Genomic DNA, 576,716 nt, shown 5'->3' on the forward strand with positions numbered 1-576,716 from the left:
CCCAAGAGTACTGAGGGAGCTGACAGAGGAGCTTGCCAAGCCACTCTCCATCATTTATCAGCAGTCCTGGTTGACAGGGGAGGTTCCAGAGGACTGGACGCTTGCCAGTGTGATGCCCATCTACAAGAAGGGCTGGAAGGAGGATCCGGGGAACTACAGGCCTATCAGCCTGACTTCGGTACTGGGGAAGACTATGGAGAGGTTCATCTTGAGGGTGCTCCCAGGGCATGTGCAGGACAGCCTGCAGGGGTTCATGAAAGGCAAGTCCTGCTTGACCAACATGATCTCCTTCTATGACAAGGTGACCCATCTAGTAGATGAGGGAAAGGCTGTGGATATTGTCTATCTGGACTTTACTAAAACCTTTCACACTGTCTCTCACAGCATTCCCCTGGAGAAACTGGCAGCTCGTGGCTTAGACAGGTGTACTCTTTGCTGGGTAAAGAACTGGCTGGATGGCCAAGCCCAGGGAGTTGTGGTGAATGGAGTTAAATCCAGTTGGCAGCCAGTCACAAGCGGTGTTCCCCAGGGCTCGGTTTTGGGGCTGGTCTTGATTAATATCTTTATCATGATCTGGATGAGGGGATCAAGTGCTCCCTCAGTAAGTTTGCAGATGACACCAAGTTGGGAGGGAGTGTTGATCTGCTGGAGGGTAGGAGGGCTCTGCAGAGGGGTCTGGACAGGCTGGATTAATGGGCTGAGGTCAATTGTATGAGGTTTAACAAGGTCAAGTGCCGGGTCCTGCACTTGGGTCACAACAACCCCATGCAATGCTACAGGCTTGGGGAGGAGTGGCTGGAGAGCTGCCCGGAGGGAAAGGACCTGGGGGTACTGGTTGACAGCCGGCTGAACATGAGCCAGCAGTGTGCCCAGGTGGCCAACAGCATCCTGGCATGTATCAGAAACAGTGTGGCCAGCAGGAGTAGGGAACTGCTCATACCCCTGTACTCGGCACTGGTGGGGCTGCACCTCAAATACTGTGTTCAGTTTTGGGCTTCTCTCTACAAGAAGGAGCTGGAGCGTGTCCAAAGAAGGACAACGAAGCTGGTGAAGGGTCTGGAACACAAGTCTTACAAGGGGCGGCTGAGGGAACTGGTATTGTTTAGTCTGGAGAAGAGGAGGCTGAGGGGAGACCTTATCGCTCTCTACAACTACCTGAAAGGGGGTTGTGGTGAGGTGGGTGTTGGTCTTTTCTCCCAAGTAACTAGTGATAGAACAAGAGGAAATGGCCTCAAGTTGCGCCAGGGAAGGTTTCAATTGGATATTAGGAAAAATTTCTTCACCGAGAGCACAGTCAAGCATTGGAACAGGCTGCCCAGGGAGGTGATGGAGTCACCATCACTGGAAGTGTTCAAAAAACGTGTGGATGTGGCACTTCAGGACATGGTTTAGTGGGCATGGTGGTATTGGGTTGGTGGTTGGACTTGATGATCTTAAAGGTCTTTTCCAACCTGAATGATTCTGTGATTCTTCCTAGGCTTGGCCAGACCTGAGAGGACCTGGAGAGCAGAGGCTTGTCACCCAGGGCAGCATGCCATACACAAGGGGAGCTGCTGACAAATCATAATGCCAAATATTTTGACACTATATTGGACATGACGCTGTTTTCTTAGCACTCTCTCTAGAGCTTAAGTCCTGGTTAAAACAGAAATGGAAAATCTACTTTGAGCCAGTACTTAGAAAAAAAAAATTACCTACTTGCTGTAGGGTCACAGTATGTGAGTGTTTCCTAAATTTCCTACAATGAGTGCAATATTCATGTGAATATTTCTGTATTTGGTTCATCACACGTATCCCTTCAAAGGGTTCAGAATAAGGTAGTTCCTGGTGCTCACCCCTATGCTACTCCTACTAGGCCAGAAGATCAAAAGTTTTGTTATTTGTTTCATTCAGAAGCATCAGTACAGAAAATGTCAACAATGAAAATCAAAACTACCATTCTAGAATAAAAGCTACTTCATAAGTGCATCATGGCTGAGGCTCTGGGTTTCTTAGTAGCAAGTTTGACCTAATGTCTCACTTTGGGTTTTTCAATGCTGAAAGTTCAAAGGCACCTTCAGTAAATTTTGAACTGATTGATTAAAATTTGAACTGATTGAATAAAATAAAAATGAATAATACAATCACTACAGCATCGTCTGTGTTATTTGATTTTATATTTATTTCAATTTTTATACTGCTACTACATTTTCAATGTTTCTGGAATACTGTGAAATTTTACATCACATTATGGAATTTATCAGAGAGGGAGAGAGAGGTAATTCTGAGAATGAGATTGAGGAGAACTGTGACTTTTATGGGTATAGAAAGCCATTTAGATCTCTGAAATTATGCATATTATATGAGCTCTTAAACCATCGGTACTGGAATTATTTGCACAGAAAATAACATTATTAAATTTCAGAACCAACCTCTCCCCTGCTGATGAATGAAGCAATTTATCCCTTCCCCAGTGCTGTTGGTTTAAGTCGCGTTTCTTGAAACAATTACACCCTTGCTTAACTCAGTCCTTGATTTAAGTGGGTAACTCACCTGTTTAATTAAACATGTTTGGAAGCATTAGGGGGTTTGCACAGACGACAGTGCTGGTTTGAACGTTGTACACTTTCATTAGGAACTCTTAGGACTAGGATCCACATGGAAATTAAAGCTGAGCCTCAGGAGAAAAGCGCTGCAGCAAGAGGTGGCATTGGTGGCCAAGTCCTCACTGCTGAGTGACAGAAACACAGAAGGGTTGAGGTTACTGTTTATAAATTTTTAGACCTCAGCATATAAAAGCAAAATTCAGAACACACAGACAGCATGCCTACCAGTAGGATAACAATTATCTGACTTCTTAGGCAATTTTAGTCAAAAATATTACTGTGTCAGGAGAGCAGTAATACCTACCATGCATGAGCCAGAGTCTTTAAATGAGTTTGATTCCATTAACTCTATTAATATTTGCTTTACATAATAAAAAACAAAGGGAAATACTTTCATCTTGTTGATGAGGCAATTGTGTAACGATTTCTGTCCAATGCTCATTGAATGACAGAAGACAGCAATAAGACAGGTAAAAAGAAATTTGCTATTTGAAATCATCTCAACTTTAGTTTTCAGCAACAGATACTCTGTCACCCCTGTTTGATGCTGAAGAGGAATTATTTTCCTATCTGTCTGGAGGTTTGCAAGATGAGCATGGCTATTTTGCTGTCTGGCACATCAAATCTCCAGGCTACCAGATAGTACTTATAAATATACAGTGCACCAGGGATTGCTGGGGCAAATATTATATGTCTCTCACGCTTTGCGCTCTTTCACTCACCTTCAGGGGTCAAGATTGCTGCAGAGGGAGCTTATCCATGCCTTCTTTTTGGCCTTTTCTGTTGCAACATTGACTGGGCTACAAAGGGGCAACTTGTCTGTAGCCACAATTCTACTGGGAAATAAAGGGGTCAGACCTGGTGTATTCTGCAGAGCTCAAAGTGCCTTTCTCCATTAAGTGGAAACCCAAAAAACCCAGCTGCAAGACCTTGTTTCTGTCAGACATTCACAAGTGGAAACAACTGCTTGTAAGAAAAGAATCAACAATAGCAGAATAAAAAGAAGTTCTTTCTGCTCCTGCCTTAAATTTTCTCGTGTCTTTTATATTGACTGGTTTTGTGTCTGTATTTATACATGTTAAATATAATAGATACCACAATACTTCAAACAGGAGTTATCCCCTACAAAGACATCTGTAATGTATCTATGCCGCAAATCTCTTGCTACAGTCTCACCTGCATTTCCATGTCTGATGCATATGAAATTATATGACTCCACACATTAATTATTTGTTGGCAGAACTTCCCATACCCTTACAGGATCTATCCTGTATACCATATATAATAACTTGTCATAAATGTTGGGAAAAAAAATGGAACAGTACTCAAGTATCTAAAGAGCTTTTTAGCTCTGATCCTCTTCTACTAAACAAGAAAGCATCTCATAACAAAAAAATCTTACTCCTGACAGATAGCAGTCACAAATAGCTGGCCATCAAGGAATGGGTTTTTTTTTATGCAGAGATCAGCCCATACCCTTAAGATTGAGGGCTTTTACAGAATTTCCAAAGTCTTGGGTGTAATTCCTAAACCACAAAATGACTTTGAAATTTTGCATTTATCTTTTGTTCTGCCTTTATCCATTGCCAGCCTACTCTGCTTGAATTCATAAAGATGTTAAATTCTGTGAGGTAAGATTCCACTTGTTAGAGAGAGAAGCCTGGAAAAGGAACAAGGCTGAGTGCTATTACATTTCTTGTTTTGATCAGCCTGTATGATTTATGGCAGACAACTGATCTCACAGAAATATATTAAATAATTCTTAAGAACAAGAGGGAAATAAATTCAAATGAGAGAGACAATAAGTACAGTCAACAGAGATAGTGTCTGGATTGTTAGTGTGGGAATTTCAATTTTGCATTTCTCAACTTTTTTCCATTTGGTCTTTTTAGCCTCGTTATGTGTTGCTTAGGAGTTGCATACATAACAACAGCTAAGTTAACTCTTTTACTTCCATGATATTTTAATGATGTTGAAAGTTTGGATTAGTATTATGCATTTAAGGCACACTGGAAGCTAAGGTTGATTCACAGCCCCAACAAAGGAGAAGGTTCATTTTCTCAGTGGCACTAATGGTTTAATCATTCTTACTATTCCCTGAGAACTTTTATATTCTTTGAACTTTCTTTGAAGCCAGGATTTTGTACTTTTCTCTGATCTTGTTTATTTATATCCCCCTCATACTTCTAAGCAGATTGTCTACTGTACTTGAACCCAAGGGAGCATATACTGCATAGCATTACAGTCTCAATATTGGAAATACAGTGATGTGAGTGATATAAGATAGGTTTATAATAGGCATAAAAAATTGAACTTCAATTATACTTGTGAGAATTCCCATATGGAGGAGTAGATTAATTCAAAAGTGTCAGGTCTTATGAATGAAATCTGACAATGATATACAACCTCAGGAACAGGGATTGTACCCTAATATTTTATTTCACCTACCCACCTACAACAAACACAATTGATTTGGGATATCCACAATACAGCTACTTTCTCAGGAGACTTTCTCTATCCTTTCTGGAAGGCTAGGAAAGGAAAAACTTGCAGGAAAACACTAGGAGTGGAGTCACCTCACTTCAATCTAGCCAACTAAAAGTTAGACTTCTAATCTATGCAAATTGTCTGGCCTCAATTGTCTAGCGTGTGTTAGACCCTTCTAAATGGTAATTCATCTCATTCTAAGTAGTCATCTAAGACAGGCAGGAATAAATATCCTCTGAAAGCACATATTGCCCACATATATATGACTATACACAGAACCTCAAAGATTGGCTTAGGCTAGACACCTGCCAGCCAGGTGACTAACTTAGGTGAGATGTATCCACTGTGGGAGATGAGTGGTACTTTTCACACTTTGTCCTATAGAGCAGCAATGACAGTAGCTGATCAGGTGGGTTCACTTAAATTTGTTGCTGGCTCTACTTGGCCAGCTCAAGCTTAGAGAGCCTCATGTCTCTCAAGCTAGGAGTTCACAAGTGCACATGAATTTTGGGAATTCAAGTCCTTTCAAGTTAGTTTCACAGTGGAGACAAGTGAGCACACCAGCAATTCTTAGCAGAATAGTTTCCTTCTGTTTTTTTTACTGATCATTTCTTATATGAGACATTGATTTGTGTTTGTAGTACAGCACAGAAAGAGATCATAAAAACAAAATGTGTGTGTCAATTTTTATTGATGTCTGCCTTTTTGTCGAAAGACTACCTATGTAACTAACTTTTCCCAAAAGTCTGATCAAAAATATCAAATTGTCCTGGGGAAGCTGTATACAATAAATGGCACTAAAACATTAGTAAGTACTACAGAGAAGATGTATATGACCTTGTAGACTCTTTAACATACTCTCCCTTCCTTTTCCTATGTGAGGTTGGCCTAGGTTTCCAATTCTTCCATTTCCAGAGCTGAGCTTTGATTTGTTCATTCCTAGTCCATTTACTGAACATGCATATACCTTTGTAAGTTGGACTACAAGTTATTCTATTTGTGATGATGGGAGTTAGGACAATAAAACTGAAGTTACTTTTGTATAACTGCCTCATCTGGCTCTTCTCCCCTAAAGATAAATCTCACTATCTTTACAGCAACACAAAAGGATATTCTGTGCCTACTAATGTAGAGCAGGCAAGTAGCAAGCCACAAACCACAGAGCAGGTTGTTGTAGAAGGATGCACAGCTCAATTAAAAAAATTATTACAATTTACATATCCACAAAATTCCATTGTTTGAAATTGTTTTAATAATAGGTATTGTAGATCACCAAAATCTGGAAGGTTTTCATCTCTGACAGTGATTGAAAGGACAGAACAATATGGTCAATGTCAGTTTCCATTGCTGTGAGTGTTTCTGGTCAAAACACTCCATCTACACTATAATATGTTACGAAGTTTTGATCAAGGATGACACTGCATCCTAGAGAAACCATTTACAATAATGGTACAAAAGCATTATTGATTGCTACAGATTTGGAGTTTCTGAATTTGCTGTTAAATTAGCATATTCTGCCCTCTCCACTTTCCCACCAGCTGACAAATTTTTTAAGTCTTTGTGATTTATGTCTGCTTTGGTTGAATCCGCCTGACTTGAGTTATGAGTCATATATGAATGATGAGCCAGCCAGACTCCCCTTTGTGCAGCTGTTTAGGCAACCTAAGATGACAGGAAAGGAGAATGGCAAAAACCCACAAAGCACTTGTTGGGCAGTTCTTGCACAAAAAGCACACATTTCAATGCTTCTGTATTTCACAGTGTAGAGTTGGTCTGGAATTGGAAGTAGCATGTTGGTATGTCCAAATTTACATCCTTCTTGGTAAATTGAACAGTGCCAAGGAATTATTCCATGCTCTGGAACTCAATAGTCCATACTCAGAGAAAGATCTGGAGCATGATTTTGGCCAAAGCACTCTTCTAAGCAATTACTGGTCATAGAGCAGGAAACAACACAAACCAAAGAACACCCCTAGTGGGGAGATTGCAGCCATCCTGTCTGGGAGGCTAAGAGCATTTAATAGCAGAGACACAGGCTATTCTGGGCTAGCTGGTCTGAGGACAAGAGAATGATCAAGATGCCTTTAAAAGTTATAGCATGAGGTCCCTCTTCATACAGCACTGGCGTGGGAGCAGAAAGCTTCTCCTTCCTAAAAGAGAGCACCTTTTGGTTAGTTGACATTTTCCTACTTATTCACAACAAAGCTCATATTTCACAGTGGGAAATGGCAGGACTAGCCTTAAATGTACACTTGTAAAATGTAATTCCTGCACCTGACAGAGCCGGTCTACTTCCCAAAAAACTCAATTACAATGAAAACTAACTCAATGTCATAGAATAATCTTTTGAGTGAACCAATAACATCTATGGGCACAGAGACAAACCTTGAGTACCCAGCTAATGCATAACCTTTCAGACATCAAGGGATTTTTAAAAGAAGTGAGAGAGATGTTCTCTGACAGTGTGATAAAAGTTTACTGGATTCATCATCCTGAACACCTTTGGAACACATATTGATGACACCAGTGATTCAACAGCACTGAATCTCCAACACAATCACCATTTGATATTTTTAAGATAATTCTGACAATTATTGCATACAGTCATTCCTCAGGATGAATCTGCAGCCTAGAAGTGGACAAATATACAAATGCTATATCTTTGTTCTGGTCAAATGGTTCCATGTTCCACAGTACAAAATTCCACACATTACGAGATCAATGCAACCATCAACATGATTTACTTCCAAAAAATTCTTGGATGATACCAAGCTCTAAAACATCCTTATATATATTTAAAAAAATTAATCCAGTGTCTCAAATGTAGAAGTATTGGAGAAACACTGGAATCTGCTCACGACTACTACTCTAGGCAGAGTTCTTTGTTTCACCTTATTTTACCTGTGGACAGCATTGTCCTCAAGTAACCTGCAACAGAAAGTTACTATAGGTAGCAATTATTCTGCCTCTGGCTTTCTTATCTGAAGATTTCTTTAGGCCAATCTACTACCATTCTTTACAAGATAGTATTTATGCAATTGCTCTGGAGAGCTCTTGAGTCAACATATGATAAAATATAAAGAACAGAATAAAAAAAATTCTTAACTTTACACAAAGAGGAAAGCAAAGGACTTAAAGCAACAAAAATACCCAGTCTCCTATTTGATGTCTTCTGATACTGACTTTGCTTGTATGAGAGTACCCTGACAATAAGCAGCTGAAGTTACAGCCAGATGTTCAATGCTCCCAAAATGTTATGACTGCCAATCCAGTCCTGATGAGAAAATGAATGATAATGAACCCACACAACGTGACATAACAAGAAAATTCCAACCACATCTATTATCTTAAGGAGACAACTAACTGGCAGAGAAAGCATAGATGCCACCACTTTTAACAGCAATAAATCTTGTTTGTAGAGATGAGAGAGCAGGACATGTACGAGTCTCCTGACCTTGCTGAAAGTAACTCATTCCTTCCTTCTGACTGCAGTACTGAATTTTAAATAGACCACCCTAATTTTCCCTGTATTGAAAGGGCTGACTTTTTACTTAAAACAGCTACTCAGGGAAAACTGACAAGTCCCAATAAAGTCAATGAGTCTAAGTTGCAAAGTAGAGGGCCACCAGTTGTGACTATATTTATTGTACTCAGTGTAAAATAAATAAAAGAATGAATGAGTTCCGTTCAACTCTAACCTATGACAGCATTCCAGAACAAAATTCCTAAACTATCTTTTTTTCGATAAAAGTCAATATGATACCTCTTTTGAACTAAGCATGCCAAAATTCACATGAAGAATTCACTTTTGCAAATGTCTAAGGACACCATCAAAAACCAATCTACAGTCTCATAAATACAATCTCCAGCTGTATGTCAAGTTAATATACAATTAGCTATGTACCCATATGAGTTTGCTTGTTGGGCACCTGTGCATTTCACTAAAAGCATTTATGGATGTGTATGCACATGTATGTGTGTGTAGTACAGGCAGAGAAAGGAGACTTGCATTTCAAACACTGAACAGACAGAACAGGATTAAATTTACAAGAAAACCAAATAGCCTTTGAAAATGCAGCCCACATAATTCAATCAATTACCTAAATATAGGTTTGGTCCCTTTTCTGCATCTATACTTTGTTCAATATAACAAATCGCTCTGGGGGGATTCGTAGCCGCCATGGAATAAGAGACAGGACAGGACGTCCATATCTCAGCAGGGATGTAACCCTGAAGAGGGCTCAGTTGTCACAACCAATTGCTATTGGTTTTAAACTAACGCTGCTGAAAGCTTTCAGAATAAAGAGCACTTAGGTCCCTTTCAAAGCCAACTTAAATATTGTTTCAGAAGAAAAAAATGAACTTTGTTGCAGCAAACTGCATGGAAATATTTTTATTCCTATCAACACACTATTTACTGCTCAAGAGATATGGATGTTCAACAGGAATGTAGAAAATAATGGCAGCAACCCCCCTGTATGAGGCAATCTCCACCGCATACACTGGAGCAGATTCCAGCCTTGTTGTGCAGTTTTAAAGGTGTGGCTAATTCCCAGGGTTGCTCTCAGGGAAAGCATTTTCAGACCTCATGCAGCTGGGAAGGAACATGCTGCTTAAGTCTGGTGCAGAAAGATGTTGGGATGAGTTAGATTTTTCAAGGAAGAACAGGACAGTGAAGTACCAGAAGTACCTTGCTGGTACTTGCATACCAGTGAAGTACTTTGCTGCTTCCACTGCGTATCAAAAAAATCCAGCTATTCCCATGACAAAATTATAGAGGATTCTCAAATTCTGCTTTGCTGGGAGATGACTTGCTATTTATGTTAGAGGAACTTCAGTGTGCTCAGCATGTTAGCAGATTATGAAAAAATTGCTCAAACCACACTTGACAAAACAGTGTCAGGGCACTAAAATTAAGAGGAGAATAACTCTTGCTCCTTATTATTGAGAATTAAAACACTCTAAAGATCTTCTCTAGTTAGCATGACTTTGACTATTCGTATAACAAACACGAAAATGGAGTATACAAACAATAGTCTTTTGGCATGTGTGCTGTGTCTGCTAACCTTTATTGCCAGGAACAGACTAAACATAATCAGAAGTTAATTTACCATGCAAATCTTAATGATATTTGAAATCATAGATAAATGCACTGAAAAGACAACAATGAAACTGTCACAGTAAGAAAATATGCATAATAATAGCATTAATAAGTCACATTATTTTAAATGCTGCCTATTAACATTCTGCAGTCTTTTGCTGCCTTTTAGAAATATGCTATTGCATTTAATTTTTAATCTTGGCTTTGTACATTTAATGATTTCAGACACTTGGTATCTCATCTTTTAGGGAAATACTTTTGAAGAAAGATTGTGTCCCTTGATGTCCTTTAGCTAAATATCATTGTGTGTGTCTACATCCTCTGCTGCAATGAGTACTAGAGCTTTCGGGGAACATTTTTTTCTTTTTTTGCCAAAATTGGCTTGAAAATTGTGATGTTTGAATTTAATTGGAACAATTTAAATCATGCATGGGGGAAGGAGTACTGAAAGGTTATGAAGGCAAGAGAAGCAGTTAAGTATCACTTTGTTTGTGAAACTCTGCCTCAGAACAAAAGCATAATTCCTGCCTTAGTTCCTAAATGGCTGGAATAACTGTCACACTGGAATTTATGATTTTCTTTCCCCAGTCCAATTATATTGCTGAAATAAATTCAGTGATTGGCACCAGGAAATTCACCATCACTTTTATTTTCATTCCTTAGGCAGCCCAATACAAAAGAAGCCTCTTCCAACTCAGTGGTCTCCAAGCCATATCTAAAACCCTCCTTTAAAGGACTTTAATTAATAAGAAATAGTGGCTGGGTAACAGCATTATATTAAATCGCTTTTCCATTATGCAGGTGCTTTCACAAGAGAGCATAACTATGAATGTATTAACAGGGTAGAAAGCTGTTCTGTTTTGAAACCCACAGTTTCAGGAGTAAAGATTTAACCAATTGGCTTAATACAAACTTGCTTATACAGTTGTCACACACTGCTGTGCACTAGCTCTTCACTGCTAAAGGGTTAAGAGACTCCACTGCGTTGAGTGGATTGAGGATGCATCAAAACATCTTACTCTATTTCTTGCTTACTGCAGGTAGCATATATACACCAGGGAAGGTCTACAGAGAATAATATTAGCAGCCCATTGCACACTGATACACTTGACCAGTTTTAGCTCAATTTAAACTGAGAATAAAGGGAAGTGTGGAAAATGTTAGACACCAAATTCTTTCTGTTTTGGTTCCTTGTCTGATCTCCTGCTTGTTATTTGACTTCAAGGGCATGGCTAGGATACCTCCTAGAGACAACGTAGTGGACTTGTGGTTGTGCCTGTGTGCACCAGCTGAGTTATGTTGGTTTGAAACTCCATGCAAAGCCCAGAATCTTTCAACACATATACTAGAAAAACTGAATTAAGAAGTACAGACCAAAGAGTTTGGAGAGTTGGGAACAGCTCCACCTCACCAAGCATGAAATGATGGGTATTGGGAGTCACCTTGGTAGGCAAATAAAGTTAGGTCACAGGTCCATAAAGGAATAAGAGACAGTTGGTATAAAGGAGGTGTCCCATACAAAAGGTTTAAGCTAAAGGCCTGAGGAATGCTAAAAACAAGTTTAAGCTACAAGTCCAGAACACTAGGACATGAAGACAGACATTTGGGTAAGCAAGAGGAGACATTTGGGATCATGTTATAATGAAATAAAACACCAGCACCACCTAATTTTTGCCTTTGACAGTTTGGCAGTAGAAGTTTTAACTTATCTACAGTTGGAGCTCTTAAAAAGACATACATGTTAATATACATTTTTATAACAGAAATCCAAGTAAAAGTTTAAACTTTTATCTCACAGTCCAACTTTTCAATGTTTTAAGCACTTGTGTAAGAAGTACCACAGAAGTTGTTGCAGGATTCAATTATTAAGGCAACAGAGGGGGAAAATATAGCCAAGGAATACCATTCTAGATAACAGATGCCATCAGTCTAACTTTACATCACTAACAAGATTGTAAGGTTGGCTGATGAAGGCAGTAGCATCAATGCAATATACTAATATTTCTGCAAAGCTTGATTTGGTACATCAAGACGGTGTAGTTATGAGCTGGAATACTATGAAGTTAGCATGGCAACATTAAATAGATTAAACACTGGAAAACCAGTCCTGTAAATGTAATTAAATGAGAGATCACCAAGCATTCTTTCATGAGGCCCCAAAGAGGTTCATTCCTTACCCTGGACCCTTTTAATATCTTTGTCAACAGCCCAGAGAAAAACAAAGAAAAATTGATACTGCAGGTGACATGTAAAAGGTAAAAGAATGCTATCTGTCAGAGAAAAAGCCACTGATAGTGAACTGTCTTGACCAACAGGTAGTGTAAGCACAAGCAAATAACCAACGTAGAGTCAAATATCTAGGAAAGAGCAAAGACTAGGATTTCTGAGACTCCCGTGGAAAGTAGCAACACTGAACATAACAGAGGGGGGAAATCATAACAGACAATCAACAAGACGTAACTTTCAAATGCAACTGGGTGGACAAGAGTTAGCTTGACATAAACTAGTGAACCCTTAGTGCATGTAGAAGAGAAGAGTCAAACAGCAGTAATCTCTATGATCACTGTCAGAATAGGTTGTACTCTTCTGTATTTCCACTTCAGAAATTACGTTAAGAAACTGGGAACGGTGTGGTGAATGATAAGAGCAAGGAAATGACTACCAGAGCTTTTCTTAATGACTGTATCAAGGACAAGGGTAAAACATGGTACCATCAGACCAGAGAGTTTCCTGCACAAAGAATTCAAGGGGCTGCTAACTGTAATAAATCAAAGTACAACAAGATCCAATGACCAGTACAGCAAGCTTCAAAGCTTCATGAACCCAAAATCAAAGCAACATCTTTTCAAAAAAAAAAAAAAAAAAAAGTGGAGGCAATTTGCTATCACCTCTTTTAATCACATCTTAGAAAAGGTGGTGGTATATCATTGTGATGTTTAAATTAAGAGCAGATGCTTTTCCCCTCTTAAAAAAGGTTCCAAGCAAGAATTACTTCAATAAAGTTTTCTAGGTTATATGGAAGGTCAGGATAAAGGGCCAAAATGATTCATCCTGGTCCTATAGTCACAGTATGACTTTTTCAACATTCAATGTTGAAATTAACATAGCAATAATCAAGTTGGAAAAGCCAGTGCCCAAGTGTACTCATTCATAGAACTTGCAACATATTCTTAAGTCCCTCTGATATAACTGTAGGTTTTGGACATTTTTGCTACCAAAAATCAGGCCTGAAATTTATGTATTAGGACATTTCATGCTACTGTTTATTTGCACTTTGATTTTCAAATGATCAATGAACAGAACATATCTGCCTGTTTGGATAGAGAAAGTGCATGTGGATGTGTTTATGCCAACCTTAACTTGATTTTATACCCTAAAACAACTAATATTTTCATTAACAGCACAACTGATCGAGAGGTTTCTTGCAGATTTCTCACCTTGGTCATTTTCTCCAGCTCCCTCTCTGAATTACTCCAGTTTTCTTCAGAGTGCTGGAGGGGCACATCACACAAGAGAAGAAAAAGCTTCCACATGTGCTGATGTGCCCACTGGTGCTCACAGGCTGGTTGGCTAGCCTACAAAAGCCAAACAACTCCACAGCAGCCAAGTTTACCACAGTCCCAGTGTGAGCAATAATTGCATTTCTCTCTTCCACCCAGATTCTGCTCCTGACAAAGTTTTTAAGAACATAGGTCTAACTGACACTTCTCCATCCACTTTCAAGTTTAGTTGCACTTGGCCAAACAGTTTAAAAGTTGTCGAAGAGGACCTGACAGACAGAGAAAAAGTGAGTGTTATCATATAAGCTTAATTTCCTTAGGAAACCAGGCTAAAAATGTAAAGGGGGATTCAAAGCTTGATAGTACCCTTTCAATAAAAATAATGGAACAAGAAGATATGCTTGCTTTCCTGCCAAAGGAAATTGCTAAAACAGGCATTTTGTTTAATTTAAAGAACAGAATGTGTAATGTTGCTGTTTGCCCAGATGTCAGAAAAGGTCATTGACCCGCTGGTCCAATAACAATAAGTAATAGAAAATAAATTACTGACTATTTACTAGGGTGAACCCATAGTATCAATCCTTTAGTCTGTTTTAATTGTAGTTATAAATTAATTAGCAGCAAGGAGTCTGCAGCTTGGCTTTTAGGTTTAATTAATTTGTTCATCTCCTTTTTATCTAGACTTCTCTCTGTCTATTACAAAAGCCTAATGGCCTTATCATTTTTATTCTCATTGTACAACAGTTTTACCCAAGTTAGTGAAACTTGTGGGGAACACAATAGGTAGAATTCCATTAGTTTTCTCTGTTCCTGCAGCGCCTCATGTTAACATCACCAAAATAGATGTTGAATTTAAGCACCATCAAGGACTTCAATGTATTAAGCCACATGGAGAAAATAAACGTATGGAAGATCCAAGGATATATTCATCAAAGAAAGTTCCAAAGCACTGGAAAGACCGCAGGAAGCATAATAATACAGCAAATATGACATCTAAGAATTCCAACCAGGTGGTCCTTTATACAGTCCTTGAAGGCCAACTTTTAAACTTGCCTCCTTCATTCTGCACTATTCACAGAGTCAGCTAAGAGCTGGCATTGTCAGGAACATTGACCTTAAATATACAACTTCTATATAGAAGTTTTTTGTGCTCAAACACAGGTGTGAACAGGCTTGTTGACATCACAGCCCTAGCAAAGGAGGACCATTAGAAACTGAGGGAGTTCTGTTTCCCCTTTGCAGCTGTTTTTCCTTAATTAAAGGTTAGCTTAGTCTCAGTAGCAGAATCTGGGTCTTGACTGTGACACTCTCACTCTGTCCTCCAAGATACCTGTTGTACCAAAGCTACATAATTTAAACCAATGGAAGAGAACAGTTGTTACCCTCTGGTGTCCAAGTGACAAGCTACACCTCTCTACCACTGCAGCAGCAGAGACCAGCAGGATCAGGGCTCCTCCAAGAGCAGGAATGCGCTGGGAGCCAAGGGAAACCCCAACACAGTCAGGACCTCACCAACAGGATGTCCTCGCACAGGATCTGAACAGTGTCAGGATGTTCACAGGTGCCACTGACACTTCCAGACAAGGCATGGTGAAGAATGACATCCAAAGTCTAGTTAGGTGCAGGAGGGGACAAGGCTGCAACATAGATCCAAGGTCCATCCTGGAGGCATGGCCAGAAGCAGGATAGGAGACAAAGCTTAGAGACAGCATGGCTTTGCAAATCACCCAGTAAAAAACAATCCATAAGCCAGGGCAGCAGAAGACAGGAGTGAGCACAAATACATGACGGATGGAGCTCAGGCCAGGTCTAGGTGCTTGCTGGGTCTGAGCCACCACCTGAGGGGTGGGCAGGGGTTGCATGGGTGGGGGTCCCACTGAGACTACTCAGGTTAATCACAGCCTATAGGTGCCTTATGGGACTTGACATGCAGTTCGCATAAAAAATAACAGAGGAGGGAATTCCTGCCAAAACTGTTGATTTTGTACTAAAAGATAGAGGAATAGAAACATTGAGTTTTTACTCAGTATTTTAAACCTAGGGCTTGGATTTGTAATGAAAAGCACATTCCTTTCCTGAAAGAATAAATTCCTGCTATGAAAATGCTCTTTTAATCAGAAATATGGTTTTCCACAGGAAGCATTTTTTAATGGAAAACACTCTAATGGAAAATTTTCTTTAATGGAAAAAATAAGCTCTTTTCAGTGTTGGAAGAAGTGAAATCCAATTTTTTTCTAGGCTTAATCTTCATATTTTGCCATTGTGTTTGAATCTTTAGGACCCACAGGGCTCATCAGTGTTAGCGTCTTGCAGTGAGGAAGATAAAGTGCACACGAAGGATGCACTATGGAAATGACATCTCATTCCCTGGTGTATGATTTCCTCCCTGCTACCATCAAGAAACAAGATACACTTGCCTCAGTCTCTGCTGATAAGATGGTACTTTAACAAGGATTAATGCAAGTGAAATGATAGAGGGGAAGGACTTCCTGTGATTAGATTTATTTAGGTGCTTGCGGCATTCAAAGCTGCTGTTGAGTCAATGAAAAGTTGGATTTCCTAAATCAACAGCAAGAGAGATGTAACACCACTCTCCTGATAAACACAATTAGACTTGTCTGTAATGCAGTTAGGGCCCCAAGACTTTCAATTGATTTGCTCGACATTTGTACTTTATTTGGGTCAGCTCTTAGGGGGTCTACAGCAGCTGTGGTTCCCGGTGACTTCAATGGGCACTGTGCATGCTCAGTAACCTTCAGAACGTGTCCTTTCATTTATATTTTCAAGTTTACTTTAAAGCAATTATGAATGAGACACATTAATCTGCCAACCTTTAATTTCCCCATTAGCATCATACACGTTAAACAACATCTTGCTTTAGCATCAGTGAGTTACAGAGATTTTCCTGCTGTCAGACTCACTACATGCGATGCTGCTCGTTGAAGGCATCTGCCTTCAATGTTGAGTCTGTGCAGACATGAAGAAGACAAATATCTCTCAGAGGCAAATGTACATTACACAGGTAGATGCAGGGAGAGCACCACTAGTTGTACCACCACAGTAGCCCACTGGCCACATCCTACTTTTGTGAAAACCTTTTCCAAAGCCTGCAGCCAGCAGTCAGATGGTTTGAACATCATTGAATTGTCACAACAGATTACCTACCTGAAACACATTATTCATCTCCCCAGGGAGAGACAGGGATTCTTTGTGATAGCAGTCAGCGCTCTGGAAAGCCTAAGACCTAAGTTCTGCCTTGAGTTATGCATTTTCATAAGGATGTGGTCAAAAGAAGAAAAAATGACTAAATGAGAAAAAGATGGGGTTTTGTCAAGTAGAAATTTCCACAAGAAGATGCTGTTTTGAGAATTTAAAAAAAACCCATAAATCATAAAGTGATCCTTCTGAATATATTTATCAAAGCAGAAGCAGTTTTCAGCCAAACACTTTTGGTTAGCGGTTTTTAAATCAAAACGTTAACGTTTTTTGGTAAAAAACATTTACTTGTTATTAAAGGACATTCATCATGAGTAAAAGAAGAATGAGAAACAGTGTTAACTACATATGTAGAGTAGAAAAAGAGAATTTATTCCTGGTGATCCTCTCCCTTCTAGCTTCCCTGCCGACTTCTCCCTGCTCCCCAGTCAAGAGTATAAGGGCAGCACAGGCACATTTCCCACCACAGAAACTGTAAAGGAAACAAGCTGATATTAACTAACATCTCCAAATTGTAAGATTCTGCAAGAAACATTTTGACGTTCTTGCCAACTTATTGTCATTTTAGATCTGTAATTTCTAAAAATTCTTTTCTATTATTTATTGGTCTCACTTCTTAGGAAACTCGAGCAAGACGTTTACCATCTCAGATGTGCAATATTGTGTTGTAATTCCTACAGATGTTAAGCAATGACCAGGAGGGATCCCTGGGTTTTCCAGCATTCTTGTCATACTCATGAAAACCTCCTTTCATTCACATATTTAAGACTCAGATCGAGTCAAAATCTGTTTGCCGGCAGTATCCAGTATCTTCTATTTGGATTCTTTGTGTGAGCAAGAGGAGCTAGTAGGTTTGGTCCAGATGTTTCTGTCTGTGTTGTGGAGGAATCAAAGATTTCTGACACTACTAAACACATACAGAAAAGTTTGGAAGAGACTGTTTGGGTTTTTTGTTTTAATAACATTTAACACTATACAGTTTTCCAAAGCCTTTCACTGTCATACAGATTGCCCTACCTTGTTATCTGGGAGATGAGTTGACAGGGCTGGGGTTAGAGCACTTTGATGGAAAATTATGACTGTTGTGTGTCTACAGCCATGGATGTAGGCAAGAACTGAGTTTGCAATTCAAATACTACATTCACTTTAAAATGGTTTATAAAAGAGAGAATGAAAGGCAGCTATCACTACCTATTAATGTTTTTAATGAGCTTATGAATTTTAAAAGGCATTTCATGGAAGAAAAAAAGCCCACAACAACAATCGTTTATGTGAGATTAAGGATGAGAAATAAAACAGAAAATAAAAGTTTAAAAGCACAGCCCTTTTTCTTCTGCTTTTATGTACTTACTTCTAAAACGGTAGTCTATCAGTATAAACTATTAGTGAATTGATACAGCACATAATGCAAATTGGATGTGAATACTATGCATAAAACAGCAAATGGAACTCTCTGCAATCTACACATTTACACAATGAGTCACACTTCCTACTTATCTTCCATTTCACATTTAGAGTGCAAAATAAAAAACTAAAAAAAGAAACAAGATTTTCCCCTTTATGAAGGAAACATTTTAAATTATTCTAAAAATACATAGCTGCCACTTAATGGGTTTTATATAAGCAATTGCCACAATCCATCAGATATGTAATGGAAGCGGCATTAGAAGCTAATGTAAGAAAATCAAGACAACACGCAGCGTTTTACTATCTTGTGCTGTCTGCAGTTTCAGGGTTTTCCAGACCGAGGAGTGCCACAGGTGGGATGCCACTGCACCAGATAAGGTTGGTGCTCAGCAGCGCTCCCTGAGCACCTCTGCCCTTCCCTTGGCCATCATTATCCGGCTGGCCAAGCCACTGGCCCTGGTGCTTGAGCTTCACATTTCCTCAGGCAGAAGAGGGATCCCTCATGACACAGGTGTTGGTTTGCTAAAAACTAGCTGGTTAATTGTAGCCAAGGACATAGGCAGTTTTAAGTCAAGTAAAATTGCATTTTTGGTGGAAAAATTATGCACACAAAGAAAATTTGTCACGTCCTGTTTTAAGAAGCTAATTTACAGAGACGCTGAACACCATCTCCTGCATTTTAGATGCTTTGATCCTTTCATACTCAAAGGCCAAGCATCTGAAGTTGAATAATAAAAATTAAGATGCACAAAAGTAGAGATTAATTTCAAAAAAGCAGCCATGTCTAAGCTCACAGAGCGTAAGAACCAAAATTTGCATAAGATTTTCCCAGTAAAAGCTAATGATGCTATAAATTGGCAATGAGGACAATACTTAAACATGTGTTATCACTTTTCTAAGTGATTAGTGAAGAAACTACAGTAACCAGCAATTTTTTGAAGTTGTCTTTTATTGTATTGCTTGTAATTACATGGTTATTATAGGTCTGGACAGCACAGAGTTTTCTTGATCAAATTAAATCATGTAAATCAGACAGAAAGACTATGGCATTTTTTACGCTAACATTGCAGCTAATGATAAAGAAACAGCTTTATGCCTTCCAAGAGATGCCTTAGGTCAGAGCATAGATATTCAAGCCACTCAGAAATATATGCTAGCAAACTTTCATCTTTTCATATTCTTAAGCTGGGAAAGTCACCGTGATGATTGAGAGTGCAACAACAGGCATGGATAGTACAATCCAAATGAAAGTGGAAGACCTGAATATAAAGCAATGTTGGAACGTTACTGTACTGAGCAACTTAATTTTAAATAATTTAGTCAAAACCACAAGAGGAACGAGGAGCTCATCAAGAAGGAGTTCTGTTCACCATGCTAATAAAAGTGACGAATTAAATGGGTTTATAAAATTAATGATTGAATCATCCAACAGAACAAGTAGGTCCATCTGGGTATATCAGTTGCTTGTGATGTTTTTAAACTAAAGATTAATCTCATTTTTTAAAGTCTAAAAGGCCCTTTATTATGCATAAATAATATGCATAATATACTAGGTGAGCAGGCATTCACGAAACTGGATTTAGTTTATGTTCAATTGACAATGAGCCTGGAAAATGGTGCGTTGCTCACAGTGAAAACCCGTAAGGAATGATTCAGTTCAATAGGTTGCCCCCAGGAACAGCATAAATTCCTGCTGTTTGATAAAGTTCTACATGGAAAGCATAACAGGAGCCCAGCATTATTTGGATGCAAATTTCCAAGTGAAAAAGTGATGCAGAGTAGAAAAATCTTTTACATGAGATATCCTGAAGTCCTTATACAGTTGTGTACCTAAGAAGATGGGAAATGGCCATTACTAGTCTCACATATACCAGCAGGCTTTTGAGAGGGATCGGAGGCTTTTAACTGACATTGTTCATGCTTAATGACCCTCCCTTCCCTTGAAACTGGCTGCAGAGGCAGACGTGTCCAACGTTTTCTCTTGCAGCTGTTGAATACCAAATCTGGTTTCAGTCACGAGAACACTAAGGTATGTTTCTTAGTATTCATTCGTCATTTTTGCTATTATTCTTTCTGTGACATCTTGCTAAGTGGTGTAACTCTCCACAAGACAGGCATTTTTTGGCTTGAGCTTGGGACCACAGAGGAAAAGGTCCTGTCATTTATAAGAAATGCCATCACCAAATCAGCAACTTATTGGTAATGGATATGTCCAGCCCATTGAAATGGCCCCTACATTCCCAGAACCTGGCATTCCTTCCAATCCCCCCTCCTCACAGCACTGCCTTGGGGAAATTATTTTTCATTTCTCTACTAGATACATATCTACGGACATCAGTGTTTGTGATGATGGAGTTTTTGTGAACACGATCTGAGTCCTTCTGAGTCAGCACATTTTTTAGTTTTCCACCAGTGTACACTGCTGCAAAGATGAAGCCCCAAAAGACCTTTGAAATTTTCTATTACTGAGGCACAATATGATTTCTGTTTTGCCAGGAATAAGACACGGGTTTTATCTCCATCCCTTGTCCACATTTATTTAATACTTCATTACCATCTGTATATGCAGCAAGAGGGTTTTTTTAATCAAGAATCCAGGCCCCACTGTGATAAGGGCTGATAGATGTGGTCAGGAGAAACAGAATTTCCACAAGAAGTAGGCTTTAATAGGAGCATCTTTTAAAAAAAAATCAGGGTATTTAAAGAGGTGCCTAAATATGCATTTAAAAGCCAAACTTCAAGCTTGATAGATAATTTGCTAATAGCTTTTAGCAAAACTTCAGTGTGCCAAATAAAGGCAAGAACACACACTGCACTGCTCCCCCTCTCTTCAAATTAAACTGCCTTGCCTGCAAAATTTGGTTTCACTGCCCTGGCCCAGTTTTGCCTACATTGCTAAAATGCCCTAAGCACAGCCTCCCAAAGGCTCAGTGCCGCTCCTGCTGCCTCCTTCAGGTTGTCCTTGGAAGGAGTGCAGAAGCAAACTTACACAAACAGCCAGAGCCACCTAAATACACACAAATACAACTTGCAACTTTACTAGAGGCAGTAGCAGGGGAGATCTGTTACCTCTTTCAGCCTGGAGGGCAAAACCTTTTCCACGCTTAGGTCTGCTGTATGGTCACAGTCTGTAGGATGCTGGCTTGCCCCTGCTGCGGTGTCTAATATCCTGCAAGGATATCTGGAAGGAGCAGACATCAGGAAAAAGACATCTTCTCCTGACAGGTTGGACATAGAGCAGAACTGAAATACAAACTCTAGTTAAAGGGTTTTCTGCTCACATTTTTCTGCTCGCTTTCCTAGTTTTGGTCTTTGGGGTTTTTTTAATGGATTCATCCCCTGATGTTGCCTTTCCAGCTCTCTCTTAGCAGAAGTACAGAGATTGCAACATCCTTATCTCTGCGAGGCGAGGGAGAAGGTGCTCAGGAGTGTCTGTTTATTGAAAGAATTAAATCAAAGTCTCTGAAAGAAGAAGCAAAAGTAAATGAAATATCAAAGTGATGGAAAAGAAATTGAGGGGAAGTCTCTGAACATCTTCAAGAAACAGCAAAGAAATGGTTGTTCTGCCCAAAGGCTTTTCAGTCTGCTTCATATGTTGCTCAAGGCATTAAAGAGAACTGAAGACTTGTGCTACCCTCATACCTGTTGTGTGGGAGTGAATGTATTTGTCTTTTTCTGCCCTCTTCATGTTCTTGCATGTGTCTTCCTTATAGTACATATACAGAAAAGTAACTTTTAAAGAATACTTAGGTGCAAAATGAAGCACTGCAAAGTTAAGGCATGCCAGGATTATTGATGCGTGAGCAGTCTTAATTCAGGCCATTTTGTGTATACATTGGGATGTGTTTTTTAATTACAAGCTCATGTACTATTTCTTCCACAGGGCATCTGCCTTGTTCAGTGAAGACTTCTTTTTATTCGCAACATTCAGCGTGTAGCCTGCACGCCTTATTTAAACTGCACATCCGAACCCTGTACTGAACACAAAATCATGTCATTAGTTTATGGTGCTCCACAAAATTTGAATACAGGTATCTTCATGGCACCTCTCTGAGGAAAACTGATAGCACCTCCTTGCAGGAGGAGAATGAAAGCATCGAGATTAAGGCCACTGCTTTCCGAGCCTCCCCAGTGCCACGCAGGTTCTTGGCCTCCGTAGTTTTATTTTTCCACAGACTCTTCCTCTCCTTTCCTGCATAATTTCAGTAAGGAGGTAAGCAGCACAGGAAGACGGAGATGCCTGCTGGGAAAAAAAGGAGAGGCACAGCTACTTGACACAAGCTAGTACCTGCCCTGCTTGGGTGTCCCCTCCACCAAGCTTTCCAGGTCTCCCACGCTAGCTGTGGCATTGCACCCCTGCCACTGCCTCCCAGCTCCCTCTTCCCACACTGGTCTCAGTAGTTTCCAATTTATAATGCAGTGAAGCATTAGAGTGTCTCATCAGAATTTTTCTTTTAACATTACAGAATGACACATCTTCCCCCTAACTCTGTCTCGGAATAAGACAAACTGTTTTGGCTGAAATTTGTCAGACAGGGGGAAAAAACCCACTTCTTGAGGGACACAGAAGAGACTTCAGCTGGAACTGTTAGTCTGGCAAAGTTACTACTGATAGACAAGGTGGTCTATAACTACCTCACATAAAATGATGTTGAGGGGCCACTGCTGCGGCTGTAAAATCAAATATTCAGAAGTTAGGAAATGCCAGAGTGCAGGAGCTATGTACCACCTTAAGCCAGCCCCACGGCAAACCTGCTTGGAAAAGCCTTTTTAGCTGCCATAATGCTCTCTTTTACCCAGATGTTGCAGCTAGAGATGCATGTACAACCAAGCCACTTTGTCGGCTGCAGTACGGCAGGCTGCCTGGGGGTTTTCACATTAAAACGAAGTACTGGGATTTTTATTATCATTTACCATTTGCCCTCCTTTTAGCTGCCCCCTTTCCTTCTTCGGTGATTCCTACGGGAAGCTGCACTTGCACAGTCTCCTGTGCTTCGCTGGTGGGGGAAGCCAGTGGGGAAAGCCACCGCCGGGCTGCCGGCAGTCACGCTCCCTCCACGGCTCGGCGGCCGACGAGGCAGCGGGGAGGTGAAAATGAAATCCAAATGGTTTGTCCCTTTCACATGCTGTAAAAGCATCTTGAAGGGCTTTTCCAGCTCTGCCACCTTCAAAACGAAATGTTTCATTTTTTTCAAGCATTGTAAATATTATCTTTAAAAATAAACACTAAAGAAACTGCAGTAGATTGCCTGCTGTTATTGATTCTGGAAGGACTGCTGACTGAAGCGCTACACACCGACAGAGCAATAGCAATTTAATGTTCATTAGTGTTTAGAGCGGTTTCTCAGTGAGAAGATTAAGAGGTCAGGAAATCCACTGAATTTCTCTTCTTTGTTTGAGATTCGTGGTAAGAAAATGCGTGCAGCATTTTCTTGTTCAGATTCTCGAGGAGACTTGCCCATGATGGGAGATAAGACGTCCCCTTCAGGACTCACACATTCTTTTAAAGGACAATTTAAAAATAAAATATTGGGCTGCGAGGGTGAATCTTGATAATGCAGCCTTACAGTATCTCCCAGAGGAAACAAAAGGAAAGGTGCAGTGTTGCTACAGCTCAGAAATTGCTTTATTATCTGACTCACACTTGGAGCCGAGCAGTCTCCACTCCTGGCATCTATCACAAAGCATCAGAAGAACAGCACCAAGTTACAATTTTTAAATTACAATGAAAAGAGGCTATTATTTTCACTTTGTAGGACTGTGCTAGAAGCCAGCGCTCTGCTATCTAGAATAGCTATTTTCCCCTCAATCTCAGAATGAGTCTGTTTAGGGTTCATTAGAGCATAATTTTTTTTTGTCCAAATATTTTTGCCTTCCTAGAGTCACAAAGAACAGGACTGAAAGAAATTCAGCAATTTTTTTTTGTTGCTTTCCCCACTGATGTATTTGCTAATACAGTAATTAAAAGCAAATTACACTCCTCTATAGCTACAGAAGTAATTACAGGCCGTGTCTAGTAATGGTTGCCAAAATAACTAACAACTCTCAAACTATCTCACAGAGCACTTTCTCTCCTGTGGGTCTTGAACAGGCTCAGCAGCTTCTTTCTTCTCCCAGCCAATCTCTCTCGGCAGTAAATGTAAAAGTCCAAAGACCATCCTCAAAACAGAGCTGGTATCTAAGGTTTCGTTATCCTCTGGCTCCTTACAGATCAAATCTTAGTTGATGGCAGAAGGTGAGATGTCCCAGAGCTCAAGGACAGGCCATAACGACAAAGCAGCAGAGTAAAGACTTGCAATTCATGGCAAATAATCTTCTCTTTGTATTTATCCAGCTCCATGTCTTCACACTCCTGATCTTCTCTAAGTATTACCTCACTTTAAAACCTCCATCCTCCCACGCCGCCCCTTCCTTCCCTTGCCTGGTTTTTCAGCGCTAACCAGGCAGGCCAACCAGTGCACGGATCTCCATTCTTGAAGAGTTCAGGTGTCTCAAATGATAGCCACATTTCATAGGAGACACCAAACTGGTAACAGGGCTAAGCCATGATGTTACTGCAATCCTGCTCTGTAACAGTACTGAGAGAAAATGAGAAAGCACCTTCCTAAGCTTCCTCACTCTTTCCAAGGAAGCCACCATTCCTGTTGGGTCCCTTCTAGACTTCTGCTCCTGCAAAGTGCTGCAAGTAGCTACCAGGGAGGATTGCTGCACCTGCGGAGTAGCAACAGCCATTTGTGGTTATCAGATGCGAACGTGTCCCAGCACATCCACAAATTAAAGAGACTAGCTCCCCTCCTGCAATGGAAACGCCCTCTCTGGAACAATGGAGATCCTACTCTCTGTTTCTCATGCTCCTGACATAAAAAACTGCTTTTATGTTTTCCTTAGTGACTTTTAGCCTAGGCACTAAAGATTATGGTCATTTGTTCCCTTACAGCAGATGCAAGACACTACCCAACACATACAATAAGAATGCACCAAAGAGAGAAGCTGTAAAGTACTTCTGGTGCTTTATTAAGACTGAAAAAAAACCAAGGAAGTAAAAAGCAGACTGAAAGCAAGTACTGTAAATCTATTTCATTGGATTTCTGGCTTTTTAAACCAGATTTACTAGATACAGTATCTTAACTTTCTTTTCAGTCAACTTTTCAGGAGAAGAAAAAGTTGCATTTGGAAAGCTCACAGTCTCTTTTTATTTCCAGCTTGTACTGTCTTTCATCTCACACTTGATTAAGCCACTTAATTCAAAGAAGATTAGCTGTTAGGTCATATTGGGTGTCAGGGAAATGTGTCTGAATAACAGCCCCAGAAAGGGACCTAACCCTGTGTTCATCCAACCTGTTAAGGACCCATCTCTCCAGATGAAACAATTACTAGCTCAGTGGAATGCATTAAGGTTTTGGTTGCTCTTATAGGATGTGCTATAAGGCTCTTCATTTGGATGGTAATGGGTGGCAAGAAAGGGCCTGAGTGCTGTGCAGCTCTTGCTAAAGAAAGGACCTCAGCGCTCTTTCCAAATCCCTGCCACACACAGGCATTGAAAGACTGAAGTATTTCTCAGTTCTCAGATGAAAATGTTTCTGCTTTTGATGCAACCACCATCTATTGGAAAGTAGACCAAGAATGCTGAAGAAAATTATTAGAATTTAGAACAAGTAAAGCATTTTTGCATGACTCTCCCTCTATTTTTTAAGAAAAAAAAAAAAAGTGTTGAAAACCATCTGCCCATGTTGCTGGTTGGATTTCCTCTGCAATAATGAGCTGTGCAGACTCATTCTGGTTTGTTTTTTCTCCAACAATGCACTACATCCTAAAGCAGGAAAAATAAAGTTATTTCACTGGAATAAGCCTGGGGTGACACAAAACTGAATCAAATCATTGCTTGGGCTTTTTATTCTTTTATGGATTAGTTATATTGGTATAGCTGCTGTTAGAATATTTGAGACAGTCCTTGTCTCGCTGAAGTTCAGGGAACTGTGCCATTGATTGCCAGAAAGGGAAAAAATGTTCTTGCTCTATCCATATCACCATTTTTCTGATTAATGTCAACACATATGGTTAAGTACATCTAATATTTCTGCCAAGGGAACCAGAGGTATGTATCTCCATGAGGCCGTATGTGTAGTAATTTTCAGACCTGGCTTAGGCTTTACGGTTGGTAACAAGCTTCCTGTGTCCATAAGGATTTCATTTCTTTTACATTTTACACTCGAGTATGCATTATTTGTTGCAGTGGCTTGTTTCATGATCCATCTTCCCTCTTTAGTACAATTTAGTACAGTTCCCCAATTTATTTGGCTCCAGAGTCAAATTTATGTCATTTGTTTTGCCAGACAGTGAAAGCACAGTCTCATACGGGCATTTAAATCAATCAGATTATAAGATCTCGGTCCTGGGGAGTCACTCTATTAAAAAGAATTTATTACCACAATACAAAAATATATGTCTGTAGAAATAAATCTGTAGCTGCAGTACATATATCAGCAAAGGCAGACAGACCAGGTAGCAATGGTACAGCGTGAACAAATGTTTTGAATTAATGCTTATGCTATCTGGATTAGATTTTACAGCACTTCTGAAAAAAGAGTCCAACAAATTCTTCTTAATACTCACCATTATATTTTTGCTTGTTTCCCTCTACCTTACTATGACTGCAGTCCTCAGGGATATGGTGCATCTGTAAGAACCCATCATTATGTCCTACCCAGTTTGTTTTTCGACCCTAACACTTTAAAAGCCATTAGAGATGGACTTCTGTGACTCAGAAGTCTGAAAGTCTCACGATTCCTATGTACGACCTTGGTGTTTGTTGAAACTCGCCAAATGCACTCTTCTAAAAATCTGCCCTGTCATTGCCAGCCCATCCTTAAATGCCAACACCAGCGGTGGAAGGACTGATGTTCTCCTGGCCCAGGCACCAGGCCCCAGCATCACCCTTGCTTGGGCCTGCGGGGCAGTAGGGAAGAGGCCCCCAGGGCAGGCAGGGGCAGGTACACTGTGACTGAAATCACAGCACAGAGCTTGGAAAACAGTTGCCCAATGGGCCTCTGACACTGGCACTTGGGCTGCTCAAATCCACATAATTCAGCACATGATTTTCCCTTTAAGCATGCACACAGGCTGAGCTCTAGACCACATTTGGAGAACCCCAGCAACACCCAGAAACTTAGCATGACCATGTGTTCTGGATGAGCCGAGCAAGAATGAGTGCTTGGCCCAGCGGCAGACATCCTGAGCCTATGCACAGCACGGTGGTTCTGAATCTAAGCAACTGCAGAGCTAACATATAGAAATAACCAGCAGAAATAGAGCTCAGCCTGTTCTCAAGCCATTATTAACTTTGCAAGGTAGACAAGGGCAATGACTGTAGAACTGGACGCTACTCCCTTGCATAAAGCTACACACATGAATAGCTATTGGCAGTACTATTACTTTTAACTTTGCCTCTCTCATAGCAATAAAAGACTCCACAGCAAAGATAAACTTGAACTGGAAGAGGTGCAGCAAAAAGTTAGTAGGACCTTTAGAAGAAGACACTAGAAGAACTTGGCATATATACCAGCAGAAGGAAGACTGGGCAGGGATACAAGAGATGAATAAACATCAGTAATTATGCATCTAATGAACCTACAAGGCTATATTGTCCCAAGAACAAAAGGGTATAGAACAAGCCTGATTAACTCAGGCTGCAAATTAGGAGAAGGTTTCAAACTCTCTCAGCGGTGTAGTTCTGGAAGAGCTTTTTAAAAGGAAAAGTGCAAACAACTCAACGCTGGGACTGAGAAATGCTTCACTGCCTGTGGCTCGTGGTGTGTGTGGAAGTACTCACTACAGACTGCTCCGTGCGGGGGTCTAACAGCGCACGACAGGGGACAGCTACCTGCCTTCCTGTGCCAAACCCTGCTGACCAAAGCATTGATGGTCAAGGACTGAAGCGATCTCCGTTGTTGACAAAGTCAGGAGCGGGAGCACTAAGGACTCAAAGTGAAAGCTTTACTAAGAGTGTCTCTATCAGGGTTCAATTTATAGTTTACAATCCTTCTCTATTTTGGACTTACTTAAGCTGGATAATTAGCATTCAGCCTGACAATGTGTGTGCCAGCCAAGTGATTTATCTTCAAAACATAATTACTTTTTTTATACTGTTGAGGAAATAAAACAAGGAATAAATTTGGTACAGAATTTCATTAAAAGAGCATCTGTAAAGGTGCATTCTTATTGATATTGGACTCGCTTCAGTCTTGGTATAAACCAGGTGTACCACCAGGACTGGATTTGGCCAACTATGTTAACTATTTAGTGGTAATTGGCTTAACCTAATATCATGGAACATGGCTACAACACCACAACTGAATTATGTTTTAAACCTATGGGTTCAGATCAAGCCTGACCAGACCATCGAGACAGGGAAACAGTTGCTTAGTCATGATGCATCATCTGATTGATAGCAGTGGTACATTGCAGAAGAAAATTGTTCACCTCCTAAGCAACCTCTCAGATCTCCTAACAAATACTATAGTAGATGCAGAGCAACACAAACATTTTTAATTTTACTACAGAATGACAAGGAGCTTTTCTGCTTTAAGCTACCCATCTTTCAGCTGCATACATATGTATACGAAACAATGGAGTCCTTCCAGGTTTTACATCAGTGTAACTGACATCAGAACACGGACACTGAAGTAAGCACATTCAGCATGTCACAAATAACAAACACGTGAGGGCGAAGATGTACCTGAGGCATTCCGCAGACGACTTTCTGAATGAAATGTATCTAGAAGAGAAAAGGCTTGGATGGAAAAGGAGTGGAAAACAGTAATTCAGGAAAAAGGTATAAAAGCTGCAGTTTTGGGAGGAAAGGATTGAAAAGGAAGAAAAAAAGACCTGTACAAATGACAGATAAGTACAGGGTGCAAGGCAAAGGATGAGAGAAGGCATCATGAAAGGTAAATAAGGCCCAGAAATCACAGAGGGGGACTAGGACTTAGAAGAAAAAGCAGCCAGCTTAGGAAAAGTTTTGCTGGCATGAGCTCAGCAGAACAGGGCTTAGGCAGAAATTGCAGGAGAAGAGGAAAGGCTGAGCGGTCTATGGGCAGAGGGAGATGGCACCCTGCCCCAGCTGCATGGCATTCAGATTTTTCTGTGGGTGAAGAACCACACGTCAGGAGATTCCCCTTCTCTGACCCACCCCATGAATTCGAAGTGCCGTATCATGCCTCGCAAGCAAGCGAGGTTTCCAGGTCACATATCTCACCCCACCCTCATGCCAGTGATTAAAGGAAAGGGGCAGAAACACTACCGTTCCCCGACTTAAGGCACGGGATCCGATGCTGCAGGAGCCGACTTGGTGTCTGACCCCCCACATAATCACCCTCGTCTGTAGGAACTGGCAAGTGACGTGGAAGGTCCCAGCCTGTGAGACCTACCCACCCAAACACGTTTGGGTTTGCCAAGCCTGGAGGTATCGCGTGGGCCTCTTTCACACTTGCATGGCAGGCAGTAAATCATAGTCTCTCGTGGTCAGAGCAATAGCCAGGTCAAGGAGGAGATTAAATAGCACAGACTGTTCCTCCGTGATTTATAGGTGAAGTGCTCCGCGCCGGCGCGGCGAGGAGGCAGCCTTCCATCGCGCATTGTGATGCACCGGCGCGAGCCGGGGTGGAGATTGGCAAGGGGAAGGCAGAAAGCTATTATTTTTGAGATTGTACTGTTCTGGGACCACAGCTACTCTGCAAATTGGATTCATATTGATAATATGTAGTAAGCAAACTATTTTTCAGAAGGAGAAATCTTCCAGTCTGTTCCTAGCTATGTAGAGAACAGTACCATATTTCAGAACAAACAGTATTAATTTTCCTTCTCCACCCATAGAGTAAATTAGGATTTAATTCCATGACCAGAAAAAATACCATTAAACTCTGGTTTATTCCTTGACACTGTACCTAATAAAAATATACTGGCCGATTTTTGTGTTTTCATTCTGTCTGTACCACAGGTACATTTGGGAGCCACAGTTAAAACATCTGACACTGGTCAAATAAAGCTATGCTGTTTTACAGTTATTACATGCCATGGGGAAAAAAAAAATCCAAAACTACATACCTAAAGCTTTACTTATCGCCTACCTTACCCCCAAGGATTGTGTTTTCAAGGACTGACTTAGGAAACCATTTTCCAAGGTCCCTGGAGACTTTCTGCTGGCCAGAGTAGGAAATTAGTACAAAGGAAATGTGTAAAGAGAAGAAATGAAGGTTTTCCTTCCATAATAAGGATTGGTATGAACGCAAACACCGCCAGCAACTACGGTTCCTGGGACTGGAGGTTGCAGGTTAATGAAGGGCTTGAAACACAGCTCAAAACTACTGATTATTTAAAAAAAAAAAGGGGGGGGGGGAAGTAATGACTCTGTATTATTTTATCACAGGTAAATGTTGCTGTAATTACTCTATCTGCTTGGCATTGGCCCCTGTGCTACCACAACCCGTGGCCACAAACCAATTAAATTCTGCAGGGGAAGATCTGTGACTTCAGCACAGCAAAACGCAAGCTGGGCTAAATGATGTCCACGAAATCAGTGGGGAGAATTCACTTTGCCCAGAAAGAGATGAGATTACAAAATGCTGGAAATTTAAATACAGATTAGATTTGTAGATATATACATGCAGGTTTTGTAAAGAATTCGAACATTATCAGAGTCAAGCTTACGGGATTTTAACTGAAGCTGTGACATTACACTGCATATCCAAGACGGGATGCTCCAGTTGAAAGTGTGGCAGTGAAGAGCTGTACTGATAACACAGCTCAAAAAAAAGGTAAATCTGTTCCCTCCAGGCATAGTATTGGCATGTCTGTGGAAAATGAAACCCATATGAGAAAACAGTGTTCACCTGTTAATTCATTCTCCTGCAAGTGGAAACTCCTACCACTTTTAGGTTTGGAAGCACATGACAAAAAAAACCCAATCTTCCAAAAGGTAAAAAACTTTTTTCTGAAGAATAATTATATCAAGTTACACTGAGATATTTAGAAATATTACTGCTCTCCTTAGGGGACAAAAGCTGGAGAAAATGTTTTTTGGAACTGTAAACTTCAGTTTTAGGAGATTTTAAAAGATTAGAAGCACAGCTTGATGTGATCAAGGACAGTTGTTCCTTTGAGAATCAGCATCCTTGCTAGATCAGAAAGCAGAAATTGAAGAACTGGACAAAAAAACTTGGGTCCAATTGAACAAAGCTTTTCATTACAATCATATGTAATTATTTTATCTTCATTGTAAAAGGCTAAAATGTTTTGTCTTGTTTTTTTCACTCTGCATTACATTTAAACATAAGTAAAAAGTAATTTCAAGTTGAAAAAACTGAAAAAGTAACTTGCATTTAAAATATGAGATTATATACTTTGATAATTTGCAAAAATAGACGTATGTCAAAAAACAATCCTTTATCAAAACAAGCTTCATTTTTTATAAAATTAAATAAAAAGTAAAAATAAACTAAATTGTTTAATTTTTGTTAAAAAATATTGTTGGTGAGAATCCGTGTCAGTTTATTTTAAATGAAGACTCCTTTTTTAAAAAAAAAATCCTTTTTTAAAAGTAAACTTCTTACATAAATCTGTTTTTAAGAGCATTCATATTTCACATTTGCTATACACTTCATAGTTATAACTAGCATTAGGCGTTTATCAAAAACTGAACACTTAAAAAATTATAATTGCCATTATAATGGTAAATGTTTAGGGCTAATTTTTTAAACTAAAATTTAATTTGGAATACAACTTTTAAACCAAACTCTTTAGAAATAAATTCTAAAATTTTAGTTATATAAGAATGAAATCAGTCTTGAAATTATGAAATCTGTACATGAGTTTTAGTTCAACTGTAACTGAAATTCTTCCTCTTAAACTCGCCTATGTAGAATTTCCATTTAAACAGTTTGGATTGTATTTCTTTAATATTCCAAATGTATGAAAAGAGTGCTGAACCAAGGATGTAAGTTGGTGTGCCTTAACTAGAGATTTAAAGTTAATAAGTGCACATGTTATATTTTCAGTCTTTACCTATGTACATCCTATTTTAAGTTTTATGCCAGGTAAATGATTCAGCAAAACACAAACAATTCCCGTTTCATTGCTGTATCATGTAAGATCATAATTAAAATGTTCATTCTAAAGGAAAAAGTATTTTTTAGTGATACGTTTGTGTCTTAACTGGAATTTCAGGACGATAGTTAGCCTATAATCATGGAAGTGACACAGCACAGCAAAGCTGTGGAATTTCTTGTATAGCTGCATGTTTGGGTGCCTGAATCTTCACATCACAAAAATAATGTGGCCCTTTTTACAAAGCTATGGGAGTGCATTATAAATGCTGTGGAAACTCACGGAGCTGTACCACACCGGGTAGGTCAGGTCTCCTGCACCGATGATAAATACATACCACTGTGTTTCCCCAGCAGTACATTAACACTTTTACGACACTTTTCCCCTAAGGTTCAGGGAGTTTTCTGCCTTTGGAGCATCCTCTTCTCCTCTCAGATGTGAGGATCAGCAGTTACAGAGTGCTTACAGCAGCAGTTGGTTTTTAGCAATATCAGTACAGCAGGCCAAGCTCCTCCCTGGCGTAACTCCATTGCCTAGCATTATTTTGCCTTCTATTTTAAACAGAATTGGCCCTGTCACCGTGCTTTCCAGGCAATGCTGCTGCAAGTTCATGTGGAGACCAGAAAAGGATAAGATGGAAAGCAAAAATAAGCAATAAATATACATATAATTGATACGATCACCTCTAAATAAATCCAAGACAGTGAAAAAGAAAGATGACAATGCCGAGGAAAAGACAAACAATGTCAGCGCAAGTCAAGAGGCATTCTGATGCTTCGCTTTTGTTTCCTTTGTACAGGGAAAGAATGCTAAATACTTTCGGGTACTCAAAGGACTTATTCTTTAAAAGGAAATTTCTTCTCAGGTCCCTATAAAAACTACTAGATCTACTTGAAAGCGATCCAAGATAAAAGGGACAAGGAATGGAAGGAGCCCTGGCATTTCTCCTCCCACTCAATAAACAGCACGGTTGAGTAAGGGATATATTTCTAGGGTCTGCCTGTATTGCCACAGTGCAATGGGGAACTGCTGACGTGCGGTAAATCGCACCAGCTTAACCACCAGCGAGGCTGAAAGGCAATGCTTGCCAGGATTAACGTGCCAGCAGCTTACAGGCAACACACGGTACCTGGGGACATGGTTAAAGACGCAACCTGCCCTGAAACTCACAGAAAAGACAGGAATAAGAGCATTCCTGGCAATGCCTCGTCACGCCTTGAGCGGCTTGTGGTGCCACGGGTGGGCACTGCGCGCCTTCCACCCCCCCGGCCAGGCAGGCTTGCACCCCGGCGTATGACTGAGCGCCTTCCCGCTCTCGCCGTAATCGCCGTAAGTAAGAGAATGTGCAGCATTTTCTTCAGAACAGTGGGGGATAAACCACAGATTGCGTGCTCGTTGCCAGAGATTTTTTTCAGAGGAAGGATGTATTCACCTGAGGTTTTCTACTTTTAGATCTTCTAATGCTTTCCATTGCTTAAATTTCCTACTGCTTAAGAGAATTCTTATTTTACCAGGTAAAGAGGTATGTCTACATCCTCTTACTCACTCGGAGTTTGTTGGTTGGCTGCATTCTCTCCTTTCACCTCTAGCAGTCATCACTTGGCCAATAAAATCTCTCAGTTCTAAGTTTTCCTCAAAAATCAATCCCGCCAAGCCTCACATCATTTTGCTATTCTTTGATGAACTATCAGCTTCATTCTAGTCATAAGATTCTCCAAACCAAAACTCTGTATTTGACACATGGCCAGCAGCAAACCAGTGCTCTAGGAGGGTTTTTTCCTTCAATACTAAACAAATCTCTACTGAGGCTAGAGAGGGGTGTGTGTTTTCTAAACAGAGAAAGTTTGAGAATCAGACATATATTTAGAAATCCCAATCAATGTAAAATGTTGCATCATGTCAAAAAAAATTTAGTTTGCAAAATACATAACCTACCTATACGATCAGTGATAATCTGTGGGATCAGTGTTTAAGCAGTTATCATTTCTTCTGGTATTTTTGAAACCTGCCAGGAGGTATGGTAAACACGTGTTGTAACAGGAGAATTTTCTCATTTTGTGATTATCTTTCCTATTAGTCTGCCAGCTACCAAACAAGTAGATCTGACAGAAAATGATGAAGATGGCATACAAAATCAATCAAGGTCAATCCAAGAGCTGTGTGCTGATCACGGCACAGTAGCGGCTGACTTTCTTAAGTACCTCCAAACAGGGGAGTGGGATGCAGAAAACACAATAGCCTGGAAGGAATGGCATTGCATAGCCTGGTCCATGACAGATCAGCAGGAAGTAATACAGGAATGCATGAGTCAGGAAAAAAAAATCACCAAACAACTGCATTTTTGCCACATGGAAACAGAAGAAATGATTCCCAAGGTTTGAGGAATACTCTAGGGAGCACACTCTTGGTCTTCAAAAGCATTAACAACCTTTCAAAGCTGCTTTTCTAGCCACAAGGATAGATTTCAAATCTCAGATTGCCCAGACTGTCCATTTCCAAAATGCAATCCCAAATACAGAATGTATGGAAAAAGTGGTAGAATCAGTCTCCAGTAAGAAAGAAAGGGGAAAAAAATGTTAGCCCAATGTTTTGAATCATCTAAGTAATCTAAAAGAAAATCTCTCATAAGTAGGTATTGCAAAAATATATTCTAGATCTGATTTTCACGTACTGGTGTGAACTCACTCACAGCAAAAGCGGCTTTGGAAGAGCAACTCTCCAAGCAGCTCTAAGCCCAGCATCTCTCCTTCTCCTTTTTTCTCTCTTGAACACGGCTGCTTCATGGGCAGCCAACTCCCTGGCTGAGGGGAGCATCTCCAGGAGTTCCCAGCAGTACATTAACATGCTGGGAGTGCATGCCCAAACGCCCAAACGCCTCCAGCACTTTGTGAGCTCCATTGGGTATGCGTTAGCTGTGATGGAAGCCATTATTTAAGAGTCATTCTATAGCTGTGCCAGAATTTTAGACTGGCCATTGAGAGTCCTCAGTAGTCACATACATATGTGCTTGGAGTCATGCCTCTGTCCCACTACTGCTTATGAAAATGATTGAAAAACGTCTCACAAGTTAACATCATAATGATATACAATAAAGCTGCCTGAAAACTGGCTATGGTGCTCTCCAAGAATATGCCCTGCAAAAAGTTGTAATGACAAATTTTAAACGGGAGATACAATAGCCACACAAAACTCAGATAAAAAAATCACTTCGGTCACTGAAATATTTGTTTTGATGATTTTTTTTTCCTGAACATTGTCAATTCAAAATGAAATATTATTTATCACTAAACCCCTGAAATGTGTCATGCTACTTATGTCAACCTTGTCAATAGAAGTGTCTGCTGCCTTTCAACAAGTCACTGAAGCCATAATTTTTGAATAATTTTGCTTTTATAAAACCCAACATAAAATGTCCCAGCTGAAATTTTCCAACCAATTGCTTTCTAGGAGAAGCTGAGACAACATAGTAAAGAAAATTTCAACAAGAAATCAGAGCACTCATGGAGTGGAGTTAGTACAGGGACTGCAGGCATGAGAAAATCACTGAATACATGAGCTGGTATCTGCCACAGAGTACTAAATGCCCCTGCCTGGGAAAAGATCTGTTTAGGCACCCTGCTGTATTCATGCTTCTCTGCAGTATAATTAAGCACAAAAGCCATGACAGCCTTAATCAGATAACTGCAGCAAATCTAGGTATGGTCCTGCTTAAGGGAAATCCTGTTAGGAATGCTTCTTTAACAGAGAGAGAGACTAAAGACACCTGGGCATAATTACCCATACTGAAATGAACAGAGGTCACAGCTCAATACAATTGCCAAGAAAAATACCTATTTTGATCTGCCTGTATAACGCAGTCTCCCGTTGAACCGACGTACGCAGCTGTCCTGGTTTCAGCCAGGGTAGAGTTAATTTCTTTCACAGAAGCTAGCGTGAGGCTGTGTTTTGGATTTGGGATGAGAAAATGTTGATAAGGTGCTGATGTTTTGAGTTGTTGCTAAGTAGTCAAGGACAGTCCAGCTTCTCATGCTGGGCTGCAGCAAGCAGGCTGGGGGTGCACGGGAAGCTGGGAGGGGACACAGCTGGGAGAGCTGACCCAGGCTGGCCAAAGAGATATTCCATACCATATAACGTCATGCTCAGTATATAAAGCTGGGACAAAGAAGAAGGAAGGGGTGGAGGGACGTTCGGAGTTATGGCGTCTGTCTTCCCAAGAAACCATTACGCGTGACGGAGCCCTGCTTCCCTGGAGATGGCTGAACACCTGCCTGCCCATGGGGAGTGGTGAACAAATTCCTTGTTTTGCTTTGCTTGCGTGCGCGGCTTTTGCTTTACTTATTAAACTGTCTTTATCTCAAACCATGAGTTTCCTCACTTTTACTCTTCCAATTCTCTCCCCCGTCCCACCATGGGGGAGTGAGCGAGCGGCTGCGTGGTGCTTAGTTGCTGGCTGGGGCTAAACCACGACAGCAGCGCAGCCGCTGCTAGAACTGTTTTCTCCACCCAAAAGTTTCACTTCATTGTGTGTGAGGTGGGGAGAAAATGACACCAAACCCAGAGTGCCAACCAAAGTAAGATCTGCAGCTTGGCAAGTACATGACAGGAAAGGTAATCTTGTCTTAACGTCACTCACCTCAACAAACTGCAGTATCCTCATTTCTCCTGCCAGTGGCCATCTGTGTCCTCCGACATCCCTTTGTGCATTTATGTTCTTATTAGGATTCAGATGAATGAATTCAATGATCACGATGTATTTAGTCATCACCTCTATCTGTAAGCAGTTCTGATGGTAACCTCCTTTTTTTAAAATAAAATAAAAGGTTGTCAGTGCTCTCCGTTCCTTCCTACCAGCCACCTGTAGATTCATAAAAATTCACTTGTTTGCCTCTCTAACTCAGTCCAAGTATTTTTTCTAAGTTTCAGATGAAACAGTGAAACAACAATACTAGGAAGGGAAGATAGACTCCCAATATTGATCCATTTTTCTGATGTTTAAGAACTGTGTGGGGACCCAGAAGAAATTTGACGAAGTCTCACTCTTAACCAACAGTCTGCAGGCAGAAAACAGTACATTTCCAAGCACTCCTTTGGGTGAAGAGTGTCTCACATTTAGAATGGGTGCCTCAAACACTGGTAGTTATGCTTGCATTTCCAGTTGTGAATAAAAATAAAGTGTTCCTAGGGGAAGAGAAGTACCAGAGGCTGAAGCCAAATTTATCAGCACAGAAGTGCCTGGTAAGAATGGGTACAGAGCTTTGCAGCAAAGATGGAAGGCAAGGACAGACAGGCGCAGTTTTCAAAGGACAGAACTTCAGTGTTAGATGCATTTGGTAGGCCAACAGAGGAAGCAAAGGGGTGGGAAGCAGTCCTCAATGTCACACAGGGCCACTTCTCCCTCTCTACCCTTCCAACCACTCTGCCCAAGCAGCTGTGAGGAGACCGGCAGGCTGCAGAGCCAGATGAAGGAGGAAGGCACAACATCCCACCTGCTTTGGTCAAAAGACAGGAGGCTGCAAATCCATCAGGCTTAAGGATCTTACTGTAGGATAAGACGTTGCTGGCATTCAGGAGCTTGATCTTTCTAGTGATGCCTAAATATCATCTTTGCCATCCAATGATGAAGAGAAGGTAAAGAAGTCCCGGTACCAAGCTTTCTCGCCTCAGCAGAGGAGACATGATTTGGGCTCTATAGCCAGTAGCAATCTTTAAATATTTGTCAGCTACCCCTGTTGTCTCCTGGATTTTCAGTTGCAGCTGTTGTAACCAACAGTGCCATCTGCCTTAGAGAGCCTGGCCAAGAGCCTGCTTGTTTTGTTGACTTTTTGCTTGTTATTTTTTCCTCCCATTCCTCTGGCACAGGCTTGCAGCTCTTCTTCCTCTTCACAATGAGAGCAGCTTCAGCAGCATCCGCTCCTCAGCCAGGGACAGATTTGGTACAGCCACCTGTCCTCCACAGCCGCTCATTCTAGCTCTGAAATGAAGTTGTTATTTCATTCACCCTGCTTGACATTCAGTGGTTGGCCCCATAGTTCCCCTCCAGCACATAACAACATCAGTTTGGGGGGATTTTGAATTTGCTTTCTTTCCATCTAAGCAGCTCATGCTGGTGAAGTCATTAGCCCAAACTAAAGAACTGTTGCCCCAAAACCACTGTAGCTTTTTGTAATCCCCTCCCTAGGGGGCACGGACCAGTCTCCAGACAGGATAAAGAGAAAGGAGTCTGGTCTCACATGGGTGCAACAAAGGTTTGAAAAAGAAGGGATTATCCCATGATTTCAACATGGAGGAAAGCACACAAGGCCCTGATTGGGATAGCTGGGATTGTCGTGTAATGCCATCACTAAATCCAGCCTTCAGAAATAAGGCTAGCTGTAGGCTACAGAGGTTAGTGGTCACTGTGGCATACACGTAATCACACTGATCCAGCAACTTGCGCAAGGGTGAGTTTAATGCTTCTGAAAACCAGGTGTGAACAGAACAAAATCTTTTCTGCATCAGAGAGGCAGTTGCGTCCTGGGCACTGAGTGCAATGTGACCAGAGCTTTTGCCCTGACCTCTTTCCATCTGCTGTGGGGGACAAAACCAATCTGAGCTCCACACCACTGGAATGTTATTCCTCTTTACCTCCAAGAGCTAAATCTAGTGGCAGTGATTTTAAGAACGTCACAAAGAAGCTGTTTATTATTTTACTGGGACATTCAGGTTGAGTTTCAAAACACCAAGAACAGATTTTTAGACATATCACTGAAAAAAAAATGGGACCAAATAAACACTCAGGGGAAAGGGAAAAAAACATTAAACCATAATCAAACCTCATGAAACGGTCTCAAACTCATGACTCCAAAAATCAAGCACTCAGATGCAGTAGTCTGTCATAAAAACCCCATCAGAGTTAGGAGCCCGGGGCTCCAGTTTTAGTTTCAGAGTAATTAAGTAACCTCTGGCTAACCTGAAATGAACATTGCTGAGCCCATTCCCAAATTATCAGATGTGTGTTATGATAAAAACTACAATGAAAAATTCAGAAGTAATCCTGATAGAGCAGTAACTGGAGTTGACAGCAGGCAATACACAACACTACTTTCATTTATCAGTAATCAAGCTAATGGAAAAAAGCCTCAAGATCACACGTGGACATGACTTACAGAAAAGCTAAATGACTGATTCATTCTGGTTAATTTTGATTATGACAGGATGTGTGCACAGCTGACATGTGCCAAAAGTACTTCAACCTCCAAGACAGGCGATGTAGTTCATAACTTCCAAAGCAAGAGTCATCTACTCATAGCCATGTGCTGGGTGAGGAAAGCAAAGAAGCTCGTCACTGCCAGTAATACTCTTAAAATCCTACAGAGCAAACACACAGAGCCTTGTGGGACCTAGTGCCCCTGCTTTAAGAAGAGGGCAGGCTGCTAACTTTCCAGTCAGCAGGGAGGCAGGCAGGAGACACAGCATCTACCCTGGAAACCTTTGCCCTGTCACAGTTGTGGGAAGGAATCCCCGTTGCTTTGGATGGGGATTACAAGTTTTTTTCATTGTGCATAAGATGGCATCTCCTGGAAGAGGGCTGTAGACAAAGAAGTACGTTGATGGAGTATTGTAACCCTCAAGCCTAGTGTAACCCAGCTAAAGCTGGCAGAAATGGATCAGGGAGTAATATAACCTGCTTATATAAAAAATACAAGATAAATTGAAAAATATAGACTTTTCAGAGGGGTCTTCCTTTCCAAGACACCATTTATAAAATAGCTTATAGATTAGCTTTTTTTCACCCCTCCTTAGAGGAAGGCAAACAACTTATATTTTCTTTTCTGAGGCACTAGCTGAACTAGGGAGATACAAACCTCTGGGTTTTTATGCATTTTATAGGTGTTTTTCCAGTTACTAAAAGGACTTTTCACTGAGTGACATTCAGATAATTGGCTTTTGTATTTATCTTCATGCACCTACATTGCATCTTCACTGGTGATCAGTCAGTCTGTGAGCACAGCTTTCATCATCACAGCCTGCATTCCATCCCTCCACCAGAAAGACAGTTTTATGGAGCTTGAAACAGATGAGCAAATAGTCCACTCCCACCTTGAACTGCATGAAACTACATGAAGCAGTTTCTCTGTCCAGTTTCCTTCCAGTTAGAAGGAAATAAAACAATGAATTCGACCACAATTTTTTCCCCTATTATTTCCCAAATGGTCTCTTCTCAGAGAAAATCTGCAAGGTGGGGACAAGCACGAGCTCTTGCATGCAGCTGCTGCTGTGGGACCCTGGTGAGAGCAGGTACCCAGGCAATAATGCAGGTATGGTCCTGCTCCTGCAGGTGCGGCATGCTTATATCTGCCATGTCTCATGGTGTTGATGCATATAAAATGGAACTGAGCTGAGATGTACACCTCTTCCCTGCTTTCCCCCATACCTCTGTCCTGTTGCACTTTTTCATGAGTGTTTAGACACACAATAGGAAACGAGGCAACAATGCTGAGGAGTTTTCCTCCACAACCACAAATGAGGGTCTCGGCTCAGAGCCTCGCACACAGATGTTGAATTTTATTCCCATCCCTCGACATGGAGTTATAGACTGGTTTGGGTTGGAAGGGGTCTTTAATGATCATCTAGTCCCACCCTTTTGCCATGGGAAGGGACATCTTTCCCTAGATCGGATTGCTCAAAGCCCTGTCCAACCTGACCTTGAACACTTCGAATGGTGATAGAACAACCACAACTTCTAGACATCTCATGTTAGTGGCAACTGCAAGCAAATGCTTGCCTCTGTTGCCTGTGTGCAGTTGCCTGTGTGTAATGACAGCTTTAGAAATAGGGCTGCGTAGAAGAAGGAATATGGTTTCACACAATATTTTGGTGTTTGGTTTCATTCGAAATCGCACTTGCAGTTGCACATCAAGGAAACATTTCCAAATTACAAGGACACCCCAGCCCCAAAGCAGGCCAGCTGGTTGGGTGCACCAGGATCCTAAATCGTGGGGTTTTCACACCTCTCTATCTCTGAGGCCACTGCCATGGACCCTATTCCAGAGCCCTAGATCCGGGAAGTCTGAGGTGGCCAGAAACAATACCAGACACAGTCAAGCTGGTATAATCTTAGGCAGGTTTTGCCACCATCCAGCTTTGTTTCCCTTGGAATTTTATCCAAATCAAATTATGTCTTTGAAAGACTTGTTTCAATAGGGCAACAGATCCCAGCCAATATCTCCCAGGAAATTTTGTTCTCAGCTCCAGCCATGCTTGTTGACAGCCTCCCCTATGTCATATCATCAAGTCACCAGCTGTCACATCTACTGCTGTCCTGTTAACACCATAAAACTTCATATGTAGGGCTGAAGGAGCATTACTTTTCTGGATGGATTGTTTCCACCTACCATACGACAGAGAGATGTCAGCATAGAGTCAACTGAGAAAGCCCCTGGGGAACGCTGTCGATTCAGAGACCACAGCCGTGAGAAAGTTTGTTTGTATGGGGAGAATCTGATTTATCTCTCTAATACTGTAAGACATCCGCACCTTTTACCATGATTGCTTTTACTGACTGAATTATTTTTAAATGAAAATAAGCAATTAAATGAAAGCAGCCTGCTACCAGGAACCAAGTAATAATTCATAAGCATTCACCAAAACTTGAACTGATTTTGACACTTCTCTCAGATATTCACAGGGGAGAGGAATTCATATAGAATGTGCTCTGAAATGCATTTATAAGGCTAAGTTGAGATACAGAGAATCTAAAACACAGAAACATTTTATGAAAACCCCAAGTGGGAATAAAACTATTTCCACTACCCTCCGTAGTGCAGCATTTTACCAACAGTAAAATACAAAATAGAGTTTTGCTTAACCCAAGGCAGCTTAACATACATTTCCTCAAAACTAAACAGTGCCAAGTTATGAGAGCTTCACTGATGCTCCATTTATATATATTTAGCCATGGACTCGAAAGGGAACTTTGTCATAATAAGCAGAGATTTAAAAACTGGTATAGCTTCATTATAGGGGCAATAATGAATAAGACAATTACCTGAATTGCAAACAATTGATTTTTATATTGGACATTTTCTGATTAATTTTTGCTGTTAGTCAGTGATATTGTAAGTCAGTTACTCTCCAAATGACTTGAATATTAGTTAAGAACTATGAGTGACTGCCTAGAGGTAGCACAGCAGCTAAGTCATCCTGTCAATTAGGCAGGCTTTTCTCTGTCATTCCTGATAATGTTTTAGAATAGTCTGTAAGTAGGACAGAGCAGTTATCCAATAAATTCAGTTTTAAACATAAATTATCCATTTCTAATACTTAAACAAAAGCTTTTTATAATCACTCATAGAGTAGGTTTTATAGCACAGCAATCATCTCACTTCCCTGGCTCATGACTGCAAGCAAAAGCTACCATTTGGATGCAAAATGTTTTATGTATTTTATAAGTACACAGCTGTGTCTCATATGATATATATGTATAATGCATCTCCGAAACACCTTTATTCATAATCATAAATTTCTTTAAGAAAAATCATAATCCACTGAAATAAATATTAATATATAAAATTAATCAATCTCCTATCATTATTAACATAAGGAAGCATAATCTAGATCACAAATAACTGAGTTTTACAATAAAATCTAAATATAATCAACATATTTAAAATTCATATTACAAGCTGATATAAAAAACCTTGTTAATCCCAGATTCAGCTCAATGCCAGTTTCAGATCCCAAACAAACAAACCAACAGGGAGTATCATGGCTTCAAAAGAGGAAGTCTAAGACCCACATGACATTACTGGACTTTATCTCCACATCCAGCTGCAAGTGATTGCACATGAAAAGCAGGTAAAGAAAGGAATACAGATTTTGGAGTGGTGTTTTCCAAAGGGACTCTTAGGAGTCCTGGCATACACTGGGTGGTGTGGTAAGCTGCAATGGCCATGGCTCCCAGCACCCCAAACATTTGCCCTCCCTCTCCCCACAGAGGACAACAGCCCTCCAAGGACATCTGGGCAGCACATTGGCCTGCTCCAAAACAGGTTCATGTCCCACCACAGTAAGTGTGGTCATCCTTCATTTGGACATTCTTCATCTCCGCATCCCCTTTCCTGTGTTAATTTGTTATCATTTGCTTGATCTTTGATTTGCTATCATGGACTGATCACATGCAGGCAATGGTAACATTGCCTTTCAAAGGCCAACAGCAACCTGTGTTGGCCTTCCAGAAGGTCTCTATCTCTGCCGCATCACAGAAGCAGAACTGAGAAAACATACTTTGAATAGCCTGATTTATCTCTATATGAATATTTGTCCTTCTTCCCACGCCAGTTTGAGGTTACGCAGCCCCTCTTGTGGTACTTCCACCTCTGGCAGGCCTCCTCAGAGCAACTATTTGTCAGACAGGTGATGTTCGTTTACCTGTTTTGCTGCCAGCTACGGACAGCTGTATGCATTTCTCTTTCTTACTGTTGCTTTTGTCCTACCCAGTTTGGTGTGTAGTTTCTGATCTTAATCCTGTAAGTGTAGGCCGTTGCTCTAGCTCAGTAAAGTGCTGCTTTCCACGTCCAGTGAGAGTGTAGAAAAAAGCCCTTTGAGGAGCAGTGGTTGAATGTAAGTCTTTTCTGTCTCTACTTTGATATGACCTCCCTATTCTCAGACATTTCTACTCTCTATACTACTTAGCTAATCCAAACTTTAAACGTACAAGACAGCCCGTGAAATTAAATGCAATTTTCATGCATCAACAGAAGCAGTGTCTTCTTATTTTTTCTCTCTAACATTTTGAGCTGAAATCAGCAATATGTAACCATATTTTTTAGAATGTAGGAGCCTGATCAAATGGGTATTAAAAAATAATCATGAAACCTCTGCTGAGGTATGGAGAAAGACGAGAACAGAAAACTTCAAAGACTAATAAAAAACAGCTATCAGTGTAGCAGCAGACATATTTTCCTTTCCTGAGGTCACATCCCATATTAGAGTTAATGGAGAAATCAACATCAACTTCAGTGGAATCTTGATTTCTCCCCTCTTGACTTGTCATACTGTGGATGTGCCATGATATCAAGACATGGTTAGTCTCTTAACACCAGCTCTTCTGTTGGCAGCCCTCAGCATTACAGGTTACTGTAGCTACAGGAGATAGTGATTTTCAGCTTTTAGACTTTTAGAAATGCAAATGAGGTACAGTCCCACATGAAAAATTCACATATATGGATTGCATTTATTTAATCACTCCTTAGATATACTTTAGAAGGAGCTGGAAACCACTGGAAAGCTTTTACATTCCAACATGGGTTCTCTCTGAAAACCTCCACCACCTGACCATGGCACTTTTCCATTTCACCACTCAACATCAAGATGGTGTCAGAGATTAAGTATCTCAGGATGTATAACAGAAATACTATATTTATTCATGTTCAATCTCGTTTTGTATCAGCATCTTTACTATGTAAACTCTAAAGGAAAATAAATTTAATAAGAGCCACTGGTGATATAAAACTGCAGGAGAAATAATTATAATTAGTAGCAGACTCAGTTTCTGAATGAAAATATACAATGTATAACCCAAGTTTATGGATCTACTTTATCCAAATGATTAGTAGCTCACTTTTTGTTGATGGAGTTTAGGGCATGAAAAATCATGCTGGTGTATTAACCATTTGATCAGCAACCTGTATGATTTAAAAAAAGAAAGCACTATTCAATTCTCTGACTCAGACAAAGACTATAAATTTCAGAGGGCTGGCCTCTAAAAATAAATACTTTTAAGAATTTTGACATGACAAATGGACAGAGGGAAATCTTCACGTTCATGCAGCTTATTTAAACCTTGTTCTCTGGAGTCTTGCAGAGTATATTTAGCTTTTCATTTTCCTTTCAGAAATTTCATTTCAGAAGCACCTTAGGAAAAGCTATTTTAAGCCTACACATATCATTGTAGGGATGCCAGTGCTAACCCACTGACAAAGCTGCTTAAGGATGCCCTGAAATCAAGCTCAGCAGATGAGAAAGGCAGGACAGAGTTTCTATTAGATGTTCATCCTTCAGGAGATGTTTAAGCCTGTGCTGTTCAGTGAGTGCTTTCAAACAGTTCATACCACCACACCTACCTCAAAAATCTTTTATTGTATAAAATATTCCATGTGTATTCAGACATCTTCTAGTGTTTATCAGTATACTTTCCACATGGGAAGCTGTCAATGAAATTCAATAGATGAGACGGATTTTTAAAAGCGATTAGAGTCTGCAAGTATTTGCTCAAAGATCTCCATTCTTTGAGAAGGTTCAGAAATGTGTTTGCCCTTTGAATGTCCTGTTATCAGACAATAACATCCTCCATAATTTTATGCTCCAAAAACTTCTGGCAGCAATATAGAACAAAAGACCTTGTAATTGGTTTTTAAGAATGATAGAATTACAGCATTGTTTTACATATGAAAAATGAAGGTTATTCTTCAAGGCCATGTATTTCACCCTACACTGTATTAGCACACTGTAATCAACATTGGCACCCCAAAAATGATGGATCAAAATGTTCTTTTGTTGTGTACGGCAGCTCACTCGAATTGATCAAACATTATAAGCTACACATGATTTTCATGCTTCTTAAGAAGCTCAGTTATTTAAACATCCCCAAATCTAATAGCCTACTAGATGCCTGCAGCTCCTCATTCATATTTATATTGATTCATATTTAGAGGTGGGATGAAATACAAATTGTTCAAGCCCAGCAAACACATTCCAGAATAACCCCCCTGTATTCAAACAATGTTTGTCTGAAGGTAACACAAAACTTTCCCCTCCCTTTATTAGGTCTGTGCTATTTCATCATTTACACTTACAGCTTGAGTATCTAAAGGTTTTAATTCAACACTGCTACTGCTTAGTATCAGTAAAGCCAGGAGGCAAAGAAGTTGGTTCAGACTCCCTGTACACTGGCAGATACATAAATTAGGCTACATTTCAGCAGTTCCAGACTTCGGAATGATCACCTACCATGTGAATGCTGAAACAAACTTGATAAATCATCTGGCAAATATCTATGCTTAATGAGTAAGTAGCTTAAGAAAAATTTCTAAACCTATAGCTCAGCAGCCAACAGGATTAGCCTGAATAGCACCTCCTTCAACAAAATTAAATAAATCTTTATCACATCAGTTTAAATATTCTGTTATGCCACCAATCAGAATTAGCAACAGAATCTTAAAAAAAAAAGAGGCAATTACAAATTAAGTGGTGCATATTCTCAGTGAACTTTTTTTTCCTTATTTACCAATATTCTAGTGTTCCCACCATGTATCCACTAATCATTCTCTCTACAGTGGATTTATTTGGGTAAATAATATTTGAGTAATGCTCTGAGTTCTCTTTTAGACAAAGTGTGGTCCAAGTGAAAGTACTCCAGATTGGATCTCAGCAGACCATAGGTTTTACCACTGACTCTGCCACTGACCCTGCCACTGACCATGATTATGTTCATTTATCTCTTTGTGTCCCCATTTTCCTCATTTCCGCGCATCTGCTCAGAAGGTCAGATCATCTGGACAGAAGCTATCTCGTGTGCCCTCCTCTCACCCTGCACAACAGACGTCTAACATCTAGGCTCTGCAGTAATACCAATCGATGTAGTAAAAACATGTTCTTTTCCCTGAATTACTAGCACCTGAGTGAACGGTTGTGTTTCAAGAGAGCAGCCAATTGAAGATTAAGCTTTTAAGAATAAAATAGGACTTTTTAGGTCATTGCTATGTCAAGTATGAGCCATTGTACTCTATCAAAGTGTAAGTGCAGTATATGGCATTCTGTTCTTATTTAATCTCTTTTTCACTCTCTCACTTTTAACATGCCCTTACCAACTACACCAAGTTTTGTATTCCATGGTGTAACAGTTTACACAGTTTCTTGCAAGCTAAGAGTTCTTGCCTCACACCTGCCCTGATAAAGCATTTGTACCTGGTTTCTCTAGGATGGATTATAGCACCCTTATTTTGAAATCAATCACCCAGGCTGGTTCTTGCAAAAGAGAAGCCCTAGTAGACAGAAAAATTAATTGCATGAAAATCTAGTAGTTTTGAACTGCAGTTGCCCAACTCAAATGCAAAACTGCTGTATATTTACACTGAAGCCTGTGGCCTCTAGGAAGATTGTGCTCAGCACTAGTCATTCTCATGCTGGTCCTTAGCAAGGATCCTCCTTAGGGCCAGCTAACCTGTGTTATCCTTTTTCCTTGTCTCCCTGAAACATGCAGATTGCAGGTGAAGGGAAATACCCCAACTGCAGACAAGGCAGGTTTGGATAATAACACTGCTTTGGCTTTCATCTATCAGTGTATGGCCTGTTCTGAAATACCAGATACCCAGAGCGCTCTTTGGTTTTGAAAGAGCCCAGGTGCTCAATAGTTCTCGAGATCATTGCCAAAAAACAGATTTACCTAGCTGAAGCCTTGGAAAAGGTGAGACATCCAAGAATACTTTTGAAAAGCAGATACTTTGTCTGTTCTAATACCGCCTATGTAAAATCTATGTGCAATCACACGGTGCAAACAAAAGGATCCCATGTAAAATTTCACTAGGCCAGGCTTTGCCAAAGGGGAAGCTCACCATTGTGATTGCTCAAGGTGCCATGCACGTTGTGCAGCATTCCCAAAAGCTGTTTATAAAGATAACAACAAAAATTACTCTTGTGAAATTCCTTTCCCTGCTGCAACTTAGACTATATTTTGCATTCCTATTGTTTAAGAAGCAGATGATAGCTGAACTTGTCCATTCTGTGCATTCACATCTACCTGCCCACCTCCCTTCTCTCAGAGTGTAAGTGAAAGTGCATTTGCTCCTGGCTTTGAAAAATCCTACCGTGCTGTCTGCCATAACAGCACCTGCAAGAAGGCCCAATGAGAATCACAACTTTGAGCAGTTCTTGGTATTTGGTTGAATTTGAATCTGGGATTGAACTCAACTGTACTAGTCCATCAACAGTTTTGATATTTTTCATCTATTCCACCCCACCAATACAAGCATAAGAAAAACTCAGTATTTAAACCTCTTCATTCCCACAGTGCCAGGAGATAGCACAAGATAATACAAATGCACTGAAGTCAAGAGGATTGTGCCTATGGCAGAAGGTCAGGGTTGGGTTTTTTTTGGTTTTGGCTTTTTTAAAGCTACATTTCCCATCTCCCCATGATGTGGATCTGTATCTAGCAGACATGCTTACCTCTTTTTGCAGATCTGCTTCCTCTTTTCTTTTCACACTGGTCAACTGGTGGTTCCTTCTGTGCAATTGAATTTGGCAGGTGCAAGAACATTTGTTTATGCTGTGCACAAGCTGGGAAATGCTATTTTGACAGCTGATAGGTCTGCAGCATCCTTGGAGACTTTTAAAAGCACATTGAAAACTTCATTACTTACAAAGCTTTAGCACTGAGAAGCACAAATCACCCATGGCTGATTTGTCAAAGGAATATTTGACCGTACTGTTAGATATCCCACTTGTATAGGCTCTGCACAAACCCAGAAAGGGTTTCTGTCTCATTTTGCTATTTTGGGAACTTTAAAATTCATGTTCTTTATTCTTCTCTGTGCTTGATTTTCTTTTTCATTGGGTAGTTTGAGGGACAGCCTGGGGGTTGTTTTTTGTTTTGTTTGGCCTTTTCCCTGCTTTGGTCACTGCAGCAGTTACAAGATGAAATCTGGGTTTTCCTCAGCTCCACACAGCATCAAAAGGCAGTCACAGAGCAGCTGTGATCCCCTGAACATGTCCATGATGTTCTGTCAAATTCCAGCCTTTCTTTTATTCTGCCCTGCAAAACCACAATTTTTCCAAGGCTTTAGCAGCATGATTTGTATTACTTCTAATGTCTATTTCCCTTTGATCATTACCATTTCAGGCCATGCTGCTTCTTGCTCTTCTTCCTCCTCCTCAGTCAAATAACATTTTATGTTCAGAAACGTGCAGTTGCTAATGTTTTTACTTTCCCTATATCTCCATTCCCCCTATCTCCCTTGGCTTAGGGGAAACATTAGGGAAAAATTTTTAGTAAGCACCCACAGCCCATATACAAATCAGCAGGAGCAGCAGGTGTTCGGCATCTCTGAACATCAGGCCCTATCTGCACATTTATGCCATGCTCATTGCCCAAGGAGCTGAACACCTGCACCAGGCTGGTGTCGTCAATTCTTGCGATTTTATTTCCAGTCTCAGGCTATGTGGTGGTTTTAATCAGTGCTTCTGGCATCATCCCATTACTTGGAAGTCTCAGCATTCATCACAGAACTCTGGTCCTCATGATCCCAGAGAGAAGCACAAAAACATGATCCAGGTGCCAAGGCAGGTCAAAAATGTGTTCCAAAATTCTTTGTTTTCTCAAGTATTAATTTAAGACAATTCTTTAACTAAGGAGGACACAACCCATGATGCTTAAGACTTGCAGTAATGCAAAACTTCAAAGCAATTACATTTTGTTCCCTATGCCAGTAGAAAGTATACAAGGTCTCTACTATAGAAACTGGGAAAATATTCTTACTCAGTGGTGATTTGTTTTATTAACGTTCACTTAAAATAAGTCCATAATACTTATGTAATCAAATGTCCCATAAATACTCTAACAAGCTAAGATACTGACAGGAATGTTCACTGGCTTCTTCCGAAAGGTCTATAATTTATCATTCACATAAAACCTCCCCAAAAGCCTGATTCTCATCCAACCAGGAAACTAAAGCATGCTATGTGATGTACAGACCCAGACAGAACAGCTGAGCTCTTGAGTACGGTATATTACTAAGAAGCTGGGCATATATAAATATATACACAAACAGACAGTATAAAGCTAATATTATTCATATAAATTACTTGGAAATTAATTTCAGGCAAAGAAGGTTCAGGTTTGTAATCTGTTCACAGACAACTTGTGAACAGAAAGAGGTTGGGTTCACCAGGTATTTATTTGCTCAGCTCAGTTTTGTCTTTAAGAAATTATTGAATCGTCTTATCTATATGGTTCTTAGTGGATATAAACAGATTTCACAAGGTTAATCTAACTGCATAATAAATCATGGGAGAATGAAGGACCTTCAGCAGTTTCCTTAACAACGTGATAATGGCAGAAACAGAGCAATGAAGTTTCTGGCGCTTGCTCTTTTGAGAGGTTCCCATCTCTGTTGAAATGAAGAACCCAATGGGAAACAGTTAGGCAAAGGTTTCCTGTGGACAAACACCGGTGATGCCAGTGGAGAGGAGCCTCACCCTGCCTCGGGTGGGTGTGCATCAGCCTCAAGCACCTCACGTTTGCCGAGCTGCCTTCCCCTGATCCTTCCATTAGGCTTCTCCTGGAGCCACCGCTGCCAAAAGCAGCTACTGGGATTTGCCAGAGCAGTCGAAGCTCATCCGGCTTTGCTCGCCTCTTGTTACCGTGAGTGGGATTGCACTCAGGGAGGAAAAATGAAAGGACACAGTGCTTTATTGCCTCCATCTCCTTCACTGGGAAGGCGTGCTCTCTTCTTCTATGGTGCTGCAGGATTGTGCTGAGACCTGGCCCATGTCTAATGTTTGGTTACATCTGTTGTGTTGGTGCCAGGAACAGTCTAAGCCCAATATTTCAGATGCAAAGGTTTAGATGATGGACAAGAAGTCACATTACATGGAAACATTTTTTTCATGCCTTTTTGTTATTGCTGCTGATCAAAATGTAAAGATTGAGATGCTTTACAGGGGTGGGTTTTTTACCCTGTTTTTGATACACAAGTCTAGCTTTCTCTAATTCTCTATTTGACCTGTTTATAATTGATTATATGTAAGGCTATATATATGTATATATTCTGTCTCAGTTGTGTGTTCCAAATCACATCTGGTATAAATAGTAGTTCTTGTCCAAAAAAGAAAAGGAAAAAGTTAATTTTCTAAAATGCTTTTATTTGCAGAGCTGATGTTGCATATACTTCCAGATAAAGTTCAAGCTATCATTTTGTAAATCAAGGAACTTGCAAGTCTTTAAAAGCTATTGTAAATTATGTGCTTGAAGAAAAACTTGGATCCAGTATCTTTCCTCGCTGTGTCTCATGTAAGGAACAGTCCTGCAGAAATAAATATGGGAGACAAAAATAATCATTCACTAACCATCCCCCCGTGAGGGAAGAGAAGTTGTATATTAGCAAAAGATAACACCTTCTTTTCCCCTCTTCTTCTTCCTATTTTACTAAGTCAAATACATGCTATTTCCCACTTATGAATACTGAGACTGACTCTCCCGCTTCTCTTGGGGCAGGGACTCTGCTTCATGGCTCATTGTGCATCTGCATTATCTCCATCCCACCCATACTTAGAGGACTCCAGAGTTGGGCAGAAGTGCAAACTCCTCACCCTGCCTCAGTAATCTTATATATTTCTGACTACTGTGAGTAAAGAATAAATAAAAATAAAGACAAAGCAAAAGACATTCTTATGCAAGAAGCAATTATTTTTTCCAGGGGATTTTAGTTAAGAACAGACTTTATTGTCAGGACTTCTCCATTTCAATTTCAGTTGCTGCTTCTTTTTGTATGGATTTTTTGTGAACATTGTGACTGGTAGCAATTAGTGATACTTGCCTGGCAGCAATGTAGGTTAAAACAGGTATTTTCTGAAATGGAGTGGGTGGGGAGAAATGGTAAATGTTATCCGTGAAAAACACAGCCTAGGTTTTAACTGAGCATAGAAAGCCTTCCAAAAGACTGTATAAATGAACTGACTTTGGTAATAGCGGTGAATGTTTGGGGTTTTTTTTTCTAATTTCTGCCCCACGACATGAAACACATGAGCAGCCAAAAACTTGGACTTCAAAACAGGGAAAGGATCCTGGGTATGGCTGTAGGAGCACTTTTAGGTACAGCAAACCTGACAAATACAACAGGGAGAAAATCCCCTGGACTCCCAGTGACAAGTGAGCTGGATTTTTTTGAGACCTGTATTTAGATGTCTACATGTGACCAAATACCAGTTCAGACCTCTTAATCCATTTACCGGATCAGAATCCTGATCCACCTCCCTCAGCTCCCATCTCCTGAGAGGGACTAATGTGAAGTAGCCAGCCCTGTGGAACAGGAGAATAAATTCACTTACTATGCTCTAGAGAGCCACAAACGGCAGCAACTACCACGCAGGAGATTTAGATAAAGTATCCCTTAAAGGTATTTTTGCGAACAGATATGTTAATACTCAAGCACATTTTAGACTACAATCTCTTAAATTACATAGAAAAGTTAGTTCATGCAGAAGAAAGAGGCTTCTGAAGAAAATGGAGAATGTGATGATAGCTGCAGAAAGAAGTCTGCAGTACAGCCGACTGCCGCCGTGCGACGCAGTAATCTGTTACCTGATAAGAAAGGCAAAGGTAGCCATCAGCTGCCTTTTGTTACAGCGTGCCAGTGACTGTAGAGGGGAGAACTCAAAAAACAAAATTGCACCATATTGCCATTGAGTACCTATTATCTGATGTTAAAAGGGATTTGAGTGGTACTGTGTACGTTGAAAGAGGCATAAAAACATTAGATTGACTTGTGTTCAGTGATTTTTCTGCTGGATACACTTCCCAAGATTTAGCTGTAATCCACTCGTTGATTCCACTCTATCAGGAGTCCTGTGCAGTGTTAGGAGACACACATGACTTTTCTGTCTGGCCAAGATTGGTAAGGAGAGCTTTGCAGATGGATCATGCCTTCTTTTATCACAACCAACCAAATATGGTCTTTTTGACAAAATCACTCTTGAAACCGTCTCTTGTCTCATTTCCTTGAGGTGACTGTTCAGTGTTCATGATGGAAATTTTTATTCCAACATGGGAAACCAGACAGTTTCTTCAGGCTTGACAGGTGATGAACCTTCCCTCAATGTCCTGCTGGAGGACAGAGGTGAACTCAGGAGAGCCGTAGAACAGGAGAGCACAACATGGGCACAGCAGAAGGCAGCAGTGATGCTTGGAGCTTGCAGAGGGTGTGCCAGGACAGGCGCTAGGCTAGCCTGAATGCTTGGCTGCCTTTCAGTCATTAGTGGACATGCCTGAGCACACAGGGAAAGACCCACAGGATCCTTCAGAGCACAGAGGTATAGATGTCCAGAGGAACTGAACTTTTTATACTTTCTGGTGGTTTGCAACTATTTTGCATGCTGAAGTAGTTCCACTGAAAGCATTTGTTGCTATCCTTTATCCCTGATTAGGGGTGTTTGAGAAATGCTCAGATCAAAGTCCACCCAATGATGTCTCTTAAGTCCCCGTAGCCTTAGAGCTTTTGCACAGTGCTCCTGCCCTGGAGACCACTAAACTTTCTGGGGTCAAAGCTTTCTTTCCCACACCTCAGCTTGTCTCTCCTCATACCTCACAGCTCCCTCTCCCACAGATTTCAGCTATAAACATCTGCAGCTGAGCTATACTGCTCCATGGGTTGCCATTTGTCAGCTGAGCTGTACTAACCATCCAACTGCTCACTCCTAGCTTTGTGCAGAGCCACAAAACCTCGAGACTTAAACCATCCTCAGGGCCAGAAGAGGTATCATTTAACATTCTGGTAGGTAAGGCTCAGCTGATAAGCAGTCAAAACAGCTTGCAACTGTCTGTCCATACCCGTCAGTGGGGTTACATCAGTACTGTCATCTATTTTGAATGTCATCTTTCATATTATTTTCAAACCAGCAAATAAAAATGAGTAATTTATAGCAGTGTCAAGGAGGCAGGCTCAAATGTTTTACAAGTAAGGTCCGGAAGCCCAGCAGAAATCCTCTGACAGATCTGTGTTGGCAAGCTCAGTCCAGAAATTACTGCTCTGCATTTGACCTCACCTCTGGAGCAAGGGAGGCAGCTGTTAGGCAGGTGAGAGTGGGAGGGAGGGTAGTTCAGTCCAATGAAGTAAGGAATAATTTTTATTTTCACTGGTGCATTGGCTGGGAAAAAAGCCTGGGAACCTTTTTTGAAGCCAGCTGTGCTTCCCCTGCAAGTTATCACCATTCTGCTGTGCAAGAGTTACTGTGAGCCAGCTGTAAAGCATCCTCCACATCAGCCACCTAATCCCTGAGGGCACGGAAAAACTGACTCAGCATACACATATCTTCCGTTGTCAGCCAGGAGAGGGAGTTCAGAGAAAGAAAAGAAAAAAAACAACACAGCTTTTAAAAACTGCCTCTTCAGCAAGTGATCACGGCAGCTCTCTCTCGAAAGGATTCCCGGACAGGAGCACACAGCAGAAGCAGCAGTCAGGGCAACAAAGCAGCAAAGCCGGTCTCCAGCGCTGGAGCTGCAGCAGCTGTCTGTGGATGGCAGCTCTGGGGCACCTGCCTGGTAAAGGCACGTTCTCTGCTGCTGCTCTTCAAGGTTTGACAAGAATGTCAGGAAAAAGAAGAAAGGGAAAAAAAAGAGGCAATCTGCCCCTAGAAAAGTTGTGTGGTACAAACTGGATTCACGACATTGGCAGGCACTCTTTCGTCTTAGAAAGATAGACAACAGACCCATAGAAAGCAAATATACATGTATTTCTGCTCCCATTTATAAATAACACACACCATACATAGATGCATAGCCTGTAAATACTAGATAACAACATATTGTAAAGTGAGCCAAATTCTTTATTTCTGTTACTGATTTGTATTCACTAGACTCTATAAAATGGGGCTTCAACCTTGCAGTGGAGTTGCTGCCCTCAGAAAATTGGTTTAAGCCTTCCTGAAACAGATTTGTTTTTCTGCTATACTTTCCATCACTCCCTTAAAATCAGGTTTTGAACCCTCAAGGGCCAGTGGACCACAGGTTAAAAAACACTACCTCAGAACCCCCGATCAAAAACTGAGGCCTGCTGTGCCGAGCGTTTCCAAACACCAGAGGTAATCTCCCACCTCAAAGGCTTTACAATAAATAGACGAGATGGCGAGAAGAGACACAGGGAGTGGGAAGCACTGAGAAGCGACTCCACTTGCCTGAGGCCATACGTGTCACTAGCAGAGCCTGGCCCCAGTTTGCTTTGATGGCGAGCAACTCTCCTTGGGGTAAAAAAAACCATTTTTCCATCGGGGTGCGTGGCAGCGGCTGAACTGAAGGCAAGCGGGTGGGATTCAGCGGCAGAGGCAGCGCTGCGGGGTTCGGTGGACCCGCACCCCGCTCTGCCCGGCCCCGCCAGGTTTCAGACACTCACCTCAGGCACTGGCCACACCTGGCACATCCATTTCGAAGCACGTCCGTGTCTTCTGGGGGCTTCCGGCAATCGTTGTCACCTCAGCAACCCACCAGGAACCCGTCAGGAAGGACAGCCGGGAGGCCCAGCTGCAGAAAATGAGGTTTCTGCTGCGGTCAGGTCTCTGCTGTTAGGTACCGCTAACAGAGAAAGGCACCCAAATACCTCCGACCAACTGGACGCAGTGCCTTTTCTCCAGCCCAACGGCTCTGAGACACAAACACAATTTATTAGTAACTGAAGTAGATTATGCCATGTCCTGCAGAGCTGGCTTTGGGTCCCTTAATGCCACTTTTCTGGTTTTAAAATGCTTTCTTTATCTTGCCTCAGTATTATGAATATATGCAAGCTATGTAAATATTTGTATGAGGCCAAATTATGCACAAACTACGTACAGGTGTCACTTGTGTAAATTCATTTTGGGCCAACCCAACGTGAAACACGCACACACAACCATCAGCCATGGCGGAGCTGTGCGGGGGCCTGCAGAGCGGGATCCAGCGCAGCTGCGGGAAGAGCCAGCTCAAGCAGCCGGAAAAGCACCTGGCAGCAGGCTGGGCTCAGGGACGGAGCGACCTTCCTGTGGACTTGATGGTTGCCATCACTCGAAAGATAAACCGAACACGAGAAATAAAAATGAGAATGGTTCCTGGAATGGCAGGCAGAAGAACCCAATGAAGGCCAGAAAAGCCTTTCCCGTTTCCAGCGAGAGGGAGGGCTGGAAAAGCCTGGGTGCCATCCCGAGAGTATGGCAGGCGGACACCACGGAGCCACAGCGGGTCCAAAGGGAGAGCGGAGTGCCTTTCCCCCTCTCCCCTCTGTTTCCCTGCCTCTGTTTCCCCTCTGATCCCACAGAACGAATTTAATTGTGGCCTTTGTCCAGCCTCCTCTGGTTTGTCACACCATCAGGGCCTTCTCCGACTATGAGTCTGAGTACAGCTCAACCGCTTGTGCGCTTCATAACACACTCAGTCATTCAGCAGTTACCCGACACAGCTCAGTTCCAGCGGAAATAAAACCAAGATGCATTGGTGTTACGTGATACATTTATTTCAGTGGGTCAGGTTGATGTGAAGGACAACATTTTTTTGTTTTATTTGATGTGGTTTTGTCTGTATATATGTCTAATGAGAGCTTGAAAAAAATAGATTATGCAAAAGCATAAAGCAAGGTACAGGGAAAAAAAAATCAAGTATTTTAGTCATATAAAACATACAGATTCTTTCCTGCATGTTTAAACCTGCAGCATTCAAACAATGGAGCAACTTTATTAAAACCTACATTCCAGAAGGAATTCTCCACCTCTTTTTTTGGTATTAAAATGCAGATTGCTTTAAGGGCCCATATATTTATACTTATTTACTGATGATCATGAAGAGTTTTAGCAGTTACTTGTTAAGTTAAGCAGCCAAGTTTTATCAGTTACTGGTTTAGCCTGCTCCAGATTTCCAAAGATACTTTTTTCCATTTATTTTTCTGGTGCCTTTCTTTGAATAAAATGTTAGAAACCATTCTTAATTTTATAAAACTAGATTCATCATTAAATAGATGGTATTAGTGAGGCCTGCATTTTCTGTGTGAACACTGAAGAGTAAATGTGACTGGAAATTAACTATGGAATTACACACAAAATAGGACAAAAGTACAACCCGAATGCACATCAGTTAATGAAGAAGAAATTTTCCATACAACTTCCAAGAACAGAAACGTAATATTTTTACTGTAGGAACCCTATCAGAGAACTCACAACACAGTGGGAGTAGCTGAAAGAATCTTACAGGTTGATTTCATGATTATTGTTACAGTTCTTAGTAATTTTTTACATTCTACTAATAACCTCATAACTCAAATATAATAAACATTGCTACAAACTATAAAATGTAATATTAACTGATAAAGAACAGGAAACCCTGTGGCAGAAATGCATCAAATGGCTTACAAAAAATGTTAAAGTAAATTAGAACATAGGTCACAGGTTGTTATATTAATAAGCTGTGGATATTTTGGCATGAGAAAGCCATAAGAGGGGCTTTGCAGATTAGTTTTTACCGCAAACCTATTCTTTTATTTTAGGACACTCCATGAAAAAAATGGTTTATTTTGTGGACTGTAAGGCTGAAGGGTCTCTGATTCTGTACTTCCTGCATTCACAGAGCAACTGCAACCGAGCTGAATAACTGCACAGAGCAAACCCAGCAGCACACCCACGGGAGACACCAAACCACAGGGAAGCAGAGCATCCTCATGGAATCATCTCAAGAACAAGTATGTTGCAGACCTATTAAAGCACGGTTATAAAGAAGTTTTCTACTACAAAGGAATAGTTAAAACTGAAGATGTTGACCATCATACCCACGAGACTGTTTCTTGAATTACTTATGACAGTCAATGTACCTGAACAAAATTAAGAGCAGGTTAATATATCCATGCGCTACCTAACTTATTAAATAAAAAGTACCCTAATAATTAAGCCAAATAAAGTCAACTGCTCATGGGAATATATCATTGGCTTCTTTTGATCTTGTCATCCATTTTACTAACTCTCACGTATTAAGATAAATAGATTGTAAGTCTATATATAGATCAGTTAAGGCTTATTTTCACATATGATTCTTTTTTTTTTTTCCCTTAGCTGAATTAGTAATCTGCTACCCTGGTAACACATTAAAAAATGGTGAAGTTTCTGTCTTTGCATTCTTAAAATAAAAAAGGTGTATTCTCACCTAAGTGGATGATAAAAACATTATTTATGTAAATGTTCCATCAGTGTTCAGATACAATAATACAAAAGTTTGCACCCTATACTTTATATAGTTTTAATTCCAAATATTGAATATTAAATACTTACAGCAAATGGTTATTAGCATTTGATCAAATACTGAACGCCAGCAAAAAGCATTCAAACGTCAATAACCTTTTTTTCTAAATCTGCATTTAAAGTAAGAATAAAAAATTTTGCGTAGTCCTCTTGCCCTCACATCCATGCAGCCATATTAAAGATCATCCTCCTGCCTGGAATTTGGAGAACGATTTCATATGGCTATGATCACTGTGTATTACACAGTCAGAAGATACCTCTTTGATCTCTACCCATACTTCTTTGTGGATACCTGTTGTCTCTTATCCTGTAGTTGGATTTTGTATACTTTGAGCCAGACTTTAACTCATGGCTAATCCTCTCCCCCCAGAGTAGATTAATTCTGTATTTATGAGTGCATGATTATATTTAGAAATGTTTTTTGATCTGCCTTTTGATCTGCCTAGAGACCTTTCAACTCTGTTCATTCCAGGCACATGTGAGAGATTAGTAGTGCTGGATATTTTTCAAAATTTCACAAAAAAGAGATTCTGGGTTGTTCCAGAATCTTGCATCTCTTCATCCACCTTCCCCATCTGGGATTGATGGTTTTCAACGGTTGCATTGTGAGGTTCTTAGGGGGGTGAAAAACCATCTTTTGCTCTTTTGTGTAGAACACAATGAGATTCCATTCTATGACTGTCTCTTCTGGATTATGTCTGTTCAAAATAATACAGTTTAGGCAGAAACTTAAAATATTACTATTGTGTTTTGACAGATAAGCCAAATGTGAATCTGACTTGGAGAATTGTTTGCACATAAACAGGCAGCTTTAAAACAACTGAAAATTTAAAAATAACTTTTGCTTCTTATAAAGCTAGAAAATATCCAGTCACCTCTGTGTATCATAATACCACATAGCCAGTACAGTTGCTTTAAACTACAAAGATGTTGCCCTGTAGGAAAACAGCAGCTGGCTTGCTCAAAGGCAGACAGTGGATCCTACAGCTGCTGGCAATTACCTCAGTCCCTTGCAGCCCATCCCTCACTTTAAAAATAGAGAAATTTTGTAGTAGGTAGCAGGAAGGATCTCTTGATGAAAGGGAGAGGAGATAGCACTTTACATCTCAGTAACTTCTAATATTTTCCTAATAAAATGAAAAATGTTGATATAAATGTTATTACAGGGTAACTTCGATATGAGGAGTTTGTGAGCCAGATAAGCTTCAAAGACCAGTTTATTTCATTGGCAGTGGCTGAGAGAGGCTAAAGTCTACCTGAGAATGAACATCACCCAGCTGACTAACAGGTCTACTGGCAGGGATGTGTCATGATTCAGCAAACAGTACATTGGGTTTTAAAGCTGCCCGTGCAAGGTGAGAAGTAACCAGCCACACGAGGCAAAGCACAAATCCACTAAGGACACATCCTCCAAGTTCAAATGCATTCAAAGACTTCCATGGGCTGTGGAAGCTTATGGCTGAGAGTGGCTCTGTGCCGCTATGAGGCAGATATAAAAACCTTAAAGCCAGCACTAACTGCCATGTAGCCTGGCTAATTCAAACGAAAGGCAGTCATGTGCCCACAATTGAGTCAAACGTATCTTGCTGCATCCCAGGTGCCAGAGCTGGTATTAATGATCATGGAGCCTTGGTTTCAGGAGGACTGTACTTTGTAGGGCACGGTACGAAGCGAACTTGTCACAAGCAAAGCACCGGGGTCCCAAAACTCACCTTTTCTGTGAAAAGATGGTGAACTACAGACAGATCCCATGATCACCGGCATGATGCTTCTTGCTAGCAGGAGAATTTTTCCCATAGCTTTAAGAAACTGATTTAGCAAGTAGCTAATAAAGGCAGCTGGTTTGTTAGTATTTCTAGAATCAATTCATTCCTGTGGTAATTTTAAGAAAATCTGTATAGTAAGTTATTAAAAGAGTATATACCAGAGGCTTTGCAAAATTACAATATTGTTTAAGAATTGTTTTATAACACAATATTTATTTCTGCCATCAGTATTGCACTGAAATGAAGAATGAGAATTCCTGTTTGGTTTGGCTATTATACAGAAAAGTAATTTATGCTCTTTTATAGACAGCAACGTTCCTGACTTCAGCCAACAGACAAAGCAACTGAAGTATATTACTGAAGTTTTACTACAACAGTTGATTTGGCCATTATTGCAATTATTCCCTTCAAAAAAAGTCTTCTGGTAATTCAGAAGGAAAAATAAGTAAATAAAACAATGCTCTTCCTTTAAGCTAAAATGAAATTACAACATATGAAAGCAAAGCTTTGTGGAATACAAGTGACATGTGAGCCAGATTATCATCTCTTTCCATTAGGGAAAAGAGTAGCATCTTTCTGGTGGTACAGAAACTATATTCTAAAATGATTTGTGAATGTGCCTTATTCTCTTCTACTATTTACTTCAGAAGGTGGGAATATTGTTACTAGGTTTATGTGATCTTTCTCAGCAGACTTGCAATTTTTAATATAATATCAAAATATAGCATATTATATATCATATCTAACAATGCTCAAAGACAGAGAAGACAAAAAGAAATAAGCAACCATGAATAAAAGTTACATCTCTCATTTTACATCTGGAGAACAAAAGAAGGACTGAGTACCTGAGGAGTGTATTTCATATCCAATTTATACAGTATTTCAAGGATGGTTTCTTGATCTCACCTTATATGATGCTTTTTTTCAGCATACATTCCTGCAAACCCATTTCACTTTAAATCATTTCTAAGAAATCCCTGAGGGACTCCATGAAAGAAGATCCGAGCTCTTTGAAGTCCTGGCTGATACAAGTCCAACCGCTTCAGAACTGGGAAGGCTTCTGCTGTTTTGTATACAAAGTTAGGTTGGCTTAGTCTCCAGAAATTGTTATTTCAAGATACCTTGATGAGTCATGATAGAATTGAAGTGTAAATTTCTGTGAAACAGGAGGGAAAATTATTACGTATCACAGTTCAGAATCAAACAGATACCGCTGTATTTGCTGTAAACTCTGCACTATTCCAGAATGCACGTGAAATTCAACACATTTTTCACTACCAATGACAGTCTCCCTCCCCAATTTCCAATATCCTCTAACAATACATCAGTATCACCATGGCTGAGATTATAGGCAAGCTACAAGGTGGAAAAAAAATAAATCCTCTAGAAACCGTCTCTTGAATTTGTAATTCACTCCTTCCTTTCCTTCTAAACTTAAAGTACAGATGTACTGACTTCTCCAGAGCCCGTCTCCTTCAGCAGCAAAGAAAGCCTTTGGGGAAGCTCAGCACTTCTGGGGAAACCAAGGAACTGGCAGTTCTGCCATGTGTCCTCATGGACTAATTGTCTGGATCTGAGTCCTGCTGCTGGGTGTTCTGCTGTGAGTACACACTTTCTTTGCAGACGATGGAAAAGGACACTAAAACTGCAGGTGAAAATAAATTACCTAAGGGTCCGAGTTTGTTCAGATCTGTCTAATGCATTTTTCACTTTAGCCGTTTTATATGTAAATAAAACCGGGGTGCTCTTTAAACACAAATTACTTTGGATTCCATCAAGCCAATGTGTCAAACCAACATGAAAGTCGGAAATAGAAACTGAAGATCCCTGCTAAGTAGGATCCAAGGGGGGATCCAGCAACAAAGAGACACAGACTTACTTTTTATTCCAGCGCTGCAAAGGGCGCGTCTCAATCCACTGGCAGCCAGACCCAGCAGCACTTGGGGCCAGTTACAAAGAGAGTACAGTATTATCTAAAAGCTCACTTTTGTATTCTTCCCTTACCAGAAGAATAAATATATATTAGAGCAGGCTGCCCTGTTCAGGCACTACCTCACAGCACCAGAACAGCAGCTGGAAATTGATGTGGAGGAAGACTGTGGGAGCACGGGGAGCAGATGAAACCGGTGGTACCATTTGCTTTTATGAAGACTGGGCACTGAAATTTTATCTGCTTGTAAACACGAAAGAAAGCAATAATGGAAATAAGATACCTGAGGTAAATGACTTCTGGAGACACATTTTAAAAAGGCTGGGCTGTGTGATGGGGAGCTCTACGTGCTAGGAGCCACACGACAGTGCGCTGCAAGGGATCAGATTGTCAAAGCCACGACAATCAGAAACAGAAAAAAAGAATAAAAATAATACAGGAGTTAGGAAAGGGAGTAGTCTTCAGCTGGAAGAGGCTGGCCAAGATGCAGCAGCAGCAGCAAACAGCTCGCTCCCCCAGCCAGAAATGGCAGGTAATGCAGCTGAGAGGGTATTACCGAGGCATACAGTGAAAGACTGGCATTGAAGGGAGAGGCTCTGTGGAGATGCTGCTTTCCAACCCACAAAAGGTGTGCAGCTACTTTGGCTCCTCTTTAGCATCTACATCCTCCCATCGCTGCATACAGGGTACCTCTGAGTGAATAATGATTGCTTACTTCTGAAGTCATTTCTGAGTCTCTTTAATCAGCTGCTGCCAGAGGCTCCCAGACCAAAAAGTCTGCAGGTGGCAAGCACAGCTGGGCCTGCCATGTTCTTGTGGTCGGGTTTGCATCTCTCTCTGGATGGAGCCACTTGATCTCCCCACTGTTGGATAATCTGAGCAGCAGCTCCCTAACCACAGTCGATATTGGTCAAAGGCATCCATTTTGTGTTTGAACCACAGCTCACCCTGAAATGGTGATAAATGAAGATGTTCCCTGTGCCAAGAGCAAGAGCTCTAACACAGCAGCATTTATATTTCCCCTCTGCCACCGGAGAGTCTGCCTTGAGCAGAAGTCACCCTTCCAGCACTGCTGCCTCTGGCTGGACAACCAGAGCAGTGCGCAGTCCACACCAGAGATAGTATCCCAAGGCCTTCCATGGATGTCTAGATAACAGGGACCTTGAGAGAGTTTCATATTATATCAAATTAAGTTAATATTACCTGCAGAATGCCCTTACACCCTAGCTAATGGGTGTCCTCCTTGCAAGACTTAATTCAGTTTTCACTGTACCTTTAGAGTTCAGCCTGAAAGCCTCTTTTATTAAATTCTTGCTCTGCTAGTTCAATAGCAAGACAGTGAAACCGTGGTAGTGTAAAATTTTAAGTCAAATTGCATAGAGAGGGCAAGAACTGTTCTTCTGTAAATCCACATAATAAATTCTAGTGGAAACCCAGCATATTAGTCCTTGTTAGGATAATGGCTGCTGAAGAAATGCTGTGCTGGTCATTTTAAATAGAAGACTAGAGATCCCAAGTAATTCCTCACCAGCCCTACTTCTCTATCATGTCAAGCTGCATTTATGTCCCACTGTTCCAACTCTTCCATTTTTAAAATGTCATTCTTCATTGAAGTAGCCTATTCTATCAAATACCAAAACCTTTTATTACTTTATTACACACAATGCTTCTCTAAAGCAGCAGGCATTTTAGAGAAACAAGAGATAAAAACCCAATTAACTATCCCTGCAATGCCAGCCACACTTAGCTGATTTCCAGTGAAACTCTGCTAGCTCACCACCTCTCAGACACAAACCTACAGCTATAAGAAACAGGTCATCTTTCCAATTCAGTAACTGCGCTAAGTTCTCACAGGATGCTGAATATTCAGGGATGCCCGAGGTAGCCAGCCAGCTGAGAGTTGACCTTTCATCCTCAGGTGAAACCCTTGATCTGTGGCGGGTGTCTCGCTAAGGAAACAAAGGCTAAGCACATAAAGAAAAATATATGAGCCTCGGTTTATATACTGCTTTTTTTTACAGCACAGTTCAACACTGTCACGATCCACAATAACGTCTCTACTGTTTAGCTCAGTAGAATATTTATTTTATTCTCCACTGCATGAAAGACTGTTTGAAGCCTGAATAGCTAATAAAACTTTTGGCCTTTATTAAGGAGCACTAAGTTCTTCCCTCAGGTATGTAAGCACAGGCAAACATTCACATGTTTCAGGATGGAAATAAAGCTGTCAGGGTGCTTACAGCCATCAGCACCTTCTCTCCACCCAGGTTATAGCAATCTGTATGTAGGACAGATAGCAAAACTAAACAGGGCTTACATCTACTTGCACCCTTATTTTTTCTACATCAACAAAATTAAGCAATGGATATTAGTTTGCCAAAATCAAAGGTTGACACGAACGGAGAGTTTAGATTTTGATCTGTACTCTTAAAGGTAATCTAAGGAAAGGCAGCACTCTGCTGCTTGTCCTGCTCCTATTTACTATCAAAAGGTTATTTATTTGGCATCACTAGCAAAAACATACATGTTTTTTTACCACTGGTCTACTGGTTTCTCCTTATAGCTTTGGCATCGCATAGGAAAAAAACCAGTACATTTTAAGCCACAGAGATTTTACCTCTGTCAAAAAGTTTCGACTCTGGTATCGAAGATCATTTTTTTCATAGGAACCAGCACATATTTTCACCCAAAGGTGGCTGGTGTTCTTCATGGGAAAGACACAGTATATGATACATAAACAGGTATAGACTTAGGAGAAAGAAGGCCAGGAAGGATACAACTTGCATCCTTGGACACACTGCTGTTTCCCTCAGAGGGGGGGCAATAGCCTTGTGTGAAGTGCGATAAATAACATGAAGCGTTAACTGGGACGGTAGCTGTAGTCATTTTGTTTCTCTCTCCCGGGCATACCGAGCACACCGTGCCTCGCTCAGATGGCTAACTCGGGCACACTGAGCCTAAATATTGCGACCCCGTCACCTGCCAGCCCTGCAAACAGGGAGACAAAACACTTCTTCGAGGCTGAGCACTATATATTCCAGTCCCCGCGTGCCGTTTCTATTCCACACTCAGCTTTCACAGGCCCCTGCCAGCAAAAGAAATGGTTCTCTGGTGAGCCCACATCCCTCTTTTGTACGTTTTTTTTTTCTCTGGGTGCCGCAGGCTGCCTCCTCCCTCCTGTAGCACAGCACGAAGACAGACACATCAAGCAGCAGAAGTCAGCAGCAAATACACGTCCCTAATAAAACTTACACTGCAACATCACACGGCCCCTGCAAATTCCCTTTTGTGAGGATGGACAGCAGGAGCAGGGCAAATCCTTTACCCAAGCCAAGCCTTCTTCCCGGCCACGCGAGCAGGATTTCCCCCGGACTTTCTGTATGGAGCAGTTTCTACAACAAACACGTGGACGTACACCTTTGTTTCCCTGTGATGGAGGAAGGCAGAATTAGCCATAGGCTTAAAGCTTTACATATGTGTTCTGTCTCTACAGTTGAGCAAGTAAAATAGCAAGTGCAGAGAGCCTGACCCTGCAAGGGCATGAAGGAAAGCTCAGTTGAAGACCTTTCTCTTTCCAAGTTTACAGTCTTCTGTGTTTGGCCAGTGCCACAGGTCAGTGAAACATGCTTCCTGGAGAGGAGAAATGAAAAGAAACTCAGTGAAGACAGATTTTCCTGAGCTTTACTGGGAAGTCAGAGAGTCAAAGCAGCAGGTAGATATCCCAGACCTGGGAGAGTCCACTGGGATTGCCTGGTCTAAACTACATAAATCAAGATCCTCAGTTAATGGCTGAGTGAATCAAAGTATCTTTTCAAGGAAAAAGCTTCTGATCTCTGTGCAAGGATGGAGAATCCACCATTTCACAAACTGCTCCAATGACTGGCTGCTGCTGCTTTTAGACTGTTTTGCGGTTTTTGATCTGTGTCTAGCATCACCTCCCAGCTGACGGATTTTTTTTATACACCAGTCTGCTAGACTGGGGAGTATTGCCAAGCTTCCATTTCCCATATAGCTGCTTACAGACAGATTAAGCCTCCTTGTAGCTCTCCCTTTTTTTACTGAACTCAGGTGCCCTCCCCAGGCTGGCTCCTATTCCCTCTCCTACCTCAAAGCAATGGGAGACCCTGGCAGGACGCCCCAGCTGAGCTGCTCCAGCAGACACCTTTGGAGCACAGCAGCAGCTGCCCCAAGGAGCCAGACCTGAGTTACATCCAGAAAGTGGTACTGGGCCCCTTTCAGGGGCTGCTATTATGTGCTTCAAAGAGCATGGGGTAATCTGCCCATTCTAACATCAGGTCATTTCCCAACCTCTAGTAGATTTTGGCTTAACCCCTGAAGTTAATTATCCTTCTGTATTGCTTGACAGCCCTTCCAAAGTTATAGTTGTTATTGCTGAAATCTCTAGATAGTCTCAGTCTTTATACAGATGTCTGATGTCTTAACTTTGCTTATTCTTGGCAGTAACAGCACCCTGTGACAGACTAATGTGGCTGTTGTAAAACAATTATTTTGTAGCACAGCAATGACATCACCATATATCTGTACCTCCTAATGGACCATTGTTTTTGTAGAGGGACTAGGCTGCACTAACAAAACAATAGTTGTGTTATTCATAAGTGACACGTTAAAGTCTCCTGAAGAAGACCAGAAAAGGGCAGCAGAGACCCCTGAAAGCACAAGATGACAGATGCCAAATCTACAGAAGACCCCAAGGGTGTGAACACAAGTCACAAATAGTCAGCTACTGGTCACCAGGCAAATGTACTTTCAAGAGCAGGGTAGAACCAGTTTTAGGACAGAACTTGGTAATGTACGGGCTTGTATAACAACCTATTGCAGTTGCCCGAGACTGGTAGCCTAGGCAGAGCTGTCTTCAGATTATCTATGACTGCAATGAAAGCAACTGGCTGTGCAGGATGAATCCTTCAGAATAGAGCTATCTGTTATGCTGCATTGATATGGATGGATTACTTCTTAATTATTAAAGGGAAAACTGTCCCTATCGTTTTTTTTTGGTACAGTATTTTACTGCTTGTGTTTGGTCTGGTACTCACCTCCTCCCCTTGAGGTTTCATTGTAATCTGAATGGAATAAAATACACCTCCCTCCCCCCCAAAAAAATATTTTTTAACCTCTTCTCTCTAAATTTCAGTGGTTGTCCCTTTGGCCCCTGATAGTGGAGAGAGAGAACTGATGTGCCCAGTCTTCCTCTTTACTGTGTGTAACCATGGCCACCCTTTCTTTTCTTTAGAAAGGAAGCAACTTTAAGCTCACAGCCACACACAGAGATGCCCTGACTATAAAGGACCATTGAGCTGAACTCAAATCAAAAGAACCTTTAAAATTCACCTTGTTTCTTCTAAGCTCTGGGTCATTTCCTGCACACGCTCCACTTCCTAAACATTGTGTGGCATTAGAGTAGCCAGTGCCATCCAGAACAACCTAGGTCTGATCTGGATCTGATCCCTCCACTGATTCCTTTAAGAGTGTGGGAATGCATCTTTACTGCTGACTGTCTTATACAATGGGCTTCCTAGTGTTTTATTCATTGTACTGGCACCCCAAGCTCTCCATAGAGCTATCTAGGTCCTTTCTGAGTTGATTTGCAGCCCATTAAACTGCCTGATAAGGTAGAGTTTCATCACCCAGTGTTTATTTCTTCACCTCACAGGAGGAGCAGCAAAGGCTGAGGTGGGAGGGAAGGCAAGAGCTGAACTCTGCCATCTTTCCAGTGAGAGGCAGGAAAGCCAAAGCTCAGGAAACAGAGCAATTTTGACCCAGTATTTCTTGTAGTTGCAGTGAGCAGGGTGGCTCAAGGCACCTACTCACCGTGGGAGAAAAATAGCAACACAGGAGGCAAATGTTATTGATAAACTGATATCAAAAGGCCAGCTTCCAGAAAGTTCACTTGTATTCTCTCTAAGATTTCTTATGGATAAATGGCTTTTGAAAAGTCTTCAGGTGGCTGCTCATAAACAGAGCTCATGCTGAAAAGAAATATGGGCTCTTGCCAATTCTGTACTAATTAGGCCTGTTTATGTTCTGCCCGAATGGATGGCAGCGTGTCTTCTCAGGAATCTAGCAAACTTGAGAAGGCACTTGCAGGTATCTGAATTTTGTTTCGGCCCAGCTGTGCTACTCTTGCTGCTTGGGGTAAAAGCCTAATAATGTTGCTATAAGCTTCACCTGAAGGACGATCACTCCTGCGCCCTGTTGAAATTTGGCAGAAGCAGAGTGCATTTTTCAAGGTGGGAATGCACCAGTGTGGTTTCAGTAAGGATGTTCCTTGACAACCCAAACCAGGCCTTGGAGATTCAAAAGCATTTGACAAAATGTTTCTGCCCCTTTGGGGGATGTTCTGCCAGAGCCATCAAAACACAGGGAGGCACCCTGTGGAAATTGATGGGAAAGCACTTGACAGCCTTCTTTCCTGTGATTCCTAGCCCAAACATGCTCCCTCAGGAGGCTGGGACTCTATAAACAGACATCTTGACTTGCAGCTTCGAAGCACATCTCTTTATACGTCTTACTTCTTTTTAAGAACACTACAGAATGGAAAGAAAGGAGGTCTAATTTTGTGTTACTGCCATATAAATACAAATCTTTGGGCTTGTTTTTTACAGTTGCACAAGCTTATCCACTACTTGGATAGCTCTGCAAAGGTCAGCATAAAGGTGGAGATTTTGAAAGGAGGCTTCCAGATTTTTTTGCCCAGGTGTCCAAAATCTAAGGCACATTTTTCTGTTTGAACCTTTCAGCCAGATCACATGGATAACCATTCAATTTACCCTTAACCACTAATAGGAGACCTGTTCAGCTTTGCTCTCTTTTTTAAAAGAGGATCCAAACAAAACAGCTGAGCATACACAGATAAAAAAAAAAAGTCTCTGGGTTTAAAGAAAAAAAAAGAAAAAAACAAACACAGAAAAAAGAAGGAGGGGGAGAGATGAAAAGACTACTAACCCAAATCACCATTTCATACCAAAATGGCAATGTCAGAGTGAGCAGATAGCTAACCAGTCTGCCCATACACACACTCTCCATCATTCCTTTCCTTCCCTCTTCCCCACAGAGCTGCAATGCTGCGCAGTTTATGGCATCTCAGGCATATGGCAAGGCTTTCAACCATGAGGACTTAATATGGAACATAAGCACGGCAAACTCTGTTACATGGTCTGGCAAAATCCTGGGTTTATGTTACAGCCTGGCCCATACTTCAACATGAGTATCCGCTTTGGCTTAGCAGGTTTTGGTGCTGGCCGTACATCTTTTTCAATAAGGCAGTCTGCAATGACATCATTAATAGAGGATAAAAAGCAGCATCTTTTAACTTCCAAAGTCAAAAAAACTTCCAGTCCCTGTGCTGCAAAATCATACTGTCCAGCTGGTGGCTCACAGGACAATTCCCTTCAACCTCCCCCAGAAAAAACTCCCCAATGCCATAAGCCTAAGGTATGTGGCCTAAAGCTCTAAATTAAGTTGCTCCTGTAAGCAATTTTGAACAAGGAAAGCAAAAGGAGGATAGGGGTAGGAGACATTATTGTCCTCGAAGCTCACCACCTGCATAGTCTTCTGCAGTTAGCCCAGAGGGTGTTAGCTTGGCACCACACAGCTGCTGAGAGCAGAGCTGTATGTGGCCTCAGGAGTGACCAAAACTGCCGGCGGCACTCAGCAGACTGGGTCCAGCCCCAGTCACTGGGCAGGCTGCTGCTTATCACAGGCAGCAGTGCGTAGCTGATGACCCAGCAGTAGCCCCTGCTGAGGTCATGGAGCGTGCTTTCAGCAAATCCTCCTCCTCTCTGCAACCTTTATGTCCCACCGTCCCAGGAGAAAACCTTGTGCACTGGCTTTCCAGTCTTGCAAAGTTTTCCCCAAGCCTTCTCTGCAAAACTGACTGAGTCTAAGGGAAAATGAGGATGTCTTAGTGTGGGCGGGTGGATCTGTCCTTGCACGCAGTCATACCACCCTTATCACTATGGTATCGAAGCTGCAGTCCTAAATTTTTGTACATAAGCCCAGAGCTTCAGATGCACATACTTAAAAATAAAACCGAATAAACAAGCCTATTGGAAGGGAACAAAATAAATTCAAAGTCTTCTGGCTTTCAGATTAGCCTGTGATTTCACAGTTTAAGTAGCCCATCTTAAGCTGGTACGGATTCTAATCCAAAAAAGCATTCCCAGAGGAATCCGCAGAGTTTAACATACAGGTTCAAATTAATGGCTAGTGCAAAATATTTGACTCATGATAGCAAAGACAGAAATGAATTTGGGGATAACACATGATAAATAAGCTTTCAAAAACATTTACAAAGCAGAGGTGAGCCTGCTCTAAGTGCCAAGAGGCATGGCCAGTACTGTGTGGTCTCACCAGATTTTATTTGTGCAATAGTCCATGAAGTCAATAAAATTACTTTAAACCAGTAATGGTACTTATTGCAATTCGTGGTTTTGTGAAAAAGTACCCCAGGATGAAGATGATTGTTAGCATTCATCTTGTGCCCACCCAACAATACTTCCAGCCTCCGCTATTGCAAAACCAGAAGCCAGGGAGCTGAAACAGAATAAAGATGAGACACGAAATGTGCATTAAGGGCCCTTCAAACTCATTTTGTTTCTAGGACTAGCAAATGCATGATTGCTGCTTGGTTTCTCTGCCCAGGAGGCAGACAGTTTCACTTTATGTATGACTATTTTGTGTATGGAAAACTCAGACTGGTATCTTATACCCCTGGATTTAAATTCAATAAAAATATTCCTAATATATACACTAGCTGGTTACAAGCAGAGCCAAATTCTTTCCATGGGTTCTCAGAAAATGTCTGGTGCACATAATGAAGAGTCTAATACACATTACATGATTTATTAGAATGGCATCAAATCATGTTTTGTTCCTCCCTTATAAATATTATAATACAGGGTTTTAAAAAGCTGCCTTATGACACATTTTTGCAAAGGAAAAGTAATCCTTGCCTTGTGAATTAAAAAAAACAAACAAAAAAAATTTTACAGACAAAAGCCAGACACTGCAGCATGAAGCCATGTCCTGGATAAATGGAGTCTCCATCAACTAGTAAAAGAAATTCCTATTGCATTAAAAAAAAATAAGCAAAACTAAGCAATGTTAGCTACAGATGAATGCTGCACCCATTTTGCCAAGCAGATGAAGGTCACACGTCCAGCCCAGCAGCAGCACTTAACTTTAATGGGTACTATTTGTCTCACGCAAGGGTGGTGTCATTCCACTGAGGAATGAAACCCAGGCTGGGACAGTCAGCCCTTGCAGCGGACTCTGCCTAAACCATTTCCATTTAAACGCACATTGTACATAAGCACAAGTCTGCTCAGCTGACTCCCCTTAACTGCAGTATCTGTGATGGGCAGAGCTGGCATCCAGGATTGCCCCTAGAAGGCAGCTCAGGCCGTGGGATCATCTCTGCAAGGCAGCTGAAATCATTCTCCAACCCAATAGGAATAAAGTTTCCTTTCAGGTTTGTCCTGTTAGAGTGGTTTCTAAGCTACCCACGCCCCATGCAAGCATCTTTGATTACACTAAAATAACATGTAGTATCAAATGCTGACACCTCTCTCCAGCAGCCTGAAATACACATATCGTACTCTGAACTTTTAACACTTCTCTGCCTTTCCATTTTTGAACATCAGGGAGCCTCAAGGGATCAGTTAGCTGTCTCTAAAGCAAAGCTTGCTTATAAGTGTTTGTAGCTGTGTGTTCATGCCTCCCATCACAACTCTTAAAAAAGACTCGCTATTCAGACATGCAAAAGAAAAAAAAAAATCAGTATTACCTTTCATCACGATCGAAGGGATTGCGTGTGGGAGCCTATTATCCTGGGAGCTAAACACATAGAAAGGTTTTAGCTGTAAGTATACTAAGCAGCCATAGCAAGCCAAGTCAAAGGCTCTGTCCGGCTTCCAGCAGAGCATTAGGATGAAGCCCTTTCATCAACAGGGCCTTTTCATCTGAAAGAACTTTTTCTCTCTCTCAAAGTTTTTTTTACTATTTCATTTTCCCCTAAATACATTATTTTTGACATATTATAGGATGAAATCCTCATCCATGGAAGAAAAATCCAAACACCTGTGTCCTAACTTCTTTTTCTTCCTTTCCTGTGATTTCACCTCCTGAGCACACCCACCAGTATCATGACTTAGGAAAAGCCAAACCTATTTTGGGCAAACATTTACTTAAATTTTGTTCACAGTTTTTCACTGAAAATCAGTTTTCCAACTAATTCTATCCTTCGTTTACACCCTTGCACGCAGCTACAAGGAAAACCGCAACTGAAACAACAGTAGCGACATTTCCATCATAGAGGGGAAAGAAAGAGAACTCCCGTCTGCTCCTGGTATATGCAAGCGAGCGTTAACTTCGGGATCCAGCACCACTCTGCACAGGCACAGGAGACAGCTGAACACGTCTTGTGACTGGGCTATGCTCTTAAATGTTAAAAGATCAGTTCTGAAGGAAAAATGTTGAAGTCCTGGTAGCGTTGTGTCCCGGCAACAGAATGTTGCGCAGCCAATGCAACGCAGCGAATGGGTTTCATTTGCACAGGAGGTCTTAGGTCCAACAGTTTCATTACCGCAAGATATAAAACGTTTTTAAAATAGCTTAGGTTCAGCTGTACTCACTAATAAATTGGAGTTATCATATATTCATACTGCTTTCAGAGTCGCAGGATCCAGGCTATTCTTAATTACCTACAGTTCACTGCTTTCCTAATTTATGTTTAACATAGACAGTCTTTCTGAAATTTTTTGTGTGTGTATAGCTTGCACATTTCATTTTGACTGTAGTGAAACTACTATGCAATATCTGAGTACTCAGAAATCCAAACACTTCTAAAGCTCCTTGAGTTTGCTGTATTATTGTAGTTCCTGGGTGTCAGAGAGCATTTATGTTATTTTAACTTGTAGCTCAGCTGTTTCTTCGGGGGAAAAAAGTCACAGAATCACAGAATCATTAAGGTTGGAAAAGACCTTTAAGATCATCAAGTCCAACCATCAACCCAACACCACCATGCCCATTAAACCATGTCCCGAAGTGCCATGACCATACGTTTTTTTCAATACTTCCAGTGATGGTGACTCCACCACCTCCCTGGGCAGCCTGTATTTTGGAAGCCAGACAAAAAGAAGTCAAGCTAGAATCCTCTAAACCAGAAAGCCAAGAAACCACAGAAATAAGGAGTTTGATGCACCAGTGCACACTGTTCATCTTTGAAAAGTTTAGGACTATGAAGAAAGCAAAGTTCAGAATACAAAAAGGATACTGTATAGAAAATCCAGCAAAATATATGACAGCAATGTGAAAGAATAAAGCGTAATTTAAGGTGAGGAAAGGGGAAATGACTCATCTGTGTACTATGAAAGTTGAAAACACACAACCTTCTCAGGTCAGCAGCAAAGAAAGATGCCGTGACCCCAAGCACCCAGCCCAGAAGCTGCCTGCCCTTAGCAATTGCTCTCTGCAGGCAGTGTGCAGGAAAGGGAATCCCACCCCACAGGAGGGACTAACCTGCACGGAGGCCAGAGGAGTTTATGCCACAGGACCACACATGCCTCTCCAGAAAAAGACCTCAGATATGCATTGTTGCCTCTAGTCACTTCATAGAATAAAACACTCTCCGCTGAAAAAACTTTTTTCAAGATCAATATGACATATGTATACATATGTAACGCACAGACCCCAGCATGTATGCAGATATGTGTATATGAGCTCAAAAAGAATTCAAAATCTCATGTTTCTGTTTAGCTTTTTCTTTTGGGTGGGCTGTTTTGGGGATTTTCTTTTTTTTTTTTTGGTACAATTTTAGGTATCAGAGCAACAAAACTACTTTTCTCCCAGGTTCTTCAACTCAAAACAGCAAAAAAGAAAAGGTGAGTGTGCAGATTTCTTTGGAGTTGTTCCACAGCTGTAAAATGTTCTCAATCCCCTAAAAAAGCTAGTAATATTTCATCTTTGCTGAAAACGAATTAACTATTGAATTTGGATAATCAACTGAATGAACCAACGGCTATGGAAGGTCCCTTATAAAAGCAAGTCTGAAAAAAAAAAAATCTCTTACTTGAAGATTTTTAAGCCATTTTTGCTTAGCCACGTAATGTGCTCCAGACCTGAAAAAATATTACATCTAATTATGCTAGCTGTGCCACAGAAGCAATGGGGAACTTGAGAATATGACTGATAAGCAGCTAGGTAGTAGGCTAATAGACATCCATAGTTCGTCAAAGGTCTAACAAGGGCTACACAACGTAACTTTGCTACCGTAAGAGGAAAATAATCAGAGAAAGCATTTCAAGTTGCATTGCATCTAAAGAATGTCTAATGCTGCCAGCTGCAGGAGTCTGAGTTCATGCTCAGTGGATAAGTTAATTAACCAATTTAAAACATCATGATGGACGCATTAGAGAAGATAATCGCTGAGACAAGGCTGTGGAGACAGTTTCTAAGGGCCTGATCCAACGTTTATAGGGAAGAGCCACAGTGCTGGATTCGGTATGTCTGGGCTCCTGCCTGGTGAGGTCCAGGGTGGGCTGCTTTGTCCCAGGCACGCTGCCGTGCATCTCTGACCCAGCAGGTCACCCAGGTTGGAAATGCTCTGCTGAGCCCCCAAGCCTGAGCAAGGCACAGTGGGTTGATCCCAGAACCCGGGGGACTGGAAATAGGCGGGAGCTGCCAGTGTCATTGCACGGAGACTCCTCAGAGCAAGGTGAGGTCCATGGGAGGCTGCAGATCCGGGGCAGCCAGCAGCATCTCACGAAACAGGGTGCCCAGGCAGTGCACAGGCACTGCCAGGTGTAGTAAACAGCCCGTGTACATAACAACCATGCAGAAAATCCTCCAACGCTACCTCCAGGATGTCTTGTGAACTTTTTATCTGTTGGAGAAAGATGTCATCAGCAGCCAAAATACTGGACAAGAAAAAGTTATGAAAACTAGATACGAGGTGGCAGAACAGCAGCAAAAAATTCTCTTCCGGGAGTCCATGGTTTCTCAGCCCTAACAACTATCATCTGATCTGATTCAAACTAGATGAAAATTGAGATGCTGACTTGGCTGTAAGGAAAGAAATTAAAAGAGAGGTGACTGACTTGCAGTCATTTGGAAGCAACAGCTTGATTGCTGACTGAAATAAGACAAAACAGGTAATGCTGCAAGTATTACTTTCAATACAGGAAATAATAAAGAAGCAGACAATACAACATTAACACAGCTAATTTTTTGAGAAAGGAGAGTAAGAAGCTGCCAAAGGACAGTGGCAAAGGGTCGAACATTTTGAGGAGTTAGAAACTAGCACATTTATAAACATGCTCTATTGCAAAAAACAGATACTGGAGATGTCATGGGTTTTTTGAACCACAGTCAATCTGAAGCAGCATGTGTAAAGAAACTGCAGACATAAATATTCACACATCCACAGTGCCTGAATTTCTTTCTTATCAGGCAGTAACCCTGCCTTGAACTGCACACATTTAGCAGAGGCATATAATAACTGAACAGCACTGCAGATCAATCAAGGATACAAACAAATCTTTCTTCCATGGTTCTGCAGTTTTAGAAAGAATTCGGTGTCTCCTGGGGCTGCTTGATGAAAAGGCTTCCCAAACTGTTAAATCTCTGAGACAGAATAAGCTGCAGGCTTAAATATGTTCCAGAAAAACAATTAACAGTTTTTTTAAAGATTATTTTGTTTTCTCCTTCTCAGCTTTGCACCAGACTTTCTGCAGATTTCAAGATTTCGAGATTTCTGGTCAAAAGGACAAAATCCCTTGCCAGTTGGAAGATTAAATATATCTTTAAATATTCAATAACATTAAGCCTACTTTGGAAAAGCAGATATTCTTTCCAAAAAGCACACAACAATCTCTAACTTCATTCAAACAAGAACTCCGGATGGATTACAAAGAGAAAGTGAGTATTTTCTAGAAGCAGCCGGGCATCATCTCCTCTGGAAAAGACTATGTTTTGATTAAAGTCAGCAGGATGTGCAAGTTGCTTCTCACTTTTGAGTAAGAGTCTTAACATCCTGCCAATGGAGTGGAGTGACAGGCCAAAGGAGTCATGACAACAAATCACTAACAGTGATGGAGGGACGATTAAAACAATATCCAGAATACTGAAATGCAAAAGAGGTATTTAATACTGGAAAATTATTTATTCAATGCTGTAGCTGAAACCGAAAAAGGTACTTACATAGAAACAAAGAATAAACACTGCAAGATCACAGTCACAGTCCACATCTTCTCTATTAACCTATAGCGCTAAGCAGCTTGAACCACTTCACGGTCTTGGTTTTTCTGATATTGATATTCCCCTGAAACAGACAAAACATAGAGGAAAGGGCCCAGGAGCTTTTCCATGCCATTTTTAACCATCTAAAATTCTTATTAAAAACCAAGAGATGTGTAAAGAAAGCTGGGGTCATTGTGTCATATCTACCACCTCATGAGGAAAAGCCTCTCCAAAATGCAAGCACGAATGAAGCAAGCCCCTTCCAAACCATTAGTCTGTCCATAGCTGCAATTTGGATTTGTGCAAAGCAAGCCTGTCTGAGGCCAGGGAGACCACAAGAGCTAAGAAAGTTAATGATGAGGTATAAACCCTCCATGGAGCCTGGTCTTTAAGCCACATCCAAAATCAGTTCTACTACTGGCAGAGCCAAGATCTCTTCCCCCCACTGCTCAGCCCTTCCCCTTGCTGAGTGCAAAGGCTCTTGCTCCAAACATAGCAAAAGTCTGTCCCCTCCCCAACAAGTTTTTCTCCTTATCAAAAGTTGGAACTATATTAAATAAATAGTATTCTTCACAATTTTTTTAATTCATCTACTGCAAGTTGCAATAAAAAGGAGCTCCTCTTTGTCAGCCTACTCAGTGGCACCTTTCTACCCTTCCTTACTGTTTTTGGAACAGAAGGCAGTTATTAAACCTCATCTGTCCCACCAAAAGCAAAATAACAACAAAAAAATATTTTTTTAAAGTGAATATTAATATACACAAATGTGAATGGAACGCAACTGCTACTCTGATGCTTATATTTAATAGTACATAGAAAGGATGTATGGTAATCAGTTAAGAAGATCAAAACTAGCTTAAAATAGAGGCAGGAGGAATGCTTTCAGCTGCTGCCAAATGTGGCCTGTATGAATCTGTTGTACGGCCACACCACCAGTGTAGTGCTTGTATTCCCTCCCATACGCTCTAGTTCAGCTGAGACCGTATGCCTCAATCTTTACATGTATGGCTAAAATATCAAACTTAAAATCAATATAAACCTAGCAATAGCATTATCCTGTGGCTTAGCCTATGAATCAAGGACTAACAAAGTAGAGCTAGTCTTAGAGGATTTAAGATACACATTACTTACTGAAAGAAATCCAATTTTATTTCTTCACATGAACGTTATTAGAAACATTGAAACCAATTTACAACAAAAAAAAAAATCAAGAAAAATAGGAAAAAGGCTACCATAGTTATGACTAACTAACAAAATTATGACTAACTTTAACTTGAATTAAGCATAAACCAATGCTGCTGCCAAATTTAAAATCAGGTCAAGGGTCTAATCTCAGCAAAGAATTAAGAGTCAATTACAGAAAGAGCTGAATCAACAAAATTACTTCAAGAAATAGTATGTTTGTAAATTCTGGAAAGTAACAATCAATTTTACTGAATCCTCAGCTTAAGCCAGAGTGATTTAAAGTGCATTCACTCAGCAGTGAAGCAGAGTTATCTACTATTTGAACTGCAATCTCAGACCACTTAAGCTTCCTCTGGGAAGGCTGATCTTTGGTAAGCGCGAGTTTACACCGGATGGTTCTAAGGCTTCTAGAAGTTCCAATATAGAGCCTAAATGTTAAGGTTTCTGAGGCTATGCTTTCAGAACTATTTTCATTTGGGAAACTTTTCTTTTTTATTCTTTTACCAATATGTGTTTTTACAGGAGCTCACAAAGACCCATATGCATGCAAATGGAGTGACAGCCTAAAATTAAAGCTGGCATATCTCTCACGCTAATAAAATACAAGTGATAAACATGAAATTAAACTGAAGAGTTATGCTTGGGATTATAAGGTGTTCATAAATGCACAGGCTCTTGGAGTCTTGTGGCTTCTCACACAGTAAGTGCCGGGGCAGCGTCAGGGAGCAAAGCACTCGTGATGGTGGCACAAAGCTGGGAGACCACTATATCAGTCACAAGCTGCGGTTGCCTGTTAGTATTTTGGCTTCTCCTGTCCAGGATGGCTGGGATGAGACCCACAAATTTCCCTTACTTCTAGCCTTTGCTTTTGTAACCTTTGAATTTTGTTTCAGCCTTGCAAAGCTTCCCATTAAGGTCTTCAGACAAACAGGTCAGCTTACAGGCATGCACCGTGGTCAAGTCCTGTTCAGATTACGCTGCCAGCTCAATTACGGAAAAACAATTTATCTGAGTGTTTTTAAAATGTATGTAATATTACCAATCACAAAGACTGCAAGCTTACGACTTTTAAAATTTTCTAAATTACTTTTGGATATAATTCAGGATTGGCATAATTACATGAATAAATTACTTCAAGTTACTTTCTCCTACTAATAAATGGAAAATGTAATAATTTTTTTTAAGGGCACCCTTAGCAACATGTAATCAATCAACAAATCTCTAGCCCATGAAAAGCACTAACAATAAACATGAAAACTTGTGACAGTTTAGCAGGAACATTCCCATTGTAGAATACAAGTTTTCATTTTGAACAGGACTGTAGGTCAAAAAAATCTTATCACCTGAAGTTTCGTCTTGGCAGATCAGTCCAAAATATTGTAAACTAAACTATTCAGTAAGAATATGGATTCTTCCCATTGCCCTAAGCATCAGAGCACAACTGTATTTGCTGTTGAATGACACAGGAAAGCACTGCCCTTGCTTCAGACAATTGTCTGTTCCAAAACAAAAACAAGCCAGTGATTTTAGGCAAACTGCAGATATGAAGAGACATGAGGATAACAGCAATAATGTACCATTATGAAAGTGAGTTACATGCTCAGGTTTATTGTTCCTCATCTCAAAGTAATTTAAAAGTAAATCAATAATGATAAGTGATCCCAAACTGCCAATTAACAATGCATTGAATATGTCTTTTAGCCACCGTAATAAAGATGTTTCAGAGAATGGAGTTTGCAAGTGGATGAGATAGTAGCTTGAAGGCCATTTAGAGATGAAAATCCACTTGGGAAGGGATTTCTGAAATGCAATAAAACTACCACAGAAAACTGCAGGTAAGGGAAATGTGTGCCACCTCAAAGGATGAGAAGTCCTTGTGGAAGAAACTGTCACACAAAGCGCTTCCTTTCTAACGAAAGCGCTCTCTCTTCTAATAACTCAAGAAGATCATCTTTGTAAATGCAGACCAGAAAGCAACGCATGCAGATTTCTGATCTCCCAGTCAGGGTCAGGCTGTTTCAGGGACTGATCCTGCCGCTCCTCCCAGGCCCCCAGTGCCGTCAGGGAAGCGGGACGAGGGGAGCGAGGCGCAGAAGGACAACCTCTGGTGCTGGAGCTGGTGAGCGGTGAGAAGCTCTGAGACGCAGCAGTGTGGGGCAAACTGGGAGGCACGGACCCAGCTCTCCTCAGACACAGCAAAGGAAAAGATCTGGGCTGTGACTTGGCACCATCACCCAGAGCTAACAGTTTTAAAGCAGTTTTAAAAGGTCAACACATTGGGGCTTACCCAGGCCTTTAAATTTGACCACGATGAGCCGTTTAAATATGGCCAGTTTCCTTCAGGGCTTTGGATTCCCTTCAGAGCTCAGCTGGCTGTTTCCTGACATTTCGTATTCAAGCTATTTATTTCAAGAGACAAATAAGGGTTTCCCTCTTTTTTTAATTAAAAACCCATAATTGACTCTAGTCTTCTGTCGTGGTTTAGCCCCAGCCGGCAACTAAGCACCACGCAGCCGCTCACTCACTCCACCTCCCGCAGTGAGACAGGGGAGAGAATTAGAAAAAAAAACTCGTGGGTTGAGATAAACACAATTTAATAAGACAGAAAGAAAGAAGGGAACAACAATGATAATACCAACAAAGGAATGTACAAGAACAAGTGATGCCCAATACAGCAATTGCTCACCACCCAGTGATCGACAGCCCGTCCCCGAGCAGCGATTTCCGCCCCCCGGCCAACTCCAGTTTATGTACTGGGCATGACGTCGGATGGTAGGGAATATCTCTTTGGCCAGCCTGGGTCAGCTGTCCCGGCCGTGTCCCCTCCCAGCTCCCCGTGCACCCCCAGCCTGCTCGCTGGCTGGCCAGCAGGAGAAGCTGGACTGTCCTTGACTGCTCAGCAACAACCCAAAACATCAGCACATTATCAACAGTTTCTCATCCCAAATCCAAAACACAGTCTCATGCTAGCTTCTGTGAAGAAGACCAGCTCTATCCTGGCTGAAACCAGGATATCTTCTTTTAAGTAATGGTTCAGGAATTAGAAGATTTCTGATCTAGGCTCAGCTCCAGCCCAGACCCATCCCTCTCCTTGGTCTATACAGGATTCATCCCACTCTCCCAGACCCTCCACAAGTACTCCAGGCACCAAAGCACAGGCCTTGAGAAGAAGCCCCCTCCCTCCTCCCTGTTCCCACTGGTCCACTCTGCAGGGGGGAAAAAAAAAATTAAAAAACCCACTAACTGTGCCAGAGACAGGGGAAGAAGAAAATGATCCATGCGGTTGCTTTTACCACCACTGCCGTTCGGGGCAAGCAGCAGGTGCTGTGTCTGTGGGAATGATGCATCAGGCATCCTGAGAACAGGCGTCCAAGGCTCCCAAGAGGAGAAACCCTCCATTTCTGATCCTAGTCTGGCTATGGCTTCAGCTGTTCCAAGGTGCCAAGACCAAAATGATGCTGGGCAGGGGCAGGAACAGAAAAAAAGAAGTCCATAAAATTTTTCGCTGTGCAAATATGTTAGGGGGATGCTGCAGGGTAGGTGTGCAGGGTGGATCTTAGTCCAGATTGAGCAGATTGCAAAATCCTTCTGATGCTGGTGCAGGAAGAAAAAAGAACCAGCTTTATACTCAAATGCAGCAAGACATCATTGTTTCATCATAAGAGGAGTAAATCTGAATCTGAGTTAGAGAGAAAATAATATTACATATTTATATTTACCACAATTGAATAAAGCCTCTAATATTACCCATTCTAAGTCTGCAGCGAATGCTGCTGAGGGCCTTTAAGAAAACCATATTATGCCATGGAGAGCAGTACAATGATCATATACTCAAGTTATTAGAATGTGACAACTGGCTATACACAATACCATAAATTAACTTTCCTATGTATATCCAATAGGCTTATTCTTAAGAACCTGACATTTCCATTCCTGATGACGTAAACTAGTATGTCATTCTCTCCTGCATGAGGTCAGCTCAGAGTGTTTTTTCCCGCATCATTCTAACACTATAGCATTTTAGATTTAGGGAAAGGAGGGGACAGAGAGTGAAAGAAAGGGGCAGTGACTCCACTCAAAATGAATCTCGGCTCACATATTCCCCCAGCACTACTAAACTGAATTAAATTGGTTTACCCAAAACAAGCAGACATTGGTGACATTTTAGGCCAGGGAATTAGATTTCAAAGTAGCCATGAGAGCGTTTATTAAATTCATGAAATGTTAATCTCCTAATAGTAATATATAACCTAATTTCCTTTGTATGAATTAGCCATGAATCACAATGGTAATAGAACCACTAAATCAGACAGAGGCTATGTTCTGTACCGCTGGGTAATTTCTTTATTATTTTTCTTGCTCTAAAGAAGTAGCTTAAAGATGCAAATGACAACAGTCAAGTGCTTGAAAATATTCCCTGTACACTCTTGGTGAAGGAGTTCAAACAAGCCTTGCTTTAGGCTCCACAGCCATGAGAAAAGACAAAACTCAGACATGGAGATACTCCCTGTGAAAGAAGCTTGCAAATTACACCAACCTGAAATGAAAGTAAGTGCTTCAAGACTGTTTATGAATGTTTACTCAAGACGATAACAAAGTCCCTTATTAAGCAAACTCATGCTCAAATTTTATCCCTGTAATGCATTCATAGACAAGGTAATGAGATGTTATAGAAAGTAAATACATAATGCAGAAGTCTCAAAAAAATTCAATGTTTCTAAATGTACCTTAAACAAGACTTCATATGGTAAGAGGATAATGTCTTGAGTGTACTGCTGAAATTAATGGGCACTGGGTATCTAAAACTCTGTGGATCCCTTTGCAAATATACCTATTACATTTTTTTACAGTAGCCTACAAGAACAAGAATTAGTCACCAAGTCTTCAGACTAACTGGACCCAGGGCAGAAACTCTATTGCTTAACATAACAGGCTGTAAAAGCCAGCAATAATGGACATACCAAACTGTCTTGCCAGTACTGGAAAAATCCCGGTCCCTAATTAACAAGAAACACAGGCTGAGGCGTTGAACCTGAAGTGTGCCCTAGGAACATCCCTTGGGCTGAGGGGACCACGCTGCTCCTGTGGCAGGTATAGGCTGAACAACGGTGGCCCCACAAGCTTGTTGCCAAAAGCAGCTTTGTGAGTCTGGCCAGAATAAGGAGTATGAGAGAGTGGAAGGGGTACTGTTGCCATTTTTGTGAGCCAGCTCTAAACTCTCCTTGCAGGCTACTGAAGAGCCAAGGAACCTACCCAGAGAGGATTCAGTGCCCAGCTTTGCATTTATAAGACAGGTGCTTTTTACTTTAATACACCTGGTGCCCAAACTTCCTTCGGGAGTTTGGAAAGTTGGCATATTTTCAGCTCAGATATCACATCTACCCCACATCAGTTTTTTCTGGATATATCCAGTAGAGCATTCAGAAATATTATTAGCCTTAAGCACAGGTGTAAAGTGCAATTGCTAAATCATGAGTCCTGACTTTACATAAATTTCCACATGAGCCTTCTGCAAATGTTAGTAAGCACAGGCTATTTTTGAAAGGTAGATTGTTAAGGAAGTTACAGTTAAGGAAAATTAAGAAGAAAGCATTTATGTTTATCTAACATACCCCTTTTTGCACAGAAATGCAAAATGATGATATTTTAACAAACACCATTTAAATACATTCTCAATACTTTGAGCTATTGACAAAAATATTGATTGCTGCATCCATCTTTTTTTTAGATAATATAGTTCTTAAGGCAGTGTTTCAAAAACTTGCTTGCTCTGAGTTATCAGATTCAATTAGCCCCTTCAGAAAAGTAATCGATACCCCACCTGATTTAAGAAAGTTGCTATGCAATGCTTTTATATAATGACGGCAATCCATTTAGCTTTGGAAATCCAGCACTGGTGGTGCCCTGCACCAGCTCTTGAATTACATGTCCCTGAGTAAAGGCAAAGGAGGAGGAAGGGAGGGAGGAAGAAGGGAAGGGAGCAGTACAAACTGTACCTGGCAGAGCTGCTTCTGAGTAGCCCTCTAAATCCATTGAACGTTTCTGATGGATGCAGTGGTTCTTGCCCCACTCACTGGGGTACGTCGGTAGGCAGCCGGCACTCAGTTTCTCTGCCAGTACTCAAAGTGACCACAGGCAGATCCAGTTAGGAAGCCCTCTTGGCACACAATCTGAGCACAAATGAACAAATCAGGCTGAATAATCACTAAAATTGGGCATTGAAAAGCAGAAGCACACAAAATTATTAGGCACTGAAGTTTTTGGCCCTCGTCCTGAATCAGGCGATTGTTGTGGTTTAAGCCCAGGCAGCACCTAAGCACCATACAGCCGCTCGCTCACTCCCCCTTGCCCCCGGTGGGATAGGGGAGAGAAATTAGGGGGGAAAAAAGGTAAAACTCATGGGTTGAGATAAAGACAGGTTAATAGGACAGAAAAGGAAGGGAAGCGGAGGAAGCTGAGGAATAGGAAGAGGAGGGAGAGGGAGAAGAAGAATATACAAAACAAGTCATGCACAATACAATTGCTCAACACCCGCTGACTGATGGCCAGCCAGTACCCGAGCCGCAGTGCCCCCAGCCAACTCCCCGCAGTTTATATACTGAGCATGATGTCATATGGTATGAAATATCCCTTTGGCCAGTTTGGGTCAGCTGTCTCAGTTGTGTCCCCTCCCAGCTTCTCATTGACACGGCATGAGAAGCTGAAAAGCCCTTGACTAGTGTAAGCACTACACAGCAACAACTAAAATATCAGTGTGTTATCAACATTATTCTCACACTAAATCCCAAACACAGCACTATATGAGTTACGAGGAAGAAAATTAACTCTATGCCAGTCAAAACCAGGAAAACGTGGATCATATTACTAGCTAAAATGTTGTCCCATACTAAAGAGCCCTTGTTTGACTCATTAATTTTGGAAATATAACCATGATTTGAGATCTAAAAAGAATATTGATAAACAAAACTCCCAATAAAATAGTGGTGCAGTTGCTGATTACGTGTACAAGTGATGAGTGGGAGAGCAGCAATAGCCACAATTGAGTAGTTTGTTACTCAAAGAGGGCACACTATTGTAAGTAGTACTTCTCTGACTTAGTAGACAGAATGCCATAGATCTGCAACATTGCATAAATGCTAATCCCCTAAATGGACACGCAGCAATGCTAAAGCAATCTGTGTACTTAAATACAATATATTGTCTGAATCAATCTGTATGAAGAAAAGGTGACTGCATTTGAGTAGGCTAAAGCTGGCAGGGTTTTTTTACAGAAGTTATATAGCAAATGACGTCTTGAAATCATTAAAATGCAAAATAACATTAGTATCCAATACTCCATGGCTTTGAAGGAATTTTGAAAGACAGAAGTCAAAGAGATGCCCTTTACTCAACTGTAATTATGGTGGTCACTTGCATAAAGACAGAAATCCAGCCAAAAGTTCTGAATAGCATTACAAGGAAAGCTGAAAAGCAAAAATAAGTCACAAGAGCACACTGGATTATGCTCTGAAGTATAAAACATTTAAGCAATCTAGGGTACTGTGTTGATTGGTGACCACTGTTTCAAAATCATTATTTAAAAAAAAAGGAGAGACTGATTAACACTGACAAAAGCAACTGATAAAGGAGCAAGGTGGAGAGAGGGAAGGACATGTTACAGAAAAGAACTGTGAGAAAAATCAGAGAAGCAGCTTAGTTTGCCTACAGTGGCGTTGGGGCAGAGCATGCCTATAGGGAGCTTCAGGAAGGAAGGATACCACCCCATGGGAGAGCTTTGGGAATAAGAGGGCTCTTCAAGGCAACCTGCTACTACTACTGCCTGACAATAGTTGGGCTACATGAATTAAGTGCTGGTTTTTACACAAAGTCTTAAACAGACAGAAAATCCATATACAAAATTATTTGCTTGCATTTTGTAGGCAGAGCAGAGCAATGCAGAAATACATTCATCGGTATTCCACCCACCAGTACATACATCTCAACAACAATAACCTCCCTTCTTCAGGACATACATCTCCTCCACTCTGAGAATGGCCAACTTTTTTCTATGGCGCGTAAGTATCAACAGACATATCATGCTACATCTGTGCACATATCAGACCAGCAGTTAAATACTACATATTTGTTAAAAAGGCAAGTAACTCCGTGATAGGCATAGATGAATAATAATGCCTGTTCTGAGTCTTGGGGATGCTGGATTGGGAAGGCAAATGCCAACAGTTGAATGGAGTATAAAGGAGAAACTGACTACATCACTTATTTTTATTTCCTAATGCTTTTCTTCATGGGATATGTAGTATAGCAGCCTTGAGTCAAAGTTAAAGCTTTATCTGTCTGAGATTTGACATAATGATCATTTGTGTTAGTTTCTTTCTGCAGAACAACGTAACTATTTTAAAACCAGAAGCAAATTTAAGTGTAAGTAAAAAAAAACCAAACAACTACTTATTCATATCTAAATATTCTTGACAACATATCAAGATATTCCAAAGACTTCTTTCCTTATTGTTAGCTTCAAATAGCAGCCCTCCAATTCATCTTCTATAGGAAACTATTGGTTGTTGTCTATTAAAATGACCTACTGCCCTTTCTTCTATAATTATTTTCTCAAGGTTATTTCCAAAACAACCCCAAATAGCCCTGATGTTTTCAAAATTCCTTGAGGTTATATATTTCTGACAACAGTTTTTTATCCTTCAATAATGCCTCTAGCATAACCATTTATCTTCTAATATGATGACCCACCACCATTTCTTCAATAACTAGTCTCTTTAGAAATTTCTATCTTTGCACCTGGTGATCACCAATGTGTATAAGTCTGCACTTACTTATTTCTGATAACAGAGTCAGCTTTTCACAAGTAAAATCTCTAAGAAAAAGCATTAGTCTCTCTTCTGACTAGGAGATCTACAAGAATCTTCACCAAACATACCTCTCAAAAGTTTCAGTACCTGTCCTTGTCAGTTGTATAGTTCCCATCATTCACAACTACAACTTGCCTTAAAAAATAAAGCTTCCTAGAAGTCCAGCCTGAATACATATCAAATTGTCACTGTTTTGCCAAACTTTTCTAATGGTGACCATGATTGGGTCACCCACTCCGTTTCTTTTTCCCATGTCTTTGGAAGAAACTTCTTAGATAAGGTTTATACAAGCCCAGATAAACTCATCTCTTGTTTTTGAGGTTAATATTTAACTGAGATCTTCATATACATCCTATTCTTTATGCAGATCTCCTTGCTAGTGTGGAGGATGTTTAAATTCCTCACGTGCTTTAAATGACCATAGTATTCTTTGCATGGAATTGGCAATTACAGCCATTGTGTCATGATGTTAATGTGCTGGTCCCAAAAACTTCCATGCTGTCAAACCTTCCAGGACACTAATTGTATGGTTCTATAAATAAACCAATATGAAGGAAAAAGAAAATATATAAAAAATATATTAAGAAATCCTTTCTGACTGGTCTTCTCCAGAGGCGTAAATTCCCATTGAACTTGATCCTAGTATGTCCCTCAGTGACTATATGCCAAATACATATTTCTGTATTGTACAGGTGAGCACCTCCAACTAAAAAAATATTGGGGCCACAATGGAACCATTTTTACTTTATCAGAGCAGCCTGTCCTGCCAGATTCTTCTACATAGTTGGATTCATAAGAGTTCAGTTCAACAATAGGTCTTCTGCTGGACTTTTCTCTGTATTAAATAATATTTTAGGCACAGGAAATGTGCAATCATGATGCTCAGGCTTTAGACGTTGTTCATATTGTAAGCACTATCTTAGACAAAAAAAACATTGGTAGAATTCTGTTTGTCCAAAATCTGGCAGCTGGAATAACATTTTTATAATCCCAACACTAAGCAGTTACACATAAAACACTGAAGTAAATTAGAGTGTTTTGCTTCATCCATCCTATAGGTTTAAACAGTTTCATGACAAAGAGGAACAGAATTTACAAGGGTTAGGGAAAAGGCACCACTTTCTCCCATCACTTTCTCCACAGCTCCCCATTTAAACATGTCCTTGAAGAGTTTGGAATAAGCCAAAATCCAATTGTCCTCAAGAACAGAATGTGATATATTCCTCTTCTGTCATCTGCATCACCAAATTTACCACATATCCATTTAGGCTCTTTTTATAAGAGAATTAAATTGCTAATGAAGAAAGAGGGAAAGTGTTTTTCAAAGAAAAGAGGAGAAATTTTCCCTCTGTTTTTAAAGCAGAAGACAGCAGTGTCCTTCAAGATAGCTGATCCTTAAGCAAGGTACTGCCTAATTCTCCGCCCTTGGTGTCTTAACTACTCCAAAGCAACTAACACTGGCCACTTGAGATTCTACCAGTTCCTTACATTATTCCTTTCTATTTTATTTAACAGACACAGTCCAACATAATGCCTATGTTACTTACTAAAAGAAAAAAATCTGTATTGTAATTTGGCAGAAGATATTTTCAAATACTATGCATTCAAATGAATATAAAATCAAACTAAACCAGCAGAATTAATACATATTTAATGCATGATTATCAGTTCAGATAAAATGGGTATGTAGTAGATCATGGAAAAGAAAAATAATTACATATGAAAAAGAGCTCTGTCTGTTTACCTAAGAAGATAGCAATACTTATTGTTTCATTATTTCCTGTGATAATTAGCTAAGTCTTCCAGGCATGCAAACAAGCGACAACACAAATCAGCTGTGATTACACCAGCTAGAAGCATGACTACCTGGAATGAACGTGGGTAGTGAAAATGACCAGGTCTTCCTCCAAAAATGGTATGCACTTACAAGCAGACTCTGTCAAGATGCATTGAGAGAGTGTAAAATGCAGGTCTTGGCCTCTCGTCTTTAAATATACAGCACTTTTTGAAAGATTACTGGCTTGCCCTTCACTTTCTGGTCCATTGTAACCATGTTCTGTCTGACTAAATTTACTAGCCCATTTTACAGACAGTAAACCTCGCTACAACTTCCAGAGACAGGGACATGTTACACTGCATCCTGGCAGAAACAGGAGCTTTATGTTGCTCTGATCTCAGAGCATCTTCTGTCCACAAAGGAGAAGTTACGTGGATTACTGGAGGAGAAGAGGAATGCAGAAGAAAGCACGCACTTTCACCAATCCATATCAAAAGTTTAAGGTTAGAGAAAAGGTAGGTGCAAAACTGATTCCTTCTGATGTCCTCAGTGATGGAATCCGCAGCCAGATTTATACAGACTTACAGTACAAAGCTTTGTGGCCCTTGCTAAGGATTCCTGTCATTATAAAAAAGATACAGGGAAAAAGATCAATCTTTGAATTTCAAGACTGCTGGGCCGTCAGCAATATAGGCTTTCCAGCGATGCCAGAAAGTTAAATGTTTTCATACATGCAGGCACATACAACAACGCTTTTAAAGAACTATGATGCTCACAGCAGATTAATTTCCAGTGTGCATTTCTGATCAAAATATCTGACCTATCAGACTTAAAATGAGTTCTTATGTATCATTAATAACACTTGATCCATTTCCTGACAGTCAAAGGTTGTACAGGTTAATAAATACATCTTTTTGATTTTTAGAAATAATAGTTGTAATCTTATCCAGTACGATTAAAGATATTAATGATATTTGAATTGAAATGCAGACATCTTTTTATCATGCAGTTCTTCAGACCTCTTTGCAATTCATAGGACCTTGAAGAGTGATAGTTCATAATGCTAAAGAACACTTAATTTTGAGGGAAATTCTAAGCATCAGAAGGTGTGGAAACATCACACAAGATATTTTGATCAAGACCACTGAAATCTGTAAGCCATAGTTACAGATATTCGCAGGACAATTTAAAAATCACACATGGAAAACTGAAAGCAGAAATGAATGAATGCAGGAAAAGTTCTCCGGGTTATTTCAGCAGCCTCTCGTTCACTCAAACATAGTCTGAGACATTCCAAACTCATCTCTTGGAAGAAATATTTTCTTCATTTCTGAATTGCAAAATATACGCGTGAAATCAAGCTAGCAGCTGTATGCATCAAATACAAACCAGATAACATTTATGTGGGAGACCTTCCTCTTGCGGCAAGAATTTTCTCTTTTGCTTAGAATGACAAGTAGAATAGCATATTGAATGTCATTTTCAACTATATGCTCTGTCATGAGTCCCAAATGTAAAATCCTGACCCCGGGTGAAAGTTCTTGCAGCAGCTTTTCACTCTAACCCAGTGAAATGATAATTTCATTGTGGGAACCAACATGCAGTCAGTTTTAAAACTCCTATTTAATATGGTCATGAGTTCAGCTTTTTTTTATTTTATATTGGGTAAGAATTCTGAAGAAATCGTACCATGAGCACCATTTTAGTTTGCAATGTGTGCACTGGAAAACTCACTTTTTACATTATGAATAATTCTTAGTGAAGAAACAGTGCTACTGCAGGCACTGTCTGACATAACATTTGCCCATTGCTATTATAAGACCCTCTTTCCAGTTGGTTATGGCTTCCACCACTCAGAATAAAGTTCTCCACTCTATCTTCCTCAACATGAGTGTTTTCAATGAATTTTTGGCCAGACTTAAAAATTCTTGGAGGAAGATGCTACTGTTTTTCAGCTTAAAAAAATTAGTACTCTCTTCCATGGTTTGAAGTAGGGGCTCAAAGTGGGCCAGGTCTCAATGAAAAGCTCACTGATGTTGGAAAAGACTTCCCATGGTGAAAAGGAATACAGTTTAATCCACTTATTACCTGTATCCATTAACGTAAGTGATCATTTAAGTGGTTTTAACTTTCCTAAGTTAGCCAGAATGATTCCTAAAGCTGACAGCATCTTCATGCTGAAGGAACTGCTTTCTAAGTACCATGCTCCCCTTCCAGCATCTGCTTCAGGGATGTATCTGTGAGAGCTCTGGAAAAAGCCAGACCATTAAACCTCTGCAAAGTGGGTAATTTTTGAGAATACAGAATTTGCAAAGTCTTACAGATAGGGAAGAAGGTCCAATTCTGGTTACAATTTTATTCTTTCTGAGCAAGAACAATTTACATGTGGAAATCATTCCCATCCGACTTAATTTGACCCTCACAGGCTGAGCAAAGTTGCAGTGCAGTAAATCCCCCTAAATTAGCAAGGCAATTGCAAGGTGGCAGCTGAGTCATTCCCTTCACTTCTGTGCTTCAGGACTTCTCCATGAGAGCTAGAAAAGTTCAGCATCAGATGTGCTCCTAACTTTGTTATCAGTACTTAACTCTCCTCGCTACTAGAATAATACTTCTTACCCTGAACCTTGCTGACTAACGGCAGAAAATCTGCATGAAACTGGGAAATAAGAGGTATTATTACTCAGCTTTTCAGGGGCACCTGCAACCTGGTATGTGTTAGGATATTTCTCCCACCAAGCTGCAAGGATCTCTCTCAGGGCTACCATCAGTAAGTGGCAGTTTTGAAGAAATCTTCCCAGCCAAGCAAAGACCCTCTGAAAGGGAGTGGGAAACTAAGGTATGACTCTACATTATCACCAGATTGTCATGGCTGGCTTTTTCTTAGTTTGATTTAAACAAAACAAAAACAAAACAAAAAACCCCACAAACCCCACAGAATGTTCTATTAGGTACATTACTGAAGTTGCAAAGTCAGATGCTCAAAATCTAAGGAAATGCCTAAGTAAAGGTTGCCTATAAAACGGTGGTAATGGTATCTCCTTTTCTCCCAAGGTGACTATAAGCATAACTCATGTTTGTGAAGCACCCAAATAATATACTGACAATTACTGTAGAAAAGGTCAGAGGAAATGAATAATTCTGTCTTCAGAGCTGGGTTTGAATAGGATGTTACCCGACATGGCAATAAAGATCAGCACTGCATACTAAACACTGAGGCAGCAAAACAACATTGAATAGCTGCCCATTAAAGGCAGGATATATCTCTCACCTAAATTTAGCTGCATAAAAGGCCCACTCTACAGTAGTCATGTAGACTCTATTCTCACTGAAGTGATGCAGATATCTCCAGGGGCAATTCATCCCGTCCCAAGATAGCCTTCTGAGATGAGCAGGAAGAATAACTGTCCATAGCTCCTTCTCTTTCGAATTTTGAGGATAATTAGACATCTGGCTTAAGCTACGTGCCTAATTGGTAGGCAGCTAAATTGAGTTGAAATGAATCTGTCCTAAACGAGGACTGTCTGTCCTGTGTCCTGAAGGACAGAAAACAATAAACCAGTATATGTCCTTGTAATTCAAGATTATTTTATGATGTATGTGCAAAGGGCGTTTCTAATGCATAGTTTAATTCTGGAGGTTTTCCAAAATTTCAGGACTGATTTTGCAGACCCTACTGTGGGTCTTCTAATATAGTGTGCAAATGCGCACATTAAAACTATATAAAACCTCTAATCACAGCAAGATCCTGTGAATTACCTTCTAAAAGTCCATAAGTATTTCAGCTGAGCAGTCTGAATTAGTGATGAAAGATGTGAAAAACAAAACATTACCAAAAATCATGCTCATCATCTCCAGTTTATTTGCAAAGAATTTCTCTAATAACAAGAAAATTAGAAGGAAGGCTACAAAAAATACTTACAAATATCGCTTCCATACTTTTTTCTGTGTTTCACCAACTCTGATTCCCTCACACTTTATATATGACAGAAGATAATCTTACTTCATGCATGTTGCATTTTCCTTCCACCTTCTTCCATGCTACACTAAGAAATTTTCATATTCTAGTGGCCAAATCCTGCCATAGTAAATATTGCACATTCACAGAAGCAAAGCCCAGTATCTGATAGACCCTCACCATAGGCTCTGCTATAAGGAAACAGATGTAATTCTTACTTTTGCCCAAAGGAACATTGATTCGATTAATGCAAACTAGAACAGCCTCTGTAAGATGGAATGAGAGTATTTCCCCACAATACGTTAGAAACGAGTTATAAAACAGGAGAAGGAAGATTCAAGTTCATGAAAGGCTCTGCTCTGAATAGCCATCTCTAACCACTGGGAGAAAGAAGAAAGCAGAATTACTCCCTTATCTTTAGCCTGAGTGCCCATGTTTTCCTTTAAAAATGAAATGTTAGTGTTCTACAATAAAACATGTTTCTTCTCAGGCAAATAAGATAAGGGTGGCTATTCATCCACCCTCGGATATTTCAGTTTGCCAAAGAAAACTAAAACAAGTCATTCTACATCGTATCTAAACAAAAGTAGATTTTGAGTTAGCAGTTTGACCGGGAAAATTATATTCCAGGTAGGCTTATGCTATACAAAGTCTACTCTTAACTACAAAGAAAGAATTGAGGCAAATTTCTGGAAAAGGAGACATCTCTGTCACCCTTCTGAGAAAGCGTGACCTTGAGACAGGAGGAGTTACAAATGCCACAGACAAAAAGAAATAAGGTTAATTATCTCAAAGCATACAAAAATAATGGAGAGTAAAATTTCAGTTATCCAGTCTCAATTAATTCTTTGCACTGAGCACACCACTTCAGGGCTTCTGTGATATTGAAAAGCAATGGATTGTGACATTTAGTCACCTGTTACCCTGAGAAGAAGCAGATACTTAAAAGCCTGGGATTATGGCACTCTAAGATGTTTCAGTTCCTACATAATCTACAGATTTGTTTGTTTGGAGCTCCTCTAACTGGAAATTGCCAAAGTTGTGAAAACAGTTGTGTGTTCAACTCAAGTGAAATGAGCATTAAAATGCAGCCAGACCCCCACTGTCTGAAAACCAGATCCTTAACCTCCAACTCCAGTGGTTCACAAGACATTGCTACGTTCCTATTGGAAATAAAACTGAACAGCACAGCACAAAGTTGGTAAAGCTGATGTGATGTACAAGTCTGATACTTCACAGCTTTCAAAAATAGAAACAAATTGACAGAGGTAGTGCATTTTCCAATCACTGCTCATGAGCCAAAAATTTTCGATCGCTGGTTATTTAAGATTCACATAGACATGCACTATATTTCTAGGATATACTCCAGAGATTAACTAACCTTTTCGTGAAAACAAAACTAATGCACATGCACAGCAAAATTTACCCATCAGATACCAACCAATGGATTTAATTCCATGTTAATAAGACCACTGCCAAATATACTTCAGACCTATCTGCTGAACTTACACTCATTAGAAATAACGCTGTTCAAGGCTAGTAGTTTGACTTTACATTCTGCATAAAAACAGGAGCATGAGGAGCAGCCAGTTCCCCTTGCAACACCTTTCAAGGTTTAGAGACATATTTCTGTTCTGCCTGACTCAAAACCAAAACTCTGAACTCATTTTTAAAAGGATTTGCATGAGTATGTTTTCAGACTGAACCTCAAAATTCATACCAAACTTGTCTGGATTAGGGTGAGGGACTTTTGTGAGCACACTGAAGGTGAGGCTCATAGCCTGAGGTGTGGGGGATCCAGTTGGGTTTCTGCACTGCCTGATTCAAAGCAGAATTTTGGAGAAGCGAGGGATTAATACCAGCTTAGAGCTGGGATATGAACTGCATCTCCAAATCTAAGTGCAGTGCCACAAGCATCATACCTTCTACAAGAATGGAAAATAAATTACATTTATTCTTCCACCGTTCACCTCCGCCCAAAAATACATTGCCAAAGTCATTACAATTCCATGAAAATTTGCAGGTTCTATAAAAAAAAGTATATTTTTCACCCAGATCCTTAAAAACTTCAAACAGCTCTAGGAAAAGCCTGTAAAATACACTAGCCCAAAACAAAAGTTAATCTAGCTGACCAAGAAAAGTGTGAGTGTGCCAGTGGAGAGGGCTGAACTGAAATATTCAGTATTTTCTTTAGAGATAAGCAGGAAGGCTGCTCATTTCACCCTAATGTAACAGAAGCCAGAAGAATGAGGAAAAACAACTAGCAAAGTGACTGTAAGGCTCATAGCTCAAAATTTTGAAAATGCCAGCAAGGTTAGACACGTAACAGAACCTGCAAGCAACCAGCCAGCACAGAACCATGAGAAAACTTTGATTAAGTATGGGTTTTTTATGTTTACTTGTGAAGCAGAAGGAATATGTCATAAAAGCACAGAGAGTTGGCGAGTAAGTTTTGAGCAAAGTGTGCTAAGAGGCTGCTAGGCAAGAGAAGGCAGAGTGGGATGGCAGTCATGCAACAAGGTCAAAGCATCCATTGAACAAGAGAACTCTGAAGTCAGTTGCGGATATAATCTGTTTATAAAGAATGGCAAACAGAAAGGACAAGCGGACAGATTTCCTGCAATTTTTTGACCAATGCTTAGCCCCAAAAGTACCAAAGTAGTAATCCCATGTTACATTCGTTCGGCTTACATAAAACCTAACCAAAAGTAAACAAATATTGATTCATTAGGATGGGGTACCTTGTAGGGTCAGACGTTATGCCTTAGTTTTATTTCCAAAACAAAATTCTTTTGCTTGAGAACGTTATAAAATACTGACTTGATCCAAAATTGGAATTTCTCTTCTATTAGGAAATTCGGATACATGAGCATTTGTTTCCATCTCAAGGCAGATTAAGATGTTGAAGTACTTCCGATCTTTACTGAATGTGAAGTTGTCCCCTCCCTTCCTCCAAATCTCGAGGTATCAAAACATGTTGTTAGAGCTCAAGCCTAAAACGCTTCTATTGCACATGAAGCCTCCGGGGAGACGGAGCTGGCACGCCTCACAGCCTGGACCTTCCAACCCGACGGTGTTTCCTGTGACTGCTGCCCTCACCACACTCCCTTCATGCGTGTAGCACCTGAACGCAGGACAAAGCGCTGCCTTGTTTTGTGCAGAGGGGCCAGACTACGGCGAAGAGGAGGGTCATGCCTTTACATAGTGTACTACAGCACTTCGGGCAGGCAGATGGACAAATGGATTCAAAGAATTTCCCCAGTGAAAAATCGATGTGTCAGCCTACCAACGTTTTCCTATTGAATATTTTAGTTTTGTAGAAACCAAATGCCAGGCACTCAAATTTACAGTCTTTCACCAATATTAGTATATACTTACTGGTTTTAATTAACCCAATCATTCCAGTTAGTGCATAATACAGCAAGTGCAATATTACAAATAACAGTATGGTAATGCTGGTGCATTTGAATGCAGTGAGGATTTTACCAGGATCGTATCCACTGTTTAAAAAGTCAAATAAAACCCATTAAAAAACTAAGAAGGGAAAAGGGACTATTGGAGAGAGGGGTAACAACTCATCTGATTCTGTGTCATTTTTATAATCCTAGCTTTTGAGCTTCTGTGGCCTTATATTGATTTTCTCTGTTCTTTCTCTCCTTTTTCTTTTTCAGTTATGGAAAGTGAACACATTTAATATAAAACAGATTTTGCTTTATTTTTTCAGGTAAGCCTGTTAAAAGTAGAAAATACTTCATCTACTGCACACAGAAAAAGCATAACATTAAGCATTTGACATTAAATCTTAGTAGATAAATATCGTCTCTATTTAATTATCTGTTCAAAATTGATAGAAGGGTAGCATCAGCTTTTGAAAATCTCAGCAGCAAAACTCCCACTGATATCAGTGGGTCTAGGATCTCACTCAAAATTTTTACAATTTTTTTTTTTTCTCTTTGAACAAGCAATATCTCTTTGTGCAATAATTGGCAGCTATTAGTGTCAGTTTGGCAGATACAAAGCTGCATGGGTCTGTGGGAAATTTATGCCTCCCAACATGCCACGCTAAATTTAAACCTGTTGCATAATATGCAGATTCATTGTCATGCATGTAATGAGGCTAAGAATATCTAAAGTTCAAGGGAAGTCTAAAACGGAGGGTTTAAACGCATTTTGGGCTTTACCACATGGAATATAAAGCATTGAGGACTCCCTTTAGTAAAACTATCTGTTCTTGCAATCACTTCAGTGAACATACATTTCACTCACATACCACAGCGGTACAAAGCACCACTGACATTAAAAATAGGAAAACAGGAAAAGAAAGACTTGCTTTTTGATTCTACTAAGCCATCATTTCAGTCCTCGTTCTGGGGGAACACTGTTCTAAAGTGGTTCTGAGGAACTCTGAGGCCTGCTTCTTCCTCCAAAACTAAAAAATTGAAAACCTGTCTCCACATTGACCTTCCATATTCCATCTTTTTTTTCAGAAAGATCTCTTCTCCTGCTTGATCTTGAAGCCTGTGAAAAACCGTTCTTCTAATTCAGCATTTTTACTTCTGGTCTTAACCTGAATGCAAGAAAAGCACAGGTAGACACTGTGTATATTACCTACATCTTTTCAGAAACTTAAAACATGAGCTTAATCCTAAATGAATGTTCTAGTCAATTTTTATTACCAATCATTATGAAGAACACAAATAAAATAAGAAGGTTTGGCGAAGTTCCATCTCTTTGGTCTTCATTTCTAGTGCATATTCTAAAGTGAAAACTTCTGGAAACCTTGATAAATAAGAAAGAAGAATGGCCAAAGAACCATTGCCAGTGCTTGGGGTTTCTGTTGGTTTGAAGTGTTTTTTGTCAGTTTGAGGGGGTTTTTTTTGCCATCTAACCACTATCAACAAACCTTTCTGGAGTAATTCCTGGGGATGAGATAGTTCCTAGCCTATAGCCTGATTCTCAGGTCATTGTTCATGTTCTTTTTCCACCTTGAACTTGAGTCATCAAAATGCATTTAATGTTTGCATCCAAGACATCCTTCTAATGCACACAAAAATATTCCAGGCCCCACATCCAGATATTATGCTTCACACAAACCATTTTCCATAGAATGCATACTTTAAAATTTAGACCCCCGATTTTCAGACAAACACATATTTCCTTTTGCTCTGTCAAGGAGCATATCCTCAAGTCCTCTGCACAGGATATTTATTGTCACTTTCTATCAGGTATCCCAGCCCTATGGAAGCAACTTACTGGAAAGCATCCCTAGTCTGTGCTAATGCAAGAGCCCCCAGTGACTACACTTTGACTACATCAAAGCATTTATTAGTATCACCAGTGTGACATAGTCTAAGAAGATAGGAGATATGAGAAAATTCTTCCCATGGTCTGAACCATTCACCATTTTTCAGTGAAATGTGATGCTGATGCAATGCTATTAAGCCCTCTGAACTTTAGATCATATCAGTTTGGGATTAGTGGCCTATTACTTGGCTTTTTGGTACTACCTGAGTCTGCCTGGATTAAACATAACACAGAATCACCAAGTAAAATGCTCAAGTTTAATTTTTTTAAGGAAAAACAGAACTTGAAAACTCTCAAACAAAATAGATCAAAATAAGTTCAGTATTTCAACAGCAGAAAAAGAGACTAAATACAAGGATTTTGAAAAGCATGAAAAAGCACTTGGAAAATTCTAGTGGTTGTTCTTTGTTGTTGTTATTGTTAATTACTTCAAACAAGAGATAAGGTTGACAGGAAAACCTCGAAGAATTAAGTCCATGGTAACATAGGTGGTGATTGGATCAAGATAAAAATAGCCAGAGAGGAGGAAGAATAAGAGACAATTTGAAATATTATGAATAGTTCCAAGCAAGAACTAAGCACTGGGGGGGATTCACCTGAAATGATGGCATTTGTTCAGCATTTTATAAATGTGTCTAGGCTTTGTCTTGCATACCATTATACCCTTGCCATGACTACTGTACCCATACTACTGAACAAGACGCTCTGACCGACAGCAATTTCTGCAAGCATACAGCATACGGTCTAGCCATGGGCTGAGTCAGGACCCAAGGAATCAACATCTGCTGGCTGTTTGGGACACAGCTTTGCAGGGGAAGCAGGCAAACCAAGGTGTACCAGCCGCTTGCTTAACTAATCAGGTGCCAAATGCAGCTTTGGCCAACATCAGAAACAGTTACGCTAGGAAACCTGGTGAAATGGTGCCATTGTCTCATGTAGGTAAGACCTGAAAAGGACCACACAGCTGAAGTTCAGGTGTAAAAAAAATCTACTAAGGCACACACTGAGGTGGCTTAAGTCTAACATGACACCTCCAGAGAGGCTGCAGAGGTGATTTATATAGTGCCTACATTTTTCATAAGAGGAAGGATTCCATAAACTTCCTGGACAGAAGCAAAACCCGCTCTTTGCCTTTTGCAATGTATTTCAGTTCTTGTTCTCAAGGCCTGGCACAATTCAGCATTCAAGTTACTCTCTGCTAATATTGTTCTTCACTAACTCCCTTTGCTTTGCCCAAGATACTTGATTTGCCTTTTGCTGTTCTTCCCTCTGTCTGACTCACCTTTTAAATGGGTCAGTCAAGAAAAATTCTCTTTCAACAAGTCCCTTGTTAAAACACATCTTCCAGAAGACAGTGAGAACTCTCTGAATCTCATGCAACAAGTGCTTATAAAACCAAACACACAGCAAAACAGTGGAAAGGTGACAAACATGAGACAAGGAATTTTTATTTTGTCATCTGCTGTTCCTGCCCCTGACTCCTATCTACAATGTGCTGCCTGTAGAATGAAATAACTAGTACCTCATGCCTACTGTTGAGCTATAATAATATTAGATGGCAATAAGGTAACAACAATGATAAAGTACAAGGGTTATGACCAGAGACCAGGATAGTAAACACTGCTGATGTAATGCAGTAATCACAGGCATTGAGGTTGGACTATTCTAAGTAACTACAGTTTGCTAGTATCTGGTAGATATTTTATATGCCCCTAATTCACTGAATGCTTTTTATTAGCACTATCGTTAGATAGTTCTAATAGTTTAGGATCTCTTCCATATGAAATATTTGTGACTATAATTGCTGTAGGAAGAAATGCTCAGGGAAATAAGGAAAAATGCTCAGATAAGAGCAGAGCAGAAAGCATTAGTGCTACAGAGTAAGAGTTGTTGCACCAAAGAGGGTGCACTGCCTTCATGACAACATACCATGCTCTGAAACAGTGATTTCAGGCTGTAAACAGATCAGGGCAGGGATATTGCTGGGCATTAACAACTATTTTGTATATGCTCCACTTAAAATTATAAGTTCCAATGCACAAGATGACAAATAGAATTATTGCCCCATTGCAACTGCTGTTGTTCTTTCCCTCTGTAACACATCCCGTTAGAGGTCTTGGAAGTGCTCAACCAAACACATCCAAAGTTCTACCCTAGGAGAACATGCTACATGGAAATCAATTTATTGGTACCAAATTCAGAAAAATTGAGTGGAGCAAGAGAGTCAGAGATTCCATTTCAAATTCTTTAACCATTCAATATGTAATATCAGAAAGAAAACATTTTGGGAGTAGACGCAAAGGGTCGCACTCTTGACCAATATATGCCTCAACTTTGTATTAATTATTTAGAGATGGATCCATCAAGGCATTATTTTTTTTCTAAGTGTTGGTATTCTAAAGGAATGTGGTTGATCCGAGAGGAATGATAAATACAGAAAAATAGCAGTACAGGTTTATATTAACTGTTGAATTTAGTAGAATTATTTTTTTACTTGGGCTTGGTAGAGCAGTTTTAAAGTCACAGATAAATTTGGACAAATATATTTCTAAACAGGGTAGACCTCTCTGGCTGTCTCATTGTTTAGCTGATCCCATGTTTGTTCTAACTAGGAGTATTAAGCGAAGAGATTAATTTTAAGCGTTAAAAAAACCCCACTCCTCTGAAAGAGGAGAGAATTAGTGTCAATTTGCAGTAGTCTTCTATATTACTTGGAGAGCTGAATGGTATAGACTGGTAGAATTCCTTCAAGACCAGCTTTTAAATGTTTATTCTATTTGCATCCTTCTGTGATTGTCCATGGAGCTTTCAAACTTTGTTCAGTACCCACTGTTGTGTTTTCTCTCAGTTACAGACTGGCTATCACAAAGCACAAAATTATTTTATTTTAAGAAAATGTATTGAAGGCAAAAATCCATCATAAACAAAAAGCTGTTTAAAGGAATTAAAATGTTTTCAGATAATACTATTAGGATCCCCATTTAATCAGTACTTTGTTCTGGTCTATGTATCTCACCCTCCTAAACTTTCTTTATTTGCCTGGCCTCTTGAATCAGAGCAGACAAGTTAATGCGGTTTCCTTCAGCAAGTATTTCTGACTTGTGTATCTGGCAAACCATTTATTTATCTGGTTACTAATAAGAAAAGAGAAGAGAATCTATCACTAAAATAATCTTGGAACCCTCTATCTGTTATACATAGTGAGTTTCTGTTTAAACTAATACTGAGAATGAACAATTCATTTTTCTGTCTACTTGCTAACACAAACTCTGTGCATTTCATAATGATGGAAAAACCTACAGATGAGTAACTGTAATCCCAGAGACTCAGTACAACATATATTTCCAAATTGCCTATAGTTTAGAGACTATGCACCAGCAAAAACCAAAGGATCAAATATCCTAAAGTGGTCTTGGTGAGGAGCATCCAGTATTTTAAATTTCATTCTAACCCTTCAGAGTAGAATACAGAAAATTTGAAGGTCCTGTTGACATTTTCTTCCTAGACTTGGAGAGTTAATTACTTTGAAAAGAGTCAATAGCACAGTTAGGGTCATTGCTATCTCATCTTCTGACTAGCTCCTTGATCAGTATCAGTTGCTTAGATCTTGGAAAAAGCAATACGTGTTCAGCACTCAGCACAACAGTTCTGACCTCATTCTGGGTCCTTTGGCACTACCCCAAAACAGATAACACTCTTAATGAAATGCAGAAAGTGATACAACTGCTAACCCTTTTCCTTAGACATGGTCTACCCATCAAAGACCTGTAGAGAATAACTGAATACAAGTAAGAGTTAAGACCAGTGCTTCCCATATTAACCAGGATTTTTTAAAGTTGAAAACAACATGAAACTATTGCATTACTGTAATCGACATTATCTACCTGTACAGTGAAGCCAGCCTCTTCCTGGCAAGAATTTGCTTGTCTCTCTGATTACAGCTGCCTTTCCCCCCGCCCAGCAACAGGACCCATCAGCCATCTGGTTGGTGATCATCAGCTAAAGGCCAGGAAACAAGCTAGGGTCTACCACCGATGCAGGATATACAGACATCATCTCAGGGACAGCTGAGAACTGGACTAGAGACACACACATCACATAGCTCAAGCCAAGTCCAGACTCTGGGTCTGAGCTTAAATGGGCTTCTGGACAGAGGGTATATGGGTGGGGGTCCCAGCTGGGGATACTCAGGGCAATCACAGCCTACAGGTGCTCACAGCGCCCTGAGACATACATAAACATATGCATACATGTTCAAAGGGTTGGTTAGAGCTCAAAGTCAATAAAAAGCCATCCTTGTGTCCTGGATGTATTTCTTCTTGTATTAGCATAGAAGGGAGTGGTTTGGGTTATGTACTCCAGAAATCTGGGAGAAAAAAAACTGCTTTGCTCCCTCAGCTGACTGATTTTTTTTTTCTCTGAGAGATGCAAGTCACTGTAGAAACACTTACACCTGCAGCAACAGGCAGGTTTCTGAGAGCACTGGAGCTCTCGAGCAGACTGACGGCCTTATCCCCACTGAAGACAATGGTAGTTTTGCAATTTCGCAAAGGCAGAGCTTGACCAAGGAAGTCAGGAAAGGACCTGAAAGCTTTCCCAGGCTGATCTCCCCAGTGCTCCCAGCATGGAGGTGTTCAGCAGCACTGGCTGTTCAGACAGCACCGTCTTAGACAACTGTGGGTCAACCTGGGGATATTCACTCACTTTGAGTTTGCTCCTATGTGACGCACGCTTTGTGAATGGGGACTGCCATCGTCTGTGGCCTCTCTGGGAGAAGGACCTCCCTCGAGGTGCTGCAGCACTTCTGGAGGTGGTGTCTCTGGGTCAGGCAATCCAGGCTCTGCTTTGAGAGGGGCTGGTTCGAGACCTGGGTCAAGACCAAGGCGGCCATGGCAGGGCCCAAGCCTGGCTGCAATGTGGTGGAGCCAAGTACTGTGAGTCTCAGCCAAAAGCAGCTCCTACGAGCAGGGGTCAGTCCTGGAGCCTCTCCCCTCACCAGGACGGGGCAACCCCCACTACACCAGCTCTGAGCCAGCCCTGAGCCCCACAGCCAGGAGGGGGCTGCTCTCGGGGCCTGGCACTTGCATTAAAGAAACCATGAAATAAAGCATCTCCCTCTGCTGTCAGAGCAGTTCTGGGATTCAGTTTCAAATGCCAAAAATATCTTTAGGATCAAACTCCTGAATTTTTTGAGGTATATTTTCCTGGTCCATTAAAAACAAGCATGAAGCAGGAGCAATGAGTGCTTTTTCTTTTTTTTTAAATCTTTCCTTCTCTTTCCTATTTCCTCTAAACAAATATTATGCAGTAAATGTTATCATTTGCCTATGAATTCAATTTAGGAATTTCTTTTGAAACAGTTCCCAGGAGGTTCTTCCTTTCTTTCAGCCTTTTAGGCCACTCCATGCAGAACTGAGGTGCAAGGAGATGGAGCCAGAGGAAGAAAGGAACAAGAGCAGAAACGACAGCTGAGTCACGTTCGGTATCTGGTTAAGGGGGAGGGATTCTTAAGCTGCCTCGATTCATTTGCGATTTACTGTAGGAAATAAGTCCCCTTATGAAGAAGGTCCAAAACAAGAAAGCTGAGTCACAACAAATATTGAGCTATCCCCAACATATTTCTATTTTCAAACTTTATGGTCTCTTCAGGGCTAGAGCCAACACAGAGCTCTCCTGCCCTCTCTGTCTCAGCAAAGACATCCAGGCACTAAAGCATCTTAAAACAATTTCTTTTTCTTTAATCTCGTGGTTCCTTTCTTTCAGCAATTGTGTATGGCTATGCTGCTTAGGAAACATAGAATAATTTCGCCTCTTCACTGCTCTGCCCGTGCTTCCCCTGCCTGATGCTGTAACACCATAGCTTCACAGAGCTGCTGGCCCCTCCAAAGTCTGCACTTCTGCAAGTCAGTCCAAACTTGATTTTTATTCACACAGAGGAACTCAGATGAGCTTTATGAAGGAAAAAAACAAAGGCTGGATGAAGTGTGTTTAAAGTCTTTCTTCCTTTCCCTGCTCTATTCCTCTGTAAGCACTGGCTGGGTGGTGGCTTGGAAAGCGATGACCAAGGGTGACCCTTGAGCTGCCGGTGGGAGCCCGAGCTCCTCCGATAACTGAGAATTTGCTGCCACCGTGTGTTCACCCCGAGTTCGCCACGAGTTTCTCTGCTCGGGGGGAAAAGGGTCCCTCTTCTGAGCGAGGGGGAGAAGTCTTCACGCAAAGCCACTCACAGGGACGTGCCGCCGGCCAAACCCTAATCTTAAACCTAAGGCTAACTGGTCGAGCCCAACTGAGTTTGATGCACATTTGGAGAGCAGGAGTGGCTGCTCTCAGTAGGTAGAGGATCACCAGTTTTGCCCAGTTTCCAAAGATGCTCTTCTGTGGTTTCTGATGGCTCTGCGCTGGTCCTCCAGTGTCACCCATTACAGATGGACAAGCAGTAGCGCTCAGGGAGAAACAGCTGCTTCACAAAGAAGCAGCTTCGAGCAGGTCTCTTCAATTTCCTCCCTTAGGACTGACAGTTCATGATGGTGTTAAATGTTTAAAACCATTCATAACTGAAATCACTGGAAATGTTTTAAAACAGAGTCAGTAGGAGCATTTCTCCAGGCAGCACACGGCACAGGGAACAGGCTTTAGGTGGTCTGAAACTCTTCTGACACGGCCCTTCAGTCACTAGGCGTCATAGACACAAACACCCTGGTAAACCCAGCTCTTCAAGAGCATATACTAGTGGTGGAAATGCCTCTGGAGTTTGTTATACTGAGCGTGGCCAGAAAACCAAGCACACACTTCTTAAGTCGGGGATTTTTAAGGTTTCCTCTAGAGACCTACTGGCGTTAAGTGGGAGAGATATTAAACTTCTTTCCAGAAGTCCTAAAGCATACCTCTTCCTAAAGCTATCCTATAGCATCTCCCATGAGGTGCAGGCTGATTTGGCCCAGTGCAGGACTGAAATCCAGTAACATTCCAGTACAGATTAGTGTGCTGGCAAATGAACCTGGCTGTCAACCAGAAAACCCCGGGCTCATAAATACAACGTGAGCCACAATGCTTTCTTTTTAGCTCTTTCAGAAGCGGACGGTGCTATTCCACAGCGCCAGCAGACCAGGAACAAATCATTCAGTACAGAAATGAGAATGTCCCAGTGATATGGTGACCAGGTATGAGTTCTTCCTGGGGGTCCTGTAAAATCTGTGGATCCAAACAGTACATAGAGCTAGGTTCTTCAATATGCACGATTATTTCAGGCAAGGTGACCCATGGGAGTGAGATCTTTTTTGTCAGTCCATTTCCCAACAGACAGACACTCACATTGAAAACACAACCACCGCAACCAGCACCCTCATTGCCAGTCAGAGGAGGAACAGACTAATTGATTGAATAAAGGCCAAATTATTCGCTCCTGTTATAAGCATGACATTGGAGAGAATCCCAAATGCATCCAGCGGTAACTTCACCTCGTTTGTTCGGTATTACGGTTGGCTCTGGGGGAGCATGTTCTGTTTAGTTTCAAGGGCTTCAGCAATTGTCATGCTGAACACTCTCTTTCACACACATTCGAGCTGCCTAACACAGAACAAAGATGTCCTCTACTCTCATTCCGCCTTATATTGCTGAATGACAAAGAGAATGTCTGTAAAGCAGATGTGAATAGAAAAACTATCGCTCCTTGACTCCATTGCAGTGGTAGACTCCCAGTACAATTTGCTAACAGTCTCAGGAATCTGCTTCTTTTGTTGCTTCTGGCTTTTAAATCTCTTTAACTTCTTCTAAATTTATCTGAGTCCTTCAAGTAAAGGTCATTTCCTCTCTGTTATTGAAAGAAATTCAATGAGAGCTATTTCTGTAAATACAATTTATATATATATTTTATATATATAAAATATATTTTTTTATATATATATATAAATTTCCACCCCCACGTACTCTAATAAGAAGGTCATGTGTTATGAGTATTTTGCCTACACTAATATGGAAAAAGCACTGACAAAAACTGACCTGCAACCATGGCAAAGGTTCTCATTCACCTTCTTTTCCAAACAGGGGGACAGAGGTGATTCCCTCATGTTCTGATACAAAGAGTGACAATCGGTAGCATCTGCCACCTAGCAGTTAAATTAAAGTTATGCTTAAAACAAAACAGTTGACTGGTTTGTAGATCAGACTCAGTTTTATCCAAATTGAGAAACTTACTGCATATCCTTATAAACCAGTTTCAATTTACACATAATGAAATGTTCAGAAAAACCAATGGGCAGACAGTGAGATCTAATGGACTGCACATGAGTTAGAAGTCAGTACTTCCAGAATTATATTTCCAGCTCTGAAAGATCTCTTGATCTCTTACTGATTCCCAAACCTAATCTGTACACAATGGAGGAATAATGTTAAGCTAGGATTGTGAGAAGAAAGCAATATCATTTTAATTCTCCATTATGTACTAGAATACACTAAAAAAGCATGGAAATGCTCCTATAGCTGGCAAACTTGCTGCTCCCACACATCACCTTGTTCAGATAAAGATGTGCTTCATAATCTTTCAATCTACTTCGTATTTAGGTAATAACCCCAGAACAAATTTTCTGATTACATTTGTTCATCTTGTTTCTGGAGGTCCTTCCTTACTACAGGTCTTCTGGGCTCCGTCATCTATCCCTATACCTGATCTGTGTGTCTCTTCCTAGCCTTCTCCCCACCTTTCTGTCTGTGACAGGCTTTACTGTGTCCCTTTGTTCCTCTTCCCTCTCACATGAGGCAATGCTCCCATCTGCCCAAACTCGCTCTCACTTTCTCTTCCATGCCAGATGATTTGTGGGACCCATTTCTTTTGGTTCCTTCTCCCACACCCCAACACAAGCTTGTGCCTGCGACTGTCATGCACTCAGCTGAGCGAATGAGCAGGGACATGATGGTTACCCAGTGTCCTCCCCACTTCCCAGTCCTAGCATAGCTATGGCTTTTTCCTTCCATCCAAGACAGGAGTCATTCTGTCTGTTGACGTTTCAACAGACACAGCTGAGACAAGACCTATCATTGGGATGAGTTAATCCACGTGCCTAGGTATTTTTTAATGTTGTAAGCAAGGGATGGCTAAAGGGCAGCGCTGGGACACGCCTGGCTCCAGAGGCTGTTTCGGTGTAGTGCTGCCCGCGGTATTTCTCTTTATACACTCTGGGCTGGGTGCAGATCAAGGTTTATTATATCAGGACCAGCAAAGTGCAAGCTCAGCTGTACTGGCCTGGCCTCCTGCACACATGCAAGGGCCTTAGGGTGGTCACCACACTTGGAGAAGTTGGCTGGCCCCTGACAGAAACAACTATGGAGGTGGTTTAACCTGCTGGTTCTGCTACCCAAGTGACATCCAATTTTTCAAAGAGCTGAGAGAATTCCGACCATTGTTTTAAGAAATTCTCTGACCATTCCTAGGCAACACAAGACAGCATTCAAAAAATTTCACATTAAATAGACAGATGATACCAAGTTGCATGTAAGCCTCCCTAGGTCATAGACACCATTCCTGGAAAAAAGTCCTCAGGAAAAACAGAAATTGTAACAGTCCTTTTAAAAAATTGTAAATAGCAGATAAATAATTATTTTCTGAAACTCTTTCAGAACTTACTGTCTACAAATATTCCATATCAAGCCCAATGCCAGCAACCCATCTGCTTGCTTGCTTTCTTTCTTTCTTCCAGCTAACTCAAAACATTATGAGAATTAACTCCTAAGTTAACTCCTAGGATAACTTTTATGTCTTGTTTCAGCCCAGAGCACGCTCGGTGGCATTCTGAACTCCAGGAAACAGTCTATTAGGCATGAAACAACAACTGATCACTGCTTATAGCAATAACACGTAACACCAAAATCATGACTATGATAAAAAAGGGAAACTACAAACCGATATTAACCAAAATATGGATGTCCAGCTATTTAACATCTGATCTGCTTTATTGCACTCTAGGAGAACTACAAGACCCACATTAAAAAATATTCTTCTCTTTTTCAATTATAGTTCCTATTTTGCATTTCTTGTGCTCTTTACGAACATAGGTCTTTTTTCACTCATTCTTATTACCATTTTATTTCACCTCACTCCTATTAACATATTTTGCCAGAGACTTTGGGCTGCAACAGCCTTATATATACTACCAGTTTGGTATTCCTGTATATTAGCTGTCATACTAAAATGATTGTGCCTCCTACACAGAGGTACTGACTATAAGCAATTGATACTGGCATATTTCTTTACAGTTCAGTAAGTCAGGGTAGAAAATTGGTTTTCTACCAAGTTAAAATTAATCATCACTGTTACAAAAGTTGGAGTGGAGTCGTCTGCCCAAGCAGAAACTATTACACAGTTTTGCTTAGCTTATAAAACTGCCTTCATCCTAGTTTTTTTCTGTCACTGATGGTAGCTTTAGAAATCAAATGGAGCCTGTCTTCTTCTCAAAAAAAAAAAAAAGAGAATTAAAGGTATATTCCTAAAATGTGATATATACAGAATTATTTCTAATCTCAGATAAGCCAATCTATGCTGATTAAATTGAAGAGCCTATATGATGTTGATAGAAATATCCAGAAGGAAAGAATATTTATTTTCACTGTGGTCTTAGCTTTGGAAAATGCTAATTCCAGCTTCAATTTCCTATTTTGCAAAAGCTATCTAGTGAGTTTGGGCCAACATTACAACAGAATCTAATTCTTCAGTGTAGTTACTCTCCCCACTTCGTAAGAGGTAGAGAGATTTGATTGTGTCCAGAAGATGAGCAAAAGCCCTAGAAGACTTGCCCAAACTCACAAGGGCACTTAAGGATCAAATGCCTTTTTGTTTCAGGCAAAATGTGATTTATATAAAGAAAACAAAGGACGATAAGAACATTTATAAGCGCATATTTAAGAACTTGAGCCTGAACCTCGGTAACTTGATTGAAGTCACACAGAACGCCTCGGACAGAAAAGGATGTGTTCTAGGTCTTTCAAGTACCATGCAAGCAAGTTAGTCCATTTTTAGCGCTACTGAAGAAGTTGAAGAGGTATATTTTCACAAGCCATTGAACAAAGACACTCCAGGAGAGTCAGTGTGATTAGGACTTTTACATGCCCTTAAAAGCACTAATTATTTCCATTCTGCAGTATACGCCACTATTCCAGCTGCATTTGAAACACGTGGTGTTTGGCTTCTCTTTGAAATCTGCACTTTTATAAAGCAAGGTTATACACATTCCAAAGTGGTGTGTTTATTGCTTTAAAATTATGCACACCTTCATGATTCAAACTGAGAAAGTACAGCCAAAGGGGTTTTTTCCTTTTTCAGAGAGTAGAATCTAGTGGTAATGTATTATTTACACAAATTAGGAAAAGAGATAAGAGAGTGAAGTTGGAAAAAAAAAGGCGGGGGGAAGAAAAACTTAGCAATTCAGTATACATACATTTAATTCTCTGATACAGCAACATCTATTTTTCACTTCAGAATAAGACAAGCATATACTGCTGAAGGACCAAATCCTACAGTGTGAAAGAACAAGGTCGTTGGAAATCTTTCCTCAGAAATTGTCCAAGGTAGAAATATTCCATATAGTGCTCAAAAACTAGTAAAATGCCTCCTCTGCCAATTATATTCAGATTTGGCCCTGGCTTGTTTCTAATAGAAGATCAATACATAGCTTCAGATATAAATATATTTCTTTTTTTTTCTGATGTCAACAATCAATATAAAGCTTTATTATGTAAAAAAGTCTGCGTTAAACAATAAATAGCAAAATTAACCTTTTTGCAAACTTATACCAGTTTTTTTTCACACTACCTGAAAAGTTGTTCACCTCTGAAATACTGCCGTTTTGCTTTCCAAAAATCCATTTCTAGAACACTTACAGCCATGCTTTAAAATCAGTAGAGCTTCTTACATCTCTTGTCACAAAGTATTTTCTCTTTATTTCACCAAACATATTCCACCATCCAACTGTCCTTCTGCTTTTGACTTCATTAAAAAGGAAAAAAATTTGAAGATGCAAAAGGAAAGAATTAGATCACAAAGAATTAGGAGCGAACCTGCTGGACCCTTTTGTACCAACTGTTTTCCCATGCCACATCTGGTCCCAAAACTCAAAAGGCTGGTGCCACAAAGAAGCCATCCCAAAAACTTAGAGAGACAAAGGACTTGGCACAGGCCCCCAGCACGGCTGTCCCATCCACAGCCCCAGCTGTCAGGCACGGTGGGAAGGGTGATGGGACAAGGCTGATCACCAGCCAGCCCTGGTTTTGTAATACACACTTCTCTTCATTGAAACACAATCCAAAGTACACTTAGAGCTCCCATGCTGGAGGAAGGCAAACTATCATCAGCTGATAAGCAGGAAAACATGTTGACTTGCAACTAAAGAGGGTCTTTGCATTAGTTAGCTTTTTGTTCAAAAGGATGCTATATATGCCTTGAAATAATTACAGTTCAGTATAGACTTATTCTTAATTTTTATTATCATGTTAGAGAACTATGAATCATGTTTTTACTGAAAAGAAAACCTTTTGCTCGGGACTTCTTTCAAGCTTTAACTGGATGTTGATTTGAAATCATTTAGGAACTGGCAAGACATTATTTTTAAATTCTTTCATTAGTAAAAATTGTGCTGTACGCCTAAGAAAAAAACTGAGTGAGTTTAGTTAGACTGTACTTCAGGTCCACAATAATGCATACTGAACTATACTAAACTGAGTAAACTGAAATGAGGAGTACTTTCTCTCTACACTTGCAGAACAAGCTGTAGAAGTCCAAAATGAAACAAGGTTTATCATTTTAACACGCTGTTTCTAGAGACAGCCAGTAACTAACCCTGAGCAGTGGCTTGACTTTTGGAAGATTTCAGCAAACATATGCTGCTTGCATTTTTTTGTAACACAACTTTTTATTAGGTTTCTTTGAATAAATGAGTTCATGTAAGTTGTCATAATTCCAATCTTTGTTTCAAATACATTTATTTCTAAATATATTAGTTTAAGTAAAAATCTTTGATTCAACTCAAAACAGTATTTAAAATAATCTATTTTTACCCGGCTTCCACCTCACCAATGAGTAAATAACTGTGACTGAGAGATGTCTCAAATGACATTCATGCTCTCAGTCTCAATGCACATTTCAAGAAGGAAACCTGACACGATGATCATAGCAGCCAGGAATCACATTTGTTGAGGGGAAATGTATATTCAGACAGGTGTTTCTTTTAACATCATTTTAAAGCCCCACGGTTTCAATACTTTTGATGCAGTTTCCCATAACATCCTTATTGACAAACTGATGAAATACGGACTAGGTCAGCAGGCAGTGAAGTGGACTGAAAACCGGCTGAACTGCCGGACTTAAAGGATTGTGATCAGAGGCATGAAGGCTGGAGACCAGACACTAGTGGAGTACCCGAGAGACCTATTCTGGGACCATCTTCATCTTCATTAACATCTTCATTAATGACCTAAATGATGGGATAAAGTCCTGAGCAAGTTGGCTGATGATACAAAACTGGGAGGAGCAGTTGATACACCAGGTGGGTGTGCTGCCATCCAGAGGGACCCGGTCAGGCTGGAGAAATGGGCTGATGGGTATCTCATGGAGTTCAACAAAGGGAAATGCCAAGTCCTGCACCTGGGGAGGGATAACCCTATGCACCATTCCCCCTCAGGTTAATCTGCTGGAAAGCAGTTCGGCAGAAAAAGACCTGGTGGTCCTGATGGACCGGCTGCCCTTGCAGCAAAGAAGGCCAAAAGCATCATGGGATGCATTAAGAAGAGCATCAGTAGCAAGTTGTGGGAGATGATCCTTCCCCTCTACTCAGCACACATCTGCAGTGCTGGGTTCAGTCCTTGGCTCCCTAGTACACGAGCAACATGGACATACTGGAGCAAGTCCAGTGAAGGGCCACAAAGATGATGAACTGGAGCATCTGACATATGAGGAGAGGATGAGAGAGCTAGGACTGTTCAGCCTGGAGAAGAGAAGGCTCCAGGGGGTCTTATCAATGTGTATAAATACATGATGGGGGGAAAGAAGAAGCGGGAGCTAGACTCTTCTCAGTAGCAACCAGTGAAAAGATGAGAGGCATAAATTTAAATACGGAAAATTCCATTTAAATATAAGAAACTTCTTGCTGCGATGGTGACCATGCACTGGCACAGGTTGACCAGAGAGGTTGTGGTGCCTCCATCCATGGAGACACTCAAAACCCATCTGGACATGACCCTGAGCAACCTGCTATAGCTGGCCCTGCTTTGAGCAAGGCGGGGCTGGACCAGGCGATCTCCAGAAGTGCCTTCCAGCCTTGATGACGCTGTGATCCTGCCTGGAGCATTTGGCTCTCACAGGTGTGTTGCACTACTTCAGAATTAGGCTTCAAAACAAACACTCTACTAGCACTTGCAGGCTTTGCTTATCAGACTGTAAGTAACTCCAAGTGTATGAGTCTGAATATTAAGCTTTTTTAAATCCAAACTCTAGACAATTACATCTCTCAATCATTAAGATGAAGGGAGCATTTTAAGGGAAAGCATTCTGTTGGTCAATTTGCCCACTTAATAGTTCAGCAACAGAGACAGATCTATTTTCCTTTTATGTTTGCAGCTACCATAATAAAGCAATAATTAGCAGTAGGTAGTCCCTGATCAGCTCAGTGGGGTATGTGATAAAAAGAGATGATTCCAAACAAGTACATAAAAATGAAACCTATACAAACAAAATTCAAATAGACAGGGGTTAAACTTTGGCTCTACTCATTGTTTTTAAAAATCTTATTTCCCTACAGGCCACACTATTTATTACTGCATCTAGGCCTGTTAAAATTATCCATAATCAAAACACCTAAAATAACTATTGTTGCAAAGGTTTCATGGTTTAAAGGTTACCTGCAGCAGATGATTAAATTGCAATGAGCTGAAGTGAAAAGAAAGATCTTTTAATCATTTCAGTTTCTATTTTATTTTTCTGTGTGACAGTATAATCTGTCTTTTCATGGTTGGTACACAAGAGTCTGCATCCAACACTCCCAAGGCCACGATCCCTGCTATCAGAAGGAAAGGGAAGCATATTTCTCTGTCACACTATTAATTACAGGTCTGCAGCTATGTAACAAGACTGAGTGAGTTTAGGTAGACTGTACTTCAGGTCCACAATAATGCAGCACTATCTAGTCGTCCCATATTCCACCCTGGATTACAACTACCTGAAAAAATATTATCTGCAGAAGAGACTTGCTGGATTATTTCCTCCAAATTCACAACCCTGCTGCTAGCTCTCTACTGGAGGCTGAATTCTTTAAATCAATTCCTTTTTGCATATAATTTGCAAAGAGTAATATTGAATTTTACATTCTGCCTTTTATATTGCATGCGATTCAGACCCTCATTCACTGTACTGCTACTATTAATTATCACAAGCTCAGAGGTTTGCAGGTATTTTCGCCGACAGCAAATCCCCATACTCTCTCAACTTTGTATGCTTTTACATTTTCCCTTTGGTAATATATTATTTTACTTTCAGGATTATTATTCATTAATCTCTTTTGGACTGCATTGTTCTGTATGACCTCAGCTACTGAAAGAGTCTTAGTCATTCTCCAACTGCATTTTTCTCATCATTTTCTTTAATTTTCTATTCAGTAAAGACAGCAAATGCAAAAATTATGCTGTTCCATATCAGCATTCAGACCATTTGTATAAATAATGAGGTTTTAGGGTACTGTTAAGCCTTGTGATAGCCCATTAGTAAGCTCTTTCCAGAATTAAATTTACTTATAGTATAGCTACTTTATTTTAAATCCAGTGAGCTACTTTGCCTCCACTTACACAGGTCAAAGGCTAAGACTGACATTTTCAAAAAGAAAACTGATGAAAAGTCTTTTAATAAACTAACCCACCAACAGGGATGTCTGACTTCACTCACATCTGCACTACTGATCGAGGCACTACTTGGCCAAGAAGCTGACTGGTGCCAGAAGGAACAGCCAAAGTCATTTACTTGTTCTTTGCAAGAGACAACCTAAACCACCATCAGCCTGTCAGATTTAGGCATAATTTCATTTTCCTGTTCTCCTTCCCCTTTCTCATCCTCAACACAAGACCCAGATTTATTTCTTGCATATGCTTTTTTTCTTTTTGCTAAAAGGTTTCTTGTTTTTTCAAGTTGGGCTAGTTCTATTCTTCCATTTTAGCAGAACAACCAAGTGTTTAAAGAGTCTTTTTTCTTTCCGTGTAATTATTTTTTAAAATGCTGAGTACCCTATTTGAATATCTACCTTGCTATTCTTGTCCAAGATTTCAGAATAAAACAGTTGATCACCTACTAATTCCATCCCTGTGCCACATAGAAGATGTACAGGCCATGCTGTATGCATCCTTCACTGTTACTGCTCCACACCATGGCTAATGAGGTAACACAATATATGGAAATGAACAAAGAAAAGAAAATGAACCACTGTCAGAAATCTTATGAACTCCTGTATTATTGCCTCCTGAATGTCACCTGTGTGGAACAATGTGCGTAAGTCTATGATATTCAAAACAACTCACAATGAGGAAAAAGGCAGAATTATAAATGGAACGGGTAATAAAGGGGAGCTCAGTCATAAACGTTGTATCATCACACAGTAAGTCATCAAGTCATGACTGTGGAGTCCTAACTTGTTAGCCAGCCTCCCTTTTGCATAAATGTTTCTGAGCAATTTCTGTGCAACATGCATATGAAAAATCTATTCTAATGAAGTAAAAACATAAAATTATCAATGACTCTTCTTCTAGTCAAGAACAAAAACTTCTTTACCACACAGAGAATAGGTCTTTTATTTATTTTTATTAACATCAGTAAAGAAGTTCCCTCTTTCTAAAAGAATTATTGATGTAAACGTTAGGGTGAATAAAGTTCTTACGTACCACGAGCAATTCTCAAAGCTGAGAAAAGATCACAGTACACAGCAAGGGTAGCGGTACAGAAAATCATTGGCAGTGCCACTTTTCACAACATGCACCACACAAGTTAAACACTTGCAAAGCACAAAGTTGCATTAGTACCACCAAAGCCAAATGAATTTGTGAGTGCTACACGTCGTTTTTCAGTTTTCCACTCCTGAGCTGTTAATGGAACATAATTGAGATCAAACTCTGCCTCTGTTTTCTGTAAGTTTAGAGTAGGTGGCAAAATTCCATGGTAACAGGACAGTGCAGTAAATGCTGCTTCAATAGCTCCTGCAGCCCCCAAGAGATGTCCCGTTGCTCCTTTTGTTGAGGAAACTGCAATATTACGTGAGTGATCTTTAAAAAGTCTCTTGATTGCCTGATTCTCAGCAGCATCTCCTAGAGGTGTAGAAGTTGCATGTGCATTGACATATGTTACATCTTCAGGTTTGATCCCTGAATCTTTTATTGCTGCAGACATACACCTAAGGAAAAAAAGAAGACAGAATGCTGATTTTCCCACTATATTTTTGTCACTGACACACATGTACAAATCAAAAGCAACTGTACAGGGTGTTTTAAAATGTTTATCAAATGTGAAAATCTGCATGGCATACTTCACCAGAGATGTAAATGACAGGAGATGGATTCATCTAACTAAACACCCTAGCATCTACCTTTCACCACACTAGAAAGTCACACTCTTCTATCTCGACATGGTATGTTCCATTCTGACTTCTGATGACCTGTGGACTGTGACTGCCTCTATAAAACATGCTTTTTTTATGAAAAACACAGAAGGATTGACACAGCTCCATAGTGTGATTTTCACACATCTTAACAAAGTATCTCTGAGCAAAGGACCACTGACTCTTTTGAAATTTATGGAAAATAAGTAAATAAAAGGAAGCTCAGGAAAAAGATAGCACAGGCTGCTGGACAAACTGAAATGCCTCCAGTACAACCTTCTACCCTCAGAAGCATCCAGCTTAGTTTAGGTTGGAGGCCACTGATGCCACATTCAGGCAAAAAAGGTTACTGATCAACCATGAGGGAAACAGATACACTAATTTAGTTAAATATGTCAGCTGCAAGGAACATAAGGAGATAACGGATTAATTGTGTAGAACATACTTTATATCCACACTTCTGAGTCTGGCTTTGCCTCTCCTTTCCTGCAGGCTTATTCCAAAATATGTATTAGTATCCAACTGAAGTAGTTATTAGAAGATGACAAAAAATATATTCCCCTGAAATTTTTTGACATGGCAAATAAAATTCCTACAGAAAAGTAAGGGAAGCATATACATTTCAGATTTAATCCATATTCCACTGTAGTAACAAAATATTGGTTTGAAGACGATATTAAAATGTTTTATCTCACCTCAAGGGTGGAAAGGCTCAACATTTTGGAGATAGCAAGATTAACTTTCAACTACTTCCCACTGTGAATTTAATTATATGCTATTGCAATCATAAAATATACAAAAATTCTGTTACAATATATTGCCATATCATCTCAAGGGTAAAGAAGTCTGAAAATCTGAGATAAGACACTCCTGACTACTCAACTCACACCTAAGTCTGCAGAACAATTAAATATGTATCAAATAGCATAGAGGGAAACCTGGTATATTACACTTCTTGAAAAATCTGTTAACCCAATAAAGATGCAAACACAGCTTTACAATACGGTGCAGAAGTTTGATCTATTTGTGCAGTGATATATTGAATTTTGTTATTAAATATTCACATACATTCAGAATAATGCAAACTAAATTACTAAGGATTCCAGTGTCAGCAGTAGGATTCAGCCTATACAAAGCTCACAAACAGTACATATACTTACACATGTAATTTAACTGAAAATTTAATTAGGTCAATCGTAAAGATTAGATTAATATCATCTACTTGTGAACTGTTTTTGATGAGATTAACAATGATGAAGCTTTACCATCTCACTAAACAGTACTAAAGTGTATTTCTGCTGTAGCCCTCCACCAACACTCTTAGCTGCATCAGAATGAAGCATTTAAACATGACTGTAGTACCAGCATATGATCTAAATACTTGCCCTGTGAAGAGCCAAAGTCTTTTCTAAATAAGAATAGCCACAATTAATGCTAATTACATGTACGGTAATTAATCTAACAAACTGGATACTCCAAGTGCTCTACAGCTTTCACCACTTGTGATCTCTTTAGTAACACTATTCCCCTTTCAGACGACAACAAATGACATGACCTGCTTTTGCAGTGGGATCTCTTTTCCCTAGGGAAAAAGGTTGAAAGAACCTGAAAAGGTTCTAGCATACCACAAAGATCTTAAAAAAGAGGTTTCCATTGAGACTTATTTGTGTGAAAAGCTGTGGGCACCAAACACAAAATATTTTCACAAACAGAAAGTCTTCCTAAGTCTACGCAAAAAAGGATAATTGGAGCAAGAACTGGCCTTCACCTTGTTACTAAAAAAAGAAAATTGGGGCAAACTCTTACCAGAAGCTCTTTCACTTTTCAAATTAAGTTTTTAGGCTTTTGGAGTATTAATTCAAGATTGAACAGCATTCCTCTAGGAAAAGCATACAATAACAGAAACAAATGTACCCACTATAATTAACATATGAAGTAGTCATCATAATCAACATATAGTTCTTACCTGAATGCACCATCTCCCTCCGGATTAGGTGCTGTTATGTGGCATGCATCACCAGACAGTCCATAACCTAAAACTTCTGCATAAATCCTAGCACCTCTTTGTACAGCGTGTTCATACTCTTCCAAGACCAGCACAGCAGCACCCTCTCCCATTACAAACCCTTCTCTCTGTGAATCAAATGGTCGACACGCCATTTTAGGGCTTGAGTTAAAACTTGTACTGAGGGCCCGAGCTCTTGCAAATCCAGCCAAGGACAAAGGACTAATGCAAGCCTCAGTCCCTCCAGCCAACATGACATCAGCATCACCGGAGGCAATAAATCTAAAGGAGTCTCCAACAGCATGTGCGCCTGTGGTACAAGCAGTTGATACAGCATGATTTGGCCCTTTCAGTTGGTACTTAATGCTGATCTGGCCTGCTGCCATATTAACTAAAATCTTTGGGACAAAGAACGGGTTGACCTTGTTATAGCCCTTTGTTTTAAATAAAGTGGCTGTATCAGAAATCTCTTCCAGTGGAACCATTCCCATACCAACTGCCACACCAGCACTTAAGTGGTCCTGTTCAGATTGGGGAGACCAGCCGGAGTCCTTCATTGCTAGTTCTGCTGCACCGATGGCCATCACAGTGGCAGAACTCATGGATTTGATCTCTGACTTAGACACAAAGCTTTCTTCACTGAACTGACCCTCCTCATTTCCCCTTGGCACACAAGCAGCCACTTTACATGGGACACCTGCGTATTCTTCCCCGTCTAGCGATGCAATCCCACTGTCTCCTTGGAGAAGGCGCTTCCACACAAACTGGGTCCCCACACCAAGAGGGGACACTAAGCCAATACCTGTAACAACTACTTTCCTTCGACATGCAGGCAGTGACTTGCTGAAAGCTCTTCTGTGGTTTCGTAAACGTACATTTAAATTCAAACTCCGGAGATGAAGATTTGCAATCTTTAACAGACCCCACGAGCACTGTGAGAACATGGTGGAAATTGATCACTTCAAGCACATTCCTGTAGCTGGGGAAAAAAAGACACAAAACCAACAATAAAACAGCCAATGTGAAAAAGATTCCAAGTATGCTAAATTAATAACCTGCTTTTTACATGAAAGCCTATTTTCAATCCTGCAGAAAGGGATGTAGTTTCCATGTCTGTAATCAGGAATAGCATGTGTTATAGCAGACAGGGCATAGAAACACACTCCCTTTGTGAATGCCTCCAGTGGGGTCCTCCAGCTTAAGCTGCTAATGAATATGGCTTTGCATCATTGTGGACTGCGAGGCACTCTCTGGTTTTGCTGCAAAACTCCCCCTGGGGCTTTAACTGGAGGTATCAACAATAAGTGTTAACAGTTTCATTCTTCTGAGGGAGACCTGAAAGTGTTATGACCTACCATTATCATGTTAATGATGTCGTCATCTCAACCTTTATGTCAGGCAGAATGGTCTAGAAAACTCCATAACAGCAGGAGTCAAGAAACTCTTGCCACCAAGGCAATTACGTATCTTGGAGAAGACTCCGCATCTTTCTACCTCCACCTACCCTTTATCAGCCTTGAGGGGACAGTACCTCAAGCGCATTTCAGCAAGATGTAGCACAACACAACCTCCCTTGGAGGTAACAATGTCAGACCAGGGGTGTCAAGTGACAGCAAAAGGCCACTGCTGAGCACTTCAGGCGAGGCGAGGGGACCATGCCAAGTGATAATGCTGCAGGACTGCACTGCAGCCCGCGTCTCTCGCCTTGCCTCGGCCACCGCCAAGTCGGGAGCTGGTCTGATCGCATGCACCCGGCACGCCAGAGTGGGGCGGAGGCTGCAGCATGGCTTCTGTCGACGCCTATGGCACAGGCTTCAGCAGGTGCCCTGCTTTTCGCTTCACAAAAAGGGAAACATGCCATCGCCAGGTCTTTGGTAACACAGAGCGGCACCGGGACGATGCATGGCCGCCTGGCTAATGTGCTCCCACCAAAATACATAGGCCTGCTCTTTCCTGGGGCAGCACAAGTACACAGCAGCGTTATTAAAAAAGCTAAAAATAGTGCTTACTAATGTAGATGGGTTTTTTAAAGGAGCCTGCTTTAAATCCTGACCCAAACTTGTCATTTTAATTGTTCTGAGCCAGTTAGCTTGCATTTTATAAAAAAAGTGGAGAGTTAATTGCGGAGGTCTTTAAAGCCATGCGTGCCTAATGCTGCATACAGCTTTTAATAACACGCCGTTAACCAGTGTAAAATAATTAGGAGGCCTAGTCTGACCCAAGCCATGCTGCGCTCCCTACTGCGCACGCCGAAAAACAAACAGGGGGCCAGTTCTCCGCGGGAACACGGGCCATCGGACGTCACCGGGTGTTTAAAGGGCATTAGCTATTTTTAACGTTTCAAGCGGTAACACGCAGCGAAGGGTCCTGTCGCCACGGGACTCCCCCACGCCACCCCGAGTTTCGGTCGGGCCGCTGGGGCCGCTCCGCCCAGCGCCGCCATTGCTGTCCCGCCCCGCCCCGCTAGGGGCAGCCTCTCCCGCGGCCCCTCCGGCGCCGGCGAGGGGGAGCCCTCCCCTCCCGGCAGGGGCCGGCGAGCCCCTGCCTCCCCCATCCTAGCCCTCAGGGGTACCTCCGCCGGCCTTGCTCCGCCCCCCCCCCCCCGCTCCGCGATGGTTGCCTCTGCCTCCCTCTCCTGTTCGGACGCAGCGGGGCCTCACCAGTCGGGATAGACCGGTGTTGGGGGGGGGAACGGACGGACAGACGCACGGACGGACGCGACGGCTTTGTAGACGATCCCCGATGTCACGATTGGTGAGGAGTCGCGCGAGCGAATCGGTAATTCGGAGATGGACTGCGCGGCCCGGCGGCACTTCCGGCCGAGAGGTGGTGGCGGCCTGGCCCGGCCCCGAGATTGCCGGTGCAGGCGCAGGTAGCACTGAGGACCGGAAAAGAAGGAAATCACTTCCTCCCCCAAGTCACTCATTTAAAACACGCAAAGGAAGAGTAAAAAAAAACCCAAACAAAACCCCAGTCTCAGTGGAATAATACGCAAGAGGGTAACGCGACGGTCATGAGGGAAACCTCGTCGTTTCCTGTCGGTTTCCTTAATCCTGCTTGTGTGTTGCAACACGTTTCAGCAGTGAGCAGGTAGGAAGTGTCAAAACTTCTGCGGTAAACAGTACGTAAGCACATAATTCAAGGCCATCACACACATGCAGGAGGAACTCTTCAGGTCCTTACAGTCTCTTCCGGGCCCATTTTATACTCCACCATAACTAATTTCTTCGTTAAGTTTTCCTGCCTGCACGTTGTTCCCTTGCTTTAGGTCCAATCCCCGTCGGATCCATGTTCTGCTATATGCACCCCTCAGGTCACCATCCTTCACCAGCTCCCAGCTTCGCTGTCACATTCCTGGATAAAGTGTGCTCCTCCACATAGAAGCTGAAGTGCAAGTAAAGACAGTAAGAGGTAAAGAAAGGCTGTCCAGGGAAGTGGTTGAGTCACCATCCGTGGAGGTATTTAAAAGATGTGTAAATGTGGCACGTAGGGACATGGTTTAGTGGTGGACTTGGCAGTGTTAGCTTTACAGCTGGACTAGATGATCTTAAAGGTCTTTTCCAACCTAACTGATTGTATGATTCTGTGATTCTAAGCTGATCACTGACCTTACAGGAGTGTCTTGAAAATACCTGTACAAATGCACCACAGTGCCAATACACTAACATTTGTTGCTGCTGCTTCCAGGTGCAGGAACCATAGTGCATGATCTGAACTGAGACCAAGCTGCTACCTATGCCTGACACAGAAGAACAATGAAGTTTTTACTTGAGAAGTGGCACAATACTTCAAATACATGAAGTCCAGGAGCCATCACGGCAGAGCATAAAATGTGTGCCAAAGTCTCATCCACAAGACTTGAAGCACCTACTGCAGGAAAAAGAAAAAAAAAATCCTAAAAAGGAGAGACATGCAATATTTAATAAAGAAAAAGCAAACACATGTAGATTTTTTTTTAGATGAAGGTACTGTGTTTCATTTCCCTTTAGAAATATTGTTCCTTGGATAGTTAAGGTATTAGTAATTTGTTGGAAGTTGGCACTTGGTTTTCTAATTTTTGCACACCACTTCACTATGAGCACTTCCAAAGCATTATTGGAATGCTATACTTATATGCTATACTTATATGCATTATATGTACATGTATAGCAATATAGTTAATCTTTACATTTGAGAGACCACCCAACATTAACAGTCACATGCCTATGTGAAAAGTACAGAAAGAAAGATAAAAGCTGGAGAAGCAGCCAAGGAACATGGCATCATCTTAAATTAAAATTTTGTTACTTTGGTACCAATTCCATGATTTTGAGGGCTGAATTAGTGACTGTTAAACTATGCTAGTAGAAATAGTAATTGTAATCCCAGCAAAAGTTAACCACCTTAAGTCTCAGCTTTTCTAGGGATAGGTACGATCTTCTTAAAAAAATATAGAAGCTGAGCAGAATGACCTGCCAGAAGCAGGCAGTAGAGCTACAGCATAATGTCAATTAATAATCACAAGCCAGCTTGAATTTTAAAGAACTCTTTTACTTGGAACATTTTTAACCTTGCATTCTTAAGAAAGCAAAGCCCCACAGACCTTTTTGTCCAAGATTTTTCATGACAGTTCTTTCATTAATAGCACAAACCAGGTGTCTAGAAAAAGCAGAGACAGAAACTAGGGTGTTTTTTCATTTGGGCAGGTTTCGAGTAGGGCTGGACAAGGCGTCAAGGCAGGGGCGAGTAGCTACAGTAGCGTTCCCATCCTGGTCACCTAGGTGAGGCTGAAAGCGTGGCACCAGCAGAGCGTGCAAGCAAACATGGCTGGTGTAAAAGGGGATTTCTGCACTTAAAATTACATAAACACCCCGTGAGCAGGAGGCCCAGCCGCACAAGCGGGTCAGGATAACGTGGCTGCAACGTCGTCAAAGTCGTCACGATAAAGGAGTTTGGCAGCCCCCGCGCCGTAACCGACGTCGGGCGGCGCAGCGTAGCCGGGCCAGGCCGCGTTCCCCGCTCTCGGCCGCTAAGGCCCCTCCGGCCGCGGGAGCGGGCTCTGAAGGCAGCGACCTCACCGCTCCGGCTGCGCATGCGTGCTGCGGCGCGCTCCTGGCGCGGCACCGGGGGCTGGAGGCGCCGCCTGGCTGGGCGGGGGCCGCGTTCCCGGGCGGTGCGATGGCGGCCGCCGTGGGCCTCTCTTCCTCGACGGGCTCTCCCGCCGTGAGCGAGCTTTGCCAGAACGGGCGGGAGATCTTCCTGGAGGCCTCGCGGTTGCTCCTCACCTACGCGGACAACATTCTCCGGTGAGCGGGGCACGGCGGGAGGTGTCCTGGCAGTCGCGTCCCCTGGGATCGCCGCCCCGTCGCGGCCGGCCCAGGCTTGGTTCGCGGGGCCAGGGGCTGGGCGGCGGGTGTTGCCGCGGGGTGACGGGCCGCCCCGGCCGCCGCTCGCCCCTGCGCGGCGGCTGTGAGGAGCCTGCCGCTTCAGCCGCCGTGGCGTCCGCGCTGCGCCCGCCCCTCTCGCGGGGAGCGGCTGGCGGGGCGTTTCGCCGGCGCGTCCCGAAAGCAGCCTCGAGGGCAACGCCGATGGGTGCCCCTCACCCGCCCCTGGCGCTGGGGTCGGGGTCCGAGGGCCTCGGCTGCCCCCCCGTACGGCCAGCGCCCGGTTCGCGGCCGTGACTCGCCGATCTCGGCTGTGCGTGGGTGCCGAAGCGACCTGCGGGCACCGCAGCGGCGTGGCAAGTGAAGCGCTTCGCCTTGCGCGTCTTTAAGAAAACGGAGTCCGTGTCTGCACTTAGCAATTCCTGTCGGGTTGCCAATGCAGCTTGAGAAGCAGTTTGTCATAAAATACTCAATTTCTGGGCGTGCAGGCAGACCATCTCAAAGATGAGCCATGTGATTCAATTTTGTTAAGTAATATTGAAGTTCAAAAACATCTTGCTGCTTTTTGTCATCATTTAAAAACATTACTTTTCATGTAAGTGTGTGTAGTGCCTTGGATTTTTATTTCTTTCCTTATTGCTGGTTGGTTTGTTTTGAGGGCTTGATTTTGTGTTGAACACAAAAAGCCTGCTTTCACCCTGATTCTGCAAGCATGTAAGCACCTAAAAGTTAGCGGATGCATAACGAGTAATGCTAAAATAGTTACTTGATTTTTGCGTTGCCTTTGGCTTCTGACTCAGTAAGACTGGTATCAAGAGGTAATTATAGTTGAATTTTTGCGATGTAGAGTATATATACATACCAACATGTATGATTGACCTTGATGCCTCTCCCTGTCTATATCTGGTTTGTCAACCACTTGCAAAAACTGTGCTGTGTGACATAGAGCAGTGGGTCCTGGCTGACTCCTTTTAAAGAAAGAGCAAGAAAAGAAGGCTTAGAAGAGTTGAAAGAGGACAGGGGAACTCAGAGGTAGCCCTTCAAGTGGCAAAGAGACCACAGTTTAACCCATGTACCAGGAAATTTAGCATGGTTTCTGTAGTGGTCCTAAAAACATCCAGCATCGAGCTGAGTTCAGTTAGAATGCTATGGGAGGGCATGACATTGTCTATAAATATCACTGCAGACTAAGCCCTGCTGGCTAGGACTACAAAACACATATTTATGAACTTAAGTTGCAAACGAAAATTTAGAACCAGTTTTGTAACTCTCAAAGTTAAATGCAGAAGGACATGAATTAAGTCAAAGTTTTAGATAGGTTTCACATTCTGCCTACACAGTGTGAATGAAACTCAACTTTTTAAAAATTTCTTATGAATGACTAATGCTTCTTAGTATAGTTACCCAGCTTTTAAGTGTTTACGTAATTTGCAAACATGATTAAAACTTTCCATTTCTTCAGGTATCCTTATGAAGAAAAATATAGATTAATTCGGATTGGAAATCCAGCATTTTCCACGAGGCTGTTACCTGTCAGAGGAGCCGTTGAATGTTTATTTGAGATGGGGTTTCAAGAGGTGAGTACAATTTCTGATGTCTTCATCAGTTTACACACTAAAATTTAAAATTGGATTTTTTTTTTCTCCTTTCCCAGCTGCAAGGCACTAGTTTTTAAGCCGGTTGCTATTTTCTTAATTTTCTTTCAATCCTTCACTTTCAATATGTGTGCAAATATCTGCAATTAACCAACAGAAAATGTAGATGAGGCTACTTCAGAAATCTAGTGGAGCTAGAGCTAAGCTGATCTGTGATGATAAGATTTGTTTTCTGCTGTTCAGGCGTACTACCAGCGTGCTTAATGGCCAGGTATGTATCCCTGCTAGCACAAAGGAAATGGCGGGAAACGGAGTGGAAACCCTTTCTCTTGGTGGCAGCTCACTGTTAGGTGGACATCAGAATGCATCATCACACAGTAGTTTCCATATAATAAATCTGTGCATTGAAACCATCATTTGAAGCGGGGGGGAAGGTCCTGCTCTTCTGCTGCTTGTTCCTACTATCAGTAGGGCTTGTGTGGTCCTATAGTGAGTTAGATAAGGGAAGCTGATCTGATTAAAAATTAACCTCCCAAACAAAAAAAAAATATTTTGCAGCCAATTAACAGTGCAGCTGCAGAAGTACTAGTGTTATCGTGATAGCAGTGGAGAGCAACAGACTATTGTAGTGGGAAGGTGGGACTTTTAGCCATTTAAAACAGTTAACAAAGCTGTATCCTAAAATAGTCTTGAGTGAATCTTGATTCTGTTGTAGTCAAAAAGATGTGTTTTGAAGATTGCTTTGTGTCCTGAAATGGTCCCTATCTTGGTAGAACTTAAACTGCCAAAGCTTGTTAAGCTAGAAGCAGGCGTTGCAACTACAGGAGAGCTGGAGTGAAAACCCAACTCTTGTTTAACGGTACAAAGCTCTTGCTCTAGCTTTGCTTTAATTTGTCTATTTGATGCCACTCTTCCATATGGGTACATACATTACCATTATTTAGGTCCAGCTGTCATGAGATCTCTCTGCTTTCTCTTTGGGTAAAGTTAATTAGTGTAGTTGTCCTAATTTAATAAAAAGAAAGTATGCTGAAAGAAATGGTGACTGCAGAGGGAGAAACGTTCTGCGGGTTTATTCTCATGCTGGCACTCAGGAGATGACTTTTAATGATGTGTTTTAGCCAGGAGGTGGTCAGTGTAGCCAGTGAAGCACTCAAGCAGTAATAACACAGTAATTTTAAACATGTTATAAAGTGCTGCTCCCACTTCTGTCGGATCTTTAAGAGCCTGCCTGTTGGCTCAGTCTTATGGTTATTGTGTCAATTGAGGCTGGAGCTCACAAACTTCTCTTCAACTGCGATAACTAAAATTGTTCCTTCTTTTGTCTCTGCTTGGTAAGCCAACTTTTTAAATTAAAAAGTGAGGGCTCTTCTGCTGGATTGATAAATTCCATTTAGTTTTGTAATGATTATAAGTGTTAAAGTGAAGCACTGCATCTGCAATGATAGATGACCTAAGGTGACTGTAGATAAACAAATTACTCAGGTTAATAAATAGGAGTGCTGCAATGGCAGAAACTGAAACTCTTAAAAGTATGAATGCTACAGGGTATTCATGTTTTTCGTAACCTATTTCTTCATGTTAAGTACAGTGATACTCACTTCTGTCATAGTTATTAATCTTTTGTTATGCTACCATGTTAGAATCAAAAATAGGAGCCCAGAAATCAAGCTGGGTACAGGTATCAATAAGAATAATATTTCCTATATAAAAACTAAAAGCTATCAGTATAGTAGAGAATTCCCAGCAGATGCCACTCTAGGGGCTTCTTCCCTCAATGTTGGCTAGCCTCCTGTGTTGCCCTAGTGTTTTACTGCTGTACTGGGAGAACTGAGTATTTGTTGTTCATTTCTGTTGTTGCTGCTTTCTCTGCCAAACCATAATTGCATTGTCCATGTGTGGCTCTGCAAAATAAGTTACTAACAAAAGCATGTTATTTTGAGCCCTTTTTCTCTAGACTGGCTGTAGGTTCTTGATCCCTTAACTTTTGCTATAAGGGACCTAATCTTAAGGCTGAATCCTGCCAAGCCTTAGCATGCTAACTTCCAGTATATGATATAGCTGTTAGCAATAGATACAAACTGCTGACTCACTTAGACCTGCATTAACTGTTGAATGAATTTGTCTAAATTTCAGGGAGAAACTCACCTGGTTTTCCCTAAGGAAGCTTCAATTGAACAGCTACGTAAAATCAGAGACTTAATTGCTGGAGAGAGGAGTAGCAGACTGAATGAGTCAAATCAAATCCACAGATCAGGATCCTCTGAAGCTGTGGCCAGCACTCAGACAGTTGCACACCAGCCTTCAAGACCTGCTGATTCTGTTCTTGCCCCGGCCCGTCAGGAACCAGAAACATCACTTGTGCAATCTCTTGAAACGGTAATTATAACCTGAAAACTTTGTAGGCACACTAATCTTGAATATAAAGATTGAAGAGTTAACTGTTGTGACACGTTGCTCAGAGAGGCTGTGTAGTCTCCAAATGTGGGCGTTTTCAAGACCTGACTGAATAAAGCCCAGAGCAACTTGGTCTGACCTCATAGCTAACCCTGCTTTGAGCAGGAGGCTGAACTAGAGGAATTTTTTCTTTTTCCAATGGTTTCTGAAATTTTTGAGTGTTTTCTTTGGTCTCCATGCGACTTCAATATGAAACATGCCATAAATAGAATATTAGCAAGAGATTTTGCTCAAAATATCCATAAATATTTTTTTGATCAGGGTGTTGTGGAAAAAAAAGCTGATTTCTATTGGAAAGGAACAACAAGGTAGGGGACCAAAGGGCAGAGGGGGAAGCTAAGACTAAGGCTGTATACTGTGTTTGGTATTTGAGAGCCAGGAAAAGAAAAGGAGCACAACCATCATGTTTATAATTGTTGGCATCTCAGTTCATGCATTATGACCTGTATGTGTAGCCTGTGAGGCCTTTTTTTCACGTGCGACTGTTGTAAAGAGACAGGAATTTAGCCACGCAAGGACAAATCTATAGTTATTTAGGCCGTTTCCCTTGTCCAAGAGGTTGAGATGAAGTTCTCTGTAAAGACAGAGAGGCAGAGTCTTTTCATCTGATGTGACCTGGCCTGATGGGGGAAGACTCTTAATACCTCAGAGAACTTTGAAAAATGAAGTTATGCCTTTTTGGTAGAAGGTTTGAAGGATGCTTTGGTTTAACTTTCTAAAGAGTTTTTACCCCTAGAACCAGTGTCACTTTGGTCTTAAAGTTGGTATAAGATGAACCCTTCCAAAAACTCGCTTCTCATACCTCCTTACACAGAGTTTGTGTCTTTTAAATGATATTATCAGCACATTGTTGGATGCTGAACTATGACATACTGTCTCTTCCCAGTACCTACCCAAGATCAGTGGGAGAGAAATGGCAAAGCATAGATTGAAGTGATAGTTTTTGGGGAGAGAGAGCACTAAGTGACCCATCATTACCTATAATGTCCTTTGTTGTAGGCACTTGAATATTGAACCATTTAATGTAATTATGTTAGCATGCTAGTAGTTGCCTTTAAAATACACGGACTGGGTTTATTTGAATTTGTTTGGGGTTTTGGTTTTTTGGATTTTTTTTTTTTGGTCTGCTTCTTGGTTTTTACTGTTTCAGCCACTTCTGCAGTGGTGGTTGGAAGTGATTAAACCTTCAGAATGACTTGCTGCAGTACTGGATAGTACTGGAAGCTTTAAAGCTTTAAAAGTTGTGTTGATCTTGCAATGAGAAAAATGTTGCAGATTTCAAGTTGACACAATGTATTCTGAGCTTAATCCTTCTCATTTGTAGTTATTCTGCCCTGACTCTACCTCCTCATCAGAGTTGTGGATCTATTTCTCTGCAGCTATTGTTCTTCTGTGTTTCTTGAGATTCAACATGGGTGTTGGGACCAAACTTGTTACAATTTAGAGACATGGCTAATGCAGTCTTGGCACTCTTAGAATGCTGTATTTCAGCTGACCTCTTCAGGGAATTATACTGATAGCTCTCTGAGCCATTGAATTTAGTCTGTCATCTGGTTTGATTGGAAGGAAGTCCATAAAATACCGTCTGGCTATGACTTGGCCATTTTGCATGCACAGCAGTAGGTGTTTTGTTTTTTAGTGAGTATACGGCAGACTTATAGTTGTATTACTATTGTATGCACTGCTGTCAGATGTCAGAGACATTTAGAGTTGTTTATATAATGCAAGCATTTTTATTTCTTGCCTATGCATTACAGCTGTGACTCATGGGAGTCCTGGTAAGCTCAGGGAAAAGTAAGACACCACAGGAATATTCCTAAATGACACGGTTCTAAGGACCTAACTCATCGTTGTTTTGCCTCATCTGTGTCTCTTCTGCATTTCTTATTGTAAGGCGTTCTTGAGACTTGGAGAAGTTCTGTTCTGTTTCAGCAGTTATGAAAAGTAAGGACTCATCCTGTAGTACTGTCCAGCATCAAAATAATCACTCCTAATTTAAATACTCCTTTGAAAGAATTTACCTTCTGAACAGTTCTCAAACCTGTGCATTATGTTGCATTTGCTGCTAGCATCTCAAGAAAATGTGGGGGTTTTGATGAAACAAAGATGGTAGTTAACAAGGCTAAAGACTGAAACATGAAGTAGAGAAAAGGTAATTTAGCAGTGCCACAGGCTTCCCCCAAAAATATCCCAGATTTTTAACTTTTAAATCACAGTTAGTTTTCTGTGTTGCCTCGTTTAAATGGGAGTAAATAGTTTGCTCGGCTACTAACTCCACTATTATTAACTTTAGCTATTTATTTTAGTAGATATGAATGTACCTTATTGGCTGCAACATGTAGTTGCCACTGAGTGACACTTAGGATAACTGACTGAAGAAGCCTAGTTCTTATATTTGATTTCTAGTGAAATACACTGTTCGGTATTTGGTCACGGGGCTATCTATTCAAATCTGTATGAGAGTTGATCTGTGAGAGAAGGAAGTAGAAATGGACAAGCAGCATTCATGAATAAGAAATAGTAGAGCAGCATTCATCAGTAATGGAGTTCTGTGAACTGGTGCAGCAGTGTCTAGGAAATTGAATTAATTACAGGTTGTTTTGTGGATTTCGGGTAAAAGGTGTCCAAAAGAAATGGAGGGGGGAATAAGTAAAAAACTTTGCCATCAGAGATGTCTTTAAAAACACTTTTCTCCCTGAATCAATACACTTTTCACTCAGGACACCATTCAGAATGCTCAGAGATGACAAGGCAGGCTTTGCAGTTTGGGTGATGAGGTCTACAATTTTTATTGATATCTTTACAAATCAACATTTCACTTAAGAAATATATAATGTAACTATGAATATAAAATTGTGGCTGACAGAATGAAATGGGAGAGCTTGGTGGTTTTGGTTTAATGTGGAAGTTCATAAATCATCTTGTAACTGAAAATCCTTTTGCAGGCTGCAAATATCTTGAAAACACTTCAAACAAAATTTGAGCATCTTGTATTGATTTATGAGAATCCTTCTATTCAGCAGAAAGCACTAGCTTTAATTCCACTCCAGCAATTGAAAGGGAAGGCTCAGAAGAAGCTAGCACAAGCTACCAGAGTGGACAAAGGTAATGCTACCAAGTTACAATGTATATGAAACTAGAAGTATTCTTTCATCTGGATGATGCATATATGTACCATGCTTCAGGTGTGTGGATTTGGTCATATGTCTGCGGGTTCCAAATGCTGTCTCTAAATTAGAATTACCTCCTGCCTAATTTTCAAATTTTCTACTCTTATCTCTCCTCACTTCCGTTACTTTTTTTTTATTTCATTGTTGTCATGCATCCTTTACTGCTTTCACATAGAAATTTTGAACTCTTAATTTCTGAATTAGTAGTAAACAATGCTAGGGAAACAAATGGGGTGAGCATGTATTCTTATATTCCTTGCATCTAGAATGAAATAGCTACAACAAGAAGAGGGGAGCTTCTTGTTTGAGTAGTCATTGTTTAGAAATTGTCAGAGTGCAGTTTTCCCAAACATATTACAATTCCAAATTTAGAGTAAAATTTCAAAATGCTGCTTCTCTTTTTAAAGTGATATTATTGATGAGATTTTGCATGACAGCTTTCCAAGACACAAGCTTCTACAAAGAATCACAGAATCACTAAGGTTGGAAGGGACCTTCAAGATCATCAAGTCCAACCATTAACCCAATGCCACCATGCCTCCTAAACCATGTCACGAAGCGCCATGTCCACGTGTTTTTTGAATAATTCCAGAGATGGTGACTCCACCACCTCCCTGGGCAGCCTGTTGCAATGCTTGACCACTCTTTTGGTGAAGAAATTTTTCCTAATATCCAATTTAAACCTCCCCTGGCGCAACTTGAGGCCATTTCCTCTTGTCCTATCACTAGTTACTTGGGAGAAGAGACCAACACCCATGTCGCCACAACCCCCTTTCAGGTAGCTGTAGAGAGAATAAGGTCTCTTCTCCAGACTGAACAACCCCAGTTCCCTCAGCTGCTCCTCATAAGACTTGTTCTCCAGACCCCTCACCAGCTTTGTTGCCCTTCTTTGGACACGCTCAAGCACCTCAACATCTGTCTTGTAGTGAGGGGCCCAAAACTGAACACAGGATTCAAGGTGTGGCCTCACCAGTGCCGAGTACAGGGGCACGATCACTTCTCTACTCCTGCTGGCCACACTATTTCTGATACAGGCCAGGACGCTGTTGGCCTTCTTGGCCACCTGGGCACATTGCTGGCTCATGTTCAGCCAGCTGTCAGCCAGCACCCCCAAGTCCCTTTCCACCAGGCAGCTCTCCAGCCACTCCTCCCCAAGCCTGTAGTGTTGCATGGGGTTGTGACCGAAGTGCAGGACCCGGCACTTGGCCTTATTAAACCTCATACAGTTGACCTCTGCCCATTGATCCAGCCTGTCCAGATCCCTCTGCAGAGCCCTCCTACCCTCCAACAGATCAATACTTCCACCCAACTTGGTGTCATCTGCAAACTTGCTGAGGGAGCACTCAATCCCCTCATCCAGGTCATCTATAAAGATATTGAACAAGACCAGCCCCAGAACCGAGCCCTGGGGAACACCGCTTGTGACCGGCCGCCAGCTGGGTTTAACGCCATTCACCACAACTCTCTGGGCTCAGCCATCCAGCCAGTTCTTTACCCAGCGAAGAGTAAACCTGTCTAAGCCACGAGCCACCAGCTTCTCCAGGAGAATGCTGTGGCAGACGCTGTCAAAGGCTTTACTATAGTCCAGGTAGACAACATCCACAGCCTTTCCCTCATCCACTAGGTGGGTCACCTGGTCATAGAAGGAAATCAGGTTGGTCAAGCAGGACCTGCCTTTCATGAACCCATGCTGGCTGGGCCTGATCCCTTGGCTGTCCTTCACATGCCCTGTGAGCACTCTCAAGATGAACCGCTCCATGATCTTCCTGGGTACGGAGGTCAGGCTGACAGGCCTGTAGTTCCTGGGAAATCACCATTCTTGCTAATGCTTAAAAGAATAGGGTTGTTCATGTGCCATCCTCTTGGAGCTAGAAGTGAAATATACGCATAAATATTTGTGGCATCAGTGGCTAAAATTTATATTTTCTTCATAAATGCAGAGTTTTTTTGAATGTACAAAGTCTTTGTCAGTTAAAAATCACATATTTCTATTTTCAAGTGACAGTTTTGGATTTGTTTCAGCAATATAGTGAAATTTTACTTGTATGAGATAAATATATTTTTTAAAATGCTTCCAAGACCCTATTTAAACTAAAAAATAATTTTCATTGTGAATCTTTGATAGAAGACTGTCTTTGAAGCAGTTCTGCTAACTTGATGGGAATGCTGTTGATTTGCAAAGCAAAAATAAGCCCTTCTCATTATTTTTATAAATGACTTTTTGATGTCTCATACAGCCATACACTAATATGTAATTGTGCCTTTGGCATTAGGGAACTTTTCGACAATAAATTTTCTTAGTAATGTCTCTCTTTTTTATAAAGCTATACTGGGAAGTAGGAAACCACATAAACAAGTACAAAGCGTTCTCATTCAGCAGTGTAGGACAATGCAATGGGGAAAAGAGACTTAGCAGTAATAAATAAATATTTTAAATAAATAAATTTAAATTCCTTTAAAAGGAAAAATAAGACAACCATACCTGTTAGACTCTAATTCAGCTGTGCGCATTATTTAAAAAGGGGAAGGAAGGAGGAGGGTGGTGTTTCCAGGTGTGTCTTCCCAAGCCATCAAGCTGATCTAGTCAAAATGGCTTCCAGACCTTAATTTGATACAAATAACAGGGAAGGGATAGAACTCTGCTGCTTTGGATTGTGGCAGTTTGAAAGCATGTTTCTGTGAAGCCCTTTAAAAATTCCTTTGGGAATGGATTGTATATGACATGTATGGGTAATTGGCCCTTTCAGCTTCTTTGGTTTATCTGTACTGCTGTATTGAGACTGCCACTTGTGGGAATAACTGCTTAGTGCTAGGGGACACTTGTTCTTAGGACTTCCCTTACAATGCAAAATAGGCTCATAAAGACTGCGCTAGGAAGATTATGGTCATCTGATCAGAAGTACAGATTTTCTTTTTTACTCTTCCCCTTAACCACTTTCCATTAGAAAGATGGTTTTTGCAGTCAAAAATAGCTGCATGGCACAGCCAACTGTTTTCTGTTCAAATAAATCACATTCATCATTCTTTCCATGCAGTGTTTTCATGAAGGGTTTATTTTACAAACTAAGAGAAAAATATTCATATGATATCAGTCATATTTTCATAGATGGGTTCTGGTTTGTATATTGATATCCAGAAAAGGAGAATATGGCTTGCTCAAAATCTTCTCATTCAGCTTTTAGCAGAAAGTTTGAATATACAAGCATATCTATTTTGTAAGCAGTAACACCTTGCCTTAGTGTTTCAGTACAAATGTTTTTCATATATACTAAATAAAAATGGAAATTTTACTACAATTAAAAGGCAGGTTTTCTTGCTTTGATTAACAGATGATCTCTTCTCAATGCACTTCATGGTCTTGGCGTTTAATAGAGTTAGGGCCTCTCCAGAGTCTTTTGTACCGAAGACTACTTCAGCTTCAGAGGAAGATGTGAATTGAGCTTAAATAAGTAAAACACACATCTTACCTAGTCTTTATTTGCCATCCTGAAAAAGGAGCTAGTGCACAAATTTGGTGCAACTTCCTTTAAACAGCATTTTCGTAAATTATTTTTGTATCTTCATATTCATTAGTCAGACCAGTCTACATTGTGACTACAAGCAAACTGTAGTACATAAAATAACCAGATATTAATATCTATGATTGCAGTGTGGCCTAGATGGTGGAGTTAATAGGAGAACTTATTTGAATGTTTATGAATTTGAGAAGGAAGAGTATCTCTCTGGGCATTGGAGCAGAATATACATTTAAAGACTCTAAGGACTTAGAAGGGATGGATCACTATTGGAAGACTGGATTTTTATATTTGTTAGTTCAGTAAAGTGGGGTTATTTCCAGGTGGAGGAATAGTGACAGTGTGCGAGTAGATTCTAACACCTGTTGTGAACACAGGGAAATGGGCCGGAAGAGTCTGGTGGCCTAGTGTAGTAGAACTGGCTGGTGTGGAAAAATAAAGACATCCTGTATCTAGCTTGGGCAAGCTGACAAAAGTGTTCATTTGCTAGAATTATAAACAAACTCAACTTTGTTCACATGGTATATGTACATGTTCTACAGTAATTAAGCTGTGTTTGTAGAAATTCTTTTCATATTACACCTGGTTGTCTAGACTGCTGCCAGTGTCTGGTTCTTTGGGATTATGAAACCAAAGCAAGTGTTATTCTTAGTTTAATAGCTAAGAATAGGAAAAGAATATTTAGGAGCAGACAAAGAATTAACACTTTCTCTTCTGAAGACCTGGAAGAATATAAGGGACATGAGGAACTTCACCAGGCTTCACTATATATCTAACTTGTTTTTCTGAGAGATTCCTTATTCTCACTCTTAACTGTGGTGTTCAGGAGTGCAGGTTTTTTTCTTTAGATATACAGTTTGTCATTATTCAGACTTGAGAATTTAGATTTTCTTTTTCTGTCTGTGCTTCTGTCTTTCTTTTTTATAATGAGACTTCTAACATATAATAAAGGCCCAGAGATAGTAATTTATGTAGATACTGGAAAGTTCAACTACATTATTTTTCTGTTTGACCTAACTGTGTGTTCTGTAAATTTTACAGGTGCACATGTGAATGAAGAGGACTTCTTGTTGTTGGAGCTCTTGGACTGGTTTAAGAATGACTTTTTTCATTGGGTAAATAATCTTCCTTGCAGCAAGTGTGGTGGGCAGACAGAGCCTAAAAGTGACTACCTGTTGCCTACTGATGATGATCTAAGGTGGAACGTCAGTCGAGTGGAAAATCATTACTGCAACCAGTGTCAGTTCTGTAATAGATTCCCAAGGTGAGCATAAAAGGATTTGTTTTGTCTTTTTTCTTGTCTTTCAAGAAACAGCTTTGCATTTGTGCTTTTTGTGAACAAGTGATAAGTGGTTAGTTGGAAGATTGGGGAAGCCGTTTTAAGCAACATGATAGGATGGTTGATGAACCAGCAATTGCTTTATAAGATTAGAGATTTTTAAAAACAATGTATTGCTTTGTTTTATGTGGTCTTGTTCTGAATACTCGTCTGATTTTTCTTTTTTTTTTTTTACTGTTAATTTGATAAAGTACAACTTCTAAATAAAATGCATTAGTAGTGGCATAGTATGTAGCTAGGCTGTGGGAGGTCACAAAGTGTAATGCACATCTTTTACTAACTATCAAAAGGACCAGCCTATAAAACTCATATTTTAAGATGAAATCTAAGTCAATTTTGAAAACTGAAAAAAACAGATTCGTTTCAGTGCTTCTATAAACATGTGACAGAGTCATGTGAGTCAAAATGAACGTAAGAGTTCTGCTCACACTTTTTTTGTTCGGTTATCTTCTGTGGACTGAATGGCACTGAAATATGTTCAAATAATCACAAGGACAGTCATGACATAAAGATTTTGAAAGGTGAAATGTATTTTCAGTTCTTCTGGTTTTGTTTTGTTTTTCTCCTATAGGTATAATAATCCTGAAAAACTTCTGGAAACCAGATGTGGACGCTGTGGCGAGTGGGCTAACTGTTTCACACTGTGTTGCAGAGCTGTAGGATTTGAAGCTAGATATGTGTGGGACTGTACAGGTATCAGTATTCTAGAATATTGTTAATATAAACCTGTGCAAAATGAGGTCATATATTTTATGGTTCTGAGATTATATTAGCCATCAGGCCGCATATAAAGTTATGCAGTTCAGCTAACAAAGACAATGAAAATTCAATTTTCTGTCTTGCCTGATGAGATGAAATAGAGTTCGGCAAGTAAGGTTACATGACTGACTTCAGAATGATACAGTCTTTAGTTGAATCTAAGGGAACACCCTAAGAGAGAAAGAGAAAGCTCTGGTAACCTTTTTGAATGTAGATGAAGAAAAACCACGTTCTTTCACGTGTTCCTTCATTTAATAAATCAGGAAAAGTTACAATATTAGGAGAGGATCTATCCTTATAATTAATTGTTTATTCTTGGCCTTTGTTATATAGATCATGTGTGGACTGAAGTATATTCTTCATCTCAGAAAAGATGGCTTCACTGTGATCCCTGTGAAAATGTCTGTGATAAACCTCTCCTCTATGAAACTGGGTGGGGCAAGAAGCTCTCCTACATAATTGCATTCTCCAAAGATGAGGTAAGAATAACGATGTTGAATAAAAACCAGACTCGCCCTGAGGTGTGTGATGTATTCCATCTTAGTGTGATTTCCAGAATTATTATAGAAAAACATACTTTGGTTAGCTAGCCTCTTTAAATGAAGCAAGATGCATGGAAATTTTTGGTTGCTTTATTTTCTTCTTCAACTTGTGCTTGAGGTTGTTGATGTCACCTGGAGATACAGCTGTAAGCATGAAGAAGTACTCTCTAGAAGGACAGCACTCAGTGAAGCTACACTACGTGAAACAATTAATGCGCTAAATAGAACGGTATGTAGCTTTTCTTAAATGGATTTCTTTAAGTGAAACATAAGTGTCTTTCCAGAATGTGAAGTCCTTGAACAAAGGAATTAATTTCGTAACCTGACAGGAATGTCCATGCACCATGGAATGTAAAATGCTGCTAACTGTAATGTCACTTTACACTGAATACTTAAGAATCAGTCACAGTGCTGAATGTAGGTGAAAAAAGATAAAGAATGATATGTAAAAGGATTATCATATTATCTCTTACATAGTCAAATGTCTGTGTATATACAGTGTGTGTGTATATAAAAAAATATATACCGTGTGTATTGGATTATTTTTTTCTTGATGGCTTTGGAGTAGACCTGCACATCAGCGGATGTTGGGGGTACACTACAGCTGCTTTTTAACTATGTGGGCTACTTGAGGGCAGCTGAGCATTTTCCACATTCCAATAATGCTAAACTTGAAAACAATAGTATTTATAGTTACAAGAAATGTAAGCCTAATTTGTTTTCCATGACTTTTTACAAGCTCTAGGAAGCAGGAGGAATGATTCACAGGCTGTTTCCAAAACTTTCAAGAAGTAAAGCTTCTCGAACTCTCCATCAGTAGAGCTTTGGCTCAGAGCCACATATACTTTGTGGCTAATGTCCCCAAAACACATGGAGCCCTTTGCATTTCCATGTCCTGGTCACAGAACCCCAGTGCATTCAGCACCTCTCTGCTAAGCTTTTTCTACTCCCTGCTTGGGACAGGATGAACTTTTCTTGACTCGATATACTAGAATACCACAAAGCCTTGAACCACCTGTAAGGTTCCATTTTTGTCCCCTCTTCCTTCCAGGGCTAATTCCTGTGCATAGAAACTTTAATTCCTGTGACAGTATACAGCTGATGGCTTAATAAACAGTTTATGCCTTTTTAGAGGTCTGCTGTGGTTATAGCCACACACAAAGAGTGTGAAGAATTGAGCTGGACTCATGATTTCAAGCCCTGGCCTCAAATCTTTTATCAGTAATGAAAAATAAAAGTCACATAGCATTGTGGAGCACTGAGAAGGCTGACCACAGAGTAGCAAAATAAAAGGAAGTAAAGCATCAGAAATTCAAGTTGAAGAATACATGTGCTTTGTGCAGGTTTGTTGGAATTTAATGGTGTCCTCTCTGAGCATTGATCCCTTGCTGGCTGCAAAACTGATCTTGAGGTGCCCTTCTTCTGATCTACTGGCAATAGAAACCAGTCACCAGAGTCTTCTCCACCAGTTGTCCATAGGGAGAGATAACCTTGGAAATGAGGTGCTAGTAAATTGAAAAAATATTCTGACACGATTGATGGAATCAGGAAAGTATAAGCAACTGACTCACGGGCTGGCTTGCCTGACCTCCTTCTCACCTCAATGATGTCAACATAGGATCATGCTCTGTTTCGCTTACAGCATGAGAACTTACTAGAGAACTCCAGTAAAGAACTGCGTTGCCATCTCCAACAGATGGTGCTGCACATTGGCCTATTGGCCTGTCTCTTATTTTTTCCACATACTTTTCAGGACTGTGCAGCTCATGAGCTGACATGAGCACTTTTCTAACAGAAGGAATGGACAATTAAAAAACAAGTGTAAGGCAGAAGGCAATAAATGCACTTCCAAGACACTCTTCTGTTTCTTCTATCTTCCTTTCTCTACATGAGGAAAATCTTCTCTTTGCTGCATACTTTCCCTACTGCTTTCCAGTATTATTGAAGCTGTCTTGTGATTCTATTAGAACACTTTTGTCAGTCTTTTTGATGGTACCTTGTTTGAGGAACAACTTAACTCTTGTTTTCTACAAGCTGAATGATACTCATGCTCCCCTCCTCCTACACATACTTCATTTGCTCAGTAGCTGTTTAGAATGTTTGATTAATTTATTAAATTGATAACAAATTTAATCCCTGTAAGTAACTGCTCTTACTCCTTTTTTTTCTTTTGTCTGTTGTGGTTGGAATTGGATTTCAGGAACTTAGAGGCAGTTTGCCATCAGATTGCTAAAAGAACAATTTTTCTTTCTTACATTTGTCCTAGTCAAAAGGCCTTTCCTAAAGTGCATACTAAGGCAAAAATGCAGTGGGAGTCAGGGGGCCATTAAAAAGTTGCTGTCTTAGGATCTCCATGTCATAAAATGTCAATAAAAGGAAATGGCCTCAAGTTGCACCAGGGGAGGTTTAGATTAGATATTAGCAAAAATTTCTTCACCAAGAGAGTGGTCAAGCATTGGAACAGGCTGCCCAGGGAGGTGGTGGAGTCACCATCACTGGAAGTGTTCAAAAATTGTGTGGATGTGGCATTTCAGGACATGGTTTAGTGGGCATGGTGGTGTTGGGTTAACGGTTGGAGTTGATGATCTTGATTCTGTGATACTCAACAGCTCAACAGCTTCTGCGATCAATAGAGGGGTAAGGCAGCTCACCCCTAGAACTATAAAGACATTTTATAGCAGGTTTCCATTCCACTGCTCAGTCACAAGTCTCCATTTCACCGTATACCGTTTCCTTTGCTGCAACCTTTTCAGCAGATAACTGATGTAGTCAAAGGCCTCTGCTAACTTTCCCTTTTCCCATCGTGTCCTAGAGACTTGTTCCCCACTAGGAGGGATTATAATCCTGGTGTCTTTTGATGCAGAGCTCCAACGCTGCATCTTTCAAGCTCAGTTCTTCCAAGTTACAATTAAAGAGAAGCACAGTATGCAGTATACATTATCACTTATACTGCAATGTTAGTGAAAATGGAATCTAAGATACCATTATTGTGCTTTCCTGCATATGAGCAATGACTCTAGTCATTATTTCTCTGCATATCTGTCTGTTTAGTGGCCAAATGGAGATAACACAACAGTTCAAAGGTTGTCGAGTGACTGTTGCTGTTAAATGGAAGAGGCAAGGATAATTTAATCTGTTTAGGACACTATTTTACTTCTCAGAAATACTGTGTGTGTTTTATTTGGGTCAGGCATTCCCAAATGGGTGTGTAGCCTGTGGATTGCCAACCATCTGATGTCATTCTGTAGTACCGTATCACACTGACTACAAAGCTTTTCTTTACCCTGCTTTGTATAGGCACTGCTCTATTCCAGTCCATTATATGTTGCTTCTATAGAAAGTGAGGAGAGGACCCTGAACTTTCACTGCTTTCATTGGCAGTTGGAGGGTGGGCAGGGAAACAAATTATTTTTTTATTTGCTCCAGGCCCCATTTTTTGGTAGTGATTGTGAATGATTATAGCTACAGCCAGGTCAGGTCTTAAAATGAAAACTAGTAATTTAGGTTGAGTTGTGACCATGTCATGATGATTGATGTGAGATGAACCAGTATTCCTTGTTTAAAGGTCTGAAATTCAATTTCTACCCTCAAATTATCTGTTGCTTACCCAGCAGTAGATCCACTTAAATCACAGGTTATCCATCTCCCAAAGCACAGTTCTTCGGGAAGATTCAACAGCATAACTCACATATGATGCAGAACTGATATTAAAACTTCAGTTCATAACGCCTCTTCCTTCCTATTCGCTCTGTTGGCCAAAGAAAGGTGAGCATGTATGTAGAGGGTAATACCTTAAGAAAAAACAAAAGCAGGAAGTTTGAGCCATGACAGTTGATAATGGAGTTCTTGGAATCTGCTTCAGTACATGGGTGGTATTGATGACAATGTCATTCATAGGAAATGTTGTTACATGTTTTCCAGCACAGGCAGTGTTGATCTCTGCAGACTCTGAGCATTACGCATGTCTTACAGGCTGCTAGTATTTATATGCAAGAGTCTACTGGAGGTGTGGGGAGATGACAAGAATTAGTGTACTTGTACTCTTTACAGTTGAGGAACTTACTCATTTCTTGTATTGTGCATAAAAGGCCTGTCTTCTGAAACAGAAGCACTGTTGTGTTGAAGCACTGTTCTTAAGCAGGTTTTGGTTTTTTTTCCAGATACTGTTATGACAGCTGCAGAGCAAGGGCAACCAATTCTCAGTGTGGCATCACTGATTTCAGTGGTGATAACACCTGACACTGGGTTTCCCTACATCAAAGGGTCTCAAAGAAAATTGTAGATTGGTATTGATAACTTAGGGTAAGCCATACCAAACTTCCTCTGAGTTGGAGTGAGTTCTGTAGTACTGCATATGGATATCCAAAGTATAAGCAACTGTTAGACTCAGGAAGGCCTGGTGTTTCACAAGGAACTGCTGCAGTCACTGCTTGTCATCCATCAACACAAGCAGAGGTGTATTTCCCCCTTGCTGTGCTAGAACTGGTATTTATTCAGCTGGAATTTGTTCAGCTGGAGCTGTTTCTCATAATTTCTCTGTATCTGCTTTCCTTTATCCAGTTTCACATTGTTGTCTGGAACAAAAACCCTTCAAATGCCTCTCTTCTGATCCCTAATAGCAAAATTTTGTGGGGTCAGGACTCTTTTTGGGATAATTGGAATACTTATTGGCCTGAAGTTTCAGGTCCTAGTGGGCTGAGTGTGCATGCCTCGGGCAATCACCAAAATATTAAAAAAGATTATGTGTAATCATTTGCATACTCAATGTTGAACTTATTTTTCCAACCCTGTGCGGGTGTATCCACAGTTAAGGAAAAAGACTTCACGTATCAGCTCTATATATTTGATGGGAAAATCATGGAGACAAAACGCCAGCTTCTCAATGAATTTTTTGTAAATTGTGTATCAAAAAAATGCCCATAGTTTTATTTATGTGGACAAAGAAAGCTGTAAGCTCTTCAGAAGGGATAGGCAAGGAAGGAGAGGCAGTGGGGTAGCCCTGTATGTTAGGGAGTGTTTTGATTGTCTAGAGCTTAATGCTGGTGACGATAGGGTTGAGTGCTTATGGATAAGAATCACAGGGAAGGCCAACAAGGCAGATATCACAGTGGGAGTCTGTTGTAGACCACCCAACCAGGGAAAAGAGACAGATGAAATATTCTATAAGCAGCTGGGAGAAGTCTCACAATTGCTAGCGCTTGTTCTCATGGGGGACTTCAACTTAGAAGACATCAACAGATGTCTGCTGGAAATACAATACAGCAGAGAGGAAACAGTCTAGGACGTTCCTGGGGTGTGTGGAAGAGAACTTCCTGACACAGCTGGTGAGTGAGCCAACTAGGGAAGGCTCCCCGCTGGACCTGTTTTTTGTGAACAGAGAAGGACTTGTGGGTGATATGACATCTGGAGGCTGTCTTGGGCATAGTGATCACAAAATGACAAGAGTTTTCAATTCTTGGAGAAGTAAGGAAGCGTGTGAGCAAAACCCTTACCTTGGACTTCTGGAGGGCAGACTTCGGCGTGTTTAGGAGCCTGGTTGACAGAGTCCCTTGGGAGGCAGTCCTGAAGGGCAAAGAAGGAGTGCAGGAAGGCTGGATATTCTCAAGACGGAGAACTTAAAGGAGCAGGCTGTCCCCATGTGCCGAAAGATGAGCTGGTGGGGAAGAAGACTGGCCTGGCTGAACAGAGAGCTTTTATTGGAACTCAGGAAGAAAAAGAGTTTATGACCTTTGGAAGAAGGTGCAGGTTAACACAGAAGGATGACAAGGATGTCATGAGGTTATGCAGGGAGAAAGTGAGAAGGTCTAATGCCCAACTAGAACTTAATCTGGCTACTGCTGTAAAAGACGATAAAACATGTTTCTATAGATACATTAGCAACAAAAGGAGGCGTAAGGAGAATCTCCATCCTTTACTGGATGCGGGGAGGAAACATAGTGACAAAGGATGAGGAAAAGTCTGAGGTACTTAATGCTGCCTTTGCCCCAGTCTTTAATAGTAAGACCAGTTGTTTTCAGGGTTCCCAGCCCCTTGAGCTGGAATACAGGGGTGGGGAGCAGAATGAAGTCCCCATTATCCAAGGGGAAATGGTTGGCAATCTGCTAAACCACTTAGACACAAACAAGTCTATGGGCCTGGATGGAATCCACCCAAGGATACTGAGGAAGCTGGCAGAAGTGCTCACCAAGGCATTTTCCATCATTTATCAACAGTCCTGGCTAACTGGGGAAGTCCTAGTTGACTGGAGGTTAGCAAATGTGATGCATATCTGCAAGAAGGGCCAGAAGGAGGATCCAGGGAATTACAGGCCTGTCAGACGACCTCAGTGCTGGGGAAGGTTATAGAACAGATCATCTTGAGTGCCATCACGCAGCATGTATATGACAACCAGGTGATCAGGCCCAGTCAGCATGGATTTTATGAAAGGCAGGTCCTGCTTGACCAACCTGATCCTCTATGACAAGGTGACCCGCTTAGTGGATGAGGGAAAGGCTGTGGATGTTGTCTACCTGGACTTTAGTAAAGCCTTTGATACCATTTCCCACAGCATTCTCCTGGAGAAACTGGCTGCTCATGGCTTGAGTGGGTGTGCTCTTCTGGGTAAAAAACTGGCTGGATGGCTAGGCCCAGAGAGTTGTGGTAAATGGAGTTAAATCCAGTTGGTGGCTGGTCACAAGTGGTGTTCCCCAGAGCTCAGTACTGGGGCCAATTCTGTTTAATATCTTATCAATGATCTGGATGAGATGATTGAGTACACCCTCAGTAAGTTTGTAGATACCAAGTTGGGCATGAGTGTTGATCTGCTTGAAGGTGGAAAGGCTCTAGAGAGGGAACTGGACAGGCTAGATCGATGGGCTAAGGCCAGCTGTATGAGGTTTGACAAGGCCAAGTGCTGCGTCCTGCACTTGCATCACAACAACCCCATGCAATGCTACATGCTTGGGTAAAAGTGGCTGGAAAGCTGCCTGGTTGAAAAGGATAAGGGTGTTGGTCAACAGCCATCTGAATATAATCCAGCAGTGTGGCCAAGAAGGCCAACAGCATCCTGGCTCGTATCAGAAATAGTGCGGCCAGCAGGACTAGGGAGATGATTGTCTCCCTGTACTCAGCACTGGTGAGGCCGCACCTCAAATCCTGTGTTCTAGTTTTGGGCTCCTCACTACAGGAGAGACATTGAGATGCTGGAGTGTGTTCAAAGAAGGACAATGAAGCTGGTGAAGCATCTAGAGCAGGGTCGTAAGACTTGTGTCTTATGATGAGCAGCTGAGGGAACTGGGGTGGTTTAGCCTGGAGAAAAGGAGGCTGAGGGGAGACCTCATTGCTCTCTACAACTACCTGAAAGGAGGTTGCACTGAGATGGGTGTTGGTCTCTCCTCCCAAGTAACAAGTGATAGGACAAGAGGAAACAACCTCAAGTTGCGCCAGGGGAGGTTTAGATTGGATATTAGGAAAAATTTTTTCACCAAAGGGGTTGTCAAGCATTGGAACGGGCTGCCCAGGGAAGTGGTGGAGTCACCGTTCCTGGAGGTATTTAAAAGATGTGTAGATGTGGTGCTTAGGGACATTGTTTAGTGGTGGACTTGGCAGCGTTATGTTAACGGTTGGACTTGATGATCTTAAAGGTCTTTTCCAACCTAAACAATTGTATGTTTCTATGATTCTATGTGGCATATAATTCTTTTTCTTTTCCACTAGTTTACCTGGAAGCATAGGTGATAGTTTTTCTCAATTTTGTTTATGACAGAATCAGTCACTGTGAAATAACTCTTTCAGAGACCAAATGAATCTTCTGTTTGGGCTTAATCACAAAAACAAAACTGTTGTCAACCAAATCACTCCACCTTAGAGAAGTTTGACCCAATAGTTACGCTTGCTTTTTCTTTTCCCCAAATAATATCAAGAACAGCTATAGTACAGAATACATATGAATAGCTATAAAATATGTTATGCAAGTGTTTTATCATCCAAGCAAATGTATTAAAACATAGTGCAAACATCACTTTAAAAGAAATCTAAATAGTTAATACATGCAAGTGCACAGAAAAAGCACCACTGTTGAATAACCATGCAGTTATGACTGATTTATATTTGCATGTGTGGTATAAGATTAGCATTTCTAACAGTCAGCCTAGACTATAAATATTAGTCTGTTTTTTCAATTCTTTTTGCTATTGGTGTCACTCTAGAGCAGAACTACTAATACCTTTTTTCTGATTTTTTAACTTTTTTTCTTAAATGTATTTTCAGAGACAACAATATTTGTCAGAAAATAGAAAAAGAGAGCTCTTGGAAAGAACAATTGTGGAGCTTGTTGAATTTATTTCTCCTAAAACGCCTAAACCTGGAGAATATGGTGGAAGGACATCAGGTTCAATGGCTTGGCGAGTAGCCAGAGGTGAAGTTGGTCGAGAGGTATTTAACTCTTGCACTGGTGACCATCTTAGAGGTAGCTAATTAGAGGTTCTATGATTATGGTCTGCAGAGGAACAGCAGTTCATGGTAGGTAGTTCATGAACAGATTTAGTTCAAACAGTGAGACTTACAGAAACGTTAGGTGCAAGTTTGATGTGAATTCAGTAGAGGTCCACAAGTAATTTTTGAGGATTAATGTTGTTCTATTGATTCTAAAAATGTTTGGGAATCCTTGATCGAAAGTGTGTTTTGCTCTTACAAGTTAATAAAAAAAATACTTTATTTCCTTTTAATTAGTTACATTGTGATAGAACTAGAAAGTTTAAGGCAGTTGAAAACAGTTGGGGAAATCTTAAAGAATGTTTGTCTGTAGTATGAGTTACTATTGGTTAAAGCCTAAAATTAGGTTTTGACCAACTATTTTCGTTAAATCAACAGTGTGGGAGCAATTAGGATTGTGTAAGTGGAACAATCTCTTTAATAATAAGCTCAGTTGATATGAAAATCAATGTTTTTGACTATTTCTGAAAGCAAGATTTTATTTTTAATTATTTTATGCCAAAATACACTTTCCCAGAACCATAGCCATATTTAGCTTGAGCCAGCATGCAAATCTGGCTCTTACTTAAATTTTATTCTCTTACTTAAATTTTCTAGATTTATGTTATTTTTTTAATAATTTACTTCAAAAAGTAATTATGTGAAAATTTTAAAAATAAAATTAGTGCTCCCCTCTGGAAAAGGTGCAGGTCTACTGTAGGAAACAGGTTTAAAACTTTTGTTTTGCAGAAATGCTTTTTTCCATGACCTTTCTTAAAATTATTTTTTTTTAGTTGGCAGCAAGACTGAATTGAGAACCCATGGCATGCTGTTTAAAAGTATCATAATCTTACTGAAATGTATTGGGGAATGAAGGTGCTTGTATCTTTTGCCTTTTTCAGAAAAGAGAAGAAGTAATTTTTATTCCCTCTGAAAAAGAGAAGACATCGAAACTCTTCCACCTCATCTACAATATAGTAGAAGATAGTTATACACGGATTTCCAATAATAATGAAAAAATAACTGGCTGGGAAACAGGTGTTTGGAAGGCAGAGTCTATTTGGAGAAAGGTTGAAACAGATTGGAAAATGGTAAGGATAACAATTATTAAAAGCATAAAATCTACTGTAAAAGTATAACTCCAATAAAATAGAAAACCCTTGCCAATGTTTGGCATCAAAACCTCTCTTGGTGCCCACAGAATTTAGCTGATGTTAGTAAATGTTACTGTTAAACTTTAGGTAAGATTGCCAGATGATTGAAGAAATTGTAAATAAATTTATCTTGTCTTTCAGAAAGGATGACCAAATTCTCTGCAAATAGGTAAAATCCTTGCTAGAGCACCAAATTAAAAAAAAAAAAAAAAAGGCTTCCTTATGCTTTTGGACAAATGCACAATACTGTTTTATTGAAAAGCAGTACTTCTCTTCAAAGCAGATTTTTTATTTGTTTGTTTTGGAGAATAGCTTTATAATGTATCATATCTCTGATGCATAACCAAAGGAAGAAATCGTCATCCTAAGTGTTATAGTTGCATCTGCAAGAAGGCAAAACCTGTCAGTTATTCAGTTTACTCTATACCCTGCCCAGACTCCTTCCCATCTGTCAGGACACTGAGCAGCAGCAGAATCATATGCTCTATATCTAAGAGAACTGATGCCTGTAAAATGGGAGGGGGTCATTTACTAGCAAACAGCTTTTTCCGCAACAGCTACCAACTGTGGAACTGAGCATTCCTGTCAGGGACTATAGCATGTTACTGCTTTGTTCTCCTGTCATTTTACTAGTCTGAATGGTTCTCTGGCCAAACATTCGTCTAGCTTAGGAAATTGTTTGTTTCCCATTAATGGGAAATGGAGCTAAGTATATAACTGTCTTCTGAGGTTTTCTGTGCTGTGTCTATACGTAACTGACTTGCAAAATGCAATGGGGGAATAGCTTGGAGAGGTTATTCTACATAAAAGAGAATTAATAAGGGAAGAAACTGGAGAATAATATAAAAGATATTGCAAGAAACGTACTGTCTTTGCACTGAAACAAATTACAAGTTTGCTGTTCTGCTCAGCTCTACTAATCAGGTAAAACTGGGAGGGACCGATCTGTAAGGCCAAGCAAAAAGAGTTTACCCTTGTGTTCAACAGCACCTCAGTTTTTTCTAGATAAAGAATGAGAGGATGACATTGAGAAATTAGATGCTACAGATCCAGATATATCTCAGACTTGTTGTTAAAGCATGTTGGTTCTACAGGAATAGCATACTGCAGAAAGTCTGTGTATGAATCTAAAATTACTTTTTGTTGTGGGTTGTTTGTATTATGGGAGACAGCAGAGGGAAAGGTTGTTTGGGGTTTGCCTATTCATTTTCTAATGCCTCAGGTAGATCTGCAGGGTATGGATTTGGAGTTTAATTCAGCAGCTGTCCAGGAAACTTACCAGCCAAAGGAGCCTTCATAGAAGTATTTTGTTTATCATTTACTATGTGAAGAATGGAAAGGAATTTAAATATAAAAGCCACAGTAAAGGTAACTATAGGTATTAGCCCAGGAGTAACAGAAAAAAAAAAAATCAGTTACATATTTTGTCTTTGCAATGTTGTTGATCAAAATGATTCAGACAGATGATCATCTTGGCTGATCTGATAGTAGCCATCTCCATCGTATTTGTGTATCTTCTTGCTATTCAGTGTCACTTGACTTTATCGTACACAATTCAAACAGGTACAAAACACAAATTTAATCAGATTATTCAGAGATAACTTGGCATCCAGGGCTCAAACAAGCAGACCACAGCAGGTGACAGTAAGAATGTAAGAACTTGCAGATCTAAAATCCATTAGTTTCTAAAAGCTTGTTTTCCAGAAGAATTGTTCCAGTAAAAGAGAATTTGAATGAGGCTTTTTCTTTTTTTTTTTCCTTTCTCCTGAATTCAGACTTTTTTCAAATAATCCTGGAAAAAGAGTAGCCAGGTGTGAAAGTTAAAGGACAGTCAAAAAGACACAGAAGGAAACGTTAACTTCTGTTTTTCTGATTAAATGTTTGTATATTATAATGGAAGATGAGACAGGCTAATGTTTTAGTTTTTATCCTTAAAAGCCTATGTTTAGTGCACCTCAACCAAGTAGTAATTAATGGAGTGTTTTGGCTTCCTTACTGAAGTACAGCAATTCAGTAGGATCTGATCAAGGGAAATCTCTTGCTAGAACTAGCTGAGGTACTTTAAAAAATCATGTGGAGATCAGTACTTTCATGAACATCAAGATTATATTCACAGTCGTAAAGGATAATAAAAAATGTTTTTACAAATATATTAACAACAAGAAGAGAGGCAAGGAGAATCTCCATCCCCTACTGGATATGGCGGGGAACATTGTCTCCAAGGACGAGGACAAGGCTGAGGTACTTAATGCCTTCTTCGCCTCAGTCTTTAATAGCCACTCCAGGTATCCACAGGATATTCAGCCCCCTGAGCTGGAAGACAGGGATGGAGAGCACAATGTACTCCTCATAATCCAGGAGGAAGCAGTCAAGGACATGCTAAGCCACCTGGACATCCACAAGTCTATGGGGCCTGATGGGATCCACCCGAGAGTACTGAGAGAGCTGGCGGAGGAGCTTGCCAAGCCACTCTCCATCGTTTATCAGCAGTCCTGGTTAACAGGGGAGGTCCCAGAAGACTGGAGGCTTGCCAATGTGACGCCCGTCTACAAGAAAGGCCGGAAGGAGGATCCTGGGAACTACAGGCCTGTCAGCCTGACCTCTGTGCCGGGGAAGATTATGGAGCGGTTGGTTTTGAGAGTGCTCACAGGGCATCTGCAGAACAGCCAAAGGATCAGGCCCAGCCAGCATGGGTTCATGAAAGGCAGGTCCTGCTTGACCAACCTGATCTCCTTCTATGACCAGGTGACCCGCCTAGTGGATGAGGGAAAGGCTGTGGACGTTGTCTACCTGGACTTTAGTAAAGCCTTTGACAGCGTCTCCCACAGCATTCTCCTGGAGAAACTGGCGGCTCGAGGCTTAGACGGGTTTACTCTTCGCTGGGTGAGGAACTGGCTGGATGGCCGAGGCCAGAGAGTTGTGGTGAATGGCGTTAAATCCGGCTGGCGGCCGGTCACGAGTGGTGTTCCCCAGGGCTCGGTTCTGGGACCAGTCTTGTTCAATATCTTTATAGATGATCTGGATGAGGGAATCGAGTGCTCCCTCAGTAAGTTTGCAGATGACACCAAGCTGAGTGGGAGTGTTGATCTGCTGGAGGGTAGGAGGGCTCTGCAGAGGGATCTGGACAGGCTGGATCGATGGGCAGAGGCCAACTGTATGAGGTTTAATAAGGCCAAGTGCAGGGTCCTGCACTTTGGCCACAACAACCCCATGCAATGCTACAGGCTTGGGGAGGAGTGGCTGGAGAGCAGCCCGGCGGAAAGGGACCTGGGGGTGCTGGTTGACAGCCGGCTGAATATGAGCCGGCAGTGTGCCCAGGTGGCCAAGAAGGCCAACAGCGTCCTGGCCTGTATCAGGAATAGTGTGGCCAGCAGGAGCAGGGAAGTGATTGTGCCCCTGTACTCGTCACTGGTGAGGCCGCACCTTGAATACTGTGTTCAGTTTTGGGCCCCTCACTACAAGAAGGATGTTGAGGTGCTGGAGCGTGTCCAGAGAAGGGCAACGAAGCTGGTGAGGGGTCTGGAGCACATGTCATATGAGGAGCGGCTGAGGGAACTGGGGTTATTCAGTCTGGAGAAGAGGAGGCTGAGGGGAGACCTTATCGCTCTCTACAACTACCTGAAAGGGGGTTGTGGCGATGAGGGTGTTGGTCTCTTCTCCCAAGTAACTAGTGATAGGACAAGAGGAAATGGCCTCAAGTTGCGCCAGGGGAGGTTTAGATTGGATATTAGGAAAAATTTCTTCACTGAGAGGGTGGTCAGGCATTGGAACAGGCTGCCCAGGGAGGTGGTGGAGTCGCCATCCCTGGAAGTGTTCAAAAAACGTGTGGATGTGGCGCTTCAGGACATGGTTTAGGGGACATGGTGGTTCTGGATTAATGGTTGGACTTGATGATCTTAAAGGTCCTTTCCAACCTAGTGATTCTGTGATTCTGTGAAAGCAGGTTAAATTGTTACATTTTCATAGGTGATCTTCAGTGTAACACCTCACACCTTTGAAGTTTTTCTGCTTTCTTAAACATGAGAATTAACATTTTTATGCCTGGTGCATAATGACACTAAAATTCTGTTTTATAGTCTGTCAATGACATTTTTGTATTAGGGTGGGATCTTTAGTAAAACATACTACTGTGTTTTATTAACATTTTATTCAGTGTTGTTCTTTCCAGATTAAAAATTAAAGAGCTGTCTAAGTCCATTCAGTATGACATTAATCAGAAGCCTGGACATGACAGAATTCTGATAAGTTTTCTTAACTAGGGATTCTGAAAGGATCATGACAGTTTTGACTCTTTGATCTGTAATGTCTGTTGTCTTGGTTTGCTGATAATAGCTGCTAGACTCTAAAGGACCATCAGACGCTTATTAAAGAATTTTTATGAGGGTTCATAGTAACTTTAATGAACGTTAACATACAGGCTTGACTATTCACCCAGGTGAATTTTAGAACAGCATTGGGACTACATTAAATTATGCCAATCTCTAACAGTTCAAATAATGTTAATACAGAATTTATATACAGCTAGCATGTATGATTTGCTTTAACCAAGACATGTCAAGTCCTAGGAAAAGTGGTGTGCAGCCAGCAGCCACATCTGAAGAATCCAAAATACTGATTACACAGTTTTCTTCATCAGCAATACTGAACAACCAAAATGAACAACCAAAGTGTGTGGGCCAGTGCGTTTATATAAAAAACAGAAGTCTGCTCTTTTTTTTAAATAATAACCTTAGGTATTTTTGTGGCTTAAACTTTATCAAGCACATTAAAATAGATTAGTGTTCCCTAGTGAAGGACTATGAACATGTACAATTTCCTAACTGTGGAATAGATTTAAGGATTCGGAATGATATATACAAAATTGTACTGTGTACAGTTTTAAAGGTTCAGAGACTTGATCAAGAATGAAAGTGTGCTATCTTAAGATTTTATGTCCTTGTTACAATGATTAATTAGATGTGTGTTGATCATCTCAGTTTTTGATGTGCTGACTATGTCTTCTTTCCGTTTAGGTTTATTTAGCTCGAAAAGAGGGGTCATCCTCTGCTTACATCAGCTGGAAGTTTGAGTGCAAGTCAGTCAGTCTAAAAATAGATAACATTTCAGTTAGGACAAGCAGTCAGACATTTCAGAGTGGAAGAATAAAGTGGAGACTTTGCTCTCCAACAGCAGAAATTGCTCTGATAGGAGGTAAGTGTGTAATATAAATAATGAATTATTTCATGCAGCAAAGGTGTAATTGGGAATAAATAGTTTATATGGGGAGAGCATTGTGCAAATATTAAAAACGAAATGCAAATGCCTTTTTTACTCTTCCAACTCAGTCTTTCTTAGCAAGGTCAAGAAAATACTGTGCTTTTAATCAAAATTGGTACAAAAAGCTGGTGCAAAACCCAGTTTAATTAACATACACAGCCCTACCTGCAACAGAGCAGGGTCAGGAAGAACAGAGAGTGGATACAAGATAGTTGTGTGTTTTACTAGGAAGGACAGATGCTTCTGTGTGTGGTGACGTCAGCCTTGACGAGGTCCTCAGAGCACGAGCACTAAACGAATAATAAGTAAAAATTTGCAGCTTTTTTTTTTCCTGCCTCTCATTGACAGATGGATTTGAGTAGTTGCAACTGAGATCTTTAAATATTCATTAGAACTTACCTTTTTTAACACGCATTCTAGCATTATATACTGTCTGGAGCAGTGACTTACTTAATTGTTTATCTTTTCCTCCAATAGATAAAAATCTTTGCTCCTATTCAGATTTTTCTGGTGCAACAGAAGTTATGTTGGAAGCAACTCTAAATGGAGGGGATGGTGAAGCTGCATGGCAACACACACAGCTGTTTAGAGAGAGCTTAACAGGATGTGGAGAAAATTGCTTGGAGATAATTATAAAACTCAGCGACCCCTGAGAACCTGAACTGAAGAGATGTTCTTTGGATTCCTTGAAAACGTTATACCATGGATACAAGATGAAGATTTGTTTGGCAGTTCCTGTTCATCCTTCTTGCAGCTTATTTCCTGTTTCACTTCTTCCATTTAGCCAACTTGAAACTGCACGTGTATTGAATAGGTAAACATCACAATGAAAACCACTTTAAAAACAAACACCAAAATTAAGGGATTGAATCATTAAATACCTTTTTCTTAAACTATATGATGAAAAAGAAACAGTTTTTAGGAAGCAAAACATGATCATGAGAGCACAGAGCAATTGTAATGGATTTTAATTTGGAATTTTGGGGTTGGCTTGCTGGGGTTTTTTTTATAATCCACTCCTTGGAAAAACAGTTTGAATTCCATTTTCCAATTACAACAGATGCTTGTGATGATTTTATAATATTTTAAAGAATAATAGAAGACTTAGACATTTCAAAAGAAAAATATGACTGGGTAATAACTAGAAGAGCTGAAATTAATATAAATTTTGAGGCAATCTTGAAATGATCTTGTTAGATATCTGAGTATTAAGCTTGCATTTAATAACTAGAAATGTTTGGAAATATGATGGTGTGCTAGGAAAATAAACTAATTTTGAAATAAGTGTTCATTATGTACCTAAAATTGTCATGGGTATTATATGAAATTGGGATTTAAAACTGAGCAACATCAGAATTTTTTTTTCTATGAAAAAATAGATTATTCATTATAAATACTTTATAATGATATAAATTCAGATTTGCCCACTTTTTAAAAGAATTACTAAGCATGTAGGTTGAAATCACTTTACAAGCTATTGTCTTGAGTTGCTTTGAATACTATTCCCAAATTTGCTGTAAAAGTATACACAAATTTTCTGTTCATTAATGCAGTGTTTAAATTTCTTTTTATTGAATATAATAAAAACTGCCACCCAGGAGATTTCAGATGTAGCAGTGCTGTGAATAAAGTATGGAGTGAATGTTCAGATTAGGTAGTCTTTATCAGAGAAATCGAGGAAGGCTATGGCTGGATTGTGCAAGAAATTTTCTATTATAGGACTATAATGCAAAGTTCAAATGATAGTTTTATTTTAACATAAGTGAAAATTAGGAATGATGTTCTCAAGATCAGTGTTTTTAAAGTTTTTATTCCTTGTTCTGGCCCTTCCAACCACTGTATTGATTTGAAATGATTGTCAAAAATAATTTTCGTTGAAATAAATGTTTGCTGACCTTTCAACAAACCCAAGCAAATATAAGACTGTTCAGATTTTATTAGGAAAATGCATATGCACAGTGAACGTAGACATCAAAATTATGCCACAGACATCTTAGAAAGTAGTAGATTATGTCAGTTTGGGAGTGACAGAATGATGTATGATGGATTATATACTTTGCTTCAGAATATAAATTGACAGTTTATGAGGGAGATTAGAAAGAAATAGTCTCACTTATTTAATACAGGACAACACAGCAGCAGGGAACTGTATGGAAGGGTGTTAATCGACGCTTGACTAATGCAAATTCATAAATTGAATTTGCCAGTCTCCATTCAAAACTCCTTCTGTATTTAGTTTCAGCTAAATGCTAGTTCTGAAATTTGAGTGGGAACCCAACAGAAAAGTATTTTAGTCTAATCTGTATACTATGTTGGAAGAAAAAAGGCATAAAAAGAAGACTTACTGACACCAATCAACAAAAATATTTCCTCTTCATAATTTTGATAGCTGTAGAAGAATCTGCTTTAAGACAGAAATTATTCCTTGCATCTTATTACATAAAATAGAGGACTATGAGGATTTGCAGAACAGCTTAACTGCATTTGATAATTTGAAAGCAGAAGGCAGAATAAATTTAAAAGTAATAAGATAAAAGTAACTTTCCCACAATTTTGGCCAGAATCTCTGGGGGAAGAGTAGTAGCTGCAGATAACTTAAAGTCATCCACTCAAACTGGAGTAGTTGAAGTCCATTATTAAAATATTTGAATGAAATAAAAAGATGGAAAATGCCTCGTCAATCTAATTAATCAAGAAGTACTTATGTATTTGTAAGATCACATGCAAGGAATAAAAGTTTTATTTTAGGAAAGAATTAATGAGTGAAAAAACTCAGACTGAATAGAACTAATCTGAAAAAGTTAAATGGAACTCCTTCAGGTGTCTTTTGGAGTATCCTATAAACAGTGAACACTTTGAATCTCTTCATGCATAAGCTGTTTTAAAGGCACTAATTTCCTCTGTTGTTCTCTATTTCCGTGCAACTCTTAATAAATTTTTAATTATTTTTTGAAACCAGAGGTAATTCCTCATCAGTAGTAGCTTAATAATAGTTTACGGTATCCTGAAATTGCAGTATTATATGGTGGAAAGATCTGTGCTGCAATGTGCTCTAAAAGTATGGGTATTTTAAGTTATGCTGGCAATGATGATGCTGGTTGAGTTGTAGCAAATTTTGATCAGGGCATATGTAGCTAACAGTCAGTGCTTACTCAGCTACTTAGAAGTTTGAGGAGGGAGAGGTTAAACTGGGAAAGAAAAAATACTGTTGACTAGAAATGTATTGCTTAATGTCAACGTAGGTAACACGAGCAATGTTTTCTAGAATCTGATTTAGTCTGGTGCATTTTCAAGAATTACTAGCTCTCCAGTGTGCCATGGGTGCCTTCCCAAGCTGCACTGAGATGTAACAGTGAAATCTTTTCAAATCAAATTTTACATAAATATTATACTATCCAGTTAATGCTTGCAAACTAATTTTGGAGTGCATGGTTTCCAACAGAACTGTGTGAGAGCCTGTGCACAGAAGTCCTCCTTTCAGACAAGCATTTGTTGTACGCACTGTTGTCTCTTTGCAGTCGATCATACAGCTGTTCATTTCTTCATATCCTGTTTTGACTCTGAATGCTGCGTGCAGAATGGCAACCACTAGTGGCAACCCACAAAATTGTAGTAATTTCCTACACCCCAGGAAGTGGCTGGGAAAATGTATCTTTAAAACATATGAAGGAAGCCCCCTTGTAGGCAATGTAGAGAGAAAGCACAGGTACGCAGGAATCAAGCAAACTTCATTATAAATTATATACTTGCACTGAGAAATGCATCTCGTATGATCCTGTGTGATAATCTGTCGCCTCTACTCATCAGTTATCCACAGAAGATTGTTCACGTATAGTGGCTTAGACATGAGATATAATTCCTATTATGTGCAACATCAGGAAATGTAGAACACTAAAAATAAAGTGTGTTTGTCTCCATAGCACAGTGGAATGAAAACAGATGGTAGGCAGCACATATGGCTGCCAGAAGCTGGGAACACCCGTTTGCAGAGTTCTTGCAGCTCAAAACAAAACAAGCCAAAACAAAGCAGCTCCAAGGTGGCAGAGATTGTTCCAGGCAGATATCAGGATGTCTATCCTCCACGCCCACACTCCCCATCTCTTTACCTTTGGTTGCTTAAGCTAGAAATGGAAGTATACTACCAGTTAAGAATTTGCTGTACCTTCTTAGTATTTGTCAAAACTTAGCATTTGTTAAGTACAGACATTATTTAAAATAAATCTCTCATTTCCACCATAGGTTCAAACCTCTGGTTTTGGACAAAATTTAAGATTTTGTCAGTGTTCTGTAAGCAATTCAACAACTTAAAAAATGTGTCAGTGTTGAAAGAACTTCTGTGTCATTGCTTCATATCATATGGAGGGTCAAGAAGCAAATTACAGACAGGTGGCTTCCTTAAACACAGTTGGTAGAATAGACCTGGGCCCTATCTATACTTTGAATATTTTTTAGAAGTTATTCAACATTAATGGCAGTAGTTCAGCTTACTTTGTGCTAGCTTTTAAGGTTCTTTTGTGGGGTACTATCATTGCCAGCAATGCTTTATGCCTTGCAGCTTTCACTCAAGGGGGCAAGTGAAAAGGGGCAGCGGGGTGCCCAGGCAGTGCCGCCGCAGCCTGCGCAGGGAGCATCGGTCGGTGTCAGGCTGTAGTTTTTTTATTTTTTTGTGCGAGGGAAGGTTTAGACTGGATATTAGAAAATATTTCTGTACGGAGAGAGTGGTCAAACATTGGAACAGGCTGCCCAGAGAGGTGGTGGAGTCACCATCACTGGAAGTGTTCAAAAACATGTAGACGTGGCACTTCGGGACATGGTTTAGTGGGCATGGTGGTGTTGGGTTGATGGTTGGACTTGATGATCTTAAAGGTCTTTTTCAACCTTAATGATTCTGTGATTATGGCTTCCCTAAACAATTAGCAGTGATCTTATGTTTACTGATCGTTGGTCACACAGTGTTGTCAATATGGATGGAATGAAAGAGTAATATCGCTAACGTGTGGGATAAGATTATGTGCTTTATGCTAATCTTGAGTATTTAACCCAAGCAGAAAGACAGTAAAAAGTAAAAAAAAAAAATTATAGGTTGATACAGTTTCTTCTTCCCTGAAGTTATTCATTTCAGGAGTAGAATTTTGAGACCTCCCATCCTTCATGCAGCACTTAAGAATGGCCAAGTAACAAGCCAAACAGCCTCAAATATCTGTATTTTAGGTGTACAGATATTATGAAATGTGTAAGGGTCTAAATGTAACTGTCTACCTGTCTGAATAAGAGAACAGGGTTTTTTGTCCTTTGTTTAGTTTTTATGTTTATTCTTAGGCTTTTTTTTAATGGTAAGCTTTGTAATTAGGCTATTAGCTTTGTTTATGAGTAGCCTGCTTTGGTTTCTGCAGCTGTATCTTTTTCTATAGGCTCCATCTAATTTGAAATACATTTTAATTTGCCTTTAACTTATATAGAGAATTGCAACTGGATGGTAAATATACTATGACAAAAAATTGAGTTAGTTTCTTTACTTTTATTTTGTAATAGGAGACAAAAGGGATAGATTAAAAATATTCAAACTCAGAAAAAAAAAGCAATAATAATTAAAACTGATGACACCCAGAAACCAACAAAAATACCAGGACTTAAGAAAATTTAATGGAGAAAGAAAATGTAATGGACTACATAAGGTAGTGCTGGCAAAAGTAACTTCCATGACTGACCCTGGTTTTGAGACATTTTTCTAGGTGCTCATTTATATTTAGGTCACTTGAAAAGAAGAAAAACGCTCAGAGTAGCGAACAGCTTTTTTGAAAAGCAGTCTAAGATATAAGGAATAACCATTTTTAAACATCTTTTATTTTTACTAGTCTAAGCTATAGAAATAATTTTAAACTTAACAAGAAGCTCCTACTGCTTGATACAGATTAATTTCTTTCTTTGTTCCAGTGAATAATCTGGGTCTTTGATTTTAGAAAAGGTGAGTTTTGTGACATATTGTAACCAAGAGTTTTAAGAGCATACTATCTGTAATGATTATGAGATTTCAGTGTGTCATTGAGCACCTACAGAGACTTAAAGGACCGAGTCTTAAGTACTGGCTAGCTATGACCTTCTGTTAGAGATCTTATAAATGGGGGGAAAAGATTATTTCACTATGCATTTTGATTGTCAAGTTTCAGTGTATATTCTGTTAATTTGATCCTTTTATTACATAATGTTATGTGTTATTTCATATCCTTGGACCTTCAGTAATATAATGTATGTCTCCCATATCCTTGAAGTCCCAGGGGAACATACTTTCCCCCCAGAAAATCATCAGCTAGCAGTTTACCTCTGTCACAATCAGGAGGAAATGCTGGACTGACTTTAGATAAGCACTTTGGATAACAATATACAGACTCCCTTGTGAAACGGTCATAAGGAAACCAGCTGACGTAAGAAAATGAAGACATCCAAGAGCAACATTTAAGCAAACTCTTAGTAAAATAGAGGGTACAGTTGATCACAGCCTCTTAGAGCAGATGGAAACAGCAGCAAAGTACAGAATGGAGAGAGAGAGACTCGCTTCTTCCCCCTGCATTACCATTGTGATGAGAAAGACAGAAGGTAATGTAACATATGCATGTCCATGCTTGCATTATATCAAAAGTCAAAATAATGTAGTTAAACTGCAGCGTTTGCTTTTAGCCAAAGCTTGAGGGAAATATATGGTATATTAAAAAGAAAGTTCACCACTGGCAAAAAGATGTAAAACTTTATTGGCCAAAAGGGAAGTGCCTGTTTGTGGGCTGCATTGACAATTCTGGGGCTGTTCTGGTTTGGTTTAGTAAGAAGCATGCTCCAAACTGGTTTTGATTTGCGTGTTTTCTTTTGTTAGGTTGTTTGGGTAGGAGTTTCTGCCTAAGTATACTTACTGATTTCCATGATGTTAGCAATGATGGTTTCAAAGAAAATAGGCCAACCCCCCCCCCCCCCCAAAAAAAACCCAACAGATTGGAATTTTAAAAAAACACAACTCCACAGTGGAGGTAGCAGCACAAACAGGAAGTATTAGAGGCTGCGGTTTAATTTTGGCACTTGAGGATAGAAAAAAGTAAGGTCAGGTTAATGCTGATAATTTAATGACAAATTTGCATCGTTTGGGGGTTTGTTTAGCAAACTAAGCTAATTGTTTCATTTTTTTATAAATCAAATCTTTTTTGAAAGTAAGTATTACCATCATCGAACCTTACAAAGGCAAACAGGGCCTTAAGCAAGTTCTTGCTTAAGAGTCAGAACTATGTATGAACTGCCTATATAAGAAGTCATCTCAGACCCTGACAATGTTGTTAGTGGTATCAGTTATTTCTCTACTTCAAAGTCAGTATTTGATTTTTTTTTTTAATATAAATACATTTGATTTTTTTTTAACAAGGGTGAAAACGCAGGGTTCACGTTCAGTACAACAGACATTTCAATTTTTCTTGACTATGCACTGTGACTAGCTATATTCTGCAATTTTATTTTATAGCTTTGTTTCAGGTTTTTAAGGCTTGCCAGTAATTCGTATTTGTACACTAGTGTATTTCTGAAAAAGAATTAATGAATGACAGAAAGATAGGAAGAACTGGGCATTCATCCAGTCCCAACAAATAAATAACCTTCTGGAGACACAAGAAGATTTACATGCGTTTCTGGCCCACAGAAACTAAATCCATGGTAGGAAACGGACATTAAAGAGAAACAAGCACTTGCCAGAGTATGTTTACCTTTTTTCAACTTTGTGTTGCATTTATTTCACAGACAGGACTGATTACCAGTCATGTGAGGAAACTCAGCCTTTTGCAAATATTCAGTGGAAAAAACAAAGTCCGTTTCTGAACAGAGCATGGAGGCAACATGTATGCTAGTGAAAGTGTGGTTGAAAGATTGTGTACTGTGAAAAAAGAGAAAAGGAAATAATATAATTCATTTTTAAAGAACAGGAGATTTACTGGCGTGTGATAACAAATTCAGTGGAAATCAACTAGAACCTATATACTCCAAGAATTGAACACTAAATCCACAACTGGGGAATATTTTATTGAAAAAGTTGTGTGCAAGAGGCACTCCAGTCATGTAGTGTTACTTGTGAGTCAAGCAGGAGTCGCCACTAGCAGCACCGATCAGTGGATTTTGTATTTAATACGTATTAGAATGAGAAAACCAGGACAGTTACATAGGATTAGTTCTATTAGTAATAAGATGGATGTATTCTACAGTGCAGCATAATCAGATGCTTTGGCCATCTTTTGGAAGATTCCCTTGATTAACATGTGATATCAATTACCTTCTGGGGTAACCCTCTCTATTGTCTTCACTGTTGAAAGTCTTTCCAAATTTCCCTTCTCCTAAACTAGTTGTTTTCATCCTCTGAAGCAGCCTCTGCAGGAGAGATCAAGGCAACTTTCCAGTGAGTCACAGGTAAGATATGGAGGCTTCCACACCATCCCTGGATTCTCTCTTTCTTGCTTCCCCTGTGTATGGCAGGCTGACAGCCCAGCCCCACACAGCCTCCATGCATTCTCCAGCTCAGGATAGCTGCTTCTCTGGTGCACAGTGGAAAGGAAGCCGTGAGGATGATGGTACCATAGTCTGCTGGGTGAGTTCCTTGAATGTGGTCCTCTAAATCTGCCACAGCCTTCATTGTTGGGAGATTCTGTCCACCTCCTTTGCATCATTTTAGTTCCTACCTACTTTTTGTCACCCTCACACCCATGGTATATTCACAGGACAACTGAATCCTCAGCCTGTATCATTGCAGTATCGCGTCCTTCAGTAATCATCCCTCACTGGTATCCTCCTGTGCTCCTAGCATCGTTCCTCTTCCCAGCAGGTCTACTGGCCATCAAGGGCAGCCCGCTGCAGGCCTGGTAACATAGGCCTTTCCTCACATCTTTTTGAGATTCATTATCATCCAGGAGCCTGAGAGGTGAAGGAGGTGGTGTAAGGGGCCCACAAAGCAGGGGAAAGAGAAGCAGCAGTTGTTCTATAGGAAGGACATTAAGACCAACATTAGAACCTAATGTTCTTCTATGTTTATGCATATAGTTCAAAAGGGTAATGATGCTCCTGACCAAATTAAATCAGCAGGTTTTACTTCTTGGGAAAATTGTTCTTCACACCTTGTAGAAACATTATGGAAGAACAGCTGTAGGAATTGCACTGGAAACCCAAAGAACTGCGTGAAGCATTATATGTTATGTTTGCTTGCTATGCTACAGATACCTGTTGTAAGGATATGAATGCTGTTAAACTTTCAATTTAACTCCAGAGGATGACCCAAACAAATACTGAATTGAGAATAATATTTTTATTTCATGTCATTTTGAAGGATCAACTATGGCTTTTTATAATCTGCAAAGACCTGTAGGCGTAAAAATGCAAAGCACAGCATCCAACCTATTAACATGCTAATTCATTTAGAGGGAATTTTAAAAGTAGTTTCAGCTATTATAGTATTTGCATCTTCATGCTACCCTGTTACAGAACCTGTTAAGCAAGCCGAGTCCCTGGCGTAGTTAACAACCCTGGAGGGAGCACCAACCTTATGGATCATGGGATATCCCATCATGAACAGCATGGGAGGAGCATAGATAAGGGTGGGATGACAGGTGCTGAAATCCTTGTTCTGCTCAGGAAATGCAGTATTTCATATCTGGTCATAAATCAGCAGAGAAGATTAAAACATTAAACGGAAGCTGGAGGGAGGTGTGGGAGCACTATCTTCTGTGTGTGCACTCCATGGGAGTATGTCTATTGTACTGCGTTGCTTGGGAGTGCCGTGTGCTGCGCCGCCCTACGGAGACGTTTGGCTTTGTGGCTAAAAGCAGTCACGCTGGTTTGGTGAAGCAACTTAGAGCTGGAGCATGTGCCTTGGGTTGTGTTTGATTGCTGTAGCTTGTGCTGCGTTGCCATGGGTTGGTTAACGTGCCTGCCCATATGGCCTGTAACTGTGCTCTGTCTTTATGGTGATCTGAGAGTTGGCACGGTTTCTGCTTTGCTGTACTTTAACAAAAACTATCAGAGCTCTCTTCAAGTCTGCACAGCAACTCAAAATTAATAGCTTTCATTCAGGAACAGGCTGCCCAGAGAGGTGGTGGAGTCACCATCACAGGAAGTATTCAAAAAAAGCGTGGACATGGCACTTCGGGACATGGTTTAATGGGCATGGTGGTGTTGGGTTGATGGTTGGACTTGATGATCTTAAAGGTCTTTTTCAACCTTAATGATTCTGTGATTCTGTGATTTGTGAGTATGGATGTTCTGATTAGAAAGCTGAGGAAAACTTCACGTTTTATTTTGAGAATTAAATGTCACAAAGAACAGTACGTATGTAATTGATCTCTTTAACTATTTTGTGACTTCAAGTAATTTAATTGTGCTTTCAGTCTTTATGCTAGTGTGCTCTTTCATCATCATTGGTCATGTCCCAGATAACTGAGTCCAGAATATTTTGAGAGAAATGATAGAAAATAATGAGCAACGGGAAAAAACACGTTAGCAAACCTAAGGAATTCACGTGCATGCCTTTAGAACTAACAGGTGCCTTTGCAATAAACTGAGGGTAAGATGTAAAGTAAAAAAGGAGCTTCTGTGCTTCCCTATCACGAGTCATGAGATAAATGAACTCAGTAGAAAAATATCATGTTTCAGTAGAGTGTCCAATATGCCTCAAAAGGTACAGGAACATAGAAGAACCTGTAAGAATATCTCTGTCTTTGGGTATAGAGCTAACTTTAGAACTCATTACAAGGTAAGTGGGATTTTGTGTCAAATAAATTTTCCAAAAATACTAGAAAAATATTGGCACATAAATTGCATTTTCTAACTTTCAAAGAGAAGTAAGGGGAAGGAAAATGTTGAATGGGACAGAAACTGATACTGTGTTGCAAATTTCTAGATAACATATATTGCCTTTTCAAGAAAATCTGACAAATCCATTGCATTTACTACCCGGAAATAAAAGAATGTGGGCAGCAGTAACAGCCGAGGTAAAAGAAACCACATTACTTCCAGATAAATTTAAAGAGCTATCCCACTCTTCAAAGGCTTTCTGGTATAAAAGCTTCCAGCAGAAAAGCATGTGTGGAATAACAAAGCTCAATAAAAATGAACTAACTAAAAAAGAAGGTGAGTTGTTATTACAACAATTCTATAGCAGAATGGTAACAACTTTGGCATGAGTTTACTATGAGACACAGTACAAGAAAATGTATTCTCTCTAGCTGTTGTATAACACAGTGTATCACTAAGTTGTTCTTTGCTAAATTATTTTTGAAAGAATGTGGGGTATGATTATTGTATAAGTTAATTGATTTGTTGCAAAAATAGATATGCTGGCTTTTTTCATACTGAGGTCTGTCAGTAAGGTAAAACATATGGTACCTTTTTTGAAAGTTCTTTGCTTCATAGTTTGCAAGAAATGCAGGAGTATTCTAAAAGAACTGCATTGAAGAAGAACATTTTTCTTTACTGTACTACAAGTTAAATGCACAGTAGATTTCAAAAAGAAATGTATAAAATAATGAGGACTACTGCTTCCATATTCTTTAGGTTAAAAAAACCCACAGGTATGCATATATCAAACCATGTTACTTTTAACACAACATGTAGATGAAAAACTTTCTTCTAGAGTATTAAGATTAATTCACTAACTATTAAAGCACATATATTCAAAGTGATTCAAAAGATTGTTTTCCTTCCTCACAGGTGACAGCCAGGAATCCTAAATCTAAGAAAGAAATGCTGTGATAAGGATTCAGCTTTCTGAGGTGCTCAGGAAAGGAGATGTGCTCTTGGAATCCATGCTGCACTGAAGATGAGCTAGGCTGAGATTCACAAATTCTAATACACATGTACCATAATAAAGTGCTGCCTGAGTAATTCCTGAGTAGTCAACACATTGTCCTGACCAATACTGAAAGCTGTTGCTACTGCAACTTCTGCTACCTCTACTGACAGTGGCTGCAGTCATAGTGAGCAAGATGCATATAAGAACCACTGGTCTGGACGGTTTTACTTCAACTAAAGACTGAGGTAATGTGTTCTTATTTCTCTTTAAGAAAAACAGGAGGGCAATAAGGAGCATGAAGAATCTACACAGGTAAGTGAGAGCAATATGAAGTTGGTAGGGGAAAGAGAAGATAAGCATTATTAGTTGGGTAAAAATAGAACAGGAGACCATAACCTAAACATAAAAACATATTTGATTTGTTGCATTTGGTACTTTATTTACCCGTTCTCCTAATAAATACAGCAATAATAAAATGCTAAGCAGAAACACACCTATTGAAAAAATTAACAGAGGACAGCTGCATGATATCTTGGAGAGAAACATTCAAGACCCAGAAATACCAATATGTTAAAGGATCTAAAGGGATAACAAAAGACCTTTAACGCATTTCTGATCATCTTTGCTTAATATTAATATCTAATGAAAACAGAGAAGTGCATGAAGCAGCTATCAGTGACCATTTTTAAACACTGCTTGTCTAATCATCCACACTGTTGAATCACACAACTCCTATTGAAATAATAGGAACTGCTGCTGCTGAGCTCTGTTACAAATTAGGCCACCTGAGAAATTGATCTGAAACAAGTAACTGTTAGGGAGTTGTAAGTTTAGATAAAGCTTATGTTTAAGACTAAGTAGGTGGCTGAGTCTTGCGTACATTTTACTTGTTCAGCTGTACAATCCTTTTTCCTTTTTTAATTTTTTTTTTGGTTGAAGTATACATCTGATTTCTGTAATTACTTTCTCAAAGACTTCTGAAAAATTTATTCTTAAAAGCCTAAGAATTGTCTGCTGACATAGGTAATCTGAAACAATGCATTTGAGCAAATGGAATTTTTAGTAAACAGGTTACTGGAAACATAACTTAAGTCAGCTAGAAAAAAATATTTACAAATATGATATTATTGTATAAGCTGCTTCTTCTAAACTGCTTTTTAATTGTCAGAAGCACACAGTAAGCACATTCCCTGTGCTGTGGGCTGTAAAAGAGTAATTCAAATTTTAGGGCATCTAGTACCAAATCAAAAACATCATGGTCTAGTGATTCAAAGCACTGAGCCAGTATAAACTCAAGCTGCCAGTACAAATTTGCTCAAAGAGGTTGTTCAGTAATTTGTCAGATAGGTAACTTCAAACTGTCTGGCTTTCTGTGGTTCTGCTCTTCCACGTCTGACTGGACCCTTCATAGTTAGCCCAGACTTTTCTTTTTGGTTTTGGTAGTTCGTTCTTTCTGTCTTCCCCACTTTCTGTGCTCAGATGTGTTGTTCATTGATGTCCTCACGTGTGCCTACCTCCAGCCCTCTTTCAGCTGGATGTTCACAGGACGTTCACTCAATTCTTGTTGATCTTTGCCTCAGATCTTCAGTTATCCAAATATTCCAAAACTTGTGGCCTCCTCTTTTTCCCTTTGACCCCAGCATAAGCTATGTGGGTCCACTGGCCACATTTTAATGACATGCTTTACATCAGTGGCTCCAAGTGGAGGCTGTACGGTCTGCCTCTCTTGGGTCTTCCCTAAGACTTTCCTCTTCTTGGATTACCACAACTCAATTTTGAGTAAGGAAATGCAAATGCACATCCTGACCTAGTCGTCATCGATTCCAGTCAAAACTGGTGGTAAAAGGAAGCTATGCAGGAAAGCTTGCCCTTTCTATTTCCCCCAGCGATTACTAATCATATGTCAAAACAGAGATAATGTATGAGAGGTGATTGAGTTTTAGCTCAAAGAGAGCAAAGCACCATCTCTTTAGACATTTCCCAGAATACTGGTCTTCTCTGTTGGCTACACCATTCATTACTTTTCTCCACAGATTCAACATGTCCACACATGCCTTGTATAGTAACAACTCCTTCGCCTTCCTGTCATCCCAGGAATGAGTAGACGTGACTTTCTGCTATTAGGAAGCAGTCTTGATGCTCACTCTGGATCCATCATGGATTTCTGTCTGGAAGGCTGGAGGAATACACTGGTAATGGGGACCTTCAATGAGCAAGAAGAGTCTTGCTGGGTAAAAATTAATCACCACTCACATTTTCTTGCCCAAGGAATCTTGAGTGAACTGCTAGGAAAAAAAACTACATGGCTTAGCCAGAAAGATATTCCCCTTTGGAAAGAGAGAGCTCCTTTTCAGAGGAGCTGGGATAGAGGGACAGGAAGAAAGGGGATATGTGGTTAACACACAGAAAAGCTACCCAAGTGAGGAAAGCACAGCATGCTTCACTGTGGTTATCACCCTGAGCTCAAGGGAGGCAGGGACTTTCTGAATGGCATGGCATGTCCAACACCTTGTTGGCTGTTTGCATTTTCCATCGTGATTAACAATGCTGTAACGCAGTTGGTGATTCCCAGCCTCCAAATGATTGCAGCAATCTGCCTCTCAGCTCAGTGTAACTCTGCTGGTGGCCATTTATATGCCATGTATGTTCAGCACAGATCTCCAAAAGCATTGCCTTCTCTATTCTACATTTCTTTCTGTTGTCTTTGCCCCCTGAGCATTTGCAGGTCTTCCCACTGCCACCAACTGTTTTGAAAAACTCGGATGTTAATAGCATGCATGCTTGTTATATTCATCTTGAGAATTCCCCCCAGCAGGGCCAGCTCAACCTCCTTTGCTTTCACCCGTGTGCACCTTCTCTTGCTGTACATGCTTGCTGCACAAGAAAGCTTTCTTGTAGACAAGGAATTTCAATACAAATGTATTTCATTTCTATGACCAGCTCCTGCCTCAGCAATAACTCTGCTTATGCTGCTCAGCGAAAGTGTGTCACAGTTTAAGACTAAATTGACGGTGAGGAGACTAAATGGGCTTGGATACTAAAGCACTTCTAGTCACAGACAAATATTTATGTTAACAAGTGACACGACTTCCCTGTTCTGCAGGAGAGACGGTGCAGCCCAGGAGAGAGGCCAAGCGAATCAGCCTGACAATCTCTAACACAAGGAGATGGAGCGGTCCAGAAGAAAGTCAGGTGGGTCAGTACAACGGTTCCAGACGTGCAGTGGGCAGTGCAGGCATGGGGCCCTGGGGTCCCCACTGCCAACCTTGGGGCTTCTGATGGACCTCTTCCCCAGCAACACCCCCTCAGCAGTGCTCACAGCCTGCCCGGATGGAACATTATCCACACCTCAGCAATGGCACAGCAGTTAATAGGTTAGTTACAGGGGAGTAATTGGAGGGTAAACAGAGTTTAACCAGTCCAAACCCTATGCCAAACTGTCACAAAGTGGCACATTGTTCTTGGAGGATAAAGGTGGAAATGGCAACTTGACAATAACAGAATCCCTTCCTTTGGGTTGGAAGGGACCTTTAAAGGTCATCTAGTCCAACCCCCCTGCAATGAGCAGGGACATCTTCAACTAGAGCAGGTTGCTCAGAGCCCCGTCCAACCTGACCTTCAATGTTACCAGGGATGGGGCATCTACCACCTCTCTGGGCAACCTGTTTCACCACCCTCATTGTGAAAAACTTCTTCCTTGGATGTAGTGTAAATCTACCCTCTTTTAGTTTAAAACCATTACTGCTTGTCCTATCGCAACAGGCCTTGCTAAAATGTCTGTCCCCATCTTTCTTATAAGCTCCCTTTAAGTACTGGAAGGCTGCAATAAGGTCTCCCTGGAGCCTTCTGTTCTGCAGGATGACCCCAACTGTCTCAGCCTGTCCTCACAGGAGAGGTGCTCCATCCCTCTGGTCATTTTTGTGGCCCTCCTCTGGACCCACTCCACCAGGTTCATGTCTTTCCTGTGTCAAGGGCTTCAGAGCTGGATGCAAGATTCCAGGTGGGGTCTCACCAGAGTGAAGCAGAGGGGCAGAATCACCTCCCTCGACCAGCTGGCCATGCTTCTTTTGATGCAGCCCAGGATACGGTTGGCCTTCTGGGCTACAAGCACACATTGCTGGGTCACATCCACCTTTTCATCCACCGGTACCCCCAAGTCCTTCCTGGCAGGGCTGCTCTCAATCCCTTCATCCCCCAGCCTGTATTGATACCAGGGGCTGCCCCGAGCCAGGTGCAGGACCCTGCACTTGGCCTTGTTGAACCTCATGAGGTTCAACATTCTTTGAGCTTGTCCAGGTCCCTCTGGATGGCATCCCATTCCTCAGGCATGTCAGCCACACCACTCAGCTTGGTGTCATCTGCAAACAGGTGTCTTTCAGGAGACTGGTTGTGGAACAGCATGATCCCAGGAACAGCTACCGACAAACATGCCAAGGATACATCAGGCAGATGTGTAAGTCCAGGACACGGTTCAGATGAGAGTGTCAGGCAGTGCACTGAAGAGTGTACACCCACAGAAAACCACTAGCATGTGCTCTTGCTAGTTCAGCGAAGTTGTTTGAAATACAGTTGTGTAAACATGCATGATCTGGCTAAATTTATATCGTTAGATGATCCAGCAATGGGTAGACTTTTCTTAATTGCCTTGGAACCATGGCCAAAAATTCATTCAGAATCAAGGCAGCACAGATATGTTGATAACTGTCATATTGTGCTACCATATCCTACCCAGTATTTTGACCAATTATTTCACAATTATGTTAACGAATTACAGTGAAATTTTGAAGTGCAGTAGAATATGGAAATTACTTTCTTGCAAATGTAAATATTTGATATTAAAATACACAATGTTTGTTTATACCTTATTACAACTATATACAATGTGGAATGTATAGTGTAATGGGTATCAGCTTAGTTCCATAAATATTTTAGATCAAAATTGCAAATTACACTTTTTCCTGTGTAGTTTGCAGAAAACTGAGAGCTGTGATCGCTCATTTAGGTAAGTGGTTGTATCTGAGTATGTTCTCAGCGTTGATAAATGTACATAGTTTCACAAATAGGCAAGTTTTATGCCTTTATTCCAGAAAAGCCACAGAGAAAGAGAAGGTTTTATTAAACAAGCAAACTAAAATAGAACCAGCAAATAACTTACAATAGATAGGAAGTTTGTACATAATAAGTATAGAAATATTTAAAGATCATACATACAGCTGTTTTACTGATAAAATAATTAAACACAAAATTATGTTACAATAAATATTTTGCTTACGAAAAACAATTAAATACTGAAAGCAGTAGTGAAACTGGTTTAAGTAGAAAATTGTTTTGAAAATTTGAGGGTACTTCTATTTATGTTATGGTCTCCAACTATGAGAACAAGCAAGTCTCCAATGAACTGAAATAGGAATTTTGTGTGTATCATCTCAAGGGGATTATTAATTTAAAATGTCACACAATAAGTGTAAAGTATTTGACATAAACTGATAGTACATGATTGGGGCAGGTGGCATCCAGCAAAGAAATCCCACTCCTATCAAAATGTTTAGGTGCTTAAATTTGATTCATGCTTAAATCTAGTTCTGTGTTTGTTTTAGTAGGAATCACTTGAAATGTGAAGAACAGTTAGTTTCACTTCTTCGCCTCTTAACTCCACAGAGGCAGCTGCTTGTAGTCTCATAAGAACTTTGTCACACAATCCTGCGTGGCTAGGAATACAACCACTCAACATACACATGTAAGTGTTAAGGATAAAACCAATATAAACAGTAAGCCAGTAACATGCCGTGCAGGTAGTGTAGCATATAATGAGAATTAAATGAAAAGCAACTTGGACAAAGCAATTTCAAAGACGACTACAGAAAATGCTTGGAGGAACACCAGCCTTTCCTCCTATATTTACTCTAGCACAACACATAGACGGAACATGTCTGACCACGCACATGCAAAGATCAGCAACTGCCGAGAAGAAAGAAACTCTCTCTGTCTTTCTTTAATGTACATAGAATTGGCTGTCATCAAGCTAGATCACTATCTACTACTTGGCTCAGGATAAATGAGTGCAAAAGGCCTACTTCCCACACTACGAACAGCCTATTTACTAAACAGCTGGAGCTAATGAGAACATAATACACTAATGTTTGTGACTTGTCCTCCTTCTGCTGTACACATTAATGGTTCTCTACCAATGCAGAAAGCTTTGAACAGATGCACTCATGCTATTTTCTCTGGTCCTCCTGATATTCATTGTAGGAGCCCTGGTTTGCTATACATGATTCACTTTACAGGTGCTACATATAAATTTGAGAGTTGAAAAAACCCCCAGCATTCTAATCAGCAAGCCTAAAACTCTGAAGTGCTAGGTGGAGGCCTGCAGGTGTTACCACCTTCTTGTTCTGCAAGCAATACTCTTTCTTATCTTGCCCAAAGTAGCAGGAAACACAGCCTACAGCTTAGAGGTACATACAGCTGCAATGAAATTGGGCTGGAACAGATAACTTACTGTCCCTTCTAGGCAGATGCCATTATTTTCTGTAATCCCCGTGTAGCACTTAGTTTCTAAGGAACCTATTAAACTAATATCTAGCAGAGTAAAATTATGCTAAATAAGCAATATTTACTAGAAATTCTTCTGATTTGTCTCTTGAGGTATAATTGAACATTACAACTAACCCTTCAAAGGAGGCTGCTCTGTTTCCAATCCCTTTACCTCTTAGGAAAAGCATTTTGCAAAAGGAAAAACCTTTAAATTATTACTATTCAGTTGAAATTATTCTCTTCAGATACAAATTTGTCTGCTAACTCAGATGCAGTGCTCCTACTAATCCCTCCTTTTGTGACTTTACACTGAGAATAATTCAAGGAGTGGAACAGGCTAGACTAGGTAGGTCTTTTGCATTTCACACAGCAAAATGAAAATTAATTGAGAAGCTGAATGTGGTGAAACATTTTTTTTAAGCTTGTCAAAAATCTATGACCATAATATTTATGGTCATATGTATTTTACTTTTGGTGGGAGGTATCTTAAACTGTAAATATTTTTCACGCTCATACCTAAAATAACGTGAATTTTAGGCTTCATACAAACACCATTTAGGCCAAGGAAGTAGATGCTAAGTTGCAGCACAGGATTTTTTTTTTTTCAAAACAGCAAATATTTTAGAACAGGGTTGTATGATGTATACAGAACAGGGTGCTTTATTATGTGACCCTATAATAAGGCAACGTATCACTGACCGAAAGAAGATTTTAACAGGGTGATGTTCACAAGCATTCATAGTAGCAGCAGGATAAAGTTACATGAGATCTCTGAGGTAAAGAGCCCCTCAGGCTGATTACCACGGTCCAGAAGAGGGCAGTGGTTTATAAACACTCTCCTGCCTGGAGCATCAGGACTTTAATCCTGTTCACACTGCTGCAGGCAGGGTGCTGCGGCGGGCATCAGGTATGGAGCCGGTGGAAAGGGGGTAGCCAACCACCGTACCCCCAAATGCCTGGCCTACCTACCGCGTCACCTCTTCACCCGCGTATCGCAGCCTCCACCTCACAGGCTCGGAAAAGGGGACCGCCGTGCCTCGCCAAGCCTGAGCGCTCCCCGCCAAAACGTTTACCTGTGGGGGCACGTTCCTCGCGGCAAAGCGAAGCCTCCTCTTCCCCGCGGACGCGGAGCGGGACGGTGGGCCCAGGGAGGGCGCAGTCCCCGTCCCAGGGCGCTGACCCAGCGGGTCGCTCGTTCCCCCCCGCCCCAGCCGCCCCGCGCCAAACGCTACACCGCCCCCGCGCGGCGGCACGGCTCCTTCCCTGTTGCCAGCCGCAGTGACGTCTCACGCGGCCGCGGCCTCTCCTTCCCCTCCTCCGATTGGCCGGCTCCCCTCGCAGCCCGCCCGCCTGCGGCGCGTGATTGGCGCGGCGGGTCGGCTCGGGGACGGGGCGCGGGGGGAGGGGAGGACAGCCCGGGCCGGTTGTGAGCGGAGGCGGCCGCCAGGCGGATGCGGAGGGGGGCGCCGCGCTTATTGTCTGAGTGCGGGGTCCCGGCCACAGCGGTTCGGGGGAGCGGCACCGGGACGGGGTGGAAAGAGGAGGGGAAGGAGGGCTGGGTCAGCTCTGCGTGTCGGCGGGCGGTGTGTGCGTGCGTGCGTGCGTGCGGCGAGCGGGGGGGGGTGTGGAGGCGGGGGCTGCGCGTGTACTCGCGTGCGGGTGCGCGCGCGCGGGGAGGGGAAGGCGCGGGCGGGGGAGGGAACGAGGGGGAGATTTTATTATTAATCTATTTTCCCGGCCTTTGTGGCTGCGGGGGGGAGGACGCCGGAGGTGAAGAGGAGAAGAAGAAAAGGGAGGCAGCTCTACGGCAGCTGTTGTTGCCGCCGCCGTGAGGTGAAGGGACCGGCAGTCCCTTTAAACTAGCGAGAGCCGCAGGCCCGGCTGGGCCCGCCCGCCCGCTGCCTCCCGGCCTCGAGTTTGAGCGCGGGCGGCGGAAAAGCGCTTTTGTGCTGGCGGCGCGGCCCCTCGGCTGCCCTTCCTTCCTCGGCCTTTCGCCGCCGGCCGCTTTCCTTCCCTCGCGGGGCTGCGGGCGGCCGCCGGAACCCTCGCCCACCCCGGCGGATTATTTTCCTTCGCCTCGGCCACGCTCCCCAGCATGAACTAGAAGCCGGGCCGAAGGGGGTGGGGACCTCTCGGTGTCGGGGCGCCTGTGCGTGTGTCTGAGGGCGGGCGAGGGACTGCGGGGCTCCCGGGCCCGCGCGGTGCCTGAGGGGCCGGGGCGAAGCGCGAAGGGCGGGCGCGCTGTGCTGCGAGGCTCGGTGTCGGCGCCGGCCCTCTCGGCGGCCTCCTTGCGCCCTCGCTTCGGCTGAGGAGAAACGGGCAGAAAATGGCAAAGTCTGGAGGAGGCGGCGGCGGCGGTGGCGGCGGCAGCGGGGGACTGACTTGGGTGGTAAGTTGTGGCGTTGTCTTTTGTTGATTGTGGGTTTTGCTGTTTTGTTAATTTATTATGATTTCTTTTTGCCTCTCGTGTGTGTGTGAAAGAACAAGGGGTTGCCTTTTAAACGAGGAAGAGACTGACGGTTGGCGTGGAAGGGGAAGCGCTGTAGAGCCGCTCGGTGGAAGGGGTCCGGGGCGCAGGGGGTGGAGGTAGAGGGAGAAGACAGCCTGGGCTGGCGGCTGAGGTGGGCGTCATGGAGAGGAGCTTGCAGCCTAGGGGGCTCGCCAGCGCGCTCGGGGCTGTAGGGAAAAGGTTAGTCCGTGAGCAAACAGGTATGAAGGAGCCTTCTGCCTTCGGGGGAGTGGGTGGCTCAGTAGGGCTGTTTTGAAGTTACTGTCGTCCAAAGTGAGATGTGGGCTGTCTGTCGTCCCGTAGAAGTTGCAGTTACCGCCTCTTGATGCTAGAGTGAAGTCTTTGTGGGCTGCCAAAGGGGCTATGTGTTGATCCCAGCTTCTTTCCCAACCGTCTGAAAAGAAGTTCTGAAGTTCCTAAGTTTTAGAGACGGGTAACGAGGAGGGTTTCAGAGGCGTTCAAGGGGCTGGAGCTCTGTGCTTGCTTTTGTGTCTTGGAATTAAAACTTCATTATCTTCCAAAAGTTGTAACTGTAACAGGGCCAGGAAGGGTGGGTTTGGTGTGGTTTTTTTTTTTAACTCCTTTTCGTGGATTGGTCAGAAGTAACAAGATTTGAGAGGGTGCAAGTGATAACTGACTCTGGAACTGGTGGGTCGTTTTGAGCTGCTTGAAAGTCCTCAAAGGACTCTCAAAGAGTATTAGCCCTGACTCACAGTGTTGAGGGATACTCTTGTCTGTAGTAAGAGGGGATACTCTTTGGTTTTGGCAAGACCTGAGGAAGGAGGAGCAAAGATGACCTGAAGGGGTCTGGTTCAGCCGATCAATAACTTCCCTGTCTTTCTCTTGCTCAGTGTAGGGTTCAAAAGAGGGTAACTCCTTTAATGTTTAAGCAGAAGACAGTATATCTTGAAAGATAGATGGTGAGGTAGCTGCATCTTTAATCAGATGCATATGCTTTATGGAGTTAGGAACTTTTAAGAAGTCTTATTAAAGAGAATAATAGCAAACTTGTTCTTCTGTTGTGTCTTTCTATATCTTTGAGCTGTTGGAAAAGACTGTGAATAGCATTTTTGGGGTGAACAAATTCTGTGCGTTTTAATAACTGCATTTTATGTCGGTAATTCTCTCTTTCATTTTCAGAAGCTGGTAGCATGGAAAGGTATATAACAATGAGCAAGTTTGTGGTGTCTCACTTGAAATAAGACAGTTTAGATATGGGAACAGTCTAAGTAGAGAAGCTAAAATTCGTTTCCTTTGCTTCCTGCAATAGTACGTGATATTTATCAACTGTGGTCTTTAGATAGCTCTTCAGAATTAAGGTTTTTACCAGCTAGGTTGGACCAAGTAATTGAAAGTTTTACAGCTCATATAGAAAACTGCAGAATGAAGTGTGAAAATCACTGAGTAGGCATTTTTAATCAAACATGTTCTTAAATGTAATGGGGAGGAAAGTATGATGAGTTAACAGTTTCCTACAACTGGAAGTAATCGAACTTTTCCTCCTCTAAAAGCACTAAAAATTAAAGCGTTTTTGTCAACTCAGAGTAGTTGTAGGGAAATAATTAGATGTTAGTTAAAAGTCTTCACTTTTTTCCAGAAAATAGTAGGACATTGTTTCTTTCTCTCACATGCATTTTAAATGCTGAAGACAGGACTTCAAGCTAGTTCTTAAAGCCAAACCTGTTCAATGTCAACTGTAGAACATTGGCATACAAAAGAGCAATATTGTTGTGGCACTGAAATGGATGGGGCAGTGGCTAGCAATTGGTTTAATGTGCCAGGCCAAAAAAAAAAAGTTGAGTCAGGTGATGGTTCATAAGTAGATATCATATGCTGGCCTTGAGGATGAGAGATACTGAACTAGGGACAGTAATAGTTTCAGCCATCTGGTTTTAATCTGCTTGCCATATATCTGCTGGATATGCAACTACTTGCTATTTGGTTGTAAGTTGTTTTGAAACTACCTTGATTTTTTTTTTTTTAGACTTTTTATTAGTGTGTTGAAACCACTAGGATGCTTACTTTCTGAGTAATGTCTGTTGTATTGTTAGTAGATTCTTAGTAAGACCATGAGTTAAATAATTGAAGGGTAACAGAAGTGAGTCTAGTTCTAAAGATGAAGAAACATTTAAAGCTTAGTGGAATATTAATTTAAGTTTCAAACTAGCAAATCCTATATACAAAACCTGGTGTTCACATTTTAGTAAAGAGTTGTATGTGTAACTTTAGCTTTGATTGTGATTTAAACAACAGTTCCTCAGTTGAACTAGCTAGTAAAGGATTACATGCAGTTATGGAAAAGGAAGTGTCCTTCATGTAGCAGAAAATTTACCTTAGAGTGAATTTCATAATGAGTGCATACAAGCATCAGGTGATACCTACTCTTTTAAAAGGTGAATTAAATGTTCATGGAAACAAACAGCAAGCCATCTATGTTTTCAGCTGCCTGTAACAGAACTTAAATCTAACTAGCAATGGTTAGCTGGTAATTAGGCAGAGTTACCAGTGATGGGGACACGTGAGAGGGTATAAATTGAAAATGTTTATTGGGAAAATAATTTAGCATTATATAACTGAAAATAAACCAAGATATCATATCTCTGATTTATCAAATGTGCTAGTTATTTTTTGAGGGGCATTTTCTTTTTTGTCTGGTTGCTGATTTTTTTTTTTTTGAATCAGCTTGCAGCCCTGCACTCTAATAGTTGGTAGAAGGTCAGGTTTTGACCAACAGATTGATATTAGTTATGTTTGGTGGATGATTTCCAAGGGTCACGTGCAGAAATGTTATATTGTGTTGAGTTAGTTACAAAAGCATGGATTTGTAACTACGTGAGTCTTCACTGGTGAAACATGATGGCATTTTCTTACACTAGAAAAACTTGCTTTGAACAAAAGAAGTAATTCTTCACCCTTTCTATGTGTTTAGGGGCTACATAAACTGAACTGTCGTAATAGGACAGTAATAGTGCATTTTTAAAAATACATACGCTTTTTATAGTGAAAATGAAGTCATTGGAAGGAACACAGTGAAGTATGTTGGTTCTGATATAATGGTAAATGCCCACAAAGCTGTGTAAGAGTGTTTCAAACAAGAGATACTCTGTTACTTCTGTCAATGTTTTCAAGGCTTTCTCCTCAACCCTAAGAGCTACTGGAACCTGATAAATGACAGTTGAGACTCCTGATAATAATTTAAGACTTTGAATACCACTTCCATTTTCCTGTGCTTTGTGAAAGGGATAGGTTTCAGTTCTAGGACATGCTAGCTTAAAGTGAATCTATGCTGGGTGTTAATGTGACTTTTCTTTACAAAAACTACAATTAATATTAGATCTGTGTTCTCCTTGAATGGAACATAATGGAAATAATGTATATATTTGGTTTATACTGGTTCATACTTGGTTTGAATAAATACTGTGGATGTATATTGGTAAGTGAAAAGACAGCAATCTTTCGAATAATCTAAATTTAGCTATCAGCATTTCTCAGCAGTTTCAAAGTTTACCTCAAAAATAACTTTTAACTTAATGTTGTCATCTTTTTGAAACAAAAAGAATACATATGTAATAGAGATGATAGGACAGTAGACTCAAAAGAAAATAAAATGAAACAAAAAAACCCACCCACAAATAAAGCCCCTCCCCCAATCCTTTGTTAAAGGGACCTTGTCTTTCTTGTATAATTTCATTTGAATGAATGAAATTATTCAAATAATTTCATTATTTGATGATACTCTTAGCTGTAATAAAGCGATAGCTTTCAGTTTGACTTGGCTTTTAATAATTTGTTTCAGGAGGATTAAAACAAATCTTTTGAATAATTCCAGTGATATGCCATAATTCACTTGTTACAGATTCTGCACTAAGTGGTTTCTAACTTTATGGGTAAGTTTTTTGCATCTGAAATCTGAACTGGGCCTCTCTTGCACCAAGGATCTGCCCACCATTGCTGTATACTGAGCTTCAACTATTACTCTGATTGGGGAGCGGGAGCTTTTGGGCAGGAGCAAGACAAGGAGTTCCCTTCTTCTGCCAGTACAGTGCTTGGAGGAGGATTGTTGGGATATGACAGGGTACCCAAGAATTGTAGTATGTTACTGCTCTATCGTGAGTCTGTTTCTATAAGCTGGCAGGATTCTGCCTGCCTGAAGTACAAACAGTTAAGCAAATATGTCTAGTACTATGATGAAATCCTAATCAAATCTTCACTTTTTAGAAATAACTATGCTGTCCTAGAGGTGAACCAAGTGTAAAGAGTTCTTTATTCTTTGTATTACTGTTTATAATCACTGTAATTGTATCAAAAGCAGGAGTAGATGGTTGAAGTTCATACCCCTGAATCCTCTAGACTTCTTCAGCTGCCTCTCTAGACCCAGTTTAAAGCTCAGAGTTAGCTTTATGTTCTTTCCATTTCTTTATCTGGGTCAAGCCTTCTGTTTCTTCACAGGCTAGGCCTAGAACACAGTTGTCATATCTGTAACAATTGTTATATATACTGTTAGTTACTGTCTTATCTTTTCTCTGCTATATTGTGGTATCTGCAAAGGGGAAAAAAGTCTTATGTTGTTGCCAAGTCTTGTTTTAGTGTTCCTATCTTGCTTTTTATAAATATTTTAAATATTTTTTTTTCTTTTGCTATCCTGTTGACCAGAGAACTGTGTTTTTTGCTGGCCCCCCACTCCCCATTTTCTTTTTACTGTTTTACAATGGAAGGGAGGTCGGACCTGAAATAGGTGTCCCAGTATGTTGCTATTTACGTTTATTAACCATAATGCATTTTGTAGCCTTTGGAGCTATGTAGTATATCAGCAGTCAAGGGCGAGCAGGATTCTCTCTTGCTCTTTTTGAATTTCTGATTCTGGTGGCCTTAAGGAAGCAGTGTTGCAAAGAGATGTGATGACTCTCATGAATATTCTAGCACTAGAGGGAAAAGTTTGTGGCTCAGTTTGGTGAGTCAGACACAACAGTTCTGAAGAGGGATTTGTTAGATGTTATGGCTTGCCTGCCAAAAGAAAGTGGTTACCTCTTATCATCTATCCTCCACACCACCATCCAGTGAAATACTTTTGTCATCTTCTTAATGGTCCAGTCCTTTTCTTGTTAGAGAACCGAATAATACAGGGTCAGAGAAATGACAGAGGTGATACCAGGTGGAGGCTTGGTGATGGAACAAGATTGGGGCTACCTCTTTGACTGCAACAAGAAGGCCGGAAGGAGGATCCTGGGAACTACAGGCCTGTCAGCCTGACCTCCGTACCCAGGAAGATCATGGAGCAGTTGGTCTTGAGAGTGCTCACAGGGCATGTGCCGGACAACCAAGGGATGAGGCCCAGCCAGCATGGGTTCATGAAAGGCAGGTCCTGCTTGACCAACCTGATCTCCTTCTATGACCAGGTTACCCACCTAGTGGATGAGGGAAAGACTGTGGACGTTGTCTACCTGGACTTTAGTAAAGCCTTTGACAGCGTCTCCCACAGCATTCTCCTGGAGAAACTGGCGGCTCGTGGCTTAGACAGATTTACTCTTTGCTGGGTAAAGAACTGGCTGGATGGCTGAGTCCAGAGATTTGTGGTGAATGGCGTTAAATCCAACTGGCGGCTGGTCACAAGTGGTGTTCCCCAGGGCTCGGTTCTGGGGCCAGTCTTGTTCAATATCTTTATAGATGACCTGGATGAGGGGATCGAGTGCTCCCTCAGTAAGTTTGCAGATGACACCAAGCTGGATGGGAGTGTTGATCTGCTGGAGGATAGGAGGGCTCTGCAGAGGGATCTGGACAGGCTGGATCGATGGGCTGAGTTCAGCTGTGTGAGGTTTAATAAGGCCAAGTGGCGGGTCTTGCACTTCGGTCACATCAACCCCATGCAACGCTACAGGCTTGGGGAGGAGTGACTGGAGAGCTGTCCAGCAGAAAATGACCTGGGGGTGCTGGTTGACAGCTGGCTGAACATGAGCCGGCAGTGTGCCCAGGTGGCCAAGAAGGCCAACAGTGTCCTGGCCTGTATCAGAAATAGTGTGGCCAGCAGGAGTAGGGAAGTGATTGTGCCCCTGTACTCGTCACTGGTGAGGCCGCACCTTGAATACTGTGTTCAGTTTTGGGCCCCTCACTACAAGACGGATGTTGAGGTGCTTGAGTGTGTCCAAAGAAGGGCAACAAAGCTGGTGAGGGGTCTGGAGCACAAGTCTTATGAGGAGCGGCTGAGGGAACTGGGGTTGTTCAGTCTGGAGAAGAGACCTTATTGCTCTCTACAGCTACCTGAAAGGGGGTTGTGGCGACATGGGTGTTGGTCTCTTCTCCCAAGTAACTAGTGATAGGACAAGAGGAAATGGCCTCAAGTTGCGCCAGGGGAGGTTTAAATTGGATATTAGGAAAAATTTCTTCACCGAAAGAGTGATCAAGCATTGGAACAGGCTGCCCAGGGAGGTGGTGGAGTCACCATCTCTGGAAGTATTCAAAAAACACGTGGTCATGGCGCTTCGGGATGGTTTAGGAGGCATGGTGGCATTGGGTTAATGGTTGGACTTGATGATCTTGAAGGTCCCTTCCAACCTTAGTGATCCTGTGAACTGAGCCAATCTTGCAGCTTAACATGCATTTTCACCTTTTGTGCTCTGAGCTGGGAGGAAAACTTGTTCTAGCGTAAATGAAAGAATGTTGAATACGTAGAAGTGGGGAATTAAATTGTAATGAACTCTAGGAAGGAATGTGTATGTCTTGGGGGCGGGAATTGATTTTAAAAAATACATGGGAATTACTTTAGGGGTTTGGTGGGGAAGCTGTATATTCAAGTGCATGTCCTCTGTTAACATTCTGTCTAGATTTGTGTGTGTATACGTTTAATTTCTAAGCTACCTGTGCTGTATTAAAGAGTAGGTAAGGAGTTACTTTATTTGGACAGATAAAGTAACCTTTCCAAATAAAAGAGCATATAAGTAGTCTAAGGTAGGCGGTTTAAGTTTGAAAAACATTACCATTTAAATCTAGTATTTTAGTTTCATAGACTTTATTTTCCAGAAGTAGATTTTTCCCTTGTATGTAAACTGTCTTGTGTGTCTACATGCAAAAGCAGTCTTCAAATGCATGTTTATATTTGAATTAATAAAAAACAGCACATGTGATTTGTAGCTGATGGATAGGAGTGATTCCGTTTCTTGGAGTGGGTTTTATATATTATACATTATATAGAGGCAACTTGGAAATGAAAACTGGTACAGAAAACTTAATTTTAATTTAAAATAGTAAATTTCTTGCAAGTCACCCACAAAGAAAATATTATTCCGCACTATATAAATGGTTTGAAAGTTTTCAAAAGCAGATTGAGCAAAAATTTGTAGTTCTAAATGTGGATAACTGTGTGAAGAAGCCTGTTTTGAAAATTGTATGCTTGGAGACCTAGTGGTGTCCTCTCAAGTACGTGTAGTGAAACCCAGGTATTTTGGAAGAGTGTATTTTACTGCTAATATCCCAAATTTAAAGTGAATATTAAGGCAAATAAAATGTTTTTTACAGAACTTTGAAAATAAATACTAAATTTTAAAGTACAATTTAAGTTAAGCAACTGATGAAGGTGTCAAGATTAAACATACCAAATGTGTGTTGTTTTTATAAACATAGGAGAAAAGCGTTCCTCAGAAGCGAAGTGATAGACCAGCTCTTAGTAATAGTAATTTTTGTTCAAAAGATGTTTCCTTGCCATTTTCTTCAGGTAGTTCAGTAATGAGTACTCAAAAGGTTGATATGAAAAGCAGGGAAATGTTCCTCTTCTCCCTGATAAATGAGAATCGGATCTGCTAGTTTTAAAACTTCAGTGTGATTGCAAATGCTTTTACTCTTATGAATGGAGTCCTTTTAAGTTATGTTTTGACGTGCGTGACGTTAAACTTTTCTATGATATCAGCTCATCTAGTTTCATTTAATAATAAGGCTATTTTAAAATGCTGTCTGTATCTTAATGTAACTCCAATTTACATATAATTACAGTTTGCCACTGAAAGTAAATTAAAGTACTACTTAATTTTTATTGTGTTAAAATGATAAATCTGTGTATTTGTTACACTATAAACATCTAAGCAATTTTAGTTATTTTTTCAGCAAGTAAGAAAAAAGGACATTAGCAAACTTAGTGTAAGGGCTGCTTCAGTTAGAACATGTTTTGAAGGTTCAGATCTAAACATCAAATCTATATTTTCCTTTGGACATAGCTTTTTAAATTATCTTTAAAAAAGGCGTAAAAGAGGATTAAGTTGCTTAATCTACTATGTCTGTTTTTCCTGATTTGTGAGGTAGAATTGCAATTGAGGTATTGAGCAGCCCTCCTTTCATGGAAACTGTGTGTCTTGAAGAGGTACTGATTTAGTCTTCTTTTAGTGAATGAATGGGCCTGGTTAGACTGAGATTTCCTGTTCCTTCTTTAAGACACTGAACAGTTGCAAGAAGAACAGGTGTATGAAAAACTGGACAAATGTCTGCCTTAGTGAGGTGTCAAAAACTCACATACCAGCTTTTTCAATCTATGAAGGAATCTTCAAGGAGAGAGCAAGGAACAACATTTTCTTCTCATGACAAAATCACAGGAGTTATAAGATAACATTGAAAAATTATTTTCTTATAAATCAAAAGAAGCAGAGATAAAGTAGGAAATAAAAATAAAAATCTCTTGCAACCAGATAACTTGTAATGTTTCTGTAAGAGCAATTAGAATTCTGGGGTCATCACTTAAGCAGAGCATCTTTACCTGAGACATTGGTAATGTGAGCTTCACTGGCGATATTGAAGAGCAACTATCTAATCTCTGGTAGCTTTGGGGTATTTTGACTTTTTATGGAAGATAGCGTAGTAGTGTATGAACATTTCAGTCTTGTGTTTATTCCCTTACTAGTTTTGTACCATGATATAAAGATAGAAGAATGGCAAGGTGTCTGGAGAAAAATAACACCATCTTAGGCCAGCTGATACGGAGTGAGTTCTAGTGCATGCAGTCATTCAGGGTATTTCCTCCATGCATTAACACAGAGCTCTATGTTGGCTGAGGTAGCGTTTTTTTTGTTGTACGCCATTTAGTGATCCTGACTTAAAGTCTTTTCCACCACTGTTGTATTACAGTATTGGCATGAAAACTTTGAAGTATTATGTCACAATCTTGGAGTAAAATGGAGGCAAGTTGCTTGGAGGAGAGCAGTTGCAAGAAGTGAGGCAGTTATTCTGTTTGTTATTAAGCAGACCTGGGAGAGGATTTTTCTTACACTGACAAATAAGAGACTGTATAATCATGTGAGGAATCAGCTGAGGGGGGAAGTTCCTTACCTGGGTTTGCTGGTGGAGAGGGTGGGAGGTGGTCCAGATACTTGAGAAAAAGCAAACCTGAAGTTGCATCATGTTAACCTGCCCTTCCTGATACTAGTTAAATCTTTCAGAATATGCCAGGTAGATTTTATTCTTTGCCAGTTGAGTGATCAACACCCATGTCAGGTAACAGAAAGATGATGAAAATGCTGAATGATTTAAAAATTAATGTCAAAACATATTTGAAATTATTTTATGAGTCTTTTATGGCACCTGTTGTGGTGAGGTGAATCCTTCTGCCTGCCAAGATGCAAATCTTAAATTGAAAATTAAAGGGTAGAGTTTTGATGATCTTCAAGATTGTCAGCATTTTTAGTGAGCAATCCTGAAAGTTTTTTCATAATAACTTCTGTAGGAATGTTGTTGTGGGAGGATGAATGGCTGAGGAAGGGGGAGTTTTGGAACAGTGCTCAGGCTTTTTTGACTTGTTGCTGCTTCTGTTTTCCTCCTTCTGAATTGGTGTAAATGTCTGGAACACCACATCTGTGTTCCTTTCTCATGGGTTTACTACAGGATTGAAACTAGGATCTGTAGTATATTTGAGACTTGTAAAACATTTCAAGATTTGTAAAATCTCCAAAGGAGCAGTAGATGTTGCATAGTAGGAGTTGAGCAGTTAAACTCAAGCTACTTTTTTTTAAAGAGCACTGGATTAATATGTATTTTAATATGGCAGAAAAGCATAGATTTTGAAAATATAGAATACCAGAAAATGTGGCTGTGTTAGCACAGGCACTTCGAATAATAAAAAAAAACAGATGCATATGTTATTCTGGAGGAAACTGTGGTATTTCAGAGTGAGCAATGTGATCATTATTCTTAAACTTTTAGAGTTTGTTTTATGTTTAGGACAGTTTTTAAAAAGAAAAAAGTCATTATTTCCATTGACACAGTACCTTGTGTTAAGTAAATATGTTGCTGTTTCTTTTCTGTTGCAGATTCTAGAGAGCAGACTTTAAATGGTTACTACTAATCATACAGTGTCCTTTTTTAGGGCACTATATGTGTTAGAAGTACAAAAACTTAAAGGATCACAGTCAGGGTGTTTTAGTAGTTCAATGCAAGGTAGACATGCAAACAAGATAAAAGTATACCAGTCCTAATATACTGATAGCTGTTATATTCATGAGGGTTCAAAAATTTGATTCTGTTTTACAGTGGAGAATTGCTTCCTATTGAAGAGTGCAGTTGGATAAGTAGCCTCTATGTGATGTTTGGGCTCTTCTCCATCACTAATGTAATGTGACTAGTAATCCTGAAGCTGGCTAGAGAAGACTGGGCTTTGGGTGTTGTGTAGAATAAAATTTTCATGTGTGGGTTCAGTCACTTCTTCCAGTGTATCGCAACTTGACTGCCGTTCTGTGTTACTATGCCAGTTAACATGAGCTGAAAAACTGGCCTGTTTGTTTTGCGCTCTATGTATTCTCTTGCAGCATGGATGTCTTGAATGTTGTCTTTCTCATGCCTGAAGCCTTTTCTACAGTTATTTTCTACAACTTGTTTATTAATCCGAAGATAGTAAAAATACCGTGTGGCACAATATGGGTTCACGTGGCGTAGAACCCATAGGATCTGGGAGAAAAGATCACAGTGCTGTTCTAGGAATGTGATATTTGACATACAGCCTGAATGGGTTTCAGAGAATTTGTTTGTCAGAAGGATCTATCAGGTTGTGTTGTTCCCTTTCAAAGTGATCTTTGCAATTGGAAATGTAAAATCTAGACTACTTTCACAGCACTCAAACTGGTGATGCAGTAAAGCATTAAAAAGGGCAAGGATATGGGAAATGCTGAGTTATAAAGAGGTGTCACAAGATGCGAATAACCTAAATTTCTCATGTTGGTACCTCTAACTTTTTGATTTGTTGGCTAGTGAAGAGCTTATGTATGAGCTGGCTGATGAAACAGTGGGCCGAACAGATTTGGTCATTCAGTGATCAAACTACTTCATTCAGTGGTTCCAAAGAACACTGTTCTCAGAATCTGTAGAAAAACTGTCTTAAGTTGTCTTAAATTTTAACATGAATAAATTCCTTTTCTGTGAGAGTAATTTTTTTTTTTCATCCTTGCCTCTGAATTTTATCAGGAAAAACATTCTTAAAAGATTAATTTGTTACTAAAACATTCATAGGTGTACTTTTTGATAGTGGGTAAACAGTATCAAAATTTAGTATTGGAATGGAACTTGTCAGTGCATAGGCAACTAGAATATTTCAGACCCTTAAACAATTTAACAGTAAAATTCAGTTAAATTGTCATCATGCATGGGCAGATGACACTTGCTTTTAAAGAAAATAGTAAAGATCAGGATCTGAATGTACTGGCGATTGTATCCAAACCTGTGCCAAATAAAGCAGAACTGTTGCTGTAGTAACTTAATACAAGTGTAAGTGAATTCATATTTCCTAACTTTCTAGCCAGAAGTAATTATAGTGAGAATACATATTTTCACAAAAGTGGTGGTATTCTCAAAAGTCTTGTTGAGACAGCAAATCCCTAAATTTTCATTTAAATCTAGTATGCTACTATATTGTGCATTAATAATCCTAAAGTAAGAATGAGGATACTGTTATTTTGTTTACCTATTTGATAGGAAGATGAAGCTATTCTAAGAATGTAATTTCACGGTGCAACTAAGCAATCTAATGATAACTGCTGAAAAGTATGGGGTTTTTTTAACCTTATCCTCTTAGCTGAATATTTCTGCTCTTTTTGTTGCACCAGTGCTTGTTGATTCTCTAGCAAGCTTGTTCAGGAAATGAGCCAGTGGACAACTGATCACTTCTAGTTGATGAAAAATGGAGGGAAGTCTCTGGTCCTTGAACTGGCTTATTGTGAGGTTGGTTTGATTCTATTATACAGAGTGGAGAAGCAGGGGAGGAGGGAAGAAAAGAAGGAAGCTTTTCCCTTTTGGCAGCAATTAACTGTTGTGTTTTTCTGTAATGGGGAAATCTGTCCATCTTCAAGCTATTCTGTAATTGAATCATCATAACAAAAATCTATGTAATGTGATGCTTTCAGAGTCCAGAGCAAATTGTTCAAACCAGGATATAAAAAGTTTAGGAATTTAAAAAAAAAACGTGTTAGTCTCACTGAATTGAGGCTAGTTCTGGATGAGTTTACTGGGAACTCCTTCCTATGATCAGGTTTGGGGAGGATATGGTAGAGAGATTTGGTTCAAGCCACTCATAGTATGCAGTGGTCTATGGAAATCTGCTGTGGTAACAGGGAACAGTTACTTTTGTGTATTTTCATCTTGGCAGGAGAGCAAAACCATTTGTTAAACGCAGCAGGAGAGTGGTTTATTTTGAAACTCCCTCCAGTTTTGTTTTCATGGTGGGAGGTATTCTCAGCCAAAGTTTTCTTTGGGAAAATTGCAAAATGTTTAGATAACAATGTATTCATAATCTATTTTTCTAAGGCAAGAAGAGGCCATTATGATCCAATATATAACATCACACTACAGTCAAGTGCATGTTATCCATACATGGATACCTAGGAATCTACCTAGAACTACCTAGGAATTACAACATTGCACATATAAACTTTTTTTGAGGTATAGCAGATCTTCTTCGGAAAAAGCAGTTTTGTTTTGAACTGTAAGTGGTAGAAAATCTACTACATCCCTGGATTTCATTACTTAATTAACCTCCCTAGGTTTTATACTCCCTAGCTTAATTACGCTCAAAATTTACTGTCTTGTCCCGCTAAATGTGCTTATCCTACACTTTATTTAAGGGAAAGTAGGGCACATGGCATGTGCTTTTCTAAATTCTTATGTCCCAGGGCTGCATTTGCCTTTCAGGAGAACAATCGTTGCATGTAGTAGTTTTAGGAGGTTAAGGCAGAAAAGACAAAGCCAAAGTGAAGGTAAATTCTTGTTCACACACTACTGTCTCTTCTCTGGCAGACAAGCATAAATGAACAATCTAGAAAATGAGACCTTTTTTGCCACCTGATAAGGGGAAGAAAGAATGGGCAGACTAAAGAAAAATAGAATTGGATTTTGTTGTTTTTGTTTTGTTGGTTTTTTGTTGTTGTTGTTTGGAGATACTTTACGGTGTGGAGTAGAGACATTAATATTTTTCAGGATTTTCAACTTCTTGCAACAGTGTTAAATTCAGCTACTTAAATAAAAGTAAAGCTTCTGCTTAAAGTAAGGAGTCAAACTAAAGTTATATATTCCAGTTACGTCAGCATTGAAACTAATGATGAAACTTATGTTCTTTGTTGTAGCTTTACTTTTTATTGACTATTTAGATAGGAATAGCTTTCCTCTGTGGCTGCCAAGCTGTCCAAATGAAACATATATTAAGATTTAGCATGCTGAAGTACAACTGTTTGCAGCATAAGTAACCAAACTCAGCATGGTGACTCAACATGATTTTGAAATGCAAAGGAAGATGACATGACAGTTTTCATCAAAGAAAGGCAATAAAAATCTCTTGACATATGTATGTCACACATGCTCTCTTATATGAAGAAATTTCAACAGAGGAGACTGGAAGAAGAAGAAGAAAAAAAGGCAAAATGTGAAGAAAGAAGATGCACAAACCAAATATGTGAGTTCTTAGGTCGAAGGTAGACAGTAAAAGTCTTTTTACCAAACTGTCATGTATTAAAGGCTACTTGGGTTCTGACTCTTGAGATTGCAAAATGGGAAGAATGACTAGAGCTTTCACACAGTACTAGATAAATTTATAGCAAAGGCAACTCCCAAAGAGAAACTCTGTGACCACTGCAGTCATACTGGAGAAAGGAGTTACTGTAATGAAACAGGGTTGTAAGAGGATGCACAGTAGTCTTGTAAAGTCTAGTAAACTGAGCAGCAGCTGCTATCAACTGAGAATCTGTTTGTTTTTCCATACAGTTACCACTATGCTGGGTTTGCTAAAAGTGTCTAAGATGGTCATTACATCTGAGGCCACAGTATGAAGTGTAACTTCATGTCTATAAAGAAGGATGTGCAGTGCAATAGATTATAGCATTCCAAACTACTTAAGGATGGTCATCTTGCTGACTTGCATGTATGTGGCTGTGTATATTCATCATCATTCTGGAGGGTTGGAAAGTCTGAAAGACTATCAGGAATCTGTAAAGTCTCGAATGTCACAATAACGTTGCGAAAAGTCAAACACAGTGTCTAATAAAAATATTAAAAACTGGCAACATTAAGATTGCAAAGCAGACCCTGAAAATTGGGTAACCTGTTAACAAACAAACAAACAAAACCCAGACTTGTTGTGAAGCAGAAGACTTAAGCCCTTTGACTCCTGGTTAATTCTCTTTAGGGATTTTTCATATGAAACAACAGCTGGTGCTGTTTTGAGAAGTGTTATTGGAGCTCTAACAATATGAAGATCTTTCATACAGGACAGAATACAAAAGGCATTCTTGAGACCATTCCAAAATATACAGAAGAGATTGTCAGTTTAACAACACTGCAGTTTAGTGTTTGCTCAGTTTAAAAAAAAAATTTAAAAGGGCTTTCTTGCTGTATTTACTTGCATTTTAAGTAGTAGAAACTCATCAGATGAAAGCACTTTTAGTTTGTTTTTTTTTAAGTTGTCAAGGAAAACCTAATGGAACGACTGTGGAGGATGTTTGTGTTCATAGATCTATGTCATGGTTTTGGTGATGAAGATTTTCTCTTCTTTGGGATGAGTTCTAAACATCACTTGAACTCTAAAAATGTCCATTCAAGATGGAGGTGCAGGGATTTAGAGTCTTCTGTTTCAGAGTACAGCACAGCCCAAAAGCCTTGGTCTGGGAAACTGCAGTTCTGTGGACTTCTGATGCTTGCATGCCTGCATAATAACATTAGTTTATGTAGTTGAATACTTTCTGGCTGTTTTTATGCTTGTGTTTCAATAGTGTCTAAGTTAAATAAGTTCTGAATGTTTATAACATGCATATTTTTTCATACAGAAGATATATACTTGGAGGATTGTACAAATAAAATCTGTCTTGTTCTATGACAACGAAACTTAAAACGTTTAAGTACAACATACTGAAAAGGTGTTTGTGATGTCTTAATAAAAACTACAGAATTAAATTTCTTTTAAACTATTTTTTCCTTTTGTTTGTAGTAATCTCTGACCAGGAAGAAAAAAATGTTGTGCTGATCCTTTGTGTGTTTTTTTCCCCACTCCCTCTTAAATAATACATAATCATGTTCTAATTAGTGTGTTATAAAAGATAATAGACATAGCTGTCAGGGAGTAGAGTGACAGAAGATCATTAATACTGCTGGGTTAAAGGAAACTCACTGTTCCCCAAGAAGTGACACTTCTGCAGAACTAGTTCTTTTTAGGCAGCAAAGTTTGTCTAGGTGTAATCTCTATTCTCTGTCAACACGAAACAATCTGGTAGTAGCATCTCAACAGAAGTAGTTTTGACACTCTATACATTTCTTACTGATAAGTTGGAAAGTGTAAGCTCCAAGCTGTCAGTATGCTTCTCATGACTGGAGTGCTGCAATGGATGGCTATAAGCTCTTCCGAAGGGATAGGCAGGGAAGGAGAGGTGATGGAGTGACTCTGTATGTTAGGGAGTGTTTTGATTGCATAGAAATCAAAGATTGTGAAGACCAAGTAGAGTGCTTGTGGGTAAGGATGAGGAGGAAGGCCAATGAGACAGATATCCTGCTGGGAGTCTGTTACAGACCACCCAACCAGAATGAAGAGACAGATGAGACATTCTATAAGCGACTGGCAGAAGTCTCGCATTCACTGGCCCTTGTTCTTGTGGGGGACTTCAACCTACCGGACATCTGCTGGAAGTATAACACGGCAGAGAGGAAACAATCTGGGAGGTTCCTGGAGTGTGTGGAGGGTAACTTCCTGATGCAGCTCATGAGTGAGCCCACCAGGGGAGGTGTCTTACTGGACCTGCTGTTTACAAACAGAGAAGGACTGGTGAGAGGTGTGGTGGTCGGAGGCCGTCTTGGGCTTAGCGACCACGACATGATAGAATTCTCGGTTGTGAGTGAAGTAAGGAGAGGGGTCAGCAAAACTGCTATCATGGACTTCTGGAGGGCAGACTTTGGCCTGTTCAGGTCACTGGTTGAGAGAGTCCCTTGGGAGACAGTCCCGAAGGACAAAGGGGTCCAGGAAAGCTGGACAGTCTTCAAGAAGGAAATCTTAAAGGCACAGGAGCAAACGGTCCCCATGTGCCGTAAGAAGAGCTGGCGAGGAAGATGACAGGCCTGGCTGAACAGGGAGATTTTGCTGGGACTCAGGGAAAAGAGGAGAGTTTATCACCTCTGGAAGAAGGGGCAGGCAACTCACGAAGAGTACAAGGATCTCGTTAGGTCAAGCAGGGACAACATTAGAAAGGCAAAAGCCCAGCTAGAGCTCAGTCTGGCTACAGTTGTAAAGGATAATAAAAAATGTTTTTACAAATATATTAACAACAAAAAGGGAGGCAAGGAGAATCTCTATCCCCTACTGGATATGGTGGGGAACATTGTCTCCAAGGACGAGGACAAGGCTGAGGTACTTAATGCCTTCTTTGCCTCAGTCTTTAATTGCCAGTCCAGGTATCCACAGGGTATTCAGCCCCCTGAGCTGGAAGATGGGGATGGAGAGCACAATGTACTCCATAATCCAGGAGGAAGCAGTCAAGGACGTGCTAAACCACCTGGACACCCACAAGTCTATGGAGCCTGATGGGATCCACCCGAGAGTACTGAGAGAGCTGGCGGAGGAGCTTGCGAAGCCACTCTCCATCACTTATCAGCAGTCGTGGTTAACAGGCGAGGTCCCAGAAGACTGGAGGCTTGCCAATGTGACGCCCGTCTACAAGGAAGGCCGGAAGGAGGATCCTGGGAACTACAGACCTGTCAGCCTGACCTCTGTGCCGGGGAAGATTATGGAGCGGTTGGTCTTGAGAGTGCTCACAGGGCATGTGCCGGACAACCAAAGGCTCAGGCCCAGCCAGCATGGGTTCATGAAAGGCAGGTCCTGCTTGACCAACCTGATCTCCTTCTATGACCAGGTGACCCGCCTAGTGGATGAAGGAAAGACTGTGGACATTGTCTACCTGGACTTTAGTAAAGCCTTTGACAGCGTCTCCCACAGCATTCTCCTGGAGAAGCTGGCGGCTCGTGGCTTAGACAGGTTTACTTGTTGCTGGGTGAGGAACTGGCTGGATGGCCGAGCCCAGAGAGCTGTGGTGAACGGTGTTAAATCCAGCTGGCGGCCGGTCACAAGTGGTGTTCCCCAGGGCTCGGTTCTGGGGCTGGTCTTGTTCAATATCTTTATAGATGATCTGGATGAGGGAAGCGAGTGCTCCCTCAGTAAGTTTGCAGATGACACCAAGTTGGGTGGGAGTGTTGATCTGCTGGAGGGTAGGAGGGCTCTGCAGAGGGATCTGGACAGGCTGGATCGATGGGCCAACTGTATGAGGTTTAATAAGGCCAAGTGCCAGGTCCTGCACTTGGGTCACAACAACCCCATGCAACGCTACAGGCTTGGGGAGGAGTGACTGGAGAGCTGCCCGGCGGAAAGGGACCTGGGGGTGCTGGTTAACAGCCGGCTGAACATGAGCCGGCAGTGTGCCCAGGTGGCCAAGAAGGCCAACAGTGTCCTGGCCTGTATCAGAAATAGTGTGGCCAGCAGGAGTAGGGAAGTGATTGTGCCCCTGTACTCGGCACCTTGAGTGAGGCCGCACCTTGAATCCTGTGTTCAGTTTTGAGCCCCTCACTACAAGAAGGATGTTGAGGTGCTGGAGTATGTCCAGAGAAGGGCAACGAAGCTGATGAGGGGTCTGGAGCACAAGTCTTATGAGGAGCGGCTGAGGGAACTGGGGTTGTTCAGCCTGGAGAAGAGGAGGCTGAGGGGAGACCTTATCGCTCTCTACAACTACCTGAAAGGGGGTTGTGGCGAGGAGGGTGTTGGTCTCTTCTCCCAAGTAACTAGTGATAGGACAAGAGGAAATGGCCTCAAGTTGCGCCAGGGGAGGTTTAGATTGGATATTAGGAAAAATTTCTTCACTGAGAGGGTGGTCAGGCATTGGAACAGGCTGCCCAGGGAGGTGGTGGAGTCGCCATCTCTGGAAGTGTTCAAAAAACGTGTGGATGTGGCACTTCAGGACATGGTTTAGGGGACATGGTGGTGCTGGATTAATGGCTGGACTTGATGATCTTGAAGGTCCTTTCCAACCTAGTGATTCAGTGATTCTTCAGAGTACAGCCAAGAGTCTGGACTCTACTTTCATATTGCTCCTTGTGCTCAGTGATTTCCTCACAGATTGATTCTTCAGGATCAGAAGGTTCTGTTCAGGCTGACCTGAATATCAAAACTATGACATTTCATTGATATTACTAATTGATAAGTAATTAACCAACACAAAACATGTGTTTAGACCAAGCATATTTTCTGTGAAGGCATCCTTCATAAGAAGATAGTGAATCTTAATTTTCCTAGATAGTCTGTTCCTCTAATACTCCTCCATACTGCTAATAGTTGTACCTATGGCTTTTTTTTCAGTTTCAGTTTACCTGGCCTTATTATTCTTAAACTTGTGTGCATTGATTTAAAAAGTTGGAATTCTTATCCATCGCTAATAAGTTAGTTCAAGCACAAGCTTTGATTTGCAGCACAATCTTCTCTGAAGAATAGTCTATAAACTCTACCCTGCAGCTTCTCTTCAGGAGAGCTGGGGATTTCTATGGTGTGAGTTGTTTGCTTCCTGAAAAGCATTATTCTTCTTCATTCACAATTAACGGTTACTTCATGCTGATTTTGCAAAGTTTTGTCACGAAAAAAAATGACAAAACAAACTGAAACAGTCTTTATCATTTTGGGTTGATGAGAAGGTAATTACTTTTGTTATAATTATTTTGTGTAAGTATTTCTAAAAGTGAGCTTCATTTCTGTACCTTTGTCCTTAAGATGTTGCCCATCTCACCTTCAACATCTTCCTTTATGTTCTGCAGGCTACTGAAATGTAACCAGCAGTTTGTGGAGGGTTTTCACTGAAGGTATAGGCTTTCTTATGGGATGTCCGCATCATTCAGTGGAGTATGATGCAGAGACATTCAGCATAGCAATACCACACAGCTGCAGAGTGTGCAGCACAGTGGAGAGATTGTAGCTTGGTCCGGAAAGCAGCAAAAATTTGTCAGTTGAGGTGAAGGGAAGGCAGAAACTCTTTCTGTGATATTGCTTCTAGTCTTAGAGCTGTCTTGCTTCTGATAGCCTGGATCTCTCTGCTGGGTCACGACGTGCACAAGTTTAATGTTTTTCATCTTGAGCCTGTATGTCTAAGGTGATCCACACCAGGGATCTAAGGCAGAACCACTGTCTGTAAAAAGAAGGTGAAAACCTCTTCCCTAATAACACCATCAGCAATTGTTAATCATCTCGTCTGTTAACCCATCTTGACTTTCTTGAGGATGTGTTGGCTTCCCTGGTGTGAAGAGTTACCTTAAACAGAAGATACTTAGATCTCTATGAATCACTGTTAACTACTGACTTGAAAGGTTTACCGGTCATTTCTCTCTGCTGCTGAAATGAGTTTTCTCACACTGGGTTTTTTTTTGTTTTTTTTTTTAAGACTTTCACTAGAAAACAGAAATGCATTTCCTAGTGTTGTATTAAAGGCAATGTCTTGTAGGAATCCTTTCCCAATAATTCTATTCTGTAGTAATTTTTCACAATCTAGAGTTACTCGGTCACAATAAAACGGACTTTTTGTAATCTACTGACTTCTGGAAACATGTGGTGGGACAAGTAGACCTATTGGAGATAGGAAAGTCATAGCCTAAACTTACTAGGCTAAGATTTGAGTTCTTATTCTGTGTTAATGTGTTAATGAGTTGTGATGCATAGTTGGACCCTAGTCCTCAGATGCTGTATGAGTAGAAGCATTTTTAGAAAGCTGTCTCAGAACAATAATAAGAATACAATACTCATGTACATGACAACTGAAAAATTGGCATGTGATAACTGCCTGTCATGTACTTTGCACACTGTAAAAATCTCTTGAAGCCTAAGAATTGGGAGCAAATAGAAGAGAAGATGATTGAACAAGGTTCTGGTGGTCTTTACATCTGTAATTAATTTCCTTTCTATATGACTTGCATTTTCTCTCTTCCCGTCTTTCAACACTTCTACTTCATCCAAGAAATATAGAAATATTATTTTCTTTTCCTGCTAATCGCTGGTCCCTATAGAACAAGTGAACATAGTAAAACAGTGCTAACAAAGCTATGGAACCAGTAAGTGAACTAAGGGTGACTCCTATGAGGTATGATGTCAAAGATGATCATAAAATAAAGCCAGTAAGGTCAGAAAGATGTGGAAAAAAAATATTTATATACACATGCAGTAAAGCTCAGTGGAAGCCTGGACATCATTCACATAACTACTTCAATGAAATAACATTTATGTTGCAACTATTGGCCATACTTCTTTAAGTAACAATTCTCCTTCCTTCTCTTCCATACATCAGTTTAATGTATCTATTTGCAAAATCCTGTTTGTCTTCTGCTTGCTTAGTGGATCCATGGCTAATCTTTTTAGGGTGGGGGTGGTGGGGTTGTCAAAGTTTAAGAACAAGTGACAGTGTGGAGGCTACATTAACTTGGATACCAAAACATGGTAATCATGCGCGCGTGAGATTTTGCAGCCTCTCTGTTTGGCGGGAGATGTGATGTGCTCCGGAAGAAAAGTCATGAGAGTTAGTGTTGCGGTTCCAACTCTGCTATAGGCAATCCTGGTGCAAGTATTGGGGGGTCCCCTGGGTTCTTTCCTCCTCTTATTTCAGATGCTGTCAGTTGCAGGACTGGGTAGTAGAGAATATTTGATTCTCATTTGGCCTCTTCAGTTTTACTCAGGGTCAAACAATTGGCTATTGTCATCACTGACGCACATAGTCTACTTGTCTCAAAGGTTCTTGAAGTATGTGTTTCATACTGTATGCATTTCTGTAAGTAAACTAGAAAAATGTGATCTCTAAATCTGGGAGAGAAATGTAATTTCCCTTGTTCTGAACAGAATGAAATGCTTTATTCCTGTGCCTGCTAGGACAAAAAAAAAAAAAAAGTATCAAAACTGAAATAGTAGAAACTGGAGAAGACAGATTGGATTAATATGGGGAGAATTGTCTTTGTTAATTGTATGATATAGGTTAGTGTTTGGCCTCTTTGAATCTGCTGAAGTTGTTTGGGTGAGTTCAGTATTCTTTTGTTCCTTGTTCCTATGTGCTTGAGGGCTTTCCTATCCTTTGCTTTCAGTGCTGTCTGAGGCTGCAACAAAGGCTAGGTTGAGAGACAACTGGTGATACTTTCTTGTGTCTGAGAAATTTATACGGTGATTGGTTAATCCAGAGTTGGAGTTTATTTGCTTTATACAGAGATTTACTGGGAACAGCTAAATGGGAGTAAAATATTTACCTGAGTGGCAAGTGGGTTTTGTCCTTGTTATTTGTCTGTTGATGGTTTTTACTGGTCATGTAACACCTGCTTCAAAGTTAGTAAACCCCCCGTAAGAGGAGGAGGCTATTTCAGGTATTAGGCAGGTGGTGACAAATTTTTTTTCTGTTATGTCTGCTAGCCAGACAAATCATGTGAGTTCAAGTTATGTTTATTGGTATTTTTAAGATAATTCAAATTTACAGGTAAGAATGTATGCTGTAAAATGTCATACCTATTTTCTTTGTAGATACATGCTTACTGTCTCAGAATGGGGCTTTTCTACATTTGGTTTCTCTGAGAGATTTTAAGTTTTCCTTTTGTGTAGTTTTAGTTCAATGGGAAGGAGGTATTTGTCAGTAAAAATTTGATGAAAGATGCACCAAATCCTTGTATCCTCTCTGCCAAAAGTGGATTAATTTTCTCTAATACTGCTCTTCCAATCGAGACATTTTTCGTCATCTCCAGCTACATTAGGCTTGAACTCTGTTTAAATTCTGACATTAGCCTATGTGATTATATTTTTTTTTTTCTTACAGTCCTTGGCTTATTTCATCATAAAGTATTCTAAACTGGGATTGTATCAGGTTTAATTACTTCAGTTAAATAGATAATTATAGTAATTGAGAAGCCATAGGAGGGGCATTACAGTGTTTCTTAAGTTCCACTGAATGAATTGTCCAAACTAAAATGTAAAAGAGTAGTTTTACTGTAATTATTCAGAACAGTATTCAGTGGTTTGGATTCAAATGTGTAAGCACAAAATAGGTGTTAGAAATACTTAATTTGAGGAAGTGGGTGTCTTTTGTAATACACTGTTGTTTCCTTATTTTGGTTTATCATGCTTAGTAAATCACTAAGGTTTGAATATGTGACAATTTGTTAAGAAACTGTTACATAATCTGTTGAATTTTTTCTATTGAGAGGATAGCTTGATCTGAATACCTCTGAAAACTTAACATTTAAATTACATGACAAGTTTTGATTGTAATTTAAATCTCTGTCAAGTTTTGTTTGTATCTTGAGAGTGACAGAGTGAATGAATGAGGTTGGTTGTTGGTCTTTTTCTTTTTTTAGACATTATTTGATAATCAGATCAATGCTTCAAAAAAGGAAGACTCAGAAAGCATTAATAAAAATGACACTTCAAAGAAGATGTCTGTTGAGAGAGTTTACCAGAAAAAGACTCAGCTTGAGCACATCCTCCTCCGTCCAGATACCTACATTGGGTCAGTTGAACCATTAACTCAGGTAAGTGTCACTAAGTTTACAGTCGTAATAATTTTGTTGTTTTAATGAGGAAGTGACTGTTCTGCTTAATAAATAGTCAAATCTCTACTTTTCTGAGTATCTTGAATTATCATGCTAAAAACTGTGGTCATGTTTATACGTGCATGTGTAGGAAGGGGTCAAGAGAAGGCTTTTTAAAGTGGTGCTTGGTTCACTTGAAAAAACATGCTCAGAAAATGTTGAAGTTCAGTCAAAACACAAACACACACCCATGTGTGTAAACACATAATTATGTGTGTATATGTGTGTGTTTACAAACATGCCTATATGCACACAAATATATACACACATACATATTTTTAAGTAGGTCTAGGTCCAAAAATGCTTTGGTCTGTTTATGTAGAGAACAGAGAATTTAAGCCTCCTATTTGCACTTTTTTCAGCTGTTTTTATGAAGTTGCAAATTGCTTTGAGCTTTACTGTCTATACTGTTGGTGTTCCCCACCAAGCAGAAAATAATGGATTTTCATTACAGAAGTGTTTGTGGGTACAGTTGTAATTTTTGCCAAACTTGTGCTTCTGCATTTGTCTCATGAGAGCAGCAATCAGATTGAAGGTGTAAAGTTCCTGAAGTAAGTAGATCTTATAGAATCATAGATGGTTTATCAAGACAAGTAATTTTTTTTTTTTTTACACGTAGTTAATGTGGGTTTATGATGAAGACGTAGGAATGAATTGCAGAGAAGTTACCTTTGTTCCAGGCTTGTACAAGATCTTTGATGAAATCCTTGGTAAGTATTTTTAACAATCATATTGCTTAGCATGTACATGTTTTTCTGAGAGCTCTCAAAGCTCATTAATTTGTATCTAAGTTTAAGTCACAGACTTAGAGTGCTACCAAACTGTAGTGCATGAAAATTTTAGTGCATTACAGCATTACAGAACAGTTTAAAGAGGGAAGAGTGTTTTCCGTTGAACTTGTAAGACAGTGTAAATATTTGTTACTGACTGTCCAAACTAGATCATTCTTTATGATCAATATCGTTGCAAGATTTTTAATCTGCAAAGTTGATCAGGGTCACAGTTTTAAGTAACATTTGAAAGAAGATTATTCTTCTAAAAGAAGTCAACTGAAAGTTGTCCAAGTGTTAACTTAGATCATCATCTCGTGAATCATTAAAACTACCTCCTTCTGTACAGAATGATAGTGGTGGTGATGGTGATTCTTACATGGATTTCTAGACTTCAGTTTTAAAATGAAAAATATCATACTGCCATTTAAAAGCACGGTGACTGAGGCACAAACAAATGATTTTTAGAAAATTATGTCATAAGTCCCTGAGTCACTATGACTTCACTAGTTTATGGTATTTTCTTGGTGACAGGCACACATTGAAGACTAGCCAGCAGCAGAACTGTGCAACATCTGAAGTGTGCTGTCTGCTGAACTGATATTTTGGGTTAATTGACATGAATTCTTGGGCTAATCAGTTTTTATGAAGTTATGTTGTAAAGACTGGTGGGACTACATTATAAGCTAAATTTTGCTCTATTGAGGTCAATGGAAATTTTGTTACAACCTTCATTGGGTTCAGCACTTATCCACACCTCTAACACTATGCTTTACAGCATTGCTGTCTTGAAGGCAATAAAGACTATATCTTGGCCAGGTGGAAAAGAAGGGTTTTTTATTTTTGTTTTTTACTCATTACTTAATTTGAGAAATATAGGAATGAAAATATTTCGTCACTTCATTTCTGAGTGCTGCTTCATAGATGAAATTTACGGGCTTGTCACAGGAGGGAGTCACTTCATCTTGTCCCATTCAAAAGGAAGATCATTATCATATCATTATCATAGTACTCTGGCTTATTGCTTCTTTATGTAGCACTGATAAGTGCTCCACAGAGTGTGGTTTGAGAGCTAGGGGTCAGTGTAATAACACTACGAAAATTGGACATTGTAGCTGTGCATACTTTTTAATGAAACGGCACTTAATGATTTTAGCAAAAGCACCTTGAAATATCTGATCTTATATCGAGATCCTTATAATCTATTAAGATAGATTAATGAATTATCTTCATGTCCTTTGGTGTTTTGGGGTTTTATTTTGATCTATTTCATGGGTGATGAGTGCTGAAAATTATTGTAAAGTGTTTTCATGGTTAATGGTCATAGTCACATTTATGATTTCTGTTGTTTGCAGTTAATATACATTGGAGTGCAGTTTAATTAACTTCTGATCAAATGTTAACTTCCAGTTATGCTTCTTTTGATCCTAAACCATGTAAACTGTTTAGGAACTGACTTATAACTGTTAGTTAGAAGAATCACAGGCTCTTTAGTGATAAATTTTCATGCAATCAAAACACTCCTTAATGGATGTGACTTTTTCAGGATTGGGTTTCAGAGGCAAAAGTATGTGTAAACTGATCTGGTGGTGCATATAATTTCCTAGGGTTTTTAACATACATGGTGTAATAAATATCAAAACAAGTGCAGCAACAGAAGGATAAAGCGCTCAGTATGTTAAGAACAGTTATGAGAACAGGCTCTCAAAATACACTCCTATATTTATTTCTAAGGTAATCTAACTGCTAGAAATAGAGTCAGTACTATAAGAAGGCTGAAAAATGCCTTCTTGCAGATACTTGATCATATTTATAGGCCTCAGTAATAAGATGCAGGATATTCAAAAAGATACCAGATTAAGAAATACCTGGACTATTGTAACTTGTGGTGGAATATGTATATAATCAGTTTTACAGATCAAATAATTAATTATTGCTCCTAGAATGTGTTAATTTGTGCTGCTTTGTTTTATAGTAAATGCTGCTGACAATAAGCAGAGAGACAAGAATATGACTTGTATTAAAATATCCATTGATCCGTAAGTAGAAGCATGCTTTCATTTACTTTCCCTGCCAGTTCTATTGTGGTTCAGATTTTTACAAATGACTTTACTAGATGAAATTGGACTTCTTAGAAACAAAATAGTATTTTTGGAATTATTTCCATTAGCTTCATGTTTTAAGATGAAAAGGTGAATTAAGAGTAGCTAGCAGTAAGTACTACCATTCTGAATTTATAATATTTTGTTTTCCTAAACCATTCATTAATGTTTGATTGAGTGAAACTAAAACCAGAAGATTATAAAAAAAATCACGATTAGATGAAAGCTTGGAAGTATATATCTATAACCAGCCAGGTTACTCAAAAATCATAAATTCCAACCCTGAGATTTTGTGACATAATTTTGAACCCCTTGAACTTCTATGTTACCTCCTTTAGCATGAGGATAAGGTTATGTTTGAATTAGTCAGCTATATCACACTGAAACTGCAGGTTGCAAATATGTCATTACCACTGTTTTTTGAAATTGAATACTTAAAGAGGTATTTCCTAATGAGAAGTACCGTAGTTAAATAAATGTGGATTGGGTTCCTGTAGTAGTACCTTTTCAGTAATCTTTAACTGAATAATAAATGTTTGAGAGACCTAATTTTCACACCTAATCTTTAGGATAAATATGCTGAAAAGTAATTTTTCTGCTGATTTTGAGTGCATTATCAGTTTCTGTGGACCAAATTGTTTTTATCATGGAGCAGGAAGGAAATGGTAGCATAAATCTGCCTAACCTGTCATGATTTTGAACTCACTAATACTCCAAAATGAAAATTCTATATGAGCTACAAGTATTAATGATGCCAGATGTTGATGGATTTTGGCATCGATGCATAAAGTTACAGTGTTTATCATAACTGGAAAATAACAGTTTTAAACAGGTGATAACTTGGGTGTGTCTGGGTGGGCTTCAGTGAAACCTAAAAAAAGCTACATCTCTAGCTTAAGTGTAATTCTGTCACTAAATTTCAGGATTTTGTTGCAGATCATGTAGATAGTGGAAGCTCTTCAAACAGATTTTTGGGGGTTATTTTTATGGTACAAAATACCATCATGTATGGACAATTCAGCTCCTTCTTCCAAGACATCTAGTAAGCACAAAGAAGTGCTTTTTTGTAATTAAAATTAATAGAGCTGTGAATAACCATTGTAAGAATATTGTCTTTTATTGTATTTTATGTAGTTATATAAATGGGTAAAATGTGTGCACGCGTCTGTCTTCACGATTATATTAATTGGCTTAATGTCTTCACTATTTCATAGGGAATCAAACATTATCAGCATATGGAATAATGGAAAGGGAATACCAGTTGTGGAACACAAAGTAGAAAAAGTATACGTACCTGCTTTAATCTTTGGGCAGCTGCTAACATCCAGCAACTATGATGATGATGAGAAAAAAGTTACAGGCAAGACTGTTTAACATGCTTTGTGTTATTCAATTAAGCCGTTGTTTCCTTTTCAGTATGCTTTCTCTTCTTTCTTTTTCTATTATGTTTTATAACAGATGATCACTGAGTCACCATTACTACAGCTCTCTGTGGAAGTAAAATGACTTTAAAAAAAAAAATCTCACTTTTAATATCAACGTTTACAGAGAACTTTACATTTATGTCTTTAATGTCAGTACTCATTATTCAGTAAAAAACTATTTTCATGTTTTAATTATAACATATGCAAGCTTTTAAACATTTATGCTCTTGAAATGAAGGGAAAAATAAAGTTAATAAATTAGGATATGAATTATTATCCTAAATGTGAAGTAACCCTAATTTAGATAATGAATGGAAGTTAGTTTGGTTCTGTCCTACCCTGTATGTTTCGCCCGTATTATGGTGTGGTTGCAGAGTGATTTGGATCTGATTGTGACCTAGTTTTCAGCTGCATCAGGGTGTTGAGGTCACTTGCCTTTCAGCAAGCAACTGGTAGATCAACATAAGAGAAGCAATGGGAGAATCCTGGCTTTGACGGGGGGAGCAAACTGCTCATTTTTGAGGCAGAAGCAGTTGCACCAGATTGGAGGTAGTGTGAAACTCCATCTCTGGGGCATGTGGCCCAACTTTTGTCTTATATAGGAACATTTTACTTCATTGGCATACTTTTTGTATATCAAATATTGTTCTGCTGTAAAAAACTTACGATATGTTGTTTTTTCAGGTGGGCGCAATGGCTATGGTGCAAAACTTTGCAACATTTTTAGTACAAAGTTTACAGTTGAAACTGCTTGCAAGGAATACAAACACAGCTTTAAGCAGGTATAGAAATTATCTTAAAATTTTTTTCCTTTTCTTTGCTGTAATCATAATTTAAAATTTAACACATTTTCTGTATTTCGTGAAATGAATCATGTAACATTCAAATGGAGGTGTAGAGTTTGCAAGGTAGGTAGTTCAGTCAGTAAAACTGGTACTTCTGTGTATTAATATTTGGGTTTTTTTTGTTAAGTAATATTTTTCTTGGGAGTGTTAGATGACTAAAAATGAAAAACAAATTTCTTCTGTAAAACTAAAAGTATATTCATGTACATGTAAAAAGGAATATATTTAATGGAAACATTTTGTAATTGGTTTTACATAATTTGTCAAAAAAATCTTCCTACTTAACTGTTTCCATGTTTGCACAGCTATCTAGATAATTTTGTATGGTCTTTCTCATGTCATGAATTTCATTAACCTAGCTGGACTTGAGTGCAAACCCCCCTCCTCCCCATTTGAACATGTTGCTCATTGTTATCATTGTTAGCACACAGACCAAGGATTGATCTACTGCGTATAGGTTTGAGATGGCCAGCTTTCTAAAAGTTTGAAGAACTTTGTTAGAGTATTAGATACCAAAGTTCCTTGATTTTGAAGTTTTTTTCCCAGTTGGTGGCTTCCTCCTCTCTTCTCCTCCTCTCTTCTCCTCCTCTCTTCTCCTCCTCTCTTCTCCTCCTCTCTTCTCCTCCTCTCTTCTCCTCCTCTCTTCTCCTCCTCTCTTCTCCTCCTCTCTTCTCCTCCTCTCTTCTCCTCCTCTCTTCTCCTCCTCTCTTCTCCTCCTCTCTTCTCCTCCTCTCTTCTCCTCCTCTCTTCTCCTCCTCTCTTCTCCTCCTCTCTTCTCCTCCTCTCTTCTCCTCCTCTCTTCTCCTCCTCTCTTCTCCTCCTCTCTTCTCCTCCTCTCTTCTCCTCCTCTCTTCTCCTCCTCTCTTCTCCTCCTCTCTTCTCCTCCTCTCTTCTCCTCCTCTCTTCTCCTCCTCTCTTCTCCTCATTATGCTGTTGTGTCACTACATAAACAATACTTTTTGAAAATTACATGCTTTATGATTTAAAGTGCTATATTTTCCAGTATTTTCAAAAATTGTGAAAATTTAATACAACTGAATTTTGTTATGTGCTGTGAGTAGGTGTTCTGCTTGGTCTTATAAATGTGCCCGTGTTCTTAAACAGGGAACAGTACCAAGACTCCCGAGTCAAGTTTGAGCAAGTTGGTATGTCAGGAAGCGTGCTTTGCTACACTGCACAGCCACGAAGATACTATCTCAGAGTCTCTGCACAGGGACTAATAAACCTCTCTATAGAAGCGTGTAGTAAATTAAAAGTGTTAAAACTGATGGACAACAAGGACTCTTTAGCTAGCTCACTTGTGTCTAATGTAGTCAGTTCTGTGGTGGGCTATTTGCATTAGAATCATATCCATCAATGGAATGATAGCTGCATATTTACAGAAACCACAAATCTGCTGTCACTGATGCGTTTGCAAATCTTGGTAAAGCAATTCATTTTATGTGTAGCGTTTTGCTAGAGGAAACTTCTAAAAGAAGTCTGTGAACTTTTTGTTGTGTAGCTGTTGCAATCCTAGCATAGCTGGGAAATGGAACAAAGGAGGAGGATAGCATGTATTGTAAAGTAACATCTATTATGTTTTGTTTCCAAAGACTTGGATGAACAATATGATGAAGACATCTGAACCCAAGATTAAGCATTTCGATGGCGATGACTACACATGCATTACATTCCAGCCAGACCTGTCTAAATTTAAAATGGAAAAACTTGATAAGGATATTGTGTCCCTCATGACCAGAAGAGCATATGATTTAGCTGGGTCATGCAAAGGAGTCAAAGTCATGTTGAATGGGAAGAAATTACCTGTAAGAGCCTCATCTAAAATATTTTAAGTGTACTGAGTATTTGATGTGAAAAATAGTAATTGTAACCTGTATTACTCATAGGTAAATGGATTTCGCAGTTATGTAGATCTTTACGTAAAAGACAAACTGGATGAAACTGGAGTTGCGCTCAAAGTTATTCATGAAGTTGTGAATGAACGATGGGATGTATGCCTCACTTTAAGTGAAAAAGGGTTTCAGCAAATCAGCTTCGTAAATAGTATAGCTACCACAAAGGTGAGTAGTTATATTAAATGATTTAAAATGTGTGCTAAGGTTATGCCCAGTCAGATAAAAAAATAAATCTGGGTTACTAAAAATAAAATAGGCGAGATAATAGTTTGCATGAGAGGATCTGGCAGAGCAATTGAATGGAATCAAAATACCTTCATAGCAGTATTTCTGAATATGCACTAGTTTTTAAAACACTAGTAATCATTATCAGTAGTACTGATGCCTTATAAAATGAATGGATCTCTTTTATTACTTCCTTTTTAACACATTGTAATAAAATAATTCTAAGATTAAGGTAAAAAAATAAACAAACCCCTTTAAAGCTAGTAATAGCAAGTTATGGAGGGCAAAAATGGCTTTTGGTGGTGTTGAAAAATGGCTTTCCATTTATTGCTTTATGGTGTATAAAACTGGCCTGAAATGTGGAGATTAATTTTCTTTTATTTATATTTCTGTATAAGGGCATCTAGGTGTTCTCTGTACTTATTAGCAACTATAGTAGTGGTGAAATGATATCATAGCAAATCTTCAGTTATGATGAAGTAGCAATATGCTCAGCATACTAAAGTACAATCTTTGTGCTTCTCAAATTGCTGGGCTGGTCAGGCACCAAGGCAATCAGCTGAAATCAACTAGTGTAACTGTCATTTATGCCAGTTTGGCGTGGCCCAGGTTTAGTGATCTGGAATCCACCATGGTGAAAGAAAGTCTTTATCACTTCTGCTCTTCACAAATTGGAGTGGATGAGTGATCCAACAACAGTCAAGCAATTCTAGTCATTGGTGTTCCTGTTTTTAGGGAATCTTAACCATGAGCTTCCCCAAAAGATGAGAAGGATATGAATTTGTGGTCACTTAAAAAACCCTCCTTGCTCAGATCTCTTCTAAAAGAGTCAAACAGAAGAAAATTCTCATGGTAGCAGAAGTGGTTACACTAAGTGGGGTCCCTAGTCTAGGCAGGTGCCCAGAAATATCAGTGTTCATCTCAGTGGTGGATGATGTGTAGCCGGTGTTTTGGTGGTATATAATTTTTACTACGTAACTTCTTCCAGTGTAATTTTCAGTGTAGCTGAACGAGTGTTCAGTGGTAAGAGGGATAGTTTATTTCATTGTAGAATATTTACTTTCTAAGTGTGCATTTTAATTAAATGCTTACATGATACTTGTCAAAACTAGGGATAACAAACATATCTGGTAGTTGAAAGATTAAAACTTAGTTTTTATTCAGGCCTTTTTATGCAACATAAAGGAAAATATCATGACCTTAAAGATGTGCACAATATGTTTATGAAGAAGCTGGCAATGTAGAGAAACTTTAATAAAGTTTGATATCAGGTTAAGAAAATGTATTTGAAAACAATGAATACTTATTGACTCTGAAGTTAAATATATTGCATACGCTTACTCAAAAGTTTTTTAATTTGACGCTTTTGGATCAATTTTCACCCATCATGCAGTTACACATACATTGTTATCATATATTCTTTAAGAACATTCATAGAAAAAGTACTGTGTATTCTTCAAAGGTAAGTGTTGTAATTTCTAGTTTTTCCCACTCTCCCGATCCATGCCTTATGTGTGTGACTGGATGTGGAATGTTCGGGGCCGGTGAACCACCTCACCAGCAATTGATGTGCAACTGCCCACTGATGAGACATAATGGCTAGTAACTAACTGCGTCAACTGCCTGTCCCCTTATCTGCTAACAGGTGAGGAGCTCATTTCAGCTGTTTTTTGGTTATTTATCACTGTTTGCTGAAAGCTTTTCATTTCTGTTTCTGGATAAATTTCACCCAGTCGTAACTTCCCTTCCACCTTTTTTAAACTTGCTTTAAATTCCAAACAAGTTTTTTTTAGGTTGATGGGATTTTTTTTTTTTTTTGTGGCATCTGTAGAAGGTCAGGCAGTATGTTGAGGCATAACTCCCTTGTTTTGTTCTTGTAAATCCGTTACCTTGGTCAGGTCCCCGTTTATTCACAATTTTGCCACAGTAGACCACCACAGAATTTGACTTCAGGCTCTGAGGCAGCATTTGAAAGAATGTTTTTAGCTGTTAACGTTTGTGCAGATAACCTTTTGGTGAGACTTGTATATAAACTGATTAAACATGGTCTTCTCAGGTTCTCAATTTCAAATAGTAGCTGTAGTAGAAATTGTAGTAGAAACTTCAGTTATTAACATAGTGTTATTACTTTAACATATATCAATAATGATATTTTTAATATGACGGCACTGCTAACTGTAATGCTACCAATCATTTTAGCAGAAATGCTCAGCTAATACAGATGCAGTGTCAGATAGTAGACTTGGGTGGAGGGAGCATCCCAACCTGTTAAAATTTGCTGGAGTTCAACAAGAGATTCAGGACCATTCCAGAGCTTGGCATTTTCAGATTCATGCTAATAAAATAAGTATAATAGAAAACAAATGCAAAAGAAAATAGGATTTTATTTGTATAGCCTAATTCAATGAAACCTTCAAATTTATAATTAGCTCCTGAATTTGTTTGCCATGAGCCATTTATCTGTCCATAGAATTTAAATATGGCTTACCTTGGAATTAATTGAGGCTGTTGTCTATTGATAACGGTATGAATAGAATGTATACAGGAGGCAGTCTAAGCTCCATTTTTAAGATTTTAGTTGTTACCATTTCATTGGATGTCTGCATCCTGAAGTTTGCAAGACTGGGATTCAATCAGAAGGGTTACCTTCTGGGAAAAGAAGGCTATGCAGTTTTTGTGCTCTTTCTCATAATATAGTAGGCATAATAATCATTGACAAGCCTCTAGATTTAGAGGGTATTTTTCTTTTTCTGGCTTCTATTAAAATGTACTGACAGTTGGGGCAGTTATAGGCTGTTATGCTTCTATAGTGGGTAAATGTGCCACCTACTGGTGAGATGGTTGAAAGGTTCTTGGAGCTCTGAACATCCCTCACTCAATGCTACACACTAAGAATGGACACAGGAATGGGGAATGGTTATAACTAATATCGTCTAAGAACAAGAATTACTGGTGAGTAGCTAATTTTTGGTATGTCAGATGTTAGTTTTAGCAAAGTATTTGAAGTGCTAAAATTGTTTTAAAAAATGCTGAAGTTGTAAATACAAAAATATACTGAGATAATGTATTTGAAAATTGACATTCAAATATGGAATGTTTTTGAAGCATGTTATTTGAAATTTTCCTGTAGTAACTTTTTTTTACAGTTTGGAAATGGGTTTATTTTTTTTTAACAAGGCCGGATGTCGATGTATCGACTCTCCCTATGCTGAAACTCTGTCATCCATATGTGAATAAAAATTGTTGTGCTTTAATTTTGGTGTTTATTCAGTTTGGGGATGGATTTTTTGTTTGTTTGAAGAAGAAATGTCGTGAAAAAATACTTGTATGTAGGGTGCTTCTACAATACACTAGTGGTTTGTGTTGATGTTTAGTAGGTAGCTCTAGATAGAGACTGACAGAACCCACAGAAGGTTTCTTTGAAGTGCAAGTACTGGTTAGGATATGACTAATAATACTTACCATCTTAAGCCATATTTTTACCTTCTCTTTTTTTATTTTTATCTGTACTTTCTGTGTGAAGTTGAGAACACAGCTATTATCTCACATCAATTCAACCATTTTCATCTTCTTCAGTCTTTTGTAGGATGCATGCTCTGCCTGAAAATGTAAAATCCTAACTGTTGGGTTTTGCTTGCTGGTTGTTTGTTCTTTCTTTTCCTCTGTCTTTTTGGCTGCTGTTATTTCTTGGTTTTGTTGTTTTCCATTTCTTGTTTCTTATTTACCCTACACTTTCTCATACCCATCAAAAGCTTTTTCTCTCCTCAGTTCTGTTTTTAAAGCAGCTTTGAGGAAGGAGGGCTTTTTTGTTTATTACCTCATGATGAATGTCTCCATAGATGTGTTTTCTTTATTTTGTCTGTCCTAATGCAAGTTAGGAACCATTATTTAGTCTGTATTTTTGTAAGGCACTAATTGATATTAAGTGAAGGTGATCTTTCTGTAAATTTAACATCTTATTATTAATTGTACCTTTTTGTCTACAAATTTAAAGGTAGGCATATGAATAAACGAAAATGTAAACAGCTTTCAGATATCCAGGGCTTCAGGACTGTTCATATTTTTGACATCTTTCCAAAGAAAGCCTGCTATTTTACGTATGAGGGAAGTTGTGTCACCTTGGACTTGTAAATATTTAAACTTATTTATCACCATTGGTTTGGGCAGTTTCAGTAGTCATTGTTCCATAGAATTAAAGACGGGACACATACCTTCAAATACTAGTTGTCTTCCTAAGCTGGAATGCTTTATCTATGATATAAGTTTGTGCTGTTTTAATCTTTACTAGTGCTTCTGATTCAGATTACTTATGCATTGTACGTCATATCCCATGACTTTGGGTTTCTTTTACGCATGTAAATCAGTAGTCATTGTTAGGATGTAATAGATCTATAATAGACCTTTTTTTCCCCCCAGAAAGCTTATATGAATGCCTTTATTTCCAAGGGATTTAATCTCAAAATGACTTGTCTTCTAGCATTATGTTTGGGGGGTTTTTTGTAGGTGGTTTAAAGTTTAAGTCCAAAGAGAATTGGAGATAGAGAGGTGATAGAAGCTTTGGTGCACCTTCTGAAAGTGTTCAAATACTTAGTGCTTCCCTATTTAGGCTGAATTTCATCAATAGTAAAACCACTATTTGAACATTGAAAATAATGTGTCTTTTTATCACCCTGCCGTATTGCAAAGCATGAGTTATGTATAGCTTCAAAAAAGTAATTTTTCTGACTTATTACTTCCAAAGTTTAAGTACATAAGTATTTCTTCCTCAGGATCTGTTGTGCTAGGGATTGTAGTTGGGAGGTGAATACATCGCCTCCACCAAAAGTTTTCTTGCAGCAATGGCTTCACTTGAAATATCTAGTTGGAAAGGCCTTAAGCAAGGGTAACCAGTACTCAGAGTCCCTTTTTTTTTTCTAGAATAAAGGGAAGAATTGTGATAGGCACTGTGAATGTTTCACTTTCAGCTGTTCCAGTGCAATGGAGGAAGAAAATCCTGTACATATTTTTAATTTTTTTTTTCCACTGTGATGATGCAAGAGACTGCTTATAAGCTATTTTTTTTTCTTCTGCATTTGGGCAGTAACTGTAAGGGAGTCCAGCTGACTGCTCGTTTGCTACACAACAGGTGGCAACATGATTATGTAGCTAAAAGTTATTGCCCTGTGGTCTCCTAAAGGGTTGGTTTGGCAGCTTATGGTTAACTGCATGCTCTGTATGTATCTCTTGTTGCTATATCGGGTATGAATTTGGAGCGGGTTTAGCCTCTGGTGAGTTTTAAGGAGAACTGCTCATCTCCTTAAGGTTATCTTGCTCTGTTCTTCTAGAGTTTTCTGGATCTTGTGGTTGGTCTTTTGCAGTTTGCTCTCTGCCATAGCATAAGCCCCAGGCTAGCAATGAATGCTAATAGTGTTTATTCAAATAGTTCTGTAAATACAGCTAAGAAAATATGAGATGACTTTTGGGAAGGAATAGGCGTGGATGCTATATAACTGAGGGTGAGCTCTTAAACATTTTTTTTATGAACCAAATGGGGAAAGTTTAACTTGATGAATGAATGTATGATGTTTTTAGTCCAAGGTTATTTATATGCCTGTTAAAAAGATACTTCTTGATATGTGGTGTTGCAGGTACCATCCCAGTGCTACAGAGTAATTTTCAGATCTGCCATACTGTTAAGGTTTTGTATCCTGTTACATGCTGTAAGCAGCTACATTTGAAGTCCACCACTGTACAGTGAATGAAAGGTCTCCTGCTTCTTCCCTTCCACGTAACATCCATCGCCCTCACTTGTATGAAGACCGAATGACACGAAAGAGAAACTTTAAAACAAATTTTCCTTTGTTATGCTGCAACGTAATATGCATGGATTTCCAAATTGAAGTATGACTGCAGGAACTTTGTTAATATGGCTAAAAGCTATTAGGAAATTCAATGGGTTTGTTCTTTTTTTTCCCCTCTTCTGTTATTAAGGGTGGTAGACATGTTGATTACGTGGTGGATCAGGTTGTGGGCAAGCTGATAGAAGTGGTGAAAAAGAAGAATAAAGCTGGAGTTTCAGTGAAACCATTTCAGGTAAGTAACTTTATGTAAAAATATTGAGGGAGATGAATGTGGTAATTTTGTTGAGTAAATTAGTTTCTATGTTTTCAACAGGTGAAGAATCATATATGGGTTTTTGTTAATTGTTTGATTGAAAACCCATCATTTGATTCCCAGACAAAAGAAAACATGACATTGCAGCCTAAAAGTTTTGGGTCCAAGTGCCAGCTATCTGAGAAATTTTTTAAAGCAGTAAGTAAAGTATATTTCTTTTTTTTCTGTGAAGCAGGAATTGACATGCTGGATCAAGTGTATCTATGTTATGTAGGAGAAGATTAATTAGTGTGTTATGGTACTCTGGTGACATTAGCATACTGTGAAAATGGGACGGAAGAACTCCTGTTCATTCTCTGGCCTTAATAATGGAAGCAATAGCTGTGTTTTGGCTGTTGCCCTGGATTTAAGAGTGCTTCACCTGATCAGCTCATTTCTTGGAGATTCTAGTATTTATATTGGTGAAATTAATTTGACTTTTAAAGCCTAAATATAGGCCTTGACTAATTTATTGTGTTAAAATATTTTTCTGAAGTTGAGAATATTGTCTACCTTATTCTTTGATATCAGTCTTATTCTTTTTCACCAAAGTGAAAGGAGAGGGAAGGAACATGTCACATTTACTTACTCTTCCAGTAATCAAGGAAATGCAAAATTGTGGCTGTAGTATTCAGTGACCATTATTCTCAGGCCACAAGTGTAAAAATTCTGGCTGTAGACAGGCTAAGAATTGCTACTTTAGATGAATGTATTAGCAGAAATACATGGTAGCGGTTTTTCCTCTACTACATTTTTATACAAGGAAGGAAGAGTAGAATTCTTTTAGCCAGAACTCATTATACTAAGTTCTATTTAGTGCCAGTAGCATAAATGGAACTCCAGTAGTGAGGAGAATGGTGCCACTGCCAATACTCTCAGCATCGAAACTTAACTTATTGCATAGTGTTTTATTCTTCTAATTCTCTGCTACTGGTGACGTTCTTGTAGAACTTATAAAAAAAAAAAAACCCACAACACAATCTTATATTCATTTTTCAGATTTTATTATATATCCTGTATTTCTATCAGTAGGTTTGATTTGCAGTGTTTATAATACTCCCATAATTGAACACTGATCTCCAGAGGTGCTAAGAGTGCAGCAGAATCTCTAACCAATGAGTGCTGTATTATGGGAGATAATGCGAAGCCAAAGCTCACAGTATTTTGCTCCACCTGTATTTTCTTTTGATGTGAAATCAAACCTAAAGCAGTTTTAGTTTAGAAAATATGCTATATGCTATTTTTGCTGCAGATGTGTTTTGTAAAATGTTATCAGTTTCTCAAGTGGTTGATACAGATCCTTATTCTTAAATGCTTTTGGTTGCCTTTCAGCCATTTTCAGTCATTTCCAAAGGAACTTTAAATGGTCATAAATATCCCATAAGGTTTCTTTTTGCTGTCAAAGTCCAAGAAGCAGATGCTTAGTACCTAAAATGTCTCAGCACATCAACCACAGAACATGACAACTTCTTATTAGGTCTCAGTCCTCTTTTCTTCCTTCCACAATTATACGAGGGGTGGAAAAGAAGCTGTATGAGTGTTGTGTTTTGGTTTGGGGTGCATAAAATGCTAGGCAGTAAGGTATGTGTTAATTCCTTGACCTTTTATACGTTCCAGTTTTTAAAATGTAGAGGACTTTGAGAAATAGTTTTAGATCAGTGACTTAAAATTGAGATATAAGAATCTGCTGTGTGAAGCTTTACTTTTCTCATCCACAATTCTGATCTGTTGCTTATAGGCCTCTAACTGTGGTATCATAGAGAGTATTTTGAATTGGGTCAAATTCAAGGCACAAACTCAGCTGAACAAAAAATGTTCATCAGTGAAACACAGTAAAATCAAGGGCATTCCGAAACTGGATGATGCTAATGATGCTGGTAAGAGCACTTATTTTTAATGTTTTTAATGTTTCACAGATTTTTCACAGACATCGTAATTTTAAACCTGATTCTCATCCTTATGTGTATTTTTAAATAAATATCTTTCCAGGTTTCTAAACTTTGTAGAGCTAGAATTAAAGCATGGTGGTGAGTTTGATATTGGGAACACGATCCTCTCTAGGATAGAGAACTAATAACACTGAACAAAAGTGGCAGTCTAGTTCCACATTGAAAGAGCATGTATTTTCTAATTGTGGTTTCCAGCTAAATAGTGTTACCAATATTCTTTTTTGGAGGTGACTAGTCTTCTTGAAATTTCTAATATAAAAAGATCAGGATCTTTATAGGGTCACAAGCTATAGGAAATCGATTACGTAATGTGCAGACCTGAGGGAATGGTTCAAGAGACCTTTTTCATGAGACTTAAAATGCCATTAGGTTCCTGTCTGGGAAGATAGGGCAAACTGGCAATCTCTGCTAGCTTGCTTCCTAGCACAGGTAGGAATTGGGATCAGCTGGCCAATAGCAATGGGATGGGAGTTGTCCTTGATTTATTTGAGGGGCACATATGACTAAAGAGCTTGAAATGTTGCCTATCTTTGTTGATGTTAGTTGATTTTTAATACATCTTTATGTTAAGCAAAGGTTGAGAAATTGCAATGAAGTAGGTGGGTGGGTTAAGTAGATAAAAACATGTGAGACTGGTAAAGAGGCTTTTTTTTTTTTTTGAGCTCCAATGTTCAAGTCAAAGATGACTTGATGAGATGATGAGTTCTGTTTAACTTTCCTACCTTTCATTTTGATTCCTAGGGCTCAGGTTATTAATTTTTTAAATTGAGTTTTCTTCAGTATTTTATTACTTTTCCAGTTATTCAGATGTCATATTTTGCCTCAAAAGTTGATAATCATGCCTCCTTTAATGAGTGTTTTTCTTGTGGAATTTGCATTCCTTAGTCAGATGCATGTTCCTGGTATTTTTCTTGCCTAGAAGATAGTGTGCTTGGAGAAATGCTGTGCTTTTATGGATATTAAGCCTAGTGCTCATAAATAACATCATTAATGATTTTGGGTACACTTTCTTCATAGTTCTTTTTAGCTGTGCTTTGGAGACCAGGCTTCAAAATCAATTCTTACTCAGTTTTTTTTTACTGGGTGTAAGGGGAAGGAAGAACTTCTAACAGGGGAGCTAATAAACTATTACATTGATTTTCACCCTGAGACTTCCTCAACTAAGAAGGCATGTAGGAATTAATTTGGGCTCCACATTGATGCTTAAAGTTTTGCATGAAGTGGAACCCTGTTACCCAGGTATTTCTCTGCTGCTTAGTTACTGTTACATGGGGAGCAGGAACTCTGCATCTGCCAAGGAGGCTTACCCAGATATTGGCTTACTGAAGATCCTGGAACATATCAGATTTCTCACTTCGAAAGCATTGAATATTCAGGGTGGACACACAGGAAGGCAGAGAGGCGTTCAGTTTCTGAATACGGTGTGTGTTGTCATACTCACACTTGGCCTGACTTTCTGAAGTGTTATATATACTGGCAAAGATGTTTTAAATTGGAGGATCACAAGTAATACATTTAGTAAAAAGTTCTTTAGTCCTTTCTTTTTAAAGACTGCAGGTACCATCTGGATCATCCATTTGCCCGTGAAAATCAATAGGAATTTTCTGTTCTTTTTGCACAAGAACTAAGCTAATACTGTAATCAGGATCTCTGACCTCAATAAAAAGCTGCTTTCATTGAGGAAGGGAAGACAGGAGATGATACAGAAGAGTGACTCCTAGTGTGTCTGAGTGTGTGTTAGTTACTCTGCTCTCGAGAACTTGTCTCAATGAACTTTAGTTGGTGACTGCATCTGGCTGAAAGCTTCACGTTTCTTAATGTAAGGGGAAAAGGAAGTCCTGGTGTCATGGAAATCTTTAATGAGTACACAGACAAAATACTGTAAAACTATCAATCTTTCTTTCTGTCTTTGGGATTTTACTAGAAGGATTGGGGATTCTCAAGGTCAAGTGAAGTAAGGATTGTATGTGCTCTTTCTGTGTGTGAGGTGATGATCACTTCTTCTAGGGTCAAAAAATTCAACTCTGCTATAGGAATATTTGCTATGAATGTGCGCATGACTAAGCATGTCGTGAAGAGTTACACAGTTATAAATAGTCTTTTCAAAAGAATTTCAGATCTCCTCATAAGCTGAAGAAAAGATTTAAGTGATGCATGAAGGTACAGTTTCAGGGAGATTGTTTCAGGACATTCATGCATGTCACACAGAGGTTATCTGTAATCTGGCAGCACAATACAGTAGTCTTATTTGATGTAGTTGTGTTTCAGGACAAATAAATATTTTTAAGGATCCCAGGAATTACACTTTCATAAGCACCCCAAGTCAGATGAGGGAACAGGTTTGGCTTTGGTTTCTAATAGCAGGTGCTGGTAGTTGTTGGACTGAAGTAGTCCAGTGCAGCTGTGCGAGAATAGTGTCTGGCCACAGACCCCTCTGGCTTTCATTCTTCCTATGCTCTTTAAATTTTATTTTTACTTCAAGAGTGAATTTGTAGCTGAGGTCCAGCATCCACAGCTTTCTTGGGGCCCAGGTACCTCTGAATTTTTGAATTAATACTAGGAATAGGAGAGAGATGTATCTGTACAGTGATGTACTTGCTGCAGATTTCCTATCCTGCTGAAAAGAATGAGTCCTGTCCTATACCTGGTCATTCTTTCTTGAAATCTTGGTGAGGTATATACATAGTTCTGTGGCATGTTAGAGGAGAAGAGGTAGAAATGAAAGGAAAAATAAAGAAAAAACCTGACACATTGCGTTTCCATGGAATTAATTTCTAATGATTGCATCCATTCCAGAAGAAAGTGCACCTGGATGATATTCAGATGTGGTTTCTGCAGTTCATTTAGGAAAAAAAAAAAGGCTCTCATATATTCTAAAACAGAAGACTTTTTCTTGGTATTTGGATCCTACCTTGCTGATAGCATGGTAGCTATTGACACCTTTTGATACAGTGTGAATAGCTGCCTAATTTAGATTATATTAAGTAATATGTCTGATTCAGAAGACCAAAGATGTTGAATGTAAGTTCTGTGTAATAGTAAGTGCAGGGTTGTTTTTACCTACCAGATAAAAGCAAATCAAAGCACCTATTTTAAATGCCAATATGTTGAAAACTAGCTTATGAACAGTAGGTGAGACTCAACCAGCCTGAAGTGTTTTGCAGTCTTTCCTACCACTTGGCCTTGATAAAATAGAAAAACTGCTTAGTGAGCATTTGCACCCTTGGAAAAGGATGGGTTCCTTTTTTGAACCTGCTTGTTATTCAGAACTTCTATTTAGCTATTGCAGTTGCAATAAACAGAACACACGTCATAGCAGTTTTGAGCACACTGGACACACAGACACCAAAATGCAGTGTGTCTTGTAGACCAAAATTACGCTATTAGTAGAGATTTGTTTCTTCTGTTCGAGAAATTTCTGAGAACGTATAGTAAGTGGAAATATTCTGATCTTTTGAGCTTTTTTGTCAAATTTTTCTTATAGTTGCCTGGCTTCAGCTGATGGACAGCCAAAAAAAAAGAAACCCACAAAAATGTAATTCAATAAATTACTTCTGAAAATATACTGTGAGGAAAGGGGAAATGCAGAATGGGAAATAACTCCTGTATATAACTCAGACATGCATAATATATGTGTGTAAGAAATTTGCAGATAGAAAAATGGAATGGTAAAGGCACAGACGCAATCTGTCTTTTTTTTTTTGTGCAGACATATGTGGACCATTACATAAGATGTGCCACCATTGCATCCCATTTTGTCTATTTTGCTTCTTGGCCATAGCAATCCATAGTGTATTGCTAAGGGCAAGGATACTCATTCTTCTTGTTTTAGTGGTATGGAGGGCCATCCCTAAAAATAGAAATTCAGCCTATTTAAATTACCTGACGTAGAGTAGAAAGAATATTCATAACTGATTCAGTTGTGTTTCTATTATTTGAGTTTAAAAGTTACGCATTCTATTTTCTTTGTGTTGCTCCTACTTCTTCCTGGACTGCAGGTGGCAAACATTCCTTGGACTGCACATTAATATTAACAGAAGGAGACTCTGCCAAATCTTTAGCTGTCTCTGGCTTAGGTGTTATTGGCAGAGACAGATACGGAGTATTCCCACTCAGGGGTAAAATTCTCAATGTTCGAGAAGCTTCTCACAAACAGGTAAGTAGCCTTGTCATCTCTTTTTAGCTGACAAATGGATGTCTCCTATTTATTTTTGATTTCTAGGGTTACATCTTCGTATTTTAATTTTTATTTTTTCATGAAAATTTTGTGGCTGTGATTTCATAAAGTATCAGCTACTTTAAAGCCTGGGGTAAGCCTGGAAATAAGAAGTGTAGTAGTGCCATATTGGGATGATAAAATTCATTTCTTCACAAGTGCAAGGAAATTCTGCTATGACTCCATGAATACTTAAAAAAGCTAAAATTTTAAATTCTTTCTATTGGCGTATGATTTCATTGACTCACAACGTGAGACAGTAGCAGCAGCATTACCCCATCACATTACTTCTGCTGGCCGCCATAATTTGTCTGTAGTAAGAATTGTCTTGCAGATGCCCATAGAAATCATGGGAAGAGAAGGCAGCTTTGTGAAGCTGACTTTTTGTTACATGCACTTCTCTCTCCGCCTTGCTGACCCAAAGTGCTCTGGCTGTAGAGGAGAGAGTGGTGCAGTCTTGAGAATTTGCATTTGCATAAGAATATTTACAAGTGTGAAGGCTGCAAGGAGGCTGGGGGTAAAAAGGTTATGAAGTTGAGGTAGGAGTGCATTGAAAAAGTCCCTAGAAAGCCCACCTAAAAAACATTGTGATATTTCTGAATTCCTGCTGTTTACACTGACTTTTTAATACAGATTATGGAAAATGCAGAAATCAACAACATCATCAAAATAGTTGGACTACAATACAAGAAAAGCTATGAAGATCCAGAATCTTTGAAAAGCTTGAGATATGGAAAAATTATGATCATGACAGATCAGGTTAGTCTGAAATTCACAGGTTTTAATATACAGAGCTTCTTAAAATGTGTTTTGCTGCCGTTTGGTAGGTTACATTTTTGTGCATTATAACCTGTGTCTGCATTATGACAAGCTGTATTCAGAAGGTATCCCTAATGTATGAGGGTTCTTTATGGGAATAATTTATCTATATGTTGTTTTGGTTACTCCAAATGAACAGCTGAACTTCGCTGCACAGTAGCAGAGATGCCAAACTAATAATAAAAACATGTATAAACAAGAATGCTTTTGATAACTCAAAAATACGTGGAAAGTAAGCACAAAAAGGAACAGTAGATGAGGTATTAATGCTAGAAAGTCAGGGAGAGTCAAGAATGCAGGCAATTATTTTTAGATAATTTCATGAAGTATGTGTCTATTGTTCAGATTTTAGAAGTCTAGAAATCCTATGCTTTGGGTATTTGTGAAGCTTTGTTATTTTTTTCCCAGAGAGGTTGAACTATCAAGCATCTTAACACCAATGAGAACTATGGCCCAGGCTTGGCTTTCTTCCGCAAAGATTCAACTCCATGGTGTCTGGCAGAGCTGTCTAGCTCTCAGAGAAAACATGCCACAGGCGAAGAAACCTTTGAACTGCAACTGTGCACTTGGCTTGGAAGAGTCAAGGATTAGCTCAGGGATAGTGCCATTCATAGGTGGCATTACTGAGGTCCAGTTTGGAATTCAAATTAAAATTAACTGTTCCTTTCTATGCCTTGTGTCAACAGACATTGTTTTGATGTATCCAGGCCAGCGAGTGGGTTTTTTGATGGTTTTGGGGGATGTGACATTTTATAAGATTGCCTCATGTTTTCATATTCTGATTCAGGATCAGGATGGATCTCACATAAAAGGCTTGTTGATCAATTTTATTCATCATAATTGGCCGTCACTGTTGAAACATGGCTTTCTGGAGGAATTCATCACTCCTATTGTAAAGGTATGGGTTCTATTAATGAGATTTTATGTATGACTGACAGTGCAACAGAAAAGTTGATCAGGGTTTTTTTTGTTTTTTGAAGGCAAGCAAAAATAAACAAGAACTTTCATTCTATAGTATTCCTGAATTTGACGAGTGGAAGAAGCATATGGAGAATCATAAAGCATGGAAGATAAAATACTACAAAGGTTTGTTTAAAAAAAAATAAGTGAACCTCATGGATCTAAAAATACATAGTAAATGGGAACTATGAAGTTTTATTTGTAGCTGTTTTCATGATAGTGTCTTCTGTAATGATTTTATAATATTCCCAGTAAAATAAAAGCGGTAAAATAATAAAATTTAAATTTTGAGTATGGAGTAACTATTCTTTTTATTGTACAGGTTTGGGTACCAGCACTGCTAAAGAAGCAAAAGAATATTTTGCTGATATGGAAAGACATCGGATCTTATTTCGATATGCTGGTCCTGAAGATGATGCTGCCATTACACTGGTAAGAACTTACAAAAGTGCTTCTATAAGATACTTTTAGTTTCCATTGTTTGCTGAAAATGGTATGTGAGGAAATCCTCACAGGGTTGGGTTTGTTTGTTGGTGGTTTTTCTTTGAGTAACAGAAAAAAAAAACATTTGGGAGAGAAAAAAGCTTTTGGAAAAGATATTAAATTTTGGAGTAAGAGCTTTATCCATGCTACAAAATGAGCTCTGCCTTCTGCTTAGTAGCTTTGATCAATTTTTTTTGGTATGGTTATCAAGAAACATTACATTCAGACTTGTTTTTAAAGACAAAACATGCAAAAGAGTATTCTGAGTAAGGCAGTAGAGCCCAAACAAATGATGTTTTACATCTACTTAGGGATCTGTGTTTTGTTTCTGAGCAAATAAGGTGAGATAAATATCATTTATTCATTGAAGATATATCAGTGGGGCATACCTGTATTCATGCATATGTTCTAAATGATTGAATGTGAAATCTTTTAGATCGTTGTGTACAGGAAAGTACTTGTCTTTCAAAGACAGCCTGTGGAACGACAAAGGTTGTAGTGTCTGGAATGAAGCTGTTTTCTCAAGAGATGTTTCACCTTTTATCTACTTTAATTTGCTATTTTAATTGTAGGTGATATTAGAGAGGAAAAGGGGTAGGAGAGAAAAAATAAAAATGGGAAAATGCCCATCTTAGACAAAACAACTTTTTCCTTACATAATAACTTTTTCCTTGTACTGTGGACCTAGTAAAATGGTGTGTTTTTTCTAACAGAAAGGTATAGTAGGTATCTGTTCTGTTCTGTTGAAGAAAACCAGCCTGATGTGTCAGAAGTTATTTGTACCACTCGTTTTACTTCTGCCCCAGAGGCAGTTAAATAGAATCCATGTATGTGGTTCCCCATTCTAGAGAAGTGTGTTCATATAGATAGAAAAGGAGTCTGTATGTTTGCATATACATGAAACCAATTGGTGGAGAGAACCTGACTTCCCTTATTAAAATTCTGAGCTCTATTTCTGCAAATAGAAGTCCATATACAGGCTGATATCTGAGGCCATATAACCTGTTACAGCTGATCCTCACTGTTGTCTAAAATAATATTCCGTCAATTTGGGAAGAAGCTAGTCATCTCTGTTACACCAAGAACAACTACTGACTAGTACTCAAGCTGTTAACAGAAGCTTCACTTATACTCCTACCCACATTTTCTCTGCTGATAGCTATAATTCCAGCCCCAAGTTTACCTCTGGCCATAGGTGGTGTAAGATTATAGGCCCTACCAGGCCTCATGGTAGCTGTAATCTAGGAAAACAAAAATTACTCCACATAGCAAATTCCTCAGCATTCTGAAGACCTCTTTTGCTAGCAAATGAAGTCTTGGAATAGCAGTTTTAAATGGAGAAATAAAAAAACCACCTTTTTATTCTATTCAAGAATAAATATTTGAGAATAGTTTTTATTCAAACTTTTTATTATATTAATTCTATTTTTATTCTATTAAAATAATTTTATGCTAATCCAGCTCTTGGTCATTTGTCAATTCAGTGGTCTAGAAAAAGTATAGGTACACTGAAAGGAGGCAGAAAAAAATTGTAAGAATTTAGTCATGTTTTTACAAAAGCCTAAGCTTAAGCCTTCAGATATCTGACATTGAATTCTTGAGCTTTGTTCACAAAGGAAGTCAATCTGATGCAAAACAGGATGATACCACTTAGTCCCTTTCTCAGAGAGTAAGTTACTAAGGTTTACTATTTATTATGTAATACCATGATCTCCAAGGAAATGACACTACTCATTGAGCTCTTTTGGAGTACTCCAGTTAGGGTCCTTTAGAAAAGATAGCACTGATGACTGTTGTCTTATGCAGGAGAGTGGTTGAATGCAGGACATGGTGGAGTGTCTATATGTTATTCCTTGAGGAAAAAAAAGCAATATTTCAACAACTCATAGAATTTTCCCAAATTAGTTGAAATTTTGCTTAAACCATATATTCAGTTTTTATGTATTCTTCTCTTGGTCTTCTGGAGGAGAAACTCACTGGAGGGGAACTTTGTCCTGTTACAGAAACAAAGTCTTTCAGAACATTCCTGTGTCTTTTTGTAGTGGTAAGTGGTTGCTTTAAAGTGATGCCTTGTCATTGTGAAGACCAAGGCCCTCAGTCAGCTGGCCTAAACTCTGGCTTAGGCTTTTCATGCAGTGTCAGTTTTGTTAAGTTCTCAATTTTCTTACGAGGACTAGGGCCAACCATCCAGGAACAGCTACAAATTATTGGCATTCTGTGGCTGACAGAGCAAACAGGGCATGGAAAGGACAAGAAGAATGGGGTATTTTTTCTAAGACTTTCAGTTAATTTTCTTGATAACATCTGCTTGTAGTCAGTCTAAATGATGACCCCAACCTTAAAATTATTTAAGGAAAATTCCCAACACCTTTCAAGTCGTGTATCAAAGGACAGCTCTGATGTAAAGAGAGCAATAAGAATGATAAGATTTGTCTAAATGTGTACAGATTTCAGGAAAGTAATATAAATTATGATCAGTGAGAGATCTGTCATTTCAAAAAACCTTGTGCAACGATGTCTGAAAGGTCATGTGCTTGTACTGCTGCTTAAATGTAAATATTAGTGTTATGGATTATCTTGTCCAAATAAGTATTATTGAGGACTTGATCAGATAGTGCAGTACACTTAAAATTCTGACTAAAGTAACACACATTTACACAAACATATATATGCTGATAATTTAGTGTACTTGGAATCTTTCCAGGCCTTCAGTAAGAAGAAGATTGATGACCGAAAAGAATGGTTAACAAACTTCATGGAGGACAGGCGACAGCGTCGGCTACATGGCCTTCCTGAGGTAAGTCCTAAATAATAGCAATAAATCTGGTGGAGAAGGTTTAAATGTAATGTAGTTTTTGTATTGAATGAATAATGTATATGGTTTTTTTTCCAGCAATTTCTATATGGTACAGCAACAAAACATTTGACTTACAATGACTTCATTAACAAGGAGTTGATCCTTTTCTCAAATTCAGACAATGAGAGATCTATCCCTTCCCTTGTTGATGGTAAGCTGATAATTCATTGTGATTTGTTGGAACACTCCTCTTTATTGTCGGTTTTTAAACCTGTGGCTTGTATTGGAAATTAATGCATTCAAATAGGGAATACAAGAACTTTTATATTTTTGTTTGTTATCATTTATATGCTAAGAAATTGCCATGTTTTTTCTGTGAGAAATTTTAAGCTGTTGCTGTGCAGCCTTTTTCCTTAACCAGACCCATTCCCTAGACCATACAAGTGCTTTCTTTCTAGTCAAACCGTCAGAGAAATCAAGTCTTTTAAGTATTTACAATAATTAAAATTCCAGTTGACAGCTGAGTGCGGGGCCCATACCAAAGTATTCATGCAACAAGAACTTTATGTATTTCAGATGAGAAAGTGGGATAGTTCACAGGTAAATGGGGGTAGTAGCTTCCTGGTGGAATGAATCTCCAGCTCTGCTGCAGAATGAGGCTGGGTTAGATATGCAGACACATCTCTTGGGAATCAAAGAATGTCAGTCTCTGTTTCAGCATCTCCAGACTTACTTCCTCCCATGGTTGGGTACTTGGATTAACTGGTAGCCTCTATGCAAGCATTTCATAGTTTACTGCTCTGGAGGTTCACTGTAGAGCTGCATGTTCATTTGAATCAAAGTTCTCCAAGATTATGTCTGCAGAAGTGTTAAAAAAATGAGAAAGGAACTTACTTATTTGTTCATATATTTGTGTGTGTGCATATACAATATTATATATATAATACTATATATAGTTTTTCTCCATGTTGCACATATGTATAACACTATACATATGTAGTATACAGTATTCATATATAGTATGTACAATACTATACATACAATATTTTGCATATTATATATAATTGCTATCAGTGTTTCTGCCAACTTTGGCTGTAATTCTGCATTCTGAGCATGGATATGTGAACTGTTCAGCAGGTGTAGTGCTCTAGCAATGGTTTTTGTTCTTCAGTATCATCAGGTGATATGTAAAACAGGCTAACCTCGTGGCAAATCTCAGAAAAATTAGAAAGGAAGAACATTTTGACTATACTAGTTACCACTCTTACTCCTTGGTGATTCTCCTGTGTAAAGGAAATCCTCTAAGTCTGTTACATTCAATAGATTTTTGGTAGAAAAACATAACGCAGGCTCATTGTAAAGAAAATTGGATGTTACGTATTTAAATGAAATGGAAATTGGAGTCAGTGTCTTTTTTTTATTCAATATTTTCTCTTAATGTTTGACCCAGGTTAGTAATGATAACAGCAATATTTCAGTGCATTTCAGAAATGTATGTGAATTAAAACATTCAATAGATCAATAAGCATGCTCTGGAACTGGTTATGAGTTCTAGATAACATGCAGAAAAAATGATGCAATCCCTTCCACATGGATGTTGTACTTAAAGTGTGCCTAAACAATACAAATGAATTAGAAGATCAAAGAGACTGGCTCCTTTGTTAAAATTTTAAAAGATCTAGAAGGGAGACAAATAATATATCTTTTTGTTGAATTTTAATGAGTATTTGAGAATTTCACACAAAAAGTAAAATTTAAGAGTGCTTTAAAATACATGTAAGCTACAGTTACAGTTGTCACTGCTGAATTTGTGTTGATATTCTTAGAAAAACGATTTTGCTGTGTAGACTGGAAAGGAACAACTTGACTTGTGGAAGGTGTACATTTATGATAAAGTTGCTGTTCATTAGAATTATGTATGCTGCATAGTAATGGCTGGCTGAAAGGGTTATGTTTCCACTTTTCTGGTAACTTTTTCCGTTTGATAAAATATTTTTTATTATTTTAAAAGAATTGAGATATTAATTTGTTATTTTGCTAATATGACAGTGTGAATTTGTTTCTACTTAGTGTTTAGGCTTCTCTTGAGAGATTTGCAATGATAATAAGGCAAAACAAGTTTATTCCTTCAAAAACATATGCTTGTGTATGTGTTGAAAATGGGATATTCTTCTTAATAGGTTTAAAACCAGGGCAACGCAAAGTTTTATTCACTTGCTTTAAGAGAAATGATAAGCGTGAAGTAAAGGTTGCTCAGCTGGCTGGTTCTGTTGCTGAAATGTCAGCTTATCACCATGGGGAGGTGAGTATGAAGGATGGTAAAGTTGTGAGAATTTTTAGCCTATATAAGATGCTAGGAAAATGTTTGCTGTATTGAAATTGCAAAATTACTGGTTATAAGTCTACTAATCACAGATTTACTTTTAAATAAAATGAATCAAACAGTATGTAGCTTAATAAAACAGCATATTTCCGTTCTTCTCAAGCCCTTGTGCGCAGTGGTATTCCAAATAGTTTGTGGGTTATGGTGAAATAGTAGATAACTAATTCCCTAGCTAGCTTCTAGATTTGCAAATCATAGGAATATGGGAGCAATGTACTAAGACAGTATTTGTCTTAAGAAATATAGTATTTTAAGGTGAGAAGAAGAGATACTGTTCTTCAAAAGCCTGATACAATGTTGGAAAAAAGATTATTTCTAGCTCCTGTTTTGTTTATCTGAAATATTAGCAAGAGTTGTCATATTAACAGTCTCTCTCCATTCTTCCTTCTCTCTCTTTAAAAGCAATGAGTAGTAGTTTGTGCTGCAGTTAAGTGCAGTCAGTTTGTGCCCCTTTCATTCCTCCAGAGGAGTGCTTTAGAAAAAATGGAGAAACCCAGGGTTTTTCACAAGCATAGAATGTAAGGACACTTAAATCAGGGAGGCGATGTAGCTGTGGAAGAGGAAGCATTATGTTTTGCCAGCAGCTCTTGTAACAGGTTTACCACAGTCCTTTCTTGGGGAGGACTCTTTTTTGAATTTAAATTCAGGCTAGTCACACAGTTTTGGGGCATTAAAAATAAATTTTATTGGCTGATTAAGGAAAGACTGTCTCTTCCTATACTTATTACTATGAATATGTATTTTCTTGCAGCAAGCGTTAATGATGACTATTGTTAACTTGGCTCAGAACTTTGTTGGAAGTAACAATGTTAATCTGCTACAACCTATTGGTCAGTTTGGTACCAGGCTTCATGGTGGAAAGGATGCTGCCAGCCCTCGCTATATTTTCACCATGTTAAGGTAAACACAAACGTAAAGCTAAACACATGCATTTAAAAAGCCTTGTTATGAAACTGATCCTTTCACAACACTACAGGTTTTTTTGTGGGAGAGGAATGGGAGAGTATTGGAATAGTTTGATAGAAGCTCAAATTCTGCTTTATGTCTATAAGTGTGTTTTTGCATGATTTTCAATGCATAGAACTGCTGTAAGAATTGTAGCTTTTAACGAATTAAACTTTGAATCGTAAGGCTGAAGGCTGAAAATGCAGATCACTCAGATTAGTTACTGATCTTAAATTGTGACTTCTTGCAGAAGTAGCTTTCAGTTTCCCTGTTCAATGTGAAATCTATTCAGTTTCATCATAGAAATTGTATTGCTACCTGTTGATAAGTCCTGCAACTCAGCATAGACTTGAAAGTTGGGATGGATTCTTTTCCTTTCAAATGAGTTTTCTTCAAGCTAAATTAGACATACATAATTAATAATGAAGACCTAATTTAATGATGCTGATTTTTCACAGCTAATACCTTGAAATTCAATTTGGCATGCAGAGTATTAAAATGTGTTCCTTAATGTAAATTACAGTATTTTATAAGTTATATTGCTGCTTTTATTTCCTAATTTCAGTGTGATATTTTGCCTAACATTCCGTGTAGTTTCTTCTTTTCCTCTAACTGTAAGCTTTATATGGAAGTATCAGATTTTATTCCCATTCTCATATATGTTCTTTCTGTAGCAACCTAGTTTGGTACATTTTCCTTTTTGCCTGAGGTGCTGGAAATTGTATTTGTCCAGGAAAATGTTCTAGATGAGCAAAAGGAGTCTCCAGTAAAACCTCTGTAGTATTTTCAGAAACTGCTAGGCCTACAATTAAGGAACAAAGTTTTGCAGCTGTTTGTGCTATGTTGCTTTATTACTGGGTGACGTGCTGTCCTATTGAATTGTGTGTTCTAAATGCTTCAAAGAATGATGTTTTTGTAGATTTTAAATGTCATCCATTACTAATATATCCTGTAGGACACACTCTTCCATTGGGAAGAACTTCCTTTTTGCAGGAGGTATGTACATTGTATTTTCAGCTTCAGAATGGCAAAGAGAAAGGAAGAAATGAAAAAAATCTACAAATAGGTCATATCTGGACCCATAGACTGTTAAAGCATTATGTACTTTACTTACTGGACTCCAATTAACAGTCTTATTCTTTTTCTTTTTTTAAAGCCCTTTAGCAAGGCTGCTTTTTCCATCGGTGGATGACAACTTGCTTAAATTCCTTTATGATGACAACCAACGTGTAGAGCCTGAATGGTATATTCCCATCATTCCTATGGTTTTAGTAAACGGAGCTGAAGGAATTGGTACCGGATGGGCTTGCAAACTTCCAAACTACGATACCAGAGAGATTGTAAACAATGTCAGACGAATGCTGGATGGCTTAGATCCCCACCCAATGGTAAAAATAATAGCATATGCTGGTATTTATATGTTTGCGAAACAAACTGTATTTTGTACTAACAAAATTAATTCATATCACTCTAGAAATGCTTGATTGTTGGAACATTGGAGTTGGCTTGTCCTAGTAATTTTCTGTAGGAGCTTGACTTGACTGTTGGGATAAGGCTGGGGAAGTTCTCCTTGAAGCAAAAAACATTGCGATTTGTATTTTTCCAATTATTTTAGAGGACTTTTTCTTCAGTCTGCTGACTATAAGCCTTCGCAGTTGCAAGTCTTACAGGGTAGTTATGACATGGCAGTAGAGTAAAAAGCTGTACCACTCTTTCCTTTTTGAAGATATTACTACTTATCTTCAGCCAAACTTAACATTTCCTCTGTCTTGTCTGAATTGTACTCTTTTATGTTTCTGTAAGCATAGGAGAAGATACTGTCACTGTCAAGCAGCTTCTGAACGGCATCTAGCTTCTGTTTCTTTATTTAAAATTTTATAAGAAGTCTCAGAAGTGGTGTATACTTAAAAAAAAGTGGACAGAAATATTTATCTGTAACCAACAGATGTAGTACAGCTAATGTAACCTTTATTTTACAACTGATGGATATTGCTACTTTGCTGTGTTTATCAAGTCATAGAAGCAGAAACATCTTTTCTTCTCTACTTAGACCACAGTTCACTGAGTGTGCAGTATCAATTTTCATGACATGGTGAATTTCCTTTTGCAAATTCTTGGGAACAATTAATAGACTTTTTTTTTTTTTTAAATTAATGCAATCCATTGCCCTTCCTTTAGGACTCCTAGGCCTTCTGTGTAGTCTTACAGTCAATTGAAGCTTCACTGTGGTTGAAAGAGGCAGTTCTGCCTCCATCTAGCTCCTTTCTGTATGCTGGTATGTGTTTGTGGCTGCATGGTAAGCTGGATAAGGGAATCAATTCAGTTAAAAAAAATTCCCCACCCTGTTAGTTACTTTTTAAACTGGATGGGTTCCACTGTCTTTGACAAACAGCACAAGAATGAAAAAATGGTTAGGGGAGGCAGCACCACTTCTGTAGTTATTGTGAGACAACCCCAAACAACCCCCACAAACAAAACAAACAAAAAACCCATCAACTCATTGGGTTCAGCTGCATCTTCTTAATCATTCATCTACTCTGTAGATGTTAAGACTTGCTCCTGTCACTTGCATGGGTGTATTCTGTGTTTTCTGGAGTATTTTTCCTATGACTTAAGATTTCCAGACCTGAGAGGCTGGTTGATGGATTAGTGCAATATAAAGTGATAGCTGTAAGGTGTATGGGAAACAAATATTTTTACAACGTTTTATTATAAAGATTATAACCACTTTGCTGGTTTTTGCAATTTCAGCTCCCAAACTACAAGAACTTCAAAGGAACCATTCAGGAACTTGGTCAAAACCAGTATGTAGTCAGTGGTGAAATATTTGTGGTGGACAGGAACACAGTAGAAATCACAGAGCTTCCTGTAAGGACATGGACCCAAGTAAGTAACAGTGAAATACATTTACGTAAAAAACCAAAAAACAATGAAAAGTTCCTTACTAAATTATTTAATCCTACATCTGGATGAACTTTTAACACGATTTCTGATTATTATACATACCTGGAAGGGAACATGGTTTCATTGTTTTGTATGCCTTTGTAGAAGATGGTTTGCTACATCTACTGTCGTCTTCTGCTGAATTAATATATAATCCTGTTTTACTTTTGAGTAGAATTTTCGGTTCTTGTTAGATGCCTCTTATGTTTGTGCTAGTCTTGGCCTGTGTTTTGTAGATTATACTGGTTCTGTAAATTATAACTGATATCAGATGTAATGCACAAAGCTTTGAAATCTTATGTTGTTCAGTTGGTTTAAGGAATTTAAGAAGTGCTGCTTTTTTTTTTTGCTACCCTATTTTTAATAGGTGTACAAAGAACAGGTTCTAGAACCTATGTTGAATGGGACTGAAAAAACTCCAGCATTGATTTCTGACTATAAGGAATACCACACTGATACGACTGTGAAATTTGTTGTGAAGATGACAGAAGAAAAACTTGCACAGGCAGAAGCTGCTGGATTGCACAAAGTCTTTAAGCTTCAAACAAGTCTTACTTGTAATTCTATGGTAACTTTTTAATGTTTGGCTATCAGAATCCTTACTGTTGCTTGTTGTAAACTCAGATATTTCTGTAATGTACTTTGGTACTTGGTAAATGAACAGTGTATTGTGTATTTGAAATTGTTTGAATAGTACAATATGTACAAATAGTGATGACAAATACTAAGTCCATATGATCAGCAAATTCATTTTAGTTCTGATGAATCTTTCAAACCAAATTACAAAGGCTCGGGGTGGTTATTTTCCCGTAACTGAAAAGTTCCTGTGCAGCTAACCAAAAATGGTTAATGTAAAGTAGGTCATACAAATAGCTTTCTGCCATATTATACTTAGATTTGAATTTTAAACTTGAGACAAGTTACATTTTCAAAATCGCACTTTATGCAGGACTATTACTCTTCTAATAGGAGTGAAATGATACAATGTTTCCACAAACACAAATCCCATTCTAGGTTGTAAGATATAGAGAACACCATCCTTAAGCTGCTGAAGACATAATAGTGATGTAAATTACTCGTTGTAGTAAACAGATGATTTATTCTGGTTGTAACAAGACGGGAGTAAGAATGGGAGTAAATATACATGTGTCTCTGTTATGAGAGAGTTTTGAATTGTAAGATAATTTCTGCCAGAATATTTCCAAATAACCTTTACAGAGACTGAAAAAACAGTTCTATTTTTTTTCATATTTTATTTTATTTTTTATTCATAACTTTCAGATATTATCACAAAGCAAAAATATCATTACTATTGTATAAATCAAAAGCTATGTGAAAATATGTTAAAAATAAATTAAAGATTTGGAAGAATTGGAAGAGGAAAAAGGCTTTGCTCAACCCATTTCGTAGATTGTGCTTGAAAAGCATATCTACCAAATCAAGGTGATAGTATTTCTCACAGGTTTAAACAGCCATATGAACTATTGTGAGAATCTGTCTTCAAGTTATTCTTTAACAGATTACAAAATGTTTTGCAGCTTAATCTTGCATTTTCTGCCTACTGGAATAAATAGTAAGGGCTGCTTTCTGTGTATCTGTAGGAGTTAATCTACCCTAGTGTAAGCGTCTTAAAAAATTATGTGAGCTAGTCATTGTTCACACAACTCCCAGATAGATGTTTTAGATAGATGAATTGTCCTCTAGAGATGCTTATTTCTTTCATTTGACTATAGAGGGCACCTGGGGTGACTAGTTCGCCTATAAATGTCTAAACTGGAGATGTCAGAAGCCGGGCAGGATTGATTCTACCTACGATGTGAAAATAATTTCTTACTTTCTTTGTGCTTGAACTTGAAGGATGGCAGTTTTCACAGCTGAAAAGTGGCAGATTTCACAGATGAATTGAAGGATTATTAAAGATGCTTTTCAACTGTTAATAGTTGTGAATCATTAGGTGCTACTGAATTTGTGCTTTAATATTTAGACAAAATTAGTCATTCAACTGAATTCAGGCATATTTCTCTAGTTTGAACGTGTTGCCATAAATCTCATCTTAAATCTACTTGTGAATAAAAAGAAGATCTATCCAGCTATGTGCTGTGTAGTTCCATAGTCAGGTTTGAGTTCACAGTCTTCAAAATACTGCTTTTTGTATGGTGCATATATATGTACAATAGAAATAAACTCGTACACAAAGATTAACAAAGTTTGAGTTATGCAATCTCTCTCAAGCAGTATATTATGTATTTTATAGGTGCTATTTGATCATATGGGATGTTTGAAGAAGTATGAAACTGTGCAAGACATCTTGAAGGAATTCTTTGATTTACGATTACATTATTATAGTTTACGCAAGGAATGGCTTGTGGGAATGTTGGGTGCAGAATCTACGAAGCTTAACAATCAAGCTCGTTTTGTTCTAGAGAAGATACAAGGAAAAATTACCATAGGTGAGTAAATATAAGTTAGAATTGGTAACAGTGGGAAAAATTTGGAAATTATTTAAATATAGTAGAATGTACTTGCTTGTAAGATGTTTATTTTTCATGACACTGATTCCTCCCGACCCCACCCTGTTGTGTGTATGTCTTGTAGAGAACAGATCAAAAAGAGATTTGATTCAGATGTTGGTCCAGAGAGGTTATGAATCTGATCCAGTAAAAGCCTGGAAAGAAGCACAGGAAAAGGTAATAATCTGAAATCTCTTGACATATTTGATGCTGTTAATGGTATAAGTTATATTAATTTATTCAGATGTTTCTAGTAGTCTAACTTAATCTTTTTAAAGTGTTATGTGTGTTATAAATTACTCATTATTCCTTACTGGCTTCCATTTTAAAAAATGCATTAAACTTATACAAAAATACTGTCACATAATATTGGTGTTGTATATGGATAATTCTTAGAAATACAAGTGTGAAAATGAGAATGCAGAGGATTGAATTTCTTAACATACCCAAATCAAAACTGGTAACTTGATTTCTGACCGGCTGATATATAAAATACTGCATCAGTTACCCCACACATGTAACTGATTTTTCCTGTATTATTTATTTGTCATATGATTGCAAAATGTAATTATTTAGATATAACTTACTCATCAGTTTTTTGTAATGAAACCTGAAAACAATAAAGGTATGACTTTTGAACTTACTTTACTAAATTTTACCTTGACCTATATTTATTTCTGCTTTTTTAAAACCCAAGAGTTTTTTTTTTATTGTTCCAAAAGAGATATGTGACAAGTTTAATTTCATGCTTTACTATGGGAAGATGAAAGTACTTCAAAAAGCAACTTCAAATTTCTGTCAGCCACCCCTTTTCTGTGCCATTGACACTGCTCTCTCTATTTATTTTCATTTCTCATTTGCTTTGCTTTGCCTTTTTTTTTTTTTTAACTACTGTATTTTAACTCCATGCAGTGTGTTGTGTTTTATAACAAAACTATTATTATGAGAAATTTTGATCCATTTCCAAACTACAGTTTGTACATTCAGGGATTTCATAGCAGTTTTTATCCAAAGGACTGTACTCATTTCTAAAGAAACAGATACACATGAATATCCCAAGGGCAAAGGTCTCAACCCTGTGAGATAGCTAGCCCATAGCATACAAGGCATATGGCAAGCATCAGGTTTAGATTTGTTTTCTTAAATCAAATTATTAAATAATCCAGCTGTAGAAGGTCACAGGAACATGTCCTTTTGGAAAGGTCCAGAAAAACGTTAAGGTTTTCGAATCTGTGAGGGCATACATTATTACTCTATGATGGTGCTTTGGAGCAGTGTTATAGTTCATGCATAGAGCTAAGATTATTAATACTTGTAATTGTGAATATTTCACTTTAGGCAGCAGAAGAGGAGGACCCACAGAATCCGAATGATGATGCTTCCTCTGCTTCTGGCTCAACTTCTGGCCCTGACTTTAACTATATCTTAAATATGTCTCTCTGGTCACTCACAAAAGAGAAAGTAGAAGAGTTAATTAAGCAGAGAGATTCAAAGGTTGGTACACCATGGAAGGCTTGTTCTGAAATGATATAGTAATTACTGATGTGTCTAATTGTGAATGTTAATTTTCGATAGTATTTACTTCAGTTGTAACTCAGTAACTTTCATTCTACATACTACTTTCATGTTTTAGGAGAGAGAACTAAATGACCTTAAAAGGAAATCTTCTTCAGATCTCTGGAAAGAAGATTTAGCGGCCTTTGTTGAAGAGCTTGAAGTATGTTTTATGTTACCTATCTTTCTAGAAATATTGAATTGAAATTAGTCAAATTAATACTTTTAATCAATTAATGCTTTTAAAATTTAAGCAAAAATAATAAATATTACCAAATTTTGGATTAAAAGCAGATAGACATCCAAATATGGTGATAAGTGGGAAATCAATATTGGGTATATGTGTTCCTAGTTGTCTTCCTCAGGGATTGTCTCTTGTATCCATACAATTTAATGTTTTTCCAAGTCCATGATGACAAAAGAAAAATTACCAGGAGACAATTTGTTTTCAGATGACAAAAAAAAAATGGGAGTAGTAACTGGTAATAGTAATAATTATAGTAATTCTACATGTTCTAATTGGTTGTAAGGCAATAAGTATTGTCAAATGCAAAGCTGTACATCTAGGAATGAAGTGTGTAGAGACCATAGTACTATATGAGGGGCTCTTACTTTGCCTCATCAGTAACTCTGGAAAAAGGTAAAGACCTATTGGTGGATAACTTGCTGAGCCTCATCTGTCAATGTTGCCTGAAAAGGATGATGTAATCTTTTGAAGGGACATAGGATAATACAAATAAGATGGGTTTTTTCCATTTCTCTGTGTGTTTGTGGTGCAGCTGCAAATTGGAAGCATTCTGTTCAGATGTCTGTATTTGAGCTATATGTTCATACTGTGAAAAAAGCTGATTAAATGACTGGAAAATGTGCCTTAAACATGACTCTAGAAACTAGCTGCTTAAATTAAATGCTGAAATACTGAAAAGTTACCCCAGTACCCAGACACATACATGAGAAATAGAAACTTGATAAAAGAAAGATTTTCAGTCTAGCAGTGTCCAAAATTTTGTATTTATTTGATCTTGAATAAAAGCATAGTTTTTAACTGCACAGGATAATGAAGAATTTAACAAGATTAAGTGGTTGGTTTTCCATTACTGGAAAGTGTGTACAATTCAAGTGAGAATAAAGGGAAGTCTTAAACTCCATGTAGAAAGGAGATGAATCTTAAATAATCACCATGTTCCAGTTTGTCCACGTTAAAAAAGAATGTGTTCCCCCACCCTGCCTTGTTTGTTAGAAAGTAGAAGCACAGGAAAGAGAAGATGTTTTGGCTGGCATGGTTGGCAAACCAATAAAAGGCAAGGTTGGTAAACCCAAGATGAAGAAACTTCAGTTGGAAGAGACCATGCCATCGCCATTTGGCAGAAGAATAGTTCCACAGATTACATCTGCCATGAAAGCTGATGCCAGTAGGAAATTGCTGAAAAAGAAAAAGGTAAATCAAAACTATTGCTATAGTTAGATTATTTATTATTTAAGTGCTATATTTTTCTACTCTGGTAGCATAAATCCAAATTGCTAGACCTCATTAATGCTGTGTATATACTATTGTGCTGACCTAATGCATGAAGAAATTTAATATTGGATTTCTTTTACATTTGCAAGCCTCTTGTGACTACTTATTGTTCAGGTGTTTTTAGTGAGATTTCTTCCTTCCAAGACTGTTGAACAAATGTCAATATGCTAGTCTACTTTCATTTATTATCTTCTACAAAACTATTCCAGTTCTATCTTGAAATATAAAGGTAGAATTTATTTTATTTTGCCCAACTTTTCTATATTTTTAGGGTGAAGCTGATTCTCTAGCAATAAAAATGGAATTTGATGAAGAATTTGGTGGTGTGCCAGCTGAGGGTGGTGGGGATGACTCACTGAATACATCAGCCACAGCAACTAAAACCCCTAAACCTAAGAAAGAGAAGAAGGAGCCTGGTAAGATCCGTACACAGTCATAGTTAACCTTAGTTGTGTATACTAATTGGACATTAAATATATTTTTAACACTTAGTGAGAAGGGAAATATTTCACAATAATCACTATTTCATCTGATCTTCTTACATAAAGAGATGTGTGGAAACACTTGAAAGTACTCTGCTGAAACTTCTGTTATGTAAGCTGCTTTTCTGGGGGTTGTGGATCTTATATCTTCTACATTCGATTTGTTGGGGGGTCTAAATCTTTGAATTTGTGAGTAGAAAAATAAATTATTTTTACATAACTAGACAAATTTTGTGCAAACTGAAGTTTCTAGTTTGCATGCTCTCTGACATTGAAGGACATGGCACTCGCCTTCAGTCTGAGTCATAGTATAGATTGTAAAACTTATTAAATAAATGCATTTTCCTATTGACATATTCTGTCATTCTGACTTTTTAAAAGTTATGCATATTATGGCTTGACAGACTAACCAATGTATATGTTAACTTTCCTTTTTCCTCAGTTAGGAGGAATTTATTATTACTGTTTGAGAAATACATAGTAATGGGGGGGAGCAACAGAAAAGAAAGCTAAAGACAAAAGAGAATGTTTAAGTATGAGGTTTTTAAAAAAGAGGAATAAAAAGTGGTTATGCAAATACTTTTTCAGAGATAAGATCTTTTTTAATTATTCAGGGGATTATCCAACCTGAATAGGTTAACTGAGTACAGTTATGACTGAGCTGTCTACAGGCAGCTCAAATCTACCCTAGCCGGTGTTGAGCCAGAGCCAATTAGCCCAGCTTGACCTGAGCTTGCCCTGCAATTAGCTGACTGCATTGTTACCCCCCAATGGGGTATAGTGTGCTTCCCATGTTAATTGGATTTTTCCAATAACTGTTCCCGATCATGTTCCCTGAATAATGGGAAACTGCTTGTTCTTTTCCTGGAAAACCTCAGCAACTTTTAGAAAACTGGAGGTTTGACTGCAGAGGAGCTAAAACTTCAAATTAGAGACTTTCATGTTTTTCATGTTTTATTTGGCAGCAGGAGGTCAGGTTCTGTATGAAATCATTTCATCACATTAAATGTTTCTTCAGGAAGGAGAAGAAAATTTATAACATTTAAAGGAGAACTTTTTAAGATAAATATATACATTTATGCATTATAACCAATTAGAAATGATGAGAGTTTTTTTTACTCTGTAGTAAATGCTTTAACTTGTGGCAGGTACTAGGGTAAGAAGAACACCATCAGCTACAAAGTCCAGTGCAAAAAAAGTGAAGAAACGAAACCCATGGTCAGATGATGAATCTAAGTCTGAAAGTGATTTAGAAGAGAATGAGCCTGTGATTATTCCAAGAGACTCTCTGCTTAGGAGAGCTGCAGGTACCTAAGCTTTTGTGAATTGCGCATTGTGAATGAAAGTGTCAACTATAAACCTACATTTTCCTTTGACCGTAGCCTTCCCTTAGGACTTTATCTCCTACAGATAGCTTGCATTACATTTTTCTTCACTCACTATGCGGTTAGTGAAAAAGCTCTTAATGTTAAGACTGAGAGCTTAAGAGTTGATATGAAAGATTTTGTAACTTGGTCCAGAAATCTTTTCCCTTATTCTAAACACTAGACTAGAAATTACTCACAAAAGTAGTGAATTATGCAGGAAATAGGTGAGATAATACCATTGCAAACAAAAAAAAATTACTCTAATGTGATAATACTGTCAGATAAGGCCTAAATGGCTAGTGAAAATTTACCAAATAAATTCTGAGCGGTCCATGAAAAGCAAAAATATCAGAGACTGAAAGTTTGGCAAATAAGTAAATATTTGATGGTTTAAGAAAAACACACAGATTTTTCTGGAAAATTTTTGATCAGTTTTTCAAGCACTTGATTAGGAGGAATGTTCAAATGATAGATTTGAGAAAATTTCAGTTGTAAGTGAAGGATTCTCATTCCTTAAAAGTATATATGCAGTGATGTCATCTTAATGCCATTTGCTGAAGATATCTGAGCAAGCCACAAGTGGTGTTAAATGTCTGGTAACATTTTAAATGTCCCTTTATTCTTCCAGGCTCAAACACGTTTCTTTTCCCCCAGTCTTTTGTCTTGTATGCTCTGAGGCAGGGATTGGTTAGTGATTTCCACTTTTAATTTATACATGTATTAACATCAAGAACTATCTTGAAACATTTGTATATGTGGGTTTTTTTTTTTAGCTGAGAGGCCCAAGTATACTTTTGACTTCTCAGAAGAAGAAGATGATGCTGATGATGATGATGATGCCAACAATAATAATGATTTGGATGAGCTCAAAGTAAAAGCCTCTCCAGTTACAAATGACAGAGAGGATGAATTTGTTCCCTCAGATAGTTTAGAAAAAGATGAGTATGACTTCTCCCCAGCAAAATCAAAGCCATCTCCAGAGTAAGTACTGTAACTCCACAGTATTTCTTTACTAATAATTTTTTTGAATGCAGAAGTCTCTGAACAAAACTGAGAAACATCAACCTGTTGTTACTCTACATGTACCGTATAACATAAAATCTATACATTTCTGGGGAGGAATTAAAGTGTATGTTATCACAGCCTTGCAATTAACCTATGCAGAGGTAAACATGACTTACCAAATTGTGGCACACTGTCAGTAATATCACCTGTTAAACTGCATTTTGTAAGATTCTCTGTTTTTCATCTTGTGCCAGTCTGGTATACAGAACTATTGATAAAAATGTAATTCTGTTAATTTTAAATGCCTGAAGTTCATGACTGAATGGTGATTTCAGGGATTCAACTGCTGCAAGCATATACAAAAATGCTAGAAATGCTTTGTGGTGCTAAAACAGGTATTTAATCTCATATAGATATTATAATGTCTACATACTTCAGTATGTAGTTAATGCAACTCATATAATGTCTTCTTCCTGTCTGGAAGCAGAAAAACATTTCAAGACAAGAAAAATCAAGATTTTGGGAACATTTTCTCTTTTCCATCTTACTCTCAGAAGACAGATGATGGTGAGCTTGTTATTACTGATCTGTTTAATCTTATAGCAACTGTTACAGAATACATTAGGGAGTTTGTGTGGTATACACAAACTTCACACAGTGGTTATAGAAGAAGGATGTCCAGATTTATAAAGGGGGAAGGAGGTTCTGATCCTTAGAGGAACAAAGTTTGTATCATAGATAAGTATCAGAAGCACTTTTTTGAGATTAATTTTGACTGCAGTTAATATTGATGACTAAAAATATGCAGTGAATGAATCTTATTCTAAACATACTCTGTGATTGTAGAAACAACAAAATTGGACAGTGACGAAGAGGATTCTGCTCCTGTTTTCTCATCGTCTTTTGCCCCAAAACAAACAGAGAAAATTCCAAGTAAAACAGTAGCTGCTAAAAAGGGTACGTATAGGATTGTCCTGTAAGCCAAGCCATTTATATAAAACTCATCTTCTCCACTTTTGCGTTGTCTCTTCACATCTTCGAAGGGGGAACTGGATTAATTTATTTTGAACTTTGTGAAATTCAGCATAGGGTATGAACTGAATTTTTTTCCACCGGCTGCCATAGTGTCAAAACCTAATACTTTCCATGCATGCAGTTGGTGTTCAGCCTTTGATTAGTTTAACTAACAGGAGGTTTTTACTCTCGGATAATAAGTGAAACAAGATGACCTTGGGTTTGAAGACAGTCTTCTATAATGGATCTAACTAACTTACTTTAAAAGGAAGTGCAAAGGAGGAATCCACAAGAAATATTTATGCCCAAAGTAGGTGTTGTGGTTTAACCCCAGCTGTCAACTAAGCACCACGCAGCGACTTGCTCACTCTGCCCCCCAGTGGGATTGGGAAGAGAATCGGAACAGTAAAAGTGACAAAACTCATGGGTTGAGATGAAGACAATTTAATAGGTAAAGCAAAAGCTGTGCATGTAAGCAAAGCAAACCAAGGAATTAATCCACTGCTTCCCATCATCAGGCAGATGTTCAGCCATTTCCAGGAAACCAGGGCTCCATGACATGTAACGGTTACTTGGGAAGACAGAATGTCCTAACTCCAAATGTCCCCTCTTCCTTCTTCTCCCAGCTTTATATTGCTGAGCATGATGTCATATGGTATGGAATATCCCTTTGGTCAGTTAGGGTCAGCTGTCCTAGCTATGTCCCATCCCAATTTCTTGTGCACCCCCTGCCGACTCGCTGATGTGGTGGTGTGAGAAGCAGAAAAGGCCTTGACCCTGTAAGCACCGCTCAGCAATAACAATTGTGTTATCAACACCGTTTTCAGCACAAATCCAAAATGTAGCCCCATAGTAGCTACTATGAAGAAAATTAACTCTATCCCAGCCAAAACCAGCACAGTAGGCTATCACAGTAAGTTCCACTTGGCACAGTTGTTTTTCTTCTTGAAATGGAGGCTCTCTTTAAACTTCAGAGGTATTAATTTTTTCAATTATTAGTCAGGCTTTTAGAACTGGCATCTTGCAGGATCTTACATTGCGGAATTAAGGACAATTCCAGGAAGAGCATGTTTATTATTTGGATTTGTTCCTGTGGTTGTGCTTGGGTATTTGTAGGAATGAGGTTTTTTTGCTCTGTCTACCTTGGGGAATATTGGTTTATCAGTTGTTAGTGTTACTTTTAAGAGAAAGACTTGCACTTGTTTCTAAATGTGTGTTAAAGATTATGCTAGACACTTGCCATAATTAATGGTGAAAAGAATGTTTTTTCTTACCTGATAGTAGTTTAAATAGGTCATAAAATACAGTTCTTAGCACATGATAGAAAGGGAATTTTGTTGCTTTCAGATCTTTGCCTTTCTTCCTGTATGTCTTTCAGATATTTTCCTTTTCTGTTCTCGAAAAGCATTTTTTTTCCTGTGATACTGTGGCCTTTGTTTTTTAAAACTTCTTTTGACCAACTTGCAGCTGAAATTAATTATTCCAAAAAAGGTGTCTGAAGGAAATCTGCAAGAAAGCATCCAGTTAAAATAGATAGCTTACTCTCTTAAAAATGAGGGGAAAAAAAATCTTGTGTTATTTATTAGGTACCAGTGAATTGCAGCACCTTTTCATCCTCTCCTCCTTGCTTCCCTATTTCTAATCTCTTTCTTGCTGCGTTGTCTAATCTAATTTGTAAACTGTTTGAATCATCGAATATCTGAATGCTTCTCAAACACTTTCAGCTAGTAAAGTTCTATAATACAATAAATGAAGATAATATGCAGAAATAGCTGATCTCTAATAGAATAGCCTTTTATGTTAAACTTGTGTACTGCAGTAGATACAAGAGAGAACTATGTATGCAGTAGCTAGGCATGGATGCAATTCAACATTCAGTCTCTTTCTCCTCTGTTTTTTGAAGGCCTGGATGTGATGAGTGGTCATTTAACCCAACTTGAAACCTTAAAATACAGCTGTGATCTGAGTTTCTAATTAACCTTTATACTCACAAAATAGGTATAAACAGGCTCTCTTTCAAGCAAAACTTAAATTTTTGCCTTCAGAGTAGCTGTAGGGACACAGTCTTCCTCTCAGTGTGTGACAATATGACAGGTTACTTTCATCAGTTTTCATCTCCTTTTCCCAGATTAGACATGACCAGAGTTTCATGGTTGCAGTTTGACAGTGCAGTGATAACCTAGCATGTTTAGTTCGTTCGTCATCTGGTATCCTTTTAGTAGTCTGCTTGATTCTAAGTTCATCTTCACGCCCTGTATCACCAGCCCCTTCATAACCCATTTTTTGGTATTGTAGTATTCCATCGAGTCACCCTTACACTGGGAATGCCTGTTGTGTGGCTGAAACAATTGTTCTAGAGTTGTTTGATTTTCTGTCACTCCAGAGCTTGGATTTGTAAGGATAAAAAACTGAAGAACTATTTGTTGTGCCTTGCTATCTGTACAGCCACATTCCCTTCTCAATGAGAAGAAATAAAGAAACGGGTATGAGTTCAGCTTCTTTTCAGACCGATCAATTTGAGATGAAGGCTCTTGACCACTGGTGTTCACTACAGAGGATCAAGAGACTGCTGAGCTTGCTTTCCATGCACTGAGAGGTCTGTGGTTCTAGTGCTTTGTAGTTAAGCCTAAGAGAAATCTGAAAAGCAGTCTTACTCTTTGATTGTAAGCAGCTGCTCACCTTGAAGAGCCCAGCTGTTGAGATTCTAGCAGTAAGGTGTACCCTTCGCATCAGCTGCAGGGCTGATACCATTCCTGGACTTTCTGCCAAAAACTTGGGCTTTTTGAGAGCCTGTGTACATTGACTCCACTGCAGACTTCCATTTCAATGTCATGATACCTAGTGGAGAGCTTGGCTGAGCTGATTGCAGTCTAGTTGCTCTGAGAAGACAACTTGCCACTTGTGCAGGCATTAGGTATATAATCTAAAGTTAGCGGTTCAGAATCCCACTAGAATTAGTACAGAAGGAGATGCATGTTCTAGAAGTCATGGACACTATTACTTTAGCCACCAGGTAACAATTAGGAAGTTTGCTGTCCTTTGGACTTGGTATTCTGCAGGCAGGCTTCACAGGACTTGACCAGTGATGACAGGCTCTGTTTCAAAGAAAGAACAAGTCTAGTGTTTGTGTCAGTGTGTCATACCTCCCTTTCACTCACCAGTTATTTCCCTCTCCCTAGTTCCATGTTTGTCAGTGAGCAGTCTGCCCCTTTTCTAATGTCAGTTAATAAACTCGAGGACTCGGGGCCAGCTGAAGATAGTTACATCTCATGGTATATGTGCTGCGCAGTACTTGCCAATTGACAGCTTGCTTGGCTTCTGTCTGGTATGCAGATTTCACATTAATAGCACGAGGAACTGTGCAAGGCACAATTACCTGGCCAAAACATACACAATCCTGTAAGAGGATGTCTAAACCTCAGCTCCTGATGTTGAATGTCACGTAGATCTAAACTGATCCCTTCTACTAAGATTCTCTTGGTCACAATTTCTGCTTGTCATCTTCCAAGTTGATGAAACTTCTGAATCCTTCCCTTCCCTGCCCTCTAGTCTATGTTTCTTATGCTGGTAAAGCCTTTTCCTGTATGAAGATCTTGTTGCCTTATGGGACCTAAAATCATGCACCTTCAGGTAACACTGCTTCCTCTTTTACTGATTAACTAGCTACTTACTTTTGGTGATGCCTCTAGAAAGTATTCCTTCTGCTTCAGTTGCTGTGTACGGTCTTTGTGGCTTACTTAGTTTTACTTTACGCTACTACAGCTGGTGTTTCCCAGTTGAGATACCTAGAGAGACCTGCTTCAAGTTGCTTTCAAATGTGGTTCCTGACTTCCTTCCTTCCTTCCCTCCCCAAGTCTTACCTGAAATGCTGCCTTAGCCATTTTTTCACTATCTGTAATGCCAAAGGTGAGTTTATTTTTTGTATTGTTAGGACCTGATACTTGGACTACCCAGTAGGTATTATCACAAAAAGCTGGAAAGACGTAACTGTCTTTGTCAGTGACTCTCCAGTGCATAGCAGTTTAAGACATCATAGCCAAAAAGCTTGTGGAGACACTCTTGTTGTCTGAACTCATTCACCTAGTGATACCAAAAATGAAAGCTCAAGTTCTCACAAATGTCCACATCCCTGGTATCTGGTGTGTTTTCACACGTGTCTCATCATCTTTGAGGTATTCATAGCTGATAGCTGATATTCATACTGCAGGTCAGTAGTGTATCCGAGGTTTCTGCAAAAGACTGACTCGTCTGTAAGCACATAGAACACATTAACCCATCGTCTTAAGGGTCTTTTCCAACCTAAATAATTCTGTGATTCTGTCCCCTGTCACCCACTGTGTGAACATACCAATGACTGTCTTCTAAAGATGGCAAGACTTAGTTGCATGGCAGTAATTAAAATTCTGTAAGAAATCCACAGATAGGTGCCCTTCATGTCCTTTCTGCTTTTTCTGAAGTTCCTTTTCACCGAGATTGACAGAAAACAATGTCACAGAGTCAGATGCACTGTCTCTCAAACTCCTGCAGCAATCACGGGGAAAATTGTGTCCTGCAGTTGTACCACTGTGAAGGCAAAAATGTCACAAGCAGCCAGCTGTATCTGTAAACACTGTAATGTATCCAAATGTGTTTAAAGTATCCAACCTGGAGAACTTCTGTTGCTGCTTTAGTTACTGGTAACCTCAAAAAGATGAAGAAGTGTTTAATCAAAACCACTGGAGTTTACTGAATGCAGTGATACATCTCAGAAGTATCACAAAAGAAACCTCCTGTTTATTCCATGCAGTTTTAGCATAAAAGTTAAGTATGTTTTTCCCAAGTGCAGAAACCGCTCCTCTTGTTTTAATATCTGCCATTTATGCTGTAATTGGCATATTTAATAAAATTTAATACTTCTAACCAATACGTGAATTTAACATATTTAGTATCTCTAACTTCTAACAGCAAAACTAGATGTGCCCCCTAAACCTAAAAGAGCTCCCAAGGCCAAGAAGGTGGAAACTGTAAACTCTGACTCGGATTCAGAATTTGGCGTTCCAAAGAAGACTGCAGCACCCAAAGGTAAGAGTTTTGGTGCCCTGCTGCTCAACACTCATGTCTGTGCTCTCTGTAACACAGATTCGCAATAATTTTTGTAAGGAAGGAGAACTAGTGTCTCTAAAATTAGAACCACATTGATTTATTAGTAAATTAATCACTAGTAGATTACTCAGCCATGAGCCTTTTCTGTGACAAGTATAGCGTACTGACTTGACTTGAAAAACAATGTGTGAACTTTTTATCTATCTGACGTTCACTGTTGGGAATGTATTTAATAGCTTCTCCTCCCCTCTGCCTTTTTTTTTGTTTGTTCATCAGTTCTACTGGATACTGCTTATTTTCTTTGATCTCAGCTTTTTACAAGACAGTAAAATTCTGATTAGTAATTCTAGTAAGTAGCGACTTCTGGCTTTTTAAACCAATTCTTTGTTATCCCAATTCTCAGTTGTCAAGAGTCCTCACAACACAGCACACTGAGCAGTGTAATCAGAGGAGTCTGTAAAGGATGTGCCAGTGTTGATAGTTACGGTTATCAGTAAATTTACTAAATAGTAAAGGTGAATTAATGCTGTGTCATCAGTACAGAAGGTGACCGAGGACTTGTAGTACTTCAGAAGTCTGGAAGTCATTGATCTAATGACATTTGCCCCTGTCTTGAACCGACAGACAGCTTGAATTGCTAGGGTGAATGGTAACTTTGGAAGAGAAAACTGAGAAAATAAAATGTATTTTATTTTACTGCTGTTGTGAAGAAGCTGGAGTTGTAAACTAAATCTGAACTTTAACATGTAGAGATACTAAAGTAATTTCACCAGATTTTTCTTCAGCTTGCTGAAGTTTGGAGTTGTATTTTTAAAAAAAGAAAAAGAAAACAAGGTTAAATCATATTCTCTCACCTAGGAAAAGGTAGAGGGGCAAAGAAAAGGAAAGCATCCAGTTCAGAAAATGAAGGTGAATACAACCCTGGGAAGAAAATGCCTAAATCGACACCAAGCAAGGTCAGTTCTATTTATGCTCTTTTCTCCTTGTAAAAAGAACCCAGTGGATTACTTTACATAAAAGGGACATGTTCTTATTACAGGTTGCCAATGTGATAATGGGGGTCTAGGTGTGTTGAGAAATCAGATGTTAGAGGTGGTTTCCTTTGATTCTGAATATTAAAAAGGGAAAACATACACAGCATGACAATTAATTTGTCTTTTCTTTTCTAAAGAAATCCAAGAAGGCTGCTTTTGACCAGGATTCTGATGTGGAAATCTTTCAGTCAGGCTTTGCCTCTGAAACTGCCCCAAAGCCACGGACAGGCCGGGCTAGAAAAGAAGTTAAGTATTTTGCAGAGTCTGATGAAGATGATGATTTTGATATGTTTAATTAAGTGCCCAAAGAGCACACAAATGTTTTCCAACATCTATCTTGTGTTGTCCTTTTGTCCCTTCTGTCGCAAACTTTTGTACATTTGACTTATTTTATGTGATAATGTAATTGATGGTTTTTATTATTGTGTGTAGGCATTTTAACATTTTGTTCTTACACCTACAGTTTTATGCTCTTTTTTACTCATTGAAGTGTCATGTATTTGACTGGCTTGTAGAGATGTTCTAGACAGCTGTGCTAAAGCACATTTTAATTGTCATGGTTGCAAACAGCAAACCTGCTTTTTGAAATGAAGTTTAAACATTAAAAAATGGAAAACTACTGCGTGTGTGTAAAATTTGGACTAGAGGGACTGCTTCTACACAGGAGTTTTTTTTTTAAAATAAATATATTTTATTCTTTGCCAGGAGACTCCATGGAAAAAAGGTAAACAGTATATGAACATAGAAAGCATTGTTAAACAATCTCAATGTACAAACAGAGCCAGTGAAAGTACATCACAGACTTGCTAGAATATATAAAAAAAAAAAAATCCACTAGTGCTTTAAATGAAACCTAAGAAACTGACACTTTAAATCTGTTAACCATTCTACCACAGTTTTCACTCTGCTTCATGGTGATTTAACAAGGCCAAGAAGGCAGATTCTCTCCTCGTGTTCTGGAAGTCCTAGCTGTACTTCCCTAGCACCTGGAAGGCTGCATAACCCAGATAATTCCTGGCAGTTGATTCTTAAGGAAATAGCCTAGACTTGCCGATTCAAAAGCTGTAATGAGTCTGCTGCTTCTCATCCCATGAAGTTTCCCTAATGGCTTGTGAACAAGTAAACAAAAACATGGTAACACTGAAAAGTGTTTCTGCCTTGGAGGCTATCATTGTTACTGTAGAAATGTAGTAGTTAATTGGGTAGCTAGGTCACCAGCCAGGTAAGAAACCACTTCTTTAAATTTTAAAGTGACATTAACAGTGGACAAATGACATTTGAATAACTGATCTGGCAGTTAATGCTGATACTGATGTCTTTTCTGCTAGTGCAGTGAATTTTTGTATACTTTTTACAAGGAAGGAGATGCAAATTGAGGGCATCAGAGACAAGTTGTCATCTTAAACTAAATCAGATGGTCCTTTGAACTTCCTTTTCTGGATGTGTACAGTAGTCCATGTCATATGGTTGGTGTTTTGATCGTTTTAGGTATAAGAGACAAAAGGAAAGCACCGAACATCCAGTATAGAAAGTACAGCCATACATTTGTATGTACAAAGTCATCAGAAATGCAACCAGAATTTTAAAGTTTGAGATCTGTCTTGTCACCATGCAGTCTTTAACGTTCAGAGGAGAAAACAGAAGCTTAACTATTTTTTTTGCATGAAATGGCTGATTTAGAGTTTCAAAAGTTTGCATTTTCTAGTTTTAAGAGTTTAAACAGCAAGGAGTATATATCGATACATATGAAAATTTCTTGGTCCTTGTTGAGTTTTTATCTATATATATACACATATATAGATATATATTAAGTCCAGAAACTAAGCAGCAGTAAAAATGTTTTTCTTGCTTTTCATCCCTGTACAGAAGGTATTAGGAATGTCTGAAGTAGCTGGAAAATGTCTTATTGCACCATAGGGGATTGACTGACACTGCCGTTATCCACTGAGCTCGGTGAGATACTAGGACTGTGTTCTGCAGTATTTCCATTTGAGGTTGGTGTCAGTGGTTCATGTCCTTCAGAGTTCTCCAACATTTCCTGAATAAGAGGGGGCATGGATCCAGGAATTTCCATTTTCAATGTAATGACACGTTCTGCACCTTTAAAAAGGAAACAAAAAGCCCTTTCCATTAGTAGGATTTGTACAATTTCCTTTTTGTTAGCATCATCAGTAGTAATTTCAGGGTATGTTACTTTAACGGATTTGATGTCGTCTTCTACACTTCTTGCATATAAAGCCATGTAAGTGAAGTACTTCCTTCATTACAAGAAAAAGGAGTTAGATGAGTACTCCTTAACAAATTAGTTTAAAATTATGACATAGCATCTGATAATACAATACAGGTAAATTGGATTAACTGCTTCTTTTCGTAGAAGGAACCAAAATGCATTAAATTACACTGAAAAATTAAATTAAACTGTGGTCACATAGATGCCTCTATAAATTGGAATATACTTTACCGGTTTTAATCTGTATGGGATCTGCAAAGACTACAGAATGACAAAAATTCTGGCTGATTTGTGTTACATAGGTCAGGCGAATCCCGTAAGAGAACTGTAGTGACGTAAGTCAGAACATTTCTTTCCCATACAGAAAACTGTGACACCAGAATTTAACAAACAATTGCTTTGTAAAAGAACAGGTTCAGGCAAAAAGGTACTTTTTTTGTGAAGCTGTCTTCTGTAGTTTTCAGGCATCTTCCCTTGTACTAATTAACCACACAAGCACACAGGAACACTAACACAGTTTACATTAACAGAACCTTAACAAAAGCTAACTGTTCAGTGTTTGGCCTTATCCAGTGTAACGACAGGCATTTTTACAGAGGTGGCTTTGAAGGCTCCTGTGTGTAGGATTAAACAAAATTGCTACGTAAATCCTGACTACTCAGACTGGGAGCCAACAACTAATACTAGTTTGAGGGGCAGGGGGGAACTCAAACCACAAAGCCACACAATAGTGCCTGATACTCCTATGATGTCTTAAGGCTTCTCAAAGATGACAGGCATACAGGGAAGGCTGTATGAACAGGCAGACACCTCACAGTTCACGACATCAGCTCCGTGCTCCCAGGAAGCACTGTGCTTGGTTAGTGTGCAGGGTTACAGCACAAGCTGAAGCCTGCGTTAAAAAAATGGCCAAGACCCTGTCTGACACGGGGCAGTTAACGCTGAGGGAACTGCTTAGGCCTTAGTAAGTTACTACAAACAGAGGAATCCTTAAATGCTGGGCAGACAAAATGTCTCTCTGAAAAAAAAGGCTGTTACTGGGAAAGGCCTGATCTGGAAAGCAGGAGGGTTCAGCTGCTGTGCTGGCTCTGTGCTGCTGCCGACAGCGATAGGCGAGCGATGTTCGGAAAGCCCTGAACAGTCAGCAGTAACACGGGTACAACTGCAGTGAGTGACACAGCTGAAGGACTGAAAGTAAGTTAAGTTAATAAACATTTGGCTGCTGAGTGGCGAGGACCATAGAGAGACAGGAGTATTTTGGAATTCACCTCAAAGGGAGGATATACAGTAAAGATTCTATTCCACTCTGAGGCATGAATGTGCTTTACATATTTTGCTGCTGATGGGAAAAAGATTTTTCTTATCAGGACAACATCAAACAATTTATAGCCATAAACCTCAGCATTCAAGTATCTGGTCTAACTCATTGCACAGGATTCCTGATGATCTTAAAATCTGGGTCTAATGGAATAGGAATCTGTGCTTTTTAAAAGTGAAGGAAGGCAAGAAGAGCCAACAAAATTAAAGAGAAAATAGTCCGGTTATTAAAGAAACATTCCCGCGGAGAGAACCTTTGGGTATGTTCTGCTTGTCCGTGCTGATGCACTGTCTGTGCTGGAGAGGGAGCACGCTGCCACTCACAGTGGTAACCCCAGAGTGGAAGGGAGCACTGATGTTTGTGCCTTAACTGAGGAGCTTCAAAAATCATCTACAAAGGCCATGACCAACTTTGCAAGTGAACACTCATTAATAAGTCTCTTAACTGTTAGGAACAAAGGGGCAAGCACTGTAATTGGAAAGAAGTTAATGCAGAATTGTGCTGAGAGTTTCTCTGAAAACCATCTGTAGCCAGAGCAGCACTGATAAACTGAATTTGGCCACATTAAGTGTCTGCTTTCTGCTGTTACGGAGGTCAGTTGCGGTACCAAGTGTTGGTGTGGTTATTCCAGTGTAGAACCACAGTCATTTTTCAAGGTCTTGCAAACTTCCAATTTAATACTGGGATAAAAGAACTCTGAAGACAGTCTCTTGCTTCAGTCCCACAAACGCTTAATTCTTCTGTTGCAATACGTCTAATGCCACAGAAGAATGTAGTTGTATAAGGAACTCTAGTGCAAGGAGACATTCTCAGTCTTTTCAGTTCATGCTTACGTTGGTAATTGCTTTCAGGGATCACGTACCATCAGAAGTCATTATCTTCTAATGTACATCTTTTCCCATGAAACTCAAGACACGCTCACCCCCTGCAGGACATCACCAGTCCTTTGGTATGATTTAGTTCTACTAAAAAACATTAATGATATAATTAAAGTTAAATACTTCTGTCAGAATGGAAAGAATAATCCTTTCTCGTGCACTGAACATCAAGAGACAGAGCTGTGTTCTTGAGGAGCTGAAGGGCTCAGGCAAAGAAGCAGGGAAGTGGAACTAGATTTCCCACAAGCAAGAACAATGGAACGAAAAGGCTCTCCTGAATATTTTTATAGTACTGCTGTAAGTTTATTTTGTAGACTCAGTTGGATGGAGCTTGCTTTACTCGAGGGTAAACTGCAAGCTTTAGCTAACCTGGTTAAGTGGTTCCTTTTTAGGGCACTTTTGGTCCAGCTCTGGTGTCTCCCTTCTAAGTTACTCTTTTGGTACTAATCAATCCAATTAAATTGCCCACTACTTTTTATAAACATAGCTATAGCGTAATTTTTTAACTTAGAGATATATTGTTTAAAGTGTGACAGTTCAGGTTTTAATGTAAAATAAATGTATTTGAGTGATTTAACTGCTAATTTTTTTCCCTGAAGTCTTCTCAAAAACCACGTCAAATGAAATCAGTAATTTTTTCAAAAGCATAAATCCAATCTGTTGCTACATAGGTACCTGTACAAACAAGCTCATGGGACAAAGCGCTAAGCGGGGAACCTCTCTGATGAAATGAAAGCATTCCACTACACCTGTGCTTTAGAGAACTTCGGTGATGGCTCTTAGGCTGTGTGTATTTATTTCACACGATCAATCGGTCACATACAAGACTACACAAAACATTAGAACAAAATTGATTCATGGGTAAAAGCATGGTTAGTTTGCATTAGAGGTGCTCAATCTCCAAAATCCTAGATCAGTTAAGTTCAAAATCTTCAGTATGTCAGACCACAGTTTGGGGAAATTTAGGATGCACAATGTTTTCTGCTGTCTGTAAACAGACTTTTTTGAAAGCCGGTTAGCAATACAAAGCATATGTTGACCTGCACTCCCCTGTAAACACTAACAAAGGCTTAATTCAGGGTTTTATCTTAAAATGACTAACGAAGAGTTCATGCTAATGATCTGCTAACCCACTTATACCTAAGGCGGCATTTTCACTGTAAGCTGCACGAAGAACGTAGCACCATGTACGCTTAAAGCAGAACCAATTTAAACATAGGAGCTGCATAAAGAAGAAGGGAAGAGAAAGGTCACAAAGATCTTTCCTAGATATATTAAAAAATAACCCAGGTCTCTAAGCCAACTTCCTCTGAAACATAACACTGACACAATTGCCGAATTACGGGGAGACACTGTACCTTTTGCACTGATACTACGAAGATCTGTGATTTTCATTAAGATCTTTGGGAACATATGAGGCTTGTTGGGTCGTCTCTTTCGGATATAAATTTTCAGTGCTTCAAGCAACGGTTCCTGAAGCTTATCCACTTTCATTGGTTCTTCAAGGTCCTGGCGATCTGTAGAAAAGTACCATATGACCTGCATGATTTTAATTTTTTTTTTTTTTTACAAACTCCAAATTGCAGAAGCTCCTCCATGTTCTTGATTAGAACTCCGTGAATTTAATCTTTTTTTTCCCCTCCGCTTATGACCCACTCTAGCGAATATTCTGTGCAAAGAGGACAAACCATGGCTTTATGAAACTTAGATTAATTTTTCCTTGGTGACTGGAAAGGTTTGTCATTTGAGTGACCCAGAATTACCAGTTTGCTCTTGTACCTCCCTCTCCAAGGGGAAAACACCTTGCTGCAAACACGTATTTCAGAATTAATTTTGTATGTGTCATTGATAAACTGCCTAGGTACACAAAGGTACACAAAGAGATTACAGCTAATTTATTTTTTGTATCAATCCTAAATTAAAGTGAGTTACCAGCAGGTATCAGCAGATGGCAGTGCTAGCTTGAGTGACAGCAATCGCCACCCAGAAACCAGGATGCACCAGTCACATTATTAATGACATCTCAGAACCCATCAATGCTTTTGATGGGTTATGGTTAGAGACACTGAAATCGGAATGATTTTGTACTAAAGGGGCACTGTCAACGAAGGCTGACTCTTGTTTTTTAAACATTCTCTAGTACCACCCAGTTTGTATTTCAACAAAATGGCCCAGCTAAACAAGGTGTGTTTCTATTGCTAGTCCAGATTTTGCAAAGGAGGAGAGAGACTAGGTGATTAAAGTAACAGAAATTTACAGAGGATTTTGGAAATTATCTGAGACTTCACTTTTTGTATTTTAAAACCATGATTTTACCTGATTTTACTTGACCATGTCCCGTTCAAGTTGTAATCAGCCCCCTCCAAATCATGTCATCAGTGCCACTATGCTCATTTCAAAGTATAATCTGTTTTTTTCTAAAGAAAGTTATCACCAGTGACTTCTGTGTGAACATAACTATATGCATATGCATACAACTATATTCATGAGTAAAAGTTGCATAATGGGCATCTTGCTCTAACAAAGGTCATTCATACAGGTACCCATATACTGCTTATAAAAAAATGCAGCAGGATATATCCTGTACTCCTTTATCAGGCAAATAATAGGATCGGTTGCTTGACAGAATGATTCAATTCATTTTAAAATGTATCAATAATAAAACCAATAATCAATCATCACCAGTAGAAAACAGGCCTTTTAGTGCTAAGTGGTTTATATAACGTATATAATAATATTACATATTACAGGAAAGCAAAACAAGTAAAACATAAATGAAGATCTTATCATGTCTGTCCTTTTCAATCGCGTCCGAGTTCATGCTGTACGGTACCTCCACAGATTAAGCAGATGGCACTAAGGAGACCTGTTTCTGTATCATCCATTTCCAAAGGCAGGAGCTGGTTGGCAAACGTGAACACGAGATCGGTCAGTGGGCCAAAGCCGGCGTTGTGCATCTGAGTTCGGTTTAGGGTAAGGCCATCTGAAAAGGTCATGGTGTCTTGTTCTGGTGTGTATCTTGTGCAAATTCTAAGGATCTGTGGAAGGACAAAAAAAAAAAAAAAAACAAACCTGGTGAATTCAGTCTGTGAGAGGATGGTTGCATTTTCTTGAGGTGGCAAATCACCCACGGAACTGCAGTACAGAGTCACATCAAAACAATCCAAAAATCAAACTCCAGTTTGTTCAGTTCTATCAGCACAAAAAATCTCTGGTCCAACATAAATACACTCAATTGAGACTATGTTTTTTTTTTTAATAGAAATTTAAGAACAAAAATTTCCCCCCTAGTTAAGACATAATCAAAAATTCATATTCTCACCACTTAGGTCACCAATATTACCATAACATTCACATAAACCGCTCTTTTATTAGTATGCTATATGCACCTAGTTATAAAACGCTACTGCACAGCTGATCTGAGCCAGTGAGATCATAAAAACATCTCACCTCTTCAAACATATACATATTTCATTGATTTTGGGGATCGATTTTGCATGGCAGTGCTTCTCTGGGTTGCATCTTTGGTAAGGACGAAGTGTCTCTGCGGTATCTTTGTGTGAGTGGGTGCAGACGGCCGTGAGTTGGTGAGGGAGGCAGAACGTAACTTGCGCTTTGGGGTGCCCTCCCTTCTGACAGCAAACCCTCCATGCCCCGGGAAGCTGCTGCTGCAGTCCCCATGGAGCACTGCTTGTCTTGCCAGCCCGGGAGCTCGCGCCTCAGCGGACGGTCAAACTTCGAAGCTCCGCGCCGCAGCGCGCTGGGGCCGGCCGGCAGCCTGAGGAGTTGGCCGCGCTTTGCTTTTATGGTTGCCGTTACTTCCGTGTGCTCTAACGCTGAACCTCAGCAGCTCGCTGGCCCCCAGCCTGCCGTGAGGCTCTGGCGCTTCCCCCATCCCGAGCCCTGGGCAGCGGCAGTGAGGACACACACCCTGCTGCAAAGCCTATCTTCCTGCTGCCGACGGCGTCACTCGCCTCGGCGCAAGCCCAGACGGTGTTGGTTTTGGCTGGTGTGCCGACAGCCACCCAGCACTGACCCCCGATGGAAGAGCGTTTGAGAGGAGGATGGGGATTCACACCTCTAACTGGACACGGAGCAATGCAAAACATGAATAAAACGCCGAGGATGCTCTGGATTTTGTTAGTAAATGCCTCTGGGGTAACCGCAGCATCAAGAGTGCTGTCACGGCGGAGGTGGCAGCATGGCCAGAGAGAGGGCGTGCGCGAACGCTGTCGCCTCTCAGAGCAAACCCAGGATGTGTCCCATGATAGACTCTGTACGGCACAGGCTCCTTTGTACAGCTGCTATTAATGAACCCTGCCTGAAGGATCAAATAAAAGAGATGTCCATCATGTTGATGTATTTCTGTTATTTTGTTTTTTATATGTATATATATATACGTCAATGCTTAATGTTTAAAATAATCAGAGGTGGGAGAAGTCGTATCCCTAAACTAAACTAACACCTTGCAGAAGTCTAACTGATTAGCTCAGCTAAGACTACAGCCATATTTTTTCAGGGCTTGACTATATTTATTTCCCTTACAACCATCCTACTTGGTTTTAAAGATTCAACAAAAAAGATTTACAGGAATATAAGTAAGCACACAGAGAATTTTAATTATTCCTACAGCTGCCAAAGCTCTGAGTCAGAGGCCCCAGCACTTGGCAGCTGACCAGTCTGGGCTTGGTTCTCCCACTTTCATCTTTCCCTGGCAACACTGCTCCAAATAAGCAGGGAGGAGAATGAGGAGGACATGGCATGTGAGAGACCTACAGGGAAGCTTTTATTTCTCTTCTTAAGTTCCTTACCAAGGAACTTAACAGGGTGCATTTCTGCAGAAGGCTCTTCAACTGTTTTCTATCTCAGCAATCATCTCACATTGTGGGTATACGCCGAAGCACTCAGACTCTGGGCGGTCGGACAGGCACGTTTCGTATCGTTCCCCTACCCCGCAATTAGAATCAGCTCTTGAAATTACTTGAATCAATGACCAAGAGGGGCACAAATATGGCACTCAAATTCTTCACTGACCACAAATTCCCCACTAATACAAATGATCTTAAAAGGCTGCTGGTAGCTCCAAAGGTTGTGTGTAATAGCCAAAGTGTATTTTAGGATTATTAGCAGAAATTTGCGTTGCAAAGCATGGCACCCTGTCAATAAAAGACAGCATGTTTACCATATTCTGCACTGCCAGTAGCCACTGGCAGTTCTCTCCCCTCAAGTTAGCTGTCGGTTATCCTTTTAAATCATTAAAAGGATTGTATAGAAAGGAGAAGAAACATGCAGAGTTTGTTGTTTTCAAGAAAAGCGAGGTTTGAAAACCTTACATATTTACGGAGAAACCCAAGAGCTACTTGGTTTACTTCTCTAACGGCATGCAAGAGAAACTGGAGCGCAACTCTTCCCATCTGAAGCCTGCACATAAAGCAGCTGCCTTCCAGTAAGGGTGCGTGGCCTGTGATGATCAGGTATCCAACTTCTGGAGGAACAAGGCTCTGTACTACTTAAGTGGTGCCGATTCTCCCTCAGCTCAGCTGGGGAGAAAGGCAGCCCCTTTTGTTCCCGTGCTATTTTAATTACTAAGCTTTAGCAACTACAGTTCCTCTCTCCACACTCTCAGGACTCCCAGCCCAAAAAATTAGCGGAGCAGGACTTGGAGCTAAATTGGGCAACGCTGTGGTGTTTCCCGAAGGCTGCCCGCAGCCCCCCCGGCGGCTGCCCAAGCAGGAGCGCAGATACGGTTCCTCCGTACCCTCCCTCCAAGGGCATGTCTGGATACCGGCTGCCAGCACCGCACTGCCCAGAGGGACCGGGGTGCCCTGGAGCGGTCACCCCAAACAACCTGGAGGCCGAACGCGGGCCTCCTGCCATACAACAGGCTGCTGGCTCCCTCACTGTGAAGCTCTCCACGCTCACCCCCCCGTGCCGTAAGCCCCACTCCATTTGGGGGTACGTGCTGGGGGTGCTCAGCAAAGACCTACCAGATCACTGCACCCCGGGGCTAACGCAGAGGAAGATGTCCAGGCTGGATCCTCATCGGGACAGAATTTGGGGGTAGGTTACTCAGCCTAGAGCCCCTGTGGGCACGCATAGAAAGAGACTTCCAGGGGCCTTGCAAAATTTAGAATTAAAACATAAAGGTCCCGTGGAATTTGGCTACCCCCAGGCTCAGGCAGCACACAGGACAGCTTTTTGCAAAAGGCAGACTTCGGGCTTTCGTACTAAACGCTGCGCCGGCCGTCGACGGGAAGAGCCTGCAGTGGCTCTGACGGGCACTGGCACAGCTGAAGCTCAGCTATGTGTTTTCTGCCATGCACTTAGCTTGACTGCAGCGATCGCGTCTCAGGTTTCTCCTGCATTCCTTCGACATTATCCCACAACACGCTGTTATTAAACTCTGAGACAGATCATTTGAAATTGTTTGGGTTTTTTTTTTTTTTTTTTTTTTTGGTTGGGTTTTGTTTTTTTTTTAAATTTGTGTCCTTCATCAAGATCTGCGAAATGCCATGGATATTGCTGATTTGCTGCAAAACCTTTCTTGGGCAAACTTCCAGTGTCAAAGTGAAGCTGATCTCAAGCTCATATTCACTGAAGAACATATGGGAAATGTCAGCACTTCAAAATAAGAAATCATGGTATCTTTCTCCATTTTAAACTGAACTGCTGTCTAGAAGACATCCTCCTAATGTCCTCAATGTTGTTTAGATTTTGTAAGCAAGCCAAGTATTTTACTTGTCACTCTGCTTTTAAATGCCACTTGCAGCCATAAATAAAGTTCTTGCCCATGATTAAAGGACCCTTTGTTTTAAGGAATATTTATATCTTAAAGCATCTGGGGTCCCTATGAGCCAGTTACAAAGTGCAAAGCAAAAAATCCTATGGGTTACACAAAACCAAAACCATCCAGAAAGCTGCATTTACAAAATTGTTGCTACCATAGAATAGTTACTCGTTTTAAACAGATTAGTTAAGGCAAGATGGGCTTTTTTTTAAGAAATCCTGTGTCAGACACTAGCTGGCTGGGATGGTTTCCCAAGAGGAGAAACCCAAGCAGGTGACTCTGAAACCTCCACGGTGCTGCCGTCCCCCATCAGCACGGGTTGTTCCGCACACACAAACGCCTTCCTAGCATTAATGCGCAGGGTTTTACAACAGAAAGCAAAAATGACATTATTAAGGATTAGCGTTCAAGGACTTCTCAGGTTTTTAGCCGTGGGATTTAAGACAGGCTGGACTCTGGACTCCTTCCATTCATCCTGCCGGCGCTCGGCGAGGCTGGGGATGCTCGACCGCTGCCGGGCCAGCGTACCAGCAGACAGAAGCACTCGCTTTTATGAGGGTTACTGACTGAATATTTATCCCCGAAACTTTTGGCACCAGAGCAGATATAAATTCCACCATCCTCAATCGGCGCCTTCAGCTGCCTTGCGAGGCTTGATGTGATTTCCCTTCCAGAGATTTTGTTTGTTTGTATATAAAACAATTCTTTGGCCCATACTCACCGGAGTCTACTGAGCTCCTGGCACCATTTCCTTTGTCAGCCCGTTTAAGCGGGGTTTATTAAGCATGCATGGCCACAGGAACCAACTGAGCAGAGCCCTTGGTCTATAGACGCTTAAGACGCCCCATAGCCCAGAGACAGCGCTGCTGGGTAGGCAGTGACCTGGGGTCCTGCTGGCGGGGGGAGCCCGGCCACACCGCCTGGCTGGGCAGGGAGCCCCACGGGAGCCCCATGCTGTTCCTCCTGCGCGCTGCGGCTCTGCAGACGCGCCCGGAGGATTGCACGGCCGCGGGATGTCGAGCGCACACCAGCGGGGCTCACGCCCACCTCTGGCCGTGCTCACCCAGCAGACCACCACGGCAGGCGCCGGCAGCTGGTGCTCATGCGGCAGGAGGGGGAACGGTGCTCGCTCCCTGTCTCAATGCACAAGAAAATGAAGTGTTCGGAACACTCACGATTAGGAGAACTAGCTCGCTCGAAGTACGAGCTATTAACACCCTGCTCCAAGTACCGAAGTTTAGCTTAACTAAAGATACAGAGCTGCACGGCAATTCCGATTATGTGCAGGTGAGGTGGGTTTAATGGATATGGGCATTTCACATTACCACGCATTACTGTGCCTGTGGTAATTATTCCTTTTCCTTCTTAAGCAGCACATAAAATAGTCACATAAAGCTCATGTAAATGTCGCACGGTGAGTTAGGACTCTTCGTGGCAACCACATCCTATCTGCTTTTTGGGAAAGCCGCAGCTCCTCCCTGCTATGGGTAGCTATGGCACTCACTACAACCCCCTCGCTTGGATGTGTCACCTTCTCCGACTTCATGAAAAATAAAAAAGAGAACGACCAGGTGATCGAGACTGACAGGTCTCAGTAAAGTTTGTAACTAGAGCTTGAAGGTTGCCACACGACCACAAAGTAAAAGTGGAGAATTGTATTAAGGAATCAACCCTTTCTATCCATTAATTAGTTGAAATAAAGTCACCATTTACCGCCTGCTTCATTATTCCTTTTTCTAATCTGGCAATTAGGCTTTTATTTAGTCACTTTGATAAAGGCTCTTCAGATAAAACTTCTAGCAGAAAGGCTACCCCTAAATACTTGATATTGTCCAGCCAGCCTCAGCGACACAGGCAGTGAGAGAAGCTGTGCTACAGGGACCGTGGTGCTCCCGGGGTAAGCTCCCACTACCCACCCCAACACAGAGTGCCAGGAGCTCACAGGATCCTGAGCAATTACAGAATTAGGGCCTGTTTTTTTCCAGCAGCTTTGGAGCCAGGGCATGGCAGCTCCAAATAGCGGGCGGCAGCTTAAGGGCTTAAGTTTTAGGCATAAAGAGTTTGGACACGCAGGTTCTTGCTATATCCTGACTCCTCCCCACCAGTTTTGGGTAGTTTCTCTATTAACCATTTGTTACTGGTTACAACAGCAAAGCACAAAGCAGTTCCCGTCCCGCACCTCTGGCAGAATACACTTGAGGTAATGCCACATTGATTACTGCATGCCTCTTGGTGTAAGGGGAACGTAATTGTGTCTTATCAGGACAGAGCTGGTGATATGTAATTGGTAACGAATGGCCCTGCCCCATGGAGGGACCACACACAGTAACGATGAGATGGTCAAGTCTAAATGAGTGCCTGGACATTACTTGTCCCCTGACAAAGGGGACAACGAGAGAGGACTCTCAAGCATGGCATGGCAAGCTCAACCTTCCCTTTTTCATAGGCCAAAGAATAATATCGCTCCCCGTCTCCCACCTTCATCAATGTCCTCTAGATGTGATTCTTCAAAACAGCTTTTGACAAAACAAGAGGAAAAGGTCACAGCAGTTAACGTCCTCCTCGATATGATCCTGTTTGAAGCAAGATTACTTACTTCAACTTCAAATTCCCTAGTTTAAACTCCTGTGTCATGCCAAAAAATACATCTACAGGAGGCATCCTTCAATGGGCTTCTTGGCCATGCTTGGCTCAATGAAGACCTAAAGGTATGTGCTCAGGAGAAAACATTTAAAATACGTTTAAAACACATTGAAAATACTGTTTTACTGGAAGTTACTGCTACAACAAATCTCAAGAAGCATGTCTGCCACTAAAAGCCTGAAGACCTCTAAGGTCTTGACAAAGAAATGCTGAGATCCCACAGGGCTCCTCTGAAGGTCAGCATGACAGAAACAACTGGAGACGGAGGGAAGACAGCTTGCCTTGATGTCGTGGCAAGGTCTGGAGAAAAACTCCAAGCCCACTTGCACAGTTCCCTGCTTCAGGTTGTACGCTTGCCTATTTAAAATTAAATGACATTTAGCCAAAATCTGTAGAGAGTCCATTACCAAGTCCACTTCCCCAGGTGCCTGTGGCACTGATGAAAGCCGGGGGTTCTGCATGCCGGAGGCTTGTGCCTGCTGGGCTCCAGGCACACCAGGTTCTCCTCTACAACCTGCAAAAACCTCACTCTGAAGATTTGTGATTTGTTCCTCAAATCACCTCATTAGCACAGGAACAGCACGTTTCTAAAAGGTTATGCAGTGCACTGTCTTTCTAGGTATCCTTTATACAGGGCATTATGTTTTGGAGGGAGAACGAAGGAGGAAGGAAAGAGAATCAGATCTCTCTTTAGTGTTAACAATAAGGACGCTTTTCCAAAGTTGCACATATTTCAAGTTACTGCCACAATACCAAAATGTGCCCTTCTTGCAACTCTTCTGAAATCCACAAACTCTAAGGACTTATTTTGAAAGTATGTTCATCCCGTGTAACACACGTCTGTAGACGTACTAGAGTTCACTTGTGACCTTACCAGACTACCCGGTAAGTTCAATTTTACAACCATAAGGCTGGAACAGTATTTGACCCCCTCTCCCTGTCCATTACAGTAAGAAGAGCAATAGAAAATACATTAGTGGTATAACAATGATGTTAAAAATACATACCAGTATATCCAGGCAGGCTGCCTTAAGTAGAGTTATCTGGTCTGCAATGGTCAAACTTGTAAAGCCTGGCAATCGCTTTGCAAATTCCACTATTTTAATAATGCACTTTGTTGCAAGTTCACTGAATTTGTCCCAAAGTCCGAGGTCCAGTCGAACCCGATGATCTGCGCTGGAGTTCTGGAAAGACATACAGAAGGCACCATAAATCAACAACGTCCCTTTCAGTAAATGGTTTTCAAGGGAAAGAAACGACCACCGAGTATCCTTCCAGAAGTACTTTCTATTAACATTCCAGGCATTTTCTGCAGCTTGCTGTTGGGATGATGCTGGTTTTAAACTTGGATTAATCGTCTGAAAATTCCTTGGATATTTCTCTGTTACTTACGATTGCAGAGGCCATCTGTACAAGGAATACAAATGAACTTAAACATTTCCAAATGCCACTATCATTATTCTTCCTTGCCATTATATAATAAGTGCATTGAGAGAGACAATTTACAGTTGTAACCCAGAAAATATAAATGAACAGTGGAACAAAAATATCAGGTCCTCATCTGGAAAAAGCAGCACAATATTTGGAACATAGTTTCACATACTTAAGGTCTTAGCAAATTAGTTCTACTTAATTTATCTGCTCTGTGGCTCTGCAAGAGTTTTACAGCTTTCTCAAGCTACAGTCTCCCATGAATTAAAGAGCATTTCTTTACACGACGTTAGGAAAAACACCATGTGCGCTGATGAATGCTATATGCTCATTTGATGGTACATCCAACATATTCCCTACTGTTTGAAGTGTTACAAGGACATTCCAGCTGCATCTTTCAGAGACTGTTTCCATATATTCATGTATCTTAATCCAAAAGTCCATCACTTGTTAGGATGCGTAGCACATCTGTGCTAAGTTTCTGATTAAATTCATGTTTTCATACATGCAGAATAACCACTTAACCCTTGAACAAGTTAAATATGTCAGCCAAGAACCGTCCACCTCAAAAGTTCCTGTAATTTGTATGAGGCTAGTCCAACAAACGATGGGGGCATGAGGAGACCCGGTGAGTTGTTTCCAATCCGCCCATGATTCCCATGGGGTGACAAGAAATGGGTAACGGCAGAGCTCTGGAATACTCGAAGCTCCTCTCCTCCTTCCCCAGCACGCAGCATATTCCCATTTTGCCAGCATTTTATCCAGTGCTGTTCAGGATGCAGTCAGTGTGATGGTCCCCCCCCCCAAATATTTCATGGTTTGGTGTGTTGCAGCTGCCTTCAGCGTCTTGGCGATCCCCTCTTCATTGCAAGAGGAATTTTACCTGTAAAAACATGCTGGTTTTCAATTTGCAACCACAGAAAAACAAAGGTGGAGTTTTCCTCTTCCACATCCAATCTGAGCCTGTTGACTAACCAAGACAGAGGCATCTCCAAAAACAGGCCTCACCCACTCCAGATAAGTACCTAAGGCAGGTCAGGAAAAATCCCCCCAGTTGGCAGCTTTTTCCCCAGCTGCAAGGGAAGCCCATGTGATTAGCTGCCTTAGTCTTAGCTGGTTAAAAAGTTAAAATGTCTAATTAACTTTAAAATTAAAGTTAAATGAGAAGAGTCTCAACCTAAAAGTCTAACAGACACGGCAAATAAATAGCCATCGAAAAGCATTCAATTTACACGGATCGCACTTTCTTGGAGGAAACATCTCTAGTGACCCTGCCACCATAGGTGCTGACGGTGAGATGTCCACCTCCTTGGAAACCCTTGAAGTCATCAGCTTACCAGCTTTCTTCAGTTCACGGGAAGGACACAGGGCCTGAAGAGGTCGACGAGGGGATGTGGGGTGAGCTCAGCTTGGCTGTGACGCTCTGTCCCCCCTCCCGGGGCTGCCTTCGCAGGCGCCACGACCACCGTCAGTCACAAAGGGGAAAGTCCTTGACGGGTCCCAAGGGCAACGCCAGCCCGACATTCACCCTCACATGCAGCAGGGTGGAGATTTGAGCCAGTAATACTTAGATTAGGCCCTTATTGCAAAAAATAAATGCTAATCATGCTGAACAGTTAGTGTAGTTGAAGGTGCATAGGTGCTCTTCCTCGCTCCCCCTCTTTTTAAGGGATAAGAAATTAACTTCTTCATTTCTGTTTGAATTTTTATTCTGGGAACTTCCTCTATTTTGTTTTGTTTTTTTAAATGACAGCAGAAAAAGACAGGAGAAAACATCTTTATAATCGTAAACCTAAAGAATTGCCTTCAAAATGGTCCAAAACTAATGGGTTAACAGTCACTGTAATGCCCTTTGAAACATTTCTTTTGGCTACTGGAGTATGCATCCTTCAGATTTATTTTATTTCATCCTCAAGGACCTTGGTGAAATACAGTACATTGGAGGAAAAATAAGATCAAGATGTGCAGTCATTCAGGCTGTAATTAAATTTAATAGGCAGTTTATCCAGTTCATAGAAAGATGGCATAGCGGAGCGCTACACAAAGCAGAGCCTAAAGCAGGAAATCATTTTACAATAGGGTATCCATCTGGAAAAAAAGACGTTGCATGAAACCACCAAGTGTGAACGAAATCTTCATCAGTATCATATGAGGTTACTTTATCATGCTGCAGTACCAGCAACGGGAAGTTTGACATGTCTTCTATTAAGAGTAACGCACAGCCGTCTTAACAAATGTAAATCTAACTCACTATTATGCAAACTGAAGAGAAAGGGCAGTTAATAAAGTACAAAATAAGTGGGTGTTTTATTACGTCGGGTGCCAGATTCTTCAGTGTTGGAGCTAATGTGGTTTACACATTATCTTTGAGATGCTACAAATGGGAAGACTTTCAACATTTTATTTGGTAATGAATGTAGTTGCCAGGGTCATGGAAAATAGCTGGATTTTTAGCAGCATTTCTGAATATGTAAAACCAAAACTGACTCAGTATCAATGTATAGGTTGAACAATAAAACACAGGGTTAATAAAACGCATGTTAGAAACAGAAACACTGATTAAATTTGCCTGGGGATCTCCTCTAACCATGCTGTGAAAAAGATGCAGATGCTATGACTTTTCGTGAATATTTTACTGAAGCTGTTTTTTGGGTGTCTTTTCCAGGAGCAGTCTTGCATGTTTTTCAGGCCTTTGCACCAGTGCACATATGGTGGAACAATACTGTAATACACCCTAGTGGCATCTTTATCAGTGGAAAAGCCCAACCTTGCTATGAAATCCAATTAAACAGCCATTTTTGCCACATAAATGGATCCCATTTTTTCCATCATTTTTGTTTTTTCATTGCAGGCTGCTCTATCTCCACATTAACGATGCGGGATGAGGTACTCGCAGAAACATACACAGTAGCAGAATCCCTACCGTCTTTAAAATCCACTTTACAAAGGAAACAAGGCTCACAGGGGCACTCTGCCCTAATCAGGAACACTTGCTATGCCTCTCTAGTAAAAGCAGCAATCCACTCCAGCTCCAGCGAGTTCACCGAGGACCACAGCACATGTCTCTGCTCAGTCCCAGCATCAGGATGGAGAGAGAGAGAGATATATCTATGTATATATGTACTCCTCTGCAATGGCACAGAACAATAGCCGCCTAACTTCTAAGCCCAGCACTTAGAAAGGACAAAATGCTGCCGAGATGCAAAACCTCTCTGCTTCCAGCCAGCCAAAGGCAACCCGGGAGAACCCGCAGCAAAGGTCCGCAGAGTCAAAATTATTTTCTGTTTTATCCTCCCTTTATTACGAGGCTGAATGTAACGCAGCTGTAGTCTTACAAATAATACCAGTCTCAAGGGACAAGCAGTATAGTTACACTCAATTATACTATAAAGTATGACATCTCCAGAGAAATTACTACGGCGCTCTCTCTTACCTGGGTGACAGTAATAAAACAGATCTATTTATGATGGACTTTTGAAATCCATTACGTTTAAACAGCTTGCTGCTTCTCATCATTGGCAGAACTATACTTGCCACTGCCCACCAAATGCAACTGTTAAGTCAAATGACCCAGGGAATTTAATACAAGTGCTATTCTCCCATTATTTTAAGTAGACTTGTATTAACTATGCAAAGTATGGTAATTATTACAGATATGGACACTTTTTCTTTTCAAAGAGCAGATGGATATAAAAGAACATAATTGAAAATGCTTCTCCAAAACCATTTTTGAACAGGTAAAAATACAAAATGGGGGGAAAAAAAAAATCAGAATGTAACCTTTCCCTCTGGGAAATGCAGGCTGCAGTGCTCAAGAGTGAGAGAAGCCAGATACGCAAGCTAAAAGTCTGAACATGTTTTTTTATGACTGTACCTCTGCAAGGTCTTTTTTACTCCACACTCTTATACTCAAAATTCTTTGCTCTTTTTAGCAACAAACAAAATCATGTTTTAAACCAGTCTGAACAATCACGTAAGCGAAGGCACACAGAGGCCATGCTTGCAGAACAGTTTCTTCAGTCCACCATCTCTAGCAGCGCACAAGTGCAAAGCTCGTGAAAATCAAGTGAATCCACATCAATTCAAAACACTCACTTCTCGCTTAAAGAATTAAATAAAAAACTCTGAGGTTACAAAAGCGATCCATACAGTCCGCAATGTGAGCGCGTTGTGCTTCCTGACTGCAGAACCAGGCATAAAAGCAGGATTGGTGGCAATCTTCTACCCATACTAGCTTGTAACTATCAAGAAAAGCAGAGTGGTGTACGCTTCTAGCTCCCATTGGACTCAGCGTTTAGAAAAAGGGCTATGAACTCCTTTTTTTTGACTTCTGGTCTCTATTTCAAGTATCTCGAAAGGAAAGATTACTGCCTGAGCCCTGCCGTTTGATCAGCAGCTGGTGGTGTCGTCCAAATGCCAAAGCTGTGCTCCTCTGCCCAGCACACACTCCTTCTGCCTCATGGATCCTCCGCCGCTGCAGAAAGGCTTCTCCCCTGCTCCTGTGCTGACGGGCAGCTGGACATGATGACCTATACTCCAGCCCCAGCAGGACTGAGGAATATTCTCAATCCCTGAGGTTTTCACCAGGCGCAAGCAATGTGGGGAGTGCTGTACTCTGTCCCTTCCAAAGCCAGGCAGAGACAGCATTCACAAAAATGAGCTCTTATACTGAATTCCTACCTAAAAAGCTGGAGTGGTCACCAGACTTTAGTTAGATGAGAGATTTAAATACTCTGCATTTCACACAGAGGCTATGGGAATGCAGCAAGAAGACAGTATTTAGCACCCCTATTAGTATTGACACAGCAGTTGAAGGAAGCTGTACCGCTCTCAAAGATTCAAGGTAAGCCAAAAATAACTCTTTCAGTATCATTTTGTTATTGCAACTTGTATAGCACCAAACCATGACAAAGCAGCAGGGGCTTCAGCCATGTGCAGCTAACGGCTGTGGACTTCCAACAGGCCAATGGTAAAACAAAGAATCTCTTTCCCCAAGCTCTCCGACCTGGCCTGAGATACGAATGACCAATATCCAGCCTCAGAGAAAGTGTGGTCAGGTCACGGTTACTTGGGACCCATAGACAGACCAGATTCATCCAGTCATTGCTTAAATCCAGGTGCTCTCAGTAAGGGCTCTGAAATTCCAACGGGGACATAAACTCACCATGGGGTCAGCAGGAAGCCAAGGACGAAGGCATCCGTGGTGGGTGTGGTACACAACAAGACCCTCTTTGGTTTCATCCACTTGCCTCATTTCAAGAGCTGAAATATTAATGATACTTAGACATCCCATACATAAAGCAAGCATATAGGTGCCCAGGTTTATCTTTCAACCTGCCAGGACGGTTGGCAATTACCAGTACAAGGTATCATCACACCAGTATGTACTGACACGTTCACGTGGGGAGGCACACCGACAGACTGTTCTTCTGGGATGGCCAGGCCATTTGCACGGCAGCCTGTGAGTGATGAACTCTGGCATGCGTACCCGCCTGGCTACGCGTCCCCGCTGCGGACATCCGATCACCTCTTCTACAAGGCATAAACTCACTGTTTTTGAACCAGGAAGGTATTTTCACGCTTGTTCAGAAGCACTCTTGCGTTTGCAGAAGTGTGAGAGCCTGTTTAGAAGATTTTATTCACTGTAAGACAAGGACGCAACCACACACATGCCGCAGGGAGGGGTGGAGGGCATTAACCCAGGAATTTCCTTGAAAAGACACACTATGGATCCCATCGTCTCCAGCTTTGCCTTTGGTTATGTCACCAGCTGGCCGCTTTCGAGCTTCCAGCCTCACATGCTGTGCTGGTCCCTGGGGGTCTGCCTGAGCTTGCCTGCTACAGTAATTTTTACCAGCACGCCTACGCTGACTGTTTTGACTACATCTCACTCGAGCAGGGATAGCACCAGAGAAGCGTGCAGAGGACAGGCGCCTTCACCAGTGCTAACCATTTTATGTGGATCTCAAAATTACATGTGAAAATGCTTGTGAAAATACTTTCAGCAACATGAGAAACATGCTTTTTTCTAACATCACACCATTTATGCTTGCTTTTCTTGCGCTTAAATACAAAGTCTTGCACCTAGCCATGAGAGTTTTGAGCCTTGCACTTTGTAAATAGATGAGTACGCCATAAAACAGTGAATATTGAGGCCACACAGGGATTTACCTAGATTATTCTCTGAGAAATTTAATGTTTGTTTCGGTAGCAGAGCATTTACTCAAAACGTGACAGCAATCCAGTGAGAGAGGTATTTCACCTGGCCTCTGGGGCTTGGTATCAAGTCTCCAGCTGGGGCTGGAGGACAAGGACCGTGGAGGCAGGTGTCTCCTTGCCCCAGCCATGCTGCTCCTGAACTCCCGGCCTCGGCAGCAAGAGTGCACGCTCGACTACTTCAGGACATTCTGCACATCCCTCTGAAAGAGCCAGTGTTGCCCCAACCAACAGCAAGACCAGACCCAGCAACGTCATTCCTCAACCGACAGGACTCAAAACATTACCTAACGTTTATTTTTAAGCATCTCTTTTATTACTGCGTTTGCAAACTTGACATTCAGTTTTCTCTCTGAAATCAATAAATATCACAGACATTCCCTGTATTTAGCCACATATATATGTATAGAAAAAATTTACTTCCCTCAAGTTATCCTCTGGAGAAATTGCTACAGTACTGAACTTCTTGACCGGGGGCTGATTTTTCATTTCTAAAAGCAGCAAAAGTGTTTGCTGCTTTGTGATATTTTGGTATACTGGAAGAGGAATAAACTCTAAATGAGCTTTTTGGAAACTGGTTTATTTAGACATTTCATATTTTCCTTGGCCTTGGCAGCTTTGGGACTGTCACCACTAATCCAGCAGCATTTAAGAGCTCTCTACACCTGCAAAGTTGTAATCTGCTGACGCACAAGCAGAGATCACGTCTTTGGAAGCCAACAAATTTCTAATGAATGATGGCATGTAATTGACTCATGGACTCCAAGCTTGTCTCTGGGCTGGATTAATCCTTCAGTCAGTCTCTCGCAATACCGTCAAGTAATGCTTACAGTCAAGTGCAATTTCTCTTCTTCAGCATGTATTTGCATGCTACCTGCGTTTTTTCATGGCTAGGGAGGTGCAAGGAATGCCATCTACTTGTGCATCTACTTAAAACATCTGAAGCCTCCAATGCAAAATTCACATCATCCAGGCATATCCAGAACATATATGTCACAAACCATACTTACTGTAGTGTATTTTCCAAGCTGGCAGAGTGAGGGGAAGGTTTCCTGGTGAGCTTTTCGGATCTTCTCAGTGAGATCGTCCAACTCTGCTGTCATTTCATAGTTTTCTGTGGTCTCCTGTTTTGTAGGTTCCTTCTTCTTTTTGTTCCTATCGTTTCTGACAGCTATAGAAAAAGCAAACACAGATCACATGGTTATTCAGATCACTCCATGTTGCTCTTGCCACTCTGCTTCAAAACACTGCAAAATGCTTTTATTTTAAACATAAATTAAGTGGAGATGAAAATGTAATCTGCACAGAGAATACTAATGCAAGCTTAATTACTCAACTGTAACAATTAAATTTACTGGGTTAACGATGAAACCAAACTTCCATACGTGCTTGTTGGGGATGTGCCATCACACACCCATAGGATTTACCTTCCAAGAAGGTCTACTGCAACTTCATATGCATTGTAAGCGTCTCAGTAACTTTGTGAGGTGAGGTTTTTTCATTGTACCATTACAGCTGTGCATGGTGAATGGTGAAGTCCTCTGCAGTGATGCAGTCGGTATTTTATTGGATGTGAACAACACTAAAGAAAGATAGCAACTGTCTCTCTCCTTAAATTTCACAGTACAGAAGATAATAAAACCCATCATAATACAAACTCCACCAAGCAAAAGTTATTTAAAGGGAAAGTTAAACTTGAAAATAGTAAATGAAAGAAGATGAAACACATTGAACTCAAGATCAGAAGATCAAAGGAGAAGCACAAACACTTGAAAGAGTAAAAATGGCAGTGAAGCTATCTAAAGTTGCTTGCCATCTGCTCCTGCGCTCAGATCAGCCTTCTACCTTCCCCCGGCCGTGGGGGATTACTGGAAATATGCATTGTGCGGCACTCGTGCTGTAATTGATTTCCCACATATTTGTGTTTTGTAATAAAATATGACAGCTGCTCCATCACCATACTACTCTTTGTTCTTTTAATGAAAATAGCTTAATTTTACAAAACATGCCCAGGAGATAAGTCTACGTCCGCAGTATTGCCAGTACTTGTGAATTTTATCAAGAGGCTTGTTGTTAGCTCAAGCTAACGTCTTAAGTGTAACCAGATGCATAAGGCTTTACAACAAAGCCAAGCAAAATCAATCCCTCTCCCCAAAGACTCCATGTCAATATTAAACACCCCAAAGACTAAATGCTGCTGGACAAATGAAAACCAATCCTAACATTCACTCATGTTCAAAACCTCATGATATTTAAACCAGCGGCCTGAACTCTGAGGGTGCGGCTGGTGGGTTTGGCACACGAGAGGATGGCCAAAGGTCTGCCGATTCTCATTTGTATTGTCCCGCCCCAGAAGGTGTATCTATCTGTGCCGTAGGGAGCGAAGCACAGCGAAATGGGCAGATGCCCAGAACCAACTCCATGCCAATTCTTTGCCCCTGTGGGTTCCTCAGGCCCATCTCCATGTCTTCTGTGGTTGCTTTCTACGTGCCTGTGAATGCCAAATGATTACAAAGAGCAGACAAATGGTGACTGTTTCAGGAAGAAGAAGAGGTTTCGATCCAGTCTCACCTACAGCATCTGTTCAAGAACAAATGATGCATGGTTGGATTCATTTTCCTTTGGGCATCCTTTCTGAGAGAAAATTTAAGAGTGACATGGGAAAATGGTGAGGTGGGAAAGCAGCAGAGTCAGGGGCATCTACAGAAATAACGTAGTATGTATAACAAAAAACAAGGGGTAGATGCAGTAAATGTTGCTCCTTCACAAGGCCATTAGGCATATACTCCATGTGATGAACAGCTCTGGTTTTCTCACTAAGGGTTAGACTTTGCAACTGAGAGAACTCTGACCCCAATGCAGCAGATATTTTAAGGATGAACTTGACTTTAACTGTGTGAACAGATCTGCACTGAAGACAATTATGTGCTTTGCTGGATCAGGGCTGGGACACGGAACACTCCATTGAATTAAAGTCTAACCTCAAACACCATCAGTTCTGGTGTCTGGAGTAACACAACTCAAAGGAGGCCAAGAAAGGCGGACTGAAAAGGCACCTTCTTGTGAAGGTTCAGCGCTACCAGTGTAGTCAAGTTGGGGGGGAGGGTGGATCCCCCACGTTCTTTTACAAATATTCCCCTAAAGTCAATGCCCCGATTTGTTCACTGGATGCCAGGGGAGAGCGCAAGTATTGTCTCTTGCATTGAAAAAACCATCCAGGACCGACACGTATGTCTCGAGTGCTCCAAACTGCCACCGCACTTCAGAAGTAAATCCTAATCACTGCTGTACATGGGAGATAAAAAGAGCTCCTTCAAAAATTACGTAAACTCCTACACAACTGCAAAGAGCAATACACCTTTGTAATAAAGCCCCATTTACTTACAGTTCTGAGCTGATTGACATATTTGCCAAACAGGCAGCCTCAGCAACTACTTATCTCAATAGTTTTGCTCCTCGTGGAAGACAAACACGTTATTTAGGCCAGGCTTCAGAGCAGCTGCCAAGAGCTCCCAGAGACCAGGAGATAACTGCAGCAGGAACCACGCCACGCTCCCGTGCTATCCCGGCACAGCTCCCTCTGCAGCTGTACCTGAAGTCCCTTCCCCTGCAAAGGCCACCAGAGACACAGCTGCTGGTCAGCCCACATCACCAAACTGGCCCAGCTCCGTCCACTTTCTTTTCAGGCGCAAATCACTAAAGGGTAGGAAGGGGAGAATTAACACGTCCTGAAAACCGGGAACAATTTTTGTTCACCATTACCTGTTTTCTATGATCCTGATAGCCATTATAACAATGATAAAACCTGAATAACATTTATCTTCTTGCTTTTTATATACTTTCTATATATCCTACGTTTGTCTTTACTAAGGGTGCATCAGACACGGCAGTGTTTCTATACTCCCTGCTAGATAACACATAAAATGCTGACATATAATACCCAGGATCCAAAAATATAAAGAATTTCCATAACATTGAACTATTATGCAGATTCAACTGCAACTATAATTCAACAAAAAAAAAAGAGAGAGAGAAAAAGATTAAGACAACACTATGTTTAAAAGAGTTAAATAAAAACACATAAACACACACATTTACCCAGTAAATTTAAAAGCCATCACTGCTCTGGGAACAGAAACTGTCACACCGCATGTGGGAAGGTTTTTGGATTACAGCTTATGCTTATATTACATAAATCACACCTTTTTGTATCTTGATCTTTACATGCATATGATCACATCAATCCCTGATGCAATTCCACTGCCTTTTAATGATGATACGCCAGTGATGAATCTGTGTCACAGTTAATGCTGCCATAGAAAACTCAGGTTATGAATTTCATTACTTGTGCACTAAATTCTGACTCGATGGCTGCATTATTTAAGAGCTCCCAACAGGGGACAGTATGGAAGCTCTCTTGCCCTGTGAGAAATACTGGAAGTTAAAAAAACTAAGAAAACAAATAAGGTGGTGGTGTGGGGAAAGAGAATGAAAAAAGGTGTATCTTGGTACGTGAGGAAGCCACGTTTCGGTGCTGCTTGGACGGCTGAGCGACGCACGCCCACGCCTGAGCACGTCTGCGCCGATCCATCTTCCCGTGACAGCTTCCCTGTCCCCTCAACACACAGGCCAGGACTTGCACTTCCACACCCAGGGACCTCCAGGCAGCCGGGCCAGGGTTCGGAAGCTGGCGAAGGCACTTTCTGTTGCCTTAGCTTTCAGGACCAGCCCCTACCCTCAAACGTTCACCCCCCTAACCTGACAGTAGAGGGGCTGAACATCATTCCCTTGTCCCATACAATCTGTTCTCCTCACCCCCGGTTTGCCACTGCTTTCCTTAGCCTCAGACACACTTTCTCTCTTCTGCTTGAAGCGATGGGCAGGACACGAAAGCTGCAGGAGGGAAGGAGGCATTCTTCAAGAAAAGCAGGGCCTGCTGTAGGTAAAACTAAGTCTAGGAAAGACACAAACAGCTTCTCTCGGAGGACCCCAGCGCTCTCATTTAGCAACCACGCAGCAATGCTCCTGCTTGAGCAGGATCATTTCAAGCATGTCGTAATGCTGGGAATCGTCCAGTCTTAAATACAAGCCCCTCAGGTCCACCAAACTTAGTCACTGCTTGGCCTAAGAAGAGTCTGGGATCCAGCCCAAGAGATTTAGGCAGTTTCTAGATAATCAGGTAAAATTATGGAATAGTGAGTGTTCATTTGTCAAAGGTGGCACAAACCTGTCCAGGGGAGAAGAACCTGCAGCTCGCAACACAGTATTTCCAATTACTTGCATAACCTTTGCTTCCCCAGATGCCCAGAAGATAGTTAGACAGCACCTTTCATATATTATAATGATTAATCAGCTATAAATTCATGACTCGAAATGCTATCATTGCAGGTTTGCCTCTCGGAGATCCCCGTGACCTTTGAAGAGCTTTGTGTACTAGTCAACCGGTTTTGTTCCTGTAGCGACAACCACCAGTGTTTCCAGTTAGTTCGCATTCCTGTAAAACCACACTTCTCTCGTCCCTAAATATTTTGGAAGTTACTCGTTAAGCTAACAAATCTCACAAGCTCCATAAAGCACATGGAGCAAGTCAGTAATTGCACAGCACTGGGCGCAAGGTAGGCTTTCAGAAAGACTCCTGTTGTTTGCGAACGCTGATGAGAAGCAAAATCAGAGGTGAGCCGAACCCGGAACCCTGCAAACCTGCCAACTCTCCCCTCTGGGCAGAGGCTCGCTCTCCTCCCGCATCGCGAGAAGCCATCCATCCCTCGCCCAGTGCCCGGCAGCATGGGCTGCCCGACATCGCAGCCAAATGGTGCCACACGTAGGTGGTGGGGTCGATGCTCGGCGCTGTGCCCAGGGCTTCCAGGAGCACCAAGCTGTTTGCTAGGGTGGAAACCCGCAAGTCTTGCACTGCTCCTTACACTCCGACTTCTCCAATTCCAGTGGCAGCTGCTAAAAATTTCTAGTTCTGGCAGAATTTAGCAGCTGTGGACAATTTCAATCAAATATGCAAAATGCTAACCTGTTGTCACTGCCAAGTTTGATCCATCAGGATAAATGCCCCACACATACCACACATCCCCCTTCAATAAACTGCTCACGGTAACGAATGGAAGTCAGTAAAGACATCTTTCACAACAGTCACCTCGAAAAACCTCAAACCAAGTGAGACTTAGCACCACTGCTGCTGCTGAACCAGGCTCTCCGACAAAGAGAGAGGTCCCCATGGACAAAGCCAGCACCCAGCTGCACATCACACGCGGCTCCCATGCCGGGGAGCTGGTGGAAGAAGGCACAGAGATCAGGGACCCTCAAGGAGGTTGATTTTCCCGGCTCCAACGTAAGAGAAGGAGGAAAATAACCATCTCGAGAGCAACGCAATCACACTTGACAAACTGACGAGCCATCAATTCAGAATAGTAAGGCTCCCGTGCATGTTTTAACAGCAATGCAATCACAAGCCAAACACAGCATTAAAATATGCAGAACACCAGGTACTTATAAATAGATTGGTTTTCCTAGGTCGTGATTTCCAGATGAAATAATGTTTTCTTTTAGGCAAAACCGTTCAGTCTTTAAAAAGAACAAGAAACTATCTTACAACAAATTCCTATGCCAAAACTGAGCTTTGACATATGGAGGACGATTGGAGGCAAAGCACGTTGCAAACACAAAGCTCTTGCTTGCAATCGACAAAGCCAATAACAAGTAGACAGTCATGTAAGGGGCTTCAAGTACAAAACCAAAACACATTGAAACCTGCATATTTTGTAGCTGATTCAGAGAAATCAGCCATGTCAGCTGTCGGGTACAATTGCCCCAAGAAAACACCTCGAATTAAGTGAGATAGTATCTCTCTACAGACACATATCAAAATTAACAGGGAGCACAGAGAAACAATCATGGAAGAAATTTCATAAGCACCTGGCACGCTCTCATTTTTCCCCAGGCACAGAGTAAGCACAAATATTACAGAAGTCAAGCCCGCCCCTGGTTTCCTATTGAGAAATAATGCTCAGTTATGGCAAACACATCCCAGCCAATGCTCCAGGAACCCCTGTTCAACAATGGGGAAAAACACCACAAATCCAGAGGACATAGTCCTGTAGGCTGCTTTCATGTACGCTGGCTCTTCCAGCCACTGGTGGTATTTTTTTTAAAAAATTTTTTTTGGATGAAGGTGAATCTGAACTCCGACTTGCAGCGTTGTATTATTCATTACATAATTGCTATGTTGTATTAGAAATATGATCTATTATAACCTTGAATACGGTAACTTAAATGACATTGAAAATTAGATTATTCTGATTATTAGAGAAGTGAGAAAGGTACTAAACATTTGTAAGGCTGATAATCAATCAGTGTATCCATCTGAGTGCAATAAAAATCAATCAGGAGCTAGTGCGTTTAAATCTAATTTTTTAAGCATGACATTTTCTTCTGAGTTTCTTTTTTAAATGTCACCCTCTTCTACAACAGTGATTGATTCTATCCCCAGGGACAGTTAACTCCAACTGTTTTATTCATTGCACTAAGCTCTTGTATCTACAGTCTTTTCTAAATATCAAATTAATGACAACAATAATATTTTCATCAAAATGTGAAATTCAGAAACACATGTTCATGGAATCAAAACAGCAAGAAGCACAATAGTACACTTGAATTGGTTCAAATACCAGGGACCTTTTAATTAGCAAACAGTGTATTTTAACATAGAAAATGGTGGAATTTTGTGCCCCTCCAGTTCTCCACCAACCCCCCCCAAAGAGAAGGCCAAGGATTTGCTGGTTTAAAACATAATTCATTTAGAAATGTTTCAGTAGTGAACAATGAATCACTAGCTATAGGGAGTCTGTGAGTAATTACCTATGCCTCCAAAATAACCTTATTAGGCTGTTGTAAGTATAGGGGAGACCTTTGATACCTATAGCCTAAGGGCCTCTATTTTTCCATTCATGCACAGGGTATTTATATGGTTATATCCTATTATAACTGACGAAAGCAACACATCTCCCATTTATGTATGAGGATAACTGCGGGGTTAATATATCAAGAACTGAGTTATAAGAACAGGTTTCATTATATGAATGAATGATACAAATGGATGCTCTACAGCTTTATTTAACCGGCCTGAAACTTGATCTGTGGTTTCAAGGATTCCATCAGCCTGAAAATTTTATTTTTGACATGAAACTTGGCACGGGCTATTGTCACATCCCTGAAATATTAGTAGATGGAATGAGGGAAAAAGGGGTTTCTAGTCCCTTGAAGAAACACAATACTAACTGAACTCAGACATGGGACCAAAACTGGAAAACCAATGCAGAACAACAGGCTGAGAAAAATAACCCTTGAAGACAGCTGAAAGGTATGGCTTTGGTATTAGTAGTTTTTCTTTTTAATTTATTTTAAATGATTATTTTTATTATTTTACTACCATTAAAGATTTTTTAATTATTTTTGATTTTATGACATTCAGAAGCAAAACCAACAACTGTCATACTTTGGATATCTAGAACTGCCAATCCAAGACCTGAAACCACTGCCGAAGAAATAAAAAAACAAACCTGGTTCTAAAACTTGGCTTTGGCTTGAATGGTGCAGAAGGCTCCATAAAGCTAGAAAAAAAACCCCAAAAGCCCATAAAGTGCTCCCAGACCTATGAATATACTGCTGATGCCTACCTTTGTATTGTCTATAGTATTTCAGGACTGGTTCAAGTTCTGCAGAACATGCCAAACACAGTAACAACCACCCGAAGAATAAAATCAGGACTCCAGAAATACAAATGAAAGCAACCCCCCTTAAAACAGGTCCTAAGAACAAATGAGAAATTCAGAAGTTGCAAAAACAGAAAGACAGCAAACAAGCGGAACAAAACTAGAAGAAAATGTGTTTTGCAGCGTACGGACATGGGCAAGGCGGGAGAGACAGCAAGAGGAGCCGCTGAGTCAGAGCCAGATGTCCAGGGCACAGAGCCTGCACCAGGCGCTGAACCGAAAGCCCCTCCTTGGTCTCCCTCACCATCTCCCTACACATTGCAATCAACACAGGCAGAGACACGCGATTATATATTTAATGATAAACAGTTTAAATAGCATTTGCCCTGCGATTTCCATTTTCAAAGTGCTTTAATGTCATCAACTAATTGCCAGCGTGAAATAGGATAATCCCCATCCTCTTAGAAGCTGATGCTTAAAGAGCTACTGAAGGTTGTTAGCATTAACAATTGCAGGGAGAATAAATCACTAGTATTTTCCATGAAGGCCCACCAACGTATCTGCAACAGAAATAGCCTAGCCATACCCATTGACTAAGACAAAATTTACTCACCGATACGTTTCGGTCTGTATTTCACATAGGCATCACTTCAAGTTAATATAGTCAGAAATTCCCATCTGTGAGATGAAGCATCTCCACAGGCAGGTCCCACAATGTCCCTATGCATCTTGTGCTGCTGTTGAATTAATCTATACATCTGTCATTCCCTCCTCGTTCATGCCCTGCCCCATCATCTTCTCAGGATGTTGCATGAAATCAGTCACTTCCTTACTCTAAATGTAAAAACTGCGTTTTTTATTAAGATCTACCATGCCACCTGCAGCAGGTTTTGCAGAGTAATAGCATCACCAGGTGGATGTTGCCAGTTGTCCCTTTCGTTCCAGTGAGGGAATGGGAAGGAGCTTTGGGAATCAATCGCTCCACCCTGGGAGGTTTCCCAAACTCACAGGGCTTCTGTGGGTAACCCACTGCCCAGCGTCCACCTATGGCAGAATCCCCATCAAACTAAAACCCTCAGAGAAACAACGTATGTGCTTACTGTCTACCGTTTCAACCGTCAAAATCCCAGTGTGTTTACTAGTAACTACTGTGGCAGTCTAGCTAAAGTTCTGCATACAGCTGGTTACACTGGGGAGCAGAAGGACGGCTTTTCTGGAATTGCAGTGTCTTAACACATTAGCCAAAAATATACAAGACCACAAACACAACATGATTTTTCTTTCTCTTCCTTACAGCTGAAGTGACTAAGAGCATATACGGCAGCTGAAAAACACTTCTAATCAGTCAGCCTGAAATTAAATTTCTATTAAACTATAGTACATCTGTTTTTCCACAGGCAGGCTGAAGAAAAATCCCTAAATTTCAAATTCTGAACTTCAGCCAGAAGTCACTAAGAGGCCATTAAATCTGTCTCATCTGATTTCAGCTGTTCAAGTGCCCTTTCCAGCTACCTTCTCAAAGCAACTGCCCTTTTGAGCTATGATCTTGAAGCCTGGTACACGAACTCTTTATGGATAACCGATTACAGGTAAAATATCCTGAACCTGACCTTTCTCTCCAGGGTCACCTAAAGGTAAATCAGTCTACTCATCTACAGATATTATATTAACTTCTCTCAGGAGACAGTCATGGTAGTACGATACCTCGCAACTGGGAGAAGATGGGGTTATCCAAAGTCATCAATTCAATTTGTTGGGCATTATCATAGACCGCCGATGGCCAGGGAAGTGCACGGCTGTAAACTAAGACCAGACATTGCACTCTTATTCTTGCCCGCGGCCTGGCCTGATGGCAGCACTTCATACACTTCAACCTCCTGCAGCTATTTTATTGCTCATCCTAACACGCACAGAGGAGAAGAACATGACTTGCTTTTTACTTAACTGGAAAACTACCTACCATGACAAATTGCAAACTCTTTCCTGACAATGCCATTAAGAGATTCCTCCAACAGAACAACTTTCCATAACAAGCACATTCATTCAGTATAATGAACGAGTCTCAGCTATGGGACAAATCTAGGCTTTCTGCTTTATGCGGGATAAAACAGACTTTATGGGACAGCAAATGGAAAGGCTGCAATTCTGTCAGGGGAGGAAAAACAAGGAGGCAAGCTGGAAGCCCCCTTCCCTTTGCTCGCACATGGCCACTCAGCTCCCAGAGCAAAGGCTCCCCAGAAGGAAAAGCAGAAGTTCAGGAGCAACACCAAGATGGCGCACCACCTACATTTCTCCCTTTTATTACAGCTGGTTTCATGCAGTGAATGCAGTTTGGCTTTCCCCAAACAGGGTTCAATCCTACGTTATTTACCAGAATTAAAAATAACAGCCCCAACTTACAACCACTGCTGTTTTTGTCTGGCAGTGGTGCTACTCCACTGATCCCAGCAGAGTCCTATTAGTGTAAAACTACAGTACCGTAGCAGGAGATCAGGTCTGATATCTACATCTGCAGATGGATAACACCGCATTCATACCTAAGTTTAATTTCTTTGTTTTGCCCCCAGGGCTAAATTTCACATTTGTACCTCCTGGTGCCTTGTGCAATTGTGTAAAGGTGCATCTAGCAAGAGAGCTGCCAACTGACAACACATCTGAGGAGGCTTGTGTGCGCGGCGTACTTCATCAAGCACAAAGCACACATTGCCTCCCGCAACCGTAAATTGAGCTCATGAAGGCGGAGGAACAGTTGTTCCCGGTGCCTTTTAAGAAAGGGAGCCCTAGCCTTGAATCGCAGCGTTAGCTTGCGTTACAGCCTCAGCAGCTTGCAGCCCTGGCCTCCCACTAGGCCAGGCATAATAAAGGCAAAGAAATAGCTCAGCTACTATTTACCTATTCCTCTGAAGCTAACGTGGAAAACACGCCATTATGAACTTACACAAATTCCTTCCTAAGGACAAAGGCTCGTTGATACTCCTACTACTACAAAAAAAAAAAAAAGGCTTTTTCCAGCTCTCGACATGCCAGGGCTGGCCCCTGAAGCGGAGGGCAGGGGGGACACGGAGCGTGCGGCTCCGCAGCCGCCCTTTACTCCCCTGCCTGGGCTTCGCGCTCGGCTGGCTGGAGCTGCTGCCGAAGGACCTGCTCCACCAGGAAAGGCAGCCTGGGAGCAAGGGAAGAACTGTAGTACTTAACTAGGTGGACCTAAAAGCACAGGAAGATCAGCCAAAAACCATAGTGTTTAAGGCTCACATTGATGTGCGGTCCAACACAGCTGGTGGGCATGCGTCTGCACCTGCCAGTGGGCTTGGTCTGCACCTGGGTCCGACTTTTTAATTAGTAGTGCCTGTCATTAAAATTGTTTTGCCACAATACTAAGAATATGGTTTTATCAAACGGTAAAATAACATGCTGAAACAATACTATTGCATCTGACTGCGCTTTAGCATGTTGTTTGCTTCCTCTCCCTTCCCAAAAGCTGAGCAATCGGAATAAACAGTCTGCAAATTTCTTGTTGGGGTGGGGTACTTTTTTTTTTTTTTTTTTAAATTACATTGTCCTTTTTTCACAAACTGCAATCTAAGGAAAAAGAATGGAATGAGGTCAGGGGATTTCTTTTTCTTTCTATCTGCAGGATTTCGGGAAGGCCAGGCCAAGCCAAGCCAGCCAGCAGGCTCCAGGAGCGCTGGGCTTGCAATGTCACCGGATTCCCATAAAAGCCCCGCTGAAGCTGGCAGCTGACACAGGTAAACAAGTTTATTCACTTCCAGCTTTAGCATCTCACTGCCCACCCCAAAACGCTCCACCGGCGAGCTGAGGCGCTTGAAATGCCTCTGCCTTTCCGCCCGTGCACGGCGTGACTCGGCCGGGCCCCAGCGGGGCTTAACCTGCAGCAGTCAAAGCCCCAGCTCGCGCCCGGGACCTCTGCGCCTGCGATAGCAGCAGGCTTTAACGTGACTCTTCAAAGCAAGAAGTGCTTGGGAGACAAAGGCTGTTGCTTGTGTGTTTAATAAACACTGCACCATCCATAATTCACACGCAGAAATACTGCTTTTCATCTATTAATGCAGGCTCTCCGGACATCTGTACTCCTGCTTTATGTAGCAGCAGAAGCATCGTGGCGTTATGGGGTTGAATTCCCTTAACACACCTGCAAGCAACCTCAGCTGTTTCAGCACTCACGTTATGACATGAATCACTCCACAAGCCTGCACCTAATTATCAGACTGTCTATTTTGATATATTTTATCTTTTATGTCCAATGCCAAAGAAATTCTTTAAAATACATTCCAGCTACTCTTTCATTTAAAAAAAATTTCTTTTTTTCTGGGACTTAAGTTCCAAAATAGCAGGAGTAAGTGGACCAGATTATTTAAAAATAAGGTGTGCTAGTAACTACAGGACCGGCTTGAAGAGCTGAATTCTGCCAGACAGGGTCAAGCAGCATCAAATCTCAATTTCTTCATAAGATCTTTTAAATATCCCCAGTAAAGGCAGCACATAACCTTTTTACATTAAGTGCTTTCACAGCACACCAGACCAGCCTGATGTAGTGATCATACAAGGAGCAAAGCAGACAGACAGTTGTTTCCAGGAAACAGCAAGATACTAGAAAAAGCAGCCTTTTTATTGTTGATTTGAAATCAAAATGATTACTGAGGCCTCTGCAACTTCCAGTGCAAGACTTACTGCACACAAGGGAGTTCATTTTGAGAAAGCAAACAGGCACCAGGTCACCACAGAGTTAACTCAATAAAATAATAATTTCTACTTGGATAAACTGACCTAGTTTTCCCAGACTTCTCTATGAAAACAAAGGATGCAACTTGGACATGAGATGACGTCTGAAAGGGAAGCCAAGGACTGGGCAAGGAGTCTGAATTCAACACACAGCTGGCCCTTAACTAAATGTGCGAGGTGGTCCCCAGTTGACATGACAAACGACTACCCAGAATAGGATTAACTGGCATTACTAGTGGTTTCTACCCCATCTTATCCCACTGATGCTGACAATGTATCTTTCACGTCCTTCAAAAGTGTGGGATTGGGGCCTGAATTCATCATACATGGGTTCAATACCTCCTTCCAGCTAGGATGGTCTTCTCCACGACTGTGGCAAGAGCCTGATGCAAGATGCACTTACTGAAGGCTTTTTATGAGGTCCTCAGAATACTGTTCCTGGGCTACAACCCCCATGGGAAGCACTGACTGAAAACTCTGATTTCCACCAGCAGAGCTTTATTCAGTTCCCGAAAGAGCCGATGAACATCCACGTCCCCAGTCAGCCGCAGGACTGCGCCACAGCCCCAGGCCACGTGGCAGACGTGGCGCTGGCAAGTCTGCCAGGGCCTGGGACGCACGGCGTGGAGGGCAGGAACCGACAAGGATCCTTCCCGGCCCCGCTCGTAACTCACCCCGAGATTTTGCAAATCTGAACACAACACAATGCTGACAACTCTGCATTTTGGGATTCAACCCAGTGTTATTTTTCAGCGAAGCTCTGTTGTGCTGGAACACCTCCAACCCGCTCAAGTTAAACAATTTGCCCAGAGAAAATGTTCAATGAAGGGGAAACATAAAAGTATGCACAGAAAGAGGCCTGACTCCCCCTCTTTTCTAATCCATCACACAGCATTAGAGATTAAATACTCATTAAAAATATATATAATGAACTGTTAAGACAGGATATCTAGTGATTCCTCTTAATTGCCTTATTCTTCCCACATCCTGGTTTCTAGGGAAGATTTTTAAATGTTCCTCCTCCATTATTGCAAGGCCCATTAACCACACGGTTATCTCTCTACCCCATCCCTCCAGCCAAGAAAGAAGACCCCAAAACTCGTGAGGCTTAATACTGCATACCCTGTGGGAGGCAGCTGACGCGTCTATATGGTTTTATATATGTTCATGCCTTGCCATGCTTAAATTCTAGTAGGAAAAAATGTTCCTAATAAACATGTGAAATAGCTGTAACTGACTTAGAAAACAACAGGAAAAGTTGCCAAGAAAAGGCTTTGACTCTCTCTTTAGGACAAGCAGGATTTAAGCCTTCTGCAGAATTAAAGGAATAAAATACTTCTACTTATTCTCTTCTCTCCCTGTGTGCTTTTTACTTTGTTATGGGAGCGGGTTGAACATAATGGGGTTTCCTTTTCTAATAACAACTATCCTCTTGCTTTTATTTGTTCTCTTTTTTATTCTTTGCATTCCTTTTCAATTTAAAATTATTTTCTGGATGTTCTGATTTAGTAGCAGCATTCACCTCAAGAGGCATCCGAAGAGGGGAAAAAAGGTATGCATTGAGGTTCTCTTCCAAATTACAGCAAGAGGCAAATTGAGGATTCTACTTGTAGAAAAATGCTGTCAGAAGGCTCTTATGAACTAAGAGTTCTCCATGTCACTTGTTGCAGGGATCTGGACCGTACGGGTTTGATCCCTGAGCTCCTCAATGGGATAACCAGCTGGCATGGCACTGTACAATGCACAGGCTACGAGACCAAACACACAGTGAGCTCTGGACTTCCACATCCATCTTCATGAGACATCTAATTGGAAACATAAGAGCCCCAGCTTGTTCCTGGCCCAACAGACGCAGACCAATATTGGCAGAGAGCAACTCAAGCTTCACTAAATCTAATGCTCCATCGTCCAGTATCAATGATTCTTCTACATGAGGAAAAACCCACCTGGATGAAATTCCAGCAGCGACACACTTTTGAGTGGCTCTGCTCTGTTGTCTCTCCACTAGAATCAAAACAAACCGTGTCACGGGTCACCTAGGAAAAGTGCTATGGCAAGAAAAGGTGCAGCAGCTCATCATGTAAAAATGTCCATTTACTGTTGATTCGTCTTCTTGGGCTGATGCCTCCTCTACTGATACCTCTAGGTTACAAAATGGCTAAAACCTGTGCAATGCCAATTTCAGTCTTCTTGAGATACAGGAAAAACTCTCCTGTATTAGCCCAAGTAAACATCTTACACTTAATTTTTAAAATGATAAAAAATTTCAATCTTTGCCACTGAGACATCCTCTAAAAGTACACAACGTATGAAAGCAAGTAAAAGTACTACACTTTGTAAGAGCACACGTAACTTGCAGATTCTTCGAAATGTAATACTACTCCCTATGAACGCCTGCAATTCCTGGCAATTTCCATTTTTTCCACCTGTCTTACATTGTGTCTCTATTGCCACAATGCAAGCTGTAATCAGCTAGTTGGGAGTTAAAATAAAACCACAGAAACCAGAACTTTTTTCTTCAGGAGAGACGGGAAGAAGAAAAGGATTTGCCGCAGCACCCACTGCACCAGGGCTGACTGACAGCAAGGAAACCTGCTAGTGATGGAAATCAGAGGAGACAGAGCAGGTGAAAACAGTGTCTCTGGATTGACCGGTGAGTCAAGGAACGACGACATCTCCCGCTCCTTCAACCGTGTGGTGATCTCTTCACCAAAACGATCTGTTGCTGCCAAGGGAGTAAAGCACATCTCCCTGCCAGAGGCAGAAACCAGGCACCCCTGAGCCACCTGATGCACCGCGCGTGTGCCCGCTGATGAAGGACAGAGTGCAGTGATGCCTGCAGCATTTTTAAAAAGCTTTCCCTTACCTTCCAGTATCATTCAATTTAGCATTTCTGTTTGTCATGTTTTAATCAAGCCTCACCGCTAAGTTTTCCTATTTAATTTAATGCTCTCTTTTCAGGCTCTCAAGTTTTACAGTTAAGAGTTTCCCGGGTTTAAATACACCAACTTCTGCCTCCAAGAAAACGACGACGGTGGAGTGTCGACCTACTTAACATGGGAAAAAACGATCCCAAATGCAAAATGCACGACGTTATCTTCCGATAACCCCTCTTCCCACAAGTTTAAAGACGAAAAATGTTTAAAAATATAATGCATTGAAAGCGATACAAGTCTAATATGCTTTGTTAGTCTGACATTTTAAATCATTTGTAAAGTCCTCCCTGAGAGGATTGGACTTAAATCATTCATTAACTTGAAGCTGATTGCTTTGTCCTGGAAAGGGGGAAGAACATGGATTTCTCAGATGTAACCCAATTTTCTAACAGAAACAAAAACAACCTGATGAAATTCCATTAGCAAAACCATCTATCGTAGCCCAAGCAGAAGCGTAAATAAATTAATTACAAAAGGAGCTCTGTCAGCAAAATCTAACTTTATGGGGAGTTTTTAAATTAACATTTCACTTGCGTAAAAGTTTAAAAAAAGAAAGAAAGGAAAGTAGGTCAGCGTGTTTCCCCAGCATGTCTTTCTGACTCCATTAAAACTGTCTGTCAGATGACTAACCATGCCTGTAATCCAACTAAAAGCATGTTTGCTTTCTGTTGCACTTTTTGCCAGGGGAAAGGAAGAATTCCACTTAGCTTTAACTCTGAGATTCAGGTAAATGTCTCCAAAAGTCAGATAATTTCCTCACATTTACTTGCCAGATCTGTTTATATCGACAATAAGCAACAGGCTATGGACGCACAGCACTGAGAAATGATCCCACAGCTGATGAAATGCTTATCAGCTGCAGGCACTGCCGGTAGGGTTTTAAGCTACTACTTGTTAAAGACAGTTTCAGAGCTGTTGTCTGATTGACAGACTTTTCATAAGACCTAGATTTAAAAATTTAAGAGCTTCCAGAAACATGCAAGCATGCAAACAAGTACTGGAATAAGGTGAGATGGGGCAAAGCCATTTCTGTTCACTTTGGGTCAAAGGAAATTAAAAACTCCAACGCCCTATGATCTTTCTTTTTCCTTTCATTAGTATTAGCAGCACAGTGTTATTCAAGTTAGGATAGAAAGGGTGTTATTTCTACTGCGTGTATGCCATCTAACTTTAAAAAATCCTGTACACGCTTTCCATGGAAGCACTGGAGAACTGGAGATTAACTGTTCTGATGTATTTTAAATTGAGCATGTGATACCAAGTCAAACTAAAAACAAATTTAGGCTATTTTTAGAGCACAGTCTTAGGGCCAGCATCCCAGCAGGAGGAGCTGCAACGTGTCAGCCGGCTTATCGCAGGCACGGCAATGGAAAACTCCCTCTGCTATAACAATTCATACGGTGGATGAAAGAAAGCCGCAAGAGCCTGACAGCAGCAGAGGGAAATCCATGGCCTCAACTACTTATGTAGAGATCTTCCTAAGCCATCTTTGAGAGCTTACGGGTTTCCGAGCGCCTGCTTTTTATCTTCCACGCCATCAAGGCAGGAGTTGCTCTCCACAGAGAGGCCAGAATGGGCTTTGCTTCTCTGCCTTCTGCAGAGGCACCTATCCTACCAAAGACCATCTCCAGTAAAGTGATCACCAGGAAAACAAAGTAGTAAGTTTGCAGATACAAACCATCAGGAAGATGTATGCATTCTCACATATGCTTCTTCTAAGGGCAAGGACCAAATACGCCTCTCCTCTGATACAGAGTCCTTCAGGCACTTTGGGGTTGCTGCAGTTCAGACTTCCCAGAACTCTTGGGAACAATTTACTGCATTTCTCATGAACCTTGGCTACTGTAGATAACATTTTCAGGTTGGCCTGACAACCAAATAAGCCATGTTTAGCTTCAAGGCCCAGGACATTGGCAATTTGCTCGTTCCCAGACTGATATTTATCTCATTGACATTTCTCCATCCTTCAGATTCAACATCCAAAAATAAAAAAAGCATTCAAAGGGAGAAAAAAAGATAGCAGAGAATCCACAAGGTGCCAGTATAGAAAGCACAACCCGCGTGGTGCAACGGCAATTAGGAGAAAGAGATGCATAAAAGATGTCCCATGCCCCCGAACAAGAAAATGATCCGAATGAGGAATATGAAGCAGTGAACTGAGTGCATAAAGGAAGAATGGAAGCTCTGAAACAAAGCTTTTGAGGTCATGGGATTGGGGTCTCAGCAGTTATGTCTGCATGACCAAGCAAGCGTGGCCTCAGCCCTGTGTTTCAGAGCGCATGGACCGGGCAGGGACGGGCTACCTCCAGATTTCCCATCTGCTCTTTGCAGCAGCATTGCCCAGCACAGCACAAGGTAGAAAGGATAACCCAGGGTTTTGCTTGCCGTGAAAGCAGTTGGGATACTAAACTCAAGACGAGGCAAAGGCTACCTGCAATGGCAACATGAATGTATAGAACCAGTGTCTTTATATAAGATGTTTAGAAGCAGCCTTGTAAGAGATACCCACACAAAATGCCTTCTACTGGGAAACTGACTGAGGAAAGCACATGATGATCCCTAAATCACCCCAAAGGCGTGAAATTAAAAAATGGGAAGTTCCGCCTGTGTCAGTGCCACTAACTGTCCTCATGGAAGAGCTGGAGCTGCGGGGGAGGTGGCATGTAACTGGACCACCAAGGACACGTGAGCTGCTAGCATCAGCAGATGGCCATTAGGCACTCCAGGGGCTCTGATGAAATGTACTCCCTTAAAATAAGAACGGGTTCAATCAAGTCAACTCAATCTCAATCAAGGATTTTACTAGAGCCACTGAACAGTAACACGTACTTCTCTGGAGTGTGCTGCAGGTCTAAGCAGAAATTAGGCTATATGAGTGTCACACTTTTCACTGGCTCTAGTTACCTCCAAGTTTCACCAATAATGAAAGAGAAGTTACTTGTACAAGGACTCTGTGCCATTCAGATAAATTTCTTCTGCAGGACAAGATCAAGAGGCCTTCAGAAAGTCCACTAATACCTAATTGACACTTTTCCTTTCTTAAAGCACATCTCTCAGAGCATGGTGAGGTACTGCAGTATAAATGATTAGCATAACAACTCTGCAAGTGTCATAACTTTAATAAAGCACCTTGTTAAGCAAAAATGTAAGAAAGACACACATTTACAGTCACCAAGGACTAGGACTGATGGATGCAGACAAAGGCTGCAGAGAGCACACGAGCCCTGGTAACTTCTTTCAGGATCCGTGTTGTCATAGAGACAGCAGAGCGCGATGAAAAGTTCACCACGGTAGCTATACCTTAGTGAATAAGTCTTAATGTAACTTCCAGCTGAGGACATGTAATCAATCTCTGTATGAGCTTATTGAAGGAATTCCCTTTATGCTTACTCAATCCTCAAGAGCCCAAAAAATGAGGGAAAAGGATTTAAAATATATATATTTTACTACTTTTAAAGACAAGCCAAGGCCTAGTGCTTCTTTTGGATTAAGGTGAGGGGAGAGATAACTGGGGTTTTTTTGAACAAGAAATGATGTAAAACATGAAAAACTTGACAAAGACATTTAAAAAAAAAAAAAAAAAGGCTGGAAAGAATAATTCTAGGGCAGCCTGGCAAGATTGGCCACATTCAATGGTGTCTCCCACTTCTCCTAGACACTTCCCCCACAAGAGGTGGCTGCAGCCCTGGCATCTCACTGCTGCTCTTCTCCCATCGGGTGCAATCACCTCATTGCCTTTTACGCTGCAAAACGCAGGAGTTTCCCTGCTCTCCCTTCCCTCGCTGTGCCTTTCTCCCAGCATCTCCCTCCCCAGTGGCATTCCATCCCTGGTTTGGCTTCCTGCAGAGCAGCAGCACCCCCTGACCCTCCCCGGGTCCCTGCTCTGGGCTCAGTCCCACCACTTGGGAGGTATGGGACGCTGGAGCTGACAACAAGCCGTACAGAAACGGTGCCAGGGGTCGTTTATTGGCCAGGGTCTTCAGTTCTTAGCTTACACAATAATGGCTTTTCTACGCAAGAAAGGTGGGGGGGGCTGGCGGGAAGTTGCAGCACTAGCGTGTTATGGTTTAAAGTTACAGCATAATGCCTGAAAGGCAATGAAGAGAAGAAAAAGAGAACCTTAGGATGGTATTCATACTTTTCCCTAACATTTTAGGGTATAAAGATCAGACTAATTACCAAACAGTCTTGAGTTGAGCAGGGTTCACTAATCACGCTCTGCTTGAGGAATTAGGAGAGAATTTACTTAGGCGCATGAAAGGTGCCAATAAATTGTTCAGCTGGAGAGTTAACATAATAAAAAAAATCATTTTTTATGTTATTTTCTTTAGCAGTTTATTAATTGCTGCCTGAAATACTTTTCTGAAACACAACGAGCTGCAAATGAATTCATGGGCTATTAATCTGCTGTACATGGCACTGGAGGGAAAGCTCATTAGGTGAGTTGATGCAATTACTGCTATTACATAACCATCTTCACAGAACATAGAGTAAATTATGAATAATAACATTCAATCTAAGTTGCTCCTCTAAACATTAAAGCCGGCAAGTGAAAACTATGCAAAATCAGGGGGAAAGGCTAAAACTCAAAAGAGGCAGACCCCAAAAGAAGAAAAGCAGATCTGCCTCTCTGAAGACACCAAACCTATGTGAATAGCAAGATATGTTTGTTTAACCATGGGAAACAACGGGCAGCAAGTAGAACTCGGTTCTCTACAAGAGAATTTTAGTTGTATATATACATACTTTTCAGCCACCCAGCATAACAAAGTGTGCGTTATCTCTGGCAGAGGACAGACTGACACTAGAGCACTGTGGTTTTTGTAGCAGGAAGACCCTTCATGTTGGCTTTTCTCTCATCTTAAAAACATCTCCCCATCTGTGATATTGAGCATTTGACATTAACTTTTATAAGTTCCCAATTTCTCAGCCTGAAAAAATAAATACAAGCATTCCTATCTGATCAGCAATGGAAAAAAACTCCCAACCCAACCTTAACGAACAAAATGAAAAATCTGTGATCTGTATGGCTTGCTCATTGTTTCCCCACTATCCGTGTACTAAAATTCTTAATTTCATTGGTATTTTCAGTTTACAGTCTTTCATCTTCAAAGCACTTACAATACAAGGTCTCCCAGTCCCTGTAAAAGGATTCACCGTTTTCACCTCTCAAGATAGAAAAACTAGTCTAATCAGCTTGTAGTGTTTAAAGAGAATAATTACTCCCAGAACAGAATTCAGGGTTTTGTGATTTCCACTCTGATATTTAGCTCGTGCCTCTTGAGAAAGCAAGGCAAGTCAGGAGTCAGCAGGCGAGGAAACCACACTGGAATTTTTGAAAAAGCCCCCAGCCACTGTGTGGTATTTAGGCATCTAGTTAAAAGTCTAGCCCATAGCAAAGCAGAAGCAATTCTTAAATCCAGTGCTTTTTGCTGGCTAAAAAGAATAAAAACCCACTCTAGTTCTGAATAAAAGCGTCTAAACAAAGATTTCATGCGTTCTGATTAATTCACTTTAAAATTACATCAGTGGAATCTGTACAAACTTCTCAAATGCAACTATGCAGACTAGACCTCTGCTTAGCCACTCATTGGAGATGGCATCAAGCTTCACTAAGGAGTCTGAAAGAAAATGAAACAGAAACATAAAATAAAAAATACAAACATGACAGTTCTTCAAGTTGATGCTTCCTGGTTGCCAACTGAAACCAGAATTAAAATAAGTAAATCAATTCATTCTATTGTTCAGCAGCAGAATGCAATCATATGTTCCGAGAAGCATGAGCATTTAAATATTATAAGACTTTGAAGTCTGTGACAAAGAGTAACAGACATTTCTGTGCAAATTTAAAAAAAAAACAAATACGGAGCACAAAAACTGGATTCTCTCCACTTCATGGTAATTCCCCTGCATTCCCTCTCTTCTTCCTTCCCTCCCTCCTGGGAGGTTAATTGTAAGCAGATTTACAAATCTGAACATTGCTTCAGTGCTCTGAAGCAATCTGGAACAATAATTTTGTGCCTTTATGAACATAATTTCGCTCTGTTACAGCTTACTGCAGACAAGGTTTATGCTAGTACAGAGGGCTTCTCTGCATCACACCCTGGTATGCGGGCTGGGTGCGTGTCTGAGGGGGACCCCAAGGATTATCAAGCACGGTGGCAGTCCTTGGAGCCTGCAAATTTTATAAACAGGAATGGAAGTGGAAGAGCTGCTGGGCTCAGCTGAGCAGTTGTGGCAGAAGGAAGCTCCATTTTGTTCCCCCTTGTACCCTGCAATAAATCCAGCTTAGGTTTTCTTTAAGGGAAGGCTTCACCTTACAAAGGGTATGTTCCAGCATCCGGCTTGAAAGAGTGCGTTGTTGTTTGAGTTTTGCCCAGCTTCCCACGTGCCCCCTTAATTGCAGGAGGCAACGCCGTACGCGTGACCCCTCGCCAGCTCCTGAGGACCGAGGTCCGTGCATCCAGGCAACAGCGTGCTTCTTGCTGACACCTGGGGTCAGCCCAAGGATGGTGCTTCAACGTCAGCTTAGAGATCACGTAATAGAAGGGCAAAGGTTAGTTTCCTAAGGCTCTCCATCACATAATGAGCCACTGTCAGCCTTAGTAGCCTTCTCACTTCAGCAGCAGCCAAAAAAAAAAAAAAAAAAAAATCCTGTGTGATCACCATTTGTCTCTACATGTTAATTAAAAAAAATTAACAGGCTGGAAGGGTAAGAAGGATAGAAATGGCTTGGAGTTGGATCAGAGCCCCAGCTGCACCTACACTGAGCACCCACACATGAACTGACGTGGGACAGCCACGACAACAAACCCAAAACTTGATGCACTGCTGGTAGAGGGGCTGGCTCCAGGCTGTTACACTGAGAGCTGCAGCTCAGGTTGCAGGGACACAAGCTCAGCAGTTTCTGAAGGAGGGGGATCAGATGAAAGACAGCAGGGCTTTATTTCAAGCTGTGTTTTGCCCTGTTGTAGGATGATAAGACAGTCATCACTAAGTCGTTTCCCCTCACACCCTTTGTCTTGTCTATTTGGAGCACAAACATTTTGCAACAGCAACTGCACACTAAAAGACAGTCCCTACACTAGTGGGATCCAGTTTCAGGGGGTCTTGCAGATATTATCACAAGGCAAATAGCTCCACTCCTGCCCTGGAGGCAGTCTTGTTATTGACCTCTCTTGATCAGATCTGAGGAGTAACATGGGGTCGGAAGATAACTTTTTACCCCCTACACAAACAAAACAACCTATAAAGAAATGCAAATTTGATGCATTCCTTCAGCATCTCACTTCATTCTCTAAAACAAGATAAAAGCATACAAGAAATGCTCAGTAACTCTTCTCTTCCAAAACACTGGCTCTCCATTCTTAAAGCCTTACTTATCACACTGGCTGGGCAGCCAGTTCTCATCTCATCTCAGATGTTTGTGTGTAAAGCTCATTAAGCTCCAAAGGAGTTGCATATGCAAGTACTTTTGCATGCCCTTTAAAGGCAGAACAAATAAACACAGGACTGTAGGGTTTAAGCACAGATTATTCTGCGTACTGAGATACTGCATTTACTCCTCCTTAGCTCCTGGGAACAGACCTTGGGGTTCCTGTTTGCAGCTGCCCACCACGACTACTTTCCCCATTCGGGACTGGTGTGAGCACTGTAGGCTTGTTTCCCTATGAGATTTCTCTGATACTTTTTTCTGTCCTTTGTTCATGGCTTTCACGTTACAAGGTAACAGAACTGTAAGACAGAAAAACAAAATGTGAATAAGGTTCTGGGGAAAAAGAAAAACCCTCCATCTGGGAAGAAAAAGCCCACTGACAAATGTGCCTTTGTTTACATAAACTTCTAAAGAAATGGAGTTGAAACCTGGAGACATGTATGAAAGAAGGTCAGATAAGAAAATAGTTTTTCAAATCTCTGAAGAGATGAAAAGCTCATGTTTATGAAGGGATAACACAGAATACTTCAAACTTAGTTCTTAAACCCAGAAGACAAGACACACTGGATTCAAACTGATGACATTTAAAATAATTTCTCTATTCCTTTGCAAATGCCTTCTACAGAAATGCAGCCAGAAGACATCCCTCACTTCTCCCCAGTATCCTCTGTTCCCCCTCTAACCTGCTATCCACCTTTCAGTGCCTGTAGTGGTTTGAGATAAAGGCAATTGCCAAAGGGCAGTTTCACTCAGTTCACCCAAGGAAATAGGCAGAGCAAAACCTTAATACTTGCTGGCAAAGCTTCAGCTACTCTATGGGAGAAAACAATCCATCACCTAAAAGTAACTTTGGTTAATGTGTTAGAAATACTGCTGATATTTCCAAAACCTACTCTGATGTGACGTTACATTTAATAAGATTACTACTTCACGTCAGCAACAAAATCCTTAAGAATTCAAGATCAACAAGCCCTCAGGTGAGAAAAGTGGTTTTTTTGTTCTCTTCCAAACTGCATCATACTGATTTTATCAAGGAAAAAAGCTTCATGCGCACAGATATATATGCGGTCAAATACCTATCAATAAAATCCTCCTCATTCAATCTTACACCTTTGTGCATCTTTGTATTTAGCCTACCTTCTCCTTTACTCCCATCATGGTCTCCACTCCAGCAAATCTATACATAAGTATAGACAAGTGCACTTCAGACACATGAGAAAACTAGAAAACCCAACAAGGACAGTGAAATCATGGAAATCCTAAGACCTTCTCTGCTAGTTGCTTGAAACTTGATGTTGGCCCTTTTCAGTAACCACAATTTCAGATTTCTATGAAAAGGAGCTGGAAACACTGCAAAGTGGTCCTAGAGACGTACCTGGTTCTTTCTCTGCTCATCAACACTCCTCCTGTGAGAGGAGAGGAAGGAGAGGGTGGGAGAGAGAAATAGGATGCAAACAGGAGGGACCTGTGTGACTTTTGGACCTCTTCAGCCTCTGCCCAAGTATGGAGAAGGGAACTACTGGGAAGTCCCATACAATTCAGGAAGGAGGAATGCTAAGGATGAGAACTGGTTTAAAATCACAGTTCAGTCATGAACATCTCATCAGTGTAATTTTTTTTTCCTCTGGTCTTAAAGTCTCTCCAAAGAACTCCTGTAGGTGAATTAAAGTAAAAGAAGTGGTGTTGGGCAATCTTCCCCTCTCTCTTATGCACATGCTGCAAATTTCTGTAGTGTTTATTATTGGAATTGTCAGGAACATCACTGAAGTAAAAACCCTCAACAATCAAACAAATCACTACACCAAAGACTTTGCTACTGCAGTCACTCCAATAAAAAATGATAAAGTTTCAGAAGCATTAACCCATAGGGATTTGAGAATAGCTTTATTAGCTAAATTTTCATGCTTGACAGGGATATCAATAAACTGGAAAAAGAGAAAAATCACAGATTTCTACCTAACTATTTTAAAATGTTAATTTAAAGGGCAAACCAGAGATTTCTGGAAACGAAGGGAGAGGAAAATCCTTTGGGTTTTTTGTGCACTTGGCAGCACTTTTACATAGTCAGGTTTACCGGCTTTGCTGGTATAGAGGAGGATTTGCCAGCTTGTTTCACCTTTCAGAGAGGCTCCAGCCAGTAAGAACAGAAGACTCAATGCCATTGTACTGTCAGTTTTTGTAAAATGGCACAAACGGGCGTTACCGCTAAAAGAAGGACCTCTGGCACAAACACCTGCGCTGGTGCAAGGGAGAAGGTGCAACGCTGAAGAAGGCTGCTGCCTGCTGCACGAGAGCCAGTGGGAAGCTCTTGTGAAATGAAAGCCTGGGCTGACATCAAGCCTAGCAAAGCTACAGGTCTACAGGGCAGAGGAAGGATTGAAACCAAGCTTAAGAAGCCAGTGCTGTTCCCCTTACACCCCTGCCCCAAGAAGCCATTTCTAGACCAGATGGGAGATAATCCAATCTTAAAGCAAGTATCTGTGGGTTTGTTCTTTTAGAAAACCTAGAAATTACCCAATTGGGCATTCTCACACCCACACAGGGTGGCCACGCTGTAGTGCTGCACTAAAAGTTCTTAACTGACGGCATTTAGGCTGCAAAGTTAAGGACTGAGGAGTTCGTAAAGTACAGGTCTGAAGTTGTGTACAAAATTCATACTCCTTTCTCTGCGTATGAATGCAGATACTGGCTTCAATCACATAATTGCACAGTATTTTTCTCCCTTGGGACTGCCACATATACGTAGGATATGACAAACAATAAATTGTTTCTGAAGACAACTTACATTCTTTGGACATTCCCACTTCAAAGCACTTCTGTAGTCTGCAGTACTGGCAGCGATTTCTGGTAACTTTATTGATAACACAGTTTTTATCTCTGTGACATGTGTAAACCATGTTCTTCTGGATACTCCTGCGGAAAAAGCCCTGAAATCAAGAAAGAAAGAAATCAAATAAACTTTTGAGCTTCCCATAACCCTTAGAGGCAGGCACTAACATTGCTTTAAAATAACAAAATAAATTCAAAGTTATGGCTGCAGTATGGCATCTTTAAAGACTCAGTCTTATTATAATTTAGTACTGTTTCTTGCAACATAAGACTCATCTCTTAAATAAAAACTAATTAAATAATGCAACCTAAGGCCAAAATAAGCAAAGCTAGAACTAGTAACAGCATTCAGGAAATTAAGTCCTAGGTTTTACGAAAAAGCTCAAATAAAAATAGTTTGGGCTTATGGATGTAGTAATGAGTTGGGTAAACAACAGCCTTCCTAACAGTTCCACTTGGAAGTCAAGCACTCATCCAACAACTGACAGCCTCTCTCAGCTTAAAGGTCCTGTCTATTTTTGCTACTGCAGAGATTCTCTGGTTTGAAGGCTAAATGTAAAAAGAGAAATAATTTGAAACCCAGGTCTCTTAGCTGCTGGAACTCCTACAGCAATTAATGAGGCTTCTGCAGGTGGAAGAGTTCCAGCATCAGGTTATTGAGTTGTGAACTTGTAAAAGTTGCCAATTACAGCATTTTTTTCTTATTCAGATACAGCTGTGAAAATAATCAAGTAATTACAATGATCTTGAACAGAAATTAAGGAGAGTTAGAGGTCTGGTTTATACTTAAGGAACACCATTTGACTGGATTCCTCCTTCAGCAAGTAAAAGAGAGAAAAACAGCCATAAATGGCAAGGTTTGCTGGCACAGAAAAAAAGGCAAAAACCAAGTTAATTTCTTTATCTGCACTAAAAAACAAGCTTTAGATAACACCGTATAATAATGAAGGAAAAAAAAAAAAGATGATTACTTCAATCATTTTAGAGTTCAACCCACAGATATTCAGTGAAAGTATTTCTGCAACAGACATTTGGAAATTTGACAGCACTATTTAACCTTCTCACTCAGATTTTGAAAATTGTTTCAGCAAGCACCAGGGTCAAATTTCAGTCAACGTCATAGCATTATGGAAGAATAGTTAGCAATTTAATATTTGTTGGAGGGCTTGAGAGGTTAAAACTCTTCAACAAGCCACATGTTTACACCCTACGGGGAAGCGGTAAACTTGATGCCGCAGATGATAGCTCTGTGCCCACAATGCATTTGTCTAAAGATGCAATCATGGTAAGCTATCAAATTGGCTCTCCTAGAAGCACTCATCGAGATATGCGAATAGTTCAAAAGCCAAAAACCCTATCATTCAGAGTTAACTGGGAGAGTTTCTGGCCATATGAAGAGGGAGTGGTAGGGCAGGCACAGTCAGTAGGGCTGGTCATAAATTCCTTGCACACCCAACATGCTATAGATGCTAATGTTATGAAAATACCTCAAATTCACTCAGAACTGAAAAATGCCTCCTCAATCATGTAACCCCTGGCAATAGTTTTCTGCAGCTCTTGCACAGGCAAGCCTCATCCTGAGATTAGCTCCTCTGATTTTAGGAGATACTTAATACTACCATCAAAGAGGTAAATAAAAACTCTTTGTTCCTTTCTTTTCCTTAAGCTACTGGACACAGAATAGGAATTTAAAGCTATTTGTTTAGACAATTAAAACCTTTTAAGTTATCAATAACACTGCTATTTTATATTCCACACTTCTGAACATTAAAACTGCTTGAATCTTTGCAATGCAAATATGACAAGTGTATATACATTTGTTTACTTGCCGAGAAGAAAATGTATGGTAATACTTACTGTTTTCTTGCTTTGATATTCCCCTAACGATGATGCCCGCTCTGCAGTAATTGCTGACGATGCTAACTAGAAATGTGAGAAGTCTATGGCGTCTATTTTGGTTTAATTCAACAGACAGGAAGTGTGAGCTGTGCTGGTTCAGGGGTCTCTATAGGACTTATTTGGTCACCACTTTTTAGCTGCGAAGAGGTAGAGGAAGCCAAGACTGGTCGCTTTCCCCTGCAGCCACCCCAGCTTAATCCAGTGCTGCATGTAAATTAACACCCACAGTCACCGATGGAACAACTCTCCTACCACCAGCCTGACAGGGCAGGAGACAAAATGGCTTGAACAAACAAAAATGACCCTCTCATGCAGCAACTGTCTCATCACGCTGAACAACTGAAGGAATTTAAAAAAAAAAAAAAACAGCCCCCAAAACCTCTTTGCCTGCACATACTTTGGGGCAGAGGCTGCCGTGCATCCATGCTTGAGAGACTTCTGGTTTACTGACATAGGCACCACTTGAAATGAACTATGAGCTTCAAAAGTGTCACCCAATACAGGGAAAAGAGGGAACAGCCTCCTCCAGATATACCTGTACTTCACCAAAATGTAACCAGTAGCTAATGGCACCCACTGATTGCATCAGTTGTTCTGATATTTAGACACAAGTTCTGCATCCTTTTAACCTAGGGTTTAATTACAGCCCATCAGGAAGGAAAGCAGAGGAGGCTCTCTCAGTTATACAAAGTTGACCACACAGCCCAACAGAAAAAGGTGATCCAACTTCTGCAGACAGCAACTATAAAGCATTCATGAACTCACTACTAATCTAAAAGGCTTAAAAAGAAGAAACTTGGAAAATGCAGGTCTCCAGGTTGAAATGAAGACGGTTTCTTCAACAGCCTGACCTCCCCAGGCAATGTCCGACACAGAGTGAAAGATATAGACAAAGGTATTGTGGAAGCTTAGGCTGTTGTTTTACAAACTGCTTTTTAACACCTGCATTTGCTTTTCTTCCTGGAGTTACTCATGAAACAGAAAGAAAAATGAGCTTGTTTATGTAAAATACCCAGGTGAAAAAAGGTATAATGTGGTTCTGCTCAACACTAAGGACCTGCTTCTCAACAGCACGTTCGTGCCCACTACCCGACTACTCCTCCTTAAGAAAACACGTGGATACTATTTCTACTAAGATTTGTGGCAAGGTCACTGTAAAACCTCAGCAATGTGTCACTGAAAAGATTTGATCTTCAAAATTTCCTCTGGACAGGCACTAAGAAAAATGCCCAGATTACAAGTATTACTTAATTTCTTTGCATACAAACCCCGAACCAAAGCCACCATGTGGGGAGTGCCAGGACGTGGCGCAGCGGCGGGCGAGGAGCACTCGCTGGGCACTCCGCAGGCCGGCGCCGTGCAGCCACGCGTTTCGGGTGGCCCTGCAAGCAGGGTCATGCTCAGAAATATTTCCCGAGTCTGATACTGGGCTAAAAAAAAAAAAAAAAAAAAAAAAGGACAGCGTCCAGTCTACCCCCCTGCGGGGGTTTGCACCTCACCTGCTTTGGTTACCTGCGGCTCGGCAGTGAGGGAAAACGCCGCAGGACACAGGGATGGGCAGAGCGGGCAGCAACCCGGCTCGCTGCCTGGTTAAACAGAAAAGCACATTTAAACCAGTTGAAGGCTGGGTTCCAGATAGCACAGGTATAATACACTGGCCTGTTCACTAAAAATAGCAAAGTTAGAAGCAGGCCTAAGTTCTCCTCCAAGTGCTTGTTGTCAAGTGACTTCCATCTGATCTCACAACCCCAACAGTTTCTTCAAAACCCAAGAAAATCTGAAGGCGACCTAACCTTTAGAAGTTGTCAGAAACTTCAGAGACAGCAAACCACCACTGCTTATAAATTCATCAACTTCAAGTGCCTACTGGCTTCTGGAATACAAAGCTACTACTTACTGTAAATACCTTTACCTCAAAAGGAATCTGTTTGGCTGAATATTTACATAAGCAATTTTTTTAACGCAAAAATTTTCACATCCCATCCAAATTAACACCCTGTGACAGGAGATGAGACACTCCTGTGCCAAAAACAAGCACAAATGATTCTTTGTAATTTAAAATGCCTTATGAATATATAAAAAAAATTCTGTGAGACATAAAGCATTACTGTCATACATAATTGTTTTTGATAGCACCTACAAAGTACTTGAATTTCAAGTAGTGGAAGCTACTGAAAGCCTATCAGGAATAGTGATTTGCTCTAATATTCCTTTTATCCACAACTTTTGAAAGGAAAATGTATCTTGTGTTTTTATTTTAGCGAAGACAAACAAAGCTTTGCAGAAATCACACTTATGAATTAATTCCGTCCTCTGAGCTGCTTTTATTGGCATTCTCTACACATAGCCTTTCGGACGAACATTTCAATTTTTAATCTCATCTTTTCTGCGCACTACGTCACGCTCCTCCCAGGCCCACCAATCTTGTTATCTTAATGGATGACAGATAGAGTATCACTCTGACCATGCCACATTAGGCGTCCTCATTTACGAGTGCAAGGAAAAAATGCTGAGTATAAATTATTCAGAAATCTATTGTATCAGCGTGTGTTCTCCGAGCATCCACCACTGGCAGAGCAGACAGCTTATTTTTCACTTTTAATTGTGTTGATATCTTATCTGCTGCACTGAAAGCAGAGAGTGATACGTGAAACCACATGTATTAAGCAGCAAATAAACCCAGTTTACTAGGTCCATTGCTTAGGACTAAATAATCTATTTAGTCAGTCCAACTTCAACACAGTGCCAAAAAACCCCACCTCATTGCACTCACCACTTACTTTTGTAGTATTCGCCCAGTAGTGTGTCAAAATTAAAGACCTCAGTACAGAGCAGCGATGCCTACAGAGAATATTAACTATTTCAGTGATATTTAAATGCCATTAGGCCACTGGTTATCTGAATACAAAGATGGCCATTAAGGATGAGCCCTCAAGATAATACTAAGGGTTCAAGCTTATGAAGTCTTACAGAATTGTTAGCATGAACTGCTACCCTTACATATCTGACAGGGAATCTATACAACTCCCTCTCCTTCACTGTCCAGTTGATTTTGGCAAGACAGATGACTTAGAGCTCAAGTTCCGCGCATCGCATGAAGAGATGGATCATTTGATCTCAAACACGTCTTAAAAATATTTTGCCAGCATAGGGCATGCCAAATCTTATTTGCAGATGTAGCGGGCTTACAAGTTGAAAACTTGCACTGCAAAGCCAGGGACAGAGCAGGGCTATTGCGAGCTCAATCTGTTTGAACAGCCTGCGTGGTTCATCTGGTTCAGCTTTGATGACCCCCAAATAGAGGCATCCAGTTATGACTCCCGCAGATTTAGAGGCCACTCTTTGGTAAATTTGCAAAATAAGTTTCTGAGTGAAGTGTATTGCTACTTTATGGTCAAAGAAACAAAGGAGTTGGGAAGACTATGGTACAGTTTATCAGTCATTTATAAACTCTGACTGGCTGAGCTTTGAAGGGAAAGATAAAAACCAGTAACAACGGAAAAGAAAATGCAGCCCACAACACACCCGAAACCTCTGCTGTTAGCTTTATTCTGAAATAGGGGCTATACAAATATGTACCTTTTTTACAAAATAAATTTGTCTGTGATGCATAGCCTCTCTTCAGTCTATTTATTTTAATCATTCAAGTTACCCTCTATCCTTACTAGCCCTGTAAAACGTAACGCAGGCAAGGTAAGAAGCCCATTCCTGCTCTCTCTGGAGTATCAACAGAGACATTTAAGGTCTCTCTCAGTGATGAGATCTGCACAAAACTACTCTGCTCTGTGTCCAGGGAATTGCCCAGGTACATTTGTGAACAGAGTGTGGTTTGCAGTATTTTTATTACAGGTGGCAGCAGTCAAGGAACAAAAAAACCCTTTCTCACAAAGTCCTGGTAGGATCAGTGGCTAAGGCAGAGATGTACAATTTTTAGTTGCTCACTGGAAATATTTGCACTGAAAGGCCTTGATAACATGCAATCCCACAACTGGAGTTGCATAGAAAGGCTTATAAAAGACCTAAAAGCCACTGCATATGCTGTTAAGTGATTCCATACAGTATTAAGACACTGCAAAATGGCTGCAGCGAGAGCATGAGACCCCACAAGTAACGAAAGCTGCCAAAGCAGCTATCTAAAAGGAAGCTAAAATGAGCTTATTCCCAGTTGCACAGCACTTTTCCAGGATGTCTGCACTGTCTATCATGCTTTGGAAGTCACGGCTTGCAGAATAAACAAATTAATTGTCTGACATTGTGGCTGGAAACCACCGCCAGCACAAAATGGAAGCAGCTACAACAATAAGTAGAGGAAGGCTCGCTGCCAGGAAGCAGGGAAATTGTGCTGATGATGTATGTCAGGACAGGCAGATCTTTGCAAAAACAAATGAATAAACGTTGTTAAATATCAATAGCTTGTAGGGAGCACCTAGAGATGCCAGCTGCGTGGCAGCAGAGGGGCTGGGCACAGCCCGCCCTGGGAAGTGCTCCGGGTTTGTCCGTCGTTGCTGTTATTTCCAGCAGAAACTCTCTCTGCTCGCCATCCACATTTCAACTCACCTAGGCATTTATTCTGCAGAGAAAGAGTAGCCGTCACCTTCCACAGCCAAAGAAAACCAAACTTGCTATTGAAACAGGGTGGTTTGTTGTTTCGTTTTGTTTTCCTTCAAATCAACAGAACTCAAAACACTTCATAAAAATAAGCAGGTGTTATCCCACGTCTCGCATATGGGAATACAGACCTGTGGACCTAAGAGCAACCCACTAAGGGGAAAAAAAGGCTTCTCTTTTCATTATTTTTACACAAATGGAAAAGCTTGAGGGCTTTCTCATTTCTTAAAAAGAGAAAAAGGCCCAGAGGACAGGGACAGGCAGATGAGGAAGGTGTCACCTCTCCCTAAGCTACCAAAATTCATCTGCAATTGGAAAAAATTCTCCAGCAAAGACAGGGCAGGCCACACTTGATAAGTCGTACAGTTTCTAAAGTGAAAAAAGTCTTATGAGCCTCAGAGGGCAAGAAAAAAAAAATTAATTTTGACGACAGAGCTTGAAGGAAATTATTCATGGGGCTACTGATGCCAATTAGCCATTAGCCACTGGTGAGCCTGGAAACAAACCCTGTTTTTCATGGTGCCCCACACCAACAGATCTTCTGATTTCACAAACCTTGGTCTAACATTAAAACATGCCCCAAACTGTCATAATGGGGATTTTAAAACACTTCCTCTGGCCAGCTGGCAGAGAGGCAACTACTGAAGAAATGGGGGAGTTGTGTTCATTCGGTTCAAAACCGTAGCAAACAGATTTCTCCAGCAAGGGTGGCACAGCATCCCTAAGACTATGCAAGGATTCCTCTACAACTTCAATTTTGACTGACTCATGATCTTTTTAACAAATATGTCAAAGTCTCCAGACAACAGTCATCACCTTGAAACAATATGGGAGGGGAAAGAAGGTCTGAGATTTTCTGCTTCTCCACTTCAGTAATTTAAGCAGAGAGGAAGGTGCTGGTATGCACTTCCATCTGTTTTCTTCAAATTAAAAAAAAAAAAGAGAGAGATGAAATGTATACAATTAAAAAGTTACAGTTAACTTCCTTTCAGTAATGTCTGTAGGATGATTTTTGGCCTGCTAGGAAACTCCAGATGGGAAGAGTAATGAATATAATTTAATATGAATAACAGGAGATCAAAGAAACGCTTTTCTGAGTTGCAGCGCACTGAGTTATTTCACACAGTTTAATGGAGAACTCAGGAATTAATTACTCCTTTTTGCTATTTTCTTATATTTTTGTTTATGCAAATCAATTCCCTTTAACCTAATTTGTGGAGGACCAGACCTGTAACCCAATAAACCTGTAAAAAGTCACTAGGATAGCTAGCTAGCACTTGGCTAGCACTTATCCAAAAGGCTATATGTTGTTAACTGCTCATCGTTTTTTTCCTCTCTTCCCCTCCAGTGCCTCAGGATTTATACCACCAATTAAGACAATAATGAGTGCCCCAGGTTGACCTCCAAGGAGCAAGAATTAATTAAACGCAGTATTTCTTCATAAAGAATGACACTTTTCCAAACCATTTATGTAGCTGCTCTCTTGCATGGAAGCACAGTATCAGGAAAGACTTTTCAAATTGTTATCCCCCAACTGTAAGACTGATTTTGGTTTACACCCTTGTTTTGGGTCTCTGGTATTATGCATCGGGTTTTTGGGTGGTGGGACCAGGGGAACCATTTTCCAAGGACAATATCCCAATTTTACTAGGCATACATGGGATTTTTTTGCATAGAGCAAAGGAAAGACACTAAGAAACAGCTACTCTAAAAAAGTAGAAGACCTAGTGAAAACAAACAAAAAATCCCCACCAAGGTATACCCATGCAGTGACATGCAGATTCCTGCATCTGGCAGGACACGGAAAAGACTCATGTCAACTATGCAATTACTATGCTGCAATTACTTGTAGGAGTCTCTCAAATTAGCCTCTCCATTTAGCTGCTGGCAGAGATGGAAACATGTGAAGAGGGAAGGGCAAGCTCAAACACAAACCTACATGGGAGAAAGAAGGTATGTGTATGCTCTAAAGAAGTTCCCTGCACGGGCAGGCTTTGCATCCTCCTCCTCCTCCCCTCCCAGCCTTCACCACGAAGGCAGGCTTTGCATCCTCCTCCTCCTCCCCTCCCAGCCTTCACCACGAAGGCTTGCAGAGTTCCTGCACATATTTGGCACCGCAGTTATTTATCAGAAGAGACATGGGGACTTTCATTAATTGTCATATATTGCCAATATAAAAACCCTGCATTTCTGCACCATCTGAAATTTATAGAGGTGCTAGTTTCTAACCCACTATCAGCAACCAAATGTTTACAGCTCAGCTGAAACAATAACGCAAACCATGCCACAAATATTTATATATGCCTGCAAGCTGACTGAGGCACAATTCCCTTGCTCTAGCAGAGAGATTCGCAGAGTTTGTGTGCACAGCCAGCTGTTCTCTGCTCCCTCCCCAACCCACCCGGCGCCAATGCAGCACCCCAGCCTGAGCCTGGCTGACCAGGCGGGTGCCTGTGAGTGCTGGCCCAGCAGCCACTTGCCAGGATGGCCAGCAAAGAGCTCGCACTGGCTATGCCACGGCACAGCTCCCGCTCGTTTTCAAGACCCAGCAGGTTTCTGTTCTCTGTGTCCAACCTGAGAGGAGTTTTAAAATGTGCCCGATCTGCAGCAGAGAAGTTTCTGAGGAGGGATGAAGCGATGTACAAAAACAAGGCAGAAAACAAACCAAAAATATTCAGAAGAAATAACACAGACATAAACATGCCAAAATAAACCAGATGTCTTGAGCATTATGCTTCCTCATACGTTTTTCAGGCATCCATCTGAATGGCTCATCAACACATGTTCATCATCTCCCCACAATATTTGTTGCTCTTAGTTTTGACAATTGATCTCGAAACAAATATGTTGTATCAAATCTCTTGAAATTTGGCAAGTAACACTTTGTACTTACTACTTTATGCTAAGCTCTCGTTCCCCCACAGTCAGTAACAAAGAAACTCTGCTAATACAGAACTACCCACTAAAACCTTGTAAAACGTAGAGTTTAGTGAAACTCGGATGCCTGGAGACTAGAAAACAGAGTTCAAGTAAACACCCAGAAATATGCAAGTCTGGCTCTCCAGTACTGGCAGTAGTCAAGGAAAATTACCTTTCCACACTGCAGCTGAAACTCATTACTGAAGGCGACAGCAGAGGGATGAGTTGGAGCTGGACCAGCTTGGCAAAACCACCATTTTTAAGAGTGAGATGGTGGCCATACCCCTCTGCCTGGTTCCCGTACACAGTTAAAGTACACACAGTCAAAACGATCTCGACAACAGGGAAAAACAGGCTGAGGAAGGTGGATGAAATGCAGTCTGTGCCAGTGCAAGGGATTAGCAACTGCACAAACAGAGCCAGAGGAATCAACTGACTAGTTCCTCCAAGCAATAAGGACTCTTAAGGTAACACTAAGAGATATGCATCTTGTTGCAAAAACTGACAGAAATCATGCTGAGATGCTGAAAAAGCATCTCAGCTCACAGGAAAAATGCAGTGCTGCCTGCACCTTGCCCGGTGCTCGGCACCACTGTTCACTCGGCCAAGCCGTAGGGAAGAAAGGGAGAGTCTGGGACTGGGCAACTTCGACAACGAGAAAACATGACCTTTCAGAGATGAGTGAATGAACTGGGGCTGATTAATCTAACACAGGAAAATCTTAGCAAGATGTTTTCCTGTTTTCTCCCTCCCCTGCCAGACTTTAATCAATGGCCAGATTCAAGCACAGAGCTCATATAGTCACAAGACGATCATTCTTTCAGTTTACAAAAATCACATGGACTAGGGGTAAGATACAAGGTCTTTTTAGTTAGCTCATCTATGTGGCTCCTGGGTGCTGTGCTTACATGTCTCCTGTTCACCTAACACTCCTTTTCTTCTTTCCTTTCAAAAAAATACATAGTTTTCACCTTTGTTTCTGTACAGGTAGCTGTCACTGTGCATCACTAAGGATAAATGTGGGCTGGTTAAGACCATTTGCAGCAGCATCTGAGCAATGTCTTGATCCCCTCATTAAAAAAAACAAAGAAGTAAAAAAATAGTAGTGCTCATTCATTTAAAAAATGATGGTCTGCAGAGCTTTCCCTGAAATGCTCTGCTTAAATCTTCCTAAATCTGGAGCACTGCCACTCTTTTGGACCAGCAGAAAGCACACGAGGACCACAGTGCACTCTGAAGCGAGGACCTAGTAATTTCCATGTATTTACCATAGGTGCACAGGGCTCCAAAGCAAGCCAAGCACGCTGGAGACGGGGAAGACCTCTCCCCTGTTGGGAAGATTCATGTGGAAAGCAGCCAGCCGGGACACTCGTGGGAGGAGTGAACAGTAGCCCATCAGAGTGGCTGCACCGTGGCTATAAATCTCTGCTTTCCCTGGTAAGCGCCTGGGAGGAGTGAGAGGGAACCAGCCGCAGCTGAAAGTAATGAGTCCCATTAAATTGTCACTTTTAAAGAGAGACTGAAACGGGAACAAACTTGCTCCATACGCATTTGCTGGGTCTTCCTGCCTCCAGACGACGGCAGACCCTGCTCACATGCCGCGGCTGGGGGCTGCTGGCTCTCCCCTCCAGCACTGGAAGGGTCCCCAGCAGTCGCTGAGGTTCGCTATAGCTGGAGTCAAATCAGCAACTGCATTTACAGCCAACTAAATCTACATTTTTTCAGCTCTACTCGTGACTGCCATCTCACCTTGTAATTTATGTATCTGTTACTCTAGACAGGGGATCCAATAACAATATACCTTTTCCCCTTTAAATGTAGGTATTGTGATACAGTTTTTATTGCACAGTAACGTTTCCCACTAAAATACATTAAATAAGGAATTTTAAGTGTGGCCATGTGAAATCATAAGGACTTTATACACTAAAATGGCTTTCTACTTCTCAGCTGTCTCCTGAATTGAGCTGTGGAAATTGTGGGGACTCCTGCACATTATCAAAGGGACAAACAATTTATGGGTAGGGACCCTGAATATTTGGCAGGCCAGCTGCAGTAGTATACCAATTAAGCAGTTACTATACCAATATACCAAAACTACCAATTACAGAATTGGATGCATGGCTTCTTTACCACTACAGTAAGTTTTTATAATTGGAGCACAGAGCTGCACAGATGTCACGCCTAGGAGTGGCTCCTGTACATGGAAAGCTGCTCAGAAACAGTCAGAATAATATAAAACAGGAAGAAGGACACAACACGTATATCCTTTTCATGGAACTCAAGAAACAACATATCCATACTTGAAGACTATAGCAAAATCCAGATACAAAGAGGGAAAGAAAGGCACATGGGTATAACCTTAACATTGGCAGTTTCTGACTTTCGGAATGGCTACTCAAAAGTGGAAGACTTTTTTTAGTAAGGCATTTGTTTTGTTTTACAGGGGGAAGAAAAAGAAGAATTATACAATAAACAAATTGAAGAAAGAATCTGTAAAGTTGACTATTGGAAATGCCGAATCTTGGAAAATGACATCCAATTATATTTCCTGCTATAGCACAAGGCTGAAATTTCACAAAGAGCAGCTCTGCAAAGCTGAACAGCTCTGGGATCCATGCTGCAAATTCAATTGCACTCTATTTCCAGAAGAAACTAAAGAAAACACCCCTTTAGGAAATTTCCTCAAAGGAACACTTCATTCGGGATTAGAAAGAACCTCTGTTTCCATTAGCAGGTCAGTCAGTAGGCACAGAGAGCAATGGAAAGTCACTTTCTGAGGCCATTCAGAGTGTTTGGAAATTGGGAAGCTGACCACTTACAGACTGCATGATGGTTTAAAATAACCAGAAAATACAGATATGTGTATCATTCAAAATAAATTCAAAATAAGTAGGCAAACAAAGAGCATCTGAATAGCTACTTAACATGTAAGTAAACAGAATTAGATAATGGATAATTCCATTTTGTACACTTATGAAACCCCTTAATTTTGGTTATTGGCCAAAGACCCTAAAAAGTTATGTCAAGGTCAGCAGGCATGAAGGCTACATCTACATTAGGAAATGCTCTTGGGGACGACCATGGGCACTATGGCTGGCTGATGTACGATGGGAAAGTCCACATCTACCTTAGTTAACTCCTTCAGCCTCTGAAATGGGATGGCTGCATCCACACTGGCCGCAGGAGATGGCTGCATACAGGAGGAACACTAGTTGGTACAGTCAGAAACCTTCCCGATACCCAACACTGCAAAGCACTGCCCCAAAACATGGCTGGTAACCAATGCACCACAGTTTGAGAGTGTAATGCTGCTGTTCTTTTTTGAGAAAGCCTTTGCTGATGGTATCAGGAATTTTGCATGAGAAGGGAGTGCAAGATTTAAGCCAAACAATTATATGTTGTTATTTGACAGTTTATGCAAAATCGGAGAGTAGTTTCCAGTTCCTGTTTACACAGGACATTAGCACTTGTGCTCACAAATAACTGGAGCAGTGTGGTTAGCACAGTTAGAAAGCAATTTGGGATAACCTCTGCACTTCTATAGTGCCGGCATCACTGTCAGAAAAAAATAAAGTAATTAGTAAAAACAATTATTCTCACAGCTTAAGATGAACCCCTGGTCTATGACTGAGGGCAACAGGCAGGATAAGAGAAAGATTAGCTGTGGATGTATGTGCTGTTACCTGCCCTACGGACCCTGCTCCTCTTCGTCCCTCTCTGCTCCAGAAGCCCAAGGCATCAGAAATCAAACATGGCATTCAAACACACAACACAATTTTCATTTTTGGTATCTATCATGGTTGGCAATTTCTTCTTCTTCATTCCATGTCATTCACACAACCCAGAAAGGGATTTTAAAATACACGGTAACACAACATTTTTGTTCCTGATCACATCTATTTCATCATGTTTTGTTGCTCTCAGTGGAATTCCAATAAATATATGCTTCCCCTTCCTTCAAAAATTTGAAATAAATTCAGTACCTGGTGAAAGTTTTCCAAACAAAGAGAAAAATTAATTAAGAACTTACTGTAACACAGATACCAGCTTTTCAAAGGACACCTGGCTTTCCTGGTTTAGTTATTTTAAAAACTAAATTCTCAAAGACAGCATTAAAACAATCAGGTCTCCTCTGATAATACAAAATATGTAAAAATTCCAGGTTTCCAGTACTACATTTAAATCAGTTGCAACTCTTTTAGTGTCTTTCTGCACATGGCACTTTCTGCAAATGAATGGTTTTGAACGTTGCTATACTTCGAAGTGCCTACAGTTTAAGATCAGATGATATTAATAGTATGCAGAAATGTATCTCAAAATACGTTTTTCACCTTCTAAAAAAACTATCATTGATTTAGCTAAAACTAGGAGCAATTTTCCATGATTTGAGGAATTTTTCATAGCTGTGCATGCACGACAGCATGCATCTCTACTGCTGGCACTGTCACTTACTAATACAGCTTAAATGGAGACAAATACAGCTTGATCATTCGAGCTGATCTATATTTTCTTTGAACCAATAGAAGCTTTTACAATTGCATTGCTGCAAACAATATTACTTCTTTCCCTGACACAAATCATACTGTGCACATATTTTCAACTTCACATTTCTTACTTTTGTTTCATTTGTAGGTGATCAAAACATGCCAGGAAAACAAACAAATATACAAAATATTACTTAGCTGGTTTTACCAAGCTTGCTTTTATTTTTTAGTGCTAGGTAATTGAGAAAATTCTATGTCTGGATCTTTAATTCCTAGTAAAGGGGCATAAATATAGACTTAAATATAATTACATTATAGCTAGAAGCTAACATGTATAAGAGTGTTGTTATCAAAAAGAATTGCTGCTTAAGATCCTTCTGCAATCCCAGAACTGCCTAAGAACATGCAAATCCGTCCTCACATGATGTAAGAGGCATTACTAAAAGAAAAAGTCATCTGTCCCGAAGGACACTGTTCCATAAAGGAAACTCTGTTATGACAATCCCTAAAATATTTTAGGCTGCTCATCAACATTTCTTGCAGACCAAAGCATAATATCCTTGCCATTAAACTTTAAATAAATAAGTAAAATCAAAACCAGTTCCACTTGCAGTCAGTAGCATTTTGTAAATCCGCTGTTGACCGATGCTGACCATCGATTCACAGCTCGCAACAGGGGAATCCCAACCCTCTCAGCGTCCAGAGGGACATAACAGCGGGGGATGTCATGGAGAAAATTTTTAAAAGTGTGCTTTTGGGCACCTAACCCAATGGCTCATGGAGACAGGCTGCTCTGGAGGGTGACCCAGAGTAGACCTAGTTTAGAACCTCTGCATCAGTCTTCAGAGGAGTTCCCCTCTCTCCACTGACTGCAGAGAGAGCCCAGTCTTCAAAGTTAGGGTACTCATTTTGGGCCTCAAGTTGAGTGGTAGGACTGCCTCCTGCTGCATCTGTAAGCAAGTAAGATAAAGCTGTAACAAAATGACAGCTTTTCTCCTAACTCAGCAAATCTGGACAAAGCAAAAGCGATTAATTTTCTCTTTTTTTCCCTTTTCTTTTTTTTCCCCTTTTTTTCTCTTTGGAACCTCTCTTTTTTTTTTTTTTTTTGTGGGAGTCAGTCCTACAGAATTACAGACCTAAATTTCAAGGTTTAAATCAATGTCTATTTTCCATAGTGCTTAAAGTCTTTGCAATATTTAAAAAAAAAAAAAGTCAGGAAGGTGTCAAACAGAGAGACATATTTTCACAGCCGAAGACCTTTGAAAATATATTAGATGTGGCTCCTCTTGTAATTTAATGATCCCACATTAGATGTGATTTTATATGAAAACTCTGATGGAAGGAAAGCTATTCTTCTTTAATGATAAAAGCTGATCTGGGATCACTCTGTACTGAAATAGATTTATCTACATTTTTGTCTGTTAGCATCAACAACAGGCAGAGAGGCACCTTAATCATTCAGACAAAACTGCTGGACTGTAAACCTACTCTCTTATATGCTGCGCTGTCTTCTCTCCTGAAACTGCTCTAGGCATCTTTGCTGCCCACCAAATTCAAGCCAGGATTGCCAGCAGAGGAATGCCGTGTTTTAAACGCTCAGAACAAGGGACAATGCTTTCAGAGACAGCTGAAGCTGCCAGAACACCAGCTTCTCCTCCTCGCCCACACAATGACAGTATTGTGTGGGGAATCCAGCCCACTACACTCAGTCTCCCTTTCTGCAAACCCGGCTACAATGACGAGTAGAGTCAGGACCAAAGAGCTGAGCTTTTGGTGACAGCCAGTCCTATAACCACTTGTACCAGCTGGATAAATCCAAGTTGCTCATTTCGTATGGAATTTGTTTGCGTGCTATTTAGCAACACCCAGAGACCAGGGGGGAAAGGAAAAGAAAAAAAAAGATTTCAGAAGTCTTTAACTGAGGTCATGAAACACACAAGTAGATTCCAAAACCCGCCTCTGAAATGCCACACAGTTTACAAAATGGAAAAGTTGTAAATAAGCTGAATAATGTCAATGTACTGTATTTTACACATAAAAAGATGGACTGGCTCTGGAATTTTTCTTACAAAATACAAGTGCACTGTGAAGATCAGACTGTTTTTGAGATTCTAATACATACACAAAACCATTGACAGGCTATGATGCACATAAGCCTTTTGCAGCATAACACACAGAAATAAACACAAAGCCAAGATTTTTATTTTTTAAATCAGTTTAAAACACCAAAAAAATCCTGACTGCTGAATTTGACTGACCAAATGGAGAAAAAGCTGGGGATATCAAAAGCTTTGATATTTTTTTTGTTCAAAAGCTTTGAATTTTGAAAGCTCCAAAATTTCACATTTGGAAGGCAAGAAGTCAGGTACTCTAAATTCATAATCACAAGTAAAATTTTCAGCATGTACACACTAAAATTAGAAAACAAAGTAGCTTAAAATTATTTAGACAGTTCCTAAACTTTCATTGTGGCTCATAAGTGCATATTATGAAATACTCCAGCCTCTAAAAACCTTAGAAGACTAGTATATCAAAACAAGCCACAGAACAGTCTTCCTTGTGGGGGACAGTACTGAAGACTCTGGTAATGAGGAAGACAGAAGGATCACATAAAAAAGGGCAACTTAGAATACCAAAAAAGAGAAAGCATTTGGCAAAGAAGGTTAGGAGGTTGTTCCCAGGTTCCTGAAAGAATAAGGTCCAAGGATGACATGAGCGGGAAAAGGGGAAGGAAGGACAGGAGAAGACACCAAGTGGAAATTAACCACCACATGAGAAAACCACACCAAGAGTTCGACAATGAAGGCACCTGAAGGCAGATCCTGGAGGAAAAAGGACAACACATTGTGTGAATTACAACACTGCAGATCAGAAATGACATCATCATAGCACGATGTCTGAAAAACTGCATGCCATTACATTATAGTTGATGTCACCACAAAGAGAGAGGATAGAAAGTTCTGTCTTTGTGAGCTCTGTGTCCAAGGTAGCAGTGAGGTGAGGAAGAGGACACAGCAGGAAAAGACAGCAGGGGAAAAGACAGAGATGGGGGTAACTTTGGAAATCACCCATGGGTGGGTGACAATTTAGGAAAGATAAAATTTCCAGCGCAGTGCTTCCCAAATCAAGCATCACAAAGTCATAATCACCATCCACAGCTCTCGAAGGGCTCATGGCTGGAAGGGTACCCGTTAAGAATACATCCTTTCTGAGTAGAATATTGCCATGACCTCCCCCATTGGTCTACCATGAAACAGCTCAGGAGCTGATGCTCTTGAGACAGAAAACCAAAGACCTGAACCTCAGGGAAAAGCATCAGGAAATTGATAAAGAGACATTTAGGGGACACTGAATAAACAGTAAGCAAAGTAGGAGGAGAATCTAAAGAGCCCTGAGAGCCAGGAAAAAGAAAGCCTGCTGAATCAAAGACAGTCATCAACCCAAAACCTGGAGGCCAGAAAGCTGTCCCTTTCCACTAGATGGAGACTGCTAATGATCACTGTGACAGCAGCTTCACTGGAGCTCAAAGCAGAAAGGTAAATGAGAAGGAAACAGAGAACTAGAAGAAAACCAAGGGAGAGCCAAGCACAGAGAAACAAAAGGAGTGGGGTCCTAATTAGATAAATATGATATGAGCAGAGTTTTCCATGTGTCTCCCTTGAGAAACAAAACTGCCAGGAGTTCGAAGGGAAAGCTAAATGAGTCAGAAAGGAAAAAAGAAAAGATGTGAGAAAAGGACCTCAGAGGGAGGTGCAACACAAGAGGTAAAGAGTGAATTTATGGTTTAACATCACAGAACAGAGATTGCAAATCAGATGAAGAAAGAAATGGTGGAAGTAGGAGTGAAGAAAGAGAAAATGGCAACAAGGTCAGAAGAAAAGAGGAAAAAAAGATAATTAGTACTTGATTTGGCTGACATTTCCGTCTAGCTTCTTATGGAATAAGCTTTGTGTAACCCAGCTGTCCATAAGCAAGGTTGCCTCTTACCATGCCAGCAGGTTTTGAACACGCTGGTCAGCTTTAGCGAAACTACAAATCTCAAAGAAAAGACAGTTCTTTGAAATTTCATGAAGATGTGTGTTAAGGTAAAGGAGAAATAAATTTGTGTTTCCTAACTAGACAAGAGGCTGTAACATGAATTCTTCCTTATTATTGCTCCCTCATTCACCAGAGAATCAGCATGAAACTCCAGCTCCATACCCAGCAGAAGCCTTCAATGAAACACAGGCTCTCTAATAAACCTGGGTTAACCAACTGAAAGGCAGAGATTGAGAGGAGACAAGGCTTCCCCAGTGGCAGTGCTCAATACTTATCTAAACTCGCAAAGGAACTGGCTAAATTTTTGTATGAAGGCGGCTGGAGATAAAGAGCATGAAGAAATGATATTGGGAACTAAGGGTGAAGGCAGACTTGAGTACAGGCAGGAGACTGGATGGTTAGAAATAAGAAGTACAAGGTGGCAGCTTTTTTATGGTATAGGACCAAGAAATGAAAGCATGAAATCAAATGCAGAGCAAAGATGAAGGAAAAGAAAAATAAACCAAACAGTCCAAAAGGGCTCAAGAGAAAAGGGTAACGCTTTTCAGAGAAAAAGTAGAAATAGGCAACAGAGAGGTTTCTGAGGCCGTCTCTAGTGTTGTGGTCACATACCACTGCCATGCAGCATACCACTTCTTTTGGCCTGAAAGGTCAGACAACTCTCCACAGCAAATGTAGTACATGACTGCCCATCCAAGGGACCACTGGTTGACTCAGTGGTCTCATAAGGTTCTTTGCCAGTTTCTGGCAATCACTAAGGAAGCTGATTCAATCAGTGGAAGAGATTAATGAAATCCTAGTCCAACCTGTTGAAGAGTAGCATCAACTAACTCAAATATTACCAGTCTCAAGCAGCCAAGTTACTACTTTGGAATCTTGTTATTCGTCATTGACTGACAGGTTTTGTGTGTAACTAATCTTTTTTTTTTTTCCTTTTTTAACAGCAGCTATTGCTAAGTGCTGAATTACCCCATCTTGCAAATTAGCAAACAAGTGAATATGATTTTTTTTGTATTTGTTGAGTAATGGCTACTACATTGCAAGATGGATTTCTTTGTGTATTTTGACAAGTGTGGGTTTTCTTTAATTATTAATGAAAATGCTTTGCAGTATGCCAATAAAAGCCCTACAATATATTTTTTCATTATTTTTTAAAAAATATGCAATCTTAGGGACGTGTGACCTTTCTGCCACAGCCTGCAATTACGTCTGTGCTTAGAGGGAACGTGTAGGTGAGCAAATGACACCTCCATTTGTGTGTTAGCATGAGTATGATGAGATTTCCTATTTAATGAAATCAGTTACAGCATATTCTTACCATAGTTCTTCCTAACAGACCCTTAAGTTTTTACAGTTTTGTGGCATCTAAAATTAAAAAATAATGGTTAGAAAAGGACATGATATCCAAGGAAAACCCCAATACCAGAAATAGATTCTAAAACTGAGGTGAGCTTACATAGTTACTTTCACCACTTCAGTATCTGCAGTTATAAAATAGGGGTAAAACCAGACTCCAATCCTATAGTTTTTTGCGTAGCAACACAAACCCATGGCTATGATATTTTATGTCACTACAAAAGGCCAGCAGCATGGAAAAAGTTGCAGGTTCAAAGGATAAAGTAAAAATGGCTAACTGCACAGTATCTGAAAAATATTACAGAATCACAGAATCATTAAGGTTGGAAAAGACCTTCAAGATCATCAAGTACAACCATCAACCCAACACCACCATGCCCACTAAACCATGTCCCAAAGTGCCACGTCCACACGTTTTTTGAACACTTCCAGTGATGGTGACTCCACCACCTCCCTGGGCAGCCTGTTCTAATGCTTGACCACTCTCTCAGTAAAGAAATTTTTCCTGATATCAAGTCTAAACCTGGCGCAACTTGAGGCCATTTCCTCTCTTTCTATTGCTAGTTACTTGGGTACAACGTTTCACAAAAATAAACACCTTTTGTGAACTTATTCTAATAACTTTATTTATATGGATATAGCACCTGTCACATTTTCGGCATGCATTAGTATCTTCACTGTACTAAGCACTACACAACTATTTTAATTTGAAGAATGAAAATCATAGGTCTTTTCTTTAATTGTTAAAAAAGAACATTGCACTAGGGTACCATAACTGATAAAGTTAACCATGAGAGCATCTGTCCTATCATAACTTTTCTTCAGCATTATTTGCACTACCTTCTTCCTTGCACGCATACTGTTCACTGTGTGTGCACCTTTAATTATTGCCATCCATGCCACACAAGGCTTAGCTGATATTGCTTCTCTGATGAGTATCTCGTCTTTAGGCATTCTCTATGTTAGAACGTGTATTTTATCACCGCATCCTATGGATAGTCAATTCATGCTCTGACAACCACAGCACTGGAAAGCAGCTAACTGATGTGCCAGCACTGTAGTCTGCCAGACAAAATTTTGTGAATACCAACCTGCTAATCCTTAAATTCCCAATTTGATTTGAAATTAGTTAGATAGTTAGAGACTATGCCAAAAAATTTCAGACGATCGGATCCTTTTCCCAAATTCCGCCCCCTGAATACACAGAGCTAGCAGCTCACAGAAGGCGGCTGAGAGCATACAAGGGGTGTAAGTTCTCAGGGTATATCTGACCTACAGACGGACAGTGAAGAGTCTCAGAGTGTTTTTGCTTTATTCTTTGATTATGTCTTCATCTATGATCACATTTCTCATGTTAGTCAATACTTACAGAAGTCCCTGAAAGACATACTTTGGCAGGTTATGAAAGGAAATAATTTCAGGCATGACGGTCATTTACTTGGCTTTACTCATGAATCAGAATTAATTCACGCAAGAAGGTACAGGCATTTTTGGAGACAACCAAGTCACACCAAACTGCATTGCTTTGCCCCTCTCTAAAATAAAATGTGGTCCTGTAAGAGGAAAGGGAGATGATGGCACTCACCTTACATCCCTCACAAGCACTGACACCATAGTGATATCCGGACGACTTGTCTTGACAGACAAAACAGGGCTTGTAAACACGAGGTGGTGGAAGCGGTGAAGGAGGGCTCGGAACAAGTTCCTCAGAACTGGTGCTCTGAGTTTCAACTGCTACAAAAGAAAAAAAGAAATTTAATTGAATGATTCATGAATGAATTTTAAATAACTGATTATTTACTGTATGATAACTATCAAACTGGCCAATATCCTTCTTTGTATAATAAACATCCATTTGTCTTTCCTAAAAAAATTTAAGGGGAACTAAAGTAAGGCAAGTAATAACAGGACTACACGCTATAGCCTTGAAAGTATATTTTAAAGTACCCAATCATTTTTCATGATCCAGCTACTCAACACCACAAAAGCTTGAGCTCACTTCCGATATAGGGCTTGAATCTCTTACCAGGCTCCAAAAATGGACAACCTTGGGCTCATGCTCTGGTTTTAGCCTACTGAATAGTATGGAACCCATGTGTGCGTGCTGGACATCAACCTTCAAAGGGAAACTGTTTGTGACATGTATCCTTCAATCAATACCTAATCTTGGTAGGTTTTTTACAAGAGGTCTTGTATCTCTTGCCTTATTCTACAAAAGGTAGCACTTCCACTGTGCAATTCTGCCACAGCAGCATAGCGGCATGCATCAGGACATATGTAGAGACAAACAACTAAGTATAAGACCTGAAGTGAAAATTACCTGAACAAGTTGTCTTTTTTTTTTTTTTTAATCTGTAAAACTAGCACAACACCCAGGAACACTTCCTTGCCTACCATAGGGTTGGTAACATCAGGAAACCTCTTTGAGAAGGAGCTACTTACACATTATGACCCCACATCCCTTTATTGCCTTAATTTGTCTAGATGGTCATTTGTTTTGAACCTGCTGAAAAGACAGTTATCCCTTTCAGGGAAAGGACGTGAAAGCTCTACGATGCGAGATAAGACATGAGAACTACATCTTTCCAAAACATCTGCATTAGTTTTCTGTGATATGCTGTCATCATTCCTCACATTTATTGTAGATGTGCAATACATTTTCATGTTTCACCTAGCCGTCTGCTGCTTCTGAGATAAATCCCTCTAACTTTTCAACACATACACAAAAATGACAGGATCTGTGAACCCAGATCTATCCAGAAATATTAGGCACTATCAGCAGAGCTAAATCTCAAGAGTACTAGCAGCAGGTCCTAAAGAATATTACTCAATGGAAAAATCTTAGACAAGATTTACTGTACATGATATTTTTCAGATTACAAAGATGATACATTTGTATTAAAGTCATGATTCATTGTCAACTCATGTTCTGCAGAATTCGCAGAGGGCATCATGAAGCACGATGCAACTTCTGATTACTTGTGAGAGAAACCCCTTTTTGCCATTTTTACTTGGGTTAAGCTAGTATCAACTTCAAGGACGGACATTTCTTGAGAAGAAAATAAATGCTAGAGTGAAGTGTTAAAGGCTCTGATTCTAAGCAAAGAAATATCTTTCCAACTAGAACAATGTATTTATATATCTAAAAATAAGGAAGCTGTGAAAAAACAGAGAAGTAAAATAACATGGCTCCATAAATTGTGACGTTAAGACAACATCCAGAATTGTACTTATCTTTTTCAGCATTAAATACACTGAACCTTGGTAAACCAAAAATACACAGGTTCCTACTGCACCAAGAAAACTTTAATGAAGTTTTTTCTTAATGAAAACACAGATGAGAATGATCATTTCTTTTCAACGGTAATTTCTGGTATTTAAGAGAGACAGAGAGTGCTCTGTTATTGATCTCTGCAGAACTATCCTGCTCGAATCAATAATCTATTAGTACTTTTAAATTAAAGTTAGATTCATCAAATGCCCTTGAGAGGCCTCAAACATTCCTTGCCTTATTTCATGCTCATACATGAATTATGGTGGCTTCCAATCAGTCTATGGAATGATAAAATTTTAGCTTTAAAACTCTAATACCAGCAGACAATGTGTTTCGTATTAGCTCATTCAACTCTCCCAAGTCCATCAGTTTTTAAGCTCCCTGTGGGAAAACAAGGTTGTGTCATTCAATAAAACGACTTGCACTCCTGCAATCCTTCTGTGATTTCAGTTTGGGGAAAACAGTCTTTGAGGAATAACACCGATATGCTTCTGCTTTTTTCATGATTTCATCCTAAACAAGCACCAGCATCCAATAGCAATGTTCAGGCTACAAACCGTATGTACAACAGAGGTCTGTCAGGCACCAGCCAAGCACCAGGAACTTGCCATACCCAGCAGAGATGAAGCAACCAGCTCAGTTCATAAATAGACAAACCATAATCAGCAACTGAAGAGCTGAAGGTGCGGCTAGACAATTTTTTTTTCTGGACAATTTGAAAAGGTATATGAGAAGGAGAGAGCCAGAAGACCCTCCCTAAAACACCCATATATATATATATATGCGCCACTGAAAGAGCTTAACGTAGTCTAAAGAGTTTGATTTTTCATAAGAAAACCCAGTTTGGGAACACTGACCTTTGATCACAGGCAAGACATATAGCTTCCTGGAGAAGGCTTGAACTCAGGTTACACGTGCTCTACCCTTATTCCAGATTCTGACTCGCTATTCTTCCTTGGATTTAGCCTTTTTAACTCTTTATTTGAAAACATATGTACCGCCAGCACGGAAGCACAGAAATCGGTGCAGGCATCTGTAGCAATTCATGCTCAGCAAGTATAAAGCATTATTTCTGCATCACGCCACTGGCTAGCGGATGCACAATGGCAGAACCCGCTGTCTTCTATCCATGTCTGCACATGCAAGCTTAAGGAAAAAAAAGGATGGGGAGGGGTGGACAGTTGACATTTCCAGAAGAGGCATTTTTAAGCAGTCTTACAATTTTAGGAAGAATTTGAAGAAGAAGAAAAAAAAAAGCTACTTCTTTCCATGCCCTGCTGTCTTGTCCTGCGGGATGTGACACTTCAGGATCCCTACTCACCTGAGAAAACAGAGCATCAGTGCTGTCACCCAGCACCTGAATGCCGCTTAAACACACGGGGACTCTCAAACAGTTGGTCACTTCACAATTCCTAAGATGTCTGAAATATTTCTAAAGGTTAGATAAAGCAGCAGATAAGATCTTTAAAAGCAGAGTGTGCTTTGTGAGAGCTAATTTACTGCCAGCTAAACCATGTTGACAGATGGAGGAGGTATTTTTACTTTGTGCCCAACTAGAAGCAGGCAGGCAGTATGAAATGCCTTGCTAGAAACTTAGATTATTAAGCTTGTATGCTTAATGCACGGTTTGGACAGTCAAGTCTTAAAAGAATAAGAAGTTGTAAAGCAAATGGCATTTCCTGGATAGCCTCAAGGGAATTTTGAATACTGAGCTCAGGGTCCCTGGTGGGAAGCAGCAATTTCAGCTAATTAGGGTGAATAGCAGAGTGTTGCATTTGGTCAAAACATTCTGTTAACCCTCATTTTTGTTGGCACCAACAAGAGTAGATTTTTTGCCTCTCTTTTCTTTTTTTTTTTTTTTTGTGAATTCACTGCAGGAGTGCAAGGCACACAGCTCACATACATTAGGCAGAAAGTCAAAGGAAACGCCAAAGTTCAACTAAAGTACAAGTAATTAGAACCAGATTCTCTGCTGCTTGTATGTGTGCATTTGATTGTAGAAGTTATTTATAAGCCTCCAAACATTTGAAAAAATAACTATATACTGTAGATCATTTAATTTTTATGTCTCGTCTGGAAAAAAAAGTCTGCTTTTAATCATCTTCCAGGAAAGAGCCAGGAACTGGGAAAGTGGGTCTCAATTGTTTCAATACAAATTTCTCTCTTTCATGTGCCACATAAAACTATACTATAAAATTAAATCCAAAATATCATTGACTCACCCCCCCTTCCAATTTTTTTTTTTTAATAAAAAACTTCTTTGAATTTGTCATGCTTAAATAGTTTGCATTGTTACGAGATTTTTTGTTGTGTGGTTTTTTTTCTCTCTCTCTAAACTGTTGTTTGGAAGACAGACAAGGGGAGAAGGAGAAAAAAAAAAAAAAAAAAAGAGTGAGAGAGAAAGAAAACATTATGGTGGAGAGTTGCCAGCCTTGACTTAGTAACCTGGCCATGACCCTCCAGCGAGTGTGTGTTTGACCCGGTCACACATGACTCTGGCTGCGTACTGTTGCTGGGTTATAAGTCCCAGATATTTTTACCATACATACAACAGGTGGGGATCACAGACAACAGAAAGAGGAAAACAAAGTCTTCCCTCGTGTGAAGACTCTCATTTTCTCCCTTGCAAAGAACAGCACAAAGCAAAGAAGTCGTGCTACTATTTCACGTATCGGCACTCACCGTGCCGGATTGTTGTTTTACCCAGGGGTTGACAGCATGGAGGTGGAGTGGACCGAGGGCAGGAAGACACAGGAAAAGGCTCAGGGGAAACAGGGGAAAACATGTGCAAATGTTAATCAATGCAGAACAAATTACCAAACTGTAACATCAGAACCACAATCAAAAATCTTTCCTCATACGGATAGGTATGCATCAAGGTTCAGGAGGGAATGCTTTTTATTAGGAGTGAACACAACATACCTGGACTAAAACATAGGCTGCCACAATAACTCCAGATTGAGATATTATTACCAGGATTTTCAGAAGTACTTTAGAAAGTATGGTTTCCACATTTGAGGGTTTGTCTTTCATTATTTGCGTCTTGATAGCTGCACACATCTGCCTTAAAGCCACACTGTTAAATATGTTATTCTATTTTAATTCTTGATTACCATTTTTTCAGCATTAATTTTAATCAAGTCATAGTTCATCTCTACAAGACTGTCTAGGTCTTAAAATAAAGAAAAGGTGTTATTTGGGCTGAAAGCCAAAAACCCCTCTAGGTCTTCAGGTTTGCTTTTAGTCTGAAAAGGGGCATTCCACTTTCAACAGAGACATCAGAAGATGAAACTTTATGACCTGGTTTCTGCTTGAGGGTGCCCAATCCAAAATGATGCCTTTCTGTTATTTTAAAATCTAAAAGAGTATCCCACAAGTTTTCACTACATGCTGCTCAGGATTCCTACAGCCTGATTAAAATAACAACAAAACTAGCAAGACTTACAGGCTATGGAGCTCAGAAGCCCAATCTGCAAGGTCTTACTTGGACAAACTGCACACAAGGTCACCCAAAAGGTGCCTCAGACCAGGTCATTTTAAGAGCCATGCCTAGGGCACCGGCTGCTGCTGCCAACAGCTATCTCAGACAAGGTGGAAGCCCCGATAGGCGCAGCTGAGTTGGCAGAAGTCCCTAAAGCCGAAGTGCTTTTGCTGTTACGACTCTTGTCAGTGGAAGAGCGATACGGACAGCTGGCTTCTGTCCCATCGCATCTGGGAGAAGAGGGGTCCTGCTGAACTCTGCCCTCCGCCTTGGGAGTACAAGAAGCAGTTAAGCACACTCTCTGCTCTGATATCCTTACCCTAATGAAGTTCCAAGTACAAATTTGGCCATTGCTTCACTGCAGGCAGACGTACCATTAGGACAGCATTTTCTTCCCCCACCCTTCTGCATGTCATGTATTCAGACAGCACACTGTTTTGGGCAGGGTCTCAGAATATGCTGTACAGTAACCGGCGCTGCAGGACCTTCAAGTGCTACTCCAATGCAAATAATGGTAATGATCGTGATCCTGCCAAGTCAAAACGTATTTGAAAGAATGAACCTTGAAAGGCTTCCATAACCTTGAGGGGAGCCATTACTTGCAGAGCAGGTCCTCGGAGCACTTTCATTTTAACTATTTTAGCATTTCAGTGTTAAAACACAGTCTAACTTCAAAGGATGAGTCTAAAAAAAAAAAAAAAGAAAAAAAGGGCTGTGTGTCTACCAAGTTGTATTTGCCAACTGGAACGGTGGAAAAGTTTACACTCATCTGCTGCATACCCCCCAGTTTAGAACTGGGAGAGAGCAAGCTGCATCATATTCCTTTGTGCCTTTCATCAACAAAATTGCCAAGTTCCAACTGCAAATCTGTAATGTTAACCAGCAGAGTCATGTAACATAAGTCAGCAGAGTCAGTGGATACTGATCTTGGCCGTATGACACAAGTATAGCCCTTTGAAACCTTTATTCATATCAGGTGGTTAGGGCCAGGAAATAAACTTCAGCATCCTACTACCAGCATAGCAGAGCTATCCAGATTTGTTTGTGGTCAATCAGAAGATAACAGCATCTATCTTTTGCTTATGCTTCTGTTCTCATCTCATAATACAATTTCTGTTCCTTAGCAGTTAACTTCTTCATTTGGAGCACAGATTTCATTATTCCCACAAATATCCTCTGTCGGTTGCCCAGTGAAGGGTGGGGATTCTTTTGCAACATACTTTTCTGTTATGCCACAATCTGGCCTCTTAATTAATCCATTTCTTAAGCATGCAAATTCAGGTACCTGACTTTACAGTGCCATTTATTAAGGCACTCCAGCCGCCCTGAGTCACTCTCCCCAGGCCCTGCTGTCCCAGGCACCCAGCACAGCCGCCAGCGCTTCTGGTCCTACCATATTTATCTGCATGAAAGATCCTGCTCTCTTCTACCCATCTGACCTACAAGCATGGTCCTTGCCACTCCAGTATGTGCATAACTCACAAGCATTCATATTTTTACCTTTGTAACACCTAGGTGAGATAAGGGAAGAGCTATTCTTCTTACTTCACAGGTGAGAAACAGAAGCACCAACAGCCTAAGAGCTTGATTTGCTTAGGTCTTAAATCCCTAGAAAAATGCAAGCAGTACCCAACTGGGATTTTCAACAGCAACCAAGAACCTAACTCTAGCTCTAGCAGTGTCTTCAAAACATAGCCTTACATGTCTTGCCCCAAGTTACAAACGGCATACGTGTCAGAGCAGGGAACTCAAGTTAAGTCTGTGCTTGGTCCCTCTAATGTGGGGGTTCCGAAACAGCCCCAAGTCTGCAAGGCAGGCCAGAGCTGGGTTCCTTCTGCCCCCAAGAGCCACCACCGCTGCTGGCAGGGAACTCAGGAGAGATGATGAAAGGCTTGTCTTCATTTTCTGATCTCCATGGCCAGCTAAGAATCAACTTTCCCTAAGACTACCCCACCATATATACAATTACACAGGAATGTGCTGGCAGAGAACAGACCTGCCCTGAGAGAAGTCCCAAACCCTCTCCTGAAGGCAACTCAGCAGCACCCGTGCATGAGGGCGCATGTCCCACACAGGCATAAGCAACACCAGGAACTGCCACAAAAACCTCTGCTCTTGACTATACTGTCCAAGCAAACACCAGCCTCATACACCACCAAGACATAAGCCTGACTCTACCAGGCTAATCTTATATATTGAGCACATATGATCTGGAAATCACCAATATGCCCCAACCATGTATTTCTGAATGAAAACGCCCAGAAACTTTTTCCTGAAGGTTCTGCATCGCAGTGTTGTGCCCCGCAGGTATTCTGGAGGGGAGCTGTCATTGTAGCCGCCACTGCTGCTTCTCCCAGTGAAGCCAGGACTTCTGGCAACTGGATACTCTAAACACATATTAGCTACAGCTATAGTTAAGGACAGTAAAGGACAACAAGGAGGCTGCAGGCACTCTGCAAGAGCACATTCATATTCTGTAGATTTGCTCAGGAGGATATTTTCAAACAGGAGTAAGGTTTGGAATGTCTGGTTCTCAAGCACCAGCTCCACTAAACCCAGGGGTAGTATGTGTAACTAACAGGAGATTTGTGTTCATATCACCTTTTCAAAGAAAATGATACTGCTTTTCAGGCTGTTTCTGTTTTTCTTAGTTATATCAGCAAAAATGTTCTACGTTTGGGTTTATGTGTCCGTGTAGCCAGAGAGATGCATTTACACCTGAGCAAACGTGGAAGGTGGAAAGCTTGTCAGGATTAATTATGTCAGGGACAAGAACTGTGTCTGGTTATACCTGTGTTACTCACAGGACAGCGAGGCTTAATGACGCGCTAGTAACTGAGAACAGGAGTGTCTTTCGCTAAGTAAATGGCCAGGCAGACACCACGAGGGAGCCAGGGTGAAAGTAAGTGTACAGACAGGATGGCCGGAGGGTTTGGCAGGCATGGCGGAGTTTACAGGGCAGCAGCTCATCAGTTTGTATTAGGAGTCTACCTTCAAAATGAAAAAGAAAACATGTTAAATGAAAAAAATAAATCGTACGGAAAACTGAAGAAAAACATCCGAAAGATGCTAGCTCTGTAGTTTTTTCAGGTCGGTGATTTTCTGCCTGGCCACTACCATGCAAGATTGCATCAGTCTCAAGTGAAAATTCTGCATTACTGCAAAACTGAAAAATAGGATCTTCTTTAAAAAAAAAATATACAATTGAGTAACAATTTGTGTGAAGTTACATTTTCCTTTGAAAATGAACTTTTCTTACAATTCAGGCCCTGTTTGCTTTACCAGTAAATCCCCAAGGTCAGATCCTCATCTGGAGTAAAGTCATACAGGCAAAGAAACGACAGAAATTTACAGAGGATGAGAATTCTGGCCTCTTTATTTATGAAAGTTGAGCCTACTTCTGCAGCCTATTGATACAACTGTGGTGTCACAAATTCAGCATGTTTTCCCTGCAGGATCAAAAATAAGAAAAAAGGCACATTGTGAGGAACAAAATGCTTAAAAATAAAAGGAATCTGATTCTTTTTTCAGATCTGTTTTACAGTGTTGTCACCCCACTGATTCCAAGAAAGACTCCTGACTTGTAAACATACATGGGAGAAAGCTCAGATCCAGTATCTTCAATAATAAATAAAAATTGCAAGGGAAATGAAATAGTTACTATAATATCCATACACCAGATATTTTACGAAGTCATAAAGTCTCCATTTATAGATATTAAATGTTTTATAGTGTTTTAAGGACTTGACTTTTACCTTCAAATCTTTTCAAGCTTCCAAACAGAATAATTCAAAGAATGATTTTATTCTTCAAAACTCGACTCCTATCCAAGTTGATATTAGTTTTCAGTATTACTATGTCTGCCAAATAAATTTTTTATTTTCTATATATTCAACATGTTCTTATGACACCATTGATCATGACTTTTTGCTGCGGCTTGAATCCACAAGAAAATGAGTGTTTTAATATCTTTAATCATGTAATACTATTACACAGTTGTTCAGTACCACAAAATAAAACTGTTGTGCTCTATTTAGAACTGCAGTAAGACTAACTTGCTCTGCAGTATTTTACATATGATTTTATTTCTCAAACTTTAAGACCATTAATTCAGAACATTTTGATCTTTAGGTATTTTTAGATCTTAAAATTAATAGAGTGACTCAACAAGAGCCAATTCAGTGATGAAAACTACTTCAACTAAGTATAGTAGCCGTTAAAACGCTTATCATCCCAATTAATTTGTATTACAGCCACACTTCTGGATATCACTAATTGATTTATATACCCTCCTTTCTATACCCATTTAAAAGGGCAATTATGAACTCCATCACATATGTTTAAATGGGTTACATTAGAATAATATCTAGAAACTAGACTGCTGAGCTTAAAATCTTTAAGAACAGGTAAATTCTTCATTAATGAGTATGCTATCAATCCACTACAAAGGGCCTATAACCTTTAAGGCGGTACATGGTACTAATATTTCACTTTTCATGGGCAGTTTGGGGTCGACTCCAGTGATGAGCTCCACTGCTATTTTTAATTGTTTTTAAAATTGCATATTATAGGCAGCAATAAACACTTACAAATTAGTATTACACCATCCACAGCTTTCTGCAAAGCATGGTTTCTATAAACAAGTTAAAACGCATACATCTGTAAATAATAAGCATGCTGAATTTAATGAATAAGGGCACTAAAAGAAATTGAACAGTAGGGGTTCAGCAATTAGAGTAACTGCCCATTTTATTAAAAATGTATTGTTTCCAGCTTTCGCTTTGGAAGGCTTTTATTGCTCTGCTAATTCTAAGTTTTGATTTCCTTAGAAAAGAAGGTCTAACTCCTTATTTTCTTTAACAGCCCCCCATCACACAGCCACTCGCCTTTTTTACAAGGCAACAGGCAACTGTGAAGCTTGTATCTCATGGCTCGGGATCTGACGCTTGGGCCCTCGCTGCAGACCTTTTTCTGGCGTTATGCCACCCAGAGGTATGACTCTTTATCGAGTTAAGGTTTCATCCCGCAATGGAGCTGGGAGGAAACCTGCTGAACCAGCAAACACCCGGCAGCCGCCCCCCGGCCCTTTCCCAGAGGCTACCCACCCTCCGGTGGAGCAGCACGTGTCCAGCTTCCCAGCCATGCCGTTGCAAAACAGGGCCATTTGCTGAAGCTGGCAAGGCTCGGGGTCGTGAAATGGAGCCGTGCGTTTCCTCCCGCCGCGCAGCAGCAGCCTCCCGCAGCGGCCAGGCCAGCGCGTGGACTGGGAGAAGCAAAGGCAGCTTCTCAAACCCAAGCAGGTACCCCAGTACGCACCTCCCATGCCCTACCCATGCTGCAGTGAACCTCTGGGGTACCTCTGCTCGTATATCCATGTTTCGCATCCACATAGCTTACTTCCCTAGTAACTGTTCAGAATATTTTTTACGCTAGCCTAATTGCACCCACATTGTTTCACTGCTGCGACTGTGGGGGTGTAATGAAAACAATACATTATTTCCATTTAGACATGACACAGTAACACAAAAAAACGACTTTCATCACTTGCGCTTATCTGCAACCAGAAGGGCACTCAGACCGAAACTCAACCTTTCTGACATGCCCCAGGACGCATACTTTTACAACAACCGAGACCAAAACAGGGACAAACTCTGTCCTTCATCCCCTCAGCATGCCAGACCAGGACAGTGCATTACAAAGAGCAGCTCAACTTTTCTGATGCTAATGTATGAAATTCAAGTTTATGGAATATTTAAGAACTGAGCATCACCAATACCTTTTGAGCGGGCAAATAAAATATACTGTTTATCAGACCATAATGCTTGCCTGAGCGGAATTTCTGTATTTCTGAATGGAATACCTGCCAGACAAAAGATGGTAACACAGCGGGGAAGGTACCATGAAAACCTAAGACTATCCCAGATTTACCCTCCTTGTAATTCAGAGTCCTTGTCATTGAGTTTACATAATATTTTATATCTATTTTGTAACATTTTTATAGGTGCAATTTACTTTCCACTGGTGCAGTTAACCTGGCAAACATCCCTCTGCTCCCTGCACAGTAGGTGTAGCAGAAGCTGAAAGCTGGGAAGGAGCGCGGTGTCCAGCACCGAAGCAGTAGCAACACTGCAACTGTGGCTCACGGCACATCTCTACTCTCAACCTACAAGACTGAAGATCAATAAAATAGGACATTCACAAGAGACTGGAGACAAGATGAGCACCGCGACTGGAGAGCACGTTTTCCAATATTCTATCCTCCTATTCTCTACCTGCAGTGGATTTTCCTATTAAACCCTTGGAGTGAGGAATGCTCGTAATTTTACCTGTATGTTGTCTGCCAGTACCATTCTCACTCAGAGGAGGAAAACATACGCACACATTGTACTGTAGGCAAACACATACGGGCTAGCAATATTTCCTAGTCACCTAGTCTTTCTTATTTAATACCTACCTTCAGCAGTGACTTGGTTTTTTTTTTTTTTTGCCCAGCTACAATGCTCACAACTGACTGTAATATCTCAACCTCACAAACAGGGAAAAAAGTCAACTGTACTTTTATAAAGAATAGGGAAAAAGGAAATACTTTCTTTCCAAAGAGCTGGAAAAGCAACATTTAGTCCTGACACCTGATATCCCAAGAAACGTAAGGCAAATCTTATGCTTTGAAAAAGGGAAGTTACTTTTTTCAAGTGAGATTCAAGTCCAGAAGGTCTCTTACTACTGTGCTTTAATAATTTTAAAATGTCTATAGGATGCTTACCCAGTATTACACATATGCATAGAGGTATGTTTCACAAAACATACTTTTTTTTTTTTTAGGGGAAAAAACCTTTTCCTGCTGTGTTTGAGAGATTGGGTCATCATTTTCCATAGAAATCAAGCTCATGTTACAAATGCTTCCCTAGTTGTCATGGTTGGAAAGATGATGTTATATTAAATGTACGCTCATTTGGTGCCATCTTCCCGAATTTGCTGAAGGACAGCTTTAGTGCCTCAGCTGACTCTGAAAGGATTCTGAAGCCACAGCGAAGTATAATTGACAACACACCAAGGCTATTAAAAAAATCATGGATAGTAGTGAAACTGCTTATAAGCCTCTCGCTTTCATTTCAAGGCTCAGTAGACCACCAACCTGTGGCACTAGTACTTCATGGAGTGACTGGGGCAAGGCAGAGCAGCCATTTTAAGGGATTAAGAAAATACAACGGCACAGGGTTGTTAGTTAAAAATAATTGTTTTTAGTATCTTAGTATTTGCACATGTACAGCAGCATATAACTGCCCAAAACTGCAATAGACCTATGCAAGCTTTCGACAGGGTAAGTTCAGTATGCCTTCCTTTACTTCCCTGTCGAAGGTCTGATCCTGTTTTGCCTCTCATTACACGGACCTCTTGGAAATACTGGGAAATCTGATTAGTTCTTTTTCCACGCTTTAAACCACTAGATGTGACACGTTGGTCATCCAAAGAGATTGCTATAAAAATAATAATTAGAACAAAAACGTAACCTGCAAACCCAAGAGATGCCTTCTGAGAAAACTCACCTCTGACCAATTTACCCTGGCATCAACCCCAGTGGGACAGGGGCGCGTTTTGGAAAGCTCTCACATCACCCAGGCACAGGGAAGATGTTTCACAGCACCCCCGGCATTTGCAAACCAGTTTGCCTGATCAGTGCCTTCTATTGTTTCCTGAGATAAGCAGGGCCCCAGTGAACAATTAAAGCTTTCAATAAATAATCTGTAAGCACATTCATTTGATTTACTGTTATTTGATACAGCAGTTAGTTTCAATGGGGCAGTTTCTATTGATCACATAAAGTACTACAGACAAACACGAAACACTCCCAGAACTCCATGGATTATTACTCTTTATCTGCCACTCATCTGGGTTACTTGTAATGGTTGCAAAATTTAAAATCAATAACAACAATTAGCGTTCTGTATACTCTCAGGAATGAATCATGTGAAATATGTTTCATTGCAAAAATGAAAGGCTGGAGAGCTTGCAAACATGAAACACTCTTGCAAGTAGCAAAACTCTCAATAATTTCTCCTGGTATTATAAAGTGTCCAGAAAAGGGAGTAAAGAAAAGAAAAAATATCAGTATTTTAAATGCACCTGCAAGCACATGCACAATCATAAAAGGGTATTGGTAAGATTTTCAAAGTAAATTGAAGATATTTAGGAACACAACTTTCAACTACGCTGGTGAGAAAGAGGCACCAAATTTTTCCTTAAAACATTCCACTGCAAGCCCTAGAATTTCATACTCACTCCTTGACCTCTACAGGAATTTTGGATTGTTAACAATGGCAGGACTTTCTCCTATCTTTTCAATTCCCTACATAGGAGCAAAGGTCTGACTCCTCTTCCCACTAGTTTTTACTGGAGAGTCTATCACCAAAAAAAAAAAAGTAGTCTCTAAATGTAAGAAATGAAAGCAAAATGAGATTAAGAAAGCTGGAAACTGATTGTAATGGATATATGTTGAAAACCACCTTTTCTCTTAGCTTCAGATTCATATAAATTAGTTGTGAATCTAATGAAATGCATGGAAATAACAGTATTTTGAGATCACTGCTAGAGTAATAATTCTAGATAATTAAAATGCAAAGCAATAAGAGAAATGTTTTATCATTAAACTGTAACCAGAGCTCTGTGTGAAATCATCCATTCAGAAGACTTGTTTTTCATCAATTATTTGTTATTTATCTGATGTAAATATAAGAAGGTCTAATTAAAATGTATGACTCCTTATGCAGCTTCTTGTCATTAAGACCAATGAAAGCATTCTGAAGACCATAATGAAATAATTATGTTTGCCTTTAAGAATCCTCTTCAACAACACATGGCAGTACTACACTAAATTAAAACATCAGGAACTAAATTTCTCTTGCATCTATTTCCATTTTCACTAATTATACCCCCAAGCTTTCCAATAGACCAGGCCCTAAAATTCTTTTGAAGCCGAAACAGCCTAAGGAACAGCAGCCTTTTCATAGTAATGGACTTTGATGAAGAAACAAAGGTAACGTAGCCCTGGAAGCATTAATATTTCAGATAGAGTTATCATGTGAAAATATGTGTTTATTTGAAAAATGGGGAAAAGATTGTTGGTAAAGAGCCAAATACGTGTTCCAGGGAAACCGATACTCTGATTTAATCTCATTTAATCGCGTCATTCCTTCCTCACCTCTTTTCGTCAGAGTATTTTCTTGTTCTGCACAGAAATTAAGGTTAGCGAAAGCATAACAAACAGCGGTGTTACTGGGCAGGGTCAGCGTATCATGCTGTAACTAAGCTCTGCCCTCACATTTTGGTAAAGGTGAAAACAGTCCCTGTGAACAATTGCTACGTTCATACTGGAATCCATTTCAGGGAGAAGGGAACAGCTATTTTCCCAAACCGCCTCCAGACATGCAGTGCTTCCTAACACACAGCTCGTGCTTCAACCATGAAGTCTTGCAGGACCTCTCCAAAACACGGAGAAAGGAAAGGAGTTGGATAAGGAAAAAAAACAAAACAAAACAAAAAAAACCACAGAAGGATGTGAGTCAGCTCTGACTCCTTGCAGGCAGCCGAAGGCTTCGTTTCCAAACTTCGGAGAGATAATGGATCCTTCTTGGCCTGGTCTCAGAGAAGTGAATGTGGCAATGCATGCAAAGTGTAGAAAGACAAGCAGTTCGCATACCTAACCTGCATAGCATGTGATGATACACACAACTAGAAAAACACAGCCGGAATGTGCTCTCCGAACGGAGAGAGGAAGGCTGAGGTTCACCAGGGGACGAGGACTTGGGAAAAGTATATTCTCCTGTTAGCCCCCCTCATCAAAGACACTTTGCACAAATATCTGAAAGATACAAGTGATTTGCCATTTGTTCTGCATTTCAGATCTTCATGTTCAAAGTGCGGGGTGAAAACAGAAGGATTTTTAAGAAAGACAGGTGAGATGAGACTTTCCAAGCAGCCACTAAGGAGGATCTTGGCATATACCCTGATTCAGTAACTAACAAAATTTCTTCCTCCAGTGAATGAAAAGAGCAAACCCAAAGAACAAAGCAATGCAAAAGAATACTCTGAAAGATGGGGAGGGGAGACAAAAACCTCCTCAGACCAAAAGTTGAAAGGCAGAAGTATGAACAACTGCTTAAAAACAAAGCCCCCCTCAGAACCTGACCTGAACAAGAAAAAGCTCACACATGTATGACTTTTTTAGCCAGTCTTGCACCCCAAGCCAAACGCGCAGATTGGTGGATCAGTGCCCTCTGCTAGGAAGGGAAGGTTTGTAGAGAAGATAGGATCTCTGATTAGAGCAACCCAGAGAGTTGTGCAAAAAAACCCCCAGAGACTTGAGCTTTGGGGGCCACGGGCATATTCCCTGCGCCTGGACCAGGGTCCTGGGGAAAGCATCTACGGATCAACTGCCTCTGTGGCCACAGCCCTTCCCTTCGGGAAGGTTTGGGCAGGTATCACCAGATGGCACTGTGACACAGTTTTCCAAGCCCTTTTTCTTCGTGTGCGAGTGAATGTTCAGTCTTGGAAAGACAGGCAATGCTGGCCTTCATTGTGAGTTTTGGGGTAAAAGATGAGGAACAAACGAGGCGCTCGGGAGATGGAACAAGGTGAGCAGCAAAAAAGCCTGCTGCCTGCCCCACGGTCAGTCCCTGAGCAACAGTGCTGGGGACAGGAGGCTCCGAGACCCTCAAAAGCCAGGGTCGGAAAGCTGCGCTGTGCCTGAACGTCTCTATCCCAGAACGGTACTTGTGAGCGAGCAAAAGATTTAAATCAACTCAGATGCTGTTACATCCACTCACCATGCAGGAACCTGTGAATCCTCTTCGTATCGGTCACCAGCTGACAGAGTTGTGGTTCTGGTACAAGGCTGGAGGATGACAAGGAAATCTCGTAGGAAGAGAGCTACACATCTCTATATGATGTGCTGCGGTGCCACCAGCCAGCTTGGTGGTGAAGGCCATGGGAGTGATGTAATGGCCGTTTCAGAAACTCACCACGAGTTGCATTCAGATAAAATAATCACAGGATTCAAGCGCAATTTTTGTGCTATTTCACTGCCTCTTTTTTTTTTTTTTTTTAATTGAACCATTCCTTCCACTGTTTGTATCTTTTGGGCACAAACGACTTTCTAGGATTGAAGGACCCACTGAAGGAAATCTGAGTTAAATCAAACTGTAGCAGTTGTCTCTGGTTGGTGCAACACTGGGCAACTCATTTAATTGCTCCACACCTCTGCAACATATCTGTAAAAGGAGAATAATCTTTCTTTTTTCCTAAAAGAAAAGAAATGCTGGATGTTCATTATGCTGAACATCCAGCACAGTGGCATGAGGTTTTACTGGTATTTCGTAAAAGCAGCGGTACATAAATACATTAAAGGCTCACTCATACGACCACTCTGTGTCTGAAACTCTTATTAAAATCAAGGGTGGAGGATTGAGTGCATTTAAGTGCTTCACTAGATAAGGCTCTACAAGACAAAAATATACATCATTTGTCATTCTATTGTTCAAAGATCCTTGCTAAAAATATAATATGAACCTAGAGAAAAATATTACAGTTCAATGGAAAGAGATCCTCCAAACCATTAAAAGAAACTAAGTGGTGCTAAAAAAACCCTTTGTTGCGAGACATTTCTCTGCTCTTTTTCTTAGGGGATGCACTTAGAGGGTAAAATGTAAGTCACCGAAAGTGCATAAAATGGAAATCCATCCAAACTATGGATGGACTTTAACATCATATCCTTAGTGGTGAAGATCCAGAGCACTCTGAGAATTTATAAATACTCATTCAAGCTTTAACCTATTAAACCTATACAAGTGTCACTTGCATGTGTATATTTAACTTACATAGTTTTATAATATTCAGTTTAAATACAGTATAACCAGGGGAAAGAAAAATGACCCTGTCTAAGGGAAACAGAAAGTGTATTATATACTCTGTGATTCTTTACACAGACTTGCTGGATTATACTTCCACCTCTCTTGTATTTCCATCAAATACAAAAGTATTTGAAGAAGCTGTAAGGCTCAAGCCGAACGCTAAAAGAAAGTGGGGTCAGTTATATAAGGGCTGGCATTAGGTTGTTAGAAGCTTTTTTCCTACCCACTCCCAAATAAAGGGACAAAGAAGTGAACATTGTGGGAATGTGTTTCTAAACCACATGATATCCTTATCAGATTGTCATGTACAAGGGAGGTTCTCACACAGGGACCCCATGCTGGTGAGCTGCCCCGTCACATGATGCAAGTTCTCCGCTCCTATTCAGATGACTAAAATGAGCTGAAGGAAGCTAGGTTTTCCCTCCTCCCCCCCAAAATAAGCAAAATGCACAGTGACCACAGTCATATTAACTCACCACCACTGGGAAAACAATCCAGAGCAGCTGCTAATGATGAGTGAGTCTATGAAGAAGATAATCTAGCTATTAAAATCTATACCACAAGTTTGAAACTGTCTCAGATTAATATCTGAGGAGTGGACTTTAACACAAGGAAGCAAACAGAAAATTGGAGAAACCTCAGAGACAGACAAAATACAGAGGGAAAAAACCTCATTTTGTGGTTTAAATGTGGAATTCTGCAAACTTGACTTGTAAGTTTATAGAAAGAGAGTAATATGCTCTTATGAAGAACTCCTACTTTGTTTTATAAGTGTCTCTATTTCCACTGTTAATGTTGTGAGCTCTGTCACTGAATTACCTCTTCATGTAGTTTGGGGGAAGTGGGAAAGTCCTTTAAAATTTTTTAATATTAAATGAAGGTTCTGAATAGTATTTGGTCATCTAAATAAGTGGCCTGCTTTTAAAAATGCTGAGGGAGCTTCTAGATGCTCAGCATATTTGGAAATGAAGCCATGAAATGTGGATTTAGGATGCTAACTTTAGGCTACTGTTTCTGACATTCTTAACTTTTGAAACACATTTGCTCATGCAACGACAGATTAATAAAATCCCAGACCTTGAGTTATTTTTTTTAAAAGACAGTTAAAAATCCACATTTTTGCATGAAAGCTGTTTACTGATTACAATTAGGAGGAACAGCTAAAATTACTGTGACTGAAAGACTGCACAGAAGAATCATTCCCACATGATACCAGTTTGTTTATTTTGTACCTAGAATATGGTTCTCATAAAAAGGCAGCAGCAGACGAAAGACATTATGCTTGGTTTGCCTGCTAGAAAATCCAGCTTTGCTACCCTCCTGCCTATACTTTTTCTTGCAGTACAGAGAAAATGATTATACTGTTATTTTAGAATAGTTTTGAGGATTTCATGGCTTGTATTTTCGTGGTTCCATTTGGTTTGAAAGGGCTTGGATTTCAGCAAGAAGTGGCATGGGTCACACTGCATGGGGACAGACTTCATGCACGTGAGCAAAGGTCAAAATCAATCATAGCTTTGTATTTCCAGGCCTATTACTTTTGGCAGTTTACCCTGCCAGAAGGGGCTAAAATATTTGCTTCCCAAAAGGAGTAAACATCAGTGGGGGCAGGAATATAATCAGCTTCTCAACCACGCAGCAGTGAGAAATGAGGGGAGAGGATCTCCTCCTCGCCATAGCCATAAGCCATCTAAACGTCAGATGCAGTATTTTCAGCAAAAAGTTGAAAGATTTCACAGCACAGTGACTTGAAAAGGACAATAGGCCTATTTAGGCAATTATATTATGCAGGCTTTGTTATTAGGCAGCCCTGCTCAGTCCCAGAAAGTCTGGATAATCAAAAGTGTCCAAGTACAGGAAGGGGAAAAGTACAACCCCACCCTCCCGCACAGCCGCTGCCAGGACCTCTGGATTTGAAGGGTAAAGTCTATTTACCGAAGCTCCTTGGCCATTTTATACATCAACTGATATCCTTCCTCATGGGGCTGCGCGCTACAGCCTAGCGAAGGTCTGGAAAGCCCTCCGAAACCACAACTAATTTGGCCCCAGCCGCCCGACCCTGTAAATTCACTGCTCGGAGGCTGCTGCCAGCCCCCCAGGCAGAAACTGGGGGGATGCTCCCCCCGGCTCGCACGCATACCAGCGCCGCTCCCCAAGGCCAAACAGATCTGGAAACTCATTGCAGCTGTGCTCTGCTTTTGAGGTCTCAGTAGGACGGGGCACGGCGCGGCCGACCGCAGCAGACAGCAGTCCTTCTGAGCACAATGTCCCTTTCACAACCCCACTCCCAAATATAAATGCTGGCTGGGTAACACAGCCGCAGTTCATCGGCTGCGTAAAGGGCGGCGTATAAATTAGACCTGAGCAAAACCAGTCACTCGGGGTGTTTAGGGGAGGTGGAAGCATAACCCGCCGGCCGGGGCGCCTCGCTGCGGTGCAGGCGTGACGCACACATGGTTAACGAAGACGGCTCAGCAGCGAGTGAGGATTTAACTGGATGTGAGGATGACTAACTTCGCTGTCTGAAACATTATCTCTCGCTTTCAACTCCTTAACTTCGCCGTAACCCTCTTCGAGGCAGCGCCGCGCCAGCCTGGCTTTGTTCTGACAAGTTGCACCTTTGCTGCACAGACTCATTAGGCAAGCGGGGAGTCACCCAAAGATACATTGCTTTTCCTCCGAGCTTATCCCACCCTGACTTCACCAGCGAACGCTTCTCATCATTTTTGTCCGCAGGAGTTTTTGACAGTGGTGTGCGTCCATTAGAGTTTTCCTGTGCCAGCAGCTGAATCAGGCTAACTGTATCAGAGTCTACGTAGAGAATAGTTGTTCTTGTTTCAGTTAATTTGGAAAAAAAATATCCCTTGGCAATTTTTTTTTTTTTCAATGAAGGGGATCAGAAACAAACACTTTTCATCACATATTTCAGGGCATTAAGCTGCAAGTATAAAAAATTTAAACAAATACCGTGTCCCTAAGCAAGTCAGTCCTAGTGATTTAGCTGTAAAGTTTATAGATGAACTTTAAAGAAAATAACCTGGTTCAAACAGATCTTGCCTTCTGGGCACTAGCAAACACACCTGCAGCAATTTGATACTTGGGAATGCAGATTACAAGTCCTTCACTTCAAAATGTTTGTTTTTAAATTCAGAAAGATGAAAGAAAATAAAGTACTGAGCTTTCTTCTGTTGAGCACAGATGTTTCCAGTATTTCCAGTACTTGCAGGGAAAGAGAACCTGACCCAAACATCGCAATAATCCGGAATTCAGAAAGAGAACGCATGCCTTCTGGAGCCCCATCTTCACGAACCTTCTGAAAGTTAATACCTGCTAGATCCTCTCTGGGCAAACTCTTCCCACCAAAATGAAATAAGAACTGTATACTGCAAGAGCCTCGACATCCTATTATGTTCTGCTGCCACATCCATAACTTTCGCCTTCATCAAATTTCTTATTCTCCTAAACCTAACAAAATGTGGTAGGCGGTTAGTCTTCTACTTGATACAATTAGCTGAAGCACTCCCTACTGCCAAACAAACTTACTCCTGCTTTGGGTCTGCTCATTTGGGTTTTTTGGCTGTTTAATTAATGAAGACTAATGAAGACTTTTTTTAATACGCTTTTCCAGCTCCAAAGGAAAATCGCGCTTCCTTGCAGCTCTCTCTCTCTCTCAGGGTCTGTCCCATCCCCACTTCCGTAGTATTTAGCTAGCTCACATTTCACCAAAAGTTACTCATTTTCTCTCAGTATTTGTTTTTGCTGCACTACGATGGAGCAGAAAATTTTACCTTACTTAAAAAAAAGTATAAACTACTCATTCTTGCAATCTTAACTCTTTTGTCCTTTTAAGAACTATTCTCATCCAATTAGATTATACGGACCTGATTTTTATCTTACGAGAAAAGGAGTGAGAATGACTTATGATTAAAAGTGCAGTCAGTTCTACTCTCATTTCTGAGCACATAATTCTCTTTGCAAATAAATAATTTGTTTTAAAACCTATAAAAATATAACTAATATCACGTAAAACATAAGCACGTACGAGCGCAAAATCAGGTATCTTTTTGTGTGCTCATAACACATCTTGCAACACACGGTGGCTAACGTTTGCGTTGCAAACCCATAGCAGGTTTTTCCTCCCACAGGAGGGAGGAAAAAAATACCACACAAGTTAAGGTCGTGTTTGGGTGGCGTTTTACCCTTTATTTTTTACTTTGCAGACCCTCACAGACTAGAAAATCCATGATGCCACAGGAGTGTGCTTGCTTAGTGAATCGTTAACGGGATTAACATACTGAAGATGCGCTGAAGTTGGAGACCTACAGCATTCTGCCCTAACCCCTGCAATGGCCAATTTTGCCAGTGTTTTCAGTCGAAACCTTGATGCTGTCTGGGACTGTTATTGGCCTGTTCAGAGTCTGCACTATCCATGTATTAGTCCCTCAACAACCATTTACCTTTTACTCTACAATCACGTCTCTATCAAAGCAATATTTCTAAGGCCTAAAGCAATGGCTGCAGGTGTACCGCTTTTATGGCAGAGCCAAAAAGAAAACAAACTAGACTAAAAAACCCTAGCTATTACACATCTAACAATTTCAAAATTTGGCTATGATTACATTCCATTAAATTACAGAGGTCTTCATAAAAACAGAGAATCAGAAAACACTTGAGTTAGAATTAAATATTGCTATCTTTGTCTTTATAAGCATTGGAGCAACATTCAAACCATTAAAAGCTTTCTGGACCACAAAAATTCTGTTTTTCTCATTATTTTCATGAGATGTAAGATAAAATCTTACATGTTGAGAGAACTTTAGTATTTTATAACCCGTTTACATATAATTACCCACACACATAAAGTGCTGACATTTTCTTCAAAATTAAAAAAACCCTTGCTCTAGAAATCAAACAGAATTCTCCATTTGGACACTAATTAAATTGCTTTTCCACATTTCTATACCATTAACTTTCACAGTTCAAATTACAGCCACTGTATTATGATCCAGGTTTCGGCCTGATTTTAAATTCCCATGCAGTGAACATTAATCCTATTGCTTACAAGGTTACGAGACTGGATTCCTGAACACATTTTCCTGTGTTTTTTATTTACTCTAGTTAATATGAGTTTCTTTCATTAGCTAAACTTTGCTGTTATCAACACTTGTCTCTTATCACAGGCCCTAGGCAAATGACATATTTACCACTCATTCCATTCTGATAAGGGTAATCCTGTGTTTAACTTGCCCAAGAACAAACACCATATATTTTGTTTTTAAGAATCTTGCTTCTAGGTATTAACAACATACAGGAGAATGAGCAGGACATTTTTAAACCAGAAGTTATTTAAAGAATATTTTGCAAATGTAAGCTTTTAACGACAACATATGCCTCCTACTCCAGGAAAGTTTATTTAATTCCAAGTTTCCGCAATATCACCACTGAAGTTATAGTAAAGTTTAAGCCACAGAAGGAAGAAAACACATTTTTAGTAAAACATCTGTTTTAGGCAGTTGTTTTTTTTTCCCCTCCTAACTGATGCTAGCCCATAGCTAGTAACATTATTTTCAAATAAAAGCTTTGTTTCATATCTTGTTTGAAGCACTTTGGAAACAGTGCGGAGAAAATAAACATCCCATGCTGAACTTCACAGTCTAATTTTAATTGTAAAGACATCAAAACATTTGCAGTATTGTAGACTTGTAGTCAATCAGTTGATTTTTGCAATTCTGTTTTCATTACTCTACCCACACAAATGTCATATCGTGACTGAAAACTTCTGAGCAGAGTGAAAAACCCACTATTTCACCAAACGTTTTTTATTTATTTTTCAATCCCCTCGACTCACTCTTTTGAGAGAAACTGTAGCGAAGGAAGAACTATTCTAATTCCTAGGTAACTTTTTAACATACTGCAAAACAAAAATTTCAAACAGAATTATACGGTTAATGGTGTACTGAAGTGCCCAAGAGCGTGCTAAAAACATTTTGATAGATAGCCAAGTCATTTATCTAAATCACCGTCAGAGCAGCGAAGCATCCTGCAAGCTTTTATGCAGAGTATAAGGTGATGTTTTCTGGAACTTTTTGTCATTTCTCAAACTTGAAACTGTGGTGTTGAAGTACCTCCATTGTTTACCACCTATGTATTTCAGCAACAAATCAAGACTCCATAACTTAATAACACATTTTCAGAAGTGTCCTACCACTAACTCTCCCTCCTCCGTTACCAGCGCAACACTGCCTGAATCTCAAGGTATAGAAATAATTGATGGTTAAACTCAAAGGGTGTTCACAGTAAGTAGTTTTCTAGCAAAACAGCAACTTCTTAGAGCAACAAAGTGAAGAAGAAAGGTGGCAGCAAGGTCAGTACAAAGAAATATTGCCTTTTCTTTGGAAACTTAAAACTACTGTCTGATTTTTGGAATGGCACCTACCCACTGCAATTCCACATCTTTGCAAGAACTGTACAGAGCAGCACTTTGATTGCTTGGCTGCTCTGCTAAAATGCACTTTGAGACAACATGCATCCAGATTATCAAACGTGCTACAAAATTAGATTAAGGAGGCAAAGAAAAAAAAAAAAGCAACTATCACAGAGATGTTACATAAATTTGTCCTTCACTGGTTGGAGTTTTTGCAAGTATTTGCTGCATTATATTGTAATTTCACGTGTTCCTGCTTGGCTCCGCAACTGTTGTTAGGATCAATATGCTACATGAGAAGGGATAAACAGAAAGCAGCCCGATGCTTCTTTCCTTTTTCCTTTCTTGCCGAAAGGAGAGGGGGGGAAAAAAAAAAAAAAAAGCTTGCAAACCACATTTTGCACAAAAAACCCTCCCCCCACCCCTCAGAACCCCTACGCTTAATTACAAGTATTTCTTTTTTAAATACATGCAAATAAAAATAATAACAGTAATAATAATAATCATTGTTTTAAAGTGGAAAAATAACAGTTGGGACCTACATTGAGCACTGTGCCGGTGTTGCCACTCTGTTTGTGCCAATCCACTGAAGCATGCTTTGAGAGCCTTCTCCTGGAGCATGCAGGAAGACGGACTCGCAGTGTAGAAATCCAGCATCTGAGCAGGGCTCACTGCTAGAACATCCATACAGTCAAACATGATTCCCCCTGCACAGAATGCCTGCAAAAGTGCTTTCCTCTAGGTGTGGAGGAAAATGGCACATAAAAGTACACCCAACTCCATCAAACTCTGCCCCTTTTTTGGCACGTAGGCTGTTGGTCTTTTTCCCAGACCAGAATCATGAATTATGACAGACAACACAGCTAAAAGCCTGTAATTGATCCAAATGATCATTTACCATTTTCCAGGCTGCCCAGCCAATCCAGCAAGATGGGGGGAAGCGAGCCGCATTCCAACTTTTAGCTCCCATCCATTCCCCCCCCAAATTGTCTCTAGAGTCCGTGCGGCTCCCCGGGCGCTGGCCGGGTGCCCGCCGCGCCCCGCGCCGCGCCGCCCGCCCGCCTCCCCGGCACCCACGGCGCCGGTGGGGACTCGGGATCCCCCTCGGCCGCGAATAGATCCTTCTGCCTCCGAACAGCTCACTTCCTACTACTTGTGTCACAGGGAATGAAGGATTGAATTGCCTAATATATGCGAGTGAACTTTCCGTGAACCCTTCCCAGGCTGCTAACCTTCAAATGACCCAAGCGGTCTGACATCACCAGCTCCCAGGATTCTCACACGCCTTCACAACTCCCAGCAGCCCCGCAAAAAAAGCAGGCAGGCGGGCAGGCAAACACTAGCCCCGGCCCCGCCGGAGTCGCCCCGCTGCCGCTGAGCGGGCGGCACCGGCGCGGGTGCGGACGGGAAGGCCAACTTGCAAAAAGACACAAAATAATAAAGTAATACCAATTAAAAAAAAAAAAAAACCCACACCACCCCCCCCCCCCCCAAAAAAACCAAACAATCAACGAGGAGGAGGGGAAGGGGGGTGGGAATTGAGCCAGCGATGTTTTTGGCGGTTGCAGAGAACGGAGGGTTTTTAAACTCCAGCTCAATTTGATAAAACTTCTGTGCCCCCCCCAACCCTTCCCGTTCCCTCCCTCTCCGGAGAGGCCACGGGCAAGGCGCAGGCATCAGCCGCCATACCACAGCCTTGGACACGGGCTTCGCCCCAGCTTCTGAGGGGGGAAGTCTCACGGAGCAACCTCACCCTAAGCCAGCCCCACACACACCAGTGGGAACCCCTGTTTGACGTCACCAGCAAAGATGATGGACCTCACAGGCCTGACCCTGCTGGGCTGGGGTTGGGGGTCAGGCCCCGACTCTCCCCACCACCCCCTACCCTCGCTCCTAAATCACACAGAGGTGTGTTATGGCTGCAGCAGGGCCTGGCCATGCTGCCTGGTGGGATTTGGCAGGCACCATTGCCTGGGAGCGCCTGTCCCTACCACTCAGCCTGGGGCAGGAGGCAGCCACACGACCCCTCTTCTCCCCGGCCTGGGGGCCACTGGGTCCTGCCTGTCTCTGATTAGCAGAGAGGGGCCAGGGCTGCTGCGTGGCCCCGCAGGGGCTGTATCAGCTTTCAGTGGGCTAATGAGCCCCAGCTCCTCTGGGGGTGAGAAAGGCCACGAGCAGCTCCGTGAAGAATGGGACCCACTCCAGGGTGCCAGGAGAGGTGATGGTGGCCACCGCGTCCCTGGGGCATGCAGCCCTGGCCACCCCCTCACAACCATTTTGAAGGCACGGGGCTGCTCCCACCAAAACACCCGCAGAGGTCTCAGCGAAACTGTACTCCTGGCAGCCCTCCCTCATGGCAGGAGTTTCCTGCCAAGGGAAAGTCAAGGGTTTCCCGGGTCTGTGGCCAGGATGCCACAGCCAGTAGGGCAACCATTTGCATCAAGCCAGCAGGGAGCCCTGTGATTTTTAAGGAAAATAACCACCTTCTGCAAAGCCTAGCTCACAGAGAGGCTCTATCAAGGTCTCCGCCAGGCTCCATCGAAGCCTCCACCAGTCCTTATTCCTACGGACACTTTAAAAATTAAAAACAGCCTGGAAACACTCCCGCTGCCCCACTGGAAAGGACATGAGCTCAACAACCATGTGCATGCTTTCATTTTAAGGGAGCAAGCCAAGTCGCCTCAGCCCTGGCGGGACTGAGCACCGGCCTGGAGCGAGGTTTCCCGAGGCACGGAGGAGCCCCGCTTCCCGCCCCAAAGCTAGCTCGGGTTCAGAAACTGGAAAATTAAACCCTTGCCTGTTTCTTGAAAAGCCCAAGATGGGCATCAGGCAGAGAGCGGGACGCTGTGCACAGACATGGCACACAACTGGCAACCGTGAAGAAACGCCGGGGAGAGACTCACTCTGGGACCTGCGCAGCCACTTTAATGGATGCGGTGTCCCCCTCTCCACAGAAAGTCCTTTCATGAACTGAAAGCTGTCTGACAATGCCTACAGATTGTATTAACAAAATTTCTCACACAGGTTCAAGAATTAAAAAAAAAAAAACAAACCAAAACACCCCAAAACAACCCCACCCCCCAGCACACACACTTGTTCCCTGAAACTGATATACCCACATTGAAAACCAGTGGCCAGCAAAAAGTCTTGCTGCAATCTGGAAGTAAATCCGTTTGAAGAGATAAAAACAAAAGCTTTTCTGAGCCTCCTTCCCCTCCGACAGGAGAGCTCTGGCTGTCCCTGCAGCAGGCAGCCTCTCTTCCCCATCTCCCCTCCAGGCTGAAGAGTTACAAACACTGGAGTTTAACAGCGTCTTTTTAAGGATTTTTTAAAGACTTTCTTGGTCCTTCGGGGTGTCCTCCCCCAGACCGAACTTCTCCAGCTGAAGAAGCCCCTGACACTCTGTAATCCAAAAATTACACACAGTGCACGTTTATCGAAAAAGCCATCCTTCAGGGAAGGCTTGTTTAAACTGTATCAGCACAGCAAGCAACGTTCTCTGCATTAAAAAGGCAAGTGGAAAAGTGGCTAATTTTTCGTTAAAATCTCAGCTGGCTTCGTTGCTACAATTTTGTTTTGAGTAGTGAAGCTAAATTAAGAGACAGTATTTTCTACACAGATGACACAGAACACACGAGAAGTTTGGAATATGTAACGCGTCGGCGCAAAAATAACTGGAAAGGATGATATAAAACACAGTGCGTTTTGCCAGTCTCCAATTTAGGGAGAAAACAGCATTTTGCGTGGACAAAGGTTCTATGAACAGTTCAAGTTTCTGCCAAGAAAAACATATTGCTCATGTGAGCTAAAATAAACAAAATCAGACAAACAAAAATACAGTTATGTTTATTCCATTAGCAGTCTTATAATACCGTATTTAAAAATAAAACCTGCCCATTGCACCTCAAAATATAGACTGGCAACTTCTGAAAGTAAATGTCAGGAAGTCACGCTTAACTGTGTATGAACTGAAAAAGATGGCTTTTTCTCACTGTATCTAAATGAGACAGGTAGCCCATCATGTTTTATTACGAATAATAGTTGTGCTGATGCTTATACTTATTATTAAACCCACATGTAATTAACAAATTCTTCAAATAGCCTAATGGTTTGCTCACATACTATTTCTACAGTACAGTAATTTATGACTCTCCTATTTTACTCTGAAATATCATGATACTTGTTTTTCTTGAACAGAGTATCAGGAAAAGCTACTTTCATAAAAATGGTATTTTCTAATTTAGATCAGGACTAATCATAATTATTGTGATAACTAATAGCCCTCTAATTCAAATGTAATGAAACTTTAAGTATTGCTACATATTTTAAATGTCTATCCAGCACCCATAGAAGTGCAAGTAGGCAACAATTCTCCAATATCTTCCACTTTATCCATGCAAAGAAATTGTCATTTCACGTCACTGCTTTGATCTGTTTTCTCTCAGACTGTGATGGCAGAAACTTTACAATAAACATATTCTTAGCCACAAGTGAAATAAAAAGCAAAAGTTCGAGTCAGAAATCTATTTCCTTTGGTGTTACTGTATATTTGTCAGTGTGACATAGCACATTTGAAACCCATAATCATAAAACAAAAATTTACAGCCAAGGTTTAGGGTCTACATCTGTTTCTCTGGTTTTTGTACCGCAATTACCCACTGGACAATTCAGAAAGCAGCACTATGAATCATGTACTGCACACATGTTTGTGCTGGTCACTTTTTCGTTAGTGCAAGAGGCTGAGGATGCCATAATATGCTTCACCAAGAGAGAGAGAGCATTAACTAGAATTAGGATGAGTGCATTGGGTGCTCTAATAAAAATGACTTCACTAGAAGCAACAGAGTATTCCTGAAATACTACAGGCATATTTATAGGATGGAAAAATTAAGAAGTACATGCAAAAATTCTCCAAAAGGTACCTCAGGGGAAGCAGACTTTTTTTTTTTCCCCATGCATTTTACTATTAATCAAATGTAGCACTCTCTTGAAACAGTTTTGACAGCAGAGTAAATGGTTACTAGTGAATGATGTGTGTGTTTAAGCAGTGAAAGCAGAGACAAAGTGATGTTTTCTTCTACTCCCTAGGCAAGAGCTGACACTAAGCTTGCTGCCTCAGCTTTGATACTCACAGATTCCTTTGTGTCAGTTGCTGGGAGAATCACTGGCAGTTCACTAACCCTGCCTCACACACAGGGGCTTTGATTTTTACCTCTTCATTGAGAATAGATGTTAATATGAAACAGTACTTGTCTGCCTTGGAGCTTTATTTTCTCTCTCTCCCCCCCCCCCCCACTGGTGATACCGGGTTTCAAATCTGAAAACCTAGCCCCCCCCCCCCACTTCACTACATGTATTTTTTTTTTACTGTTGCAGAATGTTTTCCTCATGTCTCAAGCACAAGAATGATGTCAGGAGATTATGGGGAAGAAATTCAGTGGGCCACAAGAGAATGGCTGAATATTTAAAATTCCAAGGTAGTCCTGAGGAAATGGGTATCAATCCTGAGCAAGAAAGGCCCTGAAGAAAATAAAACAGTAAAATTACTGGCACAAATGGCATGGAAAAACATGAAGTACAGTGAAATTAAGTCAAAAAGGGGTTTCTTGTGACTGCTATATGCTACTATGCACAACTTGCAATGACTGAAACAGGAATTTACACGTAACAGGAAGAATTACTTCAGGCCTGAAATATAACAGCAACTAGCAAAAGACTACTCAGTGCAGAGCAGTATTTTATTTTAGATGGGAAAAGCAGAGTTAGTCAGCTCCAGACCCAGAACTTGGGCATGCAACCAGTCTGCAAGTCACTTACCGATAAGGCTTTTTGTCTGTTTTAATCAGTGGATATGTAATTGTAAAGATGCCTTTAAAGCTGATTGCATAACTTAAAGGCTATAAAAATAATTCACCTCCACAAACTTGAGCACACGACCATGTTTCTTAGAACCCATACTGCATTTTACACTCCTCTGGCCTGGAGCCAGGGGAAGAAAACTGCCCTAGATGATAAAACTGTAAGTGTATCTGGTTCAGCCACCCATTTCTAAGAGTGACTGCTACTAGACCTTTCTAAGGAAAATACAGGAAACCCTAGTGATCAGTAAAGTATAACTCACCCATAGGTCCTCTAATAGCCTGTTCTCTAACAGCAAATCACTTAAGCATTAAAGCATGAGATTTAATATCCTTTCCAAATTTGTTTTTGGTAATAGCCCTGATATTCCAGATATTAATATATAGCCAATGTCTTTTTGGATTGTGATAAATTCGTAGCTCCATGACACAGAAGGAGATAGTAAGTTATTGGGCTTTGAGACAAAGAAGGATAAGTATTTTTTTAAAACCACTGTAAAACTCCTCCACTTGGCAAATAAAGGAAAACACAGACCAAACCGCACCTCTCTGAGTCCCCAAAGGCTGACTGCTGTAGGGTCCAGAAAGGTTGGTGAAGAGGCAATGACATCATGTGCCTAAAGAGGGGATGACATGCATTTTTGAAGAATATAAAAAGAAAAAGCATTATTACATTAAAAATTGGCTACATACTGAATCTACACTTGCTGTTCAGGAGGATCCTGCAGTGCAAACAGCACAGCTAAATGGTTGCCAGAAAAAAATAGAAGCGGCGGGGGGGGGGAAAGTTTGTTTCATTTTGTTTTCTTTTTAAATTACCAGAAACTGCTGTTTCAAGGTTTAGCCAAGAAATAGATTTTTACTGCTAGCCTATAAATCCCTCTAAACAGAGAGTTATAATGGAAATGCTGAGGTAACTGGAGTGCCATGCATGGCACTGACACATTGCATTATATAATCCAGGGAGAATGAAGGCTGGGAGATCTATAAAACTTAAGTAGAAGCAAGATGTAGGAAAGAGCAGAAGAGCAAGTAGAAATATTGAAAAGTAGAAATATTGAATATTAAACTGCAGAGAATACTTCTTCTAACAATAAAGCTTCCTATATGCTGAATATGCTCATGGTTGGCTGAAGGCGAAAGAGCACAGAGCTCCATTAAAAATAAAATAGAGATTCCAAAAGGCTATCTGAATAACTGTTTTGTTTCTGCCTTTTTTTTTTTTTTAGGGAGGGAAAGAAAAAGAAAGTTACCTAACAAAAGGGTAGTATTTCCTGATGTTCTGATATCCTGAAAGGTGTCTCACAATGTGTAAATAAGTAACATTGGAACTCTACTTATTCTGCATTTTCTAAACACAGAGAACTTACAACCCTAGCTGTAACCAGAATCAGAGTAGAAATTGGGAAAACAATATTTCCAGAGGTTCACTAATGGCAGCTTAAACTCTTAGCGAAAAGCTAGCCGCAGTGACATTCGTCCAACAGAAGACCAATGTTACCGAGCAGTAACTGGAACTACAGCTCAGTGCAGACATATATCCTAACAAAGATTAACTACTTACTTAACTTAAGGCAGACTTGAGGAGCATTTAGGGCTTGTGCTCCTGCACTGCTGCAGGGCAACCCATATGGAGGGATCCCAGAGGCCAGCAACAGGCGAAACATGCTTGCGCAGAGCCCAGGTCACATAAAGACTGATGCAGACTGGATTGGATTATGCCATTACTGTAAACTGCAACAGACCCACAGCTCAGCAGCTCGACACATGTATTCGTGATAATCCAATTTCCCCTTAGCTGGTTCCCAAACCTGCATCAAAACACTGAAAGAACAGTCCAATAGCCTATCTGTGGGCATCTTAAAGAGCAAAATGAAGGAGTGACTGGAAAACGTGCTGGCATAGCTACTTGGCTAGCAGAGGTAATGACAGCAATGACAATGTGGTGACACCACCTGAAATCCGCTGGTAATCATGATCATCATGCCAACACCTCTAACCCGCCTGTTGCCCTGATGCACTCTACAATGACACCTTTGTTTTATCAGCAGATGTGCTTTCTGTTTGGGCACAGTTTGGGGAACAGCCTGCATGAATTTCTGCTGTAAATGAGGTGGGATTACCCACAAACTGAAGAGTGTATTTGGCAAATTTGTGCCCCTTTTCTTCTGTAGAGTGTGTGCCATCGATACTGTGTGAATTAACTGAGGGCAGGTGTCCTCTCAGGAACATTGTTATCACAGTAACTTCATTGATGTAGCCTGAAAAGTAAACTTTGCTAACGGGGTCCATTTTACAAGCACACAGGTTGTCATAGTGTAACTATTGCTGAGCAGGTAAGGGATTCTATATATCCCTTTTATGCTACAATAACTGACCACGATTGGGCTGCTGCAGGTACAACTCTTTCAGAAAGGAAAGATCATTTTCTCACCCTACGTCATTACACCAATGTAACATTCAAACTAGACAAGATCTCAGCAAAAATCAGCCTGGGCTGGGCTCCACTTGCATTCAGAACAAGCAGTGGCAGGATGGAGGATGTCCAGTCTAAAACACTTGCAAGACATTTTCTGGTTTACAAACTCCACGAGAACACACTTATAAAATTGTTCTTTGGTACATTCCTCAAATTCTACTTGATTTCTGCAATTTACGGCTACAAAGAAATATCTGCATGGTCTCAACCTGTTTGATTAAGCCTGTCCCATATGACTAAATAGATCTGCAAGTTCCCGTATCTTTGGTCTGCAAGGTTCCAATATAGGGCCACAGAAAAGACTGAACAACCAGTCATATTATGGCCGTGCTCAGGGAATCACGACTGACACACGCGCTTTAACTGAAGAGCACTTACAGAGCTGGGGTGCAGTTGGAGACTGTGGTGGTCAATAGCATATTGCCCCAGGCATTGTGCACTATCATGACTTTTTTGTCCTTCTGGGACCTTTTGTGCCACATGTAGTGGAGAATGTGCAAGGTGGTCTCTAACCAGGTTTGACGGGTCTATAAAACTATAAAATCTATCAAATTTGTTTTGCATAAACCAGACCAAATCTCTTCATTTTGATATCTTGAGCCTTCTTCTGACTGTATAGGCCTTGCCATCACACTGAAAAGAACAGTCCTTTTAATCCATCCACAGTTTTGGGCAAATGTCTTCAAGAACAGGCTTCTCATGCATGGGACACTAATCTTCCACGTATTCTTATCAGGCTGGCAGAAGAACAGACTGCACCTGTCTTTATATGGAGACATACAACGAAGAATGTGTGGAAAGAACCTCTTTCCTTTGCAAAAAAGGCTCTGAGATCTCACCCTTGCTGCATCCATCCATTCTGTCTTTGGCATGAAGTATCCCAAGGGATATGCCAGAAGACAGAGCTGTAGCCCAACGTTTTCAAAGAATTATCAAGACTGATGGATGGGGAAAGTAAGCCTCAACCCAAAGGAGTTTTAGTAACAGGAATGAGGCATGTACACTCTCAATTCTGAGAAATGTGCTAGAATTCCCCTTAAAAAGTACAGCATCATGTTATCTTCAACCAGATCCTAAACGACTAAACTAAAGTTAGTGAATATGTTATTTAAAGACTTTAAAAAGTTAAAGTTCCACCTTCTGGATTCCTAAATTTGTCTAAAACTGGTTAATTTATTTTATTTTTTTACAAACAGATTTGCTAAGAGTACAAGCACAACCACTGATACTCAAGCCTATTCTGCTAGCTGAACAATAAGGGAACGTTATGTCACTCAGAGGCAGGACTGCACAAGCATGTAAGAAAGGCTAAGAGCTTTGCCAACATAAATTATCAGACAGAACCTCACTGGAAAAAATGAGGCACAAAGATCTAAGTGAAGTGTAAAACTTACTGAGAATTGAACGACATGTTGACAAATACCACTCCACTCTCTTGCTTCCTATCAGAACCCAACAGCTGAAGCAGAGATTCCTAAGTAGTGTTTTTACAGGCCAAGCTTAGTCTCTCCCTCATCTTATCAGTAGCCTTCAAAGGGACTGTGGGTGGATCTCCTCCAGGAAAAAAGAAAAAAAACAAAAAACCCCCCTCAGGAGTGCCACCTCTTCCATATGAGTATATTGGCGCAACCACAGAGGCTTTGCTTGAGCTGCAAGACTTTGAGAAAACACACCTGGCTCTTCTAAAGGAGAAATTAAAGAATTCACGCTTCAGCCCTCTAGCCTTGAGTGGCCTTAAGAAGAGGAATAGCTAAAGAGTCTAATTATGATGCTGGGAAAATCAATACTGGCTTCTTGAAATATCTTAGGCAGGAAGGACCAGCTTAAGGTTGAGACATTCAGCCACTCTTTTTGCACAAGCAAATGGGCTGAAGGCTACATGCACAGGTGAGAACAGACACGCAGAGGAAGGCTTTCTGGAAGACTGAAAGCAAACCAAGGCATGTGCTACTCTGAAGTTCCTTGGGAAACCTCATCTTTTAAAAGTTTTCTAGTTTTGGTGCAAGAGAGATCTTTCTACACACTAGTCAAAGTTGTCAAAAGTAGCATTTTCAGGGATAAATGCACGCCATTGTACTGTTATTTTTCTGACTTTGGTGTGGAATACAATTATTCAAGACTCGGTGGGAGAGTATGAAAGGAGCAGGAGTGTAATTCCAGTTCAGAAAAACTCCAATAACTGACAACACGTAAGAAACACAAGATAGATGCATTGTATTGTTGGGCTGAGTCTCATTGGCTGGAAACCCCGAGTCTCCCAGCAGGACTCAGTTACATAGCAACTCCTGAGGGCAGATTAACCCTTTCTCAGTTAACGTATCTAGCATGATTTAAGAGACCTTTTCCCCCTCCTGCTTCAGAATAATTTTGTACGTTTGCAAAAAACGTTTGGAAAAAATGAGTTGAGTGCTACTAGGGTAAAAGCAAAGCTATCTGACGATGCTGATGGTCCAATGAACAGAGAACACAGGGAGTTCAGGTCGGTCTAAATTATATTTTATATCAACAGGTGTTGTGACATGCACAAAACATACAACGTATTTTTCATCAAATGTTTCATGGTTAGTCTGTGGGGATCCTATCCGGACTGCATTTATCAAGTACCAGTGGTCTCTTTCACCCAAATTCTGCCCACACATTGACTTCTGTCTAGGTAATTACTGAAGCATTAAAAAGTCCTCAGCTGGTAGAGGTAGTACTTATTTAATCTGTAAGAGAATTTTTCACCATCAGAGAATGTGTTGTTTTCATCCAAAATTGTACAGGCTGACTACTGTAAACTCTCAGAAAACTCCTGCAAATCTTATGATACTAGTTTGTTTGGAGTTTTTTCCTAATAGTCCTTTCTAATTACTGGCAACAAATAATGACATGAGAATCTCAAATTATTTCATTACAGCAATTTTTGTATTTTGTTTTTAGAACTGCATTACATTTACGTGTATAAATGTTATATGCACAAATATGTATATACAATTAACATAATAATATTACTGCTTTCCTGGTTATCAGGAATAACCAAGTTTGAATCTAAAAATGTCAACATCCAGGACAACAAAGACTGCTAAAGCTCTCTGTTTTTAAGATGTTATAATTCAGCCCTGTTAGTGTCCCCCCTTGTGAGAGAGCGAGATGGACCCGGGGGACCAGGCAGGGCACATGTCCTCACTCAGGGCGTACCTCACATGGCCACACTCCACCGTTGTGAGCCACAGCTGTGTACTATTAGGAAAAAGGAGCTACTAGGTTTCCGGTGGAGAGAAAATAAAAGATCAGACTGATGTCATACACACTTATTTTTGACCGTCTTCTGGTCACATTTAGTGAGAACCACCTATTTCATTTCTTCTTTTCCTTATTCTTACACCCCAAAACTGGACTCCTGGTACTATGGGCACTAACCAAGGCCAAGAAGGGCAGGCACCATTAACACTTCCCCATTTCAGACAAGCAGGGTAAGCCTATACCTTTTCTTTCTTTCAGAAGACCCAGGATGCTCTCAGATGAAGGTTCAGAGGAGCAAAGCTTTGAACCAAGTTGTCTTCTGCTCCTCTTCCCTCACCTACCATCCTCAGACGCGGACACAGCAAGTTCTATAACACACACCTCCCACCAACATCTCCTCTTCATGGAGGATATTCATGCCTCAGTAGCAGCTCCTAACCTCCCCCAGGCCAGAAGTAGTCAGAAGAAACCAGAAATTAATTTTTATCACTTCCCTGATAACACAGGGAATGTTGTTAAAGTTTCTTTTTTTCTTAATTACTTAAAAAAAAAAAAGGTAATCTTTGTATGTTTGCAAAAGGACTACATACATGTTTAAGACACACCTCCCTTTTCCAAACATTTCACACTCTAGAAGTTAATCTGTATTTTCTTTGTATGGTTCTCATAGACCACTTGTAAATCCAGATGGGATAGAAAGATACCATTTTAAATTATATTTATTATTTAATTTGGCTTCTTGCATATCTTGAAAGCTCTTCTTGAATAACTTAGCTGCTTACTTCATAAAACTAAGAGTATCAATATAGTAGATGAGAGACTAGTCCAAAAAGAGGTATTTCAAAAAATATTTTGTGGTCTGAAAATTAATTAGCAAGAATCAATGTCATTTCTTATTGTGGATTTAAAAAAAAAAAGTACATATTTTGCTATCATTATTCATCTAAAACTATCACTGATGCCATTGGAAACAGCCTCTAAAAGGGTAAAACCTGAAGGACTAGGTTCAATGTGCTTGTGCTCTGTTGAAAGTACCTTTTCGTACAAATGCCAACACACACCTATCAAATAACTGTGTTCTTCATTAAACTAATGCTTTCCTGCATAATAAACAAGGTGGTACAAAATATAGGTGTATTCCCATGTCCTGCTACTAAGGTAGGCGATATCAAAATAAATCTGCAACCATATCATTATATCAATCTCCAGTATTACTGCATCAGTACTATAACCATAATTAACTAGCTGCAGGTCACATTTCTAATAAATCTTTAGAAATTAAATGTATAATTTGTCAAAACCATATGCCTTCATAAATTGATTATTCAGAATTTAGAAGCTTTTTAATTAGGAAGAAATTTATGCAATACCATGTGTAATAATTACGAATCAGCTCTTCTGTGATATTTTTGTACATCAGCAAAAATTAAAACATTGGAAAACATTACCAGGTCATTGCAGTATTTCAATGTCAAAAGAAACACATAGTTTAATTGTAGAGGTTAAAGATATTTTCCCGTATCTTTTACATCTTACATAGCTTTATGATCTCAGGACTGGAATCATTAACCAAATACAAAATCAATGAGAAAAAGATCTAATTTGACCATTTTCAAGTGCAGAGTCACTAAAAATGATTTATGCCACTGTAAAACTTTTTTACCATGGTTCTATAGTTTTACTAAACAGCATATATTCTAAGTCAAACTTCTATTTTTTACTACACTAAACAGTATTTTGCTTCTCTCATCTCTTCCAGCTAAAATTCCAAAAGCCTTTAACACTTTAAAAACGTCGCCTTTGTAACGAGCATCAGGAGGAGGGCTACAACCCTGGTTTCCAAATGGAGGAAAAGAGAGTTAAGCGATACTCGTTCACGGCACACAAGAAGCAAACGTTGTACTCCAGCTCCCCTGCTCTCCCCTCCCGTGCTTTCACCATGGGCCTATTCAGACCCCACACCCCCACAAGGGCTCCGGGTACTTCTATCAACATTTCATAGGAGAAGATTTTTTTTGACAGAGAACACAAAAGCTGCTTTGTTGGAAGTCTGGACACTTTTTTTCTACCTAATAAAAACATGAATAGAAGTGGGACCTCAGCAAGCATATGGCAGAAAGTCTGGACTAACTGAAAAAAGGGGCCTAGAAGAGTTTGCTCTCTGTCATTCCCCAACGTGTTTACTGCTGAATGTATATGGTGTAAATAAGGAGTATGCAGAGCGGGCCATAATGGAACATTGTTTATGTGCACATCCTGGCAAATGCATATACAGCAGGGAGACTATTTCCAAGCAGAACATAAACACAAAGGGGGAGTGATGACAAACAAGTATTCCAAGGAAAGAAAAATGTTATTCCATATACAAACCAAACAAACTAAAGTGGTTTCTCCCCTACTAGGATCCAACTGGCAGCTCTCAGTGGCACACACTATGTAGCTGTTAGAGAAATGAGAGACATCCCAGGCTTACTGGTTGGTTTCCTTTTTCTTAAGCGACCTTATTATGCTCCCAATATCAAAAGGAAAAACACAGTTAAGATTTTATTTTACTCTCTTGCAAAAACACAACAAAACAGAACAGCCCTTTCAGCCTGAGTAAGAGCTGGGGAGATACAGCTGATGCCAAGAAAACACCATAAGGAATTAAGCCACGGCTTTCCTATTCCGAGTTCCCACTGAAAGATACAGAGACAGTTCTTCCTTCTGAAGGTTGCTCCCACAAACCTATTACGTGGCTTTAGCAAGTGACACCAGTGCGACAATAACTTAGAGGTTTTGTGCTCCTGGCAGAATTTTTTTCCTTTTAGTCATTAGTCATAAAAAGGAGGAGGGTTTAGAACACCCAAGTCCCTGCAATTTCAAGATAGCAAACCAGGGGATGAACTTTTTTTTCATGTGGTTAGTTCCAGAGAACAGAGTATCGTGCTTTGACAGCTGCTATGTAAATAAATGGGTGTAATTTTATTCCTTTAAAACTAACTTCAAACACATACCCAAGTAAGGGAGGAAGAAAAGATGACAAGCAGGAAAACACACAGTAGAGTGACAACAAGAACCATAGAAATTCAACTGATAAAGCAGAGCTTTTTATATAATTAATAGGCCTCTCTAGGATATTAGACACTGGAAGCAAGAGGCTTTAGTAAAAGATCATATGGGGTCCAGAACAAAAATACTTTGTGACGTCCTTCACAGAAATGCAGAGCCAGCCTGTGATTTTAAACTATTTTAAGATACTCAGAGCGTGCCTTGCTTTCTCCAAAGCTCTAGACCTGACTCAACAAAGCATGAAACGTAAGTTCAGAACTGGGACCTGCACCTGCACGTAAGATTTCTGCTAGCCTGTCAAAACCTGGCTGCAAATGTCCCATACTCAGACTTTATGAAGTCTTGGGGTTTAGGTGCATCATTCAACTGGAGGAGATAAAGCCCACACTGGGAGTATGTGTAGCACCTTTAAAATATATACACAGTCCTTTAATGGAACTGCATTGCTGTGTTCTTTGGTTTTCCTTTCTCCCAAAAATGTATGCATTCCATTACACAAGACCAACACAACCCTCACAAAGCCTCTCACTGGCCGCTGGTTTAACATTAATACTTTTTTGGAATTAACATCATACTTCAGAATCCAAAGGAGGCTTATTTAATTATTTTTTTAAAATTCCCTTTGAACACACAAACACCCACTCCCTATCCCAACATGACCTTACACACGCCTGCTGCTTGGGTTTATATTCAGCCATTTGCAGAGCTGTACAGAGCCTGCACTGTGCTTCAGGAAACAACACATTTCTAACAATTACTCTTGGCTACATGGACCACTTAGAGCATGGTGACAGTGAAGGTGCAAATGCCAAGTACAAGCTCATGTGCCCTTTCCTCATTACAGAAGGTATTTTTGGTGGCTGAACGCCTTCTGCATATTAGCATCACTGGCTGTATAAAGAGAAGTTTTGTAATGTGTGCTATACTGGGCAGTGAAGCAGGACTCCACCTCCGTCATGGAAAGGTCTTCAGCTTCACAGCAGCTCCTGCCACGGGCAACGGTAGGGCAAAGAGGAGGATCTGCAATGGCTGTTGCAAAGCCAAGTCACACTGAATGCTGTGATGATTGTAAATAAAAATAAGACTCCGCATCTTATCCCTCACCCTTAAAGAAAGGTATTAAAATATGGGAAGAATCTTAAACTATTTTGCCAAAGCTCACAACTTCATTGTGAGATTTAAAAAACCTTTTTCTTCTTTTTATCTAAGTTTCAGCAGTCAAGTGAGCAACTCAATTTTCATTTAAGGAGGAGTCTTCAGCTTTAAAGACTCTGAAGAATGGCCTACAAACATGAACAGACTAGCATGTGGGAAGGCTAGGAAACAAAAGGATAAGGAAGAAATACTTTAAATTACTACTACTAAGCCTTTTAATTTGTATGTCAGTATTAAGATTTATTTTATATTTGAGGCTGGTAACACTGAGGAATTCAGAAATGCTAAAGTGAATTCAGGACCTGCAAAAGAGGCAACAGAAAGGTACTGAAAACACTCTGAGACAAGCTTTGTATTCCTTACTATGTGTTGTTCAAGCTGTGCAATCTTGCATGTTGTTGTTTACTAGATAACTACATAAAAATCGTATTCTTTATATACTCCCCCATCTCTCCTTCAAATTAAAATTGAGTTGTTATTTTAACCTCACTCAACTATGTAATATAGTGATTGTAAATCTTCATGATCACAAAATCCCTTTGATTTATCCCTCAGTTTACTATCTTTAACAAACATAATCCTAAAAACAATACAGAGGAAGATCTTACAGGCCTTCAAATGATGGAGGCGGCACAAGGAATGACTATATATGTAAAGCTACAGCTTCAGGGCTCATGACTTTCCTGTTGGGAGACTTTCTGAATGCTGCTAATAAGGTCCTGCCAATGGGACCAGAAGCATATCTTCATAAAAAAGGCCTTCAGTGTGGGAAGATAAAATTTTCCAGAAAGTTTTTAATAAAAAGCTTATAGATGTGGGATCTGAATTTAACAACAGACCTAAGTATCTCTAAATACATAGGAAAACATGAGTAATATTAAAGGTGGCATGTCCATCCTGCCTGACCCTCACCTCAAGATCTAGAGCATGATCATGACAGCATGTTCAAAGTTTATGTGAAGATACCAGACCTAGCTCTCAACTATTAGTGACCATATGGTACTAGCCAGTTCAGCACAGGAAAAAAAAAGTTTGTGGTTTTTTTTTTTTTTCTGTTCAATATTCCACACTATCACAGCCACAAGAAAATACATGGATATTTATGTCTGCATTTTAGCAAAGTACACCTACCTGGTCTATCAGCCTTTAGCTTTAGCCAAGATGCAGCCACCACCCTGCATCACAACTGATGCTCCGACTGTTTTAGGAATTTGGATTCAAACAACATTTAGCACAAACTCTCTCCCATGAATTCCAGAGGGTCTATGCACAGGCACAGCAATTCCTTTGACTGTACCTACATTCATAAATACGATGGGCCAGAACTCATTTCCAGCTCTGAGGCACAGCTTGCATTCAAAGCATCTCCTACTACATTACATCATTGGCTTGGGGATACCCATGGGGATAGTTCCTCGCTCAGCTGACTCCTGGAACCATGCCTGGCATTGCTGGGGAAAGGAGACCTGTGTGCTGTCAGTATGGACAACTCACAGGACACCATCTCGGTCCATGCTCTGACCCCGCTTGTTTTTCTGATAGCCTTTGAACCTCTGCAGCATCCATGCTTTAGCCAGTAACATGGGTAGGAGCCATGTAAGCCAAAGAGCTCCTCATGGCTTTTGCTGACTCTCAGGACCGTTCATCACATCACACTGTAGTGGAGAAAGAGCCTGTGTGGCTAGGTGTGAGACTTCAAGCCCATGAGAAGTGCTGAAAGCAGGAACTGTGACAGGCACTGTCTTTCCAAGCAGCATTACTAGCAGAGGGCTGGAGTCCTTGCATGAGTGCTCTTTGCTGTCTCTGGAACTGCCCGGTTTGGGGAAGAACTGGCCCCACTTGGCTAGCAATACTTATGCAACGTTTTGAGCTCCTCACTGGACCCACCCAAGGACTCTGATCAACTACCTTCAGGACCTATTGGAAAGTTTTGGAAGTTTGCAGTTGTCTCACCTGTTTGCTTGTCCATGGGTACTCACATATCTTATATAACATCCCCTTACTAAAACCACAGAATTTTTGTGTTGTTTTGTACTGCCTAATATTTAAGTATATATACAAGACGTCAGTGCCTTCAGTGACATCATCCTCTTCTCAAGTCGAGATATGGAGAGATATCTGATGAAAGGGGGGACAGAGATCTTTTCGTTTGCCTTTCCTTCATGTGTTGCCCAAATGGGCTCAGCTTAGGCAGCAATGATGCAGTGCCTCTTTTGATGACATTCTTAAAGAGTCAAAAGTTAGGAAAATATCCTTTAAGCATACCAAGAGGACAGTTTATCACATGGGACTTCTGGTCACCTATCCAGAGTTTAACTGCAACTACAGGATGTCTCTTATTGTCCCCATTGGCACATTAAACTGGAGCTGAGCTTACTCGTCACTTACACTTCATCAAGTTTATTAAAAAAGGTGCAGTAATATCACGAGTACAGTGAAGCTTTTGCTGGTTTCTCATCAGGGAGAAGAAAAAGTGCCACCCTGGTTAGTAAAAATTGCTAAATTTCCCCTAAGTGTAAAGTTTGGTGTTGAGATCACCTAGATGCCCAAGCTTATCACACCAAATTCCCTTCTGGGAAGGTCCTACTTCATCTTCTCTCATTAGCTCAGTCACAACTCTGTCTAATCGTTAGCTAGTCATCTTATTCATCTTTAACCTTGCCCCTTCTAGATAAAAGAAGAACTTGAGCCAAAAAGGCAACCTTTTTAATGTGTGTAATATGCACTCCTTACCCCCTCCTGGATGTCCTCTGTCAAGATGGAAACAGGACTTCTTCCAAGACAAAGAGGTTGATCACCTAGCCGAGATGCCAGAAGGAAATGGATATACTCCTTAGCAAGTGTCATGAAGGCCTACCCCCCAGCACTGGCAAGAGAGAGCCAAGGAGCCAAGACCAGCCAGTCCTCACACCCTTTACTCCCCAGGGACAATGTGGGGTACAGTGCAGCAGGACAGAGTGGCGTAGAGCTGAGCACCATAGCCAAGGGAAAGAAATCCTTTCAACTGTCTCACCCAAAAGCAGGAACTGCTGGAAAGCCAATTTCAGCGGCTACCTGATATTCGGAAAGGAAAAAGCTGGCACAATGAGGCACGACCATGTAGCTTTCAGTAAAGGGGACTTTTAACAGTAAAATCTCTAGACCTGAACCTGTCAGAGGTACCTCCTATTGTAGCTTCCTTATCTTCAACAGGACTTGCTCATGTTCAGCACACTAAAACAAGACCACCTGTTAGTGAACAGAACTGATTTATTTCAAATGGTTGTATTTAGTGATAAGAGTTCTGGAGGTTGACACTCAAACATCCTCCTGAGCTAACCACACTGCTCCCAGGGCAAAAAACTATAAAAGAAATACGAAACTTAAGCATAAAAATGTCATCTTTTGCAGAGGAATAAGATGGAGCAGAGGTTTCTCAAATATTGTTTTTTAACCATTTTTGTGAACTTGATTCTGATCCCCAAATATCTAAGCTGTCAGGTCTGCATGACATTTCCACTGCTGATAAATTATGTTCAAATATATCAGGTAGAGGATGGCCTGCTTGTTTCAAGTACTAATTGTCAATTTTAACGGCTCTTAAGAAAATTTGCAATCCTCGGTTTGTGGAAAATAGCACAGACAGAATTATATGGGCAAAATTTCTTCATTTTCTTAAAGCATTTTCCACAGTTATTTACATTTTAAATTCATATGCTTTCAAAGCCAAGTGCATGCCACAGGAGTGAAGGATTTAAGAATCGTGGGGTTTCTGCTGTTGTTGGTTTTAAGAGTTACGGATACTGGGATTGCTCAGTCTATAGGGAAGTCAGCGTAGTTTGAAAAGTGGATGCATAAACATCTTTATCGCCACAGCAAATGAAACCTGATACTGATTTTTCTTACCCATACAGTAGATGCCATGTCAAGTTACATAGATGTAAATCCACTGGAAATAATAGCTACTCTGAATTACTAATGGTCAAATATAGCAGAACTTGGCCTGACATGAAGGCAGAAAAACAAATATGCAACTGCATATATGAAAGAAAATAGTAACATAATATATTCTTTACTTAAGAACTCTATGAAATATTTAAACACTGACATAAAATAGTTTTCCTATGAAAAATTCGCTGCTGAATTCCCAGGGCCAGCATTTTCAAACCAGGCATTTAAAGCTAAGATAAATACCTTATTAGGTGCCAAGTATTCATAGATCGCAGACACACCAATAACCACTAAGTTGGGCAGGGCAGATGACAATCCAGCAGTGGATTTTAGGGATGCAACCCCTGTCGGTGTCAAATTAAGACTATGCTGCTGATCCACAATCACAAGAGGCAACCAGAAAACCTGGTGGTCTCTGGAAATACTCAGCCTCATCAATGTAGAAACAGAATAGCAAAGTTTAGTTAGTAGTAGTACAGCAATCACATTTAAGCACTGTAAGAAGTAATGCTTTTTTGCTGTTTTAGGGGTTTTTTTTGTACGGCTTTATTTATACACAGGACGAGAAAACACCGCAGCAAGTTTTACCACAAATGGTTTTTTAAGTAGTCTCTGTCTACTACAGAAGTAATTTACCTTTCCATTATCAGTCTTTAATCTTTCGGGAGAATTTGAAAGAGCAAATAAGTTTCTAATCTCAGCCACTGTCTATGCGACGCATTCAAAAAGAAACCCTCAAAGCTCCTTAGATCAATTACATGCGGTGCAAGGCTGGATTTCCTGCTTGTTTGCTTTTGGCCTTGCTGCATATTGGTTCAGGACTCAGGGTCTAACTCAGCTGCAAAGATAATGCAAAACCAGAACGCTTCTTTCCCTCTGGCTGCTGAGGAAATCCCTGCTTTAGATTAGAAAATAACTAATGATTGTGTGTCCCTGTATACTTTGGAGTAGGGCCCCTTATTTTATCTACGTGGCAGCTACCTGTCAACGTGTGGTGCTTGGAGTAGCGCACTGGGAGTTCATACACACCAAGACTATCTAAACAGACCATTAAGTGCTAGTAAAGTAACACATGTGAACGACAGGTCAATAAATTTTAAACAACTTACGTTCACTGCAAAGACCTAGCTGTTCTAGAACAAGCTGTGTTTACATAAAATCAATTTTTACAAGCATCTAAATAATTAGGGAATATACTCCATTAATAATTATATTCTAAGTTCAGTATAATAGTTCCAAAGGAATTCAACAAATCCCTTGCTTGTTTACACAATTTTCTTTTTTTTTCCACAGGTCTGGCTTCTTCAGTAACACCTCCTCTTTACAAAAGATGCACAAATTTCAACTTGTGTCCAAATCAGAAGGAACCGTTACTTTTTATACTAATGTGCCCTGACGCCCGTCCCACTGCCTACGTATGTACCAAATGACTGAGAGGTCAGTAATACACACTTCTAAGCTACGTTGTTATTGTACTACTTTAACAATATTTTTCTAAAATCCATCGATTTACCCAGAGCAGTCTATGTATGCATGGAAAATTGGAATTACCTGAATTTAATATTGGACCAAAAATTCAAAAGCTGTAGATGTAATGATGATTGAGATCTCAACTTCCTGGTCTTCACACAATGTCAGTCTATTAATTTAAAAGCTGCACATGTGTACTCAAATAAACATACACACATGCCGCATGCACTCGCACCCAACTGCAAGTAGACAGCAAATAAAAGAACCCAAATTTCACAATAAAGACTAAACTAAATGTTATCCATCGCTACAATTGCAAAGGCACCGGCAAACCGATTTACAGGGCTGAGTTTCCACTTCATTTTTGTTGCTTTTCAGCTACAGGCAAAAGACTTTAGCATGTTGTGAGCGCTATATATTCACATTTGCCACAAGAACCCATGATGCCATCTGTTCCCTAGAGCGTTTACATAAAGTATGCCAATGCAAACCATCTGCAAACTGTTCTTGCATGTGAATTCTTGTGATAATGCAATGTGGTACATTTGCAATTGCAAGCAAAGACCACTTGAGCTTCTTTGTAATTGCCATGCTTAACTCAGATGTTCTATAGAAACCTCTTCAGAGCAGGATTGTGGGGCATTTTGTCGGTGGTTTTGCTGAAGGCCTTGATGTTAACTCTTAACTGTTTTTTTCAGGTTTCATTACTGCAAGATAATGGTGTACCTTAAGGTAAGGGTGAGAGGAGGGAACACACGAAGCCAGACATCTTCCAGCCCCTTGAGCTAAGAACTTTGAAAAAGACCCTCAGCCTTTTGGATACAAAAAAAGAGCAAGACCTTGGCTACTTAGATTAAGCATCGGATTGTATGAACTGTAGCAGACAACTGTAGGGTTGCAAAGCACTTTAGTTCTTTCCACCCATTCCAGAATTACATTTCAGTTTCTCCTTTGCTCTTCATGACTAATGTTTTTGCTTCTTGTTGTTTTAAAAAGTTGTGAAACAAAATGCTTAGGAACTACATGCTGATATACACAGATATTCTGAGTGGCACGGAAAGTTTCAGAAATAGTAATGGTAGAAAAGGTACACACACGCACATACACACACCAACAGCAGAAATCCCTGCAGATCTTACAGCAGTTGGCTCCCTGGTTAACTCTTTGATAAACAGATAAATTATTAAGACTTCAGACCATTTTCTAGGTTTCTCTAGTTGGTATCTAAATTTTCAATAACCACCTCTCTCCCCACCCAGTGAATTAAAATGCAGAATATCCTATCTTGGGTCAAACCAGCTACTGTAAGTAATCTGCATGGATGTGGGTTCTGCTTCCTTTGCCAAATTACTATAAAAGAAAGAGCGGCCGGTACCAGCACTTAATAATATTTCTTTACCTAGTACAATTTCATGCTTCTATTGCTACCAAATATAATATAACTTCACTCTTCCCTGCTACTCAAACATGCCTTTAGGAAAAACCACTCAGGAAAACAAAGATCTGGTGGAGCACTTGAGTGAGACCCTCAATTAGCCAACGTGACACAAGCCAGCACTCAGTACCCCCCACCAGGGCTGCCGGCTCTCTCCAGCTAGGAGCCCAGCTGACTCCAGCGCCTCAGCTGATGGTTGAAGAGCGTATTATAGACTGACTGTAGAAACAATTAGCAATTCTTAAAAGATTCAATCAGCTTGGAATTTGGTTCAGTGTGCCTTCATGCTTTATGAAAACGACTGCCAGTCTGACAGTCTGTGAGCGTTACTACTGGGAAATTTCTCTTGCCAGCTATCCCTGTACACCAGCCTCCTAACTAAATCCTAGTAAGTCTAGCTCTGAGATTTTAATTTCCATCACTCACTCACTCCAGACAATGTTAAACATTGTGAAGGGTGACATGTGTGATACAATTAATTATGACAGAGTTTTCATTTAAGTGCAGAGGCCTTATTTTCCATTATCTCCTTTTTAAGTAGAGAAGCAGTGTCGTGGTTTAGCCCCAGCCGGCAACTAAGCACCACGCAGCCGCTCGCTCACTCTCCCTCCCACAGTGGGACGGGGGAGAGAATTAGGAAAAACCTCGTGGGTTGAGATAAACACGGTTTAATAGGACAGAAAGAAAGAAGGAAACAACAATGATAATACCAACAAAGGAATGTACAAGAACAAGTGAGGCCCAATACAGAAATTGCTCACCACCCCGTGATCGACAGCCCGTCCCCGAGCAGCGATTTCCGCCCCCCGGCCAACTCCAGTTTATGTACTGGGCATGACGTCGGATGGTAGGGAATATCTCTTTGGCCAGTCTGGGTCAGCTGTCCCGGCTGTGTCCCCTCCCAGCTCCCCGTGCACCCCCAGCCTGCTCGCTAGCAGGCCAGCACAAGAAACTGGACTGTCCTTGACGGCTCAGCAACAACCCAAAACATCAGCACATTATCAACAGTTCCTCATCCCAAATCCAAAACACAGTCTCACACTAGCTTCTGTGAAGAAAACCAGCTCTATCCTGGCTGAAACCAGGACAAGCAGGCAAGCACTGACATATATGGTGCATCTCAGATACCTCCTGACATTTCTACAGCCAGCAAATGCTAATTTCTAGTGCTAACCCTGCCTTTCTTCAGCAAACATGCTTCCTAGCTCCCTCCTGAGCCTCTGGGACTGGTAGTCACCCCAGGCTGTGTTTCCAGAGTGGGTTATTATGTCGTGCTTTGTTGGGAGTTTTCAGTATGGTCAAAATTTATGCAAAAGAAAAAAAGAGATGATCAAAGTAGCAGGAATACCTGAGCTTCTCTCCTTGCAATAGCTCACTTTCACTATCAAGCCCCAACAGCATCTGTCATTAACGCAATGGATTGCTTTGTTCAGACATCTGTGGGTCACATTATTTCATGACAAGGCTGCAGCAAGAGGGGAAAGTAAAACTGAGGCAGGTTATTAATCACTTACTGTTTCCTGTACAACATAGAGGAAATAATCAAGCAGTATAGTGGGTTATAAAGGGAGATTCCTGAGAAACAAAAATATGCAGTTCATTTAAGGCATTGCAGGAGGCCATGTGATGGAGGCAGATCCAGTTTGTGGAAATTTGGCTTTATTTTATTTATGAGATTAAGTAACTGACAACAGCTGCCACATCTAAATGAGGGTATGATGGCATTCACCCAGCATCTGAGAAGAGCAGTGCTTCAGATTTACAAGTCTTCTCCATTCATATCCAAAAAGCACATGGTTTGTTCCAGAGTGGGTGGAATGAGCCCAAAACTACAATCACTGATATTACACTACGAGGAGCGGAGATCTGGAGGGAATTTGCCACATATACATTAATGCCAGCCTTAACTGGAGTAACTTTGACTCATCAGTATGTGCAGCTGTGTCCTCGCCAGGGAGTTTTCTGGCTACATATGATTTTATACATCTGTCAGCTTTAAATCAGGGATCCAAACACAGACTGCAGCTCTCCAGAACACACTCTCAATTTGCCCCTTTCCCTTGGACCTATAAAACACTAAATGGGCAGAGACTCATCAGTGAGGGATCAAGTCCTGATCCTACCCGCACCCCATAATCCTGTCAAGCTCAGCAGTGCAGAACAGGAGTCGAAGAAAACAAAGCCACACCCAAATCCCCCCCCCCCATTATCAGTTTGCAGCAGACTGGATTTTTCTCCATTTTTTTCCCTGCCATGCAAATTGAAAACTGTAGGCAGTTTCCTGCCAGCTAGCAGTGTGGAAGGTTAAAGGGTACACAGCATCAGTGACAAAGAATACTGAACCAAATGAGACCGTTTTCTGAATCGTCATTTCTGTGATGAATAAGGGAGATAAAACTCCCTTTGAAGAATTTTCTAAAGCTACACTGAAGCAGTCGCCTAAAACACAACAGAGGTGGCTTACACAGAAGGAGGGATATGGAGGGCACCATTCTGCGGTTTTGTGTGTTTTTTAGCTACACTAAGAGAACAAGGCGTAGGACTGACAGCTTTGGTAATTTATATGAGGCATTTCTAATACTGACCTACTCTTCTGTTGGGTCTGCAGGACTACGAAGGCTTATCCCCGTTTTGGCTCCTCCCACGGGTTTCCGAGGGAAAAAGACAGTATTCAAAAACTGGGACAGAACTGGCCATGCTGGCAGATGAAGATGCTGCTATAGCAGCTTTGCACTTCAATACCAAGTGACTTAAAAAAAACAACAACTTAGCAAGTTTAAGAAGTAACAAGCTACAGATAATGATCATTTTCACAGTAAAAAAAAGCCTAACATTTCACTAATATTATTGTTATCAGTATTGATGGACCAAACTTCCAGTAAATGCTAAAACCTCTAACAGGAAACAACTCAATGCACAAAAAAATCAGTTTTGGAGTTTGTGACTTTTTTTTTTTTATTACGGGGCTTTGTATTGCAGTCTTTAGAAATAGCTCAGTCATCAAAGACTGTGACCCCCGTGAGGGCACTAATTGAGGAATGGATAGAGTTTCCCAGAGACTAACAGCCCAGGGTAGTGAGGCTGAGCTGCCCTGCTATGGCGTTGCTGCAAGGAATACATATATGACAAGACCTTTGGTCCATAACTGTGATGGATACCAAGTTGCTACAGCAAATATTGCCCTGGATGACTGCCAGGGATTAATCTTTTGACAATTAGGAACTTGTTTCATTTTCCAGCATAAGTGAGGGTATGCCTTCGCTAGCCTAATCTCAGTTTGAAAGATGTCAAGCATATTCTTCAATATAAAATTAAAAGTCAGACTGTTTTATCTTCAAAAGAAGTGACTGGAACAGAAAAATCACACTTAAATCTATCCTTGGATACAGGATTAGGCAAAGACTGGCTGTGTTTTACTGGTGTGTACAGCTTTCAATACCCTCTTAAAAATCACAGTTCTAAAAAAAAAAAAAAAAAATCAAATGACAGAATCTAGTAGAAATTGTGTTGCTTTGTAGTGATCAAATTCTGTCCTTAAATGTATACACAGGAGGCTCCATTTGACAGCAAGCCTCTGTAACCAGAAAGCCTTCATCTGAGTGCAGAATCTGACCCACAGATGCAGAAAAACATGTATGTTTGATGTAGCAGATTTCTTTCCTTTCAGAAGAGTAGCATCTGGCCCTGAAAGTATTTTAACACACTGAGACTGATGCATTTGACATATTGTAGTCTTGCTGAGTTCCTTCCTTTATTCAGAGATGATGAACTTGATAGCAGTCCACGTTACCAAGTGATTGATCAGTCACTTTTGTAAAGGTTATCTGTTAAAAATACATCTGATTAATTTAGTCCAACGACAGGAGCTATACATCCCTTACGGCTGACCCACAGGCCACCACTGTATAACAATGGACAGGTTTCATTTATAACGTGGTGAACACACCTGGAAATCTGCTTGTAATTAGGAAGTGATAATGAACCCATCTATCAAAAGGAGACTGGTTTGTCAGCAGTTCTGGACGCAAACCCTGATATTTACTGTAAATTCCTCTTGCTTTCCCTGGGGGGTGTAGTTGTAAATATGAGTTTTCGACACCTCAAACAAGGGCCTTTCCAGGCTCCAGTTTTAAGGAAGATGTTTTTGTTTTTCGTGAATTCATGGTCTTGCTCCTAACAGTGAATAAAAGTGGCAAGTGATGAGTTACAGACTGAGTCTTTTTCTTCCAACATTATTGTGTCTGTTTCAGCAGAGGAGAAAGATGCTTAGAGACTCTGATGATCTGAAAGATAAATGAGATCTATGCAAACAAAAAATGCTTGAATGAATCAGAAGTAAGGGAGCCTGCAGATAACAGATGACGATTAGAGTTACGTACCTAGCATAAGTACCTGACAAAGGGTATAGGTCATTCAATACCTATAAAGATTATTGGGGTGATACTAAGGCTATTTCACAAATAATCTGATTAATGTGAGCTTCTGAAGAAGGCTCAAACTCAAAGAGGACTTTGAGATTATGAGCTTTGGGAACTGAAAAATAGAATTATCATCAAAGGAAACGGTCAGGAAGGATGAAAGGGAATGGAAGGAGTTTGGAAGAGACCTGACAACAGTTGCTAGTCTTCTTCTTTATCAGCATTCAGGTGGAGATACCTGCAGATACTATAACTCCAGTTCCAAAAAGTAACCATAACAGGAACAGAGCCATTACTCAAGGCACCTGAACACCTCCAGCACCCTGGACAACTGGCACTGATGATCAAATGTAAGTAATGTCCCTGAAGGAAAGCCACAGCAAAAGAGTTCAATACACTTCTGAATATTGATTCCTTCCAGAAACCAGAGCAATCCAGGTAGGACCAAAAGAAAACTGGACATCTGTCTTTAGTGTAAAATCAGTTACAATCCAATTAAGCATCTACCAGAAAGCCAACATAAACAGTCACATGCAGCAACAAAAGAGAAAACAAAACACAAGATCAGTCCTCTAAAATCTAACAGCATAAGATGAAGAGACCTGGCCTGTTTCACAGCCACAGACAGATGATTAAAGCATAAAGCACACATGTCAGAATAAAACTGTTAAATAAATCATTTTACAAGGAGGAATTTTAAAGTTTATTTCCACCGTCTTCTTGGCAACTAGCTAATTACCTGCTTATATCTTCTTAAGATGAGGAGGAAGCTGAAAAGAGGCCATTAATAAGTCAGATGTTCCCCAGCAGCCCCAAGCCTGTAAACACAGTGGACAGAAGTTTTTACTATGGGAGAGTATAGCCAAGCTCATAACAACATTACTCAAAAAGTCCAAACAGCCCTTCAGCCGCCAATCTTCTCAAGTGTTTGTGGGAAAAAGGTCCATTAAGGAAACTCCAGAATATACACACATGGAAGAAAGTGAAGAAATGAAGCACAACAGACAGCAAACATTAATCTCGGGCAGCCATAGCAAGGATGCTGCGGCTCTGGTGGAGACTCGTGCTTCAGAGCAGCAGGACAATCCAGGACAGTTTATGATTGTGGAGAGAAAGAAAGTGGTCCTCATGGCCCTATGGATACCACTGACCATTCCCAGGGGCATTGTCAGGGCTTTGCCATGAGCACCGAATACCTGCAGGGTACAGCCAGGCTGCGGTGGTTGGAGTCAGAGCTGTGTAAGACCTTCCCAGGAACACTCCTGTGGCTGGGCGTGACAACCTGGAGAAAGGCCAGCAGAGCAAGGAGAGGCCGCGACTGAGAACAGTCTTCAAACAATATGGTAAAATATGAAGATTCATGTAGGTAAAAGATTTGAGAAGAAAAAAAAAAAAAACAGCCAGAAGAATCACCTGGTCAAAGCAACAAATCTGAAGTAAAAATTTAGCTTTCAACCATAATATCTAATTCAAATTAAAATTAACATGAAGAAGCCAGAAAAAACAAACACAACTACACTCTCCCCTCCCAAATTGTATAAGGAATGAGCAACAAACTGTATTAATACCAATTGTCACTCAATTATCCGTAAGCAAATGAACTGATTAAAAAAAAAATTGATGAATTTTTCTGCTGTTGATAAATGCTCAGGAGAGCATTTGGAGAAAAAGATGACCAGGGAAAAGACGGTGGCAGAACAGACACAAAGGAGCGTAGCTCTCTCCAGCCAATGGAGATAACAATCACCACCATGCCCTTTACCGCAACCCAGAAGAACTGCCCAGAACGGCTGAGGCTGGAAGGACAGCAAAGAGCCCTAACAGCCATCTTGTGGTAGGACTCATATGCCCACAGCCCTTGGGATAATCACCAGCAAGGTTTCAAAAGGGGAGGTATTTCAGGGAGACAACCATTGAGACCAGAAGCTCTCACACAGTTGCAGCCCCAACAGAACCAAGAAGAACTAGAGCATTACAAGACACAGCTTGTCCTCTGTAATTCCAGCTGTCACTACAGAAATAGAGGGTTTTTTTCTGGCACTTGCCAAACGCAGCCAAGAGCTGCCATGCAGGCAGCTGCACGGCTATACTGACGTAAGGCAGATAGACCCAACCACCAGTGCCAGTGGAGCTGCCACTGGAAGGCAGAGGTCCTGGAAAAAGAGAATAAGGTAACTGAAGGCAGTGCCACAGGCAAGACCAAGCAACAGAAAGGCTTGAACGTGTAAGGGACCACGGTGTGGAGAAGCACAGGAAGGGAAGGGGGCAGTGGAAAGCATGACAGAAGAGAAGATGGAAGAGAAAGATGACACGGGAAGAGGCTTAGCAGCATGTGTCACCGAGAAAGGTCCAGAACTCAACGACTGCCACAGCAAATGCTACCTGACCAGTGATGCCAACCCCCTCGCACATCATCTAGCAACCTGCAGAAGGCAGTCTTCATCTTAGCTTTTCGGTGCCAAGGAGATGAGTGCAAAACAGTTGTTTGGCAAGCACTGAGGCTTCAAATTCCACATGGTTGAACGTGTTTCCCCTAATAAAACATATTTATTAACACAGTGCTATTTTTAAATACGCTTTTTAGCAACTGTGTCATCGAAGAGGTACGTTGTGGGGTGGAACGGTGGAGAGGCAGAGGGTGGGAATAGAGGCACTCTGAGTGTTGCTCACAGAGATGAAGCTATTGGGAAAGCAGCACTAGGAGAGCAGCAGATACAGAGCAGACACCAAAACTGTGGGTGATGATGTTGGCGAGGACGCTGGTTATGCAGGCATGTGCAGCAGGACCACATGGTTCTATCAGATACCAAGAGGTCCTGCAACACAGCTGGACTAAGCCTGAGTTAAGTGCCAGGTGAAGGCAAAACCCAACACTAAAATTACTGCAATGCTGGGCATGATCAGCGAGTTAATGTTTGTGAAATGCCACAGAAGCTCCAAATTTTTCAGACACCTAATGATATTGTGGCACAAAAAGAACACTAAACAAAGAGACACATTCACTTCAGCTCCATTAAAACACAGCGAACAAAATCAGTTCCAGGCATGTGGGAAAGAACCAACAATTGCTAACAACGACAGTAATGCCAGTAGTAGTTTTCCAAGAGAAAGAAAAAAACACAATGGAATAAAAAAAGTCACATGAGTCACAAAAGAAGGTGTTTTCAACAATCTGAGTACCATTTTAAAAGGATTATTGAAAGAAATCAAAACTAGTTTACTGAACTTAAAATTTACATCTGAAAGACAGGCACTGTTTTGAAGATATTCTTGTATAAACAGTCAGTAATAACAGCCTATATCATGAGTACATGGTAATTAAGAAATATAGACAGCAATAACTTAATAAGCACATCATATCTTCCCCTAAGGAAGGGCATTAGCACTGATAGATCCATCTGTGCTCTTCACAACTAGAGTCTTTTCCTGGTGGCACACTCCTCACACGCCTCCCCTCATACTATTTTGCGAGAAACATTGGCCAATGCAAGTAAACATCCTTACACTTTTATGTTCACTTACAAATACAAAAATATTAGTTCCTTGACATCTGATCTAGTAAAAAGAGATTTGTACCTAGTCATCCTACTTATTTCATCCTTGTCTGGCAAAGCTAGCCAGCAATCTCTTCTCTACTATCAAGCGATCTTACCGCCCTGTCAAACTGCTCACTCCCCAGTCTCCCCCACACTCAGGAAAAGCAGTAATAATCCATCATCATATACAACAGAGTAGCTTCTTAATTCCACATTTTCTTTTATTTTACCTTCTTGGCAACCACTTACTTTCCCTTCTTTAGAGAAACCTATGTCTCATTCTTCTTACAGAAATAGCATCCTAAACTTCAAATATAAATGCCTATACTGCCAACATTTTTCTGGCATCCCCTAAAGTGATCAGGCCTTTTCAGGGCAGAGCACTTCCCAAGTCAGCCTCTGGCACAGATTTGATGGATCAAGTATGCCCAATACTTGTTCCTGTCAAATGTATCATACAAATACTGCTCTGACTGTTTTTATGAGGAACAGATTTGGAAATAAACAAATCTTATCCTCAAGACCAGAGACACGGATATCAAGGAAAGAACATTTTGGTGGATGTGAGGGTATGTTTTCCTACTTACTGCCCAGTAGGGAAGAGACGAATTGCTACTTACTTTCCTAGACTGCACTAAGATTTCTAATTCATACTGCCAGGCTTAGACAGTATTATCCCCTGCATCAATTAAGGTACCTTAGCAAGGGTATTTGCAAAAAATTTACAGTCATGGCTTTACCAAAGCATGAAAACATAAACATGCCCTGATTTATAAGGAAGAAACAAATTATTAGAATATGAACACATCCTTTAGGGTCATTTGCGAAACAAGAGGATATGTGCTGTAAGCACTTTTGTTGGTTGGTGAAAAATTGTTAAGTCACAAGAGGAAAAAGAAAAAGCACTACTAGATTCCCTTCGCTCCTGGCCATCCTCCTTCCCTTTTTTATTTGACATTTAACTGATAAACTTTGCTATTTTATTTTTTCTAAAATGAAATTCTGGACACTATTTCTATGAATCTATAGGGTTTGTATAAGGTCCCTTACAGCAGCTGCAACCTCAGCCTGGGCTCTCCCAGCTTGTCCTCTGAACTACTTCAAACCAGCTCCACCCAGACTGTCTACAAAGCCTCCCAAATAAGCCACAACTGCAACAAGGATTTTCATAAGAGCAGTCCTTTCTCTAGATATTTCTCTCTGCCGTGGTGTAGTCTTGCCCATGATCCTCACGGCTCATAGCCAGAATCAGGACAATATAACCTGCATAAATACACCTGGTCACACTGCTTTTTCCTACTGATAAAGAAAGAATAACTTACATACTTTTCTAATGAGTTTCTCAAATTTTTCACCTGTTTCTACTTTTCCAAAGCTCCCAGACCAACCGGTCCCTGAGACTTCTACCCCTGGCCTTTATTCTCCATTACTGGAGACCCTAAGACGGCAATACTGTCCTCTCCAATGGCAAAGCAAGGGGATCAAAATCTGACTATGAATTTCTAGTGGAGGATACTGTTCAACATGGTGTATGTCCCCAGAAAGCAAAGACATAGGCAGTGTATTACAGACTATTTCCAGGGAATAGCACAGAAAGTGGTTTCAGAGGGAGGTAGGATGCTGCAGGAAAGCATTTCCACACAATATGAGAGAGATCCCATGCACTAGTTGAGCTTCTTCGAACTGGGGTGGTTTCTTCAGAATGAAGAAACACTGAGAAGCAAGAGTTTCTTCCTCATATTTCTGAAGCAGCTAAAGAGTGAGGTCTGACCACCAAAGTCTCCACTGGAATAAATTTCTGACAAGGGCTGAGGAAAAGGGCTGGATATAATGTAAATGGATGGAGTGACCATGATGATCATCCATAGCACTCATTTCTTTGATGTCAAGGTAAACCCCATCCCACAGGAGAAAGTAAGGAACTCTGCAATAGTTTCTCCCTACAGAATCAAAGTCTCACAGAGTTCACACAGCACAGAAGGGAGATTGTAAAACTGTTTCAAATCATTCACTGGTAATTCCCGTGCATAAAATAATTCTTAGTTCAAAGACAATCAAAAGAAATCTTTAGGATCATATCCTTTGCACAAAGAATTCACTTATTTCTTGATTTTCTGCTTTCAGTTGTCCAAGTGAAGAACTGGATGCATAAGGGAATTTTTTCTGGTAGACACCAGTTTCCTGCAGCATGGTCTCCATCTCTGGAAGTAGGACCAAAGTGACATCCACTATGTGTGGGTGGCTCCTGTGTTGCTCAGTCAACCTGACCAATCTTGGCACTCAAGACTGAACTCTATGAAAGTTCAAGGGTCTCTCCGTTGCATCTTTCACAGATCTTGGAGGCAATGACTGCCATGAGACAATGGGGAAAAGGTGAGATTTGAAGAATATAAATGAGAGCAGACAACTTCCAGCAATGGGATCAAAGCATAACGTGCTTTCAGCAGTGAGGTTGGACTACTGTTGGGAAGCACCTGGTTCTGTCCAGGTCTCTTCTCTCAAGGACAGCACCAATGCAAATAGTCTTTGGAAATGACAGTCAGCAGAGCTCGTCACAGTCTACTTGCAGGTCTTTGTCACTAACACACAGAAGCTATCGGTTTTCTTTCTTAATGTCTGTCTGAACCTCACCAGAGACCTTATGAGAAGGCTGTGACAGTCCTTCTGAGCTTCTGCTCTTGAAACTGAGAATACTCCTCTTTTGTATCCAACTTTGCTGCCCTGAAGTGCTGGCACTATCTTTGACATCAGAGGTGATGTTGGCTTTGGTTCTGTTAACAACACTGATATCAAAGCCAACAGAGGTATTAGGTTGATCCTCTATGCCAACTTTTTTATGGTAAGGTTGTTTCAGGAATCAAGTGCCTATTTCTTTCCTTTGGGCACCGAAAGACATTATAAAATTATTCCCATTTTGGTACCAGGAACTGAGAATCTCAGAAAACTGCAGAGTATCTACTTGGTATATGGGATTTCCTGAGGCAGCAGAGACGTAAGTTCCTTTGGCCCTCTAGGGCAATTACCGCACAGCAGGATGAACGAGGCTTAAAGACAAACTATTTTGTCTCCCCATTTCACAAGGGCACCTTGCCAGTCTGTCCAGCTGTTTGTTACTTCAACAGTTAATGTCATTCAAACAAGAAGAACAGGGGATGTACATGGATCTACAGATTGTACAGTTCTTGAAGATTTCAAAGGAGTTTAGCCTGAGCTAAAAGTTGGAAAGCAAGTTGGAAACCGGTTAGATACCTTACTGCGAGGGTCAGTAAGAGGAAACCAAAGTTTCAGCCTACCTCCTACCTTAAATAAGCAAGATACATGTGGAGCCCTGTCAGAATCAACTAGTCAAGAACAAGTCTCAAGCACATTTAAAACTGAATCTACAACTGACACTGACTTGAAAGAGAAGTGTATTTTTGGTGAGCGTATATAAAGCTCATTTCTCATTTATGGAAAAGGGAAAGAAAGACCAATTCTGATACAAGCTTGCAGGTCGTCTTAGTACTTGAGCCTTCTAGATGTAGAAAACGGTTAGCTAAGAAAGAAAAACATGCTGGGGATTTGATCTATATTCCAAAGGTCTTTGCAGTCATATAAAATGACCCAGACTTATTACAGCTTCAAAAGACATACGTAGTTAATACTGATTTTATCGAGTATCATAATACTACACAGGCTAGCATTGCTTTTGAAAGTATTTGCATAATGAATAACATGTCAAGCTGTGTAAACCTTTACATTTTTGGTTTCTCCTCTAGATAGCTTTCAAACAAGGTCAAAAGCAAAGCTATCTGTTTGTTTTGTTTTCTTTTTTTTACTTTTACGCACTTTTAAGCAGAAGTAAGATTTGTTATTCTTCAAGCATTCATGGCCCCTCCTTCATTTTAAGCAAGGAGAAATGGTCCTGACATATTACATGTGACACAATGGATTTTTGGGAGAATCTTTTTCTGATTAACCATGCAGTGAAATTAAATGCTTAATAGAAAACACCTGGCACAAGCTCCCTGATCAAAATGTCACCTTGAAAATGGCACAAAGTCATTTGTCACTGTAGAGTTTACAATACTGGCATGCCATACCAACCCATTGCAACTGCGACTAGGCAGGCAAGGGTGATGAGGAAATTACAGGTATTACCTTTCTGGCTACTCACTGATAATTACCAACTCCCATAGGTTGCAATGATCTAGGAAATACCATGTCAAAGGCAATCCTTGTGCAAGTACTGACTCTGACAGTGTTTTACTATCTTTGGCCAAGGTTAAATTGGGGTCACCGTACATGTAAATGTATGGAATCACGTATATGATGCCAAACAAGCTTTGTTCTGTGTTTGACCTTTACAGAGTATGTTTTTCTTTTAATCTCTAAAAATTATTTGTAAAAACTGGCATCCCAAGTGTGAATACAGTTGAGAGGTTATAAAAAAAAGTAGGTATTTTCACTTGCTCTGCTGCTATAAAGATGTCTGGGCCCTGATATTTTCGACAGAACAAGTTTCCACCAAGAAATGACATGAACATTAGTTCGCACAGTGCCCCTTCTGATTGCAGGCAAAACGAAGATTCCTCAGACAGGCGACTCAATGCCCTCGTAAAGGGTAAAAGTCAAATTCTGCCCTTTTGAAGAAAAACGTTGGTAGCTGTTTGCCTTCTTTGAAAATTGCCATACACTCTCCACAGATATGGCTGAGAACAAATATGGTTAGTGTTTTACCCCTACACATCTTTGCTTATTATTTTTGTGTCATTCAGATGGCCTCAGTGTTGTTGTGTATTTAAGAAGCTATTTATTACCCATAGGATATACAAATACCAGGAACGTATGAAACATTTGGGTAGAAATGCCACCGTCTAAATTTTTTACCCAGTATTTATGGCATATGCAACAGAAATCAATATATCATCACATCCCCTAATTCCCATATTCTCATCACATACACAGTAAACACAGTCTCCACAAAAAAATACAGCACAGCAAGCTCAGTGGTACCTGGCACATTGCATCCCGTTCGCTCTGCAGGACTTCACACCTCCTTCCTTTCTGCGTCTGCTCTCTGTAGCCCATCTCTAGGTGTCCACCCTATGTCTGAAAGAAGTAGCTCCAGTTCCCTCTAAAAATGTTTGGTCAAGGCAAAGGGAACGGAAACTCTTCTTAGCCCACGGTGGTGAAGCCAAATGCCCTGCAGCATTTTCTGCTGACAGAAACATGCACCAGAAGTGGAATTTACTGCATAGCCTGAACATTACAGAACAGTACAACACATAAGGATCCTTGATGGTTTCTTTAGCAAAAACAAAGACGGTATTTCTATGTGCATGAGTGGCCTGGTTTTCCATAACCAGTATTATTGAGCGTACTTCTTAGATTTTAAAGTGAAATTTTTATACCTAGAAACTAAGAACCTCTGGTGCTAGGACATCTGTCAAAATGCTCCTTTAATTTTCCATGTGTCCCTGCATTTGCAGTTTGAGTCAGACCATTTGGACAGTACTTTATGGTGCTTTCTCCTACCAACAGCCCCGGGAATGCTGCGATACACGGTGGGGCTCTTGGTGAGACATGCTAACACCAGGTCCACCAGTGATTTAATAAGGCCTGAGTGGTCGTCTTCTCTCTCCCTGCAGCCTGTGGTACAGAGGAGGAAAAAACAAATACCTCCATCATGACAACATTAACCTTTACATAATGAGTACCATAATTCAGGCCATTCAGTTTAGTTCCATTCAGAAAAATCACACGGAGACATGAAGAGGAGGACACTAACGAGCATGCCTGGATATGCCCACACGTCACTGGGAAACACAGGCATGCTGCGGTGGACCAGTCACATCTTCGTGAACGGTGCTTGTGCCACATAAATGGTTAAGAGCATCGTTCACCAGTTCACCAGTTCAAAGCCATGAAGGGGCACAATCTCTCAGCAGAAATGTGGTAGCAGCAGGAAATGTCCACCACTGGACCAAACACACACACAACACACAGATATCCTCACCTACGCTGCTTTGTTATTGGCAACAAGCAGAGGGCATCTGTCCCCACAGCATCTGTGCCTCCTCCTCCCAAAAGGCTAAAACTACTTGTGGCAGAAAGACTAGCAAATTCCTCAAAAATAGCACATGCCAATGACTTGGTTCCTTTCTCTGAACTTAAGATAACCTACATCTTTGTGCATGCCATAACCCAATGAATCTGCAACGGACTCATGAATTTGCAGGACAATAGAGGGCATGCCAGATTATAGACCCCAGTCAGCATCTTTGCAAGAAAATAGTGTTATTATTAAAGCCTGTTCACAAAACACAAGGGACAACACATTATGTCCCTGCAACCGATTTTGGGAGGTTGCTCTGGAACTTCCCTCCCCTGCTGGCCAGGAAAGCCTCCCTTTCCTCTACAAACTGCATTCATTTTGTGACATGTCCATTCCCAGTTGCTCTTGTGCAAACACTGTTCTCTAGACCTAACTAATTCCTTTCATCTCCAGCAACCTTCCCCTCTGGTGTACTTAGTGCACACCATACCACTGCTCAGCCTGCACTTTGCTAGATTAAACACGCCAGGCTCTTTCGGTCTCCCCTCCCCATGTCTGCTTCTAGCTGACACTCACCCTCCTGGTGCACAACACACTGCCAGCCCTGTACCACCTAAAATGTCGATTGTTCCAGTTTTAATGTGTGGAAAGTGCTGAGTACTGTAAGTTCTCATTTTGGTTTAAAAAAAAAATAATAAATCACTACCTCTAGATAGGGCATTTACAAAAACGTCTGCTACCAAGTTACACATATAAAATAACCTAACCCAGTGAAAATACAGAATATATATTAAAAAAATTTGCTTCTATGGACCATTTGCTTCTATGGTGAAAAATAAAGCATTGTGCTAGTCTGGAATAGGAGCTAATATTCACCACAAGCTTTTTGATTAAGGTTTCTGATTAAGACAGTGTGTTTTACTGTGTAACACAGAAAAATCAAATGTTCATATTATGTTGCCTCTGTACATCAAAGCTTGCCTCACACATCCTGTGCAATTCATTGATTTTATTTTTGTGTATCTAAAATAGTTCATGTCACTGCTTGGATGTACAAAACTAAAAAAAAAACAAATCAGAAGGTGTAACTTACAACTCCACTTTCTCTGCTGTTGCCTTGAAATGCATATTAAGTTTAATGTGGAAGAGATGATCGTACAGAATATAACTCCCTTTTTCTGTCAGTGTAAGCATTATATTGGTCTGTTAAAGAGACAGCATAGAAAGTCCTTAGCTGCAGCACAGCAGTGAAATACACAGGATAACACCACATGCGATACAGAAATCTCTAAAGAAAGACTTCCTGCATTCCTTTTTAAGTTCATTTAAGCTTATTTCCTTCAAAGATTTTACTTCTTTCAGGAGAAGGTCAAAGCAACTCTCCTATACTTCTCCCTAAGCAGAAAAGGAGATGAAACACCTACAAAGCACCTGTATTGCCTAGACGAGCTCGAAAATTGGCTCTGTGGCCAAGAGCTGTTGCTCTTATCTTTGCCATCCCTGGCAGAGGACAGCATATCATTTCTTACACAACTTCAGAGTAGTACCTGGCTTACACATACTGCTGGTGTTTCTTTGTCCTGTCCTGTCCTTCTCATCTCCTGCTTGTCTGGCAATCCTGTCCGAAAGGAGAAAGTCCTGCTGTGAGTGATCCAAGCCACCTGAACCAGAGCTGGTGCCACTACCATGTTTCCAGCTTCCTTCACCAAGGGACCTGAGGTCTTTCTGAGGGACCATCCATTGCCCATGCCCATCAGTGGCATGCATCAGATTAATACCCTCTCTGAGCATGCATCTACCCAAATGGTACCTCAGCACAACTACATGAACCATTTACCTGGGAGGAAAGGGTACCCCCATCACCTGCTCTTTGGCGCCTACGTGTGTACCTGGTGGTAGTGGTGAGGCCAGTTACTCCTCCATTGTAATGACTGCAAAAGGTGCTGTGAGGTAAGGCCAGTCCCCATGGCTCAAGTGATGCACGGCAACCCGGAGGGACCTCGCAAGAGCGTGTCTGTGTGTTGAAGCCCAGGAGCTGTAAATGATTTCTGCCCATGAACGAGCACACAAACCTCCCGCCGGGACCCACGGGGAGCCTGAAGAACTCATCTGAGGGCAAACCTCGATCCTGCCCATACAGCTCAAAAGAAAAGATAATAAAAGTCCCCTCTGCGTTCAGACACGTGACATGCAGCTAATGTTGCATGATGTACAATTCGCTCTATTTCCTTGGCCTTGTTGCCAGAAAAGCAACAAAATTAATATTTAGCTTCATGTAGTGCTTTTTGTCCTATTTTTAAATCCAAAATAAACCTTGTTTGGAAAAAGCATTTTGGGAACCTCAGTGACACAGCCTGTTCACTGGCAGAGCCCCAGTAAAAAGCAGCACTTGGTCAGAGATGTGCCCTGGGCTCCTCTCCTGGCAGGCAGTCTCACTAAGGTTTTGTCCCCAGTACACATAAACTTTCTTGAGACCCCAAAAGCAACGCTAATACAGGGGAAAAATGATTAACCAAGGTTCTAATTTTTCTATTTCAACTACTAGCTGCAGCACACCAGGTAAAACGTGCCTGTGCAACCCCTGAAGGGAAAAGCAGAACACTGCCCAGCCTGCCTGAACTGCTGCGCAGCCGCTCGCCACAGCATCGCTCCCCGCTCCTCCGCTCCGCGTTCACCAGGAAATACCTACCGTAAACTCCTGACAGCAACTGGCACACGGCACGACCGCGTGGGCTCACCATAGCTAACCCTAGGCGCAGAAATGAGAAAGAGAAAATAACGCGATATGTTTGTTACTGTCGCTCCTCAATAGCTGATAGACTTTTTAAACCTGCATTTTCCAAACTGAGCTTTAATAACACCACTGTTAGTTACTACAGTAGATATTTTCATGGCATATCATCTCCTCTTTAAAAAAAACAAGCAAACAAACAAACAAAAAACCTGTTCAAGGAGTTCATCCTGAAAAAATAAACTCCTGTAATTCACACAGAGCAGATTCCACTGTGAAAACATTCCTGTTCTTTTCAGGAATGTGAAACTGTTTAACTCCATCTACACACAGGGCTCCATGGCCTGGAAGAGACCCAGCCAGGTTTTGCCTTTATAAACCATGGTGAACACCCCACCAGCCTCAAATAAGGCCACACAGAAGAGGGAAGTAGTAAAAAGTGACAAAGCTCTTATTTGCACTGTGAACCTGCAAGGGGTTTTTAACTATGCGTGGGACGTTACCCTGGTCTTATTGCCTCACCTGAACATGGTGGGAAATGCATTGGTCTGAGAGGAAACCTCTGCAAACGCAAAGGTGAAAGCGTAGAAAACACTGAGTGGGAGGATTTGGAAATTGCTGTGTGTAATTTACAGAATCTTGTTGATAATGTGAAGTTGTCGCTTAAATAATTACAAGTATCAGCAAATGCCTCTACCAGTAGCAGAAAGCAGGGAGGGGTCTGACTGGCAAGCTGAGCTCAGGTCAGCAGCGTGGCCATGCGTTTCCCTGCCAGTCTGTCCCTCCTTGGCTGATGGGTGCTAGAGCAGGAGCGCTACTGGGACATAGCACTGGGACAGGTGTTATCCTTTCCCACAGAAATCAGGAGGGAAGGTGGTTCTGGGCGGCGTGTGGCCGGTGCTGGGGGAGAGGGGAGGCCAGGGCGGGCTCCAGCAGCAGCCCATGTACCAGTTGCGGCCAGAGAAGACAAACCACGAGGTGTCCGAGGGGCACTGCACTCCAGATATTTTACAAATAACCTTAAATAATGTCTTCAGCAGGACTCTGGGAGATGTTGGCAACTGAGTTATAGATGCACAAGGAAAGGGGCACAACTGAAAAACCCAAGCATGTGCATAGAGATGCCAAGACAGGACGGTCCCCGGGCTGTGCTCAGACCTGACCGGTGCCAGGAGTCACTCTCCCGAGAGCACACGGGTGATGGGGCAGGAGCCCCGCTGCACCTGATCCCCCACAGCAATCGCAGTGCTCAGCACCCCTAACGCAGGCAGCATTGTGCCCGCTGAACAACCCTGCACACACTCGGTGACACTACTCCAGCTTACAAAGAAAGGTGGCTTCTACATGTCAACAGGAACAAAACCAACCTGAAAATAAGAAAATAATCTTCACATTTATATACTTTGTGCGCATACAGATAGGTGTGCACATGTATATACACATGGTTTTAAAGAGCATATAACTCACACATATCATTGCACATATACACTTAAACCATGCAAGTGTGTTAAGAAAAACTGAGCACTTGGCTGGAATATCATCACAGGTAGTCAAATGTATGTTTTGTAACAGAAAGTTTCTGTAAAACACCACGGAAATCTGTGGATAAATCTTGCTCAATTTCAGAAAGTCTGGCTGTACACACCACTGTTTCACAAGGATCCATCATTTCTTAAAGAAATCTATCAGAAATGATCCTATATTTAATGCAAACAATAAGACACTACATTTATTTTCATTCTTTTATGCTGATTCCACATGGTATAAAAGTCTTTCTGTTATAGGGAACTCTAAATCTAAGTACTATGTCCACGTTCAGACACAGGAGGATGTTCCTCATGCTTTGACAAATCTTGAGGCCCTAAAATTTCTCTTGCACCAGGAAAGAAAATTTTCTTTCTCTATATTGTATATTTCTTTATAATGTGTATTTTTTCATTATGCTCATTCAAAAGAATAAATGTAGAATGCATTCAGCAAATCATGCTAACAGGAAACTCTTGTTACAAAGATGTAAAGACATGGTATTTTTATACATAGATAGATATGCGCACGTACATATATGTATCTAGAGAGATATATATATGCTTAGGTGGTCACCGATCTTCACTAAGCAGGAATTTAACACATTTTTCCTACGGCACGATCTCATTACGTTTTTGAAATCATAAATACGTGCAGAGGCAGTTACAGATCGTTTAATTTATTCTGCATGCATTTACCAAGATCTGCAAGATACACAAAATTAAGCACTAAGAGAGTGGTTATCTGTCCTAACCTGAGCATTTAGAAGTTAGATGTCTAGTTCTGAGCTAGTCCGTCAAAGCTCTTTTTACATCACGTAAGTAAGGTAAGTAGGTAAGTAGGTAGTAAGGGTGCCTCAGTATCATCCTGCCTGGACAGGCACCTAAGGTGGGTCAGGTCAAGCACCCTGGAAGTGCTTGTTCAATGCCTGTGAAGGGGCTTGCAGTAACAAGTCAGTGTATAGCTTTTAGTGATGTCTAAAACTCTTGTGAGGTAAATCCAGATGCCCACGCATGCCTTTGCAGAGGTGCGAGAAAAGCTATTTTCAACACACCAAGACAACCTGCACGCCATGCCTGAGCTCCACTCCTACCTTCCTGCAGTGCAATGCCCACAGCTCCCATGGCATTGCTTGGCCCATCTCCTACTCCTGAAATGCTATGGCCAAGGCCTGAACATACATTAGATGTGCACCATTAGCAATGATGTTTCCTGCATTTGTGGCACGTAAACTTGTTCCTTTAACAGTTCTTGCCATTCTCCGTCATTTGGCTGGCACTCAGTGATGTAACCCACTGTGAATGAAAGAAATCCCTTTTTCTCTGGCCTCAACAATGTGCCCATTTGTGAGCAAAGCCACTGCTTTCCCCTGCGGAGCTGGTTAGTAGTGATATTTTATTTAAAATTCTTGTGGAAGCTTATGGGCTGAAGTAACCGTGATGTGAAAACCAGATGTCCAAGGCAGAGGAAAGATTCAAAGGACTTTCATGAACGGGGAGAGTCATAATTCAGCTTCAGAGCCTGAGCTATTCCTCTCCACGACGGGTACTGGCAATGGGCAGGGTGCCACAGGGTTGCGTATGGGCGTACGTGATAAAGCACGTTTGTGCTCTTGCTAGTGACAAGTCGGGGCATGGCCAGCATGGCAGCAGCTCTGGGCACTTGTGTCCAGCTGACGTGGTCTTGGTCACCATGTTGTGGATGTCACCATGTGGTAACAGCAGCTGTAACAGACCGCCAGGCTGGCGAGCGGGGTGCCTCATCGCCTTGTTGGGGTCTGAGTGGCAACAAAACTACGCATCAGCTGGCAGCAGGATGCTCCTCCAATACGCTTAGTCTTATGAGCTGTTAGATACCTCTACTCAAGCCTACCCAGGCCACTAAAATAGAGCCCCACACATTATCATACTGCTCTGGTACTGAGAAGACCTTAAGCTCTGAGTCAATGACGAGTCACCATGCTCTCCAACTACTTTTCTTGTTCAAAACATACACCTTACAATCTGTAAGTTTAAGGCAGCAAAGGAAACTTTGACAGCAGGCTTCAGTAAAAAGTAGCATCACTTCTATCTTTGTTACCACCAAAACCGTAATAATAACTAAAAGCCCAAAAGACTCCCAAGAGGGAACCAGGTCCTTCAAACTCTCCTGCACTGAAGCAGGAGAGCAGCTCACTGCAGCTATTGATACAATTTGTGCTTCCATTAGAAGCAGGACTGCAGCTGGTTTAGGATTTTCTGAGTGTGCTGGTGTGACTGATCTACTTATAAACTGACTGATATGTAAGAAATAAGAAACTTGAAATGGCTCTGCTATAAAGCAGTATCCAATTACATGTCAAAGCCAGCCTGAATGTTTTTTGGATACATAAAAATTTTGAGTATGTGTTTTTGCAACTGTAGGCATTTCAGTTTTTGCCAGAATAATTGTGACTTGTTTTAAAAGTCTCCCTGCATGCCTGCCAAAGGATGTGCTCGCTGACAGGAGAAGTTAGTAATAGATGGCAAAATAGCACCAAACTCCTTCCCACTCAAAATGCTGGTAAGATCTTGTTTAAATGGGGAGATGATTTGTCTGCAAGTGCTGTAACAGAACTACCGTACTTTGATCATGCTTATTTTAATACTTTAAGCTGTAAATATATCAAGAGGAGTTCTTTATTCATTTTTACCATGGGTATAATGAATGCAAGTATGCCTTTTTAATAGTTTCTGCCTTTCAGCTTTACCCAAGCACCATTAAGAAAATGGATGCAGAGTTATTCCAGGATAGCATCCCCAAAATGTGTTATTTGTTCCCTCTCTCCAATACATAAGAAAATGTGGTTTTACAAATTATTATAAGTAAACTGCTGGAAGCTAGTCTTTGATAACCTGCTGTCCTGTTTTGATGGTAGGAAAAATTGTTGTGATCCCTGTGAAAATACTTAGATACACAGTCATCTATGTTCCTTCAACAGTTTCCTTTGAATATGCATTTTAAAACAGCATCTCTGTTCTTTGTATTTTAGTTTTTCATATTTTTAGCTTTGTTTCCTTATTTTTGGAGACACGCTTTAATCAGATAAAATTTCAAGTATTCTGTCCATGTTATGACTTCTATTAATTTCCCCTCTTGACTAATAAAACCTTCTTCCTTTTTGAGGTCAAAGAGTTGAGGCTAAACCCCAGGAAGTCAAGGTTTAAGTCAGGACACTGCTGGCTGTGACTGTCCAAAAGTGAACACTGCTGGTGACACCACGGCAAGCTGAACACCCACTGACAGTAATACTCCCAGTGGTATCGCCCCTCATAACATTCATCAATCTTCTTGACATTTAGTAGGGGACGACACTACTAAGCCTGGATGTAAACAGAAGTAAGGTTCATGCAAAGTTGTAATTTATATTTTTGCCTTCATATGAGATAAAAATGAAGAGCTGAAAAATGTATCTTAGAGGTATATGCAGCAATAAGGACCAGAAAAGATGCATTTCAGCACGAGCCCACGCAAACCACAACCTAGTGACATTGCTTTCCACTTTTAAAACCACCCTATAACCCCCACCCCAAAATTATCTTCAAATACATGGATAATTTTAAATTCAATGACACTAAATACTGCTTTAACTGCTGTAACAAAACCAGAAACACACACACAGACTCCCGCAGGCAGGGAAGCGCTCTGTATTTCCCTGTAAGGAAGGCCCTTCTTTAATAAGAGCTTCATCCGATCACTGTCATTGTTCTAGGTAACAGATTACCTACACATACATTTTCAAGTGTAATGACACTCTTGCTTATTAAAGACCTCTCAGCTGAAGGGGCAGAATATTATGAACTGGCCAATCCATTTATTTCCTTGAATATGTTATTCAGTATTTTATGCTAAACCAGCAATACACCATCCATTTTAGTACAATGATCCTTATGTTCAATAAAACTGAAGTGCTGGATCATAAATCATTATAGTCATTTATTTTACATTAGACACATTAGCCACTATATTCCATAATCTATTACAATAAGGTAGATTTAAATGTACCCCAAGGAACTGCAATAATAACTTGAGAACCAAATATAGCAATTATGGATAAAATATGCTTAACCTAAAACTGCACTAGCTGCATAGACTGCTGTGAACTTTAAATAAAATTTAGGGAGGATGATAACTGTCCTGGAATAAACAAGCAACAGAGGAAAATCAGAACCTCCTCTCTATACTTCAGAGAGTTAATATGCTCTAGCTATGGGGGAGGGGATGTTATGCTTACAAACCGGTGTCTATTAAAATATTATTATTTTGTTATTAGTGGATACATTAACTTCCCATCATGGGAACGTTCCCTTTATTTTCCTGGTGTTTACATCCTATTTATGTTTTTAAATAGCTTTCTCCCTTGCTAGCTGTCTGGTTAACCTGTTTGGATCCATTGAATGCTCTACAGAATCACTCCAACCATTTTAAACACTTTTGGCAAATTTTCCGTAGTGTGTCCAGACCCTTATGGTGCTATTTCAGCTTCAGGCTCACCAATGATGAAGGTGGAAGCCTGTTTGTCTCCTCCAGACGCAATGTCTCCACGTGGTCTTCAAGGCCATTGGCAGCTTTTTGGCCCCAGACCAACAAGCACTCTCAAATGTTTGTGAACGTAGTTTAGCATTTTTTAGAATTAGTGTTCTGACAAGCATTAAAAATGACCGCATGCTAAAGCATATTAAAAGCAGTATTATTTTACAGGGAGGACCTGGCACTTCAGACCACGGGGACTTCTGAAGATGCCTGCCACCAGCCCAGTGCAGAAGAGGGCACAGAGGGCCATCAGGCATTACCTGCATGAAGAACTGATGTACATAATGCCCAAATTTCACACATGCTGCTTTGTATTTACAAAACCGTGTTGCTTCCTGCATAAATTCATTATCCCTGAGATATTTTCCTGGGTTTATTGCTTGTTTTTTTTTTTTTCTTCCCAGGAACAGAAATTACACTTAAGAACTAAATGCTCACTGCCACCAGAGTAGCTGGTCTTACCTATTAATTCTCTATTACCCCCAATTTCTCTGTGATGTTTCCAAAATAATTACGATTAACTTAGATTTCTTAATTTCCTAAGGGGCGTATTAGCTGGCTTTGCAGATACGTACACTGGGTGTTCTCTTTTCCAATTACTCTGTTATATGAGCTTTATCTAGAGGTCTGTTTACATCACTTTTTTTACTTACTTAGTACCTCTCTTTTCTCCTATGGAGGCCAAATATTAAGGCTGGACATTGAGTGTAGCTCCTTGAGCAGTTTCTACATGTAATCCCACAGGCCCAGACAGAGGCTGACAGGCACACCAACGCTGCCCAAGGCACACTGCTGCTGCCTGTCCTGCACCTACACAGACTTCAGTCTCCAGCTGCTCTCCTAGCACCTTTCACGAGACTATATAAGCGAGAGACGATGTCCAGATTATTCACGACAAATTCAAAACAAAATTTTGCTTTGGCTTAAACCCATGAAATATATTCAGGCAAATAAGGGCATCTGAACCAAAGTGAGGCAGCAGCTTGCTTTTCCAATGATGTGTCCAGATTTTAGTTTATATCAAAAGAGCTGCAGCGGTGAAGGGCATGCTGAATGCAAGAAACCTCAGCTCTGGTTTAAATGTTCTTCCTAATTCCTACCGGACGAGAGATGCTCCACATGACCTGTTTGTTTTTATTCCGGAGTCTCTGACCGAGGAGAGCGACTGTGGTGCCACCAAGAAGGGAACAATGCACCCAGTTCTGTGTGTTTTGGAAGAGAAAATAAATATTTTGTACAACATCCATTGCTGAACAAATAACTTTCTTTTTGATAAACAAGCACTGAAAATCTGTATATATCATGAGAAGAATTCAAAACCCTGCGATAACCTTACTCCATGGGCATCCGGCAGAGCTTTGTAACAAGCAGCTGAGAAAGGCAGACACTCTCCCAGTGTGCCTTGGCCTTTCATTGCTCCCTAGGACTCCCTCACATTCACCCACACGTGCGATATAGGAACAGAAAGGAGAAACGAGAGGTGTGTATCTAACCAAGTCATTGTAAATTTTTGTCTGAAGCAGGACAGAGCCTCAGAGACAAGCTGCAGATGCACCTGAATTCCGCTCACTTCACAACCTGGGCTGTGCTCTGCCCCTCTGCCAAAACTACAGCCAGCAAGCCACAGCACCGAGTAACCTCAATCTGACATCTCCAAGGGGGAATCTTTTCTCCAAAGTACAGTACCAAAATGCAAAGCGGTGCACAGCAAGGACCTCCGATCGCTCGGGAGTTATGGCAGCCACCGCAGAATCCTGCCAAGAAAAACCTTGCTCTGTTACTGGGTATGTTCACAGAGTGCAACCTGATCGAGCGGTGCCCTCCCTCCTTCTCGGTCCTCTCCAAGACAGCAAATGGAAGAGGGAGATGAAAGCAACAGCGACAAAACCAGGTCATTACATGCTTTGACCAAAGGCACACAACGTGCGTGCTCTACTCGGGGGCGTGGGCTGCCCACACTGATAGAGGATGGGACAGCTCAGCTACCTGGTGGCCACCGTGGTGTGCTAGATGAGAGCCTGCCACCCGGTAAGGGCCAGCCTCATGCCCCACCAGCCATACCTCATGCCACGCAGGCACCATTCCAGCTGCTGCCGTTGCAACTCCAGTGTATCGCTGACTGCAAACCAGGGAGGAGCCTGCCTGTGGTGAGGCGTGCAAAGGCAGCCATGCTGTCCCTGCGGCAGCATGGCGTGGGTGGGTAGCAGGAAAAAGTTCCCAGTTTCAACTGTGTAAAAACGTATTGAACTATGTAGTGAGAGCAAGCGCTCACTAATAGCGAGCACCAACCCTGTTCATGTGTAAGATGTCGCGTATTTTAAAACTGAGACAGAAGCTCTTAAGTTCTCTCCAAAGCCAAGCCCGGAAGCTGTGACGCCTGAACAGCCCTGCCTACTCCCAAGACACCCAAGCTCTGCCCCTTCCCTGCACACGGAGGTTTCTCCGCTAGAGTGAATTATCCACAGCGAACAGGCCGGCCTTCCCTTCCCTGGCAGGCCCCCGCAGGGACGCTGGCCATCGTGCCAGCCTGTGCAGGAGGATGGGGTGAGGCGGCGAGCGAGGAGGCTCTCCCAGAGGCCGCCCGCCACCAGCGCTCAGGCACTGAGGCCCTCCTCGCCGCCTCCCCAGTGAAGCGGCCGGCCGGTTGAATTCCAACAGCCACTTCCTGCCAGCCTGGCTGGCAAACAAACCTGTGGAAAAGTAAATACGTTTATCATACAGATTTCCTCTGCCCCTTTTTAAATAAGGAAGGGCTCGATTACTTTCCTCAGTCAGACCTATACCACCCTGAAGCCATGATGATAAATACACGCTCCCATGCTCATTCGAGTGACTACAGCCACCGGCGATGCAGGCTTGCATGGTTTCAGGGTAAAATGCAAAAGGAAGAGGCCCTCTGTGAAGGAGATTTCCCACCCAGGAGCAAACATTAGGTATAATGTGGACCGGCCTGTGTGAGCCGAAATGCCGGGGCAGCACAGCGAGACGGAAGTGCCCCTCAAGCAGTCTTGCTGAAGCCAGCAGATATGCAGCAGCTTCCTATTGCCGTGTCTCCCCCTCGCCGAATTTGAAGGTCCTCTTGAAAGAACTGCAGTGATATTTAGCCCTGTTAGCAGCAGGAAATAACCAGCGGCTTGAAATCACCTAAGCCAGGAATTTGGCCTTAAATTTTCCAATCTGACGCTAACACGGCATCAGTACCTTTAAAATCTCTATTAAGAAGGGGTAAAACAGTTGGAGAAGTCAGGGTCATCTCTGGGAATTTATACGAGAAATGTTTGCTGTACTGCAGATCAAAATAGCATTTTGACTCATTGATCCCCTGAATGCCATAAAATCTGAAGCGAGATCCTTGTGCTTAGCGGTGGGAAAAATGAGTTTCTTTGGCCGCCTATCGTAACATGAAGAATGAATAATATAAAGAAAAACAAAGGAAAAGAAAGGAGATATAAAGCTCAAGATGAGGGTAAAGACAAGCAAGCAATTAAAAAAGATAAATGGACTTCAATTTACAAAAAAAACCCCTAAACCTCCACCTCAGTAGCATGTTTAGCTCTTAATCAAGTCTTACAACAATCGCATGCAAATGCTGGGATGGCAGGACATTCCTTCAAACTATGTTTTCATTAAAGATTCTGCTTTTTCCAGAATAATAGTAAATGACACGTGAACTTCATATGAACTATAGGTCATGAAAGGATTTAGTATTGGCATTTTTAATCTAAAAAGTCTGTGCCAGAAAATCAATATGTTTCAGTCGCAGCATTCGAATGCAATTTTCTTCACGTAACAGGGTTCTTTCTTTTACTCCTCCTTCCTCTCCCTCTCTTTCTCTCTCCCTCTTCTTTAAAAATAATGAATAATTCCCAGTTTTTCTATGAAACAAGCAGGCGCATTAGAAGGCAACGACATCAATAACACGTTACATGTAAACAGAAAATGAACAAAAAAATCATTCAAGGCCCCTTTCAAACCGTCGTGCTTTTCATCAGTGCTATTACAGGTTCCATTCACATTATCGGATTGAACCACGCTGCATAACCAAGGTGCTGACAAGCCTTGATTACCCAATAACTCCTGTATTCCTTTCAGGCAGGTTCACCGAGAGGACAGGAATGCGCGGCCTTCCTGTGGGGCAGGCTGCTTTCCAGCCAGACCAAGTCAATGAAACCCAACGCCCTCCCGCTCCTGCGCGCCGAAACAGCCCCTGCATTTCCTGAGAGGCAATTATGACTTTTCCCTTCTTTATTCTCAATTGTTTCGGATAACAATTTATTGTACATCGGAGGGGCCAATATAAACATTTTAAACTCTTTTCATAACACTTAGAGGGGGCTGCTAAGTCATCTCCGTAGTAAATCTGTTGTCGGCTCTTTCCCATGCTGCAGAGTCAACAAATCCGTCTCTCACCCAGGGCAGGCCCAGCCAGAAACTGCAAAAACAGGGGAGAACGAACACAGCGCCTCGTACGTCGCGCCTCTACTTGCATCGACTTTCCCCGCACGCTTGTTAGCCGCCCACCTTTCAGTTCTCCCTTTGCACGGCACACCTCTCGAAAGACAGATTGCTCAAAGAAAAAAAAAAAGAGGGGGGGAAGTGTTTCAGGCAGCCGTAAGTGTTTTTTGAGCTTAGATTAAACCCTGCTCCAGCCTGGGGAAGGGCAGAAGATGCATTATGCACTCACTCTTTCTAGCAACTTAGGCTGGAGCACTAATGAAAAGCAGGAGAGAGTTGGCGGCCAGATGCGGAGCGAGGGCTTCAACCAAAAGGGAGCTGGAGCCATTAGGGCTGGGATCTAACAGAGGCTAATTCCCTCGCCATGCCACTTGCCTAATTCCTGGCAGACAACTCTTTCTCCCTTCCCTAATAAGAATGCAGATATCAAAGGCAATTAAGCAAAATAAACATTTGCAACAAATTTATTTTTGGTAGCAATTTATACTAAACTTACTGTTATTTCTCCTTAACTAATCAGGTCTTAGTCCTCTTCTATGTGTCCCCCGAGTGAAACAGCTGCTTTAGTATCACTTAGCATCCAGAGCTGTGGGTGTAATGTTACCCACATTTCTCTAATTAACTTCTAATGACATGAGTAACCTGCACATTTTCCTTATTATTTTTATTAAAGTCAAGCAGAATTGAGCTTTTACCTCTGTCTGCTGCACATGCAGCACAACTTGTAGCATTGCGTACAAAGCTCCCGCGAAGCCCTGGCTCCAAGCAGCCCCAGCCACCCACCAGCTGTAGCACCATGGGGATCTGCTGCATGGGGCTGCACCCTGGCATGGGCTCAGTTTTCTAACCAAGGCCTCTGGGATCAGAGGAAGGATTATGTGTGTTCCTCTCACCTCTGCCCAATGCACCAAGCCCATTCCTCCTCCTGACGGAGACTTTAGAGGGACAAGAAGGGCTTCTGCAAGCCCCGGAGATACCTGGGCAGTGGGAGAGGGAAGTGAGACCTGCCGGATGGGGTCAGGGGAACAAATCCTTGCTGAAGGTGTGAGGCTTGGCCAGGCCAGCTCATGGCGGAGACCTCCTGCAAGCCACTGCCACGTAAGCCAAGCACACATGCTCTCTTCTGCTTTAAGGCTTTAATATTCCATTCCCCTGGACAAATGCACGCATGGGTGCGTGGAGCCCACGAAGCCGTACTCCAGAACTGGTGTCCAAATACCAGGTCTCTGAAGCGGCTAACACTGCAACCATCTCGCATCACAGCCGTGCGGAGAGAAACGCACGCCCAAGTCTGCAAATACACACACTGATACGCCGGGAACTTTCCTGCTGTAAATACCGACTGCCTAGTTCTCAGCTTTATTATTTTGTCTTCTTTTTCCTTCCCCACACAAAGCTGTTATGTTCAGCTCATCACTATGGTCTATTTATTGTCACAAGCCTTTTAAATGGCAAATATTTTGAGCTATCTGTGGTTACGGCAGTTTACTTTTCAACACAGCGAACGAAGGTATTTTAACTTGATATCTCCTAGAACTGTAACAAAAAAAAGTGATTTCTGACTCAAATCCAAACAAACAAAAGCTTGACCATTTTCCTTCCAAGCAGAGGAGTTACTCTCGCCCAAGGAAGCGTGCTTGATACATTTCAGCAGGAAACACACTGCTTGGGGATTTTCTCACACACTTGTGAGAAAAGCAAGCTTTACTTTAAACTCTTCTGCATCCACCATCAAGCAAACGGTGTCACACATGAACAATTAAAAAACTGTATAAATCTGACCTCATTTTTTTTTTTAGATGACCATGGCGCTAACAATGCAACCACTAGAAATACTTACGCATTTTTAAAGCCAGTTGCAGTAACATAGATTATAGAAATAATTCTTGATATTACAAACACAATAAAAAAGGAAGATGAATGAGATGTATACACAACCTTCAAAAATCAATCTTCAAATATATATTCCAGGATAGGGCATTTATAAGAAGAGGTTTCTATTTTACTTATATCTACAGTAATTTATTACATTAAAAAAAAAAGGGCAATTAACTGAACTACTGGAAACCATAACAGCAATGGCAATGGATTACTCGTTTGTTGAGTACAGAACAGACTTGAAATCTTTGTTATGGATTTGCTGATGTTTGGCTGAATGAATAACCCATAGGAATCTTAGGACCAAAATGCAGTATGTACATAAGTCTTCACTTCATTGTTTAGACATGGATTTTTATTTTAGTTATGGATTTTTATTTTAGTTGCTCCGAGTTTATACGAAGAAAAGAAATCAAAATTGCACCTTGTCATATTTGTCTGGTACCACACTCCTAGATTAACAGTTACTGTTACAGAGCAAATGCTCCAAGGAATATTTACTAAACACGATTCTGAATTGCAGTCTGTCATGAACAAAATCACAACTGCAAACTGTGGCTTTATAAAATCTCCGTATGTGACAAAAAGAGACCAGAAGTGGACTGCTGGATTTTTGCAGTTCAGCCTTATTCTCTCAGGCTGGGACATAACTATCATGTCTTCAACTTATATATGTTTTAAAATCTCCCCCCCAAAATTACCCGCTCTGCAGCAGCCCCTGTTCCAATGCCTTCCAAGTCTCCATTCTGTTCTCTAGAATGGAGACTTTCTATAGCAATTTTCTTCAATCAATCTAAATGAAAAGACATGTCATCATTCCCCTCCATCCATCATTTTGTTTGTTGCATGTTAAACTGTAACTGCTGTAGTCTTACAATCACTGAATAGCACATTTTTTTTAATTTTCTGAGAAAGCTTCTTCCTTAATTGTGCTGAACAAATCGTAATGACATTTTTTAATAGACGCTCAGGGACAGTTCATAAAAACTCTATGCACCATTCAAATAAAGGTTTTATAGAACTTAACTAGATAAAGGTGAAATTAATCTTTTTTGAAAAAGCTATTATCCTATACACTGAGATATCCTTTCTGCAGTCTGACTAAACACCACTAATCTGTTATATCACCTCCTGGGATGATAAACCATAGAGAAAGGAGAAAAAGCAAGCTGGAGTGTGAAGTCAGCCCTGTACCACATAAGCATAAAACATCATCAGCCCATATTCAAACTTCTGAATAAAGTCCATGAATGCTGCGATCCCAGGAACCTCAATGGGACAGACTGCGGTGCTGAATTTGTTTTCCAACTTTGCATTATTTTTATTGTCGCTTGATCGTAAGTCTTTACATCAGGAAAGTCTTTACTAAGAAGATTTTGTTAAGAAGTATTGGTGCTTCGTTAGATCTTGAGCGGCCTTTCAGTCAATGCAATGCCTTTGTCACACTCTGCCACACAAGCGGTAAATGTAACGCCAGCCAGACACCCTGCTGTCTTCTCAATAAATATTGGCATCAGACATCAGCGATACCAATCACCGTGCTCTCAAAAACAAAGATTACTTCCCTCCATCAGCAATAAAAGGTGACTAAACTGTATTGCAACACGGTCAAAACACTTGGCAGTCTCCCCCGAAAAAAAGGGGGGGCACAACAGCTCTGCGTCCAGGGGCTTACCGCACCACCCTGCAGAAGCTCTTCTGACACGCAAACTCACATCCCTTGAATCCCTGTCACTCATAAAAAAATATCAACCCCAAAACAACCAAACTGTCTGAAGAAGCCCAGTCCCAAACAGGTTTCAAAGGAAAAAGTTCAAAATCAACCCCAGATGGAAAGGGGAACTTGGGTCTGAGCCACCAAAGAGACTCCATGTTAAATTAGCACAGGACTACTGTCAACAGCAGGGCAGGTGACGCCAAGTTCTCTCCACATCCATTCAGACGGATTCAGACTGATTTTGCTACACAAACATTTCTAAATCTGGATCTCTTTCTCAAGTGCCACTGCAGGTCCAGCAATGTGAGCCCCATTACTAGCTAGACACATCGCCTTTTCCCAAACGCAGAAGCAGCCATCAAGGTCAGCATCGCCTTTTGAAGCAATGGCGACGCATACAACGCACAGCTGTCCGCAGGACCAAACAGGGCTGCAAAAGGCTTTTTTTCCCCATGAATTAGTCCCTTAGGAAAGCGTTTACCCCAAAGCAAAGTGCTGGCAGCATGAGATGGATGAAACCTGTAATATTCACCGGGCAGCACCACGCAGAAGGCAGCAGCACTGGAACTGTGCACTGAAATCCTTTGTCACTACACAGCAAAACTTTTCTTTTTAAACATGGGAATAAAAGATTTAGTAGACTGTGTGACAAACAAAATCAGGCAAGTGTTTACATAGGAAAACCAGCCCTCTTGTAGCTGCAAAAATAAACAATATTCTTTTTTCTTTGAAGAAAGAGCATATGCTCAACACTCCTTTGTCTTGTATCACAATAGAAAAACCCTTTACACTGGAATATCTGAATCACTTCTTGGCAGTCTCTCAAGGTAAACAAAGTAAATTAAAAATGAGTGTTTATCATAGGCGCACACATACACACACACTAGAGAAGTGGAGTGCTGTATTTGCCTATCAAACATAAGAAACGATTGAGTCCATCAGTCATTCAAACAAGCAACTGAAAAGTGGAAATAATGGGATGACAACATCAGAAAACAACCTCCCAGAAAGAGATGAGTTTCCTCGTAGCCATTTGTCTTGTCTAATTAATCCCACATGTGGGACTAGACTGGAACATTAAAAAAAAATTAGGTACAAAATATTACTTTCACTGGGAAGCTTCAGAAGTACAAAAGAAACAGAAATGCTTTATGATTGTGCTTTGCTTTCAAACCCCCTTTTTCACATCATCATCTTAATCTGAGACTCTGCCCTGTGCCTAAATGAGATGACGATAATGTCAGCAGTGCAGAAGAAAGCAGTTGGAAATGGAAAAGCTGGGGAAAATTATGTTGTTACCTCTAATAAAACAAGATGTCAGTTCCTAATAGATTGGAAAACCTGTGTATTAGATTGTAGACTATTCCTGGGCACCCACAGAGCGGTCATGCCCAAGAGCACTTCCCTCTGCTCAAGACCGGTGAAAAGGGCATGACCTATTCCCTTCCACGCAAACCTTGTCACAGTTTATCCGTATTTTTGTCAACTTGGAATTAGACTGCTATAACACACTCTCCACAGGGCAAAACAAAATGCAGAAACAAATGCAGAATGTGTCAACTGCTGATTTAATGGAGTTTCATGCCAGGAGCTTGTTGCCCTAATGCGCGCAGGTCTGCGATATCTGTCCTCCCAGTAGGCTGCATACGTATAGCGAGGTGGTGGGTTTAGTATGTAAACCCAACAATTTTTGAAAGGGATTTCTGATCTTGAGTATGCAGACAGACACACTTGACCAGGTTCTCAAAATTGTGGCCACTTCTGAAGAATGAGGGGTTTTTTTTTGGTTGGTTGGGGGTTTTTTTGGTTGCTTGCTTCGTTGGGTTTTTTAAGTACGCAGCAGACACCTCCACCACCACAATGCACCAGGTAGGCTACCAGAGCTGAAACGAAAGCAGAGCTGAAACGAAAGCAAAGCTGAACTGAAAGCTGCCTCAGCATGCCAGGAAACATCCTCCATAGGCCTACTACTCCGAAGCAGACTATATACGTTCCCATTTTGAACGTGACACAACGTGAGCGACACTTCTCTATTTTTACAGGCTTTTGGGAGAAGGGACTGCAGGTTGGAGTGTTTCACTGACTGCAGTCCGAGGGGTGTGTGACAGTGTCTGCTATGATATTACTGATGCAGTTAATAATGTAAGGACATCCAGGGCATATATTGCATACCGTTCTTTTAATGCAATGAAGTAAACATATACCATCTTTTTGCACATTAACAAGACAGATGAAAACTATTCTGGCATTTCTTGGCATGGTGACGAGGACGTGCCTGCTGGCACCATTTGCCACAGTAACCCCCAAATAACATCCCACACTAACTCCCTAAGGGAAAGTGGCACCGAGCACAGCACCGACAAGCTACAGCTTCACAGAATCACAGAATCATTAAGGTTGGAAAAGACCTTCAAGATCATCAAGTCCAACCATCAACCCAACACCACCATGCCCACTAAACCATGTCCCGAAGTGCCACGTCCACATGTTTTTTGAACACTTCCAGTGATGATGACTCCACCACCCCCCTGGGCAGCCTGTTCCAATATGTGACCACTCTCTCCATAAAGAAATTTTTCTTAATATCTAGTCACACGCAACTTTGCACGCTTTGGCAAACTTTTTACAAAAAAAGTAAATGGAGGATTCAAATTCTGTGTTGGGCCTCCATCTAAAGCAGGCAGCAGTGAGCTTGTTTTGGACATGCGAACACATGTGTATGCACGCTGTGCATACGCGTACGCATCTGTTTACATATATATATACACACACACATACACAGCTCCCCTGGCATCCATATGTGAATCACTGGTATGCTTTTGAGGTAAAAAAGATTTTAAAATCTTTTTTCTCAGATGAATCGTAAGGGGCACTTTCAGGATTTTGCTGAAGAAAGTTCTCAGTTTGCTCTCGCAGAGTACTTTCCCTGCCCTCCTCCTCTCTCCCCAAACTCTCTTCAGTTTGCCTTCAGAAGAAGGAGGCACCACTCGATCCATCCCGCTTTGGCCAGGGCGGAGGTGCCCGAAGTGCTCTGCTCGGCTCCGCTCTCTGCCTCCGTCCCGGGAAGATGCCCTGGGCACCGTGGGATGCGCACCACTCTGCCAGGACATCGCTCTGCGGGAGCACGCCGCTGCAGCGCTTCTGCTGCAACTGCCCACGTCAAGTGCCTTTAATTTATCCACTCCCGAAAACTCCTTCTCCCATGCTTGCTGTCTTACTTGAAAGTAAACGGGTTAATTCCTGTTACAATATATGTGAACCAGATGTCCTTCCCCTCCATAGCGAGAAAGAATGGGAGAATTGCAAAAGCTTTCCTTCTCCTTTGAAAGAAAATCTACCTTTTGGTTATTGAGTCAACTCCAGACCTCACATAAAAACACCTTGGTGTCTTAATTCCTTCTGTACTGTATAGCACTTGCATGTTTTACTCTGGCTTTTATAAGGGTCTGAACATGATGTGTCTGTTACAAATATTCCCTGCACATAACTGCCCTAAACCAAGTGAGAAGAAGATTACTAGAAGACCTTGGTTAAGACACCAAAATTTTACGTCAGAAACACTGGCAGCCATAACGCCTGCCTTTGCCATCAGGAACCTCTTCAGGAGGAGAGTCAGCTCGCAGAACTGTCGGAAGAGCCTGAGGAATGTATCAATACGCATCAAGGTTTAAGAAAAACAACAGCAGAGAGATCTGTTCTCCCACCACTGCTAATAAATAAGGTATTAAATCGTTAAGATTTCAATTACAAGGGAAGAATGTGGCTAACCAAATAAAAGCAGGGGGAGTTGAAATAAGTAGTAGGTTAAAGATTAATATTCTGGGTTCAGAACAAAAGGATGCTCTTTTGTGGCACTGTGCTTATGCCTCTGAATGTAAACATTGTTCCGAGAACCATTTTTTCTTTGCCCAATCTTTAAAGGGTAATAAATTAGACCTTGGACAGCCATACAAGCTGCTACTAGATGTGAATGTGAATGTGTCTGTAGAAAAGGCTGACTTTCAATCAAAGTCTATTGAAAGAATAGTTGGATTTTCTAAAGAAGCATGTTGTGCCTATTAACCAACTTACAAAAGGGGCCATTTTCTTGATTTATGTTTGGTTGCTATAGAGATCTTGCAGTACAGACTGGCAGGTGAAGCTCCCACTTAACAATCTCACAGGTTTTTCTTAGCTGTACTCAGAGGACACGGAGCTACAGTAGGTACAATCCACCACACAAACATAACACATCTGTCAAACTTAAAGATCAGATTTAAGGCTTTCCCAAGAACTTACTGTGAATATGGTAGAGTTATTACACAATCTTTGTCCATGAACATGTTATACGCTGGAAAAATCTTATCACAGCAAGCTGCTTCACTCTGTTAGGTTTTGTCACTGACCCACTTCTTATTCAGCAGGTAATTACTGGTGAGCAGGATTCCAGCACATCATAGCACCGCAGGGTCATCATCTGTTTGTTTGGTTTGGTGTTTTTTTTTTTTTGCAAAGCATACAACATATTCACAAGGAAGAACCTTTGCTTTGTAACAGCAATGCTGATGCTAATGTGTGCAGGGGGATATCAATTAAAAAAAAAAAAAAATTAAAAATCCCCTTGCCATGAACCAGAAAACACCCTGGAGAGTGTGCAACTGAGAAACAACACGTCATGTTAGAGTCAGAAGGAAAACTTTGTGTGTGTCAGTAGGTCACAGGCAATTCAAGACATGGACTGAGAAATGCTATTTTATAAGACCAGGTCTACTGTCTAAACTCTGATAAAAGCTGGCTATATGGAAACTAGAGTCCTGGAAGAGGAAAAGGTAATGCAATTAGCAACCTATGTGATGCTCCAAACAGCAACTTGGGGTGGGGGGCGACAACAGCAAATCTGCACGGCGGTATATGCTTCAAGCCAAAACCAAACCAGAACAGTATCTAGGATGCCAGCCTTTCCTTAGTTGGTTACTTGCATTAGCAGATACAGTATCAAATATACAGAACAGAAAAAAAAATTAAAAGAGAAAATCAAAACCAGAAATATGATTCTTACTGTATTTAACATGAGAAAAAAATTAAATTATTCCTATGCAACTCGTTGATTCAGCAAGAAATTTCCCTTTGCCTACCTTATCCGAAAGGAGTCTACATTTCATAAACCAGTGAGGTCATCTGATTGAAGTAACAACTTTTGACAGAAGGCAGTACCTTACAGCTGCCTGACTTATCAATATCTTCTACATTACTAGCACTATACTATTACTAAAAGTTTTATGTAAATAGACAGTGGGGGCCAAGTAAAACAAGAAATTGAAGCATTACAGACACCCCACCCCTCCTTTTACAGAGGTAGTAAGAGGGGGTGGGGGGTGCTTGGGAAGGGCTGGTCCCACAGCCCCCCCAAGGGGTAGACCCTACGTACCCATCTTACTAGGATCTCTCTGCACAGCCTGTACTTCACAAACAACTCCTGCCTCTTGCCAGGAGAAGTGGCCAGCTTGGCTGCTCAGCCCCACACAAACCCATCAACATTTGCCAATGTTCACCCAGACAAAATCGAACCGCATTCAACAAAAATAAAAAGAACACAATTTTTTTGGAGTTACTGCACAAAGTTGCCACCAAGGAGACCTGATTTCAGTTCCTGAGACGTACTTAGTGCCTGCAGAACGAAGAGGATGTTGAGGGGAGACAAACATCTGGAGCCACCACTAGGAAGGCAGCAGCGTGGCACAAGATGGCTGTAGGTGGAGTAACTCCCATGGGCAAAGGCAGGTTAATCCAACACTTATCAACACACGGAGGTGAGAGTCATATATGGCATTAAAAGGTTTAAGAGAATAAAAGGTTCTCTCTTGATAAGGCCAATACAGACATCTCTCTCGACGCAGATGGCTTGGGGGTTGAGGTTGGTCTGATCCTGTACAGATGAAATTCATGAAAAAGAGCTTTGCCATCCAGTTCGAGAGGGCAGGACGGAGGCATGAGTGGGAGGAGGCGTGAAGTCAGGTACCCAGAATTCAGCCTCTCCAGAAATATCTTCCCTTTCTGCTCACCTGTTTGAGGAGAAAGCTGCAAAAATTTGCTTATGTTTAAAAGGGGGAGGAGGAGGATAATTGCAGTAATCTTCAAAGGATTTGTTTTAATTTTTGCTGAAAGGACAGCAAGTCTTTCATTGTTTGAACATATGGCTTTCGGGGAGAGGGCTCCGAGTGATTTCATTACTGGTCTTTTGGAATTTTGCTGATTATCAGGAACAAATATGGCCTTAACACCAGAGCTGTGATGAAGAGAGATGACTTCCTTGTAAAGCTTTCCGTTGTTTGCATCCTAGTAATTATTCGGCAAATGGATTCCACCTGTTGTACATCACCCAGCACATACAGATGGGACTGAAATATATCCTGGATTTATATTTTATTTGGACTAACAAAGCCAGGATTTGAATTCAAGGGGCAGTGAAGGAACTAAGAATGTTCTGCATCAGAGACTTGGAAAAAGAAATACAGGGCTTTGGCTGTAGCCCTTCTGCTCAGATTATCTCCAAATACTTTACATGCAGTGACTCCTCCTAAGGAAAGCAGGAGCGATCAAACCCATCACGCTCTGCTGTTGAACCCTGTCTCAGGCCTCCTCTCGACACATTTCTTTTACTTCCTGTTATTTATTTTGCACATTAAAATCACTGGCAATATTTTGACCATCTTCTGCTTTAACTCCAAATCATGATGAAGGCAGATTTGACCATTAAAACAGTATTACACAGTATTTGTCATCCAGATTGGACAGTAACTTATTAAACACTATTTTATTGAAAGTCTGCATGTTGGCATTTTGTTTTTATACCTTACATGTGTTTTTAGTGTTGAACTTGGCTTTTCCATGAATCTTATAAACATAAAAAGCACAAAGACTGAAATCCTGTCCCCGCTGAAGTAATAGGATTTTTGTCACTGATGTCCATGGGGTAGGATTTCAATCCAGATTACTAGCAGATTTTTAAAAAATATCTTCAAATTCTGTCTCTCCAATGTACACCTTTTGACTGGAGAGGTCAGTAGGGAGGAGAAAAATTCAGGAAGAAATGCTACTATTAAAATCACGTTCTAGACAACATCCCCGTGCACATGCGTGCACATCCACATCTTCTGGAGGAGCTACAGAGAGCACATGGCATCACATGAGGTCTGACACCCCAGCTAAGAGAACACCAGTATTAAACCTGCAGTCTCTAAATCCCTGAGGATATGTCCAGTAACAGAAAGATCCTAAATAGTGCAGACGAGTAACACTTAATGCAGACCCCTTAACTATATAAAAAAGATATGGCGTCTACCTTCTGTCACTCTACAGGATATAGCAACTTAGATTTTTGTCTTCAGTATGCATACACATGGTATTTATGTATGCAAACACAACAGGGTGGTAATATCCATGTGGAAAGCTGCTGCATCACATAGTAAATGATTTTACTGTACACATCCCCTCCCTTCTGCCTGGTAACTTTGGGTCCTTTTCAGTTTCAGTGCAGTTAAGACCCTTTTCAATGGCTATGCATTTTATTCCATAAAAAGCCATGAGGGTGGGGAAGGAGGCCATCTTCTCCCTGCTCTATGGAGAAAAGGGTCAACTTTGGAAATCTAGATTCTTCATTGCCCTGAAAGTTTTAACAACTGACTTCAGCTCCACAAGCGAGCACCAAGGATGCCCACCAGTTAAATCTTGCAAGTTTTAACATCAACCCTTGCAAGAGAAAAGTTCTTAGGTCATTTCTAAAGGTGTTTTGCTGTTTAATAAGCATAATTCCTCACTTTGCAGGAGGAAGATCTTGAAAAAAAAAGTTACAATAAAACTTAAAACCTTCCAAAACATTCTTAAATAGCTAACCCATATGGCATATAAACGAATATAGGATAGTGTTGTATAACAAGTTTATTGGCATACAGTTGGTATGGCCAGATTACTTGCCCTTTTAGTGAGTAACCTTAGACTGCAGCCATCTTAAATGCATGCTGATAAATCTTAAGCATACCAGTCCACTGTGTGTTATTTGTTCTTCATACATACACTTCTCTGAAAGTACGTAAGTAGATATATGCATATAAAATTCTGATGGTGCACAAAGGATTCGATTTATGCATTCCTTTGTAAACCCACCAAACCCATAACGTTTTCCATTGCTGATGAAACCTCTAGGCTTTTAAACTCACAAACGTATTTTTACAATTGTTAAGCTGCTGTTATGGCCTGTGAAGGTTCCTGGTCTGGCAACAATGGAAACTGGAGTCTTATGTTTATCTTCAGGCCAGGACGGATGGAGGCAGCAATAGTATATGCTTTCCTAAACTGACCTGCTAATGACCTGGATCCTGCCCTGAGGGGTTAGTATCCCTGGGAGTAAGAGGATATTTAGCTCTGATGCCAGTTCAACCTACTACTCATTTAAAAGAAATTGCCTCATGCAAGTTAAGGGGTTTAGATCCTATTCTGCAAAATTAATTATTCATACAGAGTGTGTTTTTTCAGACGTGTTAGCTTAGAAACATAGATGTTAGTTATGAAAAATACCTGTATTCAAACCTGAGTGGTCCTGTACTGCAAAAATTAGTATGGTCAGTGCCAAATGTGGAAGAAAACTTCCATACCACAAAGATTTAAGAATAGGTTTGGTTGCTTATTACTTTCAACAGTCAAACTTCAGTACGTGAGTTTTGTGCATCAAGCCAGCCATCCTTGTGTCTCTGCTGAACCAAGGCCTTCCAGTGATACCAAGTTCTTTACTGACTAGGTTCCCCCCTTAAAAGAATGGCACAAGCACATTGGATTAAAGAGAGTGACTTCACCCACTCTTTGGATAAAACTCATCTGTCCTGAGGTTATAATAAATTCAGCTACACTAAATAACTATTTTACTTTATCATGATCATGTGCATTTTACACGTTTCTGATCAAGATCAGAGATGGAAAATGGCACAGGATGGCTATTTCCATGATATCCTCTTGCACATCTGGAGATTAATGATGCAGCGTTCCAAAAGGGTTGTATAGTTTGGAAAACACCCAGATGTTTGAGCACTTACTTGCGAACCCAAACGTGCAGCCTTGCCAAGCACTACCAAAATACCACACTCTCCAATTTTCTTCGTTATCACAGGGTAATGACACGACCATAACTCCTATTTGAGGCTACGCTCTCTTCTTTATCTCCGCGTACATCTGCCACTCGGCGTTGTCCAAATTCGGAGCAGCACTTGCTATTATGCTATTACAGGTTCTCCTCACGTTCCCCCCGGGAATCTGGCATCCCAGTTCACAGCAAACCCTATTCATGCACACACGCAAAACAAGAACCCAATTTACCATTTTGCAGAAACAGCAACAACAGGAGTTAAAGCTCCAGTAAAATTGCACGTTTATTTAAGATTCTCGGCACAATTCCCATCCAGATAAAAATCACTATTTATGCCAGCCTGAAAAAGTCCGCCAAAAAATTTGCTGAAATTTTGTTCCTAAGTCACTTCAATGCCTTGGAAAATGTTCTCCCTTTCCAATTCCCCCCCAAAATGGAACAAAATAGGTTTGCTGTAAAGCTGATGTGTTTTAAACGTTAGCTTTTAGGCAAATTCTGCTCTGCACATCCTAATGTTACCGGCTTGGGAGATTCCACAGGTCCAGAGGCAATATTTGCTTTTTGCAGCATGTAAAAAAAAAAATAAAATTAGTACCACACACGGCAACGTGTATATCTACCCGCCACCATATTTATCACATATACGTATTTAAAAGTATGTAGCAGTCAAGCCTTTCTTGAAGATTTTACAGTAATTTCCTTGCCCCTCGAAAATTGTTCAAACTCACAGCCATAAGTGCCTTTGAAATCAAATTCAGTGACTCCTAGAAAGTTCATTAAAAAAGTTGTTTGCTACTACAAATTAAAAGCACGCTACCTGCCAACTGCCCTATGCCAGCATGCACAATGAGTACTAATAAATCATAATATTCAAGGATGTCAGTGCTAGTTCTTTGAGAACTTTGCTCACTTGCACATGCACCATGCACGGAGCTAGGTTACCCCAGCAGGCGGGATGAAGGTTAGACCAGAGTGCCCCAGGCTTTCCAAATGAATGCACCCCTCACGCTCCTGGCACCAGTCAAGGAAACACCTCCTCGTCTCCCAACAGATGGACAACGTTTCTGCCCACTGCCCCGCTGGCTCCTACCAGCCTCTATGTCTACTCCGGGCGACGTGGGAGCGGGTGCAGCCTGGGCTCACCAGGGCTGCCCAGCACCATGACCTGGAACCTCAGGTACTAAGCAGGGACAGGAACACACCAGGGCATCCCGACAGCACCGTGGGCAACAAAAACTCGCAACCTGCTACTCAAAGCCCCCATCAGCCAAAGGCCTGTGGGCAGCACTTCTGCAAACAACGGCCAGGCGGGCAGCCGCTGCCTCTTGGTGCGAGACTGGAGGTCCCCAAGGTGGTCAGCGGTCGGCAGCTCCAGCCCAGAGAGGTGGCAGGGCACGACCCATGCCCGTACATACGCTCCCCTGGATCCAGGTGCACTGTTAATAAAACTGTCTTCCCCGCAGAGCCTGCAGAATAATATGTTTTATATTCTAATGAAGTAATTATTAAAATAGGTAATTATTGAAATAACCACATCAACTCCCAGTCATTAAAATCCTCCTAAACAGAACGGCATGATGGCTTAGGCTATTAGAAAGCTTGGCAGCCACCCAACGCCTACAATAGCTTCTAATTAATTGATCTCACCTCTAATCTGCTATTGTTAGCCTAGTGCTGATCATTTGTTTGGCCTACAGATCCTATTGCCCCTTTCATTTGATTGTATTTGTTACTGTACCCTCTCTATCTCTTTCAATTAAGCACAGGTTAAGTGGTTCAACCGCAAGAGAATAGGAGATAATGGCACCAATCAAAGTAATCTCTTTAATTTGCTAAATGGATTACAGGGAAACCCCAGCCAAAGTGAAGTCATAGCTGGTGGCCTTCACTTGAACTATACACAAAGAGTATCTAATTATTAACCCACCACATGCCAAACTTTACAGATATCCAATAAAACAACACAGCATCTGGATACTAGCGGGGTTGCTCTCATTACAGAGTTTTCCACTGTAAAATTACTTTGACTGCAAAGCCTTTCTATCGGTGTCTTTCCAAGTACACCATACGCTGTACTTTCAAGTGCAACCTATCTAGATATAACAATCAAAACACTGCACTGCATACCAGTCAAGAGAGTGGATTTATAATCTCTTTAAGGACATGCTCGTGGTCAAGTTAATTTTTCATATTTGTACTATAAATGCAAATTCAGCTTTGCAGTCAGCATTGCTTTTGCTGACTGTAGAAGTTTTAATAGTAAACAAGCTTTGTCCTTAAACTGGCAAGTGGGTTTCTTCCCCCCTCTCCTCTTTCTTCTGAAGTGTTTTTGAGCAAGCTGTCTGGCAAGAGAGCTTCACGACCAGTACTTTGGCTGAGCGTGTCCTTGGCTAATCATTCAGGCAGCGAATTCAAGAATGTGAGCTGCATGAGACGGAGGGTCATTTCCTTGCAGTGACAGGGAGACCGCGGCATTAGAAAGAAAAAAGGTAGGAAGGGACAACTGGATTTCATGCAGAAGGAAACGCAGCTTGTTGGAGAGGCAGAACCTCTTAGGAGCGATTGGATCTCTCTGCCTTTTCAGAATAAAATGTTTTTATTAGTGGCAAAACAGAGATTACCAAGTACAAATCTATTGTTCCTGGCAGAATTCAACTTGCATCAGATGATGGGTGGGTAACACATAATATGGTATCATTTTGCACTTCCATTTTGCCTCTGGTTGGTTGATTTCAAACAGAATGATTACGTTAGCCTCAAGCAGAACATCTAAGAAGTGAAATCTCCATTTTTAAGTTAAAGGAAAGCAAGGTATATGGAGAAAGGATAATCTGTATTCCAGGCTGGATGACTTCAGATCCTACAAAAAGTCCATTAAAAACGGAACAGGACTCCTACTTTCCAGTCCTGACACCCAACCCACAAGAGAGCACTTACTCCTAACATTAGCTAAAGCTGTCTTGTAAGGTCAAAAGCTACAGTTTTGATTTCTGATTTAGCTTTTTGCATGCTCACTTGTTTGGGCACCAAAGCTTTTGCACTGGGATTGTCAAGTCTTCACAGTCACTTCTGCGATGCTTGTGGCTGCAGGTCGTTGCCATGCAATACAGGCACGAACAAAGAAATTATATATACATCTCCAAATTTCCAGTAATGCTGCTAACACAGCCTGCCTCTGTTCCAATGAGATGTCAGCTTTGTATTTCATAACATGTTTTTGTTTGCATGGTAACTGGCCAGTAACTTGGCATTCTTCTGCCGTTCTGCGTTTCGACACCAGTACAGCACTAACTGCTTAAAGCTGAGCACACGCTTCTGCGTTACTGAATTAGCAACTACATACACACCCTATAACCTTCGGCAAAGTCTGTGGGCTTATCCAGGAGGTATGGTTCCACAGGAGAATCACAACTGAGCCCAGGCCCATCACCCATGGTCACACAGAGGTACATGCAATCTGCCTATCAAACTAGCTGCACAAGGAAATTGCTCACTCTGAACATGTCATGTGTTTTGTAAAAAAAGTACTTTACGGGTGCAGTTTGGGGGGCAGGGTGAGAGGGTCCTGCGTACTATGCCCTGGCCTGACGTACCCGGGACACCTCCGCTGGCTGACTGCACCCATCCAGCCAGCGAAACCAGGGGCTGTTCTCCACGGGGTGAGGGACCTGCCTGGCTCACTGGAGGGACCCTGCAGCACCAGCAGCTGCAACCAGCAGGGACTGGGAACCAGGCTGGGGGAAGGGATGCCTCAGGCACCCGTCATCTGCTGGGGATACTTGTCCTCCTCCCCTTTTACATACAGCACACAAACAGATCAAAAAGATCGGGAGCGTGACCTGCAGCCCGTTTTACCTCCAACAAGGCCCCTTATGGAGGTGTACTTTCTGCCCACAGCGATCCATTGTGCCTGTGTATGTACACCTGACTTAAAAATACACGACTGGCTGATACCTTCAAGCATGGAGGAAATCAAATCTCTAAATTTCCGAACTTCCAAAGGCCTTTGCCATTTGAGAGCACACATAAGGCTATATTCTGCTCTCCAGCTGTCGCAGCTCTAACAACCTTAATGGATTTAACAGTACGGGTAGAAATGGCCTTCCAGACTTTACCCTGAAAAAAAATATTTTTGTATTTTAAATTATTCTATTTTTCAGGTAATTCATAAAGATTAAACTGGGGAAAAGGGAAGGTGGAAGCTTACCCAGCAGTATCGTTGGGTTGGACGTTATTCAGAACGCACAAGCTTTGGGGATCCGTGGTGCTGATTCAGCCCCGTTCACGGAGCCAAGGGTCAACCCGCAGCTCTACTTCTCTGGAATGCAGAAATACTTATTCACATCTGGAAATGGCTCATCTGCACTGGAAACTTTTCTAATATTTTCTCTTCTATTATCATACAAAAGCTACCAAGAATCCTTTTTTTCATTGTTCTATCTATCCATCAGTCTTCCCCTCCATTTATATACCTACCTTAAATGAGTAAGCTGTGCCTGTTACAAAGTAAATCAAAATGCTTTGAAATCTGCCAGGGTCGGCACCAATAATACAAATTGGCCCATAAATATTGAGGGCCTAGTAATCCTCCCTCAACAAGTGAGCCAAATAAGAAACCAAGCAAAGCCTTCTCATTTTAATTCCGCTGAACTATTGCCATTAGCATGGAGGCACCCCAGCATACATGAGTCCCTGGCTCGAGTGACGGTTTTCAACACCACCTTAATTAAACCTGCTCCAAGCAAATTTAATCAGTGTGGCGAACAAAATGGCTTCTGAAAGCAGGGAGCAGTTTACATTAGCGTTTCCAGCACGACTGTCAACAGTGCTGTGAAAACATTTTTCTAAGCATCAGTGGGGATTTCTGGTAAAAAAAAAAAAAAAAAAAAAAAAAAAAAAAGAATTTCCTATAGCAATGATTCGAGCAAACCGCTTTGGAAAGATCCTGAGGAGAGCGAACGCAGGGAAGACACCCGTCCTGCACCCCGTCCCTTCCAGTCCCAAGGGGGACTTCTCCGAGCACCTGAAATCCTCCCCTATGTTTACTGTCAGTGGGTTATTTTCCAGGGCTTCAATCTGGATCACAGATAAACCTATTCCTCTTTTTCCTGCTCTTTCCTAGGTGTCTGCTTGCGGTCAGGGTAGAAGACAGATTGCTGGGCCAGACGGACCCTCGGTCTGAGCCGGCACAGCCTTTCTTACACTCTCATACTGCAATATGTTTCCCACGCTACCCTGTCACAGGCAGTACAGAAAGTATTTGCTCTTTCTTTCTTCTGGCTGTATGAAGTCTATTATTTAGGTAATTACGGTAGGAACTGTACGAAGTAAATGTTTTCCTCCTCTCTCTATTGATGCGAGACAAGGCTCAAGACTGACGATAATTCTATAGCCTTGCTACGTAAGTAATGTAAATCCCACTGATGGATATTTTGCATGAACTCTGATTCCAAACAGCCCCAAAAAAAAGACAACTCTCTTTAAGCCCTTTCTTCCCTAAACCCCAACTACTGTGGAAGCAAATGAGAAGCAATTCTTTCATTTGAGTAAACTAAGACAGTGCTGTTAAGCAAAGCCCCAAGCTTTTTATCTATTTCTGCATCCAGCAGCACAGGCAGATCTGCTCGAGAGCTGCCCGCCCATTTCCACACCACCAGCCATAAGATGTGCTGGGCAAAAGGCGCAGGATTCCTGCTAGTAAGACAGACATTTGCCATGTAAAAATAGCTGGTGCTGGCAGCAAGGACAGGAGGATGAAGAGGAGGAGATGATGGGCAGTGGAACAAACTCTGATCTCCTACTCCTGGGAACCATAAGGAGAATGGGGCCAGCAACCTCTTGCAGAGCTGGAGCCAAAGCACCCTCTTCGCACACCACATTGGTGGAACTGATACACATTTCCACCACATCGCTGTAGGACTTGGCTGCCATATACGCTATTAAAATGGATGTTCTTAGGGACTACAGACCTGTTGCCTCTTCTCAGTAGAGACATGTCTTCTGCAGTTGCTACAGATACAGATGTTTTTGAATTCACAGTATTAGAGAAAACATCAAAAGGCACAGTTATATACAGCTATAAAGTTTCATCTCAAACAGTGTAGTTCACCTACAAAGATGAACATAAACAAAGATGACTGTAGAAAAGGCACTCTGCAAGGACTACTTATAGTAGCCTGTAAAACAACAGGAAAACAAAATTATAAAAGGAATTGTCTTTTAATTTATGCAGGTAAGTCAAATATCCCATCTCTGTGTCAATAAGCACAGACTTCTTAGGCCCCATACCAATTCCTATGCTTTTTAGACAACGAATATTTAAAAATTTAATACAACTTCAGTAGGAGTTAAACACGAATGAAAATAGCTTAAGTCTAGAGCACTCTGCCAGCAAACATCTGCTAAAAATCCCTGATTTAAATTTAGGCCTATGACATGCCAGGTTACTACTGCAATCACAAAGTGATGGGGAACGCAGGAGAAAATGGCAAGCTTTGGTGCCTTTCCTACTAACCCTCCGATATATCTGTGACAAATACCTTCTTCTCAAGAGGTATAGCCTTCCTTTCTAACATTCAATGCAGAAAAAAATAATTTTCCTAGCTCAGAAAAAACAAGCTCTTCTTCTGTCTCCAACTGAAAGTATTCTCTAAATATGACCCAAATTACCAAGTAACTTTGCTTCAACCAAAATGGAATTTTTCAGCAAATGAACTCCCTGCAATTTGTAGTCATCTTAATGCCACTATGTTGTCTGAGGGACCGGTTTGCACATATAGATATATCTGCTGGACAACACAGTAGCAAATACAACGGCGGATAAAACTTGGTCAGAGTTTTTAGACTCGGGATTTACAGCATTCCTGCTGCAGAGTCCCATACGGCTCTCTAGGCTGCCTGGTTTGGCTTGAGGTGAAGCAGCTCCTAGTGCTAGCCGAGGAAATACTACTACTCAAAGACACTGAAATAGCCGTGGAAAGAAGACACCACGCAACAACACAGCCCTCCTATAATAGAAAAGTACCTCTCTCCGAAACAGTTAAAGAAAAATCAGAATTGCTCAATAAAAGATTTTGTACTACTAATGAGGGCGAAAACCAAACAAAACTCCATTTTTTCCAACATCAGGAGAGCATGTAATATAACTTAAAAAAAAAGCCAAACAATTTCAATCCTCAGGCTTTAGACACACTATTCACACGATTTCCTATACAAAAATGAAATCCATCATTTAAATCCATCCATTTCAACATTTCCCTAAATTAATAAGCTATACTACTCTAGCAAAGTCTGTTCAAACAATAGAGAAACAGAAAGCAAGTGGGGCCAATTAGATACTAGTTGAAAGTACGGATCAGTATTAAAATCTAAAAAGCATCTAGAAGTTAAGGCTTTAGAAAAATATTCATGTAAAATACCTATGAGTACAATCTTTGAGGAAAAATAATGTGTTAAGCCAAGTACATATGGAAGCATCTAAAATTACACGCTCTTATTCCAACTCCTGGTTATTCAGTAGCTAATCTGCACTGGAAGAAGGTAACTAAATACAAATGAATTGTTAAGAAAAACACCCAGTATTTGCTTGAATATTTAACAGCTGGGACAGCTGGACTGGATTACTGAACAATGAAATTCAGTGTGCAGTCAGGTAGCAAGGAGAGAAAGCTCCCTGAACACAGCCATAACAGAAGGAAATAAAGTAATAAGTATTTATAACAATAATTTTTTTCTTCTTCTTAACTGGCTATTAAATCCCACACTGAATGTCCCATTTCACAAATACAAATGAATCAAATCCACGTTCCTAGAAGCCAGTTTCTTTAAGCCAGCTTTTTAAAGGTGAACGGCTTCTTAACTTCATTTTATAGTGACAAGATAAATGGGATTTCTTTCATTCATTTTTTTATTAATTGTAATTGAATATGTTGGATTCCCAGTGTTGGAAAGACGCTAAAATTTTCTGTATGCCTCTACTGATTTATTTAAAAGTATATGAAATCTCAGGAAGTTTTTCCATCACCCCTTATCTACACTGGCTGCCGTGGCTGTAAGCGAGAGGCTTATCTTGGCTATTGACCCAGCACTTTTATTGAAACGCTGCGAACCTGCTCTGACGCTCTCTGAAATACATGAAAGTGCTGTATAAGCACGGAGGCCCGGACCAACTCCCTGGGGACACGGGACTGCAATATGCAAAGGTGTCTCTGGATGAGGAGTTGTTGGCTCAGCGGTGGGGAGCACTAGGAACAAGGCAAACCATTTTTCATCTTTCTGTTTCTGGTTTCCACAAGCTCATGGATCATCTCCCCATCAGATAACAGCAAGTGAGATCCAATCCACTTAATTTAGATGGACTCTCTTGCATGGGAATATTACATACACATATTCTCCTTTAACTCATGCTTAAACGTTAGCTGCTTAATGGCAATTCCATTTGCAAACTTTCAAAAGCACCTTTTCCTTTCCAGCACAGGGAACTTGAGTGTTTATTTTACAAGGGCTGCACCACTGCTATCTAAAATATAGGTAAAGTTGGGTGGTATGGACCCCATCTGTTCTCTCCTCTCAGCTTGACTTGGATTCTCTTCTGACCTGCAGTGACATTTTCCCCTGAACCTCCTGCTCCTGTGAGATGGCCTGGACGGTCCTTCCACCTCCAACTTCTGCCTCCAGCTGCTACGTTTCCCTGATCCACTGAAACGTTTCCTCTGTCGAGTGGCTCTTCTGGTATCAATAGCATTGCAATAGCCACGCGCTCCAACATGAAGGCCATGAGTACAGGGTAAATACCCGACAGACCGATCACCAGTCAATCACTGAGACCAACCAAGCACAAACCTGACAAACATTTCTTAGGAGGAGCCAACGCTTCATCCCGACAACTGAAACCCTGGAAAACACAGCAATATGGAAGACACTGTCACGTTCAGGCAGCCGATGCCATGCCAAAAGACCCATCACTGCTCCTCCAGCTCCTCAGGTGGAATTCCTTTATGTTCAGGCACCGACTTGCCCTGCCAAATATTTCTAATATGATTTACATACCTCAGAAAAGATCCCAAACTTTGCAAGTTAAGCCAAACCACAAGCGCAGCCAAAGCCTCCACCTGCACAAAACATTTATTTTTAGCAGCTGCAGACTTCGGGGAGCCCGGCAACAAATTTGACCTGCGGCCGCTCACCACGCCAGTGCTGCGTCAACAAACGGCAGGCTGGCAGCATTAAACACAGCACTATCCTATTTATTCGCCGCGCTCCTGATCAGAAAGGAAGTGAACACTGGCGCAGGCGGGAGACCCAGATTTGGAGCAGGCTCCCGCTCACCCCTTTGAGAAAGGCCTGGCTCACGCAGCCTTGGCTGCGGCAGCCATCTTCTTGTTGGCCAACTCCATCCGTGACCGTTCTTGGATTAAGTTGTTTGTTCACCATTTTTCAAAGGAAGCAGGTGCTTAACAACAGCTATCTCCATACGCTTATTTCAGCGGACTTCACAGGGGGCGGGGGAAAATGAAGCAAAACACCACAGAAGTGTGGATGCAGCTCACACCCACAAACCTCAGTCCAGCCTCGGATGCGGTGGAACACCCTTGGGTGCGCCAGTGAGGCGCCGTGACCGAGCAGCACATGCGGCCGAACGGCTGAGCGAGGCCCACACTCGCGCGCCTTTCGGCTCCTGCTAAGGGTGCTGAAGGAGGAGGCGAGGAGCAAGCACCCCGGGGAGTCGAGGAGCACCTCGAGGAGTCCCTCCCCGCCCTCCTTGGCCACGCAACAGCCCGCGGAGATCTCTGCTGCAGCAGGGCAAGGCGGGAGGGAGGCGACGGCGTTTCTCGGTGGGAACGCAGCGGCGACACGCGAGGAAGGAAAAGATGGGGAATGGGAGAGTCCCTGTGCTCGGGTCAGGCCAAAGGGGCGACAGAAGACAAGACCCCGTGGCTCTGATCTGTCCCGTTTCTGTACGGCTGGGACACCCTGAGCCTGCACTTGTCTCATCTTTTCATCATGAGACACAAATTCACCTTGGGTCAAGCCCATCTTGCAGGCAGGACCTTGCACTACATGGAACCCAAAGGCAGGAGTACTGACCTAGCCCAAACCCCAGCAGGGTCTGGAAAGTCTCCCATCGATCCCGCGGGCTGAGTCAGCCCCCGCAGCGCTCCCACTGGCTCAGCTCCTGGGGCGGCTCAGGGGCCGTCATCTCCCCTTCCCAGAGCAAGAGTGTGACGGAGAGGTGAAATATTTGATTTCAGGTAATGGAGAGCTTCTCAGCTGCTCTTTTTTTTTATTTTTCCCCCAACATCCTTGCCAGATCACTCACAGCTGAATTTAAATGGCAAATGGTTTCACAGGTGAAACAAATACGTGGCCAGGCTGAAGGGTCAACTCCTTACCTTTGCTGCGTTGGCTAACTGAGGGTTGTTGTGTTTTTTTGTTTTGTTTTGTTTTAATTCTGCTGTGCTGACTGACAGTAAAGGTGCAACCCTGGCAGCGTGCGACTGGCGGGGAGGCACCGCTCATGGCACTCATGTTGGACACGCGCTGGCCGCAATGCCAAGAGGACTCGCCGTCTGAGGGTTAAATGCCAGTTTTTCTCCTGTCTGAGAAAAACCTCACTGTACAGAGAGCAGGGATGACACGCAACCTCCACATAACCCGACCCCTCTGGGCACATACCTTCAACAGACAGCTAAAAAAAAAAAAAAAAAATTTTAAAGCTCTTTATCTGACAGACAAGTTATTATATACCGAAAGAAGGGAAACATCAGAGACAAAATCCTGAACAGTGCTGACTACCCACAAATCCCATTAAAAAAAAAAAAAGCCAAGAAAACAATGGAACTCTTCATCCTTAATCTGGATTTATACATGTGTTAATTAAAGATAAATTGAATTTCAAAGCCATTCAGAATAAAAGGGAATCTCAAGAAGCAGAACACTATAGAGACCTATATATAAAACCAGAGCTATGTATAAACATCAGTTATATTAATACCTAGCCTGCTTAATGCCAGCATAACATAACCACCAACAGGTGAACAGCATGTTACACAATACTGCCCAAGTTTTTATAAATTTGGCAAAGAAATGGTACTTCAGAGGAAACATAAGATAACAGTGGCCTGGCAGAGGGAAGAAGCATCCATCTTCCAACTGTTAACTCAAAAAGGAAATTGGGAAATTCTCTGGAAAACAAGAGAGCTCTGAAATCTACCATTATGTTTTGTCTTCCAAATACCTGGTGAAGGTGTTTTTGGCCGCCAGACCGCAGGTCTGATTTTGGCCACCCACCTATGAAATAGTCACTGTTTTATCTTCCTTTCTTTGCAGGATCAGAGGAGGGAGAGGTGGGAAGAAGAGATGCTGTGGCTTAACACAGGAGAAGATGTTTTCAGCAGGAGGCCAGGCAGGCAGCGGAGCAGGTCTGCCGACAGCGGCCACGCAAACCTCCCCTCGTTCATGGCCAGACTGGAAAAAGCTGGGAGCGACCCGGGCTGACCTCGGAGCTGGCCCTCCCGGCGCCCGACCAGAGCCCTCCCGGCGCCCGACCAGAGCCCTCCCAGGGTCCCGTCCCACCCAAGATATGGGGCGATGCCATGTCCTGCATGGGGCTGGCAGCCCTGGAGCAGAGTTTGGGATGCCTGGGTTTAGTTTCCAGCTCTGCCACAAATTCCACCCTGGGCAGGGAAACCTAATCCCCACGCTTCGCTTCTCCATTACCTCCGCTCTTCCTGTTTGTCCGTCTCCTCTGATTAAACGTTGAGGTCTAAAAGCAGGGGCTGTGTGTTCATATGGTATTTCAAGCAGTGTGGCTTGATAGGATTTGGCACATTCATGTGCAGTGAAATAAATCAATCAATAGTCAGAAGAGTTACGTTACAACATAGCGTGGGCAGAGACGTCTACTACAGGGTCTACCTTCAGTTTCTTGATTTATTTCCAAGAACCTGAAGGATAATTTTGCTTAAGTACATAATGAAAGATTAGGGCTAAATCTGTAATAAACGTGAAAATGAAGTTATGCTACACAATGAATAGTTGTTATTGTCCCTCTCCTAGTAAAACTTTATTACACACAAAAGCCTTCTGGAGGCATGGGTAGCTATTAAAATGCCTACGCACCTAATTCTGGCTTCACTGCAGCACAAAGCAGTGGGTTTGGGAATCCCTCTGCAAGACCAGAGGGGAAAAAAAAAAAAAAATCTATGTCCCTTGTTTACTGAAAAAAAGAAATGGGAAACACGGGGATTTTTTCATGCACCAAAACAACTGGTCCCATTTGTTTCAGTAGAGCTAATGTACAGTGAGATTGAACTGTGCCTGCTGCCTTTTTCAGCAACCAGTGTCTCACCAACACTGGGATGCACCTTACCTGACTGCCTGCTGCCAAACTCTATCCCTTGGATCCTTCTAAATAACCACGGGCATCATTTTGGTGTAAACCCTCCACTGCCCCATCAGTGGGGGACACCAGTGTGGCAGGAAACCTGCTGGAAACGACAGTGAAAAATGTTCCAGCACTGAACAGCAAAGCCATAGACTCTCTTAAACTAGCCGTTACAGCATCTATATTTTAATTTTAATGGCGAATCTTATGGAACAGACATGTTGGAAGAGCAATAAATAAGAACTTATTGTACCTGATCTTTCATTTCTGAATAGTTAAGGAGATTAATGTACTCGCCTGCATTACTACTCTGAGCTGTTCTGAAACGAAACCCCAGGCAGAGTACCTTCGCCACTACCGCTGATGTACCAAACCGTGGGCAAGCTTTGCCACATGCCTCCATAATACATGCCGCAGCTTCTTGTTTGGATTGTCTTCTCTAAATAAAAGGTAGATCAATAAATAAATTTAATTAGCACATTAGAATAGTCATTACTGGCTCTTACACATAACGGGGGAAATCAAACAACTTCAAAAGAGATTTGCTCAATTAACACAAGTCTTTATAACGGCACTAGAATAAGACTGTATCACAGATCTAAATAGCCTAGACTGCAATTTCTCTCCGGATTGTATTGGCATGCTTCTGACAGCCATCCTATCATTAGAGGGATCTCTCTGCACTTCCATGATATCGCTAATCCCCTGTTTTGAATATTTAATAACTACAGCGACTGGAAATCAGTGCACCATACTTCAGAGATAATTCCTGTAACAAGAATGGAGCTTGTTATGGCTGCAGCCTATTCTAGTTCCTGTTCCCACTCAAACTTCTTAGCATCTTCCCTGTGGGAATGTCAGGAGATCTGGCTTTCTCGTGGATAGACCTGGCTCTGTCCATCCATAGCTGCAATTCATCAGCACAGAGCAAATGTAAGGCCAGGTTATACACTTCCCCTTTGTGCCTACAGCTGAACCAGCAACCCTGCCTGGCCACGTGGCACATATACGTGCAGCATGGAAATTCACCATAAAAAAAAGATTAACCTCTTCAGTATACTTTAAAAAAAATATCTCTAATAGAATATTTTACAAGAGAAAATCAACAAAGTTTTTCTTCAGAGCAGACACTTCCACTGGTTCTCGAACCAAATCCCAGGAAAAAAAAATTTCAATGTCAAACCAGAGTTTTACTTCTGGCAAAGCCACTGAGATTTTCCTTTAAAAGACAAGCAAAATTACCTCCACATGACCAACATGCTGCAAGCCTTTCTCATTAGGACACTAGCTGAAAAACAGTCAATAAAAGATTCTCACATCTTTGATTTGTCTCGTCCTTTTTTGAGAAAGAAAACCTTTCTGGCAAAAAGGAGGAAAAAAACCCCAACAACAGCATTTTCCCAGGCTTGTAACAAAGTACAATTTTAAAATTGCTGGGGGCGGGGAAAAGCTTTACTGGAGTTTTCAACACCCATGACCTCATCCATAAGCAAAGGCAGAAGTCTGCACTGACAGCAATTCTGTGCAACACACTGGTTCTTCTTTTAATGCACAAATGTCATGCCTAATGCCGGTGCTCACTGGCGGTTGTGTTCCACAAAACCAGGCAGCTCTACTAGCTGTTACTTCTCAACATACAGAGGCATCCATGAAAAAAATGTTGTAACTGCAAGAGAAAAACAACAGGCATCTTTCATCTTAACTTACTGTTAATTAAGCTGCTCATATAATTTATTTGTCGGTAATTTTACAAAGAACCTAAGCAACTGTGAACTCAGTTCAACGTGAAAAAAACCCTTTCTTTGAAGGTTTCTGCAAAATTCTACCACATGTGCACAGAAAAAATAACCTTGTCAGTACAAAATGCCTTAAAGGAATCTCCCATCAAAACCACAGCGAGGATGTAGACTGTTGACTGAAAAGATCAGTGCAGCCTCTGGAGACAGTATCAAAGGCAGAGACTCTAAGCAACAGCAGATTTAGCAGATCTCTCACTTCCATCTCCTCACGCTGGGACGCCAGCCATCTCAAGAGACTAGCTCACATCAAACAGAGGGAACCATCAGTCACAGGCTCGAAATTAAGCTTACATGATTTCACAAAAGATCAGGGTGTTTGTGAGAGATAAATGCACAGCTGAAATTCGAACAGGTAGCACGGCGAACGCTGTCGGCGTCCTGCTCCTCTCCGTCAGCGGCGTCGATGGGAGCGACGGCAGAGCTCCGCGCAGGCAGCGCTGAGGATGCTCGCCGGCGCCGACTGACTCCTGCTTACACAAACGCCCTCACTGCTTATTCTTCCAGGTAAATACGCAAACCAAGAGGGTTTGACGTAATTTATATGAAGAACGAGGAAAACACAAATCGAAGAGACATTGCTGAGAAAAACTTGGATGGCTGGACAGAAAGCACTGCGGAGGAGTTTGGGGCAGCGAAGGAAGAGAGGCCAAGCGATCACACGAATGCTAAAATCGGGAGCTGCAGTTTCTTCTGGACACGGGCCATGCCGTAACAGCAACTCGGACCTCATGGGGGATGTAGATTCTTGATAACATTAAATAACACCTCCTACTTCTAAAAGGCAGCCTGCACGATATCGTTTGGCAGACGTCAAACTTTTAAAGCTTTAAAATTACAAATTAGTGGTTTTAAACACTTACTCAAAATATGGCTCGTTTTAAGGCAAAATCTGCTCTCACACAATGCAGAGGTGCTGTGCTCCAGCAATTGAAAACTTGTTGGATGTGTTTGTTGGGGTTTTTTTCGTGTAGGACTAACAGCATTGTCCTAGCTCTAGGTCACAACCTGCAATACATATTTTCTAAGATAAAAATGCGAGCTTTCCCCCTCCATGATTGCGTGATGCACACTGATTAAACATTTGTTCTCTAAAACTGGAAATGTTATTTTGCATCAGGAAATCATAGAGGTTTTGATTTGTTTTGGCTTTCGTTTGCAGTTTGCCTCTCTGAAAAATGATACAGGAAGAACCAAAACGTACCGTACTGACACTGTACATGAAGATAAGGTCTATCAAAAATCTATTCACTTGTGATGGATAACCTTACACAGCAGGAACAAATACATAAATAGAAATACTCTGAAACTGCCTCCTATTCACATATTCAAATCCCTGTAACTTAGACATGTTTATGCTGTCTGGAACAGCACAGAATGAAAATGGCAACAGAACCCACTCCAACCCCACTGGGAAATTCTGGGTCAGTAACCATCCCGTGCCACCGGATGGTGCTTGGCAATACCTTCCCCCATGCAGGGAGTGCTACCTTATTGACTGGAGGGTGGGAGGAGGAAAAGAAAAAGAAAAAAGGGAAAAAAAAAAAGGGGGAGGAAAAAAAAAGAAAGAAAAAGAGAAACCTGTTCCTTCACAAGACTGGAAATCTCAGTGTTGCTGGAGACCCTCATGAAGCTCCCAATTTCTCTCCTTCTGGGAAGCTCCACACAAGCGGGAATGCCTCCCAAACACAACGCTGATGGCAATGTTTTTCAAACGTAAGCCTCTCGATCCCTCAGTTCCCCGGCTGTAACATGGAGACAATTATAGCCCTCACCACATTAAGCGTTCTGAAAATAAAAACATACATAGTTGAGGCTACCAGAGAAGATACGCTAGGATTGACTGTCCCACAAAGGCCTCAGGAAAATTAGTATTCTCTCAGAGAAAGTTTTCAATAACATGCAATAAATACTCTTCATCTGTGACACAGTGAGTTAACTCCTAATTATTCACTGAGCTCAGAAGTATTTTTTATCACTCCTTTGATTCCTAGCTTTTCAAATATGCCTCTTTTCTCAATTGTTTCCTCCAGGCAAAAATACTCCCCAGGTAAAGTAAAAATATGACATCAAATAGAAACCAAAATAGCAAGGAATGCTGGTGTACAGCGTAGTTATTGTGCTAGCTGTAATAGCCTGATGCAAGAGCTCCACAATAGTCCTGTGATAATGTAAATACAAAATCCTAGTGCAGATAAAGACACACATGGAGGCATGGTATAAATGAATGCCTACTACTGAGTTACATCAAGGCTGAATTTTCCCCTGGAGTCCATGATTGATTAATTCCTGTAACTTTGATACCTGAAAGACAGGAGATTTTTCTTGGTAGTAAAGAGCCTTATAAGATATACTTAAACGGATTATGTTGATACCTTTCATGATGTAACCCTAATGATAATTTAATTGAAAAAGTGCTTTAAGCCATAATAGCAGAGACGACAGGATTTCCTTTTTTCACTTTGACAATTATGGGCCAGTTCAGAACTGCTCTCAAAATAAGGAAGAGAACAAATTTCCAATCAACTTAAAAGAATGTGTCAAATTCTGCATTTCCTCAAGCCAAATACAGAAAGGTACTGGCATCAAAATCTACAGATTTTCTTGTCTCTATTCCCAGATCTTTGCTTTTCCATCATGGAAAACACTCTACTTTCATCCATGTGCAAGTGTGCTCATTACTGTAGCACACATACTAGTTTTGCTGCCTGCTCCTTGGAGCAAATCACTCCCCAGCAATTGAGAAGCCAGTGGGCAAGGCTACGTGACTCTTATCTGTGGTCCTCTAGACTTTCTCCAGTCCTATCTTTTAGCGCTTCACATATATTTTTTGAGATGCCATCGGGCTTGTAAGATTGAAAGCATCATGCCACTAATGAATGTATGGATCATTATTATCACGTGTGTTGGTACCACCGTTTCACCGACATACTGCTACTAGAGATGGAGTAAAATGATTTTTTTTTTTTAATATGATCATTTTCCTTTCCATAGCTGTCCTGCTGATTTATATACTTCTCACAGCCAGCCTGCATGGTGTGCATGGACCAGGACACATGCTAAAACTGCCTCCACAGGGACGGTGCTGTTGGGAGGGTGCAGCAGGACGCGATAGGATTTTGTCCATAATCCTATCCTGTTTCTCAGGCTTTGGGGGGAAGTTGCAGCAAGCTGAAAAAGCTGATTTTCTGCTAATATTTTTAAGACGACAAGCAGGATGAGCTAGGTATTTCTAGATCAGCTAACCTGGTATTGATTTCAGGCAAAATAATGTAAAAGCTGTTACGAGTGCAATCAGTAAAGAATTGAGGGATGGTAGCATAACTAACGGAAATCAACACAGTATTATGGAAAGGAAGTCTTATCGCATAAGCTCGGTATCACTACAAGTATGGCTGGCAACACTATTGGGGAAATAATACACTTAGACTACTGTCAGTCATTTAGATTAGTCTTACATGACATTCCAATTAAAAATTATCAGTGGACATAATCAATGGAGGAGAAAATAGATTAAAAGCTGGCTGATCTATCCCAAAAAGTAATTGTAAATGGGAAACTATCAGCAATTACAGACGTTTCTAAGGCCATTTTATATGAATTTGGGCTCAATCCAATGTTGCTCAAATTCTGTCAGTAACTGTGCGATAAAGTGAGTAATACATTAACAATATTATGCAATATTATTATACAATGTTATTAAACAATAATAATACACTAACAATATCACTGACAAAGGTTTCTGAAAGAACAGTACTAGATAAGTAAACATCAGATCAAATCAGTACCAGAGAGTAAACCACAATAACTGATAAAGCAGGCTCAACTTCAAATAACCAGCTTCCCAGTATCATCTCATTTCAAGTTCACACATGTAAAAATACAGGTCACCCAAAAAGGACACAGAATGCACTTGAAAAGCTGTGACTAAAAGGAATTTATGGTTACTGGGGCTGACCAGTTCAACGTACAATTACCACACAACCAAATCACAGAGAAAATCATCTTTCACATATGGAAACTGGAGTAGAAAATTGATACTAGTGACTAGAAATAATGCTATCAAAGCACTTACTGCATACCAAAACTTCTGGCACGTATTTTTTTTCAAAATGGAAATTACTCAGAAAAGAGCAAACACAATGATCTATGCCCTGGGTACTCTGTTGTGTTCTGAAACAAAAACAAATAAAACCAAACAAAAAACCGCAAATAAAACACAACCAACCAACCAACCCTGAGACCTGAGTCTAGGTCTCAGTTTGCTGAGGAGAAGGAGAAACTGGAAACACATCGCATCATCCAGAGGAAGAATCCCAGACATGCACAGCAATGAAAGCTCAAGTGGATGAACTCGCCAGTGAAGGAAAAGGAAACACAAATAGGTAAGTTGTACTTCTCACCCCTTCTCTAATATTGGTCTTTTTACCCAACCACTTTCCACGGCCTGGAACCTGAAGAACAGAAGAAGCAAAGAGGAGGAGAAGGCGCTGGGAAGTACAAAGCAACGTGTACTAAGATATGATGCAGCTAACCAGGCATAAGCACTGATTCTACAAACAGCCGGGCGCTGGCAGTGCCCCTCTGATACGCAGGAAAGCTTTCTTTCCCAGCTATTTGAAAATCCTTTGCCTAAGGCATCAACATACTCTTCAGCCACAGAATTCAATCCTTATCCATAACAAAGACAAAAACTACGTACATGCACGCACTGACTAGCGAGGAAGCTCAGAGCAGTTTGCACCCTCAACTTTCTTTTCCAGAAATTTTATTTGTACTGTTAAGCAATCCTTTTGATGAAAACCCTGCAATTTATTTTACCTTCCAAGGCAGAGATGTCAGCACCCCCTAGACAAGAAGGGTCCAGAGATTCAGGAGAGTTATCATCCAGCCACAGCCATACAGTCAGGTTTTGGTCACCCAGTAAAGGTGCCCTTCACACCTGATTCAACCTCAAGGACCTTGGTCTTGACCACCTTTCACTATGTTGCTCCAAACCCATGACTGATCGCCTACTACCCTCAACTACCACAGCCGTAGCACTTCTCTCTTTGCTTCACAAGTATTCTGAGAAACGAAACACATAGCAAAAATAATACAAAGTATTATTTAGTCCCTTAATAACTAGATGGCTCCAAAGGATATCCAGAAGGATAGATATCCTTTTCAGCCCATCACCTAAACATTTAATGTGTACCGCTGACTTGCTCAGATAGTTGTGCAATCTTTCTTCGCAGTCCCTTGCAGGTGCAAAATCACATCCGATTTTGTGAGACAAGGAAGGAAAGGATGAGTTAAGCCCAAGAGAATCACAACTGGCATTATCAAGCCATAACTTAAATGACTTAAAACAGCCCTGATTTCAGCTTTTCAAACAGCTCTGCATTCCTAAAGACATCCTGAGGATGTGAGTATTGTATGAGTTTTCTCCTTTTTTTATGCACCCAGAATGTCTTCCTGTGGTATGAATTTAATTGACAAATACTTGCATTCTCACCCTTTTCATTCATTGGCCCCTCATGCACTCCTCCTGTATTTTCTCATTTTCATTGCTGCACATCCCTGTTGTGGATATGCAGCACTCTTCCATAGATATGGAAAAACAAGTTACTTCATCACTTAACATACCACTGATCTGCTTAGCACCCATGCTTCTCACAGAGAAATCATGGAGGCACAGAAAATCAGCATATTAGGGGATGAAAGAGTAGCATTTAGAAAAACTTACACAAGAAAAGGGGACAGAAAAAGACAAGGTTAGCTCTAGACATGATGTGAACAGAATGAATATGCCCACAGGGCATCTGAGGATGCAAGTAGTAGGTGGTCTTTAAAGCTCTTGTCTTCATTCCCATAAACTAGAGGTGGCAGCTGCCTATGGATAACCACACCACTGTTGACTTTGCTCTTAGCATGTTCTACCACCACAGCTGGAATTCAGCTTGCAGATCTATTAGCCATTTGCCACCGAACAACATGTCCCACCCTCCTCCTCCCTGAGCTCACGGCTGCAAGATCCCATCCCTCCATGCCAGCCTGGGTATTCACCTGCCCTGGACCATTGATATGGCAATTTAGGGATCTAAACTGGCAGAAAATGTTTCACTTTTAATCTTTCTTAAATCCATCAGCCTAGCTTTCCACCGGTTTAGTTCTCTGAACTGGCTCCCCAAGGATGGGGAGAGCACCAAAGGAAGGGAGGCAGCAGCTGCCATGGCGCACGGGGCTGGAGCGGCACCAGTGCTCCCAGCAGTCGCCAGCTCGGCCACAAGCAGAACCACAGCACGAAACCTCACCCTTGCTTAGCACAAGACCCTAGTTTCTAACAGTAGCACATTCATTACCTTACAGAGCATCTTCTGAATGAGGATACGCTACATTTTTGAGTGATCAGTCAAACCCAAACAATCAATTACACCTTTTGTCAAAACTGTTTACTCTTTCACACTGTGCTGGAGTCATTAAGAACGAACACTGAGCAGGACTGGTTATCTATCCTCCTCCTCTTGCCCTGAAAGGGAATTAATCTTAAACTTTGAATTTAGTGATCTCAGTAAAGGCTTACTGTAAATGACAGCAAGCTGCACTGACAAATATTTAAAAACAGAAGGGCCTCTGAACAACAGAATTTAGCAATGCAACTGTTCCTCAACACGCACGTCAAGTGATGACAAACCTCTATTGAAGACAAGGTTAAAAACATGCTGCCCACTGCTCGAACGCTACAGAAAACATGCTGCAATTAGCAACCTCTAGAGATTTACTCAAGCTGAGCAAGAAAAAGTGAAAGGAGCGGATTCAAAAGCAATTATTGAAACTGCTGGCCAGCCTACTTTACATTCTCTGTGCCTGTGAAGAAAATGCAATCCTTCTGTCAAAGAAAGGTAATTAATGAACCTTCCTTACCCATCCATAGCCCCTCTCAGGAAGCAGGCCAGCAGCGTGCTCCGGCCCGCGCAGTGAGGTGGGCGACTGCGCCGCAGCCCCGCGCAGCCGTACAGGCATTGGACGGAGCCACGTACTGCCCCGCGCAATCATGTCGGCACCCTCACGGCAGGGTACGATGCTTCAGCTGAGGGGACAGCAATTTATTAAAACACATTGCCCAAGGTGAGACAAGCACATCCCTTGGCTTGGCCCGGCCATGGTCCCCTCTCACTACCCCGTGCCACGCTGACCTTCCCGAGCACACCAAAACAAGTAAACGCGTTTTGCCAGAGCAGAATAAACCAGGATTTCTTGAGCTCTGTTTGGGTGCCTGTTACTGCAACACAAGAGGGAGATGGGGCTTGGGCATTCAGACAAAGAGGCCTTCCGCAAGCCCTCTGCCTGCGTGTATGGTGACTCCCCCAAAAAATTCAGTAGACTCCAATCTGCGCTGTTTGCCTATGTAGGGTGTTTCTTTCCTTTTCCCTTCCCCTCCAGGGGAAAAAAGAGAGTCTGCTTTTATGTACTTTAAGAATTTTTAAATCTCATTTTAACACAGATGCAATTTTTATCGTTATTTTCCCTTCATTTCCACTGCTCCCCTCCATGGATCCCCTTCCACCCGAGCAAAGCTGACAGCTCCCCACAGCAGCAAGCCACGTTGACGGCCATCATCTCATTCATATGCACACTCAGAGCACTATAAATCTGCTCAAATATCATCCCTCCCCCGGGGCAATGTTTTCTTCCCCAGAATATCTACATTGCTAGCTGCAGAAATTTCTCCTTCTAATTAACTTACAGGTTCCAAATACCACCAGCTGGAACCGCAGCGCACAGCCTGGGCGCTGAATGCAGGGGAACCCAGCTGAAGGATGAGGGTCTTGGCTATTGTTTCTTTACCTTGGTGCATTTTCCCCCCCCCTCCTTTCACTTAACAGCCAGCAAGTTGAAAGCTACCAGATCCTTTATCAACACGTGAATAGCCAGCGAATAATCCATGAATTGAACGAACTGAAACTATCCACACAACCCTTAACTGATATTTTTGTTGGCTGTGTCACATCATGTTATATTTCTGATGTGTCACGTTTGTGCCTGAGTCATGGTGCAACCTGATGGAAGAACAAAGCACGATGCAATGCAACAGGACATACCGGTAAGGTCAAAAAACTCCATATGACTGTTGATTGACGACCCACCACTAATTTGGATTTAGTTAATTCCTTCTAAAAGACAAGAACAAAGTTCAGAGAAGGTTAAAGGGCATACGCAGAGTTTAATAATCTATTAACACAATAATCTGCCATATATGACAATGCAATAAGCTGAGGGAGTTTGCCAGAAACACTTCACTTTGCAAAGAATATTTACAGCAATGCTTGATTCATTACACACTCCGTAATGTATTACACACAGAGAAGGGCAGTGTTTCTCTAACGAGAAAGCCCCAAGGCATGAGCTGAGCAGTCCTAAGGTAAAAAAAACCCTAAGCAGCAGCCAAATCAGAAAATTAAGGTTATCATCTTTTTAATTTTTGTTGATAAAAACTATTTGCTATTGGGGCTGAGTTCAGGCAGGCTGGGAAAGAGAACCTGATTTCAAAGTAGTGTCGAACAACAGCAGGGAAATGAAGTGGCGATTTTTATCTTAAAACTTTAAAAACTGTAAAGATCAACTCATTAAGTGCTCTCTGCCTTTAAACTCCTGCTTTTTCGATGGATAGTTTTCGGTTTTATTGGATTTTGTTTCTTTAATGCAGACAACAAGGCTGATCTTCATTTTAATTTAAAACCAAAGGCCATTATCAGACAGCTACGGTGCTGTCGCTGGGAAGAGTCACCAGGCTTCAGTCTTCTGCCCGATGTACAGGCGAAGGTTTGCTCCTTTAGCTGCTCCTGCATCAGCACAAAGGAGCCGTGCTGCGCCGGCAGCCTCGCCATCCTCCTGGAGAGCGAGCCGGGACCTCTGGGTGCCTAAACCAGTCCCGAGGAGGAACTTTAAAAGAGCAGGTCTGCATTACTTACAGCAGTAAGGGAGACCCTAACGTTGAAGACGGCGTGATTTGTGATGATGATCTTAACCCAGCACCACTTCAAGAAATAAATGTTACTGTCTTTCAAGGCCATTCATACTTTGCCCAAATAAGGCTTCAAGAAAGTTACAACTGAAGTTCTTTTGGCTTGGGGTACTGCTTTTTGCTGCCTAAATAAGCCCATCGAGCACTTAACCAGTAAAAGAATAATGATGCCAGCGAAGTGCTCCTTGTGTTATACCAATATGTGCGTGCTTTGGATCAGGACAGTAAAAACATCACAAATGAATGAAACAAGCTATAGCAGTAAAAAAAAAAAAAAAAAAAAAAAAAAAAATCTCAATTTTTGCTGCAGTAACAGAGGGCTCAGTAGGTGCTCCTGTGAATACAGCACTGTTTTCATACTTCCTTATCTTACTGACATAGGTACACAGGCAGAACCAGTTGGTAAAGATCTTATAGAAGCCTCACAGGATAAAAAAAAAAAAAAAAAAAAAGGGGTGACTGACAAATCAGAGGGCCACAATCATGCTGCCCAGTCCAGTTACATGGCAATACAGGAGAACAAGAAGAAGCAAATCAAAGGGAGACCAAATTTTCCTCAACCTACTCAAGAATCATCCCTTGCTTTTGCTGAGGTTTTTCTGTGACTGGGAAGATTATCTATTTAAAAACAACTTGTGTGCAGCATTTCAGCATCGAAAATATGCAACACAGATTCAAAAGCACACTAAAGTTCAGTTTCCTTGTCTTGCACCTGTAAACTGGATGCATCCAAAATTCACGCTAGAAAACATTACCCATGTATAAAGCCACGTTTCAGAAATACCTATTTTGTAGCTAATATTCCCTCCAAGCCTACTATGGATGTGTCCTAGGGAGTAGTGCTGTCCTCATATCATACTGTGTGGACCATTGCCAACTACATTTCTCCACATGGCAGCCCCTGGAACTGATGCAATCCCATGGTGAGCACCTCACAGTATCACCACTGCAATTCAAAAGCGTAAGCAAAGACTGCCTTGCCCCCTAAAGTAAATCTTGCCTTTGAGACAACTCCCATGGGAAGGATTGTTTTGCTATAGGATTTTGCAGACTAAAGAAAAATCAATGGGTTGATACAGGAAACGGAGGGGTTTAATTTTTGAGAGACAGTGCTTTCTAAATGTATTTATCTTAGCGTATGTGACTGAAACCTTAAGATGCATCAGGGTGACACTGGAAAAATCCTTAAAATTGCAAATTTTGGCACCAAGTTTTCATAAACTCCTTTCCCCATCCCCAAGAACTCTGTAACAGGCACTCAGGCAGGGAGATTTATGGCTTCCTATTCAAGCCCCCCAGCCATCAATGCAAAGAATCAATTCCTGCTCCTTCCAAACAGGAATGCAACCAAAGGCAGACCAAACACACCTCTCTGAAAATACAACCGCAAAGTCAGAGCGTACAGAAGGTACCCCCACCATTAACATAGTTAGGAAACCGGGAAGCCGCATCAATCTTTAGCAACATATTTTGCCTTCCCTGATGCTGTTCTGAAAAAACACAAGGAGTGCAAGAGGATTTTCTTACTGAGTAGCACCATACTTGGAGTAATACATTACTGGTGGGACTCCCCTGATGATGTATTACACTAATGCATCATTAGGATGATGTTTCACACTGATGATATATTGCAGTGCAACATAATGAGAGCAATAGCTCACTGGGTGCATAATCCTGCCAGGAGCTGTGCGCCTGCAGCTCTCTGACTTCATTTGCAGTTCAGGGTGTCCAAGGCTTAGATGGATTAGATCCTCAGGTACACACAGCTTAAAGGATGGCGGAGTCAGAGAAATGCCAACATACAGGTGGGTGCAGTTAATTACAGGATACAACATACAGTATGCTAATACCAAGACGCACTTTGGCATCACATTTTTACACCTGTGCAAAACATCTTCAAACTAAGAGAAGTTGCTGCAGGCAGGGCTGCCGAAGCCGCTTATTCTTATGCTCGCCTGCAGCAGCCATCGGAGCAGATTCTGGTTGCTTACAGCACTGATAAAAATACTTAGCTTGTATTTTCCATGCCAGATGTCTGTTTGAAGAAAGGGGAAGGTTGGCGAAAGGGGGTGGTTGATTGTTTTTAATCAATAACTTCAGTGAAATCAGTTCTGTTCAGCTGTTTCTATAACCCAGACTAAGAAAAAAAATAGGTAGTTTTGCCAACAATGAAAGATTCTGGTGACCTTTTTTCTGACCTTTTTTTAACAAACAGAGCTATTTGAGCTGTATGAAATTTTAAAAAGACCCTTGCGCTATGATCAGTGCCACTGACAAGAAGGCAACATTTTAAGAATTGTGAAATCATATACAATGTTCAAAGGGAGGGCAAACTGATATATAAACAAGGAAGGAACAAGCCAGGTTGAATAATAAAAGAACTTCTCTTCCAATCTCACAAAAACATTAACATTTTACAATTGAACCACAACTTCATTACTTATTTAGTTTTCGCTTCGATACCTTCAGGGTTCTTGACTAAGTCTAAATGTGTGTGTACACATGCACACAAATATAACAATGACCCTGCATGCGATTTCCAACTTTGTGGATTTATTCAGTTCTGAAAAACATAACAATATTTTAGACAACTACCTAACGTGCTCTGCATGTTTATCTTCCAGGTTCTTCTAAATTACAGTTGTCCACAGTGAATGGACCAGACTCCTCTCCAGGCAACATCAGCTTCTCTGGTCACACATTTTAAAAAAATGTGTCTTTCATACCTTTCTCCTGACAACTGTAATTGAGAAACCACAGGGTATCTAATGGATCAGAAAAGAGTACAGCCACCTCAAATAGCCAAATGATGAGTTAATATCTGATTATTTTTTGTCTTCATGTGTAGCCTTTCAGCCTGCCTGAGCGACAGCACTCTGCCTTGTAGATGCTGCCTCCAGCCAGTATAACAAACAGGGGGGGAATACAGAGGAAAGAGCTGATCTTTCCAATTCTAGTCTTTCAGCCAGTTCACAGGTGCCTCTGCACCAGAAAAACAAAACAAAAAAAGACACAGTTTTATGAGACCACTTCTGAGCAGCCCCCCAGCACATCCTAGGATAAATTAATTTCTAAGAAGATTACGCTGCTCCAGCACCACGCTGACCTAGCCAGTAGCCTGAATCCACCCCGTCAGGGTAGCGGGTTTTTCCAAGCAGAGCTGTTCCCCTCATTGCCCAGGGGCAGAACAAGGACCACAGCAGAGGGAAGAAGGGGCCAGCACAAACCTCACCTTGTAGCTTGCGGCATACAGCTACACTGTCCCCAAGCCTGAGGACGGCAATGAAAACTCACCCCTTAAACAGGCTACAAGGGAAAAAAACAAAACCAAACCAACCCACCAAAAAAAAAAAAAAACAACCCCAACCAGAATGGTGTCATGCATTTCCTCCACCAGGCATCCATGCAAGGGCCAACCACGTCCTGGCCATAAATTCTCTGGCACAGGAGCATTATACCAAGGGAAAGGAATGCCTTTCCATCTGTGTATTTCCCCTCAGGCGCTCAGTTGATAATGAAACCAGTTAAGGTCTTTGGGTTCACAATGTTATTATAGTCAGATAATGTTTCGTTTGCAGCAGAGACTGAAGAACTCCTAAGTAGCGTATTACAGGCACCATACACCTGTTAAGTCATGGCGTTTCTTCTCTAAGCGCACAAATCTTTTTAGCCATCTCCAGAGATTCTTCCGCTCACAGTTAATTACGAAGCACTGACTGTACTCATTTCCTGATCTCAAAGGGAATCTATAACAAATGTATGCCATAGGTGAAGTCCGTTCCCCCTGTCCCTCACAAATACCAGCCATCCTTCTAGCGGCCCCGGCTGCCCTCCTTCACCCCTTTCCCCCAGCCATCCTGGACCTTCTGCTCTGACACAAATGTGGCACATGGGCTGACAGAGCCTAACGTTTTAGAAAATAATGTATTACAAACGTACCTCTTGGACACAAAAACATCGTCACAGGCGACCAGTCCAAGGTCATTCTGCAGAGACCTATGGTGAACATCAACATGGACAGACTCAATTCTGGCTGTTTTGCAGTCAGTGATGCCTGTGTAGAAGGCCACCTGGCACGGCAGCAGGATTTTATTCACTCTCTGTACATGGCTAGAGACATGATCACATCTTTCCAAACCATTTGGGGAGTACTTGTGTTTATAGCGATTAATGGGCTCGGGAAGAAACTTGCCCCTTGTTTTACTAAAAACTCATTGGAGCCACTTTTGCCCTGCGATACATATCCTAGTACACAATTTTGATCCAAAGTATCATTGTGCCTGCTACAGTACAAGATATTCTGAAATCAGGTCAGGCAAAATAAGCATTCTGGGGAAAAAGATAAGGGAAAAGTAGTCCATCCTAAGAAAAAGTGATACTTTGTTGTGGCAGCAACCTTTCTTCATGCTCCTCCTAGCAGGCTGATGTCTGATCCTGGGCACAAATCCTTGGGAATAAGTCTCCCTGACCTTACAGACATACATTAGGTCAATGGTTCCCAACTTTCCGGACCAATAGACAATTGACAACGATCAACATTTTTCTCAAATCGTCACATACGCTTACCATCAACCTTGTGACTGGAAACTCGATAAAGGTGATGTGACTCAGCAGCGTGGCTCTAACACCTTCTCCATCACTCCTGAGGGATGACTAGTGCTCGGTGGACACAGCGGAAGAGCCCCCCTCTTGGCTGGCAGCATCTTTGAGAAATTTGGATATTGAATTTGTTCACCAGCTCCCACATTTTTACAAGTCGTTTTACACCAAATCCCAGGAGCCAGCTGCCTCCCATGTCATCATCCCCCTCCTACATGGCCCTCTCCCCTTTTCTTGGCTGCCAAGAACCAGCCTAACCTTCCTAAAAACACTTCTGCATCCTTCTCACCCCAAAGACAACATCTCATTAAAGATGCAACCCTCCCACTTCGAGGATAAACACGATTCCTCCCGTAAGAAAAGAGAGAGCAAAAACATTTTCTGCAATTATACATGTTAGTATGCCTTTGTATGGGATAAAAGCACAGAAGCACACAAACACAACAGAAATCAATTAAATAAAACCAGACACAACCCAACAGCTTGCTGGGACAAGAAAGTAAAGAAAAAGATTAAAGGAAGAGCTCCTGGGTGATGGACAAGTGGAGTGCGGCAGGTGCAACTTGAAGCTACAGGTAAGGAAAGGGACTTTGGGTGCTGGATTCCTTTTGTGAGTGTAGAGAACAGAATATCTTTTTGCCCATCTCAGACAACAGATCTGACCCCAAAACTACATTTTTCCTCCAAAGAGAAGAAACTTGCTATACCCCAAAATGTGCTCAGTGCATCTGATGAGAAAGGAGAGGCATTAGCTCCAGAGAGCCCTTGCAGGAGAGCAGCTTTAACAACTCTGTTTAGACCTTCTGAAACATTCCCCCCCCCACCCCCGAAAAGACAAAGTTTACCAAACAGGGATACACATTTCTTATCACTTCATTGCTTTCTTAGTGGGACTATAACTGTGGAGACTTTTGGGCAGCCAAAGAAGTTCCATGGGCCCAGAACTGACTAAAAAATGCATTGTCAAGCAACATCTAGGGAGGAAAAACGCACATATCTCACGCTGGTTTTTAGTGCTAACACTCTTCCTACGTATACTTTGTTAGGTTTGTAAATTTGGGTATAATATTCTCAGCCCTGTTAGAAACCCACCAATACACATGTAGAGCACTTTACAGTGCTGAGAAAGGTTTGACAGAAACGCCATTTTAACTGCCCGCATTAGTGGCTGCCCATGTACTTGCACTAGTGATGGACTGCCTCATTTAGGCTTTACCTTGGTTATGTCATCCAGCTTCGTCTTGGATGACAAGGTAAAAATTCTTTGGTTATTGGGGGGAAAAAAAAAAAAAGTAAAATGGGGAGTATTTCCAGTACTTTGGTACTTGTGGAGTTGAATAAAACCGAGCATTTTTTGTGACTTGTGCTATATGCTTTAATTCACCTTCCCAAATAACTTAGAGCAATGATTCATATTTTTTACTACAAGTAAATACAATTACCTATGCTTAAAAATCAAAGACATTGCAATATGTTTTCATCAAGTTTGTGCGAGTAACTACATATTAAAATGGCAAACATCCCTTCCAATAACATTCTGGCAGAGTTCACTACTTCTGCAAGTAATAAAAGCAGAGGAGAGCAAACTGTGCTCCAAGACGTTTGGCTGCAGCGCCACGAGACAACTGATGCGTTCCAAATGTCTGTCAGGTCACTTCGCAAAACCAACCACCGCTAATCAACAGTGAAATCTTTCTCTCTCTGGCTTAACTGTATTTCTGGTTTTGTTGAACAGAAGAAAACTGCCCGTTAGTTGGACTCTGCCGGAGCGCGCAGCCAGGGGAAACATACTGTCAACCTGACCGGTCCAGTTAAGACGACGCAGTTCAATTACAATACTTAATTGACCACCGACTGCACACCCAGGTTTTGTGAGAGAAGCTGCAGCATATTCCTGTTGCTCTTCACAAGAAGCACGTCAGTCTCCATGGGCTATCTTGTTTCTAAGCACCCAGACATTTTTTGAGAAGTCCTGAACTCAGCTTTGCATTTCTAGGATGTGAGCCTTTCTTTGCCTCCGTCGCCCGGCCCAGAAGTCACGTCCTTGTTCTCTTACTCTTCATACATCTTCCTTTTCTTGATTCGTATCTCCCTCTTTGTTTGGAAACTCTGTAGCAGTTTGTGCATTGCAACGGTATAATAAATAAAAAGTAATAAAAATGTTAGGAAAGTCCTTAGAAAAGTTCACGTTATTTTTACAATTACTCATGCTGTCGCCGTTTAAGAAACAATGCCAGGAAGACCTAGGACTTGAAGGAGCCTTGTAACAATTTTTGTGAGAATACACCATCGAAACGATGATGTTACCGACAGCAAAGTGTTTTGCAAGGTGTACGGCTTCTCCTGCTGCTTTTTCGAGTGCTTCTAACAGATGTTCAATTTCAAGTGGTCTGCAGATACCAATAGGCTGATGGTTCTGCCGGAATCGGAGCAGCAGATGTGCCCCGCATTATGGTTTGCTATTCCCTTTATGAATTGATATGTCACCCCGTGGGTTTATAGCCAGTTAATTTTGTAATGACATCACTAGTTCTATACTTTTAATGATTCTCGCAGGATTTAATCTCTCAAATAACAGAACTCTTGATCCTGGAATTGCTATACGAAAGCAATATATAATAAACAGATTTGTTTACATGATACAGTTCTACCTCCCACCAAATGCCTTCGCTGATAGCTTTTAGGTAATGCTGGTACGCAGGTGAATTCTTCCAAAGACTGCAGATTTACAACATGGCCTCGTTTCAGGACTCCGGACTTAATGTCTGTGCATCTCTCCACAGGATCATTACCCTCAAACAAGCATTGCTCGGTGGCTGGAAGGAATGAGGCGAAGAAGGGAATAAGGATAGAAATAATGGGGATTTCCACTGGTTCTGCCGTAGCCCCTGGGTATTGCCCCTGTCAGATGCTCTTGTCCACGGCGGTGTAACTTTACTACTTGCATGGTACCCAAAGAAAATCACAATGCACAGGAAATTGTGCTGCATTTTCCACTGGCAGTGACCTGACTGTGACGGGGCAGCGCTCCGGCTTTTGGCTTGGACACTTTCAACCTTAAAAGGGAGACAAGATTTATTTCTCCCTGAGATACGGCCACAGAGGTTGTTAGAGCCCAGAGGTGTTGCAAGCCCTTGCGGAGAACCTCCGCTATCAGCTGCAGGCTGCGCAGAGCGCGCAGCAAGACGGCACCTTTCTCCCCTGGAGTATTCAATAGCATTAAAGAGCATCTTTCTTCTTGTTTTTAAATATGGGGGGAAAGCGATGCTATTACAGTTATATATAAAGGACTTCTGGCATTTCCTTCATAAAAAACTAATGTTTAGGTATTTAAAAAGTGACCGGAAAAAAACATTACAGGTCATAAAACCCTCTAGTTAGGTATGTTAATGTCATAAAGCCTTGAAACATACCTGAAAACTTTGAACTTTGAGAAATGAGAAGTGAAGGCTGTATAGGTATACTCCTTTTCTCCCCATATCTCAAGAACTATTTTCCCACATTACTGCAAATACCAAAATAGATCTTTAGTAAAAAACAGCTCTTGAAAAGCATCTAAGACTTAAATTTACAGATAAACATTATCTGCTCTTACACACCCTTACTGATCTAGCTGAAAGATCAAGGCTTTCATTTTTAAGAAGCAACTAGATAATTTTTGCACACATAGGGAAGAGAATGATCCCCAGTTGTGGCCACAGGCAGAGTCTCCACTGCCCTCACAGAAGCTGTGTGCCCGTGCTGGGGTCTGAATACATCCCTAGGAAGGTAAAAGGATGAGGAAGGTATTTTTGTGAATTTTCCACAGCATTTCTCCCCTCCACCCCATCTCCCTTTTTTTTTTTTTTTAAATGTTCCATCCTTATTTCTTGCAGTTCAGATTTCTTTAAAGAAGTGAGTATGAGTCTTAGTGCAAGTCTCAGATTTAAACATAGGAAGCTCAGGAAAGCTAATGCTGAGGTTAAATCAAGTTTGACTGGCCTTCAGCGCTGAAAAATAGCGAAGACCAAGCTCTACCTGGAGGTCCACACCTACTGCTTGCATACATTAGTTGACCTCCATCTAAATTTAAGCTACAAGCAAGCGTGTTTGTAACAGCAGGCAGCACATTGATCCCGTGAACATCTCGGACTACTCCGAAAGCAGAAGAGCATTCCCCAGAGACATGGCACACCACAAGCCCTCCAGACCCACCTCTCACATTCTGCTCTGGGCTCCCAAGAAATGCTGAACCAAACTCTTCCATCACCTGAACTCAGCATTCCTCTCCCAAAAGCTCTCAGCCAGGACTCTCAGGTCCCTTCCCAAACACCTTGAACTATGGGCTGAAAATCATGCTCAAAATCTTTGCTCCTCTGGCATAAATAAACTACTTGTAGTGGTGAAGCTCATTTGTGTAGGCAGCTGAACTTCCTCGGTGGCTTTCCTGAGAAACAAGGACCACCATAAACCTGAAGGTCTAAGTAAAGGGCGTATTGCCTCGGTCCAGCCTTCTCCAGCACGGAAGGATGCCCATACAGAGACTTCTAGTGCCTCTCCAGCACTTCCCCTCCTTCAAAACCCGAACTCCCGGCCAAAACCCGCATCCTGCTGCCCATGCGCTTCCCCCGACGGAGACTATGAAGGAATGAACACACGCACGTGGCAGACATTGGGCGCATCGTTCAGCGCACAACTTCAGAGTGCTCGGGTACTGCGATCGGGAGCCCAGCAGCCTAACCCAGATGAGACCCACTGTATTCAGAGGGTACGACTGCTTTCTAAAAATGCATTATCTAGACAAAACAGTTGAGTATCTTAGGGATGCAGGTTCTGGTTTTCCGAATATTTCTGATATTTACTCTGACATTTCCTCTGAGCACGCATGGTGTTTTGAAAGGAAAGGAGTTTTCTGTTGCTTAAGGCCAGTCCTTCCTGTTTGTTAGTTTATCCCAAACCTAAGTTGGCACGTGAATAAAACTGTTGCTTTAAGTCTGATTTCAAACATGTGGTAAAGGAGGATCTAACGATTTTATGAGATATAGTTACTTTTGTAAAGGGTGAGTTTGCCCTGGGGAATTTTCTCTGACTAGATTTATCACAAGTTTTTTGAACCAGATAATTTTGTTTGATAGCACATCTGGCAGCATCATAAAATCTTGACGTCCCAAGCTATTACACAGGAATTACTTTTGTAAATCATTTATGAATATTACTGATGTAGGCCTATTCTGGGCAGTAAGAAAGGAAATGGAGCACTGAAGGACAAAGGAAGGGAAAAAGGATTCCCTGCCCTTTAGAGGCTCATCAGATAGGGTGGGTATTTATCATTTTAAATGGGAAACATGCTGTCATTGATACAGCTGAAACGTCCACATAACACAACTTGTTCTCCATATTCCCTAAAGAGGCAAAAAGGGAAGAAATTCTAGATGAGGAAAAACATAAATCAGTCTCTCCTGATGAAAATTTGCCCTATCCAAGTCTTAAGTAAGGCTTCCCAATTAAAAACCACATATTTCTAAAAGCATAGTAAACACAAACTAACAACCCAAGAAGAGTAAAGGAGGGAAGTCTTACCAAGGCCAGCACTGAGGCCAAAAAAAAAAAAAAAAAAAAAGGCATATTTTAGCTCAAAAAACAGGTATTTACAAAAACCCCATGGTGACACGCTTTCTGAACACAGCAACATGACTGAATGGAAACTCTCCACGTAATGAAAATAACATGATTAGGTTTTCTTAAAACTGTAGCTGCTAAACATATGCCTTCAGAGGGAAACCTGGCAAAACAAAAAGCTTATGTTCACTTTTAATACCATGAATTATCACACGATTAACAATTTCGGAAGACTACACCTATTGATTTGGATTGGAAACACATCAGACATTGAGAAAACATACAGAACCACCACGCTGCCAAACCCAAAGTCTGGCACTATATTCGTTTTGAACAACACACTGTGCATTTCATTTGCAATGGATGCATCGACACCAAACACACCATCACTGGGCAGGTGGGCGACAGACGGGTCACCCAGTAGGACCCAGAAGCAGGGGACTGGAACCAGCCCTTCGCTCTTCATTCCTGACGTCTCCAGCTCTGGGAGCTACTGGGTGTTATTTTTGTTGGGCCAGAGCAAAGGAAAAGGTCGTTCGCAATACTCCGCAGACACATATTTCCAGCCTTAGGTAAGAAGGCCTTTTGTTGGGGAATTTCCTTGCTCTGGGGCCCGTAAGGAGGGAAGGAGCAATTCTCTGACAGCTCCTATTAGACTTCCAAATGCCAGGCTCCTTGAGACGGCAGCACGCCTACGAGGGATGCACAGAGCCGCTACGGGCCGCGCGCCAGAATTACCCCCCCGCCAGAGCAGACGATTTCTAAATTCGACTTCCTCCCAGGAAGCAAATTCCTGTCTATACACACCCAGAACTGATTCCTTGCAGATGAGCACGCTGCCTGCTAAAATTCGAAGCGGACTACATCCACAGGGTGCCGAGGACGCACCTTGGCCGGGCAGAGCTACGGCAATGGCCACCAGCTGCGCCGAGTCGAGAGGCGCTCCTGTTCCTTTAGAGAGTGGCAGTACTGAAAAAAAAGCAGCTCTAAAATGAAAAAAAACAAGCTTAATTTTTTTACAGTTTCAGATTAACTAGAATCAGCAAATGACAGCGGAACACGGTTTTATTGATCGAAGCACGGATGCCTTCAAGCTGCACAAAGAGCCCTACCAGGAAAAAACCCACAACACAAACAAGAGGAACAACTGAAAAGAAAAAGTGGTTTCCAAGGTCATGAATGGTATCTGCAGGGTATCATCTGGACACTGCTCCTCAAATTTGCCAGTATGAGGCCACACTGGCTGTAGCTAAGAAACCTGATATTCATATTCTGTCTATCCCCCTCTTTCTGAATGCGAACACATGTTCTGTCTTTTCGATAAGTATGTGCAACACATGCACTGAATCGGTACAGAAGTCTTAGAAGTCACCCGTTAATTGCAGATAACGACTACATAAATGACCACATAGCGAGTCTTCCTAGGGAGACAGAACTGGAAAAAAGGGAGACAGCCACACTAAAATTAGAAGGCATGAAAAAGTTCAACAACATAATCAAGCAAGGTCAATTCATGTATTTTTTCCTAATTCAATACAACTATTATAATATTATTTTAGACAATTCCAGGGTGCTAAAGAGTGCTGAAGGGGTTTTTTTTCAGTCCATTAGAGACAGCACTTGCCTCAGTAACTATGCCGAGAGAAGAAAATCCATCATGTATTAACCATACTCCAACCTCCAACAGAAATATTCTGCATTTTGTGAAGTGAGATGTAGGAGTCCTTGACCTTCTAAGTAATTAAGGGAAACAGAGACATTCTTGTTTTTATTAGAGACACACTAAACTATTTGAAAATAATTTGAATAGCTGGAGAATTAGTGTATTTGCCTGTTCATAAGTAGTGCAGATAGTTTACAGTTCTCTTGGGGGCAACACATCGTAATGAATATCTGCTATTCATATTTAATGCAATCTGCCAAAGAGTGCTTTTGGGAGGACTTTCTGTGTCAATATAATGATTAACAACAGAACTGGAAAAGTAAATGAATTCCTGCAATGGGTGGGGCTGGCAAAAATATCTTGCAGTACTACACCAGTAACACTGTACTCTTTTAATGATACCAGTGGAAAATTCATTTCCCAGGGAAAAAAAAAAAAACAAGCAATCTTTAAGTTGGAGTTAAAATGGTAAATAACCAGCAGTAATGGCAGGAAAAACAATTCCAGCAGAAAACAACACTTAAAACAACAACCTGCCTGGCCCAAGTATGTTTGAAAAGCTGAGATGCAATACTGACTACTAAATATAACAATCAGTATTTACACAGCACTACCCAGAAGTAAAGCCTTAGTTAGTTCCTTGTCTACATCTTCCAGTTCCTCAGATAATCTTACTTTCCATACATGTTCTCATTCCCGAAAGATTTACATAAAACAGAGTATAAAGTCCTTTATTCTTTACAATGCACTTTTAAAACACCCCAGACAGAAAAGTATGGAAAAGCTTGGCTAAAATACAACGAATGACCTTAGTACGGATTTTTCTCCTTGACATCCCAACAGCCCTCTAAATAACACATTCGGATCTTTTTTTTTACACTATCTGGATGAACCAATCTTACTAAGTTTATACAAATTCCAGGACAATCTTGTATCGGGCTCACTGCTCTCCCCTGCCCCCTTACCAAGCTACTCCTACTCCTTCACCTTTGCAACAAATGAAGGCAGAACACTGAGGATCCAAAGGCTCACGTCAGCAGCCTAAAGGACCAAAACGGGTGGGGGGTGGGTGGGGGGGGGTGTGCGCTAGAGATAGAATATGGGGTTGCTCCCATCAAATGCCATGGGCTACGTGAATCACCCCATTCAGGCAGGATGCCTGAAGCAGGATGCTCAATCCAAGCAGAAAGGGAACAATTGCCAACTAGAGTGTTTTATTATTTAGTAGCTCCCGCAGTGGCTACTGTCCAGACCCTATTTTAATTTGATCTAGGATACACTCAGCGATTACTTTCATCACACCTCCCCATGCCATGGCCTCCAGCTCATACTGGCTCTGTTATGTAGTGCTATGGTCTTCACCCATGTTAAACTAATTCTTTGAAACTCATTCTGGTGAAGTAACATTACAGAAACCAGTCCTACAAAGACGCTCTACCAACGAGCAGCACGGCTTCATCTTCCCGGTGCTGAGGTTCGCCTGTGAAACTGCAACATTGCTGTGTGCCTTGCGGTTCCATCAGCCGTAACTTAAAGACGGTACTTGACTCATCAGTTTTCAATTCAGTGAATATACTACAATGATCTGCGTGGCTATTACGTACCTTCTTTCTCAAATTTCAGGTGGTGCTTCACTTGGCTAGGGCTTTTTGGTAGTTTTTTGGGGTTTTGTTGTTTTTTTTTTTCATAGTAATTTTTACAATTAATCCTTTTCTATAAATTAAAAGGTGCATTTATGCCCACAACAGATGCTTTATAAAAAGAAGGTAAACTCTTCTTAAGCTGGCATTCTCACAATGTGACAGTTGCCTTACTGGTCTCTGGCAACAGCATTACCAGCATTGGGTCTCATGATGGCAAGATGGGCCCCTTCTTCCAGGACTAACGATACTTACCTGAACCTAAGATGCTTTTACTTTATTAAGACGTCATGTAATAATCTTTGACCATATTTATTTATTCCTGCCCCAAATATTTCACTAACATTTTGTGATTTTCCTGTTGCAAATGTGTCAGGCTCTGCAGGACTTTTGTTAAGCGTGCATTGCCCACAGCTGCTCCCAGTCCAGCCGAACCTGTTGGTCTGGGACAAGCTGGTGCACGACCCAAAAAGCACAGGAATCCCTCCAGCTTGGCCTTCCCTTACCATTTCTAAATGAGCTAAGCAGTAATCGCCCTTAACAATCTTTGCTATTTTTTTTTTTAATATGGAAGCAATTCCTCGTTATTAATGCAACCAGGGAAGCCTGCATGCCATCTGATCTCAGGATCAGATCTGCTCTGTGCTGTATGGGGTAATGCAGCGGTAGGTAAATCAATCGGACTTACAAAAGTAATGATCTTCTTGACAGTGGTTTCGTTTGGTGCTAATGCATAGTTCATGTATGCATAAAAGTGAATATTTTTTCATCTTCTGACCTCTTTAGCACCGTGACCAGCCCTCTAATTATTAAGTATTTTGCACTATGTATCTCAGTATAAAAACAGAAGCCAAGTCACAGGTCATGGAGGCAACACTATTATTAACGTCAATGAAACTAAATCACTCCATCCTGAACTCTTACTGTAAGCCCCTTGTTCTCACAAAATTAGTATGTCTAAAATATTGTTGTCTGTTTAACAGGCTGGAGATCTCTACCCCAACTACAGATTAAGATAACTTAATGCAACTTGATTTAAGGCTATCTGCCATCATGTAAAGTCTAAAACCAAGACAGAACAAAATAAAGCAGGACAATAAGATGAAGGCTTAAATGACTGCAACTTTGAATAAAGCTGTTGAACTGCATTGTTTTAAAAAGATTAAAGGGATCTTTATAGCATTCCTATTATGTAAAATCACTTCCACGGGATTTTGCATGAATGGAAAGAATCTAGAAGATAAATAGTACAATAGCTTCAAGCATATAGAGCGCAGTGGTTTGGCCAAACTTTGATTTCTTCAGGTCTTTGCAAGAGAGATCTATATTCTTCCACCACCCAGTATAAGTTCTAATTTTAAGAGAGGCCATCAATCTTACTGACCTCAGCCCATGGGTGGTTTCAATGTAAAAAAAAAAAAAAAAAGTTACAAAAAATTCACAATGGAAAACAAAAACCTGAAACATAACCCAAAGCTCAACTTTCTTGCTTCCAAGAACTTGTCTCCATAACTCTATCGATATTAACATCAAGCTCCAGAATCAGAAGTCTACAGGTTTTGAAACAAGACAGACAGTCACCACCAAAGGTAAGAAAACAGAGCGGTACAAACTAGAAGAGTCATCCTGCAGGGGACTGTGTCTGAAAAGAAATTCTCATTCAAGTTACCCTCCTCCCTATCCTGCCAATTTTAGCTGGTATTTTCAAACACTACTGCCTTGAGCTATGCACAACAGCTGCCAGGCTTTCATGCTCAGTCAAAGCAAGCCAGTGCTGCAAAGCACCTTGACAAAAATACTGCCCTGAAAATGCTGGGACCAGGGCATAAAGATGCAAACACAAAGATTCTCTTTGCATATCCCCAGAAATTCATACTTGGTGCTACTTTTTTCAAAGGACTAACACTGACCAATTTATTAACATTGCATCTGCAACACAGTTAATTCCACAGGAACAAATCATGGAAAAGAAAAACTCTGCATATCTGATCATATACATTTGGTATTTACCAATGTACACCTCAGAAGAAGCTCCCATTAGCTAATAACAGTTTACATCTTCAACAGGTGAGCAGCCTTGCAATATCGGGGGATAAATTCAGTATGGCACTCTGATAATTAACCAGGATAACTTCTGACAGGATTGGAAAGTCAAACAGTTACTTGCAGACCTTCTGGCTGGAAGTGCTCCATTTTTCACTGCCAGAAGATAAACAACCTGCAATAAAACAGGGCAAATAAGAGACTGACCTGATTATACCTCTTCCCACAGGTGATTGGATCAAAATTGTCCACCTAACTCAGAAAAAAAAAAAAGCTTTCCTTCAAGACCGCCCAGTCTTCAAGTGTGCATATGTGAGACATGAAGCCAAAAGCAGTATTAGGCAGCACAACGCCCACAACTTTAATCTTCAGAAGTTTTGCCTTCACAGTGGTTTCCCATTCATGTTTGGAGCTCTAATTTTGCATGCTTTCTGATGAAAGATGTATGAGGGGCACTGCTGTAACAATCCTTTTCCTTCAGTAGGAAGTGTAGTTGTTCTGCAAATGTGCTGTTCAGTCAAGACTTTTTCATATTGAACAATCACAGTAATGTATTTAGATAAGCACCTTTACAACAAACTGACCTGCAAAGCTGTATATATTCTGTTTTTCCTCACATGGGTGATAAATACATCAGTCACCCACTGCAAAGACTGCCAGAGATGTATCTTGTCTGTGTGATGCTACTTAAAGAGTTTATACCTAGGACAGCTTTGTCTGGAGCCACTTAAACATATATAAAACTAAGACCAAGCAGAAAACACATGTTCATCATAAGGTGATGAAATTGAACTCGCAATGCTGAAAATATGAGTATGCTGGACATGGAACCCAACCATAGACTCAAGGGCTAATTGAGTGGCTTATAGCTACTAGCTGTCCACTGCGCTGCTCTTCACAAGCTGCCCAGGAGGAAAGCAGTTAACAACTAGAGAAAACAAAAGCAGTATTAATTACAGCACAACTAAAGAGAAGTCTGTACCGAGGAATCATCGCTGTTCACGAATACACTGACTTTGTCAAGTTTCTTTAAACACAACATTGGATTCTGCAGCTAACACGGCAATGCAGGATATGCCAAAATCCATAGGAGGTTTTATCACCCCTGGTTTCCGCAGCTTTCGTTTGTCATCTAGTTGCATGTTTATAAGAACAAGATTAAGTGAAAATGATATTTCAAAACAAATGCATGCTCTTTGCCCAAGGAAAATATATCACAGATGAACAACTGCAATTACTCTTAAAATAATTTCAGAACGAACACAATCAGTCTTTGTTAAGAGGAAAACTGGTCAATAAAAGCTATTAATATCAAGCACTTACTTGCAGGTGACGGGGTGCTGCATCCACTAGTTGGTGGGTGACTCTGGAGTCCATGGAGGGAAGGTAGTGACAGTCCACTGATGACTGGAGGAAAAAGCAACGGATATGGCGCTGCTGGATAGTGAGTCATATGTCCATTCACGGCTGGTACTGGACATGTGCGGCTGCTGGTTGTCATGTTAACACCTCACAGTGTATAAATATTATGTTGCATCACTCCAGGCCAGAAAATAGATACCTCAACTTGCAAATGAAGAGGGCTGTCAAGCCTGCAGGTATGGCTTGAGCTGGATTGCGTGATGATGAAAAGGTAATTCACTAGATCAGGTCCGTCCTATAGTTCATCACTGCTTCCTACTATTCTCTTTTCCAGGACATTCTTGCTCTGCAGACAGAAAGTCTTCTTAACTCTGCGTATTTGGGCACAGTTCAGTCACTTACACGGATGTTTTTCTGGAAGGACAATTACTCTCTACAGATGCATGCTGATGCAGTCTGTGGGAAGAAGAAAATGATACACAGATTATAATATTCATATTTTTAATGCATACACATGGAAAACTCTTCTACCGCTTCACTACTTTTGTTAAGTGATTACTTATTTATCAGTATCCTACAAGATTAGCTTGATGGTTACCCGGGGTAAAATTCTCATTCTGCTGAAGCTAACAGCACAACACCCATTAACGTGATTCCTCTGCCCGATGCATTACATCAAAAGCAATTTCTGGTCAGACACAATCTTATTTTGGAAACTGACAGTTTAAAACTGATGCATCAATAATCACCTGAAATACTGATACTGGGGGAGAAAAATCAACTCCTGGCAAATTTCTGCGTGTGTGAAAGCCTTCAGTTTCCCCACAGAAGTTACAGAATGAATGACACTGAGGAGGTGCTCTGCTTCGCTTCAACGCCATGGCTCAGGGAGGGCACTGGGGAACTTGTGTCTGAGGGTGACTGCGTATTGGGCTGTTAAAACACTAATTGGTTTACTAATGGTTGTTCTCACAAAGGATAGTTAGTTTATCTTATTATCACTTAAGAGACACCTCACTGATCGTTCTCTTTTCTTTTCATTTTTCTTTTTTTTTTGGGGGGGGTGGGGGCGTAGAACTGCCTCTATCACCAAATGAACAAGCGGCCATTACTTCATAAGTTGGGTGAGTCAGTGACGTGACGGCAATACACTGCTCCTGTGCTCTGCTAGGGAACTCACTTGATCTCATGACCACCATCTTCTACATCATCCAGAGCTACACATGCCTTCCTCAGTGTTTCACCCAAAAGGCTGGTGCCTACCGAGGGGTCCTCATTTTCTCAGTATCTGTACCAAAAACCTCAGGCTGAGAACGGGACGCTTCTTATGTGGTGAAATTTGCTCCCAACATAGGCTGTTTAAGTCTACATATAGCGAACAGCTGGTCTTTCCAAAAACAACCTGCCTGCACAACACTAGTGTGCTACTGGTATCTTGAGAGCTACTGGGAAGGGGCTGCAACCGCTCCACACCGAGAACACCACTCCTGCAGTTATCTGTGCAGTGCTCCAGGCAAAAGCCAGCGAGCCTGCAGCCAGCTCCAGAGCATCGCCCTGCACAAGGAGTTACCCACCTCCTCCAACGCACGCCGTTGGGAGAAGACAGTAGGAGCCACACAGCAAACTCAACTACCCAAAAACAAGGCAGTCCAGGGCTGCCTAAAGGTTTTGTTTTCCGAGACAACATGCTACACCCTTGCATCCACTACAGTCATGATCAGTGACAACATCCACCACCTATATAGCATTTTTATTTGCAATTCTTTGAAATTATAGCCTGAAACCAAAGGCACGAAGATTTTTGGGTGGGAAAATAAAGGCAGCAGTGAAATTACTTGTCAAGGTCACAAAGCAAAATCGATGCCAGAGGAGGGCAACTGCAACAACACAACATTGACTATCGCTACTGCTACTCAGTCTACTTGTTGTCGGTAAGAATTCAAATGAGCAAGAAAAAAGGGGGAAAAAACCCAACCCCGAATGCGTATGTTTGCCTGTCAGAAAGCAGCAGAGTGTTTCTGCTCTTTGTGGAATACCAGCAAAGGTTACCAGCTGTGCATGTTTTCAGACAGCAATTTCTGCTGAGTGCAGCCTGCTTGGGGATAACAGAAATGTAGCTTGTAAGTATTTGGTAACTGTGTAAATTATGCACAAAATACCTTTAATGCTAATGGAGACAGACGTATGCAGAGATGAGGCTGTAACGGGGGTATAGCAAGCTAACGTACAGCTGTCGGGCACTTTGAGCTCGAGGACCACGTGCCTGGTGACTGGTGAAACCAGACAGATCTTTTGAGGAAGCCTCAACAGCCAAAATATATCGACTCATTAACAACACAAAATGAGATGAACCATCGCAGGTGACTGTTTTACCTAGCTAAAGCTTTACAAAGCTTAAGAGACAGGGAAAGCCAAGTATCAAAGTAATACGCAAAGAACTAATGTTTTCTAAAGCAATTCCACAAGAGCCGGCAACCATACCACGATACAAAATGTTTGCAAAAAACAAAGAGAAGAGGGATGTTGATGAAAACCAGCCCCAAAAATCTATGCATTAAATCAATCACAGAACAAGGTCACCTATTTTCAAATGATGCAGGGCTCTGGAAATAAAATTCATTTTCTAAAACTATCTAATACCTCAAATTATATTTCTATTAGCTGGAAAAATGCAGAGCTCAGCATTTATGATAAAAATTCCCATAACCACAACATCAGATACATTTAAGTGACAAGTATTCAGAAAAGTAGCAACTCCTCCAGGACAGAGGGGAAAAAAGGGCACTTGAGGGAACTCTTTGGTCACTTCCTCGCAACTGGAGGAACATGTTCTGATGGACCTCATAATGACAAAATGCAGCAATATTATAGCTCCTCCATATGCAACTCCATATGAAATACCCAACAGTGCCAAAACTAGATTATAATCCTATAGTTCTGCATACTTAAAATTTTATGTGAGATGTAATTATATACTGAAATTACTACCAGAAAGCAAGTTTCTCTTGCCTTACTCAAAAATCACTCTCCTTTTACACTTCATGGCAAGAAATTTCCAGCAGATGGTTGTGCTGGAGATATGCTTTCAGAACTTGTTCCTCTTCAAAGTTCTTCAGAACTTTTATCTCCAAATAAAGGCAGAGATGGAAGATGGCATGAAAGGTATGATACTCTGAACAGTGTATTATTTGACTCTAAATAGTGTCCCTCAGGAACAGCGGGATGTTATAAATGTTCACATGGCTAAAAATAAGCCACATATGGCTTGGCCGTAAGATGGCCAAGGTGGAAATTGTAGGCAGACGCCTATATTCCAGCAACACTACCCATGTAAAGAAGCAAATGCCACCCGTGCTCTGTACTTACCGAGGGACTTCAAGTCACCAGCTCTGCTAACAGGGATTACAGACCCATCAACTTCCTCACTGCACAGCAGAGGACACAAGAAAAGTAGAAACTGCTGCAGAAACCCAAAAATCAGTTGTTCCCATTCAAGCCAGTTCCATGCCACTAAAGACAACTCCTAAGGCAGGACTTCATTCATGTGTCACCAGAATGACATGTTCACATCCCTCAACCCACTGATGAAGATCCCAGCATTGGACACCAGCTGCAGACATCTAGGCTGCAGATGGTTTCAAGGTGAAAACATCTCTTTTCCTTGGCTAAACCTGCGCCACAGTGCAAAACACCGTTAAGACAACATACAGGGGCCAGTTTTGAGAAGGTGACTTTCCTTTGCTGTCACTTGCTATGGTAAACACCCCACAGCTGAAGGACCATGTCCTCTCCTGACTATGACACTTGCACAGAAGTAAACCCCATCCTTTCCATGTCGTGTGGACTTTGAACATACTCTCCTCTGGCCTACACCTGGATTCCCTTGAGGAAGGAGCAAATGAGCTTACCCTAAACAGGATGGGAAGAGCCAGCTACCACAGCTGGAGCAACCCCAGAATGAGCAAGCCAAACTGACCGCAGAGTCACCTTGGCTATGGTTGAACACCCATTCATGTAAGGGAACAGCATGGATTTCTGCCCTGTGCATACAAGACAAAGTTTTCAGAAAACGGCTGTGATCAAGGCACTTCGGTATGAGGATCCACCCAGTATATGCTGAAAATCCTTTTCCATTAGAGATGTCCTTAGTGACTCTTCATGAGTACAAGGCTCTTAGTATGAACAGTAAATGGAAAAGGATCATACAGAAAAGTTTCTTTGAAGGCTCACCAAGACATGATCACATTGTGCACTACATTGCATTGAACAGCGTCCAATGACTCTTCTTTGACAGAACATATGCCTCCTTTTTGGTTTTTACAGGGATTTTATTGACTTGACTTCAGTGATAAAGCAGATGGCCACAGGGGAAGGAGGCTACAGTAGCTCCAGCGCAGAGCAGACAGCATATTTATCAGCTGCAGTTAATGCAGCAGGTGTACCTGTCTCTTCCACATTTCTTCTCGGTGTTCGTGCAGCTAAGCAGAAGTTTAAACCCACAAATTTTCACATATAAGCTCAAAATTTTGCCAGATAAACAGTGACCTAAGTTTTCTTATTGTCTCTTAATTTCCCATGCACTTTGCAGAGACTTTACTATTGAAAACAGTTTTGCTTTCCACACATCTGTCACTTCTCCTAGAACGTATTAATTTATTCTCATTCATTATATTGTTATTTAGCTTACATTTGGTAACAATATTTGGTATTATTGCAACATAATTCATCCTCCTGAATTTTGCAACTTGCGTAAGATTTTATTTGAATTCATAAAATCCCGTTGCTGTTAAAGGTGACTTTGATGCACGTCAACAGCTGGATAGGCATGAAGCCAAGCCAGAAGGCTTGGCCAATAGTCCTGTGCCAGTAGGAAGGTTACGCTCTGTCCTCCCTTCTGCCAACACCACCCCAGTTCCACATTGCTCTTCCTCTCCTCTCACTGTCCATAGCAGGGAATTAAGTTGTCAGCATCACAAGTAGAGCATGATTTTTGCCTTTTTATCCTCCCTCACTTCTGAAAAGGTCACTAGGGAGTTCCTCCCTACCTGCAGGGATGTTTGAAATCTGGTAGCCCTTTTAAGATATCCACAATTGTGGCACTCGGCAAACTTCTATGCTACATCCACCGTCCCTACACCCTTCTACCATAGTGAACCACTTGCTCTTCCTTTACAACTGGGGGACGAAACCATGAACACAGGAGAAGCACACGGACACGAGGACGCGCTCCGCACAGAGCTGGGCGCGGGGGAATTTGCTGCTCCAAGCCTGGCGGTCTGCAGCATAGATGTCCCCAAAGTTTCCAGGGTCACGGAGGAAGTCTCCTCTAAGTTCATTTCCCATTTTCTTGCCAACGCCCAGAATCTCCCCTCTCTTAAATCTTAGGCTAAAACAGGAACCTCTGGACTGCGAGGGCAGCAAGACGGGAGAATCAAGTTGCTTCTCTCCCAGCAACAAAAACAATTCCCGAGAAATTTCACATGCAAAACATTTCAACAATATATTACATCTTTTTCCCAAGGGACAGAGTTGACAGAGTCCTTATTTATTAGGTGGCTTAGAGGCATTTTCTAATGCTGTTTTTAAAACAAGTCAAGATCTAACAGTTTCACAAACCCTTACTGTATTTAATGTGTAGTTTATATTGAAATCCCCGATTACGTATATGCTTTCTGTTATGCTAGCTGATGGCGTTGCATTGAGGAGTACTGAGTAATTCAGCAGATTTAGCACAAGTCAAGTGTAAATCAGTCAGATACGGTAACACGATAACCACGCCACCTTTAAACTCTTAAAAACGCATGGAAACTTTATTTCAAAAAGGGGCGTACTCCATTTTCCACCAGCCCACATTGACTGCGAGATGCTGCATTTTTGTTTTCTTGGCCGTCCAACAAGATTTAATTAAACAATAAACTAGTTACTGCGGCAGAAGTAAAAAAAAATAAAAAAATAATTTTAAAAAGCCTTTGGAGTGTTATGTTTCCTTTATTAGCATAGTGATGTGAAACTAAACAGAAAAAGCAATCTAATAACAAACATTCCTTTGAGAAGGGCTCCGGGAGCAAAAGGACATCCACTTATTGTTCAGCCCATCCCATTGGTCCATATACGGCAATAAAGGTACAATAGAAGGAAACAGGAAACAGACTGGCACATCTGCATTATCTTATTAGAGGCTAATGGATATCTGAGAGGAACATGCATCTGATGCTGAATAGTCTGTACCAATCTCCGAAGCAATTACTCTTAATTAGTGGATTCTGTTTATAGATGGAACTTAGTGTACCCTTCTGTATCAAAGAGATGCAGGCATCTGGAGAGAGATACGGTTTTCTTAAAGGGAAAGCACTACAGCACAATGTGAGGGTTGGGTGGTTGGTTTTTTTTTTTGGCAAATAAAAGCTCTCTGAAGCATAACATATTCTGCTGTATTATTAATCAAAAGAGCATGCTGGTTTAAAAAAGAAAAAAAAGGAAAAAAACAAGACCATACTGTTAATCTCAAACTCTGAAAGTAAACATAGAAAGCTAATACTTGCATATGAATTATATGACAAAAACCACTTTGATGATAAGCAAATAAACAACCGAGTCTAAAATTTTCAACCGCTGGCCAAAAAGCTTAAAATAGCAGCTTAAGTCAGAAGAACAACATCTGCATTTTGTATCTGCCAAGTCTGCAGCCAAAAAAAGTAAACCACTCTATATGACCAGATGCATGAATAAAAAAGAAAATGCATGAAAAAGAACTTCAAAGTCAGTTTATTGAAAAGCAGATCCGTAGCTCTTACATCCCATAACCACAATTGTCATATATTTTCAACTATAGGTGCAAGACTTATGGGAGGAGGGAAGATACATTGTCATAACAGAATTAAGACATTATTACTATGACACTTTTCCTACATCTTGGCATGCAAGACAGCTGTCTGCTGGGCGACTGTGAATTCCTTTTTGTCATAAAGCTGACACTTGCAAAATGGGTTTCTGTTTTATTTGTTTTTTCCTGAGATTGTTAAGAGATAATTAATATAATTAATGCAATTGTTGTTTATTTGAAAATCCTATTGGGAAGTATAAAAAGGGAGAGGGGAAGCTTCGTTTTCCCTAAGCGGCTATGCTCCGTATCGCCTGCATTGCAAACACACACTGATGTATGCCTGAAAAAAAGCAAATCTAAATCTGAAAGGGGAGAAAGAAAAAAAAAAAGGAAAAGAAAAGAAGTGAGACACAATGACACCCATTTATTTACACACCATACAACAGTACCCTGCTGTGCCAGCTATTGATTTTAGTGGAACTGAGAGTCCATGTTGGAGAGTAGCAGCTGTGAGTACATAGCCTGAATCCTCATATGGGAACAATACTCTATAAGCAGCATAACCTATTTCAACGTATTTCAACCAACCTTCATCTACAACATATAACATTAAAAACACACACAGGTTTTGAAATCTGAAAGACACTATGGTTATTTTTCCCACAAAGGTTCAGGGGACTTACTAATTTATTTGTGCTAGAGCAATGCCAGCATAACGAAGAGATGTGAAGGACTGAAAATCCATGCTTCACATGGTGTCTGTTACTCAACAGAGATGTTAATTCTTAAATATGGTTAGTATAGAATAGATGCTCCCACTGCATCAAGGAATTTCTCTTTTTTTCCCATTTGCTGTTTTAAAGGGCTGTTTGTAACTGGAGTGTTTTGTTGGGGGTTTTTGAGGGGGTGGTAGGTTGGGGTTTTTGTTGTAGTTTTGGGGTTTTTTGGGGGGTGTGTGTTTTTTGGGTGGGGTTTTTTTTGTGGGTGTTTTTTGGGTTTGGGTTTGATTTTTTTTTTTTTACAGCTATCTGCATTCCATGTTTCTTTCATTACTCAGCAGTTGCCAAAACTATACTGAGAAGTAAAGATAAATGATTAGGTCAGGTGGTGGGGTTAACAATTTACTGTGTGTACTGCCCCAAAAGCCAGATATAGTAGAACTGGCTCACGTTTATGTACAGGATGAGAAGCTGATTTCCTGTGCAGTGACTCTCAATCACTTCTACAAGGGACTCTTGCAGTTTTCTGTAGAGGATTCAACAGGCTTTGAATACATTTTGTGCTGGTATATAGGATACTCTGCTTTGTAACTAAATGCATTCCTTACTTATTCTGCCACATTCAACAATCCCAATGGACTGGCAAGAAAAGAAGGTCTCTTTCATTTATGGAAACTAAAAGGAGGGTAATCAAGCTTCCTGCTCCCTGAGTTTAAGTGAACTTTTATGCCAATTTCCTCCCCAACTTTAAAAGTTATTTCTTAACACTTAAAATTCCTTTTTCAGTGGAATCAAAACTTCTGTTTTTGCACTGTCATCTCAGTTTTACATCCTTAGAAGCATTAATAAGGACCAACAAATTCCATATTGAGAATATCATAAATGAGAGGCTATCCCACAGGCTACAAAGGTTTAGGAAATCAGAGATTTTCCAGACCAAACCTGTGGGTTTTGTTTTGGTTTGGGGTTTTTGTTGTTGTGTTGTTGTTCTTTTTTGTTTGTTCGTTGGTTGGTTTTCCAGACCGAACCCATTTCCCTGTTTCTGCCTGTCCCCAAACTCAAAGGGAAAAACACATCACTTCTCTCAAACACAATTCAAATGATTCACAATTTAGGCAGCACACGATAGCCAGCAAAAACAGCTCTTACGAAGCAGACTGGTCACTCAAGTCACACATAACCAGGAGCTTTACCCACCCAAGGTGCTATGCCCACTGCTTTAGCCTTGTTCTCTGACTACATGTTTTCAGCGGGTTTCCTTTGTTCCTGCAGTTCCTCCCTACAGTTCAGAAAAATTAGACTGGACTTTGCAACCCAAATTGTCCTTTACAGTCCTATGTGTCCAACCAGGTTGTTTTGATCCTACCTGCTTCTATGCAAGGTGGCAACCAACAAAGAGGAAAAATTATCATTGATGGGACTAAGGAACCTGCCTCTTAGGCTCCCCTCTCACCTTCCAGTCAAGGCGGAGAAAAAGAACCACAGACAACAAAGGTGAGCTGCAACCAGTGCCAACAGACAGCTAAGATTTGGGAAGATTTACAGATGCCAACAAGTAGCACTTTAAACTGACAGTGTATTCAACAATCTATAAAGGAAAAGTAGCATCGCTGATTAAGTTCAGAATGGGACATGCTTCCTATCCAGCAAAAAAATCTTCCATTGAAGGTCTTCCCCTTAACTGGCAATTAATTGGTCTTTAACGCTGTCTACAAGCACCTCGGGATAGCATCACATCAATTCCCAGTCAAAGCAAGTTTTTGTGAGGACTCTTGGAAAGAGGTGGGAGGCCAAGGGAGGGAAAGACTGAATAAGCAAGGAAAACCACATCCTGCTGTCTATGTTCAGTATTGTCATCCAATATTACAGGATGTGCGAATGTTTACAAGTATGCCAATCTCTTCCCAAGTGCCGTTACAGCTAAATGGATGTGGGAGATCTACCTGAAGACTCCCAAGCATGCTCTCAGAGTGTTCATCCTTAACCTTCTAGCTGATGGGAAAAATGTCATGGTGACCAATGGCAAATACAGCACTTACCATCACTGCAACTACTAAAAAGGCCTTATACTGACTGTTTATAACCTTTAAGAGGCCTCTGAGATCAGTAAGAGGGGTCAAGTGATGTTATTGTTTTGGTGACAGACAGAAGATCCCTAGTAAATGATGGTGGCCTGGGAATCATTAAAAGAATGGAGTACTTCATCTGTTCAGAAGCTGAAGAGGGAAGTAGCTTTGGAGGGCAGCTCCTTGACACAGAAGCACATCTCTCTGGGAGGCCAACACACTGTGGTCATGATGAGCACTGCAGGTAAAGCACTGAAACAGGATGGCAAGATACTTCATTAAAGGGGAGCACAAACACATGCAAGACCAGTGGTGACTTACTGATGACAATAAGTGGGTGCTGGTCTCAAAACCTCTACAAGTGAAACCACAACTCAGGACAGAGAGGCTCATCAAATTCTCTATAAGTGGCAGGTGCTGAAAACATTAGTGTTGACAGCTATGCTTTATCTGTACATCACTGGTAGATGATGTAAAAAATCACTGTGTGCTAATATTGGGAAGGATCAGGGCAATTCAGATTTGCAACATTTGTTGTTAGCCTTCATTGAACAAGACACTGCTAGAGATGACTGTCCCAGTACAGAAGCAAGTCTCATGTCTGTTCAGCCTTAGAAGTATCTTCCTGAGAAGTCTTGGTCTTGGCAGCACCATTGCAATAAAGCAACGCAGCACACCAGCTCCCTACCTGATATCAGTTGGGTAGTCTTCCTCTGCATGGATCCATACAGGGTATCTTTAGTGGCACAGAGGATGAAACCTATTAGTAAAATTTAGCCAACATGGATGTCTAGCGACAACTATGAATCATGACATTAGACTTGCCTTCATCACCTGTTTAAGGAAGAAAAAGCTCCAGAGCTTCCGTTTCCACTTACACTTTCTTCAATACCGGGACAACAGGTAAATACAGCACTTTTTGTGCCCTGCTATGGCACAGACGTGCTGCCTGGAAATGCACTGAAGAAGGGTCAGTGCAGTATTTGAACTTCACACACTACACAAAAAAACGACGACTTCAACATAGTCACTGAGATAAAGAGCAAAATAAGAAACTGTTTAATCTGAAAAGCATACATCACAGTGGAGGGCACTGTCTCGGTTCAGCACACTTCATTTTATATGCCACGCAGACAAGGATCCTAGAAGAGTCCACTTCACTGTAAAGAAAAATTGTGCTATCTTGAGCAATCTAAACTTTTTGTTAGGATAAGCATGTGGATTGACTCCAAAATTAATAATGTTTATTCAGGAGGCTGTCTGAGAAACCTGAAAGAACATCTTGTTAGGGATGTGCCTGAATTGTGACATGATGATCTCGGCTCCTCAGTCCCCCAGAGCTAGGAGGCAAGACACTATGTTCAGGAGGTAGGTTCAATCTGTTAGCAGTCCAGTTTTTTGCACTACAAGGCTGGAAATTCAACTTCCTCAGAGCTAGAGGAGTTTGTATCCTTGCTGCACCCCTTTGTCAAGTGACGAGGGTAATCCAAGTGGAACTGGGGAAAAATAGGGTTCAAGCACTGGTGGTGAACTTTGTTTCTGAACACTCGTCTGTTGGACTAGGAGTGCATCTATCATCACGGAGGTGTGGACACTGTGCTAACACAAAATAACTTAACACACATAATTTATCATCTTTTGTTATATATGGCAAGTCTAATAGTATGTCTGCTGAAAGGTTCTGCAATTCCTCTGAGTTATTAAGAGTCTTCAGTCCTACTTTACCCAGAAGACAACATTTCTGCTGTCTACTCCAGGCTCTTCCACCTTCCCTTATTACATATCACAAGTTCCAATATATTCCCAATAAGACTCCCCTAGGGTCAGCAGAATATGCCAGAGGGCTGGTGGAGATTATGAACATTTATTTTAAAAACTCTGTTCTCTGTAGCTCCCTGTCACAGGAACAATAGGGTAGCAAAATTAGGAACAAGCACAGCCATTAACTAGGAGGGGACAGAGCCATAGAGTGGATTGCAGAACAAAAATAGCATTTTTATTGTCAATATTTTGCTTAACAGGGAGCCAATAAAGCAATTGCAAAATGCTAATAATATACTGGGATAACACTGCACATGTAAGCACCTTCACAGTCATCCTCTGAATCGTCTGAAAATGTTGCAAAACCTTATCAGTCAGGTCATAAGGACAGAGATGCAATAATCAGTCATGGTAGCCACAAAACCAGTACATCTTTTCCACACCCTAACATATCCAGAAGATCTAGGTCTCAGAATTATTCTGCAAGAGGTGCTGGACAGATGGATTACATTATCAGAAAGACCAAAGTGAACTACGACCTTACATTTCACCTCCAAAAAGCAACGTAACAAGAGCCTAAGCACCAACAAAATTCAAGGAGACTCCCGTCATGCGTATCAGAAGTCCTGCTTTGCAGACTGATACAATACAAAGGTATTCTTGCAAAATAAGCAAGTGTGCGAATTAATCACAGCAATCGTTCCCAACAAGACCATTTCTGAAAGCATCTTTACACTGGTAAACGCGAGAAAACTTTCCTACTTCTGCAGACAGGGAAACTAGCCTGAATTAATTCACATTTACCATACAGGAAGAAGTTGCATGCAGACACTTAGGGACGGAGACGGGTAATAGGCCACCATGTGTCATTTAGATGTGCCCAAACCTACTGTCATGTTTAAGCATTTTAGTCATAACCAGTTTAACCTTGACCTCAACTCAACAGGGCAGCATCTGGCCTCTGAATGCACCAGGACCACTAACCTTTCAGCTCCAGCTGGCTAAGTAATGTATTAAAATTATTAATTTTGAAAGCATTCCAGAAAGTAACAGTGAGCATTTTCATAATCATGTCATGAGGTATGAGTTAATTGTAAAGCTCTCAACAGCATCTGGAATCCCACGGGAGCTGCTACACTTGGCTGACTAACAGTCCCCAAGAAGACTCCTCCTGTGGAAAGGTAGGGTGCAGTCAGGCAGTGCTTCCTCCAACCAATTCCGAACCACCACGAGCAGAACAGCAGCAAGGATATGCCGCCTCGGGACAGGATGCTCATTTCTGCAACCTCCAACCCACATATGCCAATAAATGTAAACCAGCGAGAGAAGTAATGCTCTCAAAGCTCCCCGCAGCACTCTCCTCCTGCATGCCAGGACTCAAGCCTGGTACGCTGTTGAGTACAAGCTAGCGCAGACCCATCTCCTGGTGCCGACAACACCATCTCTGCCACAGTGGCCCATCCTTCCTTTGCGCTTCCCAGGTGGTGCAGCATCTCTCTGCCAGGTACTCTGCTTTTATCATAGAATAATAATTAGTAATAATAACAACATATCCAGAGCCAGAGAACAGGGCAGGTACGCTTCCTGTACCACCTTTGTTACATGCCTGGTAATCGTCCTTCCCCACTGCAGCAGAATGACCTTATCAAGGCTCTTCCTGCACGATTTTCAGGACAGCAGCACTTCACCAGCCAGGATCCAGCAGCCCAATGCACCGCAAAGGACAAAGAGGAGTGAGAAGCTCGAAGCTGGGAAGACCAGCTGGGTGCCCAAGGCTGATAAGACAATCTGATTTAACCATGCAAATACCAGCAGCCAAGTAGAGCATATCTTTGAATTGGGAATGTCAAAGCAGACATGTCACAACAGAGAGTGCTTTTGTAACAGCGCCTGAAGTTGCTTCGGCAGATGCACACGTTGGGTGAGCAACTGAACTAATCCCCCAAGAAAAAAAGGGAAAAAAAAAAAAGTCGGGGGGAAAAAAAAGATCTTAACTAGTAAGACACAGTCATTCAAAATCCACTCATGACTTTTGTAATTATTATCAGGCCAAAAAAAAAAAAATCATAAAGCAGAAAAGCCCAGTCAGAGATGGCCGAAACGTACATGTTGGTTCAAGCACATCCCTCAGTACTACCCTGACTGCATCCTCTTGCCAGCTAGTGCTGTCTGTGCCAACCGGGTCTCAGACAGTTGTCCATTATATAGGGTTTCACAGAGCACTATACGCTAAAGCAAATCAGAAGTAAGCAGAAAAAAAGCAATTTAAGTGTCCTCAAAATGACACATAAGCGAGAGAATGCAATAAAGATGTCAGCTAATGGAAATAATCTCTCAAAATAAGTGAATTATGTAAAGGCTGTCACTTCCTTAATACAAGCTGTAGCTCTTGAAGATACTCTGCCCATATGGGTTCTAAGACAGTTTTCCAATTCCCAACATGGAGTCCATCACGGCAGGGACTGTGAGCTGGGGAGAACTGTGGTCACTCTGCACTGCATGTCCGAGTTTATGAAGGATAGAGGACGGGAGCAGAAGCAAAGGAAAAACTACCATGTTGGGTACAGTCACTGCTGCTTAATTTGATGACAGATGTGCAGATCACCCCCCCCTTTCAGGAATATAAAGCTAGTGTGTGCTGTCTGAGAGTCACAATGACAATGGTGTGAAAAAACACCCCAGTCTACCTAAAATAATTATTTAAAATGAAAAGTGACTAAGTTCTGTGGAATACTAAGAAATTCAAGGATGCATTACAAGCAACATACCTGACTGAATGACACTTGAAAGAATATTCCAAGAAAAATGATGCAGAGCTTTAATATAGCAAGAGATGGAAGAGACACTGAAGAAGATCAAGAAGAAGCACCTTCTAGATCATTCCTCTGTATAAATAGCTGCATTTATGACATGGACTAAGTCTCACATTCATGTAACCACTCTGACCCCGGTTTTGCCAAAAATGTGTGCTTTCATTTTTAATGTTTATTATCCAAAAAAAAGATATATACTCCTAAAATAATAATGGGAATCCATGTGTTAAAGAAAACCATAGGATCTCCTCCCTTTTAACGCATTTTATAACCACAATAATATGTCTATACTATGGCTTTACCATGTGTGAGCTAGGCCAACTTTTTCCTGCATGTGTTTGAACAGTAATGATGGGCCTTAATAAAAAAAAGAATCAGGTGTATTGTCTTTATTACGAAAGTACAAGGGGTTTAGAACAGAAAGAAATAGTTATTCTCTTGCACAAAGCGGAATGCAAAAATGTAGCCTCTGAATGTCAGATCTAAGCATCAAAGACCAAACAGCCTACAAGTAGAATAGTAAGACAATTTGAGAAACGTTATAGTGAGAGCTTAAATTCCAGTCTAGCATTTGATTTAGTGATAATCCTCCAAAAACAGTCCTGCATCTGATAAACACAGGTTTAGGATCCAGTTGTTGACACATGGTAAGGAAATGAAACACATTCTCCCTATATGAAGTTCACATTTTTCTGGGTGAAACAAAGCACGCTTGTATCCCATGTCTATAATGTACCTTCTAAGGCAATAAAGAGAACGGAAAGTCATCTACACGAAGCAATATTGTCCGACGTGCTAAAAAGATCTGAATTAAATAGCTTGACTGTCACATCCACTCTTAAGCCTTTGAAAAATAAGGAAACCCAATTTAAGATTTACACAACGAACCCAAGACACACCAATTCCTTGATGTTACAATTCTGCTTCACATACCTCACTGCAAAGGTAGGCTCTCACCTCACTGAACCTCTTCGGGTCAAGCAAAATAGAAAACCCTCTACTAAAAAATGAGTGAGGGTAGAAAGCTGGGTTCACTAGAACATCGCCAACCCTGATTAAGAACAGCCACAATGATAATATATGCTCCTTTAAGAAAGTCTCCTTTTAAAGAAGAAACAGAAATGTTAGCAGGTCTGGCAAGTGGTGACGAAGGTACCCAGTTCACGTCCTTCTGAACAGAATCCATCATTTAGCCATATACCAGCCAACCAAGATTACTTTGTCCGTCAATTATTAAAAGCACATAATTCTGAATAATTATGTTACTTAATGGTCCTGAATATTACTGAATAGCAAATCCATCAAACAGGAAGCTAAATTTTATAATTTAAAACATGCATGCACATAAAAGAGGAGAAAAAAAAAAAAGGATACACTTTTTCAAAACAACATACAAAATTACATAGCAACAGTGTAAAAGCTTCTGGACAATTTCCTTTCCCTAGCCTCCAATGGAGGGTTTATTCCAGCGAGACAACCCTCAGCAGACAAAGACCGCTTGTAAACATAGGAACACAGGAATTGCTGTACTGGGTCAGATTAATAGCCCATTTAGTTCAGTAACCTCTCATTTGACAGCAGCCAGCATCAGATGCTTCAGGGAAAGGATGAAGAAATCTCTAGGAGAGCAATTACAGAAAAACTTTCCCATAAAACTTCTTTCCAACTCCCATCGTCTACTGGATGGCTTATGTCCTGTAACAAGAGATATTCTCTTGGTCTTTTTGTTCATTTTTGCTAGCCTGAATAATACAAACAATGCTAAATAATACCCCAAGCATTGTGGATATCTTCTATATCTATATTCCATATGTTTTTAATCCTCAAAACTGTTGGCCCTAGCAGAATTGAGAAGCACCGAGTTTCAACATCACTAGTGCACTGCTTAAAATAATATTCTGCTATGCTTTTATATAACTCTCTCATTTTCCCTGGGTGATCCTGTGTAGTTATAGGACCTAGTGTAGCATAGTAAAAGAAAAAGTCTCCAGGAAGACCTTACTGCAGCCTTTCAGAACTTAAAGGGGGCCTATAAGAAGGATGGGGACAGACTTTTTAGCAAGGCCTGTTGCAGTTGGACAAGGGGTAATGATTTTAAATTAAGAGGGCAGACTTAGACTACATCGAAGGAAGAAATTTTTCACAACAAGGGTGGTGAAACACTGGCACAGGTTGCCCAAAGAGGTGGTAGATGCCCCATCCCCGGAAACATTCCAGGTCAGGTTGGACGGGGCTCTGAGCAACGTGATCTAGCTGAAGATGTCCCTGCTCACCGCAGGGGGCTTGGACTAGGTTACCTTAAAGATCCCCTCCAACCCAAAGATTCTATAATTCTAAAAGTTAAGGGGATGTAACTCACCTTCTTCAAGAGTCCCTGCTGCTTTGTGTTTTGTTCTGATTTTTCCTCAACACAGTATACTGCAGTGACTCTTCAGAAAGAGGCTTGAAGAAAGAAATGCCTCCAAATTCCCTCCACCATCCCAATTGTTTCATGTTTCCTTCAGGACAAATATTATTTTCTCTGTCAATTTTACTTGTCCATCTTAATTGCTAGTATACACTTCTTCAAATGTCACCCATCTAGTTAACAACTTCCTTAGATTTCAGGGCAAACACTTTTCAGGGCAGTGAAAAAAAAAAAAAAATCAATTTGTGAATAACAAGTCAAGAGCAGCAAGTCATTTCTCTAATTAAGCCATTGACTTTCTTCTAAGATTGCACTAGAATTATCTGTATAGTCACTTCCGTGTTAAAACCCTAGGTAAATATTAGTAAAGAAACAATTACATCAATAGCAGCAGCTGACAGATAAACACTATCGAAAGGGCTCCATTTGCTTCCCAGACAAACACAATGCTGGTTTCCAAATGAAGGCAGAAGTGGAATAACATGGACCCAAGCTGCCCAAAAAAACCCTATATTTGCATCTGCATGTAAACACTTCGGCTCTGTAAATACCAAGCCATTACCGGTCTGCTTGCCATCCTCTCAACTGGTCCACAGCAAGCAGCTAAGGGGGAAGCTCCAGGCAAGCGGGACCAGCAGCTCCTGGGCAGTCTGCCCCATCATTTGACCTCTGGTTGGCTTTAGGGTCACTTGAGATTCATCCTTGCTGGCTGAAGTCTCCAGGATTTTTGGTGAAGGCTGAACATTTGCAGTTTTTGTTAATTTATTCACACTGTCCATGTCCATATGTCTTCATTTGCAAGTCAGCTCAAGCATGGAAACGAAGAGAGCACCGGCAAGTATTAGACTAAATAGTTTCAGCAATCACATTACTTTTGGTAAACTGCCTTTTGCCAGATGCAGAAAGCATCTGCCGCTCAGAAATGTAACTTCCACATTTAAAAACTTTTCAAAAAAAGAGTATCAGTTCGAATAGACTTGGATGATGGCAATACTCCAAACATTATTGCTGCAAATAAGACTAGCATATGCAAATCAACACTTCGAAGTCAGTTGTGACAGAACACCTGAGCAAGGAATGGCTACATGGGATAATGTTTTTAAACAACACAGTGTGGATATCATACGTCGAGTTTCCCCAATCTCATTTAAAATTACATTCTCCCATTCAGTTCTATATAGAGAGAGTCAAAAGGCATAGCAGAAATGGTAAGAATCTGGTCATTGCTTGAAATTCAGGCTGAAGGAGGAATTAAATGAACAGAAACAGCTGCTGATAGAGAGCTGGGAAGCCTCAGCGGTATCCCCCTCACCCCTTACTGCAGGTCCTTCCAAATAAATCCAGTGCAAAGATTTCATCACATGGGCAGATAAGAAATGGAAGCAGGTCTGTATCCAAGGTCCGGCTCATATTGGCCTGTGGTCTGCCCCTCGCAAATATCAAAGACATACCACAGACCTGCCAGCATCTGGCAAAACCAGGCACAAGGAAGCCCGAGCCCAGGGCTCCTGGTGCCATCAGGGACTGATGGCTCAGGTAAGCACTGCTGAACATCTGCAGGATCTCCTCACAGGTACAAAAAGCAAATACCATCACCTATCAGACAGAACGGTGGGGAACGATGTTCCTGATCTCAACACAGCTTTTCAAAGCAGGCAGTGCGATCTTGCCTTACATACTAGGCGAGCTGGAGTAAAATGGATGCGTTCAGGTTTTTACAAATGTCACTATAATCTTTTTCTTTATTATTCACAGGATTTAGGAGATGCTTACCCCACCATCAATGGAGTCAGAGGCTCAAAAATAAGTGTTGCACTATGAGCAAAGGGAAAGTGCGAGAAAGAAACTATAAATCAACCAACTTAACTGGGCTGGCTCAAAAAGGGTCAACATGTAAGCAGCAAGTTCAAAAATACTAGAAACCACTTCTGAGCAACGTCAAGCTGACTGAAATCTTAAGAGTTTGAGGAAAAAAAAGTGTTGTGACAAGTAATCTAAACAAATGTTAAAAGTGAAGTTTGACAAAGATAAAATATCTGCCAAACACCCAAAACATAAATGAAACTGCCATTCAGCAAGGGCCAAATAAAACAAGATGTAGCCAGGCAGTTTCTGACAGAACAGTAAGGGCATTGTTAGGTCTTCTCATAGACCTCCTTTCTTCATGGAAAAAAAAAAAAAAAAGAAAAGAAGAAATATTAAAAAAAAAAGGCATACCAGCATGTGGAAAATTGTGTCTCCATTTCAGTACACACCTCAGACCTCTGTATTTATCTGTGAAAGAAAGGGGATGGGGGGTTTGCCCCAGGGTTTCTGCTGAGCACTGGGGTGTTGTACATGCTGGAGGTTTCTGGGGACCAGAGAAGGAGGAGATGGTGAAGGAAACCAGGGAAAGTCCAGTGAGAGGTTTGGGGGAGCGTTAAGCTCACCTGAAACTTCTGGAAATATTTTTGTTTTCATTAAAGCCTATTTCATTTCAAAAGCTAATTAGCATTTTAAATAAAGGACCCCTTCTTTAAACATTAACCACCGCATCCTTCCAGCGACCATGATGAGAGTCAAAGGTTACAAAATGAACAGGCATGAGGTCTTTATACTTCTAATGAACAATAAAGCAACTTTTTCCATAAATTTCATCATAAAGCAGCAAAATACAGCACAGACAGTATGATGCCAAAAAAAGCCAACCCTCCCCCCCACAACAACCCACAGACTCTGCAGGTTTTCTGAACAGTATTTTGATCTTTTCGGAAGCGAACAGTAAAACCGGCACATTCCCCACTACAAGCTTCATTTTAGGATCAAAAGGATAGAGAAGTACACACATTTAATTAGTGGGGAGAATAAAAAAGCCCATTCACGGAAACCAAAACACATCTTGGAAACAAAAATACACTTTAAATGTTATATAGAGACAATGACGTGTGTTCCTCTGTTCATGGCAACAGTTCAGGAGGCGAAACTTCTGAAAGCGGCACACTTACTTCCAACTCACAGCTTTTCAGGATTTTCATCCTTAATGTGATCTCCTCTGTTAGTAGCAACCTTTTTGCACCAGTACAGCTATTAAAATGAACAGGCAATCACCAAAACACGGCAGCGACCAACACCAGCAACTGAGTAAAAGACACTACTTCAGTACGCGCTCCTGCTTGTAATTTTGGCGGCTTCCAGATTTTTGTTGGCAGCATTTGCTGCAGAGGTTAAGAGAGCCCAGGAGTAACGCTGGGGGCATGGGCTGTGACTGACCCAGGGGTGTAAGCCACAGCATGACCCCTACTTGAAATGGCAGCTAACGTTAGCGGAGGGTGCCCATGTCCATGGCTGGCCTCCTGACCACCCAAACCAGCGTGGTCCGTGGGGTGGTGAGGACTCACGCCCCGACCCAGGGAACGATGGCAATTCTCTCCCTGTCCAGCTGTAGCCTTCAAACAATAGGCCCCATACGGACAGGAGGCTCCCGCTATACATCGCGCCCTCCCTTCCCTAAAGCGCCCAAGCAGTTAGAGGAACTCTGCTGAGGAGCAGGTCTGTCATTGCCACCCCCCCGGTGCACAGCAGGAACCACACAGTCGCCTGCTGCTGGCATATAGCGACAGCCAGCTACCGTACGCTGCGGCGCGGCGGGCAGGGCTCGCCGGCCCCGCAGAGCTCCCCTGCCTCAGCGACCAGGGCCAGAGCTCTGAAAACCTACCTGAAGCTGCAGGTCCCGTGACAGGCAAGCCCAAAAATCTGTCCTGCATAGGGCTCAGCAGATACATAACTCCAAGCCCCTTCAGATACACAGAAACACCTTCCGTGGACGACAGGTTCAGGGGGAAGCGTTGCCCCTCCCGTGGTGGGCTCACTACCTACTGAAGGTGTCCCAGGTCCCACCCAGCCGGCAGGTGAGTCCTCCAAACCATCACTGGGCTCACCTGCACGAGCAGCCCTGCCAACCTGCTCCACCTGGCTGCACTAATTACACTGCAGCTCACGGCGAAGAAACGGCACCCAAACTTCCAAGACGTATCTGAATGCGCATATATACATCCTCAAAAGGCATGCGGTTTTGCAAGAGAGTTTATGTCCTCAGACACAAGAATCCATCATTTTAGTCTCAGCTTAAATCATTGTTATTTCCTCAGAAGTGTCCCATGTGTTTCTTTGCAGGCTGGCTGTAGCTGCATTGCATTTTAATTAATTGTACATGGGAAAACTGGATTTTATACACATCCACTTTTGCAGTTTTCAGCCCGGAACAGCCTCTAGTCAGACTTTAAAAGTAGCCCAGATTTCTCCTATTATAAATACAGGTCACAACAAACTGAGGAAAGCCTAAATGTGTTCTGATTTGTTTACAGGATGGAAATACTTTACACTTCACTATGACAAACATGGCTATGAGTAAAAGAAGTTTTTGTTTTAAAATTTGATTGTTGTTTTAATATTTATGTTAAACTTACTAAGCAAAAAAAATTTATTTGAATGCATTAGTTACACAATTAACATTTAAACCCATCTTATGTCAACTACCACTGGTTTTACTACTTTGAAAATGTGAGCCTGTCAAGAACAGCAGGGTCTGGAGTCCTGGGCAGGAGGGGATGGCCAGTGCTGGCCCACGGGGCGAACGTGTGCTTCTGCTGCAACCCCCATTCTGGTACCAAGCAGCTGGTATGAGCCAGGGCTGTAAACACCAAGTGAAGTAATCCCTGCAACTACAGCTTCTAAAAGCTCCGGAAAGGAATCCTAAGAAAAACTGAAATGAAAAATTGTATATACAATTCACAACCATAAATTTTCAACACCTACAGACCAGTTCTCATCAAAGGTCTATATTCTACTTGCATGTAACAGCTTCCAAGATTCAGAGGAGAGAAATCCCAGCTACGGACAACGCTGTTCTTCATGCAGCTCCTTTCTTACCCTCATAGCCAAAAAATGCCAACTGTTAGAGGCACGCACAGGGCTGGCAGCTGGAGGCTGGACGTAAGGCTCACTAAGAGCAAGGCACAGGCAAGAATGGGAGACCCGGGCACAACATGACCACCGCAGCTCACGGGGTCAGTCAGCTGGAAAAACCGTTTGATTCACAGAGCCAGATTTGGGAGGGTTACAAACCATGACTTCTCCATTTCAGAAAGACCAGCAACCGACTCTAATTTTTGTTAGGTGTTAGTAAGGAAGGAGATGACTATACCACATGAGGGGAACCCAAGGCTGCATCACACCTCAATGCAACTTGGAAAGAAACACTGGCAAGCTAATGAACTTCAAGGCTTACTATTCCCAGTAGGATTTAAGAAATACCTGAGGGAGGTATTCCCAGCTGGGGTTAGGAAGACACAAAGCTCTCAACATCTTAAAGTTGGGCCTGGATTGTCCATCTCAGACAAGCAGCAGCTCAAAGGTCAGGATAAGAAGGTGCAAGCGTACTTTTTTGTTCTGCAATTTCAGCTTATTGCTTATAGACTACAAGGGAAAAATAAATCCAGAGACCATATTGCCTGTTTTGTATTTTAATTAAGTAAGTGCCTGGAAATAAGTAATAGGGTTTTTCCACTGCCTTCTCTTGCTAGCTGCCCAAACACAGGCCTTTCTATAACCATGTCACGGATCTAGATGTTCATGAAAAACAAACAAAAACCCCACTGGCACATAAGCTAATTAAAATGTCTCTACCAATTTCACCTTTGCTTTTCTTCTTAGAAATGAATACACAAACCCCCTGTATTCTGCAATCCCAATCTCTCTCCAGCCACCCGTGGTTCTTTTGCCATTACAGCCTATGACATTTCAGAGAGGCTCTGATGTTGCCATTTCCTTACTCAACTCCCAGAGACACCCAGACTGTATTCCATTCATTGTGGGCAATTTGTTAACGTCTAATTTACCCAACGCTCTCTGCATCATTTTACTGTTATGAATGGCTATTGTTAGCCTGCTGTTGTCTGCTCCGTAGAAAAGGAGGTTTTTCAGGCATTGTTTTTTTGGTTGGTTGGTTTTGGTGGATTTTTTCAATACTCTAACAAAGTAAAACACTTTTTCAACTCTCTAGAGCTGTAGACTCACTTTTAGTTGCTGTCCTGGGTTGGGATGGGATGGAGTTAATTTTCTCCACAGCAGCCCATACAGTGCTGTGCTTTGGATCTGTGGCAAAAACAGAGTTGATAACCCACCAATGTTCTGGCTATTGCTGCACAGGGCTTGCACAGCAAGAGCTTCTCTCCTGCCCACTCTGCCCTGAAGCACCCTTGCCCAGTGAATAGGCTAGAGGTGAGCATGAGACTGGGAGGTGACTTAGCTGGGACAGCTGCCCTGCACTGACCAAAGGGATATTACAGACCATATGATGTCATGCTCAGCCATAAGCACTCCGTGAATGGAGGATGAAGGGGGGATATTCATGGTTATGGAGTTTGTCTTCCCAAGCAACTGCCATGTCTGCTGAGGCCCTGCTTTCCAGGAAGCATCTGGATGTCTTCCTGCTGATGGGAAGCAGTAATTAATTCCTCTTTTTGCTTTGCTTACATGTGCAGCTCTTGCTTTTCTGATTAAACTGTCATTATCTCGATCCACAAATCTTCTCCCCTTCCTTCTGTTTTCTCCCCTTTCTATTTCTAATCTTTCTACTTCATGGGAGAGGGAAGTGAGTGAGCAGCTAGGTGGGCATTTGGCTGTTAGCCAAGGCTAACCCACCACAAGGCTACAACTGCCAACAATTTTCTTCTTGACCTCCTTCTTCATCTCTAGTTATCTTCTGTTTAATTAGACTAATTAATCCATATTAATTTAGCAGATCAAAGAAAAGTCTTGACATAACAGCTGACTCTGTTAGCATCACGGCATGCTTGGAATCACAAGAGATTTATGTGAAGTCACTGACTGAAGTTGGATGTCCTCCTCAGGCCAACCTCATTCGCTTTAATCCACAGGATAAATTTAATGTTGTAATTTGTAAGAATTGTTTCAGGGAATCCTCAGGAAAAGGGACGACAATGATGGTACAGATGTGACGTAACCACCTACACTTATATGTACCTACCTCTGCTTCCACCCACAACAACAGAAATGGTATCAGAACTGCAAGACCCCTGATTGATCCAGGCAGTAGTAACATAACTAAGTTGTTCCATGATGGACAGGGAACTGGCATATGCCAGAGAAATGACCCTGAAAGCTGTAAAGTTGTTCACATCCTTGTAAAATGAGCATAAAACCATTAATAAACCAAAATTACTTAGTTAGGCACTTCAAAGTTGTACGTAAGCATGGGTGAGAGGGCTGCTGGATTCTGTCTTCAGATCTGACAGTGATTTGCTAGTGACTTCAGGAAAGTTATCTGAGCTCCATCTGACTCAATTTTTCCATTTGTGAAATGGAGATCAACATACACTTCCATTTAAAGATAAGTGAAATACTCAAGGCCGGCAACATCATTAACTGTTAAGTAACTAATATCTATTAGTACTTGGTGTATGCGATTGCCCCTTTAAGCAGTTCTCCTGGGGGTATAGGGAAACATGACTTACAGTTTAGCACAGATAACAACTTCATTTCAATAGCTATTCAGAAAAGGGCAATATACACTGTCCTAAATGAATTCCATACACCAAATCAATTCAGTATCTAAGAAGAAAAAAAAAAATCCACTGAAAAAAGGCAACGTATTCCAAGAAGGCTGTTTTATCTATCTGATGCGCTTCCTGCATCTCATGGTGATTTACAGTAATAGGTAATAACTAGTGTACATTATATCTAGTTTTTAATAACCATGCTTCCATTATATTTCATTTCCCAAAGGGACTATTTGTGTTTTTTCATATCTTTAACTGTAAAACTGTAAACTGCTATTATCAAGCATTGCTTTCTCTTGTATTCTGGACATCCTCAGTTGATTATAATCACTGCCTGCTGAACTTATCTTCAAAATGTTAACCATGAAATGAAATAATAATTGATATTATTACATTACATATTTCCCCATTCATTCACTCCTCTCTTCTTAACCCAGGAGACTGAGAATACAAAGAATTGTAAAAAAGAAAAGAAGAAAAAAAGAAGGAAAAAAAAAAAAGAAGAAAAAAGAAGGAAAAAGAAAAAAGAAAAAATTAAAGAGAAGGGAAAAAAGAAGAAAAGCGAAACACTGCCTCTGGAGAAGGCAGCTGAAAAAAGTCAAAGCACATGCTGTTCTCCTGGCATCTGAAAAAGAGATCATAGAATCATAGAATAGCATGGGTTGGAAGGGACCTTTAAAAGGTCATCTAGCCCAACCTCCCCGCAACGAGCAGGGACATCAGATGTAGGCTCTGAAAGTATGTTTTGAGGTACTTGTACAACATTCACTTTAACTTTGGATAAAATAAAGCATTTTACAAAATAGCACAACTGGTACGTGTGTACATGGCATATTGCTTTTTTGGGAACTAGGGACTTGCTCCCACAACCATCTACAGCAGAAGGACTACATGAGTGGAATATATTTTAGAAGGTGTCAACAAAAACAAGTGCGTAAGCGTGTAAATCCAGTTGCAAGGTCAGCTGGACTTTTCAAACTGAACCCATACTTAGGGCAACTGATAGGTTCAGGAGGCTGTGACTGAAAAGTGACTGAAAGGGTCACTGGATGGGTGCGTACTACCTGATAATGTCCACAGTGATATTTTCATCAGCCTTTCAGTATTTCAGGTATTTCCAGGTTTCCAGCAACAAAATGATGCCATGTGGGGAATACCTAAAATCCTTGGATTAATTTACACCCAGCACACACCCACACCCACGCCTACACCCACCACCCCACGCCCCCCCAGTCTTAGTTTTCTCTGCTTTAATACAAACTAAGAAAAACCAAACCCCATCACTTTAGCTTTATCAGTACAACCATGTATAACTGCATCCAGAAGTCGCAACCACAGCCAACTTGAGTAAAGATCTCTGTAGAAAAGAGAGTTTTAGGGGAACACATAGAACTTAACTCTCTCAAAAACGTCTCCGTCCTTTAACTGGACATTGTCGTCAGAGGTAGTTAAAATTTCTTAGCTTCCTCTCAGAAGAAGAAAGGGATGAGCATTTGCAAAGAAGATTTAGGAAAACTGCACAGAGGAAAAGTTGGCCAGCTCAAGTTCAGCCAGCTGGAAAGTAAAATCAATGAACTAAAAGCATTATTAATTGAGACAACTGAGTATGGACAGAGGCAAAAACTACTGACAGAGCAGAAGAGATAAAACAGACAAACCATTATCAGCAATAGTAAATAACACTGCAACAAACAGATATGATCAAAGTAGCATGTACAGAAGTACCAGTGATATTACTTCTGAATTTGATTTATTTTATCTTAAATTACAGCGTATATCATTTAAGCAAGTCAGTTCCTCCCAGGTATCTTGCTAATATCCCCTTAACAGGAATAGGACTGGATGCCCAGACAGTGACAGATTAAATGAAAAGGCAAGAAAACCCTAACTAGATAGAAAGGCACTATGAACTCAGGATAGCAAACAAATATCCTAGATACATAGCAAAGCAAGAGACCACTGTCATCACACAGTCTGGCCAACCATAAACATGGGGCATGTATTTTTCCCAGAACCTGGATTAATGCAATTCTCTACATATATGAATGAGAGAATTCAAATGATGGCAAGTTCCTCACTTCTCCCATTAAACTCCCTTCCCTTTTCCTCTCCTGTTCATGGTTATAGTATGCACACCTAAGGAACAGCTTGTAGACCTCATGTCCACAGACCAGAGACCAGCCCCAAGAAGTGCCTGCCTGTGTAGCAGCACCGCTTTTCTCCTGGCCTGATGTGTCCCAATACACCTGGTTTAGATCCCTGCTTCAGGAAGAGAGGTCTGTAAGGAAATTTTATCTAATGGAAACAGTGATATCCATGATGTGGTAGGTAGCATCCTTCACTCTAAGTAAGTATCGATCCAGAGGTATCACATAGGACAATTGTTCTGAATTCAGGGTAACATGCATTCCTAACAACTGTTGAGGATTAATGCTCAATACTATCTATCATCTGGGTATCATGCCCAAGATTTTAGCTGAATTTCTCTTCTGGCAATAACAGCCTCCAAATTCCCTTTGCAGTTGCATCTGCAGGTCCCACTTGCATCTGTTTTTACATCCCAAGCCGCGGTCTGCTTTGATAACTGGTAACTATGTAGAGCATTACAAACAGGATAAGGAGAATATATATCATAAGAACAACCATATATAGCAAGAGTTCTTTGAGCATGAAACAGAAAACGTAGGGAAATATACTAAATGCACTTTTAATTGCAACTGATTTAGTCACAGCTGAGTCCAGCTCAGCCTCTGTGGACTGCACCCACAGTTACTCAGCGTTCAGTAGCTGTCGTGGGAAAACACACAGCTCAAGAAGGCAGAATATATTCTCACCTGTGTCACTTTACATCCAATACCCCCAAACAGTAACGTCTGCCTAATATTCCTAAGTTATCCTTGTACTGCAAAGTCAGTTCTGGCACTTCCAATGAGGCTGACAAAAACCACATGCTGTTACACAAACGCAACACATTTAGTGGGGCACCGAAAGCAGCTCATTCACTGTCATCTTAATAGTGCCGTATAACCTACGAGACCAGCGGCAGTGTGTTCCCCACCTGGGAGGTGGATGCACTCTGCTGTACTGCAATCGTTTGCCTTTTATTTCTTTGACTATGGGTGTTAAAACCCTAAACACAAAAAAGGTGAAATTCCCCATAAAGTACCCTACAGAAGCAAAAGCACTGATAATAAGGTATTTACTGGATATGGTTAATTGTCTCGTTTTAGTCTTACTACTCAATAATGCTTTCACGGAAATTATGAAGGAAGCGTATTCCTGTCAGACCTGAAATAATTTGTGAAATATACAGTATTCCACTAACATTTCTGCAAGTCTGACACTACAACTGGCAAACAATCTGTCCTGGCTTTGTGGCTTTCCTAACCAAAAAAGACCATTAAAAAATGAGTGCTCTGAACTTCATAACTATGCTGTGTTTCTTGTCATGCTGGGATTAGTAATAGCAGTGCTATCAAATATTACTGTGCAATAAAACCTGTGGTTTGCATTTAGATTACATTTGATTTCTTCATGTGGAAAATGCATGCTCTAATTTTCCTCTTACAGTAAAATTGATAATACATAGAATACAACATCACAGCAGATGACACAGTCTACAAGGTAGGCATGACTTGTTTTATAGTCATAAAGCTTGTACTTCTGGCTGTGATTTTATGAGCCAGGCATACAAAAAGAGTAAAAAAAAAAAAAAAAGAGAAGATATTTATAAATAAAGGCATACAAGAGTAAATAGGAAAGGAGCCCAAGTTACGGAACAGATTGAACTGGATATAATCAGAACCAAACAGCTTTCACAGAAACTGCAAACTTAGCACTTGGATACCTCACCAGTCAATAACGTAGGTACAGCAGCTTTCCTTAACAAAAGAAAGCAATTCTAGGCAGGGAGAAAAGGAATGTTAATAGGACAGGTGGCATCCTTACCAGGCAAAAAAAAAAACAAAACAGTAAAACATTTCTTTGAACATATGCTCTTAAAGCTCACAATATCATAAACAGGCCCCTCATCTCTCTCCCTTTTTCCACAAAGTAGCAATCATCTATCGCTTTTTTTTTTTATACTAGGTAGTCTAGTAAAAGTATTCATTTCAGTGGTATCTTTTACAATACATCTCGGAGAAGATTCTATAAGCATCTAGGATCTTAGTAGCTAAATAAAAAAGGAGGTGCACGCTGCACACGGTCTCCATGGGGACATTGCACATGGCAGAAGCTGTGAACAGAGCACTTCCATCACAGGAAGGCAATGGGAAGAATTACACAATAAGGAACGGAGCGGAGAGCTCATTAGCATGTAAAAACCATAGCTCTATACATACTGTTATATTTTTGAATGTCGGCGCATTAACAAATTGCTGTTTATTAGCCATGATTTACTGAATCGAGCACAGCAGAACCGGGCACTGGCTGAAGCAAAGCAGCTGGATGTAAAACTAATGCAAACAGCTAAGAGGAGAGTGATGTCTTGACTGCTTCTCTGCATAGCTTGATCCACCAGCCAACAGATGAACTGATTACACATCATAGCAAAAATTTCATCTCTTGCTATACTGCAATAATTCCTGAATAAATACAAAACATGGTCAAGGTTGACAAACTGATATATGAAGAGCTGCAAAATGATTCCTCGCTTCCACTGAGGACGGTGCCGCCAGTATTAGAAGAAATTACCGGTGTACAGTGCAGTAGTGTTCTTACATTCAGGCCAACCATGAAAAATCCCAAACTGCAAATGTGTTCATTTTTAACTGTTCATGTCCGCTTCAAAGTACACATTTTTCTTACTATTACCACAATGTTATCACCACATTATCTTACTCATTTGAACTCACACTGCTTTCCACTGCAGTCTCACCGTGGATGCATGGCTCAGTCCAAAGAAACGAAATCCTGACTGCACGAAGCCAATGATAACACTGTGCTCAAAGCACAACATTTCAGCAGAAGTGTAAATTCCCAATGCAGACCATTACAAGTTAGTCTCCCCACAATGCTCAAGCCCTGACTTGCATCCACTTGCTTGCACGGGCTTTGTATCTGGCTTAAGAAGAGCGCTGATATCAGGAGAAAGGCAGTTTAACTATGTATCATAAACAACACACCTTAGTGGCTTATGGACTGCTACACTTCTTTGCTGCTTCTTTTTTCATAGAATCATAGCACGGTTTGGGTTGGAAGTGACCTTAAAGACCATCTAGTTCCACCCCACCGCCATGGGCAGGGACACCTTCCACTAGACCAGGTTGTTCAAAGCCCCATCCAACCTGGCCTTGAACACTTCCAGGGATGGGGAAGTGTTATTTTTATTCTAAAGGTATTTTGCTCAGGAAGAAAAGAAAAGGAAGAATTGAAGCTTTGGACTTTTTTTTTTTTCTTGGAAGAGCAAGAAAGAAAATAGACAAAAGTTGTGCAAAATGCAGCAGTTCCAATAGACAGAGGCAGATGAAGCTTCTTTACCTTTTTAGTATATCCCTGACTCCCTAAATTTGAAGTTCACATCAACCAAAATTAAAACTCACCGCAGATTACCAACTTCATGTGTTTTTTTCATAGCCCTTATGCCAAATTTACTTTGGCGCAATAAAGGATTGCATTATTAATCAGCACAGGTTTGTTTGAAAAGTAGGCTCTATTTATTCAGAGGTAGGACTGACTCCAAACCCAGGCTTTCTTGTCCACATGGAATGTGAGCGTATCAGATGTGGTATTTGATTTTTCAGCTCAGCTGTGAGGGATGAAATGAACTTTGGAAAAAAACAGAGGTAGAGTCTACATGGTAACAGAAAAAGAAACCACTTTTTTTTGTGTGTCTGTGTGTGTGGTTTTAGGTATCAAAGTGAAAATGTCAAATCTCTCTAACCACACCCATTACAGTAAAATCTCAGACCAGCTGAAGACAATGACGCTTTGCTATTGGCATTAAATGAAGCCGGTCTCACCCATCCATGATCAAAAAACACAGAGTCATTTCAAAATCACAGTCACTTTCCTCTCGACTTTCACAGTATTTTCAGATTTATACCTCCCTTGTTTATTCTCATACTGCAGTCAATTAGCATCTATAGCATAGCTAGCTGAGCAGATCTGTGCAGTTTTAGCATGAAGTCGTCTTTAAAATCACTGTTCTTTACAAGTTATTTTGATGAAAAGAGAGTATATTTACCAGCAACTATTAAGCATGAAGTTTAAGGAAACAGCAGCAGCTTGTAGGAGGATTTGCTAATGCAGTTTACTGCTGTTACTTCTCACATCTGAAAAGATAATGCCTCTGAAGTCTCCAATGAAAATGCAAATAGATATTCTTGGGAGACAGTACAAAGCCAAAGGCAAGTCACAAAATCAGATAACTCAGTTTTAAGGATTTCATCACAAATAAATCCACTGATGACTCAACGGTGTCACACTAACAGATGTGTAAAATCAGCATCTAACTGTCCAGTGCTGCTGGAAAAAGAGATGGTGGAAACACACAAAGATTTTCACGACACAAGTTTTCTCCATAAATGTGTGCATGAAACCAAAAGATGAAATATCCTATGAGAAGTCACAATACTACCTACCAGGCAGTGATAAACATTCAATGGTCACAATAGGTATGCTTGTTGCAATAACTAGATGGAAAGAAAAGGTGTCCATGCTTAAGTGATTCTGCAGAGAAATGTGCCTACACCTAACACAATGGGAGAACTGTTCAAGAATAGCTAATTTGTGTGAAACTACGACCACAGTAATGCTGTTGGAAGCAGTGAAAACTGTGAAAATCCTCTGAATTAAGTGTTGACTCAACAAGTTAAAGCTTTAGGTAGGCATCTCTCAACCCATCCACCCACATACCTGGGGGTGGTATCCATGTGATAAATTGCATTTAACATGCACCTGCACTCTGCCTACTAATCCATCCTCACCTTCGCTACTTCTAGCATTACAAATCTCTGAGGCACTTCAAACAGCTGCCTTCTGTGAGGAAGAATTTCTCCTCAAAAGTGTATTGGCGAGAGGCCAGGAAAGATTTACATTCAGGTATACTGCAGTTCAACCTGTTTAGAAATAGGATCTTTAAATTCTTAGGTAACTGGCTTTCTATGGATTTTTAAGATTATCACTATTTCTAGGAGACAGAAATCCAGCATTTCGAACAATAAAAATCACAGGTTAAGTCACTAAGCAGTAAGCGACTCAGAGACCTGTATACACATACGTAGTTGAAGATGGGGTTAGGTGGTGAAGCTCTGTAGATACTGACAAAGAGACAACATGCACAGCTACTCTTGGTTCACCTACAGGCAAGACCACCGTTTTCTCAAGCTGGATTGACCCCTCACACGACTGACCCCTGACAGCTAAGGGTCCATTACAAAGCACCTTGCCAACCACCAGCTGCATGGAAAATTGAAGCCTCAACAAGGGGAACAGACCCTCCAGTTGCTCGTTATGAAGAAAACCTGGAGCATTTTGAAGGTGCAAATTATAGATGCAATAAATTTATGGAGGAAATTATAAATTTTTCCTCAAAATACTGCAGGTACTCTGCATTTCATGACATGACAACTTAGAGAGAAGCCAATAATTACTTCTTGTTTCCAAACTACACGCTCCATGGCAGCATGGAGCAGTACCAGAGGTCCACAGAGACCTCCACCCAGGCCCAGAGTGCTCAGGGTGCACCTCCTCCGGCAGGCAGGTAAAATTTCTGCCTCAAGAGGAGAGAAAGAAGGATTTTGTATGAAGGCCAATTTATTATTATTTGAACTCCAGCTGGGCACCAGGACTGGACCATGAATAAATTGTGCCAGGATATATGCTCAAAGTTAGCTTCCCCAGCAGCTCTGCACAAACAGAAATCAGCAGGAGTCCAGCATGTAGAACGGCTTCCGAATCGGGTCATTAATCTGTACAAGCAGAAAAAACTACCCAACACACACATTAGCAGTCATCACACTCCGGGTTACAAGGCTGAACTATCATGCAAATTGATGCACATCTCATGCCTCCTCGAGTCACAGAGAAAGGGACAAGCAGCCTACAGGGGAGAGCACAGAAAGCTGCAGATGTGCGCTCTTGGTAAGGAACAACGGAATGGGACAGCTTTATTTAGTCACTATGATGACGACATGGTATTATTTCTTCTGTGACAGTATTCAAAGTATTCAGTGATGGTCAAAGCTTGAAACGGCTCAGCTCTAACAACATAGTTGTGGTCACAAAAATCTTTGCCACCTTGAAACAAGCACGCAAAACCGTAAGGTTAACCAATTCAAGGTTTTAAGTACACAGAGACATACAGATTAGCCAGAAGCAACTTTTTTCCATCCATTTGTTTGATGATTTATCAATAAACTAAGCAGTCTCTACCTGCTGTCCAGTCAATAGCTGATTAGTTAGATGATTCCCTCTAAGTCTTTTGGGAGGACAGAGTCTTGAGGTCTTGATTTCAAGGACAGAGCAATAGTTTTTTCAGTTATACGGGATGCTATTCCTTAACAATGGTGTAAATAAAGCAGAGTTCAGAGACCTTTCCCTTGTGACACTACTGTAAAATGTAGAAAATACTTTACAAATACTTTACTTCGGGCTCAAACCAGAAACCATTGGTAGTTTGTTGGGGTTTTTTGTTTTCTTGGTTTTTTTTAAATACTGGTAATACTGCAGGCATGAAAGGATAAAACCTAACATTGTCTGTAAAGCAATCACAAACAGGGCAGACTTAAGTGGGACAGAAAGCCGTATCTCTCAGACACTGTATCATGAAAGCATCCATTATTTACACCAGCTCAGAAAAGAACTGAATAAGAGTCAAGTTATGAAAGCCAGAAGAGCCCTACGTTAATCATCCACAAGCATGACTATATAACCAACAAACATGATCTGAGTTAACGCTGGCTGGCAGTTCTTGGGGAGGCTGCAAGAAATAACGGGGACTAAGGAGAGCGAGAGGGAAGAAGGGCTGGCTGAGCGATGCAACTGCTCGCTTGCATCCCCTTCCCATTTTGCACAGAGATATTTGCACAGTTACTACTCTTAAGTGCATATTATGTTTATGCCCTTCCACGTCGACATGACTCTAAAGATCTTCTGGTAGATGCAAAACACTACACTTCTACTTGGAAGCATTTCTGCACTGCCAGCTCACGTAAAAGAGCCCTTGAACAGGTAGGAATCTGACTTTATATCTCTAGCTTTAGAAGTTACTTAGCTGTGGTTTTTGTTTACCTATTTGTCATAAAAACATAATGAAGAGGCTTGTTAGGAGAGTAAAAAAATCTACTACTTTTTAGAGAGAGAGAGATATGGAAATATACAAATTATATAAATTTATGAACACAAATGTATATAAATATACATGGATACATATATAATTGGTATACACACACACACATCTCTATAAAAAACTTCTTGAGAACACAAACTGCCAAGTGTGTACTGGGACTCTTACTCTCACCAGAATCCCAGAAACGATTCTTTAAGTAATGGTAGTGCAAGTTCTGCTTCGCACTGGAGAACAGTCAGTGAACAAAAGTTTGAACCGTTTCAAGTGCGCCTGAAAGATGCTTATTCACCAGAGTCTGCATCAGTTGCAAATGGCTCACTTAATTCAACTTCACAGGCATTTGCTCTCCACTTTTCAACCTGAGAAAGTGGTAACCTAGCTAAGGAGGTTAGGCACAGTATCATCAGTGCAGATCAGAAAGATGCCAATGAACAGCTAAGACTTAAATTTATGCCCATCACTCTTACACAGACACGAAAACAAATACTTTCATTTCAGCTATGTTATGTATTTTTGCTTGTTCTTAAAGGATTTTTGGAAGACAAATACTAAACACAAAGCCTCAAATGAAAATCAACCAGGGAAAAATTAATCTAGCTGCCAAGAAGAACAGACTCAGGTTCCATGACAAACATAGACACATATTCAAAATTAACTTTAAAAATGCTTCTAAATTCAGCCAACGTGCTATAAAATGACAAATGTATATATTAATATGCACCAATTATAAAACACTGCAACAAGGATTAACAACATGCACAGATCTTATGAACAGCCTGGGAGCAGGATAGTGGACTAAATGAAGTCAAGCAATCTTGAAATCCACAGACATTACATTTCCCCTGTATTAAAAGGGGGAGGGAGGTGTTCAAGTGGTTTTGGATTTTTTTCCTGAATGAGAGAGAAAAAAAACAAGGCAGCTACTTAGATTACCAGTAGGTTTAGACTAGATGCAGAATATCTCCTGGAAAATTAAACCTACCTAAATCCTGCAGCATCTGCTTTTATCAGACACTCACCTATTTCCAGAAAGATGACAACCGTTTATAAATCCATTTTCACAAGAAAATTACAAAAATCCTTTGGATATGCAATGCTCAGTATTCAGCATTTGCCACCAGCAGACACTGTTGTTAAACAAAATGGGAAGCAGCCTTTGAAAGCATCCAGATAGAAAAGCGAATCCTAGTCTCCCTGTAAATCCTTGCAAAAACACATCTCGTTCACTTGCGTGGATCTCTTTATTGCAGTTGACATGGGCTTGCCCAGGGGACTAACTTGTTGTTCCATAAAGATCCTTAAATAGGCACTACTGATGAAACATTTAATCCAAGCCCTGGTATCAAATGGCTGCTATTGCCAGTGACAGTGATAGAAAAATCTATTTGCCAATTAAATAACTGCATGCAAAGCTATGACTGTTTATTATGCCTTTTAACATAGTTCAGCTGGTTTGGATCATATCCAGTAAGCTTCATATTTTACAAAAACTGCATTCCATACAATTTACAAGTAACACGCTTTAAGGCTTCGTTTTTTAAATACACCTTTTCACTCATGTTGTTATGAAGTGTTTGCTTGGGCGAGGGAATACATTTTACACACAAATGCAACTTATATCATTCAACTATACATATATATGGCTTTGGACCTTTCTCTGTTGATAATGAAATTATGATTTATACTTAGAATATAAGACCATATTTTAGTTGTTGATAAAAACACTTTAAAAACTCGCTGTGTTTACTTTAAATGCAAAGGACGTACAAAGGCTATTCATTTTTTGGTAAAACTAAGGGAATACATTTTGATCCCATGAGTCTATTAAAACTCTGCATAAACATAACAATAAGGAAAGCAAAGATGAATAGTTTAGATGAACATTCAAGCTTGGACTTCATTTTGCTTGAAATTCCACCATGCCAGGAAACAAGAAAACGAGTGAAGAGGCAGTAATTAAAAGGGATTTAAGATTATAGGCAGTGCTACATCGACATGTGGAACACCATTAAAATAGCACGCAGCACTTGGTTTGACAAGGTTGTAGTTCAACAAAGTACATAAGGGTCTAAGTTGCAGCTCAGAGAAGCTATTTCCGCTGAGAGCAGCTTAAGCATATGCTTAACTTGAAATAATCCGATCTTAACATGTGCTTTATGTCTAAGCATGAATATACATCTTTGGGACATAGACTGTATTTTGGTTTCATTTTAGTATGTGAAAAAATGAAGTCATGCTAATACATATAACAGTATTGAATAAATACAGGATAAAAATACTGGCAACTGCAGAACACACAGCTGAAATTAATCTGCCTCCATAAGCAGTGAAAAAGATAAACCAAGGTCTTTTGGGTTTTTTTTTTATTTAATCACAGGAACATTTACTTTCTCCCTTTATCTTAAAAAAACCCCACCAAATGTAAGTTAGTCTCTTATTACCCATTACCATAAACTTAGTATAAATTAATAAAAAATTATACTGAATGTTTCAGAATGAACATTGGTTCTTCTGCATTTTTTATTAAGATCTAAGTTACTGCTTGCAGTGCCATTTTTAACTTTGTAACTACCTTGGCAGGATGAGTTGTAGTTTTTACTGTACTGACTTCTGGAGAAAATGTTTCCATCTTAATTTATCAGATTATGAAAACAGCAGATTATCATTTATAGAAAGTACTATTTCCATTTTTATATTTAAGCATTATTCATGAAAATTATTGATGAATTTCAGTAACCCTTTGAAAATACACAGGCCGAAGTCATTGGGTAGGAACCTTCACTGAAAGAGTTTCTGTGAGGTAAAATAACTGATTTAAGTATGCTGCTGTACCACAGGTTCATGAGAAAACAAACTGCAGCATTACTTCTGGTGCATTAAACTTGGCCTCTAAAGTAAAAAAAAATTGTTTGCCTAGTAAATAAAGTTAATGTTGTTATGTCATATTACAATATCTCTATTCCCATACTTTATGGCTATTTATATGGGGAAAACTCCAGTTTAAAGTTTAAAAACTGAGTTTGAGCCTCTTCACTTCCTTTATTTCTCCCTGCTGGGCAGAAATTTTTAATCACAAAAATACCTCCCGTAAGTCCACCTCGTATCTAACTCAGTTACACTCAAATCCTCGCACAACCGCTCTGTTGTATAAACACCTCCTGCCCGGCCACAACTGGAACCCGTTACATACCCACCTGAGCAGCAGGTTTTTGTGAAGGAAACAAGAGGACAGCAGGACCTGCAGAAACACTGAGACCCGCCCCCCCGCCCTGAGAAGGTGGGTTTTGGGGTTCAGAGGAAGCAGGTGGGTGCCACCGCCGGGAGCCTGCGGGTGCTCTCAGGTCAGCACGTGCCGCCTCTCCCGCGCTGGGTCACAAGCTGCGGGGAAAAACTATTTGCTGCTAACTTGCCTAAAAACGTTCATTTTTTTAGTACTTTTGAATTGAGACATTTTTGTGATAAATATTCATCAAAACCTCACTGCACAGTTTAGACTTTTTAGTGCATTTCTTCAGCCGGCTCGGCTCTGACCCACGTTCAGCAAACACTTCGGGCATTTCTTATCTGTTGCTTTCGAAGTTTCTCTTTCAAATCAACAGCAGCAATCATCAAATCTTTTATTTCATTCTCCTAGGATTCTGACCGCTAACACCTACAATTATACTCATTTATTAGTGTATAAAATGTCTTTAAAAGTGCCAAACCTATCCAAATAAATATGCTTCAGTGTAATTAGCAATGCATAAACTATTCTTTTTTTTTTGTCCTTTTTTTTTCCCCCGATGTTTCACAATGAATACATTGGCTTTAACATCTATTCTCTTGATCAGTCATTTTGAGGTGGTCCACTTTTGTTTTCCTGACTTTCACAAACATGCTCGCAGCCAGTAAGAGACTCTTCACTATGATTAATGGCCTCCCATTGGGTATACAGAAAATTTCCCAGCCCGGTTCCCTTGAGAATGCTCCACTACATGGATTTCTACGCAAAGCTAGATTAAAAGAGGAGGAGCAATAGCTATAGTCCACCTACCCCACAGCCATCAATTATATACAGTTATAAATCAAAGTTTTCAGCCAGAACAAAGCCTAGTGTGGCAAACAAACAAGGGCGTTCACAGCAAATTGTTTTGAAGCAGAATAAAACTCTTGATAGAAACAATGGGGCTAGCAAAGCCACTGTCAATATCACTATAAAGTTCCGTTGATTTATTAAGAATTAGACACAGTGTATCCAATTACTGCTGAATTAACTTTAACAGAAAGCAGTAAGAGGAAAAATAAGCAAGGAGATGGATTTCTCTTTTTAAAGGAAAAAATCACGCAATTCTATATCATAGTTAATTGAAGACAGTAACGCAAATCATAAAGTATCTGTACTTTAACTCCCTGTATTTGTGTTTCTTGGCTTTTGGTTTTAAGCTCTCTTTTCATGAAACACTGGTATGTCTATCTCATCCATATTTCATCTCCGGTCTGTTTGTTTTCCCGGCTATTTCTGCCTCTATGCCATAGATGATTTTGATAGGTTTGGATATTTTTAAATACCTTTCACACACAATCTGCTTTCAAACAAGATCATAGAAAAACCACCAGGGGACACAGAGACAAAAGACTGTTAGCATCTCTCCTCACGTGCCTCTTCCCTTCTGGAAAACGTGAATTATCTTTCAGGGGTTATGTCCCCCTTCTTTCAGACATTTAAAATTCCACTTTTTGATATACAGCAATTTTTGGAACGACAAAGGATATAACACCAGTCAAAATGCAAGTAAGCTTCACACAAAAAACTCAGTTGATATTTGCTACTGCATCCAGTCCTCACTGCAGAACATACTTCATGTAGACACTGGTTCTCACTGAAGAAACAGATGCTAGAGGAAAGGGCTTCAGTAGTTTTCAGCAAGACTAAAATCCTCAGATGTTTGTGAAAAATTAACTTTTGACAACTCTGACCAAAGCTGCACAGCCAAAGAGAAGAGTCTTCAGGATAACTCTACATTCCCGTGAGACAAACCTTGTCCTACACCGTGTTTTCACCAGTCCTTCCATGTACTACAGTCCTCCAGCTTGCAACAGGCACCAGCACCCCAAATTCGGAGGAAGATGGAGTTTCTGTGCCAGATACTGTACCTCTGACCAAGCATGGTCGCGTGTGAAGTATGTCCAGACCCACATTAATGCATACACAAGCTCCTCTTTTCTCTACAAAGCACTCTTGAAAGAGGCCCAATGCATTCCAAGTGGTGTAAAGGCACCATCCGTTACGGGTTGAAGGATTCCTAGGGGCTGTGCAGAAACAAAGATCCCCAGGACACCTAGCCCCATGGCTGACAGACAGCAAGCGGTGCCAGAGTCTGTCTGCCAAACCACCCCTTCTTCATAGGAAGGGGGCTTTCCAAGGAAGTATTCCTGAAAAATCCAGAAAAGCGCTGAGGTGAGATTCTTACACTATGTGTTACCTTGCGAGATGGCAGGCCTGGTGACCAACGCAAGGCAGCTTTTGTGGGTTACTAATGCAACACAACAGCATACCAGGGAGCTTAACACACACCACCACGCAGAAGGGCAAGACTGGACTGTGAGAGGCCATCTCATCCCAGGACAGAATAAACTACACCAGCATCATTCCTGACAGACGTGTTCTTCTAGTGATGGGAAGTTCATAACCTTCTACAGCAGCCTTCTCCAGAGCTTTATTACCTGTACTGTTAGAAAAGTTTTCCAACCTTTCTGTCATCACTTTCTTCTGTCTTCAAATTATTTCAGTTCAAATTACTCCTGCCTTTGCAGCACTGCCACGCGCAATCCATAGCGCTGGTACCTCTCTCAGAAGAGTCTCAAAGTCACGATGCACGGAGCAGTAAGTGTAATACAGTCCGCAAACATCCTGCCTACGTGAAGCTGCAGGGAGAAACACGGACAACCACCTCAAGGGCTGCCGAGCAATTTCCAGTAAAAATCCAAAGCAGTTAAGCATGCTCGGTGTCTTGCAGGTTTGTAACATACATATCAACAGTACTGGTTGTTAACAAAAGAGGATCTTTTCTTCTTTTTTTTTTTTTTCCTTTATGGGGATAAATGACTGGCAAATAGAGTGTAGAAGTGACATGATGTCTTGAGCTCTGACCCAAGCTCTCTTGCTGGCTCTATACCACCTAATTCAAAATACCTAATAATGAAAGTCTATATCCTTCAGCAACCAAATAAAATGGCAGATGATCAGTTTCTACAAAAATGGGACCAATCAGCACATACTTGAATTTTCTTTTATGTCTCCTAAGTGTGTTCTTTCTGGATAAACCTCATTTTTCTCAACTGATCATCATTTTTCTTTCAGATTCACAGGGTCTTGCAAGTATCCATTGCTTAATGTTTGTGAACATGAAATAAAAAAATCACCTTTTACTAATAGGTTTCTTCCCAGATTTCTGAAATTAAGATATTCATACAAGAGTTTTTTTAAAGGTAGTCTCCTAGTGTTACAGAAATTATCCTTCTGGGAACCTGCATGATTTTCTTGACAGGACTATCTTCAAATAATTTGGTATCCACAGGTTCATGATCCTTACATCCACACTAGTGGACCTCTCTTCGTATGTATTTCCACGCTAACAAAAAGACATTTCCCAAATACATAAAAACACACAGGAAAGGGGTACTATTCTTTCTCAGTTTCTGATGTTAAAATTAAATCCTGTCTTTTCTTAAACAGTAATATATGTTTAAGAAAAACGTTCATTCTTGAATAGTTTTAATACTTACAATAAATAAAACTCACACCAAGTAAGTGCACTGCAATTTCAGCTTCCTTGTAGCCTGTACAGTCAGCAGCGCATCCAGTGTGCCACTGTTTTTATTTTCCACCTTCTAGAGATCTTTGGTAATGACGTGTGTCTTGCATGGTCCTCAAAACGATGGAATTACTAACCCATGGCCCTCAGATGTGAAGATGACCCATCAGCTCTACCGCACTAGCCTGTGCTGAGAGGAGACTCTACAGCTAGCACCCTCCCTGTGAAATTTGGCTGGAATAAACGTTCACGACATAGGAAAACGCCACAGTGTTAGCAGTTTTAACTGGATTACGCTGATACTGTTGAGTCTGCAGTTTCACCTACAATACATTAACAATCCTTCCCATGTCACTCTCGTAAAGCCTCCCCTAAGCATCTCATAAGTAGTCCTGTACTATCCCAAAATGATCTTCCCCCGAACCTCCTAAAGCGTCCCATAACCCTAGGCAGGAGCTCCCCTCACCCCCACTGGTGCTCTAGCATTGACTTATCTTGATGTATGTCACACCTGGACCACAGGGCTGAGGCTCTCCTGGGACAACCCAGGAAGATGCCGATGCAGGGTGTCCCTTCCTCCAAGTCTGTAATTTGGGTTTGCACCTGCCCTTGTGCCCCTGAGCTCCTCTGGGCTTGTGCAGATGGGCCTCTCATGGGCTGAGGGCTTCTAGGATGGGCCTGGGAGTGCCGGGGCAGGATATTATTTGGGCTCTACTCTTGCCATTGTCCCTCAGTGCTCCCTTGTGGGCACGCAGACCAGCTTTTATCATATAAGCTAATGTGCTGTATCCAGATTCATGCGTACCCTCTTTGGGAACATACTCCAACGAACACTGCCCACTGAGATTCATTTTATTTTGTTGCCCCTCTAAATCCAGACCAATAAATCTACTCACATACCTAAGAGTTTGCAAAATCAGGGTCTTGGTTCTTCTTCAGAAATATTTCTCCATTAAGAAATTCAAAAATCAAGAGTCATAGCCACTCGCAAAAGACCTCTACAATGACCGTTTAAGAGGTGCACACATACATACTGCATTTAGGTAAAAAATACCCAATCAGTAAGTAGCTTTCAGTTTCAAACTTCCAAGGGATTGTGAGATACAAAGTGAAAAATATGACCGAAAAATGCTAATGTGCCAACATCTAAGTTGATATACTATGTATATCCAACTCCCTTTAAATCAAAAGGGAGTTGTTAGAGGTAAAATACTATTGTTAATATTGAAGACGACATCAATAACAGGTATGATTTAACATACTTACAAGCAGTTTAAGAACGACCTGTACTACTGCTTTATTTCTCCCTTTCTCCCAAACCTCTCCCTCCTTCCCCGTATGACTTGTTCATTTCATCTTGTACTTTGGACAATATGTTCTTTAGGGCAATGACAATATCGCATTTTGCCTGTGGAAAACTCAGTCCAACACAAATGAGGTCCAAGCTGGCAGAAGCTTGTAGATTGTTAAATATTAAGAATAGAAGCTATTGTTGCTTTCATAGCTCAATGGTACTTATGTGTTTAAAACAAAATGCAAGGTCTATCGGAGTGCAGCTACTTTTCAGTGTTGGCCAAATGCAGTCAAAGCTTTCTCAGGAACAAAACAGAAGTGGTGACCTTGGCACAAACATGATTTGAAAAAATGACTAGGTGGAAGAAAAGGTTGCATTTTTTCGAAGAGCTGAATGTGTAATCCTCCAGATGGGCTTGCAGCTAGGTGCAAGAAAACGGCAAAAAAAGCACAGCATCAATTGAAGTGTGACAGCAGCCAATTAGCTCGTTTCTTTAAGGCTCATCCTGACACTCCTCCGGTGGGAGGGTACCCCTCATCCTCCTGGTTAGATGTTTAGCGCAGGAGCTTACCAAAGAAGCCTGAGACAGCAGATACAGATAGCCCAAGCCATACGTCCCTTGCATCGAGTAGATACAACAGTAAGATTTGACTTATTTGTCCACAGAAAGTGGACAGACACACTTAATTTGTCATTGAAATTTACAGTCATATTTTGATTATTATTTACGAATTATTGCAGAAAAGAAACAAAAGCACATACCTACTTCTAACAACAGGCTCAAGGTTATGCAGAAGAATATAATTATCTTCATAAAAAATGGAGGCAATATTAAACACACAGTTCTCTGTATGAACTTTGTGAATGGACAACTACATCTAAAAAGAGCAGATAGAGAGAAACCTTGGTTTCATTCACTATATGAAGTTATGCCTGAACCATGTCATTTTAAGATAAACATTATTTGTAGTTGCAAAATGACTTTTTGAAGAGGTCACAAATTCAAGCACAGCACCTCATCATGAGAGCAAATCAAAGAGCCTAGCCTAAAAGCTTCTTTTTTTTTTTAATTACTCATTTTTAAATGTTTAGTTCATACATATTTACCACAGTTCATTTCAGCTGAACAGAACCCCCGTGTTGTGATTTTTGCCTACAAGAATATTAAATTTCTGTGCATCTGTCTTCTCTCTAGGGGTTTCTCCAGGGAATATAATAGTCTATTTGTTTTTCTATTGATCTTGTATCTAAATACTGTTTTCTCCCTTTCAGAAAAAGAGAGCTGCCAAAGAATCAGTATTGTCACTGTAAAAATGTTTTTCTTAGCTGGATGAAATGATGGCAGAGCAAGATTGGAAAAAATATTTTTCAAATCTGTTTTAATAAGCGTACTTCCAGACAGGGATATGCTAGATATTGGTCTAGGCATGCCCCAGGCCTATGATCCATCTTTCATCCTTTTTACCAATTTCCGACTGACAGCTAAATTAGCTCACGGAAAAGGCTCCCGTAGGCAGTAACCAATAACCTGCCATCCAAGGTAAGCTGCAATAGCAAGAGGCATAGGGAAAAAAAAAATTGAGATAGAAAGCTGCATTTACATCAGTAAGGTAAGGAAAAAATTGGGGATACAAAAAGGATCAGATCCTTAAAAAAAAAATAAAATTAAATCACATTGGAAAGAGAAATATAAACTGTGATTTAATGTTATGTTAAGCAATAGGCATAAACTGAACTCTTATGACGTGACTAGCCGGTCTTGGAGTTTCTGTAGTTAGCAAATCCAGTAAGTTTACAAATATACAACTGCAAATGGAATAGCTTTCTCTACCTATAATATTTAGGCTCAATACCACCTAGTTACTGAGATCTGTTCATCAGAAAAGAAAGACAATAGCTGGTCATAAAAAGTAAGATATCAACAACCTTTTGAATCACAATGCTCATTTTCTTCTCAGGCAAAATAAAATCCTCAGCATGGGAGTGTTCATATTACAGTGCTAATAGTGCACATGTGCTGAATTATTTAAAAAATAATAAAGATAGGAGGAATGACACATCCACCAGTTCACTGACAAAGCAGTCAGTTTAATATTTGCACATTATCTATCTGACCGAGTAACTTGAGCTTATTGAAGATGTTTAAAATGTACCTCTCCATGAAAATAACTGCTTCAAACACTTAGAATAAACTCTTTCTGGAATGGGCTTGGTTATATTTGAACTTGCATTTTACTTGTGTTTTTGTCATTCTTTTCATCATGTTCTATAATAGGTAAATTGCAGTTTAAAACCAATGACTTGGATACAGTTAGTGACTTTTTTCATGGTAGCAATTTCCCCTAATGTTATTTATGGTACCATATAACATTAGCAATGATATTTACAATTACGGTTCAAAATATTGTGCAGTACTCTGTTAAGCACTGTTATGAACTTTTCTTCTGTTTCATTGGTCTATATATTAGAATTTCAACAGATAATCCAAGAAACTCAAAATGTTAACACAGATATTTGTGAAAACTCCTTTTTTGTTTAGGGGGATGACAAACCCATCAACCTGTGTGATGGTGAGACGGGTATTTTGTTGCTCGCTGCAGCTGGGTATCTGCGTTTGAAAAGCATGCTTAAATTAAAGATGCAAAGAAATGCCTGGGGTTTCATTGCATTGCAAATGTAAAGAAAGACTGATTTTCTTCAAAGGCGGTTGATAATAACCTACAAACAGCAGGTATTTTCTGCTACCAGCATGTAGCTGGCATGTCGTGGCTAGTACATCTTTAATCATAATAATGAGTTCTGTGGTAATCATGATAAAATATGTTTTAACTGACAATGTTTTTACCTGCCATTGCTACCCTCCACTGAGAATTAGCTGACTTTCCTTCTTTTTGAGCTCTAGCCTTAGCCGCGCAACTCATTGAGGTAGCTGTATCACTAGCTGGGTTGCTACTTAAAAGGTTTGGTTGTTGTCAGTCTTTAGCTCTTAAATATCTCTTCTGTACTATGAAATTTAGCTAACTGCTTGGCACAAGGAGCACACTTATAAATAACTGAATAGTGTAGAAAAGCAAGGGAAATTGCCATTTCTTTTCCTGTAACAGGCACGCAGTTCTCTAACTTCTCTCTCCACAAATCGATTTTTCTTCTGCCACATTTAATTTTCTCCTAAGTTCTCATTTCCTTTTATCCGCCTATTCTCTAAGAGTTTTCCCATGTAAAACTAGCACGTCTCTTGCTGCTGGGGAAAAAAGCAGTCCCATAGCAGGCCTCTCTCTTGTCCTTCAGCATCAACATTGCAAAAGGGCCAGTTACTGTGCCTTCCAGCAAGCATCCCGTCTGTCTTTACCCCAACTACCGAGGGTACATTTTCCACTCCTACCTGCGAGTAAGAACACATCAGTTTACTACGTGGTGACACCAGCTTCCAACCTCCTCCAGCAAGACTGACTCTTCTTGAAATACTTGACAGGTCATGTTCTCCTTCTTTTAAGGAAAAAACCAACACATTAAAGAAATCTTTTAGCTCCTTTTATTAAAAAAAAAAAAAAAATTAATAGCCTAACCAGAGAAACATCATTGAAATTCCACAAAAATACTGATGGAAGGGAAGCTGGAGAGAAGTTATTAAACCTTTTTTAAAGTACAACAAAAACTGCCCAGTGAATCGTCCTGAACTGTGGTACACCCATCATTAAAAGCTAAAAACAAAAATAAACCTGAAATAAACTTCTCTCAGCTCCATGATAAACAAACAAACAGGCAGCTATGAATAAACTCAACCTCTTCCACTAGGCTTGTAGAGGATTACTGGGAAGGGAAATCAGCAGAGCTCTCCTTTCCAAATCCAAAATGGCTGAGTGCTGGGGATGAACTCAGTACGGGCACTGAACCTCATGCAGCACCAGCATCTGCTCCACAGCCAGCCTGAAGTGCCTCTGGTCAGACCTCACGTACTGCGTTTGGCTGGGACAGAATTAATTTTCTGGGAGAGAGTTAACTTTTTAAAGCACAACATCTCGTCACAGAAGAGCTCCTGATCCGTGGTTTTATTCCCCCTTCTGCTGCCGTCCTCACAGCGGTGCCACTGAGACCGACAAAATTTATCCGATAGAGCTGCGCCTTGGCCACGGCACTCGCAGGGAGCTGGGAACCTGCCCGAGCAGTAACGGTGAAGGATGAGGTGGTGGTGGTGGTGGTGGTGGTGGTGGTGGTGGTGGGATAATCTGAGGCCACGGGTCTTGGGCTCAGTCCCCTACTCCATCGCCAGCACTTCAGGCGAGCTTTTACAAGCCTCGGCACGCCGCAAAACGTTAACAGCGCTTTCCACCGCACGGTGGTATTCTGACTCGAGCCAGAGAGAACACCGGTGAGGGGTTCGCATCCGGTGGCAGCGCAGCCTTCTGCAAGACTTCAGGTATTTTGTAAAATGTGAGCAATATAGATGAACGGTTATGAGGTAAAGACCTCGGCAGGAAAAAGTGCTTAAAGGCTAAAATATGAAGAAATAAGCATTTTAAATGAGAGCCCATTTCAAAGGCGTTTTTCTTTTGCCACTTGTTAAGGTTTGCAGAAACATGCTGAAAGGATGTTTCTCTGTTACAACCTTTAACTCCAAGTTCTTAACCGTACCATAGATCATAATATTGTCATTCTTCACTGTCACCACTGCGTCAGCAGCTGTTTTTGGTCTCACAAAAAAGGATTTGACCTTTGGGACGGACAGGAAGCTGAAGGAGCAACTTTCTGAAAAAATAGCCTCCTGTTTACATTCGCCTTGTTTAGCGAACAATTATCTTGGGAGACATAAGTAATAAGCCTGTAGGTTTACATAAGCAGAAGTGTCATTTTGATAGCACTAAATATGAGTGCATGTCAAGCTGTCGCTGAGTAACTGTTCTAACTATAAAATGCTGATCTGTATTTTACCAATAAAAAACACAAAAACGCTCATGCCAAGACCAACAGCGCAGTCTATCCGAGTCCTATACCTATCTATTGCGATGAAGCTCATCCCTCATGAGCGAACAGCAGCTGCCATCATTTTGTGGGGCACAATTTTTAATGTTATTTGTTTACAATGATATCTATAATGCTGGTAAATCAAGGGCATCGCTTTTGTTTCTATTCTATATTCTCAGATCTACAGCAAGAGCAACAGCAGGCCTCACACTGTCCCATATATATGTCCTAAAAATTCTCAAACACTTTCATTCTACTATAGTCAGCACTAAGTTCTGTATGTGTATTTGTATGCTGAAAAGAGATAAACATTATTTCATATCAATCTGAGAAAAAGCAAGGTGAACTATATGCGACTGTAACATCTTAAGAGGATTAAATGCATTACAGATAACACATAATGGCAGAGACAAAGCAACTCAGTCTTTCTTTAAAATATTATATCCTGCTAAGCAAAAATGCTCTTTAAACATATCGCAAATATTTACTCCTACTGTCTAGATAATCTGACTTGATTCTAATAAAGCATCAGCTCATTTTCTGAAGATGGAAAAAATGCAAAAATCAAACATGAAGTGTAATAATTTTTTCCAACTTCATATTATAAACTGTCTTCAGAGAGAGATTTACTTTAAATATTTTAAAGGAACAGCGTTGTTAAGGTACAATGTACACTATCCAACCAGAAAACCAACTTCAAGAGCATCCCTGAGAGTTTACTTTAACAGTACAACAGAATTTAATTTTATCTGCTTGGGAAAAAACCCTACTGTTTGAGTCCTTATCTTCATAGTTTTATACAAGACCTTGAAAAAAACTATACAAATTCTGGAACAGATTTACTGCTATGTACATACATACCTCTATTAATTTTAAATTTGCATGTATTTAATATGCAGCAGATTCTGTAGACCACCTCTGCACTGCTCCTCAGTTCACTACAGGATAGTAATGATACTGACAACAAACTCATCCCCTGAGTGTACCCAGGCAACTTCTCCTCTTAGTTACAGTAACAGTCCCTTGAAATCCATCCTGGCTCAAAGGAAAATTCAGCTCTTTATTTACTTAAATTTCTAACAAACAACTGGAACAAATTCGTCTACAGATTACTATTAGCCTATTTATCAGAAAGATGTGACTGCAAAACTGGCAGATTTCAGACTGCCCCACTCTGAAGTACCCTATGACCGCAATGCCAAATAACCATGACCATCGGCATACCTTCTCCTGGGGCAGCATGTTCTCATCTTCTTCCATCACTAACATTACCGAATGTAAATGGAAGAAAAAATCCAAAAAATCACTGGACTATTTCATGATACTGAAACGCACAAGAATAATCTTTGGCTTGCCATCTAGGGTGGCGAGAATACCTCACCAATGTTTTCCCCAACATGCTCCAGATGCTACAGAACAACATCAAATTCAGTGTTCAGAAGTACCATGATGAGAACAGAATATGCACCTATACACTTTTAAACAGGTCCTGAGAGTCTGAGGACTTGAACTACAGAAAGCTCTGTCTGTAGAAAGACATGCAAGTCATCTGTCCACACTCAGCAGAATCCCACTTGCAGGCTCTGTGGTCAGCATTTATTTTTTTTGGACCCACAGCAAGAGATGGATTATGAAATACAGCTCCTACAAGTCCAATGGGATGGCTGTGATAACACTACCTGTCTTACTGCTTAACACAGACCATTGTGTTTTGGTCTCCTCTGCTTGGGCTTCTTTTTGCAGTACAGATGCCAGGAATATGTCTATTGAACATTTTGGAAGCTTTTTTCACATAAGAAAATTAAAAGCTTCCACAGCGTTAACCAATGTATGTTTCTTTACATATAGAACTTGACTTCAACTTTCCATCTACCTCAAGTTCATCACCAATCCATGTGCTGAGGCAGCAAAAGACTATGGATTAACCATCCGTCTGAAGAAAGCTGAGATAATGTGCCATCCCACACTTGGGAGAGGATAAAGATCTAGCATGACAATCAATGCAGATGTACTCCAATAATGGATTTCACTTACTGGGATGAGTTTTGTTTAAGCACTAGCCTTAGTGATCGGTAAATCATTATTTAAATGTAAAAAGTTGTACCTTGCCTTCAGCAAAGTACACCGCTGAACCTGACACCAGCACGGTGTGAGACCAAACAGTCCATCCCTGCTCCACTTCTACTCCAGACGCAACCCCACCTCCTCTTTCTCTCGTCCTTCCTCTCCTCCACAGCCCCCAGGCCCTGATGGCCCCAGACATTCAGACTACTCAGCACGTCCAGCTCACCCTCAGCCCACGTCTCCTTCCCTCTCTTTACCTTGGCACAGTCACCACTGTCACTCTGGCCATGCCCACTGCCTTCCTCAACACCTCACCCTCCTTCTGTCCTCTCCAAACTTCTCCGCATGTTGCCTCTGGGTTTTCTCCTTGTGCCAGGAAGCCATGCCCTCGCAGCCGCTCCTTCAAGTTTCGCTTACTCTTTTTCCTCTTCCCTGAGTTCACTCCGGTCCTCTTGTCATGTAACTGACTCCCATCATAAAACAGACCAAAAAAACCCAAACAAAGGAAAAAAATAACCCTGGCCCTAGCAAGGCACTTGCTGCCATCACATATTTATTCGGTCTGAGCCCCTTCTCCCAAGGCATGCCTCCTTCTGTTGGCACCACAAACTCTCTGAGCACAAGGACTCTTTGCTGCAAGGTGTTTGCACACTGCCAGGCACAGAAAGGCCCTCCTGCAAGAGCATCATTTCTCTACTCCAAAGAGTCAGTGTCAGGACACTGTACTATTTTTAATGAAGCTCATCCAAGGGAAACCTACATCCTCTCTCTCTTTTTTATGCTTTCTAAACAACAAAACAAGTTGCTGTAACTGCAGTCCCAGCCGAGCAGGCTGCTGGATGTAAGGACTATTATTTGGCGTATCGACAGGCATCTTGTACCATTCCCATCGTCTTTCCAAGAGAGGTGAAGTGGAAAGCCAGCTTGTGTTTTCAGCCTTAGGTAACAGACATCCAAGACATTTAACCGCCAATCACAGCTTTATTTGTCTGATCACATGAAAATGTGAGCCCAATTCATTCCAGATGGGTGCATACACAGGTGCCCAAATTTACAGACGCAAGTGTACGAACACGCTCCCGCGCACACCCGCGCTACCTGCCTAGCAAGGTGCAGAGCAGACCCTTAAAGCATCCTTGCCACTTCCGTCCCTTCCCACACACTGTTAAAAACTGCAACCTAATTTTAACTCATGCACATTGTTGTGCAGAGTAGCTTGCGGCAAATGACAACTGCTAGACAAAAATATTTCTCCTGCACTGCTTTCCAGCAAGCTCTCATTCGTATTCATCTTCTCGGTCCAGATGAAACGGGATGGCAAGGCAGCTCCCTGTTAGACAAGAAATGAGGTCATCTGGCACAGGAATTTGTCCTCTTACATAAGGAAAGGCCTGTACCAGTCACAAAGTAAATAATAAGCAAATAAAAATAATAACATAGATCCATAAAGCAGTATGCACAAGAGTTCCCCGTAGAAAATATGATAAAGTGAAGGTCTTTTTTCTTAAAAAAAAAAAGCTTGAATGGCAAAGGAAGACAGACAGATGAAGGAAAGAAAACATCCTGGCCACTATGACACCAGCCTCAACATCTGCACTTAGTGAGGAACAGAATTTATTAAGGCAAAGTGAATCCTCAGGGTGAAAACAAGTTTGAAACATACTTCAACCTAAAGAAAACAGGATGCTTCTCAAGCAAGGAAAGCAGTTTATACTTCAGTGAAGAAAAACAAGTGTATTCATTTGTCTCAGTTGCCAAGTGCCATAAATTGAGACCCTCAAACTTTAATTACCAGTTAAAAATATTTGCATTAAAAATAGTTTTATTTCTACTTAATTAATTGTCACCTATAGCCCTTTTTCTCCCTCATGAACCTGAAAAAAGCATTAATGTTTCTCTTCTCTTAATAGAGCGTAAGGAGAAATAGATGATGAGAAGGTAGGTGTTTCCCCATCCTCTCAGGCTTATCATTCAGACCCAATAGAAAAGGATTCTTTTCTATGGCTGAACCCTTGGCTTAAAAGGTATTAGAGGGCTCTGCAGAGGGACCTGGACAGGCTGGATCGATGGGCAGAGGCCAACTGTATGAGGTTTAATAAGGCCAAGTGCCAGGTCCTGCACTTTGGCCACAACAACCCCATGCAATGCTACAGGCTTGGGGAGGAGTGGCTGGAGAGCAGCCCGGCGGAAAGGGACCTGGGGGTGCTGGTTGACAGCCGGCTGAACATGAGCCGGCAGTGTGCCCAGGTGGCCAAGAAGGCCAACAGCGTCCTGGCCTGTATCAGGAATAGTGTGGCCAGCAGGAGCAGGGAAGTGATTGTGCCCCTGTACTCGGCACTGGTGAGGCCGCACCTTGAATACTGTGTTCAGTTTTGGGCCCCTCACTACAAGAAGGATGTTGAGGTGCTGGAGTGTGTCCAGAGAAGGGCAACGAAGCTGGTGAGGGGTCTGGAGCACATGTCTTATGAGGAGCGGCTGAGGGAACTGGGGTTGTTTAGTCTGGAGAAGAGGAGGCTGAGGGGAGACCTTATCGCTCTCTACAACTACCTGAAAGGGGGTTGTGGCGATGAGGGTGTTGGTCTCTTCTCCCAAGTAACTAGTGATAGGACAAGAGGAAATGGCCTCAAGTTGCGCCAGGGGAGGTTTAGATTGGATATTAGGAAAAATTTCTTCACTGAGAGGGTGGTCAGGCATTGGAACAGGCTGCCCAGGGAGGTGGTGGAGTCGCCATCCCTGGAAGTGTTCAAAAAACGTGTGGATGTGGCACTTCAGGACATGGTTTAGGGGACATGGTGGTTTTGGATTAATGGTTGGACTTGATGATCTTAAAGGTCCTTTCCAACCTAGTGATTCTGTGATTCTGAGAAGTTGTACTGTCGCATCTTTATAAAATATACGTACTACAGCTAGCTAGCTAGAAAAAAGATCATGGTAATACTTCTAACAGACACACACTACATATCCTTGAGGACTGGCTGATGACAGATTTGGACCAAACAAGACAAAGCCAAATTTTGGCGGGGGAGAAGAACCCCTCCAGCACCACCATTCTGTAGCCATTTCGCACATGGCTACCACATTCAGGTGGGATGTTGCTTCTCCAGAGTGTCCAAGAAGCACCAATAACACTTTTTTTTTTTTTTCCCCTCGTGCCCATCTCTCTTTCCCACACAAACTTTGCTGTAGCTGTTCCTCACCAGCAAGATGCCAAAATTGCTGCAACACACCCACACCGAGGCAGTGACCTCCAAGAGCAGATGGCTGCTGCTCAGGGAGGCTCATGTGGAACGCCAGCGGCGTTGATGCTCAAGCTGCGCTGGCTGCCAGGGAATTTCCAAACAAAGTGTCACGCTCTTGATCTACCTTTCATGGTGCTGAATGTCTGCAGCACTGGTTTTCTTTTCCCTTCCCTTCTCCTCTACCCTCTTACCACACCCACTGCCCTTCCCTGCAATCCATCAGTAGTGCCAACCTGGAAACCCCTCGCTGTGAATCGGATGGAGCTGCTGGTGGGCTGTGCTCCCATCCAGAGTCTCAACTTTGTGATCCCTCGGATGCTTTGGCTACCAAACTCCCCATTTGTGAGCGCTCAAAGCACGCTGCAAGGCCAGTCTTGCTTTCCACCCTGAAGACTGGGAACATTTCGTGCTCATTGCGTTGCCACTGAACATTTGTCATGGTGAGATGAGCAGTCCTTTATATTCCACTGCTCTCTGTATTATGTATTAATTACAGGAAGGGCATCCAGAACATAGCTTAGGTCTCTTTAATGGCTTTTAGAAATCTAAACACATGAAAACAAACATCGGGTTTTGTTCTGTACATAATTCTTACCAGCTGTGACTGAGCTTTATATAAAACGGGTTATTTGATCGACTTCCTTAATGAGAATTGCCTTGTAGTGTAAACCATCTGAGGAGGTAGGACAAAAAGCAAATTTTACTTAGCCCTATGCTGTAGTGTCATCACTTAGAAAAGGAATCAACACAGCAATTAATTATTTTTACACACACACTCTCATCTGAAGGATCAGCATGATCTAGTACCAGACAGGTAACTGTTAAGAGTCCAGTAATTCACAGATGTGCAGCATATTTATGGAATTAATCCAAAAACATTTGGCTTGGGGGGTGGGGAGGTGGGAGGGGGAAGAACACCAAAACGCTTTGGTTTTCTTTCTGAAGATCTGCAATTTGCCAGTCAGACCACATGTTAAAGCAGCATTTCTTTAATAAAAACAGAATCTTAATTCTGGAAAATTACAAGATTTGCTACAGAAAGCATCAGCCACAAAAGTTGCAGCCGTGGACACTAACAGCAAACTACAAATCAAGGAGCAAAACGCTCACTATGCCAGGGAACAAACAATCTGTGTGAGATGCCCGAAGAGTGAAAAGCCAATGCTTTCCCAGTGATATCAAAGCACTATTTACTACATCCTGATCCAACTTCAAAACCAAACATGGGGTCCCATACTCTAGCCATGCACATGAGTTTCATTCTCCAGTCATAAAGAACAGACCATAACATCCATATCACTTCATTGCCAAAGTCAGGAATATGGCCTCTTGACTTCGTGGGTGGCAAGAGGCGGGTGCCACGGACAACCTACAATGACTGTAATGGTACCTGCTCCTCAAGCAATCAGGAACGTGGCTCCCCCTTCAGCCACTTCAGGTCTGATACCATGGGCATTATACATGAGACCAAGCAAGCCTCCATAGTGGTCAGATCTGGAAGCAATGGCAGCATGATGGCAACATACTGAGAAAAAATATGTATTTATAAGGGAAATGAGGGGGCAGTGCTGACTTTGAACGAAGTGCGAGGGAGCTGCAGTTTCTTAACTGTGTCTAGGTAGGGGAGGAAAAAAACCTAAACAAAACCCAAAAAACAAAACCCCCCATGTACCTTCCGGTCCTAAAATGTCAGGTGAAAAAGAGCTGGTGAAAAGTTGTAAAATCGGTTTCTAGAAAATTCAAGTAAGTTCTTTCAGGTTAAAAAAAGTACGCATCTGATAATCACGATTACTGAATGAGAATGGTGGAAACCTTGGAAGATTATTTGTCTCTCTCATCTACTTGACAAAGAAACAGGTATTTTTAATGTTATATTTTACTAGAACTTATTTAAAATAGAGATCTAAAATCCCAAAGTTAAAAGAAACCACTTTATGTAGCAGTGGCATCATATGACTCCTTCTTCCATTACTGAAGCCAACTGCAACACGGAGCACAAAAGTGGCTAAGCAGTGAAGAACAACAACTTTTTCCAACCTCCCAATGGTTCTTGTGCCTTTTCCCATAGCACAGAGACGCAAAAAGACAAGACTCATTCTCAAAATCCTTCTCAGCCATGCTATGGAGGAAAAAAAAAATTTCAGTAGGTTATTTAACCCATGGCCCACCTATAATTACTCGTGCACAGGAAGAGAAACTTCTCGTTTCAGGCTTCTGAAAGCAGATTAATGAAAGTGCTTTTGTTTATGGGGAAAGAGGGAGCAGGGTAACTTGTTTAAAACAATACATTTTTGCCATACGTAGGTAGAAAATACACCCATCCATCAAGGATATATTAATAATAGATGAAAACTGGCTCCAGACACAAGATTACTTGGTGAAAATGCCAGAATAATGGACACAGAATTTTTATTCGATCAACTCCAAACAACAGAGGAGATTAGTTTATGCAAACTCCACAGAACAAGGCTTTATTTCAGAAAGTAATCCTTTAATTCAGCCAAGATTTTGTTTGCTCAGAGATACAACAGAACAGGACAAAAAAGAAAAACAACAAAAAAACAACAAAAAAACAACTATCTGGCATACAGAAAGACAAGCCTGTGTATTGCACTTAGAAACAATTAAATAAGCGGTTCACACCAGAGTAAAGCTTTTAACTATTGGAATAAGCAGAGCCAAATCTCGTATTTTGTGCATACAGTTTAAACTGCCAAACAAGGTTTATGTACCGATTAGTGGAGATTATGTAGAGTGGTACAGCCATTTTTTAAAAATACAATATTATTACAAAGAACCCCCAGAGGTTCATATGAAGATGGTCTCTATTTCATAGACAGTAAAATCACTGAGGCACATCATCACAGCAATGACTTACTACTCCTGAAGGAGCCAGGGGAGCTGAGCTCAGGACTGTTAATGCAGGGAACAGCCCTCCCCTGCAAGTGAATATGCGAAAGCCCGTTTACCGCTTGTATCAGGTTTTTACCAGACTTTGAATGAGTCTTAACACATCTGCATCACTTGTCAGCTTTGCCAGCCTTTCCAAGGACAAACTAAAAGCATCTGAAACATTTGAGAAGTTTCTACTTCTGTCACTCTGTTAACAGCAATGATGCTGTAAATCTCATCAGGCTATTGGGAAAAGTCACTTTGACAACCCCACTACATGCATGGCAGAACATTACATATTGGATCATGCCATGGTTCGAGTTGGGATGTCTCAGGCCTTGCTTCAGTGGATGTCCAGTGTTTTGATCAGCATAAGACTATTTATCTTCACTACGAACACAAATTCTTACATTATTTAACAGCTCTAAAAACGCTTTTTTGGGTAATTTTCTTTTTGTAAAACACATTTAACATGATTAACATGATTGCTAGCAGCACAAGAGCACTATATTATAAATATAAATGGATTTTATCAAAAAGTGGGTAACACATACTTTTCAGTAACAGCCATTCTCTACAGCTTGAGTGAAATAGGGAAAACAGAGATATTTACAGTGGACATCAATAGCAATACCAGCATTATCCATTACTTGACGAAATATTCTCACACTTGGATGCCACCTGAATCATGTCCCACTTCACCTAAACCAGGCACTACTTTGCTACGTGTACTGTTCAGTGTCCTGTGTACATTATACTGTGTAACATACGAGCACAGGTACATGTCCTGTGTAACCTTGCGATGGGCACGCAGTATATCCCTCATTGCCACCTTTTCTACCACCCCTCCATGCACTCCAGGAATATCCTCCCTAACGTGATACCGAGTCCTGCTCTCCTGCTTCTCGCATCACCTTACTATCATCCACAAAAAGGCAAATTTGCAACTGAAGCAATACCAACCTGGTTTTTATGAAAATATTACACCAAAGGCAGTTGCTCATCACCATTTCAACACTTCTTTTGGGTGCAGACTCTGCAGGTTCTCCGACAACCCTGCTCACACACACACAGGGTGACTCAGCTCCGTGTAAGTAGGATCAGGAACCTGGCCTGGGAAGTCCTTAGCACAGAAGATGCAGGTAATGCTTTCAGTTGGCAGAACAGCTTAGCTACACCAACTGGGGTTAAGCCATGTTTAAGTATGTCCAAAATGTACCTGTGTCTCTATGTTGTACCTCAAAGCTGAAGAGAATGAAAAGAGAAATTTACTATGAAGGAAAGCCCACGTGATTCATGTAGCTGATGGCATATTGCACACCAAAATCTTCACACACATTATTGACACAGGCATCCTCTTTGGCCAGGAGATTGCACATCTTGCAAATGAAAAACACAACTGCAGTTCTACCATCTCTCCTCGCTGCCACCAAAATGAGAAAGAAAAGGTTCATTTGCAAGGGGTACAACATGCCCACAAGAGTAGTCTAGAACTCACGGTCAACCCCACAGGAGACCAGTGATGGACTGGAGAAGCTTCTATGGACTATTGACTGATGAGAAAGTCTCCTTGAGCAGAGTAGCCTTGGGGAAAAAAGCATCCCTGAGCAAATGGGCAACGGGCAGAAGCATGACATGCAACAAGCCAACAACAAAGATAAAATTAAAAAACAGGTTGCCACTTACTACATGTTTTTTTAGGGCTGGCTGAGAAGGGAATTGGCCCAAGCCAACTACACTGTCCTGGAAGAGACCGCTTCCCAGCCTAGGTAACAAAAGTCATAATAAGTTTTTCAGTAACTCCCTATTTTTTTGGTGCATCCTTTTATTGCTCCTTTTATTTTGTCCTCCCTCCTTCTCGAAACAGCAATAACATGTGCACCTTAGCACTTCTGCACCCTGAAGATGAGGGCCACTCCTGCCAAAATGAAGAACTGAAATGATGAGGGGGGAGAAAGGAAGAAGGGGAGAGCCAGGATGACTCCCTTGTGCTTTGGGCTTGCTGCTCCGGTGCCCGCTAGCAGCACGGGCAGCGGCTGCTGCCATTTTGGGAGCCACAACTCCTCCGAGCAGTGCCTATTGCTTTGCAGACCCAGACACGATGCTGGCATCGGCACCAACCAGCCTCCCTTGTTCTGGGAAAACAGGAAGACAGGAATATTGCAGGGTTTTTTGTTCCCAGCAGTCTGACTTCTGTCCTATGCCTGCTTTCCAAATACTGCCCAAGGACAGGCAGGAGCCATCACCTGGCCACGTCCAGATGTACTGTGTTTTGATTCATGCTTCCAAGCACAAACCTCAACGAGAGTGCTTGGGAATTTGCTGCTTACACCCCTCTGCAAATCTAGGCCCTTTGAAGGGTGTTCAGGGTCCTTGACAGGTGCCTCATCACGATATTCTCAAAAACACCTTCATAAGACAGACCCAGAGGAATCCAAGCATCATTAATACTATTCTAATGCAGAAGATCTTACATAATTTTCAAAGAGAAAAATTCAATGATGTCCGTTATTCTTGTGATAGGAAAATATTGTGCTGAAGTTGCCAAGAAATAAAGAACACGGTAAAATCGCGTTGAAGATAAGCCTGTGTTTAAGCCCAGTCCTGTCCCAGAAGGAACAAGCAGGACCCCCGGAGAACTGCTGTCACCCTCCCTCTCCTTGCCGGCAGGACCACCATCTTGTGCAGCCGCGGCGCTCGGCACCGAGAGAGAGCTGGCCCTCCTCTAGCCACAGTCAGATTAAGACGCAGAAATAATTTCAAGCAAGATTTTAACTCACAATTTTAGAAAAGCAGTTCCCAAATCTGAAGGACTTCTCCCTTCCAAGCACACCTTTACTCTCGTACTCCTCCTATGACAACGAGTTCAAAAGGAATTAAAGCTCAAGCGACACAATGGAAGAGACACTGGAGTAATTGAGACAGCTCAAAAATGAAGAAAAATAGACATCACACGAAAGAAACTGCTGGGCTCTGTGTTGTACTGGACTATAAGGCAACAAAAAGAAATGCTGTCAACCTAGAAGGGAAAAGCACATCAGGGAGGTAATAGTTCTATTTATAGAAAAACCCCATTTATAGCGATGTTGCCACAAAGGGGAGAAAGTGCCTAAAACAAACAGTCCATTATCGGGCTGATGAAACGCACACTCACGTCAGCATAGGCCCTCAAACCTACTTGCAAAGACTTTGTGTCAGGCACTATTTAAGACTCCACCATAGGAGCGACAAGGAAAGGGGCTGCTATCCCACCTCAGCTGAAGTCAGCTGGAGTTTCCTCCCTGGTGACAACACCACCAAGCTTTATCCAGCCTACAGATAAAATGTTCCCAAAATAAATTAATTGAAAAACTAAAATATGCAAATACATAATCCAGAAGATTTATAGGAAAAATACTTGGGTAATGCAACACATGAATAACAAATTTCCATATAAATGAAGGAATAGGAACAGAAGAAGGTTGAAATTTCCAGTTCTTCATAGGTGTTTAAGAAAATGTCTAGAAAATAAAATGTAAATATTATATGGATTATTAGAGAATTGTAAAAATCTAATTAAAATCCCTCAAAACCAAAATACTTTATTGCCATTAAAAGGAAAATTAGGTAGAAAGGGCAGGTGTGACAGGCATTACAACTGCTTAGCTTCTCATCCTGCAAAATTTCTGAAATATTAGTTACCATCAAGTCACTGACCGATGGAAATACCAGAAGGAAGGAAAGAAGGGCAATGTGTTAAGCTACCATTCAGAATTTGAATGATGAAATAAGAAATGAGACACCTTTTAAAAGTGAATTATATAGATTTCTAACTATTTCATAAGCCCATTTGTAAGAACTCTTCAACAGTTTGTCTCCTACTGCTTCTCTTTCTAGACACAGAAACAAACTTCTAGTCCAGTTTTCAGTGATGCCATCTGCTTCTCGCATCAAGGTCAGCATTTCAGTGAAAATTCTTCCTGACCAACAAACCTGCTATGGCTAAAACAGTGGTGTGAGAATTCCAGATTTCCCTCTGAGCGAAATGGTTTCAGGACAACATTCCTGTTAAACGAAGATGAATTACAGTGAAAAGTTGTGTGTGAACACTCAGCTGAATATGAAATGAGATCAGCTTTGTTAGAACCATCACAATAAATATGAGATGAATCAGTGAATACCAGGCAATAATTGCAGAGCTCTTCAAAGCCAGCCCACGGCAAAGCCCACTGCAGTCACTAGAAGGACACCCTTATTGAAGGTGTGGGGTTTACAGCTGCAAACAGGCAGTGCCAGCACTGACTGGAGAGAAGACTGCTTACCAGTCACCTAAACATGGAAAGTGAAACAAGTGATGGTCACAAAACCACTTACAGAATCACAGAATCGTTAAGGTTGGAAAAGACGTTTAAGATCATGAAGTCCAACCATCAGCCCAGCACCACCATGTCCACTAAACCATGTCCTGAAGCCCCACATCTACACATCTTTTGAACACTTCCAGTGATGGTGACTCCACCACCTCCCTGGGCAGCTTGTTCCAATGCTTAACCACTCTCTCAGGAAAGAAATTTTTTCCTAATATCCAATATGAACCTCCCCTGGAGCAACTTGAGGCCATTTCCTCTCGTTCTATCGCTAGTTACTTGGGAGAAGAGACCAACACCCACCTCACCACAACCCCCTTTCAGGTAGTTGTAGAGAGCGATAAGGTCTCCCCTCAGCCTCCTCTTCTCCAGACTAAACAAACCCCAGTTCCCTCAGCTCTCTTCATAAGGCTTGTGCTCCAGACCCCTCACCAGCTTCGTTGCCCTTCTCTGGACATGCTCCAGAACCTCAGCGTCCTTCTTGTAGTGAGGGGCCCAAAACTGAACACAGGATTCAAGGTGCGGCCTCACCAGTGCCGAGTACAGGGGCACGATCACTTCCCTACTCCTGCTGGCTACTTCTGATACAGGCCAGGACGCTGTTGGTCTTCTTGGCCACCTGGGCACACTGCCGGCTCATGTTCAGCCGGCTGTCAACCAGCACCCCCAGGTCCCTTTCTGCCGGGCAGCTCTCCAGCCACTCCTCCCCAAGCCTGTAGCGTTGCATGGGGTTGTTGTGACCTAAGTGCAGGACCCAACACTTGGCCTTGTTAAACCTCATACAACAGTTGACCTTGGCCCATCGATCCAGCCTGTCCAGATCCCTCTTTACTTAGGGTAAAGAAGTCACAGCCACTGCTGTGTCACAGCAGACTCAGCCATCCAGGCAGCAGAAAAGGCATGAATCCTGATTGCTCAGAAGAATGAGCTTGAGGACAGTTTACTGCGGAGCTTATGGCTATGGCTCAAGCCTACGTACAGCTCAAAGACAGAGACACCAACACCTGGAGAGCACACAGGTCCCTAAAAACAACATAAACCCCCACCACCACCTTTCTGGAAGTTCAACCATTGAGGGAGTTACCTCTGCGAAGTCTCATCCTGAAGGGGTACTCTGCTCTTCCTCTTCGCCTTTTTCTGATATTGCTAAAACGGATTTCCTTTACCCCAAAAGACCCTTCTTACTACTTAAGTTGCTGACCACTTTCAGGTCTGCAAAGAAAGGTTTTTCAGGCAATTACGCCAGTGCAGAGCAGTTCAGTGCCGTGCCACACAACACGAGGAGCACACACTGATAAGCTCATTCTGCTGACACTACCACTGTAATATGACAACCAGGCAGAAACACTCAGAAAGCTACAAAATACTGAAGTAACATTTGGCTGCTAACAGAGGGGGGAAAAAAAAAAAAGGGCTAGGGAAAACTAGATAAAAATCAGCACTGTGAGCTATCGGCTTGAAAAACAAACAAGCTTTCCACCCGCCAGCAGCAGCGTACTCGCAAGTCACCAAGATCTCACTAAGGCTGAAGATTTGCTCCTTGCGGCGCTATGACCCATCATCCCGTAGTTCACCGAGGAACCAAGTAGCTGGGTCATGCGATGGGCAGATGCTCGCCGGAGAGAAACCCTCGGGCTGCTGGAGCCGCTCCGGCTCCCGGAGTCCCCTCTGTGACCAGTGAAGCACACCAGCTCCCCTGCCCCGAGCTTCTGCAGCCCGGGAAGCGGGGACAGGCTTAGACCTGGACTCATGACCTCATCTGGATGGATACCTGACACACTGAAAAAGTCAGTGGAGAATCTTCCTTCTTCTTCTTCTTAAAAAAAAAAAAAAAAAAAAAAATTAAAAAAATGTTAAACATACATATACACCACAGAAATAACATAGAGAGACAGAACCACATTCTCCTTTCAAACCAGAAAAGTCATATAACTTGTTTTCTTAAAACCATGCTATAATTTGATAGATGTGGAAACCGACTCCCACTGCCCCATAAAAAATGAAAAAGACAAAAAAGAAAAAGAAATTAATACTAATAATCCAGAGGATTAGGGATCAGAGGTTAGTGCACAACCTTTTAATGAGCAAGGTATTTAAAGACTGATGACACAGTGTATTTTTATTCTTCAGTAATTTAGTACAGAAGTTCACATTGATTGCTTAAAAAGCCACTCGATTTTATTTCCCATATTTAATTGTTCTTAGTGCCCAATAAATGGTTGACTGGAAGAAGTAAAGGATTATTTTATTCTTTTTGTATCATTAAAAATACTGTCAGCCCAACTCACTCATTCACACGCCCTCTACATGCCCTTCATGTTTGCACAAAACCGTGCAGATTATCTGTTTTTCATTACCACAAAACCTGAAACCCCCACGGTGCTCAGGCTCTCTAACCTGAACTAAACCTCTCACAGGTGCACGAACAGAAAGGAGGCATTTTACCATTCCCAAGGAGAACTTTATAAATATGACAAAGAAAAACCATAGGCTTGCATGCTGGAATTTTGTTTTACCTTGAGATGTACATCTTCTTTGAAAAAGGGCTGCCTGATAAGCCCTTATGTCTTATCACGGCTTGGATCTCTTTATATATTTAAGTTATATGCTTAAAGTTCAGCATGTGCTTAAATTAGCTCATCATCTGCTCATCTTTCTGCTCGTCAACAGAGAACAAATATGAGAAACATAGGAAAGGTTCTTTCACCTATCAAGTATTCGTTGCATCTCACAACACGGTTAAATTATGCCACTCTGTGAACATCGTGACAACTTCCTAGGTACAAAGTTATTTTGGTGTTTTCCAGGAATTATCTAGTTATCTGGATGACACATACAATTCCGAGGTTGCTATTTATACAACAGCCAGATATCGAGACGATGGTTATTTGTTGAATCCATCTTACATACTTGCATGATTTCAAAGTTACTAGAACCTGAAAAAAATTGTCAGCTTTTAGTTTCTCTCTCTTCTCAGCATTTCTATGATGTAAGAAATTATTATCACCATTTTACATCCAGGGAGCTAAAGCACAACAAAATATGGTTTGGATTTGCAGAAGGTTCTGAGGAAGTTTAATGCCCAGACCACCTTATCTTAATTCTTAACATGTTACCCTTGCTTTCAACAAACTCCAAAGCTGAAACTGCTAATGCCATTGAACTCCACGGGATATTTTACAATGATTTCAACAGCGTCAGGATTTCATCTTCTAACGTCAGTAGGATTTTTATCTAAATAAAATCTGGGACTTTTCCTTTATAGCAGTTCACAATATTTTATCACATACCACTGTATTACAGAAAAGTTAACTTGTTTCACTACTACATTTAAAGGGAATCTCATTCCGTGGAAAATACACGGCAAAAAAAAAAGAAATACACAGCATACAATAAGTTTCGTCAAAATACATGCATGCATATGAAAGGCAATTTTAAAAATTAATTTTCATGTACCATTTAATACTGATTATCTCAAAGATCATCACTGTAGAAAGGAATAGTGAAACATTAACAAAAAATGAAATGGCATAAAAATTTCTTTTGAAAGATAGCAACGTAGAGTTTTTGAAATGTAATCACACAGTTGAACTAGTACAATAATATTGGATCTGTAATCTACTTAAGTATTTATTGATTGACACCCATGACAAAATAACTGTTGCCCTAATAGGATTCACATCCAACATTTTTTAAGTTTCCCAAATAGTTCACATGGTACACTTACATATAAATCAATTAATATTGACTGATTGATCAATATATGCACAATATGAAAAACAGTTTTGGCGGCTTTATGTTCTCCACAGAGCAGCTTTACCTACTGATGATTAATTTTAATTTACTTTAAAGGATTCTATTGCACTGAAACTTTAATTAAAAACGAAATGAGAAAGTCTATAAAGTCTGCATAGCATCAATTACCTAGACTTGATATCCTGCACTTCGTCGACCCTCTGTACATATGGTTTCTGTTAAAATAATTGGAAAGCACTTCTGAACAATGTCACCCACACATCCATTCTAAGAGCGAGAGGATATATTACCATTAAACGTCAGTAATATTAATAAAGAAACAATTAATTCTTCATTACCTATTTCTAAAATACACCATCAGACTCCTTCAGTTCAAACACAAATAAAACATTACACATGCCTGTCAGTGAAATGGGTAATCATCATCATTGTTATAATTTATACTGCTTTCTGTTGTAAGTCTAATGCCTCATTTATTTATAAAGCTTTTTGGCTGACATTATAAATAGCCTCTTTGAAATATTTAAAAAAAAACTAGCTCTTATTAAGCAAACTCCCATACCTCTTGTCAACTCTTTCCTTATAAAATGTTGCTTCTAATCTGCATTACACTTTCTTTTGGTGAATAGACAACATTTACGTTTATAAATGTTACTCTTTCAGTAAAACACACTAAATAATACTTTCCATTGACTTATGTGCATATATAAAACCATATATTCATGCAAGTCTCAATCCCAAAGAAAATTACAATGAAGAAAATCCACACAGAAAATTATTCAGAAACTGCTGGTAAGTTCACAGGAGGAATAAGTTGGCTCAGCAGCCACGTAGTATCTGATTTAAAGATCAACCCTACCAGCACTGGTTTGGATGAGATACAAGAACAGTTCAATGTTTTAATTATTAAAAAAGCATGGAATTGTCATAGTCCTCATCCGCTCCAGTCAGCATGAGGTTAGAAGCCTCCAAGGTGTCTCTGGCATGCTGCCTGGTCTGTTTACTGCTATTTGTAAATTAGATGCTCCTGTAAGAATGTCAATTTTAAATATCTTTGTTTAAATGAGCCTGACCAGAGATGACCAGATACACATTTTATAAGACTGCTAAATAATTGCATCACGCAAAGCCAGCTTGTGAATTTTACAGGACAGCTAATAACGCCACGGCACACTCGCAAGGTAGAGGAGAATAAAGCTATCAGAAACGATAAAAAGTGTATGCTCTAAAACTCTAACAAGAGAAATACTGAGAAAGTCAACTATCATCCATAACGAGAGCAATCGCTGAGCTCTCCATATCCGAAAGTAATGGAGAGTCTAAGGTGCCCCTATCAATCCTGATAATACACTTCCAGCAATTATTTTCCGTACTCTACATCGGTAACTTAAAATATGTTTCCAATGCCTAATGCAGCAGTCATTAAAGTTTCCCCTGCCTCAATCAGCATAACTAATGAGGCCATATAATAACAGAATGCAATCTCTAATGAAAAGCCGAACAAAGTCTCCCTGCAACAATACTGCTCGTGATTTAGCATTCTCAACTTGTCCATCCTCCATCTTTTACTCTGTGGATATTATCACCACTCAGAAAATTACATTTCAATGAACTTGTCAGGAAATAAGTAATAAATTAATCAGGCAGCATAAACCAATTACAGTCATTTTCTGTGTGTTTTCTTTCAGGGCCCACGCATGAATGCAGCACCGGCTGCACCGGTTGTTCTCGCGGGCTGCTCAAAAGGGCTGCGGGGATGAGGGGCGAAAGCAAGCATCCCTGCTCCGCTGAAGCCATCACAAGTGCTACTGACGCCAGTGGAGCTCCAGCATCAAAACCCTGCTATTTTTTATTCATTTATTTACTTTGTTTTTAACGTACTCACAAATCTGTCTACAAAACCAAACCCATTCAGGCACTTTGAAAAGTGTCACAAGATACCTAACGTGAAAACTTCAAGCACCTAAATTTGTTTGCAAGTGCAGACCAGTTTCTTCCCAGTTGTCAGGAGTGACAAAGTAAGGTGCCCACAGCACTAAGTTGTTGTTATGTGTATCTAAATGTTAAATTTGGGAGTACCCAAGGCAAATTATGCCAACGGCTATAGCTAAACTGAGGCAACTGGAAGGGTATTTGCTGGCACCCCAACTCTAGGCAGTACCCGAATACAACGCGATTCCCCTCTTCCCTTCGACTGGTGGGAAAACCTTTAATATCGATGATGTTTCTTCTAAACATATGCAATGAGCAACGGTACCGTCTGAAGCACCAGTCGAGAGCTCCCACGCTAACAGGGACCGAGCGATGCAAATCGCACACCTCTTGCTCCAGGCTGTGTGAGAATTCAGGAAGAGCAGCGCACTGGTTTAGCACCTCTGGTTTCAGGCATTGTGCTCGTCTTCACAAGTGAGAGCGCCAGAAAGACGTTTTTTCTAACAAATAAAGCTCAGATGCTGAAGCACAAGGCACACTCTGTCATGGCACGGAATTTCACAGCAAATTATTCGGATGCAAAATCTGAAGCAATACAGGCTTCTGGCCCTACATATAAGTGAGTCATGGTAATGCACAAAACGGTATAGAAAATCCTTGATTAACAAGGAAAGCGAGTACACATGTTCGGTGCCTTCAAAAGTATCTAAGTAGACATCTAAAAAGACGGACTTCCAAATAAAAACTTTTCTACCAACTGCTTTTGTCGATATATAATGAAGATTTTATGCATGCAAACACACTCTTCACATATAAGCAATATTTCAATGAACTCTTAATCCTGCAAGGGTAATTATACAAGCATCATGCACCTGCCAGACTCTAGACACTTGTACCGCACCACGATCCTTTTCATGAATTTTGTCTGTGTCCTGTCTTGGCTGGGAAAAGATCCAAGTGGGTTAAGCTCCAGGAGCTCATTTTCATTGCCACTTTTTGAAGGCTGAATATTATTTAACCTTTCCCCTGCAGTCTGCATAAAATTCTTAGAGGGCAGTTTGAGCCTCATATGGTCTAATTAAAAGTGGGATTTATTAAGACTGGAATAAAATAAATTAAAATAAAATAAAATTTGTCATAATATATGTAACCTCATATTTGGCATGAAGTAGGCCAGAAGTGCAGTAAAAAATTAAGTTACAGCATTTAAAAAAAAATTATCTACCAAGCACTTTTGCCACCAAGCCGGCTGCCAAAGTAATATCCCACCTTCATGACTTTTGCCATTCTTTTTTTTTCTTGATTTATCCTCACACCAGACAGCTCCTACCAAGAAGTCATGTGCTCTCATACTCTTCCCTATATTCACTTAAAATTGCATTTAATTCTACTTAATGTTTTCAGACCCTGTTTTCTTGCTTCCCCATTTTATGTTATCATCCTAAATACTTCTTTGAAGGTAGAACCAAAGAAGTTCATACCTTCATACCACCAGTCAAGGGTGTGAGGGCCTGAACCAGACAGTCTACTTTTCTCCTCCACCTCCAAGAACAAGGAAATAAGGTCTAAAGACCTAATGCCCATAGAATATCTATAAAGCAACCAGAGGTGAGACATGCTTCCAAAACAGGTTTAGCTGAACTAGTTCAGGTACTGACAGCAATGAAAAGGGAGCAAGACGAGCACTGGCTGGCCAGGAGATAGGTTCAAGACCCATACTCAAGTCTGCGTCGCTGCACTTTCTCTGTAGCTCAGGCCAAACCAAAGAGGCTGAAGTTCATCCTCCATCCACTTGTATTGAAGCCACATCTGACTGCAGTACAGGTGTATCTTTAGACAGCGCATTTGACAAGAGTATTCCACTGTCAGAAAAAACACCATGGAAAACTTGAAACAGTCCTATCCTGTTAATAAAAATTAAAATGGACCAGCAGCACCCACACATCCATAGAGCACTGGGGAAAATGTCTCTGAAGCACAAAGACTCCGGAAGCCAATGCCACCAGCTGACCCCAGTACGCCGGGGTGACAGTGATCAGTAGCAGAGGTTTTGCTACTTCTCAGTAGGCTTTTCCCTATAACGCACCTTAACAGCAGCCAGCCCTGCAGCAGCAGCATTTTGAGAAACAGTACAACTCAAACCTTAACCCAGCTCACCGTAACCACAAGCAGAAAAGCTTTAGCAAGCCATGAGGTCTACTGCAGAGACAGAAATCTGCCAACAAACTGGGACACTCTGCAGCGCAAGTTCATTTACTGTCCCTGGTTCATCTCCATGCCACTGTGCAACAGCCCTTTTAGGTAAACCTCTTTTCCATCCAGCTTCAAACTTCATGTGTTTAATTTCCTCGCATTATCCCAAGTACCCACCATGGGTCATGCTAAATGATTTCTCTTCCTTCTTTTTTTGCTGCTATACATTTTTATATACTTCAAAACCAGCTAGGTGGCTCTTGTGCCCCATCGTTTCAGTCCCCATTAACAAATATTTAAGTCTTTCAAAGCTGTACACATGAGTCAATACTTCCAGCACCTTAAGTTTTAGTTCACTGACTTTCAGTGCCCAAGTGTCCTGGTGTCAAATGCCATATCTTACCTTCCAAAGGAGAATATGGCTCCAGTTACACTCACTTCAGGGTTTTTCTATTCTGGGAAACAAAGCAAAACAAACAAAAACAAACAAATGCACCATTTTCCCCAGTTGCCCTTCATTTGACTTCACTATGGTCCGCATTAACAGCAACAGCAGCTAAACCGTCTTTGAAACTTTATTCACCATAGCCAGAAAAAAAAAGAAGAAAAAAAAAAAAAGACTGGTGAAATGCCTTTAAAACATGCTTTAATCTAGCTGGAATGCCATAAATTGCTTCCAGATGTGCGCCATACAAAAGTCAATCATAGCTATTTATACTGACACTCTGCAGTCCAAACAATCTGAATCCAAATGCCATGTCTCTGCTACAATAAAGCTATAAATGTCAGTTTTGTTGAATTTGGAGAGGTGTTGAAGAGTTCATGCTAGTTTGCTTTCTGGGCTATTTGTTAGCCAGCAACTACTTTTTTTTTAAAAAAAAGGAAAGGGGGGGGAAAGGAAGAAAAGAAACTTTTAAAATAGGTCCTTTCCTTGCTGAGCTATTCTTAAAGCACACCTGACACCTTCCAATCATGACCTTGAAAGTGCCACAGGTTACAAGTTGAAATTCATTTCATAAGTTAGAAAAATGTAGTGCTTAGGCTTTGAGCCAAGAATAACTGAAGGGCTTGGCAAGGCTCCCATGCCCTCCCCTAGACCGAACACACACGTAGTACACCTGGGACTAAATGAACTGAAGTACAGTAAAATGACACACTAACTGCAATAATACCTCTATTCAATAATCTTCCAGGGTATTCGGCGCGGGGGGGTGTGGAGGGGTGTGTGGAATAGTCTCACTGTAACAAAAAAAAGAAGTTTGGGAACCATACCCCAATCGGCTGTTTTGCATGCGACACATGGCCATCAGAAACAAAGTGGTCTTCACTTGGGAAAACTGAATAACCAGCATTAGATGAAAATATGACCTATGGAGTTATCCCACATTGTTTCAGGAAAATGTATTATTTTTGTGTAGTCTCCACAGAGTTTTCTGGTTGATTTTTATAGACTTCATTAAGATCTCTCCCCCACACCCCCTGCAAAAATGCACCTGCAGTTCAATTTACGTATAAATGTTCAGAGTTTTAATTCTGGCTTTTTGTCAGTGAGAGACAACAGGGAATTTTCTTATCATTGCTCGCAGTTTGGTGAATTAAAAATGTTTCAGAAAATCATAACATGTAATGACCTTAGTCTTCAATTTTCCTGCCTTTTTATTTCCCTTGATGTTTGCCTTCTACTCCAAAGACTTCCTCTGCCTTCTCTCAGTTCCTTATCTTCTCCCAAGTCCAGAAGACCATCCCTACGATGGAGCTGAAGAGCATTCCTCCCTCTCAGGCTAAGCCGTAGCACTGACTGTCATTTGCACCACACAAGTTGAGAAAAAAAGGGCAGAAAATGCACATTGATGTGATTAAATCTTGGTCTAAAATCCTTTCTGTATTTTCAAAGGTAAGCAAACTGTACAAGACATGGTATTTTAAGGTTCAAATTGTATATACATGCAGAAAAAATGGGAGACTTTACAAACAAGATTTGTGCTCTCAGTTCAACTTACTGGAAAACTTAGTTTTTAATAAATCTCTTCAGTCAGAGGTTATACAAATGACTACAGAACCAGCAAACATAATACCTGTAGTTAAGAATGGGGGAGGATCGTGTCTAGTGAACTACTAAGCCATCAGCCTGGCCCAAACATTGTGCAAGGTTTTATAACCTATTTTGAAGGAATGTAATTTCTGTGTAATTGCAGGGGGTTGGAGAAGAGATAAGCAACAGAGAGGCAGAGAAGTATTCAAGTTAAAAGACAATTTTGGCATAAGAACAAATGATTAAGGCTTGGCCGCGAATACACTGAGACTGGAATTCACAAGCACATGTCTACCATGAGGAGGGTGAGGTGCTCCAACCACTGTCCCGCTGGAATGGGATGGAGGAAAATCCTTCCACAGGGGAGGCTGAGAAATTTATATGACTTCAGTATCCTGCAACAGCAGGGCATAAAACTTGGTGATGCACAAGCTGCCTTCCACTCCTGTATCAGCCAACGTTCATGTGTCTTTATTCCTAGCTCCTATCAGACAGCGAGATGTTTTCATTGCAGTGGTTCTCCAGGTAACAGCATCTAACTCTTGCAGGAAAAGCTTAGGGGGCTGCTAAAGCTGTAAATAAGGGCCACAAACACCGTTGCTCAGTGATCTCTCTCTGTTAGTGTATTTCTTTTCTTCCACCCAAGTGGTGACACTAACCTTCAAAAACCTTCTTCCTCCATGAATTTTACTACACCTCAACCCATGTTATTTTACATCCTCAGACTACCAAAATTTATATGGAAAGTCCTCCTCCCATCCCACCTCACTGTAAAGACCCACCACACGGCCTCCAAATATGCAGGCACTCTCTCTCGCAAGTCTGCCCACACAGTTTTAACATTTTAAGACCAATGTACACCCAAAGGAAGTAACTAATTTGCTCTGTCTCCATAATCCTTACTGTCTTCACCAAAGATCTGAATCTGGCACAATGTTCTCCCCTCACCTGTGCATCAAGTTTTCCATGCAGATCCCAAACCTTCTGAATCTAGGACTTAGAGTCTTCAAATGAGGCACCTGCCCCACCCTGGGACACAGTAAAAGTAAAATAACTGTGACAATAATATAACGAATGCTAATCACTATCACTGGCCTTAAACACTATGAATCTGTTCTGCTTTTGCAGCTGTGCCGTGATTCTTCTGAAGCACTCAGGGTGCTGCCAGCAGCCTACGTATTAGATTATTAATTCAACCCATCCTTCCCATCCAACAAAAAGTACCGTATCTCCCGATGTGCATAGCTTCTGCATTTGTGATGGCTGACCCCCAAAAAGAGATAGAAGGAGAACACAAGTCAGTAAAGTTACCAAAATATACAAGTCTCATACAACTACTGTTTCAAACAAACAGGTTTGGAGCCAATATAATAAATTCTAACAATACCACAAAACGTTTTATTTGCTTTAGATTTGTCATCGCTTATTGGAAACACTTAGTCTTCCAAAAAACAACCAAAAAACCCCACCTTGTGTTTAAAATTACTTACTATAGCTTTAAAAGTAACATATGAAGCACTTGAGTCTCAGATGTGTAACCAGTAGGGAGTTGGCTCGATGCATCAGTTTTTACACCTCTTGCAGTTAAATCAGAGATCCAAATGCAAAATCTAGCACTCAGTGGTGAACTTATAACACTCCCTGGAGGAGTGTGTCCATAAACCATTCACTGGATTACACTCATCCATACAATACTTTATTTTCTATATCCCGTCCCCACAAAAAAAAAAAAAAAAAAAGCGCTTAACTAAGGTGAAATTAAGGTTGCATAAACTATGTATCATTTTTGTCATCGCATTTCTAACTTTCTGCTTTTCTTTTTGAGACTTCATTAGAACAATTTTCCGCTGCCTTTATCTCAAATGGGTTTGTTTCTCTGAATTTGTGCCTTGGCCAAGAAAGGGATCCAAAAAACACCCAATGACATATGTGGCAGAGCCATGCGTGGCTCAGGACCACTCTCAGGCCTTTGGCGTATGCTCAGCACAGCTAATACGCTTTCAAAAACTGCTGCACTGACTCTTCTGTGGAATGCCCTTAATGACAGTATTTTGGGAGCTTCACATTACGCCTCATGTACTTACAAGTCTTCCGGACATCAAGTCTTTCGCAATTATTGTATTTCTGGTTACGTATATAAACGTGTGCACCCACTGCGAGTGCTCACATGCGTGTACATGTGCATACACATACATGTGCACAACATATACACAGTTTGGGACCAAACCTAGAATGGATAAAGATCAGCATTAACTTCACTGATTTCAGTGGAAGCCACATCAGCTGAGAAAACCTGAGGACAGTGAACCTGCCCGAACGGCCTACTGACTCTTTCAAAGTTCACAGGACATAACAAATGCAAGTATTTCCAAGGTCCTTCACAACTCAAGAAAGAGACAGTACATGAACTAACTACTCGTCATGCAAACCTGCTGCAAAACCCACAACACTATGGTGTCAGTGCCAAGCTTCTTGTAGGCCAGCTGGTCTTTTACTTCAAGTTGATGTGGTCAGTCCTCCCGAGTTGAGGAGCAAAACACCAACATTTTCCTACAACCAAGGGCGTCCCACGTAACTCGCAACTAGGTGGAGATACTCGCCCAACAGAAGCTGCATCAGCAAAGCCTCCCTGCTAAGCCTCCCGTATAGCCCCAGGATGGGAAACCATAAGCCTAATTTTGGAGCTGTGCAAAGCTCAAAAACCAGAAATCGGCTGCCCTACCAAGAGTGCACTGCGATTCATGCCAATGCAAGTCAGATAAAAGGTAAGAGTCGCATCCCAGATGATGGCTGGGCAACTTCCCTAACACCAAAGAGCTAGTGGAGATACACTCCACAGTAGGAAAGGCAGGATCTCAAAAACTAAACAAGGGATCCAAAGTTTCTGCATTTGACATTGTCCATAAGCCATCATATGCCTCTCTTCTGCTACAAGACTGGGTCAGTCCCTGAGCAAAAAGACAGGGTTTAATCTCCCTGCTTCCATGGCTTCTGCCAAACCCTCTTTAAAAAAGGCTATTTATTCAAAAGAAAAGGCCTTATCGGATACAGGGAAAAATACATGAAAATTCACAATTAATCAACACTTCATAGTATCTGTGGTATGTTTTCAACCACTCAAGAAGTTTAGCTAACCAACTATTTGTTGTTCTTTTTTTTTTTTCTTTGTATGACTGTATAAAAGCTTTGTCTTAGAACAGCAAGTGGCATTAAATGCCAACAGCATGAGAAAACATAGCTCTAATGGGGAAAGTGGAATCTGAATAACACTTCTACTTATCATATAGCAATAATTACCAGCCTTCCTATGGGGCAAAACACTTTTCCTTCCCACTGGGCCCCCCAAAGCCCCAGCCAGCCTGGTTTAACATGCTGTTTAGCCATGGAGAGGAGGATGATGATGTTTCCTGTGACAGAGAACCGCGCTGACTATCTAGCACATGGCTTATAAGCTTCCTTCCATGTCTCTTGTTTTACTAAAATTGTGGAATAGGTGGCTCCCGAGACCTAAAGTAGTGCTTGATTAGACACTCTCCACTGACTGTAATTTATTCATCTTTTAGAATAGAATCTAAATTTCTACATTTACCATAATTTCTCAATTATGCCTGTACTGATTTATTAAGTTCCAGAAAACCTTCCACTGATTCTCTATTGGTTTTGTATAGCAGGAATATTTGAAAAACCCCTGTTCTTAAAATGTGAATTAAGTTCTTGAGAATTTTTTTTTTAGTTGACTTATAAAGTGACATTAATGAAAGAAATATTTCAAACTGGCGATCTTGAAAACCTGCCATAATGCCACCCCATCCAACCCAAAACCACAAAGTCTTACTCATTTTTAAACGGAGGCCCTCTTCCAGTGGCTTAAGTTCGTGGCAACATAAAAAGCTTAAATAAACGAAAAATTCACATTCCACTATGGGTTCATGAAACTTTGATCAATGCAAAGATCGTTCTTCACACTATTATCTAACACTGCACACACAAGTTTACCCTTGCTTGCAGCCATAAGGATATGTACTTATACACACTGGATTTGCCATTGAAAATTTCTAGCTGCAGGAAATCCCTAGCTATCACAAATCAGTTTCTTACTGCTACGGGGATGGGAACAGCAGCAAGGGCAGCTCATCTGCAGCTTTGCCTTCTCCTCCAATTACAACCAACTCCAACGGGAGTGGGTCGAGCTAATAGTAATATCCATGTCACATTGACCCATTGCATGACCCCACGCTAAGGAAAAATGTGCGCTGAGAATATGCAAAAGTGGCTATCAACTCAATTAGTCAGTTGAAGTAATTATGCCCTCAAGTGTTAGGAAACTGCAAAGCCATTTTGGCTATAAAACATACAGAGAATCTTAATGTTATGGTCAGTAAGACAACAGCACACACATTATTCATGCCACATTTTATCTAGTCCTTGAATGCAGCTCTCACTGCTCCTGATGTAAGATTTTCATGAGGCATTATACAGCCAAATGTGAAAGCTGAGCCAGAGAACCAAGCCCATTCAAGCACACAGCCGCATCTAGAAGTTGACAGCACATGCTGTAAAATAAAACTGTGGGCCTCTTACGTGAGTCACAAAATAATAACTTTTGCAGCATGCTAGTCAATAAAGAATAACCACCACCCCAAAAAATTAAGAGGGGCTTGGTGAGCAATAACAGGTAACGGTTTGTTCATCTGTTTATCAGCCAAGCTCCAGAGACTAATCCCCTCCAATTACATAGTTCTCGCTCATCGTGCCATACTTCAGTGACCACATCTCTGTGTCAGTGTTTTTTAAGTCTTTTATCTCCCCTGATCCTCTACTTTAAAACGCTATCTTAAGTCTTTGCTTACATCATTCTGCTGAATTTCCATTACCTTGAAAAAATATCCACTACTATTCATTTTTTCAGTGTATTTTGTGGTTTGTTGTTGTTGGGTTTTTTTAAACCAACTAATAAAATCGTATCAGAAAGCTTCTCAGTGCAGCCTAAGCAAACACTGGCGTATGAGTACAATGAGGTATAGTACAATATGCAAGAGAAGTCAGAGGCTGAAATGAGAATACAATTTCCCATGAGAGAGTTCTATGTTCGAGCCATTTAACTTTAAAACTAGTTCAATATTTGAACAAGACACTATTTTATTCTCATTCAAAGTTTAAACACAGATCAGTCTGAAATCAATCATAAATTCAAACCTCTTTACTTTAAAAACTGTTTCAATATTTAAAGATGATTTTTTTTTTTTCCTCTTTAATGTAACAGCAGCTCCAAGGCTGCAGAAGCAGAACTGACTTTGAGATCCTTAAGAGCAATGCTATTTTCCTGCCAATACATACAAAAGGCAGTTCTAGGAAAAAGAAAAAACCCACAAAGGCAAGGCTGTGCTTTGCTTCAGAGTTTAAGAACAAAGTCTGGACAAAGAACACACAGCCTAGTCTTCAGCCCAAGCTAAAGTAAATTAATTTGGTGTGGGTGCTTTTCAGGGCGCAAGACCATAACTCCATGTTATTCCACTGCTTTTGTCCTCACCTGAGGACAAGGGAAAACCAGATGATCAGTGGGATCTGTTTAGACAAAAAACAACCCTCCTTTAGGGACAGATTTACTAAGAGAGTAACAGATCTGCAATTCAGAAGACGACTGCAGAGCCCATTTGCTGACCACCCGTAATTGGGTCCCCTTCCCCACCCAGCGAAGCGATGCATGCCCCGGTGCCTCAGCAGCCTCGTGGCCCGGCCAGCATTGCAGAAATGTACAGCTCTAGCACTGTGACAGTTACTTCTCTTGGTGAAATAACAACATTTCACACCTGTATTTCATTTTCATATGATGAGCTTAAAGTTCGTGGGGATTTTTTACATTTTTTTTTTTTTTTTAAACCTTAAAACCCATTTTACTTTACAGATGGGCAACATCACAGCGAAGTCAGTGATTGAGAGGTGAACCCAGGACTCTTCAACTGCACCACTGCCAGCTCTTTGGCACATGTCACTCTAATCCAACTTATTTCAAAGCCAATTTGTTTCTAAAAATTATCTCTTGTGCTTTTGATCTTTGTATAAAGTTCGTATTGACAAGGACAGAGCATACAGCTCCATGCAAGTGCTACACTACAAAAAAATTCATATCAAGTAGGAAAGACAAACTGACTGTTATAAAGCAAACAGTCATCTTAACCTCAGGGCTGCCCTGTTCTGGTTTCTGGTCAACTACCATCTTCACAATCAAGTTAGAAGACCCCTTAAAACGGATTAAGCATCTGTATTATCAAGAGGTCACAGGATAACAGCAAGAATTAGGCTCTGTCTTTGTGACAACAATGCACTTAACTACCTATGGCTTTGGATGAACCCAGGAAATACTATCTGGATGTATATATAACATTTTACATGTAATATGATAAACCCATCTGTATGGGTAGTCGTGATGCTGTTCTCCCAGTAAAAGCACTGAGCATCTGACTGCCACCTTCCCAGAAAAGGGCAGCTGCCGTTCATAACCATCTTCCCTTAACTGGACAATGAGGGGTCCCTATTTTCAGGAAGCCATAGGCCACTAGCATTAGGCAATAAAGGAGGTTTATTTTCCCCCCCCACACCTTTTCACATACCTCCAAATAAAAAAATTCAGTTGTAATCAACACAGTATTAACATGCCGTCTTCTAATATTCCAGATATAACATGTCACTGAAAACTCAGTATTGAGCAGGAAGGTATTTGATGAATCAAGTAGATGAAGCCAAGATGTAGTTATTAGATGCATTACATCTTTAGCACATCATCTGTAAAAATGTCCAGGGTAAACTAACGCTCTAGGGGAAACCTGACCTTTAAGAGGCTCCCTAATACTACATCTAAATTAATGTCAGTGACAGGCACTTCAATCTAAAGTAGCAGAGTTCTTTCATTCTACCTACACTATCTATTCATCCATTTATTTGTGTGTAAATGTGTGTGTGCATAAATGGATTTGGGTCACACTGGCACTGGGGGAGTGGGTACAGAACAAAAGGAGCTCTAGATTTTTGGATTCCTATTCCTTACTACTCTTATACATAGTATTCATTTTGTAAGATTCACTCAAAACTTTTTCAGTATAAAACATATTAGGAAAATTACTTTTTATATTAACTACTTCTGCAAAGTATTATCCTTATACTGCAAAATAAACGTGCTTGAAGGAGAGCAGGATAGAACTCTTGCAGCAATCGATACAACAAGCAATGCTGAATTTGTTTTAAAGAGCTGGGCTGGGCTCTGACATGACTGGTGGCCAAGATAAAAATCGTAATTGAGATCAGTTTTGCCGTTTCAAAACAAAACATTGCAAATTAATTCAGTAGGAGACGCATTTCTGCCTTGGGGGAAAAGAAACAAACAAACAATACACTGCAAAATTCTGATAATGGAATAATTTAATGGCAGTTAGTCAAATCTATGGTAGCCAAACCTTCACTTACCTATATTTTTCATTCCATTTTGGAGGTTTTATGATCAAGGGGTAAGGTTTTATGATCAAGGGGGTGAGGCAACTACAAAGCAGCCACTCTGCTGCCCTTCTTCCAGGCTTCTTGGGATGCTCGTCCTCCCTTGCCAACACTTCAGAGAGGACCGAGCCCACCAAGACTTGCACTCCTCTGCCCCTCCGCTCCTCACAGACAACTACATAATTGTGTTTCCAAGAGATATGGCTTCATGCAATAGAAGCTGAAGTCTGTACTTGATGCAAAGGATTTTCGCCTTGCTCTGAAATGAGGACAATCACATTAGCCAAATCCTGGTGAACTAAAATTGCTAAGTCCTTTCACATTTTGTTGATCAAGAACCTTTTTATTGGAACATTTTTCTTTTCAAACCTCAGGTGGGTAGTAAACTATCTTCTAATTGGTCTTTAAGCAATGAAGAGCTAGCTTGCATTTTAGCTTTTTTATGTATAGTTATATTTTCTTACAAAGACACAATTGATCAGGAATTATCATAATCCCACACAGAGAAGCAGTCATAGAAGCACTAAGTGCATAAAACATTAATGTCAGTAATGCAGACACGACAAGTTTCAACTCTCCTTTCAGCTAAACAATCTGCCTTTTTCATACTAACATCACGGTTCAGCCCATGGGCTACATAAACATTGTCAAACCTGGTTTCAATATAAAGAGAGCACATTAATGTTCCCACTAATATACATTTCCCAGTAACCACCTATTAGGTTGCTTAGTTCAAACTCCATGACATATCCCATATTAGACAGTTCAGCTTCATGAGCTCAGAAGATATAGACACTGTCAGCTTCATATGTAAGTATTAAAAAAAAAAAAAAACTTTTTTGTGTGCGTATGCAAGAGCCCTGCTAGTACAAAAACTCCCACGAGGCTCCCAAGACAATATGCCTGTGTGAAACACAGCCCTTCTCTGGTTTTGGGGTTTTTTTAGGTGATGGCCTTTCACTCACTTCACACAGCCTAAGTAAGTGGGAAGAGCAACCTGATCTAGCTGAAGATGTCCCTGCTCACTGCAGGTGGGTTGGACTAAATGACCTTTAAAGGTCCCTTCCATCCCAAAGATTCTATGATCTATGATAAGAAAAATAAAAGAGAGGCTTTTCAGAGGGGATAATCCTTTCATTAACTCAGAGAGTGTACCTGAGACCCATGGATCCAGTGATGACTCTCAACTTTTCCCAAAAGCCTGCCAGGCAGTGGCTACTAAGTACATGATGTAGAAATGTCCGCTACAGACCCTCTGCTATAAAGTGAGACTGTATTCCAGACACATGAATTTTGCCTTTTGCCTGGTACTTGGTTAACAGGACAGCGGCATCAGTCCAAGGATGTGCGAAGCCCCCGCCCTGCAAGGCAACCTCACGTGAGCCTCCTTAACAAGCCTACGGTCCCACAAAGTACAGTGCACACACGGCACAAGCAGTATCCTACTGACAACATTACTGTGCTCTCCCTTGTCAGCCTGGGCTATAGGGTGGTTTACTATGGATTGGTGACCAATATACTAGGAGCTTACGCTCCCAATTTTCACATCAGCAGCTGGAAAGGCAAATATCCTCAGACAGAAAGTTCATTAACCTGGAGATTTTCCATGGCCAGGCTTCTTCAGTATTGGAGTAACATGGAATTTTACATTTGGATTATGGTATTTTGAAGTACTTAATGTAGCTGAAAGCCAACAAATACCAGCTAACCTTACCACTGAGCTTTATAGTGTGTTGTGCAAAACATATCCACTCTGAAATAACATGACTTTAAAATCGTTTATGTTTAACACTGTGAAATTAAACACACAAAGACATAGTAACTTCTACATTATTGAGTAACACATAATACCTTAAAGAAGTGAGAAACAGGAAAGAGATTTAGGGATTTAGAGAACAGCAGGGAATTACCATAAAGCCATCTGATTTCTTAGAAGGAAAAAAATCAAAGTTGAAAGTGAAACTGAATTAATTCCAGAAATATGTAATGCATGCCCCACACTAATCAGACTATGGGGAACACTCAACATAGATAGAAGGAGGTCCGATCAACCTTTAAAAGAAACAATACCCACTCTGAAGTCCTCTGACTCTTCCAGGTTCACTACATTTGACCCAGAATACATAAGTCTGGACAGGCACTGATCTCATAGGGCAGATCCTCAGAAGATGTAAATCAGAGCAACTCCACTGACTTCAAAAGTCTGCCGAGTCTCTGGCTCCAGATGTCTGTGTGTATGAATTCCTGATTTCAGTATACTTTAACACAGCTAGAAGAGCAGTAGAGGCTAAAGTTGTTGCAGTTGTTGTTCAGTAAAAAATTAATTAAAATGTTAATTAAAATTAATAGCTGAAAATATTCTCTGTATTCTGATGAGCAGTTGAGATTTATCCCATACATTCAGGTTCAGAGTAATTTTGCTTAGGGCTTCAAAGATCACTTTTAACTTCAGCCAGTTTCCACTGTCAAGTTTCCAGGATAAAGTTCAATAAGGTTTATACTATTAAGAGCTAAGCCATTAATGTATACTGCACATTTTTTCATGTACAGTGTGCCTACTGAAATCCAAGTCTTCAAAAGCAATGATCTGAATATTGTATCATGTCAGCCAAAAGATGGTCTGGCCCAAATATCCCAGTCAGAGCTACTTCAACCATTCAGCAATCCAATTACTTATACTATGTTGGACCTTCCAACTCCATGAATGTAAACTGTTTACACTCAGGCAGCTAGGGTTGTATTGATAGGGTTGAACATCGTGAATAATTTTGTCAAAATATCATGTTTCAGATATAACTGCCAGAAGAGATGTAACATGTAGGCTTGCAGCCTCAAGTGCAATTGTCTGGCACATACGATGATGCAGGCTACACATTAACGTGCAATTCCGATTAAAAGTGATGCAAGGAAATAATATTGGCACTAAGTATTATCCCTTCATACACAGGATTCTTTAAAATTTTAAATAATCCAGAATAAATTAACATGGAATAAATTCACTTCCAGTATTTAGCATACAAGTGATTTCTGAAGACGCTACCATTAGCTGGAAGATAATAACTACTTTTCCTTTCCTTCTCAGATCATATAAATGAGCACGTCCCGCAAGGTGTTCTAAATAAACCTGAGAGGTATGTACTCTAACAGATCCCCAGAACTAGGATTCCAAGATCCCTACTGTGGCTCTGCTATTTCTGAAGAGTTTGGGAAAGAGAACACCAGCATGAAAAATGACAATTAGAAAGTATTCTTCCTACAAATTCCTCCATCTGAACAGAAGCAACATTTCAGGTGCTTTCTGCCTGTATCAGTGAAGAATGAATTCAGCCTTGCCATCACCAATCCTTCTGAAATTTGGGTTCAATTCACCCTGCATCATACCCTCCTATTCTTCCAAGAATTGCAGCAGCATCCTGTGATAGAAATACAAAAAGTATTATACACGCATGCCCCAACAACAGCCCAGCAAACCTTGAGTCTAGCTGGTGAATCACACCAAGTTCTCAAATAATCATCTCTGAAGTTTTGGTTCTCCTACTAACCATGTGCATAGTAAGCTCAGGGGGCCTCACATCATTATGAACTTTGATGAAAAGACAAAGCAAACTGCTGTACACACCGTTTTTGACAAAGTCAGGAAATTAGACTTACGCAAGAAAAAGAGGACACTGTATCTTGGCACCTGCCTGGGTGGGATACAGATCCAAATGTTGGGGAGGTTAAGAGGTTTTGCCCAAAACCTGTTGTCCCACCTAGCAGGAATCTGCTACTTTCTGGATTCTCCAGAAACAGAAAGAAACCCAAATGTGTAAATGTAAGCAAGTGTGATGAATCACACACCTTGTTACTGAATTGGGATCCACTAATAACTGACTAATGCTATTGCCTTATAATCTCTTATTATTTTAGTGGAGACTATTGCCTTGAAAAGGTAATGGAACAATCCAGCAATTCATCAGCTCAATAGAATAGCCAGTTTTTAAAAGACACCTACTGTAATCACGTTTTCTCCTGTATTTGGCCACTTAAATCCAGCATTGGTGGTTTCCCTCCCACACTTAGTATGTGCATACTCTTCTAAGCAGCATCAAACAACCTCCTTCTGCCACACCGCTTGGAGACTTGGAGAATCCACAGCCACAGAGTAATCTGAGTTACCTAGTCCATGGTGCAATTGATTCCATTTGGGTGGCTGACAGAGCGCTCTTTCAATTTACATCATGATTTCGCCTCACCTCATTTCTTTCCTGCCAAAATGCCACTTCTGAGGTACCACCAGCAATGCCTGTTGAGTAATGGAGGCCACCGTGCTTGGGGCAAGCAGAGAACTGAACGCTCCTCTGTGCCGTGCAGACATGCCTATTGGCGTAGACCATACACTTGGAGAGGCAAAGCTGACTGTAAGCTGCTGAGCCACCTCCCTGTGAATCATTTTTATTTCTGCGGCTTGACTCCCAAGTTTCTTTTCCCTCTCCTTTCAAACTGATGCTGTAATATGGTCACGCTGTAGAAATCTGTATCTCGGTAGGCACAATATTCTGCAGAGCCGTAGAGCCCTCCGATATTTAGGAGACTGCTCCCGATTCATCAAGGCTTCCTTGATGACTTACAACGGCCTGCTCAGGTCACAGGGCGCAGGCTGCAATTTCCTTCGCCTTTTGATTTGTATTAATCAGGAGTTTGGGGAGCGGGTGTCTCTGGGTTCCCTCGCCGGCTCCAGCCATCACTGCATTACAGCGGCACCTGGTGGGATGGGCCAGGCCTGGAGAACGCCGCCGCCCGCGCTGCGCAGGTCGGCGTTTCAGGCAGCGCCCCGGCATTCGTACCGAAAGGAAGATTAGCACCGTTTCGTTCCTGCAGGTCTTTTAACACATCTCTCGATGTGAAAAGTTCAAAATTAGTATCACTGAACCCCACCCCGGTACTCGCTTAGAGAGACGCGAAACGCTGGACGGGGAACAGAGCGAAGCGCAAAGCCACGTCTTAGAAACAGCCCTGCAACCAGAGGGATCCATGAGATGCACCACACAGCACCAAAAGGGGAAAAAAAATAAAATTCTGACAAATAACCCATCCCCAAGGCCTCTCAACTTTTGATTCATTAGCTAACATTAAAAATTTATAAAAGTATATTAGAAGTAAAGCTGGCTTCAACCAGCCACATGTATTCTAGCAAGAGTGACACATTGAGCCCTTTTCTTTTGATTACTGCCTTCAATCTCATCATTTTTATTTTATGGGACGCAAAGCATCAAATTCAGCTTCAGAAATACAATGTTCAAAATATAGTGGCCAATAAATGTTTCATCTTTTTCACAAACTAGACCTTAAAGAGCTTCAGTTATTTATTTTTATAGCAGCAGCATACATATGTGTATGACACAGTAAAAGATACTGATCTCCGAAGACCTCAGATTACCTTAAACTCCAAAAAAATCAATATCAAATCCTGTGTTTATGGTAGTTTTCATTATTTATTTTAGAGCCTACGAAGGCGGACAGTGGAGGCTGCCAGTTTTGTAGAAAAAGAACCTAGCAAAGTTGCGGTCAGATTTATAGGTCAAACACTACATTACAAAAGGAACCATTTACCCGCAACAGCCGAAAACCCTGCGGCTCCTCATGAACAAAACATTTCTGTTAAAAGTCTGCATACTGATACTACGCCTCATCTGATTACTTTAGTCCTTACAGCACGGCCAACGCCGAGCGGGTGCAAAGAGTTTAAGAGCTCCCACAGAGGTACCGCTGCCTTCGAGGGGCACTACCAGCAATTAGCAGATTGAAGGCGTAGGAGAGGCCGTTGCCACGGTCTCCGGATGCTCATGTATGCATTTCAGCATACGTGCAAATGAATACCAGCCACGTTAGACCATGTTGGCTGCTTTCAAGACTACACCGGTTCTTAATTAATTTTAAAAAATGCAAGTTAATGGCACACATGAGAAGAGGGGGAAGAGGAAGGAAAGAGGAATAAAAGAAAAATTTAGAGAGCTTTATTCCTTGAAAGCACTTGCATGGAGGGAACATCAAAGGATAAAAGTAATGATTTTTATCTCTTAAAAAAAACCCACCCTTTGAATTATGGTTGCTGAGCTAACTGAAGAAGCAAACTACTAAGTTCGGTCGACATTAAGTATAATTTTAAATCTCATATGAACTTAACTGGGTTGATTAAGAACAAGAAGAAATAAAGTCTTAAAGTTAAAGGAACGCACAAATTAAACTACAGCAGTACTAGCTTAAAAGGCAAAAAAGGCCATTAAAGTGAAAGGGGCTCTTACTATCACTGTCTGTGCTCAATATACATTTTAGCACCAATCTCTCACTGCTGTAATGATTCTGGCACCATTTTCACGTATCTAAAAAAAGAATTAAAAGATAACTCTGACTGCAAGCATCTTTCTTTTCCCCTTAATTCTTCATACCAACATTAAAATGTTATAGAAAAACAAGGTTGCTACTGTATGAAATGACTGTATAGTCTTTATACGAAATATTGTGATCTATTCTTGTGACAAGCACAAGGTATGGATATGAAGAACTGTTAGAATCATCACAGGCACTGTAAGAGTCCTGCAGGGTAGGGACTGGAAACACTGATGCGAATCCTTTTCGCTTGAAGATGCAATATCTAATAGAAGGCATGTTTGAGGTTTGAGAAACAAGACGATACATTAGATATTCCTATTTATAACACATAATTAATCTGCGGAATGTATTGCTACCAAACCAGACCGACATCAAAAGCGCAGCAGGATTCAGATAAGGTTTAGATAGATAACATGAAAATGAAGTGTTACATCAGAGGGGATTTAGGGAACGCAAGGGATTTAAGTCCTCTTGCTACACAGCACAGACCAAAGTCTAATTGACAGGATTAAAAAGAAAATACCATAACGTGAAAGACATTTCAGAGTTTATTGTAGGGTTTTCTACACTTTTGTCTGAAATACCCAGCTCCAGCCTGTCTCAGGAGAAAGGAGACAGTGACTTAGATGGACCACTGTCTTGATCTGGTATGGCAAATCCTATATTCTTATGTTCCTATCAGATAATCTGCGGTAACTAGAGTGACAATGGATGGGTACCTATCCTAGGAAAAGAAATCTATCATTCTACTTCTCAGTGCACTGAACTGAATTATGTTAGGTTAAGTGTTGTCACACTGAATAATCTCAGACTGTATCACATATAAAGACACAACTCAGTATAATGTGTAGGACAGTGCACTCAAATTTGCTACAGATCTGAACCAAGAGTGAGGTGGAAAAAAAATATAAACTTGAAGTCTAGTGAAATCTACAGCACCTACAACAGTAGTAAAAAACTATGTTAGAATATTTTAATGTAAAATGCTGTCCAATTCCAGAACAGAAATTGCTCAAAGTCCTAAAACATCTGCCCCTCCTCCTTCTGTCTCTCCTCACCCTACCTAACTTAATATAATCACAAATTGTGTTTAACATCAAAGAAATTCAAAGGCATCTCTCATTAAAACAGTTGTGAGGGTAGGAGAAAGGCAAAGACCCCTTAGCTTCTTGGAAAAAGTAATCATAATTGGTAAATGTTAAAAATTCGTTACACTGAATTGAAGTATATTATTTTTTTGTGCCCATAAGACGTGAGAAGCTACCACAAGAGTCAGGAGTCTTGAGATTTCCCCATTCCTTGGAAGCTCAGGGTTGGTTTCTCTAACTTGGCTCTTCCCACAGAAGAGAAAGCACAATCTGCCTCAGCATCTTCTAAGATCATCATGATTTTTCATTGAATGTGAAACAGGTAGGAAAAGAGAAGACCTGTGCACCCACAACCCACACCACGGTCTTCAAAGATTCATCCCTCTGCATGAATGACTCTGTTCACCATTCTTGTCATTTATAGCTACTAATAACAATTTCAAAAATTTTGTAAAGGTTGTTTTGCAAAACGGTCACCCTTGCAGAGCTTTCAATTTAATTTTAAGTATGACAACAACAATAGGCAAAAATAAAAACGGGATGAAGAGACAGGGCAACACTGGGTAAAAGGCAAAACTCACAGCAACAAGATTACATAGCATCTCAAAATTGATGGAGGTGAGTGTATGTATTTCTGCAGCTAACTAAAAGTGGTTTGGTTTTTTTTAAAACAAACTAATTTATTGATTCCACATACAACACCAAAGGAGTGATAAATAAATGAAAACAAGTCAGCAGAGAGTTATCATTATAATTACCACAGATACAGTGACCTTGCACAAAAACAATGTATTGCCCTCAAAAGCCTAGTAAAAGAATGCTTGTTACCAGTCTCTGCTTTCCCATCTTTTTCCCATGTTCCCACACTTTTCCCATAGTATGAAAACCACGCCAAAAATCATGACTTTCACCTACTAGCTCCTTACCATCAACCATTTCATAGGTGCTGTGAGGGGATGACCAGAGTCACTACAGACCAAGCCTGGGGCTTTGCTTGCTCGTCCCCCGAGGCCCGTGGGTCAGTCGCCCTGTTGCCCTGCGCAGATCCCTGTACTGCTGAATCCCCCTCACTTACCAAAGATTCCCAAAAAAAACTTATTCTGGACATGTATTTTAACTGGCTCTGGCATTTGCTTGTAAGGGCACAGATTTGCCAAGCTGACCACCCAAGGCAGTGCAGCTACATTACGCCAGATATTCTTCCAAATCCTAGTCGGTACTTCTGAACCCTAGTTACTTCGTAACGAGTTAAGTCTGAATTAGCCAGCCACTGCTAACAAAATTAAAATTATTAGTACTATTCCCTTAGCCTCTGGATCCAAATTCTCTCATGACTTATAGTATTCCTCCCTAAAAAAAACCACACCAGAACCCCCCAAAACTCCATCCTCTGTTCATCTGTGTTACATGTTTAGATGAACCCTTTCACGCCCAAACACCCAAAATCCTTGGCTACCCCTAGTGACTTTGAATGCATGCATTTCCAAACAGAAGCGGAGCAGGGCATGAGCAGAGGACACTTCTGTGTGTGAAAGGACGCTTGTCTTGATGACTACCCAACCCTGCAGGCAGCACGGTTCAAAACACAGCACAGACACCCCAAACACTGTCCCCCAGGTTTCTGAAGGCAGAGGAGAGAGCGCTGATGACAGGCTATCCCCAAGATGATGGTTAAGTGGACATGGATGCCAGTGAGGAAGAACCCTGCATGAGTCACAGCCTGCGTTCCACCTCTCTCCTTCCAGATATCCCCACTATCTTCTACCTGGGCAACCCTATCTTCTCTCTAATTCCATGCAGATAGCTACTCACATGTCTAGAAGCTTGCAGAATTCAGACCTGATCATTATTCTAGTGTTTGCTCTTTAAATTACAAAATTAAAACAGGAATTTGGAGACTTAAGATAAAAGATAAAGTTTTTTGCCAGTCCATGCAGCCACATAGGTAACAAGTCTCAGCAATCAGATTTCTAATTTGGCTTTTCATATGTTTACACAGAGACTCTCCAAAAGTATCTGAAGATCTGATGTTCAACAGCTCCACACGCTTTGAGAATCCCCATATAGAGATATATATATATGGGTGGATATATACACATATATACATATATAATAAATCCCCATACATACAAGAGAGTTTGATTTTAAAATAATCGTTCCATATTATTATACGATTCTGCACAATTTATTACAGAATTAATGATGTTTATATAGCTCTTTCATTACCTTTTAAGACAAACAAGTCAACACCAGTTCATACAGCAAGTGCCGAGAATTATTTTTAAGGTGTAACTCTGCAGTCACCGCTCTCAAGAGGCCATGACTCTACACGTTTTCCGCCACGGCCGTACTGCTGTTTTGACCAGCCCCACGCTGCCTTTGCTCTGCAATGCTGCAAGTAGTTCACAACCAACCAACAAAACGTTGCTGGCACCATCTGCTCCTTGGAAAGCTGCCAATCAGCCTCCAAACCACAGAGAGGAGCCTGTGTTGGGCTTTACTCCGTACCCATCCTTTCTGGAGGTTCAGCTTTTGCCGCTGTCTTCAGTAGCCCTCACAGCAGCCGTAGATAGAGCTCTGATCCTGTTATGGGGAAAAATCTGCCATCTATTAACAATTTCCATCATACTCATTGAGGTGACCTCATCTCCTCTGTTACAGCACATCTACGTCGCTGGGTCTGCACAGTGCCTAAGTCATAGCAGAACGTTTTGTCCTCGGCAGTTATAGCTAATCTGAACCTTGTGAAAACAAGTAACACATATAAACGGAATATTTTGGCAGTCACTGAAATACAGCCACTTTTGAGATGAGCACAGCAGCTCTTAAGCACACAGAGACATTCATCAGCGTTTCAGAGATGGAGTAGGGGCTACGGTGTATGATTTTCATGACTGACAGTAAATAGACAGGAAGCTCACAAGGATGATGTCTCCAAATTTGGTCCAGACAGCAGAGATAACAAACTTCCCTATGAAAATGTTACAGGATCTTTTTAACCACATGTTAAGACATCTCAATATCAGGGGAGTCGAGGGAGAAAAAAGTGGGGGGAGCGTGCTGCATGCTGTAGGGCTAGAGGGAAAGAAAAAACTCCATAAATTCCATACTGAAACTGCTAACATTTCTCTGAAATGCAGTTTATTGATTTATCATAATCAATAATAACTGGTTTATGATATCATGAATGCACATTTCACCTCTTTGACATTTACTTGCAATTAATGCACACAAAGAATCATTTTTTTGTCCTACTATTTTTCATACCATAGCTTGTTTTTTTTATTACAATCGGTATTGCATTGCTAATGCTTCTGTGAGGCTCTATTTGCTATAGCTCTTGGCTGCCTGTGTACAATGGCAGCAGGCACAGGCTTCAGTGCTCTGACATATCTATTTAATTAACCCAGCTGTTGTATCTACAGTGTGAAGTACCTAGTGACGGTGCCATACTGGAAAGCGGGACTCATAAAACCCCCAAAAAATACAGTGCCACTTTCAAAATGAAACGCAAAAAAGACTGCTTTAAAAAAACACAAACACATTTGTGGCCATTTTGACAAGTCTCTACTACTCAGATACTGTAAAATATCATAGAATACGTTTAAAAGTAGGGTTTCATATTTTAAACTTACCTCCTTCACCTTGAATAAAATCAGGAATTCATCTGCATATGAACAAAAACAGACCACCTATTTGAAATACGATTTAAAAAATTCAACAGCAATCATTTCCCGGTGGCAGTGTGCTTCTACCTATGTTTCTACAGCATCCCTTCTTACAAGTGCTTCTGCATATCTTGGCATAAGACATAAAGCAGAAACATCCCCCAGCACAAGCAGATACTGTCTTTTTCTTGAAAGTTCGTAGTACCAAAACCAACCAAACAAATTAGTCTGTTTATCAGACTGTCATTTTGCAGCACTCTGAAGGGAAGGACAAAAAATAAAGAATTCAACAAAGCTGAAAATTACACACCCATTACACATGAACACTACATTAAATATCATTTAGAAAATCTCTCCTGCCCATCATGAGTTGGGCCGCAAAATGAGTCAATTGTACCAACGAAAAGAACATAAAAGAGAACAGCACCATACCCAGTTTCTTTGAGATGTGCTGTCCATACAGATGCACTGGTTGGTAAATGTACATGAAAATTACTTAATTGCTTTAGAAGAATGGCATCCACTGGAACTACATCCATATTTGAGAAACCCTCCTAACCATGGCAGCTGAGCCAAATGGGACATGGTGGCTTCAATAGCCCCTCCACTTCTTCACCAACCTAGAAAACCTCTGCTCACTCTCCGGATGGAAATTAACTCTGTTACGTCAAGCAAGCAATTGCTCACTCTTCTTAAGCGGCTGTCAGATTCCTCCTATGTTTTCCCAAGAGAGCTGAGGGGGCTGTCAGAGGTTCCCAGGCTGATGGCATTTGAGTTGCTAGGTCAAGGCGCTCAGTGCTTGCCGTCCAGGGTTCTCTCCACACCACTGGTGGTGAATGCAGAAGAGCGCCCTGTATAATGATGTGCCTACCTTGTGAAGCTACCACCAAGACCATTTTTGAGGCTCTGCCTTATGGTCTTAGGGTGTCCAAACACTAAAGACAATTAGTCAGAAATTGACTCTATGGAGGAGACCCATCTTTGCTCACTGTGTAGTCATTCCAGGACCGCCGGTCCGTAGCTGAATCACCAAAGCCTGTGATTACCCATCCGCTGAGCTCGGGGTAGCCTCAGCAATCGGAAAGGAACTAGAAAAAATAAGGGAGATTCCAGCAATGGTTTGCACAGAAGTGGTCAACGCCTGCTGTACCACTCCTAAAGCACGTAGCTCTGCTCTGCCTCACCTTGTGACTCCGGAGTACACACTGAAAAGCATTTCCACAGCCACTGCGCTTACGAACACGTGGTTTTCCCAAGGCATAAACCCACTAAATGGGCATGACTGTGCCATGGAATGAAACCTGAGGATTTCATTTCAAAAGTGCATCTAGCCATTCTACCAGGGTAAGGCTACTACAAAAAAACTCCCCAAATGCTCTAGAATATAGGTAATTGAAACAGCTACCGGTACAGTAATACAGTCTGAATACAATTTATTGAATTTTTAAAAACAAAAGTTTTATTTATTGATTAAAAGATCTGAACCTTGCAGAGTAGCTGTTCTCACAGCAAGAATGAGTAAAAAGAGAAGGAAAGTTGTCTAATATCACCTAGCCTCTTACACTCTCGGCTACCACAACCACAAGAGTTCCACAAGGACTTAGGTATAGCTCTAGTGTCTATTGTCATTAAAAACTATGTAATATAAATATATATTGGTCTAGCTTTACGTACACTCTTACACACATCTACAGCTAGACAGACATAGATGTAAGATAACTTGCCTGCAAACTTAGAGTGGAACCAAAATGGCAAATTTCTACCTACCACACAATCTTGTTTCATCTGTTACAGACAAGATCCAGGTGAAGAGATCCTACACAAGTATTTTATTTTCAGAAGCATTTGAACAATGGAAGTGTCTTGCAATTCTTCACCTTGGGCACCTACTCAGAAACCTGTAAATTAAAAGAGATGCACCTAAATCTATTTCTGGTGTAAGATGGAACACAAACCTGGGCGCCAATTAACTGCAAAGAAAAACATTTTGATTGAAGCCGATTTTCAAGGCACTCAAGAGACTGCATCCCCTGCAACTAAGAGCAGATGGAAAGATACAAACAGAAAAATTCTCTATTACAAGATCATCCTACAAATGCAGACCTAGAAATGCACTGACCTTTCCTGTGACCCTTTTAGAAGAGTGACTTTTTTTTGAAGTCTTTGGTTTTGTAAGCACAGCATTTTAGTGCATTTCCCAAATCCACAATGCTTTGTAGCTCTTCTCTGAAACAAACCAATATACGTGAATATTTGAAGACTATTCTCTTCATTCCCGCAGTGTAAATTCACTACAGTTCACCTTCAGTGGTACCTTCTTATAAGATGATGTTGAAAGGAAAGTTCTGATGTCCCACGCAACTTCTTCAGGACTACCACTACACAACATAAGCCCATTAAATAATGCAATTCAGAATCTCCAGAAGACATTTACAACCTTTATTTTAACCAAACTGACTGACTAAGGTGCTGTAAGTAAGGGGTAAACTCTCACTCAGCTGTTCAAATCGGCACATCTGCTAACAATGGATCTCCCAACTGTTAAATACCCAAGCTACACTTTCAGCTCGATCCAGTGGGAAAAATCTTTCTCATTAGGATCATGTTCAACAATGGTACTAACTGGTCTCATTATTCTTACAAGCCTGTAGGAAGATACAATAGTGACCCCAAAAACCAAGAAACAGGGGAAGTATCAGCTCCTCAGAGCTTGCTCCTTTGTCTCCACTTACTACTGTTTAGCATTCCTTGCCATGCGAGGACTTTCTCTTCTCAATGGCAAAAATACTACCTTGCCCAAGAACCCAACCTAGCTGCAAGTGACTAGTCAGGATCAAGAAACTGAAACGCTTGATTTATCTCAGCACCCAAAACCTTCACTCAAATCAAACCTCTGATTTGTGTCTGCAATATTTGTTTGCCACTGCTGGGCTGAAAAAAAAAGAAAAAACTTCTAAAAGTTAGATGGTTATAGATTTTATACAGGACAGTCTATGATACATACTTCAGCATGAATCTTGAAGAGCAAAGATGAAAATAAAAATGAAAACCAAGTTAACGAAACATTTTGATTACTGTGACTGAAAAGTCTGAATCATTACTTACACTTTTCTAAACCAATTCACCCACGTTAGTTGAAACTCACGGAAAAACTTAATGCTGTAAATGCCAGAAAAAAATAATGAAGAAAATATTAAAAAGGAAATAAATCAGAAGAGGAATAATGTTGATTCTTGTATACATGCAGAAGTCTCCAAGGACTAACGAAACACTAACCTTAAACTGAACTACTATACTTTTCTCGTTAAGGTACCCTTAACAGGGCACCTGGTGGTTAATTCAAGACAAGCAACAACACTGATGTCAAGTTAATTTCACCTTAATTTTAGTTTTTCATCCCACCATTTTCTTGCCTAGGTATTTCAAACAGGTTTCCCTTCTGCAGAATCGCAAGGAGGTATTCCTTTCCTTTTTGCTATTTGTCCTACTTAGTTGCAAACTGAGCACTTGAGGCTCAACTCTAGAGCAAACCCACATTACTCTTAGCTGCCTGACCCCAATTCAAGCTGAACCTACAAGAGTATCCTTAATTATTTTGCTGATGCAAGGTTCCATCAGTGAAGAGTCAGGCACCATAGACCCTCATTCTTCCTTGTCTGCTCCGTATTTCACCGCACTGTCAGAATCAGTACCGAAACAGGGAACTGCCAGAGGAATACCCTCCTGTTTACTCTTTTCCAGTATTTCTTAAAATAATGTATAGATAATCTAGCCTATTACAGTAACTTTTAAGTAGGTCACCGCATTTTAGGGCACAGTTTTGGAAAATACAATGCCTCTGCATTTGTTAGTGACAGGAAAAGGTATCTTCCTGTGCCCATAGATGGGCCGACTGGTTCATCCCGTTATTGCCGCATTGTCATGCGATAACCTACCCCCATTCCACCAGGGTGCCATAAATCAGGCCTCACATTCAGGGAGGCTGTAAAACTATCAATGGCAGATAGCCTGCATCCAGCTAAGGTCTAGTGAGAGTGATCTGAAAAACCTAACAGCAGGAAACTTTACCGTTATCATCTGCTATACACGAGGCGAGCGCAACGTTTCCGATACAAGAGGCTGACGTCTACCAAGCACCCATGAGGAAGCTCAGGTGCAACCTTTCCACTTCAGAGGCCTCTCTCAGCGTTCACTTTCATCAGCTCCAGTGCAATATTTTCAAAACCTCCCCTTGGGTGATGTCCTTCCAGCCTTTTCTAGGTATCCAGTCTCAAATTCAATTTTCCTCCTTTTATTCTCCTGATTCTTCAAAGATCATTCCAGAAACCTGATTTGATTAGAAGTCTCTTTTAACGTAAGCAATTCATCCTCACACACGCAGAGCTGTTGATTCACCTTTTCTTTAATTTCATTTTGCCTGGCTTTCATTTGAGCTATCTCAATTTTAACCTCTGTAAAAGCTCCATCTACCTTGTTTACTGTTTCTTTGATTTGAAAGATCTCCTCCATTAAGTCCTTAAGCGACAACTCTGTGGCCGTTTTTGTCTCCAGCTGTTTGTCAGGAGAGGTCAGCCACCGCCTCGGTCTTTTATTTGTCTGGAGCAACATTCAAATTGTTTTCAGAGCAATTGTTTTCTTCCCATTTCCTGCCATCGCTGCTCGAAAATAATAATGAATAACCTCATTTCTACGGAGGGTTTCATCTCTTTACTTCATTATCAAGGGCAGGGAGCAAGACCATTTCAGAGGTAGGTACCCTGCACAAATTTTCTCGAGTCTTGCTTGAGGATTAATAGTGCAGAAACAGTTAAAAGTTATTTTCTACATGCAGGAGAGCACTTGAGGCTGGTCAGAAAATTCACCTTCTTAAACTCCTGCTAGGCAGGTAAGTGTTAGATGTTATGAACAAGGAAACCAATAGCAAAAATACTGAATTAAAAACCTCACACACGAAAACAAGATATTTTTCTCCCCCTCTCCTTTTTTTTCAGCTCTGGTTAGCAGGATCGGTTCCTCAGCCGTACAGGAAGCCTGGGGCAGATCTGGAAATAGAAGGTTTCCTGCCTTGATATGTAGTTGCCAGACTATCTTCTCTCCTAAACACATACAAAATGTGCTCAAGGAAACCAGCCAACACACAGAACTGATGAAAGAGTAGTTTTAGATTGGAAAAGGGCCTTTCTCAAACAAGCCTTTTTACTTTGGTCTATTATTTCATGTATCAGTCAGTCAATAAGGAAGATACAGAGACTCAAGATGTGTAGTTAGGTGGGGGTTTTGTTTGGTTGGTTTTTAAAAGAATCTTTACTTTAAATCATACCCAGCTGTACAAAACCCACCTGAGAGCTGGCATATTGTAGATTAATATTTTAGACTCTAAAAAAATCTAGGTTTTTTTTTTTTTAAATTATGAGCACACTGTTCCCTCCCCTTCAACATGCACAAGAAGTATCACACTGAGATTTACACAGTGCCATACACACTCAAAAAAATGCAGACCACTGAAGCCCATATCATTTAGGATGGGATTCAGCCAATTCAGCACTAGCTAACTACAAGTTATTCAAAAAGTGTAGACTCCCTCCCCAGCCAACACAGCCCGTCTGCCCTCCCAGGGGAAACGTCCACCTTTACTGGACACTTCTCTTCAGATGAGAATACTCCTTGTCTGTAGGGCCCCTTCCCTTCCATGACTGAGCTGAAAGTACCGGACAAGTAGCTTATATGTGATGCCCAATTTTTAGACAGCTAATCTGAAATGAAAATGAATCCCACTCTTGCACATTTTTTTCCAAGTGGATTCATTTGTAGTTTTAACATTAAATTTCTGCTACATTACGAGGTGAAGCTGTGTTTTTATTAGAAGCTGTTTTTCTAACACTACAAAATCTTTACCACATGAAAAAACTGTTTCACACTACCTATAAATTACTTTTCCAATAATTTTACTACTGTATTGTAACTTTCTTACACTAGAAACCTGTGATTCTTACAAAACAGAAATATAAAGTTAGATTTCTAACCTACTAAAGGACACCTAACTACACAGACTTAAAAGTACTTAAGTGATTTACAAAGCTTCACAGAAGTACCCTGACAGACATTTTAGATTTTTGACCTTTGACTTACCAGAGGCAAATATTTGCAGAGAGAAGATGGGTTATCAGATTGTTTCATATATAAACTCATGCCACTTTCTTCACAAGAACGCTAATGAAAACCCGAATTTGTCTTTTTCCATCATAAATGAGCATTTTAAGAATAAAATCTCTTAGCAGAAAGAGTATCTTCATGTAAACACTTAACATATACCCTTAACCACAGGACTATAAAGTCTTCCAATATTAATTACAAATCTCTAAACTGGAAAGGGAGTGGGGAGAAAAAACGACATAAGTGTACATAAAAAAGACAATTTCTATTTCAGAGATTTAATCTATAAACAAACAAGCAAACAAGGAAATTTTTTTTATGCAAGAAGAAAGTAAACAACAAACTAATTTTATCTATCCTGGTGCAATGTATTCAGTAAGTCATAAAAAAATAAGACAAGCCAGCTGGGTCTTGAGACCCATTCTCACTGGGGCCCCTTTTCGTTGCCAGAACAGTGTAAAACAGCCTCTGTGTAAAAGAAACGAAGCCCAGATGAACGTATGGCAGAGCACAGTGATTCTATAGTCGTAGCTATTAGGAGAAATCCAGAACAGGATGTAGGAAAATCATACAAGCTGAATCTAAAGAAACAGAGGCCACATCTGGATAGAAGATTAAATGCAAGCGTGCTATACATATACAGGACAGAAAAATAAAATTACTTGGACCTAAACTGAGACATATCACAGTGATGACACAAAGAATAACCAGCGGCACTATGAGCTATGTTTGCTTAACAAGCAAGGAATGAAATTTTATGAAAAATTATTATGATCATAACGCTGAGATACAAAACCAGTACATTTAGAGACTGATATTTCTAATCTTTACTGACTGTCAGCAGTAGTGATTGTATAAAATAAACCACTGAAAATTCCTAGCCAAGCAAAAAGCCTGGTAATTTAACTTCCTGGCTTGGCTTCCAAAGACTGTTGCAAAGTTTAGTAGCTGCACAGTCAAATAAACCTTTTGACTACAGTTTTCTTTTTTTGAGAAAATGGTAAATACGGTATTTTCTGTATTATATACCAGAACTAGAGTCACAACCCAAGAATGTAGATCTTTCGCCCATTCATTACAGAAAATATTGCTTGAGGGAAACTGCTTTAAACTGATTTATGTGGTAGATGCAGAAAGACAACCCAGTCAAATTGGACAATGTGGCAGATGGTAATGGATTTATGCATATTTATGTAGCATGTATTTACTTGTCGACTTTGTTATCTATCTTTTGCCCCTTCCAAAAGTAGATGGCAATTTATAACAACTGTGATGCTGTGACTGGCTGACACTCCCCTCTCAGCCCCTTCCTCTGGACAGGCTAAAAAGCAGCATGCTTTGTGCAGCTATTTTAATTGTTTTACAGTTTTATTACAAAACATCCTGTCTGTTACACTTGCTTCCTGAGGCTATCATAACAATGTTAGTTGCTACAGCTTAAATCTGCCTTAGGGTATCTGTTTTTACAGTTACAATTAAAGTCAGTAAGTAGTTCACCAACATGTTAACATTAATTTGTCTTTTAATTTATTTGACCTTTTAAACTAAGCAAGTAACTCACTGAGGTAAGGGATGCACAAAGTCCAATCATTATCGTACCTTCTTTACAATAATGTGCTTTCTGGTTCTTTTCCACCAAAACATTCAAGCGTTCAGTTGCAAGTGCTTTTATTTATCCTAAATTACTTCAGAAAAGGCAAAATATATTCACATTGCATTTAATATGCATATGTTTTACATAACGCTAATGCATATACCACCGGTATAATCTTTAAAATTCGTCACAGACTAACGGAGCAATCTGAGAATAGTTTTTAAAAGCTTGAGGCACTAAAACTGCTATACTCTTACACATCCTTACATTACTAAGGATTGTTTATGGAGCACATCAAAACTGATACCAGAGCGAAGACCACGAGGAGCCAAATAACCAGAAACCAACAAACTGCTTCAAATTTTGATACCATTTTCTCATGCAGGCACAGGAAATGTAAAAAAAAAAAAAGTTATCAAAACTTCTGACACCCTTGGTTCCGATTTAAAAATGCAGCCCTATATCTGTGTGCCTTACACTCATCTATAGAAACTGATGCAAAAATACCTAGACACATATTTCAGTATTTAAGATAACATAAATATGTTAATAGATAAACAAATAAATTAAATGTTATAAATAAAAGCAGTTTTGTATAGACTACCTATCAATCTAAAGTATATTTAGATAAGCCTCCCATGCTGCAGGGAGACTCTGCAGACAGAGTTTTAGGACTACTTTGACTAAGTCTCTCTTAATCTAACTCTAAGCTAAGCTGGCACAGCTTCCCCAAATTTTGATAAACACGCCCTTTGCCTATGGGCATGGTGAGCTCCCTGCTACGGGGAGAGGGGTACCACCCTGGTAAATTAGATATGGGGGGATGGTGAGGAAAGCCTCATCCAAGGGTCATTTACTGCTAGAGCCATTCAGGCCCAAGCGAGAGGCAATAGAGGGAGAGCGAGACAGAGGGAAGGTTGGGGTAAAAAAGCTAAAAAAAGGAAAAGATTAAATGAAAACAGGAAAACAGCCACTACCATCTAATAAAAAAATAAACCCTCATGAAAATAAAGGAGAAAAATATTCATTCACTCCCTCCTGGGTGATTAAAGCATTTGACTCCTTTTCTTGCAAACCTCTCCCATGATGACGAAAGCCTTAAACTCTTACTGCCATCTTCCTCCCAAGTTCCCAACCCTCCCTCAGCAGCAGAAGCCGTTACTCAGCTGTGCTCCTGAGCATCTACAAACTCCAGCCTTCATCTTTCTGCGCTGTAGTCATCAAAAATTAGCGCAAATATTTGCACCAAAAGGACAACTTTGCAGCACAAAAATAGCTTATTTCTGGAGGAGGGGAAAACAAACAAAAAAAAAATCAAAAGAGGAATTACTAAAATATATGGGATTTTCAATAAATTTTATTTTGGTATCATCAATAAAATCAAATTTGCATCTGTTCTATTTGATTTTAGCATCTGATAGTACATACCATCCTTACAGATACACAATGCAGTTAGAATAAAACAAGAACCAAATTTAAAAAAAAAAACAAAACCAAAAAACAACCCAGACCAGTTACATATCTTTCTGTTTCCCTTGTGCTGCTGGCAGAACACCCAAGCCACCCCGGGATTTAGTGCAGTGAGCTGTGGAAATAAGAAATCAGGCTGTGCCTCACCTTAGAGCTGAGGCCACACGATATGAAGAAAAATGCTACGGCTGGAAGTGGTCGTCGGTCAATTACTCACCCTTTAAAATCCTATTATCTTCCAATTCTGCCGAGGAAAAAAAAGGCACTGCTGAACACAGAAAGGCAGAACAAACACTATCTTTTTAACCAAATGTGTCCAAAAGAGGCTGTCTTTCCATATGCTGCCAGTCACCCAGGTGAGAGGCTTGGTTCTGACTGGGTGCCTCACAGCACCAAGCGAAGTTAATGGTATTTTAAAAATGAGAGGTGTACGTGGCAATATTTGACTTCAGGCTGTTTTGCAAATCGTGGCTACAGAATAAGCAAGAGATGAGTTCTAGATAAAGCAGGTAAAAGGAATGCAAAACCTAGCCAAAAGAAAGACTAATGCCTGCCAGGTAAAATGCAAAACTATGTGTCAAGAAGAATATTCAGTAATGAGGCGGCAAAAAAGATTCAAAATATATTTCCAGCAGAGTAAGATCAGTGCTCTTGCCATTACAGCAACCTGCTTGAGTGCACCCTCATTGGTATACACCGTCCACATCAATTATAGTAGAGCGAGACTTTATCAGATGCCATCCTGGCATCTGGATGAAAAGATTAAAGCTTTGCTCTGGTACAAAATGAGAGAGAGTTTTTTATAAGTTGGCCACCAATACTATATTTATCCCACAGTCTGAACCCCAAAGATCTTCAGAACATGCCCCTGCCCCGTCCTCACATTTACGTCTCGACAACAAAAGGATTTTAACGTAATTAAAATGGGACCACTGCTGAAGGACTGCATTTTCCCCTGCCCTGAGGAGATGAGACTGCATCACGTATCACCTGAAGGCAAGCAAAGGAGCCTGTGAGATCCTGCACAGCTCCCCAGGGCTCACCGGTCCGCAGGACCGCAAGAGAAGGAAAACCACTACAGAAAGGTGTGTGGTTAAAGCTCCTCTTCTCTGGCAATAACGGCGTGAGGGATTATTTCCCAGGGACAGAAGCCCTCTGCTGGTCAAGACTTTTTATAAGATGATTTACAGCGACTAAATGCACACGGGTTTTAATTTATCACTGGTTTTCCTACATCAAAGTAGAGCCGTGAATGAGAAATGCAAGGACGCGATCCACATTCCTCACAAGGAAAAAGTGGCCGATCAGATTACAGCAGTCTAATCTTCTTTTTTATTCTTATTAACTGGTTAACTTCTGTTTTCTTGCTGCAAAAAAATGGCATCCACCCCACAGTTAAATACATAATCACTTTTAAAAAGTGTTCATGACTTAAACAGTCCTGACCCCACACACACATTGGACACCTCTTTCACTGTTCACACAAGAATGACAAGAGCCACGTTACCAAGATAAGTACTCAACCCTGCAATTTGTTCTCCAGCACAGATATTTAATATTTAAATGTACTAAATTTTTCAAATTTTTAAATATTTTATATTGTTATTAGCCATTTTAATTGTATTTAGTGTTCCAAAATTCTGTTTAAGCATAACACAATGCATTACCTCACCTTCCCATGAAACTAGAATATCAGTCTTTAAAGCAAATCAAATCTATTTTTTGGCTTTGACTGTAAGCAGGCTTGGTAGCTGTGTAGCTGTGGTATTGAGCTTAGTTAATTGTATTTTTTGGTAGCTGCTCATTAGTGGAATTATTTTCCTGCAAGACACAGGTAAATAACCATCTTTTTAGACCCACCTCTCAAGCTCAACAGAAAGGGCTGAATTAATCCTCGATTTCTGCAAGAAATCAAAAGTTTGTTTCGGCTAAAAAGAGCCTCTCTAGACAAGTCAATCTTTGGGTACACAGATTTTATCATGCACACAAATACACACACACGATTCCTTGTCTCCACGCCACTCTACAGCTGTTACTATTTATTTATTGTTATTACCGAGATGCCAGGGGACTTAGTCAAGAATCAGACTTTACAGTCTAGTGCTTCACTCATGCAACCAACAGTAAAGGATGATCCTGCATCCAGATCATTTTCACTGCAAAACCAGCATCTGGGATGTATCAAAAACTCTGAAAATGAGGGAAAAAAAAAAAAAATTATCACCTTCACACACCTTAGTCCAAACGCTTAGTCCACAGTTTTGCAGCTCAGTGCATTTATGCTTGGCATCTTTAAATCCATCCAGAATAAAGAAATCAATGAAAATACATAAAATAAAAGACATCCAATCAGGTACAGTCCTATATATGGGAATTCTGCTGTGTGGTGAAAGCAGTGTATTTCTAAATCTATACCAACAACAAAACAGTAAATCAATGCGATACAGTAAGTCTACCAAAAAACTCCTGCTATTAAGATAACCTAAAAATTATTTGAAAATGCAGTATGGCATGATCCATAAAAATTAAGCTAATTCCATTACAAATTAATTACAGATGAATTCTTCTGTCAAAAAAGGAGGTGACCAGCATGGCAGAGTACACCACTTTTGTACATCTGTATCCCTAAGCAGCTGGTCAATACCAGAGAAGTCACTGCTTGACTGTCAATGTATATTTTGTGTGTCAGTCTAGAAACCCTATCTATCTACTACCAGTCAGCAAGACTGAAAGTTTATCCATCAAACTCAAAAATCCAGGCTCACATGTATAAAAATTTGCCTATATATCCAAGTTTTGCTAGCTTCCATGGAAGAAATACATGAATGTAAATACGACAGGGTTCTCCTAGAGGACATGCAGTAGTCTGGCCTGAAGATCTGAATGAGCTATGATAAGACTCCCAGCCCATCACTCTTCTTAGCAAATTATGACAGCAGCAACCAATAGCCTCGTTCATGTGCACTGAATTCAAGTTGTTGATCTGTTAAATCTGCTATTTTCTTGTCTCTTCGCATCTAACTTTATAACCCCAGGTGACAATGCCCTCCTGATGTTGTGTTTCCTGAGTGATTTTCTAGAATTTTTTTAAAATTATAAACAGAATTGCTATTAAATTATGTCACACTGATAACTGCTTGGGTCAACAGGAGAACTGATTCTTCAGGCTCAACATGCAGCCTTCCGTCACTTGATCGCACAGACTAACTACCACGTTGTCCTCCAGACCATAAGCAGACGAGAAGGAAGCACCTCCCAAGGAAGCTGTGCATATGCATCTCCACACAGGACACAAACAAAAGTTATGGGTTCCAGCCTAAGATCCAGGCAGGAGTTTGCTGCAGTGGACACAAACTCTTCCAGCCTGCTCAGTCCAAGCTTCCCACTCCTCCTTTCCACCAATCCCCTTGGGTGCTACTGTCCTCCAGGTTCTAGAGAATGAAACGGGCGTAAAAAGCATCACACCCATGCAGGGTGCAGTTTTTGAGAAAAGGGCATTCTCAGCCAGCCTGCAAAAAGACATTTTAAAACACGATTTTTGAAGGGAGAAAAAAAATCATAATCATTATCATAATCATATGACAGATCACATCCTGTGGAAACAATCTTGCACCACATTTCTATATTCTCTCAAAATACTCTACATGGCTAACAAAGGAGCTGAAAACTCTAACTGCAATTACAACAACATGTTAATACTTACAAGTCTTTTAACACAGCTCATCGTTTGATAGTTCTGACAAAATACTTTCTGGATATATTACAAATGCCTTGTACTGGCTTAAAAAGCAAAGCACCATCTCAAAGATTCAAGTTCTATGCAAACCCACAGATAAAATTTATAGTTTCCACTTACATTAAAATCATTATTATGAGAGCAAAAATGTAGGTCTTGAAGCTTGGAGAAAACTGAACGGCAGTGAGCCAAGCTCTTTGCAGGACAGTTAAGAAGGGTGGAAGTTATTTTTAATACACTGCCACAAGTCTTAGTCCTAAATGTATTATGAAGCACGTCTACAGTATTTAACCCATACTCCAGCAAAAGCAAGCTTCCCAGTAAACTGAAAGCAGCATGCCAAACCTGTAGTATTAAGACAAACCTAGGACTGGTTCTTCAGCGACGCCTGCTCCTCATGCTGTTGCATTTACTTCAAGACGACTTCTAAAGGAGTGAGATGTTCATCCAAGTCAGTATGGGTGGCACAATCTGGCCCTGCAAAGCGCAGACTACCCAAAGCTCCATGATGTTAAAGAACACATGATGTATTAACAGTACCAAATTGTTAATACAGTAACATTTAACTATGTTTAAGCAGTAGATGACAAAAAGCGTGCATTAGCCTTGGGCGCTGGGGAACCTGGAGGAAGGCATGATTTGTGGTGACCCCATAGAGCTGCAGTGAGAGCATTAAATCGCAGGGACCAGGATGAACCTCAGTGAGTTTCACAACAGGCAGTTAGGGTAAGGCTGGAGAAAGCTGACATGCATACATGCACAGATACAGAAGGAAATAAAGGATTTCATTCAATGGAGTGAATCACGTTGAATTTTGTCTTCAAACAGACTGAAGACAAAAGGAGGAACGATACACAGATCCAATCTGAAACAAATCAATGTAATTGAACAAATTATTCTTCATAATGTAGATCATATGCGGCCAGAGTAACACAAAAAAATGCAAACATCTACTAACAAAACGAGAATTTCAGTTAAAACGAAAGGCACACCAAGCATCATAAAAAACAAGAGCAATTGACAGGGTAGGACAATTATCTCTAGCTGCAGTAATGAAATCGATTGTAACTGGGGGAGCACGGCCACACCATAGCCCCTTGCCAGCGCTGGAGCGGCGCCGGTCAGCGCTGCCCCGATGCCACCCACGCGAGCGCCTCTCACACCGACCTATGGTTCAGGTTACAGCTGCTCCTATTTAAAGGCTCATTTATACTGCCAAAGAGTATAAGGAGTCTTTACATTAAATAGGAATCAAAGCCACAAATGTTTATAAGGCTAGCAGGACTTAACAGTGCCAGAGCAACGCAGGTTTCCTGTCATTCCAGCAAAGTCATTAAGGAATGTGAAATTTTTGTCTGCTTTAAGGCCGTCTTGTATCTGACAGAGCATTATATAGTGTGAGAGTATCTTGAAATCCACAGTACCGCATGGAGAGTAAGTGGAGGGAAATTCATGTGGATTAAAAAAAAGAAACTAACTGCAATTTTAACATTAACAAATGAAGGCCTCTGAGATCTTGCTCGTATCTCAAATGCAGCACTGGGAAATTGTGTTTTTATTTGTAGCAAAGCTAATGATAAACAAGCATATGAGTACTGACGATATTTTATTGTGTCTTGTTTTGAGCCACAATTTAGCAGCATGCTGCACTGTACTTATCCCTCCGGAGTCTGGCTCCCGTGCCTACAAAATTCAGTTTAGCTCAGGTGGCAAAGGTTGATGCTTCCATGTGCTAATGTTTCAAAACCTGACATCCACTCAGCAGGAACGATGAAAAGGTTTTAAAAAAAGTGAAGTAAGAATGGTGTGTGGCAACCCAATTATGAGGCTATCATGCATCAGGTTTCTCTAGACATAACCTATATTTTCCCACCCAGATACTTCATGCAGGTAAAAAAAAGGAGGAGTGCTCTGTTGAGGCTCCGATGACGCTTTTACTCAACATAAAGTTGAAAGACAGTAATGAAATAACTAAACGCATGTGAGCATATCTCCTTGGTAACCTAAGTAAACATACATAAGGCAGTCAACATAAAGATGTTAAGACACCTCTGAGCTGCAATGTTCAGTCCTCTCATGGTCTCATTCTAGCAAACTATTCTTCCAGTATAGGTAACAGGAGGAAAGGGGGAAAGAAAAAAGTGAAGACAAGCAGGCCAGTGTTAACAGAGCAATATGTTTGAGTGCCTGATTTGACAGTTTGCAACTCATTTTGTTCTGTATTCTGACAATTCTCCCTTCTTTCCTTTTTTCTTTCCTTCAATCTCCTTTAAGGCCATGTGAATTCTTTTTTTCCTCTTCTTTCACAATTTCTTTCCACATACATTAACTGTCCACGAATATGTCTTCTACTTCTCCACTTAGGTTTCTCTCCTATTCCCTCCCTTGTGAATCTAAGTCAGTCAGTTATTTTTTTTTTTTAAATTGCATCCTCATTTCATGACTGCTCTCTCCCTCCCCCCCCAAAAAAAAACCACAAAAAAAAACCAACACACCACCACAACCCAGAACACATTTAATAAATGGCTGTACTAAAACCAGTATTTCCCTCATGGAAGAAGCTGCTTCGGGGGCACCGGCAGTCCTGCTGGAGACAGGACTGCGGTATTATAGCACAGCTAATTAAGTACCTTTTCCTTCAAATTCCATATGGACTCCGTTTTCACCGTGCTTCTTAAGTAAGACTCATCACAGCAGTTATCTTCTGGACTATGAACAATATTGAAGTGTAACACATAATATTTATATAAAAGCACGTTACAAATTGATCCTGAGGGCGGGAACAGTAATTTTGCTGTCTACACAAACTATCTTTAAGTGCAGTTAAGAAATCATTTCACAGGCTCAAAGTATATAATAAAATGAAGGTAATAAGCATGACTGAGACACAGAGGGAACAAATTATCTTCTGGCAATATACCCTACAATTGTGACTGGATAAAACTGTTAATCTGCAGCTGAGCAGAAAATGTATAATCTGAAGGGATTTCTTCATTTAAAATTAAACAAACCGCTATCCTTTGATAAAACAGTAAGAACTTACAGTATTACACAAATTACAGAAAACAGCGCAACAGGACACAAGTCAAACAGAAAAAAGAAAAAGGGCATAAGGCATCTCCAGCATTAAAAAGTTGCTTTAATTGACTAGAAAATACAAACTAGCAGAACAGCCAATATAATGAATTCCTCCTCTGCTCACACATACCTTTCTGCTGATACACAAATCCAAAGCTTTTTTCCTATTGCTCCCTCCAGTCTTACTGGTACTAACCATCGAAGCTGTTACCCTGAATTAATGTAAAACCAAAAAAGATTTGCTATGAAACAGCTACTGAAAATCCACTTACAAATCAGGAGTGCCTTTCCATTTGAAATTAAATGATACTCATCTTTCACAGACAAAGCATCTGAGATTTAACTACACAGAGTAATCTTTCAGCACGATTATTACTAATTGCTTCTTGTGATTCCATCTTCCAAATGTGTTCTGACAAGAAATACGGAAAGTGGTGCATCAGGTCTTAGAAGTGAAGGCCAAAAGTACAATTATAATTAAGAAACACTACAATACATTAAATTAGAAATATTGTTCTATGCTTTAAGTAGAAAAGCAACATAAAACAATTTAGTGTTGAAGAACGTGTCTGCACACAAGAAAAAAATATGTATATTTCTGTTTCCAGCATAGAAATTACAGACACTAAAACTGTAAATTGATCCATCTACAGTCCCACAGAGAACCCCTCCACAGAAACACCCCTCTAAAAGCAGAGTGGATTTTTTGGTTTTCCCCCGGACTACATCGACCTGCTACTTGCAGATGTGGATGCTGCACTTCACAGGCAAAGTACAAACATCAAACTGGGCTGCTGCAGACTTCAGGCGCTGACTTCACTGGAAGACAGCCACATCTTGCTGTGGGGAAAACAGGCCAAGCAATTAAATATGCATCAGCATTAAAGCTAAATGTACAGAAATAGCTTACAGACATAATTTTGGCTTACCAGCTCTGCATGCATAGCCTGCATGCATATTTCATTTTTAACTACAAAGACAAAACTTTTGTGCAATATACTTTCTGTGACAGCAACTTTACTATCGTATGCATCATTGAGTCTTGGAGCAGTAAAAAAATAATATGACAGCATTAGCAGAAACTAGACTTTTCTTTTTTTTTTTTTTTACTAGAAACTTGTTCAAAATATAATTGACTTCGCAGATAATATCTGTCCCATTAACATTAAGGAAAAGTATCTTATAAAATCCCTTTCTTAGTGCTTAAGCCTTCAGTTTAGAGCTCTGACCTTCCAACTAGGTTTTTTCTTCACCTTTTTCTTTCTTAGTTAGTTCATAATAATGTAAATTCATAATAGAATGCCTGTGAGCCACTCCACCTCAGAGCAACATGCACAGAGCCCCCAAAAAAGTGCAGAAACACTCAGCTACAGCCACACGCTTAAATGTTTACTTCCAACAGCAAAAGGAGGCTATCAGCATCCAACATTTCACATGATTTACTATATACTGAATCTCTGGCACATCCATAGGTGCAAAAAGGGAATTCTTTTTTTTCCTGCACTATGGCAGCTTAAAATAGTCTGACAAACCCTTCAAAGTGTCAGCAACTTCTTATAAAGAGATAAAGACAATGGATAGCCCTAGCAAGCCACTAACATCTGCTCAAAACCTGGAGTTCCTCTTTTCTTCTTTCAGCACTTACCCGAGCTAGCATGCACTTGTAGAAGGCTTTAAAGCACTGAATACTTAAGCATGTCACAATTCTATGATGTCTCATTTATATAATTAGTACTAACATATGGCCCACAATCAGTGTGGGAAATCTAAAATATTCTTTGGGAAGCTGTCAAACCTAAAGGGATATGTTTTTCTGTAAGTGAAAAGAATTAAATATGCAAATCCTGCTTACAATAGGAATAGTAAGGAAACAGAAATTTAGCCCAAAAGGCATGCTTGCTCATCGTATCAAATGCAGGGTTATTCTGCTCTGTGTCTGTCAGTGCCGGTGCAAATCAGAATGTAATGACATGCAGAAGCAGCTCTGCAGCCACCACTTCAGCTGGATTTTAGCAGTGCTGTGGGAAACCATACAGCAGATAAAAACCAAAACCCACTGTGAAAATGCCAGCTATAGTTAACACACTGGTCTGAATATGGATTCATGGCAGATTGTATTAATACATATACTTTTCAAAACTTCAGCTGTCCCCTGGACAGGGACACCCCTGCAACACCTCCAACAAGTAACACACCATGTGCTAGCAGGGACCACTTTTATGCAAGCTCACCCCAGTTCTTCGTCCAGAGATAAAAGCCCAACATCCCTAAAAACCTCTGGGCTAAGTTTTCATACTTCTTCACTGCTTTCCAACTAGGAAAGCTGTATCCAATTCAAGCGTGGCACCACCATGACCACTGGCAGTAGGCATTCCCACCCTCCCACCACGGGGAGCGACCAACTCTAGGAGACAGCAGAATTAAACAAGGAGAGAATCAGAGCCAGCATCCACGTATTAGCAATAGGTTATCTCGCTCCCCTGAGATAAGCCTTCAGGATCAACAGTCACGCCTGTTACTTATTAATGAATTGCTAATTAATCAGTTGTACGGAGCTAGATGAAACGCTACTGGAAATGCACAGAAGATCTCCCAGTGACAACGGTGAACTGAACACCAGGAGAGTTTCCACAGCATCCAAGTGTTCACGATTTCCCTGCAAAGTCTGACTGGCTTTCCCACAGATCAAATGAACTAGAATAGACTGCCATGTGTGTAGCACCAAAAATTCTTTGTAAAGTAGATAGCCTGTATGTACAGCTAGTAACTTTACTCTTTGCTACAACATTATTTAGTGAGGAAAAAGAAAAATTTGAAACCGTTGGTGATTCCACATTAAGGAAATAATATGCTCCAAAATTATTTGATCATCATTAGTTTTCAGAATAACCACTGAAATATGGAGCTGCACATTTCTCAAAACAGTTGTTAGTAAGGTCAAATCTGTTCAGTAAAATCCTTACTTAAAGGCACCTTCAGCAATATAAAAGCTCACTAATTTGTCTGAATAAAATCACGCACCCTACGGTTAAGAATCTGCCAAATAAACTAACCAAGTACAGTTGGCATTTGAGGCGTCTCTTAAGAGTGAGCTGTGACAAGTTTCTAATGACCTCAGCCAGAAAGTAAGTAATAGTGTGCTATAAAAGGCATAAGGGCATGAAGAAATCCGGAGATAAGGACCAAATGTTGAGTTGGGATAAACAGGTTAAAACTGATTTCAGTGAACAGCACTGCTCAGATCAGCTCTAAACCTGTCCCTCAAAATGTTCTGCACCTTTTATTGTTAGGTGGATTCACCCTTAACACCACCATAGCTTAAAATGCGCTCAAAATGTGTGAACAGCAGTACGTTGACATAATTTTTATTTTGAATCTTGCTTTCAGACCCAAACGTGCAACATTTGCCTACAGTAAGAGCTTCACAAAGCTGGAAAACTGGCAGTTGTGAAAAGGAATTAGAAGTGTGAACAGGTTTATGGAAGAAAAACTTAACCATTGCCCTCCATGTATGTCAAAAGCCGCAGGCAGGCAGGAAGATTACAGAGGGAGGGACCACTTGGACTGAGCTTCTAGCTGCAGAGACACAAGCTTGTGATGCCATCATCAGTGAGTTTTGCAACAGGCATTTCCAGCGTATGGGGATTAAAAAAAAAAAAAAAAGGGCAACAAACAGAAACAAGCCAGCTAGAGACGAGAAAAAAGATCCATGAGATTCAGCTTTCTTCCTTACAGCAACAAAGTATATGGGCCCTTCCTTATTCTTTCAACTACATAGAGTTACTAATGTTATTCAAATCCTCCCTGCAGCTTGCTAGCTGTTGAAAGCTCTGTCTGATCCATCTCTCACAAGTTTCAAAGGTGGAAGGAAAGATGTGTTAAGATGATGTCTTAACTTGTCCAGATAACTCAAATTTTTCTAAAATGACTACCAGTGTTTTACCTAGGCACTGTACAACAACCAAAGGTGGAAGTTGGTTTGCCATGACAAGAAATGGAACAGACCCGAGGTGTTCATATTCGCACTTAATTACTGAATAAGTGAGAGCGATTGCATGGTAGGGTGATACAACTTGACACGGTTACTTTCAACCTTGCATGTTCCTGGTGTGTGCATGTCAGAAAGGTTTGTTCTACCCTTCCTCCTCAGCCCCTTCCTTCCCCTATTTTCAATTCTTGACCTTCACCTCTCAGGTTTCTTGGCATTGATTGGAGTTATTAAAAGGAATGGTACAAGGAGCCAAACATAAAAGGCATCTTATTTTTGAAACCTATTTCAATTTTATCAGGCATTCTTCCTAGTATCCATGCAGCAAAGATTGCCTCTGCTTGAAGATGAGAGTTAATGGACAATTGGGAAGGCATGGTGAACAGAGGTCACAAAATTAAATATTATTTAAGGGCACAATATGCAGTGACACAAATGACATTTTTGCAGGGAAATGGTGATACTAGCCTCAGAAAAAACTAATTATGTACATCCCTCCCACAGTCAAAATGTTCTTTTAAGAGACACAAAGCATGAGAAAGGATGCAAAGACTTTTAAATGCAAGGGAGATTACAATCTAAACCCTTTAAGCCAAATTTTACTCATATTAATAAGGTTACTTTACATCACTGCAGTAAAAGAAAGGGATCATTAAGACCTTTACACTGTGAAGACATCAAGAGTAGAACAAAACTCCTTTAATATAAATGACAGAATCAGACGTAACAAGATTCAAGTCTAGGGAAAAAATCTTACATATATTATTACATAATATTATGTATAATGTAATATGGTAATAGATAACAATGTTATATGTATTTTATTTAGGAGCAGGGCATTCAGCATATGCATATCCAATGTCTCTCTCGGTGCCTCCCCTAAAACATGAAGGGGAAACAATACTTTTTTACAGATTTCACTCTGGAATCTGAGGAGGACCAGAACTACCAGTAGCCATGGATGTTGATGCCTTAAGTAAGTTAACACAATCACATAAAATTAAATTCTCATGTTTCCAAATATAGCACTAAAAGCTAAAGGAGTTAATTCAGTTGAGTTTGCTTGCTTCTTCCAATCTTAACAGCCTTTCAATTCCTTTCATACATCATTATTTCCCAGTTAAAGAGCATTCATATACTTGACATGCAAATCTGAAGGTAGTTTGGCATGGCCCCATCTACATGTCAAATATTATTTAATTAGCTGTGTTACTGCTTATTTCAGAATGCATGAGGTCACTCCTCTGATCATATAAATCGTTACACAAATTCTTTCCATTTAGAGAAGCACAAACCATCCCAAAAAATCTTAAATTTTAATTTAAAAAACCACTGAAAATAGCAAAAATAAGTTTTCATTAATAGTTATAAAGGAATACTACTGATAACTGTGGTGAGATTATGATAATTCAAAGTCAACAGACAGTGTAATAGAAGTGTAATTTTAATATTCACAACAGCAACAACAAAAAAGGGATTTTTCAATGCAAACACTGAGGTTCTCAGGAAACTTGGGGCATTCTTTGTTACTGAAAATAATTTTGAATTCTTATGTACAGAAGTACCGGTACTCCTGCCATGCTACTAAGCTGTAGGGTTAGTTTTGATTTTATACTGATGACTTGAGGTATCTGGACAAGAAAGTAAAGCCAACTGAAAACATGCATGAAAATAACTGAACAGTTTCACACTGAAATTTCCTCAAAAAAAGAGGGAAAAAGCACCCTCACAAATTGTCCACCGCCCCAGTATTTTTATCTTTGGGAAAAATTTAGGTTGTTGAAGGGGAAATCCTCAGCAATATGCCCAAGTTTCTTTAAAATAAACTTATACGCCAATTAAAAAACCAGTAATTTAAAATTAATTTCTGTCTATTCACAAAGACCAGTATTTTCAAAAACCATTAAATACCTGGTGCTATTTTTAACAATTTTGTAGGGGGGGAAAAAAAAAAGCTTATTACAATTCAAAGACGAAACAGAATCTCACAGATCTGCTACAGCATTTTCAGTAAACACACAGTAAGAAAAAGAAATTGTACTCCTTACTGCTGTCTGTGAGACGAGGTAGGAATTACTGCACTTACCAGGAAGATCTGTCAAATACCCCCCAGCTCTATCGTCAGTCCCCGTGAAGCCCAGCCCTCACTTCTCCTCCTGCCTGGCAGCTGGAGGGCAGGTCAGAGCGACATACGCTGGAAAACCACCCGGCTAAAGCATCTGAGGCTCGAGTCTGTAAAGACCCAGCCCAGCACATCGCCTTTTGCAGCGTTACTGGCCCGTCTAATCAAACGGAGCTGAATTTCACCAGCCCCACTGAATGCAACGGTACAAAACAATATCCCTTGGTAGTACAATGACTGAAGAAGTAAGATTATTTATCATTGTGCTTTGCAAAGGGAACTTCTTTGGAAGCAGCGGGAGGCTTTCTATATATATATAAAAAAAAAAATCTTCCTTGATTGGCTCTTTGATATTAACAAAAGGCTCTATTCTATCCTCAGTGTGAGCACGTAGTTTCCCTTAATGCTAAAAGAAGTTAACGCATGCACATGGGTGAATTTTCACCATAATCTCTTGCGATAGCATCCCTCAGTTTTCACAGCTCTCCACCTATGGTCACATTCTGAAGGGAAAAAACACCCTACGTGTCCAAAAGTTAAAGGCAGCCAGTGTGTCTATAGGATGGATGCTCACAAAGCATGCTGCTCAGCCCCAGGGTCTGCATCCAGCCAAACCCTCTCCCGCAGTAAGTCATATTCTGTGTACTTGAACACACAGACAAGAAACAGAGGTTTGCAACTGGAGTCAGACTTGGATTTCATATGCCAGCTGAAAACCCAGCCCTTGCACTGAACAAGTAGAAGAATTAGGTATCAGTTAATTTCTACTTATTTTCAAGACAAAAGTGGTACATGTGTTTAACGCAGGCTGGCTGCACAGCAATTAGTTTCACCTTGTAAAAACATGAGATCCTCCAACACACAAAAAGCTGCAACCCCACGACACTGATGAAAAGCTACGAAGGAATATTGGGGAACATTGTGTTCAGGGAGGACACACATCTCCGCTTCCATGCTGCACAAATTTCCAAATCTGTTTTAGCGCAATCATCTGTTTGTGACTCCACTGTTTTTTCCTCATGAAAAATATCACATTCTTCTGTACAAGGATTGCATTTTCCAAACAAAGGGAGTTGCATCTGAAGTGCTGATTACCCAGAAGAAACCCTAACAAAAGCAAATGTCATAAACTGTAACTGTACACTACACAATATATGCAGTTTCACTGCAAATGCAGCTCTGGCCACGAGAACAGGAATGTCTTTGGAGTCCCATTATGTATAGGAGGAATAAGATATTTATGAATGGGCAGTAGCTGCTTGTGCTCATTGCCCTGGGAGAAGCACATATATTCATAACAGCTAGTGGACTTGAATAAGTTTCACACATTTACTTTTTTTCAGAAAAATACACAAGCTACACCACAGCCCAGGATTTAAGACTCACCCAAATTAGTGTCAGTTTTCATGTGAAGGGAAAAAAAATAATAATCCATAGTCAGCTAATACACGAATACATTCAAGTACATGCCCTGTCCTGGAACATACTTTTGACAACTATGTAGTGAATCCTTGATTGAACATACTATTTGGTATGACTCAAAATCTGGTTTTCTTGAGGGCGTTTCCGTGAATACACTCTCAATTATATAACATACCGCTAGACACTTATCAGAAACTTATCTTATTCAGAATCAATTCCTCTTCTGTGAATCAGCACTTAAAAAAAAAAAAAATCTTTTTTGGCCATTTATTCCCTTTTAAATTACTAGAAGCTTGATACTTCAGTATTCACATACTTTGTGCTGCACTAAAGATGCATAAAAATGTAAGAATCCTGAAAAAAACGATTATCAAAATGGACATTCAAACTAAGGAGATTTGTGGTCTGTCTAAAGTAACCTTTGGCCCTAACAGTGACTAGTACCACAAAGAAGAAAGGTATACTGTAATGCACAAGTATAGAATAATCCCCCTGTAGTAAACTTTTTTACCTGTAACTATGCCTTAAAACCTTGGGGTGGGAAGGGTTTTTTATCCTGACTTCTGTTAATGCGTATGTTCTAATCAGCCATGTAAATGTCAGCTTTTCTTTCTGAATTTATGCATTTAGAGCAAGATACCTAGTTTGCCACAAGTTCCCAAAGTTAATTATGTGTTGTATTAAAAAAACACAAGTTTCAATCAGTTATCTCCATTTATTGCCTTTCAATGTAGTTCTTTGTTCTTGCTGTAAGTTGAAGTGCATGATTTATTTATATATACCCCCTCCACTGACTGCTCATCCTCAAACCTAACTAAACTGGTTCTATCTCCGAGTACCTCATGACAAGGAATTCCTCCCAATGTCACAAATCACTTCTGCCCATCCTGCAGTCCTTCTCTATTTTTACTGTTACTTTCTTAAAAGTGATGCGGAACAAAATGAAGAATTCCTATTATAAAGCATCATGATGTAAACCAGCAGTAACTACAAACGAGGAATTACTGCTATTCTATTTTATAAAATGATTTTCGTTAATTTCTTTTCTCTCTCTCTCTTTTTTTTTTTTTTTTTTAGAGCCAGGCAAAAGCCTAACTTGCTAGCTTTTTCCCTGCAGCAAGCGTAGTTCATTTAATATTCAGCAACATGCAATTAGGTCAAATTATATAAGCAGAAGATTTTACTTGGATTTGTCACCTGCAAAATTTCATCTGCCATCACAGTGCCTATTCCCTAAGCTTTGCTAGATACCTTGTAAAGTTCCTCAGCCTTTCTCCAATTCATTCGGTATCACCCACAAATCCTACCATCTCTTTACTCATCATTTGGGATCGCTATACAGCAGATTAGATACAGAATTAATAACATTCACTCTACTACTCATATTCCTACATCTTCCCATTAATCTTTTATGATGTCCAAGTTGTCAAGTGTCCAAGTGGCTCTGAGCGTGACACACACCCTGGAAAACAGTATAACCCTGAGTTACAGCACAACTCCTGCAGAAGTAACGGTTCCAGTAAGTCAGCCTCATGCTTCTCCATTCGATACTCTTAAATGTTTCTTATAGAACGGCAGTTTGGGATGAGAACTTTTAGAAAGTCTAGGGAAAAAATTATATCCATTAATTATAAAATTAATATCCACAAAATAGCCGTCTGGTTTAGTTTTAGTCATACCTGTTCATAATCTTTAGTCGGACCTGTACCTTCTTCATCAGACCTAGCTGTAGAAACACCACAAGACACAATCTACTATAGTCTGTCATCTTGTGTACCTTTCTTTGCCTCTTCTTCTGAGGAGAATTCCACTCTGAATGGAGAAAAAGGCCACAGACATCCTGTGATCCAACAAACCCTTTCAACAGGCAGCAATATAACCAAGAAAAGGAGAGGCTATGCTTTGATGTGAATCATCAAATTCTCACAGTATTTCACTAAGCCTGTCTGGCTGCTGCTACCACCACCAACTGATACATTTTCTTTCTTCTCAGTCCTTAGTTGGGCAATCCAAACGTGGGGCAACAATCCAGCTTGAAATACTACATACTAGTGAAATTCACTCCTATTGTTGAAAAAGCATTTGTCCCAAAAGGCACTCTTCTTCTAAGAGCTCACATGCATCCACACAAAACCTGTATCCATTTAAATGTCACCCCACAAGTGTACCTAAGATGTATAAAAAAAGCACTTCCATTTCTGGGGTTTCAGAAAGTTCTTTGGTACACTAGGTTGCAGTCAGCCTTGAGTAAGAAATTGCTCCAGTGGGTCAGGCATGATTTTACAGCAGCAAGTGCACATTTTGACTCCATTCTCATTGCTTTTTTTGTCTCTTTTTGAGGGAGGGAATTTCTTCCATGTTTTTAAAACCAGTTTGTCCTTGTTTATTTCAGCTATTGTCTCTCCATCTAAAATCATCAGAATCAATGATTCTGAAATACTCCTGAAGGAATCTTTTTTTCTAAAAGCACAGTATCAGATGGTCATTTCAATCTTAAGAAATATCTTTCTAAAGCAAAAATAGCATTGTCTCCCTAGCTATAAACACAGCATCTAAATACATCCAAGAAGGCAATACATTTCACCTTCCTAGTACTTCTTATCAGCAAAAGCTTTAAAGTATCAGAACAAGAGCAAGTAACAAACCACAAACATTACTGAAACTGGGAAGCAAAGCAGTCCAATAACTTAAGATGTAGATAGGCCATTCCATCATAAAATGCTTAAAGAGAAGCAATTCTGAATTTAGTATTTTAGAAAAAGAATTAGAAATTATTTCTTTTCTAGAGTGGATCAATATAGTAAATGGATGTAAAAGTGAGATGGATCATAGGCATGTAGCTTCCTTTCTTCATTGGACCACCACCTCACAACCAATTTCATAATCTGCAGATTTTGTTGTACTGCTATGGCTTAACCATCACATCTTTCACTTAAAAATTAAGCAAGTTTCTCAGCCCTGTGACAGCAAAATAAAAAAATTGAAAATGCATGATCCTTATGAACTCAGAAAATCATAAAACAAATAATAAAACAGTCTTTTAAATTAAACCCAACTTAAAATTTTTCGGAGACCAGGAGAACTGTATTTTTAATTGGCTGGAAAGTGAAAAGATGACGAATAGATAATTGAGAATAAGGAAGTTTTTGCGCATTTGACTCTTGAACATGGTTGTTAATATACTGGCAGAAAAATCACGGTTGCTTTTTCCTGCTATCTACTAAATACAAAGCGTAAGTTATCTGAGCACACATGAATCTTCTGAAAGCTGGACCTTAACCAAAAGCCTCCATAAGTCTGCTTAATAACACTAGATAACAAATCGCTCACCAGGACGCGCATCAGGCTTTCCGGCTGCCCTCCCAGCAAGCTGTCCTCTCATGGTCTGAAGCTGTTCAGGACAGAGATACTGATCCTTTACAGGCTCTATTTTGTGAGGATCTGCTGTAATACAGTACTGATCAGGCAGAGAAAAGCAAACGGTTCACTTTTCATCACTAGCACAGGTTAAAAAAGTTAACCTCGAGTCCTCTGAAGAGTGTACAATCTGGTATTGAACAGACCATTTCGTTCTTCGTTACTCAAAGTCATTTCAGCATGAACCTATTCCTATTCAAACAAATGCGCATTCAATCCCACTGACATCAGCTGAGGCTTTGGTCTAATCATCATGCACACACACTAAGTGCCCCCACTGAATATACACTTTCTGAATGGTGCTTCAGTCACTTCATACATGAGAGATGCAGAGCCGTTGCTGAAAACGGAAGAGTATGTATGCTACAGGAATGATGAGATAATGAAGATGCTGAAATATTACAGAAATACTGCAAGCAGAGTTTACATCCCGAAGCATCAATGTACTAGCACAGGTTCTCCCACATGCAGTCAGTGAGCCAGGCTTCTTGGGACACCTCCAGGTAAAACCACATCCTGTACGATCAAGCTCTTTGCTTGGCAGAAGTCTCACTCCTGTGCAAGCAACGTCAACCACAGGAAAAAAAAGAACTGGCAATAAACTGAATGGATTAAATTGATCGCATTTTCAACCATCTTGGCCACAATTTCCCAGGTAACAAAAACAGCAAACTGTTAGCATGGTTTTTCTTTTCCACGTTTAAAAAACAAAACACTCCCACCCCGCCAACTGTCACTTTTCAGCCGAACCCTAATACCGCAGATGAACTCTCTATCACAACGAAACATCCTGCCAGCATACCGCAAATTCCTCTAATAAAGCAAACAACAACAAGAAGGATACTGTGTTTTCAAACAGGTTTTCCATAAAAAAAAGGAAAAAGCGGATTCCACCTGCATGGAGTCAGCTACGCTAATCCAAACTAAAGAAATCATTAAAAACTAACAAGATCCATAGTCCTATAGAGGAGGTTAAGGGAGAAAGGCAAAGTGAAAAAAGCAACTACTAACATGGCTGCAACAAATACAATTCGGATCATACTGCTTGGGAGCAAAAGTTTCATCAAAAGTGAAAGACATGATTTAAAAAGAAGAGCATGCATTACATTTGCAAAGGTGTTTTTTTTTTTTCTTCCAAAGTAATAAAAAGCTTTTAATAAGTCTAATGTGATCCAAAACTTGAGGTTTTTTCTATCTTGCATTTTGTAAAATTGACCTTACTTTTACTTATTTCTTAACTGTGGTCCTGAGCAACAGTTCAGGACCAGAACAGGTCTGCTGTTCAAGGCAATTTTCACACTTTAGGACACTGACTTTGGCCTAATCGAAAGGAAACACTGCTTTCTGACACGATTAATTATCTTTTTGACATAACAGACAAGACTGTTGCTTCTCTCTGAGCTCAATCTTTATTTCATGGTCATTTTTATCACATCAGTGCTGGTGGTGATACATCAAATACTTAGAATTTCAATGAAATTGTCATTACAAAGGTTTTCAAGCCTCTGCAAATTTTCTGTTTGGTTTATTCTGCTTGTGGTTTAGTCTCAATGTCTTTCCATAAGGTTTTGACAACTTTCCTGGGTAGTTCCCAGCAAGGTTCTACCTTCTTGGCACTTCTGTGGCTAGGGCAAGATTGGGGCACAAGGAATTCTGTCCCACATTCCCTGCTCTTCAGATTTCCTGGAGGTGAACACAGTGAGCTCTATGCTTATAGGCTGATCCTGGGTGCCATCCAGGTTGTTTTGTGTTTGTGAGTATCAGACAAGTGGGTGGCTTTGTATTTTGTAGCAAGTTGAAAAGGTCAACAGGCAGTTCGCAGCTACAGGTTGATAATAAAACCAAGTATACACACACATACATGTATTTTAACTACATATAAATAGTTTCTGTATTAGTTATGGTTATATATAATATCTATTAGTTTACAGTTACATAAACAAACTATATTTACATTTAAGTTACATCTAAAATACATAGACACACATATATAAATAAAATACACAACATAACAATTAACAGTATTCTCTTATTACATCTAATCACATTGCAGTGAAAAGAAGGTAATAGATATAAAAGTCACATATTAAGTATTTGATCTTTTAAAAAATGACATCTTCCAAATGACAGTACCTCCAGCAATTCCCTACATAACTTTATACATTTTTCTTCTCGAACATCCCTTCCTCTCCTCCTTTCAGTATCAGTACTTGATAAGAGAGCACTGAGTTTGTAAGAGTACCTTTCTGATATGATAGCTCATCTCTTAAACATATGTACTGTTCTGCAAAGAAATAAAGCCAGAGAGCGTTGAACCAGTTTTCTGAAGCTACCATTTTAGAAAAACTATGAACAACCAAGAAAAACATGGTTGCATAATTTTTAACAAAACAACATGGAACCTGATGCAATGCATTAACAGCCCATAATGTTATTGAACAAGACTACAAGAGAGACACTTTACTTGCACTTGCTTGTCAGACAATTACTCTCTCCTCTGTAATACTTCATGTGCATACTTCCAAGGAAGACTCATGAACGCACAGGTTCATTAAGGGAATGAGAGAATCGATTGTAAAATGGAAAAGGCTGAGTGAGGTCATATTTCAAAGAGATGAATATGGTACACTCCATTATGTTGTAATCAGCCTCTCTCTTTCATCCTAAGAATTGTAATAGTCTATCCTAATTTTTAAAAAAAAAAAAAAATCTCACTGCTTGCATCGTACCTTCATCCCAAATACAGTGAGGAATTCAAATGTGCTGCAGGCAGTTTCCATTTACCATGGTCTTTGGAGCAGACGGTATTGATGTTGCTGACCATTTTTCTCCTTAATAAGAAAAACATTCAAATGCTACTAATATTGCTGCCTTGGCAAACCACATTTAATAGATGGGACTTGCCCCGTACATGACACATAGAACATCAATCAAGGCTGAATTTTATTTCAATTTATTATGGTTGCTGTCTAAATGAAAAAATGCTTATATCGTTAAAATGTCTTACAATATAAATGTGCAAATGATGTAATCACCCATTTTGTGAGAAAATTCTGATTTTGATTAAAAATATCTACAGTTGAACTTCTAAATATTTAATAAATGCAAAACCAAAAAACAAAAGCGTATTAAAAAAATGCAGTAATTGGTATCTGGGGTAATATCATGGGTTTGTGCTTGATAGCTTTTATCTTTAGAAGATGAGTTTATAAGGTATTCTTTCAAAATTATAAGATCTGCCTTTTTGTTAAAATCAACCAGAATAAATTACTTTAATCTTGACTTCATTCAGTTTTTTTTTCCAAGTTATCATTTATCACAGTTCTTTGCATACTATAGCCAGCTATCTCCAGACGCTAAACCTAGTGGCTGCAAAAGCCCTGTAAGCCTTCCCACTTAAGCAACTCTGGACACCACACGATTACCAAGGGGTAGAAAGCAGCACCTTATAAGAAAAGAGATAATAATTTCATAACTGGTTAGAGTGCACAACCGTCCCAGGTGTCGAGGCAGAATTTAAGGCTTGGCACAGTCCCGGCTGGCACACACAGCAACCGGTTTCACCAGGAGCTCGCTGCGATGATGGCTCTCCTAGCTGCTGCCTTCAGAATTTCCCAAAACGATGCATGCAAGGCAATGGCCATGCTGCGCTGAGCACTATAGATTGCCAGGTCAATCCAATGGTATTTAAACCTCATTAAACTGTCATATACTCTCTCTAGATTATTAGCATTAAGTTATTATATAAATACAATGCTCCCCCCCTGTAAACAGCTGGCTCTTTCTGCTGTGTTCCTTTGGTAATGCTCAAAATTCCAGAGCCTAGATGTACTGTAATAGAACAAAGAATGATAAATGCTTACAAAATTTCATAAGCACACAGCAGGCCAGAAAAAAATAAGAAGTTTCTACTAGAAAACAAGAGTTTAGCATGAATCTGTAGGCAACTTCCTTATGTTTTCCTTACTTGGAGAAAAGTATTTGAAACAGAGTTTGGATGCAACAAGCAAAAGACTGAACTACAAGAACAGTTTCAGGGTGTATAGGAAACCATGAGAAGATGTGATGAACAGACCGGTAGTACAGTTACACACTGCATCACTTAGTGCTGCAGTCCGTCAGGTAATCCCCACTCCTGCACAAGTCCCAGCAGCTTCGATGAGAGGGAAGGCAGCATGCAACTTGCACCAAGAACTGAGAAGCAATTTGAACTTGGCCTTTTAAAAAACACAATGGATAAATAACTGGAAATGAAGGAAGTGCGGGAAAGCTACATGACAGATAGATGGGACTTTTATAACATTGCATATTGTAAAGTTTGCCAGAATGTGTTGAAAGAAAAGCCAGCTAAATCACATCCTGCTGCAGCTGTCCAACTTTATAGCTAAAATTTTCATATTAATTCCATTAAACAATTAGAGAAGGAAATCCAAAATATTATTACAAGTATGCTGGCTTGACACTGTCTTTTTTCCAGATGTAACAACAGATACAGTACTCTCAACTTCAAAGTGTGATGAATTTGTACAAATCGTGGGCATTCACACCCTCAGGGCCACAAAGCAGTTGTCCTATGGAAATCCTACAAAACCTAAACCTTCACTATAAATTTCTGACAGACATTTTAGAAAAGAAAGTAAGGATATTCTAGTAGTTACAGAGCTGGCCTGACATTTAGGGGATCTCAAGACTTCCCTTCATAATCCCAGACAAAGTAAATAATTTTCCTTACCTCAGTTTCCCACCTTCAAAATGGAGAAGAACATTTAAGTACCTGAATCAAGTAAGTTTTAAATGAAAGAAAAAAAAAATCCTTTTCTTCTGTATTTTTATTTTCTCCTCAGATGGAAAGACAACTGAAAGCTCAATCTTCCAAAGGCTTTGACTGTATGCTGTTGCAGATCTTGAAATGAACAAAATACACTATTTAAAAGTAACATGCCTTATACATTGCAGGTCTTAGTATCATCGGATAGCCTTCCATTTCAAAACTACTGCTCTGTGATAAAAGAAGATATAGAAGGATGAGCACTAGTGAAGTTAATAAACAAAATGCGTTCATGGGCCATTACTTCAAATAACTTTACTATATAAATAGTCCACTCGTAAAATAATGGTCTCAATTAACATTTAATTCTCACACAATGCATTTGTAATGTACTGAAGGGATTAAAAGTTCTGCATGACTATCACTGTTCTAGACAAGGGAAGTACTGACATATTTTCCACTTGATTAAAAACAGTTCCTAGTCCTTTTTTTTTTTCTTGCCCCTCCTTCTCTACTAGCCCTCCTTGTCCTACAAGAATTACAAGAAAAGATAATGTAGTACATGTTGGAGCTCCCAATCTGCTACCTGATGATGATCCTCAGCCTTGCTTTGAAAATTCATGAGGACACTAGTGCAGCACTACTACAGAGGAGTACACTAAGAGGTCACACCACCCTGGTAGCCCTGAGACTTTGGGAAGCAGTTGATGAGAATTCACTGTATAAGTGCATGCTTCAAGCCTTTTTCACAAGAAGGTGGAAGGAAGCAAGATTTGAGACACACCCATCCTCATCAGCTAAAAAAATGCCAGTACTGCCACTGCAGGGAACAGACACTTAAGGACAAGACCAAGGCAACACTGGAAGAGTCTGTCTGACATTATGTGGACATGCTTAGAGTGGCACGTGATCCAAGGACAGCTGCAGTGCTTGTAAATTGATAGCTCTAAATGTCGTGTGAAAGACCACCCCTTACTCAGCAATCTTAAGTGTTTTCCAAGCTAATGCATTCTCGTTTAGTGCAGAAAATTACGAAGTTAACTGGGAAAGAGGGTATCTTTGTAATATGTCGTTGCTTTTATCCTGCAACACAATGACAGAGCATTGATGAGATGGTAACTCAGTCAACTAATCAAACATCAACAAAACACATTCGAACAATGACTGCCTCATTCACGGTGTCATTTTAGGAACTGATTCCAGTACACACAGATATTTTTCTTTGTCCCATGGGTTTGACCTGAATCCTCATGAAATTAACTACTAGAAGAAACCAAGCCAGTACAAGCTACCAGCTTTTAGGGCATGCTGCAAAACCTTCTGAAAAAGCCAACAAATGCTTCCCCTAGAAGCCAGAAAGGAGGAACGCCGGAAAGCTCCTGGAAATCTAAAATGGACCTCACAGTTCTTTGATGAAGAAGTGCTATGATGGTGAAGGGATAGATTAAAAAAATAAATATTAAGAGTTAGCATAAGACTGAGATCTAAATATAAAATCCTGCCAACACCTATTATCCTCATAACACATTTAGGGTCACGTTAGGACTTCTGCCTGTGGGTTTGTCTAAGGCATGAAATAACCTAATTCAAGGAAAATGAAATACACAAAAAAACCCCTGCTTTTCAGCGATTATTTTCCTCGCAAGTATTGTCTTATCTTAAATTTATTGTTAATACAGTACGTTAGCAGCTGTCCCTAATAAGCTCTGCACACATCCAAGAAAACTGCATACACTGACAAAGATGCTTCTAGTTTTGCACAACACATGGCTTTTTTATATGATATGTTCTCTCTTGAAAACTGCTCCCTCACAAAATGAAACTTCAGCAGAATCTCTAATAGCTTTCATATTTCAGTCTAATAGGCAGCGTGGCATTGCACTACCACCCACCTTTGCTACAGTATTGCACAGCACATTTAACAGACATTTGCTTCCTTCACAGAGTCCTTATGTGCAGCTTCTGCAGGACCTTAGTATTACCATTTAACAGAGTCTATGAGCATAAAGCACATTTATGAACACCTGCTAGAACATTTTATTTGCCTTAAGAGTTTTATTATAAGTGTTAAATTTTCTTGCTATGCTTTATGGGCCAAATCCTGGTCCAGTTTTAGCCTAAACTCCGATTGACTTCAACAGGAAGCAGATTTGATTGCATGCAGTTTTCCATACAAATTCAATACCGCTTTAAACAAAATGGGATCGCTGGTAAGCACAATACCGGACAGAAAAACACAGTGCCTAGCAGCTCTAAGCAAAACCGGTGAACTCAGCCTCCAAATAGGATTAAAGAAAAAAACAAAACAAAAACACCCCCACACAACAACACAACAAAAAAAACCCAACAAAACCCACACCCGCAAATCTGTAACAATCACATTGTATTATAAAAATTCACTGACTGTGAGGCTGAAAGTTCAAGTCATACAGGTATCTCATCTCATCCGCAAAAGCCTATGGCCTCCCATGCCTTGGTGGGATATTCTACAATCAACTACTCCCTCTCAGATCACCCACTGATGCTCCCATTACCAAGACCTTTGTCCTCTGTATTAAAGTCACCAAAGGCCAGAATCCAGCCATGTCAGCATCGATCTCCTCCTCTGACACATCCAGACAATCACGGCCCTCTGCAACAACATAAGACAGCCTGGAACAAGGCGCAGAGAGCCAGAAGGTGTAGCTGGGGAACAGTCCAAGGAAGATGTTGCAGAAGCAGCCATGCCAGGAGTCTGACTGTTCTGAAGATGTTCTCTACAACTGTTTCTCTTTGACAAGAGTTTTGCCATCGTTACTGGAGATGTTCATAACACCCCTGAGAGACCGAACATGACTACACACAAACGAGCGACACAGCTCCCCGCAGCTTAGAAAGCGATAATGATGGAGGACTCCATGACGTCTGCTTGGAACCCCTCTAAGAACATTTAACCTCATTTGAAAACACAGACGTTACATTGGCCATCGCCATACAAACCCCTAAAATAGTAAGACAGACAGCTCGTGAACAGTAGACAATGGCAACGCCAATTCTGTTTCACGAAAGCTTGACAGTAAATGCTTGATTCAATGCACTCTATTAAGCCCCCAAAAATCAAAACAATTATCAAAATGAAATTATAGACACAATGATGAATGGTGACAGATGAAATGTTAACAGATCTAGCACCATACACAAAAATCATTGATTTTTCTCTGATTACTACTTAGGTGATCAGAGTGTATGTGTATGAGGTCCTAGTTGCCTGCTTGCTCTAGATTTTATTAATGCTCCAATATTGGGCACCCAATTTGGAAATCAATGCTTACTTCATCATTTTTCTCTGAAGGATTCTATTATTCACAATTGATTTAACAGAAATGAAAGGCTTACCATTAACAAGACCCAGCTGCCGACACTTCTTAGATGAATTATTGAACTTCTAAAAGTGAATTAACTTAACCATCAGCAAGACTTATTGTCTGATGTTTCTCATACCAAAGTCAGTGTATTTATAATTACAGAACCAAGTAGTAGAAAGTAGCTTCTTTGCTGCTTCCTTAAACACCCACCATATACACCAAGTAAAAATTAAGATCTGCAAAGATAGAAGTTATGCACCAAATACAGTCAGTGGAATTTTAGTGCTTACCTGCCTTTTTACACCCTTAATCTTCATCTTCTTTCTAAAACTCAAAGATACAGGTCATTTCAGGCTTCCGAAAAAGGAAATCCAATTTATGGCAAGTAACATCTTTTGCCAACAAGATTACTACAGTCAAAGATCCCTAGAGCTGCCCATGCCCTGCCAAAAAGCCTACAGAAGATGATTATTAATTCCGTTCAGGTACAAAGTGAAGATCCATCTTATGAATTGTGATAAAAGTAGCAAATATTAGACAATTGCAAATAGAAGTAGTACTACAACTCCACCCCCAAAAGCAGTGTAAACGTACAAAGCAGGAGGCCTATGCATAAAATCTGTTCAGCTATCAAAACTAGTGAACATTTCAGGTCTTACTAGGCTTCTTGCTAATCTGTACTACCTGGTTGAATATGCTTTAAAAATGCTATAATGGCAACTACTGTCTCCTTTAGCATTCATCATACTCGCAGAGCTCAGCTTGATTATACTTACCTCTGTAACTGCCCTGAAAACTTCAGCTCAAGGTCAAGTTGAGACTCTAGGTGCAACCCACTCAGAAAGTCTTCTGGATTAGTAACATAAATTTCTGCCTTCCTTTTATGGTGGAATGATGAGATGACATACCTGTTCTATCCTTTTCACACAGCTTAAAGTCAACGTCTGCCCCAAAAATCACTGGAGCTACTTCTCAAAGCCCTCAACGGATTTGACTGCTTGCACACTGGGTTAGTGTCTGAAGAAGATATTCTTGGAGCAAACTTCTCAAGTACTGGGTTTTTTCCTTCCCAAACTCCTCCACCTGTTTTAACCCCTATCTTACTGGAATTAACTTTTAAAAATTCTGCTTACATTGGACAAAAAGTTTAAAAATTAATGAAAATAGGAAGGGAAGGAAAGAAGCCTGAGAGACAGAGCCTCCAAGCTCGTAAGTCTTACTATTTTAGGGAAACAGGACAAAATGATGTAATTATGATTATGTTGAAAATACTTAGGTACCCAAATTTTTTGATCTGCCTCTTGTCTATAAAGTAACACTTTTGAAACACAGGTTGGCTGGCCATAACTGAAGTCTGGTTAAATTTGATATCTGCATAAAACACATCTCAGCAAGTAGGTTATAATAACTTTTTTTAAAAAAAAGACATGGACATTGGCAGATTTCCTGCCTTTCTTGCACTCATTTTTTCCAGTATTTCCCACATTGCAAAATACCTCTTAATGCTATAAAGACAGAGCAGATTGCAAAAGTGGTCCTAGTGGTTCCAATGGGAGTAATGTGGTCAGAATCTGGCATTCAACAGAGTTTCCATTTCTACATAGGTTTCATTTATTTTTCAGTTTAAAAATAAGACCATATTTTGGCATGTAACTAGAGCTGCTCCTACAACGCAAAAGAAATAACACTGCTGGCAAGCCTCAAAGCTGTTCCAAGACAAAACTGTGTTGGCAGAACTTTTAGAGAACTTTTTGACTAGAGGCAGAATTCAACACCAGCATAAATGGGAGAAACTTCACTGAAATCAATCATGTTACACATGCTTACTTCTTGCAAGCCTGAATCCGCATTGTTTATATAATGCAAATATATTTAGCTGACACGGAATTTAAATTCTGTTGAATCAATTCTGTTTATCTTCTACATGTATATAATAACTTAGCATCGAATTCTATGATCATTCTTCTGTGAACACTGTTTTGCCTCACACACAGATGCCACCCTGCTATTTACTAAATATCGTGACCATGCCACACTCGTGTCTTAATGTAACAGTTACCCAGTTCAGGTAACCAATGGTTAGGGTATGACAACATTACAGTTGAAAGCTCTATATTCCTGCATCAATTACAAGAATGGAAGAAAATAACATAAATCTGACACCACAACTTCTGAGGGCTTGATTTTGCAACCTACTTTCTAAAATACCTTTTTTGCACGTCATACCCAAGGGTTTTTTTAGAGCATGGATAAGTTAACCAATATGCAGCGGTGCTGCTTCAATGCAGAACACAACAAGATTTGATTCTCAACTTCACTATAGCACAGACAACCATGAAAGTATTCAGGTACTTGAACATAGGTGCCCATGCCCTTGGATATCCAGGGTATAGCTGGATGATGGATATGACAAAACTTACAAGGAAATCTGCACCACTTTAGATAGGCAACTGCACTGAGTCCTTCTTGCCAGAGAGCTGGGGATTTTGGCAAAGTGATAACTTTTTCCTAATGAACACAGGCCAGAGAAGATTAAGTGATTTTTAAACTTCCATCTCTTATCAGATCTCAACAGAATTTCATTGGTTTAGAAAATAAAAAGGCACTGAAATTGTTTGAGAATTACCATCTTGCCAAATATCAAGATCTGCTGCAAACAAAGGAGGTGTAAGATTGTCTCAAAGAAAAAGCAATACAGAGCTTAAATAGGTAACTATTTCTAAAGCCAAGTTCTAAGCACAGGTTACTTACTCTATGGTTGACTTGACCTTAAATGAAGTTGTTCAGGTATTGAATTGAAAAGCTTCAGTGCTTTGTTTAGCTTTTTTTTGTTTTAAACTCTGCTTGCCTTTTTTTTTTTTTAAGCTGTTATACTCTTACTGAAGATAAACATGACAAAAGTGTAGGCTGGATTTATTTACCTTCAGATTCTTAGGAATTTGTATCCAATGTACCACAATTCACAAACTGAATCAATTCTTCTAAGCACATTTGCAACACTTCATTGTGAAAGTCAGGCTGCTTACAGAGAAGGTATCTTTTCAGTAAAATGTAACATTTTTTATAGAAGTTTATTGACTTAAAACAATTCAACAAATAATAAGCAATATAAGAGGTGGTGATTTTATGTTCAGACCGCAAATTAATGTGATTAATTTGACCACCAATGTAATTAATACATTGACCAGATAGGTAGAGTTAGACCTTCAAATAAACTTAATATGCAGCTATTTTAGGACTGAAATTCCACCCAGAGCTCTCACTGAGAATAAATTACACAATTTTTTCAGTGTAGTACGCCTAAGAATTGGTGTCACAAAAATAATCAAATCTTCAGGAATTTAAGGTCAATTTGCTACTGAGTATAAGACGACATGATAATCATCTTTTTATTTCCACAGTGGAAATAATGTACTACAGGTGTTTCAGAAAGACTTCAATTTTTTAAAACAAGCAGTCTCTTTCTTTCCATATGTTACCAAGTCTAACAGAGGCACATTTTTATTTAGGCTAAATCATGCCTTATGGGACACACTTATGAGGAAGAAAGGAGGACATGCAACTGGCATTTGAGACATATTGCCAGTGCAAAGCTGCCAAAAGCACACAGCAGGGAGCATGTTTTGGCTATCATGAGCAGAATAAGCATGCACTCCTTAACCACTGCCAGCTGGCATTTGTTTCCAAATACAGAATGCTCACTAGGCAGTTTGGAGACTGGACATACTCCTAACCTTAAACTATACTCCCATAAAAACATGCTGCTGAGATACCTCATTAGCCGTGCCTGTCTCCTAGCTTACTGCCAAATGAGCAAGACTGAATGACACCAAAAAATCATACATTTCTCCCTATGCACAAAAGTACTTAAAGTATATCCTAACATATTCTAGTGCTTACAGCAAGCGAGAGATTTTAAGAGTCTTGGAAGAAGCTTCTGCCAACATCTCAAGAACCAGAAACACTCTCACTACTCCATTATACACAGATAGAAAAAGTGAAATCCAGAGACACAGAGTACCAAGAAAACACAGCAATGAACAGCAAGAGTGACTGGCACTGTGATTATAAACTATATTATCATGTTTAATACAACCTCTAGCAATCCTCACAACAGAGACGCTCCCTGCTTTATGGGCTGGGGCAGATTTGTGGGTAGAAGATTAATGTCCCCCTCCATCTGCTAATGACTATATAGGTCTCCTGGGCTTTGTGCCAAGGGTACTTTGCCCTTAGGATGAAACAAGAAATGGGAATTTGTGTTCATTTCTACATGCGCCTACCATTTCCAGCAACACTCCCAATTGCTAAATGTGTATTATTTCAACTTTATCTACCAAAAACCATATTTTATCACGGTAGTTCAACTGTGATTCCAATTAGCTTTTCAAAGAGATAGTTAAAAGGAGAACAAACCAACAGGGGGGCACTTTTCACTTTTAAAGTGCTTACCTGACACAGTCTGCATCAGTATTTTCCCTGTAAGTGCTCTATTCATTAACTTTTCACTACATTTTCAAAGTGACTCCACTCTTTTGGATCTACCTGTCTCTGTCACTGACAGCCTGCTGTCATGGACCAAGCAACTGTGAAGGAAGAAATGTACCAGAGACTGCCATGCAAAGGAGAGGGCACTAATTAAAGTCTTAGTTTCCTTCAGGGGGTTCTGTGAGTGGATTTTAGCTTACCCCTGTAACTGTACCTTTGCTCCTGAGCCGGAGGCAAGTCAGAGGGAGCTTGACAGCAGGGTAGTCTTCATGGATCTAAGCCAGTTTGACATCCTAGAAGAATAAGGGAAAAAGAGCAGTTACAAAGCGAACTTTTGAAGGAATAAGGCAAATATACTCATCAGAACAATGATACTTAAAGTAAAATCAGGGAAGATCTTAATGTTATCACCAATATCCACGGATGAGAAATCCATGGATATAAAAACCAGAGCACTGCTTCAATAAAGTCTCTGAATGGAGGTATCTCAGGTTCATGACATGCTTCCTTTCTTCCTCTTCCCACTGAACACCCCTATCAGTTGCAACACTGACCCTCTCCTCAGTTCAAGCTCAAGGAAGAAGTAGGTGTCCATGACAAAATTCCCTGTAAGCACCCAAGGCAATTACAGGGCTGGTCAACTGTGTTTGCACCAACACTGAGCACACACAATTAACTTCCCCCAGTTTACTCAACTTTGGAAAAAGAAAAAAAAGGAAAAGCTGAAATACCTTTGCATCTGAACCACCAACACAAGAAAATTTTACCCTCTTTTTTAAAAAGGGAAATGTGATTTCAGTAACATGACTTCTACCAATACTTTTGATCCAATTAGACACTGTTTCTGTCAATCCACTCCTGCCCAACAAGAAAAGCAGGACAAGGGAGAAAGAAGTCAAAAGAGAAAAGAAAAAGGAAAAAAAAAAAAAAAGGAAAAAAACGGACTTGCCTGGTCTCAGACATACTCTACCAGAGTGCAGAAACTGCAGCCACAAAAGACAATTCTTGTTCCTCTCAGATCAGAAGAGAGTAGTGAGCAGCACTACAAAACAATGAGTGTTGAACTAACAGAGTGCTCTGCCTATCCAGCCCCTAGTACTCATAGTATTACTTCGAAAACACTTCTCTACTGGCTTCCCAAATCAGGAAATACTCTAAATCAAAAATACGCACTTATCATTGTTAAAATTGGTTACAAAATACAACCAAAAAACCCAGACTGGTTTTGTATAAAACAGCAGATCTATCAGCAAAGCTATTTCCGTATCAGAATCTTGTTATAACCAGCAGAGCTGCTCCCATATTTCTGATCTGAATCTAGTGATATTTGGCCTTTTTCTTATGCTTCCTTAACAACAAAGCATACATTTCAGCTTTCATTTAAAAATTAAAGAAATCATCTTTCCCTTGTATATGTTTACAACACTGGAAAACACATCCCAAGTATTAATTAAATACACAGAGCAGCTAAAAGGGATTCAAAATTGCTAATATCTCCTGATTACTAAGTCACTCGCAGGTCCTTTTGGAAGATTGAGTTAAAAACTTGAATCTCAATGCTTTTAGAGAGAGAGAGAGAGATGTATAAAAAAAGGTAGGGGCCAGAGCAAAAACTGCAGCTTCCCTTCCCTGTCAGGAGTACAAGATACCATATCTCCTGCCCGAGACCTTTTTGAGCAACGGTCTGCTCTCCTTCACGTGCCTGCTCGATTCCCCCACCCTGTGGTCTGTACAGGTAGGCAGCCCCTGCAGAGAAAAGCTACTGAAGTCTATACATCCTAGAGAGTGCTGACAGCAATCATTCAACCTTTTATACAAGCCCATTGTACCTCTGCAGAAAGGCCACACTCAATCTGGCCCACGGAGAAAATACAGGAGCCTAGATTGATGGTATCTACTTACACTGTTGCAGGTTATACACATACACTGTCTCCAACAGTCCTGAAAAGCTCAGCCAGAGTCTTAAATTTTAAGCCTGAATCACAGCTAGCATATTTAACCGGGAAAAGGCATTTAATGTCATTTGCAAAAAAAACCCCAAAACGTAATTGTTTTTTGGGGGAGCGGGGGGGTACTGTGCATACATTCCTCCGTCCTTCTCCCACAAGTAAGCACGTATATACACAGACATATAGAATAACAAATAAACTTGTTCTCCACCTTTTTCACTATCTTTTCAAATTTGAACATATAGGCATCAATATATAAAGTCCATGTTATTTCAGTGAGATACTGCTTGAATGAATAATGCTGGAGGATTACAATTCACATAACATAGATTATTTAGTCATCACCAACTCAAGGCAAAACTGAAGTGTTAAGGCCAAATCTGTGGGGATTTCAGGTGATGTCATTATGACCGCACACAGATGCCCAAGACAAGAAGTGCTGATATGTCTGCCTTAAGCACAAAGTTAGTTCTGAGAAATATGAAAGGACTCTTTGAGGAAAACAGCACATCTTATATTCAAGATGTGTATTAGAAAATACAAATGGTCAAACATGATGCCACAACAATGGCACTCCATCAACAGAGCACTGCTGTCACATCAGGCCCAAAGGACGTGTCAACAATCAATCTTAGAGCGTTTCATTAGTCACTCTTATCAAAAAAATTTAAAAAGGCCCTTTTTTTAATTACACCAAACTATAACAGCCATTTCAAATTTAGTATGTGTTACCTACCGTCACAGACTTGTGAAGAACTCACCTACACTAACACAGCCAAGTCCAGCAAGACTACCACTTGAAGTGCCTCGCATCTATCTGTCAGAGGTATTCTCAACACAGGGCAGCAAGGCTGCAACTAGTCATGGCAGCAACACGACACAGAAGCACTCTGCCCCACAGACAGTTTTAATGTGTTCCTTTTGCACGTGCTCTTTACAAAATCAGTTTTGTTCTAAATTATGTTAGCCATGAATGCTACACAAAGGGCTCCTCTGCAAATAGCTCTTCCCTTCTGTGAACACAATTTAAAAGAGTATTTAGCATAACTCTTACGATACTTATTTTCTCTGTGGGAAATTGTCTTACAGAATCAGAACAACTTAGACTGGAAAGGACCTTGAGAGGCCATGTCCTCCAATTCCCAGTCAACGCAGTTGTGGTGGGTTGACCCTGCACCCACCAAGCCGCTCTATCACTTCCCTCATCAACTGGACAAGGAAGAGAAAATATAATGAAAGGTCAAGATAAGGACAGGGAGATCATTCAGCAATTACTGTCATGGGCCAAACAGACTCAACATGAGGAAAACTGTTTAATTTATTACCAATCAAAACAGAGTAGGATAATGAGAAAGAAAACCAAATCTTAGAAACACCTTCTTCCCACCCCTCCTTAATTCCCAGGCTCAACTTTACTCCCGATTTTATGTACCTCCTCCCCTTAAGCAGCACAGGCGAACGGGCAATGGGGGTTGTGGTCAGTTCATCACACGCTGTCTCTGCCACTCCTTCCTCCTCAGGACCCTCACACTCTGCCCCTGCTCCAGCGTGGGGTCCCTCCCATGGGAGACAGTTCTCCACAAACTTCTCCAACCTGAGTCCTTCCCATGGGCTGCAGTTCTTCACAAACTGCTCCAGCCTGGGTCCTTCCACAGGGTGCCATCCTTCAGGAACAGACGGCTCCAGCCTGGGTCCCCCATGGGGTCACAAGTCCTGCCAGCAAACCTGCTCCAGCGTGGACTCCTCTCTCCACAGGGCCACAGGTCCTGCCAGGAGCCTGCTCCAGCACGGAGCAGGGATCCAGCTTCCCATGGGATCACAGGCTCCTTTGGGCACATCCACCTGCTCTGGCGTGGGGTCCTCCCTGGGCATCTGCTCCACCATGGAGCTCCATGGGCTGCAGGAGGACAGCCTGTCTCACCATGGTCTTCACCATGGGCTGCAGGGGAATCTCTGCTCCGGCACCTGGAGCACCTCCTCCCTCCTTCACTGACCTTAGTGTCTGCAGAGCTGTTCCACTCACATATTCTCACTCCTCTCTTTGGCTGCAGTTGTGCAGTTTTTTTCCCGCTCTTCTTAAATATGTTATCCCAGAGGTGCTGCCACCATCACTGATGGGCTCAACCTTGGCCAGCAGCGGGTCTGACTTGGAGATGGCTGTCATTGGCTCTGTTGGACATAGGGGAAGCTTCTGGCATCTTCTCACAGTAGCCCTGTAGCCCCACCCCCCCGCTATCAAAACGTTGCCATGCAACCCCAATACATCAGTGCCGATTCCAAAATTAGATCAAGTTCTTCAGAGTCTTGACCAGTCAAGTTTTTAAACCTCCAAGGGCAAATCCCACAACCTCCAGAGACCCCTGGTCAGAGCTTAACCATTTTCTTTGTTAATTTTTTTTCCTTATGCCCAGTCAGAATTTCCCCATTTCAATGTGTGATGACTGCACCTCATCCCAGAGAAAAGCATCTCTCTCTGCTCCATCACAGCTCATCAGGATATGGAAGGCAGCAATTCACCTTTATCTTCTAATCTCCGGGTGAGGCAAACCCAGATCCCTCAGCAACTCCCTGCATGCTGTGTGCTCCAGCCCCCAGCCACCTGAGCAGCCCTCCTCTGGGCTCTCTCCAGTTTGTCCCTACCTGTCTTGCACTGGTGGCCGAAGACTGAACAGAGCATTATCCCAGGAACAGCCCCGTCAAGAGCAATAGTCACCTGGCTCAACCAGGCGACCACACCCTTGCTAATACTACTCAACATGCCATGAGTCTCCATCGCTGCAAGAGCACACTGCTGACTCCAATCCCACACTGCTTTTTAATAACTGTATACTTTTGTTCCTACAGTACCCCTATCCTAAGAAGAAGGGGTTAGAAGAAAGCAAGTGATGTGGGTGGACACCAAATATCCCTTGGGCAGTGTTATAATATAAACAAGAAGCTAATGTTGTAGCTAACATTCGTTGTGAAAAACTTCCAAAGAAAAGAAGTGGGGCATGATCTTACAGCCACAGAGGTCAACCTGAATTTTGCATGAGAAAGGATGGCAATACACCATATCTTCAGAAGCAGTAAATTTGTAAATCAGTACAGTAAACCTGAAAAGTACTCTGTTTCTTTTTCCGATGCTAAAATATTAACATCTACTGATGGCTGAAACAAGATGGCTGCTCTGAGATAAAATTCTTTAAACTATTTATGAAAATGCAACAAAGCCTTTCAGATACTCCACCTAGATCACAGAGCATTGCTTTATAGGTCCCCTGCTACAGGCAGCATCAGCTACTTTACTTTCTGATCTCAAAGCAAGTTCTTCTGAGGATGACCTCAGAGGAGCAGCACAAAGGATTCAAGAGGAGAATGCACTACTTCATGAGTGGCAGCTCAGATCACCTAAACACAGATCACTTTGGAACAGCATTTTTTTTTTCCACACTGACCAAACAAAGAAATATCTACACTTGAAGAAAACTGAATGCGGTTTAGAATGTAGCTATACAACTGCCTGCAGTTGACCCCAGAAAAAATAAAAGACATATGATCTCTAACTTCCTTTGACTTTTCTTTGAACTCTAGATGGAAAGCTTTAAAGAGCAGGATTTTCTTATTAGTTACTTCTAAGATTTTTGCTAAATTAAATTTCCAAATAGCATACAATGCTAAAATATTTGCATGTAACAATACCATGGGCTAAAACACCCTCTCTTAAAGAAAAAGAATTTCTGATCATAATTTTGAGATAGGGTGTACCACATTACTTTGAAGAAATGAGCAGTACATGCCACTTACTTGACAGCTTTAATTCCAAAGCACTTGCAGAGCATCTAGACATAGATCAAAACAGGTACAAGAAGATGTGAGAAAAGGAAGATGTGTTACCTGTACTGAGAGCAATCTTCCTTGCCTGGCAGTGCAAAGCATGCCCTTGCAGGGGGCGAATGAGGTTTCATTCAGAGACCCAAGGAAGGCAGCTTTCTATGCAACTTCATAGGATGCTCCCCATATGCAAGAATGGGTTTAATAAAGATTCAATTTATCATCTATTTAAAGCTTGTCTCCTATTACTTTGCTACATATTGCTGCCGCAGGGAACAGCATTTTCATATCTGCCTAGATAAGAGCTAAAACCTCCAGAATCCTGACTGCCAAACACTCCGACAACAAACAGCAGCCCTGGACCTTAAGATTTTGCTGTGCAAGTTCAAAACCTGCCCCCTCAGCAGCTGCAGACGTTCCATCCACGAGCACGAAATATGTTTTAGCACAGAGAAATGGACATGGAAATATTCATAGACACACAGGTGTATATTCACTTCTGTACACTGCATAGGAAACTGAAGCAGAATTCTGCATACTACATACACATCCAAAGTACATAAGCCTTCAGCAACTTAATAACGGTAAGAGAGACAGGCGTCTGTGATATTCCGCATCCGTGAGAGAAACGCCATGGCAGACGCACCAGAGCTGTTGCATGGTGGTGGTGTCAACCGCAGCTCCGCAGGGAACCCGCCGCACCTCTGGAAACAGATGTGCTCCTAGCCCCACGCTGCCGTCTACCAACTCCCCATGCCAGCCTACTAAATGGGAGACAAGCTGTAGCACGGCATGAGAGGGAAGAGACACAAAAGACCCTTCCCAAGAGAGACCCCTCTGCCTGTACCCTGCACCAACGCACGCATCGGTGCAGGTTTCAGCTCGGCTCTGACGTTTTACACGTGACCCGGAAAGGTTTTGCCATCACTTGCTTAACAAGAAGGACAAAACCCACTCTATGTGCAAAGCTTTTAAACACCTCCAAGACTGGCACTTTAACTCCTCCAGGTTTGGGTTGGTTGATTCCCCGCCCGCCCCATCCCATCCTCTCCATGTAGCTTACATAGAGACCACCTCCAGAGTGCCGTGCTAATTAGCAACAGCTTGCACTCTATATTAAAAACAAAAATAGCAAAAAAAAAAAAAAAATCTAGTGAAAAGGGAAACAATGAGCTCATATGCATTTCACCATCTCATTAATATTGGCGTATTTTAATTACATCCAAATAATTTTAATCCTGATCTGATCAGCAAACTTGCCGTGATTGCTGAAAAATAAAGTCATAAATTAGACATGCGATATGTTAGAGTCTATTGCCCTACAGACTCACTATAGAGCACTAAAAAAATATATGGCAGTAGTCAAAGTTGACAACAATAAGCTCACTGTGTCAGGATATAAGAAAGAGGCAAACAGTAGAGAAAAAGTTAGGCTGGTGTAGAAAATAAACCTAAAACCTCCAAAGTATTACTTCAACAAACTAAATAAATATTTAATAAATTGAAGTTCTTTTTGCTTTCACTAACATGAGTAGCTCCTAAAAAAATATATTCCTTATAGGTAAATGTCTATTCTACAAATTCTCTACACTTTCCTGTATTTCATAACTGGCTTTTTCCCAGTGGGCCTAATTCTGGGTTTTTATGTCTGTACTTGCTACATGTTCAGCATTTTCCAATCTATCTACATTGAATACAAACTAAACTATAGATTACAGAGAATAAAAAGTTAAATGACTCTTCAACCCTTAAAGACTTCCAGTATTGTAGCAAATTGAATACTGCTCATTGCTTTGAAGGAGAGAAATACAATTTAACTGACATTTCATCAGTATTTTGCGACTCAAAAGATCATCTCCTACAATACTGAATATTTAATTAGAACACAATCTACAAAGAAGAAAAATTTGACATAATTTTTCCCAATGTCTTGCCTAAGCTTTAACAATAGTTTGCACTTACAATATGCTTTGTCATAGATTCCATTATTATAATTAAGATCAGCTAAGCTGTATTAGGGGATTTCAATAACTGCTGTCTCCTCCTAATATAGATAAAAGGAGAGAGAAAATGATATTTTTAGACAACAGACTTAATGTGGATAACTTACAGAGTTCAATGCTACAAGATACTACTGAAACAACAGGTTCTTAAACAGGCAAGAACATATTAGCGCTTCACGGGCAAAGTAACTGTTAGCTGAGAAGGGTTAGAAGAAACTTCCACTGTGACAAAAAGCACATTGTAATTGCTCACAACAGTTGGATGACACTGGCCAGACCTTGTATTGCATCCCACCGAGTACTGGCAGCTTTTTAAATCATTGCTGGTAACACACAAGAGTCAAGCCCTGGGATGCAAAGTAGTGGAAAATTAGATGTTTTTCTTGAAAATACTGGTGTTTCACCCAAGAAATACAAGTATTAGCACAGATCTGGTTGAATCTGCTTGCAACTGATTTTACACATGTGTAAATCCACAGAAGTCAATGGGGACTTTGTTTATAACACATACCTCTCCCACCATATCCATATGGACAGAAGTGTGAAAATGGATGATCCCTTTCAGGCACATCTGGCTCGAACTCCTACTGTACACACCTGTGGTGCCTCATAACTGGGAATTTAGAATAACTCATTTCATTCTACAGAAACATGGATATGTGAGAATATTGAACCTTCTATACCTTGCCCACACTAGAGACCCATCACCTCTGAAACAGGCTAGTATCCTTGCATCAACAGAACACTTTTACTACAGATACAGACAAAACTATTTCAGCAGAAAACCAAAAAGGCATAATGGTGAAGCAGCCCTTGGTGGCGTCACTCCTTCTACCTGAAGGATCCTCCAGTGCAACAGAGATGCTTTATCATACTGCCACCGGGTCAGTTCGCCTGAAAATGCAAGTAGACTGCAAGACCCCTCAGCTCTGCAAGAAGGCACAGAAGAGAATCAGACAAGGTACCCCAAAGTGCGATCGTCTGCTTTGGAGCCAGCTTTCACACTCTTCATGAGCATGCTTAGTCACAGAATAATGACAACCCGGGTTGAGGCAGATCCTGTACTGGTCACCACTCTCATTTACTAATGCTGTAACACTACTGCACGAGGACAAATCTTGCAACTCTTCATCTAGCAAAATGTATTTCGCTGGAAGCTTACCCACATAAAAAGCTGAGGATCAGCCTTCTCTGATCATTAAATCAGACGCAGACAGATGCTGACACATCAAGCTCTTACCCAGCGCTTGGTTCTTAAAGGAGAGATTTAATTAATATTTTAAATCAAAACCAGCTTTCTCAGTTAAAAACGGAACAAAACACACACCAACTCTCAATGCTCTTATTTTAAAAGCAATGTTTTTTTCAGTTTTGTTTCCAACTCTTCCCAAATGACTTAACCAGAACTGCAAACAAGTGGTGTCCACATAGCAACTTCTACCACAATGACACAACTGGTCTAAATTTACACTGACACCACCTTAATTCTGCTTCTCCCACATGCACAAGACTCCTGCACTGGGTATTCAATTCCTTCAGTTCACTGTAGTGTCACATATAATTAACCTATACTTGCTAAACTTCCTCATGAGAACTCTTTCAAAGGTAAGAGCCAAAGAGCAGTCCCAGGGAGTTCCCTCCCTTTGGGCTGTTGCTGTACTGTCCTGGTGGGCACCCCGTGGATTCAGCACAGTCCCTGGACGATAATACTTTGTGTTGCTCCATTAAATATTTTCTTTTCAGAATCTGTGCTATTATTTCCCGTCCCTCTTCAAAGCGTGAAGTAAAACTGCTTTATGGATTAAATATATTGCCGATTATGTGTCCCTCTGTATTTCTTGTTACACGTGCTTAATAGCGTTTTAGCAAGCGATCTCAACTCCACAAAACCCAGCAAAATTCTGCCACCGAACCAAATGGCCAAACTGTCACTCTGAACACAAACAAAACCGTAGCGCTAGAAAACACCACAACTGCACGAACAGCATTCACATTACCTCCTTGTATTACGCACACGCCGCCGGAGTCTTCACGTCGCGCTGGTTAAACACACGCCATTCGCTCGCAGGCAACGCGGGGATCCCGCAGCCCCTCGCACGGCCCCGCTCCCCCCGCAGCAGCCGCTGCTCCGGCCGCGGAGCTCAGCGCCACCGCGCCCCTGCGACGCCCCGCAGCCGGGCGAGGGGCTGCGGCGTTGGGGACCTGGAATCCCACTGCCAAAAGGAGCGGAGGAGCCGCCCCCGCGCGCCCTCCCCGCCGTTTACCGAGTTGTTTAAGTAAATAACTATTCGACACGCAGAAAGGTGAAGGAAGCAGCCGGCTGAAGGAAATCTCACGTACGTTGTGGCTCGCTCCCTGCACAGGAATTTCATTCAGCAAAAGCGCACCATCGCGGGGATTCTGCTTCCACGCTCTGCATCACTTTTTTTTTATAGAAAACGCTGCCAAGACCCCTTAGCTTTTTTTTACGTAAATCTGTAAATATCAAGTCTTTTTTGTTGTTGGTTGTTTTTTTCTTTTTTTCCGCCAAAATAACTACTCATTTATGCAAACAACGGCGAGCAGAACAGCAAAGGACAGCCGAGCAGGGGCTGTCAGGGTCCCGATCGGAGTTCGGCGCTTCCCACGCACGACTTTGTATCAGCAAATCGCCCCCTGACGTCGTCTCGGGCGCGCTTTTGTCTGCCAAGGGGAAGGAATAACGCACCCGGGAGCGGAGGCGAAGTGGCAGCCGCCAACGAGGTACATACGAACACGACCACGGCGCCGCCGCCCCGAGTCCCGCGGAGCCGCGAGGACGCGCCCCGCCCGGGCGCCCCGCGCTGACAGCTCCGGCCCGGAGTTGGGCCGGGGCAGCGCGGCCCACGCAGCGGCAACGGACACCCGCGGAGGCGCCGCGCACAGCCGGAGCCGTGAGGGGACAGCCGGCAGCGCGCCCCGCTCCCCTGCCCGCCTCCCTCTCACCGGACGCGGTGCGGCAGGAGCAGAACCCCCCCAGAGCCACCGCCGCCGGCTCCGCTTTACCTCCGCAGCCTCCCGCTCCCGCCACCGCCCCGCCAGTGCCGCCGGCAGCGGCGGCGGCAGCCTCGGACCCCCCGCCCCGCCCCGCCCCGCCCCGCCCCCTGGCGGGGCCGCCGGGGGCTCGCGCGCCCCCTTGCCGCGCGCGCGGAGAGGGGGTGGGGGGGTGCGGCGCGCTTAACCCGCCCGCGCAAGGGGGAGGTGGGGGGGAGGGAGCGGGGAGAAGTACCCCCCCGCGCCATTTTGCCCCCTCGGAAGAGCGGCGGGGGCTTTGCCGCGCGGGCAGCTGTGGGGCGGGGAGGGCGGCACGGCAGCCCCCTGGGCTCGCTCCCCGGACGCGGTCCCGCCGGGTCAGAGGAGTCGTCGTTGCCGTACCCCCTCCCGCCTTGCGCGCGGGGGCACGGGACGGGCTTGGCCCCCTGCCGCCGCCCGCTCAGCGTGCCACAGCAGCGCTCCTCCCGTTCACCGCTCCGCCCGCGGCCTCTGCCTAAAGTTTCTCTCTCGGCAAGCTCGCAGCCAGGCCTGGCAAGGACCCGCTTGCGGCACCTGGGGGGCCGGTGTGCCTCCCCTTGCCGCCATGCCAGGGCTGGGGTGACTCTCACATGCCTCCTGCCGGCGTTCGGGCCCGACGGACAGCTCCGGGAACGCTCAGGGCGCAGTGTCAGACATCCTGCTAGGGAAGAAATCCCGAAGGCGGGAGAAAAGGTGTGGTGATGCTCGGGTCGGGATGGACAATCGGCTGCCAGCTTTCCGTCCCGGCAGCGCGGCGGCCGGTGGGGCCTTCAGCCTCCTCTCGGCTGCCCTTCATTTCGGCTGGGTGACTACGAAGTCTTCCAGAGATAAACACGAGCAAAAATACACTCTATTCAGATTTTTGACAGCTGTAATGAGCTCAAGGAAGAATTATGTAAACATTATTAAGTGTAATAAATGCATGTCAGCATTAGGCAGTCTTGTGTAGAAATGTTGGTAAAAGCCATGGCAAGCGTTTTATTCATAATGTCTTTTTAACTTTATGTAGCTGGTGTAATAGGCCCTGTGCTTTACTGTTGCCTCGACGGAAAATCGTTACCCGGTAATAGATGGGCCAGTTCGGAAGGAGAGCCACCAGGATACTGCACACTTTCATTCATAGATGCTACGTATCAGAGGAGGTAGCAGGAGGCCTGCCAGCTTTCCCAATTTAATTATTAAGCTGTCAGTTCCTAACTCCTTGTTTCAACTTCCTGAGGCAACATCTGGCTGTAATAACAAAAATAAATAAATAAAATAAAGTTTGATCATTCACTCAGCAGCATTCTATTTGCAATGTCGTCTTTGCTGCAATTTCTGTGAAAAACTCAATACAGGGCATCTGGACCCCACAACCCTCTGAACTACCTGAAAGTAAAGACGAGAATAGTTTCAGCTGTGATCCTCAAGGCAAAGCTATGCAGAAGGCTATATCATATTTGAGCCTTTTTTCAGCAAGTCCACTGGTGTGTTAATTTTCCTAATCCTCCTTTTATTCAGAACGTCAGTGTTTTTTTCACTGCATGAGCTTGAATGATATGACTTTGGGAGATAAAAAAATAAAATCTTTTGCTAGCCAAGAATTTCTTCATCTGCATCAAACATTGCTTCAAAAGGATAATGGTGGTTTCAGGAAAAAAAAAAAGCCATAAAGCATATCCGATTTAAATGCTACCAAATGTGAGCAAAACACTGAAGAGAAGTTTTAAAATATCCATGACTGCATCTTCACGTGTTCTCTGGGTCTGTTTCATATGATGTGACAGTTTCAGCTCTCAAGTCCTTATTGCAGTGGCTTTTGGAACTGCATGCCTCTTTTTTTTCCATATCCTCACTCAAATACACGCACACATTTACAAAAATATATATCTATATATGCACACATGCACACAGAGAGACAAATACAGAGTGACTCAGCTCTGCGTTCTACTTGCTTAATCAGTTTTCAAAGCTCCAGCACTGTTCTCTTTTTGTATTGAAAATGCCTAAAGCCACTTTTCCTACATTGTTTATTTCACCGCCAGGTTACAGATCCTTTGACAAAGCTAGGCCATCTACTTTGCCTCAGCTGGGCTCGTCCTCCTTGAGTCACACTCTCCTAAACTCCTATCTGAAGATCAGGAGCTCAGCCCTTCCATTAATCACACGGCAGCTTGGACTTCAGCGCTGACCCTGCACACTAGTCCTAGGGAATCCTAGAAGACCTTTCTTCCTGGTGATCACTTGGAGCTAAAAAAGGAGGTCGAGATCTGGAGGCAGAGGTCCTGCAAGCCCAGACTGAGATGAGATGGTATCAGGAATGCTGTGGAGCGACCACCATTGCCCATGAACAACGTTCTGCACGGCGCGTCACTTTGGTCTCTCCTGTGCTATGGACCGATAGGAGGTGTGGCAACCATGGTGGCAAGTATGAGTTGGGCATGTATGACAGCAGTGCCTAATTCAGTACCTCCAAGCACAACTCTTTCCCTTAATGCTCCTAGAGAAAGCACTCCTCCTGGTTTTCCCATTCCGTTAATTCTCCCTCCCTTCCATCAAGAAATTAGACGTA

At 40.9% G+C, this 576,716-nt stretch overlaps 4 protein-coding genes across 6 annotated transcripts; 2 read left to right on the forward strand and 2 right to left on the reverse strand.

Moving 5' to 3' along the window:
- Positions 1-114,375: 114,375 nt before the first annotated feature.
- On the reverse strand, positions 114,376-117,992 carry OXSM (3-oxoacyl-ACP synthase, mitochondrial; the record flags this gene model as incomplete). Its single annotated transcript, XM_082015025.1, has 2 exons — positions 114,376-114,839; positions 117,010-117,992. The coding sequence occupies 2 exons, from the start codon at positions 117,990-117,992 to the stop codon at positions 114,437-114,439; spliced, it is 1,386 nt and encodes a 461-aa protein (XP_081871151.1). The 3' UTR covers positions 114,376-114,436.
- Positions 117,993-122,205: 4,213 nt separating this feature from the next.
- NGLY1 (N-glycanase 1) lies at positions 122,206-151,302 on the forward strand (the record flags this gene model as incomplete). The annotated part of the gene is made up of 12 exons (XM_081996486.1): positions 122,206-122,333; positions 123,874-123,988; positions 126,143-126,385; positions 129,409-129,568; positions 134,190-134,412; positions 135,059-135,180; positions 135,580-135,725; positions 135,907-136,017; positions 144,036-144,200; positions 145,142-145,330; positions 150,406-150,583; positions 151,127-151,302. 12 exons carry the CDS (start codon positions 122,206-122,208, stop codon positions 151,300-151,302), a joined length of 1,956 nt encoding a protein of 651 aa, XP_081852612.1.
- Positions 151,303-171,312: 20,010 nt separating this feature from the next.
- On the forward strand, positions 171,313-241,375 carry TOP2B (DNA topoisomerase II beta; the record flags this gene model as incomplete). 3 transcript variants are annotated; one of them, XM_082014918.1, is made up of 36 exons in its annotated part: positions 171,313-171,375; positions 194,332-194,505; positions 195,185-195,275; positions 197,311-197,374; positions 198,652-198,797; positions 199,546-199,643; positions 201,299-201,511; positions 201,593-201,766; positions 207,797-207,898; positions 207,980-208,117; positions 209,697-209,835; positions 213,906-214,063; positions 214,757-214,882; positions 215,730-215,840; positions 215,923-216,028; positions 216,225-216,334; positions 219,090-219,182; positions 219,279-219,393; positions 221,363-221,484; positions 222,317-222,465; positions 223,667-223,898; positions 225,262-225,396; positions 225,821-226,021; positions 227,708-227,903; positions 228,049-228,140; positions 229,302-229,457; positions 229,597-229,680; positions 230,758-230,955; positions 231,308-231,452; positions 232,667-232,825; positions 233,659-233,866; positions 234,375-234,457; positions 234,737-234,847; positions 239,849-239,965; positions 240,845-240,942; positions 241,158-241,375. In XM_082014918.1, the coding sequence occupies 36 exons, from the start codon at positions 171,313-171,315 to the stop codon at positions 241,317-241,319; spliced, it is 4,869 nt and encodes a 1,622-aa protein (XP_081871044.1). In that variant the 3' UTR covers positions 241,320-241,375. The 3 variants fall into 3 exon arrangements, with proteins under 3 accessions (XP_081871044.1, XP_081871043.1, XP_081871045.1); XM_082014917.1 differs by having other exon boundaries at positions 234,378-234,457; XM_082014919.1 differs by having other exon boundaries at positions 194,350-194,505; positions 234,378-234,457.
- A 1,548-nt stretch (positions 241,376-242,923) lies between these two features.
- RARB (retinoic acid receptor beta) lies at positions 242,924-436,369 on the reverse strand (the record flags this gene model as incomplete). Its single annotated transcript, XM_082015158.1, is given in 10 exon segments — positions 242,924-243,120; positions 246,805-246,963; positions 248,280-248,484; positions 255,884-256,060; positions 263,534-263,694; positions 289,140-289,281; positions 310,073-310,221; positions 336,476-336,515; positions 336,517-336,563; positions 436,192-436,369. Coding segments are annotated over 10 exon segments (1,455 nt in total).
- Positions 436,370-576,716: the final 140,347 nt, after the last annotated feature.

The sequence above is a fragment of the Phaethon aethereus genome, assembly GCF_964289735.1.
Source record: "Phaethon aethereus genome assembly, chromosome: 2".
In the NCBI taxonomy this organism is placed as follows: Eukaryota; Metazoa; Chordata; class Aves; order Phaethontiformes; family Phaethontidae; genus Phaethon; species Phaethon aethereus.